Source organism: Podarcis liolepis (assembly GCF_965112155.1).
Source record: "Podarcis liolepis genome assembly, chromosome: 12".
Lineage (NCBI taxonomy): Eukaryota > Metazoa > Chordata > Lepidosauria > Squamata > Lacertidae > Podarcis > Podarcis liolepis.
In genome coordinates, this window is record NC_139563.1 from 3,099,427 (window position 1) to 3,512,459 (window position 413,033).

At 48.6% G+C, this 413,033-nt stretch overlaps 8 protein-coding genes across 12 annotated transcripts; 4 read left to right on the forward strand and 4 right to left on the reverse strand.

The window, feature by feature from the left end:
* The first annotated feature begins 15,049 nt into the window (after nt 1–15,049).
* ELP6 (elongator acetyltransferase complex subunit 6) lies at nt 15,050–28,600 on the forward strand. Its single transcript, XM_083467253.1, has 7 exons — nt 15,050–15,214; nt 17,613–17,691; nt 21,084–21,154; nt 22,813–22,946; nt 24,363–24,558; nt 25,869–26,015; nt 27,410–28,600. The coding sequence occupies exons 1-7, from the start codon at nt 15,161–15,163 to the stop codon at nt 27,536–27,538; spliced, it is 810 nt and encodes a 269-aa protein (XP_083323379.1). The 5' UTR covers nt 15,050–15,160; the 3' UTR covers nt 27,539–28,600.
* Nucleotides 28,601–35,617: 7,017 nt separating this feature from the next.
* Nucleotides 35,618–102,527, forward strand: SCAP (SREBF chaperone). Of its 2 annotated transcripts, XM_083466619.1 has the most exons (25): nt 35,634–35,788; nt 52,410–52,639; nt 54,032–54,161; nt 55,118–55,275; nt 57,549–57,769; nt 61,092–61,197; nt 62,056–62,228; nt 63,821–63,947; nt 66,322–66,434; nt 67,859–67,953; nt 70,569–70,667; nt 71,918–72,139; nt 73,829–74,244; nt 82,595–82,780; nt 84,270–84,471; nt 85,617–85,732; nt 87,209–87,791; nt 89,269–89,354; nt 90,485–90,570; nt 91,094–91,171; nt 91,825–91,991; nt 93,946–94,026; nt 95,962–96,168; nt 100,222–101,818; nt 101,950–102,527. In XM_083466619.1, the coding sequence occupies exons 2-24, from the start codon at nt 52,518–52,520 to the stop codon at nt 100,465–100,467; spliced, it is 4,020 nt and encodes a 1,339-aa protein (XP_083322745.1). In that variant the 5' UTR covers nt 35,634–35,788; nt 52,410–52,517; the 3' UTR covers nt 100,468–101,818; nt 101,950–102,527. The 2 variants fall into 2 exon arrangements, with proteins under 2 accessions (XP_083322746.1, XP_083322745.1); XM_083466620.1 differs by lacking the exon at nt 91,094–91,171 and having other exon boundaries at nt 35,618–35,788.
* A 292-nt stretch (nt 102,528–102,819) lies between these two features.
* On the reverse strand, nt 102,820–164,726 carry PTPN23 (protein tyrosine phosphatase non-receptor type 23). The gene is made up of 25 exons (XM_083466578.1): nt 164,495–164,726; nt 156,152–156,226; nt 153,845–153,972; nt 151,360–151,436; nt 147,057–147,106; nt 146,523–146,654; nt 145,419–145,499; nt 144,835–144,966; nt 143,187–143,234; nt 140,840–140,896; nt 137,513–137,571; nt 136,060–136,139; nt 133,270–133,384; nt 129,526–129,591; nt 127,633–127,778; nt 123,855–124,181; nt 122,234–122,388; nt 119,636–119,787; nt 118,828–119,007; nt 114,986–117,257; nt 111,636–111,820; nt 109,780–109,884; nt 108,496–108,634; nt 106,964–107,077; nt 102,820–105,293 (listed from the first exon to the last, which is right to left on the reverse strand). The coding sequence occupies exons 1-25, from the start codon at nt 164,576–164,578 to the stop codon at nt 104,697–104,699; spliced, it is 5,556 nt and encodes a 1,851-aa protein (XP_083322704.1). The 5' UTR covers nt 164,579–164,726; the 3' UTR covers nt 102,820–104,696.
* Nucleotides 164,727–171,553: 6,827 nt separating this feature from the next.
* LOC310689461 (cyclin-dependent kinase 5 activator 1-like) lies at nt 171,554–175,785 on the forward strand. The gene has a single exon (XM_083467214.1). The coding sequence runs from the start codon at nt 172,947–172,949 to the stop codon at nt 173,895–173,897; it is 951 nt and encodes a 316-aa protein (XP_083323340.1). The 5' UTR covers nt 171,554–172,946; the 3' UTR covers nt 173,898–175,785.
* A 14,593-nt stretch (nt 175,786–190,378) lies between these two features.
* Nucleotides 190,379–279,102, reverse strand: MYO1G (myosin IG). Of its 2 annotated transcripts, none has more exons than XM_083466692.1 (22): nt 278,873–279,102; nt 271,838–272,046; nt 268,370–268,463; nt 266,934–267,099; nt 265,031–265,084; nt 262,973–263,068; nt 260,773–260,889; nt 259,196–259,402; nt 258,633–258,778; nt 256,455–256,569; nt 255,135–255,305; nt 250,154–250,224; nt 249,062–249,136; nt 243,706–243,838; nt 236,251–236,417; nt 234,182–234,389; nt 231,421–231,644; nt 229,034–229,178; nt 219,809–219,913; nt 218,787–218,900; nt 217,630–217,784; nt 190,379–190,890 (listed from the first exon to the last, which is right to left on the reverse strand). In XM_083466692.1, exons 1-22 carry the CDS (start codon nt 278,965–278,967, stop codon nt 190,734–190,736), a joined length of 3,024 nt encoding a protein of 1,007 aa, XP_083322818.1. In that variant the 5' UTR covers nt 278,968–279,102; the 3' UTR covers nt 190,379–190,733. The 2 variants fall into 2 exon arrangements, with proteins under 2 accessions (XP_083322818.1, XP_083322819.1); XM_083466693.1 differs by lacking the exon at nt 278,873–279,102 and adding an exon at nt 273,063–273,267.
* A 3,076-nt stretch (nt 279,103–282,178) lies between these two features.
* Nucleotides 282,179–293,076, reverse strand: LOC310690335 (uncharacterized protein; the record flags this gene model as incomplete). Its single annotated transcript, XM_083469091.1, has 7 exons — nt 282,179–282,433; nt 285,775–285,925; nt 286,526–286,634; nt 287,595–287,704; nt 290,660–290,774; nt 291,540–291,829; nt 293,073–293,076. 4 exons carry the CDS (start codon nt 293,074–293,076, stop codon nt 287,679–287,681), a joined length of 435 nt encoding a protein of 144 aa, XP_083325217.1. The 3' UTR covers nt 282,179–282,433; nt 285,775–285,925; nt 286,526–286,634; nt 287,595–287,678.
* A 635-nt stretch (nt 293,077–293,711) lies between these two features.
* Nucleotides 293,712–340,334, forward strand: CCM2 (CCM2 scaffold protein). Of its 2 annotated transcripts, none has more exons than XM_083467081.1 (10): nt 293,712–293,945; nt 324,810–324,986; nt 326,965–327,048; nt 328,203–328,386; nt 329,329–329,465; nt 333,286–333,421; nt 334,318–334,375; nt 335,495–335,633; nt 335,975–336,113; nt 337,742–340,334. In XM_083467081.1, the coding sequence occupies exons 1-10, from the start codon at nt 293,916–293,918 to the stop codon at nt 338,020–338,022; spliced, it is 1,365 nt and encodes a 454-aa protein (XP_083323207.1). In that variant the 5' UTR covers nt 293,712–293,915; the 3' UTR covers nt 338,023–340,334. The 2 variants fall into 2 exon arrangements, with proteins under 2 accessions (XP_083323207.1, XP_083323208.1); XM_083467082.1 differs by lacking the exon at nt 293,712–293,945 and adding an exon at nt 316,400–316,561.
* Nucleotides 340,335–341,672: 1,338 nt separating this feature from the next.
* LOC310689208 (uncharacterized protein) lies at nt 341,673–406,695 on the reverse strand. 2 transcript variants are annotated; one of them, XM_083466568.1, is made up of 9 exons: nt 406,325–406,695; nt 363,164–368,938; nt 361,908–362,207; nt 358,484–358,572; nt 356,098–356,181; nt 348,828–348,974; nt 346,648–346,779; nt 344,635–344,757; nt 341,673–341,858 (listed from the first exon to the last, which is right to left on the reverse strand). In XM_083466568.1, the coding sequence occupies exons 1-9, from the start codon at nt 406,398–406,400 to the stop codon at nt 341,844–341,846; spliced, it is 6,741 nt and encodes a 2,246-aa protein (XP_083322694.1). In that variant the 5' UTR covers nt 406,401–406,695; the 3' UTR covers nt 341,673–341,843. The 2 variants fall into 2 exon arrangements, with proteins under 2 accessions (XP_083322694.1, XP_083322695.1); XM_083466569.1 differs by lacking the exon at nt 406,325–406,695 and adding an exon at nt 370,410–370,508.
* Between the last annotated feature and the right edge of the window lie 6,338 nt (nt 406,696–413,033).

Genomic DNA, 413,033 nt, shown 5'->3' on the forward strand with positions numbered 1-413,033 from the left:
GGTTGTGTGTTCCGTTGCCGTCTGTGTAATGCCTGGGTTAGCCTCACTCCTGACTCTTCCCCCCCCCTTCCCCTCCGTCCTTCCCAAATCTCCCCCCCCCTCACTGCTGTGATTTCTAAACCTTTGCTGTGACTCGACTGACTTTTTTTTGTATTTTACCCAGCCTTTTTTGGAGAAACGAGTTTGAAAATGTGAAAAAAATTAAAAGACCTTGAAATAATAATAATAATAATAATTAAAAAATACAAAACATTTTTTTAAAGTTAAGCTGCTGCCGTGCGTCTCTCTTCCTGCGTGTGTGTGTGGGGGGGGGGTGATGGGGGGAGGTCAGGATTTGGAGGGGCAGCCGCTTTGGAAACGGCCAGGCACGATTCCTACATTAAAGGGGGTTGGTTTGGATGGCCTTTGGAGGCCCCTTCCAACTCCCAGGATTTGGGGGAGGCGAGAAAGGCAGGCGCTAACCGCGACAGGTGACCTTCAAATGCTGAGATGTGGGGAAAAGGGGGTGTGGGCACCAGGGTCACAGGTGAAGATGCTCAGATTGAGGAAACGATTTTGGAAATGTTATAGGGTCCGAAGGAAAGAACGCCATTGCCCCACACATGTCACCGGGCCATTGCTTAGTCAGCAGCTGCAGCCGTTGAGCAATACAGTAATAATAACAACAACAACAACAACAACAACAACAACTTTATTATTTATACCCTGCCCATCTGGCTGGGTTTCCCCAGCCACTCTGGGCGGCTTCCAACTGAATATTAAAAACAATACAGCGTCAGACATTAAAAATTCCCCTAAACAGGGCGTCTTTTAAAAGTAAAATAGTTGTTTATTGCCTTGACATCTGGTGGGAGGGCGTTCCACAGGGTGGGCGCCACTACCGAGAAGGCCCTCTGCCTGGTTCCCTGTAACTTGGCTTCTCGCAGTGAGGGAACTGCCAGAAGGCCCTCGGCGCTGGACCTCAGTGTCTGGGCAGAACGATGGGGGTGGAGATGCTCCTTCAGGTATACTGGACCTTTGAGGCCGTTTAGGGCTTTAAAGGTCAGCACCAACACTTTGAATTGTGCTCGGAAACGTACTGGGAGCCAATGAAGGTCTTTCAGGACCGGTGTAGCTACCTCAGCTCCAAAAGGATATTGTAGAGTTGGGAAAAGTTCATGAAAACACAAACAAAATGATCGAGGGGATGGAGCGAATCCCCTATGAAGAATGGTTGCAGCGTTCAGGACTTTTTAATTTAGAGAAACGGCAAGGAAGAGGTGACAGGATAGAAGTTTATAAAATTATGCCTGGCATGGAGAAATGTTTTTCTCCCTCTCTGATAACACCATTGAAGCGTTGGAAGATTGTGGACAAAGCCCTTCTTCACTCAGTGCATTCTTTAAAAAAGTTAATGCTATTCTAGGACAGATGTCTAGTGTCCAGATCAAGGGAAGTCATAGTCCCGCTCTATTCTGCCTTGGTCAGACCACACCTGGAATACGGTGCCCAGTTCTGGGCTCACAATTTAAGAAGGATGTTGACAAGCTGGAAGGTGTGCAGAGGAGGGAGACCAAGATGGTGAAGGGTCTGGAAACCAAGCCTGATGAGGAATGGTTGAAGGAGCTGGGGATGTTTAGCCTGGAAAAGAGGAGCCTGAGAGGAGATATGATAGCTGTCTTCAAATATCTCAAGGGCTGTCACACAGAGGATGGATTCAAGTTACAAGAAAAGAGATTCCAACTAAACACCAGGAAGAGCTTTCTGATAGTAAGAGCTGTTTGACAGTGGAAGGGGTTCCCACAGGAAGGTGTGGACTTTCCTTCCTTGGAGGTTTCTAAGCAGAGGCTGGATGGCCATCTGTCATGGATGCTTGAGCTGAGATTCCTGGGTTGGTCTGGATGACCCTTAGGAACCCATTCCCATTCCATAATTATTTAAGGGGTGATATGATAGCCATGTTCAAATATAGAAAAAGATGTCACATAGAGGAGGGAGAAAGGTTGTTTTCTGCTGCTCCAGAGAAGCGGACACGGAGCAATGGATCCAAACTACAAGAAAGAAGATTCCACCTAAACATGAGGAAGAACTTCCTGACAGTAAGAGCTGTTTGACAGTGGAATTTGCTGCCAAGGAGTGTGGTGGAGTCTCCTTCTTTAGAGGTCTTTAAGCAGAGGCTTGACAACCATATGTCAGGAGTGCTCTGATGGTGTTTCCTGCTTGGCAGGGGGTTGGACTCGATGGCCCTTGTGGTCTCTTCCAACTCTAGGATTCTATGATTCTATGATTTTATGATTTGTTTCTATGAGTCTATAAAACTGTGGCGCTTGCTCTCACGGGGAGCAGCAATGGCCAACCTTGGTGGCTTCAAAAGAGGATTGGACAAATTCACAGAGGAGAGGGCTTCTGATGGCTAACTCTCCAGGATAGCTCTGCTTCTGAATGCCAGCTGTTGAAAACCATTGGAGGGGAGATGGATGTTGTGCTTGGCTCCTGCGTGTGGGCCTGTCCCACAGGCACCTGGTCGGCCACTGTGAGAACAGGATTCTGGACTAGATGGGCCATTGGCCTGATCCTGCAGGCTTTTACTGAAATACTGAAATACTTTATTGTCACTTGTACAACTGGTATACAGTGAGATTACACGAGCACCCGCCACTCGGCTCTCTTAGTCTTAATTCCCCTTGTTTACTGACACCCACCCACCAAACCCGAAAGTCAGTTGCCCTGTTGTTATCTTTTCCTTCAGCAGCCTAACAGCCCATGGATAGAAGCTGTTTTTTACCCTGTTGGTGTGACTAATCCTGCTTCTATATCTTCTGCCCGAGGGCAGGAGATCAAGAAAGTGCTGGCCAGGGTGTGAATCATCCCTGAGAATTTTCCTGCCTCTCCTGAGGCAACGTTCTTCCGCTATTTCATCCAGCGGATTCACGGGACAGCCCATAATATCTTGTGCTGTATTCACCACCCTCTGTAGGCACTTCCTATCCGTTGATGTCAAACCAGCGTCCCACACCGTGATGCAGTAGGAAAGGACACTTTCTATTGCAGACCGGTAGAAGGAGATCATCAAATGTTGATTGACATCTTTCTTCCGCAATACTCTGAGGAGATGGAGTCTCTGTTAGGCTTTCATAACCACCTGGGTTGTATTGATTTCCCAAGTAAGGTCTTCACTGAGATAAACTCCTAGGAATTGAAAGTTTCAAATTTAAGAATTTAAAATTTAAATATCTTCTTATGTTGCTCTGATTTCACTGGGGCATGAAGGTGGGACTGGTTTTCTCTGAATCAAGATCCCAAGTGTAGTCCGGTCACAAACTGCTTCCACCTCCAAACTGATGCGTAGCAGCGGGCATGAAGAGTTAAGATGCCCAGTTTCTTGCTTCAACAACAACAATAATAATAATAATAATAATTTATTATTTGTACCGAGCCCATCTGGCTGGGTTTCCCCAGCCACTCTGGGTGGCTTCCAACAAAGACCAAAAAAACACTAAAATGTCTTGCATTTTCTAATTTGCATCATTGTCATGTATGGGAATGGCTGGGGTCTCTCTGTGAGTATTCCAGCGATTGCACCTTCCAAACCCACCCTGTTAGTTTCCAGAAACTGCTTCTCTTATTTTGAAAAAAAAAACAAAACACCCTCAAGTTTCTAGCCCTCAAGGACAGATCCAGCTGCACCTGCTGAAATCTCAGGAGTGAGAAAAGTTCCGTTGTCAGTGGAGTGGGAGGTAAATGGCGCTTCTTCAGTTTCCAGCCTAACTCTCCCCTTCTTCGTTTTCCTAGCAAAATATATTTTGCAAGGCAGCATGAAGTGCTTATGCAAATTGGCACGATTTGCATAACACAGACAGGACCGCCTCCCTCTGCTTTCCCAGTAAATACTTGTTTTGCTTGCTGTGTTATTCCCCCCCCCCCGGGAAGAAAAAAAACCAAGTATATGCAGGCCTGGCGGTGGACGTGGAGTTCGTGTACTGAAAAACAGCATTGTAAGTTCGAAAAATGGCATCACTTGCCAGCCTGCTTTGACTTAGCAGGGGGAAATAGGTCAGTATTGTCTGCACTGGTCGGCAGCTTTCCTGCAGAGGGCATTCCCAGCCCTGCTTGGAAGTTCTGAGTTTGAACCCGGGACCTCTTGCATGCAGGTAGTGTAGGGACGCGTGTGGCGCTGTGGGTTAAACCACAGAGCCTAGGGCTTGCTGATCAGAAAGTTGGCGGTTCAAATCCCTGCGACGGGGTGAGCTCCCATTGCTCAGTCCCTGCTCCTGCCAACCTAGCAGTTCAAAAGCATGTCAAAGTGCAAGTAGATAAATAGGTACCGCTCCAGCGGGAAGGTAAACAGTGTTTCCGTGCACTGCTCTGGTTCGGCTTAGTCATGCTGGCCACATGACCCGGAAGCTGTACGCTGGCTCCCTCGGCCAAGAAAGCGAGATGAGCACCACAACCCCAGAGTAGGCCACGACTGGACCTAATGATCAGGGAAAGCAATGACAAACCTAGACAGCATCTTAAGAAGCAGAGTCATCACCTTGCAAACAAAGGTCTGTATAGTTAGACCTGTGGTTTACCCAGTAGTGATGTATGGAAGTGAGAGCTGGACCATAAAGAAGTCTGATCGCTAAAGAATGGATGCTTTTGAATTGTGGTGCTGGAGGAGACTCTTGAGAGTCCCATGGACTGCAAGAAGATCAAATGTATCCATTCTGAAGGAAATCAGCCCTGAGTGCTCACTGGAAGGACAGATCCTGAAGCTGAGGCTCCAATACTTTGGCCACCTCATGAGAAGAGAAGACTCCCTGGAAAAGACCCTGATGTTGGGAAAGATGGAGGGCACAAGGAGAAGGGGACGACAGAGGACGAGATGGTGGGACAGTGTTCTCGAAGCTACCAGCATGAGTTTGACCAAACTGCGGGAGGCAGTTGAGGACAGGAGTGCCTGGTGTGCTCTGGTCCAGGGGGTCACGAAGAGTCGGAGATGACTAAACGACTAAACAACAACAACATCTTTACCTTTACCTTTTAGTGTAGGGAACTAACCCTGAGTCACGGGTGGGGGACGTGCGGCCTTCTAAATGTTGCTGGACTCCATCTCCCATGAGCGCCCAGCAAGCATTGCCGGTGGTCAGCGTGATGGGAATTGTAGTTCTGCAATACCTGAAGGACCCAGACTTTCCCCACTCCTGGCCTGAGAGAGGCGCGCTGGAATCAGGACCCTGGACAGCTCCCTCCCACTGCAGCTATAGCAGAGGACCTTGCATTAATTTCTCTGAAATAACCTCCTAACAGGCTTTGTCCCTGCTGCAAAGGCGTCAGCTGCAGAGGAAAAATAGATGTGGAATTTTCTCACAGGAGCGTTCCAGGTTTGTAGATAGCATCGCCACAGCGCTAAGAAGATAATCCCTTTTTGCAAAGCTGGAGGAAGGGGCGTTTTGCGATCCTCACCCAGAGTGTGATGGCGGCTTCACCCACCGTTCCCAAATGCCACCATGCCAGAGTCCCTCTGCTTCCAGCGCTTGGCTGCACCTTGTTCCTCCCTTGGCATGCTGGCTGCTGGCAGCAGGAGGACAGGGGTTTCACCTGCAATATACCGCTGAGTGAAGCCGCCATCACGGTCCGCCTCTTCTACAGGTCCTTGGCGATATATGAATATATCACCCAGGCCTACTCATGGTTAGGAGCCATTGATAGCCTTCTCGTCTATGAATGTGTCTATAATTATCTTTTAAAGCCATCCAGGTTGCTGTCTCCTGTGGAAAGGAGTTCCGCAGTTTAATTGTGCTCGGCGTTAAAGAAGCGCTTTCTTTTATCCATCCCGAATCTTCCAATGTTCAGCTTCCTTGACTGTTCATGAGTTCTAGTGTTATCAGAGAGTGAGTGAGACCTCATCTACTTTCTCCCATAGAATACAATAGAATTTATTATTTATACTCCGCCCATCTGGCTGGCTTTCCCCAGCCACTCTGGGCGGCTTCCAGCAGAGTATTAAAATACAGTGGTCTGTTAAACATTAAAAGCTTCCCTAAACAGGGCTGCCTTCAGATGTCTTCTAAAAGTCTGGTAGTTGTTTATCTCTTTGACATCTGCTGGAAGGGCGTTCCACAGGGCAGGTGCCACCACCGAGAAGGCCCTCTGCCTGGTCCCCTATAACTTGGCTTCTTGCAGGGAGGGAACCGCCAGAAGGCCCTCGGAGCTGGACCTCAGTGTCCGGGCAGAACAATGGGGTGGAGACGCTCCTTCAGATATACTGGATCGAGGCCGTTTAGAGCTTTAAAGGTCAGCACCAACACTTTGAATTGTGCTCGGAAACATACTGGAAGCCAATGTAGGTCTTACAAGACTGGTGTTATGTGGTCCTGGCGGCCGCTCCCAGTCACCAGTCTAGCTGCCGCATTCTGGATTAGTTGTAGTTTCGGGGTCACCTTCAAAGGTAGCCCCACACAGAGCGCATTGCAGTAGTCCAAGCGGGAGATAACCAGAGCATGCACCAGTCTGCGGGCAGGCAGGGTCTCATTCTGCATACCAGATGGAGCTGGTAGACAGCCACCCTGGACACAGAATTGATCTGCACCTCCATCATTTATAAGCTTCTCCCCTTTTACTCACCTGTCCTCTAAACTGAAAAGTCCCGAATGCGGCAACCATTCTTTGTTCATTGAGGAGTCGCTCCATCCCGTTTATCATTTTGGTGGCCCTTTCCTGAACCTTAGCCTTTCTGGACCTCCTCCCTCGTCCAAGCCAATAGACAGCCATTCTTGGCGGCTGAAGCCCTATTCCTCCATCTCCCCAGTTACTTAGAAACGGGGGCCTGACCCCAGCCCCTCGTAAAGGGATTCCCCTTTTGCTGACCCTGCTCCGGAGAAGCCTTTATTGGAAGAATCAATCTTAGCAGCCAGAGAAACGGATGAGCAGCAATATTGGGCAGGGAGGAAGACAGATTGAATGTAGGGCACAGGATTTAGCTACAGGGCGGGCTTCTCCTCAAGTAACCCCTAGGATAGCAGCATTTGGAAGAATAACAGACAAGCAAAGGTTCCTTCATATTCTTGGCTGGGTACCGACCCTCCAGGTGTCCCTATTTTCCAGGGACAGCCCTGGATTTACAGAAGTCATTGCAGATTAATAATAATAATAAATAATAATTTATTATTTACACCCCGCCCATCTGGCTGGGTTTCCCCAGCCACTCTGGGTTGCTCTCAACAGAATTAATTATAATAATTAAAAAGCGATAAAACATCAGACGTTAAAAATTTCCCTAAACAGGGCTGCCTTCAGGTGTCTTCTGAAAGTCAGGTAGTTGTTTTATTTCCTTGACATCTGGTGGGAGGGCATTCCACAGGGTGGGTGCCACCACCGAGAAGGCCCTCTGCCTGGTTCCCTGTAATCTTGCAGGGAGGGAACCGCCGGAAGGCCCTCGGCGCTGGACCTCAATGTTCGGGCTGAATGATGGGGGTGGAGACGCTCCTTCAGGTATACTGGGACGAGGCTGTTTAGGGCATGGGTAGGCAAACTAAGGACCAGGGGCCGGATCCAGCCCAATCGCCTTCTAAATCTGGCCCCGGACGGTCTGGGAATCAGTGTGTTTTTACATGAGTAGAATGTATGCTTTTATTTAAAATGCATCTCTGGGTTATTTGTGGGGCATAGGAATTCACTCATCCCCCCCCCAAAAAAAATATAGTCTGGCCCCCCACGAGGTCTGAGGGACAATGGACCGGCCCCCTGCTGAAAAAGTTTGCTGACCTCTGGTTTAGGGCTTTCAAGGTCAGCACCAACACTTTGAATTGTGTTCGGAAATGTCCTGGGAGTCAATGTGGGTCTTTCAAGACCGGTGTTATGTGGTCTCGGCAGCCGCTCCCAATCACCAGTCTAGCTGCCGCATTCTGGATTAATTGTAGTTTCTGGGTCACCTTCAAAGGTAGCCCCACATAGAGTGCATTGCAGTAGTCCAAGCAGGAGATAACCAGAGCATGCACCACTCTGGCGAGACAGTCTGATTTCATCCTGGAATGTCTCGCTTTTCCTTAAAGGTAAAAGTAAAGGTAAAGGGACCCCTGACCATTAGGTCCAGTCATGACCAACTCTGAGGTTGTGGTGCTCATCTTGCTTGCCGCCGTACAGCTTGCAGGTCATGTGGCCAGCATGACTAAGCCGCTTCTGACGAACCAGAGCAGCGCACGGAAACGCCGTTTACCTTCCTGCCAGAGTGGTACCTATTTATCTACTTGCACTTTGACGTGCTTTCGAACGGCTAGGTTGGCAGGAGCAGGGACCGAGCTCACCCCATCGCAGGGATTTGAACCACCGGCCTTCTGATCGGCAAGTCCTAGGCTCTGTGGTTTAACCCTCAGCACCACCCATGTCCCAACCGCTTTTCCTTAGGACGTCCCTATTTTCAACGGAGAAATCTTGGAGGGTTTCGGGCTCGAAAGCTGCCCTCTATTCCTTCCTCCTGACAAAAGAGGAGGCCTCTTTTGGGGCTGTCTTTTCTGGGGGCTTCGGCCGCCACCTTCCAGGCTTTTGTGAAGCGTCCAAGGGAGAGAAAGAGCTTTTCGCAACAGTTGCTGCCGCCCTTTGAGCTTCCAGACAGCTTGACCCATTTCTTTGCTGCTCCTTCGTCTGGCTGCGGTTTTGACGCTTCTGGGAATCTGGATCAGGTTACTGGGCCAAAGACTTGACTATCCCAGGGCCCCCCACCGAGAAACATCCTTTGTGCAGTGCGTTCGGGATGATTTTTGCTCAGAATAGCATCCAGGTGCTTAGACAAGACCCCACTTTCAATACTGTAATAATAATAATAATAGTAATAATAATAAAATTTTATTTATATCCCGCCCACCCCAGCTGAAGCCAGGCTCAGAGCAGCTAACAACAATTAACACAGTTTACATAAAATCACAATCAATTAATTGAAATTGATTTTGATGATGATGATTATTAATTGCATTTACACCCCATCATTTTTCTCCATGGAGTTCCTGGTGGGGGACGTGGTTTTCCAGCATCTCATATAATATCCACAACGACCTTGCAACTACCTGTTGGAGATGCAATAGGGACAATGCTTCTCTGAAACATATGGGTGTTTTTCCCCATTGTCCTTTACTGAAAGATTTTTGGCAGAAGGTGACTGAAACCATCAACAGTACTGTATGGAATAATCTTACATTTGCAGTGCAAAATATCCTTTTGAATTATATACCCAGCACATGGAACCTTACGAAAGGACAATGTGAGTGGACTTACCATGGCAGAAAAGACTGAAACTGATGAATTGGAAAAATAAAAATGAGGCTCCCTTCTGCAATTGGATTGGAGACCTATGCAAACTCACAACATATGAACAACTTGCATGTAATTGCAGACTTGCCATGAACAAATTCAATATTTGGAATCCATTCTTATAATTACTGTAATAGGATAAGACAATAACAACCTTGTAAAATATACAGTTTTGGATTTTAAACCTCCCCCCCCCCGCTTTATTTTCCTTTCTACATAGGTTCTGTTTCTCTTTCTCTCTCTCTCTTTATTTACAAGAAGAAAAACGGTTTGGCTAAGAGGCAGCAACTGCCCCCAGAGGTCACCCAGTGCGCTTCATGTTGTTGTTGTTTAATTGTTTAGTCATGTCCGCCTCTTCGTGACCCCCTGGACCAGAGCACGCCAGGCACTCCTGTCTTCCACTGCCTCCTGCAGTTTGGTCAGACTCATGCTGGTAGCCTTGAGAACACTGTCCCACCATCTCGTCCTCTGTCGTCCCCTTCTCCTTGTGCCCTCCATCTTTCCCAACATCAGGGTCTTTTCCAGGGAGTCTTCTCTTCTCATGAGGTGGCCAAAGTCTTGGAGCCTCAGCTTCAGGATCTGTCCTTCCAGTGAGCACTCAGGGCTGATTTCCTTCAGAATGGATCGGTTTGATCTTCTTGCAGTCCATGGGACTCTCAAGAGTCTCCTCCAGCACCAGAATTCAAAAGCATCAGTTCTTTGGCAATCAGCCTGCTTTATGGTCCAGCTCTCACTTCCATACATCACTACTGGGAAAACCATGGCTTTAACTATCCGGACCTTTGTCGGCAAGGTGATGCCCCAAACCTAGACAGCATCTTAAAAAGCAAATTCTCTGGTCATATGGGACTTTTTTAAAGGATCCTTCCAAGACTGGAGAGGGCAGAGCCGAGCTTCTGGGGAGTTTAAAAGCCCTTATTGCATTTTTTGATAATCATAATAATATAATAATAAATTTTATTTATATCCCGCCCTCCCCAGCCGAAGCCGGGCTCAGGGCGGCTAACAACAGTACAACAGTACAACAGTACAACACAACACAACACTCTAAAATCATTCATTATAAAATTAATTCAAATGCAAGAAAAAGGAGATTTGCTGCTGGTGCAGCTATATCTCTCTCAAAGGGAGCGGTGATAAAGGCCCCTTTGATCCTTCTATGGGTCCGAGAGAGAGAAAAAGCAAACAGAGTTAAGTTTGTGCTCCCTGTTTCTGCATCCTTCATTCTTCTGCCAGCTTCTCTTTCTCTCTCTCTCTCACACACACAAAACCCCAGACATGACTCCCTTTCCTTGGCCAACTAACCAAGCATTGAAATTTAATAGCCTTGCCATTTAAAAGTGATTAAACTTTCTGATTACAATGAAGGCCTCCCCGGTGCTGAGTGGCAAGTCCATTCATCGGATGCAAAGCAGGAACTGATGAGTGCAAATGGTCTGGGAGCGCAGAGAGGGGGGCAGCGTGGTCTGTCCTGGCAAGCCCCCCACCACAGGGGCACCCGCATCCCATTCGTGCCCTGGGCTTCCCAAAATACAGTGGGCCTCCCGCACAGGGGGCTAATTTTACGAGGCTGCAGCTTTGCTTCTGCAATGCCAAGTCTTTGGCATATCAACTGCAGAGTCCTATATGCCAAACCATGGGACGCGGGTGGTGCTGTGGGTTAAACCACAGGGCCTAGGACTTGCTGATTGGAAGGTCAGCGGTTCGAATCTCCGCGATGGGGTGAGCTCCCATTGCTCAGTCCCTGCTCCTGCCAACCTAGCAGTTCGAAAGCACATCAAAGTGCAAGTAGATAAATAGGTACCACTCCAGCGGGAAGGTAAGCGGCGTTTCCATGTGCTGCTCTGGTTCGCCAGAAGTGGCTTAGTCATGCTGGCCACATGACCCAGAAGCTGTACGCCGGCTCCCTCGGCCAATAAAGCGAGATGAGCGCCGCAACCCGTCGGCCACGACTGGACCTAATTGTCAGGGGTCCCTTTACCTATATATCTATATCTCTATCTAAGACCTTAAATTTTTTATTTCACATGTAAGATCTAGTAGAGATTCCTGCACTGGATTAATCTCGGGGTCCCTTTCAATTTGTGCCAGTTCTAGAAACCGCAGGAAGGGAGAGTTGCTCTTGTGATTGGACACTAGGTACTGGAAGAGATGTGCGACCTGCCTAATCCAACAGGCTTTTCCTATCTGTTCTCATTCCTGTTGTTCCCTTTTATTCCGGCTTCTGAAACAATCTGCTTCCCTGTGATGCCCCCTGGTGGAACGCAGACACACTGACCGTCTTTCCGGATCAGATCAAAGTCTACCGTAATGTTTTACACCAGGCAGCAGTCGGACTCTTTGTCCATCTACCCCAGTATTGCCAACTCTGACCAACAGCTTTTTTCCAGGCCCTCAGGCACAGAGAGGATGTTCCTCCCAACACCTTGTGCCTGAGATTCTTTGTACCTGGAGATGTCCGACACGAGCCTTTCTTGATAGCTCAGTCGGTAGAGCACGACACTCTTCATCTCAGGGTTGTGGGTTCGAGCCCAAAGTTGGGCAAAGAGATTCCTGCATTGCAGGGGGTTGGACTGGATAATAATAATAATAATAATAATAATAATAATAATAATAATAATTTTTATTTATACCTTGCCCTCCCCAGCCAGTGCGGGGCTCAGGGCGGCTAACACCAATAAAATTTCAGTAAAAACATAATAAGGGGGGGGGGGGAAACAATTTAAAATTCAGGTTAAAATGCTGCCTCATTTTAAAAGTCAAAACCATAAGGGGAGGGAAACATAAGGGTCAGACTGAGTCCGAACCAAAGGCCTGGTGGAACCAAAGGCCCTGCGGAAAGATGTCAAGTCCCGCAGGGCCCTGGTCTCTTGTGACAGAGCGTTCCACCAAGTCGGGGCCAGTACCGAAAAGGCCCTGGCCCTAGTTGAGACCAATCTAACCTCCTTGAGGCTGGGGACCACCACCGTGTTGTTATTTGTGGACCTTAAATGGAGAGCCGGTCCCGTAGGTACGAGGGTCCTAGGCCACATAGGGCTTTAAAGGTCAAAACCAGCACCTTAAACCTGACCCTGTACTCCACCGGGTGCCAGTGCAGTTGGTAGAGCAATGGATGAATGTGATCCCGTGGAAAGGACCCCGTAAGGATGACCCTCGTGGTCCCTTCCAACTCTACCATCCTCTGATTCTGTGAGGCTGTACCTGCATTCCTAACAGGTGCTTCACCTGGCCCAGTAACCTGCTTCCAGTCATGGCCAGCCGTGTGCAGGCAGGCGCGAAGGCCACCACCCCTTGCATTTCCCAAACCTTTTAAAACCAGCCGTATCTGGAGGGCCGGATGTTCCTGTAATGAACGCATATCTGCCATTATTCCCTTATGGGGAACACAAGAGCCCTCGTAGAGTCCTTTGTAGGTTCTCCATCGGTCGGAGAAAATAACAGAGGCCAACCAGAGAATATTGAGAAGCAAAGCAGCTAGTAAGCCTGATCTTTATTGAACTGTTGCAACAGAGTGCTCCCCTCACACGCAGGAAAGGAGGAGGACCCAGAACCCAGGTGTGTCTGCCCTTATATAGACATTTTAAATTGCCCGCCCTGGAGTTCAAGACCACCCCCAAGACACATCTTTTTTTTTTTTTAATGATATTTAATGATAAGCAAAGCAGCTAGTAAGCCTGATCTTTACTGAACTGTTGCAACAGGGTGCTCCCCTCACACGCAGGAAAGGAGGACCCAGAACCCCAGGTGTGTCCGCCCTTATATAGACATTTTAAATTGTCCACTCTGGAATTCAAGACCACCCCCAGAAACATCATACGTACATCAGAGAAGGGGTGTAGCCCAAGACACCCCCCCGATACATCATACCTACACCACAGAAAAGATGGTCTACAGCAGAAATCTGAGTGCGTTGTTTTTCTCCTGTCTGGCAGGTTATCTGTTAATGCTCACTTGATTGGATACCCTGGAGAGCTTGGCCAGTCTTTTGTAATGATACTTAGTTCTTGAGCCAGGTCACAGGCTCGCCCTGTTCAAACACAGACATACCCTTAAGACAGGATTTGTGAAGGAAAAGACAATGGGGAGGATTTTCCATTTTCCTTTGACCTTGCAGAGAAAAGATTTGGTTTTGGGAGTCAAAATAGCTTCAGGGCTGTTTTGCTGTGCTGCTTCAGACATGTGGTTTATATATGCAGTTATGAACATTGATTATATATATATATATATGATCTTAATTTTTTTTATTTCATTCCCTAGCCCCAATTGGGGCTGAATCGGCAGGGGATGTTGGGAGTTGCAGTGGCAGTGGTAGTGTAGTGGTTAGAGTGTTGGACTAGGGCCTGGAAGAGACCAGGGTTCAAAGCCCAACTTGGGTCATGGAGCTCCCTGAGTGACCTTGAGGGCCAGTCGCTGCCTCTCAGCGTGACCCACCTCACAGGGTTGTTGTGTAAATGAGGATAGGGCAGAAACCATGTACGCCCCCTGGAGCTCCTTGGAGAAAGAGGTGGGATCTAAATACAGAAAAGCCGGTGATCCGCTCGTCTTCATAGCAAATGAAACAGAAGCCTTTGGGCTTCCCGGTCCTCTTGCCGCGTGCGAAATTTTTGTCCGCAATTTCCCCATTTGTTGTTGTTTAGTAGTTTAGTCGTGTCCGACTCTTCCTGACCCCCTGGACCAGAGCACCAGGCACTCCTGTCTTCCACTGCCTCCTGCAGTTTGGTCAAACTCATGCTGGTAGCTTCGAGAACACTGTCCCACCATCTCGTCCTCTGTCGTCCCCTTCTCCTTGTGCCCTCCATCTTTCCCAACATCAGGGTCTTTTCCAGGGAGTCTTCTCTTCTCATGAGGTGGTCAAAGTATTGGAGTCTCAGCTTCAGGATCTGTCCTTCCAGTGAGCACTCAGGGCTGATTTCCTTCAGAAGGGAGAGGTTTGATCTTCTTGCAGTTCATGGGACTCTCAAGAGTCTCCTCCAAGACCAGAATTCAAAAGTATCACTTCTGCAGCGATCAGCCTTCTTTATGGTCCAGCTCTCACGTCCATACATCACTAAATTTCCCCACAGGTAAAGGTAAAGGGACCCCTGACCATTAGGTCCAGTCGTGGCCGACTCTGGGGTTGCGGCGCTCATCTCGCTTTATTGGCCAAGGGAGCCGGCGTACAGCTTCTGGATCATGTGGCCAGAATGACTAAGCCGCTTCTGGTGAATCAGAGCAGTGCACGGAAACGCCGTTGACCTTCCTGCCAGAGTGGTACCTATTTATCTACTTGCACTTTGACGTGCTTTCGAACTGCAAGTTGGCAGGAGTAGGGACCGAACAACGGGAGCTCACCCCGTCGTGGGGATTCGAACCGCCGACCTTCTGATCGGCAAGTCCTAGGCTCTGTGGTTTAACCCACAGCGCCACCCGCGTCCCTTACAGTATTTCCCCATACAGTACTGCAAAAAACATGCATCTATCATCGCCTTCTAACAGCTCATAGGGAAGACCACCTGCAAATATCTAGGCATTGCAGCGGGTTGGGCTAGATGACCCCTGGGGGTCCCTTCCAACGCTGTGATTCTATCCATGACAATTCTTTTATCTACCAGCATTCAGCTGTCAGCGTGGCGAGTGGATTAATTCCCTGCCCGCCCGCTCCATTCTGCGACCTCGCGCCCGCCCGCGCCGCTTTCAAGCGGACTGCAGAGGGCGGCGGCAGCGAGAGCGGAGCCGAGACCCAGGGGCGCATGCGCAACGCGCCTCTTTTGACAAGTTGACGGCAGAGGGCGGCGGAGGCCGACGAGCGCATGCGTACTGCGGCGGCCCTGCAGGCCTCGCGAAGCAGCGGCGCCTCTTTCGACCCTCGGCGGACGCCGTACTGAAGAGAGAGAGCGAGAAAGAGAGCGGCGCGATGTTCGCACAGCTGAACGAGCTGCTCGGAGCCTCCGTCGAGAAGCCGGAGCAGGTGAGGGGCCGCCGCCTGGAAGTCTCCGGCCTCCGGGGAGCGGTGGGCGGAGGGCTGGTGGGTTGTGTGGGGCTCCGGCTCCCAGGATGCAACGCGCGTGCATGGTGTGGGAGCGAAGCATGCTGGGATTTGTAGTCATTCCCCCCCTTGGCCTTCCAGGCCTTCCCCCCCTAAAGTGAAGCCTGGGGCTCCGGCTCCCAGGATGCAACGCGCGTGCATGGTGTGGGAGCGAAGCATGCTGGGATTTGTAGTCATTCCCCCCCTTGGCCTTCCAGGCCTCCCCCCCCTAAAGTGAAGCCTCTTTCTGGAGACTTCCAGGTCCTTTGACTTCTAATGTATCTATCGCTTTTCTATATTACTGTGCACAAGGTGGATTACAAGATAAAGGAACAGCAAAATAAGAGAGCAGTCTTGCCACACCTTATAGCAATCTGATTAAATACAAAAAAGTCATCATAAAAACGTAACTTTGAAATAGGTGACATATCAAATAAGGTAACATTGAATAATGCCTTTGACTATAATAGTACACTACAAAACCAACTCCCAGAATATCAGCAAATAATGATTAAAGAGAAGTTCACAATTATAATCATTACTAAAGTATAATCAAGAAAAATAGTGGCAAGTCACAATGCCTAAAATACCACAATAAATACAAAACCGTGTAACAGGGTCGAATTAGAAACAGGGGCACACAATATATAAAATTATTATTTTTCATCCCTGATTTCTATCTATTCTTGTTAATATTAGTTAAATTTGTATACTGCATTGATATTAACATTATTATTACTATTATTATATATTTATTTGTTCTTCGACTTTTTCCCATGATAGGGACTCAAGGTGGCTTATGGATAAAAAACAGCTAGAAACACAGAGAAATATAACCATTAAAAACAATTAAACATTGATGTAGTTAGAACTACAGTGGTACCTCGGGTTACATACGCTTCAGGTTACATACGCATCAGGTTACAGACTCTGCTAACCCAGAAATAGTACCTCGGGTTAAGAACTTTGCTTCAGGATGAGAACAGAAATCGTGCTCCGGTGGCGCGGGTAGCAGCAGGAGGCCCCATTAGCTAAAGTGGTGCTTCAGGTTAAGAACAGTTTCAGTTTAAGAATGGATCTCTGGAACGAATTAAGTATTTAACCCGAGGTACCACTGTATATATATCTACAGTGGTGCCTCGCAAGACGAAAAGAATCCGTTCTGTGATTCTCTTCGTCTAGCGGTTTTTTCGTCTTGCGAAGCAAGCCCATTGAAGGATTAGTGCTATTAGCAGCTTTTAGCGGCTTTTAGCGGCTTATCTGCTGATCGGATCAGCTGATAAGCAGCTTAGCGGCTTAGAAAAAGGGGGGGAAGGGGAAAAAACCAGCAGGAACTCGCAAGGCATTGTCATCTTGCGAAGCAAGCCCATAGGAGATTCGTTTTGCAAAGCACCTCCAAAACGGAAAACTCTTTCGTCTAGCGAGTTTTCCGTCTTGCGAGGCATTCCGTCTTGCCATCAATTTTGATTTTAATTAATTCTTATGATGTTTTATAATGTTGCACGATTTTAGTGTTGTTAGCCGCCCTGAGCCCGGCTTCGGCTGGGGAGGGCGGGATATAAATAAAATTTATTATTATTATTATTATTATTATTCGTCTTGCGGGGCACCACTGTACATATATACACACCCATATTTTTCCCCCTCCAAGGAGCTCAAGGTGGTATAGGCAGTTCTCTCCCCACCCTCATTTAATTTCCGCCGTGACCCAGTGAGGTCATAATTCTTGGTTTCCAGACCCTTGGTCATCTTGATCGTCATCCTCTGCACATGTTCCAGCATGTCAATATTCTTTTGAAATTGGGGAGCCCAGAACTGGATACAGGACTCCAAGTGGTGTCCAGCCAAGGCAGAATAGAGCGATACAGTGGTGCCTCGCAAGACGAAAAGAATCCGTTCTGTGATTCTCTTCGTCTAGCGGTTTTTTTGTTTTGTGAAGCAAGCCCATTGACGGATTAGCGGATTAGCGCTATTAGCGGCTTTTTGCGGCTTATCTGATGATCGGATCAGCTGATAAGCGGCTTAGTGGCTTAGAAAAAGGGGGGGGAGGGGAAAAAACCAGCAGGAACTCACAAGACATTGTCGTCTTGCGAAGCAAGCCCATAGGAAATTCGTTTTGCGAAGCACCACCAAAACGGAAAGCTCTTTCGTCTAGCGAGTTTTCCCTCTTGCGAGGCATTCGTCTTGCAGGGCACCACTGTACTGTTATTTCCCTTGTTCTGAACTCTAGACCTCTGTTGATGCAGCCTAGAATTGCGTTAGGTTTTTTTGCTGCTGCATCACACTGTTGACTCATGTGATCATTTCATTTTTATACTCTCCTTATTTTTTTGTTTTCCAGGGCAAGCTGACCTTGCTGTGTTCTGACAAGACAGATGCCAGCTTCTTGCTTCACCATTTCCTTTCCTTTTATTTGAAAGGTATGCAGCAAAATCAATCTGGTGATTTAAAAAAAACAACAAAAACCACCCCATATTTCTTACATAAAACCAAACATTGGCAAAATGGGATGCAAACGTCTTTAGAAGAACCGTAGCATGTGTGTATGTGATCTGTACACCTGTTTGAGGGGGAGAATTCTGGAATGTGTTCATTTATTTATTTATGTAAATGGGGGAATAAAACCGTCAACAAGATAGACCTGTGAATGTAAAAATTAAATGAAAATAAACACAAAGCAGAGCAGTGGCCTGGAGGATTCAGAAGAGTGGATGAAATTTCTGCAGTCAGCCTGTTTATATTCTGTGCTGGAAGGACTGAATATATATACCGTATTTTTCGCCCTATAGGACGCAGTTTTTCCCCTCCAAAAATGAAGGGGAAATCTGGGTGCGTCCTATGGGGCGAATGCAGGCTTTCGCTGAAGCTTGGAGAGCGAGAGGGGTCGGTGCGCACCGACCCCTCTTGCTCTCCAGGCTTCAGGAAGACATCCGCAGCCTAGGCAGCCCTGTGGGAGGTCCCGCAGGGATGTCTAGGCTGCGGATAGCAGCCTGCTTCCCGGAGCGCCGGGCGCCGCAGCAGAGAGCGCAGAGCGCCGAGCGCGCCGGGCAGACATCGGCCAGCCCCACAAGCTTGGGGGGCAGCAGGGAGGCGCAGCGCCGCCATCCCGCTGTTCCTCAACCTGGTTCGGTTTCCCTGACCTGGTTTTGGGGGGGAAATAAAGGGGGGAAAAATTCCCTTCCCCCCCCCCCAAAAAACTAGGTGCGTCCTATGGGACGAAAAATACGGTGTGTCTATATATATATATATATATATGCAGGTTTTGGTGTCTTCGGGTGTCTTCCCGTGTAAGAGTTGGGGTGTCTAGGCGACGTTTCGACGAGGTCTCACTCGTCATCTTCAGGCTGGTGCTTTCGGCTTCTTGTTACTGGAACAGAGCAGGATCTCAGTGTTTGAGTTCCTATAAATACTGTTGAGGGGGTGTGGTGTATAGCCTCCAACGTTCTGGGCAGAGAGGAAGTTCCCAGGTTAGTGTGCCTTTTCTTCTTTTGTTCCTTAATTACTTGAGGGATATCTTGAGTGATTTCTTGAGTGATATTCTGAGTACCACTTAGGTGGGTCATTAAGTGTGGATTAGTTGCTAAAGCTTTCGTGTCTTGACCTCTTGAGCTTGTGAAGAGTTTTTCTGAGAAGATGGCTGTACTGCACTTAGTTGTGCTCTGGCTTGGCTTCGTGTATAGGGGCGAGCTGTGGTTTTGTGCCCTGTGCCAGCCAGATCTGTGTAGGGATAGCAGGGGGGTGCAGCATCCGGAGGTGCCACTATGGTTTGGCTACTGGATGGTGTCTGTAATTTATCTGTGGAGAGGGTCTGGGTTTGGGTCTGGTGTGGTTGATTGGTGATGGCGTTCTGTGTGCCTCTGGTTCTGGTGTCGGTTTTTGTGGGGAGGGCTAATTTCCAGATGTCTGGCAGGCGGCAGACCGGAAAAAAACACACACCAACCGCTACTTACATGCCCAATCACACCACCACCCTGCACAAATAAACTCCGTAGCCAAGACTCTCATCTCCAGAACCAAACGCCTGGCTGACAAAGACCACTTGACAACTGAGTTACAGAATCTCTCAAATGTGTTAATCGCCAATGGATACCAGCAAAACAGGGTTACGAAGCTAATCCAAAAAGAAACACCCCCCAAAAACCAAGACACAGAAGAAAACAATGGCATGGCCCTCCTTCCTTATATCAAGGGCACTACAGATAAAATTAGCAAAATCCTCCATAAACACAATATCAAAACAGCCTTTTGCACCAACCAAAAAATAGCCAATATCCTCAGAAACCCCAAAGATAAAATCCAGTTGGAAAACCAAGGGGTCTATGAAATACCCTGCAAAGTCTGCCCAGCCACGTACATTGGACAAACAAACAGACGAATAAATGCACGTATCGCAGAACACAAGAATGCCGTCAAAAAAGAAGAAAAAACTTCCTCTCTTTTCCAACACATGAAAGAAACAGGACACGAAATTAATTTTGCAGATTCCAAATTGCTCTTTAACATGGAACATCACCACAAGAGAATAATCATGGAAGCCATCGAGATAGAGAAACACCCTCACAACATGAACAAGCGTGACGACACGTCCCGCCTGCCAGACATCTGGAAATTAGCCCTCCCCACAAAAACCGACACCAGAACCAGAGGCACACAGAACGCCATCACCAATCAACCACACCAGACCCAAACCCAGACCCTCTCCACAGATAAATTACAGACACCATCCAGTAGCCAAACCATAGTGGCACCTCCGGATGCTGCACCCCCCTGCTATCCCTACACAGATCTGGCTGGCACAGGGCACAAAACCACAGCTCGCCCCTATACACGAAGCCAAGCCAGAGCACAACTAAGTGCAGTACAGCCATCTTCTCAGAAAAACTCTTCACAAGCTCAAGAGGTCAAGACACGAAAGCTTTAGCAACTAATCCACACTTAATGACCCACCTAAGTGGTACTCAGAATATCACTCAAGAAATCACTCAAGATATCCCTCAAGTAATTAAGTAACAAAAGAAGAAAAGGCACACTAACCTGGGAACTTCCTCTCTGCCCAGAACGTTGGAGGCTATACACCACACCCCCTCAACAGTATTTATAGGAACTCAAACACTGAGATCCTGCTCTGTTCCAGTAACAAGAAGCCGAAAGCACCAGCCTGAAGATGACGAGTGAGACCTCGTCGAAACGTCGCCTAGACACCCCAACTCTTACACGGGAAGACACCCGAAGACACCAAAACCTGCATTCCTGTACCCGTGAAAATCTACGAAAGCATATATATATATATATATATATATATATATATATATATATATATAGTCTTTTCCTTCTGCCAGAAAGCTGCACAGTTCGTGTGAGAAGCACCTCCTAGCAAATGCAGTGCTCCATCTGTCACTAGTTGGGACCCACCTAACTTCAGATAGAATCATCACAGAATTGTCAAGTGGGAAGGGACCCCGAGGGTCATCTAGTCCAACCCCCTGCAATGTAGGAACCACAACTAGAGAATCCCTGACAGATGGCCATCCAACATCTGCTTCAAGACCTCCAGTGAAGGAGAGTCCTTTGCCTTCCTTCCACTGTCCATTTGGGCAAGTAAAGTCAAAAGACGCAATGAATCGGCAGTGAATCTGGTTTTGTCATTTCCCAGCAGGACGGGAAAGCCTTGAAAGGCGATGACAAAAATGACAATGGGGAAGGGCCTTTTCAGAGCAACAGTTTGTTTCCTGCCGTTTTTTGTGTTGTAATCGCCTTGATGGTGGGAACATCGTAACAGCAAAACACCTTGTGTCCTTTTTTGTCTTTCCAGCTGGCTGCAAAGTCTGTTTCGTGGCTCTTCTGCAGTCCTTCAGCCACTACAACATAGTGGCCCAAAAGCTGGTAAGCCAGGCTGATTTTATTGTGTTAATTAAAACATCTCAGTTCTGCCTTTCCATTTCTGGCAGCAACAGATCTCACCTTGAAAGGTGGGGGACAGAGACAGGCCTCCAGGGGTGATCTACCTGGCTGTTGGATCAGGCCGAGGGGGGCCAAAAGGGAAACTGTTAAGGGAGCACAGCAGCTCTCCTGCTCACGATTACCAGCCATATACGGAATTAAAATTAATACCATGGCTGCGTCATCATCAGCATCTTAATCCAGCGGCTCTCAAACCTTTGCAGGCTGCTAACCCCTTGGTTCCATAAACTCATCTCCAGGGCTCCCTACCCTATAAAATAGCAGTTTACACAACCCACTAAGGGCGATAACACAATTAAGTTCAGCAAATAGGATTGCACAAAAAGCATTTTCATGCATTCTTACGGAAACATAAGGGGCTTTATAGCACAATGTATTTCTATGCAACTGCTTAACAAACACACACAAACCTTCAACTACCACAGATGTACAGTTAAGGATTTAGGAGAAAATCAATAGCTGTTACCCATAATAGGCTATCTTGTGACAACTCAGAATCGTTGCAAATGGATGTGACCTAAGGAAATAGCGATAAGAGCAGCGGAACTTGAAATGCAGAGGGTGGAAGGTGTTTTGCTTGAGGCTTTAAGCTGGTCAGTCATAGAAAAGTGATCAATGCGCTTGGAGAAGACCACCTCCAGCCCCCCTTGCCTTTTAAAGGTAAAGGGACCCCTGACCATTAGGTCCAGTTGTGGCCGACTCTGGGGTTGTGGCACTCACCTCGCTTTATTGGCCGAGGGATCCGGCGTACAGCTTCTGGGTCATGTGGCCAGCATGACAAAGCCACTTCTGGCGAACCAGAGCAGCGCACGGAAACGCCGTTTACCTTCCCGCCAGAGCGGTACCTATTTATCTACTTGCACTTTGACGTGCTTTCGAACTGCTAGGTTGGCAGGAGCAGAGACTGAGCAACGGGAGCTCACCCTGTCGCGGGGATTCGAACCGCCGACCTTCTGATCGGCAAGTCCTAGGCTCTGTGGTTTAACCCACAGTGCCACCCACGTCCCCCCTTGCCTCTTAGCACACCCTTAAGTAATCCCCCTGCCCCCTGCAGGGCAGGTACCACCCACTCTGGGAAGCAGTCAGCTAGAGCATTGCTCAGTCGTGTCTCCAACTAAGCACCATCTATGAAGACGCTTCTTATCAGGAAGGACTATTTCCTTCATTTTGGTATAATTTATGACCAAATAAATTAAGTACATAAGAAAGAGCCTGGCGGCTGGATCAGGCCAGAGGGGGCCCATCTACTCCAATATCCTGTTTCTGGTGACTCTTCAACACACAGGAACTGGTGCAGAGGTTTCTCACAATCGAGGGCGATTGTGTGTGTGCTGTCTCTCCCAAGGATTTCCATAGCTGTCTGCGTTGATAAACAATGCAAAGGATTTGAAACTGGGTTGTGAGGAACTCCTGGGCCAGCTTCCACGTGGAACGGGAGATGGTGAATGTTCCTGCTTGTTGCTTTTGGCAGGCAGGCCACCCTAGCCAAAAACCTGCAGGAGAGATGTTCAAATGTGCCTGGCGTCCGTTTGCAAAATTGCAATGCTTGCATTTCTCCACCTGCAAACATTGCTTTTCAGGGAGTCAGCTTGGCTGCGGCCAAAGAACGAGGCCAGCTTGTGTTCTTGGAAGGGCTGAAAACTTCAAACGACATATTGTTTGGCCAACAGCGGCAAGAACAGACGGCTGAAGTCAGCCCTTTCCAGTTCCTCAGGTAACTTGCATCGCTGCCCTAACCAGATCTACTCAGAAGTAAGTCCGACAGAAGTAGGGTTAGGATTGCAGCCTAACTCCTTAAAAAAAGGAGTGGAAATGTTTTGATGAATATATGTCAAAATATTGCTCAAAAAAAGATAATGCTAATATGCCTAGATTAAAACGCGAAGTACTGGATGGAAGAAAAATTAGTAAGGAAAGATAATAAGAACATATAGATGATTTGAGAAGACTGTAGAATGCAAAGATTATTGTAAATTTTATAATGCCAAGTCAAGTAACCTTTATTGGAATCACATAAGAACATTCAGAATACATTCAGAATGGGTAGGCCAGTGCGATCTGTTGCCACCCCAACGGCACAGCCACCCGCCAAAGGGCAGAAGAGCAATCCGCCTCATCTCTGTGGGTTTCCATCAAGGGCAGGATCCTGTAGCATACTTTGGCGACAAAAAATCAGATAGAGGAACTTAGCTACTGTCTTGGTGAGCTCCAGGTCTCTCTCTTGTAATAAGAAGTGCATGACCTCCGTCTCTGGTTTCCATGTTGGAATGCATAGATGGTCTAAAAATTGTTGGCAGAGATCATCATACACATTACATTTAAGGGCCGTGTAAGCTGGAGTTTCCACCAGGTGGGCATCGCATGGGCAGAGCCTATCTCCTTCTGCCAAACCCGCAAACCTACCGCAAAGGTGGTTAGAAGGATTAGAATTGAACCTAGCCAGCAAGAAGGCCCTTCTTCCTTGCAGATTAAACAAAAATTGTAAATAATTAAGGTTAAATTCCTGCACCCAAGAGAGTCGAAAATAAAGAGGGGAGCATGTTTTTTCCGCAGCTGAGATTAGTTCCTGGCGATCTATGTCCCACAGCCTAGTTTTTAACATGGTCTCGGCGACTGGGAAAGCCACAGCGCCCAGGAGATCCTCTGAAAGCCCAAATTGTCGTATCTTTGGGCAAAACAGTTGTAGCCCTGGGGAAGGGAAGGAGTCAGGCAGAACTTCGCTGAGTAAGGTATCTTTGTCTGCTAAAAAATTGTATAATGTGGAGGAAATCGAGTGGGGGTGGAGGGAAGTGAGAGGAAGGAGAAAAGAATAATATGATGGATTGAGGAAATATAAATGTAAATGTATAGGGGGATGGGGAGGAAATGTGTTGGCTTTGGTACATTTGTATTGTAATGTAATATGTGAAAACCAATAAATAACTGTTGCCAAAGAAAAGGAGAAAAAACCGGATTGCAGCCTAAGCCTTTGATAGCATATTTCATTGAGTGGGGAGAAGTTTCCTGGCACCTGTTACATAGGTATGTGTTTGGAGGTAATGTCTCTTGCTTGCGGTGGGATGTTGTGGATGTTGTAGATGTGATCTTCCAGGGACTTAGACCTCTCCTCTCCTCCGTCTGTCCCTGGCAGTGGGGACGGCTCAAACCTGAAAGCCCTTTATGAGTTTGTCCGGAGTGCGCTGAGCCCTGCCGCTGGCGGAGACTCGTGGAAATGCCCTGTTCTGCTCGTGGACAACCTTGGCATCTTGCTGGGCCTGGGTGTGAGACTGACGGACATTCTTGACTTCATCCATTATTGCAGAGTCACTGTGAACACTCAACTTAAGGTACCATGATTGCTGCGCAGGTTGCTTTCCCTTTTGACAGGTGCCTGCCCTGAAACGAGTGGCTGTTGTCACTCCAGCGTAGGCAGGGCTTGGAAGGAAATCCTGTTCCTTTTGCAGTCCTTTCTTGGGCTTTCAAGAACTGTTTCCAAAGTGCTTAATGCAGGCACCACCAAGCCCTTTCGCATGTTCTCCTTGTGTGCAACCACGTACATGGGCGGCGCCAGGAAGTAGATGAATACAGTGGTACCTCGGTTTAAGGACAGTCCTGTTGACGAACTATTCAGTTTACGAACTCCGCAAAACCGGAAATAGTGTCCCAGTTTTTGGGACGCGGGTGGCACTGTAGTCTAAACCACTGAGCCTCTTGGGCTTGCCAATCAGAAGGTCGGCGGTTCGAATCCCCGTGATGGGATGAGTTTCCATTGCTTAGTCCCTGCTCCTGCCAACTAAGCAGTTTGAAAGCACGCCAGTGCAAGTAGATAAACAGGTACGGCTGTGGTGGGAAGGTAAATGGCATCTCCATGCGCTCTTTTGGTTTTGTTGTTCCTTTGCGCTAGAAGTGGCTTAGCCATGCTGGCTACATGACCCAGAAAAACCGTCTGCAGACAAACGCCGGCTCCCTTGGCCTATAGAGTGAGATGAGCGCGCAACCCCAGAGTCGTCTGCGACTGGACTTACCTATCAGGGGTCCTTTACCTTTACCTTTTTTTTGGGGGGGGGAACTTTACCTTGGTCTAAGAACACAATCTGAACAGTGGAAGGGCACTGGCGGCGGCAAGCCTCATTAGGGAACGCGCACCTCAGTTTAAGAAGGGTTTTGGTTTAAGAACAGACTTCCGGAACGGATTAAGTTCGTAAACTGAGGTACCACTATAAATAATTTCATTCATACCCAGGAATGGTGGGAGAGAGCTGGAGAGCCTTCATGACTCACGAGGAGACCCTCTCCGGAGCCTGAAGAGGACGTATATTTAGCTTTTTAAAATTTTACCTGTGTTGTTTTAATTTGCTGGAGGCCCCATTAGCTAAAGTGGTACCTCAGGTTAAGAACAGTTTCAGGTTAAGAACGGACCTCCGGAACGAATTAAGTTCTTAACCCGAGGTACCACTGTAGCTGCCTTGAGTCCTGGTCTGGGGGGGAAAGGTGGGGTATATATAAATAGGATAGTAATCTGCCTCTTAGCTTCAAAAATTCAGAATTCAGCTCGGTGCAGATACTACATAGTTAGGAGACTGGGGGCGGGTGTCTTATTGGCGCCTCCTGATCTAAAATTGGAGCTGAAACTGTTGTGGTGCTTCCTGGCTCTCAGGGGAACTTGGTTGTGATGCTGCTCAGCAGCGCCGACTCGGAGGATGAGGAGAACGAGCTGCTTGTGAAGGCTGTCCGTCACCAGAGCAATCGGATCCTGTGGGCAGAAGGACTGGCGACTGGCTACTGCAAGGATGTTCATGGGCAGGTGAGTGTGTTGAAGCAAATATGAAGGTGAAAGGCCTGCAAACACCACCTTCATCATCAAGATAACCTCACGATTAAAGAATGGCAGATGAAGGTGATAGACTATATGGGATTAGCAGAAATGACTGGCAGAATCCGCGACCAGGGAAAAGAGGCGGCGGAAGAAGATTGGAAGAAATTTAAGGACTATCTTAAGAAACATTGCAAAATTAATGAATGTTAGAACGATGTTGGTCTGAAAAAATTAAGTGGTTAACAGCTGTAAAGGTTAAGCTTAAAGAAAAAAGGAGGTTATAAATTAGATAAAACTAAGAGTAAGGATTTGTTGAAATAAAAATTTTCAAAATGGGATGCAGAAAGGGGAGGTATGGGGAAGTCGGAGAAATAAGTTATAAGAAAATAAGGATATGAAATTATACTTGTTATTTGTTTTTGTGTTTGTTTGTGTTGTTCTGTTTGTTTAAAAAATTGGTGAAAATTTAATAAAAATTTTATTTTTTTTAAAAAAGATAACCTCACGATTAATTGGTAGTTGTTGCAGCAATGAGCTCATCTATGTTTTGATTCACTTCTGGTTGCTGATTTGCTACCAGGAGAAATTCCAGGTGTTACTATTAGTGTAAAAGGTAAAGGGACCCCTCCCCTGACCATGAGGTCCAGAGATATGTCAAGCCTTTATTTGTTGTAATTGTGATGATCATGGCATGGTACAGCTGATGAAAACCCCCAGATTAACAATCTCATAAAATTAGAATATTGTGAAAAGGTGCAGTAGCTATTCAATCCATAACTCCTGCAATGGGTTCCTGAGCCTTTGAATGGTCTCTCAGTCTGGTTCAGTAGGAAGCACAATCATGGGGAAGGCTGCTGACCTGGCAGTTGTGCAGAAAGCCATCATTAAATTTCATTTGGGTTTTCGTCAGCTGTATGCCATGATCACCGCAATGATAACAGATAAAGGCTTGACATATCTCGCTTTGCGTGTCATGAGTCTATCTCATATATTAGTTTCACCTTTTATGTTGAATTACTGAAATAAATGAACTTTTCCACGATATTCTAATTTTTCGAGTTTCACCTGTATGTTTAGTGATCTAGCAGAACATATTTTTTAATATAGTGGTACCTTGGGTTAAGAACTTAATTCATTCTGGAGGACTGTTCTGAACCTGAAGCACCACTTTAGCTAATGGGGCCTCCTGCTGCCACCGATTTCTGTTCTCATCCTGAAGCAAAGTTCTTAACCCGAGGTACTATTTCTGGGTTAGCCGAGTCTGTAACCTAAAGCGTATGTAACCTGAAGCATATGTAACCCGAGGTACCACTGTATATAAAAAAACAATAAATAAACGCCTTCTCTCCCCCGCCCCCCAATTTTTCATTTCTTTGCTCCAGTTATCGATCATCCAGCGGAGCTCGTGGGAGAGGAAAGCGGAGCAGGACCACTTGCGCATTTACCAGTACAAGATCCAGGACAGGAACGTCGTGTTTTTTGCTCGCGGGATGTCGGCGGCTGTGCTGTGACTTTCTAAGGGTTAGGGGAAGCTTGGTTCAGGGGCGATGGAGAAGGAGTGGCTCTGTCCTCAGGAAGATCTCGAGGCATCGAGAGAGGGACAGAAGGATTCTCCCATGCAGAGGTGGCTTTTGCAGTGACGGTTCGGTCACTGTGGTGTTCTGTTGGGGTTTGATCCGCCACTGGCTTCCCACCTCCACTGCAGTCCTCTGTCTGATCTTGAATTTGTTCTGAGCTGCTCTGCGGACAATGTCGAAAACAAGGAAAAGACTGTAACCAGTAGTTTGGGGCCTGTCACTAAAAAAAACTCCAGCCAGCCTTGGTGTTGTGCCAGGTGGTCTCGGGAGGTTCGCCGGTTCTTGAGCGAGTGTCAAAAGACAGCAAGGCAGGTCAGGAGGCCGAGGCGACTGAAAACGCTCCATGTTCAGTTGTGTACAGGTGCTGTGCCCATCTTTGCAGTCTGTCGGGTCGCCCAAGATACCAACACAACCCAGCCTTCAAGTATGCTACGGACGGAAGGCAGGAAATGACTTGCGTGCCGATGAGATAACTCAGGGAAGTGAGCCAAGCCGCACAGTCTGATTAAAGGGGCACCAGAATACCCCTTGTAGTTAAGGCAGGGAGCTCAAAGTGACTTTCTGCAAGGATCACCATCAATTTCCCCATGGGTAACGTGGTCATGCGACCAAGTCACTGTAACCTGACCTGTACTTGACGTCACATCAGTAGTCGGGGAAAACAGAAGTTTGGGGGAAGAGCCTTGCAGGCTGCATTAGGAGCCCTGCAGGGGCCCAGTGTGGGCCCCTGGCTGGCAGTTCCCAACCCCTGGCTTAAGAAAGACAGGACCAGCACAACAAGGGACACCTCTGCTCATCCCAGGCACTCCATTCTCCTCATCTGGATTTGGGCCTGAAAGCACGGGGAATCTCTGACATTGCCCAACATCGTTTCTGATTGCGGGGCGTGTCTGTTAAGGCCTCCACCTTAACCCAGCAGAATCGCGAGACAGCCTTAACTCTGGCCTTAAACCAGCGGGGGTTTTGACAGCTGAATAAACACGCAATTCAAGAGCAGTTGCAGATTTCATGCTTGGTTGATGCAAACCTATTCTCTCCTATTTAGTTTGGATTTGCAATGTTGGGATGCTGCTATCCACTGCTATCCTAACAGCTCTAATCTCCTTAATTTCCCCATTTATAGGGACAGGGCTTAATAACTCTCTCCAGTCAGCAGTGACCTTTTCTCCAAGAATCCATCTCAAAAGACAGGAAGGTGGAGACATCCCTGCCCCGACTATCAATCACTGGTGGCAGATTGCTGTGTTTCCTTCGGTGAGGAGCGTTAAGTTAAATATCTCTGCCAAGTGGAGCAAATAGGGCAGTCCCAGATCTCCTTAATGTGCCTATCTTCTGGGTCCTGGGAGGCAGAGAGTGAAGCTGAAGCTGATTAAAAAATACTGATAAGTGGGCTCTGGTTGTGCTGAAGCAGGAGCAGGGGACCGTTTGAAAGCGGAGGACGACATTCCCTTGTGAGCCATTTTCTGGGGGCCGTAATCCAGAGGTGAGCGGCATCAGAGGCAAAGTGGAATGGGTGAGACTGTTGCCTTTGCAAAGGAGGCTCCATTCCAGCTGTGTAAAGCCAGCTGCCAGAGGTACAGAGAGAGAGAGAGAGAATAAGAGAATAAGAGGTAAGAGTCACACTCAATCCAAGCAAGAGGCATTGTATTGCAGGGAGTTGCACTAGATGACCCTTGGTATCCCTTCCTTTTTTTTTAATATGCTTTTTATTAGGTTTTCATTTCATACACACAAACAAAATACACTGATATTTCATATCCTTTTACATCTATCTTTCTTTTGGCCTCGGTCCAGTATACCTGAAGGAGCGTCTCCACCTCCATCGTTCTGCCCGGACACTGAGGTCCAGCTGCGAGGGCCTTCTGGCAGTTCCCTCATTGCGAGACATGAGGTTACAGGGAACCAGGCAGAGGGCCTTCTCGGTAGTGGCATCCACCCTGTGGAACACCCTCCCACCAGATGTCAAAGCGAAAAATAACTACCAAACTTTTAGAAGACACCTGAAGGCAGCCCTGTTTAGGGAAGCTTCTGATGTTTAATAGGTTATTGTATTTTGGTGTTTTGTTGGAGGCCGCCCAGAGTGGCTGGGGAGGCCCAGCCGGATGGGCGGGGTATAAATAATAAATTATTATCATTATTATTATTATTTCCGCTCTACCGAGCATTGACTTCCCTCCCTCCCTTCAGCAGGTTTTCTTATTCCAGTCTCTAATCCACAGTTCCTTGGTAATATCTAGTCCATGTCATAAGATTTATTTCAGCCCTGCTAACATCTTCAGTTTTCTACAGTTCTCACTTATATACTCCATAAATTTACTCCATTCTTTTTGAAACTTTGTTTCCTCCTGATTGCGGATCCTTCTAGGTCAGCTTTGCTAATTCCGCATATTCGACCATCTCCGTCTGCCACTCCTTCACGTTTGGTAATTCCCGTGTTTTCCATTTTGGGGCTATCAAGATTCTAGCAGCAGTCGTGGCATACATGAATAATCTTTGGTCAAGACCCTTGGTATCTCTTCCAACTCTACAATTTTATGGTTATCACCATAAAGGTAAAGGGACCCCTGACCATTAGGTCCAGTCGTGGCTGACTCTGGGGTTGTGGCGCTCATCTCACTTTACTGGCCGAGGGAGCCAGCGTACAGCTTCCAGGTCATGTGGCCAGCAGGAGTAAGCCACTTCTGGTGAACCAGAGCAGCGCACGGAAACACCGTTTACCTTCCTGCCGGAGCAGTACCTATTTATCTACTTGCACTTTGACGTGCTTTCGAACTGCTAGGTTGGCAGGAGCTGGGACTGAGCAACGGGCGCTCACCCTGTTGCGGGGATTCGAACCGCCAACCTTCTGATCGGCAAGTCCTGGGCTCTGTGGTTTAACCCACAGCACCACCCGCGTCCCAACGGTTATCATCATACAGAAGCACTAGAGGACTCGAAGCAGGACCAGTGAGGGGTCTCACTTGGGGATGTGGAGCCCAGCTTGAGAGTCTCCCAAGGGCCAAGTACAGAGTTCCTCCTGGGCTGTGTCCAGAAAGAGGTGTTGGGGGTGAGTGTTCAGACCCCTAGGCTCTCATTTGTGGGGTGCCTGAGGGCTCTGTCCTCTCCCCCAAGCTTTTTAGCATCTTTATGAAGCTGCTGGGAGAGATCATCAGGGGCTTTAGGCTGGGTGCCCGCCAATATGCAGATGATACCCAGCTCTAACTCTCCTTCAAATCAGAACCAGTGAGGGCAGTGAAGGTCCTGTGTGAGTGTCTGGATACAGTTGGTGGCTGGATTGAGGTTTAATCCTGACAAAGACAGTGTTGGTGCTGACCTTTCAAGCCCTAAACAGCCTCAGCCCAGTGTACCTGATGGAGTGTCTCCATCCCCATTGTTCTGCCCGGACACTGAGGTCTTCTTCTGAAAGCCTCCTGAAGGCTCCCTCCCTGTGAAAAGTGAAGCTGCAGGGAACCAGATATAGGGCCTTCTTGGTAGTGGCGCCCGCCCTGTGGAAGGCCCTCCCATCAGATGTCAAGGAAATAAACAACTATCTGACTTTTAGAAGACATCTGAAGCCAGCCTTGTTTGGGGAAGTTTTTAAGGACTGATGTTTTTATTATGTTTTTAGATATGTTGTAAGCCACCCAGAGTGGCTGGGGAAACACAGCCAGATGGGTGGGGTATAAATATTATTATTCCATAATTTGACACCCGGTGTTGACATTCTGTCTCTGACCTGCTGCAGGAAAGGAAACGTGGGCGCTCTGTATATTGACAGCTGTGATTGATGACCTCCCACATCTTCAGTAATGAAGTGTGGGAAGACAGGAATGATGTGTACACTCATAGTTGCTACAGGGCTCCAACCCCACCTGTTATTGTTAGACAGCTAAACCTAGGAGAAGTTGGATGTGAAGTGTATGACGTAACTATGGGACCGCTTCTCCTGGTATGCCCCGCGGAGGACCTTAAGGTCCACAAATGACAACACTTTGGAGGTCCCAAGCCGCAAGTTGATTGGTCTCAACTAGGGCCAGGGCCTTTTCAGTACTGGCCCTGACTTGGTGGAACGCTCTGTCACAAGAGACCAGGGCTCTGCGGGACTTGAAATCTTTCCGCAGTGCCTACAAGACAGGGCTGTTCCGCCTGGCCTTTGGTTTGGACTCGGTCTGACCCTCATGTTTCCCTCCCCTTATGGTCTTGATTTATTGGCTATTTTAAAATGAGGCTGCATTTTAAATTGCATATTAACCTGTATTTTAAATTGTTTGGATGGCTTTAAAAGAGGAAAAAAATTATGGAGAAGAGGGCCATTGGTGGCTGTGCTTTGCCCTGCCTAGAACTAGGGTTGAGGTTTCAGAGAAAGGATCATTCCAGATAGAAGAAATTCTTTACGACAAATTGGAACCTGTTGATTCACCATACTTTTTTTCTCCCAGTCATTATTATTTTTGATATATAACATGCCTCACCTTTGAAGGCTTAAATTTATCTAATTCTGTAAAAAAAAGATAAAAGGCAGTGATATGAATTGGTGGAAGGAAAAGGCAGTTTGGTGTTGCCTGGGCCGCACCATTATTATGACTCAGAAAAGAAGATTGTTTTATAATTATGGTAGAGTTGAAACAGGGATGGAGAGATTAGATATGTTTTCTCTTCCCTAAAGAGGCTTAATGCATTGCTGGCCTTGTGCAACCTGCAACCTCAGGCTCTATCGGTACGTGAACAGCAGCAGATTCTGCTTAAAGCAAAACCCAGCAGCTTTTCTTTGCACAGAATGCTGGCAGCCAACAATTAAGGCAAGAGCAGACTGCACTCAGTTAAAAGTATATTTTAATAATTGTTACTATGCCTACTGTTATAAGAAAAAAACTGCTCCCTTTCCCTTATGGGATATCCAAGAGCCCATATAGAGTCCTTACGTAGGTTCCCTATTGATAGGAGAAAATAACAGAGGCCAACCAGAGAATATTGAGAAGCAAAGCAGCTAGTAAGCCTGATCTTTATTGATCTGTTGCAACAGGGTCTCCACTCCCCACACGCAGGAAAGGAGGAGGACCCAGAACCCAGGTGTGTCTGCCCTTATATAGACATTTTAAATTGCCCGTCCTGGAGTTCAAGACCACCCTCAGAAACATCATACATACATCACAGAAGGGGCGTAGCTCAAGACCCCCTCCCCCAGACACATCATACCTACATCACGGAAGGGCGGTCTACAGCAGAAATCTGAGTGCGTTGTTTTTCTCCTATCTGGCAGGTTACCTAATAACAGTCACTTGACTGGATACCCTGGGGAACCTAGCCAGTCTTTTGTAATGACAAATACTTAGTTCCTGAGCCAGGTCACAGGCTCACACCCTATTCATACACAGACATACCCTTAAGACAGGATTTGTGAAGGAAAAGACAATGGGGAGGCTTTTCCATTTTCCTTTGACCTTGCAGAGAAAACATCTGGTCAGTTTGGGAATCAAAATGTTTTCAGGTCGGTATTCCTGTGCTGATCTATATACGTGCTTGGTTGGTACACTTAAGAACATTTAATTTATATCTAAGACCTCAAAATTCCTATCACACTATCAGTAGGAGAAAATAACAGAGGCCAACCAGGGAATATTGAGAAGCAAAGCAGCTCGTAAGCCTAATCTTTATTAAACTGTCGGAACAGGGTCCTCACCACATGCAGGAGGGAGAAGGAAACCAGAACATTGGTGTGCAAGCTCTTATATAGACTTTTGAAATTGCCCACCTTGGAGCCCAAGACCACCCAACTAAAATGTCATACATACATCACAGAAGGAGGCAGTCAACAGCAGAGGAGGCGGTCTACAGCAGAAATCCTGTTTGCCAGGGTACCTGATAATGGTCACTGATTGTATTACTTGAGCAGTCTGGCCATTCTTTGGTGATGGTAAATACTCAGTTCCTGAATCCAGGTCACAGGCTCACCCTATTCATATACAGATGCCCCATTAAGACAGGATTTGTGAGCAAAGAGGCAATGGGGAGGTTTTCCAATTTCCTTCCTCCTTGCAGAGAAATATTTGAGGTCAATTTGGGAGAGTCCCTGTACTGTTTCAGACATGTGGTTTATATATTTATGTATGTGTTTGCCTGGTACATTTATTTTATATCTTAGACCTTACAATTCTCATAACACCTACTGAGCATTTTCTTGCACTGTGTTATATGGAATTGGGCCATAACCAACTCTGGAAAGCAGCCTATCAAGATGTTTTAGACAATTGTTCTTTTCCAAATCTGAGCTCTGCTTTGATATTGAGTACGTGCCAACTAAGGTATTGACTCTTTAGGATAGACTCTAGAAGGGACCTGCAACTAATTAGAACACCCAATTCCCCCTTGGTAGCCATCCTTGAAAGCAGTACATTTTAGAGTGGGTTATCTTATCAAATTGACCAGTTTCCTTAAGAAATGCCTTTATTGAACTGCGCTTCCAAGAAGATGCCCATTGCAGTCTTGGGTGGCTGCTGCAACAAGCTCCCACATGCAGATAGATGGAAGACATCACTCATCTGTTAGCTTGCCCCTTATACTGTACATCACACAAGCAAGCAGGCACAACCTTGCATAATTTTCTCTCTCTCTTTTGAGTGACAATAGTAGCTTCGTAACACACAGAGTGGCAGTTTATTCACTGGCTCAACAAAAAAATCTGGAAAAAGGAAGGAAGATGAAATCACTGTAAACTGTTGTGACGATTCAGAGGTTTAATCTGAAATCAAGGTGGATTTGTGTTTGTTGGTGTCTCTGGTACATTCTCTTACATCATGGATGTTGGCAAATTGGATTTTTAAAAGTGAAAAAAATATATTCCTGTTTAATATTTAATATTCATGTTCCTGTTTAAAGCTGCCTTATATTTGGAATCATGAGGACTGGAATCCTAGGTGCTTTCTTTTTTATATTAAAAAAGTGTCAAGTGTCCTGGAGTGTCAACACAAGGGGGCTTGTGAAGAAGGCGCAGGAGAGACTGTACTTTTTGAGAATACTAAGGAAAAACCATCTTCCGCAGAAACTGCTGCTTGCCTTCTATCACTGTGCCATTGAGAGCGTGCTCACTTATGGCTTATGTGTGTGGTACGGAAGCTGTACTACCCAGGACAGGATGGGGTTGGGCAGGGTTGTTAAGGCAGCAGAGAGCATTGTTGGCTGCCCACTCTCCACCTTAGAGCAGATTTATGCCACAAGGTGCCATAGGAAGGCACTGGACATAGTAAAAGATCCATCGCATCCTGGTCACTGTCTCTTCGAGCTCCTCCCGTCGGGACGGAGATACAGGTCGATGAAGACAAGAACGAGCCATCTTAAGAACAGCTTCTTCTCCAGAGCGATCTCGGCCCTGAATGGGAAGCCTGGACTTTGAAAGTCATCTAATCTCCCTTGCTGTATTATACTGTATTGTTTTAACTAGTGTTTTTATGGAGCAGTCAAGTAATTTCGTTGTCCCCGAAGGGGGCAATGACAATAAAGATATTATATTATTATTATTTATTATTATTATTTTAAAAAATAAGATTATATTTAGAACCGTGAAGATTAGAATCTTGCTTTGCTTTAAAGGAAATGACCCTAGCTAAGTGGTAGAGCACCTGCCTGGCGCGCAGAAGGTCTCAAGTTAAACCTCTGGACTGCGAGAGAGCTGTGCCTGAAATACCGGGCAGCAGCTGCCAGTCAGTGCAGACAACACTGAACTGGATGGACCAATGGGGGTGGCGAGGGAAAGCGTGTTCCTTCCTGGCGCATGCGCGTAGTTACCAAGGATGACGCTCATCCTCCGCGCCGGCCTAGGACGGTGACGTGAGGGAAAGGAAGGTGTGGCTTAGCCGAGGGGCGTTGAGCTGAAGAGGAAGAGGGGCGGGGCAGCAGCGCGTGCGCGTCGTGGTCAGAGTGACGCTCGGCGTCGTGACGTCATTCCTCATCCAGGGGGGAGGCAAGTTATATACATCGACTGGTGGGCGTGGCTTAGTAGAGAGAGGGGGCGGAGCGTGCTCGCGCAGGTGCGGGCGCATGCGCTCTGGCGCTGGCGAGGCCTGAGGCGGGGAAAGAGGCGGAGCGGCGGCTGAGGCGGCAGCGCGCGAGAGGAGAGCGAGCGGAGCCGCCGGCGCCAGAGAGAGAGAGAGAGAGAGAGAGAGAGAAGGAAGCCGGCCCTCTTTAAGCTTCCGCTTCCCCGCCGCTCAGGTGAGGTGACGGCCTTCCTCTCGGTGGCGACGCCGCTGAGGGAAGGGGCGAGGGTTTGAGGGGCGCCAGTAGGCCGCGAGGGGGAGGGGGAGGGGGAGAGGTTAAGCATGGACTAAGGTGAGCCCTGCGGCTGGATCAGGCCCGAGGGTGCCCCACCCCGCCCAGCTATCCTGTTCCCGCAGTGGCCGAGCGGGGGAAACCCGCCACAGCGCTTTCCCACAGAATGGGAAAGGGGTCCCGAGGGTCATCTAGTCCAACCCCCCTTGCAAGGCAGGGATAGATACAGTGGTACCTCGGGTTAAGTACTTAATTCGTACTGGAGATCTGTTCTTAACCTGAAACTGTTCTTAACCTGAAACACCACTTTAGCTAATGGGGCCTCCCGCTGCTGCCGTGTGATTTCTGTTCTCATCCTGAAGCAAAGTTCTTAACCCGAGGTACTATTTCTGGGTTAGCGGAGTCTGTAACCTGAAGCATCTGTAACCTGAGGTACCACTGGAGTGGTGGGCGAATGGACCCTCCTATCTCAGACTCAAGCATCAAATTGCCAGACAAGCAAAGGTGCTGTTTAGCAGCAAACAAAGTACATAGGTAGATAGATAAACTTTACTCGCATTAGCCAACAGCCATAGCAACATAAAACAAGCAATATATACAATTAAAAAGACAACAGTGGGTAAAAAGGACAATAAAATGATCAAGATTATCGTTCAGATATTGGCCCTTAATCTCATTGCACCCTCGATAAACCTAACAAGGCAGGGATATGTGGGTGGCCCTTATGGGGATCGGAACTTGGGATGTTGAACCGCCAAACTTTCTCCCCTCCTGTGATTCCCAACGACTGGTATTTGGAAGCACCGCTGCCTCCAGCTGTGGACGAAGAGCCTTTGGTAGCCTCCTCCATGAACCAACATTTAAAAAGCCATTCAGGTTGTTGGCCCTTGCCCCTTCCTGTGGAAGGGAGTTCCAGAGGTTAACTGTGCGCTGCAAGTCTTTTCTTTTATCTGGTCTTCCTCTTCCAACCTTCAGCTTCCTACAGGAGTGTTATGGGAGACAGAGAAAAACTTCTCTCTATCCACTTTCTGCATGCAATGCATAGTTTTATAAATGATCGTGTCGCCTCTTTTTTAAAGCATTTATTAATTTTCCAATAAAAACATCCAATTAACATATCAAATCAAATCCACTAAAAATAAAAAAGGTCCAATTGTCTTCCAAATTGTATTAATTTTGTTTTGACTTCCCACGGTCTGAATTTCGAAGCGCATTCAACATCATAGTCCTGCCTCTCATCATCCTCAATGTTACAGTGGTGCCTCGCAAGACGAAAAGAATTCGTTCTGCGAGTCTTTTCGTCTTGCGATGTTTTTCGTCTTGCGAAGCACGGTCTGTCGCAACTGCGCCTCTTCAAGTGGCTTTTAAAAAAAAGCGCAAGACGTTTTCGGGGATCATGTCGCCTCTTACTCAGGCGGCTTCTAGGGGCAGGCTCAAGAGGAGGTTATATGTGTGTTAATGAACCAGTCTAATTTTTAAAATCCCGTCCTTCTTAAGAGTTGAGGGTAGTATATGGTCTGTCCGTTCAATAAAAATATTTACAACAACCCTGTTAGGTGAGTGACATTGCAGGATGTTCCTGCTTCACTTCTCTCCCCACCAGTAAATATCACTAATAAATTGTTATACCCTTATGCGCCACCTACCAAGTGAGGTCCATTGCAATATATGGTAACAAAAGGTGATGTGGCACCTTGAAGATTAACGCATTTTATTGTGCCATAAGCTTTCTGATGAATCCACATAAGTGCATGCTTTAACAAAAGGTGTCAACCTTTTTAAGACAGTGCAAGACTTTTTGTTTTTAGTCTCACAGATTAAGCTAGCTAACCCTTCAATGTATGCTAACACAAATCCCTGTAGCTGAAAACTAGCGTGTCATGGAGAAAGGCAGTGGTCTAACTTTCTCTCCATTAGGCAATGATTTATTTAGCTTGCTCTGTGGGTGTGGAGGAGTATTTGAATTTCAAGACTTACAGCCCAAACACATGTCTACCACATAAGAAAAAGGCCTCAGGTAACTCAATGTGGGGCGAAAACTAGTATAGTCTTCAGTGTGCTCTAGGGATGTAGGAAGGGACAAAGTAGGGCTGTCTGTACTTACTTTGAGGAAGCCCTGTTGGGCCTTCATGCATAGGTTTGACATTAGGGGCAGGGATGAGAAAAGTATGGAATGGAGGGAACTTTCTAGGTTGGAGGGGCAGAGTGAGCATGGAATGTCATGTTGCTTCTGGCTGGAGTAGAAAGAGGACTCAGCTTTACACACACAAGCTTGCTAGGCTATTCTTCTTTTTCAATGGATGATAATATTTTTTCTGTGGTTTTTCCCCCCCTCCTCTTCCTCTTAAAGGAGCCCAGAGAAGTGTGTAGCAGAGTAAAAAATACAATTGTTAACACCTAAAACATCTAAAAAGTACAAAACTAAAACAGTATATAGCACAAGTACAGTACTGTCAAGACTGCTAGATTCACATCAGATTTATTTCCGCAAATCCTGAGCAAACGGGCATGACATCTAAAAGTAAGCAATGGGTTTGAGTCTGGTTTCACTACTCACAACAACACTTATTATAGCATTTTCAAGTGTTAATGCTTGCAACAGACCTGTAAAGTATGTTAGTATTATTATTATTATCTCCCATTACTGTGGAGGGACTGAGGCTGAGGGACAGTTGCTTGCCTAAAGCCACCAAGGGTGTTCATAGCAGAGGCAAGCTTTGAACCACAGACATCTTTATTCATAGCTCAGGTTGCTGCTCACTATGCTAAGACGCTTTTCCCTTCAAAGAGATGCTGTGTGTGTTAACAGTGAACAGCTTATTTCGTGATGCTAACAGGAAATGGCTTACTTCATGAAGCAAGTGGTTGCATTAGCAATGCCCTATACCTCTACTCTTGAGTCATTACTTTCACCGTCAGATTTTCCTAGTGTGTGTTCAAATACATTCCCTGCAACCCTGTGAGTCAGTGAGGGCAGAAACTTGGCTTTCAGGAGTATCGGTGTGATTAAGGAAAAAAGTGCACAGGTCTACATGATAGAATTCCTCGCAGTTGTGAAAGCAAATAAGTGGGAGTTTTGTTAATCGGTTACAGTGGTACCTTGGGTTACACATGCTTCAGGTTACATACGCTTCAGGTTACAGACTCTGCTAACCCAGAAATAGTACCTTGGGCTAAGAGCTTTGCTTCAGGATGAGAACAGAAATTGCGCAGCAGCGGCGCACCAGCAGCAGGAGGCCCCATTAGCTAAAGTGGTGCTTCAGGTTAAGAACAGTTTCAGGTTAAGAACGGACCTCCAGAACGAATTAAGTTCTTAACCCGAGGTACCACTGTATTATGTTTGCCTTTATGTGCCGCCTTATGTAGCCAGGTTTTAGCTGAGTCTAGTCTCTTAATGTGATGTCTAGGTGGTTGTTTTTAAATGTGTAACTTTTATTTTTTATGAATTGTTGGTCAGCAATCTAGGGATTTTCTTTTAAAGAGAGGCAGAAGAGAAATCTTAAAATTATATATGTTATATTTAAAGGTAATGAAATAATGTAGTGTCTGTGTCGAGACCTAGTTGATGACTTAATTATATTATCCATTAAATAACATGCAAATGTTCCCTTTTGAAATAAACTTCACATCATGTTGCCTTGAGGGCAGGCAGAGTGGTAACATTTCTCCTTGTAAAAAATGGATCTGGGTTGATGCAATATGAAATCTTCCTGAGGAGAAAGAATGTTGGTCTCAGCTGGTTTGCTTTATGGACAGGAAGTAAGGTTTTAAAAAGGGTGGTTTTTTGGTGGGGGGGGGGGATGTGCGCCAGTGTTGTGTAGTATAAGATCATCCTGCTTTGCAGCTGGTAAGCAGGATTATCTGATCCTGCACAGTGCTCCTCCTTCACAAGTGGGAAGCTGATCATGAAGGAGCAGCAACCAGCACTTCACAGGATTGGATCGTCCTGCTTAACAGTCCTGATCCTGTGCAGTGCTGCAGGAAAGCCGCTTGCAAAGCATTACCCACACTCTACAGGCTTGATGCTGTTTTACGGAGGCATTGCTCCCGCATGGCAGGGGTGTTGAACAGGGTGGAGAGCTATGGCACTGAGTCTACCTTCTCCCAGGAAGACACCCAGGTAGGGCTCAGTCTGGCTCTTCTTCCTGCCAGATGTCCCATCCCCTGACAGCCAGAGATCGCTCTGGGCCCATCCAACCTGACTCACAGCAATCCTTGGCTGTGTGTGGTGGACTTAACCTTGACCCTCTGAATTTTCCTGATTTGGCTCAGCGCAGAGCCCTATTACTCACCATGGCAAAACACCAATAATATACTATAGTCATGAAGCAGTGGTGACAGTTGTTTTGTGGCACATGAAAGGGAAAACTACGTTGCTTGGGTACATGGCAAAGCAGTAAAAGCGTGGAAGGGGACCGTGCTATGTGCACACGTCTAGTGTCAGTTCTGTAGCTTGCACGGTATGTTGCATGCAGGCGATCCTGATTGTGGTATGCATTGCAAGCTGGTTTTGAACTGGGCAGTTATGGAAAAGCCAGCGGCATTCTCACAATTGCTGCAGTGCCCCACAGAAAGTGCTGTTGGCCATATCTGTGATTGCTTTGTTTGCATACTGCAGACGTGTAGCACTAAGGACTCCCATAGGAAATAATGTATTGCATGAAACAGGTAAGCAAATGGAAATAGAGACATTCTTCGGGAGTTCACAAAAGGAAATTCCCCTTGTTTTCTACCATAATTTCTTTTGTTAGCTCAGACAGAAAACTACATTATCCTCAAGGCTCTTATCTAGTGGGATTAACAACTGGTTTTTTTGTTTTTGTTTTTTTAAAACCAAGCATAATATGGATTGTTAATCACTAACCTACATTTCCATTGCTGCTATTCAGGGTGGCAGTTCACCAGGGATCACCAGCCTTCTTGGGCCTGAGGGCACATTTGCAAGCCAATTAAACTGTTGTGGGCACCACAACCAAGCGCACACACACACTGCAACCTGTTATATTGGTTGCATAGGAATGCTTGTCTCAAGGTGTTGTGGGGCCGGAACCCTGTGGGCTTTAAAATGGGGTACACAGATGCCACGCTGGCAACCTTCGCAGTGCATATTAAATGTGTGTTCTGACCTGCATTTAAATATTTATGATTTTTCTATTCTACTCTCCTTAAAGGACAGTACTATGTGTGGGTTGTTTTTTTTGAAAAATAGTGATTAGCCATAATTTCGTATGGAAGAGACATGGTGCCAGGCTGGGGAAATGTGGGATAAAAATCAAACCCTTGCTGTGACTCTGCACGATGTCTCAGTCTCTGAGAAATCAATATTTTCTTGTTACCTGATCACTTTCTTTATTTTCTTTTTCCTCCCTACTTTTATCTCCCCATCATTTCTGCCCTCCCTGACCCCTGACCTCAGTACTACTAATCTTTCTTCATCTCATTGAGAAACAGTTTCTATGCAAATGCAAATCTGGTTCTAAACGCAGCATAAGGGGTCTCTATAGTATAGTGTATTTTAAAATGGGGTTTCAGAGTTTTTAGGGGTTTTTGAATGTTTTATGTAGTTTTTATGTAGTTTTATGTAGTTTTTATGTAGTTTTATGTAGTTTTTCAATTTCATTGTTCTGCATGGGACAACGACAATAAAGATATCGTATATATCGTATTTTGGTGTGGCAGCACCTACCTGTGCTTTGGAACTGCCTGTTAACAGGCAGGCACCCTTGCTAAACTGTTTTAGATCTTTACTAAAACATATTTATTCCAGTAAGTCTACCCATACATATAACACACTTATGTATATTTGGTTTAAAAACGTTGCTGATTTTATATGTGTATTATTATTATTTCGTGTGCTCTGCCCTGTATATATATTTGTACATTTTTTGAGGTGGTGGGCCTTTCTTTAGCCAGGGTGGTCCTGGCGATGTAGGGTACTTATTTATTTATTTAAAAAATTATATACCACTTGATTGCAGAAGAAACCTCAAAGCGGTTTACAAGAAAAAAAATTTATGAGTATAATTTTACAACCATAATTTAAAACGTACAGAAAATTAAAACCACAATAGAATAAGCTATGACAATTTAAAACTCAATCGAACTTTCTAATCTGAGGAGGGTTGTCTAAATACAAATGTTCATCAGGCACCGAAAAGAATACAGGGAAGGAATGTATGCACATCCAAGCATTTGGGCTATTTATTGGACACATTGTTAACTTCATTCAGAGTTCATTATAAGGTTGATAATTTTACTAGATGCTAGGTTTCTCTCAACACCTTACATAGTGAGTCTTTTATTATTGTTGTTATAGATTTATATATACACCCTGCCTTTTTCCCTGACGAGACTCAAGATAAAAACAAGAACCGCAAAAAAAAAAGTTTCTCCTCTGAGGATTTGTGAGTGAAATCCTTTGTATGAAGTCATTGGGTTGGGTCCAGAGATCAGTGAGTGGAAAGGAAAAAATGCTAATCCAGGACTTGAAAAGTAAGATATTTCGGAGTTTGAGAGCACTTCCATATGTATAGAGTTTGCAATCATGGACAGGCAAGTCACGACATAGCTGTAAGAAGTTACTTGCAGATAAACTAAAAAAAATCTTGCGCGAATTTGTGTCCCTGCCATGCTTAGCTAAAATATTGAGTTGTCAGTAAAATGACATCTCCATCTTCCTCGCTGCCGAGCTCTGTTTGATTAGGCCAAAGCTATAGGAAATGCGTTCACAACTGTGAACTGTGCTGTGATGCCATCTCTGACAATTAGCCTGTTGTGTTGCTTTCTTAGATTTCTGCCTCTAACAAAAGCACAGCTAAAAGGCAGTAAGATTAATTTATGTGTCGTTCCATGCCGTATTCACAATAGGAAGCGCTGTGGTTGAGTGAGAACATTCATGTTGTGCATCTTAAGGCTTGAGGGATGGAAGGAAGTGGTCCTGTTCATCTAAGAATCTAAGAATTGGAAGGGATCCTGTATCTGATCACTCACTTGCTTTTATTTTTTTCCTGCCACCTGATCACTTTCCTTATTTTCTTTTTCCTCCCCACTTTATCTCCACATCATTTCTGCCCTCCCTGATCCCTGACCTCAGTACTACTAATCTTTTCTTCATCTCATGAACATCCTCTCTGTCTCTTGCTTCAACTTGCCTTCGCTTGGCCCAGCCCTTGAGTTCTTGTTCTTTGCTCACTCTCAGGTCCTTGCTTGTCATCTCTGGAATTTAACTCTCATTTCATATTTTGCATAGTACTAATTTGCACAGATTCAAAAAACTTCACTATTCTAATACCCCTGTTGTATGTAGGTCCCTAGTTCTGAGTGTTCTCTCAACAAAAGGCCAGTTCTTGCACCATTTAATTTTAATTGGGATCAGATACCATAAGGTTAACACTTAAAACCCTTTTTCTTTATAGTTACACAAAGTGAAATGGTTCTATTTGCAGCTAGCATCCATGCATTGTTATTAATGAACTTATGAAATGGAAATAAAACACCACATTGTTCTGCAGTTTCTGTTCTAGCATCTTCCCTCCCCGCAAAAGTCTCATACATTATGTTATCTTGTTGTGGGATAATATCTGCTATAATTGCAATACCAGTCCACTGAGGCTTCTCAAAGCAAGCATTTGGATGAGGTTACTGGCCTAGTAATTTGTAACCATAATGTTCCTGATGCTTTCTAACTATGATAGAGAGGTCTTTGGTAGTAATAGCAGTAGCCTTTCCAGTTGCAGCAACTGAAAATTTTAAATGCTCAGTTCAGTCAGCAGCGAAACTATGATTCAGGAAGCTTAACAGTGGTTGATGTGAATCTGAATTGACACGCCATGGTTTGCAATTCTCCAGCAAATGGAAACTGGAAAGTACATTGTGCTGTTCAATGTTAAACAATGTTAAACTAAGACAACCTCTTGGTTTGTGCAGAGTAACTCGTCCTTGTCTTTTGCTTGGCCCTCATCCTCACCCCAGAAAACCCCAGAAACCTTCATGGTGTGATGAAGTTCTGTGGTAGATATTGAGGGAGTTAAAATGTTAACAGGGAAAGGGATCCTTGATGTAGCTTAAAACGATTGCTTTTAAAGACATCTACCATTTTGCATTTCTCAGTTCATACAGGTATCAACCATCAGTTCATGAAAGGATGAGAGATATTTTTAAGCAAGTCAAAATTATAGACACTGTCCTTTTACAGTTTCCTAATTTGGAGTGTGGTAGCGCTTTGGGAATATTTGCAATTGTTGTTCAGCAGACACCTTTGGCACATGTTCTGTGAAACTTAGTGCTAGAGAAACCATGACTTGTGAGAACGGCTCTGCAAGGTCCGTTTTGGTGCTGAATGGTAGTTCTGACTCACAAATTAAAACACAGCCTCAAACTTGCAGTAGAACAAAATGTATTGAAATAATTATAGAAAATTAATGAGAACGTGTTATAATCCATGGATTTGCCTTAAGTCTTTTAATTGTTAGGAAACTATTTCCACCTACTATGGAATTGTAGTACTGATTGGATAAAATGCTTAAACTGCTGGTTCCAAATTTTGTTGTTGCAATACTGCAATTCTTTTGGGAAGGACTGCCTTTCTCTTCCATTAGAGAGATGATTCTGAAACCTGTTTCTTCTCTCCACCACACATTTTATCTTCTAGAACTGAAGTTGTAATTTGAGGTGTTAGTTACATCATCTTTGTAGGTGAACTCCCTAGCTGCTACTTCTGCTGCTGCTATATGAATAAACAAAAGAGAGGTTCATGAGTAGTTCAGTTGTTGAGAACTTTACATTTGCCTTGTTCGTTTTGTCTACTGTTATGGCCAAGATTGTATTGCTATTGGTTCACTGCTGTTTTTCCAAGCCCAAAGCAGCTCCATCATCTTACGTGGTTAATGATGGAAGAATGCAAGGTAGCTCTGAACCTGCCAGCAAAACCTACATTAAAAAGGATAGTGCAGATGAGCTTATGTGTTACTGCTTCTTTTCTCCCAATCAGCAATAACAGGTTAGAATCTACTTTCCCCTGTGTGTTCCTGCTTTATTACAAGGGAGCAAGTGAGTTTATTGCTGAGAACCATAGAATTTTTATTTAGTTCAATATTTCCTTCCTCTCCCCTCTGTCCTCAGTATTCTAATCTAAGGGTGTCACTAGATAGAACAGAACACATACTACAGAGAACAAGCCACAGTTCTGAGAGGTCTTGAAGTTCAAATTCTTGAACTGGTCAGCCAGGATTTGCAAACATTGTCCAGCTTCCAGTGACAAGTGCTTCAGTTATAACCATAGGAAGGGCTCTGTTCTCACTTTGCTTTTGTGTGCACCTATATATTGCAAGGGCACAGTTCTTCCCATGAGAACGAAAAGGGAGAACAGTGGTGTATTGGTCTTACTGAGTTCACTCTGTTACCATACTCACAAAGTGGGGTCATTGTTCAGTTCACAGTCTTGGTTTTCAAAACCGAACTTTTTCTCTAGGAAACTGACTTGCGCAGCAATTTTCAAATGGAGCTAACCTCAAGCTGAGAACTCATGAAAATGCCCCAACGATTGCTGAAGGAATTAGGGCAGCTAAGATTTACTAGTTCTTAAGTCATCTTTTTATTGTTTGTATGGAGACATCTTTTGAGTTTGAAGAGGGGCGGTTGTGACAGGTGTTGCATCATGGATTTATTTTGGTAAGCCATAGAGGTAAGTGGGCAACAGTGAACTTTATATGGTGACTGTTTCAATGATATAGAGATTAACTGCTCCAAGTTAATCCCTATGATTAATACCAAGGAGTGAGAATGAGGTGATGATGGCTGGCTAAGTAAGGTGAGAAGTGTTTGTGGGTCGCCTATGAGTACCGAATGCATGCCTGGAGTATGTAGGAGATTGCTGGTGTCTGCTTAACTGATGTAGTGAAAATCCTATTTCAAAGTACAACTCTTTTGCCTTTCTATGCTATGATGATCTTGGGGATGGTTATTTAATGGGCAGGGTTATCTGTGACAACTCTCCTGCAAGAAAAGTTACAAAGTTTGTGGCCATTTAGTTTTGGGAAAAGCATAATAAGGGAGGACATGATAAGAGGTGCATAAAATTATATAGTGTTGAGAAAGTAGATAGAGACATTTCACACCCACCTTCCCACCCCCACCATAATACTGTACCAGACTCTGGGACCATCCCGGTGAAACTGAAAGGGTCAGGATAGGCAAAAGGTATTTCTTTGCACAGTGCATAGGAATTTGTTACCCCAAGATGCCCCTGACTTGTATGGTCTGAAAGGGATTTAGACAAATTCAGAGTGAAAGGGTAAGGTTACCAGGAATTATATGCTACCCTCTTTACCCTTTGCCTAGTACCTGTGTTTATAGAAATAAGTGTTTTATTTTGTGTGAAATTTCACATGATATTGACAAACATCAGGGGTCTCTCTTCCTGCCTGTTATATGATGCAGACATTGTGAAATTGTATTGCCAGAGAGAGTAGCCTGGAGTCTCATTTCTCTCTTCCTTGTTTTTCTCCTTTAACTCTCCTCTGATCGCTTTTGATAACTTCAAGCCAAATACTTCTCCATTCTCGTATTTCACTTAACTTGATTGCATTTTAAAGGAATAAACCAGCTGCTTTCTTGTTTTGCCCTTTTCCCAAGTGAGTGAAGCAAATTAGCAAATTACACCTTTGCAGCTTCAATGCTACAATTTTGTTTTCAAACATTGAGATGAAATATTCAGATAAGCACCAGCAAAGTACTGAACTCATCTAGAGCTACTGTCTCTAGCAACATAACGAAAAGCTAAAGTTCTTGGGAGGAAGGGTGGGATCTAAATTTAATAAAATTCAGGAACGCTATGGATTGCCTTCAGCAATTTTTGTTGACAGGGTAGACTTCTCAGTATTGAAATTGGATGACTTAATTGTAACAGATGTGCCGTTGCTCCACTCTGCAATTTCAATACTGAGAAGTCTACCCTGTCAACAAAAATGGGCCACTCTAGCAGGAAGAAGCGGGGAACCCCATGGCACTGAAGCAAGCAAGCAAGCAGGGAGAGAGAGGGCATAGTGGGGGGAAGCCAGGTCTTGGCATAAGGGTATCACTGCAAAGAGGAGGAAGAGGAAGAACAACGACAGGGCGGCTGGGGGGGAGGTCTCTCCATTGCCCAGGCACCCAGGGATGGCGGGGGCAGCCCGGCTGCCAGCCTATGGATGGGAGACGTGAGTAAGGGAAGGGTGAATGGGCTGCGGCAGAGGAATTGGCAAGCAAGAACATTTGCCAAGTGAGATCATGTACAGTTGATATTTGAACTTGGGTATCCTCTTTATCCATCTCCCTTATTAGACCATATTTGTTTACCTGAGCATCGTAGCAAGGTAAATAAGTCACAAAAGATAGTAGCTGCACATTTTGAACTAGTCTGCTAAGAATTCAGTAGCCTGCGTTTCCACATTAGCTATGATGAATGAGCCTCTTCTCTGCAGTCAGCAAGGATGCACAGGCAAGTAAAAAACGATTACTTTCTGTCAAGCTGACTGGTGGAGGAAGGGCAGAGTGATTTGTCCCCACTCTGCCAGCTCCATGCAAGTTGTGGTGGAAGAGACTTTTTTCCTTTAACTAGCACAGAAGCAAAGTGAGCTTTCAGAGGACAGTTGGAATGATCTTTCCCTTCCCCACCAGCTCAATCCCCTGTATGGAATTCCTGGTCGCCTATGGCTCACCAACAGGTGAGTTGTTGAATTCAAGGCTGAGGTGACTTACTTCATGTGGAATCACCAGTGCTTTGCTTTTAAGGATTATTATGGGGCAGCAGGCAGGTGGCTAGCAAGCAAGCAACAAAATGGAAAATGAGGTTTGGTGTAAATAAGGGGCTAGTCAGCCATAATGCTAAACCATGGTTTAGCATTACAAGCTTCTGACTGGCGCACACTCTTCTTCAACTTTCTTCAACCATAAAGTTGGCTCTTGCAAGCCATAGTTTTTCAGACCATGCAGAAATTTGGTGCCAGACCACAAGCATGACAACTTCAACTGTATTTAGGATTGGTTAGGGGTATTCTACTTTCACCTGCCATTTCCCCATTGATAGAGTGGTTCATAGCCTAACTACCGTATTTTTTGCACCATAACACTCACTTTTTTCCTCCTAGAAAGTAAGGGGAAATGTCTGTGCGTGTTATGGAGCGAATGCCTGCAGGTGGCGGGGGGGATCTGCTGCAGTCGTGAGCAGAGGATCCATGGTTCCCCTTCCTTCTCTCCTCCGTGGTTACAAAGCATGGATCCACATGGATCCTCAGGATTTTTGCATTGGGCTACTCCAAACTCACTGTCAGATCACATGTCTGTGGCCGCAGCATGAACCACAAAAATCATATATCCACTATTTCGTTTAGAATATTTTTTTTCTTGTTTTCCTCCTCTAAAAACTACGTGCGTGTTATGGTCTGGTGCGTGTTATAGAGCGAAAAATACGGTATATAGTGCTATAACAACAACAACAACAACAACAACAACAACAACAATACCCACCTCAGGTCCCTTGAGGCATCCAAAGGCCAAATTTAATAGACTTCCAAAGGGCAGGAGCCAATGAGAACAACTGTTTTTATTACCTTGCTTTGTTTGTATATGATGTGTGAAAGCCACTTATCGACTAGCTGCTGTTCACTGGCCATTTAGCTTGCAGGGAGCTATTGGCTGCATTTTAGCTGTGATCTGAAGCTTCCTTACTTGGGAGAAGACCTCCTGAGCTCAAAGGGACTTCTTATTCATTGTGTGTAAGAGTGGGCATTGTTTTGCATCCTGTCGTAGGTGGTGTTCTGCCCCTTTATTCTAAGGGTGGAGTGTGCAGAAGGCAGATCTGCATGACTTTCGCTAGATACGACAAAGTTCTCAAATGCCCACTCATTTTTCAGTAGGGACAGTTAAAAGGCTCCCGTCTTCCCAAATCAGTCTGCTGAAATGAAGTAAGCATGGGGAAAGTGCTGTGAGCTCGGTTCTGGGATTGAAAACAAATTCCTGGCCTGAGGATGTGCTCAGAAGCATCCTGTGAATTGTCTAACTTTGGTTGGTGGACCTTGGGATTCCAGTGACAAGTGGATCTCACAAGCCTGAATTTCACCCAGCTGTATTCTCAGGCCTCCTGTATTATATAGCCTGTTCTCTTCTCCCAGGCTTTTAATCCCATCTGTCTTTACAGTCAGTCAGTATTTTTCACAGAAAATGTAACACATTTGCTTAGGAATTACAGGTTTGCTTGGTGGTATTGGAGTAATGTTACGAGATACTCACTGGTCTCCATAGCTTGTTGGTTGGCATCTTGTCTTGGGAGACAATGGAGGAGTGTGCCTTTGGGGGTGAAGTCAAATCGTCAGAGATACACAGCGCCTGCTGTGGCTGAGGAGACAGATATGGGAGAGACATGTTTAGTTGCAGGTGGGGCAGAGGAAGGTGTCAGGTTGTGCTGACGCAGGCGTACCATGGCATCTCTGTGCTCCTCCCAGCGGTCATTCCTCCTCTGGTCACTGCTATGGATACAGGACCTGACTGATTATCTCCAGGCACTGTGGTTGTCTGAAAGGGATTTCTACATGGCACAGTTGATGTTGTCAGCCTTCATGTAACGTTTGGTGACCCCTTTGTAACACAGAGTTGGTCTGCCAGTGGGCCTGGTGCCTGAGGCCAGCTCCTGATAGAACACGTCTTCCAGGATCCTGCCATTTCCCATTCTGTAGACATCAGCAAGCTGACGTAGATGTCACTAAGACAGGAATGCGAACGTGCTGGAAATGTGGACTTGGGAGAGCGCATCTCTATTTGAGACGCTGTCCTGCCATGTGAAGCCTCAAATCTGTCTAACACAGCGCATGTGGAAGGCTTTGATCCTGGCAGGTTGCCCATAAAGCAGTGAGCTCAACACACAAGCATGTTAGACTATCATCTTGGTATTGATCATTATCATCGCATTCACCCTTTTGGAGACGCAAGCTCTCAGTTTTTGTCATCTTGGGAGTAGCAATTGCTGTTTGATGACAGGGGGAACAAGTAGTACTCTTGATGAGATCTATAATCAAGGCTGTTTCAGCACTAAGCACCAAATCACACTATTGTGTTGTTGCATCATTGGCTGGTTTGGTTTCAGTTCTTCTGCTGGGTAATCCTTTGATAAGCTGTTAAGACGCTGAGCCTTTTAAGACCCAGGTAGAAGGCCAGACATGTAATATCCTTGACAATACCTTGTCTAAATGTAGCCTAGTAGAAACTGGAAAAATCAACACCTTCATTACCCATGTCCCAAAAACCTCAAATTGACCTCTTGATCCCTGACCTTGTCCAGGTTTATTCTAAAAATAATAATAATTCTAAAATAAAAGCTGCTTTCTTCTGAGTCAGACCGTTGTCATGCCCAGGGTCATTGGTTCTGAGTGGGAGCATCTCTGTGGGGTCCCAGGCAGAGGAATATGTTTCCCAGAATACTTTAAACTTGAGTTTCTGGGAATCAAGGCCTGGGGCATCTTACCACTGACGAATGGCTTCCTCACCAGCTGGCCTTCAGAGGTACCCAAGGCTCCGCTGCGAATATTACCTAAAGTTCTCTGGCTTCATCCAGCTCTACATGTCTGTACAACTTGTTACTTTCAGGGTCTTTCAGATCTACACAACAAACATAGGAACAGCAAATGTGTTGACAAATAAGGGGGTGCTTCGTTTCTGAATTCTCTTTCTGGTGCATTTCACAACCTTGTTATATGACAGGGGTGTTACCATGTTTGTGTGATGTTGCTTCATGCAGAATTATCCAACACCCTATCAGAATATGATGGTGGAAATAAAGGAACATTGTGTGCTTACACGATCTGAAAATACAATATGCTTACTAACACGTAATATAATTACAATAATAATTTATTATTTATACTCCGCCCATCTGGCTGGGTTTCCCCAGCCACTCTGGGCGGCTTTCAACCGAATATTAAAAACAGTACAGCATCAGACATTAAAAACTTCCCTAAACAGGGCCGCCTTCAGTTGTCTTTTAAAAGTAAAATAGTTGTTTATTGTCTTGACATCTGCTAGGAGGGCGTTCCGCAGGGCAGGTGCCACCACCGAGAAGGCCCTCTGCCTGGTTCCCTGTAACCTCACTTCTTGCAGCGAGAGAACCGCCAGAAGGCCCTCGGCGCTGGACCTCAGTGTCCGGGCTGGATGATGGGGGTGGAGATGCTCCTTCAGGTATACAGGACCGAGGCCATTTAGGGCTTTAAAGGACAGCACCAACACTTTGAATTGTGCTCGGAAATGTACTGTAGCGTGCTATGGTTTTTTTGTTTTTGTTTTAAAGTGGAGGGAGTGGGAAATATACTTCTCCTCCCACCTGTGTTTGACTTGGCAGTTGTGCACATGGCAAAGCACAAATAATTTCAACTATAGCTGTCCTGCCAAACTGTTGTCTCTGTCATCTCTCATACAGCTCGGCTGTATGAGAGATTCATAGATTTCATAGCTCGGTTTCATAGATAATCAGCATGTGTTGTGAAGGAGAGTATGTGGATGATGCCTTCTGCTTCCTGGTCTTTGCTACCTGCTATCTTAATCAGTTACTGGTAGTGAGCCACTGAGCAGTGTTCTTCAGATGTTGGCACCCAAGGGGTCTCCTCCTGGAATCCTTGGCATTCTCTTCAAGGCTTTGTCTTTGTCTCCTTTGTCTTTGCTTTTCCTCCTCTTTCTGGTTAGTATTTGAATGCCATTTCTGTTACAATTGGTGGCAAATACACTGCTTTCAGGGCTGAAGACTATGATGATCACAAGAGTCAGGTGGCACAGCTATTTTCTGAGGTTGAGCTTATGGGAAAGTTCAGTGTTTCAACTGACCTGCTTAGCAATCAAGGGTTAGTTTCTCCATGTTGCCTTTGCTGATGTCAGGTGAACTAGACCAGCCCAGGTAATGCCTTGCCTCCTCCCGGGTTTGTTGGCAGCCCAATCGAACAGGCAGACACAGCCCCTCCAAAGTTGTTGTTGCTGTTAGACCTGCCGCACACACCAAAGGTCCCAGGATCACTTACAGAAATCATGTGTTTTCCCATATCGGGAATCATAAATCCAGAAGGCCACTGAGGAAAAAATGGAAAATAATTCTGAGAAGGGCTGTAAGAGAGATCTGGAAGAAAAATCAAGGAAAGAAAGGTTGCAAAATCAGAATAAGTTTAGAAAACTTGATAAATCCAGGTATCTTATGTGTGGTTTGAGTCCTGTGTCTGAGCACCACTGTCCGTGGTAAGCCACTGGAGCTTGTACCTACAATGTAGTATACAGATGTTTGATTCATGTGCCATTTTCTGTGAATGAGAGGGTTTTGCCAAGACATAAAAGGTTTTTATGTCAGGCATGAGAGTTCCCTGCAGAAGTGCTCTTTGTCTGCAGTCTTGTGTGCACATTTCTTTGCGCATGTGTCTCACTGAACAGAGTGGGCCTTCCTTCTGAGTAAACATGCACAGGATGGCACTGTTAATGTGGGAAAGGAATCTCTCTACCCCTAGGTGACGGTTTGCCTGTTGCACTGACCAGCTGCTGCCTTCTCTTCTCTCCCTTCCAGAATTCTGTTTTGCATGCCGTGCCTTTTCTGAAGTGCCACCCATGGTGGACTCTGATGAAACTGCCCTAATACATTCCGGGATGGCAGTTAGCTGATGGACAGCTGAGAATGACCTTGACTGACAGACTGCGGGAGAAGATATCACGGGCGTTCTACAACCACGGGCTGCTGTGTGCTTCCTGCCCCATCCCTATCATCCTTTTCACCGGCCTCTGTGTCCTGGCCTGCTGGTAAAGTCTCTCTTCCGCAGTATCCATTGTGTGTGTGCCTTGTCTTCAAGTGGACCACGTGGTTGTGCATTTTCATTTCAAAAACACTGTGAAAGTATTGAGGAGAGGCCAAAGGGCCCAGGAGGAAACAGTTGTGTTTCTGCAAAGAACACCCAGACGGGGCAAGTTTAGATACTGTAATGGGTTTGAGTTACTCGTGCGTAAACTGCCGCCGTTCTAGGCTTAATTGCCTTGGTTAAACCGTTCTGACTGCACAGCCCATCTCAGCGTGGCTGCCTCAGTCGCTAGCAGAATCTGTGGTGCTTCAGGTTAAGAACAGTTTCAGGTTAAGAACAGACCTCCAGAACGAATTAAGTATTTAACCCGAGGTACCACTGTACTTGTGGTTTGGGCTAGCAGATCTTTTGAGAGGTGCCAAATTGCAGTAGCGGGCTAAAATGTCTGACATGAAAGGGCTATTCTTTCATCGCTGTGTAGGCTTGGCTGCTTAGCAAGGCTCTGAAGCCTGTGTGGGATCTACTCCCATTTCCATTAACTTTCAGAGAGGAAGAAATATTTTATTCTGTCCAAACTTTTTCCTGCTCCCTTTGTCTCCTTTAGTCCTGGAGTGCCTTTGCAGTGCCGGACTAGGTAGTCATGTGGCTGGCAGTGTTATAGCAACGGTGTTTTGCTGCTATGAAACATTTGGCATGAGTGTAAGAAGGTATTGGTCACTAATAAACAGAATTGTGACCTTGCCATAGGACTTGGCAGCAAGAGAAAACATCATGTTCTCTTTCATATGGAAAACCGCTGTAAGAGAAGAGACACAGAAGAGATGCAGCCAGAATTAATTTTCTTTTAACAGAAAGTCTGTTTTCTCAAACTGGTTAAAATTTCGGCCATAGCTACTTCTGCTGTTGCAGTCTGAAGGAATTATTTGAGGGGAAGGAATTTGAGGGTGGGTGGGGAGTGTGTTCTCAGAGTCTGTATTCCCTGCATTTTAAATCATACAGAGCAATACTGCGTTCTGTTTAGAAAAGGCCTTGGCAATTTTCGCTAGTTCACAGTTGAAGGAAATGTTGGAAGTGCAGAAGTAGCTGAAGGTCAGAGGAAAATTTTGTATCTGTGAGAGTTGTGTGACAATGGGACGTGGCTGCCTTGAAGTGGAATCGGTTTGCTTTGAGGCCTCAGCAATGTTCTTGCCTGCAAAAGCTCATGCTGCTGTTAAAAAATGTGCAGGTCTTTTAAAGCACCACATGCCTTCTGCGCATGACTTCTCTTCTGGCATTTGTCATGGATGTTCAGTTTCAGGGTGGGAGAAAGGACGTAAAGTCTTTGCCCATTTTTTTTTATTATTTCATCGCTTGGGCTTGCCTAAAATTGTTTCGCTGCCTGTTTTCTGCCTTGCAGCTACCCACTGCTGAAACTCCCATTGCCCGGCACTGGACCTGTTGAATACACCACCCCTGTGAAGGACTACGCACAGCCTCCAGCCTACCCCACCCACCAGCAAGGAGAGCCGAACGAGAGGCCTGACTGGGTACTGTTACTATTGCTATTACCACAGTGTGTGCAACGAGCACGCATGAAATGGAGGAGCCTGGTAGCATTTGGGGTGGTGTGGCTCAGAGAAAACACAGGCAGAGAAAACGCAGCCACCGTTTTTATATTTTTATCATTAACTTTTTATATTTTTATCATTAACTTTCATTAACTTTCATATTCCTAAGGCCCAGAATAGCATGTGCTCTTGCATTGGGCTTCTGTTCCACCCTTGTAGCCAAAGAGCTGCAGCACGAAGAGGCTTGGATACAGTTAGCTAAACAAATGGCACACAGGGAAAGGAGCTGGTTGAAGAGTACTTTGCTGCAACTTCGTTGTTTTTTTTAAAATGATATTTATTAATATTTCACAAACAATAAAAACAAATTCCAACAAATTCCAACATTCAAACTACAAAAGCAAAACAAATAAAAAATACACAGTAGAAAAACAGTTGATAAAAGAAAGAATAAAGAATAAGAACAAAGAGAAAAGCCAAAAATCAAAACTGAAAAATAGATTAATATTTTCAAATCTTACATTTTCTTCACTAGTTTCTTGACCTCGTCACACCTCCCATTTTGTATTCCAGTTCAAATATTAAATTCAGCAAATCCTTACCCTCTAACATTCCTCCTTACTCCATATGTTAACCTATTATTATAAATATCCATTTCCAATTATCAATCCCTATTTACATTTTCTTAAGCATCTCTTTACCAGTACCACTTATTTTCGCTCAAACGTCATTTCAACATTCCTTAATTTTACAGTGCTTCTGCAAGTAATCTTTAAACTTCTTCCAATCTTCCTCCACCGACTCTTCTCCCTGGTCACGGATTCTGCCAGTCATCTCTGCCAATTCCATGTAGTCCATGACCTTCATCTGCCGTACTTTGCTGCAACTTTGGTCTCCTGTCATAAAGTTGTCTCATCTCATTTTCTCCCTCCCAGTACACAGGCGCTCCTGTAGCCTACATTCAGCAGGTCCTGGTGAAAGCCACTGTCTCTCCATGGCCCAAGACATTCCTGGCTGTTGATGTGTTTCGGTCCCCGCTCTCTCGTGTCTTCCAGCTGGTGGAGGAAATCAGAAACCATGCCCTGCAAGACGGGTAGGTGGACCTCAATTATTCGTTTGTTTGTTAATAATAAAAATAATAAAAAAATTATTTATACCCCACCCTCCCCAGCCAAGGCTGGGCTCCGGGCGGCTAACAACCAATAATAAAAACAAGTTGAATGAATACAACTTAAAAACAAGATTAAAATACAACATTAAAATATTAAAATGCAGGCTCATCACAGGAGGAGAAAGGAAAAAAGAAAGAGGGGGAGGGAATCAAACTGACTCCAAGCCAAAGGCCAGGCGGAACAACTCTGTCTTACAGCCCTTTGGAAAGAAATCAGATCCTGCAGGGCCCTGGTCTCATGAGACAGAGCGTTCCCCCAGGCCAGAGCCAGTGTTGAAAAGGCCCTGGCTCTGGTTGAGGCTAATCTGACTTCCTTAGGGCCCGGGACCTCTAGGGTGTTGCTATTTATGGACCTTTAAGGTATTAAGTTTATATGCCACCCTTATCTGAGGATCACAGAGTGGTTTACAGTATAAGAACACAAAAATATATAAAATAATAAACAGTACCTCCCCTCTCCCCATTTAAAAGGCCATAATTAGCCAAAGGCGGGGGAGAAGAAGTATGTTTTTGCCTAGCGCCTAAATATGAGGATGGGCTTCCTAACTGCTCCCTTCTGTTTTTCTTGACATTCAGCATGTTGTGTACAGCCAGCTGCCTATAGGCAAGGTTGGATGTGCTTAATATGTGAGGAGCTTCCTCATGCTGGTAGAACATATAATATCGGATCCAGAATTGGACAGCCTGAGACTTGTTGATTTCCTGGCTTTTCAGAGGGATCGCTTGACTTTTGTATTTGTGGAGAGCGTCTCTTGTTCAGAGGAGGGTCAGAGGCGTTACTCCCTTGGCCTGGCTCCCTTTCCCAGGCTGTTAATCTGATGCCAACTGATCCCCCCTCTCCTCAAAATACTGTTGTGAGAGCTTGAACTGTAAATTATATAAACTAAACCTAGTCTTCAGGATCTGCTACAGAACCCAAGTTGTTTGCCAGATAAAAATTGTTGACTGTGGCACCCTTAAAACGTTCGTGTCTGAGGGTCTAGCTTATATCTAAAGCTGGATGCAATGAGTGTGAGCCACTTTGTATTTCTATAGGAAGAATGCACATTAGCACGATTGCAGGAAAGTGGTTGGGCTTTATCCTGATATGCTCTTGATCACGTTATTTGGTGTGTGCTGGCGCAGGGAGCCAGCATTCCTACCGTGGACAAAGTATCTTTATCTTGTGAACCGCACTGAGACCTTCAGATGAAGGGCAGTAGATAAGTGTAATAAATAATAGTAATAATAATAATAATAATAATCATCATCATCAATAAATATGAACGTTCTTTGACTCAGAGCTCCAAGAGCCTTGATTCTGTTTGTACCTTCTGTTCCTGACTTTGTCTGCGGTATGTGGAGATATTTGGAACCATGTATCTCAGCTTCTGTATGGTCAGTCCACATATCCTGTATTTGCGCCGGATGCAAAACTTGGATTTGGATTGCTGATTCCTTCTCCTTGTTTTGGGTAGACCTACTTGCTTTTGAAGCTGTTAACTGACCATGAGTCCCTTGGTGGCAGTTCTGCTTGTCTGCAGAGCAGAGTTGGGAGGAACAGGAACAGTGAGAGATGGAAGAGGTGGAGAACCTCAAATATAAGGGCTGGGAGCTTGAGGACAATGTAGATAGTACAGTGGTAACTCGGGTTACGTACGCTTCAGGTTACAGACTCCGCTAACCCAGAAATAGTACCTCGGGTTAAGAACTTTGCTTCAGAATGAGAACAGAAATCGTGCTCTGGCGGCACAGCAGCAGCAAGAGGCCCCATTAGCTAAAGTGGTGCTTCAGGTTAAGAACAGTTTCAGTTAAGAACAGACCTCCGGAACGAATTAAGTACTTAACCCGAGGTACCACTGTAATGCAGAAGTGATGGTGACATGGTAACAGCAGGAGAAGAGGAAAAATGACTTTGGCTAAGGTGTTTTGGAATGACCATAGAAAGGGAATATATCTGAAAGGAAAACCACCAGAGCCCAGACCATAATTTTTAACAGTAGAGCATATGAATATAAAATAACCATAGGCATAAGAGAGCTCACAGGCAATTTGCCACTTCAGAGAACTGATGGATACTTGCAAAAATGAATTTGATATCTGTGGCCACTTTCTGAATCACTGGGATGAATAATCAGTGGAATTGCAGTGTCCCTTTCTTGCGGATACTCTTGATCTGCTGCAACTCTTGGCTTTTCTCTCCCCCCCCCCTTCAGCTCCAGAATCAAAAGTCTGGAAGAAATCTGCCTTCAGGTAACAGATCTCCTTCCCAATTTAAAGAAGCTTCGAGGCTTGCTTCCTGAACATGGCTGCCTGCTGCTGTCCCCAGGAAACTTCTGGCAGAATGACCAGGAACTCTTCAGTGCTGACCCGGATGTTATCAGAACGATCCACCAGCATGAACCAAAGACATTACAGACGTCGGCTACCCCCAAAGGTATGAGATCTTGCATGAGAAGAGATTAGTAGGGGAATTACTTGTGGAACATCCAATGGGCCCGACTCGTGTCTCCCCTGACAACCAGCTTAGCAATGCTACATGTGGTGGTCCTGTGAAAAGGTGAAGGGTTTTGGGGAAATGATAGTATAATAAATTGAAAAGGATGTTTAAACTGACAATCCCTAAAAAAGCCAAAGCCTTTTCACTAGGAATAATGTGACAACTGGCAGTTGGAACTTAATATGCACAGAAGTGGAATGAAGGATCACTGACGTGAGGGATCCGGGCTGAGAGCTGATAGATTGATGGATACTCTTTGGGGATCGAAACCGGGAAAGAGGGGGCGAGAGTTTTGGAACCCAAAGGGTGTATAATTATATGTTGTTTTTTGTTATTTTGTTTTGTAAATAATATAAAAATTGGGAAATTTGTGGAAGGGAAATTGGGTCGACCTTAGAAAAGTATGTAAAGGATGTGTATTTTGATTTAATTGAGGTTTATAAGTTAAATTTGGTTAATTAAGAAGAATTAAGTAAAATATTAATAAGGTAAAAGTTGGAGATAAGAACTTGCTGAGTGAACTATTGGAGTTGGGATGCAGGAAGGGGAGGTGTGGGGAAGTCAGGGAAAGTGGTTAAGAAATTAGGGATTTGAAATTACATGTGTTTGTTTTTGTGTTTGTCTGTGTTGTGTATTGTCTGTGTTTGTGTAAATTGTGAAAACCCAATAAAAAAATTTATAAAAAAAAGGAATGAAGGATCACCAACCAGCTTCTAAAACTGATGGACTATGCTGAAATGGCGAAATTGTTAAATTAAGAGGACATAATGATGAAACGTTTAAGGAGGAACGGAGATCATGGATGGGTTACAAGTCAAACTATCACCCATACATGAAGTCGCAGGCAGGATTCGAAGTATAAACAGTGGATTATTGAAAGAGCCAGTGATTTGGTGTTTAGGCAGCAAAAACATATGTAATACAGTGAAACCTCTACTCACGTACGGAATCCGGTCCAAAGGTCCGTTCATGAGTCAATCCGGGTCACTGGTAGAAGTGCCGTTCTGTGCGTGCGCATTTGGCGGCAGCGCCGTTCTGCGCATGTGCAGATGGCAGAAGCTGCTTCTGTGTGTGCGTGAATCACAGCAAACCCGGTATTTACTTCCAGGTTGGCCGCGGCCACGAGTCAAATTGTTCACGAGTAGGGGTGGTGGTAAGTCAAGGTTCTAATGTATAGGACAATGAATAAAAAGGAGTTAAAAAAACCCCAGAAGATTCACGGCATGTAATGCCCTGAAAGAAAATATTATGAAAATGATTTACAGGTGGTACATGACCCCAGTCAAGCTTGCAAAGATATATCATTTGCCAGACAATAAGTGTTGGAAATGTAAAGAGACTGAAGGAACATTCTTTCACCTTTGGTGGGCATGCCCAAGGGTTAAGGCCTTCTGGGAAATGATCTATAATGAACTAAAAAAGGTATTTAAATATACCTTCCTCAAAAAACCAGAGGCCTTCCTTTTGGGCATTGTCGGCCAGAGGGTGCTAAAGAAGGATAGAACTTTCCTTATGTATGCGACAACAGCTGCAAGAATACTTATTGCAAAATATTGGAAGACAGAAGATTTGCCCACCCAGGAAGAATGGCAGATGCAACTGATAGACTACATGGAACTGGCAGAAATGACTGGCAGAATCCGAGACCTGGGAGAAGAGACAGTGGAAGAGGACTGGAAAAAATTTAAGGACTATTTGCAAAAGTATTGTAAATTGTATGAATGCTAGAATGATGCAGGATATAAAGATAATATGGCCTTAGTGACTTAGCAGAGAGGAGTATGAAAATAATCTAACTACAAGAACGATGGTGAATTTTGAATAACATTATGTCAAGATTAAATACTTAAATATTTGACAACAAAGGGTAAAATTGGAGACATAATAGCTGAAGCGTACAATTTAAAACAAGCTTGGAGAGAAGGTGAAGTATTGCTGAACAAGTTTTTCTAAATGGGAACACAGAAAAGGGAGATGTGAGGGAGTCAGAAAAGAGGGTTATGGAAATCTGATTAACGAAACTGAACTATATTTTATGTCTTTTTTATGACTTTCTGTTCGATGCTTTTTCTTTTTTCTTTGTGTGTGTTTTTATTTTGGTGATGGTGTTTTTTATTGTTTTTGGGTTGTCGATGTGTATGGTGTTATACTGTTTAAAATCTTCAATAAATATTTTATAAAAAAAAAAAACCCAGAAGAGATGGGGTGGGAAGTCAAGAAGAAAATATGTTTTTACAAAACTGCTTTGAAATATCTTTGGAGAATTAATGGGGGGGAAAACTACGTGGAAAACAACAACAATGCCATAGTGAAATGGAATTGGTTTGCCCTCAGCTTTCTTACATAATGGTATCTAGCTTGTCCTTGATCAGGTGTTGGGAGGCTGGCCTGAATATTGGAGAACAGCTGTTCTGCCATGTCAGAGCCAGGAAGAGAGTTTTGACATCAACTAAAAGGAGAGCATTTTTGGATCTGACCAAAAGCTGATCCACAGTAGCCAACCAGATGCCCATGGAAAGCTGATCAGCAGGACGTGAGGGCAGCCACCCTCCCCTGTTGCTGTTATTCCCCAACAGCTGGTATTCAAAGACATGATACCTCTGACCCTGGAGGTAGCATGATACCAATCTTTTAAGTTGTCTGTCATAAGGAACATGCTACAGTTCCTAGCTTGTTTTAATTGCCCTTTTTTGTACTTAAAAAGATACAAATCATTTAAGTTGTCTGTCATAAGGAACATGCTACAGTTCCCAGCTTGTTTTAATTGCCCTTTTTTGTACTTAAAAAGATACAAATCTTTTAAGTTGTCTGTCATAAGGAACATGCTACAGTTCCTAGCTTGTTTTAATTGCCCTTTTTTGTACTTAAAAAGATACAAATCTTTTAAGTTGTCTGTCGTAAGGAACATGCTACAGTTCCTAGCTTGTTTTAATTGCCCTTTTTTGTACTTAAAAAGATACAAATCTTTTAAGTTGTCTGTCGTAAGGAACATGCTACAGTTCCTAGCTTGTTTTAATTGCCCCTTTTTGTACTTAAAAAGATACAAATCTTTTAAGTTGTCTGTCATAAGGAACATGCTACAGTTCCTAGCTTGATTTAATTGCCCTTTTTGATGCCTTTCCCAGCTCTGTTGTATTGTTTCTTTTTGGGGATGTGGCAACCGGAGCAGTGTGTGATAGTCTTCATTAAGCTTGGGGAGCCTCATTTGCTTCCCGGTTGTGCGACTTTGAAACCTCATGCATCCCTCTTCTTTCCTCAGACCTGCTGTTCGGCGTCCCAGGGAAGTACAGCGGGGTGAACCTATATAACCGGAAGCGAGTGGTGACCTACACCATTACCCTGGGTCTTCAGCGCTATGATTCCAGGTATTTCGAGATTTCCTCCAGAAGATGATGAAACAGTCGCCTACAGCTTTGGAAAATGCTTCTCCCTTATTCCATGTGTTTTTCATACTCCAGGACTGTATTTCGTTTTCTCAAGGCTGCCTTTAGCATGTTTTCCTAATGGGGATTGTTAAATCCATGTCGTTTTCTCCCCTGAATGATCGCATGTCAAAATATCATGTTAACATCTCTTTTGTACGCTCCATACACTGGCAAAGCCTTTATGCAAAACCTTCCTTTGCCTATGCAAATACTGAGGCACAATTGAGAACCAGTGGATTAGAATACAGTGGTGTCTCGAAAGACGAAAAGAATCCGTCTTGCGAAGCAAGCCCATTGAAGGATTAGCGGATTAGCGCTATTAGCTGCTTTTAGAGGCTTTTAGCGGCTTATCTGCTGATTGGATCAGCTGATAAGCGGCTTAGCGCTTTTAGTGGCTTTTAGTGGCTTATCTGCTGATCGGATCAGCTGATAAGCGGCTTAGCGGCTTAGAAAAAGGGGGGGAAGGGAAAAAACCCAGCAGGAACTCGCAAGACATTGTTGTCTTGCGAAGCAAGCCCATAGGAGATTCGTTTTGCGAAGCACCTCCAAAACGGAAAACTCTTTCGTCTAGCGAGTTTTCTGTCTTGCGAGGCATTCGTCTTGCGGGGCACCACTGTAGTAGCCGTGGTTGTGAAACACCGAGCCTCTTACGGCTGCTGCACAGGTTACAAAAATCGGGCAGCTTTGCTATGTGCCCTGTAACTTATGTGAAAGTTGGTTTTTCTCTTTTAAGACAAGGAGCACTGCATGCATGTGCTTTGTAGGAGCTGTGAGTTGCCCTTGTGCTTTCCACGGCAGGTTCCTTGCCAGCCTCCGCTCCCGCCTCAAGGCGCTGCACCCCAGCCCCAACTGCACCCTGCGGGAAGAGCACATCACCCACGTCCACTTCAAGGAAGAGATCGGCATTGCTGAACTCATTCCCCTTGTGACCACCTACATCATCCTGTTTGCCTACATCTACTTCTCTACCCGTAAGTGCGAAGGGCAGGTTAGGGTATTGCGAGGAGGGGGGCTCAAGGGACCATGTCTGCTGCCCCCCACCCCTGGTTTTAATACAGCAATAGAGAGGCACAGAGCCTTTAGAGTTGTGTCTCTGAGCAGACTGACTTTGCTGGGGGGAAAGGGTAATAAATGCAGCACCTTTTATTTAATAGCCAGAGCAGTACAGTGGCACCCCGGGTTATATACACTTCAGGTTACATACTGTCATGGGCTCAGGAGCAGAGGCACAGGGGAGAGAGGAGATGGAGAGCGAATGGGAAGAATCTGAGGGCAGCAGAGGGGAGAATGACAGTGACCCGAGAGATTCCATGAGCCTCTCCAGCGAATCAGAAGATTCCCAGAAGGGGGCGCCGGTGGTCAGGGCAAGGGGGGTCCCAGGGGGGACGCACCAGAAGCAAGGGGCCAGCGGGGACTCCCAAAGCAGCAGCTGGAGATCAGGACCAGCTTCCCCACCAGGGCGTAGCGGGGGGGAGGAGTCCCATGTGTCAGGGCCAGTGTCTCCTCCAGCAGGGAGAGGAGATGAGTCAGGGCTGACCACGCCTCTATCGGAGAGCGGGGGAACGGAGGGGAGGTCAGATCCAGCTAGCCTCCCCGAAGGGGAGAGCAGTGACAGGAGCAGTGTAACGGTCAGGAGGAAGGTGACCGGCTGGGCTCGCGCGCGCCAAGTTCAAATGTACAGGCGCGCGGGACAGCAGAAAACCCGGATTGGGAACCAGGTCCTAAAGCCCGCCGGAAGCAGGGGGAAGACTCAGGGGACTCAGCGTCAGAAGAGTCTAGGAAGGGGGAGACCCCAGCGGACAGGCGGACCCAGAGGAGGAAAGAGCAAAGGAAGAGGTGGAGCAAGGCTAGAGTCTTAAACTGGTGTCAGGGGGGAGGAGACTCAGACGGAGCTTCGGCGGTCTAGGGTTTCAGACGTAGAGCTGCACGCTACGGCTGTGGAAGTGAAACTGAACTTCAATAAAGACTTTTGTATATAACAACGACCTGGCGTTGGTCCTTTGTGAGCTGGGACCTAGGGCAGCTCTGACACATATGCTTCAGGTTACAGACTTCACTAACCCAGAAATAGTACCTCGGGTTAAGAACTTTGCTTCAGGGTGAGAACAGGAATCGCACGGCGGCAGCGGGAGGCTCCATTAGCTCAAGTGGTGCTTCAGGTTAAGAACCGTTTCAGGTTAAGAACGGACCTCCGGAACAAATTAAGTACGTAACCAGAGGTACCACTGTACTTGGTATTGTGTGTGAGAGACAGAGACGCTTTCTGGAACCTTAAGAAAAAGAAACACTGTTTTGGGATAGATGGCATTTCTTCTTGTCCCATCCTTCAAGGTGCTCCTTTTGCATGCCCTGGTGCGAACCCCATTTTGGAGCGATGGATTGTGTTGTGCGTTGAGAGAGACATGCAGACCCGCTTGTGCATTTGCACATCAATCTGTGGGTGGCACCTTTTCTGCCTTTCCCATGGTCTGGTTAGCGAATGCGTGTGTCCTGCCTCCACGGCTTTGTTCCTGTGTCTTACTTTCATCCGATGGTTCTGGAGGCTTTGCTTTCTCTCCCTCAGGGAAGATTGACATGGTGAAATCAAAATGGGGCTTGGCTCTGGCTGCGGTTGTGACGGTCCTGAGTTCTCTGCTCATGTCGGTTGGATTGTGCACACTCTTCGGCCTGACACCTACGCTCAATGGAGGGTAAGCATCTAAATTAATCTAACTGGCAGAAGCTGGTTAAGATGGTTGCAAAAGAGCTGCTGCTCTCCTTTAGTTCCTCCCTATAGCTGCCGTATTAATGACCTCCTTTCCAAGCAATGTCTCGTGCCTGCCTGAGCAAACTGTATTTTATCCTTGTGCTGAGATGAGCTCCGTTAGGTGGATACCTAAAAATGCACAATATGAGTACAACAAATTCATTTGCAAACACCTTCATCTACACCAAACATGAATCAGAACTGGGATTTTACCTGTGTCTTTCTGGCAGGTGAATTGGCTCAGAGGTGGACACATTATTAGAACAAACACACCCCAATGCCTACCAGATTAAGATTAAGAGACAGGTCATAAATTGATAGAAACATCTGTTCTAACCTGACATTTTTTGCCAGAAAATGTCCCAATAGAAACCAGTAGCTCCACTGGCTCTCGCCAAAACAACAGTAATCTTTGGAAGCCACAGAATAACCTCTTGTAACAAGGTAGCTCTCCGGTATAAATCCAGATGTTTTAAACCTTGTGTGCTTGACAAAAATTGCATCCTGTATAAATAATTTCCTACAGGCCAGAGCTAGCTTTTATGCAGACACAGGACAACCAGATCTTGTAGATCACGGAACTTTAATATCAAATACAATATATTACCCAGGATATAATTCCTTCAGCAATTACACCTGCAAACTGTTGAATGTGGATTCTGTACCAAGAAGCCCATTTAATAACTTCTTCAGTCTCCCATGTTTTAGCATTTGAAATGTTCTAGCCCCCATGGAGCAGTTTTGTAGAGCAATTTTCTAGCTCCCGTGGCTGGGGTGATTAGCTTAATCATGCATCACAACGTTAGAAAGCAGCAGAAATCATTGCATCAGGTTTAACAGATTCTGCCCCGTGGATTTGCTATTTATCACACAAAGCTAAGAGTTGACGGGAGGAGGAGGACCCCCACCCACACGCCCAAGAATTAGGGACCAGTATTTCTCTTGGGGGGCCTTGAGATGCACTCCGTCTTTCCTTTCCCCCTGCCTGCCCTTTGTCAGAGTCTTGCATCACCTTCCCACGCAATCACAGAAGAGCATTACCACATCTCTCCCCGTGACCTTCCCCTTGTCTCTGATAGGAGAGCCAGGCTTTCCTCAACTGGACGGTCACTTTGGATCCATGCCCAGTTGATCTGAGAGCCCAGCTGCCTTGTTTGCTCTTCTCGTTGAATGTGGGGGAATGGTAAATGCCGGCATCTGAAGTATGCTTTGTCAGATGTGTTCATAGTAAATAGTATTGCCTGCCTTCCTAAAGATATTTATTTTCCAGTAGCTCCTATTTTCCAATAGCCCCCCTAACTGAAGGACCAGGTGCGCATCCTGGGAGTCATTTTGGACTCGCAGCTGTCCATGGAGGTGCAGGTCAATTCTGTGTCCAGGGCAGCTGTTTACCAGCTCCAACTGGTACGCAGGATGAGACCCTATCTGCCTGCGGACTGCCTCGCCAGAATGGGGCATGCTCTAGTTATCTTCCGCTTGGACTACTGCAATGCGCTCTATGTGGGGCTACCTTTGCAGGTGACCCAGAAACTACAACTAATCCAGAATGCTGCAGCTAGACTGGTGACTGGGGGCGGCCGCCAAGACCACATAACACCGGTCTTGAAAAACCTACATTGGCTCCCAGTACGTTTCCCCACACAATTCAAAGTGTTGGTGCTGACCATTAAGGCCCTAAATGGCCTTGGTCCAGTAGACCTGAAGGAGCGTCTCCACCCCCCAACATTCTGCCTGGACACTGAGGTCCAGCGCCGAGGACCTTCTGGTGGTTATGTCACTGTGAGAAGCCAAGTTACAGGGAACCAGGCAGAGGGCCTTATCTGTAGTGGCACCCACCCTCCCATCAGATGTCAAAGAAATAAACAACTACCAGACTTTTAGAAGACATCTTAAGGCAGCCCTGTTGACGGAAGCTTTTAATGTTTGATGGACTACATGCACCCAGCCAGATGGGTGGCATATAATAATAATAATAATAATAATAATAATAATAATAATAATAATAATAATAATAATAATAATTTTATTATTATTATTATTATTATTACTACTACTACTACACAATCTTTTAAAGGATTGTTTGACCTCATTCTATACTGCCTACCTCCCCCACCCCACCCCCAGAGCTCAAGGTGGTTCCCCCACTTCTCATTTGATCCCCACAACAACCCTGTGAGGTTGGTTAGGCTGGGAGATAGTGATTTGCCCAAGGCCTCCCAGTGAGCTTCAGCCATTCTCTTCTGAGAACGAGACTTGCTCCGGTTACTTAGGCCAGGCAATTCCACTTTCTATATGTTTACCCTCCGTTTTTCCTCCAGGGAGATTTTCCCTTACCTGGTGGTAGTGATTGGCCTAGAGAATGTGCTGGTCCTCACGAAATCTGTCGTTTCCACGCCCGTCGACCTGGAAGTGAAGTTGAGGATTGCGCAAGGTACGTGGAACGAAGACGGCAAGTTCTGCCAGACCATTGGCCCATCTCTGGTCTGGTTGGTTTTTTTTGGGGGGGGGGGGAGACACTTGATATCCCACCTTTCACTCCCCTAAAAGGAGTCTCAAAGCGGCTAACAATCACCTTTCCCTACCTCCCCTGCAACAAACACAGTGTGAGGTGAGTGAGGCCGAGAGACTTCAGAGAAGTGTGCTAGCCCAAGGTCACCCAGCAGCTGCATGTGGAGGAGCGGAGACGCGAACCCGGTTCCCCAGATTACGAGACTACCGCTCTTAACCACTATGCCACACTGGGTCCCAATCTGTTCTGATGATCTGTGGCTTGACAAGGTCTTTCCCACACCTGGCACCTGAGATCAGTGCTTGCAAAGTAGTCCCTCTGTTGCTGAGCTGTGATTTTCCCTCTGTGGCAATCCATGCTCCAGCAGTCACTCTGGGTCTTAAAAGGCACGGGGGAGTATATTGGCATGGGTCAGAGCACCCTGGGGGACAGGCCCCATGACAGACAGAAGCCTGTTGCTCAATTGACACCAGATTAAACACCGAGATTACTGCATGACACTCGTTAGGAAATACAGGAGGAACCTAGCAATCCTGCTTTGCAATCCAGTCTCAATACGCATAGCTAAGGAGCACAGAAGACCCAATTACAAAGCAAGCAGTTTGATATCTTTGTCGCGCGCGCGTGTGTGTGTAGAGGTTGATTTAAGCTTATTTTAATAACGTATGTCCTAAAAAGAGCCCGCTGGATCAGGCCAAGTTGCACAAGAGTAAACTCCCCTCCTGTAGTTTCCAGCAACTACACACTATCAGTGGAGGTAGTAAATTGCTGCTTCACTTTCAGTGAAGGTAACAATTTGCACAAAACCGAGTAAGGAACTGTTCCTCCTCTCACTGAATTTTAGTAGTGTAGTTGACCCAGGAGACCAAATGTCTCAAAAGTAGCAAAGCCAGTTGCGTTCTCCAGCCACTTCTCCAGCTTCCCCTTACGTGTCAAGTATGCTGGCTGGTTCCTGACAACAGAGGCACGAAACTGAAATGTGAAGTTACCTGTCCCTCCAGAAGAGCACTTTGAACTTTGGGAGTTCAGCAACCCGTTGATTTTTGCTTGTTGTCTTTGACTTTTGTTCTGTTAATAATTTTTGCCATTTTAAAGAAGGGGGTGGGGAGTCTCTGTCCTGCGGACCAATACGAGTGGGTGGTCCCACGCAGCTACCAAAGTTGGACCAAATGACCGGGGGGAGATAAAGACCTGGCCCTCCAGGCCAACAAGGCTCCCCTGTCATAAACCAATGCCGCTGCCCTCTTAAAATGTTTTTGTGTTGAGCAGTCACTGCAGGTCAAGCAGGCCCCCAGCCGCCAATCACCCACCTTAACCTTACGTCTGCATGTGTCCCCTTTCCCTAGGTTTGAGCAATGAGAGTTGGTCAATTATGAAGAACATGGCTACAGAGCTGGGGATCATTCTGATTGGCTACTTCACCTTCGTCCCAGCTATCCAGGTACTTGGTGGGTTCTTGTGGGGCAGAAGCCCTTGGCTTCTTGGGGTGGGGGGTTGGTTTAGCCTGGCAATTACCCACCACCTGCAGAGCATCCTTGGAAATAATAATAATAATAATATTTTTTATTTATACCCTGCCCATCTGGCTGGGTTTCCCCAGCCACTCTGGGCAGCTTCCAACAGAATATTAAAATACAATAACCTATTAAACATTAAAAGCTTCCCTAAACAGGGCTGCCTGACATCTGGTGGGAGGGCGTTCCACAGGGCGGGTGCCACTACCGAGAAGGGCTTGTGGTCCTGCCCTTCTTCTCAGACCTCCTGTGTTGCCATCCCATGTTAGTCCACAGCGTCTTGTGCCATCTGCCAACCCTCTTCCTGCAGTTCACAGTTGCCAAAATTTTCAGTCAGTTCAATCTACCAGCTCATCATATGTCACCGTGTTTTCATCTGGCAACAGTCAGTTGTGTTTCTGTAGCCCTGAGACACTTCCCTAGTGGGGGTCCCCCTTGAAGACCACCTTGATGCTACAAGGCTAGATGGGGCTTGGCTGTTGGGGGCGCCTCAGCCATCCATGTTGCCATCTTGCTACCTTCTAGATCAGTGGTTCTCAACCTGTTGTGGGACTACAACTCCCATCATCCCTGAGCTCTGGCCTTGCTAGCTAGGGGTGATGGGAGTTGTAGTTCAACAACATCTGGGGACCCACAGGTTGAGAAAGGCTGTTCTAGATGCAGTTCAGATGGGGGGGGGGGAGTGCGGCATTTCATTCATTCATTCATTCATTCATTCATTCATATGCCACTTTCCCTCCCAAAAAATCATGCTCAAAGCAGCTTACAACAAAGAAAACGGGAACGCGTTTCAAAACCAAACAGTGCAAAAGCAATTTCATAACAACAGACCAAAGTGACACAATAGCAAATGTAGTAACATGCCATAAACAAAACAAAACAAAAACCACGTTTCCGTACTATAAATATAACAAGATTACATAAACAACAGCCAGCATCCCATAAGAAAACGTAACAAGGGAGTTCTCCTTGGTCCCAGAAACACCCCTCCCATAACGTTGCTCACAGTCTCCTGCAGCAGCTTCTTGCAGGGCTTCCAAGGTCAAGGGGTGGGATAGCTTGAAACACCCCTCCCATAATGTAACTCACATTTTACCTTGAAAGCCGCTCAGTGTGTTGAGACTTGCATATGTCTTAGAGAATGCTTTCCGTCACTACCATTGTAAGGCCCGCAACCTGTTGAAGGCAGCTTCATAATAGTCCACTCCCTGAACTGGGTCTGTTCCTGGCGGGACTTCCTCTTGGAAGCCTGCCGTGGCCTGAAAGCCTTGCTTGTCTCTGTTCCCTTCTCCACAGTTCATAGATTAAATATGGTTAAGATCCTTTTGATGGGATAGAAAGCGTATTTTGAGCTGATAGGCAGAACCTTTATGCCTCCTGTGCTGTAGCAGCAGAATGGCGGCAGGTTCTGGTGGCTGAAATCCAAACCTTCCAGCCCTGATTTCTGCATCTTTGCAATAATGGTGCCTAGAACAGGTCTGCTTGTCTGCCCCTTATCTGTGGCCCTGAACGTGAAGGACACATAAGAGATAATGCTCAGCATGCTTGTCACAGAGTCCAAGGAATCCTGGCAGTAGGGAGCCAAGCTGACACAGGCTTCACGCACTTTTGACCCTCGCCCTGTTCACTTGAGGTCTGGTGCTGCACTCTGGCTAAGGACATGTACTTCATTACCCCCTGGGTTTAGCCTACTCAGCCTTGGTGCTCCTCTTGCTCTCCGGAGGTAGAATTGGTCCCTCAAATAGGTGACCCGTTGTGTCGAGAGATGTGGGAACGCACATGTTCACACATACCCTTACCTCCTCCCTGCTCCCTGCTCCCTGCACTGGGCAGTACAGATCCTGAAACAGATCCTAAATATACCTTCCCAAAAAACCCGGAAGCATTTTTGCTGGGGTTGATGGGGGAAGAAATTGTGAAAGTGGACCAGAGACTATTTTTGTATGCCACAGTTGCGGCAAGAACTTTATTAGCCCCAAAGTGGAAATTACAGGAAATGCCAACGATTGCGGAGTGGCAGACGAAAATGATGGACTATGTAGAACTGGCAAAACTGACTTGTAGAATCAGGAACCAGGAGGAGTCAAAATTCCAGAGAGACTGGAGTAAATTTATCGATTACGTTAATAATCATTGCGAAAGTTTGAAGACACTACTAGCAGGACTGAAATGATTCCTACGACGTGGACTTTATAGTTATAAATGCAAGATACAGATTTGTAATAGAAAGCTTGTTGAAGGGGGTTTGGGGAAGGAAGTCTTGCTCTCGGCAGAGTGTGGAAAGATTGGATTGGTGATGTAAAGTGAAATTATTGTTTGATGAGAAAATGAATAAAAATTATATTTATAAAGAAGATCCTGGAACTGCTGCTCCTGTTGCTGAGTGAGAACTGCTGAGGCATGTCTGGCATAACCAACTCCCAGCTGCACACTGTTTCTTGCTGCACAAAGATCTGTATTTGCTTCCTGCTCTGGGGTGACTCTCCCTGCTGGGAGCTTAGTACAGCAGCTAACAAACACCCTCCTCTCTCGTGCCTTGCAGGAATTCTGCCTTTTTGCTGTGGTTGGCTTGGTGTCCGACTTCTTCCTCCAGATGCTCTTCTTCACCACCGTCCTGTCCATTGACATCCGCCGCATGGAGGTAAAAGAAGGCAGTAATAATAATTATTATTTATCACTTGTACCCTGCCCATCTGACAGGGTTGCCCCAGCCGCTCTGGGTGGCTTCCAACAAAATATTAAAAACACACACACAGTACACCAGACATTAAAAGCCTTCTGATACTGGGCTGCCTTCAGATGTCTAACGGAAGGTCGTCTAACATAATTGTTTATTACTTGCAGTGGTTCCCAGAGGGGGCCGTGGGATTCTCTAGAGGGGAGGCAGGGGGTGCTGGAAGTATAAATGACTATCCGACCATCACTGAATCAGGTTTATCAATACCGTCAAATGAATTGAACTAGGTAATTATAATTGGATTTTGGATAAATGTGCAAATAATTGCCACTGTTTTGAATTTTGTTGTGTTGTTATCTTCCTTGTTTGCTTGTGCAAAATGTTCTGAAATGCTTTTTACAGGGAAGGGGAGGGGGCACAGGGGATGAGTTTATGGAATCAAAAGGGGGTGGGCTAACCTTGTGTGCTTGGCTGGGTGTCTTATGAGCTGAGAGAAGCAGGGATTACAAGATCAGGCACTTCTGAATACAGAGGTTCAAGTCAGCTGTACGTGGATGACTTAAACTGGCACTTGTCATTGGAGGCAATTCGCTGAACATAGATTCGGGGCACAGATTTGGGATTCTGTGTGCCACAGTGTGAGACGCCGATGGCCAGCTTCTCTGGCAACCCTGTGTTTCAGGCCACGTACCTACAGGGCCGCCTCCCCTGGTATGCCCCGCAGAGGACCTTAAGGTCCACAAATAACAACACTTTGGAGGTCCCGAGCCTCAAGGAGGTTAGATTGGTTTCAACTAGGGCCAGGGCCTTTTCAACACTGGCCCCGACATGGTAGAACACTCTGTCACAAGAGACTAGGGCCCTGCGGGACTTGACATCTTTCTGCAGGGCCTGCAAGACAGAGCTGTTCTGCCTGGCCTTTGGTTTGGACTCGGTCTGACCCTTATGTTTCCCTCCCCTTCTGGTCTTGATTTATCAGCTACTTTAAAATGAGGCTGCATTTTAAATTGCATTTAAACCTGTATTTTAAATTGGTCCCTCCTCCCTTTTCCCCCTATTATGTTTTTACTGTGATTTTATTGGTGTTAGCCGCTCTGAGCCCGGCTCTGGCCGGGGAGGGTGGGGTATAAATAATATTTATTATTATTATCATTATGGTTAAGTTTGCTGTTGTCTTTCTGTTTCTGACCCCATCACTTTCCCTCTCTTGGCAGCTTGCAGATCTGAACAGGCGCCTCCCGGCCGAAGCTTGCATGCCCTCCTCCACCAAGCCGGCGAGCCGCTCCCAGCGGTATGAGCGGCAGCCCGCCATGCGGCCTGCCACCCCACACACCATCACCCTGCAGCCCTCCTCCTTCAGGAACCTGCGCCTGCCCAAGCGCCTGCGGGTGATCTACTTCTTCGCCAGGACCCGGCTGGCACAGAGACTCATTATGGTAGGCCCTCCGCCGGAGCAGCTGTGCGGCCGGTGCTGCAGGATGTGGGATGCTTCCAGTGGGAGGAACAGGCAGGGCTGTTGTCAGCTGGGGAGTGGAGCAGAAAAGCCCTGCTGGGCTGAGGGCAGGGCTGGGAGGCGGAGCGCAAAGAGGCAGCAAGAGCCAAGGCTGTAGCTGGCTAACATGGCTGGCTCCTTCTATCCATCATCTGCCTGGGTTGGTGTCCGTGGGTGCTGGAACAATGGCATGAGCCAGAGGGTGGAGAGATGACAGGAGCCCCCCCCCCCGTCTCTGAAACCATGGTGACCTCACTGCTGCTTCTTTTAACCTCCTTCCGTCGGGCCTGTAAGACAGACCTATTCCACCTGGCCTTTAATTTGAATTCAGCCTGATCTTTTATTTCCCTTCCCTTCTCTTCCCTCCCCCTCCCCTTTTATGAAGATCACCCGCTCTGAGACCCCACAGCTAATTCTCCCCTGGTCTCCTCGCTGGCCCAAGTAGGACTAATTTAGCCCTGGGGATTTTCTAATTGATTTTTGAATTTTATTGTTATTCATGTTTTTATACTGTATTTTATGCTGCTTTTATAATTAAGTGTTTTAAAGTGTTTTAAATTCGTTGTTAGCCGCCCTGAGCCCAGTTTTTGAACCAGGAAGGGCGGGGTATAAATAAAATATTATTATTATTATTATTATTATTATTATTATTATTTTGCGGGCTAAAATTTACAGAGATTGTAAATCTCTTTATGACTTAAAAGTGGCATATGAATGTTATATATTAGCAGTACTTGAGGTAGCCTAGCCAGCTGAGAGGATGGATGTTGGTGCACTCGCCCAGGCCATGCCTAAGGACTGGGATTTTGGAGGGGCAGATAATCAACATCAGTAGTATTTTTATACCACTTAATATGCAAGGTCCCTAAGCGATTTATGTAAAACACAGTAAGCTTTTTTAAAACAAAGTATATTAATGTTTAAAACCAAAAATACAAAGAACGACATCAGAAAATACAGAGAAGCCATCAACAAAACATGCAGTTAAATATCAATAATCAGCATGTGATAAATAATCAGTGTGATAAATCTTGTGGGATATATGAGTCCTTAAGCAGTGTTTAGAGTTGGCCGCTGTTTCTGGCTCATGAACAGCACACAGAAGGGTGTTTGACCATTGGTCATGTCGACTGGGTCCAAAAGTAGCTGGAGTGTCTTGGGTTCCCCATCTGTATGGAGAACTACACCTCTTTGGTTTCCCTGACGCTGCTTCTGGCTCTTCCATCAACAGACGGGTGCAGGGAAGTGAAAGAAATTGGGGAGTGGCCTCAATCCAGAAGAGGGCTGTGGATTTCTGAGGTCCACAAAGGCTCCTTTGCTTAGAACACATGGAGTTTTGGTTCTGGGAGACTTGTGTGTCAGGGAAAGCAGGGTTCTGTGAGAGCCAGTGTGGTGTAGTGCTTAAGAGCGGTAGTCTTGTAATCTGGTGAACCGGGTTCGCTTTCCCGCTCCTCCACCTGCAGCTGCTGGGTGACCTTGGGCCAGTCACACTTCTCCGAAGTCTCTCAGCCCCACTCAGCTCACAGAGTGTTTGTTGTGGGGGAGGAAGGAAAAGGAGAATGTTAGCTGCTTTGAGACTCCTTCGGGTAGTGATAAAGCAGGATATCAAATCCAAACTCTTCTTCTTCTGCAGACGGGGACCATGGTGTGGATTGGCATCTTGTTTTACACCGACCCAGCCGGCCTCCGCCCTTACCTGGCCTCTCAAGTTACGGAGCAGAGCCCGCTGGGTGAGGCAGGGCTGCCCGCCATGCCAGTTCCTGGGGAGGTCCTTCCCACCGGCGACGCCAAGCTGTCCCTCTCTGTCTTCGCTTCGGACCCCGTCCAGCAGCTGTCCGAGAACCAGACGCTGGATTCGCTGAGCAGGCAAGAATCGAGCCACCGTGCCAAGGCTGAAGAGCAGGAGAGCCGGGGGAGCAGCGGGCAGCCGGATCTGGGCCCCAAGGCGGAAGTGACATGGGGAGTGGAAGATGAGGAGATCTGGAGGAAGCTCTCCTTCCGGCACTGGCCTTCTCTGTTCAGCTACTACAACATCACGCTGGCCAAACGGTGAGTGGCCAGAAGACAGCCCTGATGTTTCTGCCAGGGCAGAAAGCTCACAAAGTCTCTCTGCTGCATCTGTGGACTACGTTGGTTAAGCACAGGGAGGGAATGTCAGTGGCCAGAGTCTTCCCTGTATGTCAGGAGGCTTGTGTACTTGGATATTGGCCTCCAAAGTTGGTGTGGAGTCTTCTGGCCCCTTGAGCTCTGGGTGTACGGCTGGTTTCTTCCTGTTAAAACTGTGGCATTCCCAAAGCAAAGGAAGGATTGGACTCTGATTAATAGATTAATAGATTGACCAGCAAGACTCTGGGAGAGGTGCCAATAATAATTCCTGTCCACCCCTCGGCCCAGGTCGTTTTATTCACAAAATAACTTTTTACACAGTGTTCGTAAGAACGAATCAGATTTCCTCTGAGCATTTCAAAAAACCCACATGGGGACAAAGTTAGATCAGAAGAAATTCTTTTAACTAGATCCTAAAAGCATTGCTTCCTATTTTATTTACTTTTAGGAAATCCCGGAAGTCATAAACAGCAGTAAATAGTATTTACCATCTCCCTGTGAACTCTCTTCCTCGCCCTTAGATCTATCTAAAGATCAAAGTAACCTACTATCTTTATGTGCTGAGGATGCCTGATGAAGCAACTGGCCTGTGTTTCAGAATGCTTATACGTGCCTGTCAGGGGTTCAGGAGCAGAGACGCAGAGAAGGGAGGAGACAGAGAGCGAGGGGGAGGAATACGAAGGAAGGATGAGTGGGGATGACGACCCGAGATCACCGAGCCTGTCTAGCGAGTCCGAGGATTCCCAGAAGGGAGCGCCAGCAGCCAGAGCAAGGGGGGAGAGCAGGGGGACACCCCAGGAAGAAGGGTCCAGAGAGGGATCAGAAAGCAGCAGTTGGAGATCGGGACCCACGTTCCCAGCCGGGAGCAGCGGGGAGAAAGGGGACCAGATATCGGGCTCCGGAGACTTTCAGAAGGAGGGAGGGCATGAGTCAGGAGTAGTCACGCCCACCTCGGGGAGCGAGGAAACGATCAAGAGGAAAGTGGAGAGTTGGGCGCGCGCGCCAAGTTCAAATGTAACGGAAGCTGGCGCAGCCAGCAGCCCAGAGAGTGAACCGAGTCCCAAAGCCCGCCGCAAGGAGGCGGAAGGGTCAGGGGGGTCCGCGCCAGAAGAGAGTAGGAAAGGAGAGACCCAGGGGGGCAGGAGGACCCAGAGACGGAAGGAAAGGCGCAGGAGGTGGAGCAAGGCTAGGGTATTAAGCTGGTGCGCTAGAGGCGGAGACTCAGACGGGTCTTCGTCGTTCTGACCTAGAAGAAGTAGGGCTGCACGTTGCAGTTTGGAAATGGAACCTGTAATCCAATAAAGACTCTTTGAAACTGAACGCTGGCTGACTTGGTCCTATGTGAGCTGGGACTGGGCGGCAGCCCTGACAGTAAGACCCGTCTCTCAAGCTTCTGACACCTGATACCTCGCAGCGGAGACAGAAGCAGCTGGAGGAGGGGATCGGTGTGTGGGAGCAAGCTCACGACGGTTGGCAAAGATGACGGAAGCAGAGAAAGTTTCAGCGCTGCAACAGGCAGTTACCCAATTGAATGCGGAGGTACTGGCATCCAAGAAAAGGGAGGAGGATGTGGCAGCCGCCTACCGAGATCTCCACGCCAGGTTTGAAGCATGGGTTAAGCATGGGCAGCCAGGACCCAGACCGGAGGGGGTTGGGTTGGCACGGAGAGCAGGAGGGCTGGTGGCTCACTTCAATGGGAATTTACAACAGTACCCCAACTTTCGAGCAGATGTGATGTGCGCACTGCAACTGCTGGCAAAAGACTTTAGAGATGAGCAAGAGAAAGTGGGGTTTATACTGTCCCATTTGCATGGGGATGCGAAGGCGTGGCTGCGCAATTTGTGGAGGGATAAAGATCCGGCGCTTCAGAGTGCAGATGCCTTTATCAAAGCGATGGATGCATGTTTTTTGTCTACCATTGATGTGGATCTTGCCCGACGGGAGATTCATGGACTGAAACAAGGGAGGGCGAGCGTCCGACAGTACCACGCCCGCTTTTTTGCGCTGGTCAGTGCATTGGAATGGGACCGGGACTCGCCCCCAGTCAGGGACCTGTTCTGGGAGGGTCTCAGCTCTGCTGTGAAGGATGAAATTGCGAGGGGGGAGAGGCCCCGAAGCACGCAGGAGGTGGTCCAAAGGGCGCTGACTGTGGGGGTGAGGCTGGAAGAACGTCCATGGTGCAGAGATGAAGGACGTGGAGGGCGCGAAGCAGCGAGAAGTTTCTCTTTCGTTCCAAGGGAAGCAGCGCGTGCGCAATCCACACCTCCGCCAGGAGGGGGAGTGGAACCTATGGAAGTGGGAGGCGCCAGGGCTCAGTCAGCTAGCAGAGCCTCTGCACCGACAGCAGTCAAGACTAAACCTCCTAGAGGGACCAGGAAGTGTTACATATGCGAGAGCCCTCAACACTTGGCGAAAGAGTGTCCCCAGAGGAGCTCCAAGCACACTGCAGCCTCCGCAACGGTGAAAGTGGCCACACAATGCAGCGAAGCCCAGCAGGGAAACGACGATGTCTGGCTGGAGACAGAGGCACTGGGGCCCAGCCAGACGCATCAGTGAAGCAGTCCCCAGCGATATTGCAACCCACGGACCCCCTCCCACCCAAACCAGTAGTGCAACTCACAGCGTCTCTCCAGCTACCCAATGGAGTCACCATCGAAGTGCCGCTTTCTGTGGATTCTGGAAGCAACGCAGACTTTATAGCACAGGATTTTGTGGAGCAGCACGCTATAAAGCTGCTGCCTGCCACTCTGCCCCTGCAAGTCGTCACAGTGGATGGCAGAGAGTTGCTAGGGGGGCAGGTGGTGAAGCAGACGCCACCAATGGTGATGCAACTTGGTAACCACAGGGAAGTCATCAGTTTTAATGTCACCCGACTGTCGGACACGCCCATTGTGTTGGGCATGAGTTGGCTGGACAGGCACAGTCCAACGCTGGCTTGGTACCAGAGACAGCTGATCTTCGGCTCCTCTTACTGCGCAGAACACTGCATCCTGCCCAGGCAGGAGGGGGAGGAGGAGGACTCACAACTGCAGTTGGGAACGTTGCAAGCAGTTCCCCACAAATACGCGGACTTTCTGGAGGTCTTCTGCGAGAAAGAGGCAGACAAGCTACCACCGCACAGGCAATATGACTGCAAGATTGACCTCCTGCCAGGGGCGACGCTGCCGAAGGGGAAGCTATATTCCATGTCTGAGGACGAACTACAGGAACTCAAACAGTTCATCGATCACAATTTGCAGCGCGGTTTCATCCGGGAGTCCAGCGCAGTAGGGGGCAGTCCTGTTTTCTTCGTGAAGAAAAAGGACACGCCCCAAAAAAGATTGGTCGTGGATTACCGCCTCTTAAACAGAATGACCAAGCCCTCCGATTTCCCTATGCCCAGGATTGACGACCTGCTGGCGACGGTGCGCAAGGGACGCGTGTTCACCAAGTTGGACCTGCGAGGAGCGTACAATCTCATCCGTATGAGGGAGGGCGATGAGTGGAAGACAGCCATGTTCACGCCTCTGGGCACCTACGAATATAGAGTTATGCCTTTTGGATTGCAAAATGGCTCCCACGTTTTTCAAGCTTTTATGCATCACGTGTTGGCGGGACTCCTCTACAAGAAGTGCGTCTGCTTTCTGGATGACATCCTGATATTCTCTGACTCGCAGCAAGCACACGACCAGGACGTTCGGGAGGTGCTGAAGAGGCTGCAGCAGCATAGACTGTACGCCAAACTGGAGAAGTGCCAGTTCGACACGACGGAGGTGGATTTCTTGGGTTACAAGCTGTCGGACAAGGGGCTAGCCATGGACAGCGCCAAGGTTCGTGCGGTGTTGGATTGGAAGAGCCCGCGCAACCGGAAAGAGGTCCAGAGGTTTGTCGGATTCGCCAATTTCTATCGCAAGTTCATCAAGGGGTTCGCGATGCAGACGGCAGCTATTACGGACACGCTAAGCTCCAAGAAAAAGAAATTCATCTGGACGGAGCAGGCGGAGCGGTCCTTTCAGACACTCAAGCGTCTCTTCGCGTCGGAAGAGCAACTGCTGCATATCGACCCCAGCAGACCGCTGAGGGTGGAGACAGACGCGTCCGATAGAGCAGTGGGAGCGGTACTGCTGCAGAAGGACCCGCAGGGGGTCTGGAGGCCGGGGGCGTTCTACTCCAGAAAGCTCAGCAAGTCGGAGCAGAACTACACCATCTGGGATAGGGAGCTGCTTGCCATTCATGCAGCTTTCAAGGCGTGGAGGCACTTCCTGATCGGCGCCAAGCACACGGTGCAGGTCTGCACGGACCACAAGAATCTGGAGCACTGGCGCACGGCTCGGTTCCTGAACCAAAGGCAGATCCGTTGGGCGGAGTTCTTTGCTGACTTCAATTTCCGAATTGAGTACGTCCCGGGCGACACCAACATCATGGCGGATGCCCTGTCCCGAAAACCGCAGTACCTCGAAGAGGCGACGCCAGCGGCGGCCATGCACATCTTCGCGCCAACAGCGTGGGCGTGCGCTTCAGCCACAGTAGACCTGGATGCGGTGCGAAGGGCGTTGACGGACGACTCATTCGCGCAGGCGAAGATGGCAGAGGTGCACAAGGGCACGGCGAAGGGCGACGAGTTCCAGATACGAGACGGCTTGCTCTTACGTAAAGGGGCCGTCTACGTGCCGGGAGACGAACTTCGCGCCCGGGTACTGCAGCAGCTGCACGACGCACCCACGGCCGGGCACTTTGGCACAGAAAAGACGGTGGAATTGGTCGCAAGAGACTTTTGGTGGCCCAGACTGAGGGGGGAAGTCGCGGACTACGTCGCGAGGTGCGACACCTGCCAGAGGGCCAAGCCGGTGCACAAACCACCGGCGGGACTGCTGGAACCGCTGCAAACGCCGTTTGAACCATGGGAGAGGGTGGCCCTGGACTTTGTCACGGATCTACCCAGCTCGAGAGGCAAGACAGCTGTACTAGTGGTGGTGGACTTGTTCACCAAGATGGCACATTTCATACCGTGTGCGAAGGTGGCCACGGCAGAACAAACAGCCAAATTGTTCATAGATCACGTGTTCAAAGTGCACGGGCTGCCACGGTCTATACTGTCCGACCGCGGACGCCAGTTCATCTCGAATTTCTGGCAAAAGCTGATGGGCTTCCTGAACGTCAAGATCAACCTGACATCGGCAAGGCACCCGCAGACCAACGGGCAAGCGGAGAGGGTCAATGCCATCATGCAGCAGTACCTGAGATGCTATGCCAATCAACAGCCGGCGACGTGGGTGGATTACCTGCCGCTCGCCGAATTCGCCTACAACAACACGAAACACGTATCCACAGGGGTGACGCCGTTCTTCGCCAACAATGGGAGGAATCCCAGAACCTTCCCGGGACTGGACAGAGTGGGGGAAGGGGAACCACAGACGGCGGACGCTTTCGCATCTGAGTTGCAAGAGGTCCACGATCAACTCAGACGGCAGCTGGAGCTGGCGAAGCACGCATACAAGGTCCAAGCTGACAAGCACAGGCGAGTTGGCGAGGAGATCCGAGTGGGAGACTGGGTCTGGTTGGCAGCCCACGCGGTGCCGACCCGATCGTTAGCCAAGAGGAAGCTAGGGCACAAGCAACTCGGTCCATACCGAGTCGAAGCGCAGATCAACCCGGTGGCTTTCCGGCTGGTGCTACCAGAGGGTTCCAGGATGCATCCGGTGTTCCACAGGTCGGTGCTCACTCCCTACAGGGCACCGCACAGGTTCCAGGAACCAGGAACGGCACCGAGTCAGTCTCCGGAGCGGACGGAGGTGGGAAGATTGCCACAGCAGGACCCCATCAACGAAGTCACGGAGATTTTGGACTCCAGATGGGGGGAAGACGGAGTAGAATATCTACTAGCAAGGGAGGGCACCCGGGCCAGTACTAATAGCTGGGTGCCGGACTACGCCTTGGAGGAACCCCTGCTCAAGGATGAGTTTCATGCCCTTTTCCCACACAGACCTATGCCAGCGGGCTTCTTCGACGACTGGTTGTTCACGCCCACGCTTTCCTCCAGCACGTTCCATGGCTTCGACTCGGAAGGGGAACCCGCACCGCGCACACGTTCCCCAGAGGGGTCACCGGAGGGTTCGGCGTCCGACAACTCGTATTGGTGGGACGATCGGCCAGAGGAGCAGTGGCGCCGGAAGTGGCAGGAGACACCAGGTCCAGCGACAGACGCAGAGACGGACATGGACGTTTGCGGGGAGGACCTTGGTTTCGAGCACGGCGGCACCGAGATGGAGGCGGAGGAGACCACCGTTGACGAACGCGGGGAGGAAGACTCGGAGGTCTTCAGTTGGCGGCCAGCAACGGGGAGCGAACTGTATCCGACATTCACTCCCGTGATGACGGAGCACCCACCAACCACCCTTGAAAGCGGGGAGGGGGGAAGGGGGGGCTTCGAGGGGGGGATGGATGTCAGGGGTTCAGGAGCAGAGACGCAGAGAAGGGAGGAGACAGAGAGCGAGGGGGAGGAATACGAAGGAAGGATGAGTGGGGATGACGACCCGAGATCACCGAGCCTGTCTAGCGAGTCCGAGGATTCCCAGAAGGGAGCGCCAGCAGCCAGAGCAAGGGGGGAGAGCAGGGGGACACCCCAGGAAGAAGGGTCCAGAGAGGGATCAGAAAGCAGCAGTTGGAGATCGGGACCCACGTTCCCAGCCGGGAGCAGCGGGGAGAAAGGGGACCAGATATCGGGCTCCGGAGACTTTCAGAAGGAGGGAGGGCATGAGTCAGGAGTAGTCACGCCCACCTCGGGGAGCGAGGAAACGATCAAGAGGAAAGTGGAGAGTTGGGCGCGCGCGCCAAGTTCAAATGTAACGGAAGCTGGCGCAGCCAGCAGCCCAGAGAGTGAACCGAGTCCCAAAGCCCGCCGCAAGGAGGCGGAAGGGTCAGGGGGGTCCGCGCCAGAAGAGAGTAGGAAAGGAGAGACCCAGGGGGGCAGGAGGACCCAGAGACGGAAGGAAAGGCGCAGGAGGTGGAGCAAGGCTAGGGTATTAAGCTGGTGCGCTAGAGGCGGAGACTCAGACGGGTCTTCGTCGTTCTGACCTAGAAGAAGTAGGGCTGCACGTTGCAGTTTGGAAATGGAACCTGTAATCCAATAAAGACTCTTTGAAACTGAACGCTGGCTGACTTGGTCCTATGTGACCTGGGACTGGGCGGCAGCCCTGACAGTGCCTGTCAGGCAGAGAAATAGGACAGAGATGCAGAGGCATGGATTGATCAGAAATCATATCAAAATGGCTCAAATCCAGTCAACGCAATGCTTTGATCACAGACACAAATGGCTTGCTCCATATTTTTTATAATTTCCTCATAGCAATCCCACCTGATCACTACAAAAACTGTGGAACTCATCCCAACAGGAGGCAGTGATGGCCACCAGCTTGGCTTTGAAAGAGGATCGGACAAATTTATGGAGGAAGAGAGGGCTGTTGACGGCTACTAGCCGTGATGGAGCCTACGGTCTGCCTCCGCAGTTAGAGGCAGCAATGAGTCCGAATGCCAAGGCTCTTGTGCTCAAATCCTGTTTGTGGGTGTTCCACAGCCATCTGGTTGGCTGCTGTGAGAACAAGATGCAGAACTAAATTGGCCATTGTCCGGATCCAGCAGGATCCTCTTATGTTCTTTGCTCTTGTATCCTCTGATAACACGGGGTGCTCTTCTTTCCCCTCCAGCCATGCACTTTGGAATTACTTCATTTGTTTTGTTTACTTGCGCACTGCTTCCTCGTCCGTGTTCTCAAAGTAGCAGTAGTATTTTATGAAAAAAACAGAGCTCAGCAACAAGGGGTGGGGGTAAAAGCATTGACACCTGGGAGAGAATTAGCAAAGATTCAGAAAGAACAGCAGCTGCAGCGGAACCTCAGTTTTTGAACATTTCGGAAGCCAAACGCCAAAAACCCGGAAGTGAATGCTTCTGTTTTCAAACGCGACTCAGAAGTCAAATGGTTTCTGAAGCATGTTTCTCATTTTTTCCCCATTTACTTTGCCAACAGGCGTTTGATCCTTGGTTTTGAAACGTTTTGGAAGTCAAAACAGTTTTCCGGAATGGATTACGTTCGAAAACTGAGGTTTTGATAATCTACAAAAAAAATGTAGCTAAAAGCTGCCTTCTAGCTTATTCACACAGTACTGGACATTGCATCGAGCTAAGAAACGCAGGCAGCGAAAAAGCCATGAACTGAGTGAATGGCGTCCCCTGAGAAGGCCTTTCTGCCTCTTGCCCCTGCTTTTTCTACGTTGGCCGGTCAGTCCTGCCATTATCGCTTCTCTTACTGCTCTTTCAGGTACATCAGCATCCTTCCAGTGATCCCAGTCACTCTGTACCTGAACCCGCAGGAGGCCTTGGAGGCACGCCATCCTCACGAGGCAAATCGATACTACCCATTCTTCTCCCCGAGCAGCGAGAAGTCGGAGCAGGTGGTGGAAGGTGTTCCCAAAGTGCAAGGGCACCAAGACGTCACGCTGTACAAGTAAGAGAGCTGATCATGGGGGGGGGGGGGGGAGATGCTGCCAAAGTGAGGGGTGGGGAGGGAAGAGGGATTGCTGAGGGGGGCCAATAAGACACCCGCTGGTTTGTAAGCCTTTGCTGGGCATGGCATGCCACTCTCCTGCTTTAGAGTGGCTGGTTTCTCAGTATCTTGCAGAACACAAACTATCCTTTTTCCCTGAAAGTAAGACATCCTCCGAAAATAAGACCTACTTCCAGTTTTGCCTCTCGCTGTAATATAAGGCATCCCCCCGAAAACAAGGCCTCCCCCGATAATAAGGCCTCCCCCGAACATAAGGCCTCCCCAGAATATAAGGCCCCCGAAGCTACCGTACGGAGTCTGACTTCTCTGTACCGTAGCGGCAGGCGCTGCAGCGCAGCTCACTGATTGGCTGCAGCACAGCCAGAGCTGTTCAGGCAGTACGAGGTCTCTTTAAATCAGAGAGCCCGCGCCACTGCCAGGACAAGCCGCCTGCTGCTCTCTCTGCCCGGACAGAGTCTGGCTGACTCACAATTACACCAGTGTGGTGTAGTGGTTAAGAGCGGTAGTCTCGTAATCTGGGGAACCGGGTTCGCGTCTCCGCTCCTCCACATGCAGCTGCTGGGTGACCTTGGGCTAGTCACATTTCTTTGAAGTCTCTCAGCCCCACTCACCTCACAGAGTGTTTGTTGTGGGGGAGGAAGGGAAAGGAGAATGTTAGCCGCTTTGAGACTCCTTAAAGGGAGTGAAAGGCGGGATATCAAATCCAAACTCTTCTTCTTCTTCTTCTAAATGTGTACCGTATTCTTCTTCATGGAAAAATAAGACACCCCCTGAAAATAAGACCTAGCACATCTTTGGAAGCAAAACTTAATATAAGACGCTGTCTTATTTTCAGGGAAACAGGGTAGTGAGTCGGGTGAAAGGTCTGCTTTTATCCCACACAATTTATCCGAGATGTGTGCGCACCTTAAAATTACTATAAGAGAGCATAGCCCTGTGTTCTCTCTCAGCTGCACTGGCTCAAGTGCTAGATGACCCTGCTGTAGCCATTGGCATCTGTTTGCATCTGTTGTATTCTTTTCCTTTATTTATAGAAATATTTTATGCCATGTCATAAAAAGATATATCAAAGCAGTTTGCAGCAATAAAACCATGCAATAAAGAAGTTAAAAGCAGACATCAACTACCCCTTGTGGAAGGGTGCATTTTAATTGCCTGCAAAGGCCTGGCAGAATAGAAAAGCTTTAAGCAAACTATTGTTAGTTGGCACAGAAGGCTCCTGCCGAATCTCTAGTGGCAGGGAGTTCCACAGGACTGGTCCAGTGACACTGTAGACTTGGTTCCTTGTTGTCCAGTGAGCCTCACCCACTCGGGGAACAACCAGCCATGCTCCTGCAGATGGTCTCAGTGTACTTGAAATGATGGGATTGGAGCCAAAGGTATTTGTGACTGACTGACTGACCTCTCCATTTTCCACAAACCACCTCAGGGTCGCTGCTTTGGGACTGGCGTCTGGGATCCTCTTGGTCCTCCTGCTCTTCTGCCTGTACAAAATCCTGTGTCCCAAAAACTATGGGCAGAACGGGCTCTCCCACAGCCGGCGTAGAAGAGGAGACCTCCCCTGCGATGACTATGGCTACTCTCCGCCGGAGACAGAGATCATCCCTCTGGTCCTCAGGGGCCACCTGATGGTAAGAAGCAAGACCTTGATGTAGCAAATGCGTCTCACCCTCAGCTTCTCCATCCTGACAATAGCAGAGGCGAAACCACGTAGAGGAAGCACATGCAAACATAATGCTGTTGCAGAATTTTTAAAGGCTGTGTTTTTTGACAGCTCGATGCTGGGTGGGGTCACAGAAGGGGATGCTGTGGGTGCAAGAAACGCTAACAAGGGGGGGGTAAGGAACTGTGGGGCACAAAGCACCCTTTCCCAGTTGCCTGGCCACTGGGAATCTTTCCCAAAAGACCTAGTCTTCGCCAGTCAGTGCCCATAAGCTTTCAGAGAGAGAGAGACAGAGCTGTTGCCTTCCTTCCCTGCATGTTCACTTCTTGGAGATCCCTGGTTTGCCACTATTGAAAGGATAGGAAAGAGGATTGATAGATGAAGAGATACCATGGGGGGGGGGGATTTTTCTATATGCAAGTACAGCTGCTAGAATAGTGATTGCTGTTAGGTGGAAGTCACAAACGATACCCGCAAAGGAGGAATGGATTTGTAAACTAAATGAATATTTAATTTTGGCAAAATTAACCGCTGTAATAAGAAATCAGTCAAATCAAAAATTAAAAAAAGGAGTGGAAATATTTTGATGAATATATGGCAAAATATTGCCCCCAAAAAGATACGCTGACATGCCTAGATTAAAATGTGAAGTACTGGATGGAAGAAAAATTAGTAAGGAAAGATAATAAGAACATATAAATGATTTGAGAAGACTGTAGAACGCAAAGATTATTGTAAATTGCGTAATGTGGAGGAAATGGAGTGTCGGCAGAGGGAAGTGGGAGGAAGGAGAAAAGAATAATGTGATGGATTGAGGAAATATAAATGTAAATGTATGGGGGGATGGGGAGGAAATGGTGTTGGCTTTGGTACATCTGTATTGTAATATAATATGTGAAAACCAATTAAAAAGAAAAGAAAAGGGGGGGAAGGATAGGAAAGAGGGTGCCAAACTGGATGGATTCGCTCTGGTCTGATCCAGCAGCCAGACTTTTAAGGAGGCAAGCCGTGAGGCATAAACTGAAGTCCCCTTGTCCTCAGGGCACGATCCTTTCTGCATTGCATCAGTTGTTCAGCATTTGACCTGTTTTATTTTTTATTTATTTATTGCAGGACATTGAGTGCCTGGCTAGTGACGGGATGCTGCTTGTGAGCTGCTGCTTGGTGGGCCAGATCCGCGTGTGGGACGCTCAGACGGGCGACTGCCTCACTGTCATTCCGAAGCAAGGGTAGGTTTGGCTTCCTGCTGCCGACAGGCCGTTCAGGCTGATGGGCTACTAGCTTCAATGGCTCCCCATGGAAATGTGTGCAAGTCCTTGCTTGGTTGTCGATTGCTGGCTATAGATGACGCCCCAGTTTAAAAGGCAGTAGATTGTTTAGGTAAAGGTAAAGGGACCCCTGACCATTATGTCCAGTTGTGGCCGACTCTGGGGTTGCGGCGCTCATCTTGCTTTACTGGCCGAGGGAGCCAGTGTAGAGCTTCCGGGTCATGTGGCCAGCATGACTAAGCCGCTTCTGGCGAACCAGAGCAGCGCACGGAAACGCCGTTTACCTTCCCGCCCGAGCAGTACCTATTTATCTACTTGCACTTAGATGTGCTTTCTGCTAGGTTGGCAGGAGCAGGGACAGAGCAACGGGAGCTCACCCCGTCGCGGGGATTCGAACTGCCGACCTTCTGACTGGCAAACCATAGGCTCTATGGTTTAACCCACAGCGCCACCCGCATCCCTAGATTGTTTACTTAGCCATTTTTTTGCCATGTCCCTATTGGAGTTGCCGGTCCAGCCTGCTCCAGCCCTTATTGCGGACCCGGGTTCAAATCCACGTGCAGTCTAAATCTCTGGGTTTCCCTGCTCTCAGTCTCAGTTTCACAAAGGGTAGGTATCAAGAATCTACTGATGAGTGTGTTGTCTACCAGAACATGTCCAGAAATGCTTATGCACAAAGGCTGCCTGACATCCCTTGAGAAAACGTTGCCAGTGGTCTCTGAAGGAAAATTCTACTTCTGGCTGAAGTTGCTTAGTGGTACAAGGTGTGTTGCATCAGCTTCAATGGGTGGTCGCGCTACACCCCAAATGCCTGTTGTCTGTTCTCTGGTAGTCTCTAGGTTAGACTTCTGCAATGTGTTATATGTGGGGCTGCCTTTGAAGATAGTTTGGAAGCTGCAGCAGCCAGGTGGCAAGATGCTCTGACCACAAAACAACAATCCTGGGCTGATTCCACTGAGCGCCAGTTGATTTCTGGGCCCAATTCAAAGTCCTGGCTATGACCTAGAAAGTCTCTATACAGTCATACCTCGGGTTGAATGTGCTTCAGGTTGAGCGCTTTCAGGTTGCGCTCCACGGCAACCCGGAAGTAACGGAGCGTGTTACTTCTGGGTTTCACCACTCACGCATGCACAGATGCTCAAAACGTCACGTGCATGCGCGGAAGCGGCAAAACACAACCCGCGCACGCACAGACGTGCCATCACGTCTTACGTTCCATTCAGGATGCGAACAGGGATCAGGAATGGATCCCATTCGCATCCCGAGGTACCACTGTAATCTCTGTTTTTTTGCACACCCGGTCACAAACTTGCAGAAGAAATGAGCTGCTGGAGTGGCTTAGGTTGGGGGTCTTCTTAATTCCAAGGTGGCCATATCCCTCTCTGTGCTCTGCTTGACCCCTCACCCCATGTCCTCCTCTTCTTGGCTGCCTTCCAGGCTGCGTCGAGAGAACAGCGGCATCTTTGATTACCAAGACTGCTGGGACCCCAACCGCCTTGATAGCAAGAGTGGGCTAGATGACGGCTCTGATGGCAGCTGCCGCCGTCCCTTCAAGAGGGCCCGGAGCCCCCCGCAGCCCCTCCTGTTCAGCGACCAGCCCGACCTCACCTCCCTCATTGACACCAACTTCTCTGAGCAAGCCAAGGCCGCAACTGCCCCAGAGCCCCGCCACCGGGCCACCTGCGGCCAGCAGGAGTCCGGCTACGACTTCAGCAGCCTGGTGGAGAAGGTCTGCGAGGAACAGAACCCCTCCAACTGCGTGAACTTCTTGGGCTTCTCTGCCCCCTACGGACAGGTGGCCTTCAGCCCCCAGGCTGGCAGTGGGTCCAGATCCCCAGGGTGCGGGGGCGAGGAAGGGGACTGCGTAGCCCGCAGGAGCAGCCTTGGGGATGAGCCCAGTGCTGGGCTGGAGAAGACGCCTCCCCTTCCCTCTTTGGGCGGTGACTTTGAAAGCTCCATCTGGAGCCTGGAGCTGCAAGGGAACCTCATTGTGGCCGGCCGGAGCAACGGGAGGCTGGAGGTAAGGAAGGAGGCTGGGTCTTGTTGGCCTTGGGCTTTTTGAGGCCTGGGGGAAGCAGAGCCTTCCATAGCTGTGCTTGTTCGGCTGCAGAGTCTCCCCACCCCCCAAGCCCGGAAAGGAAGAACTCCTTTAGGTTTTGATCGCAGAGGACATCAAGGGAGGCATCAGCTCTCTGCCCTGAGGCTGTTGCACACAAAGCGATGTGCGCACACGCACACACACACACCAAGCCCATGACAGCTTAGCCCTGCTTGGGAGCTTTTGGCCCCTGGGCCCGATCAGGCCCACCAGGGATCCTTATTTGGCCCTCCCGCCTCTCCGCTACTGTTGGCTGTGGGATTGTAAACCCACGGGGCCAAATGGAACAGAATCAGAACTGTAAGCTAAGTGCACTCCAGCACCTTCCTTTCCAGTTGCAAGTGTAGTTCAGTGCTTTTAGAATTTGTACCTTAAAGCCCACTGATTAAAGAAGGAATGGAGAGCGCAGTCTAAAGGCTCCCATTTCGTATTGCTTCCATGCTATCTAGCAGTGTTAGAAACTCCGCTATATAAGCTAGGCACCAAGTGGTTCCTTAAACCAAGGTCACAGTCGCCAAAATGGAATGCGTAGTTGCCATTTTGGGGCAAGACAGCTCTAAAGCCTTATTTATCAGTCATGAGCTACGTTAAGAATGAGAGAACTTAAAGGCATCTTCGCTTGGTCACAAGTGGCCAATATTCATGTACAAATGTGCCTAATTTCGAACACTGCTTTCAAGCAGTGGCTGCAATCCCTTGGCATCAGGTGATTGAGAAGTGGATGTTCCTGGGGTCCACGGCGGGGAGGGGGCCGTTGTAGCTCTGGCCTGCCAACCAGACCCAGTTCCCATCTCTGTCTCAGAAGGTGCCACGGCCCCCTTGAGCAAGGGCAAGGGGAAATGGGAAGCCAATGAGCCAGAGGCCAACTCATGTAACACGCATCCTCACCTGGCATGGAACTGTCACTCTGTTTTCCTTACATCCCCAAATACCCCTAGTTCTGCAGAATGCCTTCTGGTAGTATACTCATATCTTGGGTTACAGATGCTTCAGGTTGTTTTTTTCCAGGTTGCGGACCGCAGAAACCCAGAAGTACCGGAACGGGTTACTTCTGGGTTTCATCGGTTGCGCATGCGCAGAAGCGCTAAATTGCACTTTGTGCATGCGCAGAAACGCCAAATCACAACCTGCGCAGATGTGGGTTGCGAATGCTGCGGGTTGCAAACGTGCATCCCGCACGGATCACATTTGCAACCCAAGCATCCACTGTATATGCCAAGAGGTTCCCCCAAGAGCCTGCATGCTGTCTCCAGACTCTGATGTGGGCAGGGGATGAGAAGCAACTGAAACATAACCAAGTTTCTCTCCCCCCCCCCCATTTCTTTATATGGTTGCTGTCCGGACTGGTGGGAGTTGTATCCCAAAACATCTCTCTCTCTCTCGGCCTCTTGTCTTGCAGGTGTGGGACGCCATTGAAGGCACTCTGCATTGCAGTAACGAAGATGGCCAGTCAGGCATCACTGCCCTTGTCTTCCTGAGCAGCAGGTAAGCAGCCCGACTCCTCCAGGCCCAGAGCATCTCTCAGTAGCTGATGGTTAGTCCTGTCTGGCTGATGGACCAGCTAGATTTAGGAGTCTGCCTTGACCCCCTGCTGCTGCTCCACCATGCCTGCCTTTCCCAAGTGATCGCAACCTCTCACCTCTCCTGACTGCAGGAATATTGCTCAGGTCTCAGGAGGGTGAGGCTTTCGGTCTGCCTTCACCCGGGAGGAGCTCCTCCTTGCGGTCAGCCCTCAAGCAGAGAGTCTCCAGGCCTCCCTTGGCTTTCCACAAGGCACGTGATGATCCTTGGGTCTCCTGTGTAGACTCTCCCCTCTCCCCACCCTTTGCCAGCCAGTCCATGCAGCTTTGATTGCCTTTCTTGTGTGACTTCCAGGGCAGCTCCTCAGTCCCAGAGCTGTGCACTCATTTCCTTATCCCCCCCCCCAATAACCTCTTCACAAGGCCCACAGGGGCAAGAGAGAGCCAGTGTGGTGTAGTGGTTAAGAGCAGTGGACTTGTAATCTGGTGAACTGGGTTCGCTTCCCCGCTCCTCCACATGCAGCTGCTGGGTGACCTTGGGCTAGTCACACTTCTCTGAAGTTTCTCAGCCTCACTCACCTCACAGAGTGTTTGTTGTGGGGGGAGGAAGGGAAAGGAGATTGTTAGCTGCTTTGAGACTCCTTAGGTAAAGGGACCCCTGACAGTTAAGTCCAGTCGCGGACGACTCTGGGGTTGCGGTGCTCATCTCGCTTTACAGGCCAAGGGAGCTGGCGTTTGTCTGCAGACAGTTTTTTCCGGGTCATGTGGCCAGCATGACTAAGCCGCTTCTGGTGAAACCAGAGCAGTGCACGGAAACGCCGTTTACCTTCCCGCCAGAGCGGTACCTATTTATCTACTTGCACTTTGATGTGCTTTCGAACTGCTAGGTTGGCAGCAGCAGGGACCGAGCAACGGGAGCTCACCCCATTGTCGAGACTCCTTAGGGGAGTGATAAAACGGGATATCAAATCCAAACTCCTTCTCCTCCTCCTCTTCTTTTCCTCTCCTGTCCCAGGCCACAGGGACAAATGTTGGCTGGGCTTGTGTGAAGAGGGAGTGCTCATGTTTCTTTTTCCTTCTGTACCCCTTGGATAGGATTGTTGCTGCTAGGCTGAATGGCTCCCTGGATTTCTATTCCTTGAGGACGCACACCTCTTTGGATCACTCCCAGCAGCTCAGAGGTGAGTGTTGCTCTCCCCACATCTCCCAGGTGGAAGCAGAAGTTTCTTGGCCTGCTGTGGTCACTGCTCCTCCAGGTTCAGGCTGCTCTCTGCTCTGCTTTCCTCTGGATCTGCCCAGGATCCAGTAGTAGAAGAGCTGGCAGATAATTCCTCCCCCAGCAGCAGGACCTGGCTAGCTTCCTGCACCTATGGCTTCCATGTGCTTGATATAATAATAATAATAATAATAATAATAATAATAATAATAATAATAATAATAATAATAATAATAATAATTTACTATTTATACCCCGCCCATCTGGCTGAGCCTCCCCAGCCACTCTGGGCGGCCTCCAAAAGAGTATTAAAATACTGTGATACATCAAACATTAAAAGCTTCCCTAAACAGGGCTGCCTTCAGATGTCTTCTAAAAGTCTGGTAGTTGTTGTTCTCTTTGACATCTGGTGGGAGGGCGTTCCACAGGGCAGGTGCCACTACCAAGAAGGCCCTCTGTCTGGTTCCCTGTAACTTGGCTTCTCGCAGGGAGGGAACCACCAGAAGGCCCTCAGCGCTGGACCTCAGTGTCCAGGCAGAACGATGGGGGTGGAGACGCTCCTTCAGGTCTACTGGACCGAGGCCGTTTAGGGCTTTAAAGGTCAGCACCAACACTTTGAATTGTGCTCGGAAACGTACTGGGAGCCAATGTAGGTCTTTCAAGACTGGTGTTATATGGTCTCGGCGGCCGCTCCCAGTCACCAGTCTAGCTGCCGCATTCTGGATTAGTTGTAGTTTCCGGGTCACCTTCAAAGGTAGCCCCACATAGAGCGCATGGCAGTAATCCAAGCGGGAGATAACCGGAGCATGCACCACTCTGGCGAGGCAGTCCGTGGGCAGGCAGGGTCTCATCCTGCGTACCAGATGCAGCTAATAAAGAGCAGCCCTGGACAGTAGCCCATCTAGCAGAGCATCCCAGTCTCACAGTGGCCACCAGGTACCTGGGGGAAACCTGCAAGCAGGATCTGAGCACGAAAGCCCTCTCCCCTCCAAAAGCATTGCCCCACCGCCCTGTGGAGACACAGCAGAGACATCCTTGATAGCCTCCTCCTCTTCCATGAATTTGTCAAATCCTCTTTCGAAGTCGTCTGGGTTGGCAGCCATCCCTGCTGCCTTTGGGAGCGAGGTCCATAGCTTATCTGTGTGCCGCGTGAGGAGGGACTTTCTTTCCCCCGTCTCCTGAGTAGGAAGAGGCCTGACCAAACCCATCTTTCCCCCAGGAACACCCAGCAGGAGCAGCCTCCCATCCTCTCCCATGTACAGCAGCAACGATGTCATCACGTGTCAGCTGACCCACACGGTGACTTGCGCTCACCAGAAGCCCATTACAGCCCTGAAGGCTGCAGCAGGGCGTCTGGTCACAGGGAGCCAGGATCATACGCTAAGGGTGAGTAACTGGGGGCTGGCAAACGTGCTGTGGAGTGGCGTTGGCTACAGAACCTCTTTGTTCCGGCTTCTCTTTCACGTTGTCCATGCCTTGCCTGTGGCCTGGCAGCCGTTCCTTGACTTATTGGTGGTGCCAACCAGGGATGGAGCCTTCAAGGGGCAGGCTGAGGATTGCGGCTCAAGAGAAGGTGCCTTTATGTAGGGCCAACGAGGCTGGCCAAGATGGAGCTCGCCCGTGTTGTTTTGTGAGCGCTCTCCCACTTCCCGGAGGAAGCTTCTGAGGGCAGACTGGAGGAAAACAAGCTACAGTGGTGCCCCGCAAGATGAATGCCTCGCAAGACGGAAAACTCGCTAGACGAAAGAGTTTTCCGTTTTGGAGGTGCTTCGCAAAACGAATCTCCTATGGGCTTGCTTCGCAAGACGACAATGTCTTGCGAGTTCCTGCTGGTTTTTTCCCCTCCCCCCTTTTTCTAAGCCGATAAGCCGCTAATAGCGCTAATCCGTCAATGGGCTTGCTTCGCAAGACGAAAAAACCGCTAGACGAAGAGAATCACAGAACGGATTCTTTTCGTCTTGCGAGGCACCACTGTACCGTATTTTTCGCTCCATAAGACACACCTGACCATAAGACGCACCTAGTTTCTAGAGGGGGAATTCAAGAAAAAAATATTATTTAAAGGGAGCGCTGAGCCGAGCCTGTATGCATCCCAGGCTCTGCTCAGCGCTCCCTTTCACGAGCCGTGTGAAGCGTGTGTGTGTTGCTTGCAGGCTTTTCCTGAGGAGGGAGAAGGGCAGCCCGTCAGTGACTCGGGGAAAAGCCCCCAAGAGCCGCACACAGGCTCCACGCGGCTCTTTAAAAGGAGCGCGGCTCTTGGGGGCTTTTCTGGGAGGTGGGGGAAGGGACTGGGGGCCTAAGCCAGAAGCTAGAACAACGAGAGGGCCATAAACAGCCTCGGCCAAATTCTAAGCATACGCCTCCTTAGGAACGCAAGTCACTTTTTTCTTGCAGTCCATATGCAATACACATTACATTAGAGGAGGATAAAGCATTTGAGTGTCTCCCTCTCTCTTTCTCCCCAAGCTGCAATCACAGGATCTGGTGCCCAGGGTCAGAAGCCGGAGACTCTCAGGTTGCTTTAAAAAAACAAACTAACAGCAAGTCGCTAGTCCTCAGGGCTGGGCTTAAAAGAATATAAAAGCACAGGGAACATCTGTGGAATCTGAGTGCAATCCATTGGGGGGGGGGGATCGCCCTCAACATGACCCCAACGAAGTTGCCCCTAAAACCTGAGGAAGTCTGTTTAAATCAGAGAAAGACCTACATTGGCTCTCAGTAAGTTTCTGAGCACAATTCAAAGTGTTGGTGCTGACCTTTAAAGCCCTAAACGGCCTCAAAGGCCCAGTATACCTGAAGGAGCGTCTCCACCCCCATCATTCTGCCCAGATGCTGAGGTCCAGCGGTGAGGGCCTTCTGGCGGTTCCCTCCTTGCGAGAAGCAAAGCTATAGGCAACCAGGCAGAGGGCCTTCTTGGTAGTGGCGCCCGCCCTGTGGAACGCCCTCCCACCAGATGTCAAAGAAAGGTGGTTTGAGAGGTGGTAGGTGGTACATGTTTCTTTCCTCCAGCCCTGCAATAGGCAGCAGCTGGACGTGCCCAGGAGCAAGCAAGGGGGGAAAGGATGTACCAGTCTTGTCTGGCCCGAGACCAGCAGTACTTGAGACCACAACGTCCAACAGCTTCTGTGGCTGTTCATGCCAGGCTTGGCCCAAAGGAAGGGCAGGCATATGGTCTGTTAGCCCCTGTGTGTGTCTTCTGCCCCTTGAGCAGCTCCCCTTGCAGGTCTCTGTCTGCACAGGCCAGGGAAGAGTAAAGTGTGTGTGTGAGAGAGTCAGAGAGGCGCTCCTCCTGCCCAGCTCCCTCTTCCACTGCTGGTGACACTTCTTCTTCCCCATTCAGGTGTACCGCCTGGAAGATTCCTGCTGCCTCTTCACGCTGCAGGGCCACTCGGGAGCCATCACAGCCGTCTACGTTGACCAGGTAGGAGGGAACTCAAGAGAAGAGCGGGGAGGAGGGCACAGGTGGAGAAAGGCAGGGGGAACAGGCAAGATAAGGCCAGCCAGCCCACCAGTTTTATTTATCATTATTTATTAAATTTCTAAACCAGCCTTCCTCCGAGGGCCACTGAACAGTTTACGATATAAAAACACAAGAATGCATAGCATGGTAACAAACAAAGACAACCCCCTCCCAGTTTAAAAGGCAATAGATTGTTTACTTAACCAAAGGCCTGGGAGAAGAGGAATGTTTTTGCCTGGCACTTAAAGATATGTAATGCTTTCAGTGTTTCCTTCAAAACCATGAGGACTAGGATTTTTTTGAGAGTGAGCAGTGAAGAACAGTGAGTTTGGACATGCCCAGTACACCTTTTCAGTCTCTATAGAATGAGAATAGCCATGCAGTTTTGACAGCCTCCCCTGATAAACCTCTGGGTTGGGCCTTGCAGGACCACTCCATCTTTATCTTCCTATTAAATTTTAATTTTAAACAGATCTTCATATTTGCTGAGCATCAATAAAGGTGCCTTTTTGAGGTTATAGGGCACAATTTGGGATTTAAACCACACAAGGAACGGTCACTCTCTGTCCTGTTCATCGGTTTGGACATCTGGAGTATGATTTTTCCATATGGCACCAGAGCCAAAATGGCTTCTGAGAATAAATGAATTCATGGAAACTCCAGCTTTGCCTGGATTCCAGTTGAACACACTTAACTAGAGGTTCCTCTTAGCAATAAGGCCACAGTACAAATGGCCTTGATTTCACGCTAAGATGTAAAATATTTCAATCTCACGTTTGGATTGCCCCACCTGTAAGACCTGGCACCACAATGGCATTGCATGTTAGGATCGTCCTACTCTTGTATAGGTGGAGACACATGCCCGACTGGCATTTTCTCTTCCTCCTGGTCGATCGTTCGGGAGCTTCAAAAGCTTTCTCCAGCCCGAACATCACAGCGACTGATACCCAGAAGCACCAGCACATTTACGATCATGCAGAGTATTTGCAGTTTGTGTAACAGATCTTAGTAGCACAGCATTTTGGCTAATCTACTTTATTTACATACAATGCACTTGGAGCAGTCTGCTTTAGCTCCTTCCTCTTTCTCATCAGACAACAAAGAGAGAAAGAAACAAAGGACAATAGTCCCACTTCACGGAACACAGTAACATAAACATCCTGTCTCCATCACTTCCCACACTGAGGAATGAAAACATACACCATCATGTGATAGACCATCTCATGACTGCAAACACGAAGCAAGAATCCTAACATTGCATTCCCCAATTGACAGGCTATTCCTGCTCATGCTTGGAATGGAGAGGGGAGCTTTGGTGGAGGGTTTGGGTAGCGCTGTGGGTTAAACCACAGAGCCTAGGACTTGCCGATCAGAAGGGCGGCAGCTTGAATCCCCGCGACGGGGTGAGCTCCTGTTGTTCAGTCCTAGTTCCTGCCAACCTAGCAGTTCGAAAGCACGTCAAAGTCCAAGTAGATAAATAGGTACCACTCTGGTGGGAAGGTAAACGGCGTTTCTGTGCGCTGCTCTGGTTTGCCAGAAGCGGCTTAGTCCTGCTGGCCACATGACGAGGAAGCTGTACGCCGGCTCCCTCGGCCAATAAAGTGAGATGAGCGCCGCAACCCCAGAGTCGGCCATGACTGGACCTAATGGTCAGGAGTCCCTTTACCTTTACTTGTGAGGGCAAATGCCTTTAAGGGTGCGCCTCTGCCCATCTTCTGCGAGGCAGGGCTTCCTTCTGCACAGCTTGGGCCCCATCTGCTTTTGCTCATTTTCATCCAGCAGACTTGTTAGAAGCTTTCAGCCTTAGTTCTCCAGCCTAACCCTCACCTAGGGGTGGAGGCCTGAGGAAGAAGAACTTGGGGTGACCCTAGTGACTTGGCCCTTGTTGCCTTTCAGACGATGGTGCTAGCCAGCGGGGGCCAGGATGGGGCCATCTGCCTCTGGGATGTGCTGACGGGCAGCAGGGTGAGCCACATGTTTGCCCACCGCGGGGATGTCACCTCCTTGACTTGCACTACCTCCTGCGTCATCAGCAGCGGCCTGGACGACGTCATCAGCATCTGGGACCGAAGCTCTGGGATCAAGCACTATTCCATTCAGCAGGTGTGCGGCTGGGGGACCCTTCCTCAGAGAAGGCTTTTTTAAAAATCTCTCTGCCGGCTGTGGTGGCAATTAGGCTGCGCTGCTTGAATGAGGCAGCGAGATCCAGTAGCACTCCTGTTGTCCTGGCAACCTCCCAACCACTCTGTAGTAATGCGCTGAATGTGGGGCTGCCTTTGAAGATGGCGCAGAAGCTTCCATGAGTCGAGGGAGAGTTTTAAGGGCTCTGTGACGGGTGTTCCGCCTGTTGCCAATTTGTTTCTGACCTAGATTCAAGGCACAGGGCCTTTTAAAGACTTTGTATGGCCCAGATCACCCAGAGATTTGGAGTGTGTTGAGTAATCAGTGCGCTGGTGGCGCACAATTCTGTTCTCCTTTCTTTGTTTCTCCACAACTCTGGGGTGGTGTTTGTTCTATAATAGGCTAGACGAGAACCATTAATAATAATAGTAAATTTTATTTATACCCCACCCTCCCCAGCCAAGACCGGGCTCAGGGCAGCTAACAACCAATAATAAAAATAAGTTGATTGAAATACAACTTAAAAACCAGGTAAAAATACAACATTAAAATGCAGCCTCATCACAGGAGAAAGGAAAAATGAAAGAGGGGGAGGGAATCAAGTTGATTCCAAGCCAAAGGCCAGGTGGAACAACTCTGTCTTACAGGCCCTGCGGAAAGAAATCAGATCCCGCAGGGCCCTGGTCTCCTGAGACAGAGCGTTCCACCAGGCCGGAGCCAGCACTGAAAAGGCCCTGGCTCTGGATGAGGCTAATCTGACTTCCTTAGGGCCCGGGACCTCTAGGGTGTCGCTCTTTATGGACCTTAAGATATTGAAGCTGAAACAAGGCACTGCTTGTGGTTGTGTCCCTAGACTGGCTTCCCCCAAAGCATGAGGTGAGCAGCGGGGAGCACTTCTGGATCCGCTTCTGTCGCTCGAAACACAAGTGGCCCCAGCTGCTCAAAATTCTTCCATCCGTTTCAGCCCGTGGCTCAGCTGCAACCCTGCGTGGGCAGGGATACCTTGGCTCCCGTTGTCTAGGCTGCGTTACCATCCAGGTTAGATTGCTGCAATACATGGGGGGCTGCCTTTTGAAGACAGTTCCAAAACTTGCAGCTACGGCAGGATTCAGCAGCCAGACTTTTAACTGTCTGAACATATTACACCAGTTCTGGCCTGACTACACTGGCTGTGGAGCAGTTCATGGGTTCAGTTCCAAGTTCTGGTTTTGACCTTTACAGCCCCGTGTGGCTCATGACCACAGTATCTCAAGGACCACCTCTCCCTGCATGAAGCATCCCAGACCCTGCTGGTCTTCATCAGGGGCCCTTCTGTGGGTGCCCCACCTGAGTGGGAAGCAGAGAGTGGCCTTTTCAGTGGTGGCCTCCTGTCAGTGGAATGCCTGTCAGTCTTTAGGCCCCAGGCAAAGGCCTTTCGGTTTACCCAGGTCATTGGGAAAGCTGCCTCCTGCAGAGGTGCTCATCTTTTAGTTGCATGAGCCCTTTGTGTATTTAATGTTCTTCATTGTATGACATTTTTCTGTTCTTTAAAGTCTGGAAAATGTAGTTGTAATAGATCCAGGTTAACGGAAGGAGAGTTGTGTTCCCTCCCTTTATATTTGTGCCTGTTCACTGAAGTTTGCCAGTGAGACCTGCTTGCAGGTTCCCCTTTGCCAGATTATCCGCAGTGGCTGCTAGGGCTCTTTCAGGATCAGCCCTGCAATTGTGGACTCTACACTAGACATACCCAGGTCTCCTTAGGATTAGTTTAGACCAGGCTTCCTCAACCTCGGCCCTCCAGATGTTTTGAGAATACAATTCCCAGCATCCCTGACCACTAGTCCTGCTAGCTAGGGATGATGGGGGTAGTAGTCCCAAAACATCTGGAGGGCACAGGTTGAGGAAGCCTGGTTTTTTGTTTAGTCATTTAGTCGTGTCCGACTCTTCGTGACCCCCTGGACCAGAGCGCGCCAGGCACTCCTGTCTTCCACTGCCTCCCGCAGTTTGGTCAAACTCATGCTGGTAGCTTCGAGAAAGCCTGGTTAAGACCTTTTTAAAGCAGTCTTTTAATCTTCAGGCATGCCCAAGTATGTCATGGATGTGACAGAAAGTCAAATTAATGAGTGTTACAATTTAGAACATGGGTGGCGCTGTGGTCTAAACCACTGAGGCTTGCCGATTGGACGGTTGGCGGTTTGAATCCCCGCGACGGGGTGAGCTCCCGTTTTTTGGTCCCAGCTCCTGCCCACCTAGCAGTTCGAAAGCACATCAAAGTGCAGGTAGATAAATAGGTACCGCTCAGGTGGGAAGGTAAACGCCGTTTCCGTGTGCTGCTTGGTTTCGCCAGAAGCGGCTTAGTCATGCTGGCCACATGACCCAGAAAAACTGCGGACAAACGCCGGCTCCCTTGGCCAGTAAAGGGAGATGAGCGCCGCAACCCCAGAGTTGTCCGCAACTGGACTTAACTGTCAAGGGTCCTTTACCTTTTTACAGTTTTGAACAAAACACATTTTGATTGCCATTTTAAAGTCTTGGTGGCTTTCTGTTTTGGAATGTATCTAAATTGAAAAAACAGCTGTAGTGTTACTCCTTTATTTCTCCTTCGATTTTTCTTTCCGTTGTTTTTTAGGTCTGGCTCCTGGTTTTCAAAGAGAGCCAAGTGCCATAGTCATGCCTAGGGAAGGAGGAGCGGGCTGTCATTGGCTCCTAGCCACGATGACTTTGTTTCCACACTTGGAGACATCAGTGCTTCTGAATATTACCGTATTTTTCGGACTATTGGACGCACCGGTCCATAGGACGCACCTAGATTTGGGGGGGGAAATAAAGGCAAAAAAAATTTATCCCCCCCCCCGCCAGGCGCGGGGCTGGGGCGGGGAAGCCCGAGCTTCCCCCTCCCCCAGAACGGGACCCAGAGCCATGCCGAAGCTGCGCGCAGCTTTGGCATCGCTCTGGGAACTTGCGGGGCTGGGGGAGGAGGAAGCCTTCCGCCAGCCTCCAAACCATGTCGGGAGACAGCGGGATGGCGCGCTGCGCCTCTCCCGCTGTCCCCCGAGTTTGCAGGGCTGGCGACGGGGAGGAGCAGGCTTCTTCCCCCGCCAGCCTTCTAGACAAGTCGGGGTACAGCGGCAAAGGCGCGCTGCGCCTCTCCCGCTGTCCCCCGAGTTTGCGGGGCTGGCGACGGGGAGGAGCAGGCTTCTCCCCCCGCCAGCCTTCTAGACAAGTCAGGGGACAGCGGGAAGGGCGCGCTGCGCCTCTCCCGCTGTCCCCCGAGCTTGTGGGGCTGGCGGTGGGGCTCTCCTGAAGCCTGGAGGCTCCTCCCCCAGCCTCCAGATCAGGTCGGGGAATAGCGGGATGGCGGAGCGCCGCCATCCCGCTTTTCCCCGACCTGATCTGGAGGTTGTGGGGATGGTGGGGGGGAGAAGCAGGCTTGCTTCTCCCCCCCCCCCCCAGCCTCCAGATCAGGTCGGGGAATAGCGGGGTGGCGGCTCTGCGCCTCCCCGCTGTCCCCAGCTTTTGGGTGCAGGCTGCTGCCCGCAAGCCTTGCGAGCCCGCGGGACATCCCGCCGGGCTTGCAAGACTTGGGATAGCTTCCTGAAGCCTGGAGAGCGAGAGGGGTCGGTGCGCACGGACCCCTCTCGCTCTCCAGGCTTCAGCAAAAGCCTGCATTCGCACCATAGGACGCACACACATTTCCCCTTCATTTTTGGAGGGGAAAAAGTGCGTCCTATAGTGCGAAAAATACGGTAGTTGCTGGAAACCACAGAAGGGGAGAAATGCCCTTATGCTTGGGTCCCTGCTTGCTGGTTTCACAGAATCAGCTAGTTGGCCACTGCGAGAACAGGATGCCGGACGGCCATTGGCCTGATCCAGGAAGCTCTTATGAATTACACCTTGGGTGGCTGGAACGTGCGTTCTGACACCAGCAGTTGCCTGTAATCTGCGCCTCTGGCGCTGTGGACACACATGGCAAAGATTAGCCCCACGTATCTCATGACAGGCTCCGTTCAGCTCCACCTCCCCTTCTCACCCTCTTTCCGTTTGCTCTCTGCACAGGATATGGGATGCGGGGCCAGCCTGGGAGTGATCTCTGACAACCTGCTGGTGACCGGAGGCCAGGGCTGCGTTTCTTTCTGGGACATCGGCTACGGAGACCTGCTGCAGACAGTCTACCTGGGCAAGAGCAATGAATCGCAGCCCGCCCGGCAAATCCTGGTCCTGGAAAACGCGGCCATCGTCTGTAACTTTGGCAGCGAACTCAGCCTGGTCTACGTCCCGTCCGTGCTGGAGAAGCGAGACTGAAGCAGGATCTTGCGGACAGGCCAGAAAGGACCTCCTCAACCTTCTGATTTTCTAACTAGGAGGGGCAGGGATCAGGGCAGTCTCTTGGGGAGCAGAGAGAGCCGCTGCCTCTCCCCATCTTCCAGCAGTTCCATTTTCTTTCCCCGGTCTGCAATTTGACGGTGGCGGAAGAGAAGGGGGCTGACATCCGCAGGGGTTGAGCAAGGGGGTAATTTTCTCCGTGCTCACAATAAGCTAAGAAGAACCCAGCACTGGAGGACTGTGCAGGTAGAATACCCTGCTGTGGTTGGGTGTGAGCAAGCGCTGAGAGATTGTGGCCTGAGGGAAAGACCCTCCGTCAAAGCCCTGCCTCCCACTTGCAATCTATAAAAGGGAGATGGGTGTGTGAGGACGGGGCTGCATCCCCAATAAGTCTTTTGCTCTGGCTGCAGTGCCCAACTCCTCCCTCGAAGGTCTGTCGCTGCAGGAGCTCTTTGCACATGCCCGTGAGAGCTCCTGCTGGGCAGGACGTGCTTGTGTGTGGCCTCCTGAGGCGCAGCGATAGCGAGGAACAGCTGCTCCAATGCTGTTGCTCCACACACACCCTCCTCCTCCTTCCTGAGCTCCATCCTTCCTCTCTCCTCTGGCGGGCACTGCTTCTGTCCCACACTTTGAAGGAGAAAAAATGGGGCTGGCAGCTGTGGTGGGACTCCTGCGCCTGGGCAGGTGGAGGTGGGTGGGTAGGATTTTTAGCTGTTTTCCTAGAGGGAAAGAGAGCTGGCACACCGAGAGCCTGTGAGGTCTCTCCAGCTGCAGTAGCCCTGGGATAGCTGTCCTACCGATGCCAGTCCTTGTGGCAGCCTCCTCCTCCGGCCTGCTAGAGGAAAGGGTAGGCATACTGCGCTACCTGCCATATTTATTGATGTGCTGTACATAGTTATTTATTCTGGCATGCAAGCGTGAGGGGAGTGGGGAAGCTTGAACTCCCAGGAGCGGAAGGCCTCTGCACCACCTGCTCACGTACCCTCCCTCTGCATCAGCCTGGATTGGGCCAGTGAAGGGGCTGCAGGCGGCTGTTCTGCAACGGCTAGAGCTAGCTTTGTACTGTGGAGAGAAAGTGGGGGGCAGGCAGGGGCCTGGCTTCTGTGCCCAACACTGAGGTGGGCGTCTCTGCCCCTCCCTCATGTCCCAGCCTGCCAGAATAGCCCTGCTTTTTACACACCTCCAAGAGGGAGATAGATGAACGGTTTGCCAGAGCAGCAAAGGCTGAAGCTTCAGGGCCAGTGGCAGACCTTGGAGTCTCAAATTTCAGTGGTGCCCTTTGCAGCGCCAAAATTCAGACTTCCCTCGCCTTCCATTCTGCTACAGATAGGTAGCCGTGTTGGTCTGCCATAGTCAAAATAAAAAAATTCCTTCCTGTAGCACCTTAAAGACCAACTAAGTTAGTTGGTCTTTAAGGTGCTACAGGAAGGAATTTTTTTATTCTTCCATTCTGCGTAATAGTTGCGGCACCCCCCAAGGCTGTTTGCACTCCCCTAAATCCACAGCAGAGTGTGCAACTTTTATTTTTGGGTGCGCTGGACTGCAGCTCTGGGAGGAAAGAAAGCAAATGAGCAAGGGAAGGAACAGAGGTAGCAGAGACACAGAGAAATCGAGGAAGAGCTGCTGGAACAAGCAACGCTTTTGAAACGGTAATACCATTAATTGACTGTCTAGTTCACGGTGTTTTTACTTTCGCATCTCCTGCCGTAGGAGCCCTGTGCACTGTATGCTACTCAAGGGAGCTGGGGGGGGGGATTAACCTGCTGTATTCTGTTTGTCCCACTGCCCCAAGCTTGGCAGGGGCAAGAGACTACTTTGCAACGCTGGCCAGTGGAGGCCCATTCAGGGCCTCAAAGCACCCCCCCCCCAGCACTCTTGCGCCCGCTGCTTCCTCTTGGGTCGTTGTCCGTGTCCACACCATGCCTCAGGTGGCCTTAGCTCTGCTGTGCCCTTTGGACTGTACAGCAGCAGCTGCTTTTGTACCAGATTGTGTTTTATAATGTGTACAGAGACAGACACATTAAACAGAACTAACTTAATACTTCCTGTGTGTTTTGCGGAGTAGCAGGGAAAGGTAATCTACCCCAATCAAGAAGACTACTGGACATAGAAGCTTGTTTTGTGTGTGTTTTTTTCCGAATCATTGTCGTTTGCACCGAACACAGGCTGTCTGCAAAACAAAGTGGTTGGGGGAGCTGCTTCTACCCCACCAGTGAAGAACACACTACCCTCACCCCACAAAACTCACTTGCACTGCAGCAGAACCACCATTCACACGAAGACCCCAACTAAGCACTTTAAAGAAGTTGGCATGATCTATTGAGCAAACGGTTCTCTTTGTGTAGCTGACTTTAATGCAAACCTTATAAAAAGCAAGTGGTATACCTTGCATACAATTTTTGTGGGCAACTTAGTTTTTCTAAAAAAACCAAACCAAAATAGATACGAGAGAAAAGGCATTGCTTTCTATTGCATGCTGCTAACGTATTTTAAGGCCCAGCAGCTGCTAAACTCCCACCCCCAAAATTCTCAATCATAAAACACTTCTGCAAATTAATTCTCTTAGCGCCAAAAAGTTACACAACTCATTTTGCTATATTTGGATACTTGCAAACTGAAATGCAGCCCCCTCCGCCGCTTTTGACAAAAATCTAACAGTGGACCCATCTGCAATGCTCCCGTTTATTTATTTTAGTAGCAAAGAGCTGAAAAAAGTCGGTTCTAAATTACAGAGTAAGTCGAAACATGACGACAATGTTACATTTGTACAGAGCAAAAAACAACCCAGAAACCCACCAAGACCTGGCCCTTCTCCCACCTTAACCCTCCTGCCTTCCTGAAGTTGCTCCTTTAAACCGAGGGAGCTGATGGAAAGAGCAAATGCTTAGGGGGGGAATGGACATTTAAGCATTCCCCTTCATTTAATGATCTGCCTTCATCTGGCCACAGTTGGGCGGCATTGTTAAGGAAGCACACCCCTGCAAGGACCCAAGTTGGCTCAGTTAACGCACAGTCCTCCTTTACTGCCCATAGTGCTGCAGGGTTACACTCCTTATGTTTGATGCCAACACCTGTCTTTTGGGCACAGCGCTTGCCCCTTTGTAAAAGACCATCAGGCACACTGATGATGATCCAAATTAACCACATAAAGGGGCTTCTGCGTTTTTGGGTGAACTATTTGGAACAGCTCAGTCTTGTCAATCACCCCTCCAAGGCTGCTGGGTGACTTGACACGGCCTCTGAGCTAAGACGGGGATCCCTCGCTGGAATGTAAGGGCAACAAAATGCAACCGGTCTGGCCAAACAAGAAATGGAAGGTGGAGCCGGCAAGACATGGGAGCAGCTCTGGAGGCTGCTGAGAAAGCACGTCTCCTGCTCCTTCACCTAGCAGCTAAAAAGACGCTCCACGCACCTTTCATGCAAGCCGACCAGACGTAGCTGCTTGGTCCCAAATGGGCTCTCACCAGCTCAAAGGGGGTTGGTTGGGTCTTGAATACCCCATTCAGAGTGGAAGTCAGTAGACAGGAGCAAAAGGGTCTTGCCAGAGGCAGTTTGAGGAGCAGAAGAGGACGAAGGAGCCCTGAAGTGCTACATCTCAAAGCCTTGGGAACACCAAGGGGGGCAGCAGGGGGGGTGGGAGTTGAAGCCCTTTAGCTGAAGATGCCGGGAACTCTTCCCCCAAGGCAGGGTTACCTTGGCTGTGTTTCAAAACCTTCCTCTGGTTGGGAAAATCACTTCGGGGGGCTTCTCCAGCTGGGTAACCACTTATGTCCGCAGTGAAAATCAAACCACACGTCCCGCTCCGTCCAAACCGCCTCCCGTGACTCCTGCCCCTCCAAAGGCCAACTTACAGAGTCCTTCCTTCCCATGGCACTTGGAGGCAGGCACAAAGTGGGAGAAAGGAACAACCGGCTCAGAAAAATCCTCCTGCACATCTCCAGCCGTTCAGACACAGCCGGTGGGAAACTGAAGTGGCGGGAGAGGGGGGGAAAAGGACGCGAGTTGAGTGGGCACTGCGTGGCTCCTGGCGCAGCAGAGGCTTCCTGGCTGTGGCCATTCTCGAGCTGGAAAAGCTGCATGCTGAGGAGAGTGCGAACCAGCCACCTTTCCTCCCTCGCCCTCCCAAGTTCCTAGTCCTCAAAATGCATCGGTGGTGGCGTTAGCAGCAGCAGCAGCAGTCTCGGGTCGGTGTGACGCCCTCCTTCCTCTCATGTCTTGTTGAGTGTCCACAGCGGGTCAAGCATGCTGAGGGGGTCGTCGCTGGGGCGGGTGCCACGCAGGCCTTCCCCGTTCTGGGGCTGGAGGAAGCTCTGCTTGCTGACCTTGTGCCTGCCCTTGAGGCCGCTGTCCAGCGTGAAGGCCTCGGGGGTCAGCGAGGCCAGGAGCTCCAGGGACGAGGAGGACGGGGCCGCGGCTGGAGCGGCAGAGGGCTCTGCGCCAGGAGGCGCCGGCGGGACTTCGCTCTCTTGCTGACTCTCCTCTTCCAGATGGTTGCTGTTCTCGGCTGCGCAGCACCCAGCAGCCTCGGGCGCCGCTGGGGCAGGGGTGGCTGGCGGGGAGAGCGCGGGGGCCGGCTCTGTGCTGGTAACGGGGCAGCCGAGATCGGCAAAGGCGGTCTGAGGGGGGCCGGCAGGGGGCGCTGGGACGGCCAAGGGCAGGGGCTCCGGCTGCTGCCCGTTGGCGGACGAGGGCTCTGCCCCTCCCAAGGGAGGCCGGATGCTGAGCTTGGCGATGGTGGCCTGGATGGAGCTGATGGGCATGTCGGCACCCAGAACCAGATCCTGGGGGTCCTGGTGGATATAGGGCTAGAGGGAAAGGAAGAGCAGCTTAGAGGGCGCAGCAAGTATCCCTTGACAAGGCCCTGTGGGATGGGGGTGATCTTTACGCCTTTATATCTGTTGGGAGATGCCCAGAGCATACGTTTCCCTTTTTAAAATGGAAATTCCCTTATTCCGAATTGGATTCCTCGCAAGAAAAGGGGAAAGTTGACAGCTATGGCCCAGAGTGGTCAGAGGGGTGGGAGTGCAACTAATAAAATTATTATTATTCACCTCTCTTTCACCCTCAGGTCCCAGGGCATGTTAGGGCGACTTAAAATACAGTAGGATACAACACTGATTTTACTTGCACGATAGCAGCTTCATGCAGATCGTCAGTAAATAATATTACTACTTATTAAATTTCTATGCCACCCTACATCTGTAGATCTTAGGGCAGTTCACAATATAAAAATAACAATAAAAACCCCCACAAAATGCATAATAAAAATATGAACAGAACAAACCCAAAATCTCTCTCCCGGAGCACATTTTAAAAAGGCATTGTATATCAATTGGCCAAATGCTTTATTGGGGAGGAAATAAATGGGGAGAGAGGGACAGCCTTGCTTACTGAGCTCTGGAGGAGCTTGAAAGGAGGACTCCAGAGCCTGGAAGCTCTGCGAAGGGTATTCTCACTGCAGAAAGCGCTTTTAAGCTCTCAGCCTTTGCGAGTTTGCCTTTATGCGCAACTTCTGGGCACGTAGTCTTCACACAAGTTGCATTCACACCGTACATTAAAAACGCACAAAATATAAAGTAACAAAAGTGAATGCAATGACTGGTGACTGAGAGCAGCTGCCGAGACCACATAACACCGGTCCTGAAAGACCTACATTGGCTCCCAGGACGTTTCCAAGCACAATGCAAAGTGTTGGTGCTGACCTTGAAAGCCCCAAACGGCCTCGGCCCAGTATACCTGAAGGAGCGTCTCCACCCCCATCGTTCTGCCTGGACACTGAGGTCCAGCTCCGAGGGCCTTCTGGCGGTTCCCTCATTGCGAGAAGCCAAGTTACAAGGAACCAGGCTGAGGGCCTTCTCGGTGGTGGCACCCGCCCTCTCATCAGATGTCAAAAAGAAAAACAACCACCTGACATTTAGAAGACACCTGAAGGCAGCCCTGTTCAGGGAAGTTAATGTGTGGTGTCATTTTAATGTATTCTTAATCTTTGTTGGAAGCCGCCCAGAGAGGTACAAATAATAAATTATTACTATTACTACTACTGCTACTACTACTACTACTACTATAATTATTATTATTATTATTATTATTATTTCCAGTCTGTCTTCCAAAAAGAGATGGGATTTCTTGTGTCATGGGATGCATTTGATAAGACAGCCTCTCCTACTATTTAAAATTTCTAACCATTGACCAAACGTGGGCTTCCAAAACGGCGGGGACGGCTGCCGCTGCACCCCCTTGCCAGAATTAATCCAGCCAAGCCCAAGCGAGATTTTTCTGAGAGAGAGCACTATGCCCGAGTCATCCCAGATACAGGAGAGACAGCTGCGAGGGCACAGGAGCAAAGAAAAGACGCTCTGCACAGGGCCAGAAACCTTCTCTTTTAACGCTCTCCTATGACATTTCGCCACCCCACTCCTGTTTCTGTGCTAGCGGAAGGACTCTCCACCCACGCCTGCCCTCGGATGCACCCTACCTTCTGAGCAGCGCTGCTGGCAGGCTTGCTGGCGGAGGGCGCCGTGACCCCGTGTCTCTGCAACACCTGTTTGGCATGCTTCAGGAGAGACTCGTAGCAGAACTTGAGGTGGAGCTGGAAGAGGAGGAGCAGCCAGGATTGAGGGCCAGACATCTCACCTCAATGCATTTGGATTCTCAAGGTGGCTTACGGCATTCGGGAAAAGCCTCATTGCAAGGGGTTGGGCTGGATGACCCTATGGGTCCCTGGTCCCATGCTACAGTTCCCCGATTCCATGAGAAACATCATTGTAAAATGCAAAACCCAGTTAAAAAGAGTGGTTTACAGCACAATAAAACACATTCAGAGCCAGCAATTGAGAGACCCATTGCAGGCCAGTTGTCCGCATGGTCTGCGCTTGTTTTTGAAGGTCTGTCTAAATAGGGAGGTCTTTAACCTACTGGGATGCGGGTGGCGCTGTGGGTTAAACCACAGAGCCTGGGGCTTGCTGATCAGAAGGTCAGCGGTTCGAATCCCCGCGACGGGGTGAGCTCCCGTTGCTCGGTCCCTGCTGCTGCCAACCTAGCAGTTTGAAAGCACGTCAAAGTGCAAGTAGATAAATAGATACCGCTCCGGAGGGAAGGTAAACGGTGTTTCCATGCGCTGCTCTGGTTCGCCAGAAGCGGCTTAGTCATGCTGGCCACATGACCCGGAAGCTGTACGCCGGCTCCCTCGGCCAATAAAGCGAGACGAGCGCCGCAACCCCAGAGTCGTCTGCGACTGGCCCTAATGGTCAAGGGTCCCTTAACCTTTACCTTTAAAGGTAAAGGTACCCCTGCCCGTACGGGCCAGTCTTGACAGACTCTAGGGTTGTGCGCTCATCTCACTCTAGAGGCCGGGAGCCGGCGCCATCCGCAGACACTTCCGGGTCACGTGGCCAGTGTGACGAAGCTGCTCTGGCGAGCCTGCACCAGCGCAGCACACGGAACGCCGTTTACCTTCCTGCTTTAAAGCGGTACCTATTTATCTATTTGCACTTAGGGGTGCTTTCGAACTGCTAGGTGGGCAGGAGCTGGGACCGTAGACGGGAGCTCACCCTGCCGCGGGGATTCGAACCGCCGACCATGCGATCGGCAAGCCCTAGGCGCTGAGGATTTACCCACAGCGCCACCCGCGTCCCCTAACCTTTACCTTTACAGCACAATAAAACACATTCAGATCCAGCAATTGAGAGACCAATTGCAGGCCAGTTGTCAACATGATCTGCACTTGTTTTTTAAAGGTCTGTCTAAATAGGGAGGTCTTAAACCTACTTGGGGAAAAGATCACAAGGAGGGAGCCAGTCAGACCTCTCTTGGGAGGGAATTGCCAATATGGGAACGGCCACAGAAAAGGCTCCCTCTCGTCTTACCAAGCAACTGGGCTTCAAATGTTGATGTGACCTGGACAAGGCTCACACCCAAGGGTTTTAGCACCCAGCCAAGATCTTTTAGGTGACCCAAGGCTCATGGGCGTCACCCACGGCAGCTCCACCTGCACCCCACGCCCCGTACCTTCTCCTGCAGCATGTGCTTCCTCTGCTGGCGGATCTTCTTCACCAGCTGGGGCAAGTCCGGGATGCTGTTGCCGGCCTCCACTTCCTGCATGGCGGCGTACAAGAGGCAGAAGGCGCCGGTGCGGCCCACGCCAGAGCTGTGGGGGATGCAGAAGGTGAACAAGGTGCAGAAGAGGAACAAGTCCAGCAACAACTACAGACCCAAGTTTGAGAAACGATGGGCTTTCTCCATGCAGGGCATAATTTTTACAAACGTCTTGCTGTGTTGCCTCTTTCTTGCCTTTCTTCTAGAACAGCCTTTCTCAACCATGTTGTTGAACTACAACTCCCATCACCCCTAGCTAGCAAGGCCAGAGCTCAGGGATGATGGGAGTTGTAGTCCATCAACATCTGGGGACCCACAGGTTGAGAACCGCTGAAATTGTTCCTCTGTTCCCACGATCATTTTGCTCCCCCTTTTCTGAAACCTCTTCCAACCCTACAATTTCCTTTTCGATACAGTGGTACCTCGGGTTACAGACGCTTCAGCTTACATACGCTTCAGGTTACAGAATCCGCTAACCCAGAAACAGTGCTTCAAATGCTTCAGGTTAAGAACTTTGCTTCAGGATGAGAACAGAAATTGTGCTCTGGCGGCGCGGCAAGCAGCAGGAGGCCCCATTAGCTAAAGTGGTGCTTCAGGTTAAGAACAGTTTCAGGTTAAGAACGGAGCTCCGGAACGAATTAAGTACTTAACCTGAGGTACCACTGTACTGGACGTGGGTGGCGCTATGGGTTAAACCACAGAACCTAGGACTTGCCGATCAGAAGGTCGGTGGTTCGAATCCCCGTGACGGGGTGAGCTCCCGTTGCTCAGTCCCTGCTCCTGCCCACCTAGCATTTTGAAAGCACGTCAAAGTGCAAGTAGATAAATAGGTACCACTCTGGCAGGAAGGTAAACGGCGTTTCTGTGCGCCAGAAGCGGCTTCGTCATGCTGGCCACATGACCCGGAAGCTGTACGCTGGCTCCCTCGGCCAATAAAGCGAGATGAGCGCCACAACCCCAGAGTCTTCCACGACTGGATCTAATGGTCAGGGGTCCCTTTACCTTTACCTTACTGCTTTTTCAGGCACTCCAGCTACAATTATCAGGTGGCAGGGCACAGGCAACAATACACGGCCACTTGCAACGAAGCCATCGTGGCAGAGGGGCCCCATAGCTGCCACTTTTGGGCTCGACGGGTTATTGGTCTGACGCACTGCGAGGCTCCGAGTCTGCTTTCCAAGTCTGGCTGTTACTGACCTGCAATGGACGACGATGGGGGTGTGGAGCGGCCGCTGGTGGAGGTAATGGCTGTGTACCTCCTGAATGAAGCGAAGAAGGTCCCCTTTGCTGTCCGGGAGGCCACTGAAGGAAGGGGAAGGAGGGAGAGAGAGAGAAAGAAAAAATGAAGCAAGCATCTTTGCAAACAGGATTTTGCTGCCGCGTGCCAGCTCCACCGCTACCCTCCCGGATGATCCCTGTTCCTCTAGTTCAGTCTTTCTCAAACTTGGGTCCCCGGCTGTCATTTGCAGGAGCCAGCCAGCAGTAAATCATGCCTTGCAAGTTGGAGTTAACGCCTTATTAGCAAAAAACAGGACCTGCACAGGAGGGATGGGTGCACAGAAGGGACGTGGGTGGCACAAGGAAAGTGGGTGGCACTGTGGTCTAAACCACAGAGCCTACGGCTTGCCGATCAGAAGATCGGTGGTTCGAATCCCTGCAACGGGGTGAGCTCCTGTTGCTCAGTCCCTGCTCCCGCCAACCTAGCAGTTCAAAAGCATGTTAAAGTGCAAGTAGATAAATAGGTACTGCTCTGGCGGGAAGGTAAACGGCGTTTCCGTGCACTGCTCTGGTTCGCCAGAAGCGGCTTAGTTATGCTGGCCGCATGACCCGGAAGCTGTACGCCGGCTCCCTCGGCCAGTAAAGCAAGATGAGCACCGCAACCCCAGAGTCGAGCACCAGGGCTAATGAGTAAATGGAAAGCTGAAACAATCCCAAGGATGATTGGATATGTAAAATGAGTGAATATATACAGTTGGCAAAACAAACAGCAGGCATAAGATTACAGGTCAAATCAAAAATTAAAACTAGAATGGCAATGCTTCAAAGAATACATGGAAAAACACTGTTAAAAAAAAGTGTGTTGCTATGCATAGATTAAAGTTGTAGAGTATACGAGAGGGAGATATTTGGAATTGGATATAAGATATCCAATTCCAATGGATATATTAGGAATGCAATGCTAATATTTAATATATTTAATATAACACATAAAGCAGTGGTTCTCAACCTTGGGTCCCCAGATGTTGTTGGACTACAACTCCCATCATCCCTAGCTCACAGGACCAGTGGTCAGGAATCGAGACGTGGTGGAGGAGAGTCATGGGTGGGTGGGGGTGTACTTATGTACTGTCAAATATTTCTGTGTATTTCTGATTTACATCTGTTTATCGCAGGTTTTCTGTTCCTTTTTTTCTTAGTATTATCTAATAAAAAGAAAAGACAAGACCATCCTCCGGTAGGTCTGGCCCCCATGAAGCAGTTGCGGAGACAGAAAATCCCCACCGCAACATAGCTGCTGAAATCTCCTGCTCTCCAGGGCTGTTCCCAAGCAATCTGAGACTATGCCAGTGCACCTGGCCTTTGCTCCTCCCACTTCATGCCTCCCCTAGTCCTGGGAGACAAGCAGGGAAGGGGAGCTTGTCCCAGCAGAAGTGGGAGACACCCGTGACTCTCCACCAGCCTGACTCATTTCTGCCTCTCTCTTCCCACCCTCCTGCTTCAGCTTCGGCCTCCAATTCTGGACTTCTCTCTATCACAGACTCTCCCTGCTCACTATGCCCTGTTACCTCTTCAGCTTTTGACACGGACCACTCCTGGTTCCTCCCACCATCCCCCTGTGTCCAACCAGTCCGTGACAATGTTGGACTACAACTCCCATCATCCCTGGCCCTGCTAGCTAGGGATGATGGGAGTTGTAGTCCCAACGACAGCTGGCGACCCAAGTTTGAGAAGCACAGCTCTGGCTGGGCCAGGCAAGCGAGGCACGGCCAGGCCTACCCCTCATCCTCAGCCTCTCCCCACCGCCCTCCTTGCATGGGACAAAATTCACATACAGCTCCGGCCAGGAGGAGAACTGGAGGTGGATAACGGTGCGCTTCAAGCTCTGGTCTCGGAACTGCAGCGTGATCATGCGTTCCACGTGGGTCGGGGTGGCCTTCACACTGGTGAGGACCAGGGTGAGGAGGCCGTGGACCATGGGCTGGCCCCGCTCCGTGGGGAAGTAGCGGACCACCTTTTGCTGCAGGAGAGAAAGAGAAACGGGGGGATGTCAGGAGGAGAAAAGGAGGGCCATGGCAGAGGACCTCCAGTGCCACCATTTTGGCCTTGCCCCCCCCCCCATGGTTAGAAGGCAGCTTGGGAAGTCTGAGATACTGGGGAGCTGCCATCAGTTAGAGAAAACAACTTCGGCTCCCCAAACTTTTTGGTTCTTGGTTCCGTGAACTCGTCAGCCTGCCCTCCTCTATGAAAAGCATAGTTCAGAATAGCGGTTTTGCCCGACCCCGCTAAGGAAGCTAACACAACACAATTCAAAAAGGTAAAAATGAAATGCAAATAATAATAATAATAATAATAATAATAATAATAATAATAATAATAATAATTATTATTATTATTATTTATTATTTATACCCCGCCCATCTGGCTGGGCTTCCCCAGCCACTCTGGGCGGCTTCCAAAAGAATATTAAAATACTGTGATACATCAAACATTAAAAGCTTCCCTAAACAGGGCTGCCTTCAGATGTCTTCTAAAAGTCTGGTAGTTGTTGTTCTCTTTGACATCTGGTGGGAGGGCGTTCCACAGGGAGGGCGCCACTACCGAGAAGGCCCTCTGCCTGGTTCCCTGTAACTTGGCTTCTCGCAGTGAGGGAACCGCCAGAAGGCCCTCGGAGCTGGACCTCAGTGTCCGGGCTGAACGATGGGGGTGGAGACGCTCCTTCAGATATACTGGACTGAGGCCGTTTAGGGCTTTAAAGGTCAGCACCAACACTTTGAATTGTGCTCGGAAACGTACTGGGAGCCAACACCTATTCAAAATCCAATTAAAACCTGAATGAACTTGATACTGGGATAGCAGCTGTTCCAAGGTCATCTACTGGGGGTAATCTCCCCACCGGACGTGCTCTAGGATCCTGCTGTTGAGGTTATGGGGAAGCCACATTTATTTCATTTATTAAATTTGTATACCCCCCTACACCTGCAGATCTCAAGGCGGCTCACAACCCAAAACTACAACATACAGTGGTGCCTCGCAAGACGAAAAGAATCCGTTCTGTGATTCTCTTCATCTAGCGGTTTTTTCGTCTTGCGAAGCAAGCCCATTGACGGATTAGCAGATTAGCGCTATTAGCGGCTTATCTGCTGATCGGATCAGCTGACAAGCAGCTTAGCGGCTTAGAAAAAGGGGGGGGGGGAGGAAAAAAACCCAGCAGGAACTCGCAAGACATTGTCGTCTTGTGAAGCAAGCCCATAGGAGATTCGTTTTGCGAAGCACCTCCAAAACAGAAAACTCTTTCGTCTAGCGATCATCCCATCATCCCTAGCTAACAGGACCAGTGGTCAGGGATGATGGGAACTGTAGTCCCAAAACAGCTGGAGGGCTGAGTTCGGAAATGCCTGATTTATATCATACTAAACTATGGCTTAGGACGTGGGTGGTGCTGTGGGTTAAACCACAGAGCCTAGAACTTGCTGATCAGAAGGTTGGCGGTTCGAATCCCCGCGATGGGGTGAGCTCCCGTTGCTCGGTCCCTGCTCCTGCCAACCTAGCAGTTCGAAATCACACCAGTGCAAGTAGATAAATAGGTACGGCTCCAGCGGGAAGGTAAACGGCGTTTCCGTGCGCTGCTCTGGTTCACCAGAAGTGGCTTCGTCATGCTGGCCACAAGACCGGAAGCTGTAGGCCGGCTCCCTCGGCCAGTAAAGCGAGATGAGCGCTGCAACCCCAGAGTCGGCCACAGCTGGACATAATTGTCACCTTTAAACTATGGCTTAGCACGATGCAAACACCTGTGGCATTCTATTTAGGGATTTAACAGTTTATGCCCATAAGGCTTTGATGATGAAGCCTAAGCTGGTTGGCAAATTCTAAGCATACGCCTCCTTAGGAACGCAAGTCACTTTTTTCTTGCAGTCCATATGCAATACACATTACATTAGAGGAGGATAAAGCATTTGAGTGTCTCCCTCTCTCCTTCTCCCCCAGCTGCAATCACAGGATCTGGTGCCCAGGGTCAGAAGCCGGAGACTCTCAGGTTGCTTTAAAAAAACAAACTAACAGCAAGTTGCTAGTCCTCAGGGCTGGGCGGAAAAAAACATAAAAGTGCAGGGAACATCTGTGGAGATCTGAGTGCAATCTATTGGGGGGGGGGGAATCACCCTCAACATGACCCCAATGAAGCAGACAGACCTGTCTCAGACAAGACCACCCGAGTTGCCCCTAATACATGAGAAAGTCTGTTTAAACCAGAGAAAGACCTACACTGGCTCCCAGTACGTTTCCGAGCACAATTCAAAGTGTTGGTGCTGGCCTTTCAAGCCCTAAACGGCCTCAGTCCAGTATATCTGAAGGAGCGTCTCCACCCCCATTGTTCTGCCCGGACACTGAGGTCCAGCGCCGAGGGCCTTCTGGCGGTTCCCTCACTGCGAGAAGCCAAGTTACAGGGAACCAGGCAGAGGGCCTTCTCGGTAGTGGCACCTGCCCCGTGGAACGCCCTCCCACCAGATGTCAAAGAGAAGAACAACTACCAGACTTTTAGAAGACATCTGAAGGCAGCCCTGTTTAGGGAAGCTTTTAATGTTTAACAGACTACTGCCTTTTAGTGCTTTGTTGGAGGCCGCCCAGAGTAGCTGGGGAGGCCCAGCCGGATGGGCAGGGTATAAATAATAAATTATTATTATTATTATTATTATTATTATTATTATTATTATTATTATTATTACTACTACTACTACTACTACTTTTTATTATTAAATAAAATTTATTAGTATTTCCCACACATGAAAAATATCGAAAAATAACAATACACAACACACAAAAACCAACATTTGAAAAACTAAAAAAGCAACAACTAAACAACAACAAATCCATATCTTACAAGTTAATAATATAAACACTAAAAACAACAATAAAACCTTGACTTCCACCAATCTCATGGCACCTCCTTTATCTCTCATTGTGTCTTCCTGTTTTTCTTATCATCTCTATCCTAACATCTAGATATAAATCCCTCTTTCTTATCCTTTCACTTCACAAGGTTATTCCAGACTCAGCCAGATTTCTGTCCTTGAACCTTGGCTTTTTATCTTATTTTGTCTGTCAATTTGGCTAATTCTATTATTAGTAGTATTAGTATTATTCTTATCAAAGTACACTCGACTTGTGACAAACCCTTGCTCCTTACTTTCTCAATCTCCTGCTCAGAAACCAGCATGACGACGACGGACACCTTCTGCTCGTAGATCATGAGCCAGAAGTCGGAGGCGGTGCCCACCAGGGGGGCCTGGGTGGCAATGATGGCGGGGCAGTAGGAGGAGAGGTCTTCGACGCGGCTGGCGTTGATGTAGTCGTCCTTGCCCGACTGCAGGACGATGCGGTTCTTGTCGTAGGGCATGATGTCCTGGTGGCGGTTCTTCATGGAGTAGCAGCGGGCGATGGCGATGGACAGCTGGCGGGCGTCTTTCTCCTGGGCGTCCTGCAGCTCCTTCCAGATGCCGTCCAGCTCGCTGGCACTCCCCGAGGAAGGGGCCGGCTTCTCCAGGCCGCCCACCACGTCCTGGAAGCGCTCCAGCTCCGACAGGAGCCGCCGGATGTGCTCAGGCTTCTCGTAGGGGTCCTTCTCGATCAGCTGCACGGCTTTCGGCTTCAGCCCGTCCTTGGCGTCAGCCTTGGTCGGCTGCAGGAGGGGCTGCCCCACCGAGGCCTTGGCGCCCCCGTGCTGGCTCTCGGGGCTGGAGGACAGGAGGTCGTCGGTGGACGAATTCTGCCGGGGGAAGCGGGAGGCATCGGAGGGGCCCTGCGCTAGTGGGGCGGCCCCGCCGGGCGCCAGAGAGGAGGGGGGCAGCTGCGGGAGAGGCCCCGAGGGGGGCAGGAGAGAGGGAGCCGGCAGGGTCAGGGAAGGCTGCGGCGAGGGCGCCGGCGAGGGCAAAGCAGCGCCCGGCACCACTGCTGCGCCGGGCATCTGTGCCAGGGCAGGGCTGGGTGCGGGGGGGACGTGGTGAGGGAGGGCCTGGCTGACGGGCTGGGGCTGCCCTCCCAGGGGCATAGGGGCCCCTGGAGGGATCTGGGGGGTGCCAGGGCCCAGGGGCGTCGGGCCGGCGCCAAAGGCAACCTGGGCCGGCGATCCAGCGGGCAAGGGCTGGATGGAAGCGAGCGACGGGCGAAGGGGAATCTGCTGCTGCTGCTGTTGCTGCCCGGGCCCCATCATGCCCATGGAAATGTTGGGGGCGTGCGACACGGCCGTGGGGTAGGTCAGGGAGTGGGGAGGCAGGGCGTGGCCGCGGGGCAGCTTGTCGTGGGCCGGCCCAAGCTGGTAGTGTTGGGCTCCCAGTTGGACGGGGTGGCCCTGTCCGAGGGCGGCTTGCGGAGCGCAGACCTGAGCCGAAAAGGGGTGCTGGAAGGGCGGCTGCTGCTGGGGCATTTGGGTCTGGGCCAGGAACTGGGGTGTGTACTGCTGAGGGGGCGGGCCGAGGGGCTGGGGGCGGGCCTGCCGGTCGATCGGGGGCTGGAGGGGTCCGTGGGGGGAGAAGGCCTGCGGAGGTTGAGCAGAGGAGTAAGGCGGCAGGACCTGCTGCATGAAAGGCTGCGGGTAGGGGAAGTGAGCGTTGGGGGTCCCTTGAGGTCCTGCGAAGCCACCCTGGGCAGCAGGAGGAGGCCCTGCCCATTGGGGGAGCGGCCCGGCCATGCCCCTGGGGGCCGTGCAGCTCGAGATGGGGGCCTGGATGCTGTCGACGGTGGTGGTGGCTGGCCGGACCCCCGGCGGAAAGCCGCCGACGCCGTACTGGTGTGGGGAGGGCGCGGGAGGCCTAACTGCCAGAGGGGTGGAGTGGCTGGCCGGGAAGGCCCCGCTGTTGGGGGCCAGCTGCCCCATGCCGTAAAGCATGCCCCCTGGGGGAGCGGAGACGGGCATGGGGAGGTGCTGCGGGGAGGTGTGCTGAGGGGGCAGAGCGTAGGCGGGCTGCACAGCTGGGCCCCGCATGACACTGGCGCTGGGTGGGTAGGCGCCTGAGGAGGGGGCAGAGCTCATCGGTGGTGGAGCTGCCTGGGGGGCAGAAGGCGGCATCTGGTGGGAGGCCGGCGGGTAAGGGGCTTGCGCGGAGCCGGCCGGGACTCTGGGCGGTGGGTAGTGCCTGTGGGGGGCACCTCGGCCCGCCGGGCTGAAGGGAAGCCTGGCCTGGCCCGGCTGGGGGGCAGAGAAGGCTTCCTGGCCAGGGGCCGCTCGCAGGCCGGCGTGGGGGAAGGCGGGGTCCAGACCCAGGGCGGCCAAGGCGTCTGGCGGCAGCTGTGCCAGGTGAGCCCCCAGGACTTCAGGGGGCAGGCTGCGGAGCTCCTCTGGGAGGTCGGCCAGGGAGAGGGAGCTGAGGGGCAGGGGGTCGGGCAGCTCGAGGTCAGAGGTCTTCTTCTGGAGCGCTGGCTTGGGGGTGGTGGGCCTGGCAGGAGGTCTCTTCTTCAGTTCCCTGCCAAGACAAGGGCACAGAGAAGCCGTGTGAGATGGGCACCCACTCCCAGCACCCCCTTGCCCCCAGAGGGTCCCTGAACAGGGACTACTGTAATTCGCTCTACACAAGGCTGCCCTCCAAACTGTCCCACAAACCCCAGTGGGTGCAGAATGCCATGTTGAGGCTCCTCACAGGGTCCCTGCCATGGGAGCATATTCAGCCAGTGCTTTTCCAGTTGCACTGGCTCCCGGTGGAGTATCAGGTCAGGTTCAAGGTGCTGGTCTTGACCTTTAAAGTCCTTTGTGGCTTAGGGCCCTTGTATTTACGGGACCGCCTCTCCTGGTCTGCCCCGCAGAGGACCCTAAGGTCCATGAATAATGATAGCTTAAAGGTCCCGGGCCCTAAGGAAGTCAGACTATCCTCTACCAGGGCCAGGGCCTTCTCAGTGATGGCTCCGACATGGTGGAATGCTCTTTCCCGCGAGACTAGGGCCCTTCAGGATTTACCTTATTTTTCGCTCTATAACACGCATCCGACCATAACACGCACATAGTTTTGAGAGGAGGAAAACAAGAAAAAAAATATTCTAAACGAAACGGTGGATGTATGATTTTTGTGGTTCATGCTGTGGCCACAGACATGTGATCTGACGGTGAGTTTGGGGTAGCCCAATGCAAAAATCCTGAGGATCCATGTGGATCCATGCTTTGTAACCATGTTTTTGCACCATTGTGGCCCCAGGCAACAGTGGGTGCGTGATTTTTTTGGTGCAAGCTGTAGCCATGGATCCTCTGCTCACGACTGCAGCAGATCCCCCTGTCATCCGTAGGCATTCGCTCCATAACACGCACAGACATTTCCCCTTACTTTCCAGGAGGAAAAAAGTGAGTGTTATGGTGCAAAAAATACGGTAACCTCCTTCCGTCGGGCCTGTAAGACAGAGCTATTCTGCCTGGCCTTTAATTTGAATTCAGCCTGATCTTTTATTTCCCTTCTTTTCCCTCCCCCTCCCCTTTTATGAAGATCACCCGCTCTGAGACCCCACAGCTAATTCTCCCCTGGCCTCCTCGCTGGCCCAAGTAGGACCAATTCAGCCAGCTAGCCCTGGGGATTATCTGTTTGACTTTTGACTTTTATTGTTATTCATGTTTTTATACTGTATTTTATGCTGCTTTTATAATTATTTTAAAGTGTTTTAAATTTGTTAGCCACCCTGAGCCCGGTTTTTGAACTGGGAAGGGCGGGGTATAAATAAATATTTATTATTATTATTAAAACCCCAGGTGTCTGTATATTTTTTTAAAAAAACCTGGTGTTCCAATCATCACCTAAACCAGCCTTTCTCAATCTTGTGACCCTGGACAGTGTTGGAATACAATTCCCATCATCCCGGATTACCCTCGTTTTAACATCACATTTTACAGTTAAACTTTGGAACTCCCTGCCACAGGATGGCCACCAACCTGGGTGGCTTTAAAAGAAGGAGGGACAAATTCACAGAGGAGAAGGCCAACAATGGCTACTAGCAAGGATGTCTCTGCTCTGTCTCCACACCCACCCACTTGCACCCGGAGCCAAGCCACCTTACCTCTCCAGGAGCTGCTGCCTGACCACCTCGGCTCCCTTGCAGGCAGTGCGGGATTTCTCCAGCAGTTTGGCCACTTTGCTCTCCAAGTCGGCGTAGAAATCCTTCCCTTCCTGGGATTTCTTCATCAGGTCCTCGTAAGCCTCATAGGAAGCCACCAGTGTCTGCAAAGAGGTGTTCCACCTGGGGGGACGGCAGGAAAAGAAAGGTTAGGATGAGGAAGAGGGGCGTTTGCAGGACCACCCAGAAAGAAGAAGAAGAGGAGTTTGGATTTGATATCCCGCCTTTCACTCCCCTTCAGGAGTCTCAAAGCGGCTGACATTCTCCTTTTCCCTTCCTCCTCCACAACAAACACTCTGTGAGGTGAGTGGGGCTGAGAGACTTCAGAGAAGTGTGACTGGCCCAAGGTCACCCAGCAGCTGCAGGTGGAGGAGCGGGGAATTGAACCCGGTTCACCAGATTACGAGACTACTGCTCTTAACCACTACACCACACTGGCTCTCAGAAAGCGCGCAGAGCCAGGAAAGGCATTCACACATGCCTGGGCACAAGGGCTGAGCTGTACCAATCGACAAGTGTACACCCCTTTGCACACGCACACACACTTCTTAATACAGGAGCCCAAGCACTGTGCAAGTTAATCCGCCATTCTCGTTGCACCAATAATCTCTGGCTGCTGCCTCCCTGCTGGCATCTAGCTGGCAGAACATCCAACTTTTGCCAGGCTGCCAAGCCTCCCACCAACCACTCCTCAGGTTTTGGACACCAGAAATCCAAAAAACAGCTTCTCTTCCTCCCCCCGGCCACTCACTTGTGTTCCACCTCTGCCAGGACCTTGCGCACGGCCGCATACTTGACGTTGGCGTCCGTCAGGGCTTTGAGGATGTTCTCCTGGGCGGTCAAGTTCTGTTCTAAGTAGACCTTGATCTGGTCATATTTCTTCAGCTGCTCCTCAAAGAGTTTCTGGAGAGAGACGGAGGAGAAGTCAAGGCAAAGCTACGATAGGCTGGGGAGGAGGGAGAAGGGGATTCGGGGAATTGGTTGAGGCAGGGAGAGGAGACCGGTGGGGAGAGTAAGAGCATCTTTTAGGCCTTTGGGTTATCGGAGGTGTGGAGAAAGAGCCACAGCTCAGTGGAAGAGGGTCTGCCTGGCCAGCAGGTGGTCCTGGGTTCAAGTCCAAAGGGCAACTCCAGGTAAGGCTGGGAGAAAACCCTGCCTGAATTCCTAGAGTGCCTGCAGGGTTCCTAGAGAAATTCAGCACCCTCTTCTGATTAGACTTTCATTTTGATGTGTTCAGAAAAGAATAACAAGACCCCAAACGTTGCCTTAGCTGCCTCCCCAATTGATCTCTCTACTGAGACAAGAGAGAGAAGTGCCAGGCTTTGTATAAACTGGACATGGATCTGTGAGAAAGACAGGGAAGAGGGAACTGGGAGACAGGCCTGTGCCTTAATAATAATAATAATAATAATAATAATAATAATAATAATAATATCTTTATTGTCATTGCCCCCTCTCGGGGACAACGAAATTACTTGGCTGCTCCATCCACCCAGGTAGGGCACTCCACACAAAATCAAAACAACTATAAAAACACTAATTAAAACAATATAGTATAATACAGCAAGGGAGATTAGATGACTTTCAAAGTCCAGGCTTCCCATTCAGGGCCGAGATCGCTCTGGAGAAGAAGCTGTTCTTAAGACGGCTTGTTCTTGTCTTCATCGTCCTGTATCTCTGTCCCGACGGCAGGAGCTCGAAGAGACAGTGACCAGGATGCGATGGATCTTTTACTATGTCCAGTGCCTTCCTATGGCACCTTGTGGCATAAATCTGCTCTAAGGTGGAGAGTGGGCAGCCAACAATGCTCTCTGCTGCCTTAACAACTCTGCGCAACCCCATCCTGTCCCGGGTAGTACAGCTTCCGTACCACACACATAAGCCATAAGTGAGCACGCTCCTGCTGCATTTCGCTACTCTGAACATAACAGAGGCTTCTGGATCAGGCCAGTGGCCCACCAGATAGCTTTTCTAGTAAACCTGAGCACCAGAGCCCTCTCTCTCCTCCTGTGGTTTCCAGCAAGGAACGCTTTGTCTCATGAAACCAGGGCCCTGTGGGATCTGATTTCTTTCCACAGGGCCTGTAAGACGCAGCAGCTAAAAAAGCCAATGCAATTCTGGGCTGCATCAATAGGAGTATAGCATCTAGATCAAGGGAAGTAATAGTGCCACTGTATTCTGCTCTGGTCAGACCTCACCTGGAGTACTGTGTCCAGTTCTGGGCACCACAATTCAAGGAGGAGACTGACAAACTGGAACGTGTCCAGAGGAGGGCAACCAAAATGGTCAAAGGCCTGGAAACGATGCCTTATGAGGAACGGCTAAGGGAGCTGGGCATGTTTAGCCTGGAGAAAAGGAGGTTAAGGGGTGATATGATAGCCATGTTCAAATATATAAAAGGATGTCACATAGAGGAGGGAGAAAGGTTGTTTTCTGCTGCTCCAGAGAAGCGGACACGGAGCAATGGATCCAAACTACAAGAAAGAAGATTCCACCTAAACATTAGGAAGAACTTCCTGACAGTAAGAGCTGTTCGACAGTGGAATTTGCTGCCAAGGAGTGTGGTGGAGTCTCCTACTTTGGAGGTCTTTAAGCAGAGGCTTGACAACCATATGTCAGGAGTGCTCTGATGGTGTTTCCTGCTTGGCAGGGGGTTGGACTCGATGGCCCTTGTGGTCTCTTCCAACTCTATGATTCTATGATTCTATGATTCTAAGACAGAGTTGTTCCGCCTGGCCTTTGGCTTGGAATCAACTTGATCCCTTTCCACTCTTTCCTTTTTCCTTTCTCCTTCTGTGATGGAACTCCTATTTGGGGACTTCCCTGGCTTGTTTCTGGACCACGTAGGACCAGTCTGGATAGTTGGCCTTGGCGAAGATTTGACGTTTTCATCCCCCAAAAGTTTTTGAGTTGAGTTTCTACTGAAAGGAGGCTGCATTTTAATGTTGTATTTTAATCTTGTTTTTAAGTTGTGTCTTAATCAATTGTTTTTATACCTGGTGTTAGCTGCCCGGAGCCTGGTCTTGGCTGGGGAGAGTGGGGTATAAATAAAATTATTTATTATTATTATTATTATTATTATTATTATTATTATTATTATTATTATTTTGACCATAGAGGCAGAGAACAGCCGACAACAGCCAACAGCCCTCTCCTTTGCGATTTTGACTAATCCTCTTTGAACGTCATGCGGTTCGTGTCCACAACTACATAACCTGCCCGTCTATTTTCCGGGGGGCTCTTATGTTCTTGTGATTCACTTTCCCATCAGCTTCAGGAGGAACTGGGTGGCGATGGGGGTGAGAATGGCCGACCGGACACCCTGCCTCCCTCCCTCCCAGCTGCCCACCTTCATCTCAGACCGGTCCGTCGTCACCAGCGAAGTGGTGATGTCGTCCTTCTGGATCATCTCGCGCAGCTGCTGCTCCAGGGAGACTCGCTGGTCCTTCATCTCCTGAACTTTGGCCAGGATCCTCTTCAAGGTCTGCATTGCCTGCTGGTCGTCTGGGGAGGAAAGAGGCAGAAAGGGGCTGATGGGATTTGTAGTCCAAAAGACATCTCCAGGGCAGCAGGTTGGCAAAGACCGGTTTTAATTATTATTTTTTTAAGGTGCAGGATTTCAATTACTGCACCAGGATTAATTCTGCCATCTACCTATTCCACAAAGTGGACCTGTTCCCATACTCTGGCCTGCATTTTTTAAAAACAGACGTGAATGATTCCTTCTACCGAAAGGGTGACCCCGCAGTCCAATGGCCTACAACCGGTGAGCTGGGAGCCACAAGTGGGTGACAACCTGATTTCAGGTGTGTGACAACAGCAGGGTAAAGAGAGAGAGATTTGAAACAGCTGAAGGAAACTGAGCTAGAAATCAGTCTCTGCAGATCCTGAAACATCACCCCAAGCTGCCATGAAGCTCGCCGCTTGGACTTGGCCTTTAGACCTGAAGGAGTGTCTCCACCCTCATCGTTCAGCCCGGACAGTGAGGTCCAGCTCCGAGGGCCTTCTGGAGGTTCCCTCCCTGTGAGAAGTGAAGCTACAGGGAACCAGGCAGAGGGCCTTCTCGGTGGTGGCACCCGCCCTGTGGAACGCCCTCCCACCAGATGTCAAGGAGATAAACAACTATTTGACATTTAGAAGACACCTGAAGCCCTGTATTGGGAGTTTTTGAATGCCTGATGATTTTGAATGCCTGATGGCAGCAAATCAAATCAAATCAAATCAAATCAAATCAAATATTATTATTATTATTATAAGGGTGGTTGTGAGGATAAGATGGAGAATCGTGCACACCGCCTTGAACTTCTTGGAGGAAAGACAGGACATATATGTAATAATGGTCTTTACATAGGTAAAGGTAAAGGCAAATGACCCCAGGATGGTTAAGTCCAGTCAAAGGTGATTCTGGGGTTGCAGCATTCATCTCGCTTTCAGGCCAAGGGAGCCGGCGTTTGTCCACAGACAGCTTTCCGGCTCATGTGGCCAGCAGGACTAAACCACTTCCGGCACAACAGAACAGTGTGACGGAAACCAGAGCACACGGAAACGCCGTTTACCCTCCCGCCACATTGGTACTTATTTATCTACTTGCACCGGCATGCTTTCGAACTGCTAGGTTGGCAGGAGCAGGGACCGAGCAATGGGAGCTCACCCCGTCGCGGGGATTCGAACCGCCGACCTTACAACCTGCGATCCCAAGAGTCTCAGTGGTTTAGACCACAGCGCCACCCGCATCCCTGGTCTTTGCATAGCTCTGCTTAGCAGGGGAGGAGAATGCAGCAGGGGGTTCCCCCATATTTCAGAGCGTGTAGAATCACAGAATTGTAGAGTCGGTACCCCCAAGGGTCATCCAGACCAACCCCCTGCAATGCAGGAATCGCAGCTAAAGAATCCATGATTCACGGCGCCTGTGGGCTCAACCGGCAGGAAGCCGTAACAGAGAAGAGACGGCGGCAACCTGTTCTCCTCACCTTCCGTCAGGCTGGGGGTGGGCAAGGCGGCCCTCACTTGCTCCAGGGGGCCGCTGAGCAGCCGCAGGTTGCTGATGTGCAGGTTCATAGCCTTGTGGAGCTCCGTGTTGGTGAAGCTGGCCTTCTCGTGCACCTCCATGTACTTGGCCCATTCCTTGGCTACTTCCGCCAGCCCGGAGGAGGGCGGGGTGGGAGGGGAGCCCTGCTGCGGGGGCAGCTTTCCCCCCAGCGCCTCTCGCAGCTTCTGCTCCTGGGCTTCATCCTCGTCCAGCAGGTCCTTGATCTCCTTCAGAGACGCTTCGACGTCCGTGAAAACGCCAGAGAGCGCTGGAGGGGAGAAGAGGGAGAGATTTTGAGACTTCACACCATTGGCGGGGCTGCCCATCCGTCCAAATCCCTTGCGCCTTTGCAAGTCTCCCCACGCTCCAAACTTTTAAGCCCCTGATGTCGGAGGCTTAAAGGGGGAACAGGACCTTTTCCAAGTCTCCCAATGCTTCCTTTTTTATATATATATATAATTTGTATTAGGAATTTCAGCATAACCATTTATCAAAGACATATCATCCTCATTTCCCACCCCCTCTATTTTCCCCTCCACCCTCCCCAAGGAAAGTCCACCTTCCCACCCCGGCCCAGACTTCCCTCAGCTCCTCTCTCTGGTTTTTCAGCACATGCTATTCTCTGCATATTGACAAAAGAACTGTGGGCAAGGGAAATTGATGGACTAATTGGAGCTGGCGAAACTGACACACGAACTTTGTGATAAGGACAACTGTGACTTTAAAGAAGAATGGGAACCTTTTACAAAGTACTTAAAAGAAACAACAAAATGAACTGGGCTCCTTGGCAGGTTTTGAAGAAACAAACACAAATTTATTACAGTGGTACCTCAGGTTACAGACGCTTCAGGTTACAGACTCCGCTAAACCCAAAAATAGTGCTTCAGGTTAAGAACTTTGCTTCAGGATGAGAACAGAAATCGGGCTCCCGCGGTGCGGCAGCAGCAGGAGGCCCCATTAGCTAAAGTGGTGCTTCAGGTTAAGAACAGCTTCAGGTTAAGTACGGACCTCTGGAACGAATTAAGTACTTAACCCGAGGTACCACTGTATTGGTAACATATAGACAGGTAATTTAAGGATCCCAATGCTTCCTTCTTAAGCCTACAAGACAGGGGACTTAAAGGAAAAGAGACTTGGAGGAGAACAGAAGAACAGCCTATTGGATCAGGCCAGTGGACCATCTAGTCCAGCATTCTGTTCTCACAGGGGCCAACAAGATGCCTGTGGGAAACCAGCAAGCAGGATTCGAACACAGGAGCCCTCTCCCCTCCTGCAGTTTCCAGGAACTGGCATTCGGAAGCATTGCTGTCGGGGCAGAGCAAAGCCGGCATCATTGCTAGTTGCTAATTATAGCCCTATACTCCATGAATTTGCCTCATCCTCTTTTAAAGCCATCTAGAATGGTGGCCGTCGCTGTCTCCTGTGGCAGGGAGTTCCACAGTTTAACCGCGCTTCTGTTTGAAGATTTCCTTTCTTTTATCTGTCCCTAATCTTCCAACATTCACTGAACATCTACGAGTTTTAGTGTAGCGTAGAGAGGGAGATAAAACTTTTATCTATCCCCTTTCTCCATGCCATGCCTGATTCCATAAACCGCTATCGAGCCACCTCTCACATTTCCTCCAAACTAAAAAGGGGAGCTGCTGAATCCCCTTGATTGTTTTAGCAGCCCCGGAGGCTGAAGAAGGAAGCTCAGGAGCCTTTGCAAAGGCCTCTTTGAAATAGCTCACTCCTGCCTGTGAGCTGCTTCAAAGGGAGCTTTTGCGCAGAAGAAGAAGAGGAGTTTGGATTTGATATCCCGCTTTATCACTACCCGAAGGAGTCTCAAAGCGGCTAACATTCTCCTTTCCCTTCCTCCCCCACAACAAACACTCTGTGAGGTGAGTGGGGCTGAGAGACTTCAGAGAAGTGTGACTGGCCCAAGGTCACCCAGCAGCTGCATGTGGAGGAGCGGAGATGCGAACCCGGTTCCCCAGATTACGAGTCTATCGCTCTTAACCACTACACCACACTGGCTCGCACAGCTGTGATTGCTGCTCAGTGGAATAGGTAAAGGTAAAGGGACCCCTGACCATTAGGTCCAGTCAGGGCCGACTCTGGGGTTGCGGCGCTCATCTCGCTTTATTGGCCGAGGGAGCCGGTGTACAGCTTCCGGGTCATGTGGCCAGCAGGACTAAACCGCTTCTGGTGAACCAGAGCAGCGCACGGAAACGCCATTTACCTTCCCGCCGGAGCGGTACCTATTTATCTACTTGCACTTTGACGTGCTTACGAACTGCTAGGTTGGCAGGAGCAGGGACTGAGCAAGGGGAGTTCACCCCATCGCAGGGATTTGAACCGCCGACCTTCTGATCGGCAAGTCCTAGGCTCTGTGGTTTAACCCACAGCCCCCCCCCCGTGCCCCACTCAGTGGAACAGCAAGGATTAAATCCTGCTGCCTTGGCTGTGCAATCTTGCAAACCAGGATTAAAATCCTGTCCTCCACCCATCGGCTGACATCGCCAAAGACATCAGCTGATGGGCATGGTTTGGGGGAAATGGTCTTGCAGGCCAAGACTGGCCCACAGGCTGCAGGTTCCCAACCCCAGTGTATAACATTGTTGTAATAATTATAATAATAATAATAATAATAATAATAATAATAATAATAATAATAATTTATTATTTATACCCCGCTCATCTGGCTGGGCCTCCCCAGCCACTCTGGGCGGCTTCCATAGAAACCAAAAATACAGTAAAATATCACACGTTAAAAACTTCCCTGAACAGGGCTGCCTTAAGATGTCTTCTGAATGTCAGGTAGTTGTTTATCTCTTTGACATCTGATGGGAGGGCATTCCACAGGGCGGGCGCCACCACCAAGAAGGCCCTCTGCCTGGTTCCCTGTAGCTTTGCTTCTCGCAATGAGGGAACCGCCAGAAGGCCCTCAGCGCTGGACCTCAGTGTCTGGGCAGAACGATGGGGGTGGAGACGCTCTTTCGGGTATACAGGACCGAGGCCATTTAGGGCTTGAAAGGTCAGCACCAACACTTTGAATTGTGCTTGGAAATGTACTGGGAGCCAATGTAGGTCTTTCAAGACCGGTGTTATGTGGTCTCGGCGGCCGCTCCCAGTCACCAGTCTAGCTGCCACATTCTGGATTAGTTGTAGTTTCCGAGTCACCTTCAAAGGTATCCCCACGTAGAGCGCATTGCAGTAGTCCAAGCGAGAGATAACCAGAGCATGCACCACTCTGGCGAGGCAGTCCGCAGGCAGATAGGGTCTCAGCCTACGTACCAGATGGAGCTGGTAAACAGATGCCCTGGACACAGATTTGACCTGTGCCTCCATGGACAGCTGTGAGTCCAAAATGACTCCCAGGCTGCGCACCTGGTCCTTCAGGGGCACAGTCACCCCATTCAGGACCAGGGAATCCCCCACACCCGCCCGCCCCCTGTTCCCCCAAAAACAGTACTTCTGTCTTGTCAGGATTCAACCTCAATCTGTTAGCCGCCATCCATCTTCCAACCGCCTCCAGACACTCACGCAGGACCTTCACCGCCTTCACTGGTTCTGATTTACGTGTTCCAACACAAAAGCTTACAGTCAATTACTACAGAAGTTTAAACAAGCAGCTAGTCCCTCAGCAACTCCATTCCAAGTTCTCCATCACTGAAAAAATCTGAGTGGTCTCTTCCTTGCACGGCATACACACCTCATTCCCAGTCCCATAAACCTACCCTGCATGGACTGAACAAGGTTTTTCACGGTCTCTGGGCGCACGCTGAGCGCTGCGCATTTCTCCATCAAGACGGGCGGGATGTGGTTGTACATGTCCAGGTTGTCGACCGTCTCGGGGTCCAGCTGCAACGAGTCCATGAATTGTCTACAAAGAGAGAAACAAGATTTGGGCTCCACTTTTGAACATGGAGGTCTGGTTGGAAGAAGCATAGACCTTATTGGGACAGAGCTTCTCCGAGACTTGATGTCTAATATAAAGGACTACCAAAAAAACCGGCAGAGAGGGACTGAGAGAGATTTGAGGGCCTCGGACGTGAGATCTCCAGGCTGATAGTTGACAGATTGAGGGACATTTTTTGGGGATTGAAACCGGGAAAGGGGGGGGTGAGAGTTTTGGAATCCAAAGAGAGTTTTGGAATCCAAAGGGTGTATAATTATATGTTGTCTCTCTGTTATTTTGTTTTGTAATTAATATAAAAATTGGGAAATTTGTGGAAGGGAATTTGGGTCGACTTTAGAAAAGGGTGTTGTTTAAATTGAGGTCTATAAGTTAAAATTGGTTAATTAATTGGTTAATTAAGATCAATAATAATAAGGTAAAAGTAGGGGACAAGAACTTGCTGAGCTAACTATTGGAATTGGAATACAAGAAGGGGAGGTGTGGGGAAGTCAGGGAAAGATGCTAAGAAAATAAGGATCCGAAATTATACTTGTTATTTGTGTTGTGTTTGTTTGTGTTTTTGTGTTTGTTTAAAAATTTGTGAAACTTTAATAAAAATGTATAAAAAAACAAAAACAAAGAGAGAAGCATGACAGGAGGGGTCACACGGCAGAGCTTGGATTATCCCACCCCTAGGCGGAGCCTCAGAAGGACTGGAAATCAACAGGCATCCCCAAACTCGGCCCTCCAGATGTTTTAGGACTACAACTCCCATCATCCCTAACTAACATGATCAGTGGTCAGGGATGATGGGAACTGTAGTCCCAAAACATCTGGAGTTTGGGGGTGCCTGCTATAACACAAACTGGTTTTTAAAAGCCTTATTTATAGCCACATCGGAGAAACTGACCCAGGAACTTTGCGTTCTCAGAGGGGAAATTCCAGCAAATTCCAAATATGACATCTTCTGGCGCCGTTTTGATTACCATATTGGCCTGAATATAAGAAACTCCAGTGGGTGCAGAATGCCGCGGCAAGACTCCTTATGGGGTCCTCACTGCGAGATCACATTCACCCGGCGCTATACCAGCTGCACTGGCTCCCGGTGGAGTACAGGATCAGGTTCAAGGTGCTGGTTTTAACCTTTAAAGCCCTATACGGCCTAGGACCCTCGTACCTACGGGACCACCTCTCGTGGTAGGTCCTGCGGAGGACCTTACGGTCTTCAAACAAAAACATCTTGGAAGTCCCGGGCCACAGGAAGGTTAGGCTGGCCTCAGCCAGAGCCAGGGCTTTTTCAGCTGTGGCCCCGATCTGGTGGAACGCTCTGTCACAAGAGACCAGGGCCCTGCGGGACTTGACATCTTTCCGCAGGGCCTGCAAGACAGAGCTGTTCCGCCAGGCCTTTGGCCAAGGCACAGTCTGACCCCCTCCTTTGGTAATCCTCACAGAACTCTAGCCCAATGGCTGCCATGAATTTGATTTTGAATTGATTTTAAAATGAATGGATTTTAGAATGTTGTGTTACTTTTATTGTTAGCCGCTCTGAGCCCGGCTTCGGCTGGGGAGGGCGGGATATAAATAAAAATGCTTGATGATGATGATGCGGCGGCGGCGAGACCACCCCTGTGACCCGTGAGCAAAGAGGCAGCCCCCCTCACCCCACCCTCCACGGTGGCTTCCCCCAGTCCCAACTTCAGGGTCCCAGATCCCTGGAGCCTTAAATACGTACTCCAGGACTTCGTTTTTGGCGTCAATCTTGGCCATCACTTCTCTCAGCAGCTTGGCCTTCTCTTCGCTGTAAGGGAAACACAGAGGCTTATTCTATATAGCAATATCTCCGTCAACATCCACCTTGTCTAGCGTCCATTCTGGCGAACGTCCGTGGTAAACCCAGAAGTACCAGAACGGGTTATTTCCGGGTTTGCCGCTCACGCGTGTGCAGAAGAACAAACCGCTTTGCCCTGTGTCCTTTTCGGCTAGAGGCCGGGGCTCCGGAACGGATCCCGGCCGCAAAACGAGGAACAACTATATTTTAGGTCCGCAAGCTGCATGTATTCCATCAGCTTAAGTTGCCATTCTTCTTTGGTTGGAACCTCACTCGTTTTCCATTTCTGGGCTAACAAAACACAGGCCGCAGTAGTGGCATACAGAAATAACCTTTTTTGACACCTGGAGATTTCTGTCTGAATTATCCCCAACGAAAAGGACTCTGGTTGTTTTGGGGTTTTTTTTTGGAAAGTACTTTTAAACATTTTCCCCCAATTCATTGCAAATTATTTCCCAATGCTATTTTACCCTTTAACAGGTCCACAACATACGATAGAACGTAACTTCATCTTCACTGCATCTCCAGCACTTGCAGAATATGAGAACAAGAACATATCGTATTTTTCGCTCTATCGGACGCACCTGATCATAAGACGCACCAAGTTTTAGAGGAGGAGAACAAGAAAAAAAATGTTCTCTCCCTCTCTGCGCAGCGCCCCTTCAGCGAAGCGGGAGGAGAAGCGGAGCCCCTTCCATTTCTCCTCCCGCTTTGCTGAAGGGGCGCTGCGCAGAGAGGGAAAGCTGCGCAGCGCCTCTCCAGCGAAACGTAGCGAAGCCAGGAGAGCAAGAGGGCACCGATCCCTCTTGCTCTCCTGGCTTCAGCAAAAGCTGCGCAGCCTGCATTTGCTCCATAAGACGCACACACATTTCCCCTTACAGTGGTGCCCCGCAAGACGAATGCCTCGCAAGACGGAAAACTCGCTAGACGAAAGAGTTTTCCGTTTTGGAGGTGCCTCGCAAAACAAATCTCCTATGGGCTTGATTCGCAAGACGAAAATGTCTTGCGAGTTCCTGCTGGTTTTTTTCCCTTTCCCCCCTTTTTCTAAGCCGCTAAGCCGCTTATCAGCTGATCCGATCAGCAGATAAGCCGCTAAAAGCGCTAATAGCGCTAATCCGTCAATGGGCTTGCTTTGCAAGACGAAAAAACCGCTAGACGAAGAGAATCACAGAACGGATTCTTTTCGTCTTGCGAGGCACCACTGTACTTTTTAGGAGGGGAAAAGTGCGTCTTATAGAGCGAAAAATACGGTACGTTTAAAGAAGACTGGGAAATGCTTATTGAATATATGGGGGGGAATTGTGTGCACTTGAAAAAGTCAGCAGCATTAAGATAAATCCAACTGTATAAATAAGTTTTGATGGGTGTAATGATGGAATACTGAATGGTTTAGTTTATGTAAAATATGCAGGGATTTATGTTATGCAAAATGAACCATGGAAAGAGAAGAAGGGAAGTCATTGGTATTTTAAGGTTGTTTAAATGAATATTCTAAAATGTAAAACAGAAAATTTAATAAAAATCATAGGAAAAAAGAGAAATACAGAGGCTTAGAAGCAGTCGAATGGGCAGCATATTTTTTATTATTAATATGATTATTCAAAGGGGGGGAATTCTACAGGGTAGCGCAACTGAATTAAAGGTCTAGTTCCTACACTGTGATGAACAAACCTCCAGTTGATGCCTAAAGGAGTTCCTCGCCTACAGACTGCAGTGATCGACTGGGGGTGTAAGGAGCGAGACAATCTCTCATGCCCTATCATGGCCCATATCAACTCTCTCTTATAGATAATAATTTTCATTGTTTTCAATTTTACATTTAAAAAAAAACCAAACATTTTACAAACTTTTAAATATCCGATGACTTCCCTTCTTCTCCTTCCATGGTTCATTTTACATATCACACATTCCTGCGTATTTTACTATAACCATTCAAATCAGTTTTCTGCTTTAACATCCATCAAAAATCATTTGTTGAATTTACAGTGGTGCCTCGCAAGACGAAATTAATTCGTTCCGCAAGTTTTTTCTTCTTGCGAGTTTTTCGTCTTGCGATGCACGGTTTCCCATAGGAATGCATTGAAAATCAATTAATGCGTTCCTATGGAAACCGTCTTCAGACCAGGTCCGGGGACAGTCTGTCCCCCGACCTCTTCTGAAGGCTGGGGGGGGGGGACAAGGGCTTTTCTTCCCACCCCCAGCATTTTAAAAAACCCCAGGACAGCGGAGGACTTCTCCGCTGTCCGGGGCGATCTTAAAATGCTGGCGGGCGGCATTTTAAAATCGCCCGGGACAGCGGAGGACTTCTCCGCTGTCCGGGGCGATGTAAAAGCCCCTGGGAAGGCAGGCAGGGGGGACAAAGACTTTTGCCCCCCGCCCGCCTTCAGAAGAGGTCCAGGACCTCTTCTGAAGGCGGGCGGGGGGCGAAAGTCTTTGCTCCCCCCCCGCCTGCCTTCAAAAGCCGTCCGCGATAGCGGGAAGCGCTTCCCTGCTATCCCGGACTGCTTTTAAAATGCTGGCGGTGGGGAGCAAAGCCTTTCGGCCCCCGCCGGCCTTCCTGGACCTCTTCTGAAGGCCGGAGGGGGGGAAAGGCTTTGTTCCCCACCACCAGCATTTAAAAGAGGTCCCCGGAGATTTCCCTATGGGCTTTCGTCTTGCGAAGCAAGCCCATAGGGAAATTCGTCTTGCGAAGCCTCCAAAACAGAAAACCCTTTCGTCTTGCGGGTTTTCCGTCTTGCGAGGCATTCGTCTTGCAGGGTACCACTGTATCTTAATTCTGCCAGAGTTTTCAGCTGTATGTACTCAATAAACGTTTTCCTTCTTTAAATATACGTTCTTCTTGCTCTCTTATTCTGTGTGTTAAATTTGCAAGTTCTGCATATTCTGTCAACTTAAACTGCCATTCTTCTTCAGTTGGGACCTCGTTCACTTTCCATTTTGGGGCTAAAAAAACATGGGCTCAGTTGTTGCATAGATAAATAATCTTTTCTGACACCTAGGAATTTCTGTCTGGCTTATTCCCAATAAAAAGGGCTCTGGGGTTTATTTGTTTTTTAAAGTAATTTTGAATTTTTTTTCCAGTTCATTATAAATCATTTCCCAATACACTTTTAACTTTTTGCATGTCCGCCACGTATGAAAAAAAGATTCCCTCTGCTTTTTTACACTTCCAACACATATCTGATTCTGTTTTATATATCTTAGCCAACCTAGTTAATTACAATCTATGGATCCTTTTCAAATAATTCTCTTTCAATGAATAAAATGCAGTAAATTTCAGGTCGCTTTTCCGAAGTTTCTCCCGGAAGTTGAAATCTAGGCACATGTCAACTCTTGGCCCACAATACTCCCACCCTCCTCCTGTTTAGGGAGGTTCTTAATTTTTGCTGTTTTATCGTGTTTTTAATATTCTGTTGGGAGCCACCTAGAGTGGCTGGGGAAACCCAGCCAGAGGGGCAGGGTATAAATAATAAATTCTTCTTCTTCTTCTTCTTCGTATAAATAATAAATTCTTCTCCTTCTTCTCCTTGCCTTTTTATCAAGCCTCCCATCTCGACCCTTTAATCCCCACCTGTTTTCCTGCAGCCCGCCCCCCCCCATGGAACTGGCAGGCCAAACAGTCTCCCAGAATGCAAAGCAGCTGCTCACCTGTAGAGCGAGGAGGCCTCGTGGGCAGCCATTGGAACCAGCTTGGCAAAAATGTCAGGGCCTGTGACAGCCGGGTCTGTGGGGTTGACAGGAAGGGCTTTCACAAGAGGTGCACCTGCAGATGAAGTAATATTGGGTTAATCAAGAATTTGAGGACAGAGAGTTGATTCCTAAAAAAGGGAAAGGCAAAGGATCCCTGGACAGTTAAGTCCAGTCAAAGGCGCCTATGGGGTTGCGGCGCTCATCTCGCTTTCAGGCCGAGGGAGCCGGTGTTTGTCCGTGTAATAGGTATGAGTTACTCGTGCGTAAACTGGTGCCTTTCTCGGTTAATTTGCCTTGTTAAACCTTTCTGACTGCACAGCCCCTTCTCATCGTGGCTGCCTCAGTCACTGGCAGAATCCGTCAGTGGGCGTTTCTTGAACCTCTTCCAACATAAAAGTTGTTTGACACCCAGTCTCCTCCTCCTCTCACTGCGCGGGAGTCTTCTGCGCAGGGAAGGCGTGGGTAGCGAAGGACCTGGGCTCTCCTCACTGATGTCCAGTGAAGAGTCCTGGAGCCCTCTCTCCAATTCCCCCATCTGCCCCCCTTTATCCCTGGTGTTGCGCTGATTAGCTTCCCCCTCTACTGAGCTGTTTCTCCCCCTGCTGCTGGGTCCTTCGCCAGCATCATCTGGGAGCCTCCCCTTCGCCTCTTGCTCTGATGTCAGTTCCCTGACAGTCCGCAGTTTTCCGGGTCATGTGGCCAGCAGGACTAAACTGCTTCTGGCGCACCAGAACACCGTGATGGAAACCAGAGCGCACGGAAATGCCGTTTATCTTCCCACTGGAGTGGTATCTATTTATCTACTTGCACTGGTGTGCTTTTGAACTGCTAGGTTGGCGGAAGCTGGGACAGAGCAACGGGAGCTCACTCTGTCATGGGGATTCAAACCGCTGACCTCCCGATCAGCAAGCACAAGAGGCCCAGTGGTTTAGACCATGGCACCACCCGCGTCCCTAGAGGTGATACCTAGGCCACACCAGACCCATAGAGTGCTGATAATCTTGTAGCTTCTGTAAATGTTTGAGTTTACCCAGCCCTGCATGCTTATTTTGGCTTTTATTGTTACGACTATGTTTATATCCCACCCTTCCTCACTTTTGTGGGTAGCGATTTAACAAGTTGTAAAGAAATCTGAACAGCCCACAACAAAAGACTAAGTAAGACAGTGGCCAATCACTGCCACAAAAGCCCGGCCCATCAAGATGCAGCAAAACCTTCCCCAATATCATGGCGTCAGCAGGAAACATCTGACGTTAAGATTCCCCAACAGCCTCCGCTCAAAGCGTGGGAGAATAAGAAAGTTTTTGATCATCACCAAAAGGCGGCCAAAAGTGATGCCGATCAGCTTTCAAAACCACCCACTGCATATTTATGCTTTGGGTAGCCCTGTGCTACATACAATTTGATGGATGTTGCAAAAAAAATATGCATGATGGGAGTTGTAGTCCAGAACATCTGGAGGGCGCCTGGTTGGGGAATGATGGGCTCCTTCTGCCCTACCCAAGACCAGCAGTCAGAGAATACGATAGGGCTTGCTCCAAAGCTGGGATAGCTCAGCTCATAGAGCGTGAGACTCTTAATTTCAGGGTTGTGGGTTTGAGTCACACATCAGGGAAGATATTCCTGCACTGCAGGGGGTTGGGCTAGATTGTTAGAATTCCTGCTCCCTGATTGCAGTCATGGGATTGTTGTCTTTCACATGACGGTATGTGTTTTGACACCACAGAGTGGGAAGTGACTGAGATAGGATGTTTGTGTTACTGTGTTCCGTGAAGTGGGACTGTTGTCCTTTGTTCTTTTTCTCTTTGCTGTCTGATGCTAGAGAGAGAGGGAGCCATGTTGCAGTGCTCCGTGTGTGTTTATATGTAGATAAAGTAGATTAGCCAAAATGCTGAGTTGCTGGGGTCCTGTCACACAAGCTGCGAAGACTCTGCAGATCCCTAAGTGTGCCAGTGTCGGTTGGCATCAGTTGCTGTGATGTTCGGGCTGAAGAAAGCTTATGAAGCTCCCGAACGATCGACCAGAAGAAGAAGAGTTTGGATTTGATACAGTGGTGCCTCGAAAGACGAAAAGAATCCGTTCCGCGAGTCTCTTCGTCTTGCGGTTTTTTCGTCTTGCGAAGCAAGCCCATTAGCGGCTTAGCGCTATTAGCGGCTTAGCGGATCAGCTGATAAGCGGCTTAGCGGATCAGCTGTTAAGCGGCTTAGCAGATCAGCTGTTAAGCGGCTTAGCGGCTTGGGGAAAAGGGGGGGGGAGGAAAAAAACCCTGCAGGAACTCGCAAGACATTTTCGTCTTGCGAAGCAAGCCCATAGGAAATTTGTTTTGTGAAGCATCTCCAAAACGGAAAACCCTTTCGTCTAGCGGGTTTTCCGTCTTGCGGGGCACCACTGTATCCCGCTTTATCACTACCCGAAGGAGTCTCAAAGCGGCTAACATTCTCCTTTCCTTTCCTCCCCCACAACAAACACTCTGTGAGGTGAGTGGGGCTGAGAGACTTCAAGAAGTGTGACTAGCCCAAGGTCACCCAGCAGCTGCATGTGGAGGAGCGGGGAAGCGAACCCGGTTCACCAGATTACGAGTCTACTGCTCTTAACCACTACACTACACTGGCTCTCAAGGAGGGAGAGAACATGCCAGTCGGGCATGTGTCTCTGCCAGGGTCCTACTTGAGTGTAGGCGGAACTCCTGACTGCTGGAGGTCCCATCCAACTTTACAATTCTGTGAAAACAGAGTGTTTTGACTTTACCTTTCACTGACTGCAAGGTATCCAGAGCAGGGACAGCCTCGTGGTAGATGAAGTCGTTGTCCTTTTTGGCAGAGTTGTACCTGCAAAGCGACAACAGGCTTGAAGGGCGTTACTGCTGGGGGGCGGGGCTCTTTGGGGGCAGATGCCCAGGAAGAAGTATCACATATTTTCGCTCCAAGCACAGTTCCAAGAAAGAAACCAATATCATAGTTGTACATTTTCAAAGGGTGTTATGTTTAGGGATGCCTCACACCCAAAGTCAGAGGAACTACAGACAGTGGGACTTTGGGGGGGGGCCTCCAGAAATGTGGGGAATACTAGGTAAAAGCCAAACTTGGAAAGAGGGAAGGGGGTGAGGATGTTCTGGTCAGTATCTCCTTACTTCCCAAGCCCAAAGTGAAAATTTGCAAATCTGTGTGCATTTCTTTCTTTTTCAATTGAAACTTTCCCAACATAGAATACGATTAAAAAAAAAAAATCTGAATAAAAATGGAAAAAGTAAATAAAAAAGAGGAAGAAAATAATGCAAAGCCCTCTATCAGAGGGAGATCTCAATTAACCCTTGTCTCGCATAAAAAGGGGGTGGACGCTCCCAGCTCTCACCTGGGAGCACCTCGTTCTTCTCCCATGCGCACGTTTCTTGAATTCATTATGTAGAGTAACTTAGGAATCCAAACGCATGGTCCACAAATGAAAACACTTTGGAGGTCCCAGGTCGCAAGGTGGTTAGATTAGTCTCAACTAGGGCCAGGGCCTTTTCAGTGCTGGCCCCGACTTGGTGGAACGCTCTGCCACAAGAGACTAGGGCCCTGCGGGACTTGACATCTTTCCGCAGGGCCTGCAAGACAGAGCTGTTCTGCCTGGCCTTTGGTTTGGACTGAGTCCGACCCTTATGTTTCCCTCCTCTTACAGTTTTGATCCATGGGCTACTTTTAAAATGAGGCTGCATTTTAAATTGCATTTTAACCTGTATTTTCTTTTCTTTTTCTTTTCCCCCTATTATGCTTTTACTGTGATTCTATTGGTGTTAGCTGCCCTGAGCCCAGCTCTGGCCAGGGGAGGGAGGGCAGGGTATAAATAATTTTTTTAAAAATTATTATTATTATTATTATTATTATTATTATTATTATTATTATGCGTGTTTTTTTTTAAAAAAGGTTTTCTAGTCCTCATGGTTTCACAGAATCACAAAAATACGGAGGGAATGACTGGAAGAGCAGATCTGAACAAAGCAAAGGTCTACGGGTGAGACCATCAGACCCGTCAACATCTGACTTCTGACTGGCAGTGGCTCTCCCGATTTCCAGACAGGAGTGCGCTCTCTCTCTCTCTCTCTCTCTCTCTCAGCACCAGGCAGGTTCTCTTGGGGCAGAGCAGAGATTAGGGAAGGGAACTGGTGTGACAGGGACCCAGGCCCAGGCATGCAAAGAGTTAACAGGCAGCAGCGACTCACTTTCCTCCAATGACATCCATGGTGAACCTCAGGGCTTCCTGCACCGTCTCAGGCTGACCCTGCAAGAAGAAATGTCAGGTTCAAAACATATCCATAATAAGCAGGTGGTCCGCAGGCAGAGATGGCAGGGGGCAGGATAAGGGTACACCAACAATTCCCAAAGTAGGCAGTAGCAGCCACTGGGGGGATTCTCTAGGTAAAGGTAAAGGGACCCCTGACCATTAGGTCCAGTCGGGACCGACTCTGGGGTTGTGGCGCTCATCTCGCTTTATTGGCCGAGGGAGCCAGCATACAGCTTCCGGGTCACGTGGCCAGCATGACTAAGCCGCTTCTGGCGAACCAGAGCAGCACACAGAAACGCCGTTTACCTTCCCGCCGGAGCGGTACCTATTTATCTACTTGCACTTTGACGTGCTTTCGAACTGCTAGCTTGGCAGGAGCAGGGACCGAGCAATGGGAGCTCACCCCGTCGCGGGGATTCGAACCGCCGACCTTCTGATCGGCAAGCCCTAGGCTCAGTGGTTTAACCCACAGCACCACCCGTGTCCCTTGGGGGGATTCTCTAGGGCACGGGTCTGCAACCCGCGGCTCCGGAGCCGCATGTGGCTCTTTTACACCTTTGCTGTGGCTCCGGGGCGGATACTAGCGAGGGGAGGAGGCGCATTGTGCGCCCCGACACTCCCCACTGTGGCGGGCCCTGTACTGGTTGTGACGTCGCATGGGGGCGGTGTGTGCATTAGTCACGCACCGTCCCGACGTCACCTTGCCGGTTTTGCGGCTCCCAGTTTTTTTCCCTTCAGAAACGGGTCCAAGTGGCTCTTTTTGTCTTAAAGGTTGCGGACCCCTGCTCTAGGGGAAGCTAAGAGGCAAGGGGGGCAGCGGGGAGGGGGCGCAGCCATCAACAGCCCTCTCCTCCATCAGTTAGTCCAATCCTGTTTTAAAGCCATCCAAGTTGGGGGCCATCATTGCCTCCAGAGTTTAACTACCGTATTTTTCATAATCATATTTATTAAAATTTCCAATAATAACAGAATAGAGAAGATAGAAAAGATAAAGAAAAGAAAGAAAAAGAAAGACCAATTTTAAACCCTTATTTTCATAACCTTCTTTCTGGGACTCCCTCCTTCCCCTCCCGACTGTATTCCCCTTTCCCTACGTTGGTTCCACAAGTTCTCATTCCCAATTTTAACCTAATATGTTGTACCTATCAGCCAATTTAAATTACAATCTTAACATCACTCCTCATCTTTAGAACCAAGATTTCCCCCCCAAAATCTACCCCGTTTCCTTCCACGAATTCCCCCTTTTTTTTTCCAAAACATGTTAAATCAAAATACCAAAGTTATATAGAAAGATAAAAGATAGACGATAAAAGAAGATTCCAAAAGTTGGTTACATAGCCTTTGGATTCTAGAATTCCCCCTCCCTTCCCCGGTTTGGATTCCCCATGTCCATCAGTCTGTATGTTGTCAGCCTGGAGGTCTCAAGTCCACAGCCAAATTTTTCTCAATCCATCTTGCCGGTTTTCTTTAAATTTGCTTGTTTTGATAATGTTTAATTTCAAAAATCCAGTCTAATAGAGGCCTTTAATTTCCCTTGGTCATTGTTGCTCCTCCCATTGTTCTTTCCGTGGCGTAGTTGGTCCTTTACTCTTTCGTTTCTTACTTTCTCAGGTTTCTGTCTTGTTCAGCTGCAAAACCATTCTTATTCTGAAATCTGGTATCTCTACAGAGGTTTGTTATTCAGGAACAAAAACTTACGTCCAGTTCCTACCTTACTTCAATAGAAAGATTCTATTGTGTTGTCACCTCTGTAGACCAAACAATATTTCAGTTTTGCTACTTTCCCAGGAGCTAAAGCCAGTACACATCCCAGAGTAGTTTTCCACATACGCCACTTGTAATGTCCCAAAGCCCCTCTAGGGGGGTTGCAGTAACTTTGTGTCCTCTAATCCAAAAGTCAAGTTGTTGTTTCTTTTTTCCTCCGACATTTTGTATCCATATTTATATCCAATTGTATCAAAATTAACCAGCAAAATACTTGTAACAAAGTCCTCTTTGTATTCTCAAGATTTGACAGCTACTTTGACAGCTGTCAAACTCTCCATCTCTCTCCGCCAGGTTCTCCGAATCGCCCCGGTTCCCAGGGGGGGGTTGCCTTTTCCCTCTCACCCTCGACTTTTCTCCTCCAGCACAATTCTTGTAGTATCCCATCGTGGAATTGATATTTTTTGTCAGCAATAAACTTCTGAATTGATCTTGGTTTCTCAGTCCTTGTTTTAGCATGTTTACAATCAGGGAGGGGACTGACTTCCTTTTTAGATCCCCCCCGCTCGTGCCGAATCCGAAAAAAAATTCCTTTTTTTCTCCTTTTATACCCGGTTACCCAATTACTCACGGGTTGTTGTTAAATGTCCGAATTTCAAATGGAAGAAGCCAGCGCTCTCCGACGAATGGCATGCGGCTGCGCTCGGCAGGGGAAGCGATAGACTCACAGTACCACGCCGCTCCCCGGCACCCGATCCGTAGCCTTTAAAAAGGCTCCTTCACGAGTCGGGAGGGCGCTGACGGTACCAGCCGAGTCCCCATGTCCACGGGCTCCGTGCCCGTGGTTTTTGAGGGTCCCCGCGTCGCCGTCGCGGTAGGACCCAGCCCCTGCCGAGCAGGCTCCCTCCGGAGCTCGGAGGGAGTCCGCCATTCGGCGATGGCGCCAACCCGGAAGTCTAACTACCGTATTTTTCGCCCTATAGGACGCACTTTTCCCCCTCCAAAAATGAAGGGGAAATCTGGGTGCGTCCTATGGGGCGAATGCAGGCTTTTGCTGCACCGACCCCTCTCGCTCTCCAGGCTTCAGGAACACATTCGCAGCCTAGGCAGCCCTGCGGGAGGTCCGGCAGGGATGTCTAGGCTGCGGATAGCACCCTGCTGCCCAGCGCAAGGGGTGCCCTGAAGCAGAGCGCCCCCCGCGCCAGGCAGACACCCGCAGCGTGGGGAGCCTTGCAGGAGTTCCCCGCAAGGCTCCCCACGCTGCGAATAGCAGCCTGCCGCCCCGCAAGGGGGGGGGCGCCCTGGTGCAGAGCGCCCCTCGCGCGGGGCAGACATCGGCTAGCCCCACAAGCTCGGGGGACAGCAGGGAGGTGCAGCGCCGCCATCCCACTGTTCCTCGACCTGGTTCTGTTTCCCTGACCTGCTTTTGGGGGGGAAATAAAGTGAATTTCCCCCCCCCTTTATTTCCCCCCCAAAAAACTAGGTGCGTCCTATGGGACGAAAAATATGGTAAATAACTTTTAAAGCCACTTTCAGGAAGGGGGTAGGAAGAAAGGTGTACCTTGGCCAGTTTGATGGCTTCATTGAGCTTGTCCAGAGCACTCTGGAAGTAGATGACCTGCAAAGGAGGAAGAGATTCAGACAACCAAAGTCCACTGTCAAACTGGCTATGCTTTCTATTAAAAGTAAGAAAACTGAGCCTTTCTCTCACACACGTTACAAGAATTTTAAGGTCTCAGACTTAGAATAAATATTCATAAATGCACGGATATCTAAATATATGAACAGCATGTGTGAAATAGTATGGGAGAGCAATCCCGAAGCCATTTTGACTCTCCCAATGACCTCAAATAGTCCACTGCAGTAAGGGGAGGCAAATGGGGAAAGCCTTCCCACTGCCTTTTTGCTTGCAAATCCTGTCTTAAGGACGTATTTGTGTATGAATATGCTAGACTGCCCGGGTAACGCAACCAGTGACCATGATCAGTATCCTGTAAGACAGGATTTCTGCTGGAGACCACCTCCCTTCTGTGATGTATGATGTTTCAGGGGGCTGGTCTTGGGCTACAGGGTGGGCAATTTCAAAGGTCTATATAGGGGCTTTTGCACCATTGTTCAAGGTTCTCCTCCCTCCCGCGTGTGATGAGTGGGGACCCTGTTGCAACAGTTCCCTGAATAAAGATCAGGCTTACTAGCCACTTTGCTTCTCAATATACTCTAGTTGGCCCCTGTTACTTTCTCCTCCAATAGGGAACCCACTTAAGGACTTGATATGGGCTCTGGAATACCCCATAAAGCAGTCTTTCTTATAACACACAGAAATTCCCCGCAGGTAGAGAACTTGCACGCGGGGAGTGCCATAACAGAGGGTCATCTCATCACAAGAAGCCCCACTTGCAGCCTGAAGTCCATTCGCAGGGCTTCCGCCACACTGGCCACGTGTGAGGACTAGTGCCTTAGGTAGTCATAGACGTGGCGAGGGAACAGAAGAAGCTCCTTCTGGACTCATCCTGGCAAGGGCTTCAAAGGGAGGTCTGTGCCCGGGAGATAAGGTTTGGCTTCCTCGCTCTCCCCTCTGTCTTCTCCCCTTGGCTCCTGGAGCCCATCTAAACCCATCTCCCAAAAACAGCTGTCCTTCAGTTATTGTAACATCAACAATACAAGGGCAAGGCTGAAGGTTTCGCTGTTTGGGGCAAGAGTACTGTTAGCCCAGAAACAGAAGTGAGAAGAAATTCTGACAATTCTGATGAAAGAAGAATGGCAGATGAAATTAATGGACTATGCAGAATTGGACAAAATGACAGGAAGGATTCGAAACCTGCGGGACCAGAGATTTACAGAAGATTGGAAGAAGTATATGAATTATTTGAAGAGCACCTGCAATCGACAAATTACACTAGTAGGACTACAAGAAGTTTTATAAGGAGAAACATACGAAGTGTTATAAAGTAGAAAATGGTAGAAATATTGGTTACGAGTTTGAAATGTAATAGGGAAAATAAGAAATGCATACTGAGAGATTCAATTGGGAAATTTCCAGACAGGACTGATGGAAGTCAAAAAAATTGAATAAGATGTAAAAGTATGTTTAATTACTGTTGAAAATGGTATGTTAAAACACACACACACACACACACACACACAGTGGTACCTCAGGTTAAGTACTTAATTCGTTCCGGAGTCCGTTCTTAACCTGAAACTGTTCTTAACCTGAAGCACCACTTTAGCTAATGGGGCCTCCTGCTGCTGCCACGCCACCGGAGCATGATTTCTGTTCTCATCCTGAAGCAAGGTTCTTAAACCAAGGTAATATTTCTGGGTTAGCGGAGTCTGTAACCTGAAGCGTCTGTAACCTGAAGCGTATGTAACCCGAGGTACCACTCTGTGTGTGTGTATCTATATCCATATCTATATATGTGCCTGTATTACAAGGTTCAGCACCACGGACAGCGTAAAACCTTGCCCAAGCCTCTCTACCCCTCACCTATTGCAGAATCACGGAATTGCAGAATCGGAAGGCACCCCAAAGGACATCTAGTCCAACCCCTTGCAATGCAGGGACACAGCTTAAAATCCCTGACAGATGGCCAGAGAACCTCTGTTTAAAGACCTCCAAAGAAGGAGAGCCCACCACTTTCCGAGGGAGCCTGTTCCACTGTCAAACGGCTCCTGCTGTCAATTCTTCCTAATATTGAGTCGGAAACTCCTTCCTCGTCATTTGAAATGGCTGGTTCCGGTCCCACTCTCTGGAGCAGCGGGAAACAAGCTTGCCCCATCGCCCACGTGACAGCCCTTCAGGTATTTGAAGTTGGCTATCTTTTCGCCTCTCATCATCCAGGAGATTGACCGCGGCAAGCAGTCTGTGAGTTCTCCACCCACCCCAGAACTTTGGAAGCAAACAGGCTTACCCTCTCGCCGTACTTCTGCTGCTCCTCCGCCTGCTTACCCATGTGCAACTGAAAGACAGAGAAGAATCACAGTTCTTTTAAGCAGCCAGCCAGACACAGCACCCCTGGGTTGGCCCCAGGCACCACCTCACAATCTGGCATCGCCTCCATCCGTCCCACAAACCCTCATCCCTCGCGCAGGAAGCTGAAATCAAAAGCTCAACCCACACGCATAACCCCACAGACAGAAGGGGCTGGGAGGAACAGACAGGCGAGTTCTTCCCATAAAGCCTCATTCCAGTGCTCCCATCCCGGTGAGGGTTGAGACGACAGAGCCAATAGGAGCCTTCAGGTTCCAACACAAACCAAAGGATAATAATAATAATAAATAAATAAATAAATTGTACCCCGCGCATCTGGCTGGGCTTCTCCAGCCACTCTGGGTGGCTTCCAACAAAATATTAAAATACAATAATCTATTAAACATTAAAAGCTTCCCTAAACAGGGCTGCCTTCAGATGTCTTCTAAAAGTCTGGTAGTTGTTTTTCTCTTTGACATCTGGTGGGAGGGTGTTTCACAGGGCAGGCACCACTACCGAGAAGGCCCTCTGCCTGGTTCCCTGTAACTTGGCTTCTTGCAGTGAGGGAACTGCCAGAAGGCCCTCAGCACTGGACCTCAGTGTCCGGGCAGAACAATGGGGGTGGAGACACTCCTTCAGGTATACTGGGCCGAGGCCGTTTAGGGCTTTAAAGGTCAGCACCAACACTTTGAATTGTGCCCAGAAACGTACTGGGAGCCAATGTAGGTCTTTCAAGACCGGAGTTATGTGGTCTCGGTGGCCGCTCCTAGTCACCAGTCTAGCTGCAACATTCTGGATTAGTTGTAGTTTCCGGGTCACCTTCAAAGGTAGCCCAACATAGAGCGCATTGCAGTAGTCCAAGCGAGAGATAACCAGAGCATGCACCACTCTGGCGAAGCAGTCCACAGGCAGATAGGGTATGTTTATTTTCCACTTCTCCATTTTGAATCTCTGCCCCCATATCTGCACAAACGTATTAATTAATTACCGTCGCTAGGTTCATGGCAGGGGCAATCAGAATAAGGGCCACTAACTGACGGCTGATTCAGGACTTTCAATTGTGCTCTTATATCAAACTTCCTTTTCTGCGTATACTGTAATGTTTTACTGTTGCTATGGCCATTGGCTAATGCGAATAAAGTTTTATCTTATCTTATCTAACCAAGGGAGGCAGGTGGAGCTGTGGGTTAAACCACAGAGCCTAGGACTTGCCAATCAGAAGGTCGGGGGTTCGAATCCCCACAACGGGGTGAGCTCCCGCTGCTCGGTCCCTGCTCCTGCCAACCCAGCAGCTCAAAATCACACCAGTGCAAGTAGATAAATAGGTACCACTCCGGCGGGAAGGTAAACGGCGTTTCCGTGCGCTGCTCTGTTTGCCAGAAGCGGCTTAGTCATGCTGGCTACGTGACCCGGAAGCTGTACGCCGGCTCCCTCGACCAGTAAAGTGAGATGAGCACCTTAACCCCAGAGTCGGCCACAACTGGACCTAATGCTCAGGGGTCCCTTTACCTAACCAAAGGATGAAGTGTGGGGAGGTCATGTTGGGTGAAGCCCAGCTCACCGGAGCAGGGTCCCCCCAGGATACTCACATGGGCCACGGCAGCGAAATAGTAGATCTTCATCTGCACCAGCTTCTTCCAGTCCTTCTGAATCTTCCCCAGCAGAGAGGCTGTTTCAGAGTTCTCCAAAGCTCGACAGGCTTCTTTGTAGTAATCCACCACCTTGGGAAGGGAATTTGGGGAGGGTAGGAAAGGTTCTGAGTGATTGCTGCTTTAGACGCTGACAAATTTTCCCCACTGCAGGAGCCGAACTGACGGATTCGTACCACGAGAAAGGAGAACCCATCTGAACATTGGAATAACTTTCTAAAGGTAAGTAGACTCTCTTTCACTGGAGGTTTTAATGGAGAATTTGGATGGCTATCTGTCGGGGATTCTTGAGCTGGGATTCCTGCATTGCAAGGGGTTGGGCTAGATGGCCTTTGGGGGTCTCGTCTGATTCTACAGCTCCATCGGGGAGGGCATGTGGGACGGGCCTGTCAAGCAAACCTAACTGCACAGCAAAAAAATGCACCTGGCTTCTTTAGAGGAAGGCCCTAACCTGCCCCAGGCTCAGGGGGAGGGCACTTTTCAGGCACTGGTCACCCAAGTTCAAGGCTCCCCAAACTGCTCACCTGGGCACTGATCCTGGCCACAAGGAAGCTCTTCCGGTTGTCCAGCATCGATTTCTCCAGAAGGCACTCCTGGGCCTGGCCCTTTAGACATGCAGGAGACGAAGAAATAAACAATAATAATAATAATAAAAATTTATTTATACCCCACCCTTCCCGGTTCAGAAAACCGGGCTCAGGGGAGGTAACAACAAATTTAAAACACTTAATTGATGCAACAAAAAACATCATAAAATACAGTATAGGACATGAATAACAATAATTTCAGAATTCAAAAATCAATTTAGGGGAAATCCATCCAATAAACATTAGATGATCACCAGGGCTAGTTGGCTAAATAAGTCCTATCTGGGCCAGCGAGGAGACCAGGGGAGAATGAGCTGTGGGATCCCAGAGCGGGTAATCTTCATAAAAAGGGGAGGGGGAGGGAAGGAAGGGGAATAAAAGATCAGGCTAAGTTCAAATTGAAAGCCAGGTGGAATAGCTCAGTCTTACAGGCCCTGTAGAAGAAAGTTCAATCCTGCAGGGCCCTGGTCTCCTGGGACAGAGCATTCCACCAGGTCGGAGCCATCACTGAGAAGGCTCTGGCCCTGGCGGAGGATAATCTGACTTCCTTAGGGCCCGGGACCTCTCAACTATGATTATTCATGGACCTTAAGGTCCTCTGCGGGGCATACAAGATGCTTTCAGTTACAGTGTTCTATAGCCTTGGACGCAAGGCTGCAGGTAACCTCAAGAGAGCAGTCCACTGCAGCTACTGTCGCATGAGCGGAGATCACGTTTTAAAATCGGCCAGCCCGTTTAGAACAATGAGTCGCTCTGACCTGCCCTCTGCTTTGGAAATACAGGGAGGAGAGAGCTGTCTGTAGCCACTAGCCACGATGGCTCGGCTCTACACTCCAGAAACTGGAGGCAGTAAGTGCTTCTGGGTACCACTTAGTGGAAGCCACAGGAGGGAAGAAAGAGGGTCTTGTGTTCGAATCCTGCTTGCTGGTTTCCTATTAGGGCTTCTGGTTGGCCCTTTGACTCCCCTTCCATTCTCAGCACCTTCACCAAGGGGCAGAGCAGGCCAGAGGAACTTCCCCTCGCCGCCCCCCCAGCTCTTACCAGCATGAGGTTGATATTGAGGTTAAGGATCTGATGGCTCATGTCTACGCTGTAGGAATGAGGGAAGTGGTCCCGGAGGTAAGCAAACGCCCCTGCCGCACACTGGAAATGGGTACAGGAGACCTTCATGCCCTGCAAGACAGAATGGGGGTTTTTTAGGGGGGGGGAGAGAGTTGCATTTTCAACAAGCCCAGCTAGAAGACCCCCCAAGGAAGATCAGCCCAAAGGCACACAGACTGAATTTCTCTCTCTCAAAAAATATATTTATACCGTTTGCTTGTAGAAAATCAAAGCGGTTTACAAAAAAGGCACAACAACAAAGAAGGCAAAATAATAAATTACCGTACATAAATAAGCAAATAAATGCACTGCCACATGCAGCAGGCTCATAGGAAGCAACCCTGCTGACGATGGTGAGAATTTTAACTAAGCTCTTTAAAAAACCGATTTTTTTAAAGCCCCAAAATACTAATTGGAGGTGCCTTTGATGCTATTAACCTGGCGAGGAGGGGAACTGAAAGCCCAAAGCCTTACCTCCTCGGATACCCTTTTGTCCATTGCTCCGAGCATGGAATGCAATGCGCCTGGGGGAGGAGAGAGGGAAAGGGTGAGTGGCGGCATCGTCCAATAGGCAGCGGCTCCCCAGGCCGTCTCCCCCTGCCTACTACTACGGAGAGTATTTTATTATTCATTTGCACAGCCGAAAAGCCGTAACAGAGCAAGATACATCCAACAGAATAAAAACACTTTGCCCTGTTAACATGGTTATTGAAACTAGGCATTCTGTCCAATAAAAATTTGTTCCCTGAAGAATTTAACTCAATGTTCCTCCTCAAAACTGTGGTCCAAAAGGCGAAAGAGGCCATCTTTCCAGTAATGTCAGGGAACCTGTAGTAGATAGGTAGCCGTGTTGGTCTGCCATAGTCAAAATAAAAAAATTCCTTCCAATAGCACCTTAAAGACCAACTAAGTTAGTTCTTGGTATGAGCTTTCGTGTGCATGCACACTTCTTCAGATACACACTGTGTATCTGAAGAAGTGTGCATGCACACGAAAGCTCATACCAAGAACTAACTTAGTTGGTCTTTAAGGTGCTATTGGAAGGAATTTTTTTATTTTGTCAGGGAACCTGTCCCCCAATGAAAATTGACCAAGTACACAGTTGCTCTGACGGTTGAGAGATTTACCACATTTTTTGCTCTATAAGACTCACTTTTTCCCTCCTAAAAAGTAAGGGGAAATGTGTGTGCGTCTTATGGAGCGAATGCAGGCTGCGCGGCTATCCCAGAAGCCAGAACAGCAAGAGGGATCGCTGCTTTCACTGCGCAGCGATCCCTCTTGCTGTTCTGGCTTCTGAGATTCAGAATAATTTTTTTCTTGTTTTCCTCCTCCAAAAACTAGGTGCATTTTGTGGTCTGGTGCCTCTTATAGAGTGAAAAATACAGTAAATCTTGGAACGAGGCTGCTCTCAAACCCTTGCAGTCTGGGCCAAGGAGCTGGGAATAGAGACGCCCCTTTTCAGAACAGACTCCTTGGCCAATCATCCCCTTCAGGCAGACATGGCAAGAGGCAGCTGCTTCTTGTACCCTCCTCCCACCAGGCTATTCCCACTGCAGGGGATGAGCGAGATGACATGCCCACGATCTGCCGCAGCCAGGAAGAACAGGGCCTCTATTGTCTCCCAGAGCTACACAAAAAGCTCTCTACAACCCAGCTCAGACCTTTCCCAGAAAGAACGTGGCAAGGCCAGACAAGCACACAGGTGTCCAGAAGGCTGCTTCTAAATATTTTGGTGCCTCTCCCCACCCCGTTAGATGAGAGTCTCAAAGTATCGCCACTTACATTTCTAACCTGCCCAGTCCTAGAAGGTTCAGTGCAGGCAACAAGACAAAACACAGAAACATGCAAAGATACTCAATGAAGCAGAGTTTGCCAACCTCTTACCTGTTGGGATACTGCCAGGAAGTCGGGGGCATCAGGCAGGCCCCCAGCTGGCTCCAGCCACCGGCCGGCAGCCGGTCTCTCTTGGAACAGCATCAAACAGCGACACGAGCCTCAGATAAGTTTAGAGACTCGTGTATGCTCTGTCAGCAGTGTGTGTAAATCACCTCACAGCAGAAGAGGCAGACAGAGATGTGCAAGCATAATGTACAGCATTTTATTCAGCATAGTTCCGGAACAAAGGAAAACATGTCTGCTTCCCTTCGTCTCCAGCAAAAGAGCAGTAACACAAAAGCTATATACAAACGGAAGTTCCCACCAAGTGCTGGAAGTAAACAGGCATGTGACACGCAACAGCCTGTTCCCTTTTAAGGTGGAACGGAACTATATCCTAACAGCGCCCTCCAGATCTTATGGACCACGACTTCCAAGGATGGCTGGGGCTGAGGGGAGCTGCGGTCGAAAACGTCTGGAAGGCACCAGATTGGCAAAAGGCTGCTTTGAAGTCTCCTTGGTTGCAGACGGGCCAGCCCAAAGCAGCCAATCTTCCAGGAGGCAATGCAACGTGGACCGTCAGAGCAGGAGGCTCAGGCAGTAGGAAAGCACTGGTGCTCTGTGGGTTCTAAAGGTCATATTTTTTTAGTCTGCGCTACTCTTCAAGCAGGTGAGGAATGTCAGAATTGCACAGAAATCCAAAGCAAATCAGAAACGATCGAGCTGGGACAAGGAAATCACTGCATTAGACAACACAATGTGGCTTCTTAGAGCAGAGCAACATCCACCCCCTAAAAACCCATCCTTATATTTTAACTTGCCTTAGCAGTCAGCCAAAGATTGTGGTCACCACCCTGATTTTGAAGGAATGGGTTTCCCAAACCCAAAACTGACTGTGCAGGCAGTTTAAAACAGGCACCAAAATCCCTATTTTTCCTTAGCTAAAATCCATTAACTTGAGCTCTGAGTCAATGTATAAACAAAAACCCGGTTGTATAAACAAGTGCTCAGAGCCCTCTCCTTTATCAGTTCATGACGGCAAGGATGGCCTTGGCTGCTCCAGTAGAACAGGGATGACACGTCTAGGTCTTATCCTACATCCTGACCACACTGACGCTCAGACCTAGCCTGGGAACAGCGCCAGAGTGTGTTCTTGGAGTTGGTGACCTCTTGCTCCAAGATAAGAGTGTAGGAAGGAAAAGCCTTTTATGGTCAGGAGTACAGGAAGGAAATCCCTTTTATGGTGAAGAGTGCCGGAGCAGGAACATCTGTGATGTCAACCTGCGTGGACAAGCTGATGTGGCTGAATTCCTGGGGAAGGGTGAGAGGGTGCCTGGAGGATATATATACGGCATGAAATTTCTCATTTCTTTGGACTTGCTGTGGACTGACCACGCAGGTGCCTTTCTGCTGTTCCGGAGAGCAGAAATAAAGAACTCTTTCTCTGAACCAACCCTTGGTGTCATTTGACTCCCTTCCTCCTGTCCGGGAGCAATGCAGACCCAATCGGTGAACTCCAATAAGGCGACAATTTCAGTGCTTCCAAAGCTTAGCACAAGGTCAGAAATGAGCCCATCTTTCATTTGGGGCTGGGACAGGTGGCCGCCTGGATAAAATATTTGCTGACCACTGGCAAGTGGTCTTCTGAGAAACACAGAAGCATGCACCGATTCTGAGCTATGGTAAGCCACGTTCTGCAGCCGGAGGAGCTGCTCTCTGGCCTGCACAAATAGTGTAAATTAAACACAGAGCGTTCCCCTCCAACCGCTGGAAATGCCCTTAATATTCTCAGCTTCCACCCTACGCCACTCACACTTTTTGAACCAGTCTCTGCAGCACACAGCGCTGAACCACAATTCCGGTGCTAGTCGCACAAAACCTAGCACAGATACTGCAGCATGGGGAGGGGGGCTGACGTGCTCCAGAGGTCCAGCGCTCCTAAGAGAAAGGTGCAGCCAAGCACCCATAAATCCACTTACCAAAGGGTAAGTACGCATTCCAGCTCACTGGCAAGGGGGGCACCGCAACACCCTCCCACTTCCACTGCTGTTAGGAGAGTAAGTCAGAGCAAACTTTGCCTTTCTCCCAAGCCCTCTCCACGTGCCAGAGGACTTAAATGACAAGGGAAGCCAGAGGCAGTGATGAAAAGAGGCTCGCTACTAGCTCCTGCCTCTCTTTGAGAGTAATTTCATTAAAGCAGCCATCGCTAGCCCCGTAACAGCTGTGCTGCCTGGGGCTCATGGGTGTTGTAGTCCAAAACATCTGGAAGGCACCTTCTTGGGGGAAGGCTGAGGAAGAACGCAGAAGCAGCCTAGACTCATGGATGCAAAGGCAGACACGGCTGTCGCCACATCAGCCAAGAAAGACTTGCCGATTATTTGCCAGCAAAACATCCTTGGCTGCTGCTGTGAATATACTTTTTGCTGGAATGATCCTTTAGTCATTCCTGTTAGGCTACTGATGTTCCGTTCCACCTTAAAAGGAAGAGACATGATTGTTGTATGTCACATGACTGTTTAGTCTCCAGCACAGCTTGCTGGGAACTTCCGTTTGTGTATAGCTTTTGCTTATGCTTCCTGCTCTTGGACATGAAAGAGAGCAGACATGTTTTCTTTGTCCTGAACTATGCTGAATAAACTGCTTGCAAATATGCTTTACATATGCCTCTGTCCGCCACTTCTGTTGCTTGTTATTCACTCTGCTGGTTAAGGCATGCTCAAGCTGTGAGTCGCTGTTTGATGCTGTTCCAAAGGACCAGAGTTCGTCTGGGCTGGAGCCAGCTGGGGGCCTGCGAAATGCCCCCGTTCCCTTGGACACATCCCAACAATTCCTCCCCGAAGCCCCTTTCGCCTCCTGGAAACAGAGATGCAGTCACAGGTCCAGCTGGCCGAACAGTCCTTACCCAGATTATACAGGATGCAGGCCTGCTCATATTTGATGTCCTCGTGCGTCACCGTCTTGCCGGAGAAGATCTCAGTCCTGCAAACAGAGGGGGCCATTGCGGGGGCTGAGCGGAACGTGTCCCAATGCACGGGCCTTTTTCCAGCAAAGCGCCCAGTTGGGGCACTGAATAGGCGCTCGGAGGCCCAGCCCAACAAAACACCCTCCTGCTTGGGGTGTATGGAGCTGGAGTTGGCAGCCATAGGAGAGGAGAGTGAATCTTGTGCTCAGGTACCGCATGCGAGTTTTGCACAGGCATCTAGTTGGCCACTGTGAGGACAGGATGCCGAACTGGACGGGCCCCCTTTGGGCTGATGGCGCATGACTCATAAAAGGGCCACATCTCCTGCGTGAAAACAACTCAGAGCTGCTGTGCTTGCCAACTCCCCGGAGGGGGAATAAGAAAACATGCTGCTTCGTCTCGCGCCCACCACCGATTCCCACTTCCCAAATCTCTGCAGTTGATCCCTATCACTTCTCAAATCTCCTTCAAGCTCCTAGCCCGGACAGAGGCTGGTTTCCCCACTCCTGTCTTGAAGACTGCTATCTTGCTAGCTTATTCTTTTCAACAGCCTCCACATCTCTAGCCATTCACTCATCCTTCCCCCAGCTGTCTGTCGCCAAACAAGAAGGTCACAGCTTGAGAAGAACCCTGCTGGATCAGACGATTGGCCCCTCTACGATGCAATAATCTTTATTGTCATTGTCCCATACAGAACAACGAAATTGAAAAAATCTACATCAGACATTCAAAAACCCATAAGCCTGCTATCCCAGCTATCCCAGCCTGGTTATCCCCCTAAAAAGTTTGATACCCCATAATTGAATACAATATACCGTATTTTTCGCACCATAGGACGCACCGGACAATAGGACGCACTTTGTTTTAGAGGGGGGAGAACAAGAAAAAAAATTCTCCCCCTCTCTGCCCAGCGCCCCTTCAGTGAAGTGGCAGGAGGCGCTGCGCAGAGAGGGGGAGAACTTTCCCCCTCTTGTTTTCCCGCTCTAAAACAAGGTGCCGTTTAAGGTGCGTTCAGGTGGCTACCTTGGAAGCCTGGAGAGCGAGAGGGGTCGGTGTGCACTGACCCCTCTCGCTCTCCAGGCTGCAGGTTCCTTTCGACCTGCTCTTTGGGGCTGGCGGGGGGAAGCCCACCACCAGCCCCAAAGAGCAGGTCAGGGAGCAGCGGAAAGGTGCAGCGGAGTGGCTCCTGCCATAGCCGCACGTCACCTCTCCAGCCGGGAGAGGGTCGCGGGGCTATGGCGTCTTTGCTCCATAGGACGCACACACATTTCCCCTTCATTTTTGAAGGGGAAAAAGTGCGTCCTATAGAGCGAAAAATACGGTACTCACACAGAGACTACCTTACACTGCGTTTAAAACCAAAATCGCATTTGGATAGAAACTGTTTCTCAGGCAGCTAGCCCTAGTCTTTATAACCCTGTACCTTCTTCCAGAAGGCAGAAGCTGAAAGAGATCATTTCCGGGGTGTTCACTATCCTGCGCTATCTCTGCAGCTTTCTTATGGCACCTGGAAGCATAGATTTGATCCAAGGTGGGAAGAGTGCACCCAATGATTCTCTCCGCAGTCTTTACAACCCTGGACAGCATTGTTTTTCCCCTGACTGTGCAGCTCCCAAACCACACACAGAGACCATAAGTTAATGCACTCTCCACAGTGCAATGGTAAAATGCCATTAACAGGTCCTTTGAGAGATTGTTTTTCCGGAGGATTCTCAGAAAATATAACCTCTGCTGTGCTCTCTTCATCAGGTCTTTGCTGTTTTCTCCCCAGGTTAGGGCATCTCTCAGCTCCATTCCCAGAAATTGAAACACCGAGACCTGTTCCACGCACTTCCCCTCAACAATGAGTCCACCATCCTCTTCTCACAGTGGCCAATCAGATGCCTGTGAGGAACCTGCAAGCAGGATTCGAACACAAGAGCAACTCTCCGCTTCTGCAGTTTCCAGAAACTGGAACCAAGGAGAATTACTGCCTCTAACCACAGAGGTGGGGCATAACCAACAAGCCTTCCAGGTCCTCCATTTCTGCTATTGCTTCATTACTCTGCACCCTTCCCCCCTCCCCTTTGGGCTCCCCTTCCAAAATAGAAAGAAATACCCAGTGGAGAGAATGTGCTACATTCCAGGGAGCGCCCAAGTTGCAGAGCAGTGTTGGGTCTCCGGCTGTTGTTATGGACTACAACTCCCATCATCCCTTGCCAGCAGGACCAGTGGTCAGGGAAGATGGGAGTTGCAGTCCCAACAGCAGCTGGAGACCCATGTTTGAGAAACACTGTGGTGGAGGGTCCCCTCTGTGGTCCATGCGCAGAGCGGGAGAAGCCCCAACCCCACTTGTTCCAGTTTTGGCTTAACCTCAAAGCCAGCTCTGCTAAGTGGCAAGGCTCAGCTCCTCAGCCATCGCCTCTTCCCCCTGCAGCTGGCTCACCAGGTAATGGGGACGGCTGCCTCATGCTCTGCTCCCATCGGGATGCGGCTCTGCAGGTAGTGCAGCTGCCCAAAGTACTTGCGCAGGATGCTGCAGCCTTCGAAGTCCCTGGGCACGTTGACGGCGTTCTGGGAGGGGAGAGGAAAGGGACAGGAGTCAGGTTAATAATAAAGATAATAATAATTTATTATTTGTACCCCGCCCATCTGGCTGGGTTTCCCAGCCACTCTGGGCGGCTTCCACAGAAACCAAAAATACACTAAAATATCACACATTAAAAACTTGTTGTGTGTTGTTATTTTTTGATATTTTTCATGTGTGGGAAATACTAATAAATTTTATTTAATAATAAAAAGTAGTAGTAGTAGTAGTAGTAATTTATTATTTGTACCCCGCCCATCTGGCTGGGTTTCCCCAGCCACTCTGGGCGGCTTCCAACAAAGACCAAAAATACACTAAAATGTCACTCATTAAAAACTTCCCTGAACAAGGCTGCCTTCAGATGTCTTCTGAATGTCAGGTAGTTGTTTATCGCTTTGACATCTGATGGGAAAGCGTTCCACAGGGCGGGCGCCACCACCGAGAAGGCCCTCTGCCTGGTTCCCTGTAGCTTTGCTTCTCGCAATGAGGGAACCGCCAGAAGGCCCTCGGAGCTGGACCTCAGTGTCCGGGCAGAACGATGGGGGTGGAGACGCTCCTTCAGGTACATTGGACTGAGGGCTTTAAAGGTCAGCACCAACACTCTGAATTGTGCTCGGAAAGGTTGAGGGCTCCGGACAGCAGGATGTGCTGAGGTCACAAGGCAACTGCCGACAGTGACCACTATCCCTTCGGGAAGCATGATCACATTTCAAAAATAAAAACCACGCGCACACAGTGCAAAAAGCTCTGCCTGGGAAGCACAACCCTGATGGGAAAGTCCTATTGTATGAGCACCTCAGTGGCTAAAAATTCCCATGAAAATGCCTTCAAACTGAGCTCACCTCAAGGCAGCTTCAGAGCTGCCTTGGACTAAATAACAGCAACAATAATGTAATATTATTATATAATACGTATATAAAATATAATATTATTAACCACACCTATAATAATAATTGCTCGGTCCCTGCTCCTGCCAACCTAGCAGTTCGGACGCACGTCAAAGTGCAAGTAGATAATTAGGCAGAAAGGTAAACGGCGTTTCCATGCGCCACTCTGGTTTCACCAGAAGCAGCTTAGTTATGCTGGCCACATGACCCAGAAAAACTGTCTTTGGATAAACGTCGGCTCCCTCGGCCAGTAAAGCGAGATGAGCATCGCAACCCGAGTCGTTCGCGGCTGGACTTAACTGTCAGGGGTCCTTTACCTTTGCTTTTATAATAATAATAATTTTATTATTTATACTGTGCCCATCTGACAGGGTTGCCCCAGCCGCTCTGGGTGGCTTCCAATGTAATAAAAACTCAGCAAACATCAAACTTTAAAAACTTCCCTAAAAAGGGCTGCCTTCAGATGTCTTCTGAAAGTCAGATAGTTGTTTATTTCCTTGACATCTGATGGGAGGGCGTTCCACAGGGAGGGCGCCACTACCGAGAAGGCCCTCTGCCTGGTTCCCTGTAACCTCACTTCTCACAGGAAGGGAACCATCAGAAGGCCCTCGGAGCTGGACTTCAGTGTCCGGGCTGAACGATGGGGGTGAAGACGCTCCTTCAGGTATACTGGACCGAGGCCGTTTAGGGTCAGCAGCAACACTTTGAACTGTGCTTGGAAACATACTGGGAGCTCATGAGATCCTTCTTCATGTGACATGCGGAGGATAGCAACATGAGAACAGGGCCTTTTCTGTGGTGGTTCCCTGCTTGTGGAAAGCATTCCCCAGGGAGTTTCCCCTGGCACCATCATTACATATCTTTAGGCACTAAGGAAAAACATTTCTTTTTCTCCAGGCCTTCAGCTTTTAACTATCGGTGGCCTCCTTGAGAGGGTGGGGTGTTCTAATCCAGCCTTTTTAAAACAAGACTGCCTTTCAGAGGGTTTTTTTGTCCTGCGGTGGTTTTTTTTGAGTTGTTCTGTGTTACCTTGGTAAAAAAAAGTGGCTAATAAATTCAATAAATAACAACTCAGAAGAAAAGTGACATGTATTTTAAAAGAAATGAAGATTTTAAAGCAAGACTGCCTCCCCAATCCGCTTCTCTCTGCCTCAGTTTCCCCTCTTACGGACTCCTGAAGGTCCTGGTGGGCAGCACTACATCATGTGAACCAAGTAAACCCGCGTCACCATCACCGAGAGGAAGAGGAGGGTTGGAGGAGAACCACGTATGTCCTCACCTGCCTCAGCTGCTCCAGCTTCTTCAACTCTTCATTGTAGTTCTCTGGATTTTCACCATAGTTCTTCAGGACAAACTAGCATAGGGGGAAGGAAGGAAATGTATTCATTTATTCATTGAACATATAATATAGTAATAATAATTAAATAATAAACTTTTATTTATATCCCACCCTCCCCAGCCGAAGTCGAGCAATAAAATAAAAGGAACACAGCATTCTAAAATCAATTCAAAATTAAATTAATGGCAACCATTGGGCTAGAGTCCTGTGAAGATTGCCAAAGGAGGGAGTCAGGCTGTGACCTGGCCAAAGGCCTAGTGGAACAGCTCTGTCTTGCAGGCCCCGCAGAAAGATGTCAAGTCCCGCAGGGCCCTAGTCTCTTGGGACAGAGCGTTCCACCAGATCGGGGCCACAGCTGAAAAAGCCCTGGCTCTGGTTGAGGCCAGCCTAACCTCCCTGTAGCCTGGGACCTCCAAGATGTTTTTGTTTGAAGACCGTAAGGTCCTCCGTGGGACATACCAGGAGAGGTGGTCCTGTAGGTACGAGGGTCCTAGGCCGTATAGGGCTATAAAGGTCAAAACCTTGAACCTGATCCTGTACTCCACCAGGAGCCAGTGCAGCTGGTAGTGCACCGGGTGAATGTGATCTCTAAGCCCTTTATATAAAATTAATACCAACAACGTTCATTAAAATTTTCTAAAGCAAAACAAGATGAAAGCAAGATTAACGAACAGAAAACAACTGCATATTAGAAACACAACCAAGCAGTGTACAAAGCAAAAATCTGGCATTTGAAGATCGGAGTACAGGAAATAACTGGGTAAGTTTGAGAGGTGTTTCAAGCTCCCTACAGCCACCTGAGGCTGAGGGTACTGATGCACCCAAGGGTGATGAGGGTATTCCAGAGGTGCCATCACCAAGAAGGCCCTGCCTCTCCTTTATCACCAGGTGACTCTCCAAACCCAGGCCTGCAGCACTTCAAGATAACCAGCTGCGTTCAAGATAGGGCTACCATATGTCTGGAATTTTCCAGACGTAGCAGCGACTCGTCCATCGTAAACAGCATCCGGGTGGAAAATTGCTGAAATGTCCGGGAAAACCCGGACGTATGGTAACCCATTTCAGAAGTGTAGATTTTGGCGAATTTCCTTAAAAATAGGGCAAAACTTCCTCTCTCTTTTTGGAGATTTTGCTCAACAACTTTGCTCCCCCCCCAAAAAAAAGCTCAACAGCTTTTTTGTCCTGATTTTCACTTTTTGAAATATGGCAACCCTAGTTCAAGAGTGTCTGCAGCTGACCTGCCACTATCCATCACTTTGCTGAAAAGGCGTCTTGGACAGTGATGGTACTTGTCAAACAAAGTGGTGGCCTGTCTGACCCCCAACTGGAAGAGAGTTCCACAGGATGAGGCCCACAATACAGAACATAGCATGGCTCCTGGTGGATATGAGCCAAAAGGATGAGCACGTTTTCTAGCTTTCTTTTCTCACAGGACTCCAACAGAAGAGAGCCCTCGGTCCCCACTTATAACCAGCTTCCCTCCACAGAAAGCCGCTGTGGTGTGGTGGTTAAAGAATCGGGCTAGGGCATGGGTAGGCAAACCTAGGAAGTGAGAGCTGGACCATAAAGAAGGCTGATCGCCGAAGAATGGATGCTTTTGAATTCTGGTGCTGGAGGAGACTCTTGAGAGTCCCATGGACTGCAAGAAGATCCAACCTCTCCATTCTGAAGGAAATCAGCCCTGAATGCTCACTGGAAGGACAGATCGTGAAGCTGAGGCTCCAAGACTTTGGCCACCTCATGAGAAGAGAAGACTCCCTGGAAAAGACCCTGATGTTGGGAAAGATGGAGGGCACAAGGAGAAGGGGACGACAGAGGACGAGATGGCGGGACAGTGTTCTCGAAGCTACCAGCATGAGTTTGACCAAACTGCAGGACGCAGCGGAAGACAGGAGTGTCTGGCGTGCTCTGGTGCATGGGGTCACGAAGAGTCGGACATACATGACTAAATGACTAAACAACAACAACAGAATGTGTCCTTTTATTTAAAATGCATCTCTGGGTTATTTGTGGGGCACAGGAATTCATTCATTATTATTATTATTTTTTCCAAAATATAGCCCGGCCCCCTACAAGGTCTGAGGGACAGTGGACCGGCCCCCTGCTGATAAAGTTTGCTGACCCCTGGGCTAGGGACTGGGAGACTGGGGTTCAAATCCCCGTGTGAAGTGCCCTAAAATACATACTGGACTTGTTTCGATTAATGTCTGCAGGGAACTTTGTGGATATTTAAGTTATAATTAGAAAAATCCTAATAAATATTCAAAAAGGACAGAGTTTATAAGAAGTAAATCAGGAGGCCAGATGCAGGATAAAGGAAGTCTTTTATTTGGTTGTTTGTATTGTTGTATGTTATGTTCACATTTAATGTGTATTGGGGGGTGGGGTTGTGTTATGTTGTAAATTAAATTCCAATAAAATCAATCAATCAATCAAATCCCCATGTGACGCTCACTGGGTGTGCCCTTAGGCCAGTCACTCATCCTCAGCCTAGTCTACCTCACGGGGCTGTTGTGGGGATAAACTGAGATAGGGGGAAGAAATATGTGTGCCACTTAGAGCTCCTTGCAGAAAAGGTGAGATACAAAAGTAAAATGAATAAAATCCAAACTACGGATCTTGTCCTCATATCCATTTACCGTCCTCACAGCTTCCCGGAGACCGTTCCCTGCTCTGTCAACACCAGATCCCAACAGGTCAGGCCAGAAAAGCCACATTCTTTGCTCAGGGAACAGGTGTTCTGCAGTCCAGAAAAGAGGCCTCGTCGTGTTGGGAAGCAAAGAGCCAACTCAGGCGTCCAGGGAAGCTGCCTGCCTTACGCAGGGCCTTTGATTTGCAATGTACTTCATCCTGACCGCCACGGAGTAAAACAAATCCCTCTTACACCCTTTTCGCAGCTGGGAAAATCAAGGCCGGAACAAAGCCACTGTGATCCACAGCCAAGGGAGATTTGCATGTGGATATAATATAAATAGAAATGGAGCCGCATAGTTGGATTATACAAGCATCCTGGTCTCCCAGCGGCCAGCCAGGAGACCACTCTCCCCTCTCAAGTACAAAGCAGGTAGCCGTGATGGTCTGCCGTGCCGTAGTCAAAATAAAAAAATTCCTTCCAGTAGCACATTAGAGACCAACTAAGTTTGTTATTAAATGGGTTGCGGGTGGCGCTGTGGGTTAAACCGCAGAGCCTAGGACTTGTCGATCAGTTCAAAAGCACCTCAAAGTGCAAGTACATACAGTGGTACCTCGCAAGACGAATGCCTCGCAAGACGAATGCCTCGCAAGACGAAAAACGTGCAAGACGAAAAACGTGCAAGACGAAAGAGTTTTCTGTTTTTTGAGTTGTTCTGCAAGACGAATTTCCCTATGGGCTTGCTTCGCAAGACGAAACGTCTTGCGAGTTCGCTTCCTTTTTCTTAAAGCCGCTAAGCCGTTAATAGCCACTAAGCCGCTAATAGCCGTGCTTCGCAAGACGAAAAAACCGCAAGACGAAGAGACTCGCGGAACGGATTAATTTCGTCTTGCGAGGCACCACTGTAAATAGGTACCGCTCCGGCAGGAAGGTAAAGGGCGTTTCCGTGTGCTGCTCTGGTTCACCAGAAGCGGCTTAGTCCTGCTGGCCACATGACCTGGAAGCTGTACGCCAGCTCCCTCAGCCAATAAAGCGAGATGAGCGCCGCAACCCCAGAGTCTGTCACGACTGGACCTAATGGTCAGGGGTCCCTTTACCTTTAAGTTTGTTATTGGTATAAGCTTTCCCACAACCCTTCTGAATAATACCCCTCCCCACCATCTCACTATATATAAGGGTTTGGTGACATCTGTTTCAGTGTATCTGAAGAAGTGTACATGCACACGAAAGCTCATACCAAGAACTAACTTAGTTGGTCTCTAAGGTGCTACTGGAAGGATTTTTTAAATTTTGTTTTAAGTACAGTGTACTTTGTTTTAAGTACAGGGTTACAGATGCTTCAGGTTACAGACTCCGCTAACCCAGAAATAGTACCTCGGGTTAAGAACTTTGCTTCAGGATGAGAACAGAAATCATGCTCCCGTGGCACGGCAGCAGCAGGAGGCCCCATTAGCTAAAGTGGTGCTTCAAGTTAAGAACAGTTTCAGGTTAAGAACGGACCTCCAGAACGAATTAAGTTCTTAACCCGAGGTACCACTGCACAAAGCATTTTCCTGGCTCAGAGACTTTGCACCCTGTGTGATCTCTGCCTCCTATGCGCATGCATGCACACACAGTCATTTTCCACAGTGAGAAACAGGAACGGCAGCACCAGCCATCAGCAGACTATGACTCAGCCCCTTTCCTTCTGAGCAGAAGCGACGACACAGGCAGATCCAGGCAACACTGCCCATCAGAGATGCCTGGGGAATTTTACTGCTTGAAGCTGTTTTTCAATTATTGCTTTTATTACAGTACAACTTCTGGGGACGCTGCGTTAGGAGCTTTCCAAGGGTATGAAATAAGTATAAACACATGAGAAATTACCAAGAACGCTCCTGATGTAATACAGTGGTACCCCGGGTTACATACGATTCAGGTTACACACTCCGCTAACCCATAAATAGTACCTCGGGTTAAGAACTTTGCTTCAGGATGAGAACAGAAACGCCCGGCGCTGGCATGGTGGCAGCGGGAGGCCCCACTAGCTAAAGTGGTGCTTCAGGTTAAGAATGGACCTCCGGAACGAATTAAGTACTTAACCCGAACTACCACTGTACAGTGAAGGTAATGTAACTTTTGAGTTGCGAATGTGGCAAACCCGGAAATGTATACTTATGGGTTTTGCCGCGCTCGCTTGCGAAACCAAGCAGCTACAGAAGGCATTGCAGTTGGAGATGCCCAACCGAAACCCTACTGAATAGACTCTGACTAGAGAGCAGGTAAGAAGAACAGGAAGGAATTGGGTATTTTGCTTGTACTTCCTTGTCCCATAGGATCCCCAACATTTCCCAATTATTGGTGCCATTTTTACATTATAGGAAGCTGACTGTTATTTGAATGGCTTTGGATGGAACCACATAAACCTCTTAACTGCTTCAGATTTTCCCAAAGAATCTTGGGGTTACTATCAGACTGAAGCCCATTTTCCAAAAAGAAGGGCGATGTTCATTTCATAGCATTTATATGCCACTTGACTGTAGAAAACCTCAAAGTGGTCCTTAATGTCAATATCCTTAATAATGGCAAGCAGAAAGTGCTCTCACTCTGTCTCCCACTTGTATGACTTTTGCCTGGCTACGTCACCCTCCATTTTATTTTATTTTATTATTTTATTTTATTGATGGCCCACAATCCTATTTGCTCAATGGCTGGTGACTGACTTAGGAGTCAAGTTGCAGTGCCTATTATTATTATTATTCTAAATTTGTATACCACCCTATAACCTCTGGTTATTACAAATACACCTTACACTGCTCATTTTTGATCTTGAAGTCAGTAGTACATCAACATCCAGAGACTTGAGACGTTTTGGAGAACATTTGCTAAGAGTCACTCTGTCAGAACCTAAGGAACCCATTGTGGGTTTCTTTTTAAAATTCTCTTCTCCAAGCACAAGGTGCTGCTTCCATGGCACAAGAGCAGGAACCCCCAAACTCGGCCCTCCAGATGTCTGGGAATACAACTCCCATCACCCCTGACCCCTGGTCCTGTTAGCTAGGGATCATGGGAGTTGTAGTGCCAAAACATCTGGAGGGCCGAGTTTGGGGGATGCCTGCGCAAGAGAGTTCATCCATTTAATGAACTTCTGTTCCCTAGGACTACAACTCCCATCAGCCCCAGCAGGCATAACTGTAGTCCCCCAAAAAATGGAAGACAGTAGAAGCTGAGGCTTCAAGACTTTGGCCACCTCATGAGAAGAGAAGACTCCCTGGAAAAGACCCTGATGTTGGGAAAGATGGAGGGCACAAGGAGAAGGGGACGACGGAGGACGAGATGGTGGGACAGTGTTCTCGAAGCTACCAGCATGAGTTTGACCAAACTGCGGGAGGCAGTGGAAGACAGGAGGGCCTGGCATGCTCTGGTCCAGGGGGTCACGAAGAGGCGGACATGACTAAACGCCTAAACAACAAAGGTCAGGGAAGGCTGGCCCAGGGGCTACGTGCATCAGGCCACTGCCAACTTGAAGAGGCTACAACGGGCACAAGATTATTAATTGGATGTGGCAAGGAAAGTGTATGTGACAGAGCAACTGAATATAATTTGGATCTAGGCAGATATGGAGACAAAGAGAATGGCAGGCACAAAGTGTGCTAAGTCATTCATTGGGGGCAGAAGAGCAGCCCAATTAAAGAGACTGAGTCAGGAGTTCAGAAGATGAGCCTGGAGATTGTTTGTCGAGACTAACGGCCCTAAACACACCCACATTTTCTCCCACACTCTCAGTCATCACCCGTCACGCCTCGCAACCTTCCTTCCTATCCCAACGAGCCTTCCCCTCCCACCAAAATGCACATCAAGGCCTGCTCCCAATTCCTTGACCCTGATTTCTCAAGAATGATCAACCATCACATCAAGGGAGCACACTCAGTTCCTTCGTTTAGGTCAGAAACCCCTTAGTCCAGCGAATCTCAGGTTTTGAGATTGCACTCCTCAACTTACTGCTCCCCAAACCATCACCAACCGCTTGCTCCACAACAGCACACAGAGAGGTCCCCACATGCAAGCAATAAACAAACAATAACAATAGGCCCCACTTTCTTATGCTCAGGGCTCCATATCAAGAAAATACTCAGCCTCCTCCCCAGAACCATACCTTAGCACTTGAGGGGTATGTTTTTAGGACCCACCAAATAACTGGGAATTGTTCTGAACCTCCCCCTTTTTGGTGCTGTGTTGCTAACCCACCCTGGACCTTCGGCTTGAAGGCTTCTCAAAGGGTGTGGTCAAGGGCAGGAAGGTCCAAGGGCAATCCAGGAAACTGTTAAAACATTGCACTGCAGTACAGTATAATATATAACCATATTTCGAGAATGATAATATAACATATAATTATACTTTGGGAAAGATTCATGCCGCTTGTGCATTGCTCTATGCTTCCTGGATGTCCCGGGATGATATTCTAAAGTAGTTGTATTCTATGTTATAAATCAAGCACTGCTCAGAGTCCCCCACCCCTGTTTTCCAATGTGTTCCTTATCTATAAAAAAAAAAAAAAAAATCGGCAAGCAAAATTGTTGGTTCGAAAGTGTGGCCCCAGAGCAGGGGGGAAAGTTTGACAACTACTAGGCATTATTATTTTTATTATTATGCCTGCCCCTACCTCATACCTCCTAGGCCTTTGCCTCTTCCCCACCCCGCCCCCACTAGGCTAATAATAATACAGTGGTGCCTCGCAAGACGAAAAGAATTCGTTCCGCGAGTCTTTTCGTCTTGCGATGTTTTTCGTCTTGCAAAGCACGGTCCGTCGCAACTGCGCCTCTTCAAGCGGCTTTTTTAAAAAAGCGCAAGACGTTTTCGTCTTGCGAAGCAAGCCCATAGGGAAATTCGTCTAGCGAAGCAACGCAAAACCGAAAAACCCTTTCGTCTAGCGAGGCATTCGTCTTGCGAGGCATTCGTCTTGCGGGGCACCACTGCAATGATGATGATAATGCTGTCTGCCCCTCCCCCTTAGGCCTCTGCCCCTCCCCTTCCCCACTAGGCTAATAGTAGTAGTAGTAATAATAATAATGATGATGATGATGCCACCCCCTAGCCCTTAGGCCTCTGCCCCTCCCCCACTGGGATAATAATAACAACAACAACAACAACAACAATAATAATAATGCTGCCTGCCCCTACTCCCTAGGCCTCTGCCCCTCCCCCACTGGGAAATAATAATAATAATAATAATAATAATAATAATAATGTTGTCTGCCCCTCCCCCTTACACCTCTGCCCCTCCCCTTCCCCACTAGGCTAATAATAATAATAATAATAATAATAATAATGCCTGCCCCTACTCCCTAGGCCTCTGCCCCTCCCCCACTGGGATAATAATAATAGTAATAATAATAATAATAATGCCTGCCCCTCCCACTTATGCCTCTGCCCCTCCCCTCCCCCACTAGGCTGATAGTAATAATAATAATAATAATAATAATAATAGTGCTGTCTGCCCTCCCCCAGGCCTCTGCCCCCCCCCACTAGGCTAATAGTAGTAGTAATAAGAATAAGAATAACAATAACAATGCTGCCTGCCCCTCCCCCTTAGGCCTCTGCCCCTCCCCCACTGGGATAATAATAATAATAATACTGCAATAGTGCCCCCTTCCCCCCCGCGCGCCTCCCACCTTCTTGACGGCCTGCTGGAAGCCGAACTCTCCCGCCTCCTTGAGGTCCAGCCAGATCATGGGCATGCGGGGCACGGCCTCCATCCCGCCGGCCTCGCCCCCCGGCCTCGACGCGGCGCAGCACCAGCCGGGCCCCTGCCAGGAGGCTGCCCAAGCCCAGCCCAGCCCGACAAGCAGGAGCAGGAGCAGGAGGAGAAGGAAGAGGAAGAGGACGCGGCGGCGGCGGCTGAGGGGCTCCTCCGGCCCGGCCCGACTTCCGGCGCCCCGCCCACTCCCCGCCGGAAGCCGCGGCGCCTGACGGGAAGCGGAGTTCCCGCTCCCGGGGACGCCGCCAAGAGACGCTCGGAGGACTACAACTCCCAGAAGCCCCGGCAGCCGGCAGCTCCTGCTAGGGCCTGATGGGAGTTGTAGTTCGGCAACCACTGAAGGCCGCGCAGGTGTTGAGGGAGCGCATCTGGACAGCTGTGCGCAGGATCCCTGCATTGCAGGGCGGGGTTGGACTAGATGACCCTCAGGGGTCCCTTTCTGGGATTCCAGACCCTATTTTCCTTTTTTTTACCCCCATGGTAATCTTTATTAATTTTATAAGTACACTGGTACCTCAGGTTACGGACACTTCAGGTTACAGACTCCGCTAACCCAGAAATAGTACCTCGGGTTAAGAACTTTGCTTCAGGATGAGAACAGAAATCGTGTTCTGGCGATACAACGGCAGTGGGAAACCCCATTAGCTAAAGTGGTGCTTCAGGTTAATAACTGTTTCAGGTTAAGAACGGACCTCCGGAACGAATTAAGTACTTAACCAGAGGTACCACTGTACATGGACGCTGGGGGCGCTGCAGGTTAAACCACAGAGCCTAGGACTTGCCAATCAGAAGGTCTGCAGTTCGAATCCCCGCAACGGGGTGAGCTCCCGTTGCACGGTCCCTGCTCCTGCCAACCTAGCAGTTCGAAAGCACGTCAAAGTGCAAGTAGATAAATAGGTACCGCTCTGGCGGGAAGGTAAACGGCGTTTCTGTACACTGCTCTGGTTCACCAGAAGCGGCTTAGTCATGCTGGCCACATGAAGCTGTACACCGGCTCCCTCAGCCAATAAAGCGAGATGAGCACTGCAACGCCAGAGTCGGCCAAGACTGGACCTAACGGTCAGGGGTCCCTTTACCTTCACCTTACCACTGTACATACTACACACACACACACACATTACATTACATTTTACATTTACACTTGCTCTTAAGAGCTGACTTCGCTCCTTCCTTCCTTCTGGCTTTTTTGTGTTGTCTCTAAATTTTTCCCATTGTCAGCCCCTATTTTCCAGGGACAGTCCTGGATTTACAGAAGCCCAGTCCCAGTTTCTGATTTTATCCCAAAATGTCCGACTTTTCCTTAAAGGTAATGTTAAGTTGTGGGTGAACATATCAGACGACACAGCGATTCTTCAAACAGCTCTTGTTTATTCACAGGCCAGAACAGAACTGAACTGAAGGGTTCAGTCAGCCTGCTTATATAGAGCTCCAGTACAACGTAACTGTAACAATTTTCTAAAACTATCCAATCACTGAATGTCACTTTCGATCCCTTATTTGCATAACTATCTACAGTATCCCCCTGCTGGCCCAGGGGGAGAACTTCAGTACATAACAGGTAAAGGGACCCCTGACCATTAGGTCCAGTCTCGGACGACTCTGGGGTTGCGGCGCTCATCTTGCTTTATTGGCCGAGGGAGCCGGCGCACAGCTTCCGGGTCATGTGGCCAGCAGGACTAAGCCGCTTCTGGCGAACCAGAGCAGCGCACGGAAACGCCATTTACCTTCCCGCCGGAGCGGTACCTATTTATCTACTTGCACTTTGACGTGCTTTCGAACTGTTAGGTTGGCGGGAGCAGGGACCGAGCAACAGGAGCTCAGCCCGTCATGGGGATTCGAACCGCCCACCTTCTGATCGGCAAGCCCTAGGCTCTGGTTTAACCCACAGCACCACCCGCGTCCCTCACTTTTCTTTAGGATGCCCCTATTTCCACCGGGGAAAGGTTGGAGGGGATGCGATTCTACAATTCTAATAAATCTGTGATAGACCAATGCCAACAGCAACTTCAGGGAATGCCATTAACGGTGCAGTGATCTTGGTAGATCAGTAGGTGGCAATGGAGATCCTCAATTTCAAATGAGCACCCTGAGGTTTGGTCCAGACTTGCAGGTAGTAAAAATGTTTGGAATCCCAGGGCTTGGATGCAGAAGGGAAGCACCAGTCATATGACTCTATTGCAACAAAAGCAACCAAGTGTTATGTAGCCCTAGGAAAATTTAGTATACAGTGGTACCTCAGGTTACAGACGTTTCAGGTTACATATGCTTCAGGTTATAGACTCCGCTAACCCAGAACTATTACCTCGGGTTAAGAATTTGCTTCAGGTTGAGAACAGAAATCGTGCAGCGGCAGCAGGAGGCCCCATTAGCTAAAGTGGTGCTTCAGGTTAAGAACAGTTTCAGGTTAAAAACGGACCTCAGGAATGAATTAAGTTCTTAACCCGAGGTACCACTGTATTTTAGATACAATACCTCTGTTGTTAAAACCTAAGATAGCTTCTGAAGGTGTTCATTCTCTTAACTGCATGTTCTTTTATTCCTGTGCAATATATGATATTAAAATAATACTCTTGGGATAAGTATTGGGTGGTGCAGCAGTCGGTGGGTTTAACAGGGGTCAGCAAACTTTTTCAGCAGGGGGCCGGTCCATTCTCCCTCACACCTTGTGAGGGGCTGGACTGTATTTTGAAAAGAAATAAAGAATTCCTATCCCCCACAAATAACCCAGAGATGCATTTTAAATAAAAGGACACATTCTTCTTGTTGTTGTTTAGTTGTGTCCGCCTCTTTGGCCACTATCTGAATGATAATCTTGGACATTTGATTGCCCTTTTTACCCATTGTTGTCTTTTTAATTGTATATGTTGTTGTTTAGTCATATAGTCATGTCCGCCTCTTCGTGACCCCCTGGACCAGAGCACGTCAGACACTCCTATCTTCCACTGCCCCCCACAGTTTGGCCAAACTCATGCTGGTAGCTTCAAGAACACTGTCCAACCATCTCGTTCTGTTGTCCCCTTCTCCTTGTGCCCTCCATCTTTCCCAGCATCAGGGTCTTTTCCAGGGAGTCTTCTCTTCTCATGGGGTGGCCAAAGTCTTGGAGCCTCAGCTTCAGGATCTGTCCTTCCAGTGAGCACTCAGGGCTGATTTCCCTAAGAATGGAGAGGTTTGATCTTCTTGCAGTCCATGGGACTCTCAAGAGTCTCCTCCAGCACCATAATTCAAAAGCATCCATTCTTCGGCGATCAGCCTTCTTTATGGTCCAGCTCTCACTTCCATACATCACTACTGGGAAAACCATAGCTTTTACTATACGGACCTTTGTTGGCAAGGTGATGTCTCTGCTTTTAAAGATGCAACTCATGTAAAGGCACGCTGGTTCCCGGACCATCCGCGGGCTAGATTTATAAGGTGACTGGGCCGGATCCGGCCCCCGGGCCTTTGTTTGCCTACCCATGGACTAGGACCTGGAAGAGACCAGTTTCACTCTCAGCCAGGAACTCCCTGGGCCAGTCAATGTGTCTAACCTACCTGACAGCAATGTTGGGGGGATTAAAGTGGCTGAGGAAACCTAGCCAGACGGCCGGGGTATGAATAATAACTTCTTCTTCTTCTTCTTCTTCTTCTTCTTCTTCTTCTTCTTCTTCCTCCTATTAAAATGATGAGGGTGAGATCCATGTACGCCACCTTGAGCCCCTTGCAGAAAAGTGTAGGATTCATGGGCATCCATCTATCTCAAGAGACAATGGACAAAATAAAAAAGTTCCTTCCAGTAGCACCTTAAAGACCAACTAAGTTAGTTCTTGGTATGAGCTTTCGTGTGCATGCACACTTCTTCAGAAACGAAAGCTCATACCAAGAACTAACTTAGTTGGTCTTTAAGGTGCTACTGGAAGGAACTTTTTTATTTTGACTATGGCAGACCAACACGGCTACCTATCTGTAAGAGACAATGGAGTGTGCCTACAAGGGGTCAAACTGGTAACTGCTGCCTCCTGTGTTGTTTTTGCTGTGTTAGCAGCACAGAAGTGACCATCCCTGGGGAACAAGCCTGGCCAGTAGGTCTGGAGGTCCTGGGCTGCCCAGATGACAAGACCTCCCTCTCAGTCTCACTGATGGGGTCCAAAGGAAAGCAGAGCAAGACATTTGGCACTGGCTTGGCTACAGGAGTTCCTGGAAGGAGGTGCACAAGGCACCATCTAACCGTTTTAGGGACTCCATTCCAGATTTGTGTAGGGCTTACTTCCGAGCCTTTTGTTGTCCCAAATATATCCCTCAAGGCAGTGGGTATGGATTTTTCCTTGGGGGTTTCCTCCCACACAAGGCTGTGGAGGTTCAGGATCAGAGTCTTCCTTCTCCTAGAGGGGCTCGCTTCCCAGATTGACAAGCCCCATCTGGCCCTCATGTCCGTCTGCAGCATGTGCAGAAACCGCCTTATTGCACCCGCTATTGCTAGGGCAGTGGCGTAGTGTGGGGGGTGCAGGGGGGGCCGGCCGCACCGGGCGCAACATCTGGGGGTTAGGGTTAGGGGGCACAAATTACTTGCCTTGCCCCGGGTGCTGATAACCCACGCTACGCCACTGTGCTAGGGTAGGATATAAAATAATAATAATAATAATAATACAATATATTATTTCTACCCCGCCCATCTGGCTGGGTTTCCCCAGCCACTCTGGGCGGCTTCCGACTGAATATTATAAACAATACAGCATCAGACATTAAAAACTTCCTTAAACAGGGCCACCTTCAGTTGCCTTTTAAAAGTATAGTAGTTGTTTATTGACATCTGCTGGGAGGGTGTTCCACGGGGCAGGTGCCACTACTCAGAAGGCCTCTGCCTGGTTCCCTGTAACCTCACTTCTCGCGGTGAGGGAACCGCCAGAAGACCCTTGGAGCTGGACCTCAGTGTCCGGGCAGAACGATGGGGGTGGAGACGCTCCTTCAGATATACAGGACTGAGGCCATTTAGGGCTTTAAAGGTCAGCACCAACACTTTGAATTGTGCTTGGAATGTACTGGAAGCCAATGTTTCAGGACCGGTGTTATGTGGTCTCGGCGGCCGCTCCCAGTCACCAGTCTAGCTGCCGCATTCTGGATTAATTGCAGTTTCCAAATCACCTTCAAAGGTACAGGTAAAGGGACCCCTGACCATTAGGTCCAGTCGTGGCTGACTCTGGGGTTGCAGCGCTCATCTCGCTTTATTGGCCGAGGAAGCCGGCGTACAGCTTCTGGGTCATGTGGCCAGCATGACTAAGCCGCTTCTGGCGAACCAGAGCAGCGCACGGAAACGCCCTTTACCTTCCCGCCGGAGCGGTACCTATTTATCTACTTGCACTTTGACGTGCTTTCGAATTGCTAGGTGGGCAGGAGCAGGGACCGAGCAACAGGACCTGACCCCGTTGCGGGGATTCGAACCGCGACCTACTGATCAGCAAGTCCTAGGCTCTGTGGTTTAACCCACAGCGCCACCTGCGTCCCTTACATTCAAAGGTAGCCCCACATAAAACTATAAATGCAATAAGTCCCTCTGAAAGAAGATATGGGAGCACCGCAAATCATCAGCATTATTATTATTTTCTAAATTTGTATACCACCCTTCATCGTAGACCACAATCATGATTTTCCCATCTATGTACATACAGATCTAGCTGAACATAGAGCTCTGCCTTGATTGTTGCAATGCACCTCATTACTGTTGTCGTATAAGTGTAAGATTATTATATAATCTGAAAAGGCTGTTATAATCTTAGATTTTAGGGTGGCTGCAAGGGGCTTGGCTTCGACAGTCACAAAGCGATCTTGCAGCACTTCCAAATTTGCCAATTTGTTTTGTAGGACCTTCTCCCCCTATTGATTCTCTTTCCCCCTTTGCCCGTCCATCACCTTTGCCCTTTCTCACCGATACATCCTCCAAAAAGGGTTCAGGAGCAGCTGTTTGGGACTCTTCGCTGCTCTCCCTCTATTCTTCCCTTGCAATTATCCCTCATATGGCCAGCCCACATGCGATTATGCAACTCGCTCCTAGTCCTGAAATGTCCTCTTTTAGATATATACCATCTCTTTTAACATTAAAAGGAAAAGGGCTTGTTTTCTTGTTTATATCGTCAGCCCTTTCCCTCCCCTGGCTGACAAAGGCACCACCAAAATAGAAAAATCAAGCAGAAGGCAGGAGCCTATTTTTACTGCGGAAGAGGGTTTTTTTCCTTCTTCTCTCCCTCCCCCCTCCAAAAAAAGAGTTAATTACTTCCAAATATCACCTTCCTGGTGCTGATCCTTCTAGAATAGATTATCCAGGGCTGGAAAGAAGGAGGCAGAAACATTCCATTTATACCCAGGTCGCTTCCAGAAAACCTGGTTGTTGAACATTCAGACCGATTGCTTCGCAGGGAGTTTATGAACACAACCAAGTTACAGGGAACCAGGCAGAGGGCCTTCTCGGTGGTGGCACCCACTCTGTGGAACGCCCTCCCTTCAGATGTCAAAGAGATAAACAACTACCTGACATTTAGAAGACATCTGAAGGCAGCCCTGCTTAGGGAAGTTTTTAATGTGTGACATTTTGATGTATTTTTAATCTTCAGTTGGACGCCACCCAGAGAGGCTGGGGAAACCCAGCCAGATGGGCAGGGTACAAATAATAAATTATTATTATTATTATTATTATTATTATTATTATTATTATTATCATCATCATCATCATCAAGCAGCCATACAGCATGGATGCTTGCGTTGAGATCCCTGCATTGCACTAGACGACCCTTAGAGGTCCCTTCCAACTCTATAATTCCATTATCATTTAGCTGAGATTCCTGCATTGCAAGGGGTTGGACTAGATGACCCTTGGGGTGCCCCTGCCATTCTAAGGAGGACGGGCCGGCGCTGTGACTCGGCATTCCGGAAGCTCCCTTGCAATTCCCGCGGTGGGCCAGCGGGGGGAGCCCGAGAGACGAGGCTCCCTCCATCCTCTTTGCCTGCGCGTTGGGCATCCTGAGCTCTCAGCATCCCTGGACCATCCCTCTCCTCCTCCTCCTCCTTTTCCCTCCCTCCTCTCCCCCCCCCCCTTTGCATCTCATTGCTTCATCCCCATCCGACGCTGCCAGACAGGCGGCGAGTCCAGAGGCAGCCCCGGAGGGAGATCGGTCGCATCCAGGCTCCGCAGCCCCGCATCCCCAAAATCACACGGACCATCCGCACTGCTGGAAGAGGAATCCCGGGTTGCACAGCTCGCTCTCCGTTCTAACCGGCGTTTGGCTCTCAGCATCCTTCCTGCGGCGGAGGCTCTGCGCATCTGCACGCTCCCCCCCCTCCTTAAACCCCACCACCACCACCAGCTCTCCTGGGGGAAATCCGGATTTTCCTCTCCGCCCCACAAGAGCCCCATCGCTCCTCTTCTTGGATGGCACCGGAGAAGGGGCGGCCGGGCGCGATTGCGGCAGCAGCAGCAGCGTCGTGGTGGTCGGGAGAGCGCAGGATCTGACCGCCCCGGGGGCCCCATCCGTCGTTTGCAAGGAAGACGAGGGGGGGGGGGAACGGGGAGCCAGCAGCCCCCCACACGCAGCCCCAGGAGTGCAGCAAAAGCGACTTCTTCCAGGGACTAACGAGAAGGAAAACGGCATGGCGCCCCCCGGCGGCGGCGGGAGGAGTCCGTCTGGGGACCGATCGGACAGGATCTAGTTTTTTTTTTTATAAAAAAAAAAGAGGTCAGTGGGGGTGGGGGGAAGGGAATCGATTCCCACCGGGTTCCCCAGTTGCAGTTGGGGTTTTGCAACAGCACCTTTCAGCAGCAACGCTTGGGGACGTTTGCGCGCGCCCTGTCTCCAACCAACAGCTTTGACCAGCCACGATTTCCTCCATCTGGGGGGGCAGGAGGCACCCCCCCTCTCTCACACACACCTGCAAGCTTTGCAATCCGCCTGGCCGTCAAAGGAGCGCCGGGGCTTTTTGCAGCGGCTGGAAACTGAGTTGCAAAACCCGGAATTATTCCCAGGACGCAGTAAAGGTGCGCACTGGAAACCGAGCGTGCAAGTTTGCAAATGGGTGGACTGGAGCAGCAGTTGCAGGATGAGAAGCGCCACAGGCACTGAGGGCACGACGCTGGTGCAACACCGATAAGTCTCCCCACCCCCACCCCGGCTAGGTGTGTTTGGCCACGTTGGTCTGGCAGCCCATCCCTTGCAAGGCAGGAGGAGACTTTGCTTCCAGGGGCCAGTCCAGGCGAGAACACCCCACCGAGGCAGAATCCGGCCATGAGGCCTGGGCTCCTGCTGGTGGTCGCTTGTAGTGGGCCTGGGGTCCTTTGATTCAGCCCCTCGCCCGCCCGCTCCATCCCAGCGCTCCCTCTTTCCCCTTCCCTTCCCTCTGACGCCATGGGGACTGTGCTATCCCTGTCTCCGGGCCTGCGGAAAACCAGCCTTTACGACGACGGCTCCTCCAGCTCGCTGGCGCACTACCCCGGCCTGGCGGGCGCCAAGGGCAGCGGCGGGGGCGGCGGGCAGAAGGCCGAGAAGGGGCTCAAGAGACACTCCATGCTCATCCCAGCCTTGACCTGGAAACGGCTAGTGGCCTCGACCAAGAAAAAGGGGTCGCGGGGTGGCGGCGGCGGCAGCAAGGGCCCGTCGAAGAACAACGGCAACTACGGCCACGCCAAGGACGTGGCCCAACTGAACCAGGAGAACGTCAAGAAGTCCCTCTCCTGTGCCAACCTCGCCAGCTTCGACGGGGCCGAGCCACCGCTGGCACCCCTCAGCTCCAAGCGATCCTCCGGCACGCTCAAGCCTGGCGTGGTGGGCGGAGGCACCGCGTCTTCCCCCCGGCGGGTGATTGTCCAGGCGTCCACCAGCGAGTTGCTGAAGTGCCTGGGCGAGTTCCTGTGCCGCCGCTGCTTCCGGCTGAAGCACCTGTCGCCCACCGAGCCCATCCTGTGGCTCCGCAGCGTGGACCGCTCCCTGCTGTTGCAAGGTTGGCAAGACCAAGCCTTCGTCACCCCGGCCAACGTGGTCTTTGTCTACCTGCTGTGCCGCGAGATGATCGACGGGGACACGGTGGCCAGCGAGCACGAGCTGCAGGCGGCCCTCCTCACCTGCCTCTACCTTTCCTACTCCTACATGGGCAACGAGATCTCCTACCCGCTGAAGCCCTTCCTGGTGGAAGCCTCCAAAGATGTCTTCTGGAACCGCTGCCTGCGCATCATCAACGCCATGAGCGCCAAGATGCTTCGGATCAACGCCGACCCCCACTACTTCACCCAGGTCTTCGCCGACCTCAAGAACGAGGGCAACGCCAAGAGGGAAGACTTTGCTCGCATCCTGGACCGGTGACTGGTTCTCCTGGCGAGGGCCAGGGACCTGGCTGGATTCACCTGTTCCTTCCTGGTCCCTGGAGGGCAATGGATGCTTGGTAGTGGCCCGGAGGTCTCCTTCTGCGGCCAAGCCTTTGCCAAAACAGACAACTGCTTTCTCTGCTTGCTGCAGTGAGTCAGACGGGCTCAAGGAAGGTGTTGGACGAGGTGGGTGGAGGTGGAATGCTCAGAAATCTATCCGTCTGTCTGTCTGTCAGAGCTTTTTTCTTTTTTAATATAAAGCAACGAGGGAGGAACCCAGAAAGGTATCTGGACCTTTGCCACTGTTTTTGAAAAGGCCAGAGGGGGTTTCCTACACCCCTTTTGGTGTCATTTATTCTGGGGTTTTTTCTGGAATTTCCCAAAAAGCTTTGGGTGGGGGGCGTTGAGCGGAAAGATCTGGGGAGCAGGAAAATAATTTTTGAAAATTGGGTTGGGTCTACGAGGCGAACACACAGGGAGAAGCGAGTCTGCAGGTCTGCGCGTCCGCCTTGGGCACTAATTAAGTGTGGAGGTGCCACCATTTGTACTTCGTTTATTTTTATTTTTTTAACGAGGCTAGCTCCTTCCCCTGCATTTCCAGACCCCTTTTTTTTGGCTCTGGGGGTCCTGCTGCCCTTGCTCAGCTCTCAGCACTGCCCTCAGCACCAAGTCCGTTTGCAACCGCTGCTAGAATTCTCCCGTCCTCATTAGAATGGCTCCCTCTTGCCCTCCTGGAGTCGAATCGGGTGTGTTGCTTGTGCAAAAGGGTGGGGAAAGGGATCCTTCGAGGCAGGAGTGGAAGACGCAGGCCTGACACTTGGGCTTTGGCTACTCTTTGGGGTTTAGTTCTGTGGTGGGGAGCAGAGGGAGGAAAGAGGTAGGGAAATTGAGGAGCCACACAATGAATTCTGAGTAAGGGCCGCACTGCACATCACCTGATCTGCATCAATCTGCTTCTTAAGTTCAAGGTCACTGTCTCCCCCCCCCCCCCCGAAGACAGCCAATAGGGTCTGATCAGGATCAGGGTCTCCGACACAAGGGGAACAGGACCCACTGCAGATCCAGAACTGAGCTCCCTGTGCTCGCACCTGGCATTGCAAAAAAAGGAGGCCTCTCATGTTTCCATGGGACCCCTCCTTTGCCCTGTAAACTACAAACTCCAGGCCCTGAATCTGGATTGCGACCGCAGCAAGGGTCACGGTCCCCTAACCCTCACAGGGGGGTCCTGGTGGAGTCCCTTGTGCTGGCAGTTTATGCGGGGGACCCTTAATGAAGGGCAGAATTTATTTGCAAAGTAGGGTGAGTACATAAGGAGAGATTGCTGGATCAGACCAATGGCGTATTTAGTCCAGCATCCTGTTCTCCCAGATGCCTGTGGGAAGCCCATGAGCAGGATTCGAACACAGGAGCGATCGCCCTTCCTGCGGTTTCTAGCACCTGGTATTCAGAATCATTGCTGCCTCTGGGGGCTGAGTCTAGTAGCTGTCAATAGCCCTCTCCTCCTGTGATTTGGTCCAGCCCTCTTTTAAAGCCTTCTAGGATGTGTTGTATGGGACGCGGATGGCGCTGTGGGTTAAACCACAGAGCCTAGGGCTTGCCGATCAGAAGGTCGGCGGTTCAAATCCCCGCGATGGGGTGAGCTCCCGTTGCTCGGTCCCTGCTCTTGCCAACCTAGCAGTTCAAAAGCACACCAGTGCAAGTAGATAAATAGGTACCACTCCGGCGGGAAGGTAAACGGCGTTTCCGTGCGCTGCTCTGGTTCGCCAGAAGTGGCTTAGTCATGCTGGCCACATGACCCAGAAGCTGTACGCCGGCTCCCTCGGCCAATAAAGCGAGATGAGCACCGCAACCCTAGAGTCGGCCACAACTGGACCTAATGGTCAGGGGTCCCTTTACCTTAGGATGTGTTGTCACGGCTGGGATGACCACACAGATGACCAAAGCGATCGCTTGCAGGCTGCAGTATTATTGGGGACACCAGAGAAGCAATGTGTGACCCCGTAAAGGCACCCAAAGATCCTTTGCAATGTGCTGAGGGTCAATGTGCCTTTGTTGGGTTGCGGGGGGATGACTCCGGTCTTTCAAATTTTAGCGATGCTCTGTGCAAGGCCAAAAATTGGTACCCATCCAAGCCTCTCACCTTCCTTTTTGCTCAATTCACTATGTCATACTTGCTGTGCTGTGAAACCAGTTGCTCTGACCTATATCTGGCTCTGACATTAGCTTGGACATTTTCTGCTCTTTCCGCGTGGAAGTGTAGATTCCTTGGGTCTGCATACAAGGCCCCACCAGTTTCGAACCCGTTTAGCGGTTGCTTCTTCCCCAAACGACTCCTGGAAAACTTAGTTTTTTGAAGCTGCTGGAAATTCCCTGCTGGCCATCACAGAGCTGCCGTTCCCTAGGGAGAGGACGATGTTTACAGGGAGATTTAAAAAAGCCCAGTCCTGCCTGCAAGATTATAGTCTGACAGACACAGCACAAAAGGAAAAAGAGTTGGAGGAGGAGGAGGGAGGAGGAATAAAAAAAGCTAACTCCGGCAACCAGTTTTTGTAACAACTAGCTGGGATGCAAATAGTTAGCCGGATGATTAAGTGGAAGAAATCAGCAGGGCAGATTCCCTTTGTTATTTGCCTGCCATTTGAGAAATTTGACAACAGGCTGTGTTTTGGTTTGCCCTGATGGAATCCTCACGGAAATTGCCAAGCAGGTGAGCAGAGTATCATGGGAGTTGTAGTTCGAAGCAGCCCATTTGGCAAAGGCTGGCATAAGATATAGTTGGAAGGAAGTCACAGTGGCGTTGGATAGTTCATGCTGTCTGTTGTCTGACCTTCATGGCATGTTGATGTGGAGATCAGGAACAGAACTGAAACCCCAACGGTATTATTTATAGCCAGTATTAACCAGCCTGGCCTTCTCCAACCCAAAAGACAGTAGGCAAGCTAACATGGCCTGCGTTTTCTCTCGCTCAACCTCAGTTGCTCCCCAGTTTGCAAGTGGGACCCCTCATATTATTATTCTACGAAACTTTTAGAAGACATTTGAAGGCAGCCCTGTTTAGGGAAGCTTTTAATGTCTGATGTATTACGGCATTTTAATATTTTGTTGGAAGCCGCCCAGAGTGGCTGGGGAAGCCCAGCCAGATGGGCGGGGTATAAATAACAAATTATTATTAATTATTATATTATTATATTCTCCCCCACTCCTTCGGGCTCCAAGATGGAGGCTCCCCCCCCCTCCCAAACTGCCGTTTCGGGAAGCAGCAAACATTGAGATATGTATGAGGTTTATACCTTTTCCTCCAAAGATATCAAGGGGGCAGACATAGTTCTTCACCCCCTCCCCAATTCGTCGCCACAACAACCCTGTAAAGTAAGCGAGCCTGAGCAGCGGCGAGCGTCACCCAGCTTCGCGGTCAAATGTGGATTCGAACCTGCGTCTCTCCAGGTCCTGGGCCGACGCTCTAACCACTAGGCCACCCTGGCTCTCCTCTGAGCCTCCTTATAAGGAGATGCAGGGGTCTGGTGCCCTGGTAGCAAGAATGGCCTGGATTGGCCGGTTGGCCTGCCCGTCTCCCAGCCCCTGGTCAGGTGACCAGCCTTTTTGTTAGCTTCTCATCCCACATAGCAACAGCATCATGGCAACCGGGATGGAAAGAAGCAGACAGGTCCAGATGTTCTCATCTGCTGCCTAAATAAAGACCCAGGAACCCAATTTGTGTGTGGCACCTGGTCAGCCGAAGCTCCTGCCCCAAGGAACCCTGGGAATTGTAGTTGAACAGAGGAAGCTGCCTTGCAAGGACTCGGGCAACTGGTCCAGCTAGCCAAGTCAGGCACAGCCTTTGCCAACTTAGCACCCTCCAAATGTTTTGCAGCTCCCAAAGATCTAGAGGGCACCTCGTTGGCGGAGGCTGAGGGAGCCCAATATTGTCCTCACAGTCTGGCAGGGCCTCAGACAGGGAGTCTCCATGCCTATTATTATTATTATTATTATTATTAAAATTATTATACTGTCCTTCACCCGCAGATCTCAGGGCGACTCGCAACATAAAAACACAATATAAAATAAAACACAAATCAAAGTTCTCATACACAGAGACACGACTAGCCTGCATTTTGAGAGAAAAGAAAATTTGACCTCTTCCTCCCCCCCTTTTTTTAAAAAAAATACTGTGTACATATATATATAACGTTATCTCTTGTTGATTTCCATGGCAACTGGCAAAATTTGGAGGTTGCAGCTGAACCACCAGCAGAGAGAGGTTGCGTGTGTGTTTCGAGACAGAATCTAGAGTTTTCTTTAAGAAAAGAAAAGAAAAAAGCCTTTAACTCCTTCGCCCGATGAAAGGGCTCCTTTATTAAGGAAGAAAACCTTTCTTTTTCGTGGTATGAAGTCCTAGTCTTATGCTAAAAGGTCTCTTGCTTGTCTATAGAAACCTTCAGTAAATTCCCCCAGAATTTTCCTTTTTTGCAGGTCACCGAAGGGAGGCAGGAAGCAATCAGATGCTATTCTTTAAATAGCACAATTCGATATAGGGGAGGATGGAGACCAGGGACTGGGAACCTCATGGGAGCAACATCAGGCCCTGTGATTGACAGGCAGCACGGACCCTTCCGATTGGTCATCAGAGAAATGTGTTGGCCGACACCTCCATTTAGGACTTGGGGGGGGGGGCACAAACCATTCGCCTGCACCGGATGCCAAATTTTTGCATCGCCCGGGGTGGAAAATCTGCCACCAGATCTAAAAGGGGTCTAGAAACAATTTGTGGGACAAAATGGCGGCTACCTTTTGTCTCAAGAGATGGGCAACTGACTACACCAGTTGCTGGAAAACAAGTTATTTATTTCGTTGAACTATATCCCAACTTTTTATCCAGGGAGCTCCAGCTGGTTCTCTCCCTCTCCTCATTTAATAATAATAATAATAAAATTTTATTTATATCCCACCCTCCCCAGCCAAAGCTGGGCTCACAACAACCCTGCGAGGTAGTGAGCTTCGTGGCTGAGTGGTGATTCGAACCCTGGTCCCTCTCAGGTCTCGGTCTGACACTCTAACCGTTTGGCAAGCAGTGACGCAAGAGGGATTGGGTTCTCATCCCTTGTTGCAAACATCAGTTTGGTCACTGTAGAAAAGAGGGTTCTGGGTTTGATGGGTTTTTGGTCTGATCTAGTAAGGCCATTTTCCTGCCAGGACTACGGATCAGGTCTGTCTGCTGTCCCCAGGCCACAGAAGCATGCCCTTCTGCTCCAAACACGGTCGCCCGCATTTTCATTCAAGAAGCCAGACTGCATCCTCCTCGCCGTCTGAACAGATCCATTTAGTACAAATTGAATGTCAACAATGTTTAGGCAACACGATGACTATATACATACGTAATAAAGGTAAAGGGACCCCTGACCATTAGATCCAGTCGCGGACGACTCTGGGGTTGCGGCGCTCATCTTGCTCTATAGGCCAAGGGAGCCGGCATTTGTCCGCAGACAGCTTCTGGGTCATGTGGCCAGCATGACTAAGCCGCTTCTGGCGAACCAGAGCAGCACACGGAAACGCCATTCACCTTCCTGCCAGAGCGGTACCTATTTATCAACTTGCACTCTGACGTGCTTTCGAACTGCTAGGTTGGCAGGAGCAGGGACCGAGCAATGGGAGCTCACCCCTTCACGGGGATTTGAACCGCCAACCTTCTGATCGGCAAGTCCTAGGCTCTGTGGTTTAACCCACAGCGCCACCCACATCCCTCCATACATATGTAATAGACGATCTTTATAGAATTCCTTCAAAGAATAACAAGTTCAAAATGAAATATTAGTCACAAAGTCTCTGGAAACCTTTCAATGAAGCGAAGTGCCAAACTTTGTACGATGAAAGATAAGCTGTGGAGCTTTGTGTATTCAGCAAATATAATGTCCAACACTGAACAGAGATGAACGCTCCACAGCGTTTGATATTTTCATTCGCATATATTCATTCGAAATAAGATGGGTTTATGAAACAATTCTATATCCTCCCACCACGCTGACGAAGATCTACGAAATAGCAGTCAATATCTGGAATCTCTGTTCAGTGTTGGACATTATATTTGCTGAATACACAAATACTCCACAGCTTACCTTTCATTGAACAAAGTTTGGTACCTCGCTTCATTTAAAGATTTTCAGAGACTACATGACAAAGATTTCGTTTTGAACTTGTTATTGTTTGAAGGAATTCTATAAAGATTGTCTATTACGTATGTATATGGTCATCGTGTTGCCTAAACATTGTTGACGTTCTCTTTTGCAACACGGGTTTGTTTAGTTCGAATTGAATAGCAGGAGGAAACAGATATGCTAATGGTGAACTTTTGTAAACGATGGGTCTTGATTGAGCCCAAACTAACGTCACACAAATAGAAAGCCATCGCCAGGTTTCAAGAAGCCCCAAGTTTCCCAGAGATAATTAAAAAAAAAAAAGTTAGAAGGAAAGAAATCTGGGGAGGGGGGGGGGTTGCCCTCAAAACATCCCAGAGAAGATCATATATGCTCAGTGGTTGCAAAATTCTCACTGGGGGGAATGGAATGGGGCGACAGGAATGCGGAGCAAAACGTGTCACGCTGCAACTTTTTGCTGCAGGTCGTACTTCTTAGATTCAACAGGACCTGTGGAGAAGGGGGAGGTTGAGAAAGATAGAGAGGTGTGTGTGTGACGGTCACATTGATGTGCTGCCTGAACTTCCCCATCAATCTCAGCAAAACCCTGGCGTACCTAGGACCCGAAGCCCGAGGCCGTGAAATAGTTGCCCTCTCTGCTTTGGCTAGCCAAAAGTCCTGCAGAATTTCCTCGCCGGCGAGAGGGCTACAATCCCAGTTGCTATGTGATCCCAGTTCTGTAATTGTCCATCGCCTGTTTTTTGCAGGCAGGGAGAACAAGCCCTTTCCGGTTTTGCAATAGGCGTCACTCGTTCCAGAGTAGCTGCCCCCAATCTCTGTGTTATGTAAGACAGCCTTTGCCAACTTGGTGCCCCCCAGATGTTTTGGACCACAGCTCCCATCAAGCCGTGTGGGCTGATGCTGGGGCTGGTGGGAGTTGCAGAATCATAGAGTTGAAAGGCACCCCACAAGGTCATCCAGCCCAACCCCGCCTGCAATGCAGGAATCCCAGCTACAGAACCCCCACCCAGCGTTTCCTGCGCTTGCCACATTTACGGCTCCACAAGCAGGGTGAACCCAGCCTTCGTCAACCTGGTGCCCGCCAGACGTTTAGGACTCCAACGCCCATCAGTGGCTGATGGGCTGATGGTCAGGGGCCAGCAGTCAGCTTCACCTGCTGAACAGCAGCCTGAAGGGGGAGACACCATAGTGACTTCACCTGTAGCTGATCAGCCTTCAAGGAAGCGGAGGAGAAGGCACTGATGAGAATCAGCTGGCTTCTGCCTCCTTAAGCAGAGCTCTCGGATGCTGTGGTTCCTGGCCTTACCTTGCTGCTTCCTGTTCTACATCTGGCCCCTTGGTTTTGTGACTAAGAGCCTCATGCTCTACCAACTTCATATGCAGAGCACATCTCAGAGACTCTTGTCTCCAACAGGCTCTGCACAACAGGACCACGACACCGATGGGATTTGGAGTCCGTAAACATCTGGGATGGGGGAACATCCCAGTTGATGAAGGCTGACATGAGAGCTTTAGAGAAATGAAACCGAGCTGCCTTAAACATAGCCAGACCGCTGGCCAGTCTAGTAATGTCTACTCCAGGCAGTGCTATTTTTCTAGAAAAAGAGGTGCTGGAACTCGCCATGAACACCTCTGTCGTTCTCTTAGAATGGCAGTGGTGTTCACCTGAGAGGTGCCGCAAGTTCCGGCTGAAAAGGAGTCCTGACTCTGGGAAGGGAGAACCTGCAGTTGCCCAGATGATGTCAAACCCCAGTGTTGAAAGACCTACACTGGCTCCCAGTACGTTTCCGAGCACAATTCAAAGTGTTGGTGCTGACCTTGAAAGCCCTAAACGGCCTCGGTCCAGTATACCTGAAGGAGCGTCTCCACCCCCATCGTTCAGCCCGGACACAGAGGTCCAGCTCTGAGGGCCTTCTGGCTGTTCCCTCCCTGCGAGAAGCAAAGTTAGAGGGAACCAGGCATAGGGCCTTCTCAGTGGTGGTGCCCGCCCTGTGGAACGCCCTCCCATCAGATGTCAAAGAGAACAACAACTACCAGACTTTTAGAAGACATCTGAAGGCAGCCCTGTTTAGGGAAGCTTTTAATGTTTGATACATTACTGTATTTTACTCTTTTGTTGGAAGCCGCCCAGAGTGGCTGGGGAGGCCCGGCCAGATGGGTGGGGTATAAATAATAAATAATAAATTATTATTATTATTATTATTATTATTATTATTATTATTATTAGACTCCACCTGGGGCCGGTGAGATTTCAGCATCCAACATCACCTGCATGGCCGCAGGTTATTGACCCCTGCTCCAGTTGACAGTAGTTCCGCAAGAGAAAGGGAATCTTTCCTAGCCACCTGAATCTGACCCCTTTAAACAGGCGTTTGAACCCTGAGCTCTGACCCCCAAGCCCTGCCACACACATGCCGGGTCCTTCTGTATAGGATATTTACGTAGCTGGAGAGAAGCAGAATTGAGAGAGCGAAACCATCACATTATAGAGGCGCACACAAACCGTATTGCTACCTGTACACCTATACAGTGGTGCCCCGCAAGACGAATGCCTCGCAAGATGGAAAACTCGCTAGACGAAAGAGTTTTCCGTTTTGGAGGTGCTTCGCAAAACGAATCTCCTATGGGCTTGCTTCGCAAGACGAAAATGTCTTGCGAGTTCCTGCGGGTTTTTTCCCCTCCCCCCCTTTTTCTAAGCCGCTAAACCGCTTATCAGCTGATCCAATAAGCCGATAAGCCGCTAAAAGCGCTAATAGTGCTAATCCGCTAATCCGTCAATGGGCTTGCTTCGCAAGACGAAAAAACCGCTAGACGAAGAGAATCACAGAACGGATTCTTTTCGTCTTGCGAGGCACCACTGTATTTTTATACATGAGGATATCTGTAATAATGGGCTTCGGCTGTTGACTTATTTTTATAAAAGATACAGGTTCTGCAACCGCAGGGCTCATCCAGATAACGGCTTCTCGACACCCCTGATCTAGGACTGGGACAGATGCGCCAAGCTGGGAATAACTTTTCCCGCTCAAAGAAATATCCCTACATACAGTGGTGGAAAGTGATCTATTTGGACAGCCAAGCCCGTGTGTGTATTCCATGACCAAGCAAGCACAGAAATCAACCACGGGCACCAAATTAAACCTCTTGAGAACCTTGGTTCGCTTACAAAAGCCAAGTTTCTAGGCCTTATGGGTTTGAAAGACACACTTGCAACTAGAGAAGCCCCATGTCCTTTCCTCTACAAATTTGCATCGTTGATACAAGCTGCAGGATTCATCGGTGGTTGGCACATACTGTAATTTGATGGTGACATGTGGATATTATTATTATTATTATTTTATTTAAGGGGAAAATACAGGGAGCCTTATGCATAGCCCAAGCTAGCCCCATCCTAGCCAAGGGATGCAGCCTGGGCCATTATGGTTGTAACCTACAGATTTGGACTGGGGGAAGAACTCCGTCCTCGAAAAAGCAGGAAAAGCCAGTCGGGTAAACCCCTGGAGACTATAAACGCACACCCGGCCAAAGGGACTCTCTTAACTCTTGGGCCTCTGGGAGATTTTGATCCCACTCATCTGCTGCTAAAAAACCCCAGCAAGTTCCCCTTCGGTGGAAATGCTGATATGTAGATATAATAATGTAAATAGCTTTCCTAAAGGGGTGGGGCGGGGAAAATGGACATTGTGCATGTTGAGATGGTATCTATTTAATTTCCGTCTTTCTTTCTCTCCCCGTGGTTCCTTTTCCTCTTTTTTGGAACGGTTTGCTTTGTAATTTTAAAAGGGTGGGGAGCCCCCCGCAAAAAAATGTGCTGGATTATTCCTGCTTCCCATCCTGGGACTAGGACACCAAGATGACCAGGACCGTTCCTTTCCCTGATGCAATAGGACTGAACGTTTATTTTGAATACCGAGGCAACGGTTGCTCTTTCAAACCTCTATTGATTCCTCTGGTGGGATTTTCCCCCAGCAACTTTCTCAATAGGGGTCGAGGGGAGCTTGGGGGACAGAAACGCGACCTCAAAATCTCCCCCCTCGCCCTTTCAGGCAAGGACAATTTCTTCTTCTTTAGCCGGCCAGTGGCTTCCAGTCTGCAAGGAAGGCTGGATTGCAAAACACAACCAGGACTGTTTAGCCTTATCCCAGGCCTGCCCTGTGCTGAATGAGGAACCCAAAAGATATTTAAAGTTTTGGAAAAACAAACCCAACCCTCATCCAGAGGGCATTTGAAATCTCTTTGTATGATATTTACTATCTGAGTCTTGCCTAAGTGTTTGATTTCTACGTAGTATTGACCTGTATCCTTTGCGGGGAGCAAACTGGAAGGGGAGATTTCTGTGGGGCAGGGCGGGGTGGGGCGGGGCGGGGTGGGGTGGTGATTGCTGACCATGGCACTTTATGCAAAATAAAATAAAATCGGAAGAAATGTTAACTGTTTTGTTTTTTTAAAAAAAAGAAAATGAAATGCCAGAAATGAAAAAAACAAAAAACTCTTCTGAGTTTAATGTCTGTAACCACCAGGCAGCTCTTACTGTGGGGCAGGACCGTTGGGTAGATTGCTCCAAAGCAACACCCACAAGTCAACAGGAAAGTATAGAATCGTAGAGTTGGAAGGAACCCCCAGAGATCATCCAGTCCAACCCCCTGCAATAACTAAAGAATCCCTGACAGGTGGCCATCCAACCTCTGCTTATAAACGTCCAATAAAGGACAGTCCATCACCTCCCAAGGGTGACCGTTCTACTGTTGAGCAGATCTTAGAGTCAGGAGGTTTGGTAATGAGTTGCAATTCAGCAGCTTCTCTTTCCAGTCTATTTCTGAATTGCAACTCATTACCAAACTTAAAACCATGGAGAGACCTGGATTCTTATCTCATTATACATGACTAAGCCATTTTTCACCTTCTCACCCCTTGCCTTTTCCTGTAAGACCTATTGCAGTCGTTAAGAGTCGTCAACAGGCTCATCTCAGCTATCTGCCAATCTCCCATTCCCACCACCCTTCTGAGTAATACCCCTCCCCACCTTCTCACTATATAGAAGGATCTGGCAACTTCTGTTTCAGTGTATCTGAAGAAGTGTGCATGCACACGAAAGCTCATACCAAGAACTAACTTAGTTGGTCTTTAAGGTGCTTCTGGAAGGAATCCCGCCCCCCTTGTTTTCTTCTTCCAAAAACTAGGTGTGTCTTGTGGTCTGGTGCTTCTTATAGAGCGAAAAATACAGTACTTAATTCATTCTGGAGGTCTGTTCTTAACTTGAAACTGTTCTTAACCTGAAGCACCACTTTAGCTAATGGGGCCTCCTGCTGCTGCCATGCCGCCAAAGCAAAATTTCTGTTCTCATCCTGAAGCAAAGTTCTTAACCTGAAGCACTATTTCTGAGTTAGCAGAGTCTGTAACCTGAAGCGTCTGTAACCCGAGGTACCACTATAACAGGTTTTAGTGAGCTGGGAGAGTCTGTGGCAGAAAAAAATCCAGTATGGTGGTACCTCGGGTTTCATGCAGAATTGGACAAAATGACAGAAAGGATTCGAAACCTGCGGGACCAGAGATTCACAGAAGATTGGAAGAAACATACGAACTATTTGCAGAGCCACTGTAATCGACAAATTACACTAGTAGGACTGCAAGAAGTTTTGTAAGGAGAAATATATGAAACATTGCAAAGCAGAGAAAGAAGAGAGATATAGTTTTGAGAGTGAAATGCAATAGTGGAAGTATGAAATGTATATTAGGTGAATAGATTGGATAATTTTCAGATGTGATTGATGGAAGTAAAAAAAATGGTGCAAGAAATGAAAGTACGTTTAATTACTGTTGAAAATGATATGTTGAAAATTAATTTAAAAATTAAAAAAGGAAGAAACCCTGGAGCGCTGCTGCCAGTCAGTGCTAGCTGGACCAGATGAGGCTGCTGTTTCTTAGGTAGGGCCAGCAAACCCAGAGTCGTCTCCCTGCCAGGGATGTGTTGTGCCAAGGCTGGAGGACGAGGGGGAAGGAAGACGGAGAGATCGACGGCTGAGAGATACGCTTTCCAACAATAGACTCCACAAGAACAGGTCTCCGTCAAGGATGCAATATTCACACGCATCAGGAGTGGGAGGGTATTTTTTCGCTGCTGATAAGTTAATATTTTCCCCGTCCAAGGTCAAGCATGTTTTGACAGGATGTGTCTCGCTGAGCGAATACAAGTGGGCTCTGGAGGACAATCGTGGGAATGATGGATGGCATCTGAGAATCTGGAGTCCAGAAGGCCCATCACGCCTCAAAATCATGTGCTCTGGAGCTATAAGCCCTCATCTCTCCACATCCCAGAAGCGTTTGGGTGGGCTGCGGTTACCTAGCAACAAGAGGAGAACTTCCACTGTATACCCAGAGATAAGGATGGAGGAGGAATTTTGTCTGCTCTAACAGTATTATAGATTCCGAGGGGGGGAGACACCCCCTAAACTAGGGGTCAGCAAACTTTTTCAGCAGGGGGCCGGTCCACTGTCCCTCAGACTTTGTGGGGGACCGGACTATATTTTGGGGAAAAAATATGAATGAATTCCTATGTCCCACAAATAACCCAGAGATGCATTTTAAATAAAAGGACACATTCTACTCATGTAAAAGCACGCTGATTCCCGGACCATCTGCGGACCAAATTTAGAAGGCGATTGGGCCGGATCTGGCCCCCGGGCCTTAGTTTGCCTACCCCTGCCCTAAACCCTAGAAATTAATAACTGGTAGGATTTTGATTATTCAGGATGTGAAGGGAGAAATAGAAGCTGCAGAGGAATTCCTGGGCTACCCTAGGCAAAAAGACAAGATAGGGCCATTAAGAAATAATACAGGGCCACTGAGGGCCATTGGCAAAGCAAAATAATTGTGCCTCCCCATTTGCCCTGTGGTGTGAACTGGGGGTTTGGAAGGTTGCTGGAGAAGCAGGTTGTGGTAAAAGTAAAGGGACCCCTGACCGTTAGGTCCAGTTGTGGACGACTCTGGGGCTGCAGCGTTCATCTTGGTTTACTGGCCGAGGGAGCTGGCGTTTGTCCGCAGACAGTTTTTCCGGGTCATGTGGCCAGCATGACAAAGCCGCTTCTGGCAAACCAGAGAAGCACATGGAAACACCGTGTGGGTTAAACCACAGAGCCTAGGACTTGCCGATCAGAAGGTCGGTGGTTCGAATCCCCGCGATGGGGTGAGCTCCCGTTGCTCGGTCCCTGCTCCTGCCAACCTAGCAGTTCGAAAGCACATCAAAGTGCAAGTAGATAAATAGGTACCACTCCGGCGGGAAGGTAAACATCATTTCAGTGCACTGCTCTAGTTTGCCAGAAGCGGCTTAGTCATGCTGGCCACATAACCCGGAAGCTGTATGCCAGCTCCCTCGGCCAATAAAGCGAGCAGCATCGCAACCCCAGAGTCGGCCACGACTGGACCTAATGGTCAGGGGTCCCTTTACCTTTACTCTAAGTAGATCACATTTGGCTATAAACCCACTGGGCTCCATCTTGGTGGCTTAGGTGTGGGCTCCTGGGTTTCTTCCCGCCCACTTTCCTCGTTGCCGTTCACAGCCAGAGCGAGCGACCTCGATTGACTCATATCTGTGAGCTGAGCCACTGCATACCTTTCCGTCATCGGCTGACGCACTTGCTAAGTACATGTCATTTCTGACTGATGAGACCAGGTTGGTACGGAGGGGGGCATTCTAGGGGTGGGGAATCAGCCAACAGGTGTGTCCAACCATCATAGCCAGAGATGCTTTGCCACAAAATAGCTCCTCTCCTACCGCACAGCAAGGCAAGAAAATTCACGTAGTCATTAATGGCAATTTCCAGCTCTCGGTGACTCACTTTGCCTCGACTTCTTAGGAGCTCCCGTTCTATAACATTAAAAACAACAACCCACAGTAACACTGCCGCCTGCTTCTCGCGCCTTCATTTCTGAACGCAAGAGAGTAGAATCATAGACCTATAGAGCTTGAAGGGACCACTAGGGTCAACTAGTCCAGGGGTCTGCAACCCGCGGCTCCGGAGCCACATGTGGCTCTTTTACACCTTTGCTGCGGCTCCGGGGCGGATACTAGCGAGGGGAGGAGGCGCATTGTGCGACCCAACACTCCCCACTGTAGCGGGCGCTCTACTGGCTGTGACGTCGCATGGGGGCGGTGTGTGCGTTAGTCACGCACCGTCCCGACATTACCTTCCCGCCCGCTGTCAGATCAGACATTAAGGTAAGAAACAATATATGCAGTGTTATATTTGTTTTAAATGTCGCAATGGTTTTGCGGCTCCCAGTTTTTTTTTCTTTGGAAACGGGTCCAAGTGGCTATTTTTGTCTTAAAGGTTGCAGACCCCTGAACTAGTCCAATGTAGGAATCTTTTGCCCCAAACGGGGCTCAAATTCATGACTCTGAGATGAAGAGTCTCCTGCTCACCTGACTCCACACTGTGGAACTCCTTGCCAATTGATATCAGGCAGTTCGCTGTACTGTTTTTGATGCACCCCCCAAAACAGTTTGTTTACACAGACCTCCCCACATGTGTAAATCTGACACGTATTTTAATATGAAATTTTTATGTTTAAAGACCAGCTCCTTTTCTTCATGTTTTCTTGCTTGCTTCTACACCAACAATAAAGAGACGCGGGTGGCGCTGTGGGTTAAACCACAGAGCCTAGGACTTGCCGATCAGAAGGTCGGCGCTTCGAATCCCCGCTACGGGGTGAGCTCCAGTTGCTTGGTCCCAACTCCTGCCAACCTAGCAGTTCGAAAGCACGTCAAAGTGCAAGTAGATAAATAGGTACCACTCCGGCGGGAAGGTAAACGGCATTTCCGTGCGCTGCTCTGGTTCGCCAGAAGCGGCTTAGTCCTGCTGGCCACATGACCCGGAAGCTGTATGCCGGCTCCCTCGGCCAGTAAAGCGAGATGAGCGCTGCAACCCCAAAGTCGGTCACGACTGGACCTAATGGTCAGGGGTCCCTTTACTTTTACACCCCCAATAATGCCCAATCAAGCCACACATTTTGTAAATAAACCATTTATTACAAAGACAACTGGTTGCAGTTCTGTAGTTTTTATTTGCAACATTTACTAGGAGACGCAACAGAGCAGTGGTTCCCAAACTTTCGCAGGCCTCTTGGTTCCACGAACTCACCCCCAGCACTGCCTTTCCTACCCGATTAAAAAAGCACTAAGAATGATAACAACGCAGCAAAATGCAAAACAGAAACAATTAATTGCACATTTAGTCAAGACCCAATTAGAACTGTTTAACTGGCTGAACAAAACTGACCAGGTTTTCAAAGTCTGACCGTCATTTTTACCTCCCTGCCTCCCCGCTTGCCTCTTAGCGCCCCCCCCAGGTAATCCTGCTGTCCCCGTCCCCGTTCCCCCCCCCCGCAGAAGAAACCAACGCTGCAAAGCAGCTTTCCCCAAACTGGCCTCCCGCAGCACTTAATTATTATTATTATTATTATTATTATTATTATTATTATTATTATTATTAATTTATACCCTGCCCATCTGGCTGGGCTTCCCCAGGCACTCTGGGCGGCTTCCAACAAAATATTAAAATACCGTAATGCATCAAACATTAAAAGCTTCCCTAAACAGGGCTGCCTTCAGATGCCAGCTGAACTCGACGCTGCCTGTGTAGTGGAACTGAGCAGGGTTGAGTTGCATTGCGACACTGACGCGTCCCCTTCCCACTTCTGTGGCCGGGCGCATGCATGGTCGGCCAGGGCCTAAACAGGGCTGCCTTCAGATGTCTTCTAAAAGTCTGGTAGTTGTTCTTCTCTTTGACATCTGACGGGAGGGCGTTCCACAGGGCAGGCGCCACCACCGAGAAGGCCCTCTGCCTGGTTCCCTGTAACTTGGCTTCTCGCAGCAAGGGAACCGCCAGAAGGCCCTCGGCGCCGGACCTGAGTGTCTGGGCAGAATGATGGGGGTGGAGACGCTCCTTCAGGTATACTGGACCGAAGGCTGAGCTATGCAGCCCCAGGGAACACAACTTGGTCTCTTCCCTTTCTCGTAATCCACATCACACAGGTCTCTGCAGATTCCGGCTCATTCTCCCATGGCGTACTGAAGGGGAAAACATCGGGTAGCGTGGCTTAAGGATTCTCCCTCCACCACCACCCCGAACAAGGAGGAATGATGTCACCATCGGCAAGAGTGTCAGAGTAACTGACGAACCTTCCTTGCTCTGTCCCGTGAATGCGGCGATAAGGAGGCTTTCAAGTTTTACCATGCAGATCAGCATACAGAACGAAGGAAACGATAGGAAGTCCCCTTATGTGTTTTTTTGTTTTTTAATCCACGTTAATAAATAGAGAAGAAAACAAGAGGTAGTAGAAATATAAATTAAGTTTATTGTTTGTTGACAAAAGGGGTATGCTTTGTATATGGTTGTTGTTTTGTTTGTAAGATTTATACTCATGTCCAGTTAAAGAAGATATATACTATATTTGTTGTATAAGATTGTCAATAAAGTATTAAAAAAAGAAAGAGAGAACGAAGGGAAGAATCTAAGGCTAGGTACTTCTTTCCTTTTGTTTGATAGGGTTCCTACTCTACACTAGCAGTCCAAGCAGCGATGCTTTGCTGCATGATTCTAAAACACAGCTGCCTTGATGATGATTATTTTTACTCTCCGTTGAAGGGCTGTTGGGATGAAGTCCTGTCCTCCAAAATTGACCACGGTTTATCTCCTCGGCCAGAGAAGCACGAAGCCATCACGGCTCTTGGCGAAGTCGGGCGTGGTCTGTTCGGCACGCGTCTCCACGGAGACCAATTTTTTCCGTCCGTGGAGGCTGAGCTGAATGCAGTCCGAGACTTGAACCCGGAGATCCCTCTTAGTCCTGCAAACATGGGAAAGGAAGAGCAAAAATCTGAGTGACGAGGTGACCCTTGATAGGAGCTCAAACTGCTTCCCGGAAAATATGGAAAAGTTAACTGTCTTTAAAACACAAATGTAAAAAGTGGCTAAGAAGCATAAAAATGCACTAAGTAAATTTTGGAAGTGTAAACATACTGAAGGGCCTTATCCCCCCCCCCCCATATGTGTGATGGCCTGGGAATCGGATTCAGAGGCTGAACCTGAGGAATCCCAGCCTGCACAGGAGTCCCTGCCTCCAGGACCAGCTGAGCTGGGGCTGGAGCTTGAGCCTGAAGGGTCCTCACCTGTGCCGGATCCTCAGGAGCAGACACCAGATGAATCCACTCTCGCTCAGGAGGTGATGGAGGACCCATTGCCTGCAGGTGCTCCTCTCCCAGCCCTGTCAGGGGAAGGTGAGGTTGCCTCTGGGTCCAGTAACCCTCCAGCCTCTCCTGAGCTGCAGAGGCTCAGGGCAGAGAGGCGGAGGGAACTGGTTTCTCCCAGGAGGAGTGCTCGCCTTAAGGCCAGGAGAGGCGGGTCACCTGTGGGCCGGGACCGCCCCTGGCCTCAGAGCAGCGGCGTAGCGTGGGTTGTCAGCACCCGGGGCAAGGCAAGTAATTTGCGCCCCCTAACCCGGGGCAAGGCAAGTAATTTGCAGCCCCTAACCCCTAACCTGCCGCCGCTGCCAGCTTCTTCTTGCTGCTGCCTGGTCTGGTCTGGTGTGGTTCTCTCCCGCGCTCAGCGCTGCGCTGGGCAGCCGCTGCACTGTCCCTCCCCCAGATAGTCCCTCGCTCTCTCTCCGCACCGCACGCCTGGCACCCCCCCCCCCACAGTGGGCGGCGACCCGGCGGCTCGGATCGGATTCGCACAGCCAGCACTGCAGTGAGAGAGAGTGAGTGAGCCAGGTAGGGGCAGAGAGCTGCGAGTGCGAGCGCCCCCCCAGATGTTGCGCCCGGTGCGCCCGGCCCCCCCTGCACACTACGCCACTGCCTCAGAGAAGATAAAGGCCAGTCAGCCCGGTTCCAGGTTGCGGGAGCAACGTCGTTGAACACCTGTTTCTGCCAGCACCCAGACCTGTTCTTCCAGAGTTCCCGACCTTGCCCGGCTCCTCGCTTTGGACCCCGCTTCGTCCTTGATGGACAGTCTCTAGACCCAGGACCGGACTCTGACCACGCCTCACGGTAACCTCCCCCCGGGACCAGCAAAATATGTCAGGCATGGGCAAACTTGGCCCTCCAGATGTTTTGGGACTACAACTCCCATCATCCCTAGCTAAGAGGACCAGTGGTCAGGGATGATGGGAATTGTAGTCCCAAAACATCTGGAGGGCCAAGTTTGCCCATGCCTGCATATGTGGCAGACGTGTAAAAAGGCTTTGGGGAAATGATACATGATGAATGGGAAAAAGGTTCAAATTGGTTATTCCCAAAAGGTTTCTCCTAGGGATAATAGGAAGGAAGGTTCAGAAAAAAATGGTTAAACTAGGTTTGCAACAGCAGAAGCCAGAATCCTTTATATGCAGAAAATAGAAAGAAGGAGAAATTCAGAGTAAGGAGGAGAGGAATGGCTTCAAAAGTTAATGGACTAAGCGGAAATGGCGAAAAGGATAGCAAAAATAAGAGACAAAAGGGACGAACTGTTGAACTCAGAGGGTCTTGTCAGAAGGTGATGCAAGAGGGGGTGTTGGAGTTGGAACTTAACTGGTTAAGTTGTTCCCATGATGCCTCACCATTCTGACGTCACTTTTAGAAGCTCGGGAGGAGCTTGAGGCAAAATTTGCCAGTCCCACGATGTGAGCTGTGGGGAACAGACGCAGGGCTGAGATGGCTGCTACTAGCCCTGGAAATTCCTGAGAAATATTGGAATAAATGCTGTAAATAGACAAACCGGTGCTGTGTGTGTTTGTCTGGAACGTGACAGTTTTACAACGCTGTGCGAAGCTCTGCTGAGTCGTGACGAAGTGGCGCAGCTGAGGGAGGCGCGGCGGACCCGGGAAGTCATAAATCGCTAATCGAGGTTCGTAAATCAATTAGCGGGGGTCACGGCTAATCACCAAAGGTCACACAAACTGTTCATGGAAGAGTGGAGACCCTTTTCAGACTATTTGAAGAACTGTTATATTCAAATGAAAACGTGGTCAGGGTTCGAATTATGAGAAGAGGAGTGAAAACAACAAAAGCGAAATAGAGCATAATTCTATTAAAACATGTCATATAAAGCAGTGGGAATAAGGTAAGAATAAAAGTAAGGATGGGAAGTCAAAATTTTGAGAAAAACATGTATTGAAATATAAATAAATTTGCAACATCTGTGAAAAATCAATAAAAAAATTATGTCTTAAAACAACAACAACAACACACAAACGTAAAACAAAAGATATTTGTGGAGCTCTTGGGAACCAGAAGTCTTGTCCTACCAACAGAATTTTGGAAGGCGAAGGAGAGGACATACTGACCCAATTCTCCCCGCCCCTTGAGTAAGTGCTTTCATTTTTTTATTTATTCGGGAAAAGTATATAACACTCGATTGTTACGAAAGGAGAGGGGGGGAAAACCTCAGCAAAAAAACCCCCAACTACCTCAAAGCAGTTTATGAAAACAACGAAATGGAACAATGAAATCATCGGTAAAGCAGTTTTAAAAAAGATTATTTAAAATATTGGGCAGGCGGGGAATAAGATCGAGGACAGGCCAAGAAACCCATAGGATTAAAACCCACGTCTACATATCTGGGCTTTCCTAAAAAAACCCAGAAAATTCTTAGCATGTTCTGGAAAGAGGATGGTGAAGGGAGCTCCAATGTATGGGTGCTGGAGAGAGGGTTGGGTGTAAATGCAACAAATAAACAAAAATATCGATTTCTTACTATTGTGGAACGGGGATTATGTGACACCTCCATCGTTCTGCCCAGACACTGAGGTCCAGCGCCAAGGGCCTTCTGGAGGTTCCCTCCCTGCAAGAAGCCAAGTTACAGGGAACCAGGCAGAGGGCCTTCTCGGTGGTGGCGCCCGCCCTGTGGAACGCCCTCCCACCAGATGTCGAAGAGAAAAATAACTACCAAACTTTTAGAAGACATCTAAAGGCAGCCCGGTTTAGGGAAGCTTTTAATGTTTAACAGACTACTGTATTTCAATGCTTTGTTGGAAGCCGCCCAGGGTGGCTGGGGAAACCCAGCCAGATGGGCGGGGTATAAATAATAAATTATGATGATGATGATGATGATGATGATTACAGTGCCAGTTCTGGTACTGGCAATCTCAAGCTGGTACCCTCCAGGCTTTTTCTGACTCCCAGCTTCCACCAGCTCCTTCCAGCATGGCATTTTGTAGCTTCTGGCAAATGCCGAATCTTTTCAAGACTCGCTTCATTTCTGTGATTGTAAGTTGCCTCAAACCGCTTCTTTAAAAAGCACGTTTATTGACTATTATCCTGTTAGCCCAAACCACAAGACGGATCCTGCCGCCAGAGAATTAGATGGTACTTATGCCAAACTGTTTTCAGCATTGCGTTTTAACGTAACCCACCTTAGGGTGAAGGGCACAACAACACCACACAAAACAGGTGAAAAATGGTCCCAACCAGGAAAGCTTACGTTGTGCAGAGATGATAGGAGTTGGGGTTATGGCGTGTGTGTTTGTGTGAACTGACAATGAAAAGAAAGAATGAGGAAATTTGGAGTGAATGGAGGCCAAAGATGCCAACTTTCTGGGGCCATGGGTGCCTGAGCACCCACAAATTCCCCATGAAGAGGCCGGGCACCCACAAATTTTGATGCCAGGGCCATGCACGTTGCATGGCACCCACAGCCCCGGGCACCCATGGCCCCAGGGATCCACGGCTCTGGGGCCAAGTTGGCACTCCTGCATAGGACGAGGCGTAAAGTCAGGGCCATCTTTACCCGGGGTGCAAGGGGTGCGGGGCACCCGGGTGCTGAATTCTGGGGGGCACCAGGCACCCGCCTGCTGAAACCGCCTAAGCTCTTAACTATCTACCTGTTATGCAATAATAAATGAGTTTGATCAAGCTAGAAAAACAAAATACTGTATTTTCCTCCTTAAAAGTAAGGGGAAATGTCTGTGCGTCTTATGGAGCGAATGCGTGGTCCCTGGAGCCAAATTGCCCAGGGGCAAAAAGCAGATCATGCTTTTTTTTTTTTGAAAGAGGGAAGTGGGTGTTGAAACAAAGCCGCTGATCGTTTGCCGATTGAGGAGAGAGATAAGGGACGCTAGGGATAAAGGAGGCTGCCTGGGAGGGGGGAGGTAAAGACAGCAGACTTGCAAGGGGGGGAAACAGGAAGACTAAAGCAATAAGGAGAGAAATTAGAATAAAAGGAGGAGCAAAAAACTGCTCCAGCTAAGGAAAAGACACTAAGGCAAACAAGAGGGAAGGGAGTGTTGAAAGGAAGCAGCTGATCGGTGGGATCGGGAGAGAGATAAGGGATGCTAGAGATAAAGGAGGCTGCCTGTGAGCGGGGAGTTAAAAGCCCATGGATCCTCAGGATTTTTGCATTGGGTCACCCCAAATTCACCATCAGATCACATTGCATGTCCATGGCTACAGCCTGCACCAAAAAAATCACGCACCCACTGTTTTGTGGGGCCGCAATGGTGCAAAAACATGGTTACAAAGAACAGATCCACATGGATCCACAGGATTTTTGCATTGGGCTACCCAAACTCACCGTCAAATCACATATCATGTCTGTGGCCACAGCATGAACCACAAAAATCATACATCCACTGTTTCGTTCAGAATATTTTTTTTCTCGTTTTCCTCCTCTAAAGACTAGGTGCGTCTTACTCTCAGGTGAGTCTTATGGAGCGAAAAATATGGTACATATATACCTAGGTATTACCGAAATGTATACCTACTGTTTCACTAAAGGACTTTTGACTTTGTGCGCTCATTTACCAAAGACGCACCACATTAGCGGTGGTGCTTGTCATTCACAACGGCGATGCTTGTCATTCTCAACGGCGCCGTACACGCAAAATTAACTCTTACATCAAAATATTATGTATTGTCTGGAGCTGCTATGCGACAGCGGGGTCAGCAGCACCTTTGACACCTTTGGGGGCGGCTAAACTAAATTTGGGGGCACCGGGCGGATCTTTGCACCCCGGGGGCGCATATGCTAAAGACAGCCCTGCCTAAAGTGCTGGGGTTGGGGATCTGATGGGAAGACACAAAGGCTTTGAGGATCACATCACATTTACAAAATTCCTCTGGGTGATGCACCCCCCATTCTGCTCCTGCTGACCCCCCTTATTGCAAAGGAGCAGTCCAAGAAGGAGGAGGAACCTCCATCTCCCCCCCACCTGAATCCAGGGGGCGGCCTGAGCCTTGTGAGGTTATTTTTAGAGAGGTTAAAGCCAGCCAGTGTTTATTTGTGCTCTCTCTCAGCTCCGAAACCTCCAAAACAGATTGAAGAAAACCAGCCTGAGCTTCCCACCTCCACGTGGTCCTGGCAGTGGGATGCTAATTGGTCTATTCCCAGTTAGGGCACCACAATTCAAGAAGGACACTGACAAACTGGAACGTGTCCAGAGGAGGGCAACCAAAATGGTCCAAGGCCTGGAAACGATGCCTTATGAGGAACGGCTAAGGGAGCTGGGCATGTTTAGCCTGGAGAAGAGGAGGTTAAGGGGTGATATGATAGCCATGTTCAAATATAGAAAAGGATGTCACATAGAGGAGGGAGAAAGGTTGTTTTCTGCTGCTCCAGAGAAGCGGACACGGAGCAATGGATCCAAACTACAAGAAAGAAGATTTCACCTAAACATTAGGAAGAACTTCCTGACAGGAAGAGCTGTTCGACCGTGGAATTTGCTGCCAAGGAGTGTGGTGGAGTCTCCTGCTTTGGAGGTCTTTAAGCAGAGGCTTGACAGCCATATGTCAGGAGTGCTCTGATGGTGTTTCCTGCTTGGCAGGGGGTTGGACTCGATGGCCCTGGTGGTCTCTTCCAACTCTATGATTCTATGATTCTAGGATAAGGCATGGGTAGGAAAACTAAGGCCCGGGGGCCGGATCCGGCCCAATCCCTTTCCCAATCCGGCCTGTGGATGGTCCAGGAATCAGTGTGTTTTTACATGAGTAGAATGTGTCCTTTTATTTAAAATGCATCTCTGGGTTATTTGTGGGGCACAGGAATTCGTTCACCCCCCCAATACAGTCCAGCCCCCCACAAGGTCTGAGGGACAGTGGACTGGCCCCCTGCAGAAAAAGTTTGCTGACCCCTGTACTACAACCTGCTTAAGCGTGATGTTGGTACCCTAGAAGGACCAGTCAGCAGATAGGCAGTGTGGCATAGTGGTTGGAGTCTCGGCCTAGGACCTGGGAGAAGACCAGGGTTCGAATCCACACCCGGCCATGAGGCTCACTGCCTGCCAACCTAACCCACCTCACAGGGTTGTTGTGGGAATTAAATAGGGGTGGGATGTGAGAGAGAGAGAACCATTCTCGCCACCTTGAGCTCCTTTGGAGAGAGAGAAAAGGTGTGATATAAATGTAATTTTAAAAATATATAAAAATCCCGAAACGCATCTTGCGGGGGAGAATCCACCCCCCCACCCTCAGCAGACGGAGCAGATCATTTTAACCCACGTCTAAACTCGTCTCTTCCTGGCCAACGGTTGCCACGGCAACTGGGCACTCAGCAAGAACCATGGCAACTGGGTCCAAATGCTACTTCCCGCAGCCCAAATATGGCAGCAGGATGTTGGAAGGCGAGGACCTGGAAGTGTCATCCCAAGGCAGGTTGATTATTATTATTATTTTAATTTTTTTAAGTACCAGGGTGGACCAACGGCCCTTAATGGTGAGGAACGAAATAGAAAGATGGAGGTGAATTGCCACTCGGTTCAAGAGTGGGGAGAAGGAGGAAGCCTCAGGGGGCAGCAACAGTCTGGAAGCAAATTCAGAAGCGCTGCAGGATAATAATAATAATAATAATAATAATAATAATAATAATAATAATTCTATTATTTGTACCCTGCCCACTTGCTCCAGCCACTCTGGGTGACTTCCAACATAATAAAACAAACATAATAAACAATCCTAGTTGCAGCGACGCCCTGTCCCAGCCGGACCCCTGCAGAGATTATGCAACCACCTTATAATTACACAACAATTGTAACATGGAGTGCAGTGCAATGCAATGGCAACGCGGTGCCCTGCATGCATGCATGCAACTTCCACCGGCGCTCCGGACTTGGCAGGTGAGTCCCCAGTGGGCGGCAGAGAGAGCCGGGAGGGCGAAGGGGAGCCGGGGGGGAGCAGCGCTGCTCCCCGAGCCGAGCCCAGGGGGAAACTTCGGCGTCGTTGCGCCGGGTGTTGGAAGCGGAGGCTGGCGGGGGCCCCTCACCTGCAAAACCTGGTCGCCTCTCATATATTTAGTGCATTGCATTCATCGCCCGATTTCTCCTCCAAGGAGCTCCCGGGGGCGCGCGTGGTTCTCCCCGTGTTATCCTCGCAACAACAGCCCTGCGAGGTGGGTCAGGCGAGTGGCCCAAGGGAGCACCCAGGGATTGTCCTGGCCAGGTGGGGTGATTTGAACCCTGCTCTCTGCCCGGTCTTCGTCCTCATTTAGCCCCCACATGTGCATGACTGTGCATGACTGAGGTTTTCCCCCCTCGTCTTGGCTATGGTGTGAGTCTGTCCTGTTAATTAATGGGGTTCTGCCTTCGGAGAAGATGAGCCAGCCCTCAAGGAGGTGATTATGTAATTTGCTAGCAATTCATGTCCCTCCCGGCGTGACGCTGCGCGCTGACGTCACGGGGCTGTAATGGTGGTGTGCCTCGAGATTTTTTTCATGAAACAAGTGTGCCTTTGCCCAAAAAAGGTTGGGAAACACTGTCTTATCTCATTATACATGACTAAGCCATCTTTCACCTTCTCACCCCTTGCCTTTTCCTGTAAGACCTATTGCAGTCATTAAGAGTCGTCAACAGGCTCATCTCAGCTATCTGCCAATCTCCCATTCCCACCACCCTTCTGAGTAATACCCCTCCCCACCTTCTCAGAAGGATCTGGCAACTTCTGTTTCAGTGTATCTGAAGAAGTGTGCATGCACACGAAAGCTCATACCAAGAACTAACTTAGTTCGTCTTTAAGGTGCCACTGGAAGGATTTTTTTTATTTTCAGCTCACACCTTCTTCAGAGGGGGCCCAGGAGCCTCTCCCCAGTGGCCAACTCGCCTCCTTGCACTCTGATTGACTCCAAACCATGGCTGAAAAGCTCCCCTTCTGTGATGACTTGAGTGACTCTAGGGCAGGAACCCCCAAACTTGGCCCTCCAGATGTTTTGGGACTACAACTCCCATCATTCCTGAGGACTGGTCCTGTGAGGTAGGGATGATGGGAGTTGTAGTCCCAAAACATCTGGAGGGCTGAGTTTGCCTATGCTTGCTCTGGGGCGCTGGAGAGAGGGACCCCGCTGCAGAAGGAATAGGATTACACCACTGGGGAGCAGAGACCGAAGTGTGGTCCAGGCTTTGTTGCATTGTAGTGCAAGGGTGTCTCTCCCAGCTGGTGGGGTTTTTTTGTGTGCGCGTATGAACTTGCTTTGAATGATATTAAATCACAGAATCATGGAGCTGGAAAGGACCACAATGGTCATCTGCAACCCCCTCTGCGATGCAGGAATCTTTTGCCCAACGAAGGATTCGAACTCAGGACCTTGAGTCTCACGCACTACCAACTGAGCCAGGTAAACAGGTCTTGATCTCCCTTGGTCCCAGCTCCTGCCAACCTAGCAGTTCGAAACCACGTCAAAGTGCAAGTAGATAAATAGGTATCACTCCGGCAGGAAGGTAAACGGCGTTTCTGTGTGCTGCTCTGGTTTTGCCAGAAGCGGCTTAGTCATGCTGGCCACATGACCCGGAAGCTGTACACCGGCTCCCTCGGCCAGTAAAGCGAGATGAGCGCCGCAACCCCAGAGTCGGCCGTGACTGGACCTAATGGTCAGGGGTCCCTTTACCTTTAAGGTAGTCTCTATGGGAGTATATTGTATTTAATTATGGGGTGTCCGAGTTTTTAGGGGGCTAACCACGCTGGGATAGCAGGCTTGTTGGTTTTTGAATGTCTGATGTAGATTTTTTCAATTTCGCTGTTTTGTATGGGACAATGACAATATCGTATCATATCCCTCTCCCTCAGTCCTGTTTTCCTGCTTGATAATACGCATTGCCGTAAACCTTTGGGCTGGTGGGCTTGCTGAGCTCTGCAGAGAGCGCCCAAGCAGGGAAGTGTACAATAGAGCTCCGCAGGACGCCCCTTTTTCTGAGCGAGGGTTTTTGGGTGAGATCGGTGCTTTGATTCATTGAGCCGCCTCAAAGGGGGAGTTCCTTCGAGAGCTGCCTTACAAAGCAAGTCGCCCCTCTTTTCTCAAGACACACGTCTCGCCATCTGGAAGCCGACCTCTGACGACCCCCAGACTTGACCTGAGTCTTTAGAGACTGGGTAATCGATTCCCTCCACTCCGCCCTGCGGCGGGCGACGACATCTGTCTTTTGCAATCCTCCCCCTCTTGTGTTTTCAATGGGATGGGGAGCACGAGAGAGCGAGAGCGAGAGAGAGAGAGAGAGAGAGAGAGAGAGAGAAGATGGTCTCAGAGCATTAAGTGTTCAAGTATAGGTTCACGGATGGAGCCCAAAGCTGTTAAGAGAGGAAGGAGTTAATCTGGGCCAGCCTTCCAAAAGCTAAGGCTCTGTGAATGCCAACTCCCGCCAGCCCCAACCAGCACAGGGCGCCTGTGCATGCAAAAAGTTCCTTTTTCACACCGCCGACTTATTGCAACCACAAAGTGCCCTGACGAAGTCAGATTATCCTCCACCAGGGCCAGGGCCTTCTCAGTGATGGCTCTGACGTGGTGGAATGCTCTGTCCCAGGAGACCAGGGCCCTGCAGGATTTAACTTCCTTCCGCAGGGTTTGCAAGACAGAGCTATTCCACCTGGCTTTCAATGTGAACTTAGCCTGATCTTTTATTCCCCTTCCTTTCCCCTTTTTATGAAGATTACCTGCTCTGGGATCCCACAGCTAATTCTCCCCTGGTTTCCTCACTGGCCCAAATAGGACTAATTTAGCCAGCTAGCCCTGGGGATCATCTAATGTTTATTGGATGGATTTCCCCCCTAAACTGGACCGAGGCTGTTTAGGGCTTTAAAGGTCAGCACCAACACTTTGAATTGTGCTTGGAAATGTACTGGGAGCCAATGTAGGTCTTTCAAGACTGGTGCTATGTGGTCTCGGCAGCCGCTCCCAGTCTCCATTCTAGCTGCCGCATTCTAGATTAGTTGCAGTTTCCGGGTCACCTTCAAAGGTAGCCCCACATAGAGCGCATTGCAGTAGTCCAAGCGAGAGATAACCAGAGCATGCACCATTCTGGCGAGACTGTCTGTGTAGAGATAGGGTCTCATCCTGCGTACCAGATGGAGCTGGTACACAGATTTGGACACCCTGGACACAGATTTGACCTGTGCTTCCATGGACAGCTGTGAGTCCAAAATGACACCCAGGCTGCGCACCTGGTCCTTCAGGGGCACAGTTACCCCATTCAGGACCAGGGAGTCCTCCACATCTGCCTGCCTCCTGCCCCCCCAAAACAGTTCTTCTGTCTTGTCAGGATTCAACCTCAGTCTGTTAGCCGCCATCCAACCTCCAACCGCCTCCAGACACTCAAACAAGACCTTCACCGCCTTATGTTACTACCTGTCTGCAAGGACCCACCTGTGTTCTCTCCTCCCTGTCCAAGGAAGCAGGCGCTTCCAGAGGAGCCCAGCAGATCAAGGAACCGCAGGATCCAGGATACTACTGGGAGCAAGCGGCCCCAGGCAGCTCACATGCCACCAGGGTGAACAAAGGGGTCCTTATCGCAATCCACTGCACTATTCATAGACCTGCAGGCTTTGGATGGGAGAACGAAACTGCCCTCTGCAGCTGCCGCAGAGATACAACACAGCTTCAAGGCTCAGCACCAAGTTTGTCCTGGAGATACCTGGAGGAGATGGCATGGTTGGTAGCACCAGCCACCAGCAGCCTTGCAGATCTGAGCTTTCTCACCCGTGCTTAAAGCAGACAACATGTTCTGGTTGCTGCAACATACCCTGCAACCGTCCCGATTTTCCCAGGACATCCTGGAATTACAGAAGAATGTCCCAGCTTCCAAAAGGATCCTGGGATATCCCACCAACCGCCAAGCTTAGGGAGGAATATGAGCTGGCAGCCAACGGTTGCTTGCGGTGGTGCAAGGCTCTCGTGCAAGTCAGCTAGCTTGCGCGACTTTCGGCATTGTGGCCCCACACAAGACAGCCGACTCGCACAAGAGCATGGCGCCCAAAGACATGGGTGCTGATTTTCTTCAGTGGAATGTTGGAGAGGATGCTGTAATTATTTTATGTTATTTCGTTCACTAATAAACAGCATAAACCAAAGAGAAAAGTAAAGGGACCCCTGACCGTTAGCTCCAGTCGCGGACGACTCTGGGGTTTTGGCGCTCATCTCGCTTTACTGGCCGAGGGAGCCGGCATACAGATTCCGGGTCATGTGGCCAGCAGGACTAAGCCGCTTCTGGCAAAACCAGAGCGGCGCACGCAAACGCCGTTTACCTTCCCGCCGTTTACCTTCCCGCCGGAGCGGTACCTATTTATCTCCTTGCACTTTGACGTGCTTTCAGACTGCTAGGTTGGCAGGAGCAGGGACCGAGCAATGGGAGCTCACCCTGTCACGGGGATTTGAACCGCCGACCTTCTGATCGGCAAGTCCTAGGCTCTGTGGTTTAGACCACAGCGCCACCCATGTCCAAACCAAAGATAAAAGGACATTAATAAATACAATTGCAGCAGATTGGAAACAACTTAAGGTTGGGCATTTTCCTTGAGCTTGTTGTTCCAAAACATTGCCCAAAAACGCCCATTTCCCCATAAGCGCGTTAGGCGGGTTGATATGAATTATTTTGCAATAAGTTAGCTTAGTGTTAGTAACAATGAACCAAATTTTCTCAATCCATTCAGATATAGTAGGAGATATGCTCCCCCCCCCCAGTTATTAGCTATTATAATCTTGATAGAAGTTAAAAGGTTGAACACTATTTCTTGTTAGGCGATGATATACCCTTGGAACCTGAAATATTTCTGCTTGGTTGTCTAAAAAAAAAGACGTTATTCCAGAAAGTAATCATTTTAATTGTTCTATTGCTCTTTGGTTAGGGGTTTGGCTTTTGGCGTTTCTTTCGTTCTCAGCTAGGCTCGCCACCCAGTGAGCTTCACGGCTAAGCAGGAATCCGAACCCTGCTCTCCCAAGCCATAGTCTAGCACTCTAACCACTGCACCACACTGTCTCTGTACTGTACCATTGCAGCCATTTTCATTGTACCCTTGTGAGCCCTCTTCAAAATTTCAATGCAGATTGGAAGACACAAGATCTACCCACCCTGGAAGAATGGCAGATGAAGGTGATTGACTACGTGGAATTGGCAGAAATGACTGGCAGAATCCGAGACCAGGGAGAAGAGTCGGTGAAAGAAGACTGGAAGAAATTCAAAGACTACTTACAGAAACATTGTAAAATTAATGAATGTTAGAAGGATGTTGGATAGAAACTAAGCGGTTTCCAGCTGTAATGTTTTAAGAGATATGAAAAAAAGAGGTTTTACAAATGGGTAAAAGTTTAATGGAAAGGATTTGCTGAACTAACAAATCGAACTGGAATACAAAGAAGGGAGGTATGAGGAGGTCCGAGGAAATAAGTGTATGGAAGTTATGTTATTGAAAATTAATGTGTGTTTTTAACTGTTTTTTATTTTGTATGTTTATTTTTCTTTTTTCTTGTTATATCTTAAAAACCTTTAATAAATATCTTTTTAAAAAGAACAACAAAATTTCGATGCAGAAAGGTGGGACAGAAATATTCTGAAGGGATACGCGGCAAAACCAATCCGTGTTCCTGAGGCCTTCTGTCTGCAACCTGCCAGGGCAGTGAGAGAATGGCATCAAGCCTCCCAACATACCCAGATTACACCTGCAGGTTTTTGGTCGGTGCCAACAGCAAACCCTCGGATGAATCAGTTGCAATGACTTGGCAGTCCCTTGTGACTTTGATCCTCTAGCAGCTTTGAGGATCAAACTGGGCTTGCCAAGTCATCGCCACCTCCCGCTGCCTAATGTTCAGAGCGCAGCCTGTTTGATGTTTGGGAAACGCTTCGCTCCAAAGCCACTGTCCACCTGAAGAAGAAAAAAGATTCAGGTGTTCCTGGGCCCTGCTCCTTCCTCGGAGCATCTTGCGAAATAAAAACCTCTGCGTGCAGAACGGACGCATCTGGCCTTGAGTGCACACTCACGTAAATGCGTGGAGGGTGTTTACAGCTTGCCATCTCACATGCCACAGATAGTAATAGTAATTTATTATTTGTTCCCCAGCCACTCTGGGCGGTTTCCAACAAAGATTGAAAATACCGTATTTTTTGCTCTATAAGACTCACTTTTTCCCTCCTAAAAAGTAAAGGGGGGGGGGAGAGATTTGGAATCCAAAGGCTGCGTAACTATTTTTTGAATCTTTTTATATCTTTTATTTTCTATATCTTTTTATAACTTCTTGTATATCACTTTATTTGGATTGGACGTGTTTATTAAAAAAGGGAATTCGTGGAAGGAAACTGGGGTGGACCTTGGGGAAATTTTTTTTTTCTTTCTGTTAATGATGAGGGATGGTGGAATGATTGTATAATTTAAATTGAATAGTGGATTAATCAAATTAAGTTTTAAATTGGGAATAAGAGCTTGTAGAACCAAATTAATGAAAGGGGAATACAGTTGGGAGGGGGAGGGGGGAGTCCCAGAAAGTTGGCAATGAAAGTAAGGTTTCAAGTGTACTTTCTTTTTCTTTTTTCTTTGTATTTCTTTTGTGTATTGGAAACTTTAATAAATATGATTTAAAAAAAAAAAGTAAGGGGAAATGTGTGTGCATCTTATGGAGCGAATGCAGGCTGCGCAGCTATCCCAGAAGCCAGAACAGCAAGAGGGGTTGCTGCTTTCACTGCGCAGCGATCCCTCTTGCTGTTCTGGCTTCTGAGATTCAGAATATTTTTTTTTCTTGTTTTCCTCCTCCAAAAACTAGGTGCATCTTGTGGTCTGGTGCATTTTATAGAGCAAAAATATGGTGCATTAAAATGTCACACATTAAAAACTTCCCTGAACAGGGCTGCCTTCAGGTATCTTCTAAATGTCAGGTAGTTGTTCTTCTCTTTGACATCTGGTGGGAGGGCGTTCCACAGGGCGGGTGCCACCACCGAGAAGGCCCTCTGCCTGGTTCCCTGTAACCTCACTTCTCACAGGGAGGGAACCGCCAGAAGGCCCTCAGCGCTGGACCTCAGTGTCTGGGCAGACTGATGGGGGTGGAGACGCTCCTTCAGGTATACTGGGCCGAGGCCGTTTAGGGCTTTCAAGGTCAACACCAATACTTTGAATTGTGCTCTGAAATAAAAACCCCTGAGTGCGGAACGGACGCATCTGGCCTTGAGTGCACACTCACGTAAATGCGTGGAGGGTGTTTACAGCTTGCCATCTCACATGCCACAGAGAGGAACGTAAGAAGGCCAGCGCATCATGCCAGTAGTCTGTTCTCACAGTGGCCAACCTGCAGGCAGGATCTGAACACCTCCATATATGCCACTTTGAGCTCCTTGAGGGGGGAAAGGTCTGATATAAATGCAATAAAATAAATAAAATCGCACTGGTTAGGACCCCAATGCAGTTTCAGTGCTTGTGAGAGCTCCCTCCCTCCTCTTTCTCTCCCTCTCTCCTTTCCCCCTCCCTCACCTTGACACCTTCCTTTCTTTTCTTCACCTCTCTTTCTTTCTCTTTCTGCTTCCTTCCAGGCTCACTGCTTAATCTCAGCTGTTAATGAGCTTTCTGGCAGTTCCCTAGCAACCGTGTCCCAGGCATCTGCAAAGTGGGGCAGTCAGGTTTCCTGCTCTGGCTTTAGAGAGGGAGGGAGGCGCATCTTTGCGGGCGACCCAAAACCGCCAAGGAGCTGCGAAAGATTACGAGGGCAGGATTCGAATTCTAGCTGCGTCCCCAGAGCACCGGGCAGCAAAACGAAAACAGGTATTAAGAAGTGGGGAGTTAAAACTGCAAAGGGCCCTGGAGATCAAGTCAAAGGCCTACCCAGTGGCCAACGGGACGCAAGGAGGACAACAGCGCGCCCAAGATTCCCATGCTGCCTCTGAGTGGAGACAGAATGGGGCAACCATGACTAGCAGCCACTGATAGCCTTTTCTTCCATGGATTTCCCCTTTTAAACCCATTTGGTTTACTGCCTCCTGTGGCAGGGAGTTCCATAGTCTAACTGCACGAAAAATGACTTTCTTTTCTCTAAATAAAAAAATTCCTTCCAGTAGCACCTTAAAGACCAACTAAGTTAGTTCTTGGTATGAGCTTTCGTGTGCATGGACACTTCTTCAGATACACTGAAACAGAAGTTGCCAGATCCTTCTATATAGTGAGAAGGTGGGGAGGGGTGTTACTCAGAAGGGTGGTGGGAATGGGAGATTGGCAGATAGCTGAGATGAGCCTGTTGATGACTCTTAATGACTGTAATAGGTCTTACAGGAAAAGGCCAGGGGTGAGAAGGTGAATGTCTTTGTTCAGACCAGGTCTCTCCATGGTTTTAAGTTTGGTAATGAGTTGCAATTCAGCAGCTTCTCTTTCCAGTCTATTTCTGAAATTCCTTTGTAGTAAAACAGCTACTTTGAGATCTTGTATAGAATGTCCTGGGAGATTGAAGTGTTCTCCTACTGGTTTCTCTGTTTTGTGATTTCTTTTCTCTGTCATGTCCAAGAGTCAACTTCAGGGGATGCTCACACGCTCCAGCTTTGAGGAAGAGGGAGAAAAGCTTAGCCGTCTTCAAATATCACATGGAAGATGGAGAAAGCTTGTTTCCTCTGCTCCAGAGGGTAGGACCCAGGGCCGTCTTTACCCGGGGGTGCAAGGGGTGCGGGGCACCCGGGCGCCAAATTCTGGGGGGCGCCAGGTGCCCGCCGCTCAAGCCGCTTAAGCTCTTAACTACAGTGGATGCTTGGGTTACGAACGTGATCCGTGCGGGCGGCACGTTCGCAACCCGCAGTGCTGCGTCTGCGCATGTGCAGGTTGCGATTTGGTGCTTCTGCGCATGTGCAAAGCACGATTTAGCGCTTCTGCGCATCCGCCGAAACCTGGAAGTAACCCGTTCCGGTACTTCCGGGTTTTGGCGTGTCCGTAACCCGACAAAACGCAACCTGAAGCGTCTGTAACCTGAGGTATGCCTGTATCTACCTGTTATGAAATAATAAATAATTTTGGCCAAGCTAGAAAAACAAAATACATATATACATAGGTAATACTGAAATGGATTTCCTTAAGAATGGATAAGGAAATCCATTTCAGTATTACCTACGTATACATGTATTTTGTTTCCATTCTGAAGGAAATCAGCCCTGAGGGCTCACTGGAAGGACAGATCGTGAAGCTGAGGCTCCAAGACTTTGGCCACCTCATGAGAAGAGAAGACTCCCTGGAAAAGACCCTGATGTTGGGAGAGATGGAGGGCACAAGGAGAAGGGGACGACGGAGGACGAGATGGTGGGACAGTGTTCTCGAAGCTACCAGCATGAGTTTGACCAAACTGCGGGAGGCAGTGGAAGACAGGAGGGCCTGGCGTGCTCTGGTCCAGGGGGTCACGAAGAGTCGGACATGACTAAACAACAACAATACTGAAATGTTTACCTACTGTTTCACTGATGGACTTTCGACTGTGTGCTCATTTATCAAAGACGCGCCGCATTAGCAGCAGCGCTTGTCATTCACAAAGGCGGCGCTAGTCAGACTCAATGAGTATAATTGTATTGTAAATAAATGAGCAAATAAAAAAGTTTGTTTCTTTTTCCTGCCTTATTTCGTAAACAAGAGATAAGGCATAAGCGTGGTGTCTGACATAAGCGCTGAGTGGATTTTTGCACCTCGGCGGCGCATATGCTAAAGACCGCCCTGGTAGGACCCCAATCGATGGATTCAAAGGAGATTCCTGAATAATAATTAAGAATAATTTTCGGTACAAAGGACGAACAGGTCAAGTCGGTAATGATACACCGGGCAAGGGATCTGGGGCATAATATTCAGGTGGCAGATTGGGAAAAGTTATGGAAAACAGACCTGAAGTTCACGGCATGTTGATATTTTGGAAGAGAATTATATGAAAATGATTTACCGGTGGTATCTGACTCCTACAAACTCAGCAAAAATGTATAGGACAGGTACAAATACCTGCTGGAAATGTAAAGAAAAAGAAAGTACCCTTTTTCATACGTGGTGGACCTGTAAGGTGGTAAAAGCCTTCTGGGAGATGACATATAATGAAATGAAAAAAATGTTTTAAAAATTTTTGTTTTAAAAAACTAGAAGCTTTTTTATTAGGAATTACAGGTATAGACATTCCAAAGGTCCAGAAAAGACTTTTTATGTATGGAACAACAGCCACATGGATGCTACTAGCCCAGAGATGGAAAGAAGAAAGACTCCCTATCAGAGGAATGGCAAGCCAAGATGATGGACTATGCCAAGATGGCAAAGCTGACTGGAAAACTCTGGAACCAAGAGGACAAAAACTTGACAGAAGAATGTGGAAAATTTCTAAGTTATTTAAGAGACCACTGTTAGTAGACTGAAACATTGACAGGATTTTGATTTCGCGTGTTAGTGTAACAATTACCATGGACAATATGGATGGACATAATAGTTTGAGTTTGGAAGAAGATGCAGTTATAAATATTTAAATCAGGACTCCGGGGAAGGGGTGGGAATTCCTGAGACTCGGAGAAATCTCTGTATATCCATTTGGATTTTTATAACTTTGTATTGGAAAAATCAAATTAAAATGATTTTTTTTTAAAAAAGAATAATTTTCTGACAGTAAGACCTGAGCAGACTACTTCAGAAGGCAATGGACTCTTCTTCCTTGGAGGTTTCTAAGCAGAGGTTGGGTGGCCACCCATCAGTGGTTGTGATTTCTGCATTGCCAGGGGTTGGACTAGATGTCCTTTGGTGTCCCCTTCCAAGTCGACGATTCTCTGTGTGTTGCTGTATCCCGCCCTTGCCCCTTATGGCGAAGGAATCTTATAAGTAAAAAACAATACATGGGCACGAGCTTCGTGCCCCACAGATGGGGGCAATTCCCTCCTTGACAGCAGCCCCTTCATTTTGTCAGGACACGTTTTCTGCTGCCAAATCTTAAGACGTGCAAATTAAAGACTCCGCTAACAGGTGATCACATTCCGGAGAGCTGTTGCTTCGCGTCTCGCACTTGGAAACGGTGCAAAACAGCATCGCAGGGGGAAGTGCGACACGTCCAGCCTCCTCGCACAAATTTCATGCAGCTTGCGTTAATTATGCACTATTTATTTCCATCCATAATTAAAAATACACACAGGAGCTTCTGGCCTTACAGATAAAGAGGCTTCTCTACCATGTGCCAAAGTGTGATGTCCACATCTTCTGGGGACCTGCCACTATCTCTGGAGGCCTTCTGTCGACACGAACAGGAGCTCAGCTCAGGGAAAGGCAGATCTCGGACATGCAGTTCATCAGTTTTGTGGAATTAATTAAGCTAAATAGTTTTAATTGGATTTTGAATAAGCAGGCAATTAATTGCTACTGTTTTGAATTTTATTGTGTTGCTATCTTCCACAGTGGGGATGCGAGTGGCACTGTGGGTTAAACCACAGAGCCTAGGACCTGCCAATCAGAAGGTCGGTGGTTCGAATCCCCGCAACGGGGTGAGCTCCCATTGCTCGGTCCCTGCTCCTGCCAACCTAGCAGTTTGAAAGCACGTTAAAGTGCAAGTACGTCAAAGTGCTCTTCCATGCGGCTCAGGGGCAGAACATCTGTTTTTTCCACTGTTTTTACAAGGCAGGGACGCTTTGTAGGACTTGCCAATCAGAAGGTTGACGGTTCGAATCCCCGTGACGGGGTGAGCTCCCGTTTCTCGGTCCCTGCTCCTGCCAACCCAGCAGTTCAAAAGCACGTCAAAGTGCAAGTAGATCAATAGGTACCGTTCCGGTGGGAAGGTAAACGGCGTTTTCGTGCGCTGCTCTGGTTCGCCAGAAGCGGCTTAGTCAAGCTGGCCACATGACCCGGAAGCTGTATGCCGGCTCCCTCGGCCAATAAAGCGAGATGAGTGCCGCAACCCCAGAGTCGGTCAACACTGGACCTAATGGTCAGGGGTCCCTTTACCTTTATCTTCCATAGTGGGTCTCGCAAGCCACTGTTCTGAATAAGGCTTTTTATAGTGAGCACTGGGGATGAGTTTGTGGAACCAAGGGGCAGTGGGCTGAAAAAGTTTGGGAACTATAGGAGTTGACAAGAAAGACCAGTGGTTTGATTTGGTATAAGGCAACGTCCTATGTATGTTGGTCCGGACTTTGCTATTCAGTGCCAGAGAGTGTCCATCAACGGTGTCTCCAAAAAAGTGTACACATCACTAGAGAAGACAGGCGAACTAATGCCAGTGTACTAGAAGAAGCAAAGATCACTAGTGTCGAAGCAATGATTCTTCAACATCAACTTCGTTGGACTGGTCCTGCTGTGCAGATGCCCGATGATCGTCTTCCAAAGCAACTACTCTATTCCCAACTTTAAAATGGAAAGCGTAATGTTGATGGTCAACAAAAGAGGTTTAAAGACTCTCTCGAGGCAAATCTAAAAAAATGTAGTATAAACACCAGCAACTGGGAAACACTGGCCTGCGAACGCTCCAATTGGAGAACAACCTTTACCAAAGGTGTCATGGGCTTTGAAGACACTCGAACTCAGGACACAAGGGAGAAACATTCTAAGAGGAAGGTACGCTCGGCAAATCCACACCGTGATCAACTCCCGCCCGGAAACCTATGTCCCCAGTGTGGAAGGACGTGTGGATCTAGAACTGGCCTCCACAGTCACTTATGGACTCATTGTTAAAACCGTGTTTATGGAAGACAATCTTACTCGGCCACAAGGGATCACCAAAGAAGAAAAATAAGAAGGTTCAGTACCATGGCCAGCTCCTCCTCCAAAGACCTATTTTTTTCCCTTTGGGAAGGCTGGCTGGAGATCACAGACTTCAGGTCCATGAAGCATAGAATTGTAGAAATGTAGAGCTTGCAGGGACCCCAAGGGTCAACTATAACCCTTACAGATGGCTTTCCAACCTCTGCTGAGAAGCCTTCAATGAAGGAGAGTCTACTTATGACAGGGCAACCTAAGGCCCAGGGGCCGGATGAGGCCCGATCGCCTTTTAAATCCGGCCCTCAGACGTTCCGGGAATCAGCGTGTTTTTACATGAGTAGAATGTGCCCTTTTATTTAAAATGCATCTCTGGGTTATTTGTGGGGCATACGAATTTGTTGATTCCCCCCCCCCCCTTCAAAATATAGTCCGTTCCCCCACGTGGTCTGAGGGACGGCGATAAAAGGGAACCACCATACCGGGGTGAAGGCATCTTCTTCTATTTGCCCTCGTGTCAAACTAACCCCTTTCCACCCCCAGGAGGAGCATGAGGGGACACACTTGCACACTGCCGCCGGCACATGCGTCACGACACACGGTTTGGAAAGCTCTGGGCTAAAGGCTTTAACGCAGAGAGAGAGATCAGCTCAGGCCTGTCTGGCAAAGAACTGCTGTTGCCTTCTGACGAAAGAAGAATGGCAGACAAAATTAATGGACTACGCAGAATTAGATAAAATGACAGGAAGGATTCGAAACCCGCGGGACCAGAGATTCACAGAAGACTGGAAGAAATATACGAATTATTTGAAGAGCAACTGTAATCGACAAATTACGCTAGTAGGACTACAAGACGTTTTGTAAGGAGAAATGTATGAAACATTGCAATGTAGAGAAAGAACAGAGATATTAGTTATGAGATTTAAATTTAATAGTGGAAGTAAGGAATGTATATTAAGTGAGTAGATTGGAAAATTTTCAGATGTGATGGATGGAAGTAAAAAAAAAATTGTATGAGATATAAAAGTATGTTTAGTTATTGTTGAAAATGATATATTGAAAAACTAATAAATTAATATAAATAAATTATATAAAAAAAGAACTGCTGTTGTCATGATTCATAAGAATGGAGGGAAAATCAGGCTTTGAGGGAACAAAAGAATCGATATACCGTATTTTGTGCTCTATAAGACTCACTTTTTCCCTCCTAAAAAGGGGAAATGTGTGTGCGTCTTATGGAGTGAATGCAGGCTGCGCAGCTATCTCAGAAGCCAGAACAGCAAGAGGGATTGCTGCTTTCACTGCGCAGCGATCCCTCTTGCTGTTCTGGCTTCTGAGATTCAGAATATTTTTTTCCTTGTTTTCCTCCTCCAAAAACTACCGTATTTTTCGCCCTATAGGACGCACTTTTTCCTCTCCAAAAATGAAGGGGAAATGTGTGTGCGTCCTAGGGGGCGAATGCAGGCTTTCGCTGAAGCCTGGAGAGTGAGAGGGGTCGGTGCGCACTGATGCCTCTAGCTCTCCAGGCTTCAGGAAACTATCCACAAGCCTTGCGAGCCCGGCGTGAAGTTGCTGCCAGGCTCACAAGGCTTGCGGACAGCAGCCTGTTCTGAGGGCTGGGGTCGGGGAAGCTTGGGCTTCCCCTGCCCCAGCCCCGCGGCTGGGGGCGAAATAATTTTTTTTCATTCATCCCCCCCCCCAAAAAATGAGGTGCGTCCTATGGGCCACTGCGCCCTATAGGGCGAAAAATACGGTAGGTGCGTCTTGTGGTCTGGTGCATCTTATAGAGCGAAAAATATAGTAGTTAGAAAAGGGCCACAGTTCAGTAGTAGGGATGAGGTATATAAACAAGATACATTCCCCAAAAGACCAGAAGCATTCCTACTAGGAATAATCGGGGACGAAATTAAAAAAGAAGATAAGACACTATTTCAGTATGCCACAACCGCCGCCAGATTATTAATTGCCCAAAATTGGAAAAACCGAAATACCCCTTCAATTAGAGACTGGCAAACAAAATTATTTGAATTTGTTGAACTTGCGAAATTGACACAAAAAATTAGAAACCAAAAAAATACAAAGTTTATTAACGATTGGAACAAATTTATGATATGTATCGAAGGGAATTGCAGGAACCTAAAAACTATAGCAGGTTTGATATAAATCCTACGATGTGCAAATCATTAACAATCACTAGCTGCAGAAAAAACAAACTATGTATATTAAGAAGCCTGAAAACGGGAGGGGTGGAAGTCGGTAGGGTGCAGAAGAATGATCTAAGTTTTTAAAGATATAATGAGATAAATATGAAGAGATTTAACTGTAACGGTAACGGGTAATATTCTTATGTTATGTTTAGATTCTTGTTATTTTTTTTTACTTTTTGTAATTGTCGATTAGTTTTCTTTTTTCTGGATATTCACATGAAACTTAATAAAAAGAGATTAAAAAAATAATATATAAACAAGATGCCCCACTTTCAAATCTGCTGTGCACATCCACATCAGAACACAAGAGGAGCAGGCCGGTTCAGGTCAAAGGCGGTCCATCGAGTCCAGCCTTTTCACAGTGGCCAAGCGGATGCCCCTCATGGGAAACCGAAAGCAAGATTCGAACGCAAGACCCCTCTCAACCTGCTGCGTTTTCCAGCAACTGGTGTCTCAGTGTTGCTGCCTTTGGATGTGGAGACCAAGCCAGAAATCCACTGGTAAGACAGCCCAGCCCTGACAGCTGCCTTGCCGTCCATCACCGCCAACCTGCCAGCCCTGTGCAGTAATTTCTCGCAATCCCCTTTGTGAAGCTCCGGGGAGACGCACAGCAAACAGTCCAGCCCCCCTTCCTTCCTTCCAGCCCTCCCTCCCCTTTCGCCATCGCTCCTTTCTTCTCCTGCACCTGGTCAGTGTCCCGGCGCGTGCCGGCAGCTGCCGCAACAGATGGCAATGGCTCGACCCTGCAAGGATGGGGGGTTTCCCAGAGAAGGATCCCATCTGTCACCTGCTGCAAAGGCGAAGGACCCAGGCTTGCATTCACCCGGCTTCCATTCCCCTCTCTCTGCCAATACGGGTGGTTGATTACTGGAGTTCTTCGTGGTTACAAATCACGCTGCTCCAGGCCCCTGAAAGGTCCTCAAAATCATGGAATCGTAGAGGAGCCCACAGGGGTTATTATTGTTATTATTATTATTATTATTATTATTATTATTATTATTTTGCCCCACGTGGGGGTTGAACCCATGACCTTGAGATTAAGAGGTTTGTGTTCTACTGAGTCCAAAGGGGCTACCAGGGTCATCCAGCTCAACTCTCTGCAATGCAGGAATCCAGCCTGGACACTGAGGTCCCGCTCCGAGAGCCTTCTGGGCGGTTCCCTCCCTGCGAGAAGCGAAGTTACAGGGAACCAGGCAGAGGGCCTTCTCGGTGGTGGCACCCGCCCTGTGGAACACCCTCCCATCAGATGTCAAGGAAATAAACAACTATTTTACAGTGGTACCTCGGGTTAAGTACTTAATTCGTTCCGTACTTAACCTGAAACTGTTCTTAACCTGAAGCACCACTTTAGCTAATGGGGCCTCCCGCTGCCGCCGGAGCACGATTTCTGTTCTCATCCTGAAGCAAAGTTCTTAACCTGAAGCACTATTTCTGGGTTAACGGAATCTGTAACCTGAAGCGTATGTAACCTGAGGTACCACTGTATTTTACTTTTAAAAGACAACTGCAGGCAGCCCTGTTTAGGGAAATTTTTTAATGTCTGACGCTGTATTGTTTTTAATATTCGGTTGGAAGCCGCCCAGAGTGGCTGGGGAATAAATAATAAATTATATTATTATTCTTATTTTGACCCATGTGGGGATTGAACCCACAACCCTGAGATTAAGAGGTTCATGCTCTATTGAAATGAAGCTCAGCCCTAAAGGCAAGGGAGGTGGCTCAGGGGCAGAGAACATGGATGCAATCTCGGCACCTGAGAATGTCCCTTCCCCTAAAATCCATGCACAGCTGCTGCCGGCCAGTGTAGGCAATACTGAGATAGTTGGTAATAAGGCAGCATCACTTATTTGAGGGAAGGACTGAGGCTCAGGGGCAGAACACCTGTTTCCCCCACTGTTTTTACAAGGCAGGGACACGGGTGGTGCTGTGGGTTCAACCACAGAGCCTAGGGCTTGCCAATCAGAAGGTCGGCGGTTCGAATCCCCGCAACGGGGTGAGCTCCCGTTGCTCAGTCCCTGCTCCTGCCAACCTAGCAGTTCGAAAGCACATCAAAGTACAAATAGATAAATACTTGTTTACCTCCAGCGGGAAGGTAAACGACGTTTCCGTGCGCTGCTCTGGTTTGCCAGAAGCGGCTTGTTCATGCTGGCCACATGACCCAGAAGCTGTACGCCAGCTCCCTCGGCCAGTAAAGCGAGATGAGCGCCGCAACCCCAGTGTCGTCTGCGACTGGACCTAATGGTCAGGGGTCCCTTTACCTTTACCTTTACGCATTCTGTTGCCCTCCAACTTTCTCATTTTTCTTGTCTCCATCACGTATTTTTCGCTCTATAAGACGCACCAAACCACAAGACGCACCTAGTTTTTGGAGGAGGAAAACAAAACAAAACAAAATGTTCTGAATCTCAGAAGCCAGAACAGCAAGAGGGATCGCTGCGCAGTGAAAGCAGCAATCCCTCTTGCTGTTCTGGCTTCTGGGATAGCTGCGCAGCCTGCATTCGCTCCATAAGACGCACACACATTTCCCCTTACTTTTTATCAGGGAAAAAGTGAGTCTTATAGAGCAAAAAATACTGTACTTCATTAATGTGCATACCCCCAAAGCGAAGTCATTGTGCCAGGCATACTTCTGGTGTGCTCAGAAGCCTGCTCTCGGACCCCCGTTCGGGAATCGATGTGCGAGCCCAGAGAAGGGGCTCTGCGTGTGTGGCAGGGTCAGCCCTACCGCCACTCCTAATCCCAGCTCAGACTCCTGAGCTCCTCCATCTTCAGATCTCCATTAGGGTGCCCCGGGGGTCACTGGGTCAAGAGCGGCTCTCTCTAATCCCACCGCCAACGGGGAGGGGGGGCCATCTATCAAGGGCACGGGATTGTGGTTCGCGCCACAGACAGCTGGAGGGCGAAAGAGACCCCCATGCCTTTTGTACGCCACAACTGCAGCAAGAATTTTGTTAGCCAAATATTGGAAACTACAAGAAATACCAACAGTGGAGGAATGGCAGATGAAGGTGATGGACTTTTCGGAGCTGGCCAACCTGGCCGGAAGAATCCGCGAACAGAAAGAGGAGAAGTACCAAGAAGAATGGATTATTTAGTAAAATATTCTAAGATAATATAAGTAGCGCTATTTGTGAGTACCAAATTGGCTTAGGAATTAAAAGTTTCGAATTGCATAATACTATGGATAGAAGTGAATATGACAAGAAAGGAAGATGTTAATTGACTAGGTTAATTTCATTGGAAATTAGTCTTGGAAAACTGCTACAAAGAGTCATAAGAAAACTCAGCTAGAGGGATTTGAGGAAGTCATCGAACAATGGTAACAAAAATGGGATTATAATAGATAGGATTAATGTTTGTATGCTTGTTTGTTTTTTATATTGTAATGTTTTTTTTCCTTTTTGTTGTTTATGTTTGTTATAAACTTGGGAAATCAATAAAAAGTTTTGAAGAAAAAGAAAGAAAGAGGCCCGAGTGCCTTTGCACAATGGCTTAATAAGGGGGATTAATGGGATGGGGATGGCTTTAGACAGTGTCCCCCATTGGTGCAGGCACTGATTGTCATTCAAGGGGGCCTATCAGAAGCCTGTTCTCTTTGTCCATGGAGTTTTCTTGGCAGGGATACTGGAGTGGCTTGCTGGTTCCTGCTCCAGGTGGATCACATTTGGTGAAAACTCTCCACTATGACCTGTCCATCTTGGGTGGCCCTGCTCGGCATAGTTCATAGCTTCTGTGAGTTATTCAAGCCCCTTTGCCATGACAAGGCAGAGATCCATGAAGGATCCTTTTTGAATTATGGTGCTGGAGGAGACTCTTGAGAGTCCCGTGGACTGCAGGAAGATCAAACCTTTCCATTCTGAAGGAAATCAGCCCTGAGTGCTCACTGGAAGGACAGATCCTGAAGCTGAGGCTCCAAGACTTGGGCCACCTCATGAGAAGAGAAGACTCCCTGGAAAAGACCCTGATGTTGGGAAAGATGGAGGGCACAAGGAGAAGGAGACGACGGAGGATGAGATGGTGGGACAGTGTTCTCAAAGCTACCAGCATGAGTTTGACCAAACTGCGGAAGGCAGTGGAAGACAGGAGTGCCTGGCGTGCTCTGGTCCAGGGGGTCACGAAGAGGCGGACACGACTAAATGACTAAATATTGCTCTATTTGCAGTCCTTGTTTTGCTGGTTTCATTTAATATTCTAATTTTCTGAGATTGTTAATTTGGGGTTTTCATCCGCTGTACGCCATGATCATCACAATTATAACAAATAAAGGCTTGACATATCTCGCTTTGCATGTCATGAGTCTATCTCATATATTTGTTTCACCTTTTAAGTTGAATTGCTGAAATAAATGAACTTTTCCACGATAGTCTAATTTTCCGAGTTTCACCTGTACAGTCTCCAGGGTTGTACTTTCAGCAGAAGGTGCAGATGCGACCGCAGCTGTATTCTGACTCCGTGCTGCAATCAATCAACACCATTTTATTTATTTATTTTGCTTTAAAAGCCACCCACCTTCTGAAGTGGTCCACCATCACGCCAACCAACTCCCCGACACGGCCATCGTTTTCCGGCTGCATTTTGTGGAGGCAGACCACCAGGCCGTCGTGGTTCTGGGTGTGGAAGACGACCAGCTGATCCACGCCACTGGTCACGCTCATCCCGGTCACCTGTCGAGAGAGACAAATCACAAAAAGGCTTCAGCACCTCCCCTCCAAGTGGAAACTAGGCGGCCAAGGCAAGGACAAAACAAGGTCTAAACTTAACAACCAGACGGGTACCAGAGAGACCATTGCAAGTCTGGCCAGCTGGATTGATGAGGGCCATGTCCAAAAGACCAGAATATTGCCTCTTCAACCTCTGAATTTATTATATATACCCCGCCCATCTGGCTGAGTTTCCCCAGCCACTCTGGGCAGCTCCCAACAGAATATTAAAAGCACAATAGAACATCAAACATGAAAAACTTCCCTAAACTGGGCTGCCTTCGGATGTCTTCTAAAAGTCAGATAGTTGTTTATTTCCTTGACATCTGATGGGAGGGTGTTCCGCAGGGCGGGCGCCACTACCAAGAAGGCCAGTTCACACAGTTCAAAGTTGGAGTTAACTCTGTTAGCAAAAACACGATCTCCATAGACTTCGCCAGGCCTAATGAGCACATTCTCGGTGGACTTACACCATGTCTGTTTACACTCCTGCACAGCTTGCTGGGAACTTCCGTTTGTGTGTATATCTTTTGCTTATGCTGCTTGCTTGGACGCAAAGGGGAGAAGGCATGTTTTTCCTCTTGTCCTAATGAGCACTGAATAAACTGCTTGTGAATATGCTTTACACAGCCTCTCCCTGCCACTTCTGTTGTGCGTTTACTCTGCTGAGTTGCGTGCCCAGATTCTGAAGCCCTGGGTCGCAGATTCATGCTGCACCAAGGACTGGAGTTCAACTGGCATGTTGACCAGTGGGCTGGAGCCAGCTGGGGGCTTGCCAATTGCCCCCGATTCCTTAGCAGCATCCCAACAGATTGGAGCATCTTATAAAAATCCACCGCTATAGTTGTGCCGATGGCATGTTGCAGAAGATGTTTGCAGAAACAGCGGCAGCCTTGTGAAACGGTACCACCTTAACTACCATGAAAGCAGCTCACCACACCACCTCCCCGAGCCCAGTGCTCTTACCATGCTCAGAGGAATCGATTTCATCACTTTGTACTGTTTCCTTGGTTCCAACTTGTATAGGTGCTGGTCTGTGATGAGGATGGCTCTGTCTGTGCTCTTGTTACAGCGGTTGATCTGCAAGGAGAGAACATCATCAGTAACGATACACTGGGCAAGAGTACTCACATGACCCGGAAGCTGAACTCCGGCTCCCTCGGCCAATAAAGCCAGATGAGCACCGCAACCCCAGAGTCATCTGTGACTGGACCTAATGGTCAGGGGTCCCTTTACCTTTAGCACCTTAAAAAGGTACCCCTGACTGTTAGGTCCAGTCGCGGACGACTCTGGGGTTGCGGCGCTGATCTCGCTTTACTGGCCGAGGGAGCCCATGTTTGTCCACAGACAGCTTTTCTGGGTCATGTGGCCAACATAACTAAGCCGCTTCTGGCGAACCAGAGCAGCGCACAGAAACGCCGTTTACCTTCTTGCCGGAGCGGTACTTATTTATCTACTTGCACTTTGACGTGCTTTCGAACTGCTAGGTTGGCAGGAGCTGGGACCAAACAACGGGAGCTCACGCCGTTGCGGGGATTCGAACCGCTGACCTTCAGATCGGCAAGTCCTAGGCTCTGTGGTTTAACCCACAGCACCACCCATGTCCCTTAGAGACTGCGTTTAAAACCAAAATTGCATTTGGATAGAAATTGTTTCTCAGGCGGCTGGTCCTAGTCTTTATAACCCTGTACCTTCTTCCAGAAGGCAGAAGCTGAAAGAGATCATTTCCGGGGTGCGCACTATCCTGCGCTATCTCTGCAGTTTTCTTATGGCACCTGGATCACTGACCCACCAGAAAGGCAGGAGGGGAAAACAGAGCTGGTGGTTTTGCCAAGTCCCCAAGACACCTGAATTAGCAGTACGAAACGCCCTGAGATTTGAAAGGAAATTGCTCTCAACCCAATTTAGCTCAGTGGTGCATTTGATGCTCTGCGTTGAGTCAGGAGGGAGCGACAGAGAAGCAGCCTCTGCTTCTGCCAGCTGCTCACCTTGCGGACGTGGCACGAGAACAGCACGGAACGGAAGTGCACCTTCTCCTTCAGGGCTGACACCCGTTTGGCAAACTGGCCGGCCATTGCAGGGTTTTCCACCACCTGGAAGAGTTAAAAGAGAGATCGTGAGCTGGGTGGCCTGAGTAGGGCAGAGAAGAGCACAAATTATTGTGTGTCCCCCCCTTTATTACTGGCAATTGTTATTTTCCCATTTGGAGGGCGGGGAAATAATAATTATGAAACAAGACTATTGAGGGGTCCCTTCAAGGGGTTCGGCTTCTTTTGGAAGACTGGACCTTCAGAGAGAGCGTACCTTTTAAGGCTCAAACCTGTCAGGAAATAAACAGAGACCAGACCAGGATATACAAAAGCAAAGCAGCTATAAGCCTGATCTTTATTAACAGTTGCAACAGGGTGCCCACTGCTACACTGTTATAAGAATTTTAAGGATATATATATATATATATATATATATATATATATATATATATATCAATCATAAATGTCTGGAGTAGCACAGGAAGACGTTCCTGAAACCATATTGACTCCCTGAAATCATTTAAAGGGGGGGAAACCTGGATGTACATTTCCAAAATATAAGATAAAAAACAAATAAAACCAAACCTACATACAACAACAGCATTTTGTGTTGTGTAGGCTCCTAAGATGTAAGTCATGGGCCCCGCCTGCTAGCCTGCTCCCTAAAAAATCACTGGTTTGCTCACAAAGGTCCATATAGTTAAAGCTCTGGTTTTCCCAGTAGTGATGTATGGAAGTGAGAGCTGGACCATCAAGAAGGCTGATCGCCGAAGAATGGATGCTTTTGAATTCTGGTGCTGGAGGAGACTCTAGAGAGTCCCATGGACTGCAAGAAGATCAAACCTCTCCATTCAGAAGGAAATCAGCCCTGAGTGCTCACTGGAAGGACAGATCCTGAAGCTGAGACTCCAATACTTTGGCCACCTCATGAGAAGAGAAGACTCCCCAGAAAAGACCCTGATGTTGGGAAAGATGGAGGGCACAAGGAGAAGGGGATGACAGAGGAAGAGATAGTGGAACAGTGTTCTCGAAGCCACCAGCATGAGTTTGACCAAACTGCGGGAGGCAGTGGAAGACAGAAGTGCCTGGCGTACTCTGGTCCAGGGGGTCACGAAGAGGCGGACACAACTAAACAATAACAACAAATGACGTTTGTGGGGGGTAGTCTATGATTCTATGACTCCCTGGAAAAGACCCTGATGTTGGGAAAGATGGAGGGTGCAAGGAGAAGGGGACGACAGAGGACAAGATGGTTGGACAGGGTTCTCAAAGCTACCAGCATGAGTCTGACCTAACTGCGGGAGGCAGTGGAAGACAGAAGTGCCTGGCGTGCTCTGGTCCAGGGAGTCACGAAGAGGCGGACACAACTAAACAACAACAACAAATGATGTTTGTGGGGGGTGGTCTTGGGTTACACCCCTTCTGTGATGTATGTATGATGTATGGAGGGGTGGTCTTGAGCTCCAGGGAAGGCAATTTAATATGTCTATATAAGGGCAGACACACCTGAGTTCTGGGTCCTCCTCCTTTCCTGCGTGTGAGGGGAGCACCCTGTTGCAACAGATCAATAAAGATCAGGCTTATGAGCTGCCTTGCTTCTCAATATTCTCTGGTTGGCCTCTGTCATTTTCCCCGACCGATGGAGAACCTGCATAGGACTCCATAAGGGCTCTTGTGTCCCCCATAAGGGAACAAGGGCAGATTTTTTGTTTATTACAAGGCCTTCCTTTCAACCCCGCCTTTTGGGAGAATGCTGCTTTTGACAAGGACTCTCCTCCCTGGAAGAGAGGGGAGTGGTTGTGGGCGGGAGCCCGAGCTCCGCCTCCTGGCCGGGGGCCTCAGCCCCCGCCCCTCCTCACCTGGCTGGAGCCCACGCCCACCGGAGGCAGCCAACCAGGTGTCTCCGGGGGGGGGCGTGTTTGGCAGCTTAATGCTGCGGGGCCAGCTCCACCTCCTCCTCAGTCCTTGTCGTCCCGCAGCGAGTCACTCACCCTCCACTCCCATTTAGCTCAGGGTCTAGGTTTTTGGCTTTGCTATGGACCTTAGGTTGGTCGCCCCGGTTGTCTGGGGGGCCTGGTAGGAATTTTTCCATTTGGCATTAGGCTTTTTGGTTTTTTCGCCTACCTCGTAGCAATCGTCACAACTTTTGTGGTATTGGTGGGTAGGTTAGGCATTGGATTCATGTGTGTCAAGGGCTAGGTGTGGCCATCGCCTATGCTATCTACCATGGGTTATTCCGTTAAAGGAATCTGGCGGTCGTGTATTCCGTCCGATGCCTGCTTGGCAGGAGGCCATGGCACGACCCTCGGTGACATCAGGGGGGAGCCTATAGTTGGATTAGCATCAACAGGCCCCACCTACTGTTGAATAAACCCACCTCCTATAGTCATCCAATGCCTAAGCCAATACCTTTTCACTGCTGTAATCAATAAAGTTGTGGCCTTTTCTTGCCCATTAACCTTATATCACGTGTCCTTGTGTGTTTATTTCACATGGCGGGGGTCGGGCCCTCGATCCACAACGGCATCCGAGGATGGCAACATCTCTCCCCCCCCCCCTGGCCGCTTTATCTCTTGATGCTGAACCAAGGTAACAATTCTCCCTCTGTAAGAAACTGGGCGTTCGCCTGCGTGTGCATGCGCGGAGGCTGATCTATTAACGCAGTACGGTTCCACAGCTAGCGAGTGCCGGAAACGTCTGCAGGGGCAGCCAGCCACCCACACAGCCTCTTGCTCCCGACTTAGAGGATTTTGGGGGAGACGTCGCCATGGAGACGGTGCGTGAGAAAAGTTCCTCCTCATACGGAGCTTTCTGCTCTTAGCATCTTCAAGCTCCCGGTCTTCTTTATCAGGGTGGTTTTCCACAGCCTCCCCAAACCACCCCACCCAGAGCCCACGAGGCAGCAGGACTCAGCTGTGGGTGAAAACTCATCTGCTCGGACTGGTGTGTGGGCTTGGGCTGACTCAGCAGGCCTGGGATGACTCAGGAATCCCGTTTCAAGGGACAAACAAAGGCAGGTGACAGCGAGGCGGCAAGTGGGGAACACGTGGGCAGCTAGAGTCTTCCACGCCAGCCAGCTTTGGGCTTGGGAATACAGCTGCATCTCGCAAAAAGAGAGTCCTTCTGCCGGCTGAAGATTTGGCTGGCAATTCCTCATCAGTTCCTGCATTTCAGTTTTCCTCCTCTCTAAGGACAGATGGATCGATCCGTGTTAGGCGAACACGTGCTCATTCGCTCCTAAGTCCAGGCAGCTTCCATAGTATTCCGAGAGAGGGTTTTTAATTTTTATTTTAAAGAACCGTACCAAAATTTGCATTCTATCACCCCAAAAAGTATTACAGTGGCACCTCTGCTTACATACGCTTCAGGTTACAGACTCCGCTAACCCGGAAATAGTGCTTCAGGTTAAGAACTTTGCTTCAGGATGAGAACAGAAATCGTGCTCCGGCGGCGCGGCGGCAGCGGGAGGCCCCTTTAGCTAAAGTGGTGCTTCAGGTTAAGAACAGTTTCAGGTTAAGTACGGACCTCTGGAACGAATTATGTACTTAACCTGAGGTACCACTGTACAGTGGTACAGTACAGTCTAAGTGGCACAGTGGTACCTTGGTTTTTAAATGTCTCCACTGACGAATAATAATAATATATTTATTATTTATACCCCAGCTACTCTGGGCGCCTTCCAACCGAATATTAAAAATAATACAGCCTCAGACATTAAAAACTTCCCTAAACAGGGCTGCCTTCAGAAGGACTCTGCCTTGCCCCGTGAGCAGCACAGCTTCGACTGCGACCACACAGACACACACACACAGCACCCAAGCGAGGGTGGGACATGGACGGGCAGGGAGAGCGGGGTCTGGCCAACCGCGCATGCGCCCGGCCACAGAAGTGGGAAGGGGATGCGTCGGTGTCACGATGCAACTCAACCCCGCTCGGTTCCACAACACAGGCAGCGTCGAGTTCAGCCGGCATTTTGTCCGTCCCCCCCCCCCCATGATGGCACCCAGGGCATACCCCACCCCCTCTTCCTACGCCCCTGCTACTGACTGGGCTGTGGGTGGAATTTCAATTGCACAACAGCAGAATTCAGGTTGCAGAATTAGTGGTCAAGAAACCCACTACAAATTTGCAATAAATAAATAAATAATTATATCCCGCCCTCCCCACTGAAGCCGGGTCAATTCATTTAAAATCAATTCAGAGTCAAATTAATGGCAACCATTGGGTTAGAGTTCTATGAGGATTACAGAAGGAGGGGGTCAGGCTGTGCCTTGGCCAAAGGCCAGGCGGAACAGCTCTGTCTTGCAGGCCACACAGAAAGACGTCAAGTCCCGCAGGGCCCTGGTCTCTTGGGACAGAGCGTTCCACCAGATTGGGGCCACGGCCGAAAAAGCCCTGGCTCTGGTTGAGGCCAGCCTAACCTCCCTGTGGTCCGGGATCTCCAAGATGTTTTTATTTGAAGACCGTAAGGTCCTCTGTGGGACATACCAGGAGAGGCGGTCCCGTAGGTACGTATAGGGCTTTAAAGGTTAAAACCAGCACCTTGAACCTGATCCTGTACTCCACCGGGAACCAGTGCAGCTGCTAGAGAACCGGGTGAATGTGATCCCGCGGTGAAGACCCTGTAAGGAGTCTCACCGTGGCATTCTGCACCCGCTGGAGTTTCTGGGTCAGTCTCTAGGGCAGCCCCATGTACAGTGAGTTACAATAATCCAGTCTGGAGGTGACCGTCGCGTGGATCGCAGTGGCTACGTCAGGGCAAGAGAGGTAAGGAGCCAACTGCTTAGCTTGGCGGAGATGAAAAAATGCTGTCTTTGTTATAGCTGCAATCTGTGCCTCCATGGAAAGGGAGGTGTCGAAGATTATACCTAAACTCTTAACGGACGGTGCTGGCACTAATTGCGCCCCCGCAGGAGATGGGAGTTGCGGAGGAAAGCAACACACAAACTGGAAAGTGTGGGTTTAATGATTGCTGGGGGCAAGTCAATCTCCCCACAGACCAATGGGGACGAATGCTCCATAAACAGGTCATAGTAAAGGTAAAGGTAAAGGGACCCCTGACCATTAGGTCCAGTCGTGGCCGACTCTGGGGTTGCGGTGCTCATCACGCTTTATTGGCCGAGGGAGCCAGCGTACAGCTTCCGGGTCATGTGGCCAGCATGACTAAGCTGCTTCTTGCGAACCAGAGCAACGCACGGAAACGCAGTTTACCTTCCCGCCAGAGTGGTACCTATTTATCTACTTGCACTAGTGTGCTTTCGAACTGCTACATTGGCAGGAGCAGGGACCGAGCAACAGGAGCTCACCCCTTCGCAGGGATTTGAACCGCTGACCTTCTGATCGGCAAGTCCTAGTCTCTGTGGTTTAACCCACAGCACCACCCGCGTCCCTAAACAGGTCATCGAATTAAAAAATTGTAGTTTGAAGCAAGCACACACACACACACCGGGGTCACCTGGCCGTTCCCCCTGCGATGCAGGAATCCCAGCTGGATGGTGTTATCTAACTTCCCCCGCAAACAAATCAGACCAAAACCCTGAAAAAAATTGTGCAAACAGGTCAGGATGAAACCCTAGCGAAAGGGAAGTGGCCCAGGATAGCCATTACCTGAGCTTCATGCGCAAAAATGGCTATTTGGGTTGGGAGTCCTCACTTGATATAGTTAACGGCCGTCCACCTCTCTGGTCTAAATGAATCCACGCTAGCATTTTGAGAAAATAATAGCTGTGGATTCTACTCTTCCCCCCTCACAAGCTAAAGAAGCTCCGATAACAGTTTTAGATTCTCAGCAAACAAACCCGCCAACCTTCCCTCCTTCTCCTCCATCAGGATTTGGAGGAAGGCGGATGAAAGACACGCCGGGAAGTTGTCAAATGATGCTCTATGTCTCCTTTAGGGTTCCAGCAATTTAGGCAGGCGGCTGCTGGTTTTTTTTATAGCCTGCTATGGATTGCTTTGATAAATGTTTCATGGCAAAGTCTTTCACATCTCTCCCTGTTCTGTTGTTTACTGCCTTGCGCCGTCCGTGGGATATAAATAAACAATTTCCCTGTATTCACCCTCTTTGCACATTTGAGGTGTCTCGGTTGTTGTTGCTTTTACAGATTCCCTCGTGTCACCTTTCCTCCCTTCGCCTTGATCTTTTCAAAACTTAAAAAGCCCATCAGTTAGAGCGGTGGCTCTCAAAGTGGTCAGCGGGAATACTTTGGCCGGGGGCGGGGAGCCACTAAAAGGCAAGAGGGCATCAGGGGGGTATATAAAAAGGTAAAGGGACCCCTGACCATTAGGTCCAGTCGCGGACGACTCTGGGGTTGCGGCGCTCATCTCGCTTTATTGGCCGAGGGAGCTGGTGCACAGCTTCCGGGTCATGTGGCCAGCATGACTAAGCCACTTCTGGCGAACCAGAGCAGCGCACGGAAACGCCATTTACCTTCCTGCCGGAGCGGTACCTATTTATCTACTTGCACTTTGACATGCTTTCGAACTGCTAGGTTGGCAGGAGCTGGGACCGAGTAACGGGAGCTCACCCCGTTGCGGGGATTCGAACCGCCGACCTTCTGATCGGCAAGCCCTAGGCTCTGTGGTTTAGCCCACAGTGCCACCCGTGTCCGAGGGGGGTATATAGGTAAAGGTAAAGGGACCCCTGACCATAAGGTCCAGTCGTGACCGACTCTGGGGTTGCGGCGCTCATCTCGCTTTACTGTCCGAGGGAGCCGGCGTACAGCTTCCGGGTCATGTGGCCAGCATGACTAAGCCGCTTCTGGTGAACCAGAGCAGCACATGGAAACGCCGTTTACCTTCCTGCCAGAGCAGTACCTATTTATCTACTTGCACTTTTTGGTGTGCTTTCAAAATGCTAGGTTGGCAAGAGCAGGGACCGAGCAATGGGAGCTCACCCCGTCGCGGGATTCGAACCACCGACCTTCTGATCGGCAAGTCCTAAGCTCTGTGGTTTAGCCCACAGCGCCACCAGCATCCGAGGGGGGTATATACTGGAGGTATAACTGACCCTCAGCCTTTGAAAAGTCTGGTATGCCTGGATCAAGTCTGTCAGTTTTGTTGAATGAATGAAACTGAAGAGTTCTAATTGAGTTTTGAATAAACGTGCAATTAATTGCTCCTGTTTTGAATTTTCCTTTGTCGTTACCTTCCTTAGCGGGTCACACAAACCCCTAATTCAGAAAGTAATCATCCCATAGGGACCAAAAGCCTCATCTGGTCCAACTCCACGCAACGCTGGAACTTCAACCAACGTGGACTCGAACTCGTGGCCCTCAGATAAAAAGTCTCATATGCTCTACCAACTGAGCTACCTCAATAACGCCTTTTATATGGTAGGGTAAGGGGCATCGGGAAAAGAGTTTATGGATCCGGAAAACTTGGGAACCACAAATCTAGAGCTTCCCTCCCTCAGCTGATTCTTGCTAGCTTTCCCTGTTCCAATCACGATGCTCTTGCACTAAATACTAGATAATAATAATAATAATAATAATAATAATAATAATAATAATAATAATTTATTTATACGCCGCCCATCTGCGTTTCCCCAGCCACTCTGGGCGGCTTCCAATGGAATATTAAAATACAATAACATATTAAACATTAAAAGCTTTCCTAAACAGGGCTGCCTTCAGATGTCGTCTAAAAGTTCGGTAGTTATTTTTCTCTTTGACATCTGGTGGGAGGGCGTTCCACAGGGCGGGTGCCACCACTGAGAAGGCCCTCTGCCTGGTTCCCTCTAACTTCACTTCTCGCAGGGAGGGAACCGCCAGAAGCCCCTCGGCGCTGGACCTCAGTATCCGGGCTGAACGATGGGGGTGGAGACGCTCCTTCAGGTCTACTGGGCCTTTGAGGCCGTTTAGGGCTTTCAAGGTCAGCACCAACACTCTGAATTGTGCTCGGAAACGTACTGGGAGCCAGAGTAGGTCTTTCAAAACCGCTGTTATATGGTCTCGGCGGCCGAGAAAACAACTGCACCATATTGTTAAAGCAGTATGACGCCACTTTAAACAGCCTTGGCTTCCCCCCCACCAAGACCAAAGAATGCTGGGAACTGTAGTTTGTTAAAAGGGTCTGATAGTTGTAAGGAGACTACAGTTCCCAGAGTCCTCTGAGAAGAGGGATTTGCTTGGGAGACCACTCTGGGAATTGCAGCTTTGTGAGTGAAACAGGGGGTCTCTCAGCAACTTCTAGGAAGAGTAAGCAGAGGTCAGGTGGCCATCTGTCGGGGGATTCTTGAGTTGCAATTCCTGCATTGCAGGGGGTTGGAATAGATGGCCCCTGGGGGTCCCTTCCAATTCTACGATTCTGTTATTCCCCCAAGGCTAGTAAAATGCTGAATCGTAAGGTTCTTCTGAATTTGGGAGGAAGGGGCGCTGATTCAGGTGAGGCAGGGGTTGTAGAGGAGAAGGGAAGAGAGGTTTTATCACGGGGGGGGGGGCGGTTGCAGAGTGTGGGGGGGGAATGGATGAGCTGAGGAGGAGGAGGAGGAGGAGGTTGGGCCTTTTCAAAAGCTCTGCAGTTACTATGGCAACTGGAAGGCGACATCCAAAAAGTGTAAAGGGGGGGAAGTGGGAGCAGGCCCAGACAAAGGGGGGGCCATATGGGCCGCTTGGCCCGGGCCTCCGATTCCAAAGGGGGCCTCGGTCAGCATATTCACAAAATTATTTATATACTTATTTATAAGACTTCCGTTATCCGCAGGGTAAAAAAGGGGGGGCATATTATCTCCCTGGCACTGGCCTCTGCAAGGCTCTGAGTGGGAGAGGTTTGCTTCGTTTGGCCCCCAACTCACGAGCAAGACAGCAGTCCTTCCACAACCATCGCCTGATGCCTGCTTTTCCCTTCTTTCGGTTTTTATCGCCGTGAACTGCTTTGATGTGTATTTTCCAGTAAAGGGTTAACTTCGCCTCCTCAGTGTGATTTACTGCTGGCTCGCTTCCGACACCAGCTGCTGCTTGCGAGACTCAGCAGGGAGGAGGGTGGGGACAAAAGCAGGATCCTTTGGCCCGGCCTGGTCATTGGGCCCTGGCCCTGCCTGTCACTGACTCTGGCTCCGCCCACAGTTGGGCTCTCCACCTTCTCTCTCTGCCATTCCCAAGGGCCACCACCCCACCAACTGCGCAGGAGGACGCAGAAATGGCAGCGCAACAACTTCTCGCCTCCACTTCCGGAAACACTCACCGAGACCAAGTAGTTCCTCCCCCAGCTCCTGGAGCAGCCCCAGTCCTTCCGCAGGCCTTGCAGGACATCCAGGGCTGCCACTTTGGCCTTGATCTGATCCATGTCGGAGGGAGGGATGTTCTTCACGATCTGTCTGGCTCGCCACCTGGAGAAATAATAATAATAATAATAATTTATTTTTTATACCCCGCCCATCTGGCTGAGTTTCCCCAGCCACTCTGGGCGGCTTCCAATCAAGTGTTAAAAACAATACAGCACTAAATATTAAAAACTTCCCTCAACAGGGCTGCCTTCAGATGTCTTTTAAAAAGAAGATAGCTCCTTATTTCCTTCACATCTGAAGGGAGGGCGTTCCACAGGGTGGGCGCCACCACCGAGAAGGCCCTCTGCCAGGTTCCCTGTAACCTCAGAGATCCCGGGAGAAGCTGAGAGAGAGGTTCCGACTGAACATCAGGAAGAACTTTATTATACGAGAGAGAGAGAGCGGATGGATCTACACGTGTGGTTTTTAACGCTAAAAAAGAGTTACGGTTCTGGTAACTATAGAGTCCAACCCTTGTTTCCCGAACGGCTTAGTTGACGAACAAACGGGCTCCTGAATGGCGAAAACCCTGAAGTTAACCGTTCTGGTTTTGCAAACGTTTTTTGGACACCGGGCGTCTGACGCAGTTTCCACGGCTTCCGGTTGAGCGCAGGAAGCTCCTGCAGCCAATCGGAAGCCGCGCCTTGGTTTTCGAATTGTTTTGGGAGTCAAACGGGCTTCCAGAACGGATTCAGTTCGAGAACCAAGGTTCCGCTGTATAGCCACATGACATTCTTTTTCAAAGTTAAAACTGCATTATTAAAATGTGACGCCAGAGGGTGGTCAAGAGCTCCCCTCCCCCCACAAACCAGGTAGATCGTACGGCAAAGATCATACGGTAGATCGCACTGCCCCTTATATAACAAAGCAAGAGAACGATTTTTAGCACCTATAAGGACAAGGTCCCCTGGCCAGACCCCCTCTGACATGATTTTATATCTCCTCGCCGACACAGAGAAGTATGTGACCTGGCGTGTAGCACTCTTTGCAACTGCCGCTAGGAAAATTAGAGCAAATTATATAGCCAAGATAGCCACCAACTGTAAAGGAGATGAATTTATTTGACCCTACCTACATCAAGCTATATTCTGTCTTTATCACCAAACTCCGAATATAATTGCACATTGTATTAATTAACATTAATTTTTTAATATATTAGCGGCCATGTGATAATTTTAGCTTATGAATTTTATTGTTTAATGTCTTAACTCGTATATTAAGGTACTTTTATAGCTCTGTTTAGAGTAGGTAATGTCTTGATAATATAAATGTTTTAAGTTTTTTTGTATCAATCCAGTATATTTTCTTTTAATTGTCGAATGATTCTGTGTACATTGAGGCACCCTTTGGCTATGTGGAATAAAACTGACTGACATGCGGCAAAGGAAGCGAAAGAGAAACCAAATGTCTTGGTTTTTTTGGAACAATATTGTTTAGTATCGTTCTAACAACGTTTAAAAGGTGAGTGTAGATCCAGCTGAAGTCTGCTTGGCTGGGCTTGGCCCACGCGCCATGGGCGGTTGCTATCCAGATCTGTTTTGCTCTGAAACGAAGAGGTCAAAGTCAGCCATACCCAATCATTTCAGGGGGCCTCCTCAGAGCAAAACACAAGCAGTGTATACCGTATTTTTTGCACCATAACACTCACTTTTTTCCTCCTAGAAAGTAAGGGGAAATGTCTGTGCGTGTTATGGAGCGAATGCCTACGGGTGGCGGGGGGATCTGCTGCAGTCGTCAGCAGAGGATCCATGGTTCCCCTTCCTTCCCTCCTCCGTGGCTCGCTTTGAAACAGCAAAGCGGGAGAGGAGCCGCGGAGTGGGGAGGAGAGAGGGACAGAGAGCCTGGTTACAAAGCACAGATCCACATGGATCCTCAGGATTTTTGCACAGGGTCACCCCAAATTCACAATCAGATCACATAGCATGTCCATGGCTACAGCCTGCACCAAAAAAAATCACACACCCACTGTTGCCTGGGGCCGCAGTGGTGCAAAAACGTGGTTACAAAGCATGGATCCACATGGATCCTCAGGATTTTTGCATTGGGCTACCCCAAACTCACCGACAGATCACATGTCTGTGGCCACAGCATGAACCACAAAAATCATACATCCACTGTTTCGTTTAGAATATATATTTTTTCCTCCTCTAAAAACTAAGTGCGTGTTATGGTCGGGTGCGTGTTATAGAGTGAAAAATACGTTAATCCTTGCGTCTGAACTGCTGCAGATCTGAACTCAAGATCTGCCAGAGGCTCCGGCAATCGAAAAGGTATTTGGGCACAGGACGGCGCCCTCTGCTGTTACCTGCGGAAGATGAGCTTGCTGTTCTCCTGGAACTGCGCCAGCACGGCTGGCGGCTCCGGCCACTCCACGCCCTTGCCGTAGTCCGCCATGCTGCGTACTGCCTGAAACCTCTCCACCAGCTCCAGCAGGTGAGACTTCACCTTGTGGCGCTTGTAGTAAGACATGATGGTGTAGGTGGCCCGCAGGTAACGGCAGCGCTTGCGGGCCAGGGCTCCCCTCCAGGCCTGCATGGGACGGACGAGTCAAATCAGGGCCAACCAAGCCATGACAACCACCCCACCACCACCACCAAACTCTCCCTGCCCCCAGCCTCCTGGAAAAAAATGTAAAAAGTAAAGGACCCCTGGATGGTTAAGTCCAGTCAAAGGCCACTATGGGGTGTGGCGCTCATCTCACTCTCAGGCCGAGGGAGCCGGCATTTGTCCACAGGCAGCTTTCCGGGTCCTGTGGCCAGCAGGACTAAACCGTTTCTGACGCAACGGGACACTGTGACGGAAACCAGAGCGCACGGAAATGCCATTTACCTTCCTGCCGCAGTGGTACCTATTTATCTACTTGCACTGGTGTGCTTTGAACTGCTAGGTTGGCAGGAGCTGGAACAGAACAGCGGGAGCTCACCCCGTCACGGGGATTCGAACGGGGTCTTCTCTGCAGTGGCTCCCCGTCAATGGAATTCTCTCCCCAGGGAAGTTCATCAGGCGCCTTCACTATACACCCTTAGGCGCAAGGCAAAAACGTTCCTTTTTAACCAGGCCTTTGGTTGATCTTATTGACATCCAACACCCTTTTTAGAATGTGACTTGGAGGTGCGTGAGAGTTATTGCTTTTGGTTTGATTTACTAGGTTGTGATCTTGTTGTGAACTGCCCTGAGACCTCCGGGTATAAAGGTAAAGGGTAAAGGGACCATTAGGTCCAGTCGTGACCGACTCTGGGGTTGCGGTGCTCATCTCGCTTTATTGGCCGAGGGAGCCGGCGTACAGCTTCCGGGTCATGTGGCCAGTATGACTAAGCCGCTTCTGGCGAACCAAAGCAGTGCACGGAAATGCCGTTTACCTTCCCGCCGGAGCGGTACCTATTTATCTACTTGCACTTTGACGTGCTTTCGAACTGCTAGGTTGGCAGGAGCAGGGACCGAGCAACGGGAGCTCACCCCATCACGGGGATTCGAACCGCCGACCTTCTGATCGGCAAGCCCTAGGCTCTGTGGTTTAACCCACAGCGCCACCCGCGTACCACCTCCGGTTATAGGGTGGTGTATAAGTTGAATAAATAATAATAATAATTTGAACCGCCGACCTTCTGATCAGCAAGCCCAAGAGGCTCAGTGGTTTAGACCACAGCGCCACCCATGTCCAGATTTCAGGGGCAGAACAGCCTTGCCTTGCACGCAGAAGGTTTCCAGGCTCCATCCTCGATGGAATATCCACGTAGGAGCAGGGAAAACTCCCTCTAAGGAATCCATCAGGGGTGTGGCGCAGTGGCAGAGTGTCTGCCTTGCGGGAAAAAGGTCCCAGGTTCAAGACTCCGTTGCCCTGTTTTGACTGGGAGGTACCAAACAATTTAAGCCCTGTGTTGCAAACAATAGTCAGTAATATCCAAGACAACACGATGACCAAATACAATGATACGATATCAATATAAAAAAATTCCTTCCAGTAGCACCTTAAAGACCAACTAAGTTAGTTCTTGGTATGAGCTTTCGTGTGCATGCACACTTCTTCAGATACACTGAAACAGAAGTTGCCAGATCCTTCTATATAGTGAGAAGGTGGGGAGGGGTATTACTCAGAAGGGTGGTGGGAATGGGAGATTGGCAGATAGCTGAGATGAGCCTGTTGACGACTCTTAACGACTGCAATAGGTCTTACAGGAAAAGGCAAGGGGTGAGAAGGTGAAAAATGGCTAAGTCATGTATAATGAGATAAGAATCCAATGTCTTTGTTCAGACCAGGTCTCTCCATGGTTTTAAGTTTGGTAATGAGTTGCAATTCAGCAGCTTCTCTTTCCAGTCTATTTCTGAAAATCCTTTGTAGTAAAACAACTTCTGTTTCAGTGTATCTGAAGAAGTGTGCATGCACACGAAAGCTCATACCAAGAACTAACTTAGTTGGTCTTTAAGGTGCTACTGGAAGGAATTTTTTTATTTTGACTATGGCAGACCAACACGGCTACCTATCTGTAACGATATCAATATACACTCTTTATATACATACCTTTATGACCACTGCTCCATAGCAATTGTTGTTCATACTTTCCCATTCACCCTATAGATGGGTTTTTGAAGAATTTCTGTATCCTTCTGCTGTACTGAAGAAGAATTCCACGAAACCGGGGGTGATATCCAGAATCACCGTCCACAACTTCTGTTTGCGAACTACTTCGCAGCATTGGACACCATAAACAAAGCTTTACACAGCCTGTTTTCCCCAGATAAGAATCTGATTCACTGCTTCTTCCAGAGACTTGCATAGTCTTCAAAGACTTTCAGAGACTTCTAAAACTTTGGTTTTTTGTTTTCAAGAGAATCCATTAAGAGTGCATATTTTGTGGCTTTCAGAGATTCGTAAGTTTTCTGTTTACGTGATTTCATATATTTCATATTATATAAAGAGTGAATATTGATACCGTATCATTGTATTTGGTCATCACGTTGCCTTGGATACGATTGACCTGGAGGTACAGCAGCCCTTCAGGCGTGCAATCGGGCCCCACATTCCTCCTGTCCATACTTGCAACCGGTGTAAACAGAAACACGGGTACCTTTTGCAGTAGCAGCACAATGATGGGGATCAGCTGGGCTCGTTCCTGCTCCAGGGTGAAAAGCGTCTGGGGCGTGCGGATAAAGATCTTGGTGTGTCCGTAGGCGACGTCATCCTGGAAGCCGTGCTGCTCCATCAAGGCCTGCGTGGCCTCCCGGTCGGTAGCCATGAGGTGGTTGGGCCATGTGTACTCACAAGTCATCTTATACCTGGGAAGGGAGGAATTTACCGGTGACTGGCCTGGCTTGAGAGAGAATCTAGGAAATGCTGGCTGCGACATGGAATTGGCAGAGATGACTGGCAGAATCCGTGACCAGGGAGAAGAGTCGGTGGAGGAAGATTGGAAGAAGTTTAAAGATTACTTGCAGAAGCACTGTAAAATTAAGGAATGTTGAATTGATGTTTGAATGAAAATAAGTGGTACTGGTAAAGAGATGCCTAAGAAAATGTAAATAGGGACTGATAATTGAAAATGGGTATTTATAATAATAGGTTAACATATGGAGTAAGGATGAATGTTAGAGGGTAAGGATTTGCTGAACTAAATATCTGAACTGGAATACAAAATGGAAGGTGTGAGGAGGTCAAGAAACTAGAGAATGAAGTTTAGGATATGAAAATAATAATTTTTGTTTCTGTTTTGCTTTTTGGTGTTTTTTACTTTTTTTCTTCTATTTTGTTAATTGCTCTTTTTCAGTGTATGTGCTTTGTTCTGTATTCTCCTATTTTTGTAGTGGGTTTTTTTGGGGGGTTTCTCTGTTTTGTGCTTAAATTCTGGAAGTTACAAATTGTTCAATAAATATTATTTCAAAAAAAAAAAAAAGGCAATGCTGGCTGCGGGATGGGAGAGCACCATCCCAACAGCCTTTTCGCAGAGCTGCAGGCAAAACTGACACTCCACGCAAGGAGAAAGGTAGTAGCTCAGGCCACTAACCGCCGTGCTAGCTTTCTGCTTGCATGGATCATTGTTACTGGTTTTTTTTGCAGGGGAGTTCATTGCAAAAATGTGAAAGCTGCCACTCTGGGACTGCGCCACCTCATTCTGGGAGAGGAAATTGTGGCCCCTCTCCCAGGTCTCATTATACTTTGATTACTTAAAGGTAAAGGGACCCCTGACCATTAGGTCCAGTCGCGGCCGACTCTGGGGTTGCGGCACTCATCTCGCTTTATTGGCCGAGGGAGCCGGAGTACAGCTTCCGGGTCATGTGGCCAGCATGACTACAACGACTGCGTTCTGGTAGCACAAGGATGGAAGACTGAAGAAACCTCAACTAAAGAATAATGGCAAAAAAATTGACGGACTATGCAGAACTGGCAAAACTGACATATAAGCTACAGGACAAGGATAACTGACTTTAAGGATGAATGGGAACCCTTTACAAAGTATTTGAAGACACAACAAAGTGAACTGGACTCCTTGGCAGGTTTTGAATAAACATTCACAAACGTTTTATTGATAATAATCAGCTAGATAGTTTGAGGATCTATACAACTTTGTAACATGCAGAAAACAGCAGTCTCAGATAAACCAAAGACTGAAACTGAGGGAAGTCGGGGGGTGGGTGGGTTTTGTGTGGAAGTTTGGGGGGAGGGAGGAAAAATGGGGGGGGAAACAAGGATGATATGTTTCGTTTTAATTTTGGGGAAAAAAAACACTTATAAAAAAAATGTGGCCAGCATGACTAAGCCACTTCTGGAGAACCAGAGCAGCGCACGGAAACGCTGTTTATCTTCCCGCCGGAGTGGTACCTATTTATCTACTTGCACTTTGACGTGCTTTCAAACTGCTAGGTTGGCAGGAGCTGGGACCGAGCAACGGGAGCTCACCCTGTTGCAGGGATTCAAACCGCCGACCTTCTAGGCTCTGTGGTTTAACCCACAGCGCCACCCACATCCCTTTTGCTTACTTACCACGCCCCAATATTCCTACCTTGAGAAACTACTTCCACTGATTTTTGCCACTGGGCGTATCAGGCCAGGCCCAGGGTGCTAGTGGGGAAGGAAGAATGTGCCACCTTTGGAAAATTTGCAGAGCTATGTTTGTACAGAAGGCCTGGCGGTGGTGCTTACCGGAGGAGGAAGCGGTCGTAAGGCTGCCTGTAGGCGAATCCTGCCCTCCGGACGCGCACGTTTTCAAGCAGCCCCAAATACGACACCTGATGGCGGCAGCGCTCCGCGTCAAAGAGCAAGGGCGACTTCTGGTCGTTTGGCTTGATGCAACGGACGTAATACGGCTCCTGTTCGGAAGAGGCAGGAAAGGAAACAAAGAAGAATGGGTGAGGTTCGGCGACACTCCCCCCCTTCCCAAATGCTTGCAGAGAGCCAGCAACTCACTGAGGAATTCTGTCTCCTGGAGAGGCGGCGTGGCACAGTGGTTATGAGGCATCTGATCAAGGCCTGTATTTTAAAATGAGCTTAAAGATATATTTGCAAATGTTTGTATGTTTCATGCCAGGCAGAAACCAGCTGGCTAAGTACTTTGGCAGTTGTTTATCTTCCTGCTCTCCTGAACAAGCCCGCCCCCCACCCCCCGATTTATAGCAGTAGCAGGAGACAAGTTTCTCAAATTTGTAAAAGGGAATTACAGGCTGGGAGCAAATGTTACACTGACCCTACATATTACAGAATACAATCAAGCTGCAAAAACACTAATTAAGAGTTGGTAAATAGTAAGATTTATTGTTTAACAGAAAATAATACCATGTGCCTCCCATCAGACTCTAGCCATATTTTCCTAAGGTTTAAGGTATACTGAGAGAGTTAAAGGGCAATAAATTTTGGGAAGAGCTAATGGGAAAAGCAGCTGGCTGGGAAAGGGGGGTGTAAACTGAAGAGGCTTCTTTTGAAGCTGTTTTTACTGAGCTCCTTTTTTACTTTGCAAAGGCCTTTTCTTCTAAAAAGCTATCTATGTTATGTATGAGATTTGTTGGCTTAATGTAATTATGCAAAGGATTTAGAAAGTAAGAAATGTTAGATTCTTATGTTAGATTCTTATTTCATTGATGGTGTGTGAGAATGTGAACCCAAGATCTCTGTTTAGATACAATTTAATACCATGAGCCATTTGTTTTAGCCATTTGTTTTGGAATGCAGGGGCAACAGGGGCCAAAGGTGATCTGGTAATCAAGGTGCCTTGTCGAGGCAAATGTAAGATATATGGCTACTTGTCTGCCATTTTTGGATAGAAGGAAATATAGCTCTTTGTCTCCCATAAAAGGTAATAGGAAATGGGTGTATCTTTTATGATTGGTTCTAGCAAACAGCCAATAGGAATTTCAACCAGGCTGATTGGACAGAGGCAGCCGAAGGAGGAGCAAGGGGGCTGGGCTGAGGAAATATAAGTGCTGGCCATCAGGGCTGGAGTGGGCAGAGCTTTGGTAACCATATACCACTGTGTCTCTCATTTATTTGTCTGACAAATAAATTATTATTTTAATTTCTCTATTGCTGCGTTGAATATTTCTTTCCAGCTAAGCGTTAACCACAAGCAGGGTGCTACAGTTAGAGTGTTGGACTAGGATGGATTTGCTTATAATAAATCAAAATTTGAAATAGAAGTATTGAACAATGATTGTAAAATATTGTCTAAAATGTATAAATTGCTGCTGGAGTGGCATTTGAAAGATGAAGAGGTAAAATCGGTTATGATACATTGGGCCAAGGACTTTGGGTATAATATACAGTTAAAAGATTAGGAAAAATTGTAGAAGGATTAAAATTTACAGCTTGCAATGCTTTGAAAGAAAATGTGATGAAAATGATGTATAGATGGTATATTACACCAGTGAAATTAGCCAAAATGTATAAATAAATGTTGGAAATGTAAAGAAAAAGAAGGATCTTTTTATCACATGTGGTGCAAATGTAAGAAAATGAAAAGCTTCTGGGAAATGATATATAATGAAATGAAAAAGATGCTGAAATATACATTTATTTAAAAAACCAGAAGCATTTTAACTTGGCATTGAAGGGGAGGACATTAATAGACAAGGCAATAAATTGCTTTTATATGCAACAACAGCAGCAAGAATATTACTGGCACAATAATGGAAACAAGAAGAAATTCTGACGAAAGAAGAGTGGCAAATGAAATTAATGGACTATGCAGAATTAGATAAGATGACAGGAAGGATTCGAAACCTGCGGGATCAGATATTCTTAGAGGACTGGCGTAAATATTTGAATTATTTGAAAAGCAACTGTCATAAACAGATTACGCTAGTAGGACTGCAAGAAGTTTTGTGAGGAGGACTATGCGAAATATTGCAATGAAGAGAGCTATTAGTTAAGGACAATTACAGTGGTGCCTCGCAAGACGAAAAGAATCCGTTGTGTGATTCTCTTTGTCTAGAGGTTTTTTCGTCTAGCGAAGCAAGCCCATTGACGGATTAGCGGATTAGCACTATGAGCGCTATGAGCGCTATTAGCGCTATTAGCGGCTTATCTGCTGATTGGATCAGCTGATAAGCAGCTTAGCGGCTTAGAAAAGGGGGGGGGGAGGAAAAAACCCCAGCAGGAACTCGCAAGGCATTGTCGTCTTGCGAAGCAAGCCCATAGGAAATTCATTTTGCGAAGCACCTCCAAAACGGAAAACCCTTTCGTCTAGCGGGTTTTCCGTCTTGTGAGGCATTCGTCTTGCGGGGCACCACTGTACAAGTAATAGAGAAATTAAGAAATGTAGACTGTGATAAAGACTGAAAAATCTTCAGGTGAGGTTGATGGAAGTCCAAAAACATTGTATAAGATAAGAAAATATGTCAAATGACTGTTGGAGATGATATGTGTGCTCGGTAATCGCAAGGCTTGCCCTCGGCCTAGCCTGCCTTGCAAGGTTGTTGTTTTGGGGGGGCTGGGTAAAGGAGGGGCAGGAGAAGAACTGCGTACGCCACCCGGACGGTGTTGGACGTTGTGGGGTATAAAGGAGACAGATAAATATATAGCTGGTGGAGAACAAAAACAGGTGGATTTGGAATCCCTTGTGGTCTCTTCCAACTCTATGATTCTATGATTCTATAAAAGGATGTCACATAGAGGAGGGAGAAAGGTTGTTTTCTGCTGCTCCAGAGAAGCGGACACGGAGCAATGGATCCAAACTACAAGAAAGAAGATTCCACCTAAACATTAGGAAGAACTTCCTGACAGTCAGAGCTGTTTGACAGTGGAATTTGCTGCCAAGGAGTGTGGTGGAGTCTCCTTCTTTGGAGGTCTTTAAGCAGAGGCTTGACAACCATATGTCAGGAGTGCTCTGATGGTGTTTCCTGCTTGGCAGGGGGTTGGACTCGATGGCCCTTGTGGTCTCTTCCAACTCTATGATTCTATAAAAGGAACGCAGCAATATCTAGGCTTGGGCAGGGCAGAAAGTAGATCAGTGCCACACCTGGAATTCTGTGCACAGGTTCTTCTTATATTCTGAGCCCACATCCCCAGCCAGTTGGCCGTCTCTCCCCCCGACTCTCTGCCTAGCCGACAGAGTAGTCGCATGGGTAAAAAGGGGCAAGAGGCAGCCATGGTATGTGCGCTTGCCCCCGGGTTCCCTGGAGGCACAGAAGCTGGAAATGCGATTGATAATCACAACAGGCTTATTTATAGAGCCCCGGTGGCACGCAAAGGGGGACCATCTGGGCTCTCCTGTCTCTCCACGGCGCTCCGATTCCTCTCCCAGAGGCATCTAATTTTGGTTCCCGGCGAGAGAGACGGGAGCCAAGGAAAGCAGGGGGAGCCTTGGTGCCTGCCAACGGTTACCAAGGCAGCTGAGGACCCCCGGCGGACTGCTCTAGCCAGCGCCTTCTCAAGACCGGCTGTTGCAGGAATTGAGGGACAGAGAGTGCAAATGGAGATGGGGAGGTGGCCCTAATTATAATAATAAATAATAATAATAATAATAATAATAATAATAATAATAATAATAATAATAATATTATTTATACCCAGCCCTCCCCAGCCAAGGCTGGGATCAGGGCAGATAACACCAGGTATAAAAACAATTGACTAAAAAAACAAGATACTACATTAAAATGTAGCCTCATTTCAGTAGAAACTCAAAATCAAAAACTTTTGGGGGGATGAAAACGTCAAATCTTCACCAAGGCCAACTATCCAGACTGGTCCTACGTGGTCCAGAAACAAGCCAGGGAAGTCCCCAAGTAGGAGTTCCATCACAGAAGGAGAAAGGAAAAAGGAAAGAGGGAATCAAGTTGATTCCAAGCCAAAGGCCAGGCAGAACAACTCTGTCTTACAGGCCCTGCGGAAAGAAATCAGATCCCGCAGGGCCCTGGTCTCAGGAGACAGAGCGTTCCACCAGGCCGGAGCCAGCACTGAAAAGGCCCTGGCTCTGGTTGAGGCAAACTGACTTCCTTAGGGCCCGGGACCTCTAAAAGGTAAAGGTACAGGGACCCCTGACCATTAGGTCCAGTCGTGGCCGACTCTGGGGTTGCGGCGCTCTTCTTGCTTTATTGGCCAAGGGAGCCGGCATACAGCTTCCGGGTCATGTGGCTAGCATGACTAAGCTGCTTCTGGCGAACCAGAGCAGCACACAGAAACGCCGTTTACCTTCCCGCCAGAGCGGTACCTATTTATCTACTTGCACCGGTGTGCTTTCGAACTGCTAGGTTGGCAGGAGTAGGGACCGAGCAACGGGAGCTCACCCCGCCGCAGGGATTCGAATCGCTGACCTTCTGATTGGCAAGCCCTAGGCTAGTGGTTTAACCCACAGCGCCACCCGCGTCCCTAAGGTATTGCTGTTTATAGACCTTAAGGTCCTCTGTGGGGCATACCGAGAGAGGCGGTCCCGTAGATACGAGGGTCCTAGGCTGTGAAGAGGGGTTTGTTGCCTCCTCCCCATGAAGCCGGTACTTCAGTGCAGAAGCTCAGTTATTTTTCTGTTCCTTTTGGCTTACATGTATTTATTAATAGGAAAACAAAGCACGTAAGAACATAAGACGAACCCGGCTGGATCCGGCCAATGGGAGCCCATTGAGTCCAGCATCCTGTTCTCACAGTGACCAACCAAATGTCTGTGGGAAAACCAACAAGAAGGACCCAGGCACAAGTGTCTTCCTCCTCTGTTGTGGTTTCCAACGACTGGTATTCAGAAACCTTGCACCCTGCAGCTGTGGCGGCAGGACAGAGCCCTCCCGGCTAGCAGCCCTCGTCCAGGCGCTGTTGTACATGTTAACTGGCCGGAGAAGAGCATTGCAAAATTCAGGGGAGGGCAAATTTAGAAGGATGGCTGTTTTTCAGGTTGCAAGCTGTTTTGGGAAGTGCGGATTAGGAAGATTCCCCATTAAGCAAGCCAAACCCCTTCCCTTCTTCGGGGCGGGCGGGGGGGGTGTGTCAGTTTGCATTTCTTGGTTCAGAAAGTACTGCTCTGACGTGTAGAGATCTTTCCTATTCTAATTTTTTTTTAATAAATATTTATTGAAGTTTTCACACTATTACAAAATGAAAAAGGAAAAGGAAAAAATACAAAATAAAAAGCAGTTAAAAACAATTCCAACTTTTTGTCACTTATCTTTCATTTACTTATTTCCCAGACCTCCTCATACCTCCCTTTTTTGTGTTCCAATTCAATTTATTAGTTCAGCAATTCCTTTCCCTCCTTATTTCATCCTGGTCTTTAATCTAAATATATTATAGCATTAAATTTTAACCTGTTAAAAATCCACTTTTATCATATTCTTTTATACCTTTACAGCTAGAAACCACTTAACCTCAATCCAACATCATTCTAGCATTCATTAATTTTCTTTCCTATTCTAATTAATTCAAGAGGGTTCTCAAAGCTTCTCTGGGTGAAAGAAGCAAGCAGAAGGTTCCTGATGTTTGGGTTATTCCTTCAGAGAGTACAGCTGGCGTAAACTGGTTCTGTTATCTCTTCTGACAAGGTCAGGCTGGCTATAATAGTAAAGCCAGAAGGAGCCTAGGTTTCTCTCTCTCTCTCTCTCTCTCTCTCTCTCTCTCTCTCTCTCTCTCTCTCGTGTGGTGTTCTGTACATAATATGATTAGTGTTAAGGTTTAGACTTATTATAAGTTATTGTAAGTTTAATTTACCGTATTTTTCGTCCCATAGGACGCACCTAGTTTTTTGGGGGGGAAATAAAGGGGGGGAATTCCTTTATTTCCCCCCCAAAACCAGGTCGGGGAAGCCGAACCAGGTCGAGGAACAGTGGGATGGCGGCATTGCGCCTCCCTGCTGTCCCCCGAGCTTGTGGGGCTGGCCGATGTCTGCCCGGTGCAAGAGGCGCTCTGCTTCAGGGTGCCCTGCGCGCCGGGCAGCAGGCTGCTATCCTCAGTGTGGGGAGCCCTGCGGGGAACTCCTGCAGGGCTCCCCACGCTGCAGATGTCTGTCCGGCGCGAGGGGCGCTCTGCTTCAGGGCGCCCCTCGCGCCGGGCGGCAGGCTGCTATCCGCAGCCTAGACAGCTCTGCGGGACCTCCCACAGGGCTGCCTAGGCTGCGGATGTCTTCCTGAAGCCTGGAGAGCAAGAGGGGTCTGTGCGCACCGACCCCTCTCGCTCTCCAAGCTTCAGCGAAAGCCTGCATTCGCCCCATAGGACGCACCCAGATTTCCCCTTCATTTTTGGAGGAGAAAAGTGCGTCCTATAGGGCGAAAAATACAGTAAGTCTGCTGCAACTGGATTTCTTACGGACAGGGCCAATCCTGAACGTGTTGGATTTGTGACCAATATGCTCATTTGCCTTCAGCAGCAGTAAAACTCTGCTGGATCAAATATTCATTGCCTCTGGTCTATTTTTGGGGAATCCTGCAACATGTTTTATGTTTTTACTCTGCTAATTATACTGCGATGGCCTGGGACTTGGGCTCAGACTCGGAACTGGAGGCGTCTCAGTCCATACCAGATCCTTTGCCTCAGGCATCATCTGAACCAAGTCTGGGGCCTGATCCTGAAGAGTCCCAGTCTGCACAGGTTCCCCTGCAACAAACACCAGCTGGGCCGAGTCAGGGGCCTGAGCCTGCCCTGGCTCCAGATGCGGGGATGACCTCGTTGCCTTCAGCTGGGCCATCACTTACAGCTGCTCCACTACCGGTTGGGTCCGGGGAGGCTGAGGCGGCCCCTGGGTCTAGTAACCCACCGACGTCTCCCGAGCTGCAGAGACTGAGGTCTGAGAGAAGAAGAGACCTGAGTACTTGCAGGAGGAGTGCTCGTCTTTGGGCGAAACAGGGAGGTGAGTCGCCGGGGGATCAGGACCGGCCGCTACCACAACAAAGATAAAAGGTTGTCAGACCCCACCCCAGGTTGCGGAAGCAACATTGCTGTATGCCAGATCCTGCCTGAGATCCTGTACCTGTCCTTGCCTGGTTTCCTGCCTCGTGTCCTGCCTTGACCCTGTTGGACTGACTCCTAGCAGGACCTTTGGATTCTGGACAGGTTTTGGACCGCGTTTCACGGGTTACCCCCGGGCCCAGCACATATACATTGGAATCTGGTCTGGATCAATACTGAGTAGAATTTCAATTACAGAGTGTGTGTTGCGCAGGGGTGTGTGTGGGTGTTATCTGAAGTTACCTTCGACGCCAGGTTCTCCACCAGCGCCACGATGGAGTTTTTGAAGAGGGTGGCAGCCGTCAGAGGCCTCTTGGTGACCTCGGTGATGCTCTGCTGGCCCTCTGGCCACATGTCCTGGAGGACGGGGTCTGCGCTGGGGAAAGAGCACAGAGTGGGAGTGAGGGGGTGCAGGCCGCTCCCAGCGCCAACCGTTCCTTAACCCTCGCCCTCTCTGGGCATGGCCCACTGGTGACCATGTGTGGGTGAACATCACAAATAGCAGAGGAGCTAAGAACTTGCAGGGCGCAACTCATCCACCCTAGGGGCTTAAGGGTAACGCGGTCACGGGTTCAAGCCCCAACATTTCCAGTTAAACGCTGTGCACCACTGGGAAGGCTTCTCAGCAGCCCAGAAAACACAGCCAACTCCAGCTCCCATCAGCCTGTCCTGGATGTGTCCGTTTGCATTTCTTAGTGCAGAAGGCATTGATCTGATGTGTAGAGATCTCTCCTATTCTAAGTACAGTCTTACCTCGGGATAAATGTGCTTCAAGTTAAGTATTTCCGGGTTGCGCTCCACGGCGACCCGGAGGAAACGGAGCACGTTACTTCTGGGTTTCACCACACGCATGTGCAGATGGTCAAAATGACATCACGTGCATGTGCAGAAGCGGCGAAACGCAACCCGCGGGTGCGGGTTGTGTTCGCTTCAGGATGTGAGCGGGGCTCCGGAACGGATCCCATTCGCATCCCGAGCTACCACTGTAATTCAAGTGGGTTCTGGAAGCCACCCCAGAAATGATCTCTTTCAGCTTCTGCCTTCTGGAAGAAGGTAAAGGTAAAGGGACCCCTGACCATTAGGTCCAGTCGTGACCGACTCTGGGGTTGCGGCGCTCATCTCACTTTATTGGCCAAGGGAGCCAGCGTACAGCTTCCGGGTTAAGTGACTAAGCCGCTTCTGGCAAACCAGAGCAGCGCATGGAAACGCCGTTTACCTTCCTGCTGGAGTGGTACCTATTTATCTACTTGCACTTTGATGTGCTTTCGAACTGCTAGGTGGGCAGGAGCAGGGACCGAGCAACGGGAGCTCACCCCGTCGCGGGGATTCGAATCGCTGACCTTCTGATCGGCAAGTCCTAGGCTCTGTGGTTTAACCCACAGTGCCACCCGCGTCCCTTCTGGAAGAAGGTACAGGGTTATAAAGACCAGGACTAGCCGCCTGAGAAACAGTTTTTATCCAAATGCGATTTTGGTTTTAAACACAGTGTAAGATAGTCTCTGTGGGAGTATACTGCATTTAATTATGGGGTATCAGAGTTTTTAGGGGGCTAACCAGACTGGGATAGCAGGCTTGTTGGTTTTTGAATGTCTGATGTAGATTTTTTCAATTTCGTTGTTCTGTATGGGACAATGACAATAAAGATTATCGTATCGTATTAAGCTTCTCTGTGTGAAAGAAGCAAGCAGAAGGTTCATGATGTTTGGGTTATTCCTTCAGAGAAGTTGGGTACAGCTGGCGTAAGCTGGTTCTGTTATCTCTTTCTGTCCAGGTCACGCTGACTATAATAATAAGGCCAGAAGCAGCCGGGGTTTCACTCTTTCTTTCTACCTCTTTCCCTTCTGGTGTGGTGTTCTGTATGTAGTGTTAAGGTTTAGATTTATTATAAGTTATTGTAAGTTTAAGTGAAGTCTGCTGCAACTGGATTTCTTACGGACCAGTGCCAATCCTGAATGCATAGTGGTACCTTGGGTTAAGTACTTAATTCGTTCTGGAGGTCCGTTCTTAACCTGAAACTGTTCTTAACCTGAAGCACCACTTTAGCTAATGGGGCCTCCTGCTGCCGCTGTGCCGCCGGAACCCAATTTCTGTTCTTATCGTGAAGCAAAGTTCTTAACCTGAAGCATTATTTCTGGGTTAGCAGAGTGTGTAACCTGAAGCGTATATAACCTGAGGTACCACTGTATTGGATTTGTGAACATTATGCTCTTTTGCCTTCAGTAGCAGTAAAGCTCTGCTGCGTATTAATTGCCTCTGGTCTATTTTTTGGGAATCCTGCAACGTGTTTTAAGCTTTCACTCTGCTAACTATACATCTGCTCTGGATCAATATTGAGTAGAATTCCGTGACAGAGGAGCAGTGGGGAAGCCTGTTAGAGGAAGGTACATAAACCAGCAGTGGGGAGCAGGGGTGCCAACTTGAATATTGGGGGGGGGCAAGTAAGTCCCACGTAATCGATCAGGGGTCAGCAAACGTTTTCAGCAGGGGGGCGGTCCACTGCCCCTCAGACCTTGTGGGGGGCCGGACTATATTTTTGGGGGGGAAAATGAATGAATTCCTACAAATAACCCAGAGATGCATTTTAAATAAACGCACACATTCTACTCATGTAAAAACATGCTGATTCCCAGACCGTCCGTGGACCAGATTTAGAAGGTGATTGGGCCGGATCCGGCCCTAGGGTCTTAGTTTGCCTACCCATGATTTAAGCCAACCTACTGTCTTCTGTCACAGTCATGTCTAACACCCTTTTGATCCTAATCTGCCCCCACTACTTTGGCAGTGAAGTTAAGTCCTGGCCATTGTAGCTAGTAGCTAGTAGGATCTCCTATGCAAGGGTCTAATAGTCTTTTAAAGCCACCCAAGGTGGTGGCCATCATCGCTGCATCTTGTGGCAGTGAGTTCCATATTTCAGGTAGGAACTCTGTGGAAAAAAAATTTTTTTTTTGTCTGTTCAGAACCTTCCAACTTCATGGCACTCAAAGAATGTATCCAAGTGGAAATCGTATGAAGAGAACATCAGGCCAAAGGCCCAACTTGTCTAATGTCCTGCTGTCACAGCCAGTTACCCCTATAGGAAGCCCACAAGCAAGACATGAACACCAACCCTTTGAATTGTGCTTAGAAAGTTACTGGGAGCCAACGTAGATCTTTCAAGACCGGTGTTATGTGGTCTCGGCGGCCACTCCCAGTCCCCAGTCTGGCTGCCGCATTCTGGATTAATTGCAGTTTCCGGGTCACCTTCAAAGGTAGCCCCACGTAGAGTGCATTGCAGTAGTCCAAGCGGGAGATAACCAGAGCATGCACCACTCTGGTGAGACAGTCTATGGGCAGGGAGGGTCTCATCCTGTGTACCAGATGGAGCTGGTAAACAGCTGCCCTGGACACAGAACTGACCTGCGCCTCCATGGACAGCTGTGAGTCCAAAATCATAGAATCATAGAGTTGGAAGAGACCACAAGGGCCATCGAGTCCAACCCCCTGCCAAGCAGGAAACACCATCAGAGCACTCCTGACATATGGTTGTCAAGCCTCTGCTTAAAGACCTCCAAAGAGCCAGTGTGGTGTAGTGGTTAAGAGCGGTAGTCACGTAATCTGGGAAACCGGGTTCGTGTCTCTGCTCCTCCACATGCAGCTGCTGGGTGACCTTGGGCCAGTCACACTTCTGTGAAGTCTCTCAGCCCCACTCACCTCACAGAGTGTTTGTTGTGGGGGAGGAAGGGAAAGGAGAATGTTAGCCGCTTTGAGACTCCTGAAGGGGAGTGAAAGGCGGGATATCAAATCCAAACTCCTCTTCTTCTTCAAAGAAGGAGACTCCACCACACTCCTTGGCAGCAAATTCCACTGTCGAACAGCTCTTACTGTCAGGAAGTTCTTCCTAATGTTTAGGTGGAATCTTCTTTCTTGTAGTTTGGATCCATTGCTCCGTGTCCGCTTCTCTGGAGCAGCAGAAAACATCCTTTCTCCCTCCTCTATGTGACATCCTTTTATATATTTGAACATGGCTATCATATCACCCCTTAACCTCCTCTTCTCCAGGCTAAACATGCCCAGCTCCCTTAGCCGTTCCTCATAAGGCATCGTTTCCAGGCCTTTGGCCATTTTGGTTGCCCTCCTCTGGACACGTTCCAGTTTGTCAGTGTCCTTCTTGAACTGTGGTGCCCAGAACTGGACACAGTACTCCCAGGCTGCGCCCCTGGTCCTTCAGGGGCACAGTTACCCCATTGAGGACCAGGGAGTCCTCCACATATTCTACTAAAAAGTGAGTCTCAAAGAACAAGATGACAATGGAAGTCCTACAGAGCAGGCGCTTCCCCCAAAATAGTACCTGCCAGGCAGGCCCCACAAATAACCCAGAGATGCATTTCAAATAAAAGCACACATTCTACTCATGTAAAAACACACTTATTCCCGGACCGTCCAGGGGCCGGATTCAGAAGGCGATTGGGCCAGATCCGGCCCCCGGGCCTTAGTTTGCCTTCCAATGGATCACAGGATGCAGGGCACATACACCATTTGAATTGCAATGTCCATCAACCTTGAGAAGGGGGGCTGGCTCCCTCAAATATTTATTAGGGGGGCCGAAGGGGCCTCGGCCCCTAGGAGTTGGCTCCTATGAAGGGGAGTGGTCCCCAGCTGCAGCAGCTGCTCCGTAGGGCACAGGCTTGCAAGCATCTGCCTAGACGTGAGGTTGGTGTTTTTGTTGGGATGCGTCCAAGGAAACGGGGGCAATTGCCAGGCCCCCAGCTGGCTCCAGGCCACCGGCCAGTAGCCGGACGATCTCCGGTCCTTGGACCAGCATGTAACTGCGACTCACGCTTCAGAAACCTTCAGAAGCTGAGCACGCAAGACAGCAGAGATAAGAACTCTTCACACCAGAAGGGCAGATTAGAGGCTGTGTAAAGCGTATTTAAAGGTAAAGGTAAAGGGACCCCTGACCATTAGGTCCAGTCATGACCAACTCTGGGGTTGCAGAGCTCATCTCGCTTTATTGGCCGAGGGAGCCAGCGTCCAGCTTCCGGGTCATGTGGCCAGCATGACTAAGCCACTTCTGGAGAACAAGAGCAGCGCACCTTCCCTCCAGAGCGGTACCTATTTATCTACTTGCACTTTGACATGCTTTCGAACTGCTAGGTTGGCAGGAGCAGGGAGTGAGCAACGGGAGCTCACCCCCTCGCGGGGATTCGAACCGCCAACCTTCTGATCGGCAAGTCCTAGGCTCTGTGGTTTAACCCACAGCGCCACCTGCATTTACAGGCATTTTATTCAGCATCAGGACAAAGGGAAAAACATGTCTTCTCCCCTTCGTATCCAAGCAAGCAGCATAAGCAAAAGCTATACACAAAGTTCCCAGCAAACTGTGCTGGAATGTAAACAGGCATGTGACACACAACAGCCTGTTCCTCTTAAGGTGGAACGGAATATTCTAACAGTTTTGTCAGTATCCGGAACTGCAGAAACAAGTGTTATCTCTGACAATAAAGAGTGAACTCTCTCCCTTTGGTCAGGGAAGGCACAGCGGACAAATGTTCTGACCTGATAGATATTGCCATTTGATCAAGGTCATCCTGGAAGCTCCGCCTGGCTCAGGCCTACATACCTGTTGTACATCAGCCGCTTGAAGTCCTGGAAAAGCGTGTCCTTGTTCTTGTCCAGAAATCCCTCCACGGAGTACCTGAAACACAGATCCGTAGAGGCTTGTAAAAACCCTGCCAGTTTGCTTGCTGTGTAGCTTCCCATGCTTGAGACACCTCCTCCTTCCAGTCTTCCCCATTTTCTCCCTCTGACCACTCATGACTGTCCCACCACCGCTCCCCGGGATTTGAACCCTCTTCCCTTGGCGGTTCCCCGGCTGGTTCCTCGCACTACTCCTCCATGTCTAACCAGTCCCTGACCTGACACTGAGTGGGGATTCGAACCCTGGTCTGTCCCAGGCACTAGTATGACATTCTAACCAATCCTCGGACTTACCCTACCCTACCCTACGGCAAGTATACAGCCTCGGCCCAGTATACCTGAAGGAGCGTCTCCACCCCCATCGTTCTGCCCGGACGCTGAGGTCCAGCGCCGAGGGCCTTCTGGTGGTTCCCTCACTGCGAGAAGTGAGGTTACAGGGAAGCAGGCAGAGGGCCTTCTCAGTGGTGGCACCCGCCCTGTGGAACGCCCTCCCAGCAGATGTCCAAGAGAAGAAGAACTACAGTGGTACCTCTGGATGCAAACGGGATCCATTCCAGAGCCCTGTTTGCATCCTGAAGCGAACGCAACCCGCACCTGCGCATTGGCGGGTCGCGATTCACCACTTCTATGCATGCTCATGATGTCATTTTGAGTGTCTGCGCATGCGCGGGCGACAGAACCCGGAAGTAACGCGTTCCGTTGGGTTGGGTTGCCGTGGAGCGCAACCCGAAAACGCTCAACCTGAAGCAACTTCAACCTGAGGTATGACTGTACCAGACTTTTAGAAGACATCTGAAGGCAGCCCTGTTTAGGGAAGCTTTTAATGTTTAACAGACCACTGTATTTTAATACTTTGTTGGAAGCCAACCAGGGTGGCTGGGGAGACCCAGCCAGATGGGCGGGGTATAAATAAATTATTATTATTATTTCTATTTCTTTTTCTAGTTTTATTACAAACCCCATGCCCCCTTCCACAAATAATGGAGTATAACCTTCCACCCAGAGCAAAACTCACGTGACATCTCCTGCGTAGTGCTTAATGCGGAAATCGCGTCCGAAATCCATAGACTTGTCAGCAGGATTAAGCTGCAGGAAGGAAGCGCAGGACACAGTGATGGCCACCAACTTTAAAATGGCTTTAAAAGACAATTGGACAAATTCATGGATGAGATCAGTCTGTTGTTGCAGTGAAGCTGAATGTGGGGAGAATCGGGGCAGGCAGAAAAAGGAAGGACTTCTCCGCAGAGAGCACGGTTCATCTACGGAACTCCCTGCCACAGGACACAGTGATGGCCACCAACTTTAAAATGGCTTGAATAGCAATTGGACAAATTTGTGGATGAGATCAGGCTGTTGATGGCTCCTAGCACGGGTGTCTCTGCTTTGTGTCACGGTCCGGTTCATGGGAGATCAAAGTCCCGGGAGGGGATGTCGGGACTGGGGGCAAGATGGCGGGGTGGGAGCAGGAACGGGGGTCCAGAAGCCAGGAGTCAGGAAGCCAAGAGTCCGAGGGTCAGAGAGCCAGGAGTCAAGAGGGCAAGGGTCCGAGAATCAAGAAGCAAGGAGTCAGGGGTCCGAGGATCAAGAAGCAGGGAGTCAAGAAGCCGAGGTTCAAGGATCAAGAAGCCAAAGGCAGGAAGCGTGTTGCCGTGGCAAAGAGCTGAAGGCAAAATGCTGACCTTATATCCCTTCCCGGCTCTTGCCACCAGGTGCTGTGAGTTACCAACTGGCCTCACCTGTGTGGCCATGCCTTGCCTCTCCAGAACAAACTTAGGAAGCCCCCAGTCCTGCAGAGTCCTATTGGTCACAGGGCCTGGCTCCTGCATGCACACCTGACACATAGCTGTCAACTTTTCCCTTTTCTCGCGAGGAATCCTATTCGGAATAAGGGAATTTCCCTTAAAAAAAGGGAAACGTTGACAGCTATGACCTGACACTCTGCCTCCACAGTCAGAGGCAGCTGCGATGCTTCTGAACGACAGTTGCTGGAAACAACAGGAGGGGGAGAGTTGTTCCTGGGTTCGAATCCTGACTGCGGGTTTCCCAAAACAGGCACCTGGTCAGCCACTGTAAGAACAGAATGATCCAGCAGGGCTCTTATTAGTTTCTTATACAGTGGTGCCTCGCAAGACGAAATTAATCCGTTCCGCGAGTATCTTCGTCTAGCGGTTTTTTCGTCTTGCGAAGCAACCCTATCAGCGGCTTAGCGCTATTAGCGGTTTAGCGGCTATTAAAGGCTTAGCGGCTTAGCTGCTAAAAGGCTATTAAAGGCTTAGCAGCTTAGAAAAAGGGGGGGAGCGAAAAAAATCTCAAGACTCGCAAGACATTTTCGTCTTGTGAAGCAAGCCCATAGGGAAATTCGTCCTGCGAAGCGCATTGAAAAACGGAAAACCCTTTCATCTAGCGGGTTTTCCGTCTTGCGAGGCATTCGTCTTGCGGGGCACCACTGTATACAAAGAGACTCACATAAGGCAAGAGCGAAGGGGTGGGTGGAGGCATTTGTGATTCTTATTAATTCTGGGGGGTTTTTCAAAACAAACAAGATGAATTTTAACAGGGAGAAATGTAAAGTATTGCACTTGGGCAAAAAAAATGAGAGACACAAATACAAGATGGGTGACACCTGGCTTGAGAGCAGTACATGTGAAAAGGATCTAGGAGTCTTGGTTGACCACAAACTTGACATGAGCCAACAGCGTGACGCGGCAGCTAAAAAAGCCAATGCAATTCTGGGCCTCATCAATAGGAGTATAGCATCTAGATCAAGGGAAGTAATAGTGCCACTGTATTCTGCTCTGGTCAGACCTCACCTGGAGTACTGTGTCCAGTTCTGGGCACCACAGTTCAAGAAGGACACTGACAAACTGGAACGTGTCCAGAGGAGGGCAACCAAAATGGTCAAAGGCCTGGAAACGATGCCTTATGAGGAACGGCTAAGGGAGCTGGGCATGTTTAGCCTGGAGAAGAGGAGGTTAAGGGGTGATATGATAGCCATGTTCAAATATATAAAAGGATGTCATATGGAGGAGGGAGAAAGGTTGTTTTCTGCTGCTCCAGAGAAGCGGACACGGAGCAATGGATCCAAACTACAAGAAAGAAGATTCCACCTAAACATTAGGAAGAACTTCCTGACAGTAAGAGCTGTTTGACAGTGGAATTTGCTGCCAAGGAGTGTGGTGGAGTCTCCTACTTTGGAGGTCTTTAAGCAGAGGTTTGACAACCATATGTCAGGAGTGCTCTGATGGTGTTTCCTGCTTGGCAGGGGGTTGGACTCAATGGCCCTTGTGGTCTCTTCCAACTCTATGATTCTATGATTCTATGATTCTATGATTCTACAGCGGTAGTCGGCAAAGGTTGATCAGCTTGATCAGCTTGATCAAAGGTTGATCTACTAGATCACCGGTTAATTTGAAAAGCACCAGCAAGAATTTATGACTCCTCCTTGTTTTAACTATGGAAACAGCAGAATGACTCTTTCTCCCTATGTTATATATAGACAGAGAGAATAAGGAATGGAATTGTTGTTGGTTTTCTGCTGAAGGGCTTTGAGCCTCACAATTAATAATAATGGTCCCAAGTCACAAGGTGGTTAGACTGGTCTCAACTAGGGCCAGGGCCTTTTCAGTACTGGCCCCGACTTGGTGGAACGCTCTGTCACAAGAGACTAGGGCCCTGCGGGACGTGACATCTTTCCGTAGGGCCTGCAGGACAGAGCTGTTCCGCCTGGCCTTTGGTTTGGACTCAGTCTGACCCTCATGTTTCCCTCCCCTTATGGTCTTGATTTATCGGCTATTTTAAAACGAGGCTGCATTTTAAATTGCATTTTAACCTGTATTTTAAATTGGGGTTTTCTCTCTCTCTCTCTCTTTTCCCCCCATTATGTTTTTACTGCGATTTTATTGGTGTTAGCTGCCCTGAGCCCAGCTCTGGCTGGGGAGGGCAGGATATAAATAAAATTTATTATTATTATTATTATTATTATTATTATTATTATTATTAGCTAGGGACGATGGGAGTTGTAGTCCCAAAACATATGGAGTTTGGGGGTGCTTGGTTCACAGTGATCTAGATAAATTATAAAAAATTCCCCATTCTTTATTGACGTTTAGGTCTTCTTGGTTCCTTCCGGAGGAGGTAGCTCTGCTAATATGGGTATGAATGGCTGGGAGGGTGGAAAGTGACGTCTGTATGTGGGAAGCCGCTGAGTTTGTGTTTGGAGAAGTCACTGTTGGGGGGTGTGGAGTGTGGGCGCCGCTTGGATCACAGCGATTTTGCTCAGCTGTTCTAACACATGGCTTTTTCCATTTCTGCATTGGATTGCGACTTCTTTATGTTGAAGAGCATCTATATTTTGCTGCCAAGGATGCAGCTTCCAGTGTGCGTTTCTTTTTGTTTCATTTTCTTTTGCAATGTTCTATCAGTGTTCTAACCGTGTTAAGGTATTGCCGTAAACGACTCAGATTTTTTTTAAAAAAAAACACACCACATAAACGGCTATAGAAAAGATCGAAATAAATAGACGGAAAGAACTCCTCAGCAGTGGAACAGGCTACCTCAGAAAGCTGTAAACTCTGTTCCCCTGGAGATTTCCTTTCTCTCCCTTAACCAGTGCCAGATTTACGTATAAGCTAAACAAGCTATAGCTTAGGGCCCCACTCTCTTGGGGGCCCCCAAAAAATTTAAAGGGTAAACAAACCTGGATGTACATTTCCAAAATATAAGATAAAAAACAAATAAAATCAAACCTACATACAGCAGCAGCGTTTTGTGTTGTGTAGGCACCTAGTCATAGGCCCCACCTGCTCGCCTACTCCCTAAAATATCACTGGTTTGCTCACAAAGGTCTGTATAGTTCAAGCTATGGTTTTCCCAGTAGTGATGTATGGGAGTGAGAGCTGGACCATAAAGAAGGCTGATCGCTGAAGAATGGATGCTTTTGAATTCTGGTGCTGGAGGAGACTCTTGAGAGTCCCATGGACTGCAAGAAGATCAAACCTGTCCATTCTGAAGGAAATCAGCCCTGAGTGCTCACTGGAAGGACAGATCCTGAAGCTGAGGCTCCAAGACTTTGGCCACCTCATGAGAAGAGAGGACTCCCTGGAAAAGATCCTGACGCTGGGAAAGATGGAGGGCGCAAGGAGAAGGGGACAACAGAGGACGAGATGGTGGGACAGTGTTCTCGAAGCTACCAGCATGAGTTTGACCAAACTGCGGGAGGCAGTGGAAGACAGGAGTGCCTGGCATGCTCTGGTCCAGGGGGTCAGAAGAGAAGGACACGACTAAACGACTAAACAACAACAACATATATAGGGTGCCTACATTCTGCATGTGCAAATGGCTTTAGATACCTATGAGGTCCATAAATTACCATATAGCATATATGTAACACACAGAAAAACAGCGACAATTTGTTGCTGACAAAGGACAGCTGGACATCTAAAGGGCCCCATTACCTTCAGTAGCTTAGGGCCTCATCAAACCTAAATCCGGCGCTGAACCAGCCATAGAGTCAATGGAGGAAGTTGGAAGAATGGCGCTCTTGTCCACTTTTCCTTCCAGCTCTATGTGCTTTTCAAGGCTCAGATTAATTCTGGAGAGGGGAGCTGCCTCTGTTTTGCTTCGAGATATCCCCTCCTTAGGGACGCGGGTAGCGCTGTGTGTTAAAGCACAGAGCCTAGGACTTGCCAATCAGAAGGTCGGCGGTTTGAATCCCCGTGATGGGATGAGCTCCCATTGCTCGGTCCCTGCTCCTGCCAACCTAGCAGTTTGAAAGCACATCAAAGTGCAAGTAGATAAATAGGTACCACTCCAGCGGGAAGGTAAATGGTGTTTCCGTGCGCTGCTCTGGTTCTCCAGAAACGGCTTAGTCATGCTGCCCACATGACCCGGAGGCTGTACGCCGGCTCCCTCAGCCAATAAAGCGAGATGAGCGCCGCAACCCCAGAGTCGGCCACGACTGGACCTAATGGTCAGGGGTCCCTTTACCTTTACCTTACCTTCCTGCTGGTATAGTGTGGGTGTTTGCCAAGCCTGGTATTCATGGACTCCAGGAACAGGGTGTCGGTGACTTTCCCCCCAGTCAGGCAGGCCTCATCCAGCACAGCGATGATGCCCTTGTGTGGCTCCTCCACCAGGTCCACAATGATTTGGTTGTTGAAATATTCAATCTGTCAAGGGCGAGGTGGGAAAACAGTGAAAACAAAGTATCCAGGAGACCTTTCAGAAGGTCTGTGACTCAGGCAGTGGCGTAGCGTGGGGGGTGCAGGGGGGGCCGGCCACACCGGGCGCAACATCTGGGGGTTAGGGTTAGGGGGCGCAAATCCACGGGTTAGGGGGCGCAAATTACTTGCCTTGCCCCGGGTGCTGACAACCCACGCTATGCCACTGGACTCAGGGGTAGTGTGGGGAATAGTATTGCAGCCAAAATAAAATTCCACTTGTTGCTAGATAAGCAAAGGGTTAAGACTCATGCAGTTCCCCTGTGAAATCCCAGAAAGGAGATTCTGTGGTTGTTGTTTTTTATTAAATTGATATACAGTGGTACCTCGGGTTAATAATAATAATAATAATAATAATAATAATAATAATAATAATAATAATAGTTACAGATAGGTAGCCGTGTTGGTCTGCCATAGTCAAAATAAAAAATTCCTTCCAGTAGCACCTTAAAGACCAACTAAGTTAGTTCTTGGTATGAGCTTTCGTGTGCATGCACACTTCTTCAGATACATAATAATAATAATAATAATAATAATAATAATAATAAATAATTTTATTTATACCCCACTCTCCCCAGCCAAGACCAGGCTCAGGGCAGCTAACACCAGGTATAAAAACAATTGATTAAAATACAACTTAAAAACAAGATTAAAATGCAACATTAAAATGCAGCCTCATTTCAGTAGAAACTAAAATCAAAAACTTTTTGGGGATGAAAACGTCAAATCTTCACCAAGGCCAACTATCCAGACTGGTCCTACGTGGGCCAGAAAAAAGCCAGTGAAGTCCCCAAATAGGAGTTAATTCGTTCTGGAGGTCTGTTCTTAACCTGAAACTGTTCTTAAACTGAGGTACCACTTTGGCTGATGGGGCCTCCTGCCGCCGCCACGCGATTTCTGTTCTCATCCTGAAGCAAAGTTCTCAACCCGAGGTACTATTTCTGGGTTAGCGGAGTCTGTAACCTGAAGCGTCTGTAACCCAAGGTACCACTGTACCGCCCTTCATCCAAATATGACAGGGCAGTTCACCACATAAAACCACAAAACATGCAACCAAAAAACCCCACACCTTCCCCCTCACCGGCCACCGCGACTCACGTGTTGCCACTCGATCCCCTCGCGCTGGTACTCCTCCTGCTCCTGCTGCAAGATCAGCTCGATGAACAGCTGCTGCAGCTTCTCGTTGCAGTAGTTAATGCAGAACTGCTCAAAGCTGAAAGGGAGAGGGAGCAGGCGAGACTCAGGACCCCATTGTGCACCCCACAGAGCAAAGGGGATTCTGCACCCCAGGCCAAAACCATAACTCAGTGGCAGAGTCCAGACTTATTCAATTACTATGGAAGGTGAGCCCGTGAGCTTCACGCTGGAGATTTGAACCCGGGTTCACTTTTAACGCCATAATGCCTCTGGATCTAAATAATATTTCTATATAGCTGTCACAACTACAAGTTATTTGATCAGACAGCCCACACCTTTGCCTAATTTTCTTTTCAAGTCACCTGAGCAAGCAGCTATTGTCACATCTTGTGACAGTGAGTTCCATAAGTTAATGTCGCATTTTTGCAGGGCAGAGCGGGCTTTCTTTTGTTGGCCCTGAAGTGCCTGTCCATCAATGTCATTTTAGGATCGGGGAACCCAAATTTGAGCAGGCCTAATTCTGGACATCACACTTTCAGAAAGAGCGTAGGCAGATTGGAAGAGGTTCAGAGGCGGGCCAGGAAGACGGTCGGTGGTATGGAAGAGGAGAAAGGCCCCGTTCACATCATACACCCTTGTGCAAATTAATTGAAACAAAGTCAGCATGTTCGAAGGTCACAGGGAGAGAAGCTTCGTGATTGCCACATTGATCAGTCTGTCAAGCACCCACAAAAGAAGATGTTTTAGGGATGCTTCAGTTATTATGGTGTTGGAAGCCTGCAGCCAATAGAAGGAATGATGTACTCGCCACAATATATACGATATCTTTATTATCATTGTCCCATACAGAACAATGAAACTGAAAATTTACATACAACATTCAAAAACCCCTAAAAACTCTGAAACCCCATTTTAAAATACAATATACTATAGAGACTCCTTATGCTGCGTTTAGAACCAGAATTGCATTTGCATAGAAACTGTTTCTCAGGCGGCTAGTCCTGGCCTTTATAACCCTGGACCTTCTTCCAGAAGGCAGAAGCTGAAAGAGATCATTTCCAGGGTGCGCACTATCCTGCGCTATCTCTGCCGCTTTCTTATGGCACCTGACAGCGTAGATTTGATCCAAGGTGGGAAGAGTACGCCCAGTTATTCTCTCCGCAGTCTTTACAACCCTGGACAGCATTGTTTTTTCCCTGACCATGCAGCTCCCAAACCACACACACAGACCATAAGTTAATACACTCTCCGCAGTACAATGGTAAAACGCCATCAACAGGTCCTTTGGGAGACTGTTTTTCCGGAGGATTCTCAGAAAATAGAACCTCGGCGGTTCGAATCCCCGCCATGGGGTGAGCTCCCATTGCTCGGTCCCTGCTCCTGCCAACCTAGCAGTTCGAAAGCACGTCAAAGTGCAAGTAGATAAATAGGTACCACTCCGGTGGGAAGGTAAATGGCATTTCCATGCACTGCTCTGGGAATTGTAGCTCTGTGACAGGAAGAAGAGGGTGTCTTCTAACTACTCTCAGCATCCTTAACAAACTACAGGTCCCAGAATTCCTTGGGGGAAACCATGACTGCTTAAAGTGGTATCATAGAACTTTAAACCGATAGCATGAATGCGGCCTGTGTAACGTGATCCTGAAAATGGTCGGATCCAGCTAAGGCTCACGATCCTTTTCAAGGAACCTGGCAACACCCAGAAACTAACCACTAGTCCACCTGCCGATGGGATTCTGAACACATACGTTTAAAGCAGTATCATTCCACTTAGTAAACAGTCATGGCTTTCCCCCCAAAGAATTCTGGGAGCTGTAGTTTCTTTAGGGTGGGTGTTGAGGGTTGTTCAGAGACCCCTTTTCCCGGCACAGAGCTACAAATCTCAGAATGGTTTAATAATCAATCCTTCTGCCCTGGTGAATATTTGACATCTTCTCCCCTTATGGCCTTGATCTATAGGCTACGACTAAAACTCTCAGCATCCTTCACAAACTACATCTCCCAGGATTCTTTGAGGGAAGCAACGACTGTTTAAATAGTTATCACACTGCTTTAAATGTGTAGTGCAGAAGGGGGGGGGGCAGAACTGTATTTCGTTTGCCTCGGGGGGGGGGTCTCCGCTAGGTGAGAGACACCAACCTATTGTTGTCGAAGATCTCGAAGCCATAGATGTCCAGGACTCCAATCACCGTATTCTTGCCATGGATTCGGACATCGTAGTTCTTGACCTCGATGACCGTGTTGATGCGGGCCACAATCCAGCAGAATAGACGCTCATAGAAGGCCTGTAGGTGAAAACAGGGTGATGGCCATGTCATCTTTTGGTTGAACAGAGTTTTCAGATTTCAACGGCTTTAAATGCCTCAGGACACCATCGTGAGACCACCGTGAGCCTCCTTTGCAAGGGTCTGGCGGGTGGCAACACAAGAACAGGCTTTTTTGCATTGGTTTCTTACTTGCATTGGATTGCATTGGATTGTGTCTTGTCTATTCCTTTTAAGGGGGAGAAAAGGGGATTACCAGGAATCCTATATTGAGAAGCTTAAACAAGCTTGCAAGAAACGAACCACTGTGTGTTTAAAAGGGGAATGCACTCTGCTAAGTAAAGGGACCTGCTAACGCAAGTTTGGAAGGCTATGATTAAACAATATATTCTCTCTCCTGCCTTCCTGAACATTCCCACACCTTGCCATAGCTACTACCTTGGCGCAAGCATCCCTCGCGTAGTTGGCCTCATTGGCGCTGTGGCCCTTTTGGATGACTTCCCCGCCCCCGGTGGCCACTGTCCGATAGAGGAGCGTGTTGAGGAGACTTTCTGGTTCGGTGGAGGTCAGCTCGGCCAGGTAGGACACCAGTTCGGCGTTCTCAACCCCCACATCGTCCCCCGTGGCGACAAAGCACACGTTGCCCTGGGAAATCCAGCGAGAGAACAGCAATCAAACAGACAGAAGCACATATCGCTGAATCGTCCCGATTTAAGCAGGACATCCCGGAATTACAAAAGCCATCCCGGCTTCTGATTGGATCATGGAACATTCCAGGTTTATATATATATATACATATACTTTTCAGAGATATACATTTCACTGATTTTACAATCATCTTGACATTTTAAAACTTGATGTCCTTCTCCCTCTTTCTGCAGTTCCTTAAGTTTATTTTTAATATCTTCTGCATATCCAAATTCACTTAACTTACTCATTTACAGTCAAACCTCGGTTTTCAATCATCTCCGTCGCCGAATGTTTCGGTTCCCAAACGTCGAAACCCTGGAAGTACGTGTTCCGGTTTTTGAACGTTTTTCGGAAGCCGAAAATCCGATGTGGCAGACAATCAGCTTCCGATTGGCTCTTCCGATTGCAAGAGCCAATCAGAAACCGTGCCTCGGAAATCAAACATTTCGGAAGTCGAACGCCCTTCCAGAACGGATTACGTTCAACTTCCGAGGTACCACTGTATTTATCTTCTTTAAATATACAGTCATACCTCGGGTTAAAGTTGCTTCAGGTTGAGCATTTTCGGGTTGCGCTCCGCGGCAACCTGGAAGTAACAGAATGCATTACTTCCGGGTTTTGCCGCTCACGCATGCACAGACGCTCAAAATGACATCACGCACATGCGCAGAAACGGTGACCTGCGCACGCACAGACGCAGGTTGCATTCTCTTCAGGATGTGAACGGGGCTCCGGAACAGATCCCGTTTGCATCCAGAAGTACCACTGTATACTCTTATGTAACTGCAGGTTATTGGAACATTCCAGTTTGGGGTTCGGCGCAAGTCAGCTGGTTTTGCACCAAAGCACCGGACAAAAATACGCTCTTTTTTGGTTTTGCATTCTGATGTGAGTCATCTTGCTCCCGCAACCCAAAAAACGAATGTCCCAATTTGGATCACCCAGATGTTGGAAGCAACCATGAAGCCAACAGGAGGCCTGTTCCAAAATGGCGGCCGTATTCCACATTCCTCATGTTCCACTGTGCCTAGGCGGCCACCCTCCTTCCCAGGCCCCATTCCAGTCAGGTAAATCTCTGGAAACGAAGGGCTAAAAACCGGCGCTGCTCTCCCAAATGATCTGGTCCCTTTTAACTTCATATTTCAGCTGGTTGACTAAAATCCCTTATTTAGGCTGCCGGTCCCTTATTTTCAAATCTGTAAGTTGACAGCTATGCAGAGGGCATAAAGGACAAACCCATGCGGCTGTTTCCTTTCTAACTTGAATATTTATTCTGTCTGTGTACGCCTTCCCGGCGCCAGCAAGAAATGCCCCCCTTCATTTACCAAGTGCAAAATGGCCGCCAGGATCTTATAGACGGAGTCGATCTCTTCTGAAGTGAAACCGATCACGGTCATGGCGTCGGCAACGGCCCGGTGGCTGGATTTCTCGCTGCCTGAGGACTAGAGTTGCAAGGCGATGCCGGGGAGAACCGGAAAGGAATGAATGAGGAGAAAGAAGAGAGGGGGAAATAAAAAGAATGATGCTTGAGCACTGCCAGGAAGACTTTTTAGATACCGTATTTTTCGCCCCATAGGACGCACTTTTTCCCCTCCAAAAATGAAGGGGAAATCTGGGTGCATCCTATGGGGCGAGTGCAGGCTTTCGCTGAAGCTTGGAGAGCGAGAGGGGTCGGTGTGCACCGACCCCTCTCGCTCTCCAGGCTTCAGGAAGACATCCGCAGCCGAGGCAGCCCTGTGGGAGTTCCCACAGGGCTGTCTTGGCTGCGGATAGCAGCTTGCTTCCCGGAGCGCCGGGCGCCCCGAAAGCAGAGCACCCGGTGCTTCGGGAAGACATCCGCAGCCTAGGCAGCCCTGCGGGAGTTCCCGCAGGGCTCCCCATGCTGCGGATAGCAGCCTGCCGCCCGGCGGGCAGGGCACCCTGAAACAGAGCGCCTCTCGCGCCGGGCAGACATCCACAGTGTGGGGAGTCCTGCGGGAGTTCCCGCAGGGCTCCCCACTTTGCGGATAGCAGGCTGCCGCCTGCGTGCGGCGCGCCCTGAAGCAGAGCGCCCCTCGCACCGGGCAGACATCGGCCAGCCCCACAAGCTCGGGGGACAGCGGGGAGGCGCAGCGCCGCCATCCCGCTGTTCCCTGACCTGGTTTTGGGGGAGAAATAAAGGAAAACATTTTTTCCTTTATTCCCCCCCCCAAAAAAACCTAGGTGCGTCCTATGGGACGAAAAATACGGTATATATAAAAACATGAACGGATGGGATTTCGGATAAATGTGCAATTTATTGTCCTTGCTTTGAACGTTGTTGTGTAATTATCTCGCTTGTGCAGACAGGTATTCTGAAGAAGGCATTTTATAGGGTAGGATAATGGGCAATGGGGCGAATTTGTGGCACCAAAGGGGCGGCAGCCCGAGAAAGCTTTGGGGAACCACAGAGCTAGATGAACTCTTTCAGATTTGCCTTTTAAAATTCCATTTATTCAGGGCTTTTTTCTTTAAAATAAAATGTTTAGGGGTACTCTCATTATCCTACTCCTACTGAAACAATGCCCCTCAGTGAGGCCAAACTTGGATTCACAAAATGTTTAGGGGTGTGCATACCCCTGCATACCCCCCAGGAAAAAAAGCACAGCATTTATTCCTCCAAGACAAGCTGGGAATGCAAAGCTTTCAGGGGGAAATGAAAAATCAGTGCCCCCCAGTGGTGGTTTTGGGGTCTCTGCTCTTGCAGTGACTAACCCAAATCCTGCCACCCGATTCAGCAAGAAAAACGCTATACTTGGATCCTAAAATTAAAAACATACCTTGGATCCCAGGGTAAGGGAAGGTTTTTTCGTTTTGTTTTGTTTTGTACCAAAATAACACATTGATTTGGAATTTGGGGGATATGAAACTTGAGGTGTCATGTGCTTTTTTATTTCCTCACTGCTGAAGAGGCTTATTATTATTATTATTATTATTATTATTATTAAAGGCAAATTCTTATGTTACTTGATGCTCTGAGATACCTGCTGATAGATCAGATGTGTTACAAGTTTATAATGTCTTTTTCTATCTTGTTTTATATGTATGTTACATAACATTCAGAAGATTTTTTTTTCCTGATTGAGAAAAGGATACAAAAATGCAAAACCCACAGTTTTGATAACTGAAAATTGCCAATTGTTTTGCAGTACTTTATTATTATATTGGGAGTGTTGTCTCTGGGCTTTTAGTTAGCTACTGGATTGAATACATTAGACATATCTGGATTTTAAGTTGGGTTTTTACAGAGCTTGCATTTTAATTCTTTGGTTCTTTGCTGTTTCTATTAACCAATAGCATTATTTTAATAAATGTTATAATACCAACCTACTAACTCTGGAGTGTGTCAGTTTATTAACCTTTACATGTTTAATTATAATAAACAAGGAGAGACGGGGGGGGGGAGAAGATGTGTGCAGCTTAATTAATCTGGGAAAAGCTGGAATTGGTCGGAAGCTTTTTAAAAGGTGTTTTTTTGGGGGGAAATGAAACCCCAGGGAAACTTACGTGGTTGTTGGCACCTTCTCTGGTGAACCTGTAGGCTGCCGGATCCCTGTTGAGGTGGAGGGACTCCAGCAAAGCGTCCGAGGCTCCAAGCAGCAACTGCAAGAAAGAACAACTCTCTCGTAAACAGCCCAGCGCCGCAGCTTCCAAACCCAAGCCTGAGCAGCCAGATTCTGATTTTCTGGACAAAAATGCGACATGCAGAAGGAGGGAGGCATGCGTGCAAGGGAGCGATATAAAATTGTGGCCTGAAATGCTAAATCCGATTGTGCACCAGAACTCTGCATTTGCTATGTTGTTTCTTTGCGCTGTGGGTTAAACCACAGAGCCTAGGACTTGCTGATCAGAAGGTCGGCGGTTCGAATCCCCGCGACGGGGTGAGCTCCTGTTGCTCAGTCCCACCTCCTGCCAACCTAGCAGTTCGAAAGCACGTCAAAGTGCAAGCAGATAAATAGGTACCACTCCGGCGGGAAGGTAAACGGCGTTTCTGTGTGCTGCTCTGGTTCGCCAGAGGCGGCTTAGTCCTGCTGGCCACATGAACTGGAAGCTGTATGCCGGCTCCCTCGGCCAGTAAAGCGAGATGAGCGCCGCAACCCCAGAGTCGGCCACGACTGGACATAATGGTCAGGGGTCCCTTTACCTTCTTTAAAAGCCAGCAAGTTACTAGACCTCATGACGGCTGAAAGAGGACAGAGCTGGAAAGAGTTGGCTTTCCCTGTCGTTGCCTCTGGCGCCATCTACTGTTGGCTTCCTGGCCTCCTGCCCACAAGGCCCTGCACCAGCCAGCACTTATACCAGGGGTCAGTGAACTTTTTCAGCAGGGGGCCGGTCCACTGTCCCTCAGACCTTGTGGGGGGCCGGACTATATTTTGAAAGGGAAAAAATGAACGAATTCCTATGCCCCACAAATAACCCAGAGATGCCTTAGAATAGCTTTGGAAGTGGATATAGGCTGTAGGGTTAGAAGTAGAAGATAGGGTATTTTAAAACAGTATTATTTGTAAGTGATAAAATGTGAAGTTATTTTAAGTGTGATTTTAAAAAAAAAGATGGTTAGAAATTATGATATATGTAAACTGCTAAAGATGAAGTAAAATGAAAATCAGATAGGGGGGGCTTGGGGAAGCCCATTTAACAATGTTTAGAAAAATAAGGATATGACAATAATTTGTTTGTATTGTTTGTCTTTTCTGTTTGTGTTTTTTATTTGTGTTATAAAATGAATAAAAAAATTGGGGGGGGTGCATTTTAAATAAAAGGACACATTCTACTAATTTAAAAACACGTTGATTCCCAGACCATCCGCAGCCTTAGTTTGCCTACCCATGACTTATACTTTTAATATTTATACGTGGTAGTAAGGAGTGCTCAGTGCTGCCCGGGAATTTTTAGAAAACAAAAAAATAATAATATTGATTTTCAAATGAATTGTGTAATTTGTGAATTTCAGCCTGCTACTCCAAAAATCAGGTGAAGTTACAACGCATTTTGGTACGCCATATTGATTCAAAATGGCACCTGGAAACCAAACATTGACAAAGAGTACCAAGTTTGGCAACAGCATCTTAGGAGGTGGCCAAAGCTATGACAAAAAGCAGGCGCAGTCACACCATGGTCTTGTTTCCACCTGCCGTACTGAATCAAAATGATGCCCTGTGTCCAAACATTGGCAAAGACTGCTACCCCCACCTTAGGGTACGTTTAGCGACAGTATTTCGAGCGACAGCTGAACCTACGCCAAAAACGGGCAAAGCCAGGCCAAAGTGACTTCTTGATTCAAAATGGCGGTCAAACATTGATGGAAACCACGGGCTTCACCCTTGGGAACCCCTGAGTCAAGTTTGGCAACGATATCTCAAGAGGCTTCCAAACCTTATGGGGACAAATGGACAGAAAACCACTTTCCAAAATATATAGCTGATGGCATACGTTGCTTTGAGATCTTGAGGGATAAGGGAGCAACATCAACACACAATCTGAGTACGGAGAAGCAGATCAGGAATGGGGAGAAATCCCAGCAGGAAGGGGAAAGGGTGAGTTCTTTTCGGGAGGTTTGCTCACCTGGTAGAAGGTGTGGAAATTCCTCTCGCCCGGCTGCTGTTTGAGGATGCGAGACTGCAAGGGAAGGGAAGACTCAGAATGTATCTTTGAACTGTGGGGTAACCAGCCTCATATAACCAATACAAAGGTAAAGGGACCCCTGACCGTTAGGTCCAGTTGTGGCCGACTCTGGGGTTGTGGCGCTCATCTCACTTTATTGGCCGAGGGAGCCGGCGTACAGCTTCCAGGTCATGTGGCCAGCATGACTAAGCTGCTTCTGGTGAACCAGAGCAGCACACGGAAACGCCATTTACCTTCCCGCCGGAGTGGTACCTATTTATCTACTTGCACTTTGATGTGCTTTCGAACTGCTAGGTGGGCAGGAGCAGGGACCGAGGAACGGGAGCTCACCCCATCACGGGGATTCGAACCACCGACCTTCTGATCGGCAAGTCCTAGGCTCTGTGGTTTAACCCACAGCGCCACCCGCGTCCCTTAAGCATAACCAATACGCTTAAGTTTAATTCAGGGGTCAGCAACCTAAGGCCCATGGGCCACAAGCAGCCCGTGGGGGTCGTTTTACCGGCCCCCAAGCCACCCCCAAACCAAGCTGCCCATTTGGCAAGTCCCCACACGCTGCGCTAAACCAGCACAGCCTGGGGACTCGCTTTTGCGGCGCCGGAAATTCAGTTCCTTGAATAAAGATCAGGCTTACTAGCCGCTTTGCTTCTTAATATACTCTGGTTAGCCTCTGTTATTTTCTCCTACTGATAGGGAACCCCCTTATGGACTCTACACGGGCTCTTGGATACCCCATAAGGGTGTTGCAGGAATTTATGTATAGGTTGGGTGGGGGGGCTGCCCCTCCAGCAGATATCATGCACATGCAGCCCACTACCAAAATCAGCACAATCACTTTTGTGACTTTTGTAATTTGTCCCCACAAAACACTTCATCACAGTTTCTTCCTATCTATCCAAAGAGCCTTTGCTGCACGATACCAAATGTAAGAATTCACTGATAAATGTATCTATGTACTGGTTCACAGGGAAAACTTCAGAAATTCATATAGACATGTGAGCTCAGCTACTCAGCAGCCCCTCTGCCTGAGTGATAATTCCTGGCATCCTGATACCTGAGTGCCAGACAGGTAGCCATTCCAGAAATAACAAACCCAGATGAAGACAAAAGGGTGTGATTAACTTGGCTGGGAAACAGAGAATTGTAAATATATTTGGGTGTTTGGTGGAGGGCAAGGAGAACCATGGGGCAGGGTCCAGGATGCTCAGATTCCTGCCACCAGACTGTTAAGTTGTGGGTGAACATATCAGACGACACAGTGATTCTTCAAACAGCTCTTCTTTATTCAGATGCCAGAACAGAACTGAACTGAAGGGCTCAGTCAGCCTGCTATATAGAGCTCCAGTACCTTGTTACTGTAACAACTTTCTAAAACTATCCAATCACTGAATGTCACTTTCAATCCTTCATTTGCATACAAACTATCCAATCACTTAACGTCACTTTCGAGCCTTCATTTGCATAACTATCTACAGTATCCCCCTGCTGGCCCAGGGTGAGAACTTCAGTACATAACACAGACCTCCCCTTTCATGATGTAACTGTGATGTAGTTTGGGGTGTAACATGGGGATTAGCAGCTAATAAAAGTTTGGGGGCTCTTTTGTCCGGGGCTTCCATCTTGTTCCACCTTGTGGCAGGTGGGAGCCCTGTCGTGACCGTCTTCAATAAAGACCAAGCCTAATGGCTGCTGTTTTGCTCTGGTATTCCTGGCTGGTGTCCTTGCTTTTTTGTCCAAGGGACCCCTCAGATTTCTCCGTTAACAAGGGAAAAGGAGCAGGTTTTTTTCTTTTATAACACAATGATTCAGTTGGGCTGCCCCACCCTTCACCCACACCCAGTACCTTCTCCAGGAGGTAGTTGTTGATGTGGCCTCCCGTGGGGTCCCCTTTGAAGTCAAAATTGATGTCCATGTATTTGCCAAACCGGCTGGAGTTGTCGTTGCGGTTGGTTTTGGCGTTGCCAAAAGCTTCCAGGACGCAGTTGGACTTTAGCAGGACGTTCTTCACCCTGAAGGAAAGCAGAGAGGAAGGAAGAGGGAAGAATCAGGGCCAGGGGGATGTAGCGATTGTTGGGCTCGGCTCCGAGTCGAGAGACCCAGGTTCAAATTCCACACCCACCCCTGCAAAACTTGCTGGATTTGGAGCGACTTTCCAGTGCAACCCACTGCAGGCTTGTGGGACTTGGGTTCACCCCCCCCCCGAATCCTGAACATTGCTATAAAAAATTATTAGGCTACTAAACCACACCAACATCACAGGTGTATAAAATCAATCATCACAGATAATTAAAGGTACAGCTACACTTCTCTGCTATTGCAGCACAAACGAAGACATTAATCTGAGTTCATATATAACATCCAAGATCAAATTCAGTATTCAGTCCTTTTGGAAACATGGTCCCCAATCAGAATATTAATTTATACTCTTGTTGTAACAAGGCTCTAAGCACATCAACTGTTCTAAAAGGTAATTTTTTACCATGTAACATGGGGGGTGTAACATGGGGATTGTTGTTGTTGTTTAGTCGTTTAGTCGTGTCCGACTCTTCGTGACCCCCTGGACCAGAGCACGCCAGGCACTCCTGTCTTCCACTGCCTCCTGCAGTTTGGTCAAACTCATGCTGGTAGCTTCGAGAACACTGTCCCACCATCTCGTCCTCTGTCTTCCCCTTCTCCTTGTGCCCTCCATCTTTCCCAACATCAGGGTCTTTTCCAGGGAGTCTTCTCTTCTCCTGAGGTGGCCAAAGTCTTGGAGCCTCAGCTTCAGGAGCTGTCCTTCCAGTGAGCACTCAGGGCTGATTTCCTTCAGAATGGAGAGGTTGGATCTTTTTACAGTCCATGGGACTCTCCAGAGTCTCCTCCAGCACCAGAATTCAAAAGCATCCATTCTTCGGCTATCAGCCTTCTTTATTGTCCAGCTCTCACTTCCAGACATCACTAAACATGGGGATTAGCAGCTAATAAACGTTTAGGGGCTCTTTTGTCCGGGGCTTCCATCTTGTTCCACCTTGTGGCAGGTGGGAGTCCTGTTGCGACAGTCTTCAATATAAACCAAGCTGACTGGCTGCTGTTTTGCTCTGGTATTCCTGGCTGGTGTCCTTGTTTTTTTGTCAAAGGGAGCCCTCAGATTTCTCCGTTAACACAGGTACTTGGGGACAGACTGCTTCCAGATGTGGAGCCTCCACACTTTCGTTACGAGTTGTTGCTCTGGCTAGTAGCCAAAAACAACCACACACTCTAGACTACAATTTCAGGAAGAGCACCCACAAAGTCGCTTACCTTTCCACCTCTGCCCTCTGGGTGGGGTTTGTGATAGCCGCAATATACTGCATAATATACTTGCTCGCCTCTGTCTTTCCAGCACCGCTTTCCCCTATAAAGAAGAACAAGACATTTGGGAATGTAGAGAAATTTTAAAAAAATTGGAAATGATATACAATGAGTTGAAGAAAATGTTTAAAATGACATTTGTAAAAAAAAAAAACAACCAGAAGCATTTTTGTTAGGGATTGTCGGACAAGACCTGCCAAGGAAAATAAATAACTTATTTATGTATGCTACAGCAGCGGCAAGAGTCTTGATAACATGAGGATGGAAGAATGAGGAAACCCCGACAAAAGAACAGTGTCAAGAGAAACTAATGAACTATGCAGAACCGGCGAAACTGACACACAAACGACGTGACAAGGACAACTGTGACTTTAAAGAAGAATGGGGACCTTTCCACAAAGTACTGAAAGAAACAACAAAATGAACTGTACTCCTTGGCAGGTTTTGAATAAACATACACAAATTTATTGAGGGTTAATATAGCAGATAGATAATACAAGGATGTATACAATTTTACAATATGCAGAGAATAACATGACTTGAGAAATCAGAGAGAGGAGCTGAGGGATGTCTGGGGGGAGGGTTTGTTGGGGAGGGGGAATAATGAAATTGTTATGTTGAAATTGTTAATATTTTTTTTTAATAAAGCATAGAGAATAGACAAAGAGACAAACAACTTTCAAAATATAAAAGAAGAAGAAGTAGAACAAGACGTTGAGGAAAGCAGTGGAGCTGGTGGATGCTTTCTCCATCAATAGGGATAAGGACAGGTCCCACTTCAGACTGCAGGGTGGCGATGTGATGGTTTTGTTATTGTTATGAGAATTGTAAGGTCGCCCTAAGACAGGGATCTGCAACCTTTAAGACAAAAAGAGCCACTTGGACCCGTTTCCAAAGAAAAAAAACCTGGGAGCCGCAAAACCATTGCGACATTTAAAACAAATATATCTCCAGAGCCGCGATCTGACAGCGGGCGGGAAGGTGACGTTGGGGCGGTGCATGACTAACACACGCACCGCCCCCATGCGATGTCACAGCCAGTACAGCGCCCGCCACAGTGGGGAGTGTCGGGGCGCACAATGCGCCTCCTCCCCTCGCTAGTATCCGCCCCGGAGCCGCAGCAAAGGTGTAAAAGAGCCACATGCGGCTCCGAAGCCGCGGGTTGCAGACCCCTGCCCTAAGATATAAAATAATTGTTCATAAATGTACCAGGCAAACACATATATGCATATATAACCACACGTCGGAAAACAGTACAGGAAAACAGTCCTAAAGCCATTTTGACTCTTTCAGTGACCTCAAATATTCCTCTGCAGTTTGGATGGAAATGGGAAAAAGCCTCCCCATTGTCTCTGTGCTCATAAATCCTGCCTTAAGGGCACATTTGTGTATGAACAGGGTGAGCCTGTGACCTGGACTCAGGAATTAAGTATTTATCATCACAAAAGAATAGCCAGCCTGTCCAGGTAAACCCATTAACAGGCTTCGTGCCAGACAGGATTCTGCTGTAGACCGCCACTTCTGTGATGTATTTGGGGGTGATATTGAGATAGGTAAAGAGACCCCTGACCGCTAGGTCCAGTCGTGGCCGACTCTGGGTTTGCGGCGCTCATCTCGCTGTACTGGCCAAGGGAGCCGGCGTACAGCTTCCACGTCATGTGGCCAGCATGACTAAGCCACTTCTGGCAAACCAGAGCAGAGCACAGAAACACCGTTTACCTTCCCACCGGAGCGGTACCTATTTATCTACTTGCACTTTGAGGTGCTTTCGAACTGCTAGGTTGGCAGGAGCAGGGACCGAGTAACGGGAGCTCACCCCGTCGCGGGGATTCGAACCGCCGACCTTCTGATCAGCAAGTCCTAGGCTCAGTGGGCTTGAGCTACAGGGTGGCAATTTCAAAAATCTATATAAGGGCTTGCACACCTTTGTTCTGGGTTCCTCCTCCCTTCTGTGTGGGGGTGTGGGGGTGTGAACACCCTGTTGCAACAGTTTAATGGAGGATTAGGCTTACAAGCCGCTTTGCTTCTCAGTCTCAGTCTCAGTCAGTTTTATTGCACATAGCCAAAGGCTGCCGCAATGTACACAGAATTACTTGACAATTAAAAGAAAATATACTGAATTGGTAAAAAAAGACTTAAAACATTTATTATTATTAAAACATTACATACTCTAAACAAAGCTATAAAAGTACCCCAATGTACAAATAAAAACATTAAACAATAAAATTCATAAGCTAAAATCATCACATGGTCACTAATGTTAAAAACAATATCAATTAATACAGTGTGCAATTTATACTCAGAGTTTGGTGACAAAGATAGAGCATAGCCTGAGGTAGATAGATAGGATCAAATAAATTCATCTCCTTTACAGTTAATGGCTACCTTGGCTATATAATTTGCTCTAATTTTCCTAGCGGCAGTTGCAAAAAGTGCTACCCTCCAGGTCACATACTTATCTGTGTCTGCAAGGAGATATAACATCATATCAAGGGGGTTCTGGCCAGGGGACCCTGTCATTATAGGTACCAAAAATCTTTTCCTTGCATCATTATATAACGGACAGTGCAAGATATAATGCATAAGGTCCTCTACTTCAGAACATCCCCCAATGCAAACACATTGGTTTTTTGGTATGCCTCTATGTCTCCCATCTCTATAAGCAGAGCTTATTGTATTAGCCAACTAGCTAATAAAGCTCCAGGAGAAGACATGATCCCAGTGGAGATCTATAAGATAAGACCTGATTTCTGGTCGCTTTGCTTCTCAATATTCTCTGGTTGGCCTCTGTTATTTTCTCCTACTGACAGAGAACCTACGTACGGACTCTATACAGGCTCTTGGGTACCCCATAAGGGAAGAGGAGCAGTTTTTTCTTACAGATAGGTAGCCGTGTTGGTCTGCCATAGTCAAAATAAAAAAATTCCTTCCAGTAGCACCTTAAAGACCAACTAAGTTAGTTCTTGGTATGAGCTTTCGTGTGCATGCACACTTCTTCAGATACACTGAAACAGAAGTTGCCAGATCCTTCTATATAGTGAGAAGGTGGGGAGGGGTATTACTCAGAAGGGTGGTGGGAATGGGAGATTGGCAGATAGCTGAGATGAGCCTGTTGACGACTCTTAACGACTGCAATGGGTCTTACAGGAAAAGGCAAGGGGTGAGAAGGTGAGAAATGGCTTAGTCATGTATAATGGGATAAGAATCCACCTTCTCACTATATAGAAGGATCTGGCAACTTCTGTTTCAGTGTATCTGAAGAAGTGTGCATGCACACGAAAGCTCATACCAAGAACTAACTTAGTTGGTCTTTAAGGTGCTACTGGAAGGAATTTTTTCAGTTTTTTCTTATAACAGTTTATATGGAGGAACCCACAAAGAGGATTTGAGCACCAAGAGCCCTCTCCCCTGCCATACCTGATATGACAATGCAAGTGTCCTTTGCCCGGCGCTTCATGGCCTTGTAAGCTGCGTCGGCCACTGCGAAGAGGTGGGGCGGCCTCTCGTAGAGCTCGCGGCCACGATACTGCTCAATCACATCTTTCCCGTAAAGCGCCGTTTGCTTATAGGGGTTCACGGAGACCACCACCTCGCCAATGTACGTGTAGATCCTCCCTTTCTCGAACCTTGGAGAAGCCAGAGGAGCACAGTTAGGAGGGCATGCCTGATTATCGTCTTCCAAAGCAACCACTCTCTTCCCAACTTAAAAATGGAAAGCATAATGCTGGTGGTCAACAAAGGAGGTTTTGTGATGGCCTGGGACTGGGGCTCGGACTCGGAACCAGAGGAGTCCCAGTCTGCACCGGATCCTTTGCCTCGGGCATCATCTGAACCAAGTCTGGGGCCTGATCCTGAAGAGTCCCAGTCTGCACAGGTTCCCCTGCAACAAGCACCAGCTGTGCCGAGTCAGGGGCCTGATCCTGCCCTGGCTCCAGATGCGGGGATGACCTCGTTGCCTCCAGCTGGGCCATCACTTACAGCTGCTCCAGTACCGGTTGGGTCAGGGGAGGCTGAGGCGGCCTCTGGGTCTAGTAACCCACTAACATCTCCCGTATTTTCTCCTGCATAAGACGCCCCCATGTATGAGATGACCCCTGTTATTTGAGCCCAAAATTAAGAAATAATTAATTGCAACATTCCGTGTATAAGACAACCCCCAATTTTAAACTAAAAAAAAATGGGGGGGGGGGATATAGTCTTATACACAGAAAAATACAGTATAGTGGTACCTCGGGTTAAATACTTAATTCGTTCTCGAGGTCCGTTCTTAACCTGAAACTGTTCTTAACCTGAAGCACCACTTTAGCTAATGGGGCCTCCTGCTGCTGCCGCGCCGCCGGAGCACAGTTTCTGTTCTCATCCTGAAGCAAAGTTCTTAACCTGAAGCAATATTTCTGGGTTAGCAGAGTCTGTAACCTGAAGCGTATGTAACCCGAGATACCACTGTATTTCTCTTATATTTGGGAAATGTACATCCAGTTTTTTCCCCTTTAAATTTTTTTGGGGGCCTCCAAGACAGTAGAGCCCTAAGCTATAGCTTGTTTAGCTTATATGTAAATCTGGCACTGGCCGTGCCCCCAGAGAGTGCCAAACCCGCTATAATTCTGCAAGCTGAATTTGCAAGAATGCAACTGGATCCCACCTGCCAAAGAGTGACAGACCGGAAGTGGCCAATCCCTGCCTTTCCTCTGTCCGCCCCCAACACAGCGCCACCTACAATGGGTCCCTTTGCCCTGCCTCTGCCCGCTGGGCGCCCCTGGGCACTAGCTGCCTGCAGGGGCTACAGAAACAAAAGTCTGCTCCCCTGTCTGTCAAGGGCAAAAGTCTGCTCTGAAGTTGAGAAACCAACGCCTTCCTGTAAACAGAGGAGGAACGGCAGCTTGCAGGAAACTCCCAGGGTGCGTCAAACCGAGAAGAGGAAGGGGGACTAACCACAGAGGCCGGGTTGGAGGACAGAAGATGGGCAGAACCATCTTCGCCTCAGCCGCCTCCTGCAATGCAAGGACTGATGCTCTGCCTTAGAACGATGCCCCTTCTCCGGCGTACACAACCGTTGTGCAATAAAAACAAGGACACAAGCTGCCACAGCCAGGCTCAGATGTGCTAATGTGGCCAACATGTGCGTCCCACAGCTGTGTGAGCCAGGCAGCAAGAAAATAAGGACATAAGAACATAAGGAGAATGACACCAGTGCAGATAGGAAGAATGTCTAAAACTGCTTCAAATATATGCTGGAAATGGAAGGAAAAAGAAGGGACTTTTTACCCTATGTGGTGGGACTGTAGTAAGATTTTTTTTAAAAAAGGGAAATGATAAACAATGAGTTGAAGAAAATGTTCCAATTGACATTTGTAAAGAAAGCCTGAAGCATTTTCGTGAGGGATTGTAGGAAAAGACCTGCCAAGGAAACTGGAAAACATTTTTTATGCACGCGACAATGGCGGCAAGAGTCTTGATAGCACAAGGATGGAAGAACGAGGAAATCCCGACCAAAGAACTGTGGCAAGAGAAACGGATGGATTACGCAGAACTGGTGGAAACTGACACACGAACTGCGTGATAAGGGCAACTGTGACTTTAAAGAAGAATGGGAACCTTTCACAACGTAATTAAAGAAACAACAAAATGAACTGGACTCCTTGGCAGATTTTGAATAAACATACACAAACTTTTTATTGGTAACATAGATAGATAGATAGATAGATAGATAGATAGATAGATAGATAGATAGATAGATTAAGGATCTTTACAATGTTATAACATGCAGAGAATAACGTGCTGAGAAATCAGAGAGAGGAGCTGAGGGAAGTCTGGGGGTGGGTGGGTGGTTTATTTTTATTTTTTAGAGGGGAGGGGGAAAATGGGGGGGAATGTGGATGATGTACCAGTATTTTTGATAAATTGTTATGTTGAAATCCCTAATAAAAAATATTTTAAAAATAAAATAAATATAAATATAAGATAGCTGCTTATTTCCTTGACATCTGCTGGGAGGGCGTTCCACAGGGCGGGCGCCACCACCGAGAAGGCCCTCTGTCTGGTTCCCTGTAACCTCACTTCTTGCAATGAGGGAACCGCCAGAAGGCCCTCGGGGCTGGACCTCAGTGTCCGGGCAGAATGATGGGGGTAGAGATATCATGGGAAACCCGCAAGCAGCATTTGAATGCAAGAGAACTCGCCCGTCATGTGATTTCCAGAAACTCGTATTCAGAAGTTTTGTTGCTTCCAAATGCAAGACCCTCCAAGTGTCCCTATTTTCCAGGGACAGTCCCGGATTTACAGAAGCTGTCCCGTGTTCTGATTTTATCCGGCAATGTCCCACTTTTCCTTAGGATGTCCCTATTTTCATTGGAGAAATGTTGGACGGTTATGCGACCCCCAAGACAAGGAGATAAGGAAGTTTGCAACCTTTAGAAGACATCTGAAGGCAGCCCTGCATAGGGATGTTTTGTAATATTTAATGTTTTGTTACCTTTTTTATATCTGTTGGAAGCTGCCCAGAGTGGCTAGGGCCACGTTAAATTGCCATGGCTTTCCCTAAAGAATTCTGAGAGTTGCAGTTTGCTAGTTAAAACTCTGGTTTTCCCAGTCGTGATGTATGGAAGTGAGAGCTGGACCATAAAGAAGGCTGATCGCCGAAGAATTGATGCTTTTGAATTATGGTGCTGGAGGAGACACTTGAGAGTCCCATGGACTGCAAGAAGATCCAACCTCTCCATTCTGAAGGAAATCAGCCCTGAGTGCTCACTGGAAGGACAGATCCTGAAGCTGAGGCTCCAAGACTTTGGCCACCTCATGAGAAGAGAAGACTCCCTGGAAAAGACCCTGATGTTGGGAAAGATGGAGGGCACAAGGAGAAGGGGACGACAGAGAACGAGATGGTGGGACAGTGTTCTCGAAGCTACCAGAATGAGTCTGACCAAACTGCGGGAGGCAGTGGAAGACAGGAGGGCCTGGCGTGCTCTGGTCCAGGGGGTCACAAAGAGTCGGACACGACTAAATGACTAAGGATGCTGACAGTACAGTCTCCAATTGCCACGAAAACGCCAGAACCTTCACGCAAACCCTTAAGCCATCACGGCTTCTCACTCTGTCACGCAAAGTCCTGAATTCCCAACCGCAAAGCCTTTGCTTCCACCCACTCAAAAAGCCAACCAGCCTCCAATCTTCCTCTGCCTTTTCATCCATCGCTCCTTCCGTCTTCTGACCAGGGAGGGAGAGAAGCGGCAAACTGCTTTGAATTTCTTTTTCTTTTTTTTAAATGATATTTATTAATGTTTCACAAACAATAAAAACCAATTCCAACATTTAAACTACAAAAGCAAAACAAAATAAAAAATACACAGTAGAAAAAACAGTTGATAGAAGAAAGAAAAGAAAAATAAAGAAGAGTAAAGACAAAGAAAAATACCAAAGTTCAGGGCTAAAAACAAAAAAGATTAATATTTTCAAATCTTATATTTTCTTCACTAGTTTCTTGACCTCCTCACACCTCCCATTTTGCATTCCAATTCAAATATTAAATTCAGCAAATCCTTACCCTCTAACATTTATCCTTACTCCATATATTAACCTATTATTATAAATATCCATTTCCAATTATCAATCCCTATTTACATTTTCTTAAGCATCTCTTTACCAGTACCACTTATTTTCAATCAAACGTCATTTCAACATTCCTTAATTTTACAGTGCTTCTGCAGGTAATCTTTAAATTTCTCCCAGTCTTCCTCCACCGACTCTGCTTTGATTTTCTCATTTCCACAAGCTGCTCAGCAATATCACGTGTGACAGGGAAGGTCTGCTCTGTGTCCAAACCTCTTCAGTTCCTACCCAGTTTCTTTCTATTTCTGCCTCGCTTTTTGTCGCCAGTTTCGTTTGGGAACCTGAAGTCACCGCCACCACCTGTGTGTGTGCAGCAGGCATTCCTTCTTTGGCACCCAAATAATAATAATAATAATAATTTATTATTTGTACCCCGCCCATCTGGCTGGGTTTCCCCAGCCACTCTGGGCAGCTTCCAAAAATACAGTAAAATATCATACATTAAAAACTTCCCTGAACAGGGCTGCCTTAAGATGTCTTCTGAATGTCAGGGAGTTATTTATCACTTTGACATCTGCTGGAAGGGCGTTCCACAGGGCGGGCGCCACCACCGAGAAGGCCCTCTGCCTGGTTCCCTGTAGCTTTGCTTCTCGCAATGAGGGAACCGCCAGAAGGCCCTCGGCGCTGGACCTCAGCGTCTGGGGGCAGAACGATGGGGGTGGAGACGCTCCTTCAGGTATACTGCACCATTAACCTTTGGAACTCACTTTCACAAGATGTGGCAACAGCCACCGGCTCAGGTGACTTGAAAGAATATGAGACAAATAATAATAATAATAATAATTTTTTATTTATACCCCGCCCTTCCCGGTTCAGAAAACCAGGCTCAGGGCGGCTAACAACAAATTTAAAACACTTAATTGGTGCAACAAAAAAACCCAGCATAAAATACAGTATAAAACGTGAATATCAATAAATTCAGAATTCAAAACTCAGTTTAGGGGGGAAATCTATCCAATAAACATTAGATGATCCCCAGGGCTAGCTGGCTAAATTAGTCCCACTTGGGCCAGTGAGGAGGTCAGGGGAGAATTAGCTGTGTGGTCTCAGAGTGGGTGATCTTCATAAAAAGGGGAAAGGAAGGGGAATAAAATATCAGGCTAAGTTCAAATTGAATGCCAGGTGGAATAGCTCTGTCTTACAGGCCCTGCAGAAGGAAGCTAAATTCTGCAGGGCCCTGGTCTCATGGGACAGAGCATTCTACCAGGTCGGAGCCACCACTGAGAAGGCCCTGGCGGAGGATAGTCTGACTTCCTTAGGGCCCGGGACCCCTAAACTATGATTATTCATGGACCTTAAGGTCCTCTGCGGGGCAGACCAGGAGAGGCGGTCCCGTAAATACGAGGCCCCTAAGTGACAAACGTGTGGGCTGTCCTTTCAGTGTCTGGTAGCAATGATGGTAGCTATATGGAAATCATATTTAGATTCGGAAGTGATGACGGCACTAAATCTGAACCAGGGTTCAGATCCCTACTTGAAGTTCAGCAGCCAGCCTTGGGCCAGTCATCATCTCTCTGCCAGGCTTACCTCGCCAGGTTGTTGTGAAGATAAAATGGGGGGAGGCTGGCAGAACCTCATAGCACACGCTGAGCTCATTGCAGGAAAGATGGAGTATTTGATAAAACATCATCATCATCATCATCATCATCATCATCATCATCATTTATTATTTATACCCCGCCCATCTGGCTGAGTCTCTCCAGCCACTCTGGGTGGCTCCCAATCAAGTGTTAAAAACAATACAGCATTCAATATTCAGATGTCTTTTAAAGATAGGATAGCTGCTTATTTCCTTCACATCTGAAGGGAGGGTGTTTCACAGGGCAGGAGCCACCACCGAGAAGGCCGTCTGCCTGGTTCCCTGTAACCTCACTTCTCGCAGGGAGGGAACCGCCAGAAGGCCCTCAGAGCTGGACCTCAGTGTCCAGGCAGAACGATGGGGGTGGAGACGCTCCTTCAGGTATACTAGGCCGAGGCCGTTTAGGGCTTGAAAGGTCAACACCAACACTCTGAATTGTGCTCGGAAACGTACTGGGAGCCAATGTAGGTCTTTCAGGACTGGTGTTATAGGTCTTGGCGGCCATTCCCAGTCACCAGTCTGGCTGCCGCATTCTGGATTAGTTGTAGTTTCCAGCTCACCTTCAAAGGTAGCCCCACGTAGAGTGCATTGCAGTAGTTCAAGCGGGAGATAACCAGAGCATGCACCACTCTGGCGAGCCAGTCTGCGGGCAGGGAGGGTCTCATCCTGTGTACCAGATGGAGCTGGTAGACAGCTGCCCTGGACACAGAATCGGCCTGTGCCTCCATGGACAGCTGTGGGTCCAGAATGAGTCCTAGGCTGCGTACCTGGTCCTTCAAGGGGCACAGTTGCCCCATTCAGGACCACGGAATCCTCCACACCTGCCCGCCTCCTGTCCCCCAAAAACAGTACTTCTGTCTTGTCAGGATTCAACCTCAATCTGTTAGCCGCCATCCATCCTCCAACCGCCTCCAGGCACTCACACAGGACCTTCACCGCCTTCACTGGTTCTGATTTAAAGGAGAGGTAGATTACCCGTCAGCTGTGGGAAATCAAAGAGCTGTGGAGCTGGAGGGGACAGCAGTGGTCATCTAGCCTGACCCGCCTGCAGCACAGCAGTCGCAGCTAAATGGCTGTGGCTGGCCACCCTGGGAAATGGGAAGCCAGCCTTGGACCTGATCCAGCCACTCTCTTCCTGAGTCTCCTCTTCAGTCTCTTGCCAGCGACCCTCCCTAGCCATATCCTGAGGCGGTGAGTCCCACAGGCCCCACACAAGTGACCCCCGGCCCCGCCATCTTTCGCAACCCTCGGGACTTCCAGGTAGTTACCTCAGCTTCAGGTTCTCCATGAAGTCTTCCATGGTGACCTGGTCTAGGAGGACAAAATCAGCCTTCCCAAACTCCAGGCTTTCTTGTTCGGCCATGATCCGCCGCGTGAAGGGTGCAGAGATGGGGAGAGAGAGAGAAAGAGAGAGAGAGGCTTGTGGGGCCGCTGGATCCCACCACTGGCAGACCGAAAGCAAATGACTCAAGTCGGCGCTTCCTTCAGAGAGGCGAGGGTGGAGACCTGTGGTTAGCTGGGACTTTTGAGACGCTTGCGTTTCCGCTCGCTCGGGTGTCGTCGTGCATGAAAAAAGAATTGCGCCCTTGCAAACCCACAGACCAAACTCACACGAAGGATGACTAAGGAGAGGGGGTGCCACCAGAGGTTTATTTTTATTTTTAATTTTTTAAAAAATAGTTCTATTGAGAATTTTACATAACAAATTATCACAACATATCATCTTCATTTTCCCCGCTCCCCCCTCCCTAGAAGAAAACCTCACCCTGAGACTTCCCTCAGCTCCTCTCTCTAATTTTCCAACACGTTATTCTCTGCATAGTGTAAAATTGTAAAGATCCTTATCTATCTATTATGTCAACCATCAATAAATTTGTGTATGTTTATTCAAAGCCTGCCATGGAGTCTAATTCATTTTGTTCGTTTTTTTAAGTACAGTCATACCTCGGGTTACAGACGCTTCAGGTTGCGCGTTTACATCATGTCAATTTCGCCAATTCTGCATAGTCCGTCAGTTTTTCTTGCCGCAGTTCTTTACTTGGGATTTCCTCATTCTTCCATCCTTGTGCTATTAAAACTCTCACCGCCGTTGTCGCATACATGAATAAGTTCTTTATTTTCCTTGGCAGGTCTTTTCCTACAATCCCTAACAGAAATGCTTCTGGTTTTATTTTTACAAATGATAATTTAAACATTTTCTTCAACTCTTTATATATCATTTCCCAGATTTTCTTAATTTCTCCACCTTTCCACCACATATGGTAAAAAGCCACCAGAGGTTTAATAACACAGAGACTTTGCGTGGAGAAAGAGAGACAAGTTATTCCACCCCTTTCTTGCAGTAGGTGAAGGTAAAGGGACCCCTGACCATTAGGTCCAGTCGTGGCCGACTCTGGGCTTGTGGCGCTCATCTCGCTTTACTGGCCAAGGGAGCCGGCGTACAGCTGGTCATGTGGCCAGCATGACTAAGCCGCTTCCGGCGAACCAGAGCAGCGCACGGAAATGCCGTTTACCTTCCCGCTGGAACGGTACCTATTTATCTACTTGCACTGGTGTGATTTCGAACTGCTAGGTTGGCAGGAGCAGGGACTGAGCAACGGGAGCTCACCCCGTCGCGGGGATTCGAACCGCCGACCTTCTGATCGGCAAGTCCTAGGCTCTGTGGTTTAACCCACGCCACCCGCGTCCCCTGGCCAGCAAGTTCTGAACACATTTACACGTCCTCCAAGTTTCCTTCGATGAAAATAGGGACGTTTCTTATTCCCAGCCCAACTGACCCTAAAAACCCCATTTTCGTCCCCATCTCCCCAAGAGCATTTCCTCCAATCCCTTGTGCCATTTCTGTTCTCTTCTCCATTTTGAACCAGGCAGGTGATGGAGCAATTAAAAGACTTTTAGGGACAGTGTCCTAGCAGGACGACCTATGAGAAGACACAGCCTCTCCCTTGCTCTGCCCATTTTGAAAGAGATACTTGCACCCTCCGCGGGTTTATTTTGCAGCACTCGCTCGGCCACCCCGACATTCAGCGCTAGCCTGTGGCTAGTGATGTAATTTCCTCCCTTCTGGGAGACGCCTTTGCACAAGAAAGTGCTTCTAGCTCGGATCAGAGAGTCCTAAACCATCCCTGCTGAATCAGCCGGCAGAAGCAGCCGCCCTCTGGGGCTGAGCTTTATTACACAGTTACTATATGACTTAAGTTATAAGTTAAGGGACGCGGGTGGTGCTGTGGTCTAAACCACTGAGCCTAGAACTTGCCAACCAGAAAGTCGGCAGTTTGAATCCCCGTGATGGGATGAGCTCCCGTTGCTCGGTCCCTGCTCCTGCCAACCAAGCAGTTTGAAAGGACATCAAAGTGCAAGTAGATAATCTAATAGGTACAGCTGCGGCAGGAAGGTAAACGGCGTTTCCATACACTGCTCTAGTTTGCCAGAAGAGGCTGTCATGCTGGCCGCATGACCCGGAAGCTGTCTGCGGACAAACGCCGGCTCCCTTAGCCAATTAAGCGAGATGAGCGCCACAACCCCAGAGTCGGCCACGACTGGACCTAATGGTCAGGGGTCCCTTTACTTATATGACTTCAAGTTACATCCAGTTTAGGCTGCCTCAAAGAACTGCAGCCAATTATTGAGCAGGGATAGTTGTAGGCAGGAGAGACTTCCTTGCTAGGCTACTCCCAAATTCTTCAAATGCGACCCTATACATGCCAGAACGGCTCCCTCCTCATTTTCCTTCCACCAGCAGATGAAGACTGTTTTATTCCAGCAAGCCTGTGCGAAGGAAAGAGCTTTAATATTGCTGCGTTGCTCCTATTATTTGCATTCTCATCATTTGTTTCCAGATTGCTTTAATTCTATTTAATTCCTCATTAACTATTGCACTTTTTTGTTTTTCGCTTTATGCATTTTTCCCTGTGTCGTTTTAGTTTGTTTATGCCACCTTGAGTCTGGGGGAAACGTGGGATGTAAGTAAACATACAGCTATAATAATATACTCCTTTGCTACAAGTGAATTTTGCAGATTTTGAAGAAGTGGTGCAATAAGGTTGTGATCCAATTTTGCACGTCTGAACAGCTTGGAAAGGGAGCCCCAACTAACGAGAGGGTGATGGGGAACCTACAACCAGGCAAAATGTGCCCATGGTCCTAAAATTCCCCACAATCGCTGCAGGAGTCAGTTCCACAGTTTAACTATGGGCTGCATTTAAAAAAAACACCTGTTTTGTGTGTCCTGAATTTATTCCTGCCGCTTTCCTCGGTCCATCAGCCTTGGCCCTCCAGCTTCTAAACAACTGTGCCTTCCCTCTTTGCAGCTAACTAGTCCAGTAGATAAAAGCAGGTGGAAAAAAATGGCAAATGTTTTTCAGGGTGAGCGAATTTCCTTCTTCCTTCGAATATAGGAAGTGGCGAGGCAAGCAAGCACTCACTCAGGAAACAGCTTAGTAAGACGCCCGATTACCTGCCCGCACTCCGATGCCCAGAGCTCAGCCCAGAAGCCCTTTGCAAAAGCACTTCCTTTTCAGAGCAGAGGGGAAAAGCCAAACCCCGCCCCCCACAAGAGACAAAACGCCGCACGATTTACTGTATTTGCTTATTTATTAAAAGAATCTTGCGCTATGTCCAGAGACTTCCTCTTTCAGGTTTTGTCACCCAGCGAAATGACTCAGAACTGGATGGGCGAGCCGGGGGAAAGCGCAACGCCACACCCACGGGTTAAACGCAACAGCCGGCTGGTCGGGCTCAGGTATTAAGGCAACAGCAGTTGTCCAGCAGGGATGGTCACTTATCCTAGCAGCTGCTCTGCTCTGCTCAGCACCTCTTTCCCCAGGGATCTGGAAGACAAAACAGGCAGGAGCTTTAAAATCTGCACAGTAATGCTGAAAGATCTAGCCGAGAAAGAAGAAGAGAAGAGTTTGGATTTGATATCCTGCTTTATCGCTACCTTAAGGAGTCTCAAAGCGGCAAACAATCTCCTTTCCCTTCCTCTCCCACAACAGTAATAATTAATTAACAATAATAATAACTATTATTATTATTATTAATATTAATACCCTGCCCATCTAGCTGGGTTTCCCCAGTCACTCTGGGCGGCTTCCAACAGAATATTAAAATACAGTAATGCATCAAACATTAAAAGCTTCCCTAAACGGGGCTGCCTTCAGATGTCTTCTAAAAATCTGGTAGTTGTTTTTCTCTTTGACATCTGGTGGGAGGGCGTTCCACAGGGCGGGTGCCACTACCAAGAAGGCCCTCTGCCTGGTTCCCTGTATCTTGGCTTCTTGCAGGGAGGGAACCGCCAGAAGGCCCTTGGCACTGGACCTCAGTGTCCGGGCAGAACGATGGGGGTGGAGACACTCTTTCAGGTATACAGGACTGAGGCTGTTTAGGGCTTTCAAGGTCAGCACCAACACTTAGAATTGTGCTCGGAAACGTACTGGGAGCCAGTGTAGGTCTTTCAAGACTGGTGTTATGTGGTCTCGGCGGCCGCTCCCAGTCACCAGTCTAGCTGCCGCATTCTGGATTTGTAGTTTCTGGGTCACCTTCAAAGGGAGCCCCACGTAGAGCGCATTGCAGTAGTCCAAGCGGGAGATAACCAGAGCATGCACCACTCTGGCAAGACAGTCCGCGGGCAGGGAGGGTCTCATCCTGCATATCAGATGGAGCTGCTAGACAGCTATCCTGGACACAGTATTGACCTGCACCTCCATGGACAGCTTTGAGTCCAGAATGACTCCCAGGCTGCGCACCTGGTCCTTCAGGGGCACAGTTACCCCATTCAGGATCTCAGGAGCCCTCGCTTTTGCCACCCCTCTGAAACGACTGTCAACCCAAGCCTCTCCAAATCCAAACGCAAAGTCTGAGCAGATGCACTCCTTACTCAGAAGCAAATTCCACTCGGTTCAAATGAATGCACCCAGGACAGCAACTAAAGAAAGATTCTCTCGTCCAACAAAAGCACCCATTCAAAACAAAAAGGGTTTTGCTAGTTTGCTTCTTGAAAGAGATGTATAAACTCGTTTTCATTTCCACTGGCAACAGATTTCCAGATTAGACAGCCCTGCGGCTGACGAGACCCCTTCAGACTGACTGCAAGATGGTTTTAAAAGTCTCAGTGCCCTCAGCTTGCCCTGTTCTCACTGCAGCAGCTGCGGCTTCTTTGGCACCCGATTCTCCTGGGAAACGCTTGTCTGAGATTTCTATAACCTCACCCCGAAGACAGAGCAGAGGGAGGCCTCAAACGTCACAGATTTGCTCTTGCAAGCGCTACAGGAATGATCAGGGTCACGGGTATGACCGAGCCACGCTGGAAGGCTTGCGGGAGAAGAATGAGAAGGCAAAGACAGGCACACAACCTCTGTCCCAAGAGCTGCTGTTAGGTCAGTATTCTTCGACGTGAAGAATCCCCATCTGCCTTAGGCTAGGGGTGAGGCAGCGAAGGTCCTCCAGCTGCTATCAAACTCCCATCAGCCCCCAGACAACATGGCCACTGCTCAGGAATGCTGGTGTTGTAAATAAAAATATGCCCTTTTCCCTTATGGGGTATCCAAGAGCCCATATAGAGTCCTTACATAGGTTCCCTATTGGTAGGAGAAAATAACAGAGGCCAAGCAGAGAATATTGAGAAGCAAAGCAGCTCGTAAGCCTGATCTTTATTAATCTGTTGCAACAGGGTGCTCCCCTCACACGCAGGAGAGGAAGAGGACCCACAAAAATGCTGTGCAAGGGCTTATAAAGACTTTTGAAATTCCCATCCTGTAGATCAAGACCACCCCCAGAAACATTATACATACATCACAGAAGGGGTGTAACCTAAGACCACCCCTCAGATACATCACAGAAAAGGTGGTCTTAAAACAGAAATTTCAATATTGTTTTTCTCTTATCCTTGTTTATTTCCTGTCTGGCAAGTTACTTGATTGGATTGGCTGAGGAGCCTGGCCAGTCTTTTGTAATGAGAAGGATCTCACCCTTATTGAAACACAGACATGCCCTTAAGACAGGATTTGTGAAGGAAAAGACAATGGGGAACCTTTTCCATTTTGACCTTGCAGAGAAAACATTTGGTCAGTTTAGGAATCAAAATGGTTCCAGGTTGGGTCTTCCTGTGCTGATCTATGTATGTGCGGTTATGAACATTACCATACATCTAAGACCATAAAATTCCTATCACAGTGGGATATGTAGTGCAAACATAACTGGAAAGGCAGAGGACCACCAGCCTTGTTGTACAGACGCAGAAGCTTCAAGCTTTTGTAATAAGAATTCTAAGGTCTTAAGATCTATAATAAATGTTCATAAACGTACCAAGCAAACACGGTGGAAAAAACCTTCCTTGTCACAGGAATTTAGTAATCACCATTTCAAAGGGTGACGGAATACCAGGAAAGGCAACCAGGTAAGGACTTATCAGATAACCTGGCAGACAGGAAAAACAACGTTCAAATTTCTGTTGTAGACCACCTTTTCCATGATGTAAGTATGATGTATCTGGGGGGTGGTTTTGGGTTACACCCCTTCTGTGATGTAAGTATGATATATGGAGGGGTGGTCTTGAGCTCCAGGGCAGGGAATTTCAAATGTCTATATATATAAGGCCTTGCACGCCATTGTTGTGGGTTCCTCCTCCTTTCCTGCGTGTGAGGGGAGCACCTTGTTGCAACAGATCAATAAAGATCAGGCTTACGAGCTGCTTTGCTTCTCAATATTCTCTGGTTGGCCTCTGTTATTTTCTTCGACCGATGGAGAACCTGCAAAGGACTCTATAAGGGCTCTTGTGTTCCCCAGGAGGGAATAAGGGCAGATTTTTATTGTTTACAACACTTTCTTAACTGGGAAATCTTGCACCATCTTGGGAGACTGGACAGTTGCAGCCAGACCAACGCAACCTGCCACTGGAAAGCCCGAGATCAAGGGTTATTTATTAAATTTGTGTTCTGCCCTAAAGACCTGCAGGTTTTAGGGCGGTTCACAACATAAACAAGCTGCGAAGCAGCCTCAATGAGTTCTCAGATTTTGAAACGCCATCAAGAAAGGGTTTCGGGAAAAAATGACCTTTATAATGAGAAATCAGGTTGGCAAAAACAGAACGCCACAGCGCCATCTGGTGCCACGGTGTTGTATCGCATCTAAAACGTTTACCAATCTAGCCGAGTCCCAAGAGCAAATTGTTCACCTTTCGCCGAGCTGAAACACTGTTCAGAACTGGGACTCAAGTCCGTCAAGTGGGTCAATTGCCAGGCGGTGTGGTCTGAGGAGGTCACTAGGGAAGGATCCACTTCCCTCGGCGCTGCTGGATCCAACGTGATCCGAACTCACATCCTGAACTAAAGAGACAGAGAAATGAATGGCTCTCGTTGGAACTGAGGAAGGGTGCGTGGAGCTATCGAGTTCCTTTTTAACTCCCTCGCCTTCTGACAGGGGCGAGACAGCAGTAAATAACACTGATCAAGTTGGAGTTAACTTTTTATTACCAAAAACAGGATCCACACAGGAGTGCCTAATGAGCACAGCGACTCATCTCCAGCAGTCTTGCCTCCATGAAGCAGCTGCGGAAACTGAAGGTCCCTGCCTCACCACAAATTCCCCTCCTCTCCAGGGTTTTCCCCAAGCAATCAGAGACTGCGCCTGCACAAAGCTAACTCCTCCTCTGCCCTCTTCACGCCTCTATTGGTTCTGGGAGACCAGGGGTGAGGAGTGAAACGGGAAGCCTGCAACTCAGCAGCCTGCCAGGAAAGGGCTTGGCCGAGATTTCTATAACCTCCCTCCGAAGTCGGGGCAGAGGGAGGCCTCAAACCATCTCACAACTGCTCTGGCAAGCACTGCAGGAATGATCAGGGTCACAGCGCAGACCCAGCCATGCTGGAAGGCTTGCGAGGAGAAACGGGCGGCCCATATTTCAGAGCAGTTTTGAGCAGGAGACTTACAGCCTGGCACCTTCGTCAGGAAGCCCAACTGGATTTTCTTGTAAGCATGCGGAACATCGCCGTCTTCTTAGCCAAGTTCCTCTCTAAATGACATCATTCCAAAGAGAATCTGCAAAGGGGTGGGGGACAAAAATAATATAGAATGGTTTAGCATTCCCTATTCATGTGTTTAGAAAACTGCTGCGAGTTTTAATCTGTTTCTAGCCTACCGTTCTTCTTTTAACTTTGCAAAAGTCTTAAATTATTGTTACTAATTCTTATTACAGTCGTACCTTGGCTCCCTAACACCTTGGGATTCAAACGTTCTGGCTCCCAAACCATCGAAAACTTGAAGTGAGTGTTTTGGTTTTTGAACGTTCTTTTGGAAGCTGAACATCTGACGGGGCTTCCGGCTGAATCAGAAGCCGCGCTTTGGAAGTTGAACGTTTTGCAAGTCGAACGGACTTCCGGAACGGATTCTGTTCGACTTCTGAGGTACGGCTGTATTTCATTGCTTTATTTTTGAAAACCACTTTGAGGGTTCGGGGTTTTTTCCAAGCAAGCAGTGTATGAATTTTAGGAAATAAATAAATGCTTCCTTTTCGTTGCGTTACTATTTACTATTAACTTTTTATTACCGAAAACAGGATCCGCACAAGAGTGCCTAGTGAGCAGAGCGACTCATCTCCGGCAGTCTTGCCTCCATGAAGCAGCTGCAGAAACTGAAGGTCCCTGCCTCACCACAAATTCCCCTCCTCTCCAGGGTTTTCCCCAAGCAATCAGAGACTGCGCCTGCACAAAGCTAACTCCTCCTCTGCCCTCTTCACGCCTCTATTGGTTCTGGGAGACCAGGGGTGAGGAGTGAAACGGGAACCTGCAACTCAGCAGCCTGCCAGGAAAGGGCTTGGCCGAGATTTCTATAACCTCCCTCCGAAGTCGGGGCAGAGGGAGGCCTCAAACCATCTCACAACTGCTCTGGCAAGCACTGCAGGAATGATCAGGGTCACAGCGCAGACCCAGCCATGCTGGAAGGCTTGCGAGGAGAAACGGGCGGCCCATATTTCAGAGCAGTTTTGAGCAGGAGACTTACAGCCTGGCAACTTCACAGGTTAAGCCCAACTGGACTTTCTTGTAAGCATGCGGAACATCGCCGTCTTCTTAGCCAAGTTCCTCTCTAAATGACATCATCACAAAGAGAATCTGCAAAGGGGTGGGGGACAAAAATAACACAGAATGGTTTAGCATTCCCTATTCCTGTGTTTAGAAAGCTGGAGTTTTAATCTGTTTCTATTCTACTGTTCTTCTTTTAACTTTGCAAAAGTCTTACATTATTATTGCTAATTCTTATTACAGTCGTACTTCGGCTCCCGAACGCCTCGGGAGTCGAACGTTCTGGCTCACAAACGATCGGAAACTGGAAGCGAGTGTTTTGGTTTTTGAACGTTCTTTTGGAACCTGAACATCTGACGGGGCTTCTGATTAAATCAGAAGCTGTGCTTTGGAAGTCGAAAGGAGTTCCTGAACGGATTTTGTCCGACTTCGGAGGTACGACTGTATTTCGTTGCTTTATTTTTTTTGTAAACCGCTTTGAGGGTTCAGGGTTGTTTTGTTTAACAAAATCAAGCAAGCACTATGTGAATTTTACGAAATAAATAAATGCCCCCTTTTCGTTGTGTTACTATTTAGACCTAGTGCAACAGGCAGGGGAAGAACTCAGCAGCACAGAACCCTCCTAGACTGAGAGGCCCGCAATCTTGCTACAACAACCTCCCCAACATTTCGCCACTCAGAGGACGCTGGACTCCCACCAGCAAGACCACATTGTCTAGACCTGCTGAGTGGCGATGACTTGGACTCATGGGCATTGGAGATCAACATCTTCTGGTGGGACAATAGGTTGGGAAAGGTTGTCTTACGAGTGCAGCCCGATCTTTGCTTTCGTGGTCTCTATCCTTTGCACCGGAGGTTAAGAAATGGAAGCTCTGGATCAAATGCACCAACAATGGACGGTTATGATGTGCATGTCTCTCTCTCTGGCCTAGTACAGTGGATGCTTCGGTTATGAACGTGACCAGTACAAGAGGCACATTCGCAACCCGCAGCGCCGCGTCTGCGCACGTGCGGGTCGCGATTCAGCACTTCTGCGCATAGCACAATGTACCGTATTTTTCGTTCTATAGGACGCACATTTCCCCCTCCAAAAATTAAGGGGAAATGTGTGTGTGTCCTATAGAGCGAATGCAGGCTGCGCCGCTAAGCCCAAAGCCAGAACAGGAAGAATGAGCACTGCGGAGCGCTCAGTCTCGCTGCTCTAGCTTGGGGACGGCTGCGCGCAAACCTCTGCAGGGCAGCGGGGTGCCTTCACCCCGCTGTCCTGCAGAAGCTAGCAAGGCTGTTCCCAAGCCAGAACAGCGAGACGGAGGGCTCCGTCTCGCTGCTCTAGCTTGGGGACGGCTGCGCGCAAACCTCTGCAGGGCAGCGGGGCGCTGCGCTCCAAAGGCTTCAGGGATCTTTGAGGCTGGCGGTGGGGGAAAGCAGCGCTTCCCCCCACCGCCAGCCCCACAAGCTCTGGTGAATGTACCTTGAACGCACCTTGTTTTAGAGGGGGAGAACAAGAAAAAAAAATTTTCCCTGTTCTCCCCCTCCTATGGTCCGGTGCACCCAATGGAGCGAAAAATACGGTAGTGGTTCTGCGCATGCGTCAAAACCCAGAAGTTACCCGTATCTGGTACTTCTGGGTTCAGTGCGGTGCAGTGCGCAACCTAAAGCGTCTGTAACCCAAGATACGACTGTACTGTTTTCTGCTAAGCAGTGTCTGACATCAGGCAGACGCCAGGTGTGTTTGCGACTGGGAATTGTCAGATTGTGAGCAATTTAAGAAGTCCAGTTACCATGTATGTTACTGAGATTCAGGGTTAACATTGCTTGGTACTGGAGGCTCAGGAGGAGAAATACCTTCCAGCCCAGCTCCTGAGTCGGATAAGATTGCTGCTTTGCCTCCCTTCCCCACCCCAGACATGCAAGTTCAAATCTAGTATAACACTTTACACACACACACACACAGAGGTATCTGCAAATATTATGGTTTTGGCCACTATCGCAGGGGCTGAGCCCCTTTTATGTTTGTGGTATCCAACTGCTATTAGATATTGAGTGAATCCAGAAAATGATTAGGGTGAAAGGAGAGTAAAGTCAAGATAGAAGAAGAGATTAAATAATGAAATGTGTTTAACCTAGTTGGAAAAATAAAGTAGCGTAACAAGAACGGCTGGAAGTCAAGTCACATGGTGGGTGTCCGTGTGGGGCAGGTGTGCAGGTATGTAACGTATAGGTAGGTATCATATAGTAATGTAGGTATGTTTTATGTTATGAAAATAAGGTAGTGTGTTGTGTATGTGTATTGTGTAAATGTATACGTATGTGTTTTATGTGTTAATAAATGTTTTATATGTTAATAAAATTTAAATAAAATAAATACAGTGATGCCCCGCAAGACGAATGCCTCGCAAGACGGAAAACCCGCTAGACGAAAGAGTTTTCCATTTTGGAGGTGCTTCGCAGGACGAATTTCCCTATGGGCTTGCTTCGCAAGACGAAAATGTCTAGCGAGTCTTGAGATTTTTTTTCACTTTTCCCCTCCTTTATCTAAACCGCTAAGCCTTTAATAGCCTTTTAGCAGCTAATCCGATAAGCCTTTAATAGCCGCTAAACCGCTAATAGCGCTAATCCGCTAATAGGGTTGCTTCGCAAGACCTAGGTTTCAGGAGTCACCTGGTGAATATCCAAGTTTCCAACAGTGCTGCTAATGGTGTTAAACCAGGGTAGCAAAACCCACAGCATGTAAGACTACATACACGCCTGCATTTAAAGCACATGGCTCCCCCCCAAAAAAAAGAACTGTGGGAACTGTAGTTCACCCCATCACAGAACTACAGTTCCCAGGATTCTCTGGGGGGAGTCATGTGCTTTAAACATATGGCGCAGCCGCAGCCAAAGACCAATGTGTTGTGGTGATATAGCAAAGAATAAACTAAGTAACAGAAGAGCTTCGAAGCTCATACGCTGTTCTTGAACTACAACTTTTTCTGTCCGCTATCCTGAGATGCGCTGCATGGATTGTTGTTTCTACATCTTTTCAGAGAAACTCTTTGTTACCTCTGCAAGGTAGCGTTGATTTCCCCAGCTCCCAAAGGCTCCTCCGGTCCACCATTTTGTCGTTGCAGGAGCCAATCGGACGCCTCCGGCAAGCAGGACACAAGCACGGCTGTTCCTAACAAATAAAAGCAAAGGAGGAGAGGAATTGGAAAGATCACTGGTGAATGCAGCGCAAGGCTTTGGGTCCAAGACCACGGCACAAAATGGAAGGAGAACTTTGTGACGAACCACCATCTTCCTTCCAGGGCATTGGGAGAATGCACAGAAAAATAAAAGTAAAAGCAGATTCGAAAAGGCTGTTTCTGAAACCACGAGGAGAAGCAGGACTAAGATGGGGAGATTTTTGCTTCAGAGATCCAGAACCGTGGGGAAGCTCCTAAAAATTAATAAATATAATTTGGTCTTTTTTAATTTTAGTTTTTTTATTTTAATTGGAGTATTATGATTGGATATATTAATTGGATGTTTTTGATTGGAAAATCAATAAAAACGACTTTTTTAAAAAAAGAAAACGCTGTCTCTAAGCACCCCTGGCCCTCATTTTCCCAAAAGAGTCAAGTTTCTAGTCCACACAACGTGCATTCCAGTCTACAGCTGAGAAAGCATGCTAGATCTATCCCAAAGGGAAAACAGGCTCGAAAATGCAGCAGAAGAAAATCAGCATATAAAGAAACCAGACCCAACAGCTAAACTACAACTCCCAGCATCCCCCATTCCTCCTCATATATGTAGACTAGGGAGAAAGGGCCGCGCTGCTTTCTGGGAACTGTAGTCCACCCAGAAAATAAGGCCCAACACAACAGCCCGTTGAGCGCCGAGACTCAACAAACCCGGGTTAAAGGCCGCATCCCCACAAGACACCAGAGACTAAAGTACCTACCTGCACCCCTCCAGGCCGCGGACTGGACTCGGTCGCCGCGGATGGCGACAGATCCATTTTCCAGGCGGCCCAGAAGCAGAAACCGCCATCTGCTTCGCTCTGCTTCGTAAGACCCGCCTCCTCCGTGCGTGTGACGCCACCGCGTCGAAACCCCGCCTCCTCCTTCCCCGAAGTCTCTCCTTCGCCCCCTAGCGGCTCACAGGCCTTACGGTTTTGCGAGCCTCTCTCTCTATGGGTGGCTTCAATAGAACTGCAATCGCGCCGCTCGCCAGCAGGGGGCGGCAATGGGTCTCGGAGTGGGCGGGGCAGGGGAGCAAAGGGGATGCAGTCTAACTGGTTCTCTACAGAGACTTTCGGCCGTCAATTGGAGTTGGTGGGAATCCGGATTAATAAGAGCAGTGGCGTAGCGTGGGTTGCCAGCACCCGGGGCAAGGCAAGTAATTTGCGCCCCTTAACCCATGGATCTTAGCGCTGCAAGCGCCCCCCCAGATGTTGCGCCCGGTGCGGCTGGCCCCCCCTGCACACCCCACGCTACGCCACTGAAGAAGAGTGGAAATATAGAGAAATTCATATAGAGTGGAAAAGCCTTGTGGCACCTCAAAGGATGGCAGATTTCATTACGGCACAATCTGATCCCTGTGTTGCCACCTCCATGTTCTGCTGTAAGGGGTCACTGGGCTCTTTTGTTGTTGTTGTTTATTCGTTTAGTCGTGTCCGCCTCTTAGTGACCCCCTGGACCAGAGCAAGCCAGGCACCCCTGTCTTCCACTGCCTCCTGCAGTTTGGTTAAACTCATGCTGGTAGCTTCGAGAACACTGTCCCACCATCTCGTCCTCTGCCGTCCCCTTCTCCTTGTGCCCACCATCTTTCCCAGCATCAGGGCCTTTTCCAGGGAGTCTTCTCTTCTCATGAGGTGGCCAAATATTGGAGCCTCAGCTTCAGGATCTGTCCTTCCAGTGAGCACTCAGGGCTGATTTCCTTCAGAATGGAGAGGTTGGATCTTCTTGCAGTCCATGGGACTCTCAAGAGTCTCCTCCAGCACCAGAATTCAAAAGCATCCATTCTTCGGTGATCAGCCTTCTTTATGGTCCAGCTCTCACTTCTATACATCACTACTGGGAAAACCATAGCTTTAACTATACGGACCTTTGTCGGCAAGGTGATGTCTCTGCTTTTTAAGATGCTGTCTAGGTTTGTCATTTCTTTTCTCCCAAGAAGCAGGCGTCTTTTAATTTCGTGACTGCTGTCACCATCTGCGGTGATCATGGAGCCCAAGAAAGTAAAATCTCTCACTGCCTCCATTTCTTCCCCTTCTGTTTGCCAGGAGGTGATGGGCCCAGTGGCCATGATCTTCTTTTTTTGATGTTAAGCTTCAGACCATATTTTGCGCTCTCCTCTTTCACCCTCATTAAAAGGTTCTTTAATTCCTCCTCACTTTCTGCCATCCAGGTTGTGTCATCTGCATATCTGAGGTTGTTGATATTTCTTCCGGCGATCTTAATTCCGGCTTCGGATTCATCCAGCCCAGCCTTACGCATGATGCATTCTGCATATAAGTTAAATAAGCAGGGAGACAAAATACAGCCTTGTCGTACTCCTTTTCCAATTTTGAACCAATCAGTTGTTCCATATCCAGTTCTAACTGTAGCTTCTTGTCCCACATAGAGATTTCTCAGGAATAACATAACATAACATAACATAACATAACATAACATAACATAACATAACATAACATAACATAGAAGCGCCTTAAAGACTATTATTATACAGTATTGTATTATTATATTATATTATATTATATTATATTATATTATATTATATTATATTATATTATATTATATTATATTACTGTATAACATAACATAACATAACATAACATAACATAACATAACATAACATAACATAACATAACATAACATAATATAATATAATATAATATAATATAATAATATCTTTAAGGCGCTTCTTTTTTCAGGTGCAACACCCACTCTTCCACCCTCTTTGACCACCCCATCAGAACCGGAACTGAGGACGGACCGGAGCTCATACATTTCCCCCTACCTCTTTGGGCAACCGAGCCTCTCTCTCTCTCTCCCGCCTCTCCCTCTCCGCTCCTCCTTCCCGGAGGACTGACGTCAGTCCTCCCGCGCCGGGCCGTTGGGCGCCTCTCGGCGAGGCCTGAATGAAGGCGAGCGCTGGCGCGGGGCACGCCGGGAACGCCGACGCCCAAGATGGCGGCAGGATTGAAAAGTTGTTGCCGCGGCGGCGGCGGCGGCTCTTGTGGCTCGGCTTGAGGCTGCTGCTCTTCCGGGATGGCGGCGCAGTGAAGGGAGCGCGCGGCCCGGGCGGGGAGATGCCTCCGGGCCCCGCCTGAGACATGGAGGAGGAAGGCAAGAGGGGCAAAAAGGTGAGGCGGGGAGGGCGGGGGCGCCACGGGGGGGAGGGGGCGGGGCTTGGGAGGAGGGCGGGGCCTGTGGGGGAGGGGCAGATACACTGGGGGGGGCAGGGGGGAGTTGGGGGGCTGATTCCCCCATGACAATCGGAGTTGGGAATATTCACACAACCTGTAAAAATTGGGGGGGTGGGGAGGCTTTAATTAAATAAACAAGATCAAATTGAAGTCGTGCTTCCCCCCTTTTTTACCAGAATACCCCCCCCATAAGAATTGGAGTTGGGGGTGTTCACACAACCCATAGGGATTGGGGGTTCAGATGTTTTAATTAAATGGAACAAGATCAAATTGAAGTCCTGCTGCCCCCCTTTTTACCAGAATACCCCCCCCCTCCATAAGAATTGGAGTTGGGAATATTCACACAACCTGTAAAAATTGGGGGTGGAGATGTTTTAATTAAATAAAACAAGATCAAATTGAAGTCCTGCTGCCCCCTTTTTTACCAGAATATCCCCCCATAAGAATTGGAGTTGGGGGTGTTCACACAACCCATAAAAATTGCAGATGTTTTAATTATATAAAACAAGATCAGATTGAAGTCCTGTTATCCCCACTTTTTGTTTCTAAAACCAGATCAGCCCAAATAAGAATTGGAGTTGGGGGTGTTCACACAACCTAAACAAAAATTGGGGGTGGGGAGGCTTTAATTAAATAAACAAGATCAGATTGAAGTCCAGCTGCCCCCCCCCCCTTTTTCACCAGAATACCCCCTCCATGAGAATTGGAGTTGGGGTTTTTCACACAACCCATAAGAATTGCAGGTTGCGGATGTTTTCATTAAATCAAACAAGATCAAATTGAAGTCCTGTTATCCCCACTTTTAAAAACCAGATCACCCCAAATAAGAATTGGAGTTGGGGGTGCTTGGAGATGCTTTCATTAAATAGAATAAGATCAAATTGAAGTCCTGCTCCCCCCCCCTTTTTACCAGAATACCCCCCATAAGAATTGGAGTTCGGAATATTCACACAACCCATAAAAATTGCGGGGTGCAGATGATTTCATTAAATAAAGCAAGATCAACTTGAAGTCCTGTTGTCCCCACTTTTTCTTTTTAAAACCAGATCACCCCAAATAAGAATTGGAGTGGGGGGTGTTCACACAACCCATAGGGATTGGGTGTGTGTGTGGAGATGCTTTAATTAAATAAAACAAGATCAAATTGAAGTCCTGCCCCCCTTTTTTTACCAGAATACTCCCCATAAGAATTGGAGTTGGGGGTGGTCTTCACACAACCCATAAAAATTACAGGGTGCAGATGTTTTCATGAAATAAAACAAGATCAAATTGAAGGCCTGATGCCCCCACCTTTTTGTTGTTGTTAAACCAGATCACCCCAAATAAGAATTGGAGTTGGGGGTGTTGTTGCACAACTCGTAAGAACTTGCCGTGTGTGCGGGGGGGGGGGAGAAAGATTTTTCTTTTTTTATGAAATAAAACATGATCGATTTGCAGTCCTGCTGTTGTTTTTCCTCTCTCTCGCCTCAATTTTATCAGAGGTAAATCCTCAGGATTTTCCTCTTCCTCTCCCAGCACCTCGCATTTCACGTGTGCCAATAATAAAGAAGGTCTTGATTGGTATCTTTAAAACGTTTGCATCATATCAAGTTTAATGCTTTTTCTACTCCCTGCTCCCCCCTCCCAATTTCCAAATAGTTCTACATTTGCCGGACTCCTTTCCACCCCACCCACTTCAAATATTTCATAGCTGGCAATAATTGGATGGGGGGGGATATTATGTTCGAAATATTTAGGTGATATGAATCGTGATATCCTTCTGTTCCTTGTCCTCTCTCCCCAGTTGCCAGAGAGTTTTACATTTGCAGTCTCCCTTTCCATCCCACCCTCTCTCAGTATTTCATAGGTGGCAAGTATTGGGGTGCAGGGAGTATTGTCAAAATCAAAAGGCACCTTGTGAAATCTTTGCTTTGGGGAGGTCTTGTGATTCTGCTCTCACTAGGTAATATTTGGCAGTGGACGGGGAAAAGATCTGTGCCAGACTAGCCTCATCCGTTGTTGAATACAGTATTTTTCGCTCCATAGGGCGCACCAGACCATAGGGCGCACCTAGTTTTTTTTTTGGGGGGGGGGGAAATAAAGAAAAAAAATTCTCCCTGCCCCCCCCCAGCCCCCAAGAGCAAAGAAGCCAAGACAGCGAGCAGGATCCATCCCGCTGGCTGTCTTGGCTTCCTCTTTAGTCACGCGCAACCTCTCCAGCCAGGAGAGGTCTTGGCAGAAGCCAAGACAGCGAGCAGGATGGATCCCGCTCGCTGTCTTGGCTTTGTTTTTAGCCACAGGGCTGGGGCAGGGGAAGCCCGAGCTTCGCCCGACCCCAGCCCCCAAAACAGGCTGCTATCCGCAAGCCTTCGGAGCCCGGCAGGCACTTCACTCCCCAGGCTGCAGGCTGTTATCCGCAAGCCTTCGGAGCGCTCCGAAGGTTTGCGGATAACAGCCTGCAGCCTGGGGAGTGAGAGGGGTCGGTGCGCACTGACCCCTCTCGCTCTCCAGGCTTCAGCGAAAGCCTGCATTCGCCCCACAGGACCCACACACATTTCCCCTTCATTTTTGGAGGGGGGAAAAGTGTGTCCTATAGAGCGAAAAATATGGTATTTTGCTTTTGCTTGCTGTGTGATGAATTCCTTTGCTCCTCAGCAGCCTGCTCTGTACTAACGTATTCAATGAGTTAAGGACTTAAGGAGAGAGTTCCTAGTTTCTGGATCAGACTGAAGGTCTGCCTAGTGTGGGGTCAGCAAACTTTTTCAGCAGGGGGCCGGTCCACTTTCCCTCCGACCTTGTGGGGGGCCGGACTATATTTTTTTTGGGGGGGATGAATGAATTCCTATGCCCCACAAATAACCCAGAGATGCATTTTAAATAAAAGGACACATTCTACTCAAGTAAAAACATGCTGATTCCCGGACCGTCCACGGGCTGGATTGAGAAGGCGAATGGGCTGGATCCGGCCCCCGGGCCTCAGTTTGCCTACCCATGACCTAGTCCCACAAGGCTGAATCAGTTCGCTGTAGGAAGCTCATAATCAGGACATAAGGGCTGTAGCTCTCCTTTTGTTGTTCCCCGGTGACTGTTCTCTAGAGACCTGTCGCCTCTGAATATATATTTAGGACACTGCCATTGTGACTGGCACTGTTCTCCGTGAATTTATGTAACCCCATTTAAAAGCTGTTCAGCCCGGTGGCTTTCACCACTCGTTGTGGAAACAAATTCCATAGCCGAAAGTATGTGATTGCGGAGAAGTCTTTAGTCGTTCCAGTGTCTCCCAACGCTCAGTTTCTAGAATTATATTCCTCACAGATGCGTCGATCTAACCCTCGGATCTCCTTCGTTGCCCTTCATCCTTTTCAACTCGGTGATATATTTTTGTTTTGAAATGCGGTGTTCTGAACTGTACACAATATTTCTGGTGCAATTGCATCATAGAGTTATATAAAAGCCCAAAGATTTTGACACTTTGGTTTTCAGTCCCTTTCCTAATGATCCCTGGCTCAAAGTTAACCCTTTTTCACGGCTAGATGACGTTTTCATTGCGCTGTCCCCAGAAATCAGCCACTGCCAGCTTGGACCCCACCAGAAGTGAGGATTTATCTATCTATTTGTCCTAATGTGCATCAGTCTGCACCGGCTTGCAGAGAACCACATTTGCTATTTTAATTGCTTAGTCACTCGTTTTCAGAAAGATTCTTTTAGAGCTCTCCATCACATTATTATTATTATTATTTTTATTCCAGATAATCCTGTGCCTTCAGCAAACTTGGCCACCTCACCCCTGAACCCTAGCTCACTTAAGAACAAGTTCTGTTAGTCAAGCAACTTTTCATTTTCTTAAAGAAGCCTCCTCTGGAAAACTTGATAGGAAGCGTAGTCTCGGAATAGAATTACCGTATTTTTTGCTCTGTAAGACTCACTTTTCCCCTCCTTAAAAGGGGAAATGTGTGTGCATCTTATGGAACGGATGCAGGCTGCACAGCTATCCCAGAAGCCAGAACAGCAAGAGGGATTTTTTTCTTGTTTTCCTCCTCCAAAAACTAGGTGCGTCTTATGGTCCGGTGCTTCTTACAGAGCGAAAAATACGGCACTCGTTGTGTTTGAGGCGTGTGCTGTGCCTCTATCTCTCTATTTGCCTTGGAGTAAATTCCATCTGGTACTCGGATCAGGCTGACCTCTGGGGATTTAGCAACATTTTTGCTCTGGCCTGGCAAGTACAGGTGCATGAGATATGTCTGTGTGTCCCATTTATGTGCACTATGGTCAAGAAAGGCTCTTGCTTTCTTGTTCAGAGGTCCTCAGCGTGTTTCTGAATTTAGTGGCTCTCGCTCTGGGTGTGCATTAGGATTAATTTTTACTTTTTGACTTGTGAAGACGGGGGGGGGGGGGTTTGAGGGAAGAGAGCACACTCTCCAAGCTCCTCTGTCCAGCTGGTGGGCCTCTCCCAAACCCATGACCCATTTTACCCAGCCCCAACTCATGTCTTGCACCTTTTGCCCAGCTGGAATGTGTCCTTGGCAAAGCCTTTTGCTTGCTTATATGGAGAGGGATGTGCTCATGGGGCTAGACAGAGGTCAGCAAACTTTTTCAGCAGGGGGCCGGTCCACTGTCCCTCAGACCTTGTGGGGGGCTGGACTATATTTTTGGGGGGGTTGCAAATGAATGAATTCCTATGCCCCACAAATAACCCAGAGATGCATTTTGAATAAAAGGACACATTCGAATGTGTCCCGCAAGGCAGCAGGTACAGATTGCTTCTCAGGGTTTCCTCCCAAAGCCTTTATAATATATTGATGGTAATGGTAATAATAATTTATTATTTATACCCTGCCCATCTGATTGGGCTTCCCCAGCCACTCTGGGCGGCTTCCAACAAAAGATTAAAATACCATAATACATCAACATTAAAAGCTTCCCTAAACAGGGAGCGGATGTCTTCTAAAAGTCTGGTAGTTGTTGTTCTCTTTGACATCTGGTGGGAGGGTGTTCCACAGGGTGGGTGCCACCACCGAGAAGGCCCTCTGCCTGGTTCCCTGTAACCTCCCTTCTCGCAATGAGGTAACCGCCAGAAGGCCCTCGGCGCTGGACCTCAGTGTCCGGGCAGAACAATGGGGGTGGAGACACTCCTTCAGGTATACAGGACCAAGGCTGTTTAGGGCTTGAAAGGTCAGCACCAGCACTTTGAATTGTGCTCGGAAACGTACTGGGAGCCAATGTAGGTCTTTCAAGACCGGTGTTATGTGGTCTCGGTGGCCTTTCTGACAAATGAGTACAGTGGTATCTCAGGTTAAATACTTAATTCGTTCCGGAGGTCCGTTCTTAACCTGAAACTGTTCTTAACCTGAAGCACCACTTTAGCTAATGGGGCTTCCTGCTGCCACTGCGCCACGGAGCCCGATTTCTGTTCTCATCCTGAAGCAAAGCTCTTAACCCTAGGTCCTATTTCTGGGTTAGCGGAGTCTGTAACCTGAAGCGTATGTAACCTGAAGCGTATGTAACCTGAAGCGTATGTAACCCGAGGTGCCACTGTATATCCGCGAGGCAGTGGTGGTTTAGGATCACAGTTTTCCTTCTCCTACCTTCCCAGGTGAGCCCCATGGTGAGGCTATTTGGACATCAGAGGTGTTGAACTACCCGGCTTTTTAAAAGACCTCTTGGGGGGTGAGTGGGTTTCAGGCAGTTAGCAGTTTTAGTTTCAAACAATGCAAACCATACCCACCCTGCTCCAAAAAATAAAAATCCTGCGAAGTACCAAGGCATTTTTTTTTTTTTGTCTGCTTGATTACATGGGGATGAAGGAGGCAGCTCTGACAGCTCACCTCGGGCCCTTGACGGAAATGGAATAGGTGGGTGGAGATCTACAGTACATGCAAAAAGCAAGCTGAAATAGCGAGGGAGCCAGAATGAAGCAAAGCAAATGGGCCAGCAGAATGCAGAAAATTCAGCCTGGGGTTTGGGAGGGCTTGAGATGAGCGCAGCCCCTCTAGTCGCAGCAGTTGTTGGTTTATTCAGTTGAGGGTGCAAAATCTGTAGCGCCGAGCGAGAGACTTTCCTGCCCACTCCCCCTCCACGAGAGAACCCACCATAATCCTTAAGAATCTGGAGGAATACCATCCTCCGGCTTCTAATTTCCGTGGCCCAGCTGAGCCCCTATCTCAGGGGTAAGCAGACTTTTTCAGCAGGGGGCCAGTCCACCATCCCTCAGACTTCGTGGGGGGCTGGACTATACTTTGGGGAAAAAATATGAATGAATTTCTGTGCCCCACAAATAACCCAGAGATGCATTTTAAATAAAAGGACACATTCTACTCATGTAAAAACACCAGGCAGGCCCCACAAATAACCCAGAGATGCATTTTAAATAAAAGGACACATTCTACTCATGTAAAAACACGCCGATTCCCGGACCGTCCGTGGGCTAGATTTAGAAGGTGATTGGGTCGGATCCAGCCCCCAGGCCTTAGCTGGGAGAGGGCTATTGAGGCTCTGCTTTGCCTCTATGGCTGGAAGCAGCAATGCTTCTGGATCCCAGTTGCTGGAAACCTCAGGAGGGGAGAATGATGCTCTTGTGCTCACGTCTTCCTTGTCAGTTTGTTCCACAGGCATCTATCTGGATGGCCACTGTGGAACAGGGAGCTGGCCTGGACGCGCCATGCTCTCCTGGTGTGATGTGTGCAATTGAATGGCAAACGTCATGGTTGGTTTGGTGGGTTTTGAAAGAGGGAGCTGGGGTGGGGGAACGGATTCCCGGCAGAGTACATGTAAAGGTTTGAACAGTTTGGAAGAAACCATATAGGGGCATCAGCTGGAATCTTACGAACGAGTGTTTTGATGGCCTGAGCTCTTTACAGTGGTGCCTCGCAAGATGAAAAGAATCCGTTCTGTGATTCTCTTCGTCTAGCGGTTTTTTCGTCTTGCGAAGCAAGCCCATTGACGGATTAGCGGCTTTTAGCAGCTTATTGGCTTATCGGATCAGCTGATAAGCGGTTTAGCGGCTTAGAAAAAGGGGGGAGGGGGGAAACCCGCAGGAACTCGCAAGACATTTTCGTCTTCCGAAGCAAGCCCATAGGAGATTCGTTTTGCGAAGCACCTCCAAAACGGAAAACTCTTTCATCTAGCGAGTTTTCCGTCTTGCGAGGCATTCGTCTTGCGGGGCACCACTGTATTTCTATAGGATTGAAACCCACAAGTTGATGATGATATTATTGTTGTTATTAAAAATTTCTATACCGCCCTTCATTTGAGGACTACAAGACTGTTTACAATAGAAAAAAACCTCAAAATATATAACTTAAAGGTAAAGGGACCCCTGACCATTAGGTCCAGTTGTGGCCGACTCTGGGGTTGCAGCACTCATCTCGCTTTACTGGCCGAGGGAGCTGGTGTACAGCTTCCGGGTCATGTGGCCAGCATGACTAAGCCACTTCTGGCAAACAATGCAGCGCACGGAAACGCCGTTTACCTTCCCGGCGGAGTGGTACCTATTTATCTACTTGCACTTTGACGTGCTTTTGAACTGCTAGGTGGGCAGGAGCTGGGACCGAGCAACGGGAGCTCACCCCGTCGTGGGGATTCAAACTGTCAACCTTCCGATCAGCAAGCCCTAGGCTCTGTGGTTTAACCCACAGCACCACCCATGTCCCTGAAATATATATATATAGCATAGGAACGAACAAAAACAATTACCCACCACCACCATGCACAGTTTAAAAGGCCGCAGATTGTTCAGTTAGCCAGAGACCTGATAGACAAGATAGAAAGGACATAAACCTTTCTTGGGTGTCAAAGTATGAGACTGGCTCAGCAATTTGTGCCGTCAGCCTGATGTAAGGCCGGGCATTCTTCTCTTGGCATGTGATTCCTGGACTGGAAAACCCCCTGATTCCTGCCCCTGGGTATTCAAGTGATGTTCCAGTGTGGCGGCAAGACTGGTGCTTTCAGATCTCCTAAAGTCACTCCTTCCAGGGCTGGGTCGAGTTGATGGAAGCTTTTGGCTTTCCGCCCTTCCTCTGTGCTTCCTGTTCAAGTGCGCTGTGGTTAGATAGGGACTTCATGGAGGGAATTGGTGCATTTTCCTCCAGAAGGTGGTTGCAATTTCCCCGCCGTCCTGAATTTTTTTTTTCTTGGGGAGGTTGGCCTGCCGTGACTGTGTGTATTTCTGGGGTTCATGTTTGTGAGTACACAACCAAACTGATTCGCAAAGGAGCTGGCATGGGAGCGGTTTATCTGACCCAGGATTTTCTCAGAAAGAATGCTGTATAATGTTAAATGGGAATTGTTTAGAGGGCATTTATTACACATGAATGAAATGCCATGAAAGGATGGCAATGGCCTTCGTTTCAGCCTGACTTGCTGACAAATGTTCTTTGGGCCTCTTCCCAAGAGTCGTGTTCTAATTAATATCTGAAGCTAATTTTAGTTCAGTTTTAATTCTGGAAGAGAAATTGGGCCCTGAATCTTTTTTTTTAGTGGGTGGAAGAGAACAACTTGCTTATAAAACATCTCGTGCGGAGATGGCCGTAGAACTAATTACTGACTCTGAATGTTTAAAGTCCTTTATCACTCCCCCAGTAGTGATGTGGTGATGTATGGAATTGAGAGCTGGACCATAAAGAAGGCTGATCGCCGAAGAATGGATGCTCTTGAATTATGGTGCTGGAGGAGACTCTTGAGAGTCCCATGGACTGCAAGAAGATCAAACCTCTCCATTCTGAAGGAAATCAGCCCTGAGTGCTCACTGGAAGGACAGATCCTGAAGCTGAGGCTCCAAGACCTTGGCCACCTCATAAGAAGAGAAGACTCCCTGGAAAAGACCCTGATGTTGGGAAAGATGGAGGGCACAAGGAGAAGGGGACGACAGAGGACGAGATGGTGGGACGGTGTTCTCGAAGCTACCAGCATGAGTTTGACCAAACTGCGGGAGGCAGTGGAAGACAGGAGGGCCTGGCGTGCTCTGGTCCAGGGGGTCACAAAGAGGAGGACACGACTAAACAACAACATCACCCCCCACCCCAATGCTGGGCTGCTGTATTTCACAAGCACAATAAATAGAATAGCAGTTAGAGTGTGACGGGTCACTGCCTCTCAGCTTAACCTACCTCACAGCGTTGTTGGGGGTATTAAATAAAGAAGGCTAGAACCACATACTCCACCTTGATCTGCTTGGTGAAAGAGACAGGAGTGGTGACCTTATCTCATTTCCTCCAGCGGAATATCTGCCCTTGCCTTGAGGGCCTTTGCCTCTGCATCAAAGGATGATTCTTCACCCCCCTTTATCCACCTTGATAAAACACTGTGAGTTCCAGTCGTGGTTGGAGTAAGCCAGATGAAGGGAGAGCCAGGTTCTGCCACAGAATTCCTGATGACCTTGGGCCTGTCTCCGTCTCTCGGCCTAGCCTACCTCTCAGGCTTTTTGTAAGGATTGGAAAAGGGAGCAGGAGAGAACTCTGGTAGGGCTGCCTTGAGCTCTGTGTCAGAAAGGCGGCATAATGACAACAACAACAGGTAAAGGCCAACTCGGGTTGCGGCGCTCATCTCGCTTTCTTGGCCGAGGGAGCCGGTGTACAGCTTCCGGGTCATGTGGCCAGCATGACTAAGCCGCTTCTGGCGAACCAGAGCAGCGCACGGAAACGCCGTTTACCTTCCTGCCAGAGTGGTACCTCTTTATCTACTTGCACTTTGACGTGCTTTCGAACTGCTAGGTGGGCAGGAGCAGGGACTGAGCAATGGGAGCTCACCCCGTCGCGGGGATTCGAACCGTCAACCTTCTGATCGGCAAGTCCAAGGTCTGTGGTTTAACCCACAGCACCACCCGCGTCCATAATAATAATAATAATAAATTTATTATTTATACGCCGCCCCATCTGGCTGGGTTTCCCCAGCCGCTCTGGGTGGCTCCCAGCATAATATTAAAAACAGAATAAAACATCAAACATTAAAGACTTCCCTAAACAGAGCTGCGTTCAGATGTCTTCTAAAAGTCAGATAGTTGTTTATTTCCTTGACATCTGGTGGGAGGGCGTTCCACAGGGCGGGTGCCACCACCGATAAGGCCCTCTGCCTGGTTCCCTGTAACCTCACTTCTCGCAGGGAGGGAACCGTTAGAAGGCCCTCGGCGCTGGATCTCAGTGTCCGGGCTGAACGATGTGGGTGGAGACGCTCCTTCAGGTATACAGGGCCGAGGCCATTTAGGGCTTTAAATGTCAGCGCCAACACTTTGGATTGTGCTCGGAAACATAAATAAAGAGAACTGAACTGCCAATGACACCGATCCCAAAACGCTTCAAGTCTCGCCTTCTCAAGAGAAGTATACATGAAATCACCACTCTCTGCTCCTTGCTTAAAAAAGCAACGTTCTCTTGGATCGTGCTAACAGCACACGGCGAGATGGAGAACCGAAACTTGTGTTCCTGTGTGTATACACTCACTCGCTTCATTCCAGGATCCTCATTGCAAGAAGCGGCAGCCTCTGAGCTCATCCCCATTTAACTGCACATGAAAGCTTGGCATCCCGTCCGCTCCCCACCCTCCCGCCTGGGACATAACTGTGGGAAACGAGCTATTTTTAGTGGAGCCTTTCCCACCGCAGAAATCTCCAGCCATCGCCATTTCAGAAGGTGGCAGCAGAGCCGCCCCAGACACTTCGCTTAGTGACGGTTCAGACAAAGTAATTCTAAAGAGGCTGGCAGCTTTTCTCGTGGGACGACAGTCATTCGGGCCCTAGGCGCAGTTCAGTTCCAGGATCTTTTAAGTCTCGCTTTGGACATGTTTTTAATCTTCTGTGCTCGGCTGAGTTTGGTGGCCTCGCAGGCAAGGCGCTTTATTCCAGTTCTTTGTTTTCTCTAAGTCCTGTAGCACCAAACCTTGTCCTTCGGAATTACCGTATTGGCCTGAATATAAGCCGCACCCAAATAATAAGCAGCACCTTTAAAATTCATAGGGGTCGGGGAGGAAAAAAGACAGTACCAAACACAAGCCTCTCTCTTAAAATTCCGCAGGCACTCGCACCCTTTCCGTTTTACGGTATGTCTGTTTCAGCAGTGATCTCGCAAAAGCCGATTTTTGTAAGGTTGTGAATTTAAGCTGCACTTTAACTTTTCATGGTTGGAATTTGGGGGGGGGGTGAGGCTTATATTCAGGCCGATACGGTACTTTGCTATAGGTGATGCAGCTGGCTTGTAGAGGTCTCGTGGAAAGCAGAGACAACCAAGTTGGTATGTTTTGAGTGTGGAACACGTGAGATTCCTTTATTCCAGCGGTTCTCAACCTGTGGGTCCCCAGATGTTGTTGGACTACAACTCCCATCATCCCTGAGCTCTGGCCTTGCTAGCTAGGGGTGATGGGAGTTGTAGTTCAACAACACCTGGGGACCCACAGGTTGAAAAAGGCTTCTTTATTAGGACAGTTGGACACCAACTGTCAGAACAAGGTAATAAGGTAATAAGCTCCATCGTTCAGCCCGCCGCACTGAGGTCCAGCGCCGAGGGCCTTCTGGTGGTTCCCTCACTGCGAGAAGCCAAGTTACAGGGAACCAGGCAGAGGGCCTTCTCGGTGGTGGCCCCCGCCCTGTGGAACGCCCTCACACCAGATGTCAAAGAGAGAGAAAACTACCAGACTTTGAGAAGACATCTGAAGGCAGCCCTGTGTAGGGAAGCTTTTAATGTTTGACGTATTACGGTATTTTAATATTTTTTTGGAAGCCGCCCAAAGTGGCTGCGGAAGCCCGGCCAGATGGGTGGGGTATAAATAAATTATTATTATTATTATTATTATTATTATTATTATTATTATTACTCCTTTCAGATGTTTGCTGCCTTAACACAAATTGTATTGTTAACCTCTCGGCCAGCCGTCGTCAGCCTGGTGCCATCTAGCTGTTCTGTATTAAAATTCCCATCAGCCCACAGATCGCCCAGAGCAGCTGGGCATCACCCGGTTGGCGAAGACTCCAGGCAACACGGTTTGTTTCCCGAAGAACCTCCACCGTTCTGGCTTTGACTCGGAGGCAGTTCTGGCGGAAAATTGGGCAGCTGGGCCATGTTCCTGGAATTCTGGAACTTTTTTTCTTTCTCCAGTCCAAAAAGTGATGCTCCCTTCCGGATGAGTCTTGCCTGGGCAACAGCTGGATTTGATGAAAGGGCAGCACATGGCTTTAAATGGCCATTTGCAGTATCCAGTTGCAGCTGCCTCGATTTTATTTTTGCTCCAAAACGCGCAGAAATAGGCGGATGAAAATATACCCATAACCAGCCGCTTAATCCAGAACGGCTGCAATGGGGCGTGACTGTTGTTGGCCGACACAGCTTCCCCCCGCTTCGCCATCCCACAAACACAATTGTTGCGTGGTGCAGCACCCATAAGGTGTGACGGGCCTTGCTGTGCTGATCTCCTTCATCCTCAAAACAGACGGCCTGTTGCTTTCCTTTTTAACGTTAGGACGGTTTGTGGAGTGGCACGACCAGAGCATCTTAAGGCCCATAAATAGCAACACCCTAGAGGTCCCGGGCCCTAAGGAAGTCAGATTAGCCTCAACCAGAGCCAGGGCCTTTTCAACACTGGCTCCGGCCTGGTGGAACGCTCTGTCTCATGAGACCAGGGCCCTGCAGGATCTGATTTCTTTCCGCAAGGGGCCTGTAAGGCAGAGTTGTTCCGCCTGGCCTTTGGCTTGGAATCAATTTGATTCCCTCCCCCTCTTTCTTTTTTCCTTTCTCCTTCTGTGATGGAACTCCTGGCTTTTTTCTGGACCACGTAGGACCAGTCTGGAAAGTAAGCCTTGGTGAAGACTTGACGTTTTCATCCCCAAAAAAGTTTTTGATTGAGTTTCCATTGAAAAGAGGCTGCATTTTAATGTTTTAATGTTGTATTTTAAATTTGTTTTTTAAGCTGTATTCTAATAAATTGTTTTTATATTTGGTGTTAGCTGCCCTGAGCCTGGTCTTGGCTGGGGAGCTTGGGGTATAAATAAAAATTGATTATTATTATTATTATTATCTCTCAAGCTCTGGTGCCAAGATGTGTGGGATAGCATGGGAACCCTGGGTCAAGCGAGAGTGATTTGGGCATGTCTGAATGGCACAGCAGGAAGGACGATCTAAAAGGCTGCCATCTTGTTCTGGCTCCTTGGCTGTCCACTTTATGGCTTAAACTGGACAACTTGAGATTTTCTTTTCCAATAAAACAGTCAAAGGACATAGCATGGCCTTCTCCAGCCTGGCTCCCTCTAGGTCAGGCATCCCCAACCTGTGGCCCTCCAGATGTTTTGGGACTACAACTCCCCTGATCCCTAGCTAACAGGACCAGTGGTCAGGGATGATGGGAATTGTAGTCGAAAACATCTGGAGGGCTGAAGGTTGGGGGTGCTCCTCTAGGTCCTGGTAGGTAGGGATGATGGGAGTTGTAGTCCAACAACAGCTGGAGGGCCAAGTTTGGGAAACCCTGCTCTGTGTTTTTTTGGACTACAACTCCCATCAGCCCTAGCAAGCTTGGCTGTATGATACTGGGGGTTGTATTGCAGAATACCTGGAGGTGGGGGCAGAGGGCTGATTTGGGAGAACTGCCTGGATCACCCAGTTACTCAATTTATCACCTATGAATTCTTAATAGGGAGCAAGATCCCTTTGTTGTTGTTGTTGTTATTGTTTAGTTGTTTAGTCGTGTCGGACTCTTTGTGACCCCCTGGACCAGAGCACGCCAGGCCCTCCTGCCTTCCACTGTCTTCCACTGCAGTTTGGTCAAACTCATGCTGGTAGCTTCGAGAACACTGTCCCACCATCTCGTCCTCTGTCGTCCTCTTCTCCTTGTGCCCTCCATCTTTCCCAGCATCAGGGTCTTTTCCAGGGAGTCTTCTCTTCTCACAAGGTGGCCAAAGTCTTGGAGCCTCAGCTTCAGGATCTGTCCTTCCAGTGAGCACTCAGGGCTGATTTCCTTCAGAATGGAGAGGTTTGATCTTCTTTCAGTCCATGGGACTCTCAAGAGTCTCCTCCAACACCATCATTCAAAAGCATCAATTCTTTGGCGATCAGCCTTCTTTATGGTCCAGCTCTCACTTCCATACATCACTACTGGGGAAACCAGAGCTTGAACTATATGGACCTTTGTTGGCAAGGTGATGTCTCTGTAGATTTGCTCAGGGGATCATGCAGTAGGTCTTGAAGAGAAGGCATGAGGCGCAGGCCTGGGAAGTAGGAACAGCTCTGTATCTGCTGAGTGTTCCTGATCCACATTCCCTCTTAGTGGATTACTGCAGAGATGGCTTAAAAGCCATGCCTTTGTACTCCCAAACCATAAAGAAATCCTCTGCGGACAAGCTTACAGCTGAGCCTGATGGCATATGTCTTCTCAATAGCCCTGCATGGGTCTTAAAATTAATTTAGCAATTCCCCAAGCGCCCTTGGCTTAAGCGCGGAAATCTGCTCTGCGGCACTCAATGGGTAATTGAGGCCTGTTGAGTGAGAGAGCAGGGTGGCGTTCCTTTAGCCTCCTGCCGGAGTGGGCGGGGCTCTTTCCAAAAGTAGGCGGGGCCTGGTAGCAAGCCCCACCCACCTGGGTTGCAATACAAGGGGAGCGGTGAGGAATTTGGATGCTCCCCCTCCTCTTCAGAAGAATAGTGTGGCATTGGCTTGCAATGCATATCTCTCAGAATTTTAACTGAAATTTGCTCCGGAAGTCTTCTTGGAGCCACGCAACATACCTTATTTTTCGCTCCATAGGGCACATCGGACCATAGGGCGCACCTAGTTTGTAGAGGGGGAAATCAAGGAAAAAAACCTAACCCTAACCCCCCCCAGCCCCAAAGCGCAGCGTACAGGCTGCGCGCAACCTCTCCCTGCCAGAGGGGTTGCGCGCGCCTATGGCACAAGCCAAGACAGCGAGCGGGATGGATGCCGCTTACTGTCTTGGCTTCCTCTTTAGCTGTGCGCAACCTCTCCAGCCGGGAGAGGCTGTGCGGGGCTAAAGAAGCCATAGCCGCGTGCAGCCTCTCCCTGCCGGAGGGACTGCGTGCGGCTATCCCTGAAGCCTTCCGAGCGCAGCGCAAGTTCCCACTGCGCTCCTCAGGCTTTGGGTTCCTTTTGCTGAAGCCGGGAGAGCAAGACTCTCCTGGCTTCAGCGAAAGGAACCTGAAGCCTCCAGAACACAGCAGGAATTCGCGCTGCGCTCCGAAGGCTTCAGGCGTCTATCCCTGAAGCCTGGAGAGGGAGAGGGGTCGGTGCGCACCGACGCCTCTCGCTCTCCAAGCTTCAGCGAAAGCGCTCCCTCTGCGCTTCGGAGGCTTCGCGTTGCTATCGCTGAAGCCAAGGAGCCTGAATTCGCTCCATAGGACGCACACACATTTCCCCTTATTTTTGGGAGGGGGAAAAGTGCATCCTATAGAGCGAAAAATACGGTAGTTCATGCATAGACTGTAATATTTCTGTTCCATTCTGTGTGCTCCCAGACCTCTTCCCCCCTGCAGAAAGATTCCGGGCTGCTTTTCCATTGCTTGTCACCAGATATATATTGTTATTATAAACAGCGCCTTAACCCAGATGGCTGGCACCTGCTTCTTTGACAACTCACAGCAGATGGATGGAGCAGATAAATGGGGGAAGAACAGAAGGCCAAAATTTTTAAAAAAACACAACAAAGCAAGCCTGATTTCTTGCACACCAGCTGCCTTGCCGTTTTCAAAGACCAGCATGTTCTGAAATGTGTGGAATATTCCCTACCTTGTAGAAATGTCTGTGGACATTATGCATCAGTCGGAAACGAGAGTACACTGAGCATCGATGCGGAATTCCAGGGTAAAAATTGTCGGCGTGGTTCATCTGTTCTTAAAGTGGGGAATTGTGGAAGGTCTGTGTTTGAATCTACTCTTGGCCTGTGAGGCTCAGTAAATGACTTTAGGCCCTTAGCTTGCAGGATCGTTGTGAGGTACCACATTATCAGTGAATGTCACGCTGAAGAGCAGGAGGCAGCGAAGCCAGCAGCCTCGGACCCAGCACTGCTTGGGAATTCCAAGAATCCAAAAAATTCTGTGCCGTTTTGAAATCGGGGTTTTAAATCACGGCAGTTTGAAAGGCTCATTCCCCCCCCCCCTTGATTCAAAACGGTCTCCAAACATAGACAAAAACCTTGAACTTGAGAAACGCCGTGCAAAACTTGCTTAAGCTAATTTACAAGGTGTCCAAGTGCTTAGAGAACAGGCAAACAACTTTCCGAAACTTGGTAGACTAGCAGAGAGTGCTTCGCGTTTTGTTTCTTTTAAAAAACCCTCCAAATAATGTTGTTGTTTAGTTGTGTCCGAGTCTTCGTGACCCCCTGGACCAGAGCACGCCAGGCACTTCTTTCTTCCACTGCCTCCTGCAGTTTAGTCAAACTCATGCTGGTAGCTTCGAGAACACTGTCCCACCATCTCATCCTCTGTCATCCCCTTCTCCTTGTGCCCTCCATCTTTTCCAACATCAGGGTCTTTTCCAGGGAGTCTTCTCTTCTCCTGAGGTGGCCAAAGTCTTGGAGCCTCAGCTTCAGGATCTGTCCTTCCAGTGAGCACTCAGGGCTGATTTCCTTAAGAATGGAGAGGTTTGATCTTCTGGCAGTCCATGGGACTCTCAAGAGTCTCCTCCAGCACCAGAATTCAAAAGCATCCATTCTTCGGCGATCAGCCTTCTTTACCGTCCAGCTCTCACTTCCATACATCACTACTGGGAAAACCAGAGCTTGAACTATACGGACCTTTGTTGGCAAGGTGATGTCTCTGCTTTTTAAGATGCTGTCTACGTTTGTCATTTCTTTTCTCCCAAGCTCCAAAGAATAGTGAGGTTTATGAATGGATAATGTAATTTGTTGGTTTCTAAGGTTGTGCAAGCCTCACCCCGGAAACCTGACCCGGGGCCCTTATCCCAGCGCTGGCTGGGGCAGATGGGAGTCTCAGTGCAAAGCCTTGGGAGAGCTGCCAAGGCGGCGAAGGCTGCTTGCTGTGCAGCACAAAGCAAATAAATAAGAGACAGAACAAGACGGAAGCAGGTAAAACTATTTGAACAGACAAAACTGGCTGGTAACGCACGGGAAGACTTTTTCCTAGCCTTTACTGTGGTTAGGGAGGAAGTTAATCTGCTTGCGAGCCGATTAGCAGGAGTGCAAGCTTTGCACTTGTTATAAGAAGAAACAGCTCCTTTCCCTTACAGGGTACCCAAGAGCCCATATAGAGTTCTTTTGTAGGTTCCTTATCGGTAGGAGAAAATAACAGAGGCCAAGCAGAGAATATTGAGAAGCAAAGCAGCTCGTAAGCCTGATCTCTATTGTTCTGTTGCAACAAGGAGCTCACAGCCACACGCAGGAGGCAGGAGGGACCCCAAACAATGATTCGCAAGCCCTTATACAGTGGAACCTCGGGTTGTGAACGTGATCCATGTGGAAGACACGTTCGCAACCCACAGTGCCACGTCTGCGCACGCGCGGGGTGCTATTCCATGCGCATGCGCAAGGTGCGATTTAGTGCTTCTACGCGAGCGCCGAAACCCAGAAATAACCTGTTCCGGTAGTTCCGGGTTCGACGTGGTGCGCAAACCGAAATCACATAAACTGAAGCATCTATAACCCGAGGTACCACTGTATAGACATCTGGAATCGCCCACCCTGGAGCCCAAGACCACCCCTCCCGTACATCATACATAGAGAAGGGGCAGTCTACAACAGAATCCTGTCTGGCAGGAAACCTGTTGATGGGTTTAAAGGTAAAGGGACCCCTGACCATTAGGTCCAGTTGTGACCGACTCTGGGGTTGCGGCGCTCATCTCGCTTTATTGGCCGAGGGAGCCGGCATACAGCTTCCGGGTCATGTGGCCAGCAAGACTAAGCTGCTCCTGGTGAACCAGAGCAGCGCACGGATACGCCGTTTACCTTCCCACCAGAGTGGTACCTATTTATCTACTTGCACTTTGATGTGCTTTCGAACTGCTAGCTTGGCAGGAGCAGGGACCGAGCAACGGGAGCTCACTCCGTTGCGGGAATTCGAACCGTGGACCTTCTGATCGGCAAGTCCTAGGCTTTGTGGTTTAGACCACAGTCCCACCTGGTTGATGAGTTTACCTGGCTGTTAAAGGGTGGACAGCCTGGCTATTCTTTTGTGATGATAACTATTTAATTCCGGAGTCCAGGTCACAGGCTCGCCCTATTCATATCTTAAATGTGCCCTTAAGGCAGGATTTGTGAGCAAAGAGACAATGGGGAGGTTTTTCTCATTTCCTCCCTCCTTGCAGAGAAACATTTGAGGTCAGTTTGGAGGAGACAAAATGGTTTCAGGACTTTTTCCTGTACTGTTTCAGACATGCGGTTTATATATTTATGTATGATTTTGCTCGGTACATTTATTTTGTATCTTAGAACTTATAATTTTCATAACAAGCTCTTCTTGTGTGCGCCAAAGCCCTTTAGCGTTAAAGCAGAGCCAGTGCATATTCCCGGTGCAAATGTTTGTGTGCATTCACACTCACACACAGCCCTTGTTCTGGACGGCTGATGGAGTTGGCAAAAGTTTGTTCTGCATTACATTTCAAGCAGCAATCTCTGTGGCTGAGATTCCACCTTCTGCCTCATCCGCAGAACGGTTCAGTTTCCCTCTGAAAGGCCTAATAAATCTGGAGGTGAAGGAAAGCTCTCCTTGCAGGACTAAGTCAGGGTTCAGGGATTCCCCCAACCCCTGTGACTGCAACAAGCGAGGCAGATCTAAAAATAGCACTCGAGGAAAATTCCTTTCCTTTCCCCTTGAATGTAAGCCGACGAAGCTGATGTAAACATAAAAATGAAAGCTTGCAGCCATCTGGACTTGAGGAGAGCGGGCGGGTTGCTTTTGATGTACGCCAGGAAGGAGTTCCCCCCCCCCCCCATGTTCAAGCAAAACTGACCCAGCTCCTGAAGCAGGCATTTCCCCGCAGGCTGGGAGTCAGCTACAGTGGTGCCTCGCAAGACGAAAAGAATCCGTTCTGTGATTCTCTTCGTCTAGCGTTTTTTTTGTCTTGCGAAACAAGCCCATTGAAGGATTAGCGGATTAGCGCTATTAGAGGCTTTTAGAGGCTTATCTGCTGATCGGATCAGCTGATAAGCGGCTTAGTGGCTTAGAAAAAGCGGGGGGGGGGGGAGGAAAAAACAACCAGCAGGAACTCGCAAGACATTGTCGTCTTGCGAAACAAGCCCATAGGAGATTCGTTTTGCGAAGCACTTCCAAAACGGAAAACTCTTTCGTCTAGCGAGTTTTCCGTCTTGCGAGGCATTCGTCTTGCGGGGCACCACTGTATTGGGTTTGGTGCGTATGCGAATCTCCACAGGCCTTGTGGTAAAAAGGTAAAGGTTAATAATAATAATAATAATAATAATAATAATAATAAATTTTTATTTATATCCCGCCCTCCCCAGCCGAAGCCGGGCTCAGAGCGGCCAACAACAATACAGTGGTACCTCGGGTTATAGACGCTTCAGGTTACAGACTCCGCTAACCCAGAAATAGCACCTCGGGTTAAGAACTTTGCTTCAGGATGAGAACAGAAACCGTGCTCCAGCGATGCGGCAGCAGCAGGAGGCCACATTAGCTAAAGTGGTGCTTCAGGTTAAGAACAGTTTCAGGTTAAGAACGGACCTCCAGAACGAATTAAGTTCTTAACCCGGGGTACCACTGTAAAAGCAACACAGTTCACATAAAATCACAATCAGTCAATTGAATTTCATTCTAAAATCAGTTCATTCATAAAGGACTTCTGACAGTTAAGTCCAGTCGCAGACGACTCTGGGGTTGCAGCGCTCATCTCGCTTTACAGGCCGAGGGAGCCGGCGTTTGTCCACTTCCGCAGTTTTTCCGGGTCATGTGGCCAGCATGACTAAACCGCTTCTGGAGAACCAGAGCAGCGCACGGAAATGCCGTTTACCTTCCCGCCGGAGCGGTACCTATTTATCTACTTGCAGTTTAACATGCTTTCGAACTGCTAGGTTGGCAGGAGCTGGGACCGAGCAACGGGATCTCACCCCGTCACAGGATTCGAACCGCCAACCTTCTGTCAAGCAATGTAGTTGAGATTGTAGATTAAGGTGCCATTTGGCACCTAGCTTATACATCTGAGTTTCCAACACTGTTTATAAGATGTCTGTTTAAATTCAAATACCGTCTGCATCTGTACTGGATTTGAAACTGTTTTACATACGGGATTGTTTCCTATTGTTGATGTTTTTGCAGTGAGAGCGCTTCCACGTATTTTGGGAATCGGATAAATAAGTAGCACACCTGCAACTGCACGCACTTACAAGCCCGAGAGCCGACCCTGTTTTAAGGTTTTAAAATAATGTCAGGGAGAGGAAGGAGGAGAGAGCGCTGTTTGCATCTGGAGCCTCGAGGCCTGGCTGTGTGCGGTTTAAGAAAAAAAACACCTCCCTCCCAGATTCACGGACCTTGCACAAGTAGAAAAAAAGAGGCAGGACATGACCAGCAAGGGGCATCAAAGCCTCAACAGGATCTGCCCTGGCATTCCAGGAAGCAAAAGCCTGAAGCAAAATAGACAGCTTTATTCAGAATCCCGAAGGAAGCTTTCCCCACCCTTCTGGCATGTTTGTTTTGGAGGGGAGAAACTAAGTTTGAGAAGCTGGACATTGGAGGAAAACTTTTTTCGAGAAGCTCCTTGCATCTTCTTAGCCTCACTGTAACAGTTTGTGTTTCGAATTTTTGCAAGCGAATTATTTAATACCTATGACAATATAAGTTGCTTTTTAAAAAAGTGGCAGAGAGTTGTTGTATAGTCGTGTCCGCTTCTTCGTGACCCCCTGGACCAGAGCACGCCAGGCACTCCTGTCTTCCACTGCCTCCCGCAGTTTGGTCAAACTCATGCTGGTAGCTTCAAGAACACTGTCCCACCATCTCGTCCTCCATCATCCCCTTCTCCTTCTGCCCTCCATCTTTCCCAGCATCAGGGTCTTTTCCAGGGAGTCTTCTCATGAGGTGGCCAAAGTATTGGAGCCTCAGCTTCAGGATCTGTCCTTCCAGTGAGCCCTCAGGGCTGATTTCCTTCAGAATGGAGAGGTTTGATCTTCTTGCAGTCCATGGGACTCTCAAGAGTCTCCTCCAGCACCAGAATTCAAAAGCATCCATTCTTCGGCGATCAGCCTTCTTTATGGTCCAGCTCTCACTTCCATACATCACTACTGGGAAAACCATGGCTTTAACTATACGGACCTTTGTTGGCAAGGTGGTGTCTCTGTAGATTTGCTCAGGGGATCATGCAGTAGGTCTTGAAGAGAAGGCATGAGGCGCAGGCCTGGGAAGTAGGAACAGCTCTGTATCTGCTGAGTGTTCCTGATCCACATTCCCTCTGAGTGGATTACTGCAGAGATGGCTTAAAAGCCATGCCTTTGTACTCCCAAACCATAAAGAAATCCTCTGGGGACAAGCTTACAGCTGAGCCTGATGGCATGTAGCTTCTCAATAGCCCTGCAAGAGTCTTAAAATTAATTTAGCAATTTCCCAAGCGCCCTTGGCTTAAGCGCAAAAATCTGCTCTGCGGCAGTCAATGGGTAATTGAGGCCTGTTGAGTGAGAGAGCAGGGTGGCGTTCCTTTAGCCTCCTGCCAGAGTGGGTGGGGCTCTTTCCAAAAGTAGGCGGGCCTGGCAGCAAGCCCCACCCACCTGGGTTGCAATACAAGGGGAGCGGTGAGGAATTTGGACACTCCCCCTCCTCTTCAGAAGAATAATGTGGCATTGGCTTGCAATGCATATCTCTCAGAAGTTTAACTGAAATTTGCTCCGGAAGTCTTCTTGGAGCCATGCAACATACCATATTTTTCGCTCCATAGGGCACACGTAGGGCGCACCTAGTTTTTAGAGGGGGAAATCAAGAAAAAAACCTAACTCTAACCCCCCCCCAGCCCCAAAGCGCAGCGTAGAGGCTGCGCGCAACCTCTCCCTGCCAGAGGAGGGAGGTTTTTAAGATGCTTTTTAAGATGCTGTCTGGGTTTGTCATTGCAGACAGTTAGCGCCCATCAAATCTGAACTTTTACGTTACACCGGTGAGATCTTGTCAGGAGGTTGTAACAAAAACGGGTGAGCAAATGGCACCCGCACATCAAAATATGCAGGTGCATAGCAAGTTAAGGAAATCTTGGGCCATCTCAAGAGCGAGAGAAGCAGGTGCATTGCAGAGGGTTGGACTGGATGACCTTTGGGTTCCCTTCGAACTCTACAATTCTATGATTCTAGGGAAGCCTGCCTTGATGGGTTGGAGAGCCCCACAGCAGGTGAGCCCCTCTTTGCCCCTCTTTCGGTTGCTAGTCCACCCCCTCCACCCCCCGTGGGACTTTCTACTTTTTCGCCCACAGCCGCCTCTCAGCCCTGAGCGAGCCGAGCAGGAGGAAGCTGTGGTCTCCCTGCGTCCTGTTCTCCTTCTTGCTCAAGAGCAGAAGCTGACAGTTGTGCCTCGCCCTTCGGCAACGGCAGCCATTAGCCGGCAACCCGGAGGAGCCCGGTAGGGTGGGTGGAGTGGAGTGGGACCCTGTTGTGTTGGAAGCAGCCTTCTCAAACCCTCGCTCTGGGGAAACGGATGCTTCATGGAGAATGAGGTAGGAATCTGCGGTTCCGTGTCCTGATAGATCCCAATAGTTCTAATACAGTGGTGCTTCAGGTTACAGACGCTTCAGGTTACAGACTCCGCTCACCCAGAAATAGTGCTTCAGGTTAAGAACTTTGCTTCAGGATGAGAACAGAAATCGTGCTCCAGCGATGCGGCAGCAGCAGGAGGCTCCATTAGCTAACGTGGTGCTTCAGGTTAAGAACAGTTTCAGGTTAAGAACGGACCTCCGGAACAAATTAAGTACTTAACCCGAGGTACCACTGTAAAGCTCTTCCAGTAAGCAAAACTTCCCCCTCTCTCTTTATCCCTAAAACACCTCTCTTTCACCTCTGCACGTGCTCAGGGGCACCCAAGCTCTCAGCCCTACCTGTCCGTCTTCTGTCTTGTCTGCCCAGCAGTTTTATCCCCTTCCAGTGTCCGTCAAACCATCTCTCTCTACTACCTCTTTTTTGGGGAAAAACACTTTGCACCACGAGCTACTTGGCAAATAGAAAAAACAGAAGCTCCCACTTTATTTTGGATCTCCAGAACTTGCCTGTGGGTTTTTTCCACATCTCTGCGCATCAGAAAAGGTGCGCAGAAGCAGCCAAGCCTGCCAAGGGGACAGATGTGTGGCAATGTTTCTTGAGCTTGCGAATTGGTGGGTCAGCCGAGAAACATTCCCTTTTTTTATAAAGTTTTTTATTAGATTTAAGAATGCACAGTATAAAAGAAAACAAAGACAAAAAGAATATGAAGACACAGAATACATACTACAAAATACAACAATACAAACATTAAGCACAAAAATACAAAATACAAAAATAGATACATTAAAAACTAATAATAAAAAGAAAAAGCACATATAGGAAAAACACAAAAATTCCCTCTTTCTTAATTTTACATCTTAAATTCACATATTTTCCTGACTTCCTCACGTCTCCCGTTCTTGTATCTCTTTTAAAAGTTGGTTCAGCAAATTCATAGCCCATTAATTTATCTGTTGTTGGTTTGATCTTAGATTTACCTTGTTGCTAGAACCCCAGCAATTCATTTCAATGTCATCAACATTCAGAAATTTTACAATATTTCTACAAATAGATTTTAAATTTCCCCCAATCTTCTTCCACTGAGTCCTCTCCCTGGTCTCGGATTCTGCCAGTCATTTCCGTCTTGGAAGGAATGTTTGTTCATATAACGCCAATCTTGCCCTGACGGCTGCCAGTTAGTTTCCAGGCCCAAATCAAAGTGCTGGTTTTGACCTATAAAGCCTTAAAGGGCTTGGGACCCCAATACCTCAAGGACCGCCTCTTTCCAGATGAACTGACCCGGCCCCTGCCATCCTCCTGCAAGGCCCTTTCTCGTGTGTCCTCCCCACAAGAGGTCCAGAGGCGGGCAAAAGAAGAACAAGGCCTTTTGTGCAGTGGCTCCCCATTTGGAGTGTTCTCCCATTATATATTTTTAGGCACCAAGCGAAAATGTTCCTCTTCCGCCAGGCCTTTAGCCGATTGACATCCGACGCCCTTTAAAATGTGTCGTAGAAGAGGAGATTATTGGTTTGCTTCTGTTCTTCTTTTTATTATGTATTTGGTGTTTTTTAATACTGCAGGTTTATCTTACGAGCCGTTCTGGGATCTATGGGTATAGCATGGTGTACAAACTTAAACAAAGAATAAGTTTCTGTTCTCAACATCTGCTATATATCTCTTGGGTAATTCAGTGGAGCATCTAGAGATTCCAGAGTCTCTTTTTGAGCTGTTTGCCAACAAGGCAGGTGCACCTTTTGCGGGTAGCTTTCCCCAGTTTTGTACCCATTTTGTTCCAGCTCTGTACCCGTTTTGTGAGCAGCTGTGCTCCTCCCATCTCCCCTCCTCACCCCTCCAACCCGCTTCACTCTATATTGCCCGATAATAGCGAGCTTGTCTTCCCGGATCGCATAGCAACCACAAAGGCATCCTTGTTGTCCGATTTGAAAAGCTCCCTTGGTGATTGTTGTGGCTAGGCACCGGGATCTGCAAAGAATGGCAAGCTGAGCCCACCCCCTGGCAGTGCTGGGGTGCAACGGCTACAGCCCCACCCACTTTGGCCAGCAAGTCTTGCCCAGGACACCAAGCTGGTCCCATCAGCCCTTCGTGGCTTAGGGCCCTCGTATTTACGGGACCGCCTCCCCTGGTCTGCCCCGCAGAGGACCTTAAGGTCCATGAATAGCCATAGTTTAGAGGTCCCGGGCCCCAAGGAAGTCAGATTATCCTCCACCAGGGCCGGGGCCTTTTCAGTGGTGGCTCCGACCTGGTGGAATGCTCTGTCCCAGGAGACCAGGGCCCTGCAGGATTTAACCTCCTTCTGCAGGGCCTGTAAGACAGAGCTATTCCACCTGGCTTTCAATTTGAACTTAGCCTGATCTTTTATTCCCCTTCCTTCCCTCCCCCTCCCCTTTTATGAAGATTACCCGCTCTGGGATCCCACAGCTAATTCTCCCTTGGTCTCCTCGCTGGCCCAAATAGGACAAATTTAGCCAGCTAGCCCTGGTGATCATCTAATATTTATTGGATGGATTTCCCCCTTAAATTGATTTTTGAATTCTGAATTTATCGTTATTCACATTTTACAATGTATTTTATGCTGTTTTTTGTTGCATCAATGAAGTGTTTTAAATTTGTTGTTGGCTGCCCTGAGCCCGGTTTTCTGAACCAGGAAGGGTGGGGTATAGATTAAAAATTATTTATTTATTATCAGGCCAGATGTGGCTGGCTTCCCCTCAAGAGCGCTGGGGCTGCCTACTTCTGCATTTCTTTACGGAAGCGTGGAGCTGCTTTGCAAGTCTGTATTTGCGTGAGCGACGTATGGCCCTCTGGAGGCTTGCCAAACTGCACCTCCCATCATTCCTGGCCATTGGCCATGCTTGCTGGGGATGATGGGAGTTGTAGTTCAGCAACCTCTGGAGGTTCCGCTACCCCTGCATTGCTTCCCAGACTCGCTCAAACAGCTTCCGGCCCCATCATAAAAAGGTAAAGGGACCCCTGACCATTAGGTCCAGTCGTGGCCGACTCTGGGGTTGCGGTGCTCATCTCGCTTTATTGGCCGACGGAGCCAGAGTACAGCTTCTGGGTCATGTGGCCAGCATGACTAAGCCGCTTCTGGTGAACCAGAGCAGCGCACGGAAACGCCGTTTACCTTCCCGCCAGAGTGGTACCTATTTATCTACTTGCACTTTGACGTGCTTTCGATCTGCTAGTTTGGCATGAGCAGGGACCGAGCAACGGGAGCTCACCCCGTCGCGGGGATTTGAACCGCCGACCTTCTGATCGGCAAGTCCTATGCTCTGTGGTTTAATCCACAGCGCCACCCGCGTCCCTTATCGTAGGTAGAATCATATCTCCTGGCTTTCCTCAGCCGCTTTCGAATCACGACCACAGCGCAGCCGCCATGCCTAGATTGCAGTCCGAAGAGCACCGGGTTGGGGGAGGCAGAAGCAGTAGCTACCTGGGGCTCCTGGCAGACCTCTTCGGCCCATCTGCTTCAAGTTCCTTGCAGGGGAAGGTCTCCACTCTGCAGCCTCCTTCTAGCTATAACAAGACTCGAACCTGCTGCCGCAGCTTCCTGCACTGTTGCTGATGTTCCTGAGAGCTAGAACGACAGGAGTGCATGCAGGATCCAGGCCCTGTGACCAACAGGACTTTGCAGGACTGGGGCCGTCCTAAGTTTGTTCTGAAGAGGCCCCTTCCTAAGTTTGTTCTAAGTTTGTTCCAAAAAACAACAGATTGGCAAATCAGATTACAGGAATTGGTGGAGACGGCTCAAAAGACTAATAAACTCAGAGGAAACTCAAAGCAAAAATTTGCGGAAAAATGGGATGGTTATAGAAGATATGTTCAAAAATACAATAATAGTTTTGACGCCGTGCTAGCATTCGAGTGATAAAGGGAGTAAAAGGAGGTGGACAACAATTAAGGATTTATTATGTTTTCAGAATGTATTGGAAAATTTATATAGAAAGGTTTGTTGTTTTGTGTACATTCCATTGTAAGATAAAAAATATGCAAAGGGACTTGACAGGAAGTCAAAGTTGAAGAAAAGATTTTGGAAGATAAAAGGGGGAAAATATTTACTTTCATTATTATCATTTTGTGTGTGGGTGTCTGCACATATGTGTGTTTTTGTATGGAATGTTTGGGAGGAAATAAGACAGTAAATAACAAACAACAAAATAAATATTGATTTATGTAATTTTTATTTCTTAATTATATTTAGTGGTAGTATGGTTGTATTGTTTTTTGTAACAAAATCATTCAATAAAAAATATTTTTTTTAAAAAAAAAAGTTTGTTCTGAAGAGGCAAGGTGAGGCCGATAGGTAACTCACAGCACCTGGTGGCAAGAGCCGGGAAGGGATATAAGGTCAGAATTTTCCCTTCGGCTCTTTGCCACAGCAACACACTCCCTGCCTTGCTGCGTCTGGCTTCTTGCTTCCTAATCCTTGAACCTTAGCCTCTTAACTCCTTGCTTCTTGATCCTCGGACCCCTGACTTTGTGCCTCCTTACTTCCTGACCCTTAGACCCTCGGCTTCTGGACTCCTGGCTTCTGGACTCTCATTCCTGCTCCCACCCCGCCATCTTGCCCCCGGTCCTGACGTCCCCTGCCGTGACCTCGATCGCCCGTGAACCGGACCATGACATAGAAGAGCAGAGCATGCCAAGGGGTGGGGGCTATGTGTTATGGGGTCCCTCAAGGTTTAATTCCTCCTCCTCCCCAGTATTTATTTTAACACCCACCTGGAATAATAATAATGAATAAATATGATGATATTTATACCTCACCCACTCTGGGCGGTTCCCAACATCATATTAAAAACTGCGATCAAACATTAAAAACTTCCCTAAACAGGGCTGCCTTCAGATGTCTTCTGAAAGTTATTTATCTCCTTGACATCTGATGGGAGGGCATTCCACAGGGTTGGCGTCACTACCAAGAAGGCCTTCTACCTGGTTCCCTGTAGCTTCACTTCTCGCAATGAGGGAACCACCAGAAGACCCTTGGAGCTGGACCTCAGTGTCCGGACTGAACGATGGGGGTGGAGACGCTCCTTCAGGTATACTGGACCGAGGCCGTTTAGGGCTTTCAAGGTCAGCACCAACACTTTTGTGCCCGGAAACGTACTGGGAGCCAATGTAGGTCTTTCAGGACCAGTGTTATATGGTCTCGGCAGCCACTCCCAGTCACCAGTCTGGCTGCTGCATTCTGGAATGCTTGAGGTCATCCAGAGGTATCGTCGTTATGTAAGAACACATCCACCTCTTTTTCTATTACTATAACAAGTTCTTACAGGGTGGATTTATGTGTGTGTGTGGGTGCTCATTGATAGAATAACTTTGCCTTTCAGCAGTTTTTGGCTAGGAGAGCTGCACCTTCAGATTAGATTACTGCCATGCATTATACATGGGGCTGTCTTTGAAGACTGCTCAGAAACTGCAGCTAATCCAAAATACAACTGTGGTCCAGCTTTTACAGGGTTGTGGCAATGGGCTAGATCACGTTCTGCTTGTGCCTGTTCTGCCGATTGGGTTCTTCTGAAACTTACTGAAGTCTTACCAATAAACCATCTAAGTTAGTTCTTGGTATGAGCTTTCGTGTGCATGCACACTTCTTCAGATACACTGAAACAGAAGTTGGCAGATCCTTCTATATAGTGAGAAGGTGGGGAGGGGTATTACTCAGAAGGGTGGTGGGAATGGGAGATTGGCAGATAGCTGAGATGAGCCTGTTGACGACTCTTAACGACTGCAATAGGTCTTACAGGAAAAGGCAAGGGGTGAGAAGGTGAAAAATGGCTTAGTCATGTATAATGAGATAAGAATCCAATGTCTTTGTTCAGACCAGGTCTCTCTTCTAAGTAATACCCCTCCCCACCTTCTCACTATATAGAAGGATCTGCCAACTTCTGTTTCAGTGTATCTGAAGAAGTGTGCATGCACACGAAAGCTCATACCAAGAACTAACTTAGTTGGTCTTTAAGGTGCTACTGGAAGGAATTTTTTTATTTTGACTATGGCAGACCAACACGGCTACCTATCTGTAACAATAAAACAGCTAAAGTCTGATTACTGAGGAAGAGCGGAAATGACTGTTTGTGCGTGCCAAGTCTGCCTGCTCCTGTAATGTGCACAAGGTGGTCTTTGCAGCTGCCCAATGAATACCCTATAATTGTGTTCTGGTCCCGGGGGCTAACCGAGAGGCGAGGTCCAAGTCCAGTCTGAGGTCGACGATGCAATATGAGGGCAGTCCGTAGAAGTAGAAGCTGGGTGCAGCGCAGGGCGTTGGATGTGGTCAGGATCTCCGGCAGAGAAGCAGGTCAGGGATCGGCCTGGAACCGACAACCAGCGATGCTGCTCCCGCAACCTGAGACTGGGGCTGGCTGGTTTTTATCTGCCCCGAGGCATAGGGCGGCCCCGATCCTCAGGTGACTCGCCTCTCCTGGCCTGGAGGTGAGCACTCCTCCTGCAGGAACTTAGTTCCCTCCGCCTCTCTGCCCTGAGCCTCTGCAGCTCAGGAGAGGCTGGAGGGTTACCGGACCCAGAGGCAACCTCAGCTTCCCCTGACGGGGCTGAGAGGGGAGCACCTGCAGGCAATGGGTCCTCCATCACCTCCGGAGCCAGAGCAGACTCAGCTGGTGTCTGCTCCTGAGGATCCAGCACAGGTGAGGACCCTTCAGGCTCAAGCCCCAGCCCCGGCTCAGCTGGTTCTGGAGACGGGGACTCCTGTGCAGGCTGGGATCCCTCAGGTTCAGCCTCCGAATCAGATTCCCATGCCATCACAAATTGCTTGTACGTAGGGAAAAGCCGCGCGGAGCTGCCTGCATTCCGAAGCCTGGTGCGCGCTGAAGGGCGCCCCCGGGCTTCGCGCACCTCTCCGGAAGCCTGGGGAGACCGGCGCGGCTCCCTAGGCTTGCAGATAGCAGGCTGTTCTGGGGGCTGCAGTCGGGGGAAGCTTGGGCTTCCCCCGTGCCTGGGGAGGGGACATTTTTTTTTCTTTATCCCCCCCCCAAAAAAAATTAGGTGCGTCCTATGGGGCGGTGCGTCCTATGGGGCAAAAAATACGGTAATTTTTATTGATTTTAACATATAAATTATAAAATGTACCACAAAACTTATCACTTATACAATCTTTTTAGACTTTCATCAGCACCTCTGATGATCCACTGTTTTAACCACTTCTTATGCATTTCTTAACTTTCTATTGCCCTTTACATCTCTTTACATTCCTTCCCCTTCTCCATTTTTGCAATACTTCCAATAAAACTCACAAAACTTCTTGCAAACCTACAAACATTGTCTGATCTTTTCAAATACTTTTCAAATAGTCCGTAAATTTACTCCAGTCTTCCGTGAATTTCTGGTCCCGCCGGTTTCGAATCCTTCCTGTTAGTTTATCTAGTTCTGCATAGTCCATTAACTTCATCCTCCATTCTTCAATCGTTGGTAATTCGTCTTGCTTCCATTTTTGGGCCAGTAATATTCTTGCTGCTGTTATTGCATTATAAAAAGAGCTTATATTCCTTTCTATTTATATCACTCCCAACAATGCCCAGTAAAAATGCTTCTGGTTTCTTTATAAATGTATATTTCAACATTTTTTTCCTCTCATTATATATCATCTCCCAGAAGCATTTCACCTTTTTACATTCCCACCACATGTGATAAAATGTCCCCTCTTTTTCTTTACATTTCCAACATTTATTACTGACTTTATACAGATCTCTGATGTTTCAAGAGATCCATTCTCCCCTCTCCTTCGATCTTGCAAGGTAGAGCCACGGGGGGCAGGCAGCAGGAGACCTGGTCCAGTGTGGTTCCCAGCTGGGTTTGGTTGGGGTGAGGGTTGTTAAAGGAAAGTACCCTGCCGCCTGTAATTCCTTTTTTAGCTAATAAAGCTCCGCGCCTGGCGGAGAACCAGCCATTCATTTGGGGGGAAAGTTATATAGGAACAGGTGAATAATGAGCTCTTTCCAAAGCAGGGCGAAGCAGGCTGCAATTAATATAATGGCTGCTCAGCTCATTGGAACTGGGAACACTGTGCTCTGTTCCGTCTCTTTTTTGTTCCTCCTCCGTCGAAAAATAGCTACCTTAATTGATTCATATCTGACAGGCAGTGCTCCGCTTTGGCACGAACAAGGTAGCTCTGTGGGCATAGCAGTCAGGACGGCCAAGTACTGATCCTAAAGTGTCTCTCTCTCTTTCCCCCCACCCCTTTCTGCCCCGCAGCCTGGCATAGTCTCCCCTTTCAAGCGGGTCTTCCTGAAAGGCGAAAAGGTGGGTCGGGATAAGAAGACCCAGGAGAAGGTGACAGAGAGGCGGCCGCTGCACACGGTCTCCGTCCCTTTGCCTGACCGGGTGGATCCCGACATCCTCTTGAACGACTACATCGAAAAGGAAGTGAAGGTAACCGCAGCCTGCTCCTGGCTTCGGCCACTTAGCCTCTTCCCCATCTGCAGGGGTGGCTCGGAGGTGTAGCCGCCCCACCAAACAGTCACCAGGGTTGTCGTCGTTAGTTAAATTTGCATACCTCTCTTTTCATCCGAGGGACGCAGGTGGCGCTGTGGGTTAAACCACAGAGCCTAGGGCTTGCTGATCGGAAGGTCGGCGGTTCAAATCCCCGCAACAGGGTGAGCTCCCGTTGCTCAGTCCCTGCTCCTGCCAACCTAGCAGTTCGAAAGCACGTCAACTGCAAGTAGATAAATAGGTACCGCTCTGGAGGGAAGGTAAATGGCGTTTCCATGCGCTGCTCTGGTTCGCCAGAAGCGGCTTAGTCATGCTGGCCACATGACCCGGAAGCTGTACGCCGGCTCCCTTGGCCAATAAAGCGAGATGAGCGCCGCAACCCCAGAGTCGTCTGCGACTGGACCTAACGGTCAGGGGTCCCTTTACCTTTACCTTTTCACCTGAAGATTTCCAGGGCAGTTTGCAACAGAAAAATAAAAAACAAGAGTGCAAAATGCCTAATAAAACAAAGACAAACCAATAACCTCCTTCCCACAAAAACATTTTGAAAGCCACAGAATGATAATCAGCCGAATGCCCGGAGGAAGAGAAACGTTTTCGCCTAAAGGCACCAGGCAAAGCTCCTTGGGGATAGCGTTCCTCAAATAATATAAGCTTATTTGATGCACTGATTACATTAAAATACTGCTTAAACAAGAAGGCCAAGTATGTTGCTGTTGTTTAGTCGTGTCCGACTCTTTGTGACCCCCTGGACCAGAGAATGCCAGGCACTCCTGTCTTCCACTGCCTCCCACAGTTTGGTCAAACTCATGCTGGTAGCTTCCAGAACACTGTCCCACCATCTCGTCCTCTGTCGTCCCCTTCTCCTTGTGCCCTCCATCTTTCCCAACATCAGGGTCTTTTCCAGGGAGTCTTCTCTTCTCATGAGGTGGCTAAAGTATTGGAGCCTCAGCTTCAGGATCTGTCCTTCCAGTGAGCACTCAGGGCTGATTTCCTTCAGAATGGAAGGCCAAGTATATTGCTTCCAATTTACTGGCTGTGCTAGCTAGGGATGGTGGGAGTTGTAGTTCCACAACAGCTGGGGACCCAAGCGGGATAAACACTGGTTTAGGTGGAGCTTTCTGGATGGAGTGTGTTACCCGTGCTCCTTCCTCTGTCATACTCCCCTCAAAGGTGGTCTCCTGTTTTTAAGAACAGGGCCTTTCTCATTCCTGCGAGATACGTTAGCGGGGTTCTGCGGAGAGCCCGCCTTTCTCCCCGGGGCATGTTGAAAATCGCACTGGCCCCCAGAGGGTTGAGGGGCAGTTGGTGCCTGCCTTTGTCTCATTCTGACAATTCTTCTTTTCTTTTCTTTTCTCTTTCACTTTTATTAATTTTTTCAAGAAATAGAAATTAAACAAAGAACAATGCATAACACTGTAAACACAATTATGTACATATTTTCAAAAATGAAAGCTAATAAAAAAAGAAAAATAGAAGATAATAAAGACAGAAGAAAAGAAAACAATACTTTTCATAACCTGAAATATTACCAAATTCTTGCTTCAAATGCTGCAATATATAAATCTTAGTTAAAATATTATAAAAGACTTCCACTGCATTCACGACATGTCTCTTAGTTGTCTTGCTCGCATTTACATCTGTTCTTCAATCATTTCCCTTCCTTAGATTCTTTCATAACCAATCAAATCTTTATGTTCTCTGTATTCTTCACAAGGTCAGTCTAGACACAACCAAACTTTCGTATTTGAGCCCTGCTTGTTGCTTGTGTAAATAATCATTTAAACATTTCCATTGTTTCTGAGTTAAAATTAGAATTTTTGACTTCTGCCTTATTAAATCCGTCAAATTTGCTAACTCCAGGTACTCACAAAGTTTACTTAACCATTCCCCCTGACAATTCTTCATTGCTTTCCAGTATTTAGGTCAATTAGCATCTGTCCCAGGGTACCTGAACCCCTCCAGCCGAACAGAAGTACTGCATTTGATAGACAATGCAAAGGTGCGTACCAGCTTGTTTCGAGTTTCTCTCTTCCCCCAGTTCTGGTGTGTTACCCTTCTCTGAGAAGCATTCCCACCTGGGGAGAAGATTTCATAGAATCATAGAAATGCAGAGAGACCATGAAGATCATCTGAGCCAACCCCTGCAACGTGGTAATCGTGGGATTTAGAATAGAATAGAATTTATTATTTATACCCCGTCCATCTGGCCAGGCCTCCCCAGCCACTGCGGGTGGCCTCCAACAGAGTATTAAAATACAGTGGTCTGTTAAACATTAAAAGCTTCCCTAAAGAGGGCTGCCTTCAGATGTCTTCACAGCCTAGGACCCTCATGCCTACGGGACCGCCTCTCCTGCTGTGCCCCGCGGAGGACCTTAAGGTCCATAAATAGCAACACCCTAGAGGTCCCGGGCCCTAAGGAAGTCAGATTAGCCTCAACCAGAGCCAGGGCCTTTTCAACACTGGCCCCGGCCTGGTGGAACGCTCTGTCTCATGAGACCAGGGCCCTGCAGGATCTGAGTTCTTTCCGCAGGGCCTGTAAGACAGAGTTGTTCCACCTGGCCTTTGGCTTGGAGCCAATTTGATTCCCTCCCCCTCTTTCTTTTTCCTTTCTCCTCCTGTGATGAGGCTTCATTGTAAGGTTTTAATGTTGTATTTTAATCTTGTTTTTAAGTTGTAGTCATTCAACTTGTTTATATTATTGCTTGTAAGCCACCCTGAGCCCGGCCTTGGCTGGGGAGGGCGGGGTATAAATAAAATTTATTGTTATTATTATTATTATTATAAAAGTCTGGTAGTTGTTCTTCTCTTTGACATCTGGTGGGAGGGCGTTCCACAGGGCGGGTGCCACCACCGAGAAGGCCCTCTGCCTGGTTCCCTGTAACTTTGCTTCTCGCAATGAGGGAACCGCCAGAAGGCCCTCGGAGCTGGACCTCAGTGTTCGGGCAGAACGATGGAGGTGGAGACACTCCTTCAGGTATACTGGACTGAGGCCGTTTAGGACTTTCAAGGTCAGCACCAACAATGTGAATTGTGCTCGGAAATCTTGGGATTAGAACCCAAGACCCCGAGAGTCCCGTGCTTTACCAGCTGAGCTATCCCTCCACATGGTCGTTTAATACCCTGCCTCTTCTTCCCCTCCCGCCTTCGTCCTAGAGGGCTCATAAGCTTCCAGGGCAGCTGACGCAGGAACACGACGCTGTGATCAGCCTCTCCGCCTACAACGTCAAACTGGTGTGGCGGGATGGCGAAGATATCATACTCAGGGTCCCAATCCATGACATTGCGTCGGTTTCCTACATCCGCGACGACTCCTCGCACCTGGTGGTGTTGAAAACAGGTAGGCTGGCGAAGGGGTTGCCTTCCAGTTGTCTTTTTTTGGGGGGGGGGGTGTCTTGGTAGCCACGAGAGCCTTCTGCGTCCATCAGCTCTCGTGTATCTCTCCTGGGGGGCAGCTAAGTGGGGGGTGTCCCATCTGCGGTAGGACTCTGTTGCGTCTGAGAAAGACCGATTCTGTCACGCTCACAGCAGGCTGCCAAGAACGGAGAAAATCCAACCATTTTGGACAACAACCATACGAGAAATAAGTAAAATAACCAAGCAAGTACAGTGGTTAAATAATATATACAAATAATAATAATAATAAATTTTATTTATACCCCGCTCTCTCCAGCCAGAGCCGGGCTCAGGGTGGTTAACACCAGTAAAATCACAATAAAAACATGGGGAAAACAAACCAATTTAAAATACAGGTTAAAATGCAATTTAAAGTGCAGCCTCATTTTAAAAAGTAGCCCATAGATCAAAACCATAAGGGGAGGGAAACATAAGGGTCAAATCCAAACCAAAGGCCAGGCGGAACAGCTCTGTCTTGCAGGCCCTGCGGAAAGATGTCAAGTCCTGCAGGGCCCTGGTCTCTTGGGACAGAGCGTTCCACCAAGTCGGGGCTAGTACTGAAAAGGCCCTGGCCCTAGTTGAGGCCAACTTAACTACCTTGCGACCTGGGACCTCCCAAATGTTGTCATTTGTGGACCTTAAGGTCCTCCGCGGGGCAGACCAGGAGAGGCGGTCCCGTAGGTAAAAGAAAAAAGTGCATAAATAAATACTGTTACAGCAGGTTGAAAGCAGCGCAAAGTTGGGCATGACCACTGAGCTCGTTGTCCCAGAACATTACAAAAGAAATACCCTTTTCCCCCCAAGGGGGTGGGATGGGGTTATGCAGAATCACGTAGGCCTAGCAGCTTGCCTCCTGGTTCCACTAATGGCCTCTGGTTTTTCTCAGCTCAGGACCCCGGGATTTCCCCCAACCAGAGTCTTTGTGCTGAAAGCTTGAAAGCTCTTACGTCAGGGTCTCTCTCGGAGAGCGGAGCGGTTCCTGTCGAAGCTTGCTGCCTGGTGGTCCTGGCTACGGAGAATAAAGTAAGATATCTCTGCCTCTCTCCCCTCCCCTCCCCTTCCTCAGGCAGTCCTCACCTTGGACAGATGCAGCTACGCAGGTGAAAGAGATGCTCTCGGACTGCGAAGAGGCATCCACTCTGGGTCATATTACGCTCTCTTGTGGTCTAACAAGGAAGCCTTCTCTCCCAGATACAGCGAAGCAGGATATTTCCAGCTAGGAAAAAATAGTGTCTCTGGAATGGATGTTTAAATGATCACCTTCCTGCCTGCAAGATGTGCAACTTAAAGGCACAGAGCATTTTGTTTTACTTGAGACCTCTGCCCAGTAATAATTCTGACCACCAGAAATCATTTGTCAGTGGCTACTGGAGATGGTGACCCTGTCAAAAACTTGCACTGTAGATAGAAATGTTCCAGTATTTTTTTTCCTTTTCCTAGAACGCCAGGAAATTTTGCTGCTGCCTGAATCGTTCCTCTGAAGTATTATTATTATCTGAAGTGTTATCATTTATGAATTACGTGCATCTCATGACAATTTGCCGACCCACCGTAAGAACAGCTGAGACAGTTTTTTAAAAGCGGGGCAAAGCACCACGGAAGATAGGTTAATAAAACCCGTGGCTAATAAGCACCTTCCAGCTGGTGGGAAATCTTATTGAAACAAGTAATAATAATAATAATAATAATAATAATAATAATAATAATAATAATAATAATAATAATAATGTATATCCCGCCCATCTGGCTGGGCTTCCCCAGCCACTCTGGGCGGCTTCCAACAAAATATTAAAATACAGTAATCCATCAAGCATTAAAAGCTTCCCTAAACAGGGCTGCCTTCAGATGTCTTCTAAAAGTCTGGTAGTTAGAATAGAATCATAGAATCATAGAGTTGGAAGAGACCACAAGGGCCATCGAGTCCAACCCCCTGCCAAGCAGGAAACACCATCAGAGCACTCCTGACATATGGTTGTCAAGCCTCTGCTTAAAGACCTCCAAAGCAGGAGACTCCACCACACTCCTTGGCAGCAAATCCCACCGTCGAACAGCTCTTACTGTCAGGAAGTTCTTCCTAATGTTTAGGTGGAATCTTCTTTCTTGTAGGTTGGATCCATTGCTCCGTGTCCACTTCTCTGGAGCAGCAGAAAACAACCTTTCTCCCTCTTCTATATGACATCCTTTTATATATTTGAACATGGCTATCATATCACCCCTTAACCTCTTCTCCAGAAGAGAAGTTGTTGTTCTCTTCTTGGTGCCACCACCAAGAAGGCCCTCTCCTTGGTTCCCTGTAACCTTGAAGTGTTTCTCAAAGGCGCAGATATCAGCTGCCTGTCGTATATCAGCAGGGATGCTGTTCGGCAGAACAGAGGCAACCTCGCTGAAACCCTTGCTCTGCGTTAACTGTGGAGTGGACTTCTGATACCTTATGGCAAGATTAGGGATCCTGTGTTTCTACAGAGATTGCTGGACTCCAACTCCTATCATTGACCACCCCACCTGGGAAAGATGGGAGCTGCAGTCTTCTTTGGCGATCCCTCGTAGCCGAGTAAGATCATCTTCCATAAACACAGTTTTAACAGTGAGTCCGTAAGTGACTGTGGAGGCCAATTCTGGATCCACACGTCCTTCCACACTGGGGACATTCCCACCCTGTGGGATGTGATACATAAGGAGCAGTCAAGTACAACATTCCTTGATTTCCTAGAGTGGACATACAGGGGAATGTTTGGTCCAGCCAGTCGAAAACTTCCTGTTTCCTCCTGGCTGGGACATACTTCCTTTGCATGTGACTAGTGGTGGGCGTGACCTTACCTGTCCAGGTAACACAAAAGGACAAGGCACGCAGCACGCTCTCTCTTTTTGACTTCCTCCGTCGTTGGAGCAGCTTTTTAGCTAGAGATGCTAAAGACACTGGGATTATCCCTATATGGCAGTGTTCCCTAACCTTGGGCCTCCAGCTGTTTTTGGACTACAACTCCCATCATCCCTCGCTAGCAAGACCAGTGGTCAAGGATGATGGGAATTGTAGTCCAAAAACAGCTGGAGGCCCAAGGTTGGGGAACACTGCTATATGGGATACATTCACATGCATATACTTTGTAACTAAGTCTGCCTTCAGGGATCCAACTGTGAACTGAATGTGTGAGTAAATTTCTTTTCTATACAGTGGTTCAGGTTACAGACGCTTCAGGTTACAGACTCCACTAACCCAGAAATAATACCTCGGGTTAAGAACTTTGCTTCAGGATGAGAACAGAAATCGCACGGCGGCAGCAGGAGGCCCCATTAGCTAAAGTGGTGCTTCAGGTTAAGAACAGTTTCAGTTTAAGAACGGACCTCCGGAACGAATTAAGTATGTAACCAGAGGTACCACTGTACTTTACACAAGATTGTGGTGTGTTTATTTTTTTAAGAGGTATAAAAGGGAACTTACCAGGAATATACAATTCAGTACTTAACTGTATAAAATAGTGAGGGGCTTACACAAGCCTGCAACCCGCTGTGCGTTATTTTTATTTTTTTAAAAGATATTTATTAAAAGTTTAATAGTTACAGAAAAAAGAAGAAGAAAACAGTAAAAACTTCACAATACATCAAAAAAGAGAGAGAGAAAACAAAAAAAGAACAATACAACAAGAAAAGCAAAAACATTAAAAAAACACATCCAATATCTCTATATCTCTAACTTTCATTTACTTGTATCATCGACCTCACACTTCCCTTTTTTGTATTCTTGTTCAATTAGCTATTTCAGCAAATCCTTTCCATCTTTCTCAATTTTTGTACTATAATTTATCTTAACACAATCTGACCTTAAATTTTACACTTTGGCCCATTAACAATCTATTTATACTTCGTTCTTTATAACATTTCTGCTAAAACCATGTAACTTCATTCCAGCATCCTTCTAACATTCATTAATTTTACAATATTTCTGCAAATATACTTTGAATTTTTTCCAATCTTCTTCCACCGACTCTTCTCCCTGGTCTTGGATTCTGCCAGTCATTTCCGCCAATTCCATGTAGTCCATCAGCTTCATCTGCCATTCTTCCTGGGTGGGTAAATCTTGTGTCTTCCAACTATCCGCTGTGCGTTAAAAAGGGGAATGTGAAACTCAGCTAAGTTATAAAACTTGCTAGTGCAAGTTAGGAAGGATATTAATAAACAGTATATCTTTTCCTGCCTCCCTGAATATTCCCACAGGCCCCATTTCCAGATTTCCAGCATGTGCACGGACGCATGCTGCTAGATCGCACGTAAATAGGGAGTTACCTATAACTAGCCAAAAGCCATTCATTTTGTCTCTCGTTGGCCGTAGTTTTGATGAAACGAGTTTGTTTTGCATGTCTGATGGGCTTAAGATCATAGAATCATAGAATCATAGAGTTGGAAGAGACCACAAGGGCCATCGAGTCCAACCCCCTGCCAAGCAGGAAACACCATCAGAGCACTCCTGACATATGGTTGTCAAGCCTCTGCTTAAAGACCTCCAAAGCAGGAGACTCCACCACACTCCTTGGCAGCAAATCCCACCGTCGAACAGCTCTTACTGTCAGGAAGTTCTTCCTAATGTTTAGGTGGAATCTTCTTTCTTGTAGTTTGGATCCATTGCTCCGTGTCCGCTTCTCTGGAACAGCAGAAAACAACCTTTCTCCCTCCTCTATGTGAATGGGGGAAGATGGGGGAAGTTGGGAGTTCTTCACTTCTTCCCCAAAGCCCATCTGACCTGTAGTAGTAGTAGTAGTAGTAATAATAATAATAATAATAATAATAATAATAATAATAATAATAATAATTTTTTATTTATATCCCGCCCTGTTCCATCCTTCTCCAGGTAACTGCAGAGGAACTCTGCTCGCTTCTCAGCCAAGTCTTCCACATTGTTTACACGGAGTCCACCATAGACTTCCTCGACAGAGCAATATTTGACGGGGCCTCCACGCCAACGCGACACCTCTCCCTGCACAGCGGTAGGAGAAACAGCCGCAGTTTGGGTTCCTCTTGCAAGCGGCTGTTGCAGAGGGGAAGCGAGCGGGCCCAGACTGCTCCAGTTCCACCTGCACGACTCAGCGGTCATGTGATCTCTCCTTTGCCTACCTGGCAACCTCCCAGAGATGATGGGAGTTGTAGTCCAAAGCATGGGGGAGCGCCAGGTTGGCAAAGGCGGCTCTAAATTCGCAGTTGGGGTGGGGGAAGGGGGGTAATTGGTTCGTGGGGCCTTTTTTCTTGTTTCATCATGTAATAATAATAATAATAATAATAATAATAATAATAATAATAATAATATTTATATCCCGCCCTCCCCAGCCGAAGCCGGGTTCAGGGCGGCTAACAACAATGAAATAATACAGCATTCTAAAATCATTTCATCATAAAATTAATTCAAATCAAATTGATGGCAACCATTGGGCTAGAGTCCCGTGGAGATTGCCAAAGGAGGGAGTCAGGCTGTGCCCTGGCCAAAGGCCAGGCGGAACAGCTCTGTCTTGCAGGCCCTGCGGAAAGATGTCAAGTCCCGCAGGGCCCTAGTCTCTTGGGACAGAGCGTTCCACCAGATCGGGGCCACAGCCGAAAAAGCCCCGGCTCTGATTGAGGCCAGCCTAACCTCCCTGTGGCCTGGGACCTCCAAGATGTTTTTGTTTGAAGACCGTAATGTAATGTAATATGTATAGGGAAAGGGGAAAAATAATTAAAATTAATAATAATAATAATATCCACCGGCGGCAAACTGGGCTGAAGTGGCTTCCCTCATCTCATCTAGCTTGAAGAGACTCCATGTAGTGTCTATCTAGCCCAGATATTTCAATTCATTTTTGCATTTCCCTTTTAATTTGCATACCGCCTTTCTCTGGCTACTTCCTTGCAGATGACTCTTCTACAAAAGTGGACGTTAAAGATTCCTACGAAACGGAAGCAAGCACTTTGTGAGTATACATAGGGCAGCAGGGAAGAATGGGGCATCTGCAGGGCTTTTTTCAGCTGGAACTCAGTTCTGACGCCTCCCAGATAAGCACCATTGCTATTATAACAGAACAAGGCAGGCGTTCCTGATGAGTTCCGGCACCTCTTTTTCTAGAAAAATAGCAGTGTGTGTGTGTGTGTGTGTGTGTGTGTGTGTGTATTTAACGTATTTTTTGCTCTATAGGACACACTTTTTCCCCTCCAAAAATGAAGGGGAAATGTGTCTGCGTCCTATGGAGCGAATGCAGGCTTTTGCTGAAGCCTGGAGAGCGAGAGGCGTCGGTGCGCACCGACCCCTCTCGCTCTCCAGGCTTCAAGCAGCTATCCGCAAGCCTTCGGAGCGCGGCGGGAGTGCCTGCCAGGCTCCGAAGGCTTGCGGATAGCAGCCTGCAGCCCGAAGCACGGGGAGCGCAGTGTTGCACACCCCGGGCTTTGGGCAGTTATCCGCAAACCTTCGGAGCCCGGCAGGAGTTCCCGCTGGGCTCAGAAGGCTTGCGGATAGCAGCAAGCTCCAGGAGCGAAGGCGAGGTTGTGCGCAACCTCGCCCCCACTCCCAGACTCGGTCTGGGGACTGGGGTCGGGGGAAGCTCGGGCTTCCCCCGCCCCAGCCCCACGGCTAAAAACGAAGCCAAGACAGTGAGCAGGATCCATCCCGCTAGCTGTCTTGGCTTCTTTGCTCTTTGGGGCTGTGGGGGGCGGGAATAAAAAAAACTAGGTGTGCCCTATTGTCTGGTGTGCCCTATAGAGCAAAAAATACGGTATTTCACAAAATCTGTATACTGCTTAATTGTAAGTAAAACGTCTGCTGGGTTCCCAACGCAGTCGGTGCCGTCCCATGTGGTATGAGACAATGGAGCGCGCCTCCATTCTTTATCAAACAGTTCCCCCTCCTCCCAAATCTTCAACCAAAAGAAGGCTCCCAGAACAGACAAAAAGGGGGCAGGTATCAGTTCAGTCCCGAACCCTCAGGCTTACAACCCGACGAACGCAGCACGAAAGGAGAACTGACGGGGAGGGAGGAGGAGATGGAAGGCCCCTTTGGCTCAGTGAGGGTGACGCATGGACCTGTTGTGCATTTCCAGTTCTTTCCCCGAGTCCTTGGAGACCGGTGGCAACTCCCCTTCTTCCTTGTCGGCACAGCCATCACCCCACGCCAAGGCGGCCAGCGAGAGCGAGCTGAGCACCACCGCGACAGAGCTGCTCCAGGACTACATGATGACGGTAAGGGCAGGGAGGAAGGCTTTCCCCAGGGAAATCTTGGTCCCCTTTGGGGGGGGTAGGGGTGGGACCAAGGGGCTTGTCACACACTTAGCTGGGGGGGGGGTCATTGGAATATGCAAGTTCCTTTCTCTTCCTTTAGAACATTGGTGGGAATGCTGTGGCCTCCGGTTGGTGCCGGGACTACAACTCCCATCATCCGCCTGGAACGTAAACCTTCGCTGCGGATCTTTCCTAACGTTACGTGGGAAATCGAACAAAAGAAACTGCGTCTTCTGTTTCAACATCCCCTTTTCTTCCTGCGCTGACTTAGCTTTTATTCTCCCCACCCCTTTCTTTCCTAGCTACGAACAAAACTCTCCTCTCATGAGATACAGCAGTTTGCCATGCTTCTGCGCGAATACCGTAACGGGGCGTCCATACATGAGTTCTGCGTCAGCCTGCGACAGCTCTATGGCGATAGCCGGAAGTTCCTTCTGCTAGGTGAGTGTCCCCACCTGACACCCCCCCCCCCCCAGATTGAATGAATGGAAGTTGCTGGTGTCCGTATATCCCATTTGTTGAGGGCAAGTTGAGGGGCAGGTGGGGCTTGTCAGCCTAGAAAGGGAGCCCATTTAGGACAGGCATAGGCAAACACGGCCCTCCAGATGTTTTGGGACTACAACTCCCATCATCCCTAGCAGGACCAGGGGTCAGGGATGATGGGAATTGTAGTCTCAAAACATCTGGAGGGCTGAGTTTGGGGCTGCCTGATCTAAGAGAAGAAAGACGCTGATTCTAAACTTGGCTGGATATCTTTGAGAGAAGAAAAGGCTATGGAGGAAACTCTACACAAATCCCTAAGGCGGTTGGGTGGCGGCTAACAGATTGAGGTTGAATCCTGACAGGGCTGAAGTACTGTTTTTGAGGGACAGGAGGCGGGCGGGTGTGGAGGATTCCCTGGTCCTGAATGGGGTCACTGTGCCCCTGAAGGACCAGGTGCGCAGCCTGAGAGTCATTTTGGGCTCGCAGCTGTCCATGGACGCACAGGTCAAATCTGTGTCCAGGGCGCTCTTTATCAGTTCCATCTGGTATGCAGGATGAGGCCCTACCTGCCCGCGGACGGTCTCTCCAGAGTGGCGCATGCTCTGGTTATCTCCCACTTGGACTACTGCATTGCACTCTACATGGGGCTACCTTTGAAGGTGACCCGGAAATTGCAACTAATCCAGAAAGCGGCAACTAGACTGGGTACTGGGAGCGGCCACCAAGACCACATAACACTGGTCTTGAAAGACCTACCCAGTACGTTCCCGAGCACAATTCAAAGTGTTGGTGCTGACCTTGAAAGCCCTAAATGGCCTCGGTCCAGTAGACCTGAAGGAGCGTCTCTGCCCCCATCTGCCTGGACACTGAGGTCCAGCGCCAAGGGCCTTCTGGCAGTTCCCTTACTGCAAGAAGCCAAGTTACAGGGAACCAGGCAGAGGGCCTTCTTGGTAGTGGGGCCCACCCTGTGGAACTTCCTCCCACCAGAAGTCAAAGAGAACAACAACTATCTGACTTTTAGAAGACATCTGAAGGTAGCCCTGTTTAGGGAAGCTTTTAATGTTTGATGCATTACGGTATTTTAATATTTTGTTGAAAGCCACTGTACCGCTGTCTCTTCCTCCGGGACCGCCTCTCCTGGTCTGCCCCACAGAGGACCTTAAGGTCCACAAATGACAACATTTTGGAGGTCCCAAGTCACAAGGTGGTTAGTCTCAACTGGACCCAGGGCCTTTTCAGTACTGGCCCCGACTTGGTGGAACACTCTGGCCCAAGAGACTAGGGCCCTGCGGGACTTGACATCTTTCCACAGGGCCTGCAAGACAGAGCTGTTCCGCCTGGCCTTTGGTTTGGACTCAGTCTGACCCTTATTTTTCCCTCCCCTTCTGGTTTTGACTTTTAAGATGAGGCTGCATTTTAAATTGCATTTTAACCTGTATTTTAAATAGGGTCCCCCCCATTATGTTTTTACTGTACTTTTACTGGTGTTAGCTGCCCTGAGCTCTGGCGGGGGAGGGCGGTGTATAAATAAAATTTATTATTATTATTAATATTCCTTGTTCCATTCCCTTCTCCCCCCAAAAAAGGCCTTAGACCATTCATCCCGGAGAAGGACAGCCAATACTTTGAGAACTTCCTGGAGACGATTGGCGTGAAGGACGGGCGAGGCATCATCACCGACAGCTTTGGGAGGTACCGGCGGACAGTCAGCACAACCTCCAACTCCACCACCAACGGGAACGGCGCCGCGGGGAGCTCGGACGACCAGTCCGCCCCCTCGGAGGGAGACGAGTGGGACCGCATGATCTCGGACATCAGCAACGACATCGAGGCTCTCGGGTGCAGCATGGACCACGATTCTTCCTGAAAGGGTCGGAGGGAGAGAGAAAGAGGAAACGAAGAGGCATTTCCCCCCTGCAAGGAATAACCCGGCCCTCTTGCTCGCTCAGTCGTGCACACACTCTCCTCTTCCCTCCTGGGAATAACAGGAACGTTTTTGGTTCCGGGCGAAGCGGAAAGGGGAGATGTCCCTTACGACTCCCCTTCCTTCCGGGGCCCTTTTGAAAGAGGGGCCCTTGACCTCGTGGCCCTCGACGGTCTCTTCTGTGAAGGAGCAAGCCATGGAGAGGGGCTTGGCAGGATCAGCCCCTCGCAGGATGGAGAGCGTTTGCAGGTTGGGAATCATTGGAGAGCCATGAATCCGGCGCGAAAGCAGCGCTGGCTTTTGCCCAGGACGGCCCGTCCGCAAGAACTCGACAAGCCGGTTTACGGTTTTTTGCACATGACATTTCTAACCTTTTTGTTTTTTCCCGGGGGGAGAGTGCGTGTGTGTTTGTTACTTTCCGATGAAGTTCATTGCAATGTGAATTAACTGAACACCCCAGGTGTTTCGTCCTAACATTTCTGTTCCAGACCAGAAGGTGGCCTTCGTTGTGCCAAGCCAAGCCCTTTGCCTGCTTGGTTACGGGCAAAGGCATTGGCAAGAGATGATCTTCCCTTGCCCCCAAGCCTTGGCCAGCTGCCTTGCCTCCTTCTCCGAAACCAGAACGTTGGCAACCTCAGCTCGGCCGTATTATAGCAGCCTGTAGAAAAGAGACAGTCATGGAACCGAGAAATTGCACAAAACAAATGAAATACCATGAAAATCCCTGAAATGAGAAGTAATCGACTAGAAATATTATCTTATAGAATTAAACTAAATAATAAAAATCAAAAAGTTTAAGAAAAAAATTAGAAAAACCTATTATTACCAGAATCCAACCACCAATTATACACTCTACCTGTGTCATAGTCTCTTTGGTCTCTATTAAATTTCTTAATTATAATACTTCAGAACTTTGGGGGAGTTTTACCCCCTTTCTTTGAATTTGGTCATTTAAGGTTTACGATTTCTCTACTTCCTTCTGAGGAAACTGAATAGTTCAGTGACCCGAGGTTTGTAGCCGGCATCCCGTTAAGGCTTTGTTCAATTCTAGGTTTTTCTGATTTTTTCCTTCAACTTTTTGATTTTTATTATTTAGTTTAACTCTATAAGATAATTAAGGAACGCGGGTGGCGCTGTGGGTTAAACCACAGAGCCTAGGACTTGCTGATCAGAAGGTCAGTGGTTCGAATCCCCGCGACGGGGTGAGCTCCCGTTGCTCGGTCCCTGCTCCTGCCAACCTAGCAGTTCGAAAGCACGTCAAAGTGCAAGTAGATAAATAGGTACCACTCCAGCGGGAAGGTAAACGGCATTTCCGTGCGCTGCTCTGGTTTGCCAGAAGCGGCTTAGTCATGCTGGCCACATGACCCGGAAGCTGTACGCCGGCTCCCTCGGCCAATAAAGCGAGATGAGCGCCGCAAACCTAGAATTGGTCACGACTGGATCTAATGGTCAGGGGTCCCTTTACCTTTTATAAGATAATATTTCTAGTCGATTACTTCTCGTTTCAGGGATTTTCGCAGTATTTCATTTGTTTTGTGTATTATAGCAGCCTGGCTGAAATGGGCTGTCACCTAGGCACTCGCCACTGGGCCAGGCGAGCTTAACTTGAACGTGGTAACTCCAGTCGAGAGCAGCGCCCGCAGGTCATCTAGCTCGCCTGGCCCTAGAGCAAAGCCATCAGCCGAGTCAGGCTGCCCACATCTGGGCAAACAGCTCCCATCCTGACTTCTGACTGCACCAGATCGTGACATTTCCTTACCCTGGTCGAAGGACACGGATACACGAACCCCCACCCTCGAAATGGTGCCACGAATTTGGTGCTATCATTTCTACCTGGGATGCGTAGATTGCGCAGGGAGGATAGTTTTCTGGGCGCAGGGCAGTCCTGGCTGGCAAAGCAGTGGTCTTGGACCCCTGCAGCTGAACATGGGGTTTGGTCCAGTGCCAGCCCATAGTAGATTCTTCCATTTTTTTTGAGACAACAGTAACTTGGGCATTCAAGTTCCTCACAGACGAAAGTCTGGTGGTTCTTCAAGTGCGAGAGTTTGACAGCAAGCCTAAAGTGTGGGGTAGATTTCTTGATTTTTGGGGGTTTGTGTGTGTTTTGTTTTTTTAAAAGGAACCAGAAGTGGAAGAAATATATACATAATGTATATGTGTTGTATATATTATACATATAAATGCACAGTTATTTTTGTATATGTATTTCATGCCACAAGAACTCTGCTGGCTACTATAAACTGACCTGTATACTATTTTAGCTCTTTGAATGGGGATCCTGACTGTGTTGGGGTTTTTTTTGGGGGGGTGGGGTTACAGCCACAATGGAAAACGACATTTTCTTTCTTTTCCTCCCCTTGCGAGTTGCAGTTCTCTGCTGAAACAGCCACCTGCAGCCCACTCAGCAAATTGAGTTGCTCTTGCTTCGTATTACATCAGCAAAGCTGTAACCAGCAATCCTTAATCCCCAGAGATGTTCTCCTCTCCTCTTTCTCCCTCCCTGGCCACCTCTTAAACTCTTCATTTTGTAGGAGAGGCTCCCTTTCTACCGCAATACAGTTGTGGGTCGCTCTTGCTACAAGACTTCCCCAAATCCTACTTTTTGAATAGGATTGCAGAGTTGGAAAGGAGATCTAGTCCAACCCCCTTGCAATGCAGAACTCTCAAACAAAGCATCTGCGAGAGATCCAACTTCTGCTAGATTGTAGCCATGGCATACAAGGGGAAAGGTATGGGGAGGGCAGAGGAAAAAATCAAGCCCTGGCACCTGTTCTTGAGCCCTCTAAAAGCCCTTAGCATCTTACCCATGTCAACAGCACATAACTCCAGTTCTTTAGACAGCTTAAGGCGGTTGTGACTAAACTCAACAAGAAATTGAAAGAAAATTCGACCAGCTTACCTAGTTCAGGAGACAGGAGGTGCCTATCTGCCAGAGTCCAAAAGGTTGGCAATGGAACAACAGGGCCCCTTCCTATAAATTAAGATTGTGCCTACTTTACAGCCCATTCTCTACAATGGCTGGAGAAAGGCGGCTGCATGCTCAGATCAAGCAAGATGGCTAATCTGGCTTCCAGCAACTGGTATTCAAAAGCGTCGCTGCTTCCAACTGCGGAGACAAAGGTTTGGCTCTCATGGGTAACAGTATACCCACAAATACCAAACTACTGCATTTTGGGGAGGCGTTACGAAGAAAGTGACCCACCGTATTTTTCGCTCTATAAGACGCACCCCCCCCAAAGTAAGCGGAAATGTGTGTGCTTCTTATGGAGTGAATGCAGGCTGCCCAGCTATCCCAGAAGCCAGAACAGCAAGAGGGATTGCTGCTTTCACTGCGCAGCGATCCCTCTTGCTGTTCTGGCTTCTGAGATTCAGAATATATTTTTTTCTTGTTTTCCTCCTCCGAAAACTAGGTGCATCTTACGGTCTGGTGCGTCTTATAGAGCAAAAAAATACAGTATGCCTGCCCATTCTTCTGAAGAGAATGCCAGCAAGGCTGAACACAATGTAAAAACAACCACTACCACAAACAGACAGACTGCAGTTCCCAAAGCAGCTTTGAGCCCTTCGGAAGGAAGACACTCTTGAAACCCGTGTGCAGTTCAAGTGAATATACCGTTTATTGAGCAGCATTTTCATTGCAGAATAGTCGGGACTAATTTTTTGCAGTCCTAACAAACAACAGCTGTATTGGATATGAGTTAACTGTGCATCTATACAGAAGGGGTGGGCAGCAGAGGCTTGGGTGGGCTTGCCAAAACCGGTCGCTACATCGTCAGCTCCTGCACAAAAAGAAAAAGGAGAGAGAGATGTTGCAAATACAATAGTGGCAAAGCCTATTTCCTCCGTGTTGCCCCTTTGCAGGGTTGAGTTGGGACAGTTCCTCACGTTCATAGGATCGCCCTGAATTGAGCGCCACATATTTTAAACAGCTCTGTCGCACACAGTACTTTCCAGGTGGCTTGGCTGACGCACAAACATTTAATTGCCCCTCAACCAAGCATACCTCGCGGGTGGCGCTGTGGGTTAAACCACAGAGCCTAGGACTTGCCGATCAGAAGGTCGGCGGTTCGAATCCCTGCGACGGGGTGAGCTCCCATTGCTCCCTGCTCCTGCCAACCTAGCAGTTCAAAAGCACGTCAAAGTGCAAGTAGATGAATAGGTACCACTCCGGCGGGAAGGTAAATGGCGTTTCTGTGCTCTGCCCTGGTTTGCCAGAAGTGGCTTAGTCATGCTGGCCGCATGACCCGGAAGCTGCACGCCGGCTCCCTCGGCCAATAAAGCAAGATGAGCGCCGCAAACCCAGAGTCGCTGGGATTTGAACTGCCGACCTTCTGATTGTCAAGTCCTAGGCTCTGTGGTTTAACCCACAGCGCCACCCGTGTCCCGGCATACAAGGTTATCCGCATCTAAATATCCATCCACATTTATTTCCCCCATCTAATCTGGCCTTGGCAGAACACAGAGACAGGTCTCGCCCAAGACATGTTGGCACGAATGCCTCCGACCCTGAGGAGAAGGGGTGAGTGAAGATCTACATAAGGAACAAGGAGGAGATTGAGGTTGAATCCTGACAAGACAGAAGTACTGTTTTGGGGGGACAGGAGGCGGGCAGGTGTGGAGGATTCCCTGGTCCTGAATGGGGTAACTGTGCCCCTGAAGGACCAGGTGCGCAGCCTGGGAGTCATTTTGTGCTCGCAGCTGTCTATGGAGGCGCAGGTCAATTCTGTGTCCAGGGCAGCTGTCTACCAGCTCCATCTGGTACGCAGGATGAGACCGTCCCTGCCCACAGACTGTCTCGCCAGAGTGGTGCATGCTCTGGTTATCTCCCGCTTGAACTACTGCAATGCACTCTACGTGGGGCTACCTTTGAAGGTGAGCTGGAAACTACAACTAATCCAGAATTAGGCAGCCAGACTGGTGACTGGGAATGGCCGCCAAGACCTATAACACCAGTCCTGAAAGACCTACATTGGCTCCCAGTACATTTCCAAGCACTATTCAAAGTGTTGGTGCTGACCTTTCAAGCCCTAAACGGCCTCGGCCTAGTATACCTGAAGGAGCATCTCCACCCCCATCGTTCAGCCCGGACACTGAGGTCCAGCTCCGAGGGCCTTCTGGCGGTTCCCTCCCTGCAAGAAGTGAGGTTACAGGGAACCAGGCAGAGGGCCTTCTTGGTAGTGGCACCCACCCTGTGGAACTCCCTCCCACCAGATGTCAAGGAAATAAACAACTACCTGACTTTTAGAAATAAAAAAATTCCTTCCAGTAGCACCTTAGAGACCAACTAAGTTAGTTCTTGGTATGAGCTTTCGTGTGCATGCACACTTTTTCAGATACACTGAAACAGAAGTTGCCAGATCCTTCTATATAGAGAGAAGGTGGGGAGGGGTATTACTCAGAAGGGTGGTGGGAATGGGAGATTGGCAGATAGCTGAGATGAGCATGTTGACGACTCTTAACGACTGCAATAGGTCTTACAGGAACTTTTAGAAGACATCTGAAGGCAGCCCTGTTTAGGAGGCCCAGCCAGATGGATGGGGTATAAGTAATAAATTATATTCCAAGAAACAGGCAGGGGAAGAATCAAATCAACTTGAAGTTGGAATCAAAGGCCATGGGGCCTGCTCTGACGCTGGGTTGGTGCAGAGCCCATGAGACCCCACAGTGCAGCCCTCGCCATTTCTACCCTATGGGTGGGAGACGACAGCAGTGCCTCCTGTTCACTGCAGCGGCAGACTCTGTTCTCTCAAATTTCAGCAACACCTCGTTGGGGAGTACCCATGGCGCCACGCATGGTGCTTTGCAAGCCCTAGCAACCAACTGATGGTGCTTTGCAAGCCCTAACAACCAACTGATGGTGCTTTGCAAGCCCTAACAACCAGCTGATGGTGCTTTGCAAGCCCTAGCAACTAGCTGGTGGTGCTTTGCAAGCCCTAGCAACCAGCTGATGGTGCTTTGCAAGCCCTAACAACCAACTGATGGTGCTTTGCAAGCCCTAGCAACCAGCTGATGGTGCTTTGCAAGCCCTAGCAACCAGCTGATGGTGCTTTGCAAGCCCTAGCAACCAGCTGCTGGTGCTTTGCAAGCCCTAGCAACCAGCTGGTGGTGCTTTGCAAGCCCTAGCAACCAGCTGGTGGTGCTTTGCAAGCCCTAGCAACCAGCTGATGTCCAGGTTATTGTGATACTACCTGATTGACAGGTGAGCGCCCCCGCAGGGGATGAAGGGAGGCAAGGATCCGGCCCCGCTGGCCAGATCCAGAGACCCTTTTGCCCAGAGATGAGGCCTTTCTCAGCTATAGATGCCCACCCTAGAGGTGAGAATTACAGAGTTGGAAGGGACCCTGACGGTCATCTAGTCCAACCCTGTGCAATGTAGGAAGTGCAACTAAATAATCCCTCCCACTATTCCTGACCTAAGCACATGTTTTGAATCAAGAGGGTCCAAACTATCGAAGGAGAAGCAGCTATCGAAGGAGAAGGAGGACCGAAAACCCAAGGATTTCATTGTTCAGATTTTGCACACGCACCCCACTTCCCCGCACATACAAGACTCACCATGATGGCGTTCACAATGTCGTTGTTGTTGTGACGCAGGGCGCGCACCGCTTTGGGGTGAGACACGTTGGCTTGAGCCATGACCAGCTCGATATCCCTCACCTCCAGACCCGTTTCGTCAACCTGCCGGGAGAGACGAGGAGGAGAACTTAGAAGATCCCATCCAGGTGCTAGCAGATCCGCTCCTGTGTTTATCTACCTCCCTAACAGAGGACCGAGTCAGAACACTGGTCCATCTTACTCAGTGCAGACTACACGGACCGGCAGCATCTCTCCAGGGTTTGGGATGGAGAGCATCTCCCTACATGAACCGGCCTGGGTGCCCAAATCCCACCTTCTCTCGGTCCCACCAGCATCAGAGGCAAGGCTGAGGTTGACCCGAGAGAGAGAGAGCCTTTTTTGTGGTGGCTCCCATATTGTGGAATTCCCTCCCAAGAGAGGTCAGACTGGCTCCCTCCCAGTTATCCTTCCGCCAACCGGTTAACACCTTCCTGTTCACGCAGGCCTTTGGTACAGAGGATGCTGCTGTCAGGGCAAACTGGATTTTAAGGCGTTCTGGTGTATTTTAATTCTTGTTCTTGGCTTGTTCGGTTTGTATCCCTTTGTCTTTTACAGTTGTACCTCGGGTTAAGTACTTAATTTGTTCTGGAGGTCTGTACTTAACCTGAAACTGTTCTTAACCTGAAGCACCACTTTAGCTAATGGGACCTCCTGCTGCTGCTGCGCCGCCGGAGCACGATTTCTGTTCTCATCCTGAAGCAAAGTTCTTAACCTGAAGCACTATTTCTGGGTTAGCGGAGTCTGTAACCTGAAGCGAATGTAACCTGAAGCGTATGTAACCTGAGGTACCACTGTATAGCACTAATTTTTAATGCTGGAATCCCAGCTTGGGAGAAAGGCAAGATATAAATACATTAAATAAACAATAATATGAGTAACAAATAATAATAATAATAATAAATAAATAATCTCCCAGCCCTCCCTGGAAATGATGTTGGGGAATGAACCTGGGACTTTCTGCAGGCAAAGCCGATCATCTCTCGCTGAGCTATTGCATTTCTTAACGATGTTCGGGCTGCCCAGAAAAAGCCCTCTGGATCCTGAAATTCATTCCAATTGTGCAGATAAAATAGAACTGACAGAATTCTGCAGGGTGGGGTGTTAGTGTGTGAAAACAGTCCAGATCCAGGGATCCCCAGATGGTGATTTTGGGCAGTATCCTGGCGCCCAGACATCTTCACTCGGTCACAAGTTGCTGAGAGCCAAATGCAAAATGCGCCTGGCTAATTTCGAAGACTGCCTTTTTGCGGTGAGGCAAACAGAACTGTAGACAGGATCCCAAATGTGGCCGCACCGTGGTTTTGTGTATCAGTATTATATCAACAGTATTATTTCCTATTCCTTTCCTGGTGATCCCTACTAGTGTGGAATCTGCCATTTTAAACGGCAGCTTGTTGTTGCCTAGTCGTTTAGTCGTGTCCGCCTCTGCGTGACCCCCTGGACCAGAGCACGCCAGTCACTTCTGTCTTCCACTGCCTCCCGCAGTTTCGTCAAACTCATGCTGGTAGCTTCAAGAACACTGTCCAACCATCTTGTCCTCTGTCGTCCCCTTCTCCTTGTGCCCTCCATCTTTCCCAGCATCAGGGTCTTTTCCAGGGAGTCTTCTCTTCTCATGAGGTGGCCAAAGTCTTGGAGCCTCAGCTTCAGGATCTGTCCTTCCAGTGAGCACTCAGGGCTGATTTCCTTCAGAATGGATCAGTTTGATCTTTTTGCAGTCCATGGGACTATCAAGAGTCTCCTCCAGCACCAGAATTCAAAAGCATCAATTCTTCGGCAATCAGCCTTCTTTATGGTCCAGCTCTCACTTCCATACATCACTACTGGGAAAACCATAGCTTGAACTATACGGACCTTTGTTGGCAAGGTGATGTCTCTGCTCAACGGCAGCTTATCCAGCCCTATTTTATGACCCCAAGATCTCGTTCCAGGCCTACCCGCACCAAACCACCGTACCTCCTCTTCCTCTTCGCTCTCCTCCTTGATCGTGAGGGTGGGAGCCGCTTCGGTGATCAACGGCGAGTGCTCCATGGGGACCTTGAACTTCTCGGCGGCAGCTTTGTGTACCTGCTGAGAGAGGTCTTCAATCTGTGGAAGACAAGAGGGCATGGGAATAAATACGATGAGGGCACACACACACCGAGTCCTTTTGCCGCTCTGGACGTACACAAGAGACCTGGCGAAAAGGCCTCACGCAGACTCTGGGTTTCCTGCCTAGCTCACGACGCCCGTTTGGTTACCCCGAGAGGCGAACGGATTCCCCGAACAACTCCCGCCATAGCCATAGCTGTCAACTTAAAGATTTAAAAGTAAGGGACCAGCAGCCTCGAAAATAAGGGCTCAGCAGCCAAAATAAGGGATTTTCCAGGCACAGGTATGTTCAACTTCTGAGCCCCTCCAAGCCAAAGGCAGAAAGCCCAGCCAGCAGCCAAACGAAGCCTCAAGCGGTGGTTCCCACAGCGCAGCAACCCGGCAAAGGGGATGCAGCAAGGAAAACCACTGTCACCTCTCCGCTGGGAAGCTCTGAGCAAAGGTGAGTCCCCAGGCAATGCGGCCGATTTAATCGGCACAAGGCATGCAAGCTCCACCCCCCAGTCGTTCTTAGACTCCTTATTGGGTGAGCAACGCAGCCAAGCAACGCAGTAGGAGCCTCCCTCCTCCCTGGCCGGCAGGGAGGGAGGGAGAGGAGCTGCTTCCTTTGAAACCCGGGAAATTTAAGGGACATCATCAATAAGGGACAGCAGCGGGGCGCGGCGCTGGGATAAGGGAGTTTCCCACCAAATAAGGGACGGCTGACAGCTATGGCCCTAGCATGAGGCACAGTGAGGCAGCTGCCTCGGGCGGATGAAGGTGAGGGTGTGGAAAGGTGTTGGAGGACAGAGTTCTCTCTCTCTCTCTCTCTCTCTCTCTCTCTCTCTCTCTCTCTCTCTCTGTCTTCCACCCTCCAGTGGCATAACATGGGTTGCTGGTTCCCGGGGCAGGCAAGCCGCAAACGCGACTCCTTGAACAGCCTGGAGACTGAAGGGCGGCCCGGCCTTGGAGGTGCGAGAAAGGCGGACAGAGCCTCTGCTGGCACTGGGGGCCAGAGGCCCCCGGTGGTAGGCAGGCAGGGAAGGGCAGTGAGCCAGGGACACAGCCCACAGGATGTGCCTAGGCAGCAGCAGCAGCCCCCCCAATAGGGGATCCTCTAACCGTTATTCTGGCATTACAGGGGGTTGGACTAGATGACCCTTGGAGATCCCTACAATTCTTCAAAGTAAATCCTTCTCCTATGCTATTGGACAGCAAGTGAGCCAAGTGGGCTCCCCTAACTGGATTCAGAAGCCCTTGCTATACAATGAATTGAAGAAAATGTTCCATTTAACATTTGTTAAAAAACCCGAGGCATTTTTGTTGGGGATCATAGGGAAAGACCTGCCAAAAAAGTTGAAAAACATTTTCATGTATGCGACAACGGCCGCGAAAGTTCTGGTAGCACAAGGCTGGAAGACTGAAGAAACCCCAACTAAAGAATCATGGCAAGAAAAATTGATGGACTATGCAGAACTGGCAAAACTGACATATAAGCTACGGGACAAGGATAACTGTGACTTTAAGGATGAATGGGAACCCTTTACAAGGCATCTGAAGACGCAACAAAGCGAACTGGACTCCTTGGCAGGTTTTGAATAAACATTCACAATTTTTTTACTGATAATCAGCTAAACAGTTTGAGGATCTATACAACTTTGTAACATGCAGAAAATAGCATTATTGGAGAAACCAAAGACTGGAACTGAGGGAAGTTGGGGGTTGGGGTGATGGGTTCTGTGGGGGGGAGGGGGGAGGAAAAATGGGGGGTATAAGGATATGTTATTGGAAAATATGTTTTGTTATAACTTTGAATAAAAAAAATGTAAAAAACAAAACAGATGCCCTTGCCTGCCCCGGGCACTAGCAACCCACGTTACGCCACTGGAGGGTAGAAGACAGACAGACAGAGAGACAGACACACACACACAGAGAGAGAGAGAGAGAGAGAGAGAGAGAGAGAGAGAACTCTGTCCTCCAACACCTTTCCACACCTTCAGCTTCAGCCGCCTGAGGCAGCTGCCTCACTGCACCTCATGCTAGGGCTGGAGTTGTTCACCCCTCACCTTGGCCTCTCCAAAGACAATGTAGATGTCCGAGGCAGGGCTTTTGAAGACGTCCGGCTTGGTGATCACAAACAAGATGTTCTTGGACTTGCGGATCGTGATCCTGGTGACGCCGTGGATTTGCCGCAGACCCAGCTTCGACATGGCCTGGAGGGAGACAAGGGGATGACAGCCTGTTGGAACTGCCGAGCAGAAAGCTTGGAACAGAGCCACATTCAGAAGACAGACGGAGAGACAGGACTCTGGCTGATAAGGAGGGATAATCTGGTTCAAAAGATCTTTCCTGCGTCAACTGAAGTCATTCCCACCATTTCCAATTTAATAATAATAATAAATAATACATTTTATTTATACCCCACCCTCCCTGGCCAGAGCTGGGCTCAGGGCGGCTAACACCAATAAAATCACAGTAAAAACCATAATGGGGGGGACCAATTTAAAATACAGATTAAAATGCAATTTAAAATGCAGCCTCATTTTAAAGTACAGTGGTACCTCGGGTTAAGTATTTAATTCGTTCCGGAGGTCCGTTCTTAACCTGAAACTGCTCTTAACCTGAAGCACCACTTTAGCTAATGGGGCTTCCTGCTGCCGCCGTGCCACCGCTGTGCAATTTCTGTTCTCATCCTGAAGCAAAGTTCTTAACCTGAAGCACTATTTCTGGGCTAGCGGAGTCTGTAACCTGAAGCGTAGGTAACCTGAAGCGTAGGTAACCCGAGGTACCACTGTAGCTGATAAATCATAAGGGGATAAATCATTAGAGAGAAGAGTGCCATTCCTTAGCCAAAAATGACAGAACCCCCAGTACAAGACGAATGCGATCAATGCAGGAGAGCCCCAAAGCTTAAAGATCTGAAAAGTTTGGGGCCGCCTCCATCTGTGGCACTGGCACCGTTACAGATGCTCATAATATTATCTTGTCATTTGTAAGAACTTGATCTTTTCGTGTGGCCCCACCAACACTTTGGAACTCTCTGCCTCTTGATGTCATGGAACTCTTTCTGGCGCCTAAATTTATTGATTTTTAGTTTTACCACCGTATTTTTCGCTCCATAAGACGCACTTTTTACCTCCTAAAAAGCAGTGGCGTAGCGTGGGTTGTCAGCACCCGGGGCAAGGCAAGTAATTTGCGCCCCCTAACCCGTGGGTTTGCGCCCCCTAACCCTAACCCCCAGATGTTGCGCCCGGTGCGGCCAGGCCCCCCTGCACCCCCCATGCTACGCCACTGCTAAAAAGTAAGGGGAAATGTGTGTGCGTCTTATGGAGCGAATGCCGGGGGTAGGCAGGCGGGAAAAGCCCCCGAGAGCCGCGCACAAGCTCTGCGCGGCTCCTGCGGGCTTTTCTGCGAGGAGGGAGAAGGGACTGACTGGCCACCTCAGTCCCTTCTCCCTCCTTGTAGAAAAGCCCGCAGGAGCCACGCGCTACTTAAAGGGTGCGCGGCTCCTGTGGGCTTTTGCGGGAGGTGGGGAATACTCCCAGAGCTTGTCGGCGCTGGCGGGGCTGTCCGCTGCTCTTTGGGGCTGGCGGGGGGGGGTACCTGGGCTCCCCCCGCCAGCCCCAACAACCTCCTGAGCAGCTCTGGGGTAGCCCGTGAAGCCTCCGCAGGGCAGCGGGATTAAGGCTCCCCGCTGCCCTACAGAGGCTTCGTGGGCTACCCCAGAAGCCAGAAAGCTAGACAGCGCTGCACAGCGCTCCCTCTAGCTGTTTTAGCTTCTGCCTTAGCGGGGCGCCTTCAGCCCGCTGCCCTGCGGAGGCTTCGCGCGGCTATCCCTGGCTTTTGTGGGAGGTGGGGGGAAAAGCCAGGGATAGCCACGCTCTCTTTAAAGAGCGTGTGGCTCTTGCGGGAGGTGGGGAAGTGACAGAGCGAGGCTCTCTTACAGTGGTGCCTCGCAAGACGAAATTAATCCATTCCGCGAGTCTCTTCGTCTTGCGGTTTTTTCGCCTTGCGAAGCACGGCTATTAGCAGCTTAGCGGCTATTAACGGCTTAGCGGCTTAGCGGCTATTAACGGCATAGCGGCTTTAAGAAAAAGGAAACAAACTCGCAAGACGTTTCGTCTTGTGAAGCAAGCCCATAGGGAAATTCGTCTTGCGGAGTGACTCAAAAAACGGAAAACTCTTTCGTCTAGCGAGTTTTTCGTCTTGCGAGGCATTTGTCTTGCGGGGCACCACTGTACTTCCCCCACCTCCCGCAAAATCCCCCAAGAGCCGCACTCCTTTAAAGAGAAGCGCGGAGCGTGTGTGTGGCTCTTGGGGACTTTTCCCCGAGTCACTGATGGGCTGCCCTTCTCCCTCCTCGGGGAAAAGCCCGCAAGTGCCGCACACACACTCCACGTGGCTCGTGAAAGGGAGCGCTGAGCAGAGCATGGGATGCACACAGGCTCTGTTCAGCGCTCCCTTTAAAGATTTTTTCTTCTTCTTGAATTCCCCCTCTAAAAACTAGGTGCATCTTATGGAGCGAAAAAGACGGTAGTTCTTAGTTAGCCCAGCCTTCGTCGAACTGATGCCATCCAGATGTTTTGGACTACAATACCCATCAGCCCCAGCCCAGTTAGCCAACGAGCTGCAGGCCTTGCCGCCCATTTTCCTGCCTAGCCATTTCCACGCAGGGAAATTTTTATACGAGATCTATTAAAACACACATTTCGTAACAACAGAAGCATCGCAGCACCAGCCCTTTCCTTAAACACAGTCAGTTCCCCAAAGCCTGTGGGAACCAAGGAGGTCTTCTTCACCTGTCAAGTCTGGCTTCTCCAGGGAGGGAGTTCCAGAGTCTTGGAGGAGCCACCAGCAAGAAGGCCCTGTCCTGGGTCCCAACCCAGCTGTGCCTTTGAGGGTAGTGGGACTGAGAGAAGGGCCTCCCCTGAAGATCTCACAGCCCGGGCAGGTTCGTATGATAATAATATAATAATAATAATAATAATAATAATTTATTATTTATACCCCGCCTATCTGGCTGGGTTTCCCCAGCCACTCTGGGCGGCTTCCAACAGAATATTAAAATACAATAACCTATTAAACATTAAAAGCTTCCCTAAACAGGGCTGCCTTCAGATGTCTTCTAAAAGTCTGGTAGTTGTTTTTCTCTTTGACATCTGGTGGGAGGGCGTTCCACAGGGCAGGTGCCACCACTGAGAAGGCCCTGTGCCTGGTTCCCTGTAACTTCACTTCTCGCAGGGAGGGAACCGCCAGAAGGCCCTCAATGAACCTCAGTATCTGGGCTGAACTATGGAGGTGGAGACACTCCTTCAGGTACACTGGGCCGAGGCCATTTAGGGCTTGAAAGGTCAGCACCAACACTTTGAATTGCACTTGGAAACATACTGGGAGCCAATGTAGGTATTTCAAAACGGGTGTTATATGGTCTTGGCGGCCACTCCCAGTCACCAGTCTAGCTGCTGCATTCTGGATTAGTTGTAGTTTCCAGGTCAGATTCAAAGGTAGCCCCACATAGAGCGCATTGCAGTAGTCCAAGCGGGAGATAACTAGAGCATGCACCACTCTGGCAAGACAGTCCGCAGGCAGGGAGGGTCACATCCTGCGTACCAGGTGGGGCTGGTAGACAGCTGCCCTGGACACAGAATTGACTTGCGCCTCCATGGACAGCTGTGAGTCCAGAATGACTCCCAGGCTGCGCACCTGGTCCTTCAGGGGCACAGTGACCGCATTCAGGACCAGGGAGTCCCCCACCCCGCCCACCCCCTAAGAACAGTACTTCTGTCTTGTCAGGATTCAACCTCAATCCATTAGCCGCCATCTCCCTGGCTGCGCACCTGGTCCTTCAGGGATTTGACCAAGGCACTGCCAGTTGCTGACCAGTGTTGTTCAACGTGGTTGTGACCCAGATGAATATTCTGGGGTGGGGGGGAATAAGACAGCCCCCCGCCTGACGTCAGTCCTTGAAGCCCTAGCTGAGGCTGCCCTGAGACCAAGGGGGGCTGGATTAGGGCTTGGATAAGGCTGTCTATGTTTGTCACTGGCTCGGGGGATTATCCCTGATTCTGAGAGCCCCTTGCTCTCCAAAGATGGCCAGGAAAGGCGTAGGGAGGCCATGGGGCTTGGCCACTGCATGCCCCACTTCAGAAAGGGGGTCACGCACATGGGGATTGTTGCGAGGTCAAGATTTTCCTGGAAGTTTGCCTCCAGGCAGAGAGATTAGATGTGTGGTTCTCCTCTGGCCGACCCAGTCTTGTCGGGAGTCCAAAGCAGCGCTGACCGAGTCAAGTTCCCTTTAAAAATAAAATTAAGAAATCTGTTTGCTTAGAGGCTTTGGAAGGAATTAATAGGGATTCTCGGCTGCTCGTTAAGAAGAATCTCAGCAGGCTCCGGACTTAACCCATTCCAAACCATAGCTGTCAAGTGTCCCTTATTTGAAGGGACAGTCCCTTATTCCAGCGCCATGTCCCGCTGCTGTCCCTTACTGATGGATGTCCCTTAAACGTCCCTTAAATGATGTCCCTTAAATTTCAAAGGAAGCAGCTCCTCTCCCTCCCTCCCTGCCGGCCAGGGAGGAGGGAGGCTCCAACTGTGTTGCTTGGCTGCGTTGCTCACCCAATAAGAAGCCTAAGAACGACTGGGGGGTGGAGCTTGCATGCCTTGTGTGTGGCTAGTTAATGCAAGCTGAGGGGGTTTTTGAACGCTGGACGCCATTTTGTTGCACGTGCTGCTGCAAACTTTGCAGTGCAAAGCCAGGCCGGGGAGCCATCTTAAGTTGAGGCTGCATAGCCTTGTGGTGCATGTGATTCAGATTCTATTCAGCTGAACCTCTGGTTACAAAGTTGGTTGGACAGTGTTCTCGAAGCTACCAGCATGAGTTTGACCAGACTGCAGGAGGACAGGAAGACTGGAGTGCCTGGAACAGGGGAGGCTGCAGGTCCCTTATTTTGGCTGCTGGTCCCTTATTTTCAAGGCTGCTGGTCCCTTATTTTCAAATCTGTGACAGCTATGTTCCAAACACAGGAAGCACCTTGCCTCAACTAATTAGCGCTTGCTTGAGACAGATAGAAAAAACTCCTGCAGGGTTCAGGTGGTCCTATTTGCATCCCAAGGACTCGCTATAATGGGCTGTGCATGGGACTGCCTTTGAAAAGTGCTCAGAAACTTTCAGACCGCAATACCTCAAGGACTGCCTCTTTCCACATGAGCCTACCCGGACCCTGAGATCCTATTCTGAGGCCCTCCTTTATGTGCCGCCTCCTTGAGAGGTCCAGAGGGTGGCAGCATGAGAACAGGGCCTTCTCTGCAGTGGCTCCCCATCTGTGGAATGCTCTCCCTAGGGAAGTTCGCCTGGCACCTTCTTTATACACCTTTAGGGGCTAGGCAAAAATGTTCCTTTTTAATCAGGCCTTCGGCTGATCTTATTGACATCCAACCCCCTTTTAGAATGTGGCTTTTGGAGGGAGGGTTATTCAGTTATTGTGTTTGGTTTGGTTTTATATGTTGTAGTCTTGTTGTGAACTGCCCTGAGACCTCCGGGTATAGGGCAGTGTATAAGTTGAATCAATAATAATAATAATAATAATAATAATAATAATAATAATAATAATAATAATACAGTGGACGCTCAGGTTGCGAACGTGATCCATGTGCCTTCAGATGTCTTCTAAAAGTCAGACTTTACAAACTTTTTTCAGAAGCTGAACGTGCTCTGCTTTGAGTGTTACACTGAGGTCTGTCTCTTTTTGCTATTTATTTTGTGTTTTTGCTTTTGCGGCTCTTTTTCGTTTTCTTTTTGTGACTGTGTGGAACCCAGTTCAGCAACTGACGGATTGATTGTGTGACTGCAGTACATTGTTTATTGCTTTCATTTTACGGCTCAATGGTATAGTTAGATAGTAAAATGCATGTGAAATTGCTGTTCTAGGGGTTGTTTTGTTCGAATCTCCGTCGCGGGGATTCGAACCACTGACCTTCCGATCAGCAAGCCCTAGAGGCTCAGTGGCTTAAACCACAGCGCCACCCGCATCCCATCCACTGTACTGTAGACACCAGTTATCTCTCACGGAATGCCACATGCCTCAGCAGACCATTCAGGGAATTATCGTACTTTTCGCACCATAACACTCAGTTTCCCCCCCCCTAAAAGGTAAAGGGAAATGTGTCTGCGCGTTATGGAGCAAATGCAGGCAGGCGGAGCCACTCTTGGTGGCTGTTCGGCAGCCTCTCTTCCTCCGCTTGGCTCGCTGAGAAGCCGGCAACAGCTGAGCAACAGCTGAGTGTCGGGAGACAGCCTCTCTTCCTCCTGTCTGCCTGCTCTATGGCTTTTTGGCGAGGTGGGCGCTCGGAAGCCGGCAAGAGCTGCACGCAGCGTGTAAAAGCCAAGGTGGGGAAAGGGAGACAGCCTCTCTTTCTCAGTGTCTGCCTGCTCTATGGCTCTCCCTTACACAAATGTAAGCGGCTCTTACTTTGCTTTCTTTACAATGAGCTGGAAGGAGGGACAAAGAGGGCATCCCCTTCCGTCCCTCCCCCAGCACCTCACCGGTAAATTCAAGCAAAGCGGCTTACAAGGCTCGTGTCCCTGAGTCTCCTTCTCCTCTTTTTGCTCCGGTTCGAGGCAAGGCAGCTGCACAAATGTGAGCTCCCCCTCTCTCTTCCTTCCCTCCCTCCCTCTTCCAACTTCAAAAAATATTGGGGGGCGGCCAGGTAAGCCCCACCTCACATACCACAATGGGGGGTGGGGGATGACTCCCTCAAATATTTAATGGGGGGGTGAAGGCACCTAGGCCCATAGGAGTTGGCTGCTTTGCCTAGGACAAGCGTGAGCTCCCCCCCCCCCCCACTTCCTTCATCACTGTATTGGAGAGACCATACATTACTGACAGTTCCTTCATTCACGTGGTTACAAAGCACGGATCCACATGGATCCTCAGGATTTTTGCACTGGGTCACCCCAAATTCACCATCAGATCACATAGCACGTCCATGGCTACATCTTGCACCAAAAAAATCACACACCCACTGTTGCCTGGGGCCGCAGTGGTGCAAAAACGTGGTTACAAAGCATGGATCCACATAGATCCTCAGGATTTTTGCATTGGGCTACCCCAAACTCACCGTCAGATCACATGTCTGTGGCCACAGCATGAACCACAAAAATCATACATCCACAGTTTCGTTTAGAATTTTTTTTTTCTTGTTTTCCTCTAAAAACTATGTGCGTGTTATGGTTGGGAGCGTGTTATAGAGCGAAAAATACGGTACAGAGTTGAGAAATATTTCTGCTTGTCCACTCTTCCTGCACCCCAGACCCTCCCTGCCCGATTCCCTACTGACCTTTCGTGCTTTTTTCTCGCTCCTGCTCTGTTTTGCTCTGCTAATGGATTCTTCGCCAGTTCCCAAGGAGTGCGTTAGTTGTGCCTGGAAGATGCAAGTGGGACGGTTAAAACATCCAAACAGATTCTTTAGTTGTGGCTCCTACACTGCAGGGAGTTGGACTAAATGATGCTTTGGGTCCCTTCAAACTCTACAATTCTAAACATGGTTTACATAGCAGCAAACCTGGTTTTAGTTCTAAACATGGTTTACATAGCAGTAAACACGGTTTCAGTTCTAAACATGGTTTACATAGCAGCAAACCTGGTTTTAGTTCTAAACATGGTTTACATAGCAGTAAACCTGGTTTCAGTTCTAAACGTGGTTTACATAGCAGTAAACCTGGTTTCAGTTCTAAACATGGTTTACATAGCAGTAAACTTGGTTTCAGTTCTAAACGTGGTTTACATAGCAGTAAACACGGTTTCAGTTCTTAACATGGTTTACATAGCAGTAAACACGGTTTCAGTTCTAAACATGGTTTACATAGCAGTAAACCTGGTTTCAGTTCTAAACGTGGTTTACATAACAGTAAACACGCTTTCAGTTCTAAACACGGTTTACATAGCAGTAAACACGGTTTCAGTTCTAAACATGGTTTACATAGCAGTAAACACGGTTTCAGTTCTAAACATGGTTTACATAGCAGTAAACACGCTTTCAGTTCTTAGCATGGTTTACATAGCAGTAAACACGGTTTCAGTTCTTAACATGGTTTACATAGCAGTAAACATGGTTTCAGTTCTAAACATGGTTTACATAGCAGTAAACACAGTTTTAGTTCTAAACATGGTTTACATAGCAGAAAACCTGGTTTCAGTTCTAAACGTGGTTTACATAGCAGTAAACCTGGTTTCAGTTCTTAACATGCTTTACATAGCAGTAAACACGCTTTCAGTTCTTAGCATGGTTTACATAGCAGTAAACACGGTTTCAGTTCTTAGCATGGTTTACATAGCAGTAAACACGGTTTCAGTTCTTAACATGGTTTACATCGGCTGGCTTTAAGCCAACACATTGCAGTGTCCTTTGCCAATTAAGTTGCATTAGTTTTCCAAATTTTAAACGAATTAATTCCAATTTAACACTAATTTAAAAGCTGACTTTCCACCCTCCCTTTCAATACATTTCTTTTCCCTCCCTTCTTTCCTGCACACAGTAAAATACTATTTCCTTATTTCTAATACTTCCCCATCCACTTCCTATTTCCTCCGACTGTGCATGTTCAATCCTTGCTTAGACATTTACCCATTTTCCTAATTAATCAAACGGCATTAATCTTCCATTATCATTAATCATCATTTTAAATCGTATTTCCTCCAATACAACTTAATCAGCCTGTCCTTATGTGTTCGCATCGTTATAATTCACCAGCGCTCCAGTTTTACAAGCCTCAAAAGTATCCAGAAAAAAATCTCCTGATCTCCCTCGTTAGGCGATTCCCTTTTCACAAAACAGATCTGCCGCTAGTTGCTTCCTCATTGCAGCGTACTTTGCACATGCTCAGAGGACCCTCGCTGCTGTACAGTCCCCAGGCTGACACAGGTTCAAGAAACTTCCTTTAGCCCAGAGGTAGCCAGAAGGTACAGTGGTGCCTCGCAAGACGAAAAGAATCCGTTCTGTGATTCTCTTCGTCTAGCGGTTTTTTCGTCTTGCAAAGCAAGCCCATTGACGGATTAGCGGATTAGCGCTATTAGCGCTTTTAGCGGCTTATCGGCTTACTGGATCAGCTGATAAGCGGTTTAGCGGCTTAGAAAAAGGGGGGGAGGGGAAAACCCGCAGGAACTCGCAAGACATTGTCGTCTTGCGAAGCAAGCCCATAGGAGATTTGTTTTGCGAAGCACCTCCAAAACGGAAAACTCTTTCGTCTAGCGAGTTTTCCGTCTTGCGAGGCATTCGTCTTGCGGGGCACCACTGTATATGGAAAGATCTACTGGTGAGATCTCTAGGTGATCTGCTGAAAGCTCAGCCCACTCATTGAGGGGGGAAGGATTAAGACGGGGTAGCCAACCTAAGGCCCGGGGGCCGGTTGCGGCCCAATCGCCTTCTCAATCCAGTCCACGGACGATCCGGGAATCAGAGTGTTTTTACATGAGTAGAATGTGCCCTTTTATTTAAAATGCATCTCTGGGTTATTTGTGGGGCATAGGAATTTGTTCATTATTTTTCCCCCAAAATATAGTCTGGCCCCCCACAAGGTCTGAGGGACGGTGGACCAAGTGAAAAGGTTTGCTGACCCCTGGATTAAGATATCTGCCCCCCACAACTCCCTGAAGCCAGACGTTTTTCAGGAGCCTGCAGTCTCTGCTTCGGACAAATCTAGCCGTCTTCGCCTCAAACAAATCACCTGCGTCTGAGTTGTCCTTGGTTCTGAAACCTCTGCTTCTTCCAACTCAGGTAAGGACCCTTCGTTGCTTTCTGAGTCATTCGATGACCCTAGAAGAAAGAGAGAGGAAGCAGGGAGTGAAACGAGCCTTTCCGTGTTCCAGATAAGAGACCATTTATAAAACTGTGTTTCCTTTGCGCCAAGATGTTTGCCTCTGTGTGCCTGGAGACATCTATAATAATAATAATAATAATAATAATAATAATAATAATAATAATAATAATACAGTGGTACCTCAGGTTAAGAATTTTGCTTCAGGATGAGAACAGAAATTGTGGTCCGGCGGCACAGCGGCAGCAGGAGGCCCCATTAGCTAAAGTGGTGCTTCAGGTTAAGAACAGTTTCAGGTTAAGAACGGACCTCCGGAACGAATTAAGTACTTAACCCGAGGTACCACTGTAATAAATTATTATTACAGTCATACCTCTTGTTACGTTCGGTTCAGGTTACGTTCTTTCAGGATACGTCCCGCGGCGACCCAGAAGTAACAGAACAGGTTACTTCCAGGTTCCGCCGCTCGCGCATGCGCAGACGCTCAAAATGGTGTCGCGCGCATGCGCAGAAGCGGCGAATCGCAACCCATGTACGTGCAGACGCGGGTTGCGTTCTGTTCAGGTTGTGAACGGGGCTCCGGAACGGATCCTGTTCGCAACCAGAGGTACCACTGTATTATTATTATTATTATTATTATTATTATTATTACCTCCGCCCATCTGGCTGGGTTTCCCCAGCCACTCTGGGTGGCTCCCAACAGAATATTATTAACTTTTTTTAAAAAAAAGCAATAAGCCTTTTCACTTCTAAAAAAAGTTTGATATTATTGTTGGCAACATTCCCTATTGATCCCGTGCACGCTGTGTTAGAAACTCAGGTATGTAAACTAATTGCAAAATGGCACCTTGAACCTAGGTTGCAGGCTCCATAACAGAATGTCTAAGCACCATTAAATGGGGTTGCAAAAAAAAAAAAAAAAAAGCAAGCTGTGAACCACGTACTCCTTGGAGAAAAAGGCGGGAGATAAATGCGTTATTATTATTTTATTTTCACTTGTATACTGCTTTAAATTTTAAAGAAAAAAAAATCTCAAAGCGGTTTACAACACATGAAAACGTCAAATAAAACAAGCCAGAATAAAATTAATTCAAGCTTCAAGGAAAATATTACAGGACCTTTTCTAAGGGGCATTTGGCTTCCCCATTCTTTATTTACCTGCTCAATTTATAGAGCTGCCCCATAGCAAAAATACAGAAAGCCAGTCGGGTGTAGTGGTTAGAGTGTCGGACTAGGACCTGGGAGATCGGGGTTCAAATCCCCACTCGGTCCTGAAGTTCCCTGGGCGACCTTGGGGTCAGTCGCAGCCTCCTCACCTACCTCACAGGGTCATCGGGATTAACTGAGGATCTAGTTTTTAGAGGAGGAAAGGGGGAAAGCCCCATTTTTGCGGGGATCAGCTCACAGTTGTGCAGCTTCTTTTGCAAAGGGGAAAAGCCCCCTTTCTTGAGGATCACCTCAAAGTTGTTGAGCTTACTTTGCAAAGGGAAAAACCTGTTTTTATGGGGTTCAACTCACAGTTCTGCAGCTTCTTTAGGTAAGGAAAGGGAGCCATTTCTAGTTTCCAGACAGATAATCTAATCAGCCAGTCACATGTCACTGGGGAAATAAATAGCCTCCGTCTGCAGAACATTCAACCATGGAGGCCTGGGCAAGGGAGCCAGCGACCGACCACACATTTGCTCCATAAGACGCACAGACATTTCCCCTTACTTTTTAAGAGGAGAAAAGTGTGTCTTATGCAGCGAAAAATACGGTAAATGAGCTCTTCTGCTGACCTGCTTAAGAAAGCTGGAGGGGCCAGCCGGGTGGAGATGCCATTTGCCAACCTGGCATCCAGACATCTCCACGCCAGTAGCAAAACGCGCCTGGCGCCTGGCTAATTTCTAACACTGCCTGCATGGCATTTGCCGTTTTCACCTGGAGACCAGTGAGAGCTAATCTGCTCTTCACCCAGAAGCACCATTGCTGGGCAAGGGGCTGAGGCAGGACCTAGCAAAGGCAGCAGTAGTAGAGGCTCAATAGCATGACCTAACCTGGGGAGAAAACAGCAAAGACCTGATGAAGAGAGCAGAGAAGAGGTTATATTTTCTGAGAATCCTCCGGAAAAACAATCTCTCAAAGGACCTGTTGATGGCATTCTACCATTGTAGTTGAGAGTGGTCTGTGTGTGTGGTTTGGGAGCTGCACGGTCAGGGAAAAAACAATGCTGTCCAGGGTTGTAAAGACTGCAGAGAGAATAATTGGGTGCACTCTTCCCACCTTGGATCAAATCTATGCTTCCAGGTGCCATAAGAAAGCTGCAGAGATAGCGCAGGATAGTGCGCACCCCAGAAATGATCTCTTTCAGCTTCTGCCTTCTGGAAGAAGGTACAGGGTTATAAAGACCAGGACTAGCCGCCTGAGAAACAGTTTCTATCCAAATGCGATTTTGGTTTTAAACGCAGTGTAAGGAGTCTCTGGATGAGGGGGGCGCTGTGGGTTAAACCACAGAGCCTAAGACTTGCCGATCAGAAGGTCAGCGGTTCGAATCCCCGCAACGGGGTGAGCTCCCGTTGCTCGGTCCCTGCTCCTGCCCACCTAGCAGTACGAAAGCACGTCAAAGTGCAAGCAGATAAATAGGTACCGCTCCGGCGGGAAGGTGAACGGCGTTTCTGTGCGCTGCTCTGGTTCGCCAGAAGCGGCTTAGTCAAGCTGGCCACATGACCCGGAAGCTGTATGCCGGCTCCCTCGGCCAATAAAGCAAGATGAGTGCCGCAACCCCAGAGTTGGCCAAGACTGGACCTAATGGTCAGGGGTCCCTTTACCTCTATGGGAGTACAGTGGTACCTCGGGTTAAGTACTTAATTCGTTCCGGAGGTCCATTTTTAACCTGAAACTGTTCTTAACCTGAAACACCACTTTAGCTAATGGGGCTTCCTGTTGCTGCCACACTGCCGGAGCACGATTTCTGTTCTCATTCTGAAGCAAAGTTCTTAACCTGTGGTACTATTTCTGGGTTAGCGGAGTCTGTAACCTGGAGCGTATGTAACCCAAGGTACCACTGTATATTGTATTTAATTATGGGGTATCAGAGTTTTTAGGGGGCTAACCAGGCTGGGATAGTTGGGATAGCAGGCTTGTGGGTTTCTGAATGTCTGATGTAGATTTTTACAATTTCGTTGTTCTGTATGGGACAATGACAATAAAGATTATCGTATCCTATCGCAGGTGGGACAATACCCCCTGTTGGGGCAGAGCTCCAGGGTCAGTGCCAGGGAGTTTGCCGCCACCTCTGCCCACAAGCTGGCGCAACCTCGGGACCAAACCCTGGAAGGCCAAAAGGGTTGCTCACCTTTGTGGTTGGCTTCGTGGGTCCTTTTCCCCGTCAAGGCCTTCTTCTCCTCCAGGAGCATCATGCCAGTCGCTTCCCTCAGGCTCTCGATCTCCGGGCAGCGGTACAGCAGCTCCCGATCGCTGGAGGAGCTCGACTCCAGCGGCGCCGGCCCCAGATCCCCACGCTTCTCCCCTGCAGAGACGGAGTCCTTTTCTCGGGCGTCCTTGTTGCCAGGCAACCGGTTCCGGCCCCTGGAATCTTTGCTGATGGGAAGCTGGTCCTCTCGGCAGGGCTTGGCAGGCCTGGTGCTCCCCACGGCTGAAGAGAGAAGTAGGTTAGGGCAGGGTTTTATGGGGGGGTGTCCTTTCCTTTGCGGGGACGCGGGTGGCGCTGTGGGTTAAACCACAGAGCCTGGGACTTGCCGATCAGAAGGTCGGCGGTTCACATCCCCGCGATGGGGTGAACTCCCCTTGCTCGGTCCCTGCTCCTGCCAACATAGCAGTTCGAAAGCACATCAAAGTGCAAGTAGATAAATAGGTACCGCTCTGGCGGTAAAGTAAACAGTGTTTCTGTGCGCTGCTCTGGTTCGCCAGAAGCGGCTTAGCCATGCTGGCCACATGACCCGGAAGCTGTACGCTGGCTCCCTCGGCCAGTAAAGCGAGATGAGCACCACAACCCCAGAGTCGGTCATGACTGGACCTAATGGTTGGGGGTCCCTTTACCTTTTACCTTTCCTTTGCAGTTGGAAGCCAGGAACTCCAAACAGCTTCACCCAGCCTGGCACCAAAACCTGGCACCAAAACAAATGTTTTGCCTGACAACTCCAGCCAGCGTTGCTGATGGAAGTCATAGTCCAGAACATCTGGGGGGGGGGCACCAGGTTGGGGAAAGCAGATTTGGAGCCCAAAAATTGCAGCACGTTGGGCATTAATAATAATAATAATAATAATAATAATAATAATAATAATAATGATGATGATGATGTCAGTTTTTAATTTCTTCTCTATAAGTTTTATAATTGTGTTCAGTATCAGGAGTATATATTATGATAATTATATTAATATTCCTGTATCTTATAGTGTGGCAGTTTGTTTGATTTTCCTGTTATTTGTTTGTTTGAGTGTATGTTTGTTTGCTTACTTGTATGTACGTCTGTTTTCTCATAAGTGTATTTATTTTAAATTACAGTAATAATAATAATAAAAAGAAATAAATAAAATCAACCCTCATCCTCCTGTTATCTGGATGGGAGAGACGGGGAAATGAAAGCTCACCTTCTGCAGGAGGCTTCCTCGAGTCCCGGAGGAGGATCAGGTCCTCTCTGGAAGGAGCTCGTTCCTCGTCAGGCCTGGCTGTCGAAGCAGGAAGCCACGAAGCAGCCGAGGGGCTGTGGAAGCGGCCGTCGGAGGGAGGCGAGGGAGAAACAGGAGGCACTTCTTCAGATTCAGAAGGTGGAGATGGAGGAGGAGACAGAGGAGGTTCCTCCTCACAGGTAAGCGATGGGGGCTGCTCTGCCTGCAAAGAAACAGCCAGGGACTCTTGAGCTGGTCCTTCAGAGGCTGGCAGGGCCTGCGATAGAGGAGAGGTGGTCTCCACACTCGGCAAACCAGCTTCCGGGACCACGAGTTTCGTGCTTCCAGCGAAAGCACTTGAAGGAACTGCTCCTTCTTCCTCTCTTTGGTGGCCAACCTCCTCTGCTGTGGCACCTTCTAATCTCGTCTCTTCTGAAATCTCTTCAGTTGACCCACCGGCTTCTGGACTCTGGATTGTCGGCTTGGCCTGCAAGCTCCGAGGTGGAGATCTGTTGACGCTCTCAGACGTCTTCCCTTCGGCTTCACCGGGCGCGAAGACGACCTCCTCGGCAGCCTGGTCCACTCCTTCCAACCCAGAACTCGGCAGCGGCCCAGCCACCGTCTCCACCGCCTCTGAACGAAGGGGAACAACCTCCACATGTGGTGGAACTGCTACCCTGTCCATCTCCAGCTCCTTGCAAGGTTGCCCGGCGACTTGGTCTTGACTGCAAGAGGTTTGAGGCTCCAACTCATCTTTGGAATCCTTCGATTCCGACAAGTCTGGCATGACACCTTCGGAGGAGAACTCCAAGACGTCTTCCTTAAGGCTGCCGAGAAGGCTTTGTGCTTCGGCCACCAGCAGACTGCTCACCAGGCGGGCAGCACCCAAGCCCGGCTCCCTGAGGTTGCCGAAGGAGCCTCGCAACATGTCGGTGATCTGCTGCTGGTCTGCAGTGACCTCTGGAGGTTCTGCAACCAACGAGGCGTTCTGCCACAAGGCACCAGGAAGCTCCGGTTGGCTGGGGGCTGGAGATGGCGTCGCTGCAGCAACGGCTTCAGAATCATCCGGGGCTGCACCAGTCCTCCTGGTCCCCGGCGATTCTGCAGCACCAGCGCTTTCCGTTTCTGCATTTCCACTGGAAAGGATGTGCTGGGCATCTTCAGGCTCCGACAAATAGATCTCCTCTTCAGAAGCAAAGAAGAGGTGTTGGCTTTTGCAAAGCACGGGTGACGCATCCCTTGGCCGGGCGTTGGCTGGAGAAGGCGGCTGGTTAAGAGCAGAGGAATGCAGACACAACGCCATGCTCCGCTGGGAAGGTCCCTCTGCTGGTGGGATCTTCGGCGGCTCTGCCAAGGGTTCAACCGTAGCATCTTCAGTCTCAACCACTCGGTGTTCCAGCTCAGAAACGGCTGCCGGCTGTTCTTGTGGAAGAGGAGAAGGGCTCTTCTCCACATCCTCGGCCGGGCTGCCCCATGCCTGCTCAGGGGTGCTGAGCCCTTCCCCCTCAGAGCCAGGGGATGAGGTCAGCACAAGGGTCCCACCAGAGATGTCCTCAGCTGCCGTGAAGAAGCTGCTGTCCGTCTGCGAGTTGGGCATGGAGACCTCTGCCAACTCCGGGGAAGAGAGACTGGAATCCAGATCCTTTTCCTGCACAGAAGGTTCGGCGCCCAAAGCAGGTGGTTGGAGACCCTGAAGCAGAGCTTGAGCAAAGGTCTTCTTTGGCACCTGCAAGGGTTGCCTGGGTAGACCCTCAACCCTGCCGGTGGAAGGCGTTGCAACTGCGTCTCCTGCCTTAGAAGTTCCTGGGGCAGTTTTTTCCACCTGAGCATTGACGTCCAAAGGATGCTTATCATTCAAAGGAGGCAGAGATGCAGCTGCCTCCATACATCCCCTGTTCCTCTGAGCCTCAGGCCCCCGTTGGACAGCCATCTTGGTGTCTTTGGTTGCTGCCTGGGGCTCCAGAATCTGTACCCCACCAAGCTGCGGCCATTCAGTGCCTTCTTTACGACCCGCTGGCTCAGGAAGGCCTGCCTGGTGAACAACCTGCTCAAAGGCCGCAGGAACCACGAGCTTGTTCTCATCTTTCTGTCCTGGCTTCTTGTCCGAGCTTCCCACCAACGCTGGACCATCTGTGGTCTCGCTGCTGGCGGGAGCAGGAGCTGGGCCCTTACTCTGAATCTGAACCAAATTCATGTTGCTGTCTCTCAGGCTAGGCTGAGCACCAGGAGCCTGGAATGAGACGGCTTCTGATCCACACAGTCCCACAGGAAGCGTGGTTAAGCGCTGGACTTGAAGCCCGTCTCCCGGCCAAACAGAACCTTCTCCTGGCGGGATCTCAGCGACAGAGTCTGCTCTGCTGTTTTCGTCACTTTCAAGTTCAGAAATAGCATCCTCTTCTCCCTCGGACGGACTTTCCCAGTCCTGGCCAGCATCAACTTCGTCCGATAGCGCTTGCCCCTCCATTGCCCCAGTGGCTTCCTCTACAACTGAAGCCTCTTCCCCTAACTGATCTTTGCCCTTGGCGTCCTCTCCAGCTTCCTCAAGATGGCCGCCTGTTTCTACCAGCCTGGGCTCGTGGCGGCTCTCACCGGGCTGAGGCTCCCTCACGCTCAGGTCTTTGGCCTCGCCAGTCTCCAAGCACAGCTTGAGATGGGCTGCGCCGTCTCCTATAACGACACTGGCAAGAGGGCCTGTGGAGGCCTCCATCTCCAGCCCAGATGAGTCTCTTGGCACCCTACAGACTTCAGCACGCTCTTCAACATCTGTGGGGGGCAGAGGTGTGGCTGCAGCCAACAAGGTGACCTCACTGTCCATGACAGCGGTGTTCTGCTGTGTGCCGTTTGGTCCCAGCAGGGGCCGAGAATCAGGTTTCGCCTCAGAAAAGATGGCCACCACGTGGTCCTCGTTGTTGTTCATCTGGTCGAGGGACGAGGCCTCCTCAAGCTCGTCCTCCGATTCAAAGCAGGCAATAAGGCACTCCGCTGCCGGCTCGTTGTCGGCTCGAGTCGCTTCAGGCTGGTCCAAGATGGCCGCCTCACAGGATCCAAGGAGGGACACAAACGGAGGCTCCTCCTTCTCTGGCTCCACATTGAACACCCCTCCATTAGGCCTCTCTGCTTCAGTCAAGCCTCCCCCAGAGGCTCCATCTTGGTCAAGGAGCTCCAGAAGCCGCTCCTCCGACTCCTTCAGCCTGGCGCTGATGTCAAAGGAAGACGAGTCGTTGATGTCTGGAGTCGCCAGCTCTGCAAACGCCACGGGATACGACTTCGGGGTCCATCCCAGGGGTATGGCAGGGCCTGCATACACCTGGTCGACCCACTCTGCAGCTGTTTGTCCCACAGGCCGAGGGCCCTCCAAGGACTTGTCCAGAGGCGGCAAAGCGTCTGCTTCCTCATCCGTATCAAAGCAAGCGATGAGGCATTCTCCGGGGTCAGGGACGTTTTCCTCAGCAGCCTCTTGCCCGTCTGAGAGCGACTGGTGCTCTGGGGAGTCGCAGGGAGAGCCCCTTTCCCTTGAAGGCTCTTCTCCCTCTTCACATCCAGTTCCACGACCCATGCCTCCGAAAAGAGCTGTGGGGCCCTGCTCCATAGGAGACCCCCATCCTTGACCGGTAGGGGAACTGCTGCTGCTTCCAGAACATTCGGAGGAATCGCCGGGAGCTTCAGGCACAAGCTGCAACCTGGAGGCCGCTTCTTTTTCAGTGGGGAGCGAAGCTTTGATTTGGTCCTCCTGGGGTATCTCTTCATCTTCAGCCTTCTCCAGGGAGGAGCCTCTCTCCTCCCGCTCCTCCTTTTCGGCCCTCGGGTGCCCATTGTCCCCGGCAGAAGCCGTCTCTTCCTCGTCTGTGTTGTAAGCGTCAGACGAGGTCTCCATCTCGCTCTCGCTGCCCGATCGGGACAGCGTGGGCACTGTGTCTTCCTTTGGAGGCTCGGCCGCTTCCTGAGCAGGAGCGACCGCAGCTTCCGCGACCACGGCGTACTGTTCGACACTGTAGAGCCGTTCGTCGTCCTCCCCGTTGTAGGAGGCCGAGTCTGATGACTGGGAGGTGTCGTCCTGGTAAGCAAAGGACTCGTCCACGCCTTCGTTGATGGAGGTTTCCGAGAGAGAGTGCAGGAAGGAGGCCGAAGTGCTGTCGTCATCCTCAACACCATACAGGGCATCGTTCCCCACTGACTCCCCTTGGGGGAACAGCGTGATCTCCATGGACTCCGCCTCGAATATGAGGCTCCCACGGAAAGGCAAGAGCAAAGCAGAAATCATCTGGTCACTGTCGGCGCCGTCCACGCCGTCGTCTGGGGCGGAAGCCGACGTCTCGGCCTGCGGCCGGCCGAGCGCATCAGCCTCGGAGGTGTCCGTCCCAGAAGGGAAGGCAGCGAGTGAACCGGGCAAGAGGCAGGGTTTCGATCCTGCAAACTCGGCAGAGTCTCCGGCTCCCGTTTCATAGGCCGGCAGGGCCTCTGCCTTGGAAAGCTCGCGGCTCAGATCCACTTCGTCTCCAGAGTCCTCTCTGCTCTCGGGCCAAGACGGAGCCGCTTGCTCAAACCTCTGAGGGCCCGGCCTCAAGGGAGCCACTTCGGCGCCCCAGTCACCGCCATCTTCCTCCGGGGTCGTCTGCCCGTCGTCGTCGTCCTCGGGGAACGACGAGTGGACTAAAGTGCTGGAGGACAGGGTCTGGAAAGCAAACTCCCCCTCCAAGTCGGGAGACAGGCTGGGTCCCCGTGGGAGCCTCGGGCGGCTGTCTGCGTACTCCAAGAGAAACTCCTCGCCGTCTGCCGACGGGGCCTCCATGGCTTCCGACTCTGCGATCAGGTTGGGGGAGCAAGACGGGGAAGTGCTGCCGGTGCCTGAAGACGCCCAGCTGCCTCCCTCGGCCGTGATATAGGACCCCGAGGGCGAGGTGGGTGGGGAGCAAAGGCCTTCGTTGTCCGTGTCGTTCTGTTCCTCGCTGAGGCTCTCTTTGGAGAAGGGCTGATGCCTGAGGTGGGAAAACACAGTCTTGATGGGGGTCGAGGGCGCCGTGAAGTATAGTTCTGGGTCCAGGCCACAGGTGTGCTTGCCAGGCAGGTGCTGGGCCTCAGCAGGCTCTACGGAGAGGTCTTTGGTGAGCGCAGGAGGCGGAGAAGGCAGGTCCGCTGAATGTTCGTCCTGAGAGAGTGGAGGTGTCTTGGCTGCCCTCTCGGCCTCCTGCGGATTCCGGAGGCCGGGGAGGGTCATGCCTGCTTGCCGGCTGGCCAAGTCTTTTGGGGTCTGGTGGGGAGGCCTCGCCTGGAGGTCAACCATGTCCTGATCCTCCATGTCGCTCGTTTCCTCCTCCTCAGAGCTGGCCTCCAAGGTGCCCCGTGTGAGCGGCACAGAGGCAGCCCCTTCCCCATCTTCCTCATCCTCACTGAGGCACTGAGTCTCTTCGCCCATCACTATCCGGGTGTCCAGCATGTCCACGCCCGACGTAGGTTCCCCCTGACCTTTGGGCGCCACCTTGGCGGCTTTCGGGGCCTGCTCCATCACGACCTGCCCGCACTCGCTGAGGGCTACCAGGCCGGTCGCGGCGTTGCCCACGGCCGTGTCGCAGCTGGCTCCTTCGGGCTGCGGGCGGTCCTCTTTCTTCGCCGGCAGGAAAGCCGGAACGACTTTGCCACAGAGGGTGGGGTCCATGGGGAGGCCGGTCTGGCAGTCGCGCGTCACCGCCGGGGACATCTGCAGCGGTGTCAGGGCCTCACTACTCGGTGTGGAGGATGTGGAGGTGGTCCGGGATACATCTGGGGGGATTGAGAAGAGAAAGATTGGGGGAGAAGCATTAATCCAAATCACTCCAAACAAACTAGCATAAACATTTCAGTACAGTGGTACCTCGGGTTAAGTACTTAATTCGTCCCAGAGGTCCGTTCTTAACCTGAAACTGTTCTTAACCTGAGGTACCACTTTAGCTAATGGGACCTCCTCTGCCGCCACAAGATTTCTGTTGTCATCCTGAAGCAAAGTTCTTAGCCCATGGTACAATTTCTGGGTTAGCGGAGTCTATAACCTGAAGCATATGTAACCCGAGGTACCACTGTTCTTGGGTCCAGAGGGCAGCAGCACAAGAACAGGCCTTTCCAGCAGTGGCTGCCAGTTTGCGGAATTCTCTCTCCAGGGATAATATTCTCTTTCCAACAAAGTATTAAAAATACAATAAAACATCAAGCATTAAAAACCACCCTAAAGAGGGCTGCCTTCAGATGTCTTCTAAAAGTCAGATAGTTGTTTATTTCCTTGACATCTGGTGGGAGGGCGTTCCACAGGGCGGGCGCCACCACCAAGAAGGCCCTCAGCCTGGTTCCCCGTAACTTCGCTTCTCTCAGTGAGGGAACCCCCAGAAGGCCCTCGGAGCTCGACCTCAGTGTCTGGGCAGAACGATGGGGGTGGAGACATCTGTCACTATTATTGTATATATTCAAGGCATCAGGCAAAAGCATTCCTTCTTAACTAGGCCTCTGGCTTTTAACTATCTATGGGTGGAACATTTCTAGTGTATTTTTCCCCCTCTTGGTTTTTATGTCTGAAAAAAGAAACTAAAAAAATAATCATCATCATCATTCTGTGATGTGGTGGCAGTGGCCCTCCAGACAGCACAAGGAAGGGCCTTTTTTGTGGTGGCCCCCCAACTGTGGAATGCTCTCCCCAAAAAGGCCTTCTTGGCACCAACTAATGCTTGGCTTTTCCAGCAGGGAAATACCAGTTGTCTTTTCTCATCCTGTTTACAGGTTTGCTGGCCTATTGGAGAGGAGATGGGGTAAGGTAAAGGTAAAGGGACCCCTGACCATTAGGTCCAGTCGTGGCCGACTCTGGGGTTGTGGCGCTCATCTCACTTTATTGGCCGAGGGAGCCGGCGTACAGCTTCTAGGTCATGTGGCCAGCATGACTAAGCCATTCCTGGCGAACCAGAGCAGCGCACGGAAACGCCGTTTACCTTCCCGCCGGAGCGGTACCTATTTATCTACTTGCACTTTGATGTGCTTTCGAACTGCTAGGTTGGCAGGAGCAGGGGCCGAACAAAGGGAGATCAACCCGTCGTGGGGATTCGAACCGCTGACCTTCTGATCGGCAAATCCTAGGGTTTAACCCACAGCACCACCCACGTCCCTTGAGGAGAAGGGGTACCCCCCCAAAAAAATCATGACCAAGATGTGATCCAAATAAGCTTATGGACAAATTCTTGTGTGCAATACTCTCTCACACACACATACGTACGGTCTAAGAGTTGGCCCATCCTGGGATGGTATTGCCCTTCCTCTCCCTCGCTGAGCCCATCGCTAGTGAGATATCCCACCCACAGCCCTATCTGGGCTTTGTGTGATGCAAGTTTCTGAATCAATTAGAGTGTTCGCAGCATTCCGTGACACACCTTGGAGGCTGAGCCAATGGCAGGAGAGGACACTTAAAAGGGGTTGGGCCAAGTCACGGCAGGTAAGTCCATCAATGGTGCTTCATGCGTTCAGGTGTGCAACACATGGGAAGCTGGAACTCAATCTTTTCCAGGTGATTCCCCTACCTTTGCTAAGTTTTTTTTTTAATGATATTTATTAAAATTTCAGAAAAAAAGAATTACATAAAAACAAGAAAAGCAAAAACAAAAGACAGCAGTAAAAATACAAGAAAAATACAAAATACAGAATAAAAGAATAAAAAACACTTTAAAAAAATAGATCAACCTTTCCTTGCCTTACATTCATATCCTTGTGTCCCTGACCTCCTCATACCTCCCTTTTTTGTATTCCAATTCAATTAGTTGTTTCAGCAATTTCTTTCCGTCTTTATTTTCTCTTAATTCTTTAACTTAATATACTATAACTTTAAATTTTCACCTGTTATCAATCTATTTTTACATACACCTTTATAGCATTACTGCTTAAACCACCTAACTTCATTCTAACATCATTCTAACATTCATTAACTTTGCAATATTTCTGTAGATAGTCTTTAAATTTCTTCCAATCTTCTTCCACCAACTCTTCTCCCTGGACCTTTGCTAAGTTTTGGACGACAGAGGCAAATTCACAAAGCCCAACATTTTACTGAAAGTCCAAGTCAGTGCTGGATTTACGTATAAGCTCAACAAGCTATAGCTTAGGGCCCCACTCTCCCCCCAAAAATTAAAGGAAAAACAACAACTGGGTGTACATTTCCAAAATGTAAGATAAAAAATAAATTAAATTAAATTAAACCTACAGCAATAGTGTTTTTGTGTAGGCTCCTATGATGTACGTAATGGGCCCCGCATATAGCATATATTCAACACACAAAAAGCGACAATTTGTTGTTGACAAAGGACAGCTGGACATATAAAGGGCCCCATTACCTTCAGGAGCTTAGGGCCTCATCAAACCTAAATCTGGCCCTGGTCTAAGTTTTCTGTGTTTGCGACTGTAATATACAAGCGTGCCCGGGGGGAAAATACATTTTTTTCAGAGGTGAATATGCTCTTGAACTATATACCCCTTGTATGGAAGTTGACAACAGGACGGCGAAAATGGATTCTACACACCCTAAACTTGGCCATATTGATGAATTGGGAGAATAGAGATACGATTCCCTTTAATCAATGGCTTCACAACATTGGCAACATACAAACGGACAGCTTATAGATGCAGACTTTCTTTGGATAAATAGAATGATATTCGGAATGAGTTCACACAGAATATATTCGGTTACTGACAGTTATACATGTATTGGGATAATAAGAATATACAGTGGTGCCTCGCAAGACGAAATTAATTCGTTCCGCAAGTTTTTTCTTCTTGCGAGTTTTTCGTCTTGCGATGCACGGTTTCCCATAGGAATGCATTGAAAATCAATTAATGCGTTCCTATGGAAACCGACTTCAGACCAGGTCCGGGGACAGTCTGTCCCCCGACCTCTTCTGAAGGCTGGGGGGGGGACAAGGGCTTTTCTTCCCACCCCCAGCATTTTAAAAAACCCTGGGACAGCGGAGGGCTTCTCCGCTGTCCGGGGCGATCTTAAAATGCTGGCGGGCGGCATTTTAAAATCGCCCCGGGACAGCGGAGGACTTCTCCGCTGTCCGGGGTGATTTAAAAGCCCCTGGGAAGGCAGGCAGGGGGGACAAAGACTTTTGCCCCCCGCCAGCCTTCAGAAGAGGTCCTGGACCTCTTCTGAAGGCTGGCGGGGGCGAAAGTCTTTGCTCCCCCCCGCCTGCCTTCAAAAGCTGTCCGGCCAAGGCTTCGCGGACCTCTCCGCCAGCAGCGGCAGCGCTGCCGCTGCTGGCGGAGAGTGGCTGGCATGCCGAAGCCTGCGCGCGCTGACATCAGCGTGCCCAGGCTTCGCGGATCTCTCCTGCCTTCAAAAGCCGTCCGGGATAGCGGGAAGCGCTTCCCTGCTATCCCGGACTGCTTTTAAAATGCTGGCGCTGGGGAGCAAAGCCTTTCGGCCCCCGCCAGCCTTCCTGGACCTCTTCTGAAGGCCGGAGGGGGGGGGAAAGGCTTTGCTCCCCACCGCTAGCATTTAAAAGAGGTCCCCGGAGATTTCCCTATGGGCTTTCGTCTTGCGAAGCAAGCCCATAGGGAAATTCGTTTTGCGAAGCGCCTCCAAAACGGAAAACCCTTTCGTCTAGCGGGTTTTCCGTCTTGCGAGGCGTTCGTCTTGCGGGGTACCACTGTACACATTTCTATATTAATGTAAGGGGACACAGGTGGCGCTGTGGGTTAAACCACAGAGCCTAGGACCTGCCGATCAGACGGTCCAGGCAAAAGCGACTTTAGCAAAGGCGGGGTTGCAGCACTCATCTTTATTGGCCGAGGGAGCCGCTGTTTGTCCACAGACAGCTTTCCGGGTCATGTGGCCAGCAGGAATAAACTGCTTCTGGAGCAACGGAACACCGTGACGGAAACCAAAGCGCATGGAAACGTCGTTTACCTTCCTGCTGCAGTGGTACCTATTTATCTACTTGCACTGGTGTGCTTTCAAACTGCTAGTACATTTCCGAGCACAGTTCAAAGTGTTGGTGTTGACCTTTAAAGCCCTAAACAGCCTCGGCCCAGTAGACCTGAAGGAGCGTTGCCACCCCTATTGTTCTGCCCGGACACTGAGGTCCAGCGCCAAGGGCCTTCTGGTGGTTCCCTCACTGTGAGAAGCCAAGCTACAGGGAACCAGGCAGAGGGCCTTCTCGGTGGTGGCGCCCGCCCTGTGGAATGCCCTCCCACCAGATGTCAAAGAGATGAACAACTACCTGACATTTAGAAGACATCTGAAGGCATGTTCAGGGAAGTTTTTAGTGTGTGACATTTTGATGTATTTTTAATCTTTGTTGGAAGCCACCCAGAGTGGCTGGGGAAACCGAGCCAGGTGGGTGGGGTACAAATAATACATCATTATTATTATTATTATTATTATTATTATTATTATTATTATTATTATTATTATATTCCAGCTCCCGGAGGCATTGCAAAATAACACAGACTTGTCTAGTTGCGCTGTTTGCTTTTCTCTCTGTGTGCTGGCGGTGACGGGATTGGAGGGGCTTAAGGGCTGGTTCACGTCACTGTGAAATCCGCCGCAAGCAAGGTGCGCATGAGCCTTGGCCATTAAGTGGGGCATCTCCCAGGGGTGGGCGTGAAGGGCTCATCAGGGATGGGTGTAGGTGGGGATGACGGAGGCTCTGAGCCCGGCCACCTGGCTTGCCGTGTGGCCTCTTATGCGCGCTGACAAATGGCCTTTTCAAGTTGGCTTTCCTCCAGGTCTCTTCCAGAGAGAGCAGGCCAGGAATGACTCTGCATTGAGCTCAGCGCACTGGATGAAAAATCTAGGGCGCCGCTGAGCGTTGTGGAAAGAAAAATGGGACCGGTGTCCAGTTTCGGACGGAGGCAGCTATTTTCTCCCAGCTGGCTGCTAATTGCTGATCTTGCGCGTTGCCGCTGTTGTCTTTTAGAAATAAATAATGGTGGTACTCTCACAATTTGCGTGCGTGTGTTCGGTTTGTGTGTGTGTGTGTGTGTGTGTGTGTGTGTGTGTGTGTATTTCATCACACAAACTATGCTCGCATTTTCACAGTCATGCTGGAAACCACAGGCAGGGAGAGGGCTCTGGCTATTATTGTTTTATTCGTATTTATTTAATTGGCCCTTCCTCAGAAGATCCCAGGGAAGTTCGCAACAGGAAAAAACCCCACAAAAGGAGAACACAAGGATGCGTAATAAAACAAAAGCAAACGGAGAAATCCTCTGCCCCAGAAACACATTTTAAAAGGCATAGAACAGGCATGGGCAAACGGCCCTCTGGATGTTTTAGGACTACAACTCCCATGATCCCTAGCTAACAGGTGGTCAGGGATGATGAGAGTTGTAGTCCCAAAACATCCGGAGGGCCGAGTTTGCCTATGCGTGGCATAGAATGTTAACCAGCCAAACACCTGTTTGAGGAGAAATGTTTTTGCCTGGCGCCTAAAGATATGCAATGAAGCTCAAACAGTAGAGTATGAGACTCTTAATCTCATGGTCCTGAGTTCGAGGTCCATGTTGGGCTAAAGTGTCCTGCGTTGCAGCGGGTTGGACTAGATGACCCCCGCGATCCCTTTCAACTCTAGAATTCTAAGCGCTTGTGATTGAGTCCTCCTTGTCAGTTTGTCCCACAGAGGCAACCGCTGGACTAGATTGCCATTGGCCTCATCCATCTCTCTCTCTTACACACATACGTATTCATGTTTTATTAAGGAAATTTCATTTATAAAAAGGTAGAGTGAAGGGGGGAGAAAGAAGGGGGGAAAGTGAATGAGAATGAAAAATAGAAAAGAAAAATTGCATCACCCTACAAGGGACACGGTCTAAACCACAGAGCCTAGGACTTGCCGATCAGAAGGTTGGCGGTTCGAATCCCCATGACGGGGTGAGCTCCTGTTGTTCGGTCCTGTGGCCAGCATGACTTAGCCACTTCTGGCAAACCAGAGCAGCGCACGGAAACGCCGTTTACCTTCCCGCTGGAGCAGTACCTATTTATCTACTTGCACTTTTGACGTGCTTTCGAACTGCTAGGTTGGCAGGAGTTCTGCAACTCTACGAGATCCTTTTTAAAGCAAGGGGCCGCCCCCTTGGGACTTGCCACTGGGAAGTGAACCCGAACCCTCCTGCATGCAGGGCAAATTCTCTGCCCGGGAGCCACGGGGCATGGATGCCCCAACATTTACTGATCCACTCAACAGAGAAGCCTGCTTTGCAAATGGCCGAGAGATGGAACGTGGAGCGCTCTGAACAGCAAAGCACTAAAATAAGTACTACCTACTTTGATTATTACCCTCACTGGGAACAGGGGAAAGTTGCCAGCTCTGTGCTTGGCCAGATATGATGCCTTGGAGAATCGGGACTGTCCACTTCTGGGGTGAAGGTCTAGCTAATGGGCTCTGCTGTAGCTGCTATTGATCCGGCGCAACTCTCCAGGGAACGGGAGGCAGCTTACGGGAAATGCTATCTGGTCTCTCTCCGGCTCAGACAGTTGCAAGCTCCGCTCCTTCCCATTAAGACCTTTGGGATCCTTGCCAAGGGAGGATTAAGCCTGGCTACTTTTCAGAGATCACTTGCAGCACAGTAAAAAGGCTAATCTTGCACGGAGTGCGGGGGGGGGGGTGCCTGGCAATGCCACCCTGCAGAATTGGCCTCGCCCAAATCAGGGGTCCCTCCTGATTTTTGCACTATGATTCCCATCACAGAATTGCAGAGTTGGAAAGTACCTCTATCTAGTCCACCCAAAGCAATGTAGAAGAAGAGTTTGGATTTGATATCCTGCTTTATCACTACCCGAAGGAGTCTCAAAGCGGCTCACATTCTCCTTTCCCTTCCTCCCCCACAACAAACACTCTGTGGGGTGAGTGGGGCTGAGAGACTTCAGAAAAGTGTGACTAGCCCAAGGTCACCCAGCAGCTGCATGTGGAGGAGCGGGGAATCGAACCCGGTTCACCAGATTATGAGCCCACTGCTCTTAACCACTACACCACACTGGCGCAATGTAGGAATCGCAGCTGTCATCCACGACAGGTGGCCATCCAAGCTCTGCTTAAAAACTCACAAGGAAGGAGAACCTATCAAGAAAGGAGTTGAGCAGTTCTTACCACCAGAAAATTCTTCCCAACATTTAGTTGGAATCTCATTTCTTGTAACTTGAAGTCCTGCCCTAGGGAGCAGAAGAAACCAAACTTGCTCCATCCTTCAGATATTTGAAGACGGCTCACATATCTCCTCTCAAAATAAAAAAATTCCTTCCAGTAGCACCTTAAAGACCAACTAAGTTAGTTCTTGGTATGAGCTTTCGTGTGCATGCACACTTCTTTAGATACACTGAAACAGAAGTTGCCAGATCCTTCTATATAGTGAGAAGGTGGGGAGGGGTATTACTCAGAAGGGTGGTGGGAATGGGAGATTGGCAGGTAGCTGAGATGAGCCTGTTGACGACTCTGGTTTGAACAAAGACATTGGATTCTTATCTCATTATACATGACTAAGCCATTTTTCACCTTCTCACCCCTTGCCTTTTCCTGTAAGACCTATTGCAGTCGTTAAGAGTCATCAACAGGCTCATCTCAGCTATCTGCCAATCTCCCATTCCCACCACCCTTCTGAGTAATACCCCTCCCCACCTTCTCACTATATAGAAGGATCTGGCAACTTCTGTTTCAGTGTATCTGAAGAAGTGTGCATGCACACGAAAGCTCATACCAAGAACTAACTTAGTTGGTCTTTAAGGTGCTACTGGAAGGAATTTTTTTATTTTGACTATGGCAGACCAACACGGCTACCTATCTGTAACATATCTCCTCTCAGTCTCCTCCTCCTCCCAGCTCCTTCAACCATTCCTCAACAGGCTTGGTTTCTAGATCCTTGATCATGTTGGCCGACCTCCTCTGTCCACCTTCCAGTTTATCAATATCCTTCTTAGATTGTGGTGCCCAGAGCTGGACACAGTATTCCAGGTATAACCTGAATAAAGGTAAAGATAAAGGAACCCCTGACCATTAGGCGTGCAGCTTCCGGGTCATGTGGCCAGCATGACTAAGCCGCTTCTGGCGAACCAGAGCAGCGCATGGAAACACTGTTTACCTTCCCGCCGGAGCGGTACCTATTTATCTACTTGCACTTTGACGTGCTTTTGAACTGCTAGGTTGGCAGGAGCAGGGACCGAGCAACGGGAGCTCACCCCGTCGCAGGGATTCGAACCGCCGACCTTCTGATTGCCAAGTCATAGGCTCTGTGGTTCAACCCACAGCGCCACCCGCATCCCATTAAAGACTACCTTACACTGCGTTTAAAACCAAAATTGCATTTGGATAGAAACTGTTTCTCAGGCGGCTAGTCCTGGTCTTTATAACCCTGGACCTTCTTCCAGAAGGCAGAAGCTGAAAGAGATCGTTTCCGGGGTGCGCACTATCCTGTGCTATCTCTGGAGCTTTCTTATGGCACCTGGAAGCGTAGATTTGATCCAAGGTGGGAAGAGTACGCCCAATTATTCTCTCCGCAGTCTTTACAACCCTGGACAACATTATTTTTTCCCTGACCATGCAGCTCCCAAACCACACACACAGACAATAAGTTAATACATTCTCAGCAGTACAATGGTAAAATGCCATCAACAGGTCCTTTGAGAGATTGTTTTTCCAGAGGATTCTCAGAAAATATAACCTCTGCTGTGCTCTCTTCATCAGGTCTTTGCTGTTTTCGCTGTGGGTTAAACCACAGAGCCTAGGGCTTGCCGATCAGAAGGTTGGCGGTTCGAATCCCCTCAACGGGATGAGCTCCCGTTGCTCGGTCCCTGCTCCTGCCAACCTAGCAGTTCGAAAGCACGTCAAAGTGCAAGTAGATAAATAGGTACCACTTCGGCGGGAAGGTAAACAGTGTTTCCATGCGCTGCTCTGATTCGCCAGAAGCGGCTTAGTCATGGTGGCCACATGACCTGGAAGCTGTACGCTGGCTCCCTCGGCCAGTAAAGCGAGATGAGCGCCGCAACCCCAGAGTCGGTCATGACTGGACCTAATGGTCAGGGGTCCCTTTACCTTTACCCCAGGTTAGGTCATCTCTCAACTCCATTCCCAGAACCCGAAACACCGAGACCTGTTCCACACACTTCCCCTCAATAATAAGTGGCTGAATATAATTCTCCCTGAGCTTCTAGCTTTCCACAAGAAGGGAATCTGATGGACAGGTGATTAAGAGGGTCACATACGCTACCCCGCCCCCCAATGTTTGAATCAGCTCTTTGAAAGCCACAATGCCCTAGAGAAAAGAGATCTAATTGCCCTTACTGCAGCAACTTTCTTAAGGTCAGAGAAGGATTAAGAAGAGGATAAGCACACCAGGAACAGATGCTCACTTAAGACCGAAAGGCAACACGGCCAATGAGCTTTTAAGAAATGGGCAGAGGGACTGGAGGGAGGGAAAGCTGGGGGCATCAACATGATAGATGCTGGCTTGTGGCAGAAAGGGCTGCAAGCCTATTTAAGGAGCCACGGATGTCCAGCTGAACTATTTAAAATTTTAAAAGATGATGCTGTTAAGGTGCTACACTCAATATGCCAGCAAGTCTGGAAAACTCAGCAGTGGCCAGAGGATTGGAGAAGATCAGTCTACATCCCAATCCCAAAGAAGGGCAGTGCCAAAGAATGCTCCAACTACCGCACAATTGCACTCATTTCACACGCTAGCAAGGTTACGCTTAAAATTCTACAAGGAAGGCTCAAGCAGTATGTGGACCGAGAACTCCCAGAAGTGCAAACTGGATTTCGAAGAGGCAGAGGAACCAGAGACCAAATTGCAAACATGCGCTGGATTATGGAGAAAGCTAGAGAGTTCCAGAAAGACATCTACTTCTGCTTCATTGACTATGCAAAAGCCCTTGACTGTGTCGACCACAGCAAAATATGGCAAGTTCTTGAAGAAATGGGAGTGCCTGATCACCTCATCTGTCTCCTGAGAAATCTCTACGTGGGACAAGAAGCTACAGTTAGAACTGGATATGGAACAACTGATTGGTTCAAAATTGGGAAAGGAGTACGGCAAGGCTGTATATTGTCTCCATGGGGTCACAAAGAGTCGGACACGACTAAACAACAACAACAGATGTCTAGCTCCTTTTCGCTGACCATTCAGAGCAAGGAGGAATCTGAAAAACACATTATTAGCCGAGACAGAAGCAGGGCAAGATGCCTCTGTTCTAGGCTTCAGAATTCCAGCTGCTGACAGCTCTTGGGCTCGGATCCTGTTTGGGGGTTTCCCATAATGACACCCCAGTTGGTCACGGCGAGAACAGGGTGCAAGACTAAATGGGTCATGGGCCTGATCCGGCACGCTCTTATGTGAACTCCAGATCCCAGTCCAGATTGCAAACTGGGGTCCCCTTCTGCTTGCAAACATCCCAATGGCTCCTAGGTAGGCTTACTCAGAAGTCAGCCCCGCTGATAAAATACCTGAACAACAAGATGATAATAATAATAATTTATTTATACCCCGCCCATCTGGCTGGGTTTCCCCAGCCACTCTGGGCGGCCTCCAACAGAACACCAAAATACAATAACCTATTAATCATTAAAAGCTTCCCTAAAGAGGGCTGCCTTCAGATGTCTTCTAAAAGTCAGGTAGTTGTTTTTCTCTTTGACATCTGATTCGAGTGTGTTCCACAGGGCAGGAGCCACCACCGAGAAGGCCCTCTGCCTGATTCCCTGTAACCTCACTACTCGCAGTGAGGGAACCGCCAGAAGGCCCTCGGTGCTGGACCTCAGTGTCCGGGTAGAACGATGGGGGTGGAGACGCTCCTTCAGGTATACTGGGTCGAGGTCGTTTACGGCTTTCAATGTCAGCACCAACACTTTGAATTGCACTTGGAAACGTACTGGGAGCCAATGAAGATCTCTCAGGACCAATGTTATGTGGTCCCGGCGGCCACTCCCAGTCACCAGTCTAGCTGCCACATTCTGGATTAGTTGCAGTTTCCAGGTCACCTTCAAAGGTAGCCCCATGTAGAGTGCATTGCAGTAGTCCAAGCGGGAGATAACCAGAGCATGCACCACTCTGGCAACACAGTCTGCGGGCAGGGAGGGTCTCATCCTGCGTACCAGATGGAGCTGGTAGACAGCTGCCCTGGACACAGAATTGGCCTGTGCCTCCATGGACAGCTGTGAGTCCAGAATGACTCCCAGGCTGCGCACCTGGTCCTTCAGGGGCACAGTTATCCCATTCAGGACCAGGGAGTCCTCCACACCCGCTCACCCCCTGTCCCCCCAAAACAGTACTTCAGTCTTGTCAGGATTCAACCTCAATCTGTTAGCTGCCATCCATCCTCCAACCGCCTCCAGACACTCACACAGGACCTTCACCGCCTTCACTGGTTCCGATTTAAAAGAGAGGTAGAGCTGGGTATCATCCGCATACTGATGAACACCCAGCCCAAACCCCCTGATGATCTCTCCCAGCGGCTGCATGTAGATGTTAAAAAGCAAAACACAGATAAAAAAGAAGTATTGAAAACATAATGTATATGGAACCACCAGTTTTTAAAGCAATTCTACGGAACAATATTTCATGTTAGAACCAGCCTTCTTGAATGTTCCAGATGTTTTGGACTACAAGTCCCATCGGCCTGGGGCTGAGGGGAGTTGTAGTTCAAAATATTTGGAGGGCGCCAAGTTGGAGAAGGATGTGTTGAAACAGACGTACCTGGGTCGGTTCCCCTATACAGTGTTTTTAAAGCAACACAGTCAAGGCATCACAGCCATGTAAATACAACACCCACACAAGCTTACTCATAAGTAAGCCCTGTTATGTTCATTGGTGCTTACTCCTAGGTAAGCATATATGTAGGATGGCAAACTTAATGTCCTTTAACTGGGGGAAGGTGGCTTTGCAAAGACTATTCCCAGGATTCCCCTGGAAAAAAATAAAATATAAAATATCAGAATTGCAAACTGCTTTGAAGCCAAAGGATTAAAAAAAGTTGGGAGTAACTCAGAGAAGGTTTCTATTCCACAGCTGGCAGAATAAACTCAGGAGTTTTAAGATTAACAGTGCAAGCCTATCCACGCCTACTCAAAAGAAAGTCCTCTTGAATTCAATGCATCTTACACCCAGGTAAGTGGGGCTAAAATTGCAGCCTAAGATTGCCAAAAACACACCTGTAGGTTCTGTCCCCAGGCCTCAAAAATTCCTACCCCAGATGGGTTCAGGTTTGCAGAAATTATTCACTGGAATGCAAACACACTCTGTACATGCTTAGAAGTGCCCTTGTTATTTTCCATATCATAGGGCAACACTTGGAGAGGAATAGTTGCCAGAATTAAGCCTTGAATCCAAGCAAGCCCTTCTTTGCACAGAAAAATATTTGCAAAACTTTGGGCAGCAGTGGGAGTATAGCAGACCGCCCTCCCACCCATCCTTTACACCCCAGGTCTCTACTCAAGTGTAGACCCTAACCAGCCCCTTTGCTAACAACTCACATTTGCCTTCCTCTTCTGCAAGCCGCCGAATATTCAGCAGGGACTCCATTTAGGAAAGGATTCCCAAAGCAGCACAGTACATTTAAAAGGGTTTTCTCAGCATCTTAGGGCCTTCATAGCAACAGAGCAGAGACAGGAAGCCCAGCTAGAATTGAAAATGCGAGACTCTTGGGAGATCCCTCCTTTTATCTCGCTGGTCCTGGAGGTTTGCAATGGCTTTTGGGGGAATTAGGTGTGGCCCAGGTAGAGAAGCTGCTCACCTGGAGCCCTTAAAGAGAAAGAGGTTTTGGTATACCAGGTATGCCCAACTCCGAAGAGACTGTGATCTACTCACATTATAAAAATACTGGTTGTGACCTATCCATTGTTATTGACAGGCAAAGTTGTTGGGGGGGGCAAAGTTTTTTCAGGGGAGATCTACCGCAATCTCCCACAAATATCCAGTGATCTACCACAAACATCCAGTGATCTACCTCTTGGACACGCCTTGTTTCAAGGAATCCGGGGACACTTTTTGACTTCAACAGGAATGATAGGATTTTGTCAGGGGACTGATTTGTAAATCCTGGGACTGTCCCCGGGAAACGGGAACGTCTGGTAACCTTATACTATGGGCTCCACCCCCCAATCCTTCCATCCCTGTTCCAGGGTTGCCACACATCAGGGATTTTCTAGATATTGTTGTTGTTGTTTAGTCATGTCCGCCTCTTCGTGACCCCCTGGACCAGAGCACGCCAGGTACTCCTGTCTTCCGCTGCCTCCCGCAATTTGGTCAAACTCATGCTGGTAGCTTCGAGAACACTGTCCAACCAGCTCGTCCTCTGTCGTCCCCTTCTCCTTGTGCCCTCCATCTTTCCCAACATCAGGGTCTTTTCCAGGGAGTCTTCTCTTCTCATGAGGTGGCCAAAGTCTTGGAGCCTCAGTTTCAGGATCTGTCCTTCCAGTGAGCACTCAGGGCTGATTTCCTTCAGAATGGACAGGTTTGATCTTCTTGCAGTCCATGGGACCCTCAAGAGTCTCCTCCAGCACCATAATTCAAAAGCATCCATTCTTCGGCAATCAGCCTTCTTTATGGTCCAGCTCTCACTTCCATACATCACTACTGGGAAAACCAGAGCTTGAACTATACGGACCTTTGTTGGCAAGGTGATGTCTCTGCTTTTTAAGATACTGTCTAGGTTTGTCATTGCTTTTCTCCCAAAAAGCAGGCGTCTTTTAATTTAGGTCACGGCATTCAAAAAAATATGAGGGAATTGTTTTTGTACGCTACTGCGACCGCAAGAATATTGATAGCTACGAACTGGAAGGGTGACAAAGTACCGACAAAATTGGATTGGCAAAATAAATTGTTGGTTTATGCAGAACTGGCTAAACTAACAGAAAGATTGAGAGACCGCACCGCACGGAACAAACTTTTAAATTAAAAAAGTGGAGTATGTATAAAAACTATCTTAAGGACTACTGTAACACATGAAATCTGTGGCAGCTCTAGAATAACTTCCGTGATACATTGGATGAGTGCCAGGAAAGAGAATATATACGAATATAATGAATAACAAGACTGAAATAAAATGTGCGATAGGGTAAATAATGTTTAGAAGCATGAGGGGTTGACCGGAAGTCGTTGAATCTTTGAGAAAAATATGATACAATGTAACAAGTATTTTAAAAATTCCTCTTTTCTTTATTATATATTTCATTACATGTTGTTTTCTTTTCTTTTGTATATAATTAATTTCAATAAAGCATTTTAAAATAAAAAAGGAAATTTCTGGGCATACCCAGAATACTGGGGTCGGAAGCAGTGTCCAAGAGGAAATGTCCAGGGAAATCTGGACGTATGGCAACCCAAGTTGGCAGTGTAGTTCATTTATTTATTTATACTTTTCAAGTTTATACATTTCACCAATTTTATACATTTCACTAATTTTACAATCATTTTGACATTTCAAAACTTGGCTTCCTCCCCCCTCTCTTTCTGCGCTTCCTTGAGTTTGTTTTTAATATCTTCTGCATATCCAGATTAACTTCATGTGCTCATTTATTCATCTTCTTTAAATATATACTCTTATGAAACAGCAGGTTGTTACAATAATCCTGCCAATATTTTTATCTGTTTATAATTTATCTAGACATCCTGGCTAGCAGCCATCAATAGCCCTCTCCTCCATGAATTTGTCTGACCGTATTCTAAAACAATCTCATTTGGGGCCCATCCCAGCCTCCTGTGGCAGTGAGTTCCACAGTTTAAACATGCGCTGCATGGAGAAGGACTTTCTTTTATCTGTCGTAATGCTGGTGATAATAACTCAGGAACTTCAAGTTGAAGTTAAAGGGCTGTCACTTGGAAGGTGGAGAGAGCTTGCTTTCTCTTGCTCTGGAGGGCAGGACTCGAACCCAGGGCTTCAAGTTACGAGAAAGGGACTAAACGTCAGGAAGAACTTTATGACAGTGAGAGCCATTTGACAGTGGAACTCTCCTTCCTTGGAGGTTTTTAAGCAGTGCCAACAAAGGTCCGTATAGTTAAAGCTCTGGTTTTCCCAGTAGTGATGTATGGAAGTGAGCGCTGGACCATAAAGAAGGCTGATCGCCGAAGAATGGATGCTTTTGAACTCTGGTGCTGGAGGAGACTCTTGAGAGTCCCATGGACTGCAAGAAGATCAAACCTCTCCATTCTGAAGGAAATCAGCCCTGAGTGCTCACCGGAAGGACAGATCCTGAAGCTGAGGCTCCAAGACTTTGGCCACCTCATGAGAAGAGAAGACTCCCTGGAAAAGACCCTGATGCTGGGAAAGATGGAGGGCACAAGGAGAAGGGGATGACAGAGGACGAGCTGGTTGGACAGTGTTCTCGAAGCTACCAGCATGAGTTTGACCAAACTGCGGGAGGCAGTGGAAGACAGGCGTGCCTGGCGTGCTCTGGTCCAGGGGGTCATGAAGAGGCGGACACGACTAAACGACTAAACGACAACAACATGATTCTAACACTCACTAGGCAATGTTGGGTCAGAGGGACTAATGGTTTGATTCTGCGTCATGCAGCTTCCATAAGAGTCGTCCCAACTGTGTCCTGTTTGATTTTTTTTTTTAATTGGGTTTTGGGAAGGTTCATGCTGTAATATGCGTCTTGCTAGGTTTTCCCACTGAAGATTTGCTGCCGGCTCTCAAGCCTGCATAATATTTGAGAAACGAAGAAGTCAGAACCAGTTACAGATCCGTCAAATGTCTCCTCCTTCGGAGAGGACATACGCCCCCCAAAAAGTGCCGCTGGGGAACACAACCGCCTCTCCCTCAACCCACTCTTTGCAAATAAAACGTTGCTAAATTCCACTCAGCCAGTTTCTGTCTCGGAGGCCTTTGCACGATTCCACTCTTGTCAGTTCAGGTCTCCATCGCTTTTTTGGCGAGAGAATTCAGCCTCCCTCTCATGCGCGCTCTGTGGGTGGAATGAGTTCTGTTCCCCAGGATGCAATGCAAAAGTCAACATGCCCCCCAATGCCAAATCGGGGGGCGGGGAAAGCCCATGAAATAGGTCAGACAATTGCAAACAAGGAAGGAAGAATCAGAACAATAGTCTGAGACCGTATTCTGCGCTGAGAGCCAGTGGTCGTGCACTGGTTAGAGGGTCTGGCTGTATGAGATATATATGAGAATAGACGAATAAAAAAATAAATTAAGATAATTTGGAGTAAGGATGGAAATAAATGTCAAAAAAACTGCAGAAAAAGGGGGGGAGTCCAAGTCTCAAATGTCAGAATTATGTTTGAATAATTGTTGTAATGTATTTAAATGAAAATTACAATTATTATTATTTTTTAAAAAAGAAGTTCCCTTGTATTGTTTATGTCCCTCTATTATTCCTTGATGACCGTAGCTCAGCCACACGAATTCCTTTGCCGCTTGGATTCTCCTTTCATATCAAAAATCACCCAAACACAAGCATTTATTACCGTATTTTTCGCTCCATAAGACACATGTTTTCTTCCTGAAAAGTAAGTGCGTCTTATGGAGCGAATGCGTGGTCCCTGGAGCCGAATTGCCCAGGGAAGAAAAGCCGATTGTGCTTTTTTTAAAAAAAAAGAGGGAAGGGGGTGTTGAAACAAAGCCACTGATCGTTTGCCTGTCGGGGAGAGAGATAAGGGATGCTAGAGATAAAGGAGGCTGCCTGGGATGGGGGAGGTAAAGACAGCAAACTTGCAAAGGGGGGAAACAGGAAGACTAAATCAGTGAGGAGAGAAATTAGAAGAAAAGGAGGAGCAAAAAACTGCTCCAGCTCAGGAAAAGACACTAAGGCAAACAAGAGGGAAAGGAGTGTTGAAAGGAAGCAGCTGATCGGTGGGATCGGGAGAGAGATAAGGGATGCTAGAGATAAAGGAGGCTGCCTGGGAGGGAGGAGGTAAAAGCCCATGGATCCTCAGGATTTTTACATTGGGTCACCCCAAATTCACCATCAGAGCACATAGCATGTCCATGGCTGCAGCCTGCACCAAAAAAATCATGCATCCACTGTTTCCCGGGGCTGCAATGGTGCAAAAATGTGGTTACAAAGCACGGATCCACATGGATCCTCAGGATTTTTGCATTGGGTCACCCCAAATTCACCATCAGATCCTCCTCCAAAAGCTAGGTGCGTCTTATGCTCAGGTACGTCTTATGGAGCAAAAAATACGGTGGTTTCTAGGGTTTACCCTGAATCTATAACACAGTGTTTTTCAACCTTTTTGGGGCAAAGGCACACTTGTTTCATGAAAAAAATCACGAGGCACACCACCACTGTGTGCGGAGAGGAAGATGTCAGAGCCCCGCTGCTCTCTATGGGGAATCGGATGAGAGCGGACCGCCTGTCCGCTCTCATCCGATCCCATCCGATCTGATCCCCACCCAGGATGGATGGAAAATAGGGTGGACACAGTCCAGCGCCTGCCTAGTGGGCGAAAATTTGACTTTTTTTTAAAAAAAAAAAAATCTTTTGAATTTTTCAATTTTTCCCACGGCACACCAGGCAACATCTCGCGGCACACTAGTGTGCCACAGAACAGTGGTTGAAAAACACTGCTATAACAATATGTGATCTTAATAAAAAAATTCCTTCCAGTAGCACCTTAAAGACCAACTAAGTTAGTTCTTGGTATGAGCTTTCGTGTGCATGCACACTTCTTCAGATACTAACGTGCAGATACTAACTAATATGTGATCTGACGCCCACACCCATTCCTTGTCTCCGTTTGAGCTGGGCTGTCTTACTCATCTCTTTATCCAAGCACTACTAAACCGTTCTGGATTTACCGCAAGCTGCCGGGAAAAGTTGCAGGAGCCGTTTCTGCGACGCTGCTGCTGTTGCGCCAGCCAAATGCAGGCCTGCCAGCAGATTTGTCCCACGGACTCTAAAAATAGCGACGTATTCTGAACACACCCCAGGAGCCTCGGATCAGAATGGGGAAATTGCAGCCTTGCGCATTACGCAGGATTAAGGAGAAGGTGTGTCACCTACTGAACTCTTCATCCCAGCTCATCCCAGCAGCAATGGGTCCGGACCTCCCTTTGGGTTGGATGACATGGAGAATTCAGCTGGCCAGGGCAAAATGCATTACAGTGGATGCTCGGGGTTGCGAACGTGATCCATGCAGGAAGCACGTTCGCAACCCGCAGCATCCACAACCCGCAGCACCGCGCCTGCGCGGTTGCGATTCAGCGCTTCTGCACATGCGCAAGCGCCGAAGCCCAGAAGGAACCTGTTCCGGCACTTCTGGGTTCAGCGCAGTGCGCAACCCGAAATCGTGCAACCCGAAGCATCTGTAACCCCAGGTATGACAGTAGTGGGCTACCTACGAAATACAGGCAATGACGTGATCGGAAGTTTACAGCATGTTATTCCTTGAACAACAACAACAACAACAACAACAACAATAATAATTTATTATTTATACCCCGACAATCTGGCTGGGCTTCCCCAGCCACTCTGGGCGGCTTCCAAAAAATTATTAAAATACTGTAATACATCAAACATTAAAAGCTTCCCTAAACAGGGCTGCCTTCAGATGTCTTCTAAAAGTCTGGTGGTTGTTTTTCTCTTTGACATCTGGTGGGAGGGCGTTCCACAGGGAGGGTGCCACCACCGAGAAGGCCCTCTGCCTGGTTCCCTCTAACTTGGCTTCTCGCAGGGAGGGAACCGCCAGAAGCCCCTCGGAGCCTTACCTCAGTGTCCGGGTAGAACCAGTGGCGTAGCGTGGGGGGTGCAGGGGGGGGCCGGCCGCACCGGGCGCAACATCTGGGGGTTAGGGTTAGGGGGCGCAAGTCCACGGGTTAGGGGGCGCAAATCCACAGGTTAGGGGGCGCAAATTACTTGCCTTGCCCCGGGTGCTGACAACCCACGCTACGCCACTGGGTAGAACGATGATTGACAGGTAGTACTTGACTCCGAGTAGGCTTGCTAAGATTTGTAAGACTGAATCAGATACAGTAGTACCTTGTTTCTCAAATAGTTTTATGTGGGGCTACCTTGATGGCAGAAAGTGAAGAGGAATTAAAGAACCTTTTAATGAGGGTGAAAGAGGAGAGCGCAAAATATGGTCTGAAGCTCAACATCAAAAAAATGAAGATCATGGCCACTGGGCCCATCACCTCCTGGCAAATAGAAGGGGAAGAAATGGAGGCAGTGAGAGATTTTATTTTCTTGGGCTCCATGATCAGTGCAGATGGTGACAGCAGTCACGAAATTAAAAGACGCCTGCTCCTTGGGAGAAAAGCAATGACAAACCTAGACAGCATCTTAAAAAGCAGAGACATCACCTTGCCAACAAAGGTCTGTTTAGTTAAAGCCATGGTTTTCCCAGTAGTGATGTATGGAAGTGAGAGCTGGACCATAAAGAAGGCTGATCGCCGAAGAATTGATGCTTTTGAATTATGGTGCTGGAGGAGACTCTTGAGAGACCCATGGACTGCAAGAAGATCCAACCTCTCCATTCTGAAGGAAATCAGCCCTGAGTGCTCACTGGAAGGACAGATCCTGAAGCTGAGGCTCCAATACTTTGGCCACCTCATGAGAAGAGAAGACTCCCTGGAAAAGACCCTGATGTTGGGAAAGATGGAGGGCACGAGGAGAAGGGGACGACAGAGAATGAGATGGTTGGATGGTGTTCTTGAAGCTACTAGCATGAGTTTGACCAAACTGCGGGAGGCAGTGGAAGACAGGAGTGCCTGGCATGCTCTGGTCCATGGGGTCACGAAGAGTCAGACACGACTAAACGACTAAACAACAACACCTTTGAAGGCTTCAGCGAAAGCCTGCATTCACCCCATAGGACGCACACACATTTCCCCTTCATTTTTGGAGGGGGAAAAGTGTGTCCTATAGGGCGAAAAATACGGTAATAATATTAACAACTACGAAAGCAACCGCTATGGACTTTCTGTCCTGAAATTTTCCAACCTTCAGTTTCATCAGAAACCCACAACTTTTAATGTTATGAGGGCGGGAGAAAATGTACGTGTGCATGTTAGTAGTTGTTGTAGATATATTCTTTTTGTGTGTTTATCTTTGTGCATGTGTGCATTTATTTTTATAATGGAAAGCAAAACAAACGAGGGGGGAGATATCGCTGTCATAAAAATGCAAATTAAAAACTATAAGGCTTTCAAGCCTGGGGCCATAGCAGGTCTTTTTCACTTCAAAAGATCTTTGTTCACGACTCTTAAGTCACCATCCATGACTGGGGTTTGGATCTCGCAATTTGGTTTGGAAAAAGATCGCTTTGTGTCTGGCTCCCAGAGCCGAAATCTCACATATCAGAGCAAAGCGCAGAAAACTCATCGCAGTGATTTCGGGCTGAATGGGAATGAAAGAACAGAGATAATGAAGTCTAAAGTTATGTTAACCAGGGTCACCAAACCTCAAAAGCACCCAATTAAGGAACGAGAAATAATAATTTTAAAAAATCAAGCAGCCTTGAATGCCAGCCTAGATGTTCCGGACTACAACTTCCAGCAGCCCTGTTAGGGGTACAGTGCTATGATCCTTTGAATATTTACTTATGCCCCCAGCAAGATACATTTATTGCTCCAAGGTCAAACCTAGACAGCATCTTAAAAAGCAGAGACATCACCTTGCCAACAAAGGTCCGTATAGTTAAAGCTATGGTTTTCCGAGTACAGTGGTACCTCGGGTTACATACGCTTCAGGTTACATACTCTGCTAACCCAGAAATAGTGCTTCAGGTTAAGAACTTTGCTTCAGGATGAGAACAGAAATCGTGCTCCGGCGGCGCAGCAGCAGCAGGAGGCCCCATTAGCTAAAGTGGTGCTTCAGGTTAAGAACAGTTTCAGGTTAAGTACGGACCTCCGGAACGAAGTAAGTACTTAACCCGAAGTACCACTGTAGTGATGTATGGAAGTGAGAGCTGGACCATAAAGAAGGCTGATCGCCGGAGAATGGATGCTTTTGAATTATGGAGCTGGAGGAGACTCTTGAGAGTCCCATGGACTGCAAGAAGATCAAACCTCTCCATTCTGAAGGAAATCAGCCCTGAGTGCTCACTGGAAGGACAGATCCTGAAGCTGAGGCTCCAATACTTTGGCCACCTCATGAGAAGAGAAGACTCCCTGGAAAAGACCCTGATGCTGGTAAAGATGGAGGGCACAAGGAGAAGGGGACGACAGAGGACGAGAGGTTGGACAGTGTTCTCGAAGCTACCAGCATGAGTCTGACCAAACTGGGGGAGGCAGTGGAAGACAGGAGTGCCTGGCGTGCTCTGGTCCAGGGGGTCACGAAGAGTCAGACACGACTAAACGACTAAACAACAACAAAAGGGACCCCTGACCATTAGGTCCAGTCGTGACTGACTCTGGGGTTGCAGCGCTCATCTCGCTTTATTGGCCGAGGGAGCCGGCGTACAGCTTCCGGGTCATGTGGCCAGCATGACTAAGCCGCTTCTGGCGAACCAGAGCAGCGCACGGAAACGCCGTTTACCTTCCCGCCGTAGCGCTACCTATTTATCTACTTGCACTTTGATGTGCTTTTGAACTGCTAGGTTGGCAAGAGCAGGGACCGAGCAACGGCAACTCACCCCGTCGCGGGGATTCGAACCGCCGACCTTCTGATCAGCAAGTCCTAGGCTCTGTGGTTTAACCCACAGCGCCACCTGCGTCCCATCAACCTCACTCTAAACATTCCAGATGATGGTCAAATCCCACCCACAAAATACCACTTGTTTCCACGTAACTCATTGGAAACTCTGGTTCCATTTCTGACTTTGGACTGAGCAGGGATGTTGTGGGAGCTTTGGCAGGCAGACCTTCCCACACCTTCTGCCCAGGAACTGCCACCCCAGCAAGTTCTCCTGGGCCTCTGGCTCCCTCCTGTCCCTGCAAAAATGGAGACTTGCTGACTCCGGCGTTTGGCGGCCGGGCTGGCGCTGGGGGGGGGGCACCTAGCCTGGCTCTGTGAGGCTTTAGCTAAAGAGGACATTACAAAAGAGATTCCTCCCATTATTCGCACCCCACACACACACCGAGCCTTTGACAAAGGGGTTTTAAAAGCATTCAGCCAGCGAATGAACGTGAATATCTGAACATTGGGCGCGTCGTTGTTGTGTTTAGGATGCAATGCGCAGAGATACCCGCTCCCTTCCAGCTACTGGATAAAATAATCCCATACCCTCCAAAAACATTTCTCCGATGAAAATAGGGACGTCCTATTCAATACTTTCCTGGGCTCCATGATCACTGCTAATGGTGACAGCAGTCACGAAATTAAAAGACGCCTGCTTTTTGGGAGAAAAGCGATGGCAAACCTAGACAGCATCTTAAAAAGCAGAGACATCACCTTGCCAACCAAAGTCCGTAGAGTTAAAGCTATAGTTTTCCCAGTAGTGATGTATGGAAGTGAGAGCTGGACCATAAAGAAAGCCGATCGCCGAAGAATTGTTGCTTTTGAATTATGGTGCTGGAGGAGACTCTTGAGAGTCCCATGGACTGCAAGAAGATCAAACCTCTCCATTCTGAAGGAAATCAGCCCTGAGTGCTCACTGGAAGGACAGATCGTGAAGCTGAGGCTCCAAGACTTTGGCCACCTCATGAGAAGAGAAGACTCCCTGGGAAAGACCCTGGGAGGGAAAGATGGAGGACACAAGGAGAAGGGGACGGCAGAGGACGAGATGGTGGGACAGTGTTCTCGAAGCTACCAGCATGAGTTTGACCAAACTGCAGGAGGCAGTGGAAGACAGGAGTGCCTGGCGTGCTCTGGTCCAGGGGGTCACGAAGAGGCGGACACGACTAAATGACTAAACAACAACAACATTTAATAATAATAATAATAATAATAATAATAATAATAATAATAATAATAATAATAATATTTATACCCCACTTGTCTGACTGGGCTCCCCCAGCTACTCTGAGCAGCTTCCAAAATATATAAAAACATAATAAAACATTAAACATCTTGCCTACACAGGGCTGCCTTCAGGTGTCTTCTAAGGTTGTATAGGTATTTATCTCTTTGGCTCGGGGGTCGCATAACTCCACACCCTCCAACATTTCTCTGATGAAAATAGGGGCAGCTTGTTGTTGTTTAATCATTTAGTCGTGTCCGCCTCTTCGTGACCCCCTGGACCAGAGCACGCCAGGCACTCCTGTCTTCCATTGCTTCCCGCAGTTTGGTCAGACTCATGTTTGTAGCTTCGAGAACACCGTCCAACCATCTCGTCCTCTGTCGTCCCCTTCTCCCCTACCCTAAGGAGCAGCTTAGGGGCAGTTATTAACATTTTATACTGCATTTTATGCTGTTTTTTATTGCATCAATTGTTTTAAATTTGTTGTTAGTTGCCCTGAGCCCAGTTTTCTGAACCGGGAAGGGTGGGGTATAAATAAAAAATTATTCTTTATTATATAAAATCAAATCAAAAGCAATAACACCCCCCCCCCCAAAAAGCCACATTCTAAAACTTCTCTATACAGGGCTGCCTTCAGATGTCTTCTAAAAGTCACCTGTATTTTCCTTGACATCTGATGGGAGGGCGTTCCACAGGGCAGGTGCCACCACCGAAAAGGCCCTCTGCCTGGTAGTCATTGATAGCTCTCTCTCCTCCAGGAACTCCAGAATCACAGAACGGTAAAGTTGGAAGGGAGCCTAAGGGTCATCTAGTCCAACCCCCTTTTAACGCAGGAATATGCAGTTGTCCCAGCGGGGGTCGAACCTGTAACCTTGGAATTTTCAGCACCATGCTCTAACCAGCTGAGCTATGCAGGCAGACTTCTCCAGTCCTCTTTCAAAGCTGCATTCAAAGTTGGAGACTTTAAAAATATTGCCGCATTCACATACATTAAATCAGAGCGGAGAGACACAGGCTGAAGTTTGATAGTCATTTGCCATGGATGCTTTAGCTGACATTCCTGAATTACAGCGGGTTGGACTAGATGACCCTTGGGGTCTCTTCCAGACCTACAATTCTTCTTTGGCGATCACTCATAGCCGAGTAAGATTGTCTTCCATAAACACGGTTTTAACAATGAGTCCGCAAGTGACTGTGGAGGCCAATTCTGGATCCACACGTCCTTCCACAGTGAGGACATTGGTTTCTGGGCAGGAGTTGATCACGGTGATGGTTTGCCGAATGTGTCTTCCTCTTAGCACGTTTCTCCCTTGCGTCCTGAGTTCGAGTGTCTTCAAAGCCCATGACACCTTTGGTGAAGGCTGTTCTCCAACTGGAGCGCTTGCAGGCCAGTGTTTCCCAGTTGTTTGTGTTTATACTACATTTTTTTAGATTTGCCTCGAGACAGTCTTTGAACCTCTTTTGTTGACCACCAGCATTACGCTTTCCATTTTAAAGTTCAGAATAGAGTAGTTGCTTTGGAAGACGACCATCAGGCATCCACACAACATGACCAGTCCAACGAAGTTGATGTTGAAGAATCATTGCTTCCACACTGGTGATCTTTGCTTCTTCTAGTACACTGGCATTAGTTTGCCTGTCTTCCCAAGTGATGTGTAAAAATTTCCGGAGACACCGTTGGTGGGATCTTTCCCATGATTCTAGGAACCACGTGTAATTGGAATCGCGCAAGCGAAATGCATGCAGGCACAGCTGTGTTTTGCTAATTAAACAATTAAACCCCTGTGCCAGTAATATCCCAAAGGCAACACAATGACCAAGTACAACAATGCGATGTCAATATATACTCTTTATTTAATCTATACAGAACATTGAACCACTGCTCCATAGCAATTGTTGTTCATACGATTCCATTCACCCTATAGACAGGTTTATGAAGCATTTCTGTATCCTTCTGCTGTGCTGAAGAAGAATTCCACGAAACAGTGGGAATATCCGGAATCACTGTTCACAACGTCTGTTTGCGGACCACATCAGCAGTGTTGGACGTCATAAAACAAATCTTTACAGCTTGTTTTCAGCAGATAAGAATCCGACCCGTTGCTTTTTTCAGAGACTTGCATAGTATAGTCTACAAAGACTTTCAGAGACTTATAAGACTTGTGTTTATTTGGTTCTATGTTTTCAAGAGAATCCATCAAGAGTGCATATTTTGTGACTTTCAGGGATTTAGAAGATTTTTGTTTATTTGATTTTGCAGAGAGTGCATATTTCATATACCGTATTTTTTGCTCTATAAGATGCACTTTTTCCCTCCTAAAAAGTAAGGGGAAATGTGTGTGCGTCTTATGGAGCGAATACAGGCTGCGCAGCTATCCCAGAAACCAGAACAGCAAGAGGGATGGCTGCTTTCACTGCGCAGCGATCCCTCTTGCTGTTCTGGCTTCTGGGATTCAGAATAATTTTTTTCTTGTTTTCCCCCTCCAAAAACTAGGTGCTTCTTATGGTCTGGTGCGTCTTATGGAGCAAAAAATACGGTATTTCATATTGTTCAATGTTCTGTGCAGATTATATAAAGAGTTTATATTGACATCGCATTGTTGTACTTGGCCATCATGTTACCTTTTGGATATTACTAGCGTTTTGCTAATTGGCTGGGAGACTGCAAGTTCTGCCTCGCAGCTCTGCAAAGGAAACAGCAGCAGGCTTTTATTTCATTTCATCTCGGCGCCGCGAGCTTAGCGTTCAGCAAAAGGGCCTTGAACCTCCCAGGGGGGGCAGTGCTCCTCTCCTCTGCCCACCGCCAGCTCCTGACGCTTGCGACTGTGGTTATTTCGGTCTCTCCCGACTCCAAGGCCAGGGGCTGCACATGCGTGCGGCGCATGAGTGCAAGGCTGAAGCCTCTCTGCTTGGAGAGCGTTTCGTTCATTATTCAGAGGCTGATTCTCGGCAAAGGATTTAATGCAAGGAGGGGAGGCGGACGGGCGGACGAGGCCTCGGCTGATTGGCAATGTGCCGGTTTGCCCAGGTGAAGAACAAAAGCAGGCCAAGGCCACATCTGCAACGTGCGTTTTCTTACGCCACTTTAAACAGCCACGGCTTCCCCCAAAGAATCATGGGATTGAAGAGCTGGAATGGGACCCTAGGGGTCATCCAGACCAACCCGCTGCAATGCAGGAATGTAGTTCGTTTATACATTTCAATAATTTTAAAGCCATTTTAGCATTTCAAAACTTGACTTCCTTCCCCCTCTTCCTGCAGTTCCTTAGATTAATTTTTAATATCTTCTGCATATCCAAATTCATTTAATTTACTCGTTTATTCATCTTCTTTAAATATATACAGTGGTACCTCAGGTAAAGTACTTAATTCGTTCCAGAGGTCCGTTCTTAACCTGAAACTGTTCTTAACCTGAAGCACCACTTTAGGTAATGGGGCCTCCCGCTGCCGCCGCGCGATTTCTGTTCTCATCCTGAAGCAAAGTTCTTAACCCGAGGTAATATTTCTGGATTAGCGGAGTCTGTAACCTGAAGCGTCTGTAACCTGAAGCGTATGTAACCCGAGGTACCACTGTACTCTTATATAACTCCAGGTTGTTACAATAACCCTGCCAATGTTTTTATCTGTTTACTATTTATCTGTAAATATTCAATAAACCATTTCCGTTCTTTTATAAAAAGTTTGTTATCTTGATCTCTTATTCTTCCGGTAAGTTTGGGCCATTTCTGAATATTCCATAAGTTTTTGTATATATTCTATCTTTACTGGGACTTCTGCTTCTTTCCATTTTGGGGCAAGTAACTTTCTTGCCGCTGTAGTCCTATACATGAATAAGTTTCTAAACAGTTTAGGTAGTTCTGTCCCTATAATTCCCAAAAGAAAAGCTTCTGTTGTTTTTTGCAATTATTTTAAACATCCTTTTCAATTCATTATATATCGGTTTAAACCAGGCATAGGCAGACTCCGCCTCCAGATGTTTTGAGACTACAATTCCCAACATCCCTGGCCACTGGTCCTGCTAGCTAGGGATGATGGGAGTTGTAGTCCCAAAACATCCGGAGGGCCGAGTTTGCCTATGCCTGGTTAAAACCCAGAATAGTTTAAGAGTCAACACCAATTCCCAGGGAATTCTGGGAATTGTAGTTCTCTGAGGCACGTGGGGGGGGTTGTCTCCTAACAGATCTCAGCACAATTAACAAACTACAGCTCCCACGATTCTTTGGGGAAAGCCCTGACAATTTCAAGGGACTTCTTTGCTATACAACTTTTGGCAAATGCTGAAGGCGTCCCCCTTTACCCTGGTCTTCAACACCTGAGTTTAGTGTTTTCAGACTCACTCTGTTCTTGCGGCTGCAATCTGCTTTAAATTCTGCATTTTAAATTGCTGTAACCCTCCCTGCTGGCGAAGGGTGGGGAATTAATGGAATTCAAGTATTTATTTTATTTCATAGAATTCCTATACCGTTGGATTGCAGGAAACATCAGAGCAGTTTATGAAAAGGACAAAAGATTGTTAAAAGCACTTAAGAAGTTCGAAACATTAAAAGCACTTTCAAAAAATTAAAACCAGCAATAAACGAGAAACCCGCCACCATTCCAAATGTCTTGGTACACTTGTCTGGACAGAAATGTTTTTAGCTCAAGGTGGGGTTCATGGTTCTCCCCTTCCTCATTTAATCCTCACAACATCCCTGTGAGGTATATTAGGCCAAGAGGCAGTGATTGGCCGCCAAGGTCAGCCAGCGAGATTTGTGGCTGCCGGGAGATTCGAACCCAGGACTCCTAGTCAAACACTCTAACCACTACCCCACACTCAGGGATGGATTTAGGTTTGATGAGGCCCTAAGCTCCTGAAGGTAATGGGGCCCTTTCTATGTCCAGCTGTCCTTTGCCAACAAACAATTGTCGCTGTTTTTTTATGTCGAATGTATGCTCTATGGTAATTTATGGACCTCATAGGTATCTCAAGCCATTTGCACATGCAGAATGTAGGCACCCTATACAGTGGTGCCTCGCACGACGAAAAGAATCCGTTCTGTGATTCTCTTCGTCTAGCGGTTTTTTCGTCTTGCGAAGCAAGCCCATTGACGGATTAGCGGATTAGCGCTATTAGCGGCTTTTAGCGGCTTATCTGCTGATCGGATCAGGCTTAGCGGCTTAGAAAAAGGGGGGGAGGGAAAAAACCAGCAGGAACTCGCAAGACATTTTCGTCTTGCGAAGCAAGCCCATAGGAGATTCGTTTTGCGAAGCACCTCCAAAACGGAAAACTCTTTCGTCTAGCGAGTTTTCCGTCTTGCGAGGCATTCGTCTTGCGGGGCACCACTGTATATAGAAAAGAGCAAACCAGTGATATTTTAGGGAGCAGGCAAGCAGGCGGGGCCCATGACTTACATCTTAGGAGCCTACACAACACAAAACACTGTTGCTCTATGTAGGTTTTATTTTATTTGTTTTTTATCTTATATTTTGGAAATGTACATCCAGTTCCCCCCCCCTTTAAATTTTTTTTGGGGGGGCTAAGCTATAGCTTATGGGACGTGGGTGAGGCTGCGGGTTAAACCACTGAGCCTAGGACTTGCCGATCAGAAGGTCGGCAGTTCGAATCCCCGCAATGACGGGGTGAGCTCCCGTTGCTCGGTCCCTGCTCCTGCCAACCTAGCAGTTCAAAAGCACCTCAAAGTGCAAGTAGATAAACGGGTACCGCTCCAGCGAGAAGGTAAATGGCATTTCCATGCGCTGCACTGGTTCGCCAGAAGCGGCTTAGTCATACCGGCCACATGACCCGGAAGCTGTACGCCGGCTCCTTCGGCCAGTAAAGCGAGATGAGCACCGCAACCCCAGAGTCGTCCGCAACTGGACCTAACGGTCAGGGGTCCCTTTACCTTTACCTTAAGCTATAGCTTATACGTAAATCCGCCACAGAGCAGCACTGTTTCCATGAATAAAGACAACAGGCAGGTAACACTGAAGACCTCCACCCTCCATTCATATCTAACAATCGTCCCTGCAGGATTCAGCCAAGGCTTTGTATGCCCAAGGCAGACGCCAGCTGTGCACAGCACTAATTGGCCAGGGCCCGTGACATCACGGACTGCCCCCCTTTCCCCCTCCATCCCGGGAGCACATTTGTGTTTCTCTTTCACCGTGCGTTTCAAACGAGGCACCCAGCAGACATTAAATTAAATCTAACTTCCAAGTGGAGTTTAATTTAATTTTGCAAAAGATGTTTTGAGGCAGACAGCTCGTTTGACACATGGCGGGGAGGGGAGGCGAACAATAGAATGACTCAGTCTGCTTTCGGTTTTGCTGATGTCAAGATCAGTGCAAAAGGGGGGGAGATCTGGGGGGGGTGGAGCCCTGAAAGGAGGAAGGGCGGGGAGAAAAATATGGGGTGTATTTTATTGTTAAAGTTATCGCTGTATGTACCCTTAATATATTCATTTACCTGGAAGCGACCCCCGCTTTGAACTGAACGGGACTTATTTCTGAGTTAGTTTCCTGAATGAGAAGTTCCACCCCTTATTTATTTATCTATTATTATTATTATTATTATTATTATTATTATTATTATTATTATTATTATGTCTCTGCAGCTAGCACCATCCACATGCTTGCAAATGGGCCACCCACGCTGTGCATCTGAAACACATCCAAACACACATTTAAACCCCTTGGCTTGCTCCCCCCCCAAGGAATCCTGGGAAATGTAGTTTCCCACTCACAGAGCTACACTTTGCAGTACCGCTAACAAACTACAGTTCCCAGGATTCTCTGGGGGGAAGCAAAGTGCTGTAAATGTATGTTGGTCATGCTGTGGATCTGCCCAGAGGATAAGGTCCCTGCCCCAAAGACCTTACAATCTAAAAAGCTCAACACAGCGGAAACAAGCAGAGGGAAGGAACCAGGAGCGTCGATCAAGAGAGAAGCAATACCTGTCTGTTTTCAGCGACAGGTGTTGAGGATCTTTTCAGACAGCCTCAATGCAATGGCCTAATGGGATGCTGTTATTTTGGTCAGTTATTTTGGGGTGATGTATGGAAGTGAGAGCTGGACCATGAAGAAGGCTGATCACCAAAGAATGGATGCTTTTGAATTCTGGTGCTGGAGGAGACTCTTGAGAGGCCCATGGACTGCAAGAAGATCAAACCGATCCATTCTGAAGGAAATCAGCCCTGAGTGCTCACTGGAAGGACAGATCCTGAAGCTGAGGCTCCAAGACTTTGGCCACCTCATGAGAAGAGAAGACTCCCTGGAAAAGACCCTGATGTTGGGAAAGATGGAGGGCACAAGGAGAAGGGGACGACAGAGGACGAGATGGTGGGACAGTGTTCTCGAAGCTACCAGCATGGGTTTGACCAAACTGCGGGAGGCAGTGGAAGACAGGAGTGCCTGGCGTGCTCTGGTCCAGGGGGTCACGAAGAGGCGGACATGACTAAACAACAACAACATTGTCTGGTAACCCCCATAAGAACTGAGGGAAAGGAGGGAGATACAGAACGCTGGAAAAGGGCAGTAGAGATTCAGCTGTAGCGGCTCAGGAGTAAAGTTGCCAACGTATGTGTTTGTGTGTGTAAGAGGAGAGCCTCTGCTTCTCCATCTTCTCCCCCCCCCCCCCAAAAAAATAAAAGCAGGTAGAATTTTTAGTCTGTGAAGACTGCACTGCATCTGCAAGCCAGGAAAATGACCCGCTGTTAGATGTCTAGACACCTTCCATGTACATCTCACAAAGCACAGGAGCCTTGCCAGGAAAAAAACTGATAATGTTGGCAACCCCTCCTTGGACGTCGGTGAAGATTTGGGGAGAAAGAGAAGCTTTATCTCTGACACAGGCGCAGAAAAACCACCCTGGCATAAAGGAACGGCTTCATACGAATGTCGGACACTGCCTTATGCGGAATCGGATTATTGGTTCAGCTATCAGTGGGGTCCATGCACAGGCCGGCAGCCGCTCTGCATGGTTTCAGGCAGCCCTGAAAATACCAGGAATTGAACCTTCTCCATGCAAAACAAGGACGTGGGTGGCGCTGTGGGCAAACCACAGAGCTTAGGACTTGCCGATCAGAAGGTCGGCGGTTCAAATCCCCATGACGGGGTGAGCTCCCGTTGCTTGGTCCCTGCTCCTGCCAACCTAGCAGTTCGAAAGCACGAAGTGCAAGTAGATAAATAGGTACCACTCTGGCGGGAAGGTAAACGGCGTTTCCGTGTGCTGCTCTGGTTCGCCAGAAGCGGCTTAGTCCTGCTGTCCACATGAGCCAGAAGCTGTACGCCGGCTCCCTCGGCCAATAAAGCGAGATGAGCGCCGCAACCACAGAGTCGGTCACGACTGGACCTAATGGTCAGGGGTCCCTTTACCTATATATATTTATTAATTTTTACATGGAATTTCCAAAAAAATATATATCATGCAACATATTTGGGTGTTCTCAGAGGCAGAAGTGGGTGTGTCCAGAGGGAAAGTGGGTGTGGTCAGTGGCAGAATTGGGTGTGTCCAGGGGCAAAAAGTGGGTGTGGTCAGTGGCAGAAGTGGGTGTGTCCAGAGGGGGAAGTGGGTGTGGTCATTTGCAGAAGTGGGTGTGTCCAGGGGCAAAAGGTGGGTGTGGTCATTGGCAGAAGTGGGTGTGTCCAGAGGCAAAAAGTGGGTGTGGTCAGTGGCAGAAGTGGGTGTGTCCAGGGGCAAAAGGTGGGTGTGGTCAGTGGCAGAAGTGGGTGTGTCCAGAGGGGGGAGTGGGTGTGGTCAGTGGCAGAAGTGGGTGTGTCCAGAGGGGGAAGTGGGTGTGGTCATTGGCAGAAGTGGGTGTGTCCAGGGGCAAAAGGTGGGTGTGGTCAGTGGAAGAAGTGGGTGTGTCCAGAGGGGAAAGGTGGGTGTGTCCAGAGGCAAAAGTGGGTGGAGTCAGTGGCAGAAGTGGGTGTGTCCAATTGCAGAATTGGAAGGGACCCTAAGGATTGTCTAATCCAGGGGTAAGCAACCTAAGGCCCATGGGCTGGATGTGGCCCAATCGCCTTCTCAATCCGGCCCCCGGATGGTCCAGGAATCAGTGTGTTTTTATACGAGTAGAATGTGTCCTTTTATTTCAAATGCATCTCTGGGTTATTTGTGGGACATAGGAATTTGTTCACTCCCCCCCAAAAAACAATATAGTCCGGCCCCCCACATGGTCTGAAGGACGGTGGACTGGCCCACAGCTGAAAAAGGTTGCTGGTCTAATTCAACTTCTTGCGATGAATGAATATGCAACTGTCCCATCCAGGGATCGAACCTGCAACCTTGGCCTTATCAGCACCATGCTCTAACCAAGTGGGTGATCCTTTGTATATTTCAGCCATACAGAAATCAGAGGTTTCGACACCCACACCCCTCTGACATCTCTCCACCCAGGAAGGCAAGACGAATTCTCAGAGTTCAAGGACCCATTCCAGACAGGTAAAATTGTTCAAGGAGGGCACAGAGCCTCCATCATCGTTCTGCCCGGACACTGAGATCCAGCGCTGAGGGCCTTCTGGAGGTTCCCTCATTGCGAGAAGTGCGGTTACAGGGAACCAGGCAGAGGGCCTTCTCAGTGGTGGCGCCCGCCCTGTGGAACGCCCTCCCTTCAGATGTGAAGGAAATAAGTAGCTATCTTCTCTTTAAAAAATATCTGAAGGCAGCCCTGTTTAGGGAAGTTTTTAATATTTAATGCTGTATTGTTTTTAACACTTGATTGGGAGCCGCCCCGAGTGGCTGGGGAAACTCAGCCAGATGGGCGGGGTATAAATAAATTATTATTATTATTATTATTATTATTATTATTATTATCATTATCATTATCATTATCATTATCATTATCATTATCATTATCATTATCATTATCATTATCATTATCATTATCATTATCATCATCATCACCTGGTACCTGAAATGCTTTGATTTGGAGAGACCAGGAACCAGAACCCTGACATTCCCAATGCAAAGCCTCCCATCCCTTCCCAAACTTTGCCGGCCTTGGATACTACTACTACTACTACTACTACTACTACTAATAATAATAATAATAATTTATTATTTGTACCCCACCCATCTGGCTGGGTTCCCCAGCCACTCTGGGTGGCTTCCACATACTAAAATGTCACCCATTAAAAACTTCCCTGAACAGGGCTGCCTTAAGATGTCTTCTGAATGTCAGGTAGTTGTTTATCTCTTTGACATCTGATGGGAGGGCGTTCCACAGGGCGGGCGCCACTACCGAGAAGGCCCTCTGCCTGGTTCCCTGTAGCTTTGCTTCTCGCAATGAGGGAACCGCCAGAAGGCCCTCGGCGCTGGACCTCAGCATCCGGGCAGAACGATGGGGGACAGCTTTGAGGAGCTGTAGACAGGGATGGAAGCACTTCCTTCCGCAAGCCAAGTACACAGTTACAAACGAAGACAGGAAGCATCACTCAGACCAGGCGAAGATGCTTTTGTAAGTAAAAATGTGCCAAACCCAAACACACAATATTATGTTGGAGGATTGGGTTAAATTATGGAAAACTGACTTAAAATTTACAGATTGTTCACTATTGAAGGAGAACTACATGAAGATGATGTACAGATGGTATACAACACCAGTGCAGCTAGGGAAAATGTACAAAACTAGCTCAAACATATGTTGGAAGTGTAAGGAAAAGGAGGGAACATTTTATCATATGTGGTGGGATTGTAAAGTAATTTAAAAATTTTGGGAAATGATATACAACGAATTGAAGAAAATGTTCCATTTAACATTTGTTTAAAAACCCGAGGCATTTTTGTTGGGGATTGTAGGGAAAGACCTGCCCAAAAAGTTGAAAAACATTTTCATGTATGCAACAACGGCCGCGAGAGTTCTGGTAGTACAAGGATGGAAGACTGAAGAAACCCCAACTAAAGAATCATGGCAAGAAAAACTGATGGATTATGCAGAACGGGCAAAATTGACATATAAGCTACGGGACAAGGATAACTGTGACTTTAAGGATGAATGGGAACCTTTCAAAAGTATTTGAAGACGCAACAAAGTGAACTGGACTCCTTGGCAAGTTTTGAATAAACATTCACAATTTTTTACTGATAATAATTAGCTAAACAGTTGGAGGATCTATACAACTCTGTAACATGCAGAAAATAGCATTATTGGAGAAACCAAAGACTGGAACTGAGGGAAGTTGGGGGTGGGGTGGGTTTTGTGGGGGGAGGGGGGAGGAAAAATGGGGGGGGAATAAGGATATGTTTTTGGAAAATATGTTTTGTTATAACTTTGAATAAAAAATATTTTTTAAAAAAAGCCCAACACACGCTTCTCTTCCTTCTCCTGCCTGCTGCCCAATAAAATTTTAAAGTCGACCCCCCCCCCCCGGAGAACTGAGCAAGTTTCTGGCCGCATAGCCACACCCCTTTCTTTTTCCTGTAGGCACAAATTTTGGTATTCACTTATTCCACTTCCTGAGCGAGCTCAATACCAGCAAGACGACCAAACGTGGTTATCCGAATCCCAGTTATTTGCCTTGGGGAAGTGATGTAACAAAATGGGGCAGAGCGTCTCTTTTGAACATGGGAAGTTCAACCTGCAGTTCTGTGCAACTGCCATAAAACTTAGGGAACAAGCTGTGCTACCAAAACGATTCACGTTTTAAATGATAATTTTAGGTTATATTTTAGTGATCAAGATTTAACTGCCGCTATATCTGAATTGTATGGGACGCGGGTGGCGCTGTGGGTTAAACCACAGAGCCTAGGACTTGCCGATCAGAAGGTCGGCGGTTCGAATCCCCGCGACGGGGTGAGCTCCCCTTGCTCGGTCCCTGCTCCTGCCAACCTAGCAGTTCGAAAGCACGTCAAAGTGCAAGTAGATAAATAGGTACCGCTCCAGCGGGAAGGTAAACGGCGTTTCTGTGCGCTGCTCTGGTTCACCAGAAGCGGCTTAGTCATGCTGGCCACATGACCCGGAAGCTGTACGCCGGCTCCCTCGGCCAGTAAAGTGAGATGAGCGCCGCAACCCCAGAGTCGGCCACGACTGGACCTAATGGTCAGGGGTCCCTTTACCTTTACCTATATCTGAATTGTCTCTGTTATACCCACTTGCAATTCAATGTATTCCTGTTGTGTTTTCTGATTTTCCCGATATTGTAAGTGGCCCCAAACTGGACTGTAATAATAAAATTCATTCGTTCAACCTCCAGTGGCATCTCTGGGTAGATATGAGAAATTTCCCCTGCCCCAAACTCTGCCAGTCAGTGTCAACAATTCTGAGCTAGATCAACCGGCGGTTCTGACTCAGTTTAAGGCCGCTGCCAATGAATGTTCCTATCTCTGCATACAGAAACATTGCAAGGAGGGAGATCAGAGGCGGGTGGGAGGAGACGGTTTAAAAAAAAAATGCAGCTTATTCACATTAAAGTTGCTAAAACGAGCGATTTCCTGCAGGTGTGACCCAGCGCAGATGAACCCAGAAAGACTTACTTGCGTAGAAACCTGCTTATCACATAAGCTTTCAATCCCCTACATAGTTTTTTTGTTCTCCAGGTCTATCGTATTAAAGTGGGATTTATTGCTGAGTAAGGATGCAGAGACGATGGAGGGGGGGGTGTCAGTGTCTTGCCTTCACCCTTGGTACGCCGAGTTATTTAGAAGGACAATGTCCCGCCTTATGGCAAGGTCTTGGGGCAAGTCATAGTATTACGCAGCAGAAAACGAGGCAATGTCCTCTATGTCTGGCAGAATCAAAGGGGAAACCCCAATCACCTGATATCCCCGCCCCCCCCAAAAAAAACCCACCAGTCCCTGCAGCCCTTAAACTCTTATCCGGATTCTGGGTTACGGGGACGAAGGGGCGCCATAACCCTTAGGCAACACTGCCAATTATCCCAGAGGTTGGGGCAAAGAGGAAACCAATCGCCCTTAATTTGCATGGATTAAAATATATATATTTAAGTTGGGTTTAGCAGAGGCATCATTGCATGGGTTTTTGTTTAAGCGGGGGGGGGGGGGAGTAGATTTGGAAGCAGAGGCTGACAAGCTGCGAAGGCCCTTCCTCGGACACGTCACACATTATATTGCAAGTAACAAAGCTCTGCGTTTTAAAAAAAGCATTTGTTGTGGTTCGTTTTTTTCTCCCGCATCCAGCAGGCAACCCGCAGGTCTGCCCCACATAACCGACACGGGTCAAGCTAGCTAACCACCCATAGAAAGATTTGCGCTTTCGACTCACAGGTCAACTTCATGGGCCCATTTTAGAGTTCGGAACAATAAGCCCCGATGGGCAGAACAAGTGAGTTGGCTGAAAATACTGGTGGATCCAAAGGGATGGATTAGCAGCAGCCTGAGCAGGGGGGTGGGGTCTCTCGCCCCCCCTAAATGGCACCCAGGGGTGTCGAAAAGCTGCTGACACACCTGGAAATTACCTCCCCTTCTTTTGGGGTGGTTCTTCTGTGCAAACAAGGATGTCACCAGGAGAACATCATTGCCATGAAGGGCTTTTAAGAGCTACTCTGTGGGGCAGTGTAAGGGATGTGATGTCTGACTGTGGGGCCGCTTAGGATTAGGCAGGGCAGTGATGAGCAGTGGGTAGAGCAGCAGGGTCTCCTTCCCACCCACCCAGAGAGCGATGGACAGGGCGCCTGCTGCCTCGCTTCCCTACCTCTCAGCCAAGCTTGGGAAAGTTACTATGCCCCCCCAAAAATGCAAACACAGATCAAGTCCCCCCCCCAGGGTCTCTGCCCCCCTGGAGCGATGACTAGATCTCCCAAAACAAAGAAGGGAAAACTTTTCAGAGCGACCCACAATCTGTGCATTGGGGGGAGGAAAGTCCTTTGCTTTGCCCACCCCCCAAAGAAAAGAGAGGTCAGCCTTAGGGAAGGGGGGTGTCCTCAGATAGCCAGGTCCTTGGGAGACCCTTCTAAGCCCCATATCTTTTGGGGCTTGAGGATAAGGGAGAGGGGCCTTGAGTGAGGGAGGGGGCGCGTTAAGAAGGGGAGGGGGGAAAGGAGAGTCTCCTTGCTTTCTCTACATCCAGCCGCACACACCTTCCGAGAAATAACCCAGGCGTTCTCCATGCTCTGCCCCTCATCAGAACACCCCCCCCAAAAAAAACTGCCCTGCCCCACATCCAGGCAGCCTAACCAGCCACCATCCGATCAGAGAAGACATTCTCCTCCCCTCCCGCCCCCTAAAACTGCCCCTACGTTTCCCAACCTGCCATTCCTGCTTCCATTTCCCCACCCCCGCCCCCCTCTTTGTGCCTTGCTTAGATTGCCCCCCCCCAAAAAAATAAACCCTCCTTCCCTCCTCCTCCCCCCCCACGCCGCCGCCTTTGGCCAACTCAGCAGTGCGCCTTTGGAGATGGAGAAGGGAAGAGAAACCTCGGCACTCACCTGTCTCAGGTATCCTCAGGACGCCTGGGTCCTTGGCCCGCGTGGCCTCCTGGCTCTTGAGGGCTTCTCCGGGCATGGTGTGGCATCCAGCGGGGTTTGGGGGGGGCGTGAAGTGGTCTTGAGGGGGGGGCGTTTAGAGTTGCCAGGCAAGGCGGCTGGATGGAGAGAGATGGAGAGAGAGATGCGGAGAAGGGACCAGGCGCTTCTGATGCGCTCTGCAGGCTGGAGGGAGGATGAGGTGGGATGGAGCCTGCGCCGTAGAGGGAGGGGGGGGGGACCTGGGAGAATCCAGCTCAGGGGTGGGGAGGGGGGAGAGGGAGGCTGGACCAGGCTGCTGCTGCTGCTTCTGCTCCCCCCTCGCTGCCTGAACAGCTCTGTCATCCTCAATGATGTCAGCAGCAGCAGCAGCAGCAGCTCCCTCTATAGCAGGGAGGGTGTGGAAATTGTGGAAGCCGGGGGCGCCTGGTACTGCAGAAAAGACAGAGAGAGACAAGCCAGGCCAGGCAGGGCAGACAAGAGGGCCCTGATCCCTCCAGGGCAATTGCATCAGCCGGGCAGGGAGCAAGAGCCTCTGCTCTCTCTCTCTCTCCATCCTCCCTCGTCCACCCAAAATCCAGTTTCTGGAAGCCACAGGAAAGGAGAGTTTTGCTCTTCTAGGCAGGTTTGTGGGTGCCCCGTCGTGGGCATTGGCCAGGCGAGGGCAGGATAGGCCCCCCCCCCGGCCTGATCTAGCAGGTTAATAATAATGACGACAACAACAACAACAATAATAATTTTTTAGTTATACCTCGCCCATCTGGCTGGGCTTCCCCAGCCACTCTGGGCGGCCTCCGACAGAACAGCAAAATACAATAACCTATTAAGCATTAAATGAGTTTGACTAAACTGCAGGAGGCAGTGGGAGACAGAAGTGCCTGGTGTGCTCTGGTCCAGGGGGTCAGGAAGAGTCAGACACGACTAAACGACTAAACAACAACAACAATTAAGCATTAAAAGCTTCCCTAAACAGGGCTGCCTTCAGATGTCTTCTAAAAGCCAGGTAGTTGTTGTTCTCTTTGACATCTGGTGGGAGGGAGTTCCACAGCTCAGGAGTCACCACCGAAAAGGCCCTCTGCCTGGTTCCCTGTAACCTGACTTCTTGCAGCGAGGGAACCGCCAGAAGGCCCTCGGTGCTGGACCTCAGTGTCCGGGCAGAACGATGGGGGTGGAGACGCTCCTTCCGATATACTGGACCGAGGCCGTTTAGGGCTTTAAAGGTCAGCACCAACACTTTGAATTGTGCTCGGAAACGTACTGGGAGCCAATGCAGATCTCTCAGAACTGGTGTTATGTGGTCTCAGCGGCTGCTCCCAGTCACCAGTCTAGCTGCCGCATTCTGGATGAGTTGTAGTTACCTTCAAAGGTAGCCCCACATACAGCACATTGCAGTAGTCCAAGCGGGAGATAACCAGAGCATGCACCGCTCTGGCGTGGCAGTCCGTGGGCAGGCAGGGTCTCATCCTGCATACCAGATGGAGCTGGTAGACAGCTGCCCTGGACACAGAATTGACCTGCACCTCCAGGGACAGACAGCTGTGAGTCCAAAATGACTCCCAGGCTGCGCCCCTGGTCCTTCAGGGGCACAGTTACCCCATTCAGGACCAGGGAGTCCCCCACACCAGCCCGCCCCCTGTCCCTCAAAAACAGTACTTCTGTCTTGTCAGGATTCAACCTCAATCTGTTAGCTGCCATCCATTGTTGTTGTCGTTGTTATATTTATTATTAATATTAGCAGTGCTTTTTATGTTTCGGGAGTACTCTCATTTGACTCAAGAAGATCCCCATTTTATAGCTCAGATCAGGGGAAATGAATACAGTAAATGGACAGAAGATTCACAAAATATTTAGGGGCATGCGTCCCCCCAGGGGAAAAACCACACACTGAATATTAGTAATAGTACTAGTACTCCGTCCATCTGACTGGGTTGCCTCAGCCACCCTGGGCGGCTCCCAATCTATACAAAACATAATAAAACATTTTTTTAAAATTCCCTAAATCTGTATTAAATACACATCCCTCCCTTCGTCTCAGGGCAGCGCACAACACACAAATACAAGGCAAAAAGCACAAGATGCTGAATGCAAACAGGAACAGAAAATATGGTTCCGTCAGCACAAGACCCTTAATCTCAGCACTGTGGGTTCCAGCCCCACATCGGGCAAACGATTCCTGCATTGCAGGAGAGTTGGACTAAATTATCCTTGTGGTCCGAATTCTAGTGGTGGGGACCACAAACCAATAATGCCCCTCGCTGCCACAAACACATTTAAAAGGATATGGGATGTCGATCAGCCCAAGATCTGGTTGAAGAGGAACTTTTTTGCCTTGTTGTTGTTGTTGTTTAGCCGTATCCGACTCTTCGTGACCCCCTGGACCAGAGCACACCAGGCACTCCTGTCTTCCACTGCCTCCCGCAGTTTGGTCAAACTCATGCTGGCAGCTTCGAGAACACTGTCCAACCATCTCGTCCTCTGTCGTCCCCTTCTCCTTGTGCCCTCCATCTTTCCCAACATCAGGGTCTTTTCTAGGGAGTCTTCTCTTCTCATGAGGTGGCCAAAGTCTTGGAGCCTCAGCTTCAGGATCTGTCCTTCCAGTGAGCACTCAGGGCTGATTTCCTTCAGAATGGAGAGGTTTGATCTTCTTGCAGTCCATGGGACTCTCAAGAGTCTCCTCCAGCACCAGAATTCAAAAGCATAAATTCTTCGGCAATTAGCCTTCTTTATGGTCCAGCTCTCACTTCCATACATAACGACTGGGAAAACCATGGCTTTAACTAAATGGATCTTCATGGACCCCTTCATGGATCGCTGCCTTGCCGTGGCGAAGGGGCTTGAATAACTCAGAGAAGCTATGAGCGATGCCGTGCAGGGCACCCAAGATGGACAGGTCATAGTGGAGAGTTTTGACCAGACGTGATCCACCTGGAGCAGGAACCGGCAAGCCACTCCAGTATCCCTGCCAAGAAAACTCCATGGACAAAGACTTTTTTGCCTAAAGGTGTATAATGAACCTCTTTGGGGAGAGCATTCCACAGACATGGAGCCACTGCAAAGAAGGCCCTGTTCTCATGTTGCCACCCTCTGGACCTCTCATGGAAGAGGCACGCGGAGGGCCTCAGAAGATGATCTCAGGGTCCAGGGTAGTTCATATGGGGAGACGCAGACCTTGTTGTATTGGGGTCCTGAGCCATTTAAGGCTTTATTAGTCAAAACCAGCACTTTGAATGGGATCCAGAAGCTAACTGACCGCTTGTGCAATCGGGAAATGGAAGGTAAGGCTGTTCATGGGGGGATGAAAATGGCTAGGAGAGAAAACTGAGAGAGCACTTCTTATTTTTAAAATATTTTTTATTAACTTTTCAGATTATACATTTCAAAAGGAACATCTTTCATTATAACCAAATCTTCAACGACTTCCCTCCCTCCCCGGAAATAGCGTGTGCTCACGTGGATGGGCACACGCTTCCCCCGCCCTCCAGCCCGCCGCACGATCGGTGCTGGAGACACCGGCCCGAGGCGCGGGAAGTTTGCTGGCCCCTTGTGGTGGGAATGTAAAAAGGTGAAATGCTTCTGGGAGATGATATATAACGAGATGAAAGAAATGTTGAAATATACATTCATAAAGAAACCAGAAGCATTTTTACTCGGCATTGTGGGGAGTGATATAAATAGAAAGGAATATAAGCTCTTTTTATATGCAATAACAGCAGCAAGAATATTACTGGCCCAAAAATGGAAGCAAGAAGAATTACCGAAGATTGAAGAATGGAGAATGAAGTTAATGGACTATGCAGAATTAGATAAACTAACAGGAAGGATTCGAAACCGTCGGGACCAGAAATTCATGGAAGACTGGAGTAAATTTACGGACTACTTCAAAAGTATTTGTGAAGATCAGACGACGTTTTTAGGTTTGCAAGAGGTTTCGTGAGGAGTATTATTGGAAGTATTGCAAAATTGGAGAAGGGGGAGGATGATTTGTTAAGAGGCAATATAAAGTTAAGAAATGCATAAGAAGTGGTTAAAACGGTGGATCATCAGAGGTGCTGATGGAAGTCTAAAAAGATTGTATAAGTGATAACTTTTGTGGTACATTTTATGTCAGCATCGCCCTAGAGCCAGTGCACCAACTGGACTCATGCACCTCAACCCCGACTGGGCTGGGCGAGCTGGGTAGCACCTCCAGAGACCTCCTTTCTCACAGGAACAGGTCACAGTGCTGTGGACTCACAGCTTAGAGCTGAGAGCACCGGGTTTACTGTCTCAATAATACAGTCGTTGCGCAGCAGAGTTTTGCAGAGTCTTGCAGAGTATAAACCACTCGGAGAGCAGCTCTGTAAAATATCTTCCTTTTATTCTGTAACTACAACTATGATACAAAACTATATACAGAGCTGAATATTCTAAGCATAAATCATGAATGTTAAGAAATTGCACGATCCAGAAAAGTATGGTTCCAGTAACTTGACTGTGGGATGTAGAAAATTAAGCGATATGTATGAAAAGGATGAAGCTTAAAGCAATATTTATGTTAAACTTAAGTTAAAATCAATTGACTAAAACTACTTTAAGTTAAGAAATATAACATTTGAAAAGTACAAAATAAGGAGTGAAACAAGGTAACAATTTGCTGATATTTTTTATTATAGAGAATGCAGGGTAAGGGAGATGTGAGGAGGTCCAATTAGTTATAAAAAAAATGTTATGAACAGTTGTGTTTTCTTTCATTTTTTCTTTTTTATATATTTTGTTGGTGTATTTGTATTTACTTCTTTGTTTGTTACTTCTTTTGGTGAAGGGATTTTGTGTGTTCAATATGTGTTTCTCTGTTTTATGTTTGAAAACTTAATAAAATATTTTATAAAAAAAATAATGAATATTCTAAGCATAAATCAATGCTACACTGAGAGTCAGCAGCTGCACTTAGCAGCAATCTTATCTCTAGAATCTCTAACACTCTCACTTTCTCGGATACACTGACTGACTGACTCTCTCTCTCACACACAGATATGTTGCTGGGCAGAATAAGTATATAGGCAGGACACGCCTCCTCCTCTCTGGAGAGTCAGCAGAGACCATCAGGAGATCATCAGGAGATTCTTGGGTATGGGAGGGGTGAAATCTCCTCATTTTATAATTTTTATGTTATAATCAATAAAAAGTAAAAAAAAGTTTGCTGACCCCTGAACTAGATGAGCCTCCAGCTCAACAAGTCTGTGATTCTGCAATAGTGCATGATAGATAGAGGTTTGTGTGTGAATCTTAGGTGCCAAAGGCCAGGACAAAAGCTACATTTCATCGAGGGCCACATTGGAAGCCCCGAACAATGCAGAGGACATCTGTAATCTGTACATTTTAGGGGCTTGTAATTTCCATAATTTGCATATCCTCTTTATGATGCTGGCAGAGGCCACATTGCAGTTCGTTGCAATGTTGCCGCAACAGACATGCTACCCGCCCCCACCTCTCTCTCTGTGAATATTGTTACCTTCAGCTGCGAAAAAATGATCTCTTGATCCATAAACTAGGGCAGCTCAGACATAATAAATGGGTATGCCTTTTATAAACTCGCCTCTCTGTTTTGTTCCTTTGGCAATCGACCAGGAACATTTTCGAAACTTAATGCTGCGAGGATGGATCTGAGAAAGAAAGAAAGAAAGAAAGAAAGAAAGAAAGAAAGAAAGAAAGAAAGATTATAGGTCAGTAAAAATTATGTTGTATTTGCTGTGGGGAAGGGGGAGGGTTAGAGCTGTGGGGACCTTAGGCTAATTCTCCCCTCCCCCTTTTCCTCAATATGAGATTAAAGGTAAAGGGACCCCTGACCATTAGGTCCAGTCGTGGCCGACTCTGGGTTGCGGCGCTCATTTCACTTTACTGGCCAAGGGAGCCAGCGTACAGCTTCTTGGGTCATGTGGCCAGCATGACTAAGCCGCTTCTGGCGAACCAGAGCAGCGCACGGGAAACGCCGTTTACCTTCCTACCGGAGTGGTACCTATTTATCTACTAGCACTGGTGTGCATTTGAACTGCTAGGTTGGCAGGAGCAGGGACTGAGAAACGGGAGCTCACCCCCATCGTGGGGATTCGAACCGCCGACCTTCTGATCGGCAAACCCTAGGCTCTGTGGTTTAACGCACAGCACCACCCGTGTCCCCAATACAAGATTAATGGTGAGCAAAATACCAACTACTCAAAATGTGATTCAAGGCTCTATTTTCAGCCTTGAGGACTTGCAGGTTTTCTGAAGAACTAAGTCTGCAACAGCAAATTCGTGAATGTGGTATCTGATTGCACAACTGTTAATGCACGCAAAATTTGCATGCGCACTTGCCAGTCACACATAAAAATCCCAACGGGAGTAGTAAGGATGTGGAATCATCTTTTTCTGGATGCCTGGAGGCGGTTGGAGGATGGATGGCGGCTAACAGATTGAGGTTGAATCCTGACAAGACAGAAGTACTGTTTTGTGGGGTCAGGGATGGGCAAGGTGTGAAGGACTCTCTGGTTCCTGAATGGTGACTGTGCCCCTGAAGGACCAGGTGCACAGCCTGGGAGTCATTCTGGACTCACAGCTGTCCATGGAGGCGCAGGTCAGTTCTGTGTCCAGGGCAGCTGTCTACCAGCTCCATCTGGTACGCAGGATGAGACCCTACCTGCCCGCGGACTGTCTC

Bases quoted from the DNA above. Each gene is read 5' to 3' on its own strand.
- SCAP (XM_083466619.1), top strand. From the start codon at position 52,518: ATGACCTTGACTGACAGACTGCGGGAGAAGATATCACGGGCGTTCTAC. The intron at 84,472-85,616 runs GTAAGAAGCAAG...TATTTATTGCAG, and splicing joins TCCTCAGGGGCCACCTGATG to GACATTGAGTGCCTGGCTAG. The intron at 91,172-91,824 runs GTCTACTGGACC...TCTTTCCCCCAG, and splicing joins GGGTGGAGACGCTCCTTCAG to GAACACCCAGCAGGAGCAGC.
- PTPN23 (XM_083466578.1), bottom strand. From the start codon at position 164,578: ATGGAGGCCGTGCCCCGCATGCCCATGATCTGGCTGGACCTCAAGGAG. The intron at 143,235-144,834 runs GTGAGTATCCTG...TCTGTCTTTCAG, and splicing joins ATTTCGCTGCCGTGGCCCAT to TTGCACATGGGTAAGCAGGC. The intron at 111,821-114,985 runs GTAAGGAGCAAG...TCTCTCCTGCAG, and splicing joins CTGAGCAGGAGATTGAGAAA to CAAAAGGTGGTCCGCTACTT.
- MYO1G (XM_083466692.1), bottom strand. From the start codon at position 278,967: ATGGCCGAACAAGAAAGCCTGGAGTTTGGGAAGGCTGATTTTGTCCTC. The intron at 258,779-259,195 runs GTAGTAGCTATG...TTTCACCTACAG, and splicing joins CGAGGGATGCTTGCGCCAAG to GCCTTCTATGAGCGTCTATT. The intron at 249,137-250,153 runs GTGAGTTTTGCT...TCTGTGTTTCAG, and splicing joins CACTACGCAGGAGATGTCAC to GTACTCCGTGGAGGGATTTC.
- CCM2 (XM_083467081.1), top strand. From the start codon at position 293,916: ATGGAGGAGGAAGGCAAGAGGGGCAAAAAG. The intron at 324,987-326,964 runs GTAACCGCAGCC...ATTGCTTTCCAG, and splicing joins ACATCGAAAAGGAAGTGAAG to TATTTAGGTCAATTAGCATC. The intron at 329,466-333,285 runs GTAAGATATCTC...ATCCTTCTCCAG, and splicing joins TCCTGGCTACGGAGAATAAA to GTAACTGCAGAGGAACTCTG.
- ELP6 (XM_083467253.1), top strand. From the start codon at position 15,161: ATGTTCGCACAGCTGAACGAGCTGCTCGGAGCCTCCGTCGAGAAGCCG. The intron at 15,215-17,612 runs GTGAGGGGCCGC...TTTGTTTTCCAG, and splicing joins CCGTCGAGAAGCCGGAGCAG to GGCAAGCTGACCTTGCTGTG. The intron at 24,559-25,868 runs GTACCATGATTG...CCTGGCTCTCAG, and splicing joins CTGTGAACACTCAACTTAAG to GGGAACTTGGTTGTGATGCT.
- LOC310689461 (XM_083467214.1), top strand. From the start codon at position 172,947: ATGGGGACTGTGCTATCCCTGTCTCCGGGCCTGCGGAAAACCAGCCTT.
- LOC310689208 (XM_083466568.1), bottom strand. From the start codon at position 406,400: ATGCCCGGAGAAGCCCTCAAGAGCCAGGAGGCCACGCGGGCCAAGGAC. The intron at 368,939-406,324 runs GTGAGTGCCGAG...CAATCCCCCCAG, and splicing joins CCTGAGGATACCTGAGACAG to ATGTATCCCGGACCACCTCC. The intron at 358,573-361,907 runs GTGAGCAACCCT...TCTTTCTTCTAG, and splicing joins CCACGAAGCCAACCACAAAG to GGTCATCGAATGACTCAGAA.